This window comes from Podarcis liolepis (assembly GCF_965112155.1).
Source record: "Podarcis liolepis genome assembly, chromosome: 10".
Classification (NCBI taxonomy): Eukaryota; Metazoa; Chordata; class Lepidosauria; order Squamata; family Lacertidae; genus Podarcis; species Podarcis liolepis.
In genome coordinates, this window is record NC_139562.1 from 33,503,851 (window position 1) to 33,991,437 (window position 487,587).

General features: G+C 43.2%; 27 protein-coding genes and 8 long non-coding RNA genes across 89 annotated transcripts in view; 12 read left to right on the forward strand and 23 right to left on the reverse strand.

Moving 5' to 3' along the window:
• LOC310687555 (retinoic acid-induced protein 3-like) overlaps positions 1-1,294 on the reverse strand; it is an 8,804-nt gene extending 7,510 nt beyond the window's left edge. Inside the window, exons 1-2 of one of the 2 annotated variants that reach the window (XM_083462787.1) lie at positions 1,163-1,294; positions 653-822 (exon numbers count right to left, since the gene is read on the reverse strand). The gene's annotated coding sequence lies outside the window, so the exon portion shown is untranslated. Of the gene's footprint in view, positions 1-652; positions 1,019-1,162 lie in introns of those variants that run through there. The other variant, XM_083462786.1, reaches the window with a different exon arrangement.
• Positions 1,295-9,228: 7,934 nt separating this feature from the next.
• Positions 9,229-26,552, reverse strand: LOC310687264. Of its 2 annotated transcripts, none has more exons than XR_014516345.1 (3): positions 26,476-26,552; positions 15,132-15,208; positions 9,229-9,471 (listed from the first exon to the last, which is right to left on the reverse strand). It is a non-coding gene; the product is annotated as an uncharacterized lncRNA (long non-coding RNA). The 2 variants fall into 2 exon arrangements; XR_014516346.1 differs by lacking the exon at positions 26,476-26,552 and adding an exon at positions 18,875-19,057.
• LOC310687397 lies at positions 9,982-11,272 on the forward strand. Its single transcript, XR_014516407.1, has 2 exons — positions 9,982-10,519; positions 11,140-11,272. It is a non-coding gene; the product is annotated as an uncharacterized lncRNA (long non-coding RNA).
• A 3,221-nt stretch (positions 26,553-29,773) lies between the features above and the next one.
• Positions 29,774-40,668, reverse strand: DDX47 (DEAD-box helicase 47). The gene is made up of 12 exons (XM_083462776.1): positions 40,552-40,668; positions 38,729-38,822; positions 37,378-37,566; positions 36,192-36,263; positions 35,322-35,440; positions 34,060-34,131; positions 33,835-33,951; positions 33,199-33,345; positions 32,799-32,936; positions 31,840-31,910; positions 31,505-31,634; positions 29,774-31,137 (listed from the first exon to the last, which is right to left on the reverse strand). Exons 1-12 carry the CDS (start codon positions 40,600-40,602, stop codon positions 31,009-31,011), a joined length of 1,329 nt encoding a protein of 442 aa, XP_083318902.1. The 5' UTR covers positions 40,603-40,668; the 3' UTR covers positions 29,774-31,008.
• Positions 40,669-40,811: 143 nt separating this feature from the next.
• LOC310687578 lies at positions 40,812-53,534 on the forward strand. Its single transcript, XR_014516478.1, has 3 exons — positions 40,812-40,997; positions 51,929-52,138; positions 52,809-53,534. It is a non-coding gene; the product is annotated as an uncharacterized lncRNA (long non-coding RNA).
• Positions 44,645-48,562, reverse strand: APOLD1 (apolipoprotein L domain containing 1). Its single transcript, XM_083462807.1, has 2 exons — positions 48,514-48,562; positions 44,645-47,207 (listed from the first exon to the last, which is right to left on the reverse strand). The coding sequence occupies exons 1-2, from the start codon at positions 48,514-48,516 to the stop codon at positions 46,497-46,499; spliced, it is 714 nt and encodes a 237-aa protein (XP_083318933.1). The 5' UTR covers positions 48,517-48,562; the 3' UTR covers positions 44,645-46,496.
• Positions 50,701-67,335, reverse strand: LOC310687551 (uncharacterized protein). Its single transcript, XM_083462775.1, has 10 exons — positions 67,171-67,335; positions 64,239-64,524; positions 63,141-63,292; positions 62,291-62,576; positions 61,019-61,170; positions 58,523-58,808; positions 57,147-57,298; positions 52,788-52,829; positions 51,898-51,934; positions 50,701-50,739 (listed from the first exon to the last, which is right to left on the reverse strand). Exons 1-8 carry the CDS (start codon positions 67,247-67,249, stop codon positions 52,789-52,791), a joined length of 1,434 nt encoding a protein of 477 aa, XP_083318901.1. The 5' UTR covers positions 67,250-67,335; the 3' UTR covers positions 50,701-50,739; positions 51,898-51,934; position 52,788.
• Positions 67,336-79,558: 12,223 nt separating this feature from the next.
• LOC310687583 lies at positions 79,559-80,530 on the reverse strand. Its single transcript, XR_014516483.1, has 2 exons — positions 80,421-80,530; positions 79,559-79,723 (listed from the first exon to the last, which is right to left on the reverse strand). It is a non-coding gene; the product is annotated as an uncharacterized lncRNA (long non-coding RNA).
• A 5,974-nt stretch (positions 80,531-86,504) lies between these two features.
• On the reverse strand, positions 86,505-101,610 carry LOC310687548 (uncharacterized protein). Of its 2 annotated transcripts, XM_083462767.1 has the most exons (14): positions 101,393-101,610; positions 99,945-100,230; positions 99,044-99,195; positions 97,363-97,422; positions 96,256-96,541; positions 95,814-95,965; positions 93,400-93,444; positions 92,812-92,901; positions 92,055-92,340; positions 91,155-91,309; positions 89,187-89,472; positions 88,143-88,294; positions 87,713-87,756; positions 86,505-86,728 (listed from the first exon to the last, which is right to left on the reverse strand). In XM_083462767.1, the coding sequence occupies exons 1-13, from the start codon at positions 101,469-101,471 to the stop codon at positions 87,719-87,721; spliced, it is 2,067 nt and encodes a 688-aa protein (XP_083318893.1). In that variant the 5' UTR covers positions 101,472-101,610; the 3' UTR covers positions 86,505-86,728; positions 87,713-87,718. The 2 variants fall into 2 exon arrangements, with proteins under 2 accessions (XP_083318893.1, XP_083318894.1); XM_083462768.1 differs by lacking the exon at positions 93,400-93,444 and having other exon boundaries at positions 101,393-101,565.
• Positions 101,611-106,795: 5,185 nt separating this feature from the next.
• Positions 106,796-119,594, reverse strand: LOC310687565 (struthiocalcin-1-like). The gene is made up of 6 exons (XM_083462816.1): positions 119,393-119,594; positions 118,699-119,016; positions 117,479-117,564; positions 116,136-116,270; positions 113,822-113,927; positions 106,796-107,019 (listed from the first exon to the last, which is right to left on the reverse strand). The coding sequence occupies exons 2-6, from the start codon at positions 118,784-118,786 to the stop codon at positions 106,931-106,933; spliced, it is 504 nt and encodes a 167-aa protein (XP_083318942.1). The 5' UTR covers positions 118,787-119,016; positions 119,393-119,594; the 3' UTR covers positions 106,796-106,930.
• Positions 119,595-123,192: 3,598 nt separating this feature from the next.
• Positions 123,193-135,439, reverse strand: LOC310687553 (pentraxin fusion protein-like). 2 transcript variants are annotated; one of them, XM_083462777.1, is made up of 7 exons: positions 134,892-135,439; positions 129,914-130,194; positions 129,136-129,186; positions 127,653-127,938; positions 125,609-125,763; positions 124,218-124,265; positions 123,193-124,044 (listed from the first exon to the last, which is right to left on the reverse strand). In XM_083462777.1, the coding sequence occupies exons 2-7, from the start codon at positions 129,972-129,974 to the stop codon at positions 123,440-123,442; spliced, it is 1,206 nt and encodes a 401-aa protein (XP_083318903.1). In that variant the 5' UTR covers positions 129,975-130,194; positions 134,892-135,439; the 3' UTR covers positions 123,193-123,439. The 2 variants fall into 2 exon arrangements, with proteins under 2 accessions (XP_083318903.1, XP_083318904.1); XM_083462778.1 differs by lacking the exon at positions 134,892-135,439 and having other exon boundaries at positions 129,136-129,182; positions 129,914-129,964.
• Positions 133,789-135,416, reverse strand: LOC310687568 (histone H3.2; the record flags this gene model as incomplete). The annotated part of the gene is made up of 2 exons (XM_083462823.1): positions 133,789-133,982; positions 134,516-135,416. One exon carries the CDS (start codon positions 135,414-135,416, stop codon positions 135,006-135,008), a length of 411 nt encoding a protein of 136 aa, XP_083318949.1. The 3' UTR covers positions 133,789-133,982; positions 134,516-135,005.
• A 1,208-nt stretch (positions 135,440-136,647) lies between the features above and the next one.
• LOC310687570 (histone H2B 7-like) lies at positions 136,648-137,028 on the reverse strand (the record flags this gene model as incomplete). The annotated part of the gene is made up of 1 exon (XM_083462825.1): positions 136,648-137,028. The coding sequence occupies one exon, from the start codon at positions 137,026-137,028 to the stop codon at positions 136,648-136,650; it is 381 nt and encodes a 126-aa protein (XP_083318951.1).
• A 1,272-nt stretch (positions 137,029-138,300) lies between these two features.
• On the reverse strand, positions 138,301-139,798 carry LOC310687562 (histone H1.5-like; the record flags this gene model as incomplete). The annotated part of the gene is made up of 1 exon (XM_083462808.1): positions 138,301-139,798. Exon 1 carries the CDS (start codon positions 138,958-138,960, stop codon positions 138,301-138,303), a length of 660 nt encoding a protein of 219 aa, XP_083318934.1. The 5' UTR covers positions 138,961-139,798.
• Positions 139,799-140,815: 1,017 nt separating this feature from the next.
• On the forward strand, positions 140,816-142,047 carry LOC310687460 (histone H3.2). Its single transcript, XM_083462521.1, has one exon. It carries the CDS (start codon positions 140,886-140,888, stop codon positions 141,294-141,296), a length of 411 nt encoding a protein of 136 aa, XP_083318647.1. The 5' UTR covers positions 140,816-140,885; the 3' UTR covers positions 141,297-142,047.
• An 886-nt stretch (positions 142,048-142,933) lies between these two features.
• WBP11 (WW domain binding protein 11) lies at positions 142,934-155,116 on the reverse strand. The gene is made up of 12 exons (XM_083462520.1): positions 154,820-155,116; positions 154,280-154,379; positions 152,954-152,985; positions 152,123-152,216; positions 151,179-151,375; positions 149,888-150,021; positions 149,149-149,348; positions 147,305-147,499; positions 146,316-146,417; positions 145,015-145,323; positions 144,331-144,513; positions 142,934-143,925 (listed from the first exon to the last, which is right to left on the reverse strand). Exons 2-12 carry the CDS (start codon positions 154,341-154,343, stop codon positions 143,507-143,509), a joined length of 1,929 nt encoding a protein of 642 aa, XP_083318646.1. The 5' UTR covers positions 154,344-154,379; positions 154,820-155,116; the 3' UTR covers positions 142,934-143,506.
• A 2,561-nt stretch (positions 155,117-157,677) lies between these two features.
• On the forward strand, positions 157,678-166,415 carry LOC310687558 (uncharacterized protein C12orf60). 5 transcript variants are annotated; one of them, XM_083462796.1, is made up of 3 exons: positions 157,750-157,768; positions 163,322-163,386; positions 165,508-166,415. In XM_083462796.1, the coding sequence occupies exon 3, from the start codon at positions 165,530-165,532 to the stop codon at positions 166,322-166,324; it is 795 nt and encodes a 264-aa protein (XP_083318922.1). In that variant the 5' UTR covers positions 157,750-157,768; positions 163,322-163,386; positions 165,508-165,529; the 3' UTR covers positions 166,325-166,415. The 5 variants fall into 5 exon arrangements, with proteins under 5 accessions (XP_083318923.1, XP_083318924.1, XP_083318922.1 ...); XM_083462795.1 differs by lacking the exon at positions 157,750-157,768 and adding an exon at positions 161,962-162,099; XM_083462797.1 differs by lacking the exon at positions 163,322-163,386 and having other exon boundaries at positions 157,678-157,768.
• Positions 158,180-165,501, reverse strand: SMCO3 (single-pass membrane protein with coiled-coil domains 3). Of its 6 annotated transcripts, XM_083462800.1 has the most exons (4): positions 163,991-165,501; positions 162,344-162,847; positions 161,689-161,830; positions 158,180-159,456 (listed from the first exon to the last, which is right to left on the reverse strand). In XM_083462800.1, exon 4 carries the CDS (start codon positions 159,440-159,442, stop codon positions 158,732-158,734), a length of 711 nt encoding a protein of 236 aa, XP_083318926.1. In that variant the 5' UTR covers positions 159,443-159,456; positions 161,689-161,830; positions 162,344-162,847; positions 163,991-165,501; the 3' UTR covers positions 158,180-158,731. The 6 variants fall into 6 exon arrangements, with proteins under 6 accessions (XP_083318926.1, XP_083318929.1, XP_083318930.1 ...); XM_083462803.1 differs by lacking the exon at positions 162,344-162,847; XM_083462804.1 differs by lacking the exon at positions 163,991-165,501 and having other exon boundaries at positions 158,180-159,443; positions 162,344-163,310.
• A 1,221-nt stretch (positions 166,416-167,636) lies between the features above and the next one.
• On the reverse strand, positions 167,637-172,946 carry LOC310687571 (osteocalcin-like). Its single transcript, XM_083462826.1, has 4 exons — positions 172,564-172,946; positions 171,859-171,882; positions 169,777-169,849; positions 167,637-168,960 (listed from the first exon to the last, which is right to left on the reverse strand). The coding sequence occupies exons 1-4, from the start codon at positions 172,628-172,630 to the stop codon at positions 168,834-168,836; spliced, it is 291 nt and encodes a 96-aa protein (XP_083318952.1). The 5' UTR covers positions 172,631-172,946; the 3' UTR covers positions 167,637-168,833.
• Positions 172,947-180,923: 7,977 nt separating this feature from the next.
• MGP (matrix Gla protein) lies at positions 180,924-191,877 on the reverse strand. Of its 2 annotated transcripts, XM_083464315.1 has the most exons (5): positions 191,710-191,877; positions 186,838-186,978; positions 184,935-184,970; positions 181,858-181,939; positions 180,924-181,295 (listed from the first exon to the last, which is right to left on the reverse strand). In XM_083464315.1, exons 2-5 carry the CDS (start codon positions 186,896-186,898, stop codon positions 181,157-181,159), a joined length of 318 nt encoding a protein of 105 aa, XP_083320441.1. In that variant the 5' UTR covers positions 186,899-186,978; positions 191,710-191,877; the 3' UTR covers positions 180,924-181,156. The 2 variants fall into 2 exon arrangements, with proteins under 2 accessions (XP_083320441.1, XP_083320442.1); XM_083464316.1 differs by lacking the exon at positions 191,710-191,877 and having other exon boundaries at positions 186,838-187,196.
• Positions 191,878-205,380: 13,503 nt separating this feature from the next.
• LOC310687574 lies at positions 205,381-220,344 on the forward strand. Of its 3 annotated transcripts, XR_014516471.1 has the most exons (6): positions 205,381-205,603; positions 208,958-209,102; positions 213,101-213,268; positions 218,251-218,442; positions 219,390-219,502; positions 219,658-220,344. It is a non-coding gene; the product is annotated as an uncharacterized lncRNA (long non-coding RNA). The 3 variants fall into 3 exon arrangements; XR_014516472.1 differs by lacking the exons at positions 218,251-218,442; positions 219,390-219,502; positions 219,658-220,344 and having other exon boundaries at positions 205,385-205,603; positions 213,101-213,452; XR_014516473.1 differs by lacking the exons at positions 218,251-218,442; positions 219,390-219,502; positions 219,658-220,344 and having other exon boundaries at positions 205,387-205,603; positions 209,012-209,102; positions 213,101-213,452.
• Positions 212,014-233,222, reverse strand: ERP27 (endoplasmic reticulum protein 27). 2 transcript variants are annotated; one of them, XM_083462805.1, is made up of 7 exons: positions 232,900-233,222; positions 232,522-232,622; positions 228,626-228,763; positions 220,994-221,110; positions 217,289-217,414; positions 214,449-214,646; positions 212,014-212,651 (listed from the first exon to the last, which is right to left on the reverse strand). In XM_083462805.1, the coding sequence occupies exons 1-7, from the start codon at positions 233,042-233,044 to the stop codon at positions 212,604-212,606; spliced, it is 873 nt and encodes a 290-aa protein (XP_083318931.1). In that variant the 5' UTR covers positions 233,045-233,222; the 3' UTR covers positions 212,014-212,603. The 2 variants fall into 2 exon arrangements, with proteins under 2 accessions (XP_083318931.1, XP_083318932.1); XM_083462806.1 differs by lacking the exon at positions 228,626-228,763.
• On the forward strand, positions 223,949-226,118 carry LOC310687579. The gene is made up of 2 exons (XR_014516479.1): positions 223,949-224,818; positions 225,762-226,118. It is a non-coding gene; the product is annotated as an uncharacterized lncRNA (long non-coding RNA).
• A 1,097-nt stretch (positions 233,223-234,319) lies between the features above and the next one.
• On the reverse strand, positions 234,320-251,746 carry ARHGDIB (Rho GDP dissociation inhibitor beta). 6 transcript variants are annotated; one of them, XM_083462809.1, is made up of 6 exons: positions 251,390-251,746; positions 240,765-241,028; positions 238,494-238,577; positions 236,733-236,809; positions 235,517-235,580; positions 234,320-235,036 (listed from the first exon to the last, which is right to left on the reverse strand). In XM_083462809.1, the coding sequence occupies exons 2-6, from the start codon at positions 240,940-240,942 to the stop codon at positions 234,837-234,839; spliced, it is 603 nt and encodes a 200-aa protein (XP_083318935.1). In that variant the 5' UTR covers positions 240,943-241,028; positions 251,390-251,746; the 3' UTR covers positions 234,320-234,836. The 6 variants fall into 6 exon arrangements, with proteins under 6 accessions (XP_083318935.1, XP_083318937.1, XP_083318940.1 ...); XM_083462811.1 differs by having other exon boundaries at positions 240,765-241,025; positions 251,390-251,555; XM_083462814.1 differs by having other exon boundaries at positions 248,162-251,396.
• Positions 251,747-262,813: 11,067 nt separating this feature from the next.
• On the forward strand, positions 262,814-276,943 carry PDE6H (phosphodiesterase 6H). Of its 10 annotated transcripts, XM_083462833.1 has the most exons (6): positions 262,814-263,085; positions 264,410-264,573; positions 264,987-265,007; positions 273,009-273,189; positions 274,730-274,770; positions 274,896-276,943. In XM_083462833.1, the coding sequence occupies exons 4-6, from the start codon at positions 273,047-273,049 to the stop codon at positions 274,970-274,972; spliced, it is 261 nt and encodes an 86-aa protein (XP_083318959.1). In that variant the 5' UTR covers positions 262,814-263,085; positions 264,410-264,573; positions 264,987-265,007; positions 273,009-273,046; the 3' UTR covers positions 274,973-276,943. The 10 variants fall into 10 exon arrangements, 9 of the variants coding, with proteins under 9 accessions (XP_083318959.1, XP_083318960.1, XP_083318958.1 ...); XM_083462834.1 differs by lacking the exon at positions 264,410-264,573 and having other exon boundaries at positions 264,989-265,007; XM_083462830.1 differs by lacking the exon at positions 264,410-264,573 and having other exon boundaries at positions 262,818-263,085; positions 264,989-265,011.
• Positions 276,944-285,253: 8,310 nt separating this feature from the next.
• On the forward strand, positions 285,254-320,673 carry AGBL3 (AGBL carboxypeptidase 3). Of its 2 annotated transcripts, XM_083462749.1 has the most exons (24): positions 285,254-285,465; positions 290,686-290,790; positions 291,623-291,683; positions 292,705-292,890; positions 297,644-297,751; positions 299,179-299,326; positions 300,126-300,908; positions 303,050-303,215; positions 303,662-303,788; positions 305,152-305,252; positions 305,395-305,474; positions 305,646-305,694; positions 307,423-307,521; positions 308,650-308,718; positions 309,542-309,655; positions 311,327-311,452; positions 313,117-313,210; positions 314,050-314,121; positions 315,295-315,471; positions 316,098-316,128; positions 317,101-317,309; positions 317,795-318,050; positions 320,156-320,331; positions 320,429-320,673. In XM_083462749.1, exons 2-24 carry the CDS (start codon positions 290,725-290,727, stop codon positions 320,434-320,436), a joined length of 3,306 nt encoding a protein of 1,101 aa, XP_083318875.1. In that variant the 5' UTR covers positions 285,254-285,465; positions 290,686-290,724; the 3' UTR covers positions 320,437-320,673. The 2 variants fall into 2 exon arrangements, with proteins under 2 accessions (XP_083318875.1, XP_083318874.1); XM_083462748.1 differs by having other exon boundaries at positions 320,156-320,673.
• Positions 320,674-323,356: 2,683 nt separating this feature from the next.
• Positions 323,357-331,248, forward strand: TMEM140 (transmembrane protein 140). Its single transcript, XM_083462815.1, has 3 exons — positions 323,357-323,402; positions 326,804-326,893; positions 329,325-331,248. The coding sequence occupies exon 3, from the start codon at positions 329,334-329,336 to the stop codon at positions 329,934-329,936; it is 603 nt and encodes a 200-aa protein (XP_083318941.1). The 5' UTR covers positions 323,357-323,402; positions 326,804-326,893; positions 329,325-329,333; the 3' UTR covers positions 329,937-331,248.
• Positions 331,249-331,276: 28 nt separating this feature from the next.
• Positions 331,277-335,954, reverse strand: CYREN (cell cycle regulator of NHEJ). Its single transcript, XM_083462824.1, has 4 exons — positions 335,634-335,954; positions 333,618-333,742; positions 332,570-332,636; positions 331,277-331,708 (listed from the first exon to the last, which is right to left on the reverse strand). The coding sequence occupies exons 2-4, from the start codon at positions 333,734-333,736 to the stop codon at positions 331,466-331,468; spliced, it is 429 nt and encodes a 142-aa protein (XP_083318950.1). The 5' UTR covers positions 333,737-333,742; positions 335,634-335,954; the 3' UTR covers positions 331,277-331,465.
• A 376-nt stretch (positions 335,955-336,330) lies between these two features.
• WDR91 (WD repeat domain 91) lies at positions 336,331-353,820 on the reverse strand. 2 transcript variants are annotated; one of them, XM_083462766.1, is made up of 15 exons: positions 353,637-353,820; positions 350,854-351,029; positions 350,409-350,616; positions 349,282-349,364; positions 348,708-348,847; positions 347,581-347,749; positions 346,586-346,744; positions 344,534-344,733; positions 344,066-344,216; positions 343,283-343,377; positions 341,523-341,691; positions 340,292-340,400; positions 339,192-339,304; positions 338,578-338,775; positions 336,331-336,946 (listed from the first exon to the last, which is right to left on the reverse strand). In XM_083462766.1, the coding sequence occupies exons 2-15, from the start codon at positions 350,920-350,922 to the stop codon at positions 336,782-336,784; spliced, it is 2,028 nt and encodes a 675-aa protein (XP_083318892.1). In that variant the 5' UTR covers positions 350,923-351,029; positions 353,637-353,820; the 3' UTR covers positions 336,331-336,781. The 2 variants fall into 2 exon arrangements, with proteins under 2 accessions (XP_083318892.1, XP_083318891.1); XM_083462765.1 differs by having other exon boundaries at positions 350,854-351,033; positions 353,637-353,772.
• Positions 353,821-353,974: 154 nt separating this feature from the next.
• Positions 353,975-371,149, forward strand: STRA8 (stimulated by retinoic acid 8). Of its 7 annotated transcripts, none has more exons than XM_083462784.1 (9): positions 353,975-354,072; positions 358,447-358,644; positions 359,153-359,228; positions 360,895-360,979; positions 361,468-361,626; positions 363,741-364,023; positions 366,925-367,001; positions 368,185-368,296; positions 370,848-371,149. In XM_083462784.1, exons 2-9 carry the CDS (start codon positions 358,453-358,455, stop codon positions 370,920-370,922), a joined length of 1,059 nt encoding a protein of 352 aa, XP_083318910.1. In that variant the 5' UTR covers positions 353,975-354,072; positions 358,447-358,452; the 3' UTR covers positions 370,923-371,149. The 7 variants fall into 7 exon arrangements, with proteins under 7 accessions (XP_083318910.1, XP_083318905.1, XP_083318906.1 ...); XM_083462779.1 differs by lacking the exon at positions 353,975-354,072 and adding an exon at positions 354,926-355,168; XM_083462780.1 differs by lacking the exon at positions 353,975-354,072 and adding an exon at positions 355,472-355,579.
• Positions 371,150-372,049: 900 nt separating this feature from the next.
• On the reverse strand, positions 372,050-409,776 carry LOC310687549 (solute carrier family 23 member 1-like). 3 transcript variants are annotated; one of them, XM_083462769.1, is made up of 13 exons: positions 409,641-409,776; positions 399,782-399,860; positions 396,704-396,856; positions 394,376-394,533; positions 385,534-385,693; positions 384,198-384,379; positions 382,930-383,050; positions 382,408-382,564; positions 381,138-381,391; positions 379,511-379,675; positions 377,410-377,518; positions 376,663-376,758; positions 372,050-375,166 (listed from the first exon to the last, which is right to left on the reverse strand). In XM_083462769.1, the coding sequence occupies exons 2-13, from the start codon at positions 399,836-399,838 to the stop codon at positions 374,901-374,903; spliced, it is 1,878 nt and encodes a 625-aa protein (XP_083318895.1). In that variant the 5' UTR covers positions 399,839-399,860; positions 409,641-409,776; the 3' UTR covers positions 372,050-374,900. The 3 variants fall into 3 exon arrangements, with proteins under 3 accessions (XP_083318895.1, XP_083318896.1, XP_083318897.1); XM_083462770.1 differs by having other exon boundaries at positions 399,782-399,857; positions 409,641-409,763; XM_083462771.1 differs by lacking the exon at positions 409,641-409,776 and adding an exon at positions 409,528-409,546.
• Positions 409,777-415,362: 5,586 nt separating this feature from the next.
• On the forward strand, positions 415,363-426,718 carry LOC310687556 (uncharacterized protein). Of its 2 annotated transcripts, XM_083462788.1 has the most exons (5): positions 415,369-415,789; positions 418,468-418,656; positions 418,892-419,048; positions 423,850-424,032; positions 426,090-426,718. In XM_083462788.1, the coding sequence occupies exons 1-5, from the start codon at positions 415,558-415,560 to the stop codon at positions 426,343-426,345; spliced, it is 1,017 nt and encodes a 338-aa protein (XP_083318914.1). In that variant the 5' UTR covers positions 415,369-415,557; the 3' UTR covers positions 426,346-426,718. The 2 variants fall into 2 exon arrangements, with proteins under 2 accessions (XP_083318915.1, XP_083318914.1); XM_083462789.1 differs by lacking the exon at positions 423,850-424,032 and having other exon boundaries at positions 415,363-415,789.
• A 4,432-nt stretch (positions 426,719-431,150) lies between these two features.
• Positions 431,151-486,527, reverse strand: CNOT4 (CCR4-NOT transcription complex subunit 4). Of its 13 annotated transcripts, none has more exons than XM_083462757.1 (13): positions 486,225-486,495; positions 469,833-470,091; positions 467,748-467,945; positions 465,924-466,010; positions 464,188-464,289; positions 463,843-463,968; positions 461,867-461,991; positions 458,823-458,978; positions 454,206-454,263; positions 453,693-453,942; positions 452,197-452,694; positions 433,218-433,430; positions 431,151-432,518 (listed from the first exon to the last, which is right to left on the reverse strand). In XM_083462757.1, the coding sequence occupies exons 2-13, from the start codon at positions 470,004-470,006 to the stop codon at positions 432,217-432,219; spliced, it is 2,289 nt and encodes a 762-aa protein (XP_083318883.1). In that variant the 5' UTR covers positions 470,007-470,091; positions 486,225-486,495; the 3' UTR covers positions 431,151-432,216. The 13 variants fall into 13 exon arrangements, with proteins under 13 accessions (XP_083318883.1, XP_083318889.1, XP_083318888.1 ...); XM_083462763.1 differs by having other exon boundaries at positions 431,151-431,401; positions 486,225-486,492; XM_083462762.1 differs by having other exon boundaries at positions 431,151-431,401; positions 461,858-461,991; positions 486,225-486,492.
• Positions 434,812-443,733, reverse strand: LOC310687580. The gene is made up of 4 exons (XR_014516480.1): positions 439,314-443,733; positions 438,691-438,946; positions 436,527-438,318; positions 434,812-436,032 (listed from the first exon to the last, which is right to left on the reverse strand). It is a non-coding gene; the product is annotated as an uncharacterized lncRNA (long non-coding RNA).
• On the forward strand, positions 439,902-445,181 carry LOC310687584. Its single transcript, XR_014516484.1, has 2 exons — positions 439,902-440,017; positions 440,052-445,181. It is a non-coding gene; the product is annotated as an uncharacterized lncRNA (long non-coding RNA).
• Positions 486,528-487,587: the final 1,060 nt, after the last annotated feature.

Below are 487,587 nucleotides of genomic sequence, written 5' to 3' on the forward strand. Positions count from 1 at the left end.
AAATCCCCCCACCCTCTCCATTTCTGAGAAAAAGAAAAATACTTTTAAGCACTCAGGCTGTAGACCTATGCAAACTTGCTGCCAAGTAAACATGCATAGTACCGGGCTGCAAATCATTCATTCACTGCCTGGTTTGCTACCCTCCACTTAAGGGTGTACAGCTATCTTAAAACCACATGCAGCTGATAGCTAGAGGTCAAACAGCCAGATCCACAAACCAATTAAACAGTGCTGCATGCGTTTGAACAGAATGAACACATTGACGCCAACGGGACACCAACTTGCTTAATAATAGCAGGGCTAAATCAACAGAATTCCAGGTACTCCAGTTAAGACTTGCTAGCTGTGAGAACGCAAAATAAATCTACAGGGAAGGCATGCTTTGCGCACCAGTGCGCATACACAAATAAGGAATTTTTTGCACTTTTCAGATTCTAGGAAAGAGCCAGAGAATGGCTGTCGATGGGTGTCTTTGTAATGCTAAAAACATGAAAGGAAAATCCCATCTGCAGACTAGCAATCCAGAAACGAAGCTACAAACTGCACCACAGCAGCATGCCCTGGGGTCAGGTTGAGAAAGAGCCACAGGACTCCCTCCTACCAAACCTCTTGCTCTATGATCCCATCACGGTAGCTTTGGTCTTGGATTTACCTTGAGTGTGCTCTGTGCTCCCACGGCTAGATGCGTCTTCTTCAGTAGCAGAGGGCAAACCAGGGAAATTCCTGCCGCACACCCACTCGGCAAATAATCTCAGCTCTGCTCGTTCTTCTCTCCCCGAGCGAGACAAACAGCGAAATTGCTCTCTCACACTCTAAGGGCAGCTTTAAAAGCAAATGAGGAAAAAAGCAGAGATGATGGAGTAGGGACACGCCTATTCCAGTTCCACTACTCCTGGTGCTGTTATAAATATAACGTCCCGGTGCCAGGAGATGAGGTAAAAATGTCTGACGTCAACAGGACAGTCACCCCAGCAGCTGGGTGGGGAAGGATCCTGCGCCTCTCCCCACCCCACAATTGAATCCATGACCATTCTTCAAGTCAGTTGATAAATTGCACCTCTCTGGGAGTTGAGAAACCAAGAGGATATGGGCTGGTGGGAGACCCCTGGCCAACAATAACACCATTGTGCTCCTCCTCCCCTTCATTGCTTTCTATACTTACCTAACATTCAGCTGTTAATGTACTGAGAAAGTTCAAGAGTGACCACGAGGAACAGTCTTTTAAGTCTCCCTCTCTCTCCCTCTCCCTCGTTCTCTTTCTTCTTTGTACACTCGATCCCTGGAGCAGAAGCTGATCATGCCTGCAGACGCTCAGGAATTTCCAGTGCTTATCCTTCTGAGCAAATCAGGTGCTTTGCCATCCAGATCAGCTAAGAAAAAATATACAGGGGATATGTGCACAGACTCACACTCAGAGCCAGCCCACCTATGAGGCAAGGCAAGGCAACTGCCTTAGGTGGTAGGATCCATGGGGCAGCAGATCTGGCCTCCAAGAATGCATTGCCCACAGCTGTTGCCATAGTGGCAGTGACAGCTGTGGTACAAGCCTTGGAAGTCAGATCTGCCACCACCTTGGTAGCCCCCCACCCAGTGTCACCACTACAGTGGCCTCTTGGCAAATAAGAGGTGCTGCTGGTGACCTCCTACCCCTAGGGAGGAAATGGCGGAGCTGCCCTTGGAGTCTCCTAGGCTCCGCACCTGCCCAGCTTGATTTAGAACAGGCCTCTTCCCATGGGAGCATGATGGTCTTTGATTCCCTTCAACCATCGGGTAAGGTTGATTTGACACACACCTTTCTTCCCAATGTAAATTTTCACTCACCCCTTTGTACCCAATGTAGATCTTTATTTCCCCCTTCTTCTCTGGCATTTTGTGGTTCACCTCTGGTTCACACTGCACTTCCTACAAGTACACTTCACCACGGCCAAACTGAGAGTGGAAAAAGCAAATTATGAAATTTGCTCTGTGTTATTACTTCAAAATGGGTGCAATGTATGAAACTAACCTGATATAGGGTAACTGTAGGTGTCTGCCACAGGCATCTTAACTGGGGAAACCATTTTGCTGATGTAGTAGCAGAACATATCTATTCTCAGTGTTCAAATTAAAGGAGATGTGATGCCCAGACACTGAAGTCCAGTGCCAAGGGCCTTCTGGCGGTTCCCCCACTGCGAGAAGCCAAGTTACAGGGAACCAGGCAGAGGGCCTTCTCAGTAGTGGCACCCGCCCTGTGGAACGCCCTCCCACCAGATGTCAAAGACAAGAACAACTACCAGACTTTTAGAAGACATCTGAAGGCAGCCCTGTTTAGGGAAGCTTTTAATGTTTAACAGACCACTGTATTTCAATACTTTTTTGGAAGCCGCCCAGAGTGGCTAGGGAAACCCAGCCAGATGGGCGGGGTATAAATAAAAAATGATGATGATGAGCCCCCTCTCAGCTACTATTTTTCAAAGGCCACTGTGGGCATCATCTCAACAACAGCTGAGGAGGTGACTCAGGAGGTTGTAGATTTCCTTAAGGTCCCTTTACCTTTCCCCCGGTTGTGACTGGTGCCAATGTGACTGGTGGGGCGGGAGGCAGGAAGGTCAACGTCCAAGGGAGCTAGAGCCAATGGCAGGCAGAGTCATCACAGCTAGTTGCAAGAAGGCAGGCAGGTGAAGGCTGGCTGAGGGCAGGCTGAGGTTGGTGGGGCAGTGCCCCATACCCCCAAATAATCTGAGCAATGGACTCTGGTTACATACTATTGGAAGCAAGGAAGGACAAATGGTACAGTGGGTGCCTCATGCCAGATTTAACTGCCTGGCAGCTGGGCAGTACCCCCCCCCCTAATAGGAATTGGAGACAGAACTTCTGGAGGAGCAGAGGTGAGCCAGTCAATGATCCCAGCAGACTCGGCTCCAGAACAGAAGGAGTCTGTTGCAAGTCACATAGCCAGGCATGAGGAAGGCTTTGCCAGAGCAGTGAAGTCTGAATGGGAGTGCAGGTCATCATTTTAATATTTCACCTGGGCTGTCCAAATACCTGAAGTTAGCCCTAGGGGCCCAAGCAACGCAGGTGGAACCACACCCTGAGCTAATCTCGAATATGTTGAGGCCACGTGAAACAGTCTTTTGGCTGGTTTGACAGCAGCTTTGCCAAGAATGCTTTCATTGATTTTATTCTAAGAAGCGTCAAGCGACGATGTGTAAAAAACAGAAGAGAAGCTATTAAATATTAAATGCACACGGCAGGACAAGGCACATGCTATTGTGCCCTGTGTGCTTTTGATTGCTGATAACTATCATAAGGGACACATAGGATTTGGGATTTCTTCCTGCGGCCTAAATAGCCTCACAATGGAAAATGGAGAGTCAAGATGCAGGCGGGGAAGATATCATCTAAACAGCGCTGTTTGGCTTCACTGGCAGAGACTAGGGAGGCTCTGACCAACGTCAACAGAGCCAAGTCAGAAAGTGTCTCTGTGTGCAGCAAACCCTCTTAGAGGACATTCAGCTATAAATGGGACATTTAAAATAAATAAATAAATAAATAAATAAATAATAACTGTGGATATATTAGTTTTGAGACTTAGTGATTTAAATAGGTTTCACCCTCTGTCCTGTCCTGTTTTTTTGCTGTATCATCACTGTGATGCCACATTCACCCACCCCAGAATTCTCCATTCAGTGCTGTTATCTTATATGGGACTGTGAATCAGAGCTTCAGAATACTGTATTTGCTCTGATAGCTGAAAAAGCAAATATAATCAGGGCACCAAGTTCAGTGACAAATATCCTTTACTATATACTCTGGGTGTGGCCAAAGACACATTTGATAATGTCACTAAAAGTTAAGAGTCCCATATAAATATTACTAATAATATTACTAATGCTAATATTTATTTTTATTTTGTTCCATCTTAGTATGGTTTATAATTCATGATGCTTACTGCAAATGATGTTTCCGTCTTTTATTTTAGGCTTTGAAACAACAGTGTGTGACACTGTTCTTTAATATTGCCATTTGACAGCTCAGAAATTCAGTCTGAGTCTGAGATACAGTATATATTTTGCTCCAGCCTTACTGTGCTTATGTTAGCACATATCTGAACACAGGTTTTCCTGCTTCAGATTTGACACTACACAGAATTCAAGAATCTTTCTATCCCCTGAAAAGAAGGTATCTGTTCAGTCTTCAGCAACGCGATGCTGTGGGGATTTCACTTCAAGACAGTACAAAGTGGCTCTCTCTCTCTCTCTCTCTCTCTCTCTCTCTCTCTCTCTCTCTCTCTGGGTCCCTCTAAACAATCTCTCTCTTTTTTAGTATTCATCTTGATTTGCTTTCACAAAGCTTATGCAGCGGTTAGATTATACCCAGCTTTTATTGAGCATTTGTTCTGATTGGTTTGTGGGGTGGTTATACAGCAATGAACATCCATCCTGCATTCATTCTGACTTGCTTACTGGGGAGTTTACATGTCTCCCCGTTAGTTATTTAGTCATTCCATACTTTTCAATGCATTTCCCTGTCACTTTCCAAACCATAGAAAGTTTGTGAAGATTCAAAGTCCAGAATAGAGCTCTAAAGCTTTTTGTCACTAGTCAAGCCACCAAATGAGACAACCTAGTCTGACATACTCGGGGACATTAGCTATGTCTCATCAAAGGCTGTGAGTACCATTTTTCTGTGCCTACAGGAAAGGGAAGGGACTGGGAGGAGAGATAGCTAAGAAAGGGAGGATGAACAAACAGGCAACAGATTCCAGTGCTTCAGGAAGCTCTGAAGTGATATTTTGGTGTGAGTGAGAGTAGCAAACATGTAAGCACTGGGAAGGACTACGGCTTGAGCGTGAAAAGAAAAGGGTACCAGAATGTTGCAGAATGTCCCATGGGCAGCAAAGGGGCTTCTTCTTCCATGTTGTTCTTTTCATGCTAAAATAAGGAGGCTAAAATAAAGGGAAACTAAAATAAATCTGGAACTAGAGGCCTCACCTTTTACTTATGTCCTTTGGCATGTTTAACATAATGAGTCATTTGATTCTTACTTGGGCTAGAGTTTTAAGGAGTGGCTTTCCGGTGTAAATATGTGGTAAAGAAGCAGCTAGGGAAAATAGCAAACATACACATCATCAGGGGCACTTTGGAAGTGTGATATGTAAAGCTGCCAAAAGAACACAAAATATAAAGTCAAATGTAAATTTGCTATGATTTATATAGAGAGGGGAAGGGAGAGAAAGTAATGGAAGCGTCAAACAGCACTCTGGACAAGTTTGTTCTGGATCCTGGTACGATGCCATTAATCACTAAAACTATGTATTTTGTTACTGTGACTAAGAAAACATAAATTTTAAATTCTGATAGCTAAACATCTGAGTTTCTGCCTTCATCGGTGGCTCTTCAACAGTTGCTCTTATGAAAATGCTGCTCTTTCCAAAGTTGCAGGTTTGAGGCTGTGGTGCTTAGAAGACCTTCATTTGCTGAAGCTAAGTGATGCTGTTACTGCCCTCTTGGCTGAGGCCCTGTGATTTTAATGCATTCAGCATGTACCTCCAGATGTTCTCCTATTTTGCTAACATTGTTGGATTTGTTGGCATCTCTACAGCAGTTATTGATAAATTAAAGAATTTGTCTGTATTAAAACATTTAGCAGCAGGTCACTCCAATTCCTTTTGTCAAAATCACCAATTTGTGGTTTCTAAAAAGTTTGCATAGGTCAATTGTAGCTTTACCTGCATACAGGATATGACATCCCTTTTTTGCATTCAATGATATAAATTATATTGCAGGATCCACAGGTAATGTATTGTTTGATGTATTATTATTATTATTACTACTACTACTACTACTACTACTACTACTACTACTACTACTATTACTACTACTACTACTATTTACCCACCCTTCACCCTAAGGTCCCAGGGTGAGTTACAATATTGAAACACAATATTAAAGAGTTTAAAACAGCTGACTATGTTCTACTTCTCCTGGTGCTTTTGAAGGTAGCTATCACACAGGTGATTCAGGGTTTGAAATTACATGGATGAGATCCATGATTGCTGATCTGTGGTACAGCTCTCACTAATAGTTTGCATAGATTTGAAAGCTGGCAGAATGATACCTTTAGCAAGCCATTCAGTATTTGCTAACAAAAGGTAGCTTTCTCTTATTACCAGGTGATAGGAGATGCTGGATGGAAATCTACCGCAAATGAGATATATTGCTCTTTGTTACTTGACACCTCATTTGATGCAGGAGGCTTTCTCTAAACAAAATGGAAGCTTGGTGGATGTAGAGGATGCCCTCTTTGCAGAAGGTGTTCTTTCAGCTCTCTGATCCTTCATTGATATTTATCTTTGTTGCTGCAAATGAATTTGCTCCTGAAAGCCAAGGTGTAGACACTTTTTAAAAATAGATGCTTTGGATAGCAGGATTTCCAGCATAGGTAGATGTGGGCATTATCAGGGGGTTTGTTGTAAAGAACAGTGGCTATTTTATTGTTTTCAGTGATGAGGAGGACATCACAAAAAGGGATGTGTGGATTATCAGTGGTACTGTTGAATGTAAACTTGGTAGTTGGATGAGAGATGCGGGTGGTGCTGTGGTCTAAACCACTGAGCCTCTTGGGCTTGCTGATCAGAAAGTCAGCAGTTCGAATCCGTGTGACAGGGTGAACTCTCATTGCTCTGTCTCAGCTTCTGCCAACCTAGCAGATTGAAAGCACACCAGTGCAAGTAGACAAATAGGTACTGCTGCAGTGGGAAGGTAAACGGCATTTCTGTGCACTCCGGCACTCATCACAGTCCTCCGTGCACCAGTAGCAGTTTAGTCATGCTGGTCACATAACCCAGAAAGCTGTCTGTGGACAAATGCCAGCTTCCTCGGCCTGAAAAGTGAGGTGAGACCACACCCCATAGTCACCTTTGACTGGACTGTCCAGGGGTCCTTTACCTTTTACCTTTAGCTGGATGAACAGAGTTTTGATGTAATTTGTAAATTGTTCTAAGTTCAGACCACAAAGATATTGGCTCCACCATGCAGGTGGTTTCTTAATGAGCTCTTATGGGTTGTCTTGTTAAAGTTTTCCCAAGAATATATTTCCATAAGATGGAGCAACAGTAGCACAATAGCCATGCCTTGTACTTGCAAGTGATGCTCTCCTTTAAATGTTGTTATTACAAGTAAGCAGTGCTTTTTTAAAGAGGGTACTGAAGAGTATGGGGACGCGGGTGGTGCTGTGGTCTACACCACAGAGCCTAGGGCTTGCCGATCAGAAGGTCGGTGGTTAGAATCCCCGCAGTAGGATGAGCTCCTGTTATTCGGTCCCAGCTCCTGCCCACCTAGCAGTTCGAAAGTACGTCAAGTGCAAGTAGATAAATAGGTACTGCTCCGGCAGGAAGGTAAACGGAGTTTCCCTGCACTGCTCTGGTTCGCCAGAAACGGCTTAGTCACGCTGGCCACATGACCCGGAAGCTGTCTGTGGACAAATGCCAGCTCCCTTGGCCTATAGAGCGAGATGAGCGCCGCAACTCCAGAGTCGTCCGCGACTGGACCTAACGGTCAGGGGTACCTTTACCTTTACTGAAGGGTATGAAGCACCAGCACCTCTCTCTTTTTGGTTAAAAAGTGTGACACTTATTGTAACAACTTCATGGCGAGTACCGACACCTATTTTTCTATTTAAAAAAAGCACTGCAAATAACCTCTGTTGGAGGATTTTTAGAATTTCTGTTGTTAAGGAACTCATTTAAAGACTGAACACCATCTTTATGTGGCATTGGTGTAAATAGCTGTGACATCCAAAGTATAGTATTGGTGTGGAATTGGCACTGCTTGTTTAGAGACTTGACTTCAAGTAAGAAGTCATTAGTGTCTCTGATATGTGATGGGAGGCTTTGCACTATGTTTTGTAAGTTTAAGTCAGTATAGAAATAAATCCTTTCAGTAGCTGTGTGGTTGGCAGATGTTCAAGGTTGTTTGGTTGTTGGAATGTTCAAGGTTGTTTGGCTTTGTGGATTTTTGGTAGCACGTAAAACCTGCCGTGTATGTGTTCCCAAGTAAACCTGAATATAAAGGGAGTTTCCTTGATGTCATTAATACATATTTTGTATGTAGCTAAGCAGCAAGAAGCAGGCATATTTGGTAGCCAGCCAACAGGCCAAAAAGCACATTATTCAGATGCATTCCAGAACACTGACTTTCATGTCTCCCTGTGTATATTTAAACTAGGCGTGCACAACTTATGACCCACCAAGTTGAATACAGACCAACAGTCGCCACAGTCTGTCACTTCCTACACTCTTCTGCAATCCCAGTCAGGCATTTTTGAAAGGAGGTTTGTTTTGCCCCTCGTGGACTGCCAGACCCGGTTGCTGAGCTGTGTTTTGATTGGCGGGTCACAAAGTGTGGAGGCCTATATTAAGCTCTCTTGTGTGCTTCATTTTCTCTCTTGTCTCCAGCCCGCAGCTCCATTAATGAACAGATGCGTCTTTAATTTTTCTATATTCCTCCTTAGCTATTCAAGACATATGGCAACCTTGAATCTTGGGGCATTTTTTAGTCACTGTTTCTTAGCACTTTGATTTCATAAGACTTTGGGCCAAACTACAATTGGTGTTAAACACACTCCTTAAAATTGTGTTTTAAAACCTTCACTGGAAACCATAGGCGTGAGAGCCTGACCAGGATCACTGTCACCAAACGAATGCTGTGAAAAAGAATTTAGCTGTCATCTCAACGAAGATACTTAGCAAAAAAAATCTGGGAGACCAAGCTACGTATTCAATTTCATCATTGCGGAAATAAGGAAATATAAGGAAACAAGCCTCATATTTATTTTTAGATGGCACCTGACATTTACCAGATTGTCACATATCGCACATATGTCGTCCCCAAGCTGTTGGAGATGAAGGGCCTCAAAAGCTTCTATCTCTCACTCTCTCGCTCTCTCTTTCTGCACGTGGGGTACATGTCCCACTGTGGAAGGGTTTTGAGAAAATACAGAAGATTACTCACCCAGATGTTATTCTGTTTCCATCCCTAGCATTTTCAAATATCTGGGATGGGCAAAATCTTGACGGCAAGAATAAAGACTTAATCAGGTTCCTCTTATCAGTAGCTAGATTAACCACTTCAAGGTTCTGGAAACATTTGGAAAATGCTGCTTTAAAATACTGGTATATTCTTGTTTTGCTTTTTGCTTTATCTGAAAAGGTAACCCAAAAGAAACAAAAAGTATAACAAAAATAAGTTTTGTTTGACATGGTGTGATTTTATTTAATTTATTTATGAAGTAATTGAGGCTCCAGTAACCTCAGCTACACAGGCAGGTATATAGAATTATTTACAACTGTTTCTATTTTAACTGTAAGCCACCCTGAGTCCCTATCAGAGAAAAAAGGCAGGATGTGCTTCATCATCATCATCATCATCATCATCATCGCTGTAGTAGACCTTCCATGTCTTAAGCATCTCCAGCTGCATTTGCTAAACCCTGCAACGAAAAAGGTTGAAGTAGTTTAAAAGGACTCCAATGATTAATCTGTAATTTGTTTTTTCTTTCTTTTCCTTTCTTTGGGTTGAACTATGTATAAGGTTTAAAGACTGTTTCTGCTTTGAGTATTATAAATGCCAATTCACTTTTATAATTCACCCCCAAGATCAATAAAAATTACACACACACAAACACACACTGGGTCCCTTACACCCCTCATCCACCTTCTGTCTGATCTCCACACCTTGTACCCATTCCTCTTGGCTCACATCCTAATATCAGGAGCAGAAGCACAGGTGGCGGGGGGGGGCACAGACAGGGTGTGCCTAGAACAACTATAGCAGGGGATAAGGCACTGGATCTGACTAGTGAGCCAGATCCTTACCTCCTGCACCACCCAAAGGTCAAATTTGCTACGTGGGCAGGACTGTTCGCCTGACAATCAGCTGATGTCACAAACACACCAGGGGACCTGTTTTTTTGCATAGCGCTATGAACAATCCACTGATTGTCAGTGCTTTTCAGGTGGCCTTGCAGGCCAACCATGAACCCCATTTGGGTCCAGCCCCATGTTTACCTGCCCCACACTTGACATCACATATGATGTGAGCTGTAAGACAGAGGTGTGGTGGACTTGCATCTGGGTGGGATATACTATAGAGTGGCAAGCTTTTACTGTTAAAATATCAGCAGCCCGTGGTGGTCACAGCTTCACCTGGCATTGGGACTAGCGTAGGAATGACGGTCCTCCTGTTGTGCCATGTTTGGCATGGCAGAGACACCAAAATGCCCTTCCTCTGGTGCTTCCTCCTACAGATGGGTGGATGGGAGTTGCCTTCTTGAATTGCACTATGATTTGAGTCAACAAGACCTGTGTAGATCGTATAAGATATCTTGGCCGATGCTCCAGTAGCACTTTAGAAGCCAAGCTTTGTTTGCTCTGTACATACTGGCTGCAATGTGCTCTGGCATCTTGACCAGATCATTCAAGAGGAGCCGTCCAGAGTTTCCTACAGAAGAAACAAGATCTCACTTGGCAAGCGTCCAGGTAACTCCATCCACTGCAATCTGTAAATCAAAGATGGTGACCCTGTGGCCCTCCAGATATTGCTGGACTACAGCTTCCATTATCCCAGGCCACTGGCCATGCTGGTTGGGGGTTGGTGGAAGTTGGAATCCACCATCTGGAGGGTCATGGGTACCCTATCCCTACAGAGAAAGCCTTATTGTCAGGATCTGCAACACCTTCTCTAATTAGACCTTCAGCCCAGAAAACTAGCTATGTGCCCAAGTGAGAAACCCGTCTTGGCTCCGAACTTCCAAATGAAGTTTGGAACAACACTACTAAATGGTACACTGAAAATAAACAGAACATTTACAAAGCACTAATTTCCTGGTACTTGATGCCAGGGACACCCAGTCTAAAAAGATGCTTAGATTCATAATATGTGGATAAGCTGTCCATTGACCCAGAACTTCTGGATTCAAATCCTTACCACCCTCAGAGATATTACAGACAAAATGGTAGAACAAGGACAGGGAGCATGTGGCCCTCCAGATATTAATGTTGGATTCCAGCTCCCATCAGCCCCAGCCAATGTGGCCAAAGTTCAGTGGCAATGGCCCTAGAAATAGAACCAACTGGTTTTTCCTTTACCCTCACTACAGCTTTCTAAAATCAAGAATACTGCGAGTGAAACAGAGGAATCACCACCAGAACCAATCCTACAAGAAGATGAGAACCCCTCCTTTAAAAAAATCTGTTTCAAAAAACACAAATAAAACATAATTAAAATGAGAAGGCATATCATGTGCTCCCACTGTTGCCCAAATAAGTCCAGTTTATTGTACACACATTTTAAAAGATAACCTCTGATTACCCTTTATATATAGTGGAGACTAAGAAAGAAACATGGCAAGTGGGATGCAAGAAGTTGATATGAAGCAGGATAAGATGATCATCACAGGGAGATGACGGGTGGGAGGTAAAAGACCTTCTGAGGGAGAGAAGGGAAGATCTTCCAGAGTGGGAGGCCGGAAGAAGAAAGGGAAGCAACCAGGTGAGAACTGGGAGAGTCCACACCTTATTGTGTGAGACAAGGGCTAAGATCTACCTCTGATAGCTTTGTATTTCTTCTTTCCCCTTCTTTCCCCCCTTTTATTTTCTTTTATGTTATTTTCTTTTTTCATTTTTATTTAGATTGATCTGTTTTTATTGTATTCTATGCTGAAAATATTTTCAATAAAATATTTATTTTTAAAAAGAACTTATTTCCTTTTTATTCCACCATTCTTCCAGAGAGCTGAAGGTGGTGTACATGGCCATCCCTTCCTCATTTTATCCTCAACTCTGTGAGGTAAACTAAGCTGAGGGAGGTAGCCGCTAGCCCAACGTCACCCACTGAGCTTTGTAGTTATGTGGGGATTGAACTTGGGTCTCCCCACTCCTAGCCCAACACTCTGACCACTATGCCACATGGACCTCCCTGCCCATGCCTCACATTTGATCTTAATACATATCTTAATATATATCTTAATGCGGGGAGCAGCATGACCTTCTACCTGTCCTGCAGAGCTCTCCTTATGTTCTTAAGCTCTGTTTACAAAAGTTAAAAAGAAACCACTTTGCCTGCAATTCTGAGACCATGAAAGTACAGCTCAGCCCAGAACATTGCACAGGGTGAAGTTTCCATGGAATCATAAACAAGGTGCAGCACCAAAGGTACATAAAGCATCTTGCATGGCGATGACAAGGAACGGTGGGTGAAGGAACCATATGGCAAGGATCATGAAGGTGTCAAGGTTGCAGAGCCAGGATAAGACCCCTGGGTGCATCACCTCACCCGGTATTCTGGTTTGCTCCACCTAATAGTTTTTCCAGGACAAAAAACAAACAAAACTAAACTAATTTGTTATGTAGGTCATGCTGAGAAATCGTGACTGGCTCACTCTGTGTGCTTCATGCCAAAGCAGGAAACCCAGGGCTTGCCAGTCCAAGTCCAACACTCTCTGCACTGTGCTACACCAGCTGCCAGATGTTTCCCAGGTTATTCCCATGTTGTTTGGTGATGGGAAGGTGCAGAGGCAATATCATCATCACTATTATCCATTTCCCCCCTTGATTGTTCCCTGGGAGGGGGGGAACAGCACCCATTTCAGAGCCTCATGATTCCCATCATCTTTTCTTCCTTCCTGGCTCACAGCAGAGATTGTTCCCAAGTTCTCTGAGGAGGAGGAAGCACAGTGCAGAAAGCGGAAACATTATTATTACCAACTCCTCATCCACCTCTAATTTTGACATAGTCATGCTTATATAGGTGAATGAATAGTAAAGGTAAAGGGACACCTGACTATTAGGTCCAGTTGTGGCCGACTCTGAGGTTGCGGCGCTCATCTCGCTTTACTGGCGGAGGGAGCCGACGTACAGCTTCCGGGTCATGTGGCCAGCATGATTAAGCCGCTTCTGATGAACCAGAGCAGCACACAGAAACGCCGTTTACCTTCCTGCTGGAGCGGTACCTATTTATCTACTTGCACTCTGACGTTCTTTCGAACTGCTAGGTGGGTAGGAGCAGGGACCGAGCAATGGGAGCTCACCCCGTTGTGGGGTTTCGAAACCACCGACCTTCTGATCGGCAAGTCCTTGGTTCTGTGGTTTAACCCACAGAATAGAGTTCCCCAAAAGGGCGGCACACAGGACCCCACAGACCATAAATCTGCCACTGGTTGTATCACTATTGGTATTTTGTATGCAAATGAAATTGCTCTCTCTCTCTCTCTCTCACACACACACACACACACACACACACACACACACGGGGTGGGGTGGAGAGAAGAGAGAGAGAAACTCTCTGATGCCTAAAGGCTGGGTTACCAGCAAGGTTCTATTTATAGTTTGCTATTTTGCTTCGCTACAAAGCTTGCATTTTCCCAGGGACAGAAGCCGAACAACAACAAAAAGGTGTTGCCCTTCCTTCTTAGTCCCGGTCAGGGTTTAGATCACATTTGTGGGCTCCTTGCCCACTCTGGAGGAGCTGATAGCCTGTGGACACATTCCTCCACTTGTTTGGTCAACAGAAGCAAAATGTGTGGGTCACAAGCCATGCCCCAGGGAAAGATTTAATGAATGTTTAACCAGCAATTTGCTGCCTGTGAGAGGTGGAAAGCAATCCCAATTCAATACAAATGACAGACATGGCTGGCAAGTGCAGCAGGCGTAGAAAACAGTCAGAAAGAGGGAGGAAAAGAGGAAGGCACTGTCTGCCCTGTCAACAGAACTGCTAGCATTTCTTGATGTTACAACTTCAAGAGTAGAAACACACACTGGGCACAGAATTCAGGGTTCTTGGAATCTCCTCTTAAATTTCAAGTACAAATTTCTAGCCCTCATGGCTGAAAAGACAGATTTGGCCACTGCCCGGTGAGATTTAATAAAATTGGGGTACTAAGAGAGTTATAACAAATAGTTCTTCCCTACTATGAGTAGCACAAACAGATATAAATGGTTGAGAATCAACAAATGTTTCAGGTTTGCTTAATTTGCACATTTTGCACTGGTCACAAATGTCTAGCTTTGTTATTCTATGGGGGGAAATGATATTATTATTATTACTATTATTATTGGTGCAAGTCTGCAAGTCTCCACTATGTTGAGCTGCAAGAAGAATTGTGATTCTTCAGATCAGGGAAACTAGGCCAGCTTTATTGGATTTATTTTGGAAAAGATCACTCCTTAACAACAACAACAATAATCTTTTATTATTTATGCCCTACCCATCTGGCTGGGTTTCCCCAGCCATTCTGGGCAGCTTACAGCATATATAAAAACATAATAAAACATAAAACATTAAAAACTTCCTGATACAGGGCTGCCTTCACATGTTTTCTAAAAGTTGGGTAGTTCTTTATCTACTTGACATCTGAAGGGAGAACATTTCGCAGGGAGGGTGCCACTACCGAGAAGGCCCTCCCAGGAAATGTTAAATTCAGGACTTAACGGTCAAATGGGTCCTCCACTTTAGATGCTTGCTGCTCCCAAATCCTGCTACTAGGTATGTGAATTTAAATCCCCTTTCACCACCCAGAACCATAGCTCATTAGAGAGGGAGTGAGGGCCTTAGCTCAAAGAGGGCCTCAGACACGGGTAGCTCATTCTGTTTCAATGCTTGAGGCAAAACAGGAAGGTGCTGCCCCCCCCATCATTGAAACCACTCTACCAAAGCCTCACTTACCGGGGTCATGATGTGGCAGCTTCCAGCAAGATCTCATGTGAGCTCCACAAGATCTCTTGAGAGTTCTGCCAGATCTCGCCGGAAGCTGCCACCGGGGTTCCTCACTTCTCAGGTGGAGGTAGCATGGGTGGCACCTGTGGGGGCAAACACCCCATGGGATTTTGCCATTCAAGATGGCTGCCTCAATCCACCTCATGGGTGGACCTGCCTTGGCCTCAGATTTAGACACTTGTTATTTTGGGGGCATTTGATAAGTTTTGCCATTTGTCTTTATGTGCATCAAGCCAAAATGGGACACACATGCTCAGCTTACACTTACAGCTAAAGAATCCCTGACAGATTGCCATCCAAGTTCTGCTTTAAAATCTCCAAGGAAGGAGAGTCTACCACTTCATGTGGGAGTCTGTTCCACTGTCAAATAGCTCTTACCGTCAGAAAGTTCTTCATGATGTCTAGACGGAATCTCCCTTCTTGGAACTTGAAACCCTTGGTTCCGGTCCTGCCCTCTGGAGCAGGAGAAAACAAGCTTGCTCAATCTTCATGTGACCACCCATTAGATATTTGAAGATGTCTATTATATCTCCTCTCGGTGTCCTCTTTTCTAAGCTAAAAGTGCCCAGCTGACGCAACCATTCCTCATAAGGTTTGGTTTCCAGACCCTTGATCATCTTGGTCCTCCTCCTCTGCACATGTTCCAGCTCATCAATAGCCTTCTTAAATTGTGGCACCCAGAATTGGACACATTAATCCAGGTGTGGCCTGACCAAGGCAGAATAGAGCATGACTATTACTTCCCTTGATCCGGACACTAGACTTCTGTTGATGCAGCCTAGAATAGCATTAGCGTTTTTTGCAACTGCATCACACTGTTGAGTCATGTTAAGCTTGTGGTCTACTTAGTGTTAAATTTAATGCTACATAAAGTGTTGAACAAATGTGATTGTATTGTATTGTATTGTATTGTATTGTATTGTATTGTATTGTATTGTATTGTATTATCGAAGTTGCAGAGAAAGCATGTCAGTATTTTTCAATGTAGCTGCACTAATTATTTCAACAGGAGGGTATTATTCTAGCTTTGAATCTTATATACCAATAGTGAATTCCATAGAACTATACAGCTGGAAGAGACCCCAAAGGATATCTAGTCCAAACCCCTGCGATGCAGGAATCGTTTGTGGGCTCGAACCCACAACCTTGAGGTTAAAAACCTCATGCTCTACTCACTGAGCCATCCATTCTATGAGCGTGGAGCCTTATGCATCCAAAATGTACCACCTGTGCACAAGGTGGAGGTATCAACAGGCTTGGGGGAACCAAAGTTTTGCAGAAGCACACTAACTCTTTAAGGGGGCAAGTAAACAGGAGGGACATTAAAACAGCTCATTGGGGACAGAGCATGTCCAATGAGTATGGGATACTAACCATCCCTAACTGTTGGGGCAGGTGCACAGAAAACCAGACAATAAAGAGAAATGTAATGAAGGCACTTGGAAAAGGGCATGGCTGGCGGGTTAAAATTCTGAATGCCACAGTTTCCACTTGTACCTTTCCCAATATAAAAAAGCCCCTAGCATTGCTTGTTTTCATGATGGCTGCAGGATACAGAAGTGATTTCTTCAGTGATTCTAGTATCTTTATTGTCAGGGAACTGCCATCAGTGCCAGAGGGAGAGAGCAAAATCCAGAGGGATTCCAGAGAGCGTCCCGGGAGTGGGAGAGGCAGCCCATCTTCTGGGGAAGAGAATCAGCGTAGCACCAGTGGAGAAGGGGGGCAGATGGGGGAAGCGGCGAGGCGGTCCCATGACTCCTTGCCGGGGACCAGCGGGGAGAGTAAGGGTCCTCCGCTGCCTACGCCCTCCTTGCGCAGAAGGCTTCCACGCAGAGAGAGTAGGAGGAGACTAGGTGTCAAAGAGCTTCTTTGCTGGAAGAAGTTTAAGAAATGCCCACTGACGGATTCTGCCAGTGATTGAGACAGCCACGGGAGAGTGGCTGTCCAGACAGAAAAGGTTCACTCAGGCAACCCAGCCAGGTGTTTGCACCAGCTTACGCACGAGCCACCCCTAGAACCATTACATTTATGAAAGGTTATGGAAAAGACATCATCCCCCCCCCCCCCGGTGTGCTGACAATGAGATCTCTCAGTTTCCTCAATTAGGTCAACTCCTGTGATTAATATCCCCCCACGAGAGCTATTAAACACTGGTTAAAATTGCTGAGAAATGACTGGGAGAAAAGATATATGATCTCCGTCATGGATTTCTCATCTCTAATTGCTAGGCTTCTTTTGACAAGTGGCCGGGCCAGAAACAGGGAGTTCCACCATACACATGACATGGGTGAAAGGGATGTCAGAAACAAAAAGAGCTTGGGTAGGTGAATAGACATCCTTCTTCGAGTTGCAAGCCCTGCTCTGATCACTCGTCATCCTCGTCACCTCCCAGAAAATGCAGTAAATCTGATACTTTACTTGATGTCTCAAAGAAGTACCAGCAATATTTTAACCTGCTCGTGCAAGAGCCAGCTTGAAAGCTGAATTGAAACCTTCGAAAGAAAACCCAACCAAGTTGAGAAGGGTGGAGGAATGCGGGGAGAGAACCTGAGGTAGCATCTGGGGCACACCTCAGCTGGTTTTAGCCAGCAGGAAGAGGGTCTCCTCCTAGTATCAAGTAGACAGATAATGAGCGTCTTTCTGATGATGAAATGGACCTCATGCACTTCGTGGAAATGGCTTGCTAAGAGGCTAAGACAGGATACCTTCCCACTGTTGACAGCAATGGCAGCACTCAGTCAAGCCTCACCTGACGTCGGGAACAGATTTTACCAAGACACTCTCTTTCTCTGAATTTGTTCTCTGTGTTGCAAATGTCAACATTACTGTTGTTCTTATCAACAGAATCCAGCCTCCAATAATAAATGGATTCCAGGAAGGTGATAGCTTGATGGATGATTCCTATACTGTAACTAACACAGAGAATTTGCTTTTGCAGCTCTGCTGGCATGACAAAATGGGATGTGTATACTGAGCCTTCAGACTGCACTCTTCCTCTTCCACCTTCGGGATGTCAAAGAATTCAGACAAAAATGGAAACTGGAGCAGAAATTGCTGACGTTCACTTCATCTCGTATCCAGAAGAGAAATGGATCTGGCAAATGCAATCAGTATTCGCTGTTTCTGTTACCGCTGTCAGTAAGCATTGTGTTTCCTTTGCATGGGAATGAATGATGGGGAATCAATGAATTGTGCCAAATTTCACCATGACAGACAGCAACATGAACGTCTTTTTTGCTGGAAGCCAAACTGCAGCAGAACAGAAGCAGCACTGCCTGCAGCAAATACGTCTCGGAACAGATATGGATGGCTGCTTACATCCTTACTCCACCCTCTTCCCAATGGGCAACAGCTTGCCAGAGAAACTTCCTGCTATCAGCAAAGTGGTCCTGCAGGAAAGGACACCTGAAGAGGTGAAGAGGGTGTTGCTGAGGGCATCACTTTCCAGTGAGCTAGAGCAGTGGTGCCTGCAACACACCTCTGCTCCAGGCAGTGCCAGATTTATGTATAAGTTATTCAAGCTATAGCTTAGTGCCCCACTCTCTTGCCCCCCCCCCAAAATAAAGGAAAATAACTGGATGTACATTTCCAAAATATAAGATAAAAAACAAATAAAATAAAACCTACATACAGCAACAGTATGTATTAATAATTATTTCACTACAGTGGTACCTCTGGTTACATACGCTTCAGGTTACATATGCTTCAGGTTACAGACTCCAGAAATAATACCTCAGGTTAAGAACTTTGCTTCAGGATGAGAACAGAAATTGTGCTCCAGCTGTGCGGCAGCAGCCGGAGGCCCCATTAGCTAAAGTGGTGCTTCAGTTTAAGAACAGTTTCAGATTAAGAACAGACCTCCAGAACGAATTAAGTACTTAACCCGATGTACCACTGTATTAATATACTTCTTCTTAATTGTATTTCACTATTTATATACTTCTTCTTAATTGTATTTCAGTTCAACAATTACTTTGATAAAATACATATTTTGTTATGTGCAAATGGCTTTAGATACCTATTAGGTCCATAAATTACCAGATAGCATATATTCAACAACAAAAAACAGTGCCAATTTGTTGTTGACAAAGGACAGCTGGACATATAAAGGGCCCCATTACCTTCAGTAGCTTAGGGCCTCATCTGCAAATCTGGCCCTGGCTCCAGGCACTCTGGCAGAAGTCTTTCCAAGGTACCACAGACACCCTTTTATTATTACTGCAATGTCAGGAACTTTGCCTCTGCCACAGAACTACAGGTGCTCTTCCTACCCTTTCAGTAGTCCCCAAAAAAGGAACACAATGAGTTAATAGGTGAGACAAGCCACACACACAAAAGGAAAGGGTATATTTTATAGGACTCAGTGATTGCTTTAACACAATGCACTGGCCTTTTGACTCTTCCTCTCCTAAAACTATCTTCCCCGGCCCATTCTACCTGGTGGTTGTGCATCTGAAACATTTTGGTACTGAATTTGCTTGTTTTACTCTTTCCTCCCTGGACCTGTTTCCTTTTGTGCAATGTCTAAACCATAAAACTGAAGGCAGAGCCAATGTCATGTTGTAATCTGGTAGATCCTGGCACCAGTGCAGTTGGCATAACTTCATATTAAAAAGATACCCCTCAATAAACTATATTTGTCTCAAATTTGACGTGGAAGGCATGAGTAAATATCCTGACCGTCTAATTCTTAATGTGGTGATTGGCACACTAATCCTATGATAACAGCTGAGATTAATTATCACCTCCTGTAAGAAAGAATTGGGTTCCGCATTGACAATAGGATCTTCATCCCAAGGTAAACTCACGATTCAGAAAACATGCAGATTCAGGAAACATGCAGATAACCAGTTAGTCATTTCTTACTTGGGTCGTTTCCTTTCAACTTCAAACTCGGTGAAGTCAACAGAATAGTAGACATACATTCACTGGACACAGAGCAAAGGAACGGGTGAGATTCCTGCTGCCTTGATAGTACAGGATTTTAAAGGAAGAGCTTAACTCTTGCATTGATCTCTGATCCCTGACTTAGTGTTCCTTCAATATCAGGTATATTCCCCTTTTCTTCTCTTTTTAGCATGGGTCTGCGGCACATTGTTACACCCACTCTCTAGGCTTTGGGGATAGTTAGGGATTCCTTTACCTTTTCAGATCAAGATGTGTCTGTGCTGCATGATTTGCTGCCTGCATATCTGAACCTGACTGTAACCCATATACTCTTGTTTCTTTCTTTTCGCATAATAAACCAAGCTTTCTGAAGGAGCGTCTCCACCCCATCTTTCTGCCCAGACACTGAGGTCCAGCGCCGAGGGCCTTCTGGCGGTTCCCTCACTGCAAGAAGCAAAGTTACAGGGAACCAGGCAGAGGGCCTTCTCGGTAGTGGCGCCCGCCCTGTGGAACACCCTCCCACCAGATGTCAAAGAGAAAAACAACTACCAGACTTTTAGAAGACATCTGAAGGCAGCCCTGTTTAGGGAAGCTTTTAATGTTTAACAGACTATTGTATTTTAATATTTTGTTGGAAGCCGCCCAGAGTGGCTGGGGAAACCCAGCCAGATGAGTGGGGTAGAATTGATTGATTGATTGATTGATTGATTGATTGATTGATTGATTGAGATATGTGCCTTCTTTAAGGGGCAACGGGCATGCATACTGACTCCAGCAAAAGATCCTAAACTTCTTGGAAGTGTGTGTAGGGAGCAGATAGGTGGTGGACAGACACGTGGGTTCAGACATACACCTCGTAACATTTTTACGGCACCTGCTCAAAAACCCAATAATCTGGCCTAGTATAGGCGACCTTGAATGTTAAAGCTCTTTTTACAACAGGAGGAAGGAACACGCAAGAGTTCACTATCTTACTCCCTCTGCAGACATACTTACATGAACATGGTCTATTTGCTTTGCTTCATCTGTTCTTTGACTTAAAGTGTTCCATGGAACTTGAAAGGATTAAACACTGGTTAATTCTAACTGTTAGCAAAACAACAGCAAAAGTGTAGGTAAGGAGCTGGCCTCCTGCTTCAAGATTTCCTTTCCATTTGTGTGCGTGCTCCCTCGTTAAGTTCACCTTGTCAACAACAGCAACACACACACACAGACACCCTTTTGGGAGTGACTCCACAATCTTCCTTGGCTAAAAGGAAGAGTGGCCTCTCTCATGCTTCCCGATGTGCTTTTGCGAGTGCCGCCTTTGTTCTCAAGCTTTCAAAGGTGAATCAAAAGACCCACTAAGCCAGACACATTTTGAAGTCTCCCTTTGAGCAACTGAGATTGTGCTGGAATAGCTCTCTCCACAATGAAAGCATGTGTGGCATTCACTCACAGCATTCTTGCTATGTGGACTTTAACCAAAATAAAGGTGAAAAAGGAGATTTGCTTGGCAGTGTTTAATTTGAAATAAGCTCTGCCCCTGCCTATCCCACATCAATCCATATGTTTAACAGCATGAGGTGGTTATTTCAGGTTGAGGGAAATGCTGTCTGACCATGTGTGCTGGGAGCATTTGCTTCCATTTTCATTTAACTGCAAACCCCAAACTCTGATGAACCATATCTAAAATTAAGGACCAGAATGATGAACCAGCAGCCTGTAGATGCTGTTGGATGCCATCTTCCATCATCTCCAGCCACTGGCTATGCTGGCCCTGGAGTCTAACATCCGGAGAACCGTTTCCCTTCCATAGTTTAGGGAGCTAAGCCAGCTTTATAAACCATAGTCTGAAATTGGCTCATTTCAATCATAAACCATAGTTAAGGCCAGACCTGTGCAGAGCTTGTCTGAGGCCCCGGAAGGAAGTCTTGTTCTTGGCATGACAGTGCAAGTCCGGCAGGGCCCTCTGGCCAGCCTAGCCCTCCAAAGCCCAAGGCAAGTGCACCTGGCTTCCCTCACACCCCTGCATGGGCCTAGGTAAGGCTAACCACAGTTTGACGGGTTTGACCGAGCCAGCAAGACGCTGAGGCAGCCGGCCAGCTCCTCCCTCCTGCGCTCCTGGAACTGGGTAACCGGGGGGGGGCAGGTGGATCTTTGCACCCCAGTGCCACATATGCTTAAGACAGCCCTGACCATAGCTTAGTATTACACTCAAAAAAGACCACCAAATTGGCAATACACTCAGAAGGCTGCTTATGCATGCAAATTTTCCTTCCTGGAGCAGAGCAAAAGTGCCTTCATTAATACAAGAAGACCACACGCCAGGGGCAGGATTCCATTCAGAACTGTCACTGCACTGTAGCCATGTAAAATCTATTGAAATAAGAAAAGGCAATGTAACAGCAGCATGGAGTGGACTGCATGCTACAGCTCTCCTTCATGCATTATGGTTTTAACAGATACAAATGAAAGCACCCTGTTGTGTACTCAATAATGTTTGAAGTTCATACAGTTAGTACATGGCAGAAAGAACCACACTGCTTTTCCACATTTTTTGAGGAGGGAGAGACAGCATGCATGTTCCAAACGGTGTCACTTTTAAAGGGTGAATGATCCAGGTTCGTTAACACGTGCTCATTAGCATCTTAAAATGTAAAGCATGCTAAACACCGCTGGGTTTCAGGGGTATAAACTGAAACAGGGGAAATTATCCTGTGATAATATGAATGTCAAATATAGGGTAAGCTAACAAATCATTCTGTCAACACCAGCTTCCAAGTAACATAATTTACAGAAAACTTGTGATTGCACATGGCACAACTGTTACTTAGAACTTGACACACACAAACCCCATTTTGCTTTTCTGTTGTTGGATGTTATTTAAAAAAATTCACGAAACCTCTCCATGCTAAAATCAACATGGAAAGGTTTATATCCTCATAGTTGCATGCAAGTAAAAAGTCTGTGTTTGACTCTGGAGCAAAGTATTGCTTCTGACAGCCAGTGTCCGCCGGCGCTTAGGATGGAGTGTGATTGGCAAGAGCAGAGAAATGTCAGAAAGTGCAATGTTATGGTGTTGCCGCTACACTTCCGTAACTGCAGAATATCACAGGGATACAAATGTTTAGAATCAAAGGCGGGGGAGGAAGAGCCTCTGGACAATGCCATTATTTGCATAACATCAAACCTAACGTTCATAGGCCATGTTAAGCATTGAAGGGAGTTCTAGAGGACATGTCCCCTTCTGCTATGCCTCACCAAAACAGAGGGCAAAAGAGGACACCGATTTGCATATGCTCACGTATATGTACAGATGGACATTTTGAAATAATTACTATAGTTTAAATAGAAATACAGTTCATCTCATCATAGCGGGGAGGACTGTGACCTGTGTGCCTAGTCAGTCTGCTCTCCAGCGCTGTGCCAGGGGGAGAAAATATAGCCAAGACATATCTCCAGGGCTTAAAGCCTGCCCTGGCTGTCGCTGAGCCAATGGACCAAGCCCAGGTTTCTTGTGTTAATTTACAAGGTGTGCAGCAGTCCAGGGTGCAGATTCAATCATGTTTCTTCCTGCCTCCCTATATGAAAAGCCACCCTGACTACTTGCTTCAGGAACCCAGAAGGATGAACCATGAACTGTGAATTCTGCTCCCTTGGCCCAACATCACTTATTATAGGCTGGAAATCAGTAGTCTTGCTGTGGCTGAGAAGAGGACTGTTATCTTTGTGGAGCAGCAAGCGATAAGGTACAACCCTCTGCATGTTGTTGGACTACAACTCCCATCATCCTTGACCACTGACTATGCTCACTGGGGCTGATGGGAGTTAGAGTCCAGCAACAAGATCTAGAGAGCCAGGGATCCTCCATCCCTGATGTACAGAGTACATGGGAGCTGTGTGGGTTTTTAAAAACCTGGTTGCTAGCTTTCTGTGTTCAGGCTAGAGGAGCAATGAGGAAGTTGTTGAAGCAGAATGGTTTCACCAACTATAAAACCCTGTTACGTGTTTTGTTGCTTGTTATATTCTCTGAAATGAGGGACATTTGAGGCAGTAAGACAAAGATACGCCCTGGAGCTAGCAAAGCTCTTTGCTAATGGGATAACCCAGTGCAAATATGGTATGTGTTAGATCACATGCAGATGACCTCTTAAAAGATTTCATACAGGACACCTGAGAATATAAAATCAATCAAGAAGTGCCAAGCCACAAATTTTGAGGCAAACTGCCAAATCCAAAGTTTATACTGTAGACACACCTGTAACCCAATAAAGAACAGTGGGATAAACAGCTCAGGAGGGATGGTTCTGAGCAGGAAAATGGCTGACAAGGAAAGGATTAATCCCCTCCATGTGCTTAATCAAAATGGTTGCCTCCCAGGGCTGGTTTTCATCTTTTCAAAACTGATTGGGAGTCCATTAGATGTGTTTGCCATGCATATCAGAGGTCCCCTACCCCTGAGCTGGCTGCCTACAGAAGTGAAAAAATCAGCAATAAGCAACATTGCTGGACTAGGTGCCATGTTCCACCAGCTACTGAAAATATTATTTTCCAAACAAGCTTTTGATTCTGCTGCTGCTTAAGATAGTGTCATGCATTGGGGGTGGGGGGGCAGGCTCTTATGCCAAGAGCCTTCTAACCCCTGGATGTGGCAAGTGTTAAAATATAAGCCAGGCCGGCTTTCTGTTGAGACAATAGCCTGAGTGACGGACCATTAAGAGAGCAAAGGATGTGGATCTGTGCGAGATGGCAAATGGGTGCCCCCACTCCCTCAACTAGCTGGTGGTTAGAAAAAAGGCAAAGGCAAGAGTGATGTGAGGTAGAAGCAAAGCAGCAAGCTGGGAACCAAGAAAGACAGAGCAATGCTTGATTTCTGTTCGAATGGTTTTAAGCACCTGGACAGCAGCCATGAGCAGACCGTCCAGTCCCAGCCTTCCCCATGATGGTGAGATGCACTGTGTTCCTCTTTAGATTATAATACTTACTATTTCTGCATTTGCATCTATTGGTCTAAGTAAGCATATCCTCCTCTGAGCGAGGAGCCCTTGCACCTCAGGTTTATTGGAAGCAATGCCGACCCGAGTACTGTGACGCCTGAGGCGGAAAATCTCCATCTCTCTCCATACCTCATCGCAGCAGTAAAAATATAATAAACAAAATCATTGACAATTTGTAACCTTTCAGAAATGTGCTGCTGGAGGCAAGCACTGAATAATGGCAGGGCCAGCTGGGGCTGCCAGAAGTCAGGATCACACACATTCCTCATGGAGGAGGCAGCCCTGCAAAGATCTCTCCCTTTAGCAAGGAGCAGCCCTTTTCCATCCTAGTGAAGCCACAGTGCCTTCTGCTGGCTCTATGTGCAACTGCAGGCATCCTCCGACACGGAGGCCAGATTTGGATTTGGAAGGAAGGAGCAGTGAGCCTAAAATTCTGGATGTAATTGACTCATTGTGTGGAGGGGGTGTCTTTACATGATAGCGTCTTTATTCGCTTGTTTCCGAATGTGGTAAGCCAGCTGTGCTGAATTTCAGGCAAGGGTAAGTATTTTCCTGTCGAGTGACTTCCTGGACCTCGGCTCCAAACTCCCGCCTTGAGTTCATTACTGGGATGCAGCATGAGGCAAACACAAAAACAGCCAGGGCAGCACCAGAGATCTAAGCTGCCAGCCAAATCTCTGGGCCATTTGCCAGAACCAGGAAGGAAGCGAAGCCAGAAACAAATGCAAGCCAAGCCCATTTTGTTATTCTTGCACAACAACCTCTTGCACACATCTAACAAGGTTTTGCATTGGGTGGGGGCCTGAGTTTGTAGCCTGAGTGCACACACCTGTGCGACAAACATTTCATGCAAAGTCAACTCCTTAGATCCCCAAGTATTATTGAATGCCCTTTCAACCACTGATCCAATTTTTGTTTGACCTGTCCAACGCCAACCCGATTGGGCGCAAAACTAAATTTACTTGCGATAGGTTTTAGCAACTAAACATGCTCATGGATCCAGCCTCCCCCAACCTGGTGCCCTCCCATGTTTGGCACTGCATTGCCTGGCCATTTGCAATGCTGGCTGGAACAGATGGGAGCCGAGTTCAAAACATCAGGAAGGTAGCTGGATAAGGAAGGAAGGCTGTACTAATCAATAGATGAAGCATTATGCAAGCATGACTTTTTCAAATAGCTTCATTAGGATATATATTTTTAAAACGACACACACATGCGCACACACACACACACACACACACACACACACACTTAAAAGAAATCACAAGGTATACAATAAAGATATGGCATAAGAATACCCAGTCATCAGTCTAAAGCATATAATATTATTTAATCTACAGCAACCAAAAATATCTGGATGTCTTTGAAAGTTCAATGTTGCTTTTGTTTTTCTTATTCATGTAATCCATAAGACAATACCAGCCAGTTGTAAATGAGTCTTGGTGTCTCTGTCCTTTGGCCAGTCTTATTTTGATGGTCAATTTATCTATTAAGGGCAATTGCCAGACTCTGTTAAACCAATTGGATAAGGATGCCCCTTCCAAGTCTCCCCCCAAACAGGCTATAACAAATCTAATTACTAACAATAAATAACCAAGATTTCTAAAACAAATACCTGTATTCTGACCCTGTGTATTCAGTAAAGTTAACACAAGGGACTGAGTTATTTGTTGACCAGTGATAATATGTAGATATATTTCTAGAGATAATATCTCTAGAAAGACTGTCTCCCCAATACCTGACACCATAACGTAATACCACCACATATGCTGCCATGTGCCTTAGTTCCACATCCTTGCTTACAGACCAGGTGAAGGGAAGGGTTAATAGGTGTAAGCTGAAGAGGTATGAGGTACCATTTCTGCAATATTTTCAGGGAAGATTCCTTTGTAGACGCTGACCTTCTCGCTTCACTGCAAGCACACTCAGCCAACGCTGGAAACAGTAGAAAGTGGAATGTCCAAATAGCATTTTGTAAGAAAAAAGGAATCTTTATCAGAGAACACATAGTTGTGTAGATAAAGACCTGGCTAAAACTCCTGGCAAATGCCCCGTCATAAACACACAGACCAAGTGGTTGCAGCTCATTGTCAGGGAGTCAGAAGTCAAATTTTATGTGTGCAATTTATTAGGAGAAAATTTAAGGTGTGTCTTTGACCTCCCTGCAACGACTCTTTTGGAAGAACAAGGCAAGCATCATGGTATCTCTGGGAGCCCCCTACACCCCCCCCTTTCCTCTCATGGCCACAGCTCAGCTTAATATTCAAAGGGACTCAGGAGTTTCAAGCAAGTGTCAGCAAACTTTCTGGTCCTGTGTTTGCAAACTGCAGGAACTGTCATGGGTACCACACACACCAATGTATTATTTGGTTACACTAGAATGCTTATTTCATGTCTGATTTCACTGGGCAGGAGGAACCACAGATACCAGGGAAGACCTCTGGGAATTCATGCGCACCCATGGGTGCCACACTGGCAACCCCTAGTCCACAGAGATCACATTTCTTCTCCTGCCTACTTTCACAGCCACAGTTTCCCAGAAAGTCTCTAGAAACCAATGAATTAACCATACCCAACCTGTGTGTCTGTAAAGTGCATTGAGCCTCCTGGAAATCAATAGGGCAAAGCCAGACTGCTTTTAATCAGTTGGACTCACCGTTACAATGACCCAGAACTGGCAAAAAAAGGCAGAAAAAGTGATTCAAAGACAATCTTATCACTGTCTCGAAATACTGGTATCAGCAGCCTGTGTACACACACACATGGAACAGGGCAGACGCATTTGGCAAAGAGGCTTGAAAAGCTTCCTTTAAATTATACGCAGGGCTTTTCTTCCAGGAGTAACTCATTCCTGGCACTTCTCAGGTGGGGACCATTGCCATTCTAAGAGGGAGGCATTCCGGCACCCCTATTTTTCTAGAAAAAATAGCACTGATTATACGTATGCTAAGAAAGCAAACATTGGGAGCAGGGAGAGCAAATAGGAATGGGGTGCAAGCATGGTCGGTCATCTGAATGGAAGACATGGTGGCAAAATTTAGAAGATGGCATTGGGGTGGCTGTGGTGGGGTGATCTTGTAGTTCCCCTAGTGAACTTTCGCTACTTGCTTACGTTCTGAACTTCCACAACCATTGCAAACCTGTTAAGTCTTAAACTTTTCCTAGAGCAGGAATGGGCAAGTTTCCCCCCCCTCTGGAGAAAATTGTTTTGGGCCCAAGGTGAGGGGAAAACATGTCAACTGTGGGTGGAGCCAAACCCAGTGGTGGGCGGGGCTTCCCCATTTTCTTATATACAACGCCCTCTTTTTCCTCTGCCCCCCTTCTCTCCCCAGCAAACTTCTGGGAAAGGGACATCTCACTCTTGCCTGAGACTTGAACTGATTGCTCGCAGAGGGCTTATGAAATCTGACTGAGGGCTGCACAAAATTAGCCCGAGGGCCACAGTTAGCCCATCCTTGTTCTTGACTGGTATCAGTTCCCTGTAGCCATGTTGACAGCCTCGCCCAGAAACTGAACACCGAATTCAAGCGCTTCCCATTTAGAGCAACTCAGCTGTTTCCACGCATGCCCCCGAGTTCTCAGAGTAGGGCTATGATCAAGTCTTGCATGCTACCTCACACACACTTGTTTTGTTTATATAAGCATCGTTCTTGCAGTCATCGCGATCAGACAAAGAAGCTACTTCTTAGCACTGAAACTAGGAGGGTGGTTTGGGGGATTTTTTATAGCAAAACTGGATATGCATACCTTTGGCAGGTGAGGCCGCGGTGAAGAATGTGGGTGTAGCAACTATGTTGGTTTTTTAATGTTTGGTTTTCATAGCTGCATGTTAAATTGGCCTGGGAGGAGGTTACAAGTTTAAAAATAAGGCAAAAGAGGGAGGAGAGTGCAGCCCACTGGTTTAATAGCAGAGGGCCTTAAGCCAGGGATGATGGCTCTCTTCCATAGGCTTTGCTCCTTCTGTGCAAAATGTACTTGAAAATACCATGGATACACTGTTCAAAACCCATGCCAGAATACTTCCCAACAGAAGGCGATAGCCAACTAAGTTACACTCAGAATAGATCCCTTGACATTAATGGACACAAGTCAGTCATGTAGCAGGAGACTAATCTTAGGGTTGTGGGTTCGAATCCCGCGCTGGGCAAAAAGATTCCAGGATCGCAGGAGGTTGGACTAGATGAGCCTTGTGGCCCCTTCCAGCTCTACAGTTCTATGGTTCTATGTCTACTGATTTCAGCAGGTCTACTTTGGGAAGGACTGTTGGTGAAAATGGGCATGTCCCTTACCTATCACTGGTTAACTGAGATTTATCACACGAATACACAAATAGCAGTTGAGGGAGGGAAATGTGTGGAAGGCCACACTGGCCAGTTCTGAAAAGTATCTGAAAGGCTTGCTTCCAAGTTTAAAATTTTCCTAGCTACAATATCTAAATGTGACCCCAAAAGGGCTCCCTTCCTTCCCCACAATAAGCAGGTGTTGTACTCAAAATGACAGTGTGGCTGCAACAGATCATGCAGATAGCTGACTTGCTCCTACAAAACCTCTAGGAACGCGGTTGGGATAGGCTCTCTGCAACAGACTGCAATTTTAGGATACAACTGTGAAGAGGCAAAGCCTGCTTCTCATTCCTTCTACTGAGGTCAGCAAAAGGAGGAGGCAGTTTAACCCTGCAAGGCAAGTTCTGCCTCTTAGGTGCTTGACTTTCTTTTCTCCTACAGAGAAGAGCTGTCATCCATTCCTACAGAGAAGCTGTTTTCTACTGGGCTGCTGCACAGGTGTTCACAAACACACACACACAAACAAAGATCCTTGCTATATATAAGTCCCCCCACCCCACCCTGCACACTCACATTTCCACCCATGATGATGAACAGGCATTGCAGATGTACCAAAGACGAAAACTGGTCTCTTCAGGTTAGGGCTGTCAGAATGCATGACTGAAAATCAAAGATGCCTGGTAAGTAGCAAGTAGAACAGAGTCCTACTACTGCTCACAGCTCTATTCTAAAAACAGGGTGTGTTCAAAATAGAAACAACTTAGAAGCACCAGATAATCAGCCAGTCCCCTGACTGGACGGATCTGCTTGAGCAATGTCACCTTTAACGTTCACAGGCTGTGAAAGAGCCACAATGAAAGAGAGACAGCTAAAGGGGAAGAAGATGGAAGGACTTTAATTAAAGCTCTCTCATTCCACCAACCTCAACACTGCAAACAGGCAGATCTCAGCAAGACAATCCACCTTGCCAAACACCTCGACTAAATCAACACTGTCTCTCAGCTTTAGTGTTCAGGCAGAATGGCCTCAGGGCTGAGATAATGAGGAAAGAAAAACCCACTTCAACAGCATTCTGCACTCACAGGCAAACAGCCAAGCATCTGCCAGACTTTCCCCTATTTGGGGGATCAGTCTTTTCTACATAACACTGGTCTGGGTTACTAGGCAGCATTGGACATAAAAGCATTCACAACTGACAGGTGCTATCACAAATACAGGTAACTTGTATCTTCGGTTCTGGGGGTTCGCGTGTATATGCAAAAATAACAGGAACCCCTGGAACTGCCCCACCCACCCCACAAGGTGGAAAGCCACTTACCCAAATTTGAGAAGGCAGTGTGAGGCTCTGGCAGGGTCCTAGAGCCCTCCGTCCTCCTTCTCTAAGTCTTGCAAGTGTTTGGCCAGCTTTGGAAAGGAGACTCAAGGGCTCTAGGACCTAGCCAGAGCTCTTGTGCTTTCTTCCCTAAGCCTAGCACCTCACTTACCCAGCTTTGAGAAAGTAACACAGAAACTCTGGGATGCTGCCAGAGCCCTAGCACTGCCTTCCCTAAGCCGAGTAAGTCCACTTTGTGAACGTGGGTGGGAAATAAATAAATGGAGAGGTTTCTGCTGCTCTCACTTATTTATTTGCCCACAAACACATGCACAAAGCTGTGATTACATAAGTAACTTTAAGACGTAAGCTTCTTTGCCTGCACATCTTGGAACCAGCACAGCATGCATTTTTTATAACTTTGTTTTTATTTTGGACAATTTTCTTATAAAATTAGGGGTGCAAATGTCTCTCTCCATTGACTTTGATAGTAGCAGCTTGAAAAGGTTCTGCCATATATCCATTTCATGTAGCTTAGGGAATCCACTGTGGCCTGCTGGTAGAAAGGAACAACTGTTGGCAACAGAAGTAACAGGCCTCCCCATAGCATTAAAAGAGATTTCCCAGGCTTGCAGGAGAATTGCTTCTGGATTACAGAAGTTTACAAAAGGTGCAAGTGGATCTGGAAACCTTTTGCTCTCTGGGATATGGTGAAAGGTCAAGTCCGATACTGGTGACTCAGAAAGCCAAGCAGCTTAAAAACGTGGAAAAATAGTTCCGGGTGTCTTCCGTTCTCAGGCTTTCCATTTCTTCCTTTTCCCACCAGCCACTTTGTTCCTGACCCCCATTGCTCCCTCGGTGTCATCCTCTTCCTTTTCCTCTTCTCGGGAACGCTTCTTCTTTTCCCCCTGCTGCCGCAACTCCTGCAAGGAAAGCCAGACAGCAAGTTGCTTGAGCATTCAAAGCATGGAGGCACAGAAGCAATCAAGAAGCTCAAGAGCTGAAAGCGTAATACCTTCAGTCACCATGCAGGGTGGCCGGTAAACATTGCACAAACAAATAGAGCCAAAACCCAGCTTGCAAGGATGCATGAGGGAACACAGCGCCCCTTATAACCAGGAATGGCCTTGTGTAGAATTAGCTAACAATACTCTCAATGCAGTACAAATCCTAATGTTTCAGCCACACCTCTGCACAATAGAACCCCAATTTGTTGCACGTGCATGTCCACAGAGAAACGGACCCACACGGGTCTGCAGAAGCGCAAACATAGCCTTAAGTTCAGCCTACCATCCGAGCAAATCGCTGTGCTTCAGCCACACGTTCGGTCAGCATCATGACCTCCTCCTCTTGCGTGGGGAAGGCAGGCAGCTTCTTTCCTATCAGGTGCTCGATGCGCTGGAAGAGCTCCACATCATACCTGGGGGAAGTAAGACAAAATTCTCTCATCCGAATAGTTCTTCTTAACCAGTGGCCCATAAACTAGTTAAGAGCCCACCCCCTTAAAAAAAGCCTCTTCCCCCAACTCAGTTGCATTTTACACTTCAGAAAGCTGCTTCCCCACTCATTCAGAGGAGAGGAGTAAAGGTTGCGGCCCAGCGGAAGGAGCAGAGGGCACGACTTACTGTGTGACAAACGTGATGGATTTTCCAGAGCGCCCAGCGCGAGCCGTTCTCCCCACACGATGAATGTAATCCTGAAAGGGATCCAGAATAAGCCACAGAACGCAAGGCAAAGCAAGGCAAAACACCATTTAAAAAGAAAGTGTAATCCGAAGCAGTTATGCAAGAGACCCCACAATGCTCACTAGACGCAGCTCCTTTTGGATAGGTATTCTGTATGTTTCAAGAGTGTCTAAGGAGGTGAAAAAGACGGGCTTGACCACGTGGCTGTAGCCATCCGCCTCCTCATACAGTTGCAGGCATTGTATCTTCACAATAATATTTTTTACTTTTAGATTCTATAGCACTCCGTAGAAAGGCTTCACAGGCAGTTTAATAATATAGCAACCATAGGCAACATCCATGAAACAAGTTTGTAAACCTGCATTCATAAAGCGTCGCAGAAGACAAATATGAAACCCAGCAATTCTCTGAATTAAAATGAACAATTCAGATTAAAGCTCTGAATGGATTACTTTGAAGGCCAGTAAAGAAAGGAGACAAGCAAAGCTTCCTGGGCAGGCAGTTCTGCAAATGGGGCAATGCACCAAGCAAAACAAAGGCGGCACTCCTAGCCACAACTCTTCATCCAAGAATCAAGCAGCACAGACCTATGCCAGAACACCCTCAAGTTGCAAGTCTGAGCCTTCCAAGGAGTGTAGTCACATCTAGAGCAGGACCAGCTCTCTGAGCTAAAGACCCATCTAACCCCCATTGTCTTATTGGTGCATTAATTGTTCCCCATCCTTTCAACGCTCAGCTTTTTGAGGGCTCACATGGAGGTGGGGGTTTTATTCCATCGCTATGGAATCCTATGTTGCAACTATGGAAGAAGAGGGTCATCTCTTTCTGCAAACTCCACTAGGACATCTCAGACTACGGGCTGCACAACTGTAACCCAGCACCCTGCCTTCGTAACTCACCTTGGAATGGGTAGGAATGTCAAAGTTCACGACAACATCCACATGGGGGATGTCCAGGCCTCTGCTGGCAACATCGGTAGCCAGCAGAATGGAACGTGTTTTAGCCTTGAACTTGTTCAGCGACCCTAATCGCTTATTCTGCGGGGAGTGAGAGAGAGAAAGGGCAAGTGAACATGCTTTAGATTTTTCCAGCGTGGAAAAGCGAAATGAGACAGGTTTTGTGAATCGTTCCGCCGTTACAGTCTGTTCTTCTACAGAAATGAAAGTCTGTAAAAGATAAGCTAACAAAAGGGAAAGCAAGCTTGGTGACACATACAAATCATATTTGCCCTTAAAATATGTTCATTATTTCAGTGTGGTATTCCAGAAATGAATACTTTGCGTTCAGGTCAGCCTGTACCTGGCTCATCTGACCGTGGAGAGGGATGGCAGTGAAGCCCAGGTTTCGAAGGAGGAGGGCTGTCCTCTGAGTGTTGTTGCAGGTGCTGCAGAATATCATGAAGGAGTTTCCAGCAAGTTCATTCAGAATATAGACCAGGTAGCTGTCCTAAAAAGAGGGAAAAAAGAAATTGAAATCAGAAAGGAAACTAATGGAGATTAGGTGAAAGGAAAACACATTAAAAAAGCACAAAGGGACAGAGAAAATCCTAGTGGAGTAAGCAACAACAGTCAGGAAATAAGTTAAAGGAAAATAAATTCAGTGGTGCCTCGCAAGACAAAAATAATCCGTTCTGTGATTCTCTTCATCTAGCGGTTTTTTCGTCTTGTGAAGCAAGCCCATTGACGGATTAGCGGATTAGCGCTATTAGCGGCTTATCTGCTGATCGGATCAGCTGATAAGCGGGTTAGCGGCTTAGAAAAAGGGGGGGAAGGAAAAAAAACCCTGCAGGCATTGTCGTCTTGCGAAGCAAGCCCATAGGAAATTCGTCTAGCGAAGCACCTCCAAAACGGAAAACTCTTTCGTCTAGCGAGTTTTCCATCTTGCGAGGCATTCGTCTTGCGGGGCACCACTGTAGCTGAAAAAAATAAATGTTACCTTGAACTTGGAAGGGATGAAGACATAGTATTGCTGCAGTTTTTCAACTGTCTGGTACTTAGTTGAAACAGCACATTTGACAGGGTCCTTAAGAGCTGCACGCTGGAGTTTTTGCACCTGAACAGAAATAAGTAATGTTTTCAGACACAAATTTAGCTGGTATGACCTGTTAATTTCTACCTCCACCTTAGCTGAACTCATGCAAAATGCCACACCTTCCCTTACCTTTTTAGTCATGGTAGCAGAAAAGAGAAATGTTTTCCTGTCTCTGGGAATGACTTTCAGGATCTTGTCTACCTGTGAAAAGAGAAGGCAAGTGACAGTGAAACAACTAGAAAGGTAATTATTGTGCATGCAGACGAATACTGCATCACTGTGGGAGTGGTATCACAATCCAGTCTGATGAAAGCAACACTGGAAGCGCCTCCTTTGAAAAACAAGGCACTCTACTGCTCCACAGAAAGGAGGGAGTGGTGCTGTTAGGGTCGAGGAGGACAGAGGCACATGGGGGAGAAAGCATCCCAATGCCTTCAGATTAGGTCTTGCTACTCGGGCTACAACTGCAGATTACTATACATGAACCGGGACAGATGAACTGGGACTCTCTGGACAGCAACTGAGCAATAGTTGATAACAAGACTACAAGTCTAGTATACAAATGCCTTGCTACATCTTAAAACCTAGTACAGTGGACCCTCCAGATACGAATTAAATTCATTCCGGGGGTCCATCCGCAACCTGAAAATCCACAGGCAGAGGCGCCGCTTCTACGCACGGCACGATTAAGCGCTTCTGCGCATGCACGCAAGGCAAAACTTGGAAATATACACTTCCGGGTTTGCTGCATTCATAACCTGAAAGTTACGTATCCAGAGCAGTACGTAACTAGAGGGTCCACCGTATCTTAAAATGTTTCAGATCCCAACAGTCAACAAGGATCTACTGGAGAGGGAAACACAGGAAGCATGACACCATACTGTCAGCTGCTAAGTGGTGAAGACAACAGAGGCTGTGTGTTCCATATTAGGGAATCACACAGAGGCAAGTCCCATTGACCTGCAGGTCCTACAGCCCATCTTGGCTGTGAACTCAGGAAGACCTGCTCTCTGCCTTGACGTTCTTCCACCTTGCCTGAGAGGGCGGGGCCAGGACTGGCTGCATCTGCAAAAGCTGCTGAACAGACCCTTGGGCTGTGGTATTGTTTAGGGTGCTTGGTTGGGTTTTGTTGCTGTTACTGAGATTACATTTTGTATCTTTATTTTTCAATCTTATTATGATTATGTGGGCACTGTTCCAATTTGGTTGTGTACTTTTTATGTCTTTTATTTATTGGTTAATGAATGTTATGTTTTTAATTCTTGTCCTGTAAGCCACCTTGCGTGTGATGATGAGGGTGATTAAAGTACACGTTAAACGGTTTTGAAAAGCGCCATCTCCATGATGTTGCAAAGGACCATTCGAAGGCGACAAGAGTTGACCGTGCTCACCTCTGTCTCAAAGTCCATGTTGAGGATCCGGTCAGCTTCATCCATAACTAAATACTTCAGAGCTCTCAAATTGAAGCCCTTTGTGTTCTCAAGGTGGTCAATAAGGCGGCCAGGTGTAGCTACAGGAGAAAACCAAACAAACTTCCAACTTTACCAAACAGAGCATTCAAAAAGAAACACTAAACACAACACACAAAGCACTATTGCCATGTATCCCCCATTCACTCGTTTGCCAAATCTCAGAGTCCCATGACTTCCTTCTGCCAAAAGCCTTTGTAAGCACAGCCACTGGAGTATGGATTAAGTCAGAACTTTATGCAGGTTTAATACGGCATGGCTAGTTGTATCCCAGTGGGGGGGGGTGTGTGGAGGGGGCTTGACGTAAATCAGGAAGTTATTTTGAGAGATTTGCTCCATGGAGGTTGCAATCAAGTCTGGTCAACCTAATACAGTTTTTCACTCTCAAGCCAGATGACAAATTCTCCAGCCCTTCCAGTCAAGCAGCATGCATCAGTTAACACTTATGAGAGAAACATTAATTTATCAGAAATGATAAATGAGGAAACTTGTGCCTCAAAGGCAAATGCTCTGCCTGAGCCATGTGGACCCTAGGATGAAGTTGGGGGAGGTGGGGAGAATTCCCATGTCTGCTCCTGTTTCAAATTAAAGTACAAGACCTGTGGCTGATGCTTAGCATTAAACTGGGAAGGTATCAGAAGTGTGAATAAAGGAGATGTTTGCTGGCCTACTGCTTTTCATGACCTCATTTATGCAGATGTAAAAGACACAGATGTGCAATAGGCCTCATTCATATGAATTATTAAGATCTCATTACAATCATTTGAATCATTGATGCTGCCTGTTTCTTACCAATTATTACATGTGGTTTCTTGGCTAGGGCCAGAGACTGCGCCATCATGTCAATTCCTCCCACAATAACAGCTTTGAGGGGAGAAATAAAAGACAAGTTAAATGAAGCCCATTGAAATTGAGCCAGTTCACAACCGCCCTCCCCATCACCTCCTTTACAAGAAAATAAAAGGCAAAATTCAGGCCCCTTATCCATTGCCAAGCTTGCTCATAGGCACGGCCTAGTATTGGAACTGGATTACTACGTTTAGATGCTACGAGGCATTCTTCAAACAAGACACCTCAACACTGACAAATACATATTATAAAAAAGAACCCTGCATTAGCTTCAGGAAGCAAGTCTTAGCCAAGCTTCCATTCTATTTCATAGGGACTAGTGTAAGCAGCTCCAACCAAAACAATCAACTGCTACATATTCAGGGGGGGGGGGGGACCTGCAAGAGGTAAATAATGAATCCAAAGCAAACAAGTTTGATGCTTAAAAGGCAATTAGATTATGAAACTGGAATAAATTGTGCAAACCAAACACTCTTCATTTGCATGGCTTACACAATTTTTTTTGGGGGGGGGGATACACATGGAGAAATATTAACGGTGAGAGTGAAATAAGACCCACCTAATTAAATCTCTCTATGCTTGCTTCTTTGTTTTTAAGAGAAACTGCCAGAAACTTCCAGTGTTAACTTTTCGATCATAAGATGGGTGTGTTTTAGCACAAACCCACCTAATTTGCAGTTCCTTCATTGATATGCAGAACAGAACACAATTAACAACGAGGTTGCGAACTTCCCCAAATTTTACAAAGCAGTTTTGGCTTCAAAAATATGTAAAAAGAAATGCAAAAGAAAAAAAAACACAAATGAGTGTTTGGGGTGACATGCTTGAAATATGTGTATTTTGGGGAAGAGCACACACAAACGAAAGTATTTTTGTATCACTTTTAAAAACAGGAAACAACAAATTTATGGATTGAATGCATGCGAAACTGAGGAGGAATGAAAATAGGCTGCTCCATCCACCTCTACTAGAGGCATACTAAGATTCACACTTTGAAGTGGGATATAGTCCCATTTCTTGAATCTGATATTTTACTATTCTTATTTTGAAAAGCATGCGACTGCTTCTTCTCCTTACAAATTCCATTTTGTTTTCTGCTAATTCTTAGCACTGCAGGAAGGCCACTCACCACTCTGGACACCAATGGAAGATCCAAGGGCCTCAAACTGCTCCGAGATCTGAAAGGCTAACTCCCGGGTCGGGGTAAGGACCAAAGCAAAGAAGCGCTGAGGTGTCTCTAGCAGTGCCTGAAGGATGGGCAATGCAAAAGCCCCCGTTTTCCCAGATCCAGTCTCTGCTAAGCCAATGATGTCACGGCCTACAAGAAAAGAGGTGTGTCACATGCAGGGCTGAAGGAATACAACAGCACAGATGGAGGAAATTCAAAAGCAGTTCTGGAAAGTAACAAGAGCAGCACTAGAACAGAAATCTTTGCACTAGTGACAGCTTGAAATCAGCTAACATAACTTAAGAAACATGAACCAATGTAATAAGCGTATTATTTGAAGATACAGAGTACAGGCCATGGAAGGGTACAAGACCCCTGTTCTAACAGCTCCTCAACCTTGGCTCTTACCAAGGGAAGGAAAAGAAGCTGGCACAGGAAGGATAGCAGCAGTGGATATCTGCACTACTAAACACTCCATGAAGAGTTTCAATAGACATTTCCCTTCTCTGTTTAATTGTCTTATTGTACAGGTAACATTTTGGAGGGCAGTTAATGAAAATGGAAGTCTCTCCTGACAAATAACATATTTGAATACACCACCGAGAAAAGTAATATTAAAGCATTTTCAACCAAGTCAGATGGGTGGGGTACAATAATAATAATAATAATAATAATAATTCAGTCATAGAATTGTAGAGTTGGAAGGGGCCCTGAGGGTTATTGAGTCCAGCCCCCTGCAATGCAGGAATCTCAACTAAAGCATCCCTGACAGATGGCCACCCAACCTCTGCTTAAAAACCTCTAAGGAAGAACAGCCAACCACGCCTCGTGGGAGCTCAACAGCTCTTACTGTCAGAAAGTTATTCCTGATGTTTAGCCGCAATCTCCATTCTTATGACTTGAACCCATTACTTCAGCTCCTCCCTTCCGGAGCAGAAGAAAAAAGCTTGCTGTATCTTGCATGTGGCAGCCCTTTGGATATTGGAAGATGTCTATCATATCTCCTCTCAGTCTCTTTTGGTTTGAACAAAATTGGCTGTCTCACTGCTTAAAAAAGCCCAGGTCCCACTTGACTTCTTGCTGATGGGGCTTCCCTACAAATGGTACAGCTCCCCTGCCAGAAGATTTGTGGAGTTGGGGAGATTGACACTTCTGCCGCAGGACAGACCAGGAAGCTGTATTGCTTCATAGACCAAGCTGAGAGGAACTCCACATGGATCCAAGTCTGTGTAATACCAGTTCTATAACACAAGAAACACAGGAGAGCCTCTTCTTATTTCTAGAAAGAGATGTCTCTTTTTCCAAGTCTCACCTTGGAGTGCAACTGGAACGGCCTCGACTTGGATCTTTGTCGGTGTCTTCCATCCCAACTGATCACAGGCTTCACACAGCACATCGGTCACTCCCTATTATTCCAAAGAGAAAAGAAACCATAATTAGCAAGGGACCCCAATCTTCAGAATCCAGCAAGTCCTGGTTCACACAACTTGATAAACCCATCTATCGTCTCCTGTCCTTTTAGCATACTGCAGCATGCCACCTATGCAAAGGGTGGCCTGCGATCTCCTCCCAGGGAAACTGCATGTTTGGGCTAAGCCATTGTTTGGTTGTTAAATGTGAACCTGACCATGGTCTTTTCAATTAGCTATAAGTATTATTTTCATCTCAAAACTTTGATAACTTGAAAACATGGGACCCTTTAAAAAAAAATAAAACAAGCAAAATAAGAAAAGGGACACAGGCCAAGCTTCTCCTCACCCAAAAAGTAAAAGGTTAAAGGACCCCTGGATGGTTAAGTCCAGTCAAAGGTGATTATGGAGTGTGACGCTGATCTCACTTCAGGCCGAGGGAGCTGGCATTTGTCCACAGACAGCTTTCCGGGTCATGTGGCCAGCATGACTAAACCGCTTCTGGTGCAACGGAACCCTGTGATGGCAACCAGAGCACACGGAAATGCCATTTACCTTCCCATCACAGCGGCACCTATTTATCTACTTGCACTGGCATGCTTTCAAACTGCTAGGTTGGCAGAAGCTGGGACAGAGCAATGGGAGATCACCCTGTTGCGCGGATTTGAACCGCTGACCTTTTGATCAGCAAGCCCAAGATGCTCAGTGGTTTAGAGTAGACCACAGCACCACCTGCTCCAAACACCTGACCTTACCTGGGTCTGCTAGTAAAGGTAAAGGGACCCCTGACTATTAGGTCCAGTCGTGACCGACTCTGGGGTTCCGGCGCTCATCTTGCTTTATTGGCCAAGGGAGCCGGTGTACAGCTTCCGGATCATGTGGCCAGCATGACTAAGCCACTTCTGGCGAACCAGAGCAGCGCACAGAAATGCCGTTTACCTTCCCACTGGAGCGGTACCTATTTATCTACTTGCACTTTGACGTGCTTTCAATCTGCTAGGTTGGCAGGAGCAGGGACCGAGCAACGGGAGCTCACCCCGTCGTGGGGATTCGAACCACCGACCTTCTGATCGGCAAGTCCTAAGCTCTGTGGTTTAACCCACAGCGCCACACACGCCCCCTACCTGGGTCTGTTGTGTCAGGGTAAAACTGAAAAATCGTATTTTAGTTCCTTAGCAGGATGGCAACACACAACCATGTAACAAAATATCTCTTTACACAGGAAACCACATTTAATCTTTCTCCTTTCGTTTTGTCCACTGCAGTGCCTTAGGGCATTGTCGGTTTCAAAGCAAGACGCAAACCCGCTAAGCAATTCTGAGAGCTGGGCTAACAGACCATAAACACGCTCACCACCAACCAAAGTATAATATAACCCCTCTAGCTTTCTCTGCACAGGCGCTTTCCCATGGTTTCAACGGGGCATTTTCTCAGTGGAGAAAGAAAGCTTGTATACGCGACTAGTGGGAAATGACTGCCACTGTACAGCACTACCTAGCTGAGCAACCCCAGCCTTTAGCACTGCGATTGCCTGGCTGGTTCCAGAAATGCTGCCCCCATCATAGCAGCTCCTCCGCAGAACTTAGCAGAGCGGGGCGGAGGGGCAGCTTCGTCTACTCCGGTGCAATGGCTGGACTTGGTTTTAAAATAAAATTCAAAAGGCAAACCGCTGGGCAAGTAAAGGATCGTCGGGAGCTAAGAGAGACAACGAGTCTTCCCCGCTCACCAGTTCTTGGAAGGTCTTCGCGGTCTCCTCGACGGCTCCTTCGCCCTCCATGCCGGCCGCCACGTTCGGTACCCACTTCGTTTTCCGGGTTGCCGCGAGGTACCCTGGGACTCGTAGTCCAAGCGCGTTCGGAACGAGCCTCTGAGCCGCAAAGATAGGAAGAGAGTGGAGTTACACGCGACGCCAACTTCCGGTTGCAGTGTAGCCGTCTTCCACTTCAATGGAGAAAATTGTGCCGGAATTTGGAGGCGCTTAACGGGGAAAGAAGCCTGCGCCTTATACCTCGGGTGTTATTTCATGCGGCGAATGTAATTGTTTGGAAGCACTTAAAAACAAAACAAAAACAACACGTCTCTGGTGTAGTGGTGAGAGTGTAGGATCAGCACATAGGAGGAGATCTGAGTTCGAATCCCTACTCGGCCACGAAGTTTGCAGAATGATCTTGGGTAAGTCAACCCATCTCGCAGGGCTGTCGTCATCATGAGTGTACTATGGAGCTGGGACGAGCCACGCATACCCCATTACCCCTCCTCGAGCTTCTCGGGAGAAAAGGGTGTCGATGCAATTAAAAAGAAGTAAATAAAAGCGCAGGTCGTCCACGTGCAAGTCAAGGATGCACGGCGCTTCCATCCATGTGACATGCCGGGAGGAAGGACACTGGCTGGCTGAAGCGCTGTGCAAGCAAAACTGACCTTTGCTGTAGCTTAAAAGTGCATTTTCTATGCGGAATGTTAAGCCAGGGATTCAAACGCACCTTCAGCCTGGTACGTGAACTGCAATTTTAATAGTGGACTGCACTGCAGGGTTGTCAGCCACGTTCCCCACAAACTGCAATATGCGGGTCATATCGGCATTATCGGAATTGGCATTAGCTAAGCAAATTTATAAAACTTTTTTTATAAAATAAGTAAGCACTCTGACGCAAGAACTACGTTAGAAAAGCCACGAGCTCCTTTTTACTACTTTTTGTTAGGATGTGGGCGCGCTGATGCCTAGTCACAGCCAAGTAAACTCCCGGCTTTAGACAGCAGTGCCTTCCTCCCCTGGTGAGATTTAAAAATGGATTCCAATGTAGCGCTCAAAAGTTTATATACAGTACATTAGATAATGAGAGATGTGGTACTCTTCATTCTATTATCTCTGTAGTCCAAAAAGCCGCGAGGGCTGCTGTCCGCGCGGAGGGTTCTGGGACTTGCAGTTCACCTCTGGAGGGCAAGCGAGGTCGGGAACTAACAAGAGGAAAATAGCTGCGGGGATGACGAGTTCGGAAAGAAAAGGGAGCACTTTTGTCGTGTAATAAATAAATGTTAGGAGATCCCGAGGGGTTGGGGGAAGGGAAATAAAATCCATATATTTATTTAACAAAATTTATTCAACAACATATATATCCTGCTTGATAGAACCTCTAAGTGATTTACAATTTAAGTTTGTCTGTTTGTTGAACTTGTTAGTTACTTTATCTTGTTCAGGAAAATCCAAAGCGACTTATAAGCAAACCTAAACATAAAACATAAACTAGTTATGATGTGTTGGGATCTGTAATGGTCCATTGGGGCACCATGATGGGGGGAGTCGAAAAGCAACTATAGTGGTACCTCGGGTTACATACGCTTCAGGTTACAGACTCCGCTAACCCAGAAATAGTACCTCGGGTTAAGAACTTTGCTTCAGGGTGAGAACAGAAATCGTGCTCCAGCGGTGCGGCGGCAGCTGGAGGCCCCATTAGCTAAAGTGGTGCTTCAGGTTAAGAACAATTTCAGGTTAAGAACAGACCTCCAGAACGAATTAAGTTCTTAAACCAAGGTACCACTGTATAGTTCCCTATCTTTTATTATCATAGAAACAACAAAGCTGTTGAAAGCATTTTTTAAAATGAAGTTTTTAGTTACATCTTCTGAAGCTGATGCTGTATTTTAATTGGCTTGCATTTGTTTGTTTTTTAATTTTTTTATTGTTTTCTTAAGTTGCGCAAAAAGAGGCCTCATAGCAGCCTTGTTGGCTAGGCTGAGCAAGGGAGACTGGCTCAAAGTCACGCAGCAAAGTTTTGTGGGTAAGTGGCCCTTTGAACCCAGTCCTCCGAAGTATACTCTTAGCCCTCTAGCCACTGCTGGGTCAGGCTAGCGAAGGACACTAAATCACATAGCTCAGTTTGATGGTTTCTGGATTGTCGAGGAAGCATTCCCTTTGTGCATGCTCATAAGTGCACCTCCCAAGTGTCTTTTTAAAAATGTGGCAGCGATCCTTACTTGTACATGTGTTTTAACAAAATAGCAGGGAGGGGATTAAAAGTCATAAACTGTATGAAAGTCGAGGGTTCTTCACAGACTCACACAGCAACATCTTACCCAGCAACAGCCCTCTGATATCAGATTCAATAAATGAGTCTAAGAGATTTGCCTGCAAATCTTGCAAAAGGAAACTTGTTGAAGGGCTGGTATAAATCCTTATGATTAATAATACCAAATAAAATCAGAAGCAGTTCTTCCTTGGATGTGCCAAACCTAAACCTAGCAGTTGATTGACAGCGATTTTCAGAAAGTCCCAGCAAAGTATCCCCAGGGACTCATTCTGGATACTGAAGGATCTCCAATACCCAAGCGGCATGATTGCAAAAACTCCTGGCTACGTGCGTGAGCACTGTGGAAATGATGACGTCCCTGAGCCCTCAGTTACTGGAGTCCAACTATGCTACATCCTGTCCTTATATAACAATAGGCAATAGGCAGGAAATCTAAACCAGCACTCTGTGTGACAGATAGCATTAGCAAGCCCAGAAGCCCAAAACTCCCTCATGAGAAGAACTTGTAAAGAAGCAGATTGATTCTGCTTTGATTTAAGGAGACGGCCAGTGTGCTTATTTTTGCACCCCTTAATACCTACACAACCTGCATGTTTGAAAATAAATGCATTATTACGAATGCACTTTAACTCTCCATTAACTATATTCAAAGCAGCCTGCCTCCACTAAGGTTGCTGTGGCATTCCCATTGCTTGAATAAGCAGTTTTGTGAGTAAACAATCTATACAAATAGACGCAGACACAAGGTTACTTTGTGCTCATTCATTTAATTTGTATTTTGTATTGGATCAGAGTTAGTTATCTGTGCAAGTTGTTCCTTGGTTTTACAAATACCCAAAATAGCAAGCAGATCCTTTTGGCCATGTCTCTTGTCCCTTCCTCCAAAGAGCAGAAAGTCAAGGATCAGTTTAGAGGAAGCTCACCCCGTACACAAATTCCTTAGGATCCAGTACATTTACGTAAATCTTGTCTCTTGCCCACCATTCCACCTGAGCCTGAGCCACAAGCGAAGAAATAAAGAGCATCAAACAGGTCTTTGAAGTATAGCATAACTGTGTGTAATCTATGGCCTAGTTCTCACCAAGTTGGTAAACCTGCGTCTGAGCTTACATGCATCTTTCAAAGCATCTCCTTATCTTCACAGGCCACCCGTACCATTATGCAGTGTCCTCCCCACTACTCATGTAAAGTTGTTTTGCCCTCGTAAGCAACATACCCACTGCCCAGTTCTACCTCTTCTCTCTTCCAACTTTTCATGGCTGTTTTCCAAGGGATACCATCCCACAGAGGAGAAATGACCGCTGGGAGGAAGGCAGAGAGAGGAAACGCCATAATGTACCTGTAACAGCACAACCAAATGCTTTCATCTGCCCCAGCTGCAATAAAACATGTCTCTCCCACATTGCTCTCTACAGCCACAGCAGGCGCTGTAACTCTCCAATGGTTTGACTGTATCCCCGATGGTGCACTATTCCATTGTCTCTCTAGACAAACTGATGCCAACAAGAACAGCTGTCCCATCTTCTACCTAATTCTTCTGCTTAGTTCTTGCTCATCAGCAGTGTTTTGAAGACACAAAACTGACGTCACAAGTCACTCTCACATCTGCATATATTTACAGACATTTGCATATCATAAGCTCTGTCTTAGAGTAAAAGGTAAAGGGCCCCCTGACCATTAGGTCCAGTCGTGACCGACTCTGGGGTTGCGGCGCTCATCTCGCTTTATTGCCCAAGGGAGCCGGCGTACAGCTTCCGGGTCATGTGGCCAGCATGACTAAGCCGCTTCTGGCAAACCAGAGCTGCGCACGGAAACGCCATTTACCTTCCTGCCGGAGCGGTACCTATTTATCTACTTGCACTTTGACGTGCTTTCGAACTGCTAGGTTGGCAGGAGCAGGGACCGAGCAACGGGAGCTCACCCCGTCACGGGGATTCGAACCGCCGACCTTCTGATCGGCAAGTCCTAGGCTCTGTGGTTTAACCCACAGCACCACCCGCATCCCCTGTCTTAGAGTAGGCATGGGGAAATGTGTCTGTCAGCTTTGGTTTCCCTTGGTTGTTCATTTTTCTAATTGCAAGTTCAGTTCTCCACTTTTCAAATCTGAAAAAAAGGGTGAAGTGACTTTTTTTTAAAAAAAAATCACACGTGAATTGCTAGTCCCATCTGCTCATCTTTCCCAGGTCATTTGATGGTGGGGTCTGTGGGGAACAGACAAGGGGAAGGGAACATCAAACAAGGATATTGTCATGCCTCAGATATAGCAAACTTTGGCTCTGTAGAATGAGCTCTTCCATCTTGTCGTGGCTGTATTATTATTTCTTTAAATAGAAACTTCAAATCCACATTTAAATTACCCAAAACAAATAAATACAAAAATACATCAATACACCATGTCCCTGAGCATGTGGTGTGGGAGGGGGGAGCACCCACTTTAGATAGGTGGTGGTTAAAGCTAGGAATGGCAGCTGTTGCCCACTAGGTTCGTAGGGCAGAAGGAAGGGAGGCCAACCATATTTGAGCCACAGCCAATAGCAGGTGGAGGTACTGATTCTACCTTTGTTCCTGTCCTCCTCCCTGTGAGTTCTACAAGGGCAAAACCAAGAGTGAGGAGAAGGAGGCAGGCAGGCAGCACCCTCCCCCCCCCCTGCCCCCCAGGGCTGGTTTGAAGGAATAAGCACATAGGAATCATGGGGATTCTTTAGCTGCGATTCCTACATTGCAGGGTGTCGGACCAGGTGACCTTCTCTGGGCACCTTCCCGCTCTATGATTCTAAGACTAAAGTTAATGGAGCCTTAATTTGCCTGCCTGTACTGGAAGAATGCATGATAAAGAGCGGGTGAAGTTTGAGCGACAAACCAAAGCCAAACTCATTAAACTCCTGCCGCACTTGCGAGTGCAATTCCCATCCGCTACTAAGAACATCACTGGAAAATATTCAGGTTCATTCAGGCTCTCTGGCCTTTGACGCCCTCATTATCTGCCTCGCAGAGCTTTGGAAACTGCAAGTTCTGGAATCTGCAGCCATTTCCTTCCTAGGCTGGCTCTGGTTCCCTCACGACCACAGTTTTCACCTAGCTCAGCGCTGTGGGAGAAAAATTTAATCAGAGCTTTGGCAAGTGTCCCTGTCTACTTCTCCTGATTACCCTGGGGGGGGGGGGCGGAGAGAGAAAGCATAGCTGTCAATGTTTCCCTTTTTTAAGGGAAATTCCCTTATTCCGAATAGGATTCCTTGCAAGAAAAGGGAAAAGTTGACAGCTATGGGGGAAAGTATACTGGAGTACATGCATGCAGAAGCATTAATTGCATCGAGTTCAGTGTTTTAGCACCAAATGAGAAATGTGGAAGTCTTCCCCAAACCCCCCAAAAAAGCAAGGTATGATGTGCTGTGAGGCAGACCTTGGGATGTGCTGATAGCATAGACCAGCACTTGTGTTGCTACAATTTCTATTTGCTGTGCACAGACATAACATGTGCAATACAGACTGAGCCCCTGAGGGGTGTTGGCTGCAAGTATTGAGAAATGCCTGGAGAAAACTCTGATTTGGCACAATCCTAATAGGAATAACACAGTGTGTTTTAGGTCTTTTAGGCCCCCGTCGTCGTTTTCAGAGGATGTGGGTGATTTTGACCTTGGACATCCTCCTAGAGTGCTATTCTTCTTGTCTTCAGGGGGGATTCTTTCCTGTTCTCCAAAAGTTCGCAGATCTCATCCATGGGCCTTGCACAGGCTTCTAGGCTTTCTGCCAGCTTCTGGACTTTTGCCTTGAGCACAGCATGACTGACTTTGGTCACCTCTTCGTTGTGCTCGGGGACCAGGAAGCTGTGGGAGCCGCAGAACACCAAGAAGCAGATGGAATTGTACAGTGTGACGGAGGCATTTCTCTCAGCCGGCAGTAACCTAGGATCCGTCGGGCCCTGGCTGCGGTGCAAGAATTCCAGGCAGTGCATGATTTCTCTCATCTGAGCATGGCAGCTCACTGCAATCTCCTTGACCTTCCTCACCTCCCTGGAATTAGAGAGGACTAAGGAGAGGTCGGAAGTCACAGTGACAGCCCCTCCTGCAGCCGCCACTCCTAGGCCCACCCCGGAAGCCAAAAGGGATGCCCCTAATGTTGCAGGGCTCAAGGACAGCCCCACGATGGCCACGATGGCTCCTGCGGCACTTAAAGAACTCCCAGTGAAATGGGCGATTAGAGAGCGTCTGTGCAGTTTGTTGATTCTCCGTGAAATCTCCCGGAGACTCCTGATGTGCTCCCGAAGCCTGCTTCTCTGATCCAGCAGTACGACATGGAAGTGATGTGTAGGATCAAAAGTTTGAGGGGGAAAGTTGTCCTCCATAACCTTGATGGGAAGCTGGGGGGAGGGGAGAGAGAAGGGCATTTAGAAAGGTAACAGCACACTCTGGCAGCCAGGCTTGCAGATGCATCTGGGACATTGACACCACCTTTCCCCCTAGTACAGTGGTACCTCAGGTTGAGAACTTAATTCGTTCTAGAGGTCCGTTCTTAACCTGAAACTGTTCTTAGCCTGAGGTACCACTTTAGCTAATGGGGCCGCCTGCTGCAGCTGTGCAATTTCTGTTCTCATCCTGAAGCAAAGTTCTTAACCCAAGGTACTATTTCTGGGTTAGTGGAGTCTGTTAGCTGAAGCATCTGTAACCCGAGGTAACACTGTATAGCTAGATCCTATAAACACCAGCGGTTCCTTTGAGCAGATCCTATCAGACTTTGACTCTAAAGGTAAGGATAAGGATGTCTCTGAATACCACTTGCTGGAGAACAACAGTGAGAGAGCACTATGGCACTCATGTCCCGTTTGTTGACTGTTATGTCTGTCGGAGGCCTGGGCACAACTGCATGTTTTTCTTTATTAATGTCATCATTTCTTTTGAAAAAGGTTTTCCTGGTTGTCACTCTCCTTCAGTGCTTCATATCACACACCAAAGAATTATCTGCCCTCGTTGCTTGTCTTATCAAATGTGCGCTACCAGCCACAGCCCTAATCTAATGTCACCCTGTCACGTTTGACAAGTACTCATGCAGTAGATTGTAGCATGCCGATATAGAGAGCAGGAGGCCCTGGGGCTTATCAAATAAGAAGTGTCTACAGCCCACAGGGAAAAGAAAGGAAGGACACCCAGATAATTCACATACACAATCTATTCTCCAGACAAAAAACATCTCAGAGTGAAACTTCCACAACATAGCCACTCCAAAGCAAGATTCCTGGCACTTACTAGCAAACCCATCTTCTCTAATATCCCATATTCATTTGCTGGACTTATTTACCAAATCTTAAATTTATTTATTTGTAATGCTGTGCAATAACACAAGCTGTCATCTGGAGGTCTCTTCCAAAGTAATAAAAACCTGTCCTTAATACTCTTCCAAACAAGCACTGTGTATCATCTACCTGCTTGTTTTAGCATATCACACATGTTGGAAGTTTCACCAATTAAGTGGTGACCCATAAGAATGATACAAAGTAAAGCAGGATTATAATCATTGACTTTACCTTCTGCTTAAATCAGTGGAATAAGAAATAGGGTCTCTCTTTTTTGGTAAACTCCATTATTTTATAAACTAGCAGAAACCAGGACAAAGCTCTTCTAAATAAATGGCTACAGAGTTTTTGAGGACCAAGGAATAATCCCACCTACCATGGTTTTCGGTTCAATCCAGTGTTCCCAAGAATGACTCTCAGGCTGTTTCTGGACAAGCCAAATTTATACTTACTACAGTCCTATTGCCCCCCTGGGACTGCTTTGCATCACACCAGGAATTTGTCATTTCCTGACATTCCTGCTGCCACCGCCACCCCCCTCCCTGCCCGACTAATTCAGAAGGATGTGACACACTGGAAACTGACTGGGGACAGTGCAGCTTGTATCGTATTCAGGAAACAATCCTTGCAAGTGAACATTATGTGTTCGCTTTTCCCAAAGCACATTTACAAACACACACACACACACACACACACACACACACACACACACACTATTCCTGACTCAAAGGGAATGTAGTCATCTCCCAAAGGGAATACACTACCCTTCCTCTTCTTGAAATAACTGGTGACACTATGCTAGCCAGATGACTGAATCTTCAGAGTCTTATGTGAATGTAGAGAAAATAAGGTATGATCTCAGCCAATCATCACAATTACTTTGGAAATGAAATGTTTTATAGAACTGCTGCTTTCTGACTGTCTGGGATGCACAACGGGCAGGAGAGCAATCCAGCTTTTAAAAGAATAGTGCAAGCAGCTATCGTAGTAGCTACCCTAATGACATCATGGAATTAGCAGGATGCACATGGATAAATGGTTGTGTGGTGGGTGGCCATGGTAGATATTCTCTGGTGGCTGTGCTGACCAGCTACTGACTTGGGGAAGGGCCAGCGCTCAGGATTACAGCACCTACTTTGCACGCGGAAGCTGCTAGGTTCAGTCTCTGGCATCTCTCGGCAGGGCTGAAAGAGACATCTGCTGAAACCCTGGAGAGCCATTGCCTGTGACTGGACAGGACTGAGCAAGATGGCTCAATAGTCTGACCCGAGGTTCACACTGAGAAGCCACTCCACTGCACACCCATATTTTGTTTTTTGCAAGGCCACTGAAATGAGAGGCTTTCCCCCTGCACAGCAGGTAGATGCTCTGCTATGGAGGAAAATGTTCTGGTTTAAAGTCACCCACTACAGTTCTCTGTATACAGATGGGGGCCTCCCATTTAACCCATCATCTCCCCCACAAAGCCAGTGCATGCAAGACAGCCTATGCTCTGCAACGAGCAGAAAGAAAGTGGATGCTTACAAAAGATTGCTTACAAAGCAATATTCCAGATGCAACAGAGCCATCCATATGCAGGAGGAGGACACTCACCTACGATGCTAACTTCAGCTGACAGACTAATCTTATCTACTCTATCCAGGGCATCAGGCAGAGAGGGGTGTTCTACAGCCCAAGATCCTGGAGCTGGTAGGAATTGAACCTGATAAATATATACATTATACACAGACACACAGAGAAAGCTGGCCTTATAGGGAATCCGACCATTGGTCCACCTACCTCAATATTGTCTACACTGACTGAAAGCAACTCTCCGGGGCTCCTGGTGGGAGTTTCTCCCAGCCCTAGCTGGAGGTGCCAGGGATTATACCCAAGACCTTCTGCATGCAAAGCAGAGGCTCTGCTACTAAGCTAAGGCCCTTTTCTTAATAATCAAATGGAACTATATGTAGACAGCTGTCAGATCCAAGTCTTCTGTTTTCTTCTTACAAACAATAGGATCCAATATAAAACAAACAAATGAAAAAATTGAGGCACAACCATATTTAATCTCTGTTAAAATAAGAAGCACTTACATAGTTATTTCTTCTTTATGCATTGCTCCCTTGTACATACAAACATGGAAATGTGAAAATAAATCAGATGATGTTGATCTATAACACGTATAATACATTTTCAGCCTGCAATCTTCTGAAAATAAAAATCAGACAGACAACCTAAATCATGGAGAATAGTAAGATAAAGAGGATTCCTATTAGGAAATGTGCCTAATAGGACAGGGCTGTGGATAGCAGATTTGAGGTGAGCAGACTGTGGTACTGCTCAGGTCTAAATCGAGGGTTCCTTTGTCTCTTGCCAGACATTGAATTTGTTGTAGTACCAACAGGAAAGAAAAGGGATTTCATGTCTGTAACTCTGGAACTAATCTCTTGCAAAGAATAAATGCTGCCAGTACTAGTGTGTGGAATCCAAGACATAATAGCTTTTGTCTGTTTCGCCTGGCGTGCTCTGGTCCATGGGGTCACGAAGAGTCGGACACGACTAAACGACTAAACAACAACAACTGTTTCGTCAGGAAAAGGGAAAGCTGTGCCGAACAGATCTAGAATACAAAAAAAGGCAAAAAGAGCTGATTAAAGAACAGAATCGCAAATCTCAACAAATTCTAGCTGGTCCCTTTTACACTGCTATCCATCAGTACACCTAAACCAATGGAAACTGTTCTGGCAACCATAAACAGCTCTTTTACAACAAATGTAATGGGAATTGGGGTTGCTTGTGCGTAAACCGCAAACTGCTCCAAGCTGGTTATATGGCTAAACCTTTCCCTGGCTGGACAGCCCTTACAATGTGACTGTCTCAGTCACTGGCAGAATCCGTCAGTGGGCGTTTCCTAAATTTCTTCCAACATAAAAGTTCCTTGACTCCAAGTCTCCTCCTAGATTCTCTGCGCGGAAGCCTTCTGCGCAGTGTAGGCATACCAAGCGGAGGTCCTGTGCTCTCCCCGCTGATCTCACTGGAAGAGTCTCGGAGCCTTCCCTCCGCAGTACTCTCAGCCTCCCCTTTCTTCCTGGTGTTAGCTTGATTTCCTTCCCCAGTGGAAGCTCTCTCTCTCTCCTTGCTTGTTCCCTCCCCTGCATCATTAGGGAGCCTTACCTCTCCTCTTGACTCTGATGGCAGTTCCCTGACAAAAAATCTGCTCCCCCCCAACCCTCCCCCCAATGTTTCCAGTAAGAAAAATGAAGTGAAACCATAGTGGAAATGCAGCATAATCCTTTGATGGTGACGCCATATAACCTCTGTGCAAGTTTTGTGAAAACAAATCAGGACGATTGATCAATATACATTTTGTTTGGAAGCGACTGAAGTCAGACCTGCATAGCCTAAAACTTCACTTCCTATAGGTTGGTAGCTGTTCAGCATGTGAAATAATGGTGCCAATTTGAAGCAAGCCTCTCTGCCAAATTTGGGGGATCTGTCTAAGTGGAAGCCCAAAATTTCACCCCAAATTTCACCCCAAATTCAGTCCAATACAGAGTTCAGAACCAGCCTGTGGGAAAATGATTGCTTGTACATAAGAGCAAGAGCAGAGTTCTTATTATCACTCTGCAATAATAAGAACTCTGCTCATGCTCTTATGTACAAGTAATCATTTTCCCACACCAGCCCTTATAAACCTCTGCCAAAAAATAAAATAAAAAAATGAGGTAGGCCTAAGTTTGAGGTTAGTGAATTTGAAGAGAAGTGAAAATGAACTTACTTTGAACTTATATTTCTTCCTTTTCACACAGGATGTCCTGCAGAATTCAAGATGGGGAGAAGATTATATGGGTCTACATCCAAAACAAGAACTGTCCAATTCTGACACACTGAGCTTCCTCAGTTGATGAGGGGAAAGGGTCCTCATCTGCCCACCTCCACCTGTCTCCTTAGAGTGGCTGCTTTCTGGCTATTGGGATGAAAGCCCCTGTTCACTTTTGCAGTTTGTACATTCCAAGTGGGTATGTCTTGACTAGAAGCATCATATTATTGGGTTATTTGCTCCAGATAGCACTGCCATGCCTCATTAATAAATAACAACAACAATAACAACAACATGTATCTGGTGGGAGCAGCAGAAAGGTTTTTATGGGAGGTTTCCTCATCCACTGCGCTTTGTCCTACCCACTAGTGTGCGTGGAATATAGCAGGATGCACACAATAAAAGAGTGTACACACACACACACACACACACACACACACACACACACACACACACAAATCCACTTGTAGCTCTCAGCAGAAAAAAATGATTGGATAACTGTACGCATCTGGAACTTTCATCATCCCTGGTCATTGCCCATATTGGCTGGGAATGGTGGGAGTTGAAGTCCAATAAGATCTGAAGGGCCCCAGGTCACTGCCTTAAAGATTGTGATGGGGGTGAGTGGGATGGAGGGCTGTGCCGTGCAAGATGAAATTAGCACCTTATAGAGGCTTAGGAACAAGAGGGACAAGCGTCCAGTTGCTGGGAATGTTTGGTGAGGTGAAAACGACCAAATTTACCATATTGATTCAAACTAACCAGCTAAATAAATATTGACTGTTCATGTTTAGTGTATAATGTTTTAGGCTTTTGGAGCATGTGTTATCTTAGGATCATTTACCAACCTTATGCTTCTTCCATTCCAGATGCGGTCCCCTCTTCATCTCCTAGACAAAACATATGTTAAATGTCAAAGCAAGACTTCCTATGTGTTTCACTGAGCCATGCGAAATCTTATTAAAAGAAACAAAGCACAGCGGTACTTTGGTTTACAACCATAATCCGTTTTGGAGGTCCGTTTGTAAACCAAAACAGGTTGTAACTCAAGGCGTGCTTTTGCCAATGAGGCCTCCCAAAAAAAATTGTTTGTAATCCAAAAAAAATGGGTTGTAATCCAAAAAAAAGTTGCAAACCGGGACACGCACTTCTAGGTTTGACGTGTTTGTAATCCAAAACGTATGCAAACCAAAGTACCACTGTATACTTGGTTGATAGTGTTCACTGGTATCGCAAACCCCCAAATAGCACAGAACTCGAGAAGAATTTTGTCAATGTCCCACAGGAAAGTCAGTGAATATAGTAGATGTGAACTTTCTAGACCAGAGGTTCCCAAACCTATTTGGCCTACCGCCCCTTTTTCAAGGGGGAGGGGATTCACCCACCCACCCAAGTAACATACACAGCACACTTATTCCCACCGACGGACTTCCCAGCAATGCGCAACACGCTCGCCTGCCAGGACTTGCTTGTCAAGACCTGTTGGAGGACTGGACCACTGATCGGTTATAACTTGTACTTGGTGTGTTTCTTAGTAAAGTAAAATAAAGTTATTATTACAATTTGATGTTACATTGGTAGGCATCATTACACAACAGCTGAAGTATATACAAATAGTTTTTTCAAAACTGGACAAGGAGATGGACTAGGACCTGGGATTAAATACCCATGGGGCTGACCAGAGTGAAGCCTGTTCAGCTTAGTCCAATCAGACCCAGAGGCAGGGCTAGTGCTGCAGCCTGCCTGCCATTTCCCAGTTAGGCTGGCAAGCTGTGGTCCACTTTCAGGGCCTGGGTGAAGCCTTTATAATAATAGACCACACATTGTTTTCCTCTTAATATGTTTTTATTGACTTAGTTTATAGCATAAAGGTAAAGGGACCACTGACCATTAGGTCCAGTCACAGACGATTCTGGGGTTGCGGCGCTCATCTTGCTTTACTGGCCAAGGGAGCCGGTGTAGAGCTTCCAGGTCTTGTGGCCAGCATGACTAAGCCGCTTCTGGCGAACCAGAGCAGCGCATGGAAACGCCGTTTACCTTCCCGCTGGAGCGGTACCTATTTATCTACTTGCACTTTGACGTGCTTTCAAACTGCTAGGTTGGCAGGAGCAGGGACCGAGCAACGGGAGCTCACTCCGTCACAGGGATTCAAACTGCGGACCTTCTGGTCGGCAAGTTCTAGGCTCTGTGGTTTAACCCACAGCGCCACCTGCGTTAATAGCATAGCTGTATCCTGTATTTCCTTACTGGCAATTGTGATAACCTATTGTCTTTTAAATAATGTTACACCTGAATACCATACCCGTCAACAGCCCCATTTTAGGGGAAATGTTCCAGGATCACAGAAGCCAATCCCAGTTTCTGCTTGATTCTGGAATCTCTCTTTTCTTTTCTCATCTTTTTTTATTTTCAATGCATAATCATAACAAAAATTACAAACATTGAATCCAAAATAATACTATACAAACAAAAAAGAATGGAACATACAAAAAAAACAGAAAAAAGCAAAAAAGCAAAGGAAACAAAATAACACTAAACAAAAACGAAAAAGCACACATCTACAGAAAAAAACCATATCATTACGTACATATACACATATTGACTTCCTTTCTTTGTTCTAAGACCTCAGAAATTTTACTCTTACTATATTGTTGTGTCTGGTTAGATTACATCCATCTTTGTACCTTTTTTTTTTTAACACCATTTTTTCCCCTTTAACCCTGTAAAGCATCATTCATTACATACCAATATACGTACTTACTCCAGAACAATGTTTTTTCATATACTCTTTAGCACAACCCCATTCTTTTAATAATTTCTGGTCCGATTGTCCCCTTATGAATGCTGTGAGTCTTGCCAGATTTATGTATTCACAAAATTTAATTTGCCAGTCTTTCATTGATGGAATTTTTCTCCCTTTCCAGTTTTTTACTATAAGCATCCTGGCAGCTGTTGTTGCATAAAGGAATACTTTCCTTTGATTGTCGGGGATATCATTTGTAATTAAACCTAAAAGGAATGCCTCCGGTTTTTTACTGAAAGATATTTTAAACATCTTTTTGAGTTCTTCATAAATTTCATTCCAGAATCGTTTGATAGGTCGGCATTCCCACCACATGTGAAACATTGTTCCTATTTCTTTTTTACATCTCCAACAGGTATTCGATTTTAATTTGTAAATTTTAGCCAGTTTTACCGGAGTTAAGTACCATTGGTACCCCATTTTCATAAAATTTTCTCTTATTGTATAACATGCCGTGAATTTAATATCATATTTCCATAATTTTTCCCATTGGTCCAGCCGAATTACATATCCTATATCACATGCCCATTTGATCATAACTTCTTTTACTTCTTCATCCTTTAATTCCCATTCTAATAATAAATTATACATTTTGGATATATTCTTTTTTGAGTTTTGTAATAATACATTTTGTAATTTTGAGTCTTCTTTTTCAAATCCTATTATTTTTTCCTGATTAAATATATGTGCAATTTGGTGATATTGTAACCATGTAGTACAGTATTGGGTCACCTCTTCATATGGTCTCAGTTTTAATTGGCCCTGTTCTTCCTTTAGGAGCTGCTGGTATGTCGCCATTCTTCCTATAGTATTTTTCTTTTTAACCGATATAACTTCTAACGGGGAGACCCACCATGGGGTTTTCGGTTCTAACAACCTTCTATGTCTCACCTAGACCTTGTATAATGCATTTCTAATTATGTGGCTTAGAAATTCTTTATGTACTGCCACTTTGTTATAAATTAGATAGGCGTGCCAACCATATCTGTTGTTCCATCCCTCCAAGTCCAAAATGTCACTGTTATCCAATTTGATTCAATCCTTGATCCAAGTAAAGCATGCCGCATCGTAGTATAGTCTCAGGTCTGGGAGTCCGAAACCTTCCCGCTGTTTTATGTCAGTTAATAATTTATGTTTGATCCGTGGCTTTTTGCCTTGCCATATAAACTTTGTTAGGTCCGTTTTCCATTTTTTAAAACAATCATCTTTACCTATTATGGGAATCATTTGAAAAAGGAACAGGAGTTTTGGTAAAATATTCATTTTAATAGCCGAAATTCTACCCCAGAGTGTTAAATTCAATCTTGTCCAAAATTCCATTTCTCTTTTTGTTTCTTCCCAATTTTTTTTATAATTATCTTCAAACAAATTTATATTTTTCATTGTTATTTGTATTCCTAAATATTTCACTTTTTTTACAATTTGTAATCCAAATTTTTCTACCAGTTCCCTTTTCTCTTGATCTCCCATGTTTTTTACCATTAGTTTTGTTTTTTCTTTATTCAAAGCAAAACCTGAGACCCTTCCAAAGTTTCCCATTTTCTCTAGAGCCTTTGCTATGCTTTCCTTAGGATTTTCCACCATTAAGACTAAATCATCTGCAAATGCTCTTATTTTGTATATTTTCTCTCCTAGGGAATCTCTCTTTTCTTCGTCCGGCATTCTAGTGCGAGTCCTGCCACAGCAGCAGACCAAAGGACTCTCAGCTCGTGAGCAGGATTGCACCAGAGTGTCAAAGGTCCAGCACTCTGGCACAGCCCTCTAATGAACCCAGGGTGCCAATGCTGTGCTCTCACCATGCTTTTTTAGGGGTGAGAGTGTGGGACAGCTCATGTCACTCAGCCAGCAGCAACGCATGTCCCAATTTCAGGTATGATAATGATGGATGGTATACTGTGTACTTAACCTGATTTATCATTTAAATACAAAGAAACAAAATAGTTGAATCTCGCTTCTGATTTAACTGTCATGGCTTCCTCCAAAGAATTCTGGGAAATTATCCTTTAATGAAAGATTCTCTCATTTAACACTACAGTTCCCAGGGTTCCCTGACATGGCAGAATCATAACAATTGGGAGGAACAAAATCTCAGCAGTGGGTGAATCCCCTACAAGTGAGGAAGGGGAGGGAAGGAGAGCCTGGGTGTAATCAGGGGAAACTGTTATTTCAGTTGCAGGCTTAGTAGCAGCAGAGCATGGAAAGTAAGAGTTTATGCCTGTATACTATACCCGTCAACTGCCCCATTTAAGCTGGACATTCCAGAATCACAGAAGCCAATCCTAAACTAAAGATCCCAGGATTCATGGGGGAAAGTCATGCATTTAAATGTGCTTTAAATACAGGGTGTGTCCACAGCCTCAGTCTCTTTGTACACAAATAGATGACAATATTTTTTTCTACTTACCAGGGGTCTCTATCTTACATCCAAACACCTGGACTTCACAAAGCGTGAGGTATTCTTTCCTAGGTAGGGTAACAGTCACATACCGCCCTTTTGATGCTTCACAGTTAAAACTGCCTGTTTCCCCAGCACCCAAAGAACCTATTGTAGCACATCTAGAAAAGAACCAAATCATATATTATTATTATTATTATTATTATTATTATTATTATTATTATAAAAAATAGCATTAAACAGTAATGGAAGAATTTTTTTCAGCAACCTGAACTCACATGAAAAAGTAAGAAAAGAAACGCTCTGTCACAAGAGACTAGGGCCCTGCGGGACTTGACATCTTTCCGCAGGGCCTGCAAGACAGAGCTGTTCCATCAGGCCTTTGGTCAGGGCGCAGCCTGACTCCCTCCTCTGGCAACCTGCACAGAAGTTTGCTTAACGGTTGCCATAAAGTTGATTTAAATTAATTTTTATAATGAAATTTTTTTTAGACTGTTGGATTTTTTGATTGCTTGATTATTTGATTGTTGTTAGCCGCCCTGAGCCCGGCTTTGGCTGGGGAGGGCGGGATATAAATAAAATTTATTATTATTATTATTATTATTATTATTATTATTAAAGCAAATATTTGCTATGTTTTTAGAAATCAAATTGCTAGGGATATGTCTGGAACATTTGCACTCCATTGTCCTCCCTGTACCATAATCCTGTAAAGCCGGGATGCCAGAAAATGTTCACAAACTAGAAGTGGAAATGGCCAGTGTTGACAAATTCACCCCATGAGAGGAACAGAAATTGATCCAGTGGATATGATCAGTATTTGCTGATCAATCCAAAACCAGTATGTAATTGACTACATCATGTTCCCCGATTTGCATTGCATTTCCATTCCAATGAAATCATAGAATCATAGAACAGCAGAGTTTGAAAGGACCACAAGGGTCATCTAGTCCAACCCCCTGCAATTTAGGAATCTTGAACCCATGACCCTGAGATTAAAAGTCTCGTGTACTACTGTCGGAGCTATGCTGCCATGGCATAACAGGACAATGTAACCTGCCTAATATACATACTAAATTACATAACTTAGGTAGTTTTGCCACAGCAGACAGCAAGACAAAATAAGTTAGCTTTCACCAGAAAGCAAACTGCTGTGAAATGGAAACAGTCCTGCATGTGGCGAAAACAGGGCAGAACAGAAAAGCGTACCTCATGACATCTCTATATGTAAGGAAAGGATGGGGAACCCATGGCCCTCCAGATATTGTTGGCCTCCACCTCCCACCTTCTTGAACTCAAGATGATGGGAGTGGTACTCCAATAACACCTGAGGGGCCGCAGCTTCCCCTTCCCTGGCTACAAAGCATCCGATCCATATACAATACCTAGGATTTGTGGTGCCTCCTCTCTCTGCAGAGTCCCCAACTCGGATTTCAGCCCCATTAAGACGCTGAGCACAGCAGTCTTTCCGGTTGGTGATGGTGACACGGAGTACATGATACTGTGCCTTCAAGTCTACCATCCACCATGGATTATTTTCAGAATTTGTGTGGGTGCAGGATCTCTGTTTAAAATTACTGGATGTGGACCCGTCAATGGCATTTCCAGCGGCTCCTAGCGAGCTGTAGGTACTGGATTGTGAAGCCTCTCCGGCGAGGGCCACATTGGTGTCTGAAAGAAAGAAAGGGGAAAGTTTCCATCTTGTTGCTGTTGTGCATCAACCACTGAACAGCAAGGTAGGAAAAACTAAGAGAGCTGAATTAATTCTTAATTAATGCTCTCCCCATGCTCTCAGCACGTGCCTAAAAACATGTGAGATCCCAATCGTATGCGAGGTCCTAGAGCCCAAAAGTGTGCATCTCAGTTTTCAGCCTCAACATGTTGGAGGGTATGGTATTTGTCTGGTGCTGAAACAAAATCTCAGCTGTGGGTGAATCCCCTACAAGTGAGGAAGGGGAGGGAAGGAGAGCCTGGGTGTAATCAGGGGAAACTGTTATTTCAGTTGCAGGCTTAGTAGCAGCAGAGCATGGAAAGTAAGAGTTTATGCCTGTATACTATACCCGTCAACTGCCCCATTTAAGCTGGACATTCCAGAATCACAGAAGCCAATCCTGGCTTCCGTTTGATTGCCGGATCTCTCCATTTTTGGTCCAGCGCTCTGGAGCGAGTCCTCATGCCACAGTACCAGACCAAAAGACTCTCACTTTGGTGCTTGTGAGCATGGTGACCTCAGAGTGCCAAGGTCCAGCACTAGGTCACCATCCTGCAGAGCCCATCGCCCAGCCCTTCCTGGCTCGCTTTTATGAGCCAGGATGGACAAGGAGACAGGTGGTCAGTTTCACTTGTCCGAGCAGCCTGTCCGCATCCTCGGAGGTAACAGATTGGAATTGATCCTATACAACTTGACTAGACAAGACTCTAGCACTCTTCTGCCCCAGCCCTGCTCCCAGGGTGGAAGGTGGAGTCTACCTCCTTCCAACTCTGCAAACTCTGCAGACTTTATCTGCAAAATTTTTTGCAAAATCATTGCAGGAGATCTTGGGGTCCTTACCAGGCCCCAACGGCAAAGGTGGTTCCGTTAGATTGCAAACCACCTGAAAGAGTCTCCTGCTGCTGTCTTCTGCAGATGAAAGGTCCTCTACGATGTCACTATTGCCACTTGGTAGGCTCAACGTTCAGCTCTAACCCATGTCTGGTCTAATTCAAAATGAGATTTCCACCACTGGCACTCTAGCCATTTCAGCGATTGTTTCATCGCCCTCAACTCTGGGGAAACCATGGGGCTGTCCAGGCTCCATGCAATCAGAGAGGGTGCTTCAGAGCCAGACACTCAATAGCCCTGGTTAAGTCCACATTCCAGCAGGCCACCAGGGAATCAGCTGAAAAACCATCAATACGGAATAAAACATTCCCTACCACTCTCTGGAAACCATTTGGATCCATTAAGTGGTGGGGACGGACCATACAAATTGGCCCCACCTCCCTGCAAATGGGAAGGGTCGTGGAGAAGTCCAGGTGCACCAGAAAGTGATCCGACCATGGAACTTCTTTTGTTTCACTTTTCCTTAGTGTCAGATCACCCACATTCATAAAGGTGAACACTAGGTCTAAGGCATGTCCACGACTATGAGTTGGGTCAAACTTATTCAGGGACAGCTCCAGAGAGGTCATACTATGCATGAAGTTCTGAGGGGCCCCTTGTAAGAGCGTGTCAGCATGGATGTTAAAATCCCCTAGGACAACCAAACTAGGTGTCCCTAGGAGAACATCTGCCACGACCTGAAGCAGCTTGGATAGGGAATCCTTGGTGCGGCGGGGAGGTCAGTACACCAAAAGGAATCCTGTACTGCTCCTATCGCCCACCTTCCAGAACATGCACTCAGACAACTGGGTCTTCCCAATAGGACGCCTGGTGGAAGCTAATGACTTTCTAAATATCACTGCAGCACCCACCCACCCATATGTCCTGGGTTGCTGTGCGTAAGAGAAACCTGGTGGACAAGCAGCAGCAAGGACAGGCCCATCTGCTTCATCGAACCACATGCCAGGTCAAGTCCCCCATCCACGACCAAGTCATGGGTGACAGCCGTCTTGTGAATCATTTACCTGGCATGTGGGTCTCCCTTGTTGATTCCAGTATCCTTCTGGTCTAGACTAGACGCGGAGGCAGGGATAGACTTGAAACAATGACTAAACGTGCCTCCTCGGTAATGACATGGTCTGGTCTTAGCACAATTCCTCCTCCTACCTGTGATCCCTGAGAATGGGTGTCCCCGTGCATCCCCCCCCCCTCCGTGGAACGGGCCCCAACCATTCTGTTGGTGTGTCCACAGTCTCAGTCTCTTTGCACACAAATAGATGACAATATCTTTTCTACGTACCAGGGGACTCTATCTTCCGTCCAAACACCTGGACTTCACAAAGCGTGAGGTATTCTTTCCTAGGTAGGGTAACAGTCACATACCGCCCTTTTGATGCTTCACAGTTAAAGCTGCCTGTTTTCCCAGCACCCAAAGAACTTATTGTAGCACATCTAGAAAAGAACCAAATCATATATTATTATTATTATAATCATTATTATTTAAATAGCATTAAACAGTAATGGAAGAATTTTTTTCAGTAACCTGAACTCACATGAAAAAGTCAGAAAAGAAAGCAAATCTTTACTATGTTCTGGGAAATCAAATTGCTAGGGATCTGTCTGGAACATTTGCACTCCATTGTCCTCCCTGTGCCATAATCCTGTAAAGCAGGGATGCCAGAAAATGTTGACAAACTAGAATTGGAAATGGCCAGTGTTGACAAATTCACCCCATGAGAGGAACAGAAATTGATCCAGTGGATATGATCAGTATTTCCTGATCAGTCCAAAACCAGTATGTAATTGACTACATCATGTTCCCCGATTTGCATTGCATTTCCATTCCAATGAAATCATAGAATCATAGAACAGCAGAGTTTGAAAGGACCACAAGGGTCATCTAGTCCAACCCCCTGCAATTTAGGAATCTTGAACCCATGACCCTGAGATTAAAAGTCTTGTGTACTACTGTCGGAGCTATGCTGGCATGGCATAACAGGACAATGTAACCTGCCTAATATACATACAGTGGTACCTCGGGTTAAGTGCTTAATTCATTCCGGAGGTCCATTCTTAACCTGAAACTGTTCTTAACCTGAAGCACCACTTTAGCTAGTGGGGCCTCCCGCTGCCATTGCACGGTTTCTGTTCTCATCCTGAAGGAAAGTTCTTAACCCGATGTACTATTTCTGGGTTAGCGGAGTTTGTAACCTGAAGCGTATGTAACCTGAAGCGTATGTAACCTGAGGTACCACTGTACTAAATTACATAACTTATGTAGTTTTGCCACAGCAGACAGCAAGACAAAATAAGTTAGCTTTCGGCAGGAAGCAAACTGCTGTGGAATGGAAACAGTCCTGCATGTGGCGAAAACAGGGCAGAACAGAAAAGCGTACCTCATGACATCTCTATATGTAAGGAAAGGATGGGGAACCCATGGCCCTCCAGATATTGTTGGCCTCCACCTCCCACCTGCTTGAACTCAAGATGATGGGAGTGGTACTCCAATAACACCTGAGGGGCCGCAGCTTCCCCTTCCCTGGCTACAAAGCATCCGATCCATATACAATACCTAGGATTTGTGGTGCCTCCTCTCTCTGCAGAGTCCCCAATTCGGATTTCAGCCCCGTTAAGACGCTGAGCACAGCAGTCTTTCCGATTGGTGATGGTGACATGGAGTACTTGATATTGTGCCTTCAAGTCTACCATCCACCAAGCATTCCTTTCAGAATCTGTGTGGGTGCAGGATCCCTGGTTAAAATCACTGGCTGTGGACCCGTCAATGGCATTTCCAGCGGCTCCTAGCGGGTGGATGTTGCTGGATTGTGAAGCCTCTCCGGCAAGGGCCACATTGGTGTCTGAAAGAAAGAAAGGGGAAAGGTTCCATTTTGTTGCTGTTGTGCATCAACCACTGAACTGCAAGGTAGGAAAAACTAAGAGAGCTGAATTAATTCTTAAATAATGCTCTCGCCATGCTCTCAGCAGGTGCCTAAAAACATGTGAGATCCCAATCGTATGCGAGGTCCTAGGGCTCAAAAATGTGCATCCCAGTTTTCAGTCTCAACATGTTGGAGGGTACGGTATTTGTCTGGTGCTGAAACAAAATCTCAGCAGTGGGTGAATCCCCTACAAGTGAGGAAGGCGAGGGAAGGAGAGCCTGGGTATAATCAGGGGAAACTGTTATTTCAGTTGCAGGCTTGGTAGCAGCAGAGCATGGAAAGTAAGAGTTTATGCCTGTATACTATACCCGTCAACTGCCCCATTTAAGCTGGACATTCCAGAATCACAGAAGCCAATCCTAAACTAAAGATCCCAGGATTCTTGGGGGAAAGTCATGCATTTAAATGTGCTTTAAATACAGGGTGTGTCCACAGCCTCAGTCTCTTTGCGCACAAATAGATTACAATATCTTTTCTACGTACCAGGGGACTCTATCTTACATCCAAACACCTGGACTTCACAAAGCGTGAGGTATTCTTTCCCAGGTAGGGTAACTGTCACAAACTGGCCCTTCGATGATTCACAGTAAAAAGTTTCTGTTTCCCCAGCACCCAAAGAACTTATTGTAGCACATCTAGAAAAGAAACGAAATCATTAAAAAAAAATATGAATAGCATTAAACAATAATGGAAGATTTTTTTTCAGCAAAAAACCCCACATAGAATCAGAGAACAGTAGAGTTGGAGAGGACTATAATGGTCACCTAGCCCAAACATCTGCAAATTAGGAATATTTTGTCCAGTGTGGGTCTTGAACTCATGACCTGGAGATTTAAAGTCTCATGCTCTACTGTCAGAGCTATGCTTGCGTGGCATAACAGAACAATGCAACCTACGTAATTTACATACTGAATTATATAAATTACATAAGTTATGTAGTTGTTAGGAGTCCAGGTTCCCGGCTTGATAACACAGTAAGTGCAAGTAATTAAAAAGGAGGATTTATTGCAAAAAAACCCAAGCAATCTATTTCCGGACTGTCTGTCTGACCGGCTGTCTCTGACTTTCCACGCCTGTTTGGGCTTCCGGGGAGTTTTGGCTGTGTTCCAGCCTGCTCTCCGTTCCTTCCTTATCAGCCAGCCAGCCAAGATCAGGGGGACTTGATGCTGGCAGCTGCGGGCTCTCCTATGGCAGCATGAAAGCCCAGCCCCCCTGTCCAGACTGCATTCTGCAGCCAGCTGCAAGATTACACTTGGAGCTGGTGTGTTCATGACAGAAGTTTTGCCACAGTGGAAAGCAAAACATAATAACATAGCTTTTGGCAGACAGTGAACTGCAACAGACAATGAACTGCATGTGACGAAAACAGGGCAGAACAGAAAATCATACCTCACAACTTCTCTACATGAAAGGAAGATATAGGAAAGCCATGGCCCTCCAAATATTGTTGGACTCCAACTGCCACCTGCTTGAACCAACATAGACAATGGATCAAGATGATGGGAGTGGTACTCCAATAACACCTGGGGGGCCTCAGCTTCCCCTTCCCTGGCTACAAAGCATCCGATCCATATACAGTACCTAGGATTTGTGGTGCCTCCTCTCTCTGCGGAGTCCCCAACTCGGATTTCAGCCCCATTAAGACGCTGAGCACAGCAGTCTTTCCGATTGGTGATGGTGACACGGAGTACTTGATATTGTGCCTTCAAGTCTACCATCCACCATGGATTCCTTTCAGAATCTGTGTGGGTGCAGGATCCCTGGTTAAAATCACTGGCTGTGGACCCGTCAATGGCATTTCCAGCGGCTCCTAGCGGGTGGATGTTGCTGGATTGGGAAGCCTCTCCGGCAAGGGCCACATTGGTGTCTGAAAGAAAGAAAGGGGAAAGGTTCCATTTTGTTGCTGATGTGCTTCAACCACTGAACTGCAAGGTAGGAAAAACTAAGAGAGCTGAATCAATTCTTTTTTTAAAAAATAATAATATTTTTTATTGGCTTTACAAAAGTTTTTATAGACAATACAGACAAATAAAGAAACAAACAAACAAGTATAATTTCGTATCCTTTTTTCATAAACCTCGCTTCTCGGACTCCCCCAAACCTCCCCTTTCTACATCCCAATTTCCAAAATTGTTTCAGCAAATCCTAACACTTATTTTTACCAAATTTGTTCCTTGTTTATTCTTTTCTTTTACTTAATCTTTGCCGCTGTAGTCCCCCTTTTTTTCTAGAACTTCAACATTTTAGCATTCATCAATTTGATAATGTTTCTTAAGATAAATTTTAAATTTTTTCCAATCTTCATCCGCCGTCTCTTTCCCCTGGTCGCGGATTCTCCCAGTCATTTCAGCCAGTCCCATATAGTCTATCACCTTCATCTGCCATTCTTCCAGAGTGGGTAGATCTTGAGTCTTCCAATGCTTTGCGATGAGAATTCTTGCTGCTGTAGTAGCATACATAAAAAAAGTTCTGTCTTTCTTTGACACCAATTGGCCGACAATGCTAGAACCTCCAAACAAGCTCGAGCTTAATCAATTCTTAACCCATTCGCATAAATTCTAACCGATCCACACCAGTTTTTTCCGCAGTTGCCTGGCATAAGTAGACACAGGTCCAGGCAGGGCTTTATTTTGCCCCATTGCTTTAGTGGGAAAACTCACTGTTTACCTCTAAATCAAAACAAAAGTCAAATGGGTTTCCTGCGGTGGGACCACACCCACCCACCCCACTCACTTGCACTCATGCCTACAAATCACATAACTCTGCCTAGAAATCGTGGCACAAACAGAAGTGACATAGGCACCGACTCCATGGGGCTTGAGGGGGCCCGAGCCCCCTCAAAAATTCATTTGGGGGGGCTCCGCCCCCCCAATAATCTCCGGCGCCCCTCCAGCAGAGCGCCATCGCCGCCCCTCCCCCAGCCCAAAATGCACAGGGTCGGGCTGCATGCCTCCTGCCCTCCCTCCCTCCCGAGCAAAAGCTCCACCCAATTTCCTTCGGAGCTGATTAATAGGCGCAGCACACTCTCCCCTATTCGCTCATGAGGAGGCGGTGCCACTTTATTTGCATATTCATGAGCTTATTTATTATTCATGAGCTTTCCCGCCCCCCCCCCCAATATTTTTTATAAGTCCGCGTCCCTGAGAAGTGAGGATGGGTCCTCGTTCTTTGTTAGGAAACCTTCCAGTGCAAAATAAAACCAGAAGTGTAATGAAGCTGGCTAAACCTATGTCATATTCTACTTGCGGTTACTGCAACAAACAGCACAAAAGGCGCGCACTCCAACCAAACAAAAAGATTAGCATCACCTCCAAGTGTCCCTGTTTTTCGGGGACAGTTCTGGAATTACAAAAGCCATGCTAGCTGGGGATCTGATCCCTGAATGTCCCCAATTCCTCGTCAGGGCTACCGCTGCTGAGCTTGGAGAGGAGCACGAGCTGGAGGTTGTTCAGAGCAGTGGCAGTAGTGGCAGTGGCAGCTCTGCAGGAACATCCTGGTGCCTCGCCAGGGACTCTGTGTGGCTGCTGCTGCTGGCCTTTTCTCTTGGACAGTTTGCAGCAGTTGCAGGAGAGTGGGTCAGGAGGAGGAGAGGCTGCTGCCACCCTAAAATCCAGCTTCATGTACCGAGTTGGCTATCAGGACCATTCAAGGAGGAATGAAAGGGGGAGTGGAGCAGGGTGCAAGGAGTCTCGATTTTTAAGATGCTTTGTGCATCCACGTCTAACATTGCCCCTTTCTAAAAGTTATTAATTGGTATGTGTTTTTCTTTTTGTAAATCTTCCAAAGATTGAAATAAGATAACATTGGAATTAGAGGGTTTCCCTAGGGGGTAGAGGAATGGGGTCAATTGTTAGGGGGACTGAGAAATGTTCCTGTTTTCATTTGAGGAATGTTGAAGGGTATGGGTTAGTTGTGCCTAAGACTGCATTCTTGTACTCACTTACCTGGAGTAAATCTTGAACTCAATGAGCTTTACTTCAGTGACACTAAAAGCCCATTGAAACCAAAGGAAAAGTTAGTTGTGACTAATGCAACCTCCATTGTCATTAAACTAACCCCTGAGCAAACATGGTTAGAATCTCCCCCTGAGTCCTATTAAATTCAGTGCAGCTTACTCTGAGGTAAAGAGGTTAGGAGTGCTGCCATTAGTTCCCATAATTATGAATTGTTGCTGAAAAGCTGTAACCCATATTCAAACGAGCCTGGGTGACAAAAGCTGGCGGGCAACAGTAGTTCCCAAAGAAGAGGGCACATTGAGTGCTTTGGGAATTTGTCTTGAGCCTGATTAACTACTGTTAAGAAATATTTCTTAACCAAAACAGAGGCCCAGATCTAAAGGCAGGCACTCATATAGGAAGCCCTACTGACAGGAAAGCAATAAGTCACAATTAACTTGTCATATTCTTTCCCAGTGGGAATTAAGCCAGCCTTCTATGGGTTTGCACCAGTGAATATTGGGGGGGGGGGGAGGAAAACTAGGGGGAGAAATGACACCCAATTGTTGGTAACGCACCTTCCAATGCAGGCCGTGTAGGCAGGATGGTCAAGAGCATCAGCAAAAGGCAGCATCTCACAGTCCTTCCTCGAAGCATCGTGTCCTTTTGGGGCAAGACTCAGGAGACAAGACTTACAGAGAGAGAGAAGCGCTCTTGGCTTGAGTGCCCCCAACAGAGTGGGAAGGGGGTTATTAAACTGCCCGGGATGCTGCTCTCCTCCAATCAGAAAACTGTTCCTAACAAAGACCACTCAAAGTTTCCTTTCAATTTTGTGGTCAAAGCAAATATTTGACCTCTTGCCAGTTATTACAACATGAGGAGATTTGGTTGATAAGGGGCAGGGTCTGAGGTAAATGAGACAAAATAGCAGAAAGAATACATGAACCATGGTCTTAAATGAAAATAAATAGGAGTTTGGTTATTTCTTTCAAAGCAAAGTTGTTGTTGTTTAGTCATTTAGTCGTGTCTGACTCTTCGTGACCCCATGGACCAGAGCACTCCAGGCACTCCTATCTTCCACTGCCTCCCGCAGTTTGGTCAAACCCATGGGTAGCTTCGAGAACACTGTCCAACCATGGATCACTGCCTTGCTGTGGTGAAGGGGCTTGAATAACTCAGAGAAGCTATGAGCTATGCCGTGCAGGGCCACCCAAGATGGACAAGTCATAGTGGAGAGTTTTGACCAAACGTGATCCACCTGGAGCAGGAACCGGCAAGCCACTCCAGTATCCCTGCCAAGAAAACTCCATGGACAAAGACAAAAGACAAAGCAAAGTTACACAAACACTATATCGCACCACAAGAAGATCCCTCCAGCTCCAAACCTATATAAAGCTGTGTCATGTGAAGCATCTAACAGCTGTTCTGGGTTTAGCTATCTCGATCATATCACACCAATTCTTGACTGTCAATGATGATTGCCGGTCTGTTTCAGTACCCAATTCAAAGTGCTGTTTTTAACCTTTAAATCCATTAGCAGCCTTTGGGGCAGATTACCTAAGAAGGATCGCATGCTTTCCCAACCAAGAGACCTTCTTGGCTGTGAGTTGCAGTCCTTTTTCTGCCTGGCCTGAGACAACGGGACCTGCACTAATGCCCGCTGCAGAAGCTGAGGCTGCTGAACAGACTCTTGGGCTGGGGCGTTTTCTCGGGGGTTCAGTTGTTGTTACGGAAACTGCCAGCCTGCAACAGCAGCCGCACCCCGGAAATGGTGTTCACTGGCCGGCTAAACCAGGTCAAGGGTAGATGATGGGTTTCAAACCCTTGGTGTGTTAGGGACTCCCTGGCATATGAAGATAGGCTCTTGTGGATTGAGTGGATAGGATTAATACACATATTGGCAAGTGAAAAGGAGAAAGCTGAGTTTGCTCCACAACTCTCAAGTTTCTAATTAGTTCTAACTGTTTCAACCTTTTGTTGAGTAGTTTTAACTTGTCTCATCGATATTTTACAGAATGCAGACCAGAGGACAAAAGTCTGGATTTCATCTGTCCTGGAGGTCTGGGTTTCCCCCCCTTTTTTAATTTTTCTTTTTGCATTTTTCAGTTACATACATATTCATTTCTTTCTCTGTGTTTTTCTAGTTTATCTTATCACCTCTTCTAAATGTCTAATAGAGCATCTAATACAATAATAGGCATCTAATACAACAATGAAACATCTCTAATCAAATCCTATCATATGAAGACTTCCCAGCCTATCTTTCCTTGACAGCCTAGATTTTCCTTTCATTTTGCTGCAACTCCTTAGTTTATATTTTCTTTTTTTCCTGTACCTATCCTTTTACTCTTTTAAAAAACTGGTGTTCAAAAATCTACCCCCGCTTGTATATTTATCATTATTCTGCTCTTTTTAAAATTGTAGCTGTCAAACCAGCTACGGTAAATTCTGTTAGTTTCAACATCCACTGATCTTTTGTCAGAATTGTTCTTTCTTTCCACATTTTTGCATATGTTATCCTTGCCTCTGCTGTTGCATAGAGGAATAGGTTTTTTAGTTTTGTTTGGCAGTTCCTGTCCTATTAGGGCTAGCAGGAATGCTTCTGGTTTTGGGGAGAATGAACATTTGAGCATCTTCATAAATTCTTCATGAATCATCCCCTAAAACGCTTTTGCGCTTTTGCACTGCCACCACAAGTGGATTAACATGCCTTCTGCAACCATACATATCCAGCATTGGTTAGATCCTCTTTTATTTATCTTTACCAATTTTCTGGGCATCAGGTACCACCTAAAAAGCATCTTTATTATATTTTCTCCAAATGTATAGCATGCTGAAATTTTAACCATATTATTCCATAATTTATCCCAATCTGCCAGGTCTATATTACAGTATTTTTCGCTCTTATAACACGCACCCGACCATAACACACACGTAGTTTTTAGAGGAGGAAAATCCGTAGGCATGCCACCCGTAGGCATTCCCTCCATAACACACACAGACATTTTCCCTTACTTTTTAGGAGGCCAAAAGTGAGTGTTATGGTGCAAAAAATACGGTATATCCAAAATCTGCAGCCCAGTCAATCACTGCCGCCTGGAAGTCTGTTTTAATGAATTTTAAATCCATAAGAACTCTGTTTGTCTGTGGAGTACAGAGACTGGGTAGTGTGACGTGTCACTCTCTACCTATTATTGCTAGAATTTACCATTTCCTTCAAGTAAGAAAGCCGCTGAGTGTTGTAACATCTTGCACAAATTTGCTTTGCTCAATAGAAAAACCAGTCCTGCCTGGAGTTTAGCAACTAGGCCAGGAGTTGCTGGAAGGAATTAAAGGAATTAAAGGCAAAAGAATCTGCCCTATAGTTCAGTTCAAAATATTAAGTGAAGTAGATCTATCTGATATGGTGGTTACAAGAATGCAAAAAGAAAAAGATTGGAACAAGTTAAGCAAGCCAGACAAAGCCAAACCAACAAAGGAAGCTATCAAAATATTTCTCTCCCATTGATAGGACTCCCTCAAAGCAGGAAAGTACTACTCCTCTGGTGCAAGGAATCTCCATGCACTGTGAAATTGTGTAGAGCTTAGAAAAGAGAATGAGTGCTTTCCCTCTTCTCCCTCTGTTGTGTGAAGATGCCAGCACACAGGAAGCTGTTCAGGATCTTTTGTCATGGAACTGTCCCTGATCATAGCTGTCAACCTCTCCTTTTTTTGTGGAACATTCTCCTATTCCAGCACCGTTTCCTGCTGCTTCCCCCTGCTATCCCTGATTGTTAGATATCCCGTAGACCAGGGGTCTGCAACCTGCGGCTCCGGAGCCGCATGCGGCTCTTTTACATCTTTGCTGCGGCTCCGGGGCGGATACTAGCGAGGGGAGGAGGCGCATTGTGCGCCCCGACACTCCTCACTGTGGCGGGCGCTGTACTGGCTGTGACGTCGCATGGGGGCGGTGCATGCGTTAGTCACGCACCGTCCCGACGTCACCTTCCCGCCCGCTGTCAGATCATGGCTCTGGAGATATATTTGTTTTAAATGTCGCAATGGTTTTGCGGCTCCCAGTTGTTGTTTTTTCTTCGGAAACGGGTCCAAGTGGCTCTTTTTGTCTTAAAGGTTGCAGACCCCTGCCGTAGACTGTCCCTGGGACAGGTAAGGCTGCAGATCCCTTAATTTCAAATCTGAAAGTTGACAGCTCTGTCCCTGATTCCCCATGGCTAATTCTCCACAGTCTTACCTGCTGCCTAGCTTGAACAAATCAGTTATGTTAACACAGTGATAAAAGGCTCCCAACTCAGGAAAGCCCAAGAGTCCAGTCTCGTGCCCTGAGGGCTTGGTTTTTTTGCCATTTGTGTATACCTGTGATGTGTATAATGATTTAACGATATGTGCTATGTTTTTGAGACCCTTTTGTTTACTTTTGCTTTCAGAGATCGGAGTGGCTTGCAGCAGTATATTGGGCAAAATGACATTCAAAGGGATGTCTATTAAGAGAAATTCATGCAAAAATGTTGATGAATTATTGTGGGGACTTGTTTTTTTAAAAATTATCAAAGTGATATGAAGATCTGAAATTAACAGGGCTGCCAACGGGCAATATAGTGGGTACACATGTACCAGGCCCCCAACCCAGCAAGGGTACTGAATTCTTAACTTCCATTTTTAAAAAGGTAAGCCAATCAAACATCTATAAAGAAAGCTAGAAAGCAAAATGTGGAGGCAACAATTAGGGGGATACAGATAAGCTGCTATTGCCAAGAATGCTCAATAACTTAATCTCTGTTGTTAAGCTATCAGAGGAAGGAATGCTGACCACCCCTACCTGGGACTCCTAGATGGCCTCCAAGGGCGGCAGGAAAAAAAGAGGACTATCTTGTTATTCCTGCTAGTCTGGCAGTGGATGAAGAGATTAGCTGTATGCATGTTTAAGTGCTGTCCTGCATGTCCACATTATTTCATTCACTCACCAAGTGTCCTGTCTTTACAGTGGAAAACACAACTGGCTGTTTTTGGTATGATTTTCTATATTTACTCAAAACTAATGTACACCCGTTTTCCCCCCATTACATTGTGAAAATTACTGTGTGCATTAGATTCAATGGCACATTACATTCGAGTAAATACAGTAGTTTTGCAGGCCATGATTGATCAGGCCTTGGTCCCCAAAAGCCTCTCCCTGAGATTCCTGCCTTCATAAGTGCCTGAGCACCCAGAAAATTGTCCATGAAGCTGCTGGACAACTTTTGACAGAGCAAGCAAGGGAAAGCCGGCTTTCCCCTCCACAAGACCCTCCCCTTCTGGCTCCATCAGCATGGTTGGTTTTTTGTTGTTGTTTTTTAAGAGAGATTGCACACAGAGAGATTTTTTAAAAAATGAACATACAGACACAACCAACTAACCAATCCTTTTCTAAAAACTCGCTTACAACAGAGGTAGCAGCGGTGAAGGCGTGACAGATCAGAAGCCCCCCGGGCCGGGCTGCCCAATCAACGCTCAAGCCAGCTCCAGGCACCCTTCCATTTGGGAATGTTGATACAGCAGAGGGGAGCAGAGAGAAATGTGTTTGTGTGTGTGTGTGTGTGTGTGTGTGTGTGTGTGTGTGTGTGTATTTTAAAACCTGGCTCTCTCCACTTGCACAAGTTCTGAGAGGGGAGGGGGAAGGAGAAGGAGGAGGGAAAGCGGAATGCAGTGCAGGCAGCAGGCTGACTGAAACTCGTTATAAAAAGTGCACATTTTGCCGATGCACACTACATTCACCAGCAAATACGTTTTTTGTTTCTTTTTTATTTTTCTTTCTTTTATTAGTTTTCCAGATTTTAACAAATCAGTCCATATTTTTTAAATTTTATACAAATTTTTAAATAATTTCCCACATGTGTTACAAACATATGTCCAATTCCTCCTGTTGTTGCTACATTCCTTCTTCTTTTCATCGCCTTCACATCCTTCTGCTAGTTTTAATCCATTGTCATAGCTGGCCTTGATTATTTCCATACAGTCAGCACCACTGTGGTTTCCCAAACATATAGAAATCCATTTCGTGCATGCAGCCCTTCTGGCACTCTGTTCCCAGACCTGGTGTGTGAAGAGATCAACTGCCCTCGTTGTCTATCCATTTACAGTCCACTCCTTAGAAAACATTCCTTACGTTGTTCAAGGGCAGGCTGAGCTGCTTGTCATCACTGGGCTGTTACTGACTCATATGCACTAAGCATAAATCAAAAGTGTAAAATATATTTTTAAAAAATCAGCAAATACACCCATATAATCAAAGCACACTTTACAGCTACAGAGGGTGAAAATTCCTATAGGCTGCACTTTAACATAAGTTTTTTGTGTGTGTTTTTATTAAGGTTGACAAAATTGTGGGGGGTGTTTGCCCCCCTGAGAGTTCTGAAACTGCACATATTTGTTGATTCTTGTTGTATATTTGTATTTTGCTTTTCAGCTCAGGAACTCATGGCTGTGTACTTTGTCCTCCCCTCTTTTTATCTTTGCAACAGCCCCGTGAGACAGACTAGGATAACTTATACAAGACTAGGATATATCAGCAGCAGTTCTTGCCAAATGGATTGTGTAGGTGGATGCAGGGCCCCCAATCGACATGCAGTGAACTGCCTTAGGAAATCCTGTTGGTATCACTGGAACTTCAGAAGGGAAGAAGGGAAATCGGAGAGAACCCAAAATGGACAGATGCGCCCATTCCTATACAGTTTTAAGACCATGTTCCCTGTTTTCCAACCCAAGAGTAAAAGCAGGGTGGGAGGCATGCAAGATAGTTTTATCTTGCCTAAAGACAGCTGAAACCCTGCTGTCTGCTGTTTTTTGGAAGACTGTCAATATCCGTTCAACTTCTTCTGCAACAGAGTTCAAGGCTAGCAGCTTCAGCTCCTGAAAATAAACACTATATAACTGCAGCAATAGCCATTCAAGGCTGAAAGATGGAATGGAAAATAGGGCAACCTTGGGAACAGCCTGTTTGCAAGTTATGAACAAACACTAGCTGTGGGAAAGAGAGACGGTGTCTGCTTTATCAGATGCACAAAGTGAAATCCTTGGTTGGCAGCTTTATGCAACGTGGTCATAAAGGGGGAGGAATGGGAGCAGGAGGCAAGGAGTACAATCTGTGATCTCAAAGATCCATTGCCTACAGTAACCTCCTCCTCCAACCAAGCTGACTCCTGGGGCTCCTGGGGTTGTAGTTCAACATCTGGATGACACCCTATAAGGAGAGTCTGGTCCACAGCCACGTTCAGTGTTAGAACTACACCCTTGCCTCACGTGTTGGGCAGAATCACCATTTTGCTCACTCCAAATGTGTGTGTTTTCCACAACAGAATAACATGGCTGGTTTTTTCCTATACAGTGGTACCTTGGGTTACAGATGCTTCAGGTTACAAACACTTCAGGTTACAGACTCTGCTAACCCAGAAATAGTACCTCGGGTTAAGAACTTTGCTTCAGGATGAGAACAGAAATCACATGATGGTGGCGCGGCGGCAGCAGGAGGCCCCATTAGCTAAAGTGGTACCTCAGGTTAAGAATAGTTTCAGGTTAAAAAGAGACCTCCAGAATGAATTAAGTTCTTAACCTGAGGTACCACTGTATATGTTCTACATGGAAACAAAGCCTATGGGCCACACTCCAGTTTCATGTGTTAAATCTCTCTTACAGTACATTCATATACAGTATTGATCTAAATGGACATAATGGTCTGACTCAGTCACGAAGGCCTTTCAAAATCTGAGATTGCTTCCCAACAACTTTTATTGATACGTTTGCCATTTTTAAATTGTTTCTGCTGGGTATACCACCACTTTGAAAAAGTGAGAGTTATGACTATTTAAATAAAGTATGTAAGAAAAACCAAGGAATACGTTTCCCCATCTTGTAACAGATGACACACCCAGCCACATAGAGTTGCAAGTTCTACTGTTTATTTGGGATTTTAGCAGTCATGGAAGGTGTTGACATCCCTCTGGGTGCAGATTCTTCTAGACAGCCAACCAGGTTCCTTCCACTGATTAACGATAATTGGTGATGTCTTTCTACAAATCTAGCGGCTCTTGGTTACACAATTTCTGCTGTCCCATAAAATATAATCTATGCAGAAAGAAAAATAAGGCAGCTGAGATACCAGGGTAATTTGTGGGTTGCATCTCCTTGGGATGCAACCTCCCAGGGTTATTTATTCCATTCATTACATGATTATAGCTACCCATCCCAAACATTCCCTGGGCAACATACAGTCGTACCTTGGTTGTCAAACACCCTGGAACTTGTACATTTTGGCTCCGGAATGCCACAAACCCATAAGTTATTGTTCTGGTTTGCCAATGGTCTTTTGGAACCCGAACGTCCAATGGGGCTTCTGTGACTTCTGATTGGCTGCTGATTTTGGAAGTAGAATGGACTTCCAGAATGGATTCCGTTCAACTTCCAAGGTATAACTGTACTGCAAAACAATACTAAACATGCAATATACAGTAATACTATAATCTTATTATAAAAGTGTTGCTCACTAGGACATCTTTCCTACATGGAAGGATGCATGTGCATGAGACAGTTGTCACAGATCAGAACCATGGACAGATTTTCTGTATCAACACCGCTAAAGAGTAAGTTTTCCCTTGGAAAGGAGTGGGGCAAGGGGAAAACTGCTCGTACCTATGCCCAGAAAGCAAGGATCAAGTGCCGATCGAACCTAGCCTTCTAGAGATAGCACAAGGCCCAGCTGCTTCTTTAGGCATACACAATATCCCAAGGAAGATGCACCAATGGCAACATGCATCCGGTGGGAGCAGCAGTAAGGTACTTATGGGAGGCTTCTCCATCCACTCAGCTTAGTCCTACCCACTAGTGTGCATGTAATATAGCAGGATGCTCCCGTTAAAAGAGTACACACACACACACACACACACACACTTGTAGCTCTCAGCAGAAAAACAAATGATTGCATAACTCTATGTATGTATCACCAATCTGGAAATGCCCATCTGGAGCTCCAGTCATCCCTAGCCATTGCCCATATTGTCTGGTAATGGTGGGAGCTGGAGTCCAATAAGATCTGAAGGGCCCCAGGTCACTGCCTTAAAGATTGTGATGGGTGTGGGTGGGATGGAAGGCTGTGCCCTGCAAGATGAAATGAGCCACCTTATAGAGGCTTAGGAACAAGAGGGGAAAGCGTCAAGTTGCTGGAAGTGTTTGGTGAGGTGAAGAAAACCAAATTGACCCTATTGATTCAAACTAACCAGCTAAATAAATATTGACTGTTCATGTTTAGTGTATAATGTTTTAGGCTTTTGGAGCATGTGTTATCTTAGGATCATTTACCAACCTTATGCTTCTTCCATTCCAGATGCGGTCCCCTCTTCATCTCCTAGTCAAAACATATATTGAGTGTCAAAGCAACACTTCCTAGGTGCTGAAAAATATCTGAGCCATGCCAAGCCTTACTTAGAAAACAACAACCCCAAGTATACTTGGTTGATGGGGATCCCTGGAATCACAAACCCAGAGCTTCCCCTGCCATTAAAGACTTCCTAGCCTAGACATCTCCCATCCACTTCTTTTCAAGGCTATCAGTCAGCAGCCCACCAAACCACAACATGAGAAGGAAACCTCCGCACTTACCCGAGGAAGGTACCTTTTCACCAAACACTTGAACTTCACACAGTGAGAGGATACGAATGCCTGGGATGGTGATAGTTACATACCGGCCTTGCATTTTTCTACAGCCAAAATTGGCGGTTCTCCCTCGGCCCAGTAATATGATTGTAGCACACCTTGAATAGGAACCAGTTCATATTGATTAGTATTAACTAGAAGTCATATTGTAGGATGGATCAGAGGTAACATGCTTCTTAATGCCAGTTATTAGGGACAAAGGCTGAAGAGGGCTATTGTTCTCATGCTCTATATATGGGGTCCCAGCAGGCATGTGGTTGGCTACTACAGAAAACAAAAGACTGTTTAACCTTGGCCTTCATCTAATCTAGCAGGGCTCTTCTTAGGATCTTAAAGAAAAGTCAAATATAACCCCTTCAATATCATCACTCTGTTACCCTACCTTGGACTTGTGATTCCACCTTTTCCTGGTGAGTTTCCAATTCGGATTTGAGCCCCAATTATTCGCAGTGCACAGCAGTCTCCTCGATTGGTGATACTAACACCAGACACTCGAAACTCTGCTCCCAAATCGACTGTCCACCATGGATTCAGTTCTAGTTCTGTGTGTGTGCAGTGGCCATCCATATAGTTAGTAGATGGTGACCCATCAATGGCATTCTCAGGCTTTCCAAGGTCATTGTAGATACTGGACTGTGACGCCTTACCACCAAGAGCCACATTGGGAACTATAAGAAAGAATAGAAAATCTTGAAAAAATTATCACAAAAGCTGAAAGTGTCCATGGGCCAAAGAGCCCAAGATCGCTTATTCACCATTTGGTTTTATTTCATTTCATAAACAACCACAGCAGCTCTGGAGCGTTAGGTCCAGCAGGTCTATGTGAATGTCTGGATTTCATACAGTTTAAGATTAAGTATAGAGAGATGAGCGCCACAACCCCAGAGTCGTCCGCGACTGGACTTAACATTCAGGGGTCCCTTTACCTTTAACTTTAAGATTACTTTTTATCTTCTTTTATGAAAGAAAGATTTATAATGCTTTTGATTTAGACAATGGAGCCCTTTGTAATCATGGGCCATTCATTCTATTCTTCAGCATATGTTTTATATTATTGACTTAGTAAATCACATAGCTGTATCCTGTATTTCCTTATTGGCAATTGTAATAAATTATTTTTAAAAAAATAATGCTTCTTTCAGGTCTGTGATTTGTAGGCATGGATCCAAGCACAGCGGTTTTTTTGTCACACCACTTTCCTGGGAAAACTCACTGTTTACTGCTTAATCAAAGCAAAAGTCAAACAGGTTTTCTGTGGTGGCACAAATAAAAAACCCCACTCCCTTGCACCCATGCCTTGCACAGTTCTCTGCCTAGAAATTGTGGCACAAACAGAAGTGTTGATGGGCCCTCATTCGGTGTTATGAAAGCTTCCAGTGCAAAGTAAAACCAGAAGTATAATGGTGCCTCTAAACCTATGTCATATTCTACTTGAGGTTACTGCAGCAAGTAGCACGAAAGGTTAGCATACCCTCCAAGTGTCCCTGTTTTCCAGGGATAGTTCTGGAATTACAGAAGCCATCCTGGCTTCTGATTTGATTCTGGAATGTCCCCAATTCCCCCATCATTGCCACCGCCACGAAACTTGGGGAGGAGAATGAGCTGGTGCTTGCTCGGAGCAGCAGTGGTGGCACCAGCAGTGGCAGCTGTGCAGGAGCATCCCGGTGCCTCTAAGGTGGCCTCTCAATGGACCGCTTGAAGCAGCTGCAGGAGAGCGAGTGAGGAGGAGGAGAGGCTGCTGCTGCCACCCGCTGGCTTCAAGGTGCAGGCGGAGCAGGACCATCCTGGGCAGAAAAAGGGGAGCAGAGCAGCATGCAAGGAGTATTGGTTTTTTAAAAAAAACACCACTTTGTGCACCCATGTCTAACCTTGCCCCCTTTTAAGTTATTTATTAGTGTGTTTTCCTTTTTGTAAAGATAGGTAAAGGTACCCCTGACCATTAGGTCTAGTCGTGACCGACTCTGGGGTTGTGGCGCTCATCTCGCTCTATGGGCCGAGGGAGCTGGCATTTGTCCGCAGACAGCTTCCGGGTCATGTGGCCAGCATGACTAAGCTGCTTCTGGCGAACCACAGCAGCACACGGAAACGCCGTAAAGATACCATAAAATTGGGACTAGGGGGTTTCCTTAGGATGGTGGAAGGTGGGTGTGCTGTGTCCCGTTGGTATAGTGGTGGTGGAAATTCTCAGGGGGTGGAGGAATGCTGTCAATTGTCAGGGGAGGGTGAAATTTTCCTATTTTCATTTGAGGAATGTTGAAGGGTATGGGTTGGTTGTGCTTAAGACTGCATTCTTGTACTCACTTACCTGGAGTAAATCTCCTTGAACTCAATGAGCTTTACTTCAGTGACACTAAAAGCCCATTGAAATCAAAGGAACAAGTTAGTTGTGACTAATGCAAGTTCTGTTGTCAATTAAACCAACCCCATAGCAAACGTGGCTAGAATTGCCCGGTGAGGGGCTTCCGGTTCCACGCTGCCTTAATGCAGACAGCTCCCACAACAGCAGGAGATTGTTGGTGAAAGAAAAACAAGGGTGATTGAGGGTAATTATCCTTGCAAATTCCCCCTAGGGACAAGGGGGAATGGGCTTCACTCACAGTTTGTCTCAGTACCTGGCTCTCACTCCGGCATGGATTGCGAGAGGCAGGAAGGCGCTGAGTGCAAAAGCACTTTGCCTGCTTAAAACCCTCCAATGCCACCATTAAGAAGCAGACATTATCCTGTTAATTAGAGCTTAATTGGACTAAAGTACAGGTGCGCACTGGAAAAGATAGGGATCACAAACTGTGGAACATTAACAACTGCAAGGACTTTAAGGTTTGAATTAGAGGTAAAATCTCATTTGGTGCCAAAGACGGTGTTGGGGGAGGGGAGCCTATGGTTTCTTTATTTAAATTTTTTTCTTCTCTACAATTATGACTTGGCAACTCTCCTCTGAATGTTTAGTTCAATTTATATTTGTACAACGAGGATGGAAGAAATTGGATTATAGATACGCAATATAACATTAAACGGAACTGTGTGTGTAAAAAAAAAAGGAAAAGGGAAGGGAAGCTCTGTTTTGCAAAAGGTTTATGATGAAAACTTAAAGCTGACTTTTCCATCCTTTATTATTTATGGAATGAATTGAATAATGCTAAGAAGACTTGGAATTTAATTTAATTGAAAGTATAATTGCTCATTTATCTTCATTTGGACAAAAGGAGATCTGTGAACTTGCCAAGGAACTTATAAGGTTCATTACTGAGTCATCTGCAGTTTGACAGACCACTCTTTTCCCCATGCTGAGTGGAAAAATTGTGAAAACAGGTTATTTATTGGGACAGCCTGATTTTTGCAGCTGTTATTAAAGTTGTAAAACAACGAAGCATGGGACAGAACAATGGAGAAATTTCTGGAACAACAATGGGATATCAGCTTCACTCAAGGCATGATGGATAACAGCAACAACTGGGTGAAAGAAAGACATGACATCTTACAAGGACAGGAAGAAACACTACGGACAGAATAATTGCCACACACAGGAAGAACAAGGATATAGTTTGAGTTCCTGACTTGTAGTTTTATAAATAATTTAATGTGTCAACATGAATAGAAGTTATTAATATTGCAGTTGTTGTATATAAGGGATTATTATTATTATGACCGGAATGTAATGGAAATTAGTAAGATTTTGGAACGCAGAAATAAAGCAAATAACCAAGCCATCAATTCTAGCATGTGGGGGGGCACCTTATCTAAATTATACAATTTGGTATTTGAACTATTGGTATTAATAATTGTATTGTAAATTGGTATTGCTATAATGAGACTATTATTGGATTGTAATTAAAAATAAAAAATATTATAAAAACCCCAAACAGTAGTTTCCAATGAGGAGGGCAGATTGAGCACTTCAGGAATTTATCTTGACTCTGATTACTGTTAAGAAATATTTCTTAACCTAAACAGAGGCCCAGCTCTATAGACAGGCACTCATATAGGAAGCCCTATTGAAATTAACAGGATATCTGTAAGTCACAATTAACTTGTCATATTCTTTTCCAGTGGGAATTAAGCCAGCCTTCTATGGGTTTGCTCCAGTGAATATTGGGGGGGGGGGAGGAAAACTAGGGGGAGGAATGACACCCAATTCTTGGTAACGCACCTTCCAATGCAGGCCGTGTTGGCAGGATGGTCAAGAGCATCAGCAAAAGGCAGCATCTCACAGTCCTTCCTCGAAGCATCGTGTCCTTTTGGGGCAAGGCTCAGGAGACAGACTTACACAGAGAGAGAAGAGCTCTTGACTTGAGTGCCCCCAACAGAGTGGGAAGGGGGTTATTAAATTGCCCGGGATGCTGCTCTCCTCCAATCAGAAAACTGTTCATAGCAAAGACCACTCAAAGTTTCTTTTCAACTTTGTTGTCAAAGCAAATATTTGACCTCTTGCCAGTTATTAAAACATGAGGAGATTTGGTTGATAAAGGGCAGGCTGAGATAAATGAGACAAAATATCAGAAACAGTACATGAACAATGGTCTTAAATGTAAATAAATAGTTCAGTTCTTTCTTTCAGAACAAAGTTACACAAACACTGTATCACAAACCACAAAAGACCCCTCCAGCTCCAAACCTATATAGAGCTGTGTCATGTGAAACATCTAACACTTGTTCTTTGGGTCAGATTACCTAAAATGGATTGCCTCCTTGCCCAACCAAGAGACCGTATTGAATGCTAATCCTGGAAGACCTGCCCCCTGCCTTGCAGTCCTTTTCCCACCTGGCCTAATTTATGTGAATTTTTTCTACTTTGGTTGTGTATTGTTATGGCTACTTTTGTAACACTTGTAATTATGTAAATTCATGCTGTACATCACCATGAGCATGGTTTTAACTATATTTTTTATTATTATTATTAATAATAATAATTTATTTCTACATCACCTTTCCCCCCTGACAGTACTCAAGGCAGCTTACAGATAAAAACAAGAACTGTTAAAAACTTAGGGGGAGAAATCATTGAAAAGACATTAAAAGAATTAAAACTATATACCTATATAAAATCTGTTTAAAACATACCAGTGCTTCACCCCTTTCATTAAAAGCAGCCAGTTTCCAAGAGCCTGTTGGAAAGAGAAACTCTTCACCTGTCAGCTGAAGGACAACAAGGAGGGCGCCATTCTACCTTCTCCAGGGATGTAAGTCCAGAGTCTGGAAATGTGGCACCCAAATAAAATGATGGTGAAGATGCCTCCTTGGACCCATAGATCTTCTTTGGACACTCTTCATTGTCCATTCCAAAAGAAGAAAGGGTGTCTACCAGATTAAGGGTCTTTTTGGCAGTGGCACTCCAAATGTTTTGGTCTTTTCAACACCAGGTGATGATATCTTTTTGTTTTCCCCAAGTGTTTTAAGAACTTTTTCAACCTCTTCAGCATTTGTGCTGTGCTACATTATTGCATCTTTTGCTATTTCTGATTCTCTCCCCTTCAGTTACTTAGTAGTATGTTATCAAGGGTGTTAGGGGAGGGGTGGTACCTCTGGTGGGGGACATGTCAGACTCCTCCTGGGGTACTTTGCCCAACTTTGGTCCCCACCCTGCACCCAGCTCTCACCTGTGGCTCCTAGAAACTGTCAGCATGCGACAGCAGCCACACCTGGGGAATGGCTTTTGCTGGCCAGCTAAACCAGGTGAGGGCAGCCGATGGGTTTCAAACCATTGGTGAATTAAAGGACTCTCTTGCATGTGAGGACATGCTCCTGGGGATTGAGTGAATGGGACTAATAGTGGGTCCAATAGACAAGAAGGTGGTTTCTGCACATGCTGTAGAGGGAAATGAGGGGCAGATGCGGCTCATCAATCCGGGAAGGTAGCCCATCTAAGAAAAGGAAAATTCTGGACCTAAACATGCACTGCCTTGTGGAATATATTCAGGAGAAGAAAAGGTTAAGGAGCAAACCGTACACATACTGACAGTGAAAGGGAGAAAGCTGACAGCTCAGATTGCTCCACAGCTCTCGAGTTTCTAAATTAGTCTTAACTTTGTGTTAAGGAGTTTCAACTTGTCTTACCAATATTTTATGGAGTGGAGACCAGAGGACATTTGCCCCGGAGATCTGTTTTTAATTAATTTTAAACCCATAAGAATGGCATTTGTTTGTGGAGTACAGAGACTGGGTAGTGTGACGTGTCACTCTACCTATTATTGCTATAATTTACCATTTCCTTCAAGTAAGAAAGCCGCTGAGTGTTGTAACATCTTGCACAAATTTGCTTTGCTCAATAGAAAAACCAGTCCTGCCTGGAGTTTAGCAACTAGGCCGGGAGTTGCTGAAAGGAATTAAAGGAATTAAAGGCAAAAGAATCTGCCCTATAGTTCAGTTCAAAATATTAAGTAAAGTAGATCCGTCTGATATGGTGGTTACAAGAATGCAAAAAGAAAAAGATTGGAACAAGTTAAGCAAGCCAAACAAAGCCAAACCAAAATAAAAAAATTCCTTCCAATAGCACCTTAAAGACCAACTAAGTTAGTTCTTGGTATGAGCTTTCGTATGCATGCACACTTCTTCAGGTATCTGAAGAAGTATCTGAAGAAGTGTGCATGCACACGAAAGCTCATACCAAGAACTAACTTAGTTGGTCTTTAAGGTGCTACTGGAAGGAATTTTTTTATTTTGACTATGGCAGACCAACACGGCTACCTATCTGTAACTAAAGCCAAACCAACAAAGGAAGCTATCAAAATATTTCTCTCCCATTGATAGGACTCCCTCAAAGCAGGAAAGTACTACTCCTCTGGTGCAAGGAATCTCCATGCACTGTGAAATTGTGTAGAGCTTAGAAAAGAGAATGAGTGCTTTCCCTCTTCTCCCTCTGTTGTGTGAAGATGCCAGCACACAGGAAGCTGTTCAGGATCTTTTGTCATGGAACTGTCCCTGATTCCCCATGGCTAATTCTCCACAGTCTTACCTGCTGCCTAGCTTGAACAAATCAGTTATGTTAACACAGTGATAAAAGGCTCCCAACTCAGAAAAGCCCAAGAGTCCAGTCTTGTGCCCTGAGGAGTTTTTTTGGCCATTTGTCTATACCTGTGATGTGTATAATGATTTAACCTTATGTGCTATAATGTTTTTTTGTGACCTGTTTGTTTACTTTTGATTTCAGGCTTTAACCTGTATTTGATTGACCAATAAAATTTGGTTTGATTCCTACACAAATCTGGAGTGGAGTCTCTTTTATGGTTGCATGGCACCTTGTAATCCTGCTTCTGGCAACTCCTGCAGGCAGTGGAGAGACATGCCTGAATCCAAAGCTGTAGCCAGTACTATTTTTCTAGAAAAAGAGATGCAGGAACTCAGCAGGAATGCCTTACTTGTTCTCTTATAATGGTAATGGTGCCCACCTGAGAGGTGCCACCAGAGTTCTGAGTTCTGGTGAATTCTGGCTGGAAAATGCCCTGGCTGCGTTTATGGGAGAAACAAGACTTTCTGGGGTGTTAATGCTGTCAGCCCCTCCATCATAGGCTCAGGTTGTGTGCGTGTGTGTGTGTATACACACACCATATATCCTAAAGACACCAGTGTCTTTGCTGTCCCTCATTCTGGGGAAATCAAATTGGATAAGTACCTAGAACTACTGGAATCTTGCACTGCTCATAGATGGTGGTGTGCAACAGTATATTATGCAAAATGACATACAAAGATAGGCATATAAGGAGAAATTCATGCAAAAATGTTGATGAATTCTTCTGAGGACTTGGGTGTGTTTTTTTAATTATCACAGTGATGTGAAGATCTTAAATTAACAGGACTGCCAACAGGCAATGTCGGGGGTACACATATACCAGGCCCCCAACACAACAAGGGCCCTGGTTCCTTAACATTCTTTTTAAAAAGAGGGCAAGCCAATCAAACATCTATACAAAAAGCTAGAAAGCAAAATGTGGAGGCAACAGTTAGGGAGATACAGAGAAGCTGCTATTGCCAAGAATGCTCAATAACATAAACTCTGTTGTTAAGCAACCCGAGGAAGGAATGCTGACTGCCCCTACCTGGGACTCCCAGACAGGCCTCCCAGGGTGGCAGGAAAAAAAGAGGAATATCTTGATATTGCTGCTAGTCTGGCACTGGATGAAGAGATTAGCTGTATGCATGTTTAAGTGCTGCCCTGCATGTCCACATTATTTCATTCACTCACCAAGTATCCTGCTTTTACAGTGGAAAACACAACTTGCTGTTTTTGGTATGATTTACTTGCAGGTAAATCATATAATTTAATAATATAATATAATATAATATAATATAATATAATATAATATAAATCATATAATATAAAGGGATGCAGGTGGCGCTGTGGGTTAAACCACAGAGCCTAGGACTTGCTGATCAGAAGGTCGGTGGTTCGAATCCCCACGACGGGGTGAGCTCCAGTTGCTCGGTCCCAGCTCCTGCCAACCTAGCAGTTCGAAAGCACGTCCAAGTGCAAGTAGATAAATAGGTACCACTCTGGCAGGAAGGTAAACGGCATTTCTGTGCAATGCTATGGTTCGCCAGAAGCGGCTTAGTCATGCTGGCCACATGACCCGGAAGCTGTATGCTGGCTCCCTCGGCCAATAAAGCGAGATGAGCGCCACAACCCCAGAGTCGGCCACGAATGGACCTAATGGTCAGGGGTCTCTTTACCTTCCTTTTTACTTGCAGGTAAATGAATAAATGAGGCTTCTCTGCTACGTAGTAAAAGTGGTGATATTGCAGTGTCCAGCCCACCCAAATGCAATTTTCCAAGGCAGCCACACAACCACTACTGGTCTCCTTGTCATCACTGGGCTACCATTGATTCATATGCAGTAACCACAAAAAATGTAAAATATAAAACGAATCAGCAAATGCAGCCATAAAATCATCGCACACCTTAAAGTTAGAGAAAGTTAAAATTCTTATTTAAAAAATCAACAAGGTTGACAAAATTTCTTTCTGAATGTGTTTATTTTGCTGAGAGTTCTGAAGCTGCACACATTTGCTGCTTCTTGTTGTTTATTTGTATTTGGTTTTTCAGCTCAGGAGCTCAAGCCTGTGTACCTTGTTCTCCCCTCTTTTTATCTTTGCAATTGCCCCGTGAGACAGACTAGGATAATTTTATATATATACATAAACATCAGTTCTTGCCTATGGACTGAGTGGGTGGATGTCGGGCCCCCAGTCAACATGCAGTCAACTGGCCCGGGAAATCCAGTGTTGGCATCACTGGAACTTCAGAAGGGAAATCTGAGAGAAACCAAATTTGACAGATGCACCCATTCCTAAACAGTTTTAAGACCATGTTCCCTGTTTCCAACCCAAGAGTAAAAGTAGGGTGGGAGGCATGCAAGATATTTATTTTATCCTGCCTAGCTAAAGACAGCTGAAACTCTGCTGCCGGGTGGTTTTTGGAAGGCTGTCAATATCCATTCAACTTTTTCTGCAACAGAGTTCAAGGCTAGCAGCTTCAGTTCCTGAAAATCAACATTATTTGACTGTAGCAATATTTATTCAATGCCGAAAGATGTAATCTAATCTGGAAAATAGGACAGCCTTGGGAACAACCTGACAGACCTGTTTGCAAGTTATGAACAGACTCAATCAGTTTACGAGAGAGAGAGAGAGTGTGTCTCTTTTATCAGATCAGTTGGCAGCTTTGTGCAACATAGCCATAAAGGAGAAGGAATGGCAGTTGAATGGCAATAGGAAGCAAGGAGTACAATCTGTGATCTCAAAAACCCATTGCCTACAGTAACCTCCTCCTCCAACCAAGCTGACTGGGGCTCCTGGGGTTGCAGTTCAACATCTGGACGACACTCAATAAGGAGAGTCTGGTCCACAGCCAAGCTCAGTGGTACAACCATACCCTTGCCTCACCTGTTGGGCAGAATCACCATTTTGTTCATAACAAATGTGTTTTTGCCACAAGAGAATAACATGGCTGGTTTTCTCCCATGGGCCATGGTGTGGTTTCATGTGTTCCGTCTCTGTTACAGTACATTCATATATTGATCCAAATGGACATAATGGTCTGACTCAGTCACGAAGGCCTTTCAAATCTGAGATTGCTTCCCAACAGCTTTTACTAATATGTCTGCCATTTTAAAATTGTTTCTGCTGGGTATACAACCACTTTGAAAAAGTGAGAATTATGACTATTTAAATAAATAAAGTATGTAAGAAAAATCAAGGAATACGTTTCCCCATCTTGTAACAGATGAGACACCCAGCCACATAGAGTTGCAAGTTCTACTGTTTATTTGGGATTTCAGCCTATAGATGAGTAGCAGGTGAGTTTAGCAGTCATGGAAGGAGTTGACATCCCTCTGGGTGCAGGTTCTTCTAGACAGCCAGCCAGGGTTCCTCCTTGTTAGCACTCACGAACGATAATTTGTGGTGTCTTTCTACAAAGGTAGGGGCCCTTGGTTTCACAATTTCTGCTGTCCCATGCAATGTAATCTATGCGGAAAGAAAAATAAGGCAGCTGAGATACCAGGGTGATTTGTGGGTTGCAGGATCTGTGCTCTCCTTGGGATGCAACCTCCCAAGGTTGTTTATTTTATGCATTACATGTTTATAGCTACCCATCCACAAACATTCCCTGGACAACATACTGCAAAATATTAAACATGCAATATAGGTTATTAAAACTAATATTTAAAATATTAACTGTCTTCTGTCTTATTAGAAAAGTGTTGTTCACTCCACAGCCTTTTAAGGCTCGTTCACACATTCATGTGGGATGACCACAGCCTCAATTATTTACTTTCTTTTGAAATAATATATACTGTATATTCCGCCTCTGTATGAATTATCCAAGGTTACCTACAATACACAAGGACTACAAACAGCACACAATACAAAAAACAACAACACACACATAGGGTTTTCTGCCTAATAAAATAAACTCAAGAGAGATAATGATATGAAATTCAGCTGGGAGCAGTCCTTTGCAAAGCTTGCAGAGTGGAAAATTGTCTTCTTTGCCTATCTGAAGCAATAGAACATTACCAGGTCTTCTTTGCTATATGGAAGGATACATATGAATGAAACAGCTGTCACACACTAAAACCATGGACAGATATATACCACCATAAAATAAATGTATATATCACCATAAACACAACGTTTGACAATAGAGGCAGTTCTCTGATTCAACTCTTGAGGTCTTTGTTCCTATAGGGAAGGATACGACTGAAGTGAGATCAGCATAGCCTAAAACTCCACTTCCTCTAGGTTGGTAGCTCTTAAGCATGTGAAAAAATGGTGCCAATTTGAAGCAAGCCTCTCAGCCAAATTTGGGGAATCTGTCTGAGTGGAAGCCCAAAACTTCACCCAAAATTCAGTCCAAGGCAGAGTTCAGAACCAGTCCTTGTAGACTTCTGCAAATATTGGGGGTGGCAGATCTTTTAGATCTGTGAATTTAAAGAAAAACGAACTTACTCTCAATTATGCTTCTTCCTTTTCAGATGGGATGTCTGGATGTCCTGCAGAATTAAAGATGGGAAGCTGATTATATGTGTTTACATCCAAAATCAGAAGTGTCCAATTTTGACAACATCAAGCTTCCTCAGATGATGAGGGGAAAGGGTCCCCATCTGCCCAATCGCCACCTGTCTCCTTAGGGCTGCTCCTTTCTGGCTGTTGAGATAAAAGTCCCCGTTTGCTTTTATACTTTCTGCGTTTCAAATGCGTAGGTCTTGACTAGAAGCACAATTGTTTTAGAACAGTTTAGTGCTGAACTCATGTTACATGCCTAATGCCAGCAATGCTGAGCCTGGTGCTCAGTTATCAGCAAATGGGGATAGGCCTCAATTGCACCACTAAGGGCTTATCCACATTTCTTATCCACCCAAGAAAACTTTTTACTCACCAGATGAATCCACCTTCACACCAAACACTTGGACTTCACACAGGGTGAGATACTGAGTGCCTGGAATGGTCAATGTTACATACTGCCCTTTGAATCCTCCACAATTGTAATTGCGGGTTTCTCCAGCACCTAGTGAGGTGATAGTGGCACACCTTGAAAAAGAAATCCATTCATGTTAATACTATTAGGTGACTGAAGGACACCATCAACTGCAACATGATTTATGCCAGGAATGGCTAACCAGTGGACCTCGAGATGTTGCAGGAACCCAACTCCCATCAACCCCAGGCCAAAGGTCAGGGGTGATGGGAGTTGTTGCCCAGCCACATCAGGATGGCCACTGGTCAACCTGATCCACACTGAAAAGAATAAAAGATACAGATGAATAATGGAAGATCACTGCATTACACAGATATATTTTTTATCTGTGGTTTCTGCATTGTCTCATCTTTCCCATTGTATTTTGCGTGGACAGGTGGAGTCCCCAGATCCCAAGCGGTCCCCCCCCCGTCATGTGGAATAACGACTCAAGACAACGTGCTATGGGATTAAATTGGCCACAACTTTATTAAATTTCAAATGTGGGTAGACTTTCGCTCAGGCATTGGGCGTTCTCCCTCCCCAGTCCCCAGCCGGGGACCTAGGGAGCATCAGGGTTATCCAGTGGGGGGGGGATGGGCCGGCTCTGGAGAACATACGTTCAAGCAGAGATAGCCGCCCCCCTTTACGCTGCCACTGCAGGTGAGGATTCCCAGGTAAGATCCTCCCTCTATTGTGTGGGCAGGTAATCCCTCCCCTACCTGGCCTGGTCTCCTTGACAACGCTTCCCCCAGGTGGGATTGGACAACTGACTGAGGTAGGCGGAGACCTCCAGGTATCCCACCTGAGGGAAGGCAAAGCCAAGCCTATGCTGATGGAGCCACTCCAGATCCAGGGGCTGCGCGCATCCACGCAAAGGGCACCCCCCGTTTTAAGCGGGGAGCGGTCATTCTTCTCTGTGCCTTATCTTTGCGATCCCCTTGAGAACATTCAACCGGCAGGTACCTGGGATTTGCAGAACCGCCATTCTCAAAGGAGTTGCCAATGCGGATTTCAGCCCCATCCAGCCGGTCTGCACAACAGTCTTCTCGAGTGGTGATGCTTATGCTAGACACATCAAATTCTCCCTTCAAGTCCACTGCCCACCATGGATTCGGCTCTATATCTGTGTGAGTGCATGATCTACGCATATAGTTAGTGGAGGTGGACCCATCAATGGCATTCTTTGCAACTCCTAGCTGGTTGTAGGTACTGGACTGGGATGCCTCACCTTCGAGGGCCACATTGGGAACTGCAGGAAAGGGAAAGTAATGCTCACACGACTAAACAAGAAAACTAGTTCTGGGTTTCCAGATATTGCTTGAACAATGCAGTGCCCTTATCTCAGCTTTGTAACACCCACTAGTGTGGATGCAACATAGCAGATTGTATACATCAAAAGAGTGTGTACACACACACACACACACACACACACACACACTTCAACTTGTAGCTCTCAGTAGGGAAACAAATGATTGGATAGCAACATGAGTCACCAATCTGGACGTGCCCATGGTATGGTCATTTGCTGACTCGCCCTTTTTCTTGGTTAATAGTGTGTGTTTGTTCCTATTTTACGTGATAGCCACCTTAAGTCCCTGTTAGGGAGAAATAAATAGGATAGATAGATGATAGATGATAGATGATAGATGATAGATAGATAGATAGATAGATAGATAGATAGATAGATAGATAGATGATAGATAGACAGATGATAGATAGATGATAGATAGATGATAGATAGATAGATAGATAGATAGATAGATAGATAGATAGATGATAGATAGATAGATAGATAGATAGATAGATAGATAGATAGATAGATAGATGATAGATAGATGATAGATAGATAGATAGATAGATAGATAGATAGATGATAGATAGATAGATAGATAGATAGATAGATAGATAGATAGATAGATAGATGATAGATGATAGATAGATAGATAGATAGATAGATGATAGATAGATAGATAGATAGATAGATAGATAGATAGATAGATGATAGATAGATAGATGATAGATAGATGATAGATAGATAGATAGATAGATAGATGAGAGAGAGAGAGAGAGAGAGAGAGGTGGATAGATAGATAAACAAATGTCACAAGGCTAATGGATATTGTTGTGTGCACCCCAATCTCCAAGCAGCAAGAGACTCCAGGTGTGCTGCCACTTACCCAGGGTTCAATTTCCTTGGAATGAAGATCTTTGGAGACTGTGATGTCTTTAGGATATATGGTTTTATTTATAAATGCAACCTGAGCACAAGACAGGGGGCTTCGCAGCATTAACACTTCAATAGATGTTTACTTCCATTAGGTTTCCAGGGAAGCCCTAACTCCGTTTTGAGTCCAGCACAAAGCAGGCATGCCTCTGTGTGTTCATCTTCCAGCAGCAGCCAAAACTCACACTCCAAACCCTGGCTATTGTTCTTCTACCTTACAAAGTTATGTCACTTCCAACTAGGTGAAGATGTTTACCCCAATTTGTCTCTGTGGCAACAGGGCAAACTCTTTCTTTTCTTTTTAAAAGTAATTTTTATTAAAGGTTTTCTGAGTTTAGAAAAGTACATGCATTGTCTCTTTTTCAGGTTGTGTTTTCTACAGATCAGTTACATTTGTTGTGAGACATAAGTCTTTCTAATATGAATGGCAGGACTTACCTGGCCTGCTAAGGCCATTACCTGAACAAAGTAACTGGTTTGACTGAGTCTAACCTCATATACGCAGGATCACAGATTTTGAAGGGAATCATCAACCAGACTGACCCCTCAAAGCTGTAATAATATATTCCAGCCTAGAGTACTGAGAACTTCTTATTTCAAACACCTGAAAGTGCCCATTCCCAGCTCAGACAACTGTTTCTCCAGCAAAAAGTAATTCTGCCAACAAATACCAACTCAGGTCTTTGTTGGGAAATTTTTATACATACCTGGGGGAGCTCTCCTGTGACCAAAAACTTGAACTTCACAGAGGGTGAGATATTTGGCTTCGCCTGGAATGGTAATAGTCACATACCGTCCCAGCATTCCTTCACAGTGATATTTTTTTGTTTCTCCAAAACCCAGTGAAGTGATGGTGGCACACCTTGAAAGGAAACCAGTATGTTAGCCTTAATGAGAGATTTAAAGAATACAATCAGCAACAAGTTCAATACCTGGCGGGGGGGTTAGGGGCAAGCATGAACAAGGTCTTATGCTAATGAATGCTTTATCCAATATAGGGCAAGGATACCAGTCAATTCACTAGTCAAACACTGTCACTTAGCCCTTCACTAAGCCAGTAAACTGACCAGGTACATTGGTACCTCGGGTTAAGTACTTAATTCGTTCCAGAGGTCCGTTCTTAACCCGAAACTGTTCTTAACCTGAAGCACCACTTTAGCTAATGGGGCATCCTGCTGCTGTGGCGCCTCCGGAGCACAATTTCTGTTCCCATCCTGAAGCAAAGTTCTTAACCTGAGGTACTATTTCTGGGTTAGCGGAGTCTCCTAACATGAAGCGTATGTAACCTGAAGTGTATGTAACCCAAGGTACCACTGTATTATTTGGCTTTGTTTTTTGCAGTCTTCAGATGAGGACTAGACTATGTGAAAAATGAACATAAGATTTTAGCTGCAGTTCATTCATTTTCAGCTTTGTATCCTTGTTGTTAAAAAAGCTAGTCTACTGTTAATTGTGAAAGAGTCTTGCTTATTCTTATAATAAAATTAATGCTTTAAGAAATACTTTATCATTGCTTTACCATTTTTGATTGGCCAGTTGACTAAATCTGACCAGGCACATGCCCAGTCCTAGGCCTGGTATCCTTGGGTAGCTGACATTGGCAATACCTGGGATTTCTGATGCCTCCTTCTTCATCCGAGTCCCCAACTCGAATTTCAGCGCCATTTATCCTTTCCGCACAACAGTCCCCTCGATTGGTGATCACTACACTGGACACATCAAATATTTCCCTAAGGTCCACTGTCCACCACGGATTAGCTTCTTCTTGGGTGTGAGTGCAGTGTCCACGCAAATAGTCAGCAGACGTAGAGCCATCATTGGCATGCTCAGCAGATCCCAGATCATTGAAGATGCTGGACTGGAATGCCCTTCCTTCAAGAGCTGCATTGTAGACTACAAGAAAAAAAAAACCAATGGAAGAGAGGTGTTTCCACTAATAAACAGCTTAGCAAAACTATCCAGAAGGAAAAGGAACTTGCAAAGTAGGCTCCCAAATATTAGTGGAATGAATAATTAACATTTGGGGGTTCTGTGCACACCAGGACATTGCATTCATACATACATGAGTCCTTGTTTCTGTATGTGTATTTGAGCACCTCCATCCACAAGAGGGCTTTTACCTTATGCCTCCGAAATCTCATGTTCCCATCCACAGTTGCAGGAATTGCTTGATAGGATGTACTTAGGGAAGAGTGGTTTATGATATCAACAGTAATATTTTAACATTGGCACTTATAAATCAAGTGTCCTCTGTGTGAGCATACAGGAACTCCTGGGTAAGTTTCCTATGCAATCCGTTAGAAAAATACATATACCACCAGGTCTGATCTTTCACATTCATCTTGTACTGAAGGGTTAGCTTACCCGTTGTATAGGGTTGCCACTTCTCTTTTGCTTCTTCCCATGGCTGTTTGGGTTCTCTTGGCTTTTCCCATTGTTCAATTGGTGAAGAAACTAGTGGAAGAAATCAATGTAAGTAAAAGATTAGCAATATATGACCATGATTTCAATCTGGGTGCTTTGTTGTATTTCTAAGCAAACATACCAGGAAGCAAATCTGAATGAGTTCAGTGTGAATCCAGCTCCATGGAGTAAATTTAGTTCCAAGAAAAAAATGAACTTCAACTCCCATTCTGCATGGCCATTGGCCATGCAGGTGGGGGGCTGATGGGAGTTGGAGTCCAATAAGATCTGAAGGGTCCCAGGTCACTGCCTTAAGGATTGCTGGGTAGGAAGGAGGGCTGTGCCCTGCAAGATTAAATGAGCCACCTTATAGAGGCTTAGGAACAAGAGGGACAAGTGTAGAGTTGCTGGAAGTGTTCGGTGAGGTGAAGAAGACCAAATTTACCATATTGATTCAAACTAATCAGCTAAATAAATACTGGTTGTTCATGTCTTGTATATAACGTTTTAGGCTTCTGGAACGCATGAATGTGAGGATCATTTACTGACCTTCTGCTTCTTGCGTAGTTCCAGATGAGGTCTCTTTTTCATCTCCTAGACAAAACATTTATTGAGTGTCAAAGCAACACTTCCTAGGTGATGAAAAATATCTGAGCCATGCCAAACCTTACTTAGAAAACAACAACACCAAGTATACTTGGTTGATGGGGATCACTAGTATCACAAACCCCCAAATAGCACAGAACTTGAGAAGAATTTTGTCAGTGTCCCACAGGAATATCAATGAATATAATGGGTAAGGGAAAAGGGAAGAACAGGTGTAAACATTCTAGACTGAGCCAACAATTGAAGTCTCAGCCTTGTCCTAACTAAAGTTGCCAGCTTTTTACTGGTAAAGCTCCCATGCCTCTAAGGGAGCAGGGCAGAGGTTTACAGACACAGCTTTACCCTCAGGACATCAGCATCTTCTTCATGAAGATGTTAAAGTCATCTATATGTCATCTATATGCCGACGTGGGGATCCAGGGCACAGTCCTTCAATGGCTGCGCTCGTTTCTCTCTGGTCGGGGACAGAGGGTGGCGCTTGGGGGGGAACTGTCATCCCGCCACTCCTTGGTGTGTGGAGTGCCTCAGGGTGCGATTCTCTCCCCGATGCTTTTTAACATCTTTATGCGCCCCCTCGCCCAGCTTGTCCGGAGTTTTGGGCTGGGCTGCCATCAGTATGCTGATGACACCCAACTCTATCTGTTGATGGATGGCCATCCTGACTCGGCCCCAGACACACTGATCAGATGCTTGGAAGCTGTGGCTGGATGGTTACGTGGGAGCCGGTTGAAGTTAAATCCTTCGAAGACAGAGGTCCTCTGGCTGGGACGGGACGATATGGGATTGAGGGGGCAACTCCCATCTCTTGCGGGGGTGCAATTAGTGCCAGCACCGTCCGTCAAGAGTTTGGGTGTAATCTTCGATACCTCCCTCTCTATGGAGGCGCAGATTACAGCTATAACAAAGGCGGCATTTTTTCATCTCCGCCAAGCTAAGCAGTTGGCCCCTTACCTCTCTCGCCCTGACCTAGCCACTGTGATCCACGCGACGGTCACCTCCAGATTGGATTATTGTAACGCGCTCTACGTGGGGCTGCCCTTGAGACTGACCCAGAAACTCCAGCGGGTGCAGAATGCCGCAGCGAGACTCCTTACGGGGTCCTCGCTGCGAGATCACATTCATCCGGTGCTATACCAGCTGCACTGGCTCCCGGTGGAGTACAGGGTCAGGTTTAAGGTGCTGGTTCTAACCTTCAAAGCCCTATACGGCCTAGGACCCTCGTATCTACGGGACCGCCTCTCCTGGTATGCCCCACAGAGGAACTTACGGTCCTCAAATAAAAACATCTTGAAGGTCCCAGGCCTCAGAGAGGTTAGGTTGGCCTCAACTAGAGCCAGGGCTTTTTCGGCTGCGGCTCCAACCTGGTGGAACGCTCTGTCACAAGAGACAAGGGCCCTGCAGGACTTGACATCTTTCCGCAGGGCCTGCAAGACAGAGCTGTTCCACCAGGCCTTTGGTTGGGGCACAGCCTGACTCCCTCCTTTGGCAATCTTTACAGTACTTTAGTTTATGGTTGCCATCAATTCTGATTTTAATTAATTCTTATGATGTTTTTATAATGTTGCACTATTTTAGTGTTGTCAGCCGCCCTGAGCCCGGCTTCGGCTGGGGAGGGCGGGATATAAATAAAATTTATTATTATTATTATTATCTGTTGTAAGGCAAGTGTGCATGGCTTTCCTGAGATAGCCCCCTGGCCAAAACAGGGAGGCCTAGCAAGCCTATATAGGCCTGAGGGCTAAAAATTCCTGCCTCTGGTGTACATCATCACTTGATACTGCAGCTATTAAAAGACAAAGAAGCACATTTGACATGAAGCATCCCATAGAAGGGCAGGGACGCGGGTGGCTCTGTGGGTAAAACCTCAGTGCCTAGGACTTGCTGATCGTAAGGTCGGTGGTTCGAATCCCCGCAGCAGGGTGAGCTCCCATCGTTCGTTCCCAGCTCCTGCCCACCTAGCAGTTCGAAAGCACCCCGAAGTGCAAGTAGATAAATAGGTACTGCTTTATAGCGGGAAGGTAAACGGCATTTCCGTGTGCGGCACTGGTGCTGGCTCGCCAGTTGCAGTTTTGTCACGCTGGCCACGTGACCCGGAAGTGTCTTCGGACGGCGCCAGCTCCCAGCCTCTTGAGCAAGATGAGCGCGCAACCCTAGAGTCGGTCATGACAGGCCCGTACGGTCCAGTTGAAGCGGGGATACCTTTACCTTTTATCCCATAGAAGAGATGGATTCCTCCTCCAGAGCTTCCCCTGCCATTAAAGACTTCCTAGCCTAGACATCTGCCATCCACTTCTTTTCAAGGACATCGGTCAGCAGCTCACCAAACCACAACATGAGAAGGAAACCTCCGCACTTACCCGAGGAAGATACCTTTTCACCAAACACTTGAACTTCACACAGTGAGAGGATACGAATGCCTGGGATGGTGATAGTCACATAACGTCCTTGGATTTCTCCACAGTCAAAAATGGCTGTTGCCCCTGGGGCCAATGACCTGATTGTCGCACACCTTGAATGGAAACCAGTTCGTGTGTCAGTATGAACCAGAAGTCATATTGTAGGATAGGTGAGAGGCAACATGCCTCTGAATATCAGTTACTAGGGTCAGTGACTGAAGAGGGCTGTTGTCCTCAAGTTCTATGTATGGGGTCCCAGCAGGCATGTGGGTGGCTACTACAGAACACAAGGTGCTAGAGTATTCAATCTTGGCCTTTGTCTAATCTAGCAGGGCTCTTCTTAGGATCTTAAGGAAGAAAAGTCAAGTATGACCCCTTCAATAACATCACTCTGTTACCGTACCATGGATTTGTTATTCCTCCTTTTACTGGTGAGTTTCCAATTCGGATTTCTGCCCCATTTATCCGCCTCTCACAGCAGTCTCCTCGATTGGTGATGCTAACCCTGGACACACGAAACTCTGCTCCCAAATCCACTGTCCACCATGGATTAAATTCTAGTTCTGTGTGTGTGCAGTGGCCACGCATATAGTCACTAATTATATGCCCATCGATGGCATTCTCAGGGTTTCCAAGTGCATTGTAGATACTGGACTGAAATGCTTTCCCTTCAAGAGCCACATTGGGAACTATAAGAAAGAGCAGAAAATCTTGAAAAAGTCTTGCAAGTGTTCAGGATCCAATGAGCCCAATATCGCTTAATCCCCATTTGGTTAATTTCACTTCATATACAAATATAGCAGCTCAGGAGTGTCAAGTCCAGCAGGTCTATGTGAATGTCTAGATTTACTACAGTTTAAGGTTACTATTTATCTTCTTGGGGGGGGGGATGTAATTGTTTTGATTTAGACCATGGAACTCTTTATAATCATAGGCCATTCATTGTTTTCTTCTGCACATGTTTTATTACTGACTTAGTAAATCACACAGTTGCATCCTGTATTTCTTTATTGGCAATTGTGATTTTTTTAAAAAATAATGCTTATTTCATTTCTTTTTTATGTAAGCTGTTTGCACTGAGCAATGGTGATTAGAATATACAAAATGGATCTGCAATAAATATATGAATGAATTACAAGTGCTAGTCTTATTATTAAAGTTGAGGGCCCATCAATCAGTGGGTGAGCAAATGCCTTGAATTCTCAAATCCTAAATTCATTCACCAGCATCTCCAGTTGAAGCGGGGATGGGGCATCCATGGCCCTCCAGATTGGTTGGACTCCAACTCCTATCAACACAAACCACTGCCCAATGGCCAAGGATGGATGAGCTCAGCAGCTTCCCTTGAGTTAAAGGATATCAGGAAGTAGCGCTGAGTGACTTTAAAGAACTCACATTGCAGAAATTGCTTAAAAGTGGCTGAATCATGCCCAAACTGGCATCCACATTTACAAGACTACACCACCAGCAACATTCCTTCCCAACTAGCAGTATGCAATGGTTTACTTACCAGAAGTGTTAACTTGTTCTCCTGGTGTGAGTGGCTTGTTCTTCTCTGGCTCATGGTCAGCTGCCCAAGAAATTTATAATAAAAAGAAATAAAAGGCTTAGCTGAGCATTTATCTGCTGATGTAATTCATTCAGCACAGTCTAGAGAGATTTATTTATTTATTTATTTATCCTTGGGTTCCCGTTGATGAAATTATCAGAGCAGCATGCAGAGAAAAAGAATATGTCAATCACAACAATTAAAACCATGCAAAGATAAAATCCTAAAAATTCAGCAGAGAGTATAAAAGTCATAATCAAGAGTCCAGGAAAGTGGACTTCTGGGGAGGAAACATGGTGGACTAGATATCTCTGGTCGACCCTCTACCAGCAGAGATTATGATGTGGTGATTAATGATAGCCAAGCTATAAATCTTGGTTATTGAATTATCTCTGGAGAAACAGAGATAACAGGGATTAGCTTCCAATGCTTTGAAAGGGTTGCTTTCCACACTGCAGCCCCTTCTACGCTGCATTCCATCTCTTCTATCTGACCTGGAAAGTGACACAAATGGTCAGCCAAAAACATTTTGCTATGTCTGTTTTGAGTTAGCACCCGGGTGTTAATCCAGCATCTCTTCTTGAAGCTCTTTGACATGTTTTGGGAACAGGGGAGTAAACTGTGGGATTGGAATGCCCACAGACCCTACTGAAAGCTTGGTTGCCAAGGTAACTGGAGTTAAAATGAGATAGTTGAGGCCTAAAGTTTTGGGGCACCCCAAGGAAGTTGATTCCAAAGTGGAGTCATATACATATCTTTAAATCCCATGACTTGCAACCTTTCTTGATACATGTAGAAGGATGTTTTGAAGTTTTATGACTTTTGTGGCTGTGTTTGAAACTGCTATATATTGTTCTGATGTGCCTCATGTCAGTCTTTTCTAACTAGCAGTTCTGCTGAACAACTGGTTAGCAAGGTTCTCCTATTGCAATAGCGTTAATAAACCCAGTTTCTACTGAATCTGTTGCTGTTGTTTTCTTGGCTCCATGTTTTTATTTAAAAGGGTGTTCCCTCACCTGGGAAATGAAAAACGGTGTAGAAGTAAATTCTTACCACGTGGGTGTTTTCCCAACCCTGCAGAGCAGATTTGAAGAAGGTGTGGGTCACAGGGGAGGAGAGGGGGGAAAGTTTTAGAAAATATTGTGCTGGGTTGGAATGGATTATAATGATGTAACTGTCATGGCTTCCTCCATAGAATTGTGGGGGAAATTACTTTAATGAAAGATTACCTCATATAACCCTACAGTTCCCAGGGATCTCTGGCATGGCAGAATCATAGCATTGGGAGGAACCTCAAAGGTAATCTGCTTCAACACCTTCTCAGTGAAGAAAATCTGCTACTACAGCATCCTGAATGACCATTAATGAATAAGTCAACATTATAGACATTGTGTTTCTCCTGTATATTAGGCTGAGTACACACCATCCATTTAAAGGACATACCTTCCTGTAAAGAATCTTGGGAACTGTAATTTACCTCTCACAGAGCTACAGTTCCCAACACCCTTTTATAAAATACAGATCCCAGGAATTTTGGGGGGTGGGGGGGAAAGCATGCAGTTAAATGTGCTTTAAGTACATGGGATGTACGCAGCCTCGGTCTCTTTGCACATAAACAGATACCAATATCTTTCCTACTTACCACTGGAATCTATCTTCTGACCAAACACCTGGACTTCACAAAGCGTGAGGTATCCGCCCCTTGGTATGGTAATTGTAACAAACTGCCCTTTTGACGGTTCGCAGTAAAAACTGCGTGTTTCCCCAGCATCCAAAGAACTTATTGTAGCACATCTAGAAAAGAAAAGAAAGCATCAAGAAACAGTGTTAAACAATAATTGAAGAACTTTATCAGCAAGGTAAAATCACATGAAAATTTCAGGAAAGAGAGCAAATATTTGCTATGTTTGGGGAACTCAAATAGCTAGGGATCTGTCTGAAACTTTTCCACTACATTGTTCTCCCTATGCCATAATCCTGTAAAGCAGGGATGACACAGGATGTTGCAAAAACAGAAGTGGAAATGGCCAATGTTCACAAATTCACTCCATGTGTGGAGCAGAAATCGATTCAGTGAATACGATCAGCGTTTGCTGTTTTGGCTTCTTTTAGTCCACAGACAATATACAATTGATTACATTACATCCCCAATTTGCACTGCATTTTCTTTACATTTAAATGAGTGGAGTGGCATCATAGGACAATGTAACTTATATAATTTATGTACGGAATTACATAAATTATGTAATTTAGCCACAGCGGACAGCAAAACAAAATAATGTAGCTTTTGGCAGACAGTGAACTGCAGTCCTGGATGTGACGAAAACAGGGAAGAACAGAAAATTGTACCTCATAACATCTCAATGTGTAAGACAGAGATAAGGAATCTGTGGCCAACCAAATTATTGTTGAATTCCCTACTCGCAACAGCCCTAACCAACATGGACAATGGCTAAGGATGATGGGAGTGGTACTCCAGTAACACCTGGAGGGCCACGGCTTCTTCTTCCCTGGCTACAAAGCATCTGATCCGTATACAGTACCTAGGATTTGTGGTGCCTCCTCTCTCTGTGGAGTTCCCAACTCGGATTTCAGCCCCATTAAGACGGTGAGCACAGCAGTCTTCCCGATTGGTGATGCTCACATGGGCTACTTGGTACTGTGCCTGCAAGTCTACCGTCCACCATGGATTACTTTCATAATCTGTTTGGGTACAGGATCCCTCTGTAAATACACCTACTAAAGACCCATCAATGGCATTCATAGCTCCTCCTAGCGGGTTGTAGGTGCTGGATTGTAAAGCTTCTCCTGTGCGGGCCACATTGAAGACTGAAAGAGAGAGGGGGAAAGTTTCCATTTTATTGCCAGAGGTGTGGATTAGCTCTCGTTCCTTAGTATGAAACCTTCCAGTGCAAAATAAAACCAGAAGCGTAATGATGCTGCTAAACAGATGTCATATTAAACTTGAGGTTACTGCAACACACAGCACAAAAGCTACATACTCCAACCAAATTAAAAGGTTAGTTGTGGCTAACACAGCATTTTTGTACTAACTTACCTGTCTCACTAAAACAATGAGGTTTACGTTAGTGGTACTAAAATCCCCATCGAAAACAAAGGAACAAATTAGTTAGAACTAATTCAAGTTCCATTTTCAGTTAAACTAACCCCTGAGCAGACATAGTTAGAATTGCCCCTGGAGTCCTATCAAATTCAATGCAGTTTACTCTGAGGTAAATAAGTTAGGAGTCCTTCCATTAGTGCCTATAATTATGAATTGTCACTGAAAAGTTAGCTGTGGTCCATACTCAAAAGAGCCCCAGGGGGCAGAAGCTGGTGGGCAACAGTAGTTTCCAATGAAAAGGACACATTGAGTACTTCAGGAATTTATCTTGATTCGGATTAACTACTGTTAAGAAATATTTCTTAACATAAACAGGGACCCTGATCTAAAGGCAGGCAGGCACACAGGAATCCCTACTGAAATTAACAGGATAGCAATGGACTTGTCCTTTTCATTTCCAGCATGAAGTAAGGCAGCCTTCTCTGGGTTGGTTGGTTGGTTGGTTGTTTTTTAAGATTTTATTTTAAATTATTCAATAAAACAGTAAAATGAGAACTACCGAGAATACAAATCAAGTAAGCAGAATACGGAGCCCTCTCTTAAAAGTAATTCTTAGCCCTAACCCCCCCCCCCCAGAGGACGGTAGTTCCTCCCACTCTCAACAGGAATCCTTCACTTCTCCTCCCAGCCTCTCACCTGGGAGACCGACATTTCCTGTCTCTCCCCCAGGCCTCTACCATTTACCACCCCCATGAGACTACAATCACTGGACATTAATAAAGGCCCCAGTCATTGCACTCAAAAGAAAGAACAAAAAGAAGAGAAACAAAGAAGAGAAACAGAAAAAGGAAAGCAAGGGGCAATACAAAGAAAGACCAGTGAAGAAAAATAGGGGGAAGGAAAGGCACTCAGTTCTTGGTAACACACCCTCCAACGCAGGTCGGGAAGGCAGGATGGTCAAAAGCAGCAGCGAAAGGCAGTATTTCATGTTCCTTCTTGGAACCATTGTGTCCTCTTTGTTGCAGGATCTGTAAAAAGAGGCTGGCCAGGCTCAGGAGAGAACACTTCCCAAGAGAAGCGCTCTTGATTTGAGTGCCCCAAACAGAACTGGAACGAGGTTACTGAACTCTGGTGGATGCTGCTCTCCTCCAATCAGAGAACTGTTCAAAATCAAGACCATTCAAAGGTACATTTCAAAGGTTCATTTTGTGGCTTGAAGAAATATTTGACCTGTTGCCAGTTACAACAAAATAGGGTTGACAAAGGCCAGAGTCTGAGGTAAAGGCAAAGTAAAGGTACCTCTGTTAGGTCCAGTCGTGGACGCCTTGGGGGTTGCACACTCATCTCACTCTATAGGCCGAGGGAGCCGGTGTTTATTCGCAGACAGCTTCCAGGTCATGTGGCTAGCATGACTAAGCTGCTTCTGGTGAAACCAGAGTAGTGCACGGATATGCCGTTTACCCTCCCGCTGGAGGTGTGGCTATTTATTTGCACTTTGACGTGATTTCAAACTGCTAGGTTGGCAGGAGCAGGGACTGAACAACGGGAGCTCACCTCGTCACAGGGATTCAAACCGCTGACCTTCTGATTGGCAAGCCCTAGGCTCTGTGGTGTAGACCACAGCGCCACCCGCATCCCTAGAGCCTGAGGTACATGAGGCAAAAGATCAGAAACAGTACATGAAATATGGTCTGAAATGAAAATAAATAGGAGGCCTGTTCTTTCTTTCAGGACAAAGTGACAGCAACCATTTTACTCGCATCCGCTTGATGTGCGGTCATGCACACGTTCATCACTGCTGACCTGGAGGTGGCCCGAAAATGGGGAGGAATGGGGTCAGGGCAGGACAGGCTTATGTGTGCGGGGGTCAGGAATGGAACCCCTGCACAAAATGGTCCCACCTGCATAACAAGATTACGGAAACTACATGTAGCCTCCAATAGCAAAAATAACAAAGGAGCTTCACGGTTTCACCTTGGTCCTAGAAACCCCCCTCCCATGATGTTTCTCAGTGTCCCTCTTCTGCAGCAGCTTCTTATAAGGCTTCCAAAGACAAGGGGTGGGGTAGCAGGGAAAACCCCTCTCATGATATTAGCATAACATCAAAGCAGAAGCAAAAGAAGCAAGAACACTTCTAAAGTTGGGAGAGAAATAGAATTGAGTTCACATTTGCAGGAGGAATTTACACTTTCCATACCAATGTGCTAACTGAAACACAGTCATCCTTCAAATCTGCACTTCTCCCCTGGTCCTTCACAAGCAATCTCAGGCTCCTTCGTCTAGCCTCTCATTGCTCCACCATCTTCATTCCTCTTGGTATTCTGTGAGACCAGGGGGAAGGGGAGCTGGACGGAGCAGGAGTGAGAGACTCCCTGGATTCTTCAGCAGCCGGCCTCATCTCTGCCTCTTGGCCCGATCCTCTCCAGCCTCTTCTTCTGCCTCTGAATCAGGACTGCTCTGTTTCTCAGCCTCTTCCTGCTCACTAAACCCTGATACCTCTTCAGTTTCCTTCAACTCCTCCTCCCAGTCTGCTCTCTCTTCTCCCTCTGACCACTTATCATTGTCCCACCACCAACCCCCTGGGCTCTCAGTCTGGGGGATCCCTTGGGGGTTCCCCAGCTGGTGCCTCTCACCACTCCTCTGTATCCAGCCAACCCATGTCACTTGCTATTCAGCTCAGAAGCGCAAGGTTGTGTATCTTGTCCTCCCCTCTTTTTATCTTTGCAACAGCCCTGTGAGGCATACTAGGCTAAGTTAATAAATGTACATAAGCATACATGGATGGATGGATGGATGGATGGATGGATGGATGGATGGATAGATGGATGGATGGAGTGGGTGGGTGGGTGGGTGGGTGGATGCAGGGCCCCCAATCCAGTGTTGGCATCACTGGAACTTCAGAGTCAAAGAAGGGAAATTTGAGAGAAACTAAAATGGACAGATGCACCCATCCCTATACAGTTTTAAGACCATGTTCCCTGTTTTCCAACCCAAGAGTAGATGCAGGGCGGGAGGCATGCAAGGTAATTTTATCTTACCTTGCTACAGACAGCTGGGACTCTGCTGCCCGGTGGTTTCTGGAAAACTGTCAATATCCATTCAACTTCTTCTGCAACAGAGTTCAAGGCTAGCAGCTTCAGCTCCTGAAAATCAACATTATTCAACTGCAGCAATATTGATTCAAGGCCTAAAGATTTAATCTAATCTGGCAGCCTTGGGAACAGCCTGATGGACTTGTTTACAAGTTATGAACAAACTCCAGCTGTGCAAAAGAGAGAGTGTGTTCACTTTATCAGATGTACAAAGTGAGATTCTTAGTTGGCAGCTTTGTTTAACATGGTCATAAAAGGGGAGGAATGGCAGTTGAATGACAGTAGGAGACAAGCAATGCAATCTCAAAAACCCATTGCCTACACAGTAACCTCCTTCAACCAAGCTGACTGGGGCTCCTGGGGTTGCAGTTCAACATCTGGATGACACCCAATAAGGAGAATCTGGTCCACAGCCAAGCTCAGTTGTAGAACCAACCCTTGCCTCACCTGTTGGGTAGAATCACCATTTTGCTCATTCTAAATGTGTTTTTGCCACCACAGACTAACACGGCTGGTTTTCTCTCATATATATTCTACCCAGAAACAAATCCCATGGGCCACGCTGTGGTTTCATGCATTATATCTCTGTTACGGTATATTTATACAGAAATCCAGAGGGGTTCTTCCAAACTCCCTCCACCTGGGAAGGTTTTATTGAAGCAACCAGGCATTGTGTATGGGCAAATTGCACACAAAAATATGCACAGTAGGTTAAATTTGAAGGAAAATTTTGATCAATTGTCTTGAGTACCTTTTAAAAAAACCACAGAAACTGATTTGAGGGACTAAACTGGACTGGGAAAATAGACTGGAATAAATGAGAAAATGAGAGAAACTGAAATTGACATATGTGTCCCTCTCTACCTGATAGGCAAGCACAGTGTGCTGTTTTTCTCTTCATGGACTTTTCTGTTTACTGTACAAGCGCTGTTTACTGTACAATGTTGGCAGCATACACCTTGTGGGTTTCTTACAACTCATCTGCTAGCACCACTCAAACTCTTTCCAATAATAAAGACAGGTTTTTCTCGCTCTCTGTGGGACAAAGATAAGGGCCCCATGGAAGCATGCCATTTTCTTGACAGGTTTTATTTCCTTCCACCTGCTGCTCTTTGCCCCCAAAGGTACTGAGAGAACACAGTACCACAGGGTGCAGTGGTTTGTGTCAGGCTAAGACCTGAGAGACTGGAGCTCTGGCATGAGGTTTACTAGGTGACCTTTGGCCAGGCACTGCTTCTGAGTCTGACCCACCTCACAGGGTTGTTGTGGAGCATAAATGAGCAGGGAGAACCACGTATGCCACCTTGAGCCCCTTGAAGAAAAAGGTGAAGTATAAATGCAGTAAATGAATAAATGAAGGGACACGGGTGGCGCTGTGGGTTAGACCACAGAGCCTAGGACTTGCTGCTCTGGTTCGTCAGAAGCAGCTTAGTCATGCTGGCCGCATGACCCGGAAGCTGTACGCCGGCTCCCTTGGCCAATAAAGCGAGATGAGCGCCGCAACCCCAGAGTCAGTCATGACTGGACCTAATGGTCAGGGGTCCCTTTACCTAAATTAATAAATGCATCAATGTGCACTGTGCTATTATTAGCCTTTTATTATGGTGTGAAGGCACAGGAGACAATCACTTTGAAGTAGCTAAACAGGTCTAGATTTGGTAACTGCCTGGACATGTGACTACCTGAGAATCACAAGGTTCCAACCCCAAGGTGGCTGTCACCGATTGAAGCGAAAGCTCTGAAAAAGCTCAATATGGAGGTCAAATGGCCGAAATATTGGGAAATTTTGGAACAAGATGGAGATAGATTGAAATTGCAGAGTTTTGAAAAACTAAAAAACAAAGTGTGTGACTGGCTTCATTATTATCAGATAATGGAGGCATACAATTTGGACAAGAAAATCAGCTTCCAGGTGGAAAAATCAAAATTGGAAACAGAATTGTTAGAATCCAAAACTAAGACTTTGTCAAAGATGTATAAGTTGCTGCTGGATGAAACGGTGAAATCTGCGATGATTAAATGGGCACAAGACATTGGACATAACATAATGATGGCTGACTGGGAACAGTTATGGACCACAGGTATGAAGTTTACGGCATGCAATGCCTTAAGAGAGAATATTATGAAAATGATATACAGGTGGTACATAACCCCAGTCAAGCTTGCAAAAATCTACCATTTGCCCGATAATAAATGTTGGAAATGTAAAGAAACTGAAGGTACATTCTTTCACCTTTAGTGGACGTGCCCAAGGATTAAGGCTTTCTGGGAGATGATATATAATGAATTGAAAAAGGTATTTAAATATACCTTCTTGAAGAAACCAGAGGCCTTTCTCCTGGGCATAGTCGGCCAATCGGTGTTAAAGAGGGACAGAACTTTCTTTATGTATGCTACAACAGCAGCAAGAATACTCATCGCAAAGCATTGGAAGACACAAGATCTACCCACTCTGGAAGAATGGCAGATGAAAGTGATGGACTACATGGAATTGGCTGAAATGACTGGCAGAATCCGAGACCAGGGAGAAGAGTCGGTGGAAGAAGATTGGAAGAAGTTTAAAGACTATTTACCGAAATATTGTAAAATTAATGAATGTTAGAATGATGTTTGATTGAAGTTAAGTGGCTTCTAGCTGTAATAATATAAAAGAATATGGAAAAATTGGATTTTTAAATAGTTAAAAATTTAATGTTATAAAATATTAAGATCAAAGATCAGGATAATAAGGAGGGAAAGAAATTGCTGAATTAACTAATTGAATTGGAACACAAAAAAGGGAGGTATGAGGAGGTCAGGGAAACAAGCATATGAATGTAAGGTATGGAAAGATTGATTTATTATTTTTTCTTTTTTTCTTTTCTTTGTAAGTGTTTTTACTTTTTTATTCTGTATTTTTCTTGTATTTTTATTTTTGTCTTTTATTTTTGTATTTCTTGTTTTTATGTAATTCTTTTTTCTGAAACTTTAATAAATATTATATTTTAAAAAAGAGAGAATCACAAGGTTCCATGACAGGAGACAGGTGGGACAGGTGAGTATCTTCAACAGGAAGGGCCACAGCACACAGAAGGTCTTAGGTTCAACCCCCAAGATTGTCTGCTGTCTAAATTATTTCTGCTGGGTACACCACCACTTTGTAAAAGTAAGGGTTATGACTGTTTAAATAAATAAAATAGGTAAGAAAAATCAAGGAATACGTTTCCCCATCTTGTAACAGATGACACACCCAGCCACATAGAGTTGCACGTTCTACTGTTTATTTGGGATTTCAGCCTATAGATGAGTAGCAGGTGAGTTTAGCAGTCATGGAAGGAGTTGACATCCCTCTGGGTGCAGGTTCTTCTAGACAGCCAGCCAGGGTTCCTCCTTGTTAGCACTCACGAACGATAATTTGTGGTGTCTTTTTACAAAGGTAGGGGCTCTTGGTTTCACAATTTCTGCTGTCCCATACAATGTATTCTATGCGGAAAGAAAAATAAGGCAGCTGAGATACCAGGGTGATTTGTGGGTTGCGGGATCTGTGCTCTCCTTGGGATGCAACCTCCCAAGGTTGTTTATTTTATGCATTACATGTTTATAGCTACCCATCCACAAACATTCCTTGGACAACATACTGCAAAATATTAAACATGCAATATAGGTTATTAAAACTAACAATTAAAATATTAACTGTCTTCTGTCTTATTAGAATAGTGTTGTTCACTCTACGGCCTTTTAAGGCTCGTTCACACATTCATGTGGGATGACCACAGCCTTAAATATTTATTTTCTTTTGAAATAATATATACTGTATATTCCACCTCTGTTATGAATTACAATGCACAAGAAACAACACACGCAATAAACAAAAACATATAGGGGTTTTCTGTCTAATAAAATAAAGTCAAGAGAGGTAACGGTATGAAATTCACTTGGGAGCAATCCTCCTCAAAGCCTGCCAAGGGGGAAACTGTCTTCAGTGCCCATCTGAAGCAATAGAACATTACTATGCAGGTCTTTTTTCCTATATGGAAAATGCATATGTATGAAACAGCTGTCACAGATCAAAACCATGGTCAGAATTTCTGTATCCATCAACATAAACACAATGTTTGACCTGGAGTAAGTTCACCAATTTGGCTCCTGAGATTTCAAATGCTAAGCATGAGTGGCTCACTCAGCCCCTTTTTTCATCTTCACTGAGGGCTCCTCCAGAACGGGGGTTTTGCATGAGTGTGTTCTGCAACATATCACTGATGCATGAGCAAGGCATTTATAGTGGACCATCCATGCATCATTTTGCTTTATTAGTTGTTCTGCAATGCCCCCCTGGTGTTGTTGCATCATTGACATTCGGAGGGGCCACTCTTGCACCACAGGGCAACAAAGGCAAGGCAGCAATAACCTGGGACGTTGGAAGTATACAAAGCTACAGGATTTCAGCAGGAAGCTGCAGGACATGCGCTGATTGCAAACCAAGCAGGATATCTGCCCCAAAACATTTCAGGCACAAAGAGTACTGAAAGCAAGTTTTCGTCAGACTGCCCTGTGCCATCACAAGCAGAAATAACCATGAATGTACTGTCTAGAACAGTGTGTTTCCCAACCGGTGTTCCGCGGCACACTAGTGTGCCGCGAGACGTTGCCTGGTGTGCCGCGGGAAAAATTAAAAAATTCGAAAGATATCCGGAGAGGCGGCCTTCAGGCGAGTTTTAATTTTAATTTTCCTTCTCCCACTTAATGCCCCACGCTCGCCCGAGCAGCTTGCAGTCCTCGGTAACCACGGCGACCCGAGGGAGGGGAGGGAACAGGGAAGTCGAGGGCGGCGGCGAGCCGCGATGACGTCAGTGGGCTGCACCGCCTCGCCCTGGCACGGTGTGAGAGCCCCGGCTAGTGGCACGAGCTTCGGAATAAGTGGGGTCTGCGTGCGCGAGACCGAGATCGCGGGTAAGGAGCTCAGCCCTGGGCAGGAGGAAGCGGGGCCGCGCGTGCGGGCCACATCCCCACAGAGAGCGAGCCTCCCCCGGCCCACCACTCCGGGCAGGTCCACTCGCATGAGGGGGCGGCGATGGCGACGGCCGGCAGCTTGCCTGCAATGCCATCCCTCGAGCAGGCGAGGAGCCCGGAGGCTACCACATGCGAGTCCTCTTTCCCACCCTGCTCGGGAGTCCAGAGCACTTGGTCGCATTCAGGATCTAGAGTGGGGAAGCGGGGCTTGTGTCTGGGCTGGACACATTGGGCTGCCTGTGCTGCTCGACCTGTGGGGAGAAATCAGGGTGGGAGTCACGACCGTGAGGCAGGGCTGCCAAGTGTGGCAGAAGAGGACACGGCCGTTGCACCTGTCCTTAGGTAGGAGCTTCTTCCGTGTCGACCTGCTGCCCTAAAGTCTTGGCTTTTTTTCTTGGCTTTTTGGCGGTTGGCACAGAAGGAAGGCAAGGGGGAGGGGAAAAAATTGAAACTTACACTTTCGTGCGTCCCTCCCTGCGTGACGCTGTGCGCTGACGTCACGGGGCTGTAATGGTGGTGTGCCTCGAGATTTTTTTCATGAAACAAGTGTGCCTTTGCCCAAAAAAGGTTGGGAAACACTGGTCTAGAAAGGCTGTCTGGAAAAGTCGTATTGCCTGAAGCACCACAGAAACCTGCCAAACTGGCTAAACAGCAGGCTGCAGCAAGAATAAGAAACCACAGACAATGTGCTTATGTGCACTTATCTTTTGAGCTGTGCTTTCCAGGCACAACTCTGTGTCCAAGCACTCTTTTCCCTGCCCTGGAGCATTCCCCATGTTATGTACTGAAGTTCTCACCCTGGGCCAGCAGGGGGATACTGTAGATAGTTATGCAAATGAAAGATCGAAAGTGACGTTCAGTGATTGGATAGTTTGTATGCAAATGAAGGATCGAAAGTGACGTTCAGTGATTGGATAGTTATAGAATGTTGTTACAGTAACAAGGTACTGGAACTCTAGATCAGTGTTTCCCAAACGTTTTTGGGCAACGGCACACCTGTTTACCGGGAAAAAATCTCGCGGCACACCACCATTAAAGCCCCGCCCCGTGACGTCAGCGCGCAGCGTCACGCCGGGAGGGACGCACAAAAGTAAAAGTTTTTTCCCTTCCCCTTGCCGGGGTGGGAGGAGGCAGCAGAGCGAGGGATTGAGGGACGGCGGCAGCTGAGGCGGCGGCGGCTGTTGTGGTGGTGGCGGCGATAGCGGGCGGAGGAGGAGCCGTCGCCGGGAGTTGCTGCTGCTGCTGCTGCTGCTGCTGCCTGGACATGCCGGCCTCCTCCTCCTCCGCTGTCTCGCGCTCCTCCCTTTTGCGCGCGCTGCCCCGCCGCTCGGCACCAGCACCGCGGAGCCGCCCCCGGCTCGACGCGGATCCTCGCCGCCGCCGCCTCTCGCCGCCCGACTCGCCCGCCTCCCTCCCACGGCACACCAGCCGGTGTCTCACGGCACACTAGTGTGCCGCGGAACACCGGTTGGGAAACACTGCTCTAGATAAGCAGGCTGACTGAGCCCTTCAGCCCAGTTCAGTTCTGGCCTCAGAATAAAGAAGAGCTGTTTGAAGAATCGCTGTGTCGTCTGATATGTTCGCCCACAACTTAACACCCCACAAAAACCCACTCTTTAAAGCTGAAGCGCAACAAATGGCAATTGGATGTTCTGCGGAGAGCTGTTTGCTCCAATTCAGCAGTTCAGACACAGAGCTTAAAATGCAGCCCTGTGTCTGGGAAGCGCAGAGGAAAGGTAAGTACGGATAAGCCCAATGTCCGCTCTTCAGCACTACTTCTAAGTTTCGAGAAGAGTTATTAACTGTTTACAGTTTTGCAAGCACATGATTACATCCTTAGGAGAAAGGCTAAAAGCAAAGCTGTAGATGTGATATGCAAAATGCAATCCTCTGTGCAACTGAGAATTTTGGGTTTTGATTTAAACTTTTGCATTTTGAGAATTGCCAAATTTCTAGCCTCCTTGGCTGGAGGTGAATGCACAGACATACACAAGTGGCAGCACAGGATATTTAAGGTGACACAGTGGCAGCATATTAAAAATGTGATTATGACTACCTGTGCTAGCCACCTGGTTGATGTATATGCCACCTTTCCTGCCAGGCAAAAGTCTTTAAGCCCATCAGGATTACCACTGGTTTGAGCTACAAAGCTGGCAGATTTGGGAAGTCAGGCCTCTACTGAACAGTTGCTAAGTGGAGTGGTGGTGGTGTCCTTTATGTCATTTAGGAATCCTAGGAAGCATCTGCAAGCAATTTCACAGTACAATTGCTGTACAGAGCACCAGATGGTGAACAGCTACCTCACTTGCTGAAAGCATTTTCTCTGGAATCCTCTTCCCCCTTTGCTCTTGCTTTAACAACCTAGCAAGCACATGCCTGGAACCCTGGCTGGGTGAATGTGGCAGAGGGAAGAGGCTGCAACAGAAGAGGAGTGTCTAGGTGTGCCAGCCACTTTTTTGCTACAAACTGCATCCTTCCCGCCTCTGACCCAAACAGTGCTTTGCATGGGTTGACTTCCAGGTACTATAAAGCTTTGAAGGAGTGGTTGATACAACCTTTGAAGGAAGTCTGTAATGAAATTTTAGAGGGGAAAAGGGCGCCAGAATCGTGGAAAGAAGCTTATATTACACTTATACCGAAAACAGAGACTGAAAAGACTCAGCTCAAGAACTACCGCACTATATCATTACTTAATGTGGATTACAAAATTTTTGCAGACATTTTGGCAAAAAGATTGAAAAAAGTGTTGGTGGGAGAGATTCATAAGGACCAAGCAGGCGTTCTCCCAGGAAGACACTTGTCTGACAATGTGAGGAATATAATAGACATCATGGAACTATTAGAAGTGAACATAAATACTAAGGCAGTATTGATATTTGTGGATGCGGAGAAAGCTTTTGACAATATTTCTTGGAGTTTTATGAAGAAGAATCTACATGGGATGGGGGTAGGCCAAGGATTTGAGAATGGTATAGGTGCAATATACTCTGAACAAAAGGCAAAGTTAATTGTAAATAATGTGGTTACAGAAGAATTTAAGATAGAAAAAGGGACACGACAGGGGTGCCCAATTTCCCCACTACTTTTTATATCAGTCCTGGAGGTTCTGTTAAATATGATTAGAAGGGACCAGTTGGTTAAAGGGGTACAGGTCGGAGCTAAACAATATAAACTGAGGGCTTTCGCAGATGACTTGGTACTTACTTTACAAGAGCCAGACACTAGTACGAAAAGGGTTTTGGACTTAATTCAAGCATTTGGTCAAGTTGCAGGTTTTAAGCTGAACAAACAAAAAACTAAAGTACTGGAGAAAAATCTAACAGTTACTGAAAGGGAGCGGTTCCAGAATGAAACAGGACTAATTGTGGCAAAGAAGGTGAAATACTTGGGGATTAATATGACATCCAAGAATGTGAACTTATTTAAAGACAATTATGAGAAATGCTGGACAGAAGTAAAGAAAGACTTAGAAATATGGTCAAATTTGAGGCTTTCCTTGTTAGGCCGAATTGCTGTTATTAAGATGAATGTTTTGCCTAGAATGTTGTTTCTATTTCAAACATTGCAAATTGTAGACAAAATGGACTGTTTCAAGAAGTGGCAAAAAGATATATCCAAGTTTGTCTGGCAGGGCAAAAAGCCCAGAATAAAATTTAAGATATTAACTGATGCAAAAGAAAGGGGGGGGGGTTGCCCTGCCGGACTTAAAATTGTATTATGAATCAGCTCTGCTGGTTGAAAGACTGGCTACTTCTTGAGAATACAGACATTTTAGACCTAGAAGGGTTTAATAACATTTTCGGATGGCATGCATATATATGGTACGACAAGGTAAAAGCTCATAAAGGTTTTAAAAATCATATTGTTAGGAAGGCATTATATAACGTTTGGATTAGATATAAAGACTTGTTGGAAAATAAAACCCCAAGGTGGTTGTCGCCAATGGAGGCTAAAGATGTGAAAAAACTCAATATGGAGTCTAAATGGCCAAAATATTGGGAAATTCTGGAACAAGAGGGTGATAAAGTGAAATTACAGAGTTATGAGAAACTGAAGTCTAAAGTACGAGATTGGCTCCATTATTATCAAATAATGGAGGTGTATAAACAGGACAGGAAAACTGGCTTTCAGGTGGAGAAATCAAAATTAGAAACAGAATTGTTAGAACCCAATACTAAGAATTTGTCAAGAATGTATAACTTGTTGCTGAAATGGAGTACACAGGATGAAACGGTCAAATCAGTCATGATTAAGTGGGCACAAGACATTGGTCATAACATTATGTTTGCGGACTGGGAATGGTTGTGGACCACCGGTATAAAATTTACGGCATGTAATGCCTTAAGAGAGAATATTATGAAAATGATTTATAGGTGGTACATGACCCCAGTCAAGCTTGCAAAAATTTACCATTTGCCTGATAACAAATGTTGGAAATGTAAAGAAACTGAAGGTACTTTTTTTCACCTTTGGTGGACACGCCCAAAGATTAAGGCTTTCTGGGAAATGATATATAATGAAATGAAAAAGGTACTTAAATGTACTTTTCCCAAGAAACCAGAGGCCTTTCTCTTGGGCATTGTCGGCCAATTGGTGTCAAAGAAAGACAGGACTTTTTTTATGTACGCTACTACAGCAGCAAGGGTTCTCATCGCAAAGTATTGGAAGACACAAGAACTACCCACTCTGGAAGAATGGCAGACGAAGGTGATAGACTACATGGGACTGGCCAAAATGACTGGCAGAATCCGAGACCAAGGAAAAGAGACGGCGGAAGAGGATTGGAAGAAATTTAAAATTTATCTTAAGAAATTTTACAAGATTAATGAGTGCTAAAATGTTGAGGTTATAGGGGGGGAGGGGATTACAGCTGTAAAAGATTAAGTTAAAAAAAGGAAGAATAAGGGATATTTGGATAAATTTAGGAGAGAGGATTTGCTGAAATTAATTTGGAAATAGGGATGTAGAAAGGGGAGGTATGGGGAAGTCGGCGAAGTAGGGTTTAAAGAAAAAAAGCATTTGAAATTATACTTGTGTGTTTATGTGTTTGTTTGTTTTTATTGTGTATTGTTTGTGTTTAATAAGTGTTGAAAAATTAATAAAAATTTTATATAAAAAAACAAACAAACAGTGCTTTGCAGCTGTTTAGAGGAAACACCCATAAATCTCAGCTCTCAAAGTGCTAGAGCTGGAAGGTACACAAAAGCAGCCGCATTTTGCTCTTCTCCTTCCTGAATCCCTGTGTCCCCATCTGCCAAAGCACCTGCACACTTACTTGTGCCGTGGAGCAATACCCCACAGTATTCATTCTGTAGCTCTGTGTCATCCAGCCAAGCATATAAGTTAAAGCTGGTGGAATCAGTCCAATTCCACACGTTATTCTGCAGGTGGAAGGCAAGAAATGCAGTTAGTAAGGGAATCAACCATGTGGAATACTTTGGAGAATGCTCGTGGAATGGCTCAGAAACTTACCAAGGTTGCAGTCCTAGACCAGTCTGCCTGGGAATAAAATTGTGGTTGGGAATCTGTACCCACCCCAAGATATTTTTGGACTACATTCCCACCATTTCTGGCTATTAGCCATGTTTTCAGAAGCTTAGGAGTTGTAGTTCAGCAGCATTTGGAGGGTCAAAGATTTCCCACACCTGTGGTATGACTTCATTGAGTTCACGGCTAAGTAGGAGGTCCGCAATGTGATATGCCTTGGTTGGGAGCCAATAAGCAACTTGGTCTTTTTCTTCAGATTCTGGATAGTTTTGATGCAGGACATTGCATTCCCATCCTATCAGCTGGTGGGCAGTGGGACTGCACCATGCTCAAGGCTTTCAGACGCCACCACCTTCAAATCTCTGCATTTCTCCTTCAAATTTCTGTGAAGGTTTGATGGAGAAGCACAGGTGGAGGATTCAACGGCCCTTTGTAAACATCCCTGTGTGCTGTGTTTACAAAGGGCTCTTTGAAAGCCCCACAGTTTGCTTTGAAGTCCTGCTCACTGGGGTTCCCAGGGGAAGCATCACCTGACATCACTATGAGGTGAGGTGATTGGCAGGTTGCCCACCTGCCATCTTTGTCCTGAGAGGAGTGGGGAAGATAAAGATCTGACCCCCTCCAGCCAGAAACGTTCCCCTTGCCCCGCCCCGCTCTGCTGTAAAGGGCAGGTATGTTTTGGAGGCCTGTGCTCTTCATTTTCCATAGGGGTTGCCAACACAACACCAGCAGGCACCAGTGTTTCCGCCAGAAGTGTGAGAGCCAAAGGATAATTTATATATTGGCCCAAGAGGTGTGAATTTGATCAGTTCACTTAAAAATGTAGATCAAACCAAATTCTCCTCCCTGCTGACCTATGAAGTTCATTCAGTGATAAGAAATTTATGGCATATTACAGTGGTACCTCAGGTTACATGCGCTTCAGGTTACATACGCTTCAGGTTACAGACTAACCCAGAAATAGTACCTCGGGTTAAGAACTTTGCTTCAGGATGAGAACAGAAATCGTGCTCCGGCGGCGCGGCAGTAGCAGGAGGCCCCATTAGCTAAAGTGGTGCTTCAGGTTAAGAATGGACCTCCGGAACAAATTAAGTATTTAACCCGAGGTACCACTGTATTGTTGGACTCCAACACTCATCATCCCGAGCACTGGACATGCTGGCTGGGGTTAATGGGTGCCATGGACTGGTTGGATGCAGAGGAAGAATAAGGGGAACCAGCTGCGGAACCGCCAAGGGAAGAAGGCTCATAGACAGGGGACTGGTGGTGGGACAATGGTGAGTGGTCAGAGGGAGGAGGAGGAGGTGTCAGAAGCTGAAGAGGTAACAGGGTTTAGTGATCAGGGAGAGTTGGTGGCAGAGAGAAGTCCAGAAGCTGCAGCAGAAACAGAAGCAGGAGAGGAGTGAGGCCAAGAGGCAGAGATGAGTCAGGCTGGTGAAGAAGCATGGGTGTCTCCCACGTCTGTAAAGGCAGACACCCAGCTGCAGTCTCAGATTGCTTGGGGAAAGCCTGGGAGAGGAGGAGGGTTGGGCACCTGTGGGAAGACTCCATTCTTCGCAACTGCCTCATAACAACAAGTTGTACCGAATCAGAGTTTTAGTGCTCATTCGGCCTGGCACTCCTGAGCAGATCCCGTTTCTTCAGATAAAGAGTTAAGTTCACTTAGTCTGTGTGATTTATTGCTGGCTCGCTCCCAACAATGGGTGCTGAAGCCCAGCAACACCCGGAAGGCCACAGATTCCCCTTCCCTGGGTTTGATGGCGACTGGCTGGCTCAACATTAGAACCCGGGCCATCCTGCACCCAGTTTGACTCTCACTTCCACATTACAGCTAGTCCAATACAGTATGTGTTTCTCCCCAACCCTGAGAGAGAAAGTTCTTACAGATAAGCAATTATTGGAGAAGGCTTTCTTGGTCCGACAGTGACATTTCCTGACAGATTGTGTTGATATTTGCCATCATGGAGATCTCCAATGCATCAGTTCCACTTTTGAATTACTTGATCTTGTTTTTGATTTCCAAAATCCAGAGAGAAATTCAGAAGAGAAGAGTGTTGGAAACATCCCGAGACGTTAAGCACCAGGGAGCTTGCTGCACTCACCTTTTGAGGATCGTGGAGACCTATCCAAACATCTTTGTTGTCCCAAAAGCCAGAAACAAATTTCGCGATTGCACAGACTTCTTCCTTGCTATGGAAGGAGACTAGTTCGGCACGATGTTCCTTTTGGCATTTCTCCTACACAAGGACACAAAGAATGCCATTCACTCTATGGCTTGCACCAGCTTCTAGACACAGTCCCCAGCTGCTAGCTTTGACTTTCTTTTTTAATCAAATCATCCTCTACCAAAACTGAACAAAGGTTCGCTTGCTGCAACAGCTAGAGCTCAACTATCAACAGAGTCAGGTTTAGCTTCTTTTTTCTTTCTTTCTTTTTATCAATTAAGTTGCCCCCGGTTGCGGTTTAGCCTTTGCACGATAAGCCTTCCAGCCCTATGCAAACACTAGTGCCAAGTGCTCATAATTTAATACCAGTTTTGCCCTTGTTCCATTTTTCATCTTTTTTTACATTAAAACAATAATGCAGAAGAATGAAAGAGAAACAGATAAATGCTACGAAGGCTGAAAAGTCATGATTTTGTGCCTGGCAAAAACTTTCCTCCATAACCTGTCCTTGGGCCTTCAACTCTCTGTAGCCTTTTAGAAGTGGGCGGGATATTTTTCATGTATTTCTTTTTCCTCTTGGCTCTAATGTATCTATGTGGTGTTTTTTGATCTGGCTGGTTTGTTGGTTGGTTGTAAGTCACTTTGGGTTGCCCTGGGCAAGATAAAGCGACTAACAAATGTAATAAATAATAATGGTAATTGTTCTTTATTATATTCATTACTATTTCTTCTGCCTTAAAATTACTGGATCAATATTGTGCATTAGGGATTTACTCTTTGGCAATACTACCCTTTTGCTTTGAGTAAATAAACCGATAACCCAGTGTAGAGTAGGTTCACTCCTGACGCCCCACAACCCTGATACCAACCTCTGAAGTTCTGCACTCTCCCCACAGATTGTTGTGCCTTCTTATCTGAAACTCGTTGAGGAAAGGACTGACCTGAGGCACAGCAACCTTCTTTAAGGAAGTCTCCTTTCCATCTGCTCCCAGAACTCACGCAAGACCATGCAATGCGAGCAGGTGAGGTCTTGTGGGATTTGGGGGCCAACACCAGCCTTCCCGCATTGTGTGGAGCCAGCCACGCTGTGCCACAAAGTGATTCCTGTCACACAGGGAGTGCGCCAAACCATGAGCACCATCCATGGCCACCGGCCTCAGTATAGCCAGGCCCAACTCCATCCTTCCAGCACCTTCCTATCCAGTCTCTATTTTCACAGAGAGGAAAGGGATGTTGACTCCTCATATGCACAGCTAATACAATGATAAACCATCTCTTACCCTAGCCTGTGCAAAGGTCACAGGTTCCTCGAAGTAGCCATAACAGTTTCCTTCACGCTTCAACCAGTTCTCTGGGCAAGTGAATCCTGCAAGGAGCGGCAGAGTTATTAGATAATATTGCAGTGTCCATTGACCACAAACAATAAAAATCTGATTGACTGGCTAAGAGAGACTCCTAGAGCTGTAGTCAAAATAAAAAAAAATTCCTTCCAGTAGCACCTTAAAGACCAACTAAGTTAGTTCTTGGTATGAGCTTTCGTGTGCATGCACACTTCTAGAGCTGTAGCGCAGGTTATTATTCTCTTACTGTGGGAATAGGCTTGAACACACATGCACTCCTCTCTCCTTTTATCGCATTACCATAAAAAAAATTTTTTTTCCAAAGGAGAGGGGAAGATTTAGTCACACTCAGGAACATGACTCAATATTTTTCCATTTTAATGGTGTGTTAGGGGACCAGGATGGCTTAGGATGTTTCGGATCCACATTGCTTACCAGAATGCCCCCTTCCCAGCCCTTCTGAAGCCGTAGAGCCAGTGCCAGTAAGGCCAGCGCTTTGAAAGAGCCAGTGGCAGAGAGAGTAAGGGAGCTTTTGGCATCGGATCTACCACTCTGATGTTAGAGCTCTGTTTCACATTTCAGAAGGGAAGATCCCATCTATCCTTTCCCCTTGGGACACCTTCCCAGTGGCCATTTAGGCAGGAATGACTGGTTGGTCCTTTGCCCCCATCAAGAGCTCATGGCTGAGGTTTCCTGTGATGCCCTGGAAGGCTCCCTTCCTTCCCTCCACCCCCAACTGCTTTTGGAAGTAAAAGACACTTCAGCTAGTCAGGGGAGAGCAGAGAAAGACTCTGCGGTAGTTCAGATTTGGAGAGATGCCGAGAGTGCTGTGAATTGGTACGTACCTGTGGGCTGATGAGCCTCTGAAAGAGAGCCAATTTGGTCCAGTGGTTAGAGTATCAGAGTAGGACCTGGCAGACCAGAGTTCAAAACCCCACTCAGCATGAAGCTGACTGGGTGACCTTGGGCCAGACACTGCGTCTCAGCCTTACCTACCTCACAGGATTAAATGAGGAGAACCATGTATGCCACGTTGAGCTCCTTGGAGAAACAGGTAGGTGTAAATGCAATCAATAAATAAATGGAATCTTGCTGTTGGTGGAATCACTGAAAAGGAGAGAAGAAAAGGGGGAAATTGATGCCCAAGCTCAGAAACATACCTTCTTGGAAAGTTAGCGTTGGCAGAGGAGTCATAAGCAGCAGGCAGAGATAAAATGCCACAGATATGGAGGTTCTTCTTAAAAGCATGGTGTCCTCCTCAATGGCTTGTAAAGAAAATTCAGAAGAGAAATCGTTGGGAAAACACTCTCCTCTTCAATGCATCTGGAGAATTTCGAAGAGGTTAATATACCTTTCTGAATACTGATATCCTCCAATTAGGATTCTTCCAAACTAAGGACACGAGATACTGATTTGATTTTCTCAGAGAACAAATATTTCTCCTTGTGAGTAACAAAATGATGAATGGAGGAAGGAAACTGAAATGAAGGAAAAGTTCAGCAAACATGCATGGACTATGTGCTTTAATTTAAAAACAAACAGGTAAATTGGAAACAGTTCTCTCACTCTCCCAGTCATATAAATACAAATATTGCATCACACCACATTGATCAGCAAGCTAAAATCACGTGAAAATTTCAAGACAGACACCAAATATTTGGGAACTCAAATAGCTACGGATCTGCCTGAAACTTTTCCACTACATTGTTCTCCCTGTGCCATAAGCCTGTAAATACGGAGCTGCATCAGCCATGTTATATCCACAGAGATATACTGTTCTTGATGCCAGAATTTTCAACCAATGGTATGATTATTTATCATTGGCCTTTTTCCTGCTTTTAATATCATATTTACTTAAGCCTCCTTCCAAAGAACCAGCAATTAACTTTGCACAAAGCACCCATTTAGCTCAGACATTGGTCGTCATACATTTGGAATTAGTCATCATCTGTTGTTCAGTTGTTGTTGTTTGTTTGTTTGTTTGTTTGTTTGTTTGTTTCCCATAAGTTAGTTATATTCTGCTTTTCTATCATGCATTTCCCAAGTGCAATCATATCTGGAAAGGTATGCATTAAATTCACCAGATTAAACTGAAGTAATAAGGGACATTATTTTAAACAATATTCTAAAGACACAATCTTTCCCCCTCAAAAAGGTACACACTATCTCGCCAGAGTGGTGCATGCTCTAGTTATCTCTCGCTTGGACTACTGCAATGCACTCTATGTGGGGCTACCTTTGAAGGTGACCCGGAAACTAAAACTAATCCAGAATGCGGCAGCAAGACTGGTGACTGGGAGTGGCCGCCAAGACCACATAACACCATCTTGAAAGACCTACATTGGCTCCCAGTACATTTCTGAGCAAAGTTCAAAGTGTTGGTGCTGACCTTTAAAGCCCTAAACGGCCTCAGTCCAATATATCTGAAGGAGCATCTCCACCCCAATCTTTCTGCCCGGAAACTGAGGTCCAGCGCCAAGGGCCTTCTGGCGGTTCCCTCGCTGCAAGAAGCCAAGTTACAGGGAACCAGGCAGAGGGCCTTCTCAGTAGTGGCACCCACCCTGTGGAACTCCCTACCAGCAGATGTCAAAGAGGAAAACAACTACCAGACTTTTAGAAGACATCTGAACGCAGCCCTGTTTAGGGAAGCTTTTAATGTTTAACAGACTATTGTATTTTAATATTTTGTTGGAAGAGTGGCTGGGGAAACCCAGCCAGATAGGTGGGGTATACATTTTTTATTATTATTATTATTATTATTATTATTATTATTATTATTATTATTATTACTACTACTACTACTACTACTACTACCTACTACTACTACGGACCCACATTTGATTTTATCTCATCACACCGCACATGATAACTACCGTACTTTTCTGTCTATAAGATGCCCCCCTTTTTTTAGGGACACAGTTTTAGGAAAATGAAGGGAGATGGCCCAAAGTTGTTGAGCTTCTCCCCCCATGCAGCTGCCGGCAGGAAACACTCCCTAGATAGTTTCCCGCACGCAGCAGCACTGGGGGAATTTGTGCTTGCATCCAGAGGTACCACTGTATTTCTGCGTCTTGCTGGCTCAAAATTGTTATCGTGGTCAGAGACGTAGGAAGGTCAGGTGGTACCCAGTGCAGAAAATTTCTTGTCACACACACACACACACACATTGATTTTTTAATTTTTTTTATTTTTGCCTGCAAAAATGGTTTTACGTTATTTCATATTTTCTTACAAAGGAATGTGGAATCTGAGCCTCTGATAACAAGTAGACGACTGTGGGCAGATACTGTGGATAGTGTGGATTGTCTTTTGGCTTGTGTTATTTTATTTATGTTTATTGCCTATTTATTTAATAAAATTTATTTTAAAAAACCTGTAAAGTGGTTTACCAAAACAAAAAACAAAAAAACACCACAGCAGTAAAATCAAGAAAAATTAACAATCCTACTTTAAAACATACAAAAGCTAAAATATTAAGATTAAAATTACTTCAACTTCCTAAGCATCTAGGTATGCTTGCCTAAAGAAGAATGCTTTTAGCAGGTGCCTGAAAAGAGTCTAGCAAAGGTGTGTGCTTTGTTGAAATTTCAGCCTTCACGACATACGAAAACGGCCAAATAAACAGCTATTTTCATGGAGGAGGGTCAAGATATTAACTGATATGCATGAAATTTCTTATGTAGCTATATCATCCCTAGTGTAGTAAGATAAGACCTTTGGAGCAGGCATTTTTTAAAAAAAGTTTTGTTAATGAACCTCCCTAGTAGGGCAGTAATTGTTCCTTGATAATTTGTCACCCCCCTCCATGATAGCACCTGGGGAGGCCCGCTGCCCCCCTTTCCTACGCCCCTGATCGTGGTGTGATTTCAAAAGTGCTTTTGTACAGTATATTGAAAAATTGCACAGCGCTAAAACAGACCATACAATTTGTTAAATTACCATGCAAAAATGACAAAAGATTAGTTGGGGGGAGGCAAGGGATGGGGCCACAGACCCCCTAATTGGGAACCACTGTTCTAGATTTTTTGGACTACCATTCCCAGTGCAGTTCCCCTTATTTTCCTTATTGCAAAAATTCTGGTGTGCCAGGGCGGAGGAGCAGGGGGCTTTTTTGGTTCAAGGGTTCCAAGTCAGTGTTAATTACAAAACCTGAATTCACCTGTATGTGATTGAAACCCACCTGAAAGCAGGAAAGGCCTGAGGGGTTCTTTGTGTAGCCATGTGCCAAGGATGTGGCTTTTGCGTGTTTCCTTGAGCACAACTTGTAACAGTGAAGAAGAAGCTGTAGTTTACAAATAAAGGAATGAACAAAGCTTTCTGCAAAAAGAACTTGGAAGACCTCATGGTAGGAAAACAATGGTGGAGATCTTAATAAATCAAAAGCCGCCATCTTGGAACTACATTAATGGCAGCCATTAAGGGGCTAGGAAGCTGCTTCTCATCCACAAAGCAGTAGGACTGGGGGCCAGGACTGTTTATAGAACAGTGTATAGGATGGAAATGCTGTACTTTCCTCCCTTCCAAGCTGGTTTTATCTACTTATTATGGCAAATATACACAGACTGTATATTCCCTTTCTCTGCTGCAAATTGTACGGCCTGTTCTAGCACTTTGCAAGTATAGTGGTACCCCGGGTTACATATGCTTCAGGTTACAGACTCCACTAACCCAGAAATATTACCTCAGGTTAAGAACTTTGCTTCAGGATGAGAACAGAAATTGCACTCCAGCGGCGCAGCAGCAGCAGGAGGCCCTATTAGCTAAAGTGGTGCTTCAGGTTAAGAACAGTTTCAGGTTAAGAACAGACCTCCAGAATGAATTAAGTACTTAACCTGAGGTACCACTGTAGTAACTGAGCTATCCAGCCCCATATTTCTAAAAAGCAGTTAGGGGACAGTCTTCTATATAAAGGTTGTTTTTCTATATAGGTGACTGTGTATATAAGTTAATCAGACAAAGTGGGTTTGTGCTTACTTGATACACATTTGAAAACCTTCCCCTTGATTTGATCAGATTCCTGAATCCCCACTCAAAACATTTTCAACTGAACTGGATAAACAATAACCCATCTCACGTGGGTTCCCAGATGGAATTTATTGGCATGCAAAGATACTATTCATCCTATTTCTAATTTCATCAGCATTCTTCACAATTTTGTCCTGAATGACATAATGTTTGCTCATATAATTATTCCACAGAGCTTATTTTTTGGAATTTTATTTAACTTTAGCCTGCAGTGGGCTTAGAGACTGTAGCCTGTACAGCAGCAATGCTCTTTGTCACTCTTTCATCTCCCTTTGTTGCATCCCTAAGTACTTCAAGTTTAGATTGTCTGATCCTTGGCGCTAGGAACAGCTTTGCTTCTCGTTTGTATGTTTCTGGTTTTTGTGACTCAGACTATCCAGTACACTGAGGCCAGCAACAGTGCACATACTTTAATAATGGTCACAAAAATGAAAATAGCAAAGCTCGCTGCATCTCAAATATCTCCTGGAGCACCCTTATTAAAGCCACAAGGTCTTTATAGAGGTTTTAAGAATCCACAGCTTTCTTTCGCAAACACACAATAAGTTTCTAGCCCCTAGTACAGTTATAGATATGTCTTTCTTATATACACAACAGCTTGCCATGAGTAAATAAATCTTGTTTTCAAATTTGATTATTCATAGGGTTGTTGTATTTAAAATTTATTATTTACTTCAACAATTTTCAGTACGAAAGAATTTTCATACGGCAGAGTCAACAATCCTACAATGTGAATAATTACAGGCAATGTGAATAATGACACCAGCTGCGCTTCCACATCTCAGGTGGTGCTTTCCCTCCTTCCCTTTTCATTTATTCTTTTGCAAAGGAGGAAGAACCTGCATATCTTAATAATGCCCATATCCTCCTTGGGTGTTAGTCCTTAGGTAATACCAGCACATTCCCCATAATCTTGTACGATAACATTTTCCAGTCAAAGATGTTTCCTCTAGGAAACTGGTGGACCTGGAACACATCTTGAATGTCTTGAGATTTCAGTACATAATCCCACATGTAGAGATCCGTTATTTCCCCCACAAAACGCCGTTCCTGCTGTTCGGATTTATTTTGTGCACTCTGATCCCATCCAAGCATTGCAGTGCCCCCCGACTGAACAATATGCCCTACGTTGTGCACTTTTCGGACGCTTCTTTTCCCATTCATCCAAAAGGCGGTGAGGCCAAACTCAGCTTCCCAGGTGACACACATATGACTTCCCAAAGTGCTGAGATCGGGGAGGGCAAACATCACACTCTGACCCCCCATGTGTAAGCCAAAGCAGCCCTTTGCCTCACGCAAGATTCTCAGTTCATCCTTTTGAGAGCGGTAGGAGAAGAGAATGACTTTACGATCGCTCAAATCCTCTACTGAGACCCTCATGCAGAGTGTGAATTCCATGACATTCAGAGGCTGCAGTGGAGATATGACAACATATCTCTCCTTTGATTCATTAAGAAAACTCAGAACTCTGCCCTGCAGACCTAGAAGGGAAAACATCATTAGCACTTCTACAGGAAATCACTCTTCAGCAAAGCAGTGGGGAACTTGTGGCGCTCCATATGCTTCTGAACTACAACTCCCATCATCCTTGGTCATTGGTCAGGCTGGCTGGAGCTGATGGGAGTCATAGTCCAACACACAACTGAGCACTTACCTAAATCAGTTTCGCTGTCTCTCACAGGGCTCCGTCCACCATCATGAACTGCAAAAGAAATGACACGTCTGAGCTTCTGGCACCGGTGAGAAAAATATTCACGTTACTCACAAGTGTTATGTAACCAAACTTTCACCTTTGGTGGAAATGAAATAAGCCAAATGGTTATTACAGTCCTTCGTGAAATATTGGGCTGCTAGGTTTCATTGGACCTCCTCATGTAAAATATTATGTAAAAGACCATATAAGAGCATGTGATCAAAACCAAGTGTCATATATATTTTAACTCTAGCTAGAATACTATATGCAAAAGCCTGGATAATTAATCAGAAACATAATAACAGAGACTTAGTAAGAAAGATATCAGAACAGCTAAATGCTGTAAAATTAACAGCTGAGAGAGAGAGGTTCAGAGAAGTTATTAGTGTCATTAGTGGACAGAACCTGGCAACACAATACATAAGGGGCGAGTTGCAAATTTTAAGGCAGGGAATTGATTACATAGCTCTATGAAGTTCTGAAACATATTATGTCAGGGAAAATATAAGAGCAGGTTTCAGCAAAAGGTACCACAGGAGCTGAAAGTATATATGCTTTTTATTAACTATCTATCTGTCTGTCTATGATAGTAAACTTCTATAATATTCTTGATGTTTAAATTTTGTATGGGTTGTATGAACTTAATAAATTATTTGCTTTTTTTCAAAAAAAACACAACCCAAATGTATGTGACGAAACTGTGGGTTGTCAGACATCAGGAACGGAAAGAGAGAGGTGAAGTTCCAGCAGAAGAGTAGATGTGGAGGCAGGAGAAACTTCTACTCCCCATCGACAGACATACTGTTCTCCAGTAGCAGCCAGTGGGGCTGTGTTGCTCTCCTGGGGTTGTGTCCAACAAAGTCCTAGTCAGAGTAGACCCTTTGAAATTAAGAAACCTAAGTTAGTCCTGTCTATTGACTTCAATGGTGAATAGGACTAACATAGACTAGAATATTACCCGGCTGTCTTTTCCCTGCCTGTTACCAAGAGGGGATGCAAGGCAGCAGGAACGTCATGTGCTGTGGGTACAAAATACATGCAGCAGCTAGAGTATTGGATTGGTTCCGCTGCTCCTCTCACACCATGCCAAACTCCCACTGCCTTGCCCACCCCCCAGAAGTTGTAGTGACGCACAATGTTGGGAAGACGGGAGAGCAACGCAGCCCCACCTGTGCAGCTACTGACATTATCTATTCATGGGTCAGCTCTGGGAAAGGCAGGAAGGCCCTCTCCCACCTGAGTTGTGATAATAGGGGTTTTCTAACTATCAGTGATTTAGTTCGCCCACATCGCATGAGCAACATATTCCTTTGCTGTGCACATCAAATCCACAACAGAGGCCATCTACTCACCCACATGGAGCCATGGGTGTGCCAGAACTTGCACTTCACAGAGTGAGAGGAACTCATATCTCCCTGGGATTGTAATGGTCACATACTGGCCCTGCATCCCTGCACAGGTGAAGGACATGGTTTCCCCACGCCCCATGCTGTTGATTGTAGCGCACCTGCAAAGCAACTAGAGCATTACTCAGCGGCATGACCTCAGAGCACAGTGGAGATATGGCACATGGAAATATAGGAACCCCACCAATATTTAGGCCAAAAGGATCAATGATATCAGCAAGAGACACAGAACATTTTGCTCAATCATTTCTTTGCAGTTAAACTTCCTAAGAGGAGCCTTGCTGGATCAGATCAAAGGGCTATCTACTCCAGCATCCTGTTCTCACAATGGCCAACCAGTTGCCTATGGAAAGCCACAACACAAGCAGAACATGAGTGTAGCAGCACTCCCCTGGCCATACTCCCCAACATACTGTCTCTGGTGCCGCTTGCAATATACAGCCTTCATGGCTAGTAGCAATTGATGGCCTTATCCTCCATGAATTGATTGAATCCCCTTTCAAAGTCATCTGCGACAGTGGTCATCACTACATATTGTGATCGAGATGCCATAGCTCAACTATGCAGAAGTGTAGACAATTCTACAGCACGTTCTGCAGCAATGTGGTACCTCCCAGCTGTCGTTGGACTGTAACTTCTATAGTCTTGATTGCCGATGATGCTTGCCAGGGCTGATGGGAGTTGGAGTCCATAGTATCTGAGGGGACCATGCTGGATGCCCTTGCTCTAGAATACTTACTCTGTTAATACAACAGGTCTATCTTACTCTGTATGTCATTCATACACATATTATTCATACACACCAGGAAACCATATTCAACCCTTGCCTATAGCCGCATTATGCAGGGAGAGACTAGCAGTGATGAGGAAGCCGATGCTTGGGGATGTTTGGATTCCTAGAATCATAGCTGGAAGGGACCTCAAGTCAACCCCCTGCAATGCAGGAATATCAACTAAAGCATCCCTGACAGATGGCCATCCAACTTTGCTTAAAAACCTCCGAGGAAGGAGAGTCCACAACCTCTTGGTTTGTTCACCATCTAGATGATGTGTTCACCATTACTAGACCTCTCACCGAAAACCCCCTAGGAAGCTTCCATGCAATGACAGCATCCTCCAGAATATCTTTTGGAAACTACCAATTTCATGGATTAAAGTCAACAGGATCAGTCCTCACGATGAGTGAGGCTGAACAATTTATTTTTTTACTGATCATATGTCTATCCTGCTTTCCAGCCACAGTCGGCTCTAAAAGTGGCTTACAATTAAAATCTGTACTAAGGTATAATATAATTAAGGATATTGTGTATGTATGGGACACAATTTGTCTTCTTTGGGTCCTGGCAGTTGGCAACATAGTCCAAGTTTCCAGGCTCGTCCCTCCAAAGGGAGAGGACAGGAGATACAGATGGACTACAAGAGTGGCTGATGCAATAGAAGTTAAAACCCAGAAGCAGCCTCCATTTATTTAACTGAGAGGGTTAGGATGTTCATGTTTTAGTAGTACATTTTCTTCAGATTGAGCCCTGCCAACATCATCAGTGAGGAATCAATGGTCTTATAATGCAGATTCCAAATCCCCCAAGTCCTCTGGAAACCAACACGACTAACTGACTTCCAGATCTGTATATTTTTTCAGTTATGTATAATTAACAAACCTGCTAGCAAAAACTACAGCAGATTCATTCTCAGAACATTGCATACAGCTTGGAAGTCTTGTTTTTTTTATAAAGTGATTGCACATCAGGTGGTATATAAATTGTGTTAAATGCGTAAAAACAAACAATAAATAGTAAGCTCCAGTGAAATCTCTGGGATTTACTCACAACAAAAATGTTTTTAGGATTGGGTCTAAGGTTCTAATCTTAAGAAAAGTTTATTGGAAGTAGGTTGCACTGAACCCTACGGGACTTACTTCCAAGTAAGATCATATTGCATGCCATTTTATTGGTTTTCCATCACCATTCATTTGTTAACAGCAGAGAAATACCTGGGATTCATTGTGCCTCCTTTCTGTGGTGAATCTCCAATGAGAATCTCAGCTCCTTTTATTCTTGACTCACAACAGTCTCCTCTGTTTGTGATCACCACAGCAGATACCTGAAATGCTGAATTCAAATCTACCATCCACCAGGGCTCAAAATCCTTCTTCGTCAGGGTGCAGTCTCCATTAGCATAACTATTGGCCAGTGAACCATCTATGGCCTTCTTTGACTTCCCCTTTTCTTCATACGTGCTCGACTGGGACGACATTTTTCCCACTGCAATGTTAGGATCTGGAGGGGATGTGGAGAAAAAACACATCTATTTACTGCCAAAACAAAAGCAGAAGCACAGATAGCACATGGATATCGAACTGAAGTCAGATCAGATAACGGTCCACTTAAAATACCATTCAGTCTTTGACAGTGGCTAACTGGATGCTCTGTGGCAGTTCAGAAAAAAAGGGTGAGATGGCAATATCCACACTCTCTCTTGTCCCCAGAATGTGGTACTTAGAAGCATAGAATTGTAGAGCTGGTATGGACCCCGGTGTCATCTAGTCCAACCCCCTGCAATGCAGGATTCTTTCACCCAACATGGGGCTCCAACCCATGAGATCATGAGTCTTACGCAATTCCAACTTAGAAGATTTATTATCTCTTCATATATTATCTCTCAATATAGAAGATACAAATCTAGCTGTCAATGCTCATAGCCACTTACTTATCTTTGATGCAAGTTGTCTAATCTATCAGTTTATACTAGTGTGCTAGTGGCGTTTCACATGTTAACCATATACAACTGTGTGAAGAGATATTTTGCTGCCTCTCTCACACACTTGAATCTGATTTCGGTTTTGATGAATGACTCTGAAGGTCTATTCATGCAACCATCTGGGTGCACAGTGGAGGAGCCTGTACATCAGACATAGAATCACAGAATTGTCGAGTTTACACAGTAGTAGCCTGCAGTCCAAACGAGGCTTATTGCATGCACAACCACACACAGGAGTTTGCTTTCAGCAGACATCAGGAAGCACTGTTTTCCTAGCATTCCCCTAATTCTGGTATCTGCACTTGTCTGCAGCCGCCACCCATGCAAATAGTCATGCAAGACTCCTGGTTTTATAATTTGAGAGTGAATCATTTCCCTCTATTACTTCTCTTATATTTTGCAGCCAGCAAAAGATACCTCTTAATTCAGCCTCTGGGGAGCAGACAAGATCAGATAGTTCTGTCCCCCACCCTCTTGCCCTGTAGTAATCTTTGCGCCTTTTGTGGTTTTAAGCGATGCTTTAATGCCATTTTGTAGAATGAATATATATCCCACATCAGGACCTTGGGGTGAAGGGCAGACAACAAATTCCAACAAGCAACAGCAAAAATATTATTATTATTATTATTATTATTATTATTATTATTACATATGCCATCTCAGGCAAGTGGGATAAGGAAGGATTTAGGTTGAAATAAACCACACTCAGGATTTACCTCCAACTGGGATTATTGAAGCATCTGCAATGGCAACATTGCCAGCACTGCCTGGAAAAAAAGAACAGCAATTACCAATTCAGGTAGGTAACTGTGTTGGTCTGACACAGTTGAAATAAATAAATAAAAATAACTAATTGTCCAGTGGCACCTTAGAGACCAACTAAGTTTGTTCTGGGTATAAGCTTCCGTGTGCATGCACGTTTCTTCAGATACTTCAGGTATCTGAAGAAGCATATACCCAGAACAAACTTGGTCTCTAAGGTGCTACTGGACAATTAGTTAATTTTTTTTTTAGCAATTACCAAGACATGAAGCATACTCACATATGTTTCCATGTATAGCTGTTCATGTTTAAATAATCATCATTTTTATATCATTACATTGCCACTTGGGCCCTGGCTGTGATTTTGTCTTTGATCACATATATTTGATCACTTTATATTTCAAGGATTACAGTCAACAGGATCCTCACGATGAGTGAGGCTGAACAATTTATTTTATTACTGATCATATGTCTATCCTGCTTTCCAACCACAGTGGGCTCTCAAAGTGGCTTACAATTAAAATCTGTACCAATTTATGATATAATTAGGGATATTGTGTACATATGGAACACAATTTGTATTCTTTGGGTCCTGGCGGTCCTTCCTTCTCTATTCTTTTAGCCCCAACTATACAAACACAAGTAACCTTGCTGGATCCAGTAAAGTCCACATGTCCCAAACAGTTTAGGGTCAATCTGTCTAGCAAAGAACTTAATCAAAACTGTACTTACGTTTGTGTGTTATGAGCCAATGCAAAGCAGCAATAACCAGAAATGCAGAGTTGTGTAACATGTTTGTTATGTTACCCGCTTTTTGGAACACTCTACAGACTTCTCAGCATCTTTGCAGCAGCATCCAAGACCTTCTCCATTCCTTTCAGATAAACCACTTTGCTCCTTGTGCTCAGGCTGTTCCTCAAAACTTCAAAATCCAATGTACCCACACAAGCCAGGCTGTCTTATAGCCGGGAAAGCTTTGAGCAGTAGGGCAGTTCTTGGGCACTGCTTTTTATCTGGCAAGATAAAGATATAATGGGTCCGTGGTGTGACTGACTTAACAGGACCAGCCAGAACATAGAAATAGCAGTCAAATTCCAAAAGAGGAAACATTCATGCCTTTCATACACAACAGGTATCCATCTTATGCTGTCGGAATATGATGGGGAGTGGGGCAGGAGGAAGTTGTGGTGTACACATAAAACTGAAAACTAGATAACTAACCATGTCTACTCAGAAGTAGTTCAGGGAAGTTTTTAGTGTGTGGTGTTGTATTGTGTTTTTACTCATTTTGGTTGGGAGCCACCTAGAGTGGCTGGGGCAGCCCAGTCAGGTAGACAGCAGGTAAATTTATTATTATTATTATTATTATTATTATTATTATTATTATTAGACCTACTGAATTCAATCACATTTATTGTCAGGATAAAATAGCATTCTACCAGACAATATCATAAAATATAAGTTGACAATTTACTTAACCTAATACTGTTTATACCAAAAGATTTCAAAATAGCTGCAATTTTTACTCCCATACAGAAATCATGAAAAGGTTATCTAGGATCTGGGTAATTCTCCCTGTTAGTTTGTTCCACTTAAATGTTTCAGGCTGTGTACATACAATAACTTTAAAGCACATTTGAAGCACATTTTCCCCTTTTCAAGAATTCTGGACTCTGTAGTTTGTTAAGGGCTGCTGGGAATTGTAACTCTGTGAGGGTTAAACTACAGTGCCCAGAATTCTCTGAGGGAAAGAATTGCAATTTCTCCTACTGAAAGTTCCTAATTCATTATTTTTTAATGTCTGGGGTAACTAGAACTCTCAGAAATCATTGCACCAGAGAAAGGAGATCAAGGGCAGAAACAAACTACATTGGACCACATTTTTCAAACATGGGACATATTTTCAAAAGCATGACTAAGGGATGGAAAAATTCAGCCAATTTGTGCTAATTTTTTAAAAAAGGCTGGTGACTATGGCTGCTTCTATGGGCTTGTCCAGGTCAAACACCAGCTGGTGCCTGGTCTGGCTTTATGGGCTCACCCCACAGCACAGCAAAAAAAGAAGGAATTTGGGTGTGCAAAATTCTCCCTCCCATAATATCTCAGTCTCCCTAGATACTCTTGCCTAAAGGCTGGTAGAAGCCTCCAGCCAGCTCCACTAATGAGGCGAGGAAGAGACAGGTGTGTGGCTTAGCTCATTGGCAAAGTACAGACTTTGAAACAGAATCAGGTGCAGGCACCTGTTGTATAGGGACATCTTGGCCATTCCTGCACTCTGCTTGTGGCATGTGGTTATCAAGATCAGCAGCAAATCGTATCGTGTAGGCATGGCTTAACAAAGAATGTTTCATTAGTGAGGTAAGGGAAGAGATGGCAGATGGGCTTTCAACTTGGTTGGTCTCCATAAATATTGAGAGGAGAGCTCCCCTCCCCCCCCACCCCACCCCACTTCAGCTCCTTTATTTCAAATTGCTGCCCCATTGCATTCTGAAGTACCAATGCGGGGCTCAGATGTTCCCTTTGCAAAAAAAAAAAAAAGATGTTCCCTTTGCTCTGTGATCAAAGGAGGCAACACCACATTTATTTAATTTATTGGGCACTAACTGTCTAAGGAGAGTTGAGCTACATCATATGAGCACTAGATGTTAATCACAAAATTCTTTATTTTTATGGATCATTAGGAAAGGTTAACCGATCAGGAAGCATGAATAGAATTTTTTTCAGCTTGCAAGCAACTGGCAGTTTTCCTCAGCCCTCCGTTTCTAATCCCAGGTGGCTGTTATCTCTGTTCTGACTCCACGCAATGTTCCTAAGCATAAAGTGCCAACATCCAAACACTTGCCTGATGCAGCAGGTGATTCCTGAGTGAAGTATAATATACAGGTGGCACTTCCTAAATGTCTCATACATCTTAAATTGTGCATCTGTTCCCTTTTAATGCTGAAGATATTGGGACGCTCTGAGTGCTTCAAATGTTTACAAAATGTTAGCTTTGATAACAAAATGTATGTGCTTCTCCAAAGTATCCAGCAAAACGCAAGCCATCCATCATTTGACCTGCGACACAGACTGCCCACCTAGGGTCTAGAGTGCATTTAAGATTACTCCTGACAGCTTAATACTAGCAAGGATCCACTAACAGCTTGGTGACTGTGGGGTGAGGAGAGAAGCAAATTACATCATGACTTTTGCAAGACTGCTTTGATGTTTTCTGACACATCCCACCAAATGATACCCTTGGCCACTCACCCAGCTTATAAATTTACTTATAAGGGTGTGATAATGCAGGGAATTGATATCAAACTTCTGGCCTGGTTAACACTATTCACACATGCACGCACACAGACTGGAGTTACAAGGTACAAAAATGAAAAGACATTGAAATAGAACTTAATTTCAGCTATGGATCGCAGTTTCGATGTCATGCAGAGGCCTGGAACCTGAAGCTACTAAATGCCTCCAAGGTGTCAACTGTAGGCAACATGGTGCCCTCCTGATGTTGTTGGACTATAACTCCCACCCGCCCTGGCCAGCATGACCAGTGGCCAGGGATGGTGGAAGTTGTAGTTCAGCAACATCTGGAGGGCACCACGTTGGCTAGCCCAGTTGTAGAAGGCACCCTTTACTTATCAGGACCCACTTCAGAATTGAGGGCGCCTGCCTGGCAAGATGCCCTCTGGTGAGACCCTCAGTGGTTATCCCCTGGCAGCAGAGAGCCACAGCAAGCGTGACCATTTTAATTTCCCAGAATGCCTAGGAGTAACACTACTTCAGAAGCACTACCGGGGAATCAAATAGTGGGTGCTGGCAGCTGCCTAAGGCCTGTTCCTTATCACAGGGTAATCACAACATATCCCCCGTATTGCAGCTTCCCAACTGTTTTTATTGTCTTTCTTTCGCTGTTATTATTGCACACCACCCTGGGATCCATCTAGATATTCCTAAAACAACTAGCACTTTGGTATCTTTATAGAAAACAAAGCATACAGTGGTACCTCAGGTTAAGTACTTAATTCATTCTGGAGGTCTGTTCTTAACCTGAAACTGTTTTTAACCTGAGGTACCACTTTAGCTAATGGGGCCTCCCACTGCCGCTGCGCCGCCGGAGCACGATTTCTGTTCCCATCCTGAAGCAAAGTTCTTAACCCGAGGTACTATTTCTGGGTTAGCGGAGTCTGTAACCTGAAGCGTATGTAACCCAAGGTACCTCTGTACTGTGTTTTTTTAATAAATAAAAAAGAACATGGTTGCAAAGGTGAAAAGTGGTATTTTCATTTATTAAGATGCCATATGAGTACTTCTGAATCTGAACAGACAGATCTGAACAAAACCCAGAGGAGGGGAAAGTGCCATGTAAGAGAACTGAGTGGATTTTTTTTTCTTTGCTGTGAGAACCACAAGAAACCACACACTCATTCATACTCAGAAGGACAACAGCTAGCTTTGAGCTAACCAAGCCGCCAAGTGCAATTCCAGAAATATGCCATGTCATATACATGTTTATAAATACCAAATTCATTACAGTATTCAAGTGCAAGTCTTCATGTAGCTAAAATAGCAGCGCACACGCACACAAAGCACCAGTGGGCTCAAGTAAACCTGAACACTTGTAGAAGTACAAAATTTTATAAGAACTAGAAAAGCTCAGTGGGCACAGTGGTTACTGCCAAGGGCAGATGGCCAGCAGGGAAGCCAACTTGGAGCAGGGGGCTTCCTTTTCGCTGCAGCTCCGACTCAGCACAGCCTTCACATCCTCTCACCCGTGCCAACATGACTGTGTCTGAGGTTCTTTCCGCATCAGCTGTAAGAGAGCGTTATTTATTCAGAAAGAAAGAGTATTTAGTTTTATGTGAGGCATTACTAAGCGTACGAATGTGGTTTTTGTTTTTATTTCGAAGAACTAGAGGAAGCTGCAGCAGTAAAATGAAGAATCAAGCAGAAATTCTCTCGGATTCGGACGGAGTAGGAAAGCAGTCGGGAGCGGAAAGGGCCTCGCTCAAACTTCCCGCCTTACACGCCTCCTAAAAGATGGTTGGAGCAACCGAAGAGGGCAGAGCGCGGGCTTTTCTGGTTTGAAGCTTAACGTCTCAAGCTCCCCGCCAATCAGACAGGAAGAAACCACCAAGACTTTCCCAGACCTTTGGAAGGTTTAGGACGAAACTAAACACTTAAAAACGACCCATACAGCGAGTTGTAGAGGCGGAGATAAGAAAAACGGGGATCAGTTCCTTGTGCGAAGACATAGGGCAATACCCAATTTAAATGAAACTTTTCAATATAAAAATGAACTCAGTGGTTTGTCTACGTGATATTAACTATGCGGAGTAAACTTACTATTTTCACGCATGCCTAACGGCACCAAATTAACCAGCGAAGGCTCCGCAGCTCCTTCGACTTAAATGTGCTCCCCTCTCGCATTCGCAGTTCAGAAGCAAAACAGCATCTGGGGGCCCCAGGTTCTCCACCCCCGTTTTAAGCTCCTACCCAATTAAAAACCGCAAGTGAAGCTCGAGGGCACCTTAAGGTAAGCCCTTCGCTCCTCGCCTCGACCAGTCAAGAATTGGGTTGTGAAAATTCAAACTAGTTCCTTCCCGTTCCCAAAATGGCGCTTCATAAAGCAGAAACGGGGACACTTATGTATACAGGAAGTGATCTGAAATCCCCCGCTCCCTCTCGCATCGCAGTGCAGAGGCACTTTGTACTAACTCGCAAACTGGGATAGGGGGAAAGGGAAGACAATCTCAAGCCCTTCTCGGGATGCGGTGTAGTGGCTCTGAAAAGAGCCTTTGGGTTGTTGGTGAAGCTGGGCGAGGGCGAGGGGCGCCTAAGCCCTCTCTCCGCGGATGCGCCGCGCCAGCTGGATGTCCTTGGGCATGATGGTCACCCTCTTGGCGTGAATGGCGCACAGGTTGGTGTCCTCGAAGAGCCCCACCAGGTACGCCTCGCTCGCCTCCTGCAGCGCCATCACGGCCGAGCTCTGGAAGCGCAGGTCCGTCTTGAAGTCCTGCGCGATCTCGCGCACCAGGCGCTGGAAAGGCAGCTTGCGGATCAGCAGCTCCGTCGACTTCTGGTAGCGGCGGATCTCGCGCAGCGCCACGGTGCCCGGCCGGTAGCGGTGAGGCTTCTTCACGCCGCCCGTGGCCGGCGCGCTCTTGCGAGCCGCTTTGGTGGCCAGCTGCTTGCGAGGCGCCTTGCCGCCCGTAGACTTGCGAGCCGTCTGCTTCGTCCGAGCCATCTTCGCAGATTCAGAAGAGAACTAAAAGCTGAGCGCAGAAGGCAAAATTTATACACTAGTTCTGCCCTCTGATTGGCTATTGATAGATGAACAACTCTCGCCATTGGATAGATTCGACTTGTTGATTGGTTGGAATTACAAAACCTCAAGCTCATTCGACAGTTTGAAAAGGCGCGCATTGATGTTTAAAAATCATCACCCTCTCGCTTTTTAAATTTCCCCCTCCGTTTTGCATTGCGTAGGCGCCAGGGGCGGAGGAATGCCAAGCTACGTGTAAACCTAAGGTTCGTGTAGTGTCTCGTTCACATAAATCACCCTTTTAATATTATTAAAAGTAGAAAATACGCGTCCATGTTTATCGAGCTGCCTCACGAAAACCACATCGCTTAGGAATTGTTTGTGTGCGCCTATATGTAACCCTGTTTATGTAATAAGATATCCTCATTTGGGACCGTATTTTCCGAAGGTGTTCTGCAATTCCAGTAATCCTACCCATTTCACGAACATTTAATAAGTGAATTCTTAAAAAATGGAGACTGCATCGATACTAATCATTAGGAACTTCGAAGCGCTGGCCACTTTTGTTGTTCAACCGCACGTCTACAAACGTGCGGTTGAACAACAAAAGCCATGATCTGGCTATAGCTCACCAATAACTGCAAAGCGCGGGTAATTCAAATTACCCAACTGTTATTACTAGAAAATTGCTTCCCAATTCGGTTTTCTGCAACCATCAGTCATTCTTTCTGTGCATATAAAACTACGATTTCATCTGGGACGCAAACGAAGTAAAATTTATTCACCGCAGGAGAATCATATGAAAGGAGCTCTAGGGTATCTGTGCTTTGTTCGATCATTTGTTTATTGGTCATTTAGCTTTTAACTACTGCATATAGTGGGGGAGATGGCTTATATTTAAACTGCATTAAACTTTTATGCTTTTCAGATTTATACATTTCACCAACTTCACAATTTTTTAAACATTTCAAAACTTGACTTCCTTCCCCCCCTTTCTGCGGCTCCTTAAATTGAACTGTAATATCTTCTGCATATCCAAATTAACTTAATTTGCCCATTTATTTTTACTTTAAATATATACTCTTATAAAACTGCAGGTTATTACTAAACTGCATTAAACTTTTAGTAGGGGACAGAAGTGTCGTAGAGCTCTCTTAATGAAAAAATAGGTGGCTCTTAAAAGAGCCGTTAGGTTTCAGTGAGTGGCGGTAATTTACTTGGAGCTGGTATACTTAGTGACAGCCTTCGTGCCCTCGGAGACAGCGTGTTTAGCCAGCTCCCCGGGCAGCAAGAGCCGGACAGCCGTTTGAATCTCTCTCGAGGTGACAGTGGAGCGCTTGTTATAGTGCGCTAAGCGGGTGGCTTCCCCAGCGATGCGCTCAAAAACATCATTCACGAAGGAGTTCATGATGCTCATGGCTTTGGATGAAATGCCAGTGTCCGGGTGAACTTGCTTCAGAACTTTGTAGACATAGATAGAATAACTCTCTTTCCTAACTTTCTTCCGCTTCTTATCGCCTTTCTTATGAGTCTTCGTCACGGCTTTCTTGGATCCCTTTTTGGAAGCCGGCACTGACTTCGCTGGCTCCGGCATCTCTGCGTTTTCATGCGCTCTCCAGTCACCTCGGGCTCACGAGCGCTGCTGTTTTTTTATATTGGCGATATGCAAATGAAAGAATTGTATTCTTCATTTCCTATTGGCTGAGAACTCGCAAAGAGTTACAAGCGTTCGCGTTTCGTTCATGATTGGTCAGCCAGATGCCGAGTGTCCATTGGCTGGTTTTGAAGCAATATCTCGGTTTGAGCCAATCACAACTCACACCAACTTTGACGGGAAAATGAAAGACCTGCCGTTCGACCTGGCATAAGCGATCGTTCATTCACACAAAAAAAACTATTTTAAAAGTTTGAAAGTCGCCCCCTTCTAAATTGTCTTAAATTCTTTAAAGTAAATACACCGAATTCAATTGGCCTGAGCAGAAGCTGGCATTGATTGACAGTGTGAAGGTGCTCCATCTAGTAGTTAATTGACGTGAATCGTAGGACCCTTTAAGAACTAGCCAGCAAATTTTGACAACCGAGACAATCTAACCCTGGACACGTGGTACAATGTATCTTAGTTTTTGACAGCGGTTTCCCACAAGCATAGGGCTGTTTTAATACGTTGTAAATCCGAGTCCTAAACATATTGATTCAGAATTAAACTGTTTTATTTTTAAATGGGACTTACTTTCAGGAAAACCGAAACCCAGTTCTATGTATTTTGGCGCAGAAATAAATCCTACTAGCGACACCGTGTGCTCCTAACAATGCATGGCAAATTTGTAAAAATTCTTACCTAAGAGGGATTCATTCACACAAATACACCCCCCCCAAAAAAAACCCCCACACCTGTAAGTTGGATAATCAAGTAGAGCGGCATCTCCCCCATCTTTCCGCAACGATACTTTCAAGCTGATTTTATTCAAGGGCTCAAAGTTCAAGTTTTTAAAAATATTTTTTTAGAAATTAACTTTTCTGGGATGAAAGCGTCTCCCTCCTCTTCTTTCACTTCTGTGCCCGCCTAACTAGATCCACTCTTCCTAAGAAGCTACGGGATTCCAGACTGGCGCACCAATAAACCCGGGGCAAGTTAGTATCCCGCTAAAGAGGCCAATCTAATGTCCCCAAATTCCGGCTAACAATTCTGCGCGGTCCCAGGAGCAAGATTCTGACCCAACATGTGCAAGATATACTGTAGCAGGCGTGTGTGTGTGTGTATCTATATTGCAAACGTGTATGCACATTTGTGACAAGCTCTTTTTAGGAGGAGGTGGGTGGCTCTTAAAAGAGCCGTTGGGGGTTTTTAGCAGCGCGCGGGGCACGTCTACTTCTTCTTGGGCGCCGCCTTCTTAGCCTTGGCCGCTTTGGGCTTGGCTGCCTTCGGCTTGGCCGTCTTGGGCTTCACCGCCTTGGCTTTGGCCGGGCTCTTGGCGACCCTCTTGGGCTTGACGGGCTTGGCCGCTTTCTTGGGGCTCTTGGCCGCCTTCTTAGCCGCCGGCTTCTTGGGCTTCTTAGGGCTTTTCTTAGCCGCCGCGGCTTTCTTAGGCTTCTTGACGCCGCCGGCCGCGGCTTTCTTGGCGGCGGGCTTCTTGGCTTTGACGGCAGCCGCCTTCTTCTTGGGCGCCTTCTCCTTGCCCTCGCCGGCCTTCTTGCCGATCTTGAAGGACCCCGAGGCGCCGATGCCCTTGGTGTGCACCAGGGTGCCTTTGTTCACCAGGCTCTTCAGGCCCAGCTTGATGCGGCTGTTGTTCTTCTCCACGTCGTAGCCTCCGGCCGCCAGGGACTTCTTCAGCGCCGCCAGAGACACCCCTTTGCGCTCCTTGGACGCCGCCACCGCCTTGGTGATCAGCTCGGTGACGCTGGGGCCCGAAGCCTTGCGCGCTTTGGCGCCGCCACTAGCCTTCTTCGCCTTCTTGGCCGGAGCCTTGGAGGCCACGACAGGAGCAGCAGCGCTGACAGCAACCGCGGGCGCCGTTTCGGACATGATGGCGAGGAGAGAGAGATGCGCAACACACACACAAAAAAGATTCCCGACAGAAGAAAAGTGAGCTCAAGTAGGTCAGCCGCTGTTTATTTATAGAGAGGAGCTGCCTCGCGATTGGTCCGCTGCAGGGCCCGCCCCTCTGCCAGGCAGACAGGAACTCTTTCGAGCGCCCAGTTTGTGTTTCTTTCGAGTTAATAAAGTGCGATTTTTACACCATACCGACCACCAAATAATCAAATATATCAACCGGGGCGAAGAGGGAAGGGTGCTTCGCATTCGTTGCTTTTTTGAAAGCGCAAAAGTAAAGGCAACGTTTGGAAAAGGGCTCTTAAGGCTCGGCTGCAGGAGCTGGGGAGACCTCCCAAGAGCGAAACTTTTGTTTTTCTTTGTAAATTAAAGCAATGTAAGCCCCCAAAACACCCGAAAAACTGTGCGGGTCACATCTTCAGACAGTAAGGTCTGTCACAGGACGTGGTGTGAGTTTTTAAAGCTAGTCTCCTCGTTGCAGGTGGACTTCAAGTAAACGGAGGTAACACAAGACTACACAAAATAGATTCACCATTGCTAATCGGCCAAGCCCTTACCAGCTCGCCTGCGCTATAGAAAAGGTACTAAATATTGTTTTATTCAGGTACATTCAAAGCCAATACTATATTGATAGTGTATGATCACACACACAAACACTATTCAAGAGTTTAATGCAGAATTTAAATTACAACCCACAAGGTATGTGACTGACTGTTGGACTTCACGGCAGCTCTATTTTATGCAGACTGATTTAGATACCTTAAGAATGTTATAGGAATTTGAATAAATAATTAAAATCCATCTATGTCTTTTCAGAACAAACCCCTGGAAAACAACGATTAGACTCCAGGTGGTCCTTAGTCTCAAAGTGAAAAGGGCAGGTTCACTCCTCAGTCTTTCAGCACATTCTGAGATAAAAGCCATCTTGCTTTCAAAGGAGTGTATTTCGAAGTTACTTGGCGTCAAAATCCTATATATGTATATATATAGATGCTTCTCGTGGGTCACAGTTAGTGTAAATAGACAACTCCACAGGTGACCGTTTGTGAAAAATACGATTCCCCTTGTTAAGGCTGCATCTCTAAACAAACTAACTTGGGAACAAGTCCCATTAACTAATGTGAGCCTTATTTCCTAGATGCGGCCACAGCTAAGTGCAGTATATTTGAATTGGAATCAATGGGACCCCCCCTTCGCCTGGACTTTGACGTGCTCTCCCATCGAAATTACTGGAAATAGCTACAAGGAAATAGCTCCCTCTGAGTTAAACGGAATTTACACCCAAGGATGTTAAAGGCTCCAACCTCACGAGCTGAAGTTCACGCACTTTGGGATAATAACAAAAAAAAACCAAGAAAAGTGAGCTGTAAACTATGAGAAATCGGGAAGGGGAGGTTCAACCCTAAACAGTATATGTTTGTCTTTTCCTGTCAATATCACTAATCGCTGAAAAACGTTAAAATGAAGAGACAGTCCAAAATGTTCTCAAACAAGAAGATCTTATATAAAAGATTTAGGCTAGTTTAGCAAAGGAGCTTCCAGTGAGAGTTTATACAAGCAAAGAGCCTGTCGGCTGATATTGAGCAACACTGGACACAAAGGCAGAGCTGCTTGATTTTAGAGGGTGAATATTCCGGGGAAACTCGTCATTGCAAAATAAAAAAATCTATAGGGCTGCTAGGAGGCGGTCCTTAGGTGACACAAACCAAAGCGGGAGTTTTCGAATGGAGAAGCTGTCCAATGAGAATCTGCCCCACTGATGTCAGCCAATGGGGACAGAGACAGGAGCGCACTATAAATAAAGGGTCGCTATCGCTTCGCTCCTCTATTCGGAGTTTTAGTTGCGGCTGGTTGAGGGCTGATCGCGGTGTCTTCGTGAGTGCAAACGCGCCCCAAAGATGGCTCGGACGAAGCAGACGGCTCGCAAGTCTACGGGCGGCAAGGCGCCTCGCAAGCAGCTGGCCACCAAAGCGGCTCGCAAGAGCGCGCCGGCCACGGGCGGCGTGAAGAAGCCTCACCGCTACCGGCCGGGCACCGTGGCGCTGCGCGAGATCCGCCGCTACCAGAAGTCGACGGAGCTGCTGATCCGCAAGCTGCCTTTCCAGCGCCTGGTGCGCGAGATCGCGCAGGACTTCAAGACGGACCTGCGCTTCCAGAGCTCGGCCGTGATGGCGCTGCAGGAGGCGAGCGAGGCGTACCTGGTGGGGCTCTTCGAGGACACCAACCTGTGCGCCATCCACGCCAAGAGGGTGACCATCATGCCCAAGGACATCCAGCTGGCGCGGCGCATCCGCGGAGAGAGGGCTTAGGCGCCCCTCGCCCTCGCCCAGCTTCACCAACAACCCAAAGGCTCTTTTCAGAGCCACTACACCGCATCCCGAGAAGGGCTTGAGATTCTCTTCCCTTTCCCCCTATCCCAATTTGCGAGTTAGTACAAAGTGCCTCTGCATTGCGATGCGAGAGGGAGCGGGGGATTTCAGATCACTTCCTGTATACATAAGTGTCCCCGATTCTGCTTTATGAAGCGCCATTTTGGGAACGGGAAGGAACTAGTTTGAATTTTCACAACCCAATTCTTGACTGGTCGAGGCGAGGAGCGAAGGGCTTACCTTAAGGTGCCCTCGAGTTTCACTTGCGGTTTTTAATTGGGTAGGAGCTTAAAACGGGGGTGGAGAACCTGGGGCCCCCAGATGCTGTTTAGACTTTACTCTGCCGTCATCCATAACCAATGACCACGCTCCTATCCTCTGCCAGGACTTGCGATCTTTCTGTTCTTTACATCTGCAGAAATATTTCCTCCTGGCGATTTCCTCCGATTTCCAAAATACTCATGCCAGTGCCAATGTATTTGTATTACGTATACACCTACCCTGTTCTCCCTCTGCCCGGCAACGTTTGGGGGGGGGGTACCCATCTGAAATCCTTGCTCTGCTTTGGAAGCTGTTTATGCTTCGCTTTCCTCCAATGCGTTTAAGGTGGTGTACATGGCTCTCCCCCTCATTTTATAGCAAACACCCCACCTGCTCTCTGCTGTATAATAAATCCATCTAGTTAGCTGAATACTACCTGTCATTGGCTGCCACCCCTGCAACCCTTTTATAACAGATGTCAGACTGGACATGGGGCCTGTATGCCTGAACTCCACACAAGCAATTGTTAGGTATTTTGTATTTCAAATTATTGTGATGTGAGGTGGTCCACCTCTAGATGGTGCAAAACCAAGTGAACCATGGCAATTCTATGGCAAGCATAGTACTAGCAGTGGGCATACATATGTGAATGACAATGCATTTTGCCTTGGATTAAGGTGCTGTTCCAGCGTTCTCGCACTGATACTGGACAGAAGACACAGGATTTTACATTTCACTCCAGTTGTCTATGGAAGAGGCTTGGTGCATCCATCTCTCCACCCCCCTTCAGCTTTTATTTTTTATTTTATTTGTATAATATTCAATATAATTACTAAACATTAATTTTCTAGTTTCCCTCCTCCCTGTTGACTTCCCCCAACATCCATTTCTGGTTTGTTACACCAAATGTTACATTCCCCCTTCAGCTTTTACACACAACTCACTTCATCAGGTGATGATTATACATACACTTCTATCCAGTTAAAGTAGATATTCATATTACATTCACTAATGTTCTTTAATTGTCAGTCTGTATGTATATGCCATCTCTGTGATCTATGAATGGAGCCTGGGTTCCTTTCAGGTTCATTTTTAATGGGACAAGAGATACTTTTTAGATATACAACTGTATCATGTTTCCCAAATGGAATGAACAGCTATTCTCCCTTTTATGGATTCTTCAGATATTAGGGATGTTCTCTTAAGTCTAAAGCATCATTAGCTACCTTCCATAGGTGCTGTTTGTCAGGTCCTCAGGCTACTTCTTTTCCTTCCTAAACCCAAAATAGCAGCGCAGATAACTAGTCAGACAGTGGTGTATTACATCAAATATTTATTCTCTTTCAATAAGACAATGATCGCTCCTGTTAGCAAGAAGCCACAGTAGTGAGTGCAGGATACACAGGGTGCAAAATGTTTGCATGCCATATATGCAAACAGTAACCTGCCCACCTTACAACAATGTGTAAACCCATTTTTCTTACCCAGCTAAAAACAGCATTACAAAATATTTACAGAAAGCCACCAAAACAAAACATAAAAACTTGATCGGTACATGTGGAAGAAATGCTTTAACAGTGTGTTCTGGTTCCTCAAGTAATTCCTCCCTTTAACAAAAATTAAAAAATGAGACAACAGGATTTTCCATGAGCACACAGACACAACCAAGTCTTTCATTAAAAAGTGAGTAGAGTAATTGCACCCCTTTTCCACTCTCTGCAATGGTCGTTCTCCCAAATGTGATCACAAGTTAATAGGGATGGGGGACTATTGTCACAAATGAAGGAGCTCTTCAACCGGATGCCACTATAACATGGAACCTCTGCCCCTAAGACAGTAGTCTGATCTCATAATCACAGAGAATATACAGGTTAACTGGGAACAGATTGTCACAGTAGCCCCTCCATTTCCTTCATGAAAGCTTCATAAACATCATCTTTTGTCTGCACAGAAATGGGAGCAGAAGAGCCAGCCTTAGGAGTTGCTTTGGTTATCTGAACAGAAGGCTCATCATCAGGTTTTCTCTGGGTGGTGGCAGCTGTCCCTTTGTTCTCTCGGCGAACTCGCAAGGCCGTGGGCACGAAGCGGGTGATCTCAGCCTTGGGGTTGGTGATCTGTGGTTTGGCGCTGATGGTTGCTGTGGCTTTCTTCTCAATGGTGGCTGCACTGGTGTCATCCGCCTTGGGACGCTGGATCAAGCTGGGGGGAGCACTCAGCACCCCAGGATTGGGAATGGGAGCGGGGGGAAATAACCCAGGTGGGGGCACCAAAGGAGGGCGCAACATGCCTGGACGAGGAGGGGGGATGCCTGCAGGAAGAGATAAAAGTTAGCCTGCTACTCTTTGCTCAGAAGGAACCAATACCAGCATCAGCTCAAGTTCCTTTAGCCTCCCCTTAATTTAAGGTCATTATATTTGCAAAATTACATGGGACACACATTTTAAATCATCAAATTCCAACAGGTGTACCAACGATTCATAAAACCTAGAGTGTTTCACTGGGCTGGAACAAAAAGGACAGGAAGATATCACCCTCTAATTTTAGGATTCAACAACAGCTTGTAGTTGACCACTTATAAATTATGATTTTTATTAAGCAGTACATAACTCTTACTACATAAAAATACTTAAGATGAAAGCATACACCACTAGACTAATTTTGTTTATCCATAACAGTGAATAAAAGAGATCCTGTGAGTAAACTGTAGTATTACCTGGAGGGGCTGGAGGTGGTAGGCGAGGTGGGGGTCCTCTTGGAGGAGGGCCAGGAGGCAGACCTGGCGGTGGACCAGGGGGAGGGCCAGGGGGGCGGCCAGGGGGAGGTCCGGGAGGCAACAGTCGTGGTAAAGGGCCACGCATTCCAGGCAACCCAGGTGGCCTAAGAAACGGAGGAGCCCCTGTGAAAGCAGTTGCACAAAGACGGTTTAGTTTATGGGTTAACATGGCAATTCCTCATTACCATTTACCTGTTGTTGTGCCAAAGAGATGAGAAAGAGGTTTTAAGACTACCTTGCTTTTTTACACAAACACTCCAACACAGCCCATGGTAATGGTGACCACTTTTTAAATCAAAATACATTGCTTTTTCCTTCTGAATCACGTCAAATCATTTACAAAGTGCCAGAGATGTACAAAAACAGTCATCCACCCACTGGGTAGCTTCCTCCCCCCACCCCTCCTTTTGTTGCCACGGCTGCAAGAGACTGCTTAAACAAAAACTGAGTATCTGCCTGATGAGAAAGACAAGTGTTTGAAGTGCAACATTCATGTGACGTTGGAGTGGGAAGCCTCCACCAGTATGCTAGCTGAGTAAGACAACTGCCTGTTTTCGGGATTTCCAAGCTGGGAGCCCAAAGCAAAGAGAAGCCTGGATTTCTTAAATTTCATCAGGTGCTCACCTGGCGGAGGACCAGGAGGGAGGCCAGTAGGTGGCCCTGGAGGCCTCAGGGGTGGTGCAGGAGGTGGCCCAAGAGGGGGTGGGCCAGGCATGGGAGGCGCTTGCATCTGAGTCGGAGGAACAGGCTGAGGTGGTGGCTGCTGCTGTGGCTGGGATGCTTGAGAGGCTGCCGACGATGCTGTCTCAGCATGGGCCTCTTCCGTGCTTTGCTGCTGTGGTGTATCTTCAGCCTCTGAGTCATCGTCGTCGTCATCATCTTCCTCTTCAGAATACTCCTCTATCTCTTTGCCTCCCTCAGGAATTTCCTGGCCTGAAGAGAAATAATGCAGGCTTGATCTTTAAAACAGATTCTGGGACTTTAAAAGACCACAGGCCAACATTAGAAAAGAATGATTTGAAGGCCCAGGAAAAATATTCTATCAGAAATTAAGAAATTGATATTGAATGCTACAAGTATCTCCATAGGGCGGCTATGGCAAGGCCCAAATTTCCTCCAGGATGTTCCAAGCCCACTGCCTCGTTCTTGCATCCCTCCTGTTGAATGGGGTTGGAAGATTAGCAGCCCTGCCCCAGCCTTGCATAGATCGGAAATAAATTCCAGCAAGTGGCATGGGACCTAATCCAGAGTAAGAGCGCAGGGTTCAGAATTTTTCTTACACCCACTTTCTTTCTTCTGAAGCATGGAGATGGTTGCACAGTGCTTCCCCCATCCATGGCACACCTACCCATCATTCAAGGTGCCCCACTACCCTGTGGTGTCAAGGAATTCGTTTTCTCGCTAAGTTTCGAAAAGCTAGATAGAATTGGCTTAGGGATTCCTCAGTGTATCTTCAAGGTTTGAAGGTCTATTTAGCACTCTTCTGCAATAGTCCTACATTAATATTTTGTGGGCAGCCGCTTATGGGGTTCCTTCATCCCACAGCTACATCACAGCTACATACCAGCTTCACCATGACCAGTCTGAGAAAGCTATGAAAGCATCCTTTAAACCAGACCCTGCCTTCCATCTTCATATTAATTTAATCAGGGGTTGGGAACTCAGGAATTTGGAAGACAACCACACATGCAAATTATGAGTTCAAAGTCACTGCTGTATCAGTCAGCTGATGTGCTAAATGGTCCCATATCCTAGCTTCTATTCATAAGGCACTTTCTAGATAGATTTTTAATGCAAATCCTTGCTTATTAAACTATTTGTGAGTTAATTTCTCTGGGTAAACAGACTTCCATAGCTTGCAACTAAAATAATGAAGTGGGGGGGGGGGGAGAGAATAAGGCTGAGAAAAATCCAGGCTTTCTTACCAGCCATTCGCAGCATCATGGCCTGAAGTGGCGTGAGCTCTTTCATGTTCTTCTTCTTCTTACGTGATTTTCCAGGTATCTCAGCAAACCGTACACTATGACCTGCAGAAATAAAGTGACAGAGGATTAGGAGTTCATCAATCACCTCCTCTCAGTTTTAATGTCTGGAATGCTTTAAAAATCCAGGCACTCCCATGCTGCAATTCAGAAATTTAAGTAGCTATTTAGTTTCAAGGCTTCAAGTGACTCTCACAGGTGAACACATTATCTGCTAGATTTTATGTTGTACAACACCATTTATCTTTTCTAACAACCAAATGACCCAACATTATTATTAGCTAGTATTTATAAAGTGCCTCAATGTCCCTGTTTATTGTTCCTCTAAGCTGGTTTCCCCCAGATGTTGCTGGATCCCAGGGTTGTGCTGGCTACAGCTGATGGGAGTTGTACTCTAAAGCAACAGGATGGTGCCAGACTGGTCTAGGCATTGCACAAAGTTAATGCCCACACAGTACCATTCCACAAGCTTACAATGTTAATATGCATGACACAAAACAAAACAAAACAAAATGGTAAGAGGAGGAAGAGCAAAACAGCAGATTCAGCCACAAATTCTTTCATCAAGTTATGCAATTGTTACAATAACCAGATGGAACAGCCATTAAGGGAAACAGTTCCAAGAGAAGGAGGAGCCAACCCACGGTTGGTCCCAGCAGAGCAGACTTTGCTGTATTAACTCCCCCTTTGATGCAGCCAGTATATACATCAGGTGGGATACGTATCAGACTAGTCAAGAACAGTATGTTTATAAAGAAAGAACTCAAGAGATCGCTTGTACCACTCTACCAGCATTACAAAATAATGCTGGAAAGCATCCTATGAAAGAGCTTAGAACAAGAATTCAGATGTTGGTAAAGCATTCATGCTTGCTCTCAACTACTCAAACACTAAGAATAACTATTTCAAACCCATTCTCCTGAGAAGCTTACCCAATTTCTTGTCTTCACCACCTTCCCTCTCAGCTGTGTCATCGTGATGCATGAACTCTTCCCCTTCGCTGTCTGCATCGCTTCTGTCACTGTCGCTGTCATCAGTAGTGTCATCGTGCTTGTCCTGATCCATGTCCTCGGGATACCCCTCATCTTCACTGGTACTGGAAGCTTCATCATCCTGTCCTCGTGGACCTGAGTAGTTCAAACATGAAGCCACCAAGAAAAGCAACGTTCAGCTTGTTTTGATACTGTGAAGGCTTTCCCTTGAAATACGATGGGATAGGGAGGTGAAGAGGAGAATCAACAGTTCAGGTCCAATATTCTCCTGCAGACTTCACAGCCAAGAAGGATCATTATGAAATATCAGAATACCTGCATCACCTGCCCACTTTGATTTCTGGATGGCTGGTTTCTTCTATAAACCCACAGATGTACAGCAGAGTGTCTACAAATGAGCATAGCTGATAATTTATATAATATTGTTGCCCAACAAAGCAAAATAAATAAATAACAAAGTAGGTCAACAGTGACAATCTTTATTTAGTGGTGACATTTGAACATCATTGTACACCATAGTTAATGGTTTACCTGGAACATACAAACGGCTTCTGCTTCACTCCTTCCTTGGCATGATCAACAAAATACAATCTCTGGCTTACCATTACATCCAAAAAGCCACTGTTGGTATGCCAAGAACAAACCTTGGTTTAACATTGTGGCTTGGAACAAAACCACAATTGCTGATTCAGACATATTGCTCAGCCAGGGATCATTGTTTATCACTCATGCTAGGAGAGTGTTCCATTAACTATGTTTAACTTTGGCATGCAAAGTATCATAGCAGTCATATCCAAAAAGCATTCACATAAATCTGAGATTTGGAGGAGGGGGAGTTCTAAATAGCAAGCCTAATGTATTTCTTGGGAACTAGTAGCTTTTTAAAAGCACATACATGAGAATACATATGCACACCAGCTATTTCAAATGCTTCTTCCATGCTCAAAACATTGGAATGTCTTACATGGCTTTCCTTTCTATTGATTTGCCAACCATCTTTTATGCCTCCTTCAAAATTGGCAATGTGTCTTTTCTTCTCCTTACAGATCTGTGTCCTCAAAACTAAATTTGTTTTACATCTTTTAAAAATACAGGGGAGAATGAACAACATATGAAACTGTCAGAAGATTTCCCCAACTTTACCCCAAAACACAACTGCCTGTTTACAGAAGAATATGGAACCCCATCCCCCATCCTCAAATACAATGGTGGTAATAATAATATAATACAATATAATAATTTATTATTTATAACACACCTATCTGGTGGGTTTCCCCAGCCACTCTGGGCGGCTCCCAACAGAATATTAAAAACACGATAAAACATCAAACATTAAAAACTTCCCTAAACAGGGCTGCCTTCACATGTCTCCTAAAATTCAGATAGTTGTTTATTTCCTTGACATCTGATGGGAGGGCGTTCCACAGGGTGGTCGCCACTACTGAGAAGGCCCTCTGCCCTGGTTCCCTATAACCTCGCTCCTCGCAGTGAGGGAACCATCAGAAGACCCTCAGAGCTAGACCTCAGTGTCTGGGTTGAACAATGTGGGTGGAGACGCTCCTTCAGATATACTGGGCTAAGGCCCTTTAGGGCTTTAAAGCTCAGCACCAACACTGTAAATTGTGCTCAGAAATGTACTGGTAGCCAATATAGGTCTTTCAAGACCGGTGTTATATGGTCTTGGCAGCCACTCCAAGTCACCAGTCTAGCTACCGCATTCTGGATTAGTTGTAGTTTCCGGGTCACCTTCAAAGGTAGCCCTTGAGGATGAGGGAAATGACTACCTGTCTCTGGACTGTAAGACACCTCCTCTTCTCTTCTCCGAGGGGCCATCTCTGAGGTGAATCCAACCTTCCGACCGTACATCTGCAAGACCTGAGGTGGAGGCGGCCCTGGTGGAGGTCCTGGAGGCTTCCTGCCTGGAGGTAAGCGAGGAACACCAAGCCCAGGGGGTGGAAGTACAGAAACAGGCCGGACAAGAGGTCTAGAGACAAGGTTTTGAACAGTTTAAGAGCTAAGGATTTACAAGCTTTTCAGTTTGCGCTAGAGTGCTGGGTGCCAATGCAGCACCAGCTGAGCTTTTGCCCTAGTTTCTGGCTACTTACTTATGCCCTGTGAATATTATGCCAATTGTCTCCCTAGTGACTGAAGTTAGCATTTCTTCTCAGCCGGCAACAAAACAGCTGACAGCAAGGACAAGAAGCTGAGCACCAATGCAATTCAATATATGCACGTGCCCCAGATTTAATCGACAGCCACACTTAACACTTTTCTGTACTAGCATGCAGCCCAAATTATGTCAGTCCGTGTCTTGTGCCTCAAGCTGCACTTCAAGAACCACCATTAAACCGCATGAACAAAAAGCAGCTCACAAATTATATCATGTGGCTTTTCAAAGCTCTAAAAGCACAAGTAAAATAACAACAAAAGCCTATTTAATCATAGTAGCAGGATCAGATTGTAATCCACACAGACCAACCCCCAAAAGAGCTTTGGCCTTTTCCAGTGCATTTCCTTGCTTACCCATAGGCTGATGTCTTTTTGAGAATAGAGGGGGGCTGCGCTCCAGGCAGGGGGATGTCCTGAATGAGGATGTTGGAAGGGGCATGAGGCATATCTGGCAGGGGGATACTCTCCACTTCGACATGCTGAGCATTCTGAAAGAGATTTTTAAACATTCCCTGAGGTTAATCTTCAGGAGGTGACAATGGGCATGTGACAGAGAGGTGAGACAAGCGCCCCTCCATTAGCTCAACCGGGATCACCCGACGTCTGGATCCTCTCCTCCCTTGCTCATTATGTATCTTGATTGTATAACCCAGGCATAGGCAAACTCAGCCCTCCAGATGTTTTGAGACTACAGTTTCCATCATCCCTGACCACTGGTCCTGTTAGCTAGAGATGATGGGAGTTGTAGTCCCAAAACATCTGCAAGGCCGGGTTTGCCTATGCCTGATACAACATCATGAAAGACCTACTTATCTTCCTCTCCCCTCCCCATTTCTTTTGAATTATGTCACTTAGACTGTAAGCAGTTGGCATAAATGAAAACCACATTTAATTAAAAAAATAACTACTACTAGCTTTAATAATCAGCCAAGAGGGCTTTCACTTCCCTTCTGAGCCATGTCTAGTTGATTGTAAGCCTGCAGGCAGGAATAGTTTTTTTTGGGGGGGGGAGGGTACACAGCACTTAGCAAATTTTAGGTGCTTTATAAATGGGAAAGCAACATGAATAAATGCAAGCAACCATTTAGAAGGAACATCACACGACCAGTCAAATTAATGAAATAGTCATTTAAACCATTCCAATGAAATATGAGGAGGGAAAAGTGAAGGTTTCTGGTCACCAAACTACATAGGGAAGAGATTCAGAAAAGCCAGTTTCTATGTACACTGGTACCTCGGGTTACATACGCTTCAGGTTACATACACTTCAGGTTACAGACTCCGCTAGCCCAGAAATATTACCTCGGGTTAAGAACTTTGCTTCAGGATAAGAACAGAACTCATGCAGCGGCGGCGCAGCAGGCCCCATTAGCTAAAGTGGTGCTTCAGGTTAAGAACAGTTTCAGGTTAAGAATGCACCTCCAGAACGAATTAAGTACTTAACCCGAGTTACCACTGTAGATGAATTTCAAATGCAACACAACACTGCTTGCATGTACTGTTTGTTACCAGACATATGCATGGTGTGCTTGTAATTTTTAAAAAAGCGCAGCAGGACTTAGAAGCCTTGCACTGTCCACACTTAAGTAATCCAGGAGTAAGAACCCTTGAATCAAAACCATTCAAATATGATAAGGGCAGATACCTTTACAGCATCGAAGTACTGACTGAGCTGAGATCTCTTCTGCTCATATTCCACTTCTAGCTTGCGCAACTCCTTGTAGATGTCTGGATTCTCCTTCTCATAGAGCCGCAGGATACGCTCAAAGGTCTCACGCAATTTCTTACGCTTGTCCTTCAGCACCTTCTCATTGAGCTGGGGTTGCTGCACTGGGTTAAACTCTGATCCAGTATTAGGATTGAGACAACCATGTGGAAGGAGAGAGATTTACAAGCAAAGCCTGAATTAAGTCATTGTTTTCTCTTCCTCTCACCACACCACGTTTATAACACATGTGCCATTGTGGCATCCATGTTCAGAAACAGAACCCCGAAGAAAGCTTTCCTCCTGAGTGCCTCTAAAAGAGAATACATATTTGGGAAGACAGCTTACTGGTGCTCAAATAACTCTGTTAGTTCCCAGGTGCCCCAGCCTGATCAGCAACCCAAGTAGTGACTAGGAAGGAGGGAGAGGGTCTTCCTGGGCCTGGCACCCCATTCAATGAACCCTCTTTCTAAGGGCAGCTTGCCTGGTCCCATCAATGTTTCTAGGATGGCTTCTAAAAGAGAGAAAGAAAAAGAACACAGGGGTCGGGAGCAGGGAGCTACCAACTCTCTACAGAAACTGGCCACTTGAGTGTACCCAGCCCTTGATCTCCTTACTCCAAAAAAATAAATAAAAACATGATATCTGATAACATTTGTTACATCAGCCAATGTGTCCCTCCTCCAGATATTTTTTAACTATTAACTCCCATAAGCCCCAGCCAACATGGCCAGTGGTCAGGGACAATGAGAGCTTTAGTATAACATATAGAAAGTACAATATTGTCTACCCCTAAGTCTTTCAGCTTCACGGATGCAATTGGCCCCATCTGGTTTCTCCATTCAAGTTTCCCCCAACCCCAAAAAAGGTTTATTCAAACCTACCCATTTCATCAAGTTTTTCCATATCTCGGATTATTTGCTTGGGATCCTTCATCTTCAACACTGCTGCTCTCACCATCATGCGTTGCTTCTTGTTCTGGAGTCACCAGAAAATGAGAGAGAGTGAAAGATTCCTGTATCGGCCAAACCAAGCAACATATACAATACAAAAAAAATAGGGGGAGCCAGGAGTGGGTTTTTGCATGACAGGACTGTGAGCTCAGTTCTGGTACTGGGAAAACAATTATGGGCCAAACATGTGCTTAGAGGCACCCTGTTCCTTAATTTTAAGAGTCTGCTGCCCCCACTATAACATATCTTGCACCTGGCTCTACTTGGAGGATAGTAAGTTTCTAGTTTTTTAAAAAAGCAGATCCCACAAGACTAAAGTCTGCACAACACTGTTCTAAGCTGTTAAAATTGATTTTACATTCCAATTTTACAGGCAGTGTGTTAACACACCTTCACATTTATACCCTATCAACCTTTACAATCCTCAGTCTCTAGTTCTGTGGGGTTTTATATTACTGGCCTCCTGTTTAAAGACACTTGAGTACTTGGTCAAACACTGCCATGATATTTATATTTACAGATGAGAATAAGACTAATCATCCACCAAGGAAAACTATAAATATATAACATTAGTACTATCACAATTCTATTAAAAATGCATTATTTCTCCAGCTTTATAAATACTTGGAAAATACTGTATTGTTAAATAGGAAATGGCTCATCAGTTAGCAAGTACTACATTAACAAGGTACACTTTACGTTAGGAACATAACACATAGAAGTATAGGGTCATCAGCCTTTAGTAAAGCAATGATCTCTCACCTTCTTAAGCTCCCTTTTTCGAGCCTCCTTGCCTGCAAAGATATAAATGCTCAATTTCAGACCCAGTACTAGCAAGCTTTGGACTGCAATGAAAACCACACTTATCATGGAACTCATTCTACCTCAGAGTACACTTTGAATCCTAAGAGGTACTGTACTTGCGCCAGGGAAGGAGCAAAGCAGGAACTGGGCAACATGCAAAAGAATGCTGCTTCATAAAAGCACACACAATGTTGCCTGACCAAGCCTGAACACTTACTCCACCTTTTTCCAAAACTGTCTTTAAGTAAAAGAAGTTGAGTGTTCTACCATCCGAAAGCAATCTGACTCTTGCAAACACAGTCTGTGTACACACTATACAGTACCTTTAAAGCACCTTTGAAGCAAATTCTTTCCCTCAAAAAATTCAGAGCACTATAGCTTACACTGCACATAGCTATAATTCCCAGGGACCCTAAATAAACTACAGTACTCAAAATTCTTTGATGAAAAGACTGTGCTTCAATGGTGCACATAGTAAACATGGACCGACTTGAAGCTGCACAGAAGTGCACTTAGATTTAACTACGAGAAATCCTATAATTAACAGACTGCAGTGAACCAAGTCATACTGAATGCTCTTCAAATAATTTATTATAAATATTTGTATATGAGATTTATAAAGCAGCAACATTATGCCTTCAACTGATTAGCTTGATGCACAGCAATCTTCTGAAGAAAAATCTCCACTTGACATTACCACCATCCCATTATTTTATATTCCTGTACATTCCTTCAGTGACATTGTTTAATGCTAAACCCATAGTATACGGTAACATTTTTAACCTGCAGAGTTAAGTCTTATACCTCAGGCTACATTAGTGTTCGAAACTCCCATTGTTACAGGCACATTTTGCAACAGGGAATTTAATTAGTATGAGCAGTTTCTGAGCTCTGGGCACAGTACTGCACCCAAGATTTCAGATTAAAACTGCAGAGTGGAAGGAAAGGAGGGCCTTTTTCTGCCTCCGTGCCTCCAGCTACTCTCTGAAGACTGGAGAAGAGACCCTCTTAAGAATATTGGGGGGGGGGGGCAGGGGAAGGACTAGACCATGTGAAAAATGAACATAATATTTTAGCAGCAGTTCATTCATTTTCAGTTTTGTATTCTTGTTATTAAAAAAGTGTGCCTAGACATTCCGTTGTTGAGCCAGTAACCTAGGTTTAAGGTGTGATTTGGCTCCTCTTTCCTATCTTAGTTTCTAACACTGTGCTACATGCTTTCACTCATGCGTCTCCCCTAAAATGCTCCCCCTTACTTTAAAAAAATTAATTCTGTACACTTACGAGCTTGATCTGTGGGATTCATGAACTTCCCACTCTTGGTGGATGACGTGGATCTTCGCCCCATTTTGACAGTTTATTTTATTGTTTCACTGAATGCAAACTAGACCAGGAGGAGAAAAATATATATAATTCAGCATAAACATCAGTATTAAACACACGAGTGAAGTCCTGTAAGTCATGCAGAAGCACATCTCATTATAATAGTCACGAATAATAATAATATACTATAAATAAAAATAACAACAATAATATAATATAATATAATATAATATAATATAATATAATATAATATAATATAATATAATATAATATAATATAATATAATATAATATAGTATAGGGTATATATATATATATAAACCCTTTTCTGTTAAAGTCAGGCATTTACTGAAAAACGCTCGCCCTTGATCCGACCAGGGTTTTAACACCGGACCATCAGCAGACGCAGCTCTGCACAAAGCTCCAGCCTTCGGGGTATAAACAACTGTTTGTGCCCATGAAGATGAAAGAATTTCTAAGTCGGGAAACGGTAACAAGTTACCTGGCGCCTAAGCCGGTGGCTCCAAGCAGGGGGAGGCGGACAGCCCAGATCCGCGCCTGACCCCAGTCGATCCACGGGGAGCGAAGGAAGAGGCCGGAGCCCGCCAACCCCGACGGCAGAGCGGCGCCCGGTCGCTCCAACGAGAGAAAGGGCCCTACAGAAGCCGCGCCTCGGATACTCTCCGCGCCGCCGCCATCTTGAAAAGCCGCGCGATCTCGCGGCAACAGCGATAGAGGCGCGGAACGGCTAGAGTAGCCCACAACCTGAACTTCCGGCAAAAATGAGGAACTTTGAGGCACGTGGACTTCTCATCAAAGACTCGTCTTCCGTCCCCAACTTCCGGGAAGTTGATTCGGCCTGAAGTAGCGGACCATTAAGGAGGTCAGGATTTTAGCATCCCCAGCCTATGATACCCGGAACCAAAGCACTGAAGCTCATATATTTAGTTTTTAGTTTAATTATTGAATTTATATATACCGCCCTATGCCCGGAGGTTCACAGGGCGGTTCACAAAACAAAATCAAAATATAAAACCACAGTATATATAATCAAAATTAAAACAACAACCTAATAGCAATTCCCCCCTCCCAAAAAAAGAACCACATTTTAAACGGGCATAGGATGTCAATGAAATTAACCAAAGTCCTGGTTTAAAAGGAACGTTTTTACCTGGAAATATATGCAACTCATACTGCTTCCTCCTTCCCCTCAGCTGTCGCCTGAGGCAACCGCCTCACTCTGCCCAGTGATACAGCCATTAGTATGGGCGTCTGTAGGAATTTTTCGGGGGGGGGATAAAGCACTAAAAAGGGGAGCAGTGGATTTCTCACCCTAAGAACAGCTGTCCATTTTGCCTCGTATCTCGGGTTCTACAAATGACAAAAACTTAACTCTTTGGAAAGGTAAACTGGAGATTATGGCTCTTCGGAAGTCAGTGCTCCCTTCCTCTTCCCGCCTGCACTTTGCATCTTACATGTATGCATCTTACATGTATGCGAGCAAATGCAGCACAAGGCTTTGCACGCAACTGAGCTTTGGGCTGCAAGTTGCGAGTGACGTCCCAGGGGTCGCCATTTGGGGCCGGCGAAGTGTTGTTGGGGTACGTTTGACCGTTGCAGGAGTTGGAGTTCAATAACACCTCGAAGGCACCATGTTCGCTATCCCGGTGTAGTTTTACCGTTTGCTGCAACCTGAGAGGTGTTAAGCGTGGAGGATTTGGAGCTGGAAAATCAAACTAGTTTCTGGCATGCTCGATGGACAGTATACCACTTTGCACCCCAAAAAAGTAAAGAAACCCTGTCTCAGCCACAGTATCATGGGGATAGTGGTCTGTAGTTTATACAAACTCTCCCGACAGCAATCATGTTTTTCTCACAAAGTAAGTCCTAACTTAAAGCAAGAACTACTGTATATGCTGCTACTTCTTTCTGAGTGGACTCCTGCTTCTCATGTACGCTAAAATCCTCGATTTCTTTATTATTTCATATAGGCACTTCTCATTTCCATCCTGGGATGTGGAAACGTCAAAGGGAATCATAAAAGTTTTTTTCTTTCTATGGGATTTCCGACTATTTTCCCTATCTCTATATTTGTCCTTGTTACTAGACGCTCCAGGCTGCGGTGTCTCTTTTGTACTTTGTATTTAGAATTACTGTAAAGTGGAAAGGTGATCAACATCAGACCGGAAGTGTCTGTATAGGACTGAGACCGTTTACTTCCCCTCGTCTCTATGGTAACGGTACCGTCCGCAAATCTCTCTTTCCACTTCGCCTGAGCTCAGAGGTGCTCAAGGCCGGTTTGTCCTTCAGACCTCCCAAGGTCTGCATCTCTATGGTTAAGGTTTCTCATAATCGCTAGGCAACACTGAAAGAAGGTGCCGGGAAAGGGAGGGCGCCATTTTCGGTATAGAAGTCCGTTATACCAGAGAAGGCCGAGAGGGGGCGCTCGCCTGCCAGTCCTGGAAATAAATTCTTCCAAGTCCTTTTCTTGCACAAGCTCAGAAATAACTTCATACTGCAAGGTTAAATCACACAACGCTTTCTAGAGGGAAGAAGACACAGTTCAGTTCATATCACATCGAAAGAGCATTAAAAATGCTTTATATAAAACATGACTCCTGGCAGTACAGAAGTTTGACTTATAAACGTTACCCTAAGTACATTTTGTTGCTAGTCCCACTGATAGCAATGTCAGTCACTTCCAAGTACTGTACTAAGCCTTTTATGGGGGAATTCCAGTGAAATGTGTTTATTGGGAGAAACATACCATTAGCCACAACATTCAGGTATACACTACACTAGTCACAGTTAATATATATTTTTAAGGAAGCCTGGATATTTATAAAATTATGTGAAAGTTGAAGTGGATAAAGAAATTTTGCTCCCTCTTAGTCTTAGAACTCTCTGTCAACAAAACCTGTCACTTTCAACAAAGCATGTCCCTCCAGTATCGGTGGCAATAGATTCAGAATAAGCAAAAGAAAGTATGTGTTCTCTTCACACAGCAGATTATGATCTGTGGGAGATAAGTGCTTCCTTCTTCCCACCGTGTGGGCATCTTTTGCAGATGACTTCAGTGCCTGGCAACAGATAATATCCCCTTGAAAAATGGCCTTCTTGTGTTTTTTGTTGAAAATATTGTACCTTGAGACTGAAATTAACAAGCATGATGATAAAGTCTAAGCTATGGGAGCTGGGCATGTACAGCCTAGAAAAAGAACTTTGAATTTTGCTCTGCATCATTTTAATGTAATGTGTTTCGTGTTTTCTGGCTCCTCTGCTTGAGCCTATGATGTCATTGTCACATTCTTTGTATCATGCAAGACTACCCACCTCACAGCCTCTGTGATGTCACCATATTTACAGCAACTGATAGTCCTACACCAAGATGAAGTGCCCTTGCCTAGTCCTTCTCCATCGGACTTTTTCTTCATAATAAGCTGAATGGCAGGTTTGGTCGGGACTTCTTAATATCTATTTTAATTGTATTCCTACTAGGATGTTTTGTTTCACGGTGGTTCACCAGTCCAAAAGTGTATGAGGCAGGTGTGCATACTAATATAGTCAAATTTGCTTTTACCAAAATGTTCCCACCAAAGCTCAGTTAATAATAAGAAAGTAAGACAAAGAAAGGAAAGGAAGTTATAAGGCAGGGAAAATACCAAGAGATGACAAAGCCATGACTTTAATAATGAAACTGATTTGGCAAGCTTGCTCTTATATATTCTATCCCCCACCACCCAGCCAGCCACACAGGACCACAGGTTGGGGCACAGGGTACCATTAGACTGACCCCACCTCCAACTCGTGACAATGTTTTCTTATTGGCCCTATGTAACATGCACAGATAGAATAGAAGGAAAAACACAGGTAAATGCATTTATTTGAGAAAACACATATTCAGTTATATATTGTGCTATTTCAAATTTTATTTCATAATACGCAAAACTCAATAACGCAATGCATGTTTTCAATACTTTCCACATTACCAAGCTTGATTCACATGGAAAAGGATGAACTGCATAACTACATCTTGATTTCTAGTATGCAATTGTTGTACAGTGGATTTGTGTATGCTTTTTCTACAAATCCCCACTGAAAGGGAGGAGACATTAGGATGGCAATCAAAGGCTACAATCCCAACCCCACTTATCCAGAAGGAATCCCCACTGAGTTCAACGGGACTTAACTCCTGAGTGAACATGGTTAAGTTTGTGCTGTTAGAGCATTCACTCATGTCACATACCTGCAGAAACCTACACCTTTCAGTTACTGCTTATCTACAAGGGTCTTTTGTCTTTAACAGGTTATTCACCACCAAACTCTTTATTTCTGTGTTGCTAATTGCAAAAACGAACAAGCCGTATTAAAAAGGAAAGTTCTTATCAGTCATACTAGAATACGTTTTGTGTAATTACCAGTGTGTAGGAACATCCCCAGATATTCCTAATTTAGCTTTGTCTTTCACCATTGCACTGACTTCTGTAATGGCACAATGATAAATCTGCGAGGCTTCCTTAAATTCTGCCAGATGCTGCTCATAGCTCTCAATGCATGCTACAAGGTGATCTCTTTCCACTGCTCCCAATATAGCATGAAGAATTATGTCGATACCCAGCCCCAGAGCACTAATGGCAATGCCTCCTAGAACAGATAACCCAATATGAGCAAGTAGAGCAACTAGTTTGTTAACAGTAACAGTTACAATATTCGAACACACCAATTTCACAGCTACTATACCTGCAGATGCAGTAGCCTCTCCAAGAATAACAGATACAATCCTGTAAGCTATTGCAATTTTTTCCAACTCAGGCTCTTTGATATCATAAAGCTTTCGGTACATCAGTGGCTCTAGCTTTTCCTTTATTTTTTTATCAAACTTCCATACCTCTTGCTGAATATCAGTCATGGCTCGGATGATGATGTCACAGTTCTCTTTGATGGTGCCGCCCTCTTTCATTTTAACGTGCGCAATCTTGGCTCCCAGATGTTCATTCAGTGCTCCAATTAGTTCATCGGTAGCCTTAAAATTCAGCTGCATGCAGTCAAGCAGTTCCTGGTGCAGGGCAATCACATCCTGGCGTCTTTGTGGATTGTTTGGGTAGAGAAGGTCACTGAGGCTCATTCTGCAAAGATGAGCTGATAATGGAAGAGGAAAGTAGTTCTGCTGTAAGCATTAGGAATTGTGGTTAGGGATGATAAACTCAAGGAGCAGACGTACAATAAAAATACTTGTAAATAAAATATAAAACAGGAAGCCAACTCAAAATTATTAAAGTAATGTGCATGTCATTGCTACTTCGGTTGATTCTTTTTACTTTTTCTATTTTAAGTGTTTTAACTGTTTAAAATTTTAAAAGATGATGCTGTTAAGGTGCTACACTCAATATGCCAGCAAGTTTGGAAAACTCAGCAGTGGCCAGAGGATTGGAGAAGATCAGTCTACATCCCAATCCCAAAGAAAGGCAGTGCCAAAGAATGCTCCAACTACTGCACAATTTCACTCATTTCACATGCTAGCAAGGTTATGCTTAAAATTCTACAAGGAAGGCTCAAGCAGTATGTGGACCGAGAACTCCCAGAAGTGCAAGCTGGATTTAGAAGAGGCAGAGGAACCAGAGACCAAATTGCAAACATGCGCTGGATTATGGAGAAAGCTAGAGAGTTCCAGAAAGACATCTACTTCTGCTTCATTGACTATGCAAAAGCCTTTGACTGTGTTGACCACAGCAAACTATGGCAAGTTCTTAAAGAAATGGGAGTGCCTGATCACCTCATCTGTCTCCTGCGAAATCTCTATGTGGGACAAGAAGCTACAGTTAGAACTGGATATGGAACAACCGATTGGTTCCAAATTGGGAAAGGAGTACGGCAAGGCTGTATATTGTCTCCCTGCTTATTTAACTTATATGCAGAATTCATCATGCGAAAGGCTGGGCTGGATGAATCCCAAGCCGGAATTAAGATTGCCGGAAGAAATATCAACAACCTCAGATATGCAGATGACACAACCTTGATGGCAGAAAGTGAAGAGGAATTAAAGAACCTTTTAATGAGGGTGAAAGAGGAGAGTGCAAAATATGGTCTGAAGCTCAACATCAAAAAAACGAAGATCATGGCCACTGGACCCATCACCTCCTGGCAAATAGATGGGGAAGAAATGGAGGCAGTGAGAGATTTTACTTTCTTGGGCTCCATGATCAGTGCAGATGGTGACAGCAGTCACGAAATTAAAAGACGCCTGCTCCTTGGGAGAAAGGCGATGGCAAACCTAGACAACATCTTAAAAAGCAGAGACATCACCTTGCCAACAAAGGTCCGTATAGTAAAAGCCATGGTTTTCCCAGTAGTGATGTATGGAAGTGAGAGCTGGACCATAAAGAAGGCTGATCGCCGAAGAATTGATGCTTTTGAATTATGGTGCTGGAGGAGACTCTTGAGAGTCCCATGGACTGCAAGAAGATCAAACCTCTCCATTCTGAAGGAAATCAGCCCTGAGCGCTCACTGGAAGGACAGATCGTGAAGCTGAGGCTCCAATACTTTGGCCACCTCATGAGAAGAGAAGACTCCCTGGAAAAGACCCTGATGTTGGGAAAGATGGAGGGCACAAGGAGAAGGGGACGACAGAGAATGAGATGGTTGGATGGTGTTCTTGAAGCTACTAGCATGAGTTTGATCAAACTGCGGGAGGCAGTGGAGGACAGAAGTGCCTGGCGTGCTCTGGTCCATGGGGTCACGAAGAGTCGGACACGACTAAACAACAACATTTTAAGTGTTATCATCTTTGCACTGGTCTTAAGACCTGTTTTCCCCCCACCAGCATTTCTTTTAAAATTGGGAGGGTAGAAGGTGTTATTGGTCTGCTTTTGCTGTTGGCTTTGATTGTACTTTAGTAATTACTAATGATAAAGTTAACAAAAATCAAATCAGTGACCATAATCTCCTTTAGCAGAACACAAGTAAATTCTGTAGCAGACTGATGAAGAAGAGAAAGGCAAAAGGGCCCTTCCATGGAGGTGGCGGGGGGGGGGTCCAGTTGCGGACGACTCTGGGGTTGTGGCGCTCAACTCGCTTTACTGGCCAAGGGAGCCGGTGTACAGCTTCTGGGTCAGGTGGCCAGCATGACCAAGAAACTTCTGGCGAACCAGAGCAGCGCACGGAAACGCCATTTACCTTCCCGCCGGAGCGGTACCTATTTATCTACTTGCACTTTGACACGCTTTCGAACTGCTAGGTTGGCAGGAGCAGGGATCAAGCAACGGGAGCTCACCCCGCCGCGGGGATTCGAACCACCGACCTTCCGATCGGCAAGCCCTAGGCTGTGTGGTTTAACCCACAGTGCCACCCGCGTCCATCCAATGCAGACTTACTTCCTACATTAATCCCAAGTGTCCTGTGTTCTTCAGTTCTTCTTCATGGATTCTTGTTTCATCACAACCACACACCACCACCCCCTGGGCAGATTTCGCACTTGGTCACACATAGGCATGTTGTTGGGTTTTTTGTTTTATTCTGAAAGAGGAAGATAATATTTATTATTTGGCAATATGTGTCTACAAGAATTCCCTTGCAGAGCTAGAGGCACCAATAGGCAGCCCAAGACACCATTGTCTACATTTTCACCATGCGGGAGCTTCATCTGCTGCCAGTGGGGAAATTCAGGGCTGAAGTGGCAGAAACAGAAGAGCTCCCCCTGAGATGACTACAGTGGCTGCCTCAAGTCTGTTCTCATTTGTGCTGGGCAGCACCCAGTTGCTGGCCGGTAATCGGAGAATGACAAGGTACAGGGCAGTTTTTAAGCATTTGCTAAGGCAGCCACATTTAGCCCTAGCCTACCAAGGTCCAAGAGGTTTTATCCCTTTACTGCTAGAGTGAAAATGTTTTGACATCGTTTTTGAATTGTTGTAAACCACTGTGATACATTTTTTAAAATGGTACACTGGTATATAAATATTTTTTAGAAATAAATAAATGACTAGATTCCCAGCAAGTGGACACAAGTAGGCAAATTAAATGGAAACTCACCCCTTCTTGTCAGCTGCGAGGACTCTGCCAATTTCACCATCAAAGGAGATTTGTCTTCTTAGCTGAATGCTGAGTTCAGTTAATAACCATCAGCAACTATCCAAATCCTTATCAGTTTCCCACCACCTCAGTACCCATCAGCATCATGCCTTCTCAACTGCACCCATACAATACAAATTGTTTATAAAGTTCTCATCTCACATGTAGCCGAGACACAATTAGCTTAAGGGTTTGTGCAGAGCGCCATCCTATTTTGGGCTCTGCCTGTTGATGGTAGGTGAATACTGACTCCTACTTCTGTTGCAGCATCCTGGCCTTGCAATGCTAGCTCAGCATTAGGGGGTCACAAGGCCACAGTCATTGTGCCACTAACTTACTTACTAGGCAGAAACTCATAGAATCAGTCTGCAAGTCCACCGAGAGTATTTTTCAGAAGCTGTCAAAATGTGAATTCAGCAGGGATTTCTAATTCATGATGCATTTCTGATGTTGAGCAAGACCAAACTACAGAATAAATGAAACACACTTTTTAAAAAAGCGTCCTTAAGCTGGCACATTTATTTTGAGCCTACAGTGGAGGGGCTCACAGCATTAACGCCCCAAGCAGCAGCCTTAGATTCAAGCAGAAAACAAGCACCTCTCTCTCTCTCTCTCTCTCTCTCTCTCTCTCTCTCTCTCTGTGTGTGTGTGTGTGTGTGTGTGTCTGTCTATCTCTCTGTCTCTCTCTCTCTTTGTTTCTCTGGCTTTTGCCTACTTCTTGCTTCCAGCTCACACATTCCTAAACTTGGACTTTTGTCTTTATAACTACCAGCCCAAACTGTTCCTTTAAAGCTTTCTGTTTGCAAGTTCAGCACATTTTATTGCTTCTTTGGTCAACAGGGCTGGCGGATTAGTGCTGAAATGTTTATTTAGTGAGCTTCCGTTCCAGGGTGCTAAATTGATGGACTTTTCCCATTTTGTTTTCTCTTTCCATTATAGCAAAATAGTAAACAGAAAGCTTTCAGGAAGCAATAACAAGAAACTTTGCTGAATGGCACTTTCATGTGAGTAGATCTTGGTTGTGGAGAAGGGCATTGTTAGGTAAAATAACACTGTGTAACATGCTACACAGGATCTCCATTTCAATTCCATTGACATCTGATTGTGGAAAAGAAACGGCCTCAGCAGCACTAGAGGCCTCCACTGTGAAAACAACCCCCATTTTCATCTTCTGACAAAAGAATGGCCGGCATGCGGGAATGCATTTCAATATTAAACCAAAGGTCATATTCAGGGCTGGCGCTGTTTCCAGTTTGTTCTATAATTGCTAGTTCAAAGTAAAAAAAAAAAAAATGAATCACAGGGAGTTTAGTTGCCAAGAGCACAATCCACAGGACAGGGAAGGTATGCAGGCAGTGGCAGATGGGTGCCGTGGTTTGAGATCACAAGCCTTTCCTGGCATTCCTTCAGGCCTTCATTGCTACTTGATCTTTTCCAAAACCCTTTTCCCATTATCAGTTCATTACACCTCTCCCCATCCCTATATTGGCTATCTAATAGAGGTGACTCCCCACTTACGTAGGGATTATGTTCCGGGCGGAAGTGGGGAGCCTCGTCAGAGCAGAGAACTGGGGTGATTTAAGAGGCATCTGAAATACAGTACCGTACCTTTTTCGTTTACACTGTACCTTTGCCTCCAGATTGCCAGAAAGGACAGGGAACAGTGCCTCTGAGCCCGCTGCAATACAGTTTCCTGCCCAACAGCTGTGGAGCAGGGTAGCAGGCAACAGTAAGAGCTCTCGTGCGCCATTTTGGAGCCCATAAATTCTTTTTAAAAAAAACACACACACATTAAAAACCTTTATTTGGACTTTTGGCTCACTGACATCCTCTTCAGGCTCTGGGGAGGGGCTCCTAACAAACCACAAGGACTCTCCAGTTCTCTCCTGCCAGGTTTGAATTGATTGATTGATTGATTGATTGATTGATTGATTGATTGATTGATCTCCCAGTGCTGCGCATATATGAGGTTGTTTGTGAGTCGATTGTGCATAAGTGGGGGGATTTCTCTATACAATCTAAGTCTTTTAGGCATACTGTTGGCAGCTGACACTAAACTTGTTGTACTAAGTAATACTGAGGTGAGCAAGAGGAGCAGAGCAGAAGCTAAAGTAGACACGGAAGCAGCCAACCAGCAGTTCAACATTTTATACAACTATATATTCCAATAAAATATATTCCATGTGCTCCAAATATAGAAATAGGTTTTCAGAAATATTTTATGTACCTATTAGTAGCTGTATAATAATAGATTTTGCTTCACTTGACTTTTTAAATTAAGTGCTGTTCATGAGATTTTTGGAGATACATGGCTGACATAACAGCTTTTAAAAAATATTTTTAATTAGATTTTACATAACATATTTCAATTTAAACATATCATTCATTCACCTTCATATTTTGGATTCTCAGAATCCCCTGACTTCCCACCATCCTTTTCTGGTTTTCGTTGTCAATCCCTATTTCTTTCAGCTTATCCTTTTTTCCCTAATTTGTTAAAAATATTATTAATTGTTTTTCCATTGTATTTTGTATATTATAAATATTACTCTATAGATATTCCCCATTCTTTCTTAAACTTCTTCTCATCCTGGTCTCTGATTGTCCCGGTCAATTTCACCATTTCAGCATAGTCCATCATCTTCATCAGCCACTCTTCTCTGGTTGAAACTTCATCCTCTTTCCATTTCTGGACCAGTAGTATTCTCGCTGCTGTCATCGAGTACATGAAAAGTCTTTTCTGCTCTCTCAGAATCTCTGTACCTAAGATACCTAATAGAAAAGCCTCTGATTTTCCCCACAAAGGTTATTTTAAACATTTTCTTCAGTTCATTATATATCCTTTCCCAGAATGCTTTTGTTACTTTGCACATCCACCAAATATGGTAGAACATGCCTTCTTTCTCTTTACATTTCCAACATACATTAGAAGCTGCTCTATACATCTTTGCTAATTTTACTGGTGTTAAGTACCATCTATACAACATTTTCATATAATTTTCCTTCAACAAACAGCACGCTGGTAAATTTCAAATCTCCCTTCCATAATTTTTCCCAAGACAAAAGTTGAATATAACAGCTTTGTTGACTTTCTTCTGCTGAGCATACTTTGGTTTGTATTTCAGTGTGATATCTCCCTTTTTGGAAATGCTGGGCAAGTTCGGTGCACAGAAGAGTGAGGAAAGGCTACTCAATGCCAGCCGCAACTTGTACGACTGTGTCTACATGTTTGTTTCTTCCACTAATATCGCCTTCCGGATGCTCAACCAGTTTCTGGGAACTGACCTAGCCATCATTACAGTAAGGGAAAACTTGAGCATCAAAGAAAACCTTCAGCTTCTGATGAGTGCTCTGAAAGAGATGCAGGAAAAAGTGGAGGCCAAAGATCAGGATATCAAGCAAAAAGTCGGCCTTCCACTGTATTCCAGTATTGTGTTGCCTTCCACCTCCACAAATGAAAAAATCAAGCTGATAAAGGACCTTTATGGGAAATATAAGGGAGTTATTGACAATATCAGCGGTCCCGTTTCAGCAGCACTACTGAAAAATGGCAATCTCCCCGAGATACTAGACGCCGCCATTCGGGATTTAACAAGCAGCCCTGTTCTCTCTCTCAGAGTGGGTGACCTTCTCATGACTAACGAAGAAATTGCCAAAGTACTTTCAGACGCCTGCCCCACCTCATCCCAGGCAGCAGCTGCAGCAACAGCAACAGCCACACGAACAAGGACTCAGAGCCAACCAGTCATTACCACAGCTTTCTCACTTACTAACTTCATGCGGGTAGCTTTTAAAGGACAGCCACCTAGTAAAACGGTTGAATTAGCGGCAAGCACCCTCGAAGACGCTGTGAAGATCTTGAAGCCAGCTTGCGAAAAATTCCAAAGGACTGTGAAGACAGCTGAAGAGTATATCACATTGATAGTGGATAAGTTGCAGTGAACCTGAAGCTGATTGCCTAGCTGGTAGAAAACCGCTTCTGTTTACATGGCAGGGAAGTTGCGCAAATAATAAAGAGACAGTTTCTGATTACGGCATCTGCACTTCCTTCCGCAGCATTTTTAATGTAATGAGCACTGCGTTAAGAAGGACAAACTAGGTACACTTCAGCTTTTCTAGATTGTAGTACTCAAAAGAGGCACAAGCTTAGATTTCTAGTTTAGCAATCTAAATTAGATACAACTAGGTCAATATGTAAATAGCTAAATATCTGAAGAAAACGCTGCAGCTTAAAAAAAACCCAAAAACTTGTACAAAATACTTTTATGAAACATGTTTAGATTTGTACATAACCTTTTCCAGTACAGTGGTACCTCGGTTTACGAACTTAATCCGTTCCAGAAGTCCATTCTTAAACCGAAACTGTTCTTAAACTGAGGCGTGCTTTCCCTAATGAGGCCTTTTGCCGTCGGTGCCCTTCTACCATTCGGATTCTGTTCTTAGACTGAGGTAAAGTTCACAATCTGGGACACTACTTCTGGTTTTGCAGAGTTCGTAAACCGAATCGTTTTGAAACAGGACTGTTCTTAAACCAAGGTACCACTGTAATATCAGTGTCAGCCAGAAAGAAATGTAGGGATGCACATAAGTGGGGGACAAAGGTGCCAGCTCCTGGGGGTGAGGCACTTTCGGGGGGCAATGTGTTTTTAGGGGACGGGCCCCTCAATATTCAGAGGGCATTCGGCTCCGCCCCCGGCTCTTTGTGACATCTCAGCCATGACGTCAGGACATTGTGTCGGGCCTCCTGGGACATCTTGAGAAGATCACATCTCTAGTGGGGTTTATTCAGCCCCAAAACAGATCACCCTTGTGAACCCTTCCGACTCCCTTCTGTGATTCTCTAACTAGTTAGACAGGACTTACCCTTGTGGAAGCCATGCTGGTTCTTCTTCAGTAAGGCTTATCCTTCTATATGGCATAAGCGAGTTTCCTAGGTTCTAGATATAATCTAAACCAGCAATCTATACTAGCTCCATTCTTTAAAGTGATCCTAAGGAATGAAAGGCATCAAAAACACTGCACTAACATGCCTTAGGATAAATTTATCTTGGGCAGTGTAAAGTATGGAATGAAGATTGTCCAGTACTCCAAGAAAGCAAAGGGACACTAGTACTCTTCCCAGGGCAGTTGCGTATAGGGATACTTGAGAAAATTGATGTCCGCAAATTCTGATAGGAACTGAATGTACTGATGTGTGAACGAGAAGGTACTTTATCCATTGGATTTTGCATTCCTCCAAATGACGTGACATAGCTTGTGCTTCAAAAATTTATTAAAATTCGTATTTTGAGAGGGAACATGCTTAGAAATACACATTTAAATATGTATTTGCATACAATCCTTTTGGTGCAATTTTTTAAAAAATGCAGATTAATGTGAAAGCAGAACAGAATTGACTGATGACGAGTGAACACATATGAATGTGGCATGGACCAGAAATAGACTGATTCATTATTCATCCATACTCATAAGTGCCTTTTAATTAAGCGATGGTTTCATTGGTGCCTTGAAAGGAACTTGAGTATTAGAAATTGCTGCTCACCATAGGTGAGTAATGAACTGCAACTTTCAAAGAGATGGCTCGATAGATATCGTCACTATCTAACATACATTGATTGGAATCTAATGAACATTAAGGCAATTAATCTACTTGTTTCAGAAATTCTACATTGAACGCTAGCAAGTGGCAATCACGTTGTGCAAAGGAAAACTAAAATATAATGTCTTGGGAAACGTCCTCCTAAATTTCCTGCCAAGCTCTCCAAAACAGCTTGAATTAGAAATTGCGGGAGACCGCTCCAACTCTAAAATTATATCTTCATTTTGGGCTGCTACCTTATTCATTAACCAAAATCACCATATGATGGCAGCAGAACAGCAACAATGAATCAGGTAACCGAAAAATTTAGTTTTACATCAGTCTTCTCAAGGATAAAAAGTACCAGGGATGGACATTTAACCAGTGGTTCCAAGTCCTAATCAAACACATGCAGTGCTTTTTTGGGGGGGCAGGGGTACACATACCCCTAAACATTTTGTGAATCTTTGTACTTTGTACAGTGATAAATTTTGACAGGGCACCATGCTGAAGATGCTTCAAGGTGTTCACAAGGAAAGCCAGCCCCAGAAATGATTGTCGGCTTGGTAGACTTTTGTGCTTACTAACCAATTTATCCTTGCTTGCCCCCACCCCCTTAGCATGGAATGCTGGTTACTTTCCAACAAGTGTTGGCATTTGATTATTCCTAGACATGCTCCTTGCAAAGAGAAGCCTCTAACTGCTTGTGATTTCCTGTCTGGAAAGTGGAAAGATTGTTATTAGGTTTTGCTAGGGAAGGGAAACCAGTCCGATTGCCCTGTGCTCCTTCTGCCCACCCCTCCCCCCGCCTCAATTGCTTTTAATCTCAGCCTCTGTCCCAGCCAGGTGAGAACAGGAGATGCCCCCTCTTCTTCAGTTTCCAAAGAAATAGCGGTAGGCTGTCTGGAATCCCACTACTTCTGAGTAGTAGTCGCAGAGGGGGTGGCTTTCACACTGCTCTTGCTTCATCTCCATTGGGGTTTTGAACCTTTCATAGTACCTGGAGAACAGAGGGAAGAAGAAGCCACACATATGAGGCGTTCCCTCGTGCAAATTCTTTGGTTCAGGCTGCACAGCATGAAGCCAGTTTTCCGAGAACCCAGTTCAGTACTGGGCACTCCATTTAACTGTCTCCACAATGTACAGTGGTACCTCAGGTTAAGTACTTAATTTGTTCCGGAAGTCTGTACTTAACCTGAAACTGTTCTTAACCTGAAGCACCACTTTAGCTAATGGGGCCTCCCGCTGCCGCTGTGCCACCGGATCACAATTTCTGTTCTCATCCTGAAGCAAAGTTCTTAACCAGAGATACTATTTTTGGGTTAGAGGAGTCTGTAACCTGAAGCGTATGTAACCTGAGGTACCACTGTATACAGTTGGTGAATTAGGCTATGCACCAACCATACATTTAAAGCACATTCCCATAGACACACAAAAAAGAAACTGTAGTTCACCCCTCAGAGCTTCAAGTCTCTTGGGACTCTCCCCACACCACCACCCCTTTCCTGGGGCTTCTTGAAGAAAGAGGGGCCCACATGTTTTCTGTAAGAATCTGCTGCAGTCCCTTGTTAGTGAACCTGTGGTGTTGCATAGGCTCATATCTTGTCCCCGCCCCCCATGAACCATGCACATCTATTTTCCAAGTATTGTACCCAACAGAGGCATACTCACAGTAAAACCCACTGAAATAAATGAACCTCAGTTAGTCAAGTCTATTGATTTCAGTTGGTCTACTCTGAGTGTAACCTGGTTGGCTACAACCACAAATTAGTAATTGTAAACATCAATATTAAACCCAGAAGACTCTTACTCTTACCTTTCATAATATGGAGAAGACCTCTTCTGCCTTCTCACAAAGGCATTGGCGGTTTCTCGACTGATCTTAACCCCTGTTATGAACGCAGAATGTTGCGGAATGAGAATACAGAGAGTATTGAGTTCAAGAAGTCTCATTTTAGCCAGGCGAAAACACTCAAGGAGGGTGAGAAACAGGATCTGTGAGGAATGTGGCCTTGGAAAAAGAGGTGGGGCTGGGGAAGACCATGTAGAGATACTTGGGGGGTGGACATTAGGCCCCTGGACCTGAGGTTCACTGATCCTCTATAGGAATGCTCACTGGTCTTCAACTGGTGGGTCATGGCCTGATCCAAGGTGGGTCACAACAGGAGGACCACCACCATGCAAATTAATGGTGAAAGATTAAGAAATGGGTTCCCACATGCATGGGATAAAAGTGGGTCCTGGGTCTGAAAGAGGTTGAAGACACCTGCTCTAGATAACTGTGGGGTTTCATTTCAAATATTGCCGAGGACAAGCCCGAGACATTCTGCTGCCTGAGGCAGAGCAGCAAATTCTGCCTTTCCTGCCTCAACTCATGCCATTTTGCACCCAAGATCAGTCAAGTTATTTTGGCACCTGAGGCAACCCCCCCCCCAAAAAAACCCCACCCCTCCCTGGTAGTATAATTGCAGCAATCATAAAGGAAACAACTAACAATTTGCTGCCCTTCCATGACACCCAAAACCAGCTGCCTGTGGTGGCCACCTCATTCTCCTTAATGGCAGGGCCGGCCCCAGAGCAGCCTTTTGCTGCCCATCCAGCTCATCATTTGTGCCACAATACCTCTCACACGTCTCAGGTAGTGGTTTATGAATGGAAGATTTCCCATCAGTTCTGGAAACGATGCTGTTAGTTGCCTATGAGTACTCATCATGAACCAGTAGTGCCCTTCTGCAGTTTTTGTGATCTTGCTATTATAGATTAACAGGATATCATTTGGAGTTTGCAAATTTCTCAAAGCCATTGGTCAATTTTTTCCGTTTAATTCAATGGTGCTTTGAGTTGTCTCTGGTTTCTTTCCTAAAACAGCAAAGAATCTTGCAGCAACTTCAACTTCAGGGCTCAAAAGACTAGCAGGCCTAGTGCAGCTGAAGTGCTTGTGGACGTTCATCAGGTGGAATCTGACAAAGCGGCTTCTAAGCCAGGAGAACTTATGTCACAGTCGGTCGCATCCACACACCATACGTTTAAAGCACATGAAAAGAATCCTGGGAATTGTACTTTGTTGAGAATGCTGGGAATTGTAGCTCCATGAGGAGAAAACTACAATTTCCAGGAAACTTTGTGGGGAGATGCATGCTTTAAATGCATGGTCTGGATGTGACCAAAAAACATTTCTGCTGTTTTTGCTGCAGCAGACTAACATGGCAACCTTTCTCGAGGTTTATTTCTCAGTCTTTTAGCCAGACTAACAGGCAAGGAAGTATCCAGCTGCCTTGCTAACAGGGGGCTTATTCACTGGGGGAATAATCAGGAAATTGAGTTCATGCCAGGTATCTTATGGCACCTAATTTTCTAAATAAAAAAATAAATAAAATAAAATCACTTTAAGCGGTGCCAGAAAACACAGGCTTCCTTGTAAACGCCCTCCATTTTATTTGCCTCTCTGGGGAATGTGAGCCTCAAAGCAATATTATTCATCATACTCTGCCTCCATGTGTGAGGCCAGCAGGGACTTCAAGAGAGCCAGAAGAGGCTTTTCCCTAATGAACTTTTAGCAAACCTAGAAGGATGGAAAGGGCAAGCCAAGATCCTGAGCTAGGAGTGGGGAACCTTTTCCAGTCCAGGGGCCACATTCTCTTCTGGGCAATCTTCCAGAGGCCGCATCCCACTGATGGGCAGAGCCAGAGGCAAAAGTGGGTGGAACAATAAATGCTAATTTTACTTTGTACCCTAGGCTCATTTCTACACACATTCACACATCCCTCTGCCCTCCATTCAGCTGCCCTTCAAATTTCACACTTCTCTGAATTTTGTAATGCAGTCCTCCAACCAAGTAATGTGTACAAAAAAGGACAGCGATGCCCTTGAGAGTTCTTTGCTCTCGTCAGTTTCTTACCTTCATCCAAGGGCCTGTTCATATCTGAAAAATATAGACCAGATGGTGTAAGACACCTGGCAGTCTTGTGGTCTTCCTCCTCCCTTCCTTTCCACCCCCATTTCCCCCATCAGTCAAATGTAAACTGAGGAAAATAACCCTTAACTCAGGCTTGCTTCTGTATTATCCAGGAATTATTCAAAGGAGAGGACTTACACACATGTCAGTGTTTATGGGTTGTCATATATGTATTTGAGCAATTTGTGAGTTATATACAAAGTGGCAAGGTAATTCCCAGTCCCCTCACTAAATTACATTTTCCAGGGTTCATGAGGGGTGAGGAAGCCATAACAGTGAAACTGGTATCAAACCAATATAAAGATACAATGTAAATTTGACAATCTTAATTGGAAGCCCACTTCACCCATTATTCTAGCACTGTGGTGGCCACACACAAAAACACCAAGCTATGTGAGCCCCTTTCTGCCTGCTTCAATGCTGTGGCTAATAAACTGGCCTGAACCTCAGTTTTAAAAAAGTGGGACTTCCATGCAGACATGTTCCTGATGGCAACCACACTGCCAGGTTTAAAGTGGCTTTGAGGAAAGTGATTCTGTTCCTAAAATGTAAGACTGAAATAGGTTGTCCTCCTCTCCCCAGGACTCCGTCAGTTTTGAATGTTGATGAAAAAATCATGGCTAGGGCATCTCATATATATTCCCTTACCTCCATCACAACAGAAGAGGGCTGTCAAGACCAGGGTTACAAACAGCAGCACCTGAAGATTCCCCATCTTCTCCTGTTTGCAGAAGGTCCTTTCTATGGCTCGATCTTCTCATGAAGGAAGCAGCAATTTATCAGGAGCTTTTGTCTTTCAGCCACAGCTTATATCCTGTGAGTCTCTTAAGTGGAGCAGGTCCCTGGCCAGGAAGTCGCTGACTCTCTGCCATTCTTATGTCCTGGTCCCAGTTCCAAACTTTCCATTTGGGTCAAACGACATCTGGTTCTGGCAGCCATTTGCACATCTGCCTGAGGCCAAAGGCTTGTGGCGTTTCCAGAGGACTTTCGAGACTCTCGCAAATTTCTTTTAAGGAAAAGCAAAGAATATAAAATAGCTGAATGACAAACATCCTGCTGGACGGGGAAAGCTATTCCAGCTGGGTTGAGGAAAGGCACCGGAAGATCCAAAGTATCTTAAGACAGGCAAGCCATAAGTTCCCAGAATTCTTTAGCACTGTTAAGGTGGTATGAGAGTGTTTTAAATGTAAGTGTGGGTGTGAAATTTAGATTGTGAGCAAGAGGACAGGGAGTGTCTTAGAACCATTTTATTTTATTTTTTTTAGCTGCTCTAAGAGCCTTTTTGGCTAACAGGCAAGGTGTAGATGTCAGTAAAAGAAACAATCAAACAAATAAATAATGAAGGCTCTGCACTAGCTTTTCAATCTTGATTTTCCCACAAGTCAGCATGCCCATGCCTTTGTTCTTTTGCAGCCTCCCTTGTTTGGAAAGCAGAAATCATCCACCATCTGATGCAATATTCTAGGACTGGACTGGCCAACTGGCAGCCTGCAAGCTACAGCTGTCCACCAAAGCAATATTATCTGACCTTTGATAAATCTAGTTAGGATGTAGTTTTAAAAAGTAGCTCACTTTCACTCATCTGGGGAAGAAAACTGTTTTCAAGTTGCATGAGAAGGAGAAATATTTAAACCCTGGATTTTGTGGATTTTGTATAGTTGCACATTCCTTTTTCAGGCAGATTAGCAGCCCAGGGATGGCTCATCGGTGTGCCAGGAAGTGGTCTCTTGACAACTTTCAAGGAGTTGGAATGAGACAGCCACCAGAGCTTAGGGAAGGCGACATCGCTCCTCTTGGCCTCTTTTCTATGATAAGTTGATAACAATTACTTATCTTTATTTTGAAATAGTTCTGATCTTTCCATTGTTTAGACTTTACGCCATCTCTTAGGACTAGAGCTATCCCCCCCCCCCGAAACTATTTGCATTCAAACAACAATTCTCTTTGTACTTTGGATTTTCAGACAAGTAGCCAAGGAGAACATGAGGGTTTAAACAAATCGACGTGTTCTCCATTTACTTGGAAAAATGCTATTATTAGTGTTGGCTTGCAATTCCAACACCATGACATGAAAGCAGAGCGTTTGTTGGCCCCAGTAATCTTTGGCTACTTTGGAGAAGTTTGCTTAGTTAATCACTTAATGCTACCCAGCAACTAAAGTGTACTCGTACTCGCAAGCGAAGATGGGTGGATTGCTTTGGAGGCCTCTCTAACCAAGATGGCAACTCTCTCTCTCACACACACACACCCCAATAAAGAAAAGCGGAGCTGCGGAATCATCAAATTATTCCCATTCGGAAAAATGAAAAGGGCACACTCTTTTGGATCCATCACCTTTTTATTATTAATTTATTCATCATCATTATTAATACTTTTTCATTATTTACAGTATATAGCACCACAGACTTTCCTTATCTGAGTGCTTCATGTTCTGCAAGAGCATTCTGGAGGGTAAAAGCTGGCGAAGAGGTGTGGGGCAGGGAGGTGCACGGAAGGAGCGAATCTGGGCGGTTCTCTTTTGAAGTCACAAAAAATGGAAACTCCCCAAGCCTCCCTAAATAGAAGATGAAACACAGGTTCAAAGTTATGCTGGGTGACGATGATAACTGGAGGGCAGAAAAACTCAGAAAAACTCTTCACAAGCTCAAGAGGTCAAGACACGAAAGCTTTAGCAACTAATCCACACTTAATGACCCACCTAAGTGGTACTCAGAATATCACTCAAGAAATCACTCAAGATATCCCTCAAGTAATTAAGGAACAAAAGAAGAAAAGGCACACTAACCTGGGAACTTCCTCTCTGCCCAGAACGTTGGAGGCTATACACCACACCCCCTCAACAGTATTTATAGGAACTCAAACACTGAGATCCTGCTCTGTTCCAGTAACAAGAAGCCGAAAGCACCAGCCTGAAGATGACGAGTGAGACCTCGTCGAAACGTCGCCTAGACACCCCAACTCTTACACGGGAAGACACCCGAAGACACCAAAACCTGCATTCCTGTACCCGTGAAAATCTACGAAAGCATATATATATATATATATATATATATATATATATATATATATATATATTCCATACACCAGCATATCAACATATCATTTTCCAATTCCTCTTTTTCGAAAGATTCCAAGTATATGTATGTGTGTGCCTATAATAATAATATATTATTTATACCCCACCCATCTGCCTGTGTTTCCCCATCCACTCTGGGTGGCTCCCAACAGAAAATTAAAAACATGATAAAACATCTAGGAGGACTTGTGGGCTACGCACTGAGGTGATGGGACAATCGTCACAGTGTAAATGACCCCCGGAAGGTTATTCACCAGAAATTTAGAAAACAATTAGGTAATTACAACTAAAAAGGCTGGGGAGAAGACGGGAGAGAATGAACCAGCATGTTTCTTACACCCTCTCAATTTTCAGTCTAAGCATATATCGTGTGTGAGAGTATATTCTTTAAAAAGCTCTGTGGAAACACTAATTGAGGGGAGGGGATTAGAGAACACCATTGTACACTAGTCTGAAGCATGCCCACCCATGTGTACAGGCAACCTGAATATTAGATGATGCCATCACACAAAGATCTGCATGATTGCAAACTGCTATGTACAAAGCTCACTGCAAAGACAGGCCCCTGTGTGTCTCAAAGGCTATGTATGTACACAGCCCTACCACCTTATAGCACGCCTGCCTGGATGGTCTACCTCTGTCCCCGTCACTTCCATCTTTCCAGTTCTTTGAAAGGGACCCACCGTAGACTGAAGGCCTAAATGCTTGACATTGCACATATTTAACAAATATAAAAGGCTGCTGTGTGTTTTAACGTTGCCACATTTAAAGGAAGGAATCCAAACTCCTGTGGTCAGTAGCGGGCTGGAAATATATTTACATAATCACTTAAGACTGGCACCAGCTTTGGGGCTCTGCCCGTTCCTTTGGCGTTGATAAACATGCCACATGGGTGCACTGAGTTCATGTGTATGAGTGAGTCCATGGGTGGCCTCTGCATGGTTTGGGGAACTAATGCTTGCGATTGATTTGGGATGAGATGGAAGCAAAGTTAGGTCTCCTAGAACGTGCTCGTCTCGTTTGGATATTTCCAAATATTTGTGGCTTTGGTTGCAGGGCCATAACTTTTCACAGTATAGCTCTATCTGTTGAGAGCCAAAGGCACTGAGGCAACGAAACGCCCAAGGTTGGGCTGGCAGTCTCAAAGGCTACTACAGAAGAGCCTTCTCAGAATAGCATGTACTAGTAACTACTACGAGTAGTAGGCACTCAGAGAGAGTTTGTCTCTACCAAACATGTACTATATTACTTGTAGGTAATCCAGAATATTTAACACTGGACACCCACAACTTACTGGCAACCAGTTCTGTGGTACAGGTCTCCTTCTCCTCAGGGCTGTAGCTAGGGGGTGATGAGGTGGGCCCCCGCCAGGGGTGCAGGCGAGAGGGGGGCACAAAATTGGCTAAAAATATGTCCATAAATATGTCTCTATAAATAAAAATATCAATTATTGCCTCATAAGAAAAGGTTTTAATTAAAGGTTGAATTGAATGGGGGGGTTGGAGGAGAGGCAGAAAGAAGAACTAATTTTTCCATGGGTAGGGGGCACAATCTGGACAGTTCTGCCGGGGCGCAAGATCACCTAGCTATGGCTCTGTTTCTCCTTGGAATACTCTGGTGGAGAGAGAAGCAAAAAGGGGTTTCTTACAAGTGAGACATTCAGACTTTCTGGGTATTGAGATTGTTCTGATTCATTTCTTACAGTAGATTGCAGGTAGCCAATGTGGTACCCTCCAGATGTTGTTGGGACTACAATTCACAACATTCTTGACCACCCGTCATACTGGCTGGGGATCATGGGACCTGTAGTCCAACCACACCTGAAGGGCACCATATTGGCTACCTCTACAGTCTATTATCGCGAAAGGCCTAGGGCGGACATTTTGTGTGGCAAATTCTAATGCATACAGCTCTCCTTCCTAATCAGGAAACTGATTCATGCTTTCTGTATCTCCCAACCCCTTCTCTTCCCTCCACCTTCTGTATTGTTTATCCATGTCTCATGTACATGCCATCCATCTCTACTTATCATGGGGATGCAAAGTCCACCTCCTCCTCTCTTTTTCTCCTTGACGCTTGGTGTTTTTCTCACACACCACCTTCTTCTCTCTCCCCGCACAGGCATCTGACTCTTCCCTCTTTGGAGGCTGCTCTATTTGCTCCATGTGCAATGGAACAGAAGATTTCACTAGCCAAAAGCATCAGCCTCAGTTCAGAGGTGGGCAAGGCACTTAAGAGTGGGTCAGGAGGATCCTGATGTTGGTCTTACCAGGGTTGTCTGGTGAACTTTGGTCCAAGTGCTATGGGGCTGAAAAAGGAAGAGCCAGCAATACTCAGGAACAAGATCACCATCACATCGTAGTGGGGGCTTTTGCAGCAGTGCAGACTTGGTCTTGTCAGGCAAATCTAGCAGCATTCACTGGCTCATTGGGGAATCTCTTGTTTTCCTTTGGGCCTCTTTGTCCTTGTTATAGTTCACACTAAATACAAGATGAGGTGCTAACAGGTATTAAAGGTGTGAAGAGAGAAGCAAATAGCTGCACCGGCTAGATGAAGGAGTTATAGGTTATATAGCACATGTCAATACTACAATAGGGAAACTGCAGTTATGCTACTCCAAGTCACAGAGTTTTACCCAATGCAACATTCAGTTATGGTCCCATCAGTGCAAGGATCTCCACTTGTGCCATAGGACCTCCCTGCATAGCCCCCTACATCTGTTCAAGAAACTCCTCCAATCCTCTGGAGCAGATTTGGGCAGGGCATGTGTCATGCACAGGGGGGGAAATCCATTGCTCAGGCAGAAATCCTTGTGCTAACAGGATATATTAGTTGGATCCACCCACAGTCTGCAACACTGAAGATACTGCTGGTATCTTCAACCCGGACATACTGGTAGTCAACATGGTGCCTCCAGATGTTTTGAACTACAACCCACATCATCCCTGACCATTGGCTATGCTGGCTGTGGTTGATTAGAGTTGTAGTCTAGCAACATCCAGACTCACCATGTTGGCTACTCCAGCCCCAACCTATGTAAAACCAGTCGCTCCATAACACATTCTTCCTTTCAATTTTGCATAGACCTTGACAGCCCAGTCTTATCTTTCCTGCTCTGTTTTCTGGATCCCAAAATTCCTTACAAGCCTTCTTGCCTACTGGCCTGCCTAGGTATGGGCTAATCGGTCACAATCAGTTTCTCATTTTTCCAATCTTAAGTTCAGTTCTCCACATTCGAGGCCATCCACTTAGCTCAGCTGGTTACAGTGTGGGGCTGATAATGCCAAGGTCGTGGGTGCCATCCCCCTATGTGCCAGCTGCATAGTCCTGCATTGCAGGGGGTTGGACTAGATGACACTCAGGGTCCCTTCCAACTGTACGATTCTCTGATTCTATTTATTTCCACATCAGTTTGAGAATGTCTTAGCCCTCATGAAAATGCATCAGCCTTTTAGTGCAAATTTCTCCTACGAACACATTTTGCAAAGCAATTTCCACCAATATATACATTTTTATGCATATTTTACCCTAGTACATGCATCTTTGCACACATGACTGGAGAACTGCACTGCAAAATTCAAAAAAGTGAATTATAAAGAATGGCTGTGTTTTGGAAAGTGTGAGTTAAGTAGGTTCACCTTTAAATGCAAGCTAAATCCCATTTCTCCCCATTCCTAGCCCTGCCATTGGCCTCTCCAGTCCTTTTTCAGTTTGCTGGCCCCAGCCTAGAAAAGATTGTGCATGCTTGATCTGAAGTTCTTGACAGTAACCTGCGGGAGAAGCATTCATTGGAAGGGGTTGCTGGTTCAGCTTCATAGTTAAGCTGATCTCTGTAATGTAATTTAGTGTTTTGTGAGGTCCTGCATGGACTGAGTCAATGTATAAGCAGGATGTGGTTTAAATGGGCTTTCCTCTATATTGGTGAGGGACACGGGTGGCGCTGTGGGTTAAACCACAGAGCCTAGGACTTGCCGATCAGAAGGAAGACGGTTCGAATCCCCACAACGGGGTGAGCTCCCGTTGTTCGGTCGCAGCTCCTGCCAACCTAGCAGTTCGAAAGCACAAAGTGCAAGTAGATAAATAGGTACCGCTCTAGCGGGAAGGTAAACGGCGTTTCCATGTACTGCTCTGGTTTGCCAGAAGCGGCTTAGTCATGCTGGCCACATGTTTGCCTGCGGACAAACGCCAGCTCCCTCGGCCAATAAAGCGAGATGAGCGCCGCAACCCCAGAGTCAGTCATGACTGGACCTAATGGTCAGGGGTCCCTTTACCTTTACTATATTGGTGACTGTGACATTTGTCCACCTTGAAGCTGTGTGGTGTAGAACAGAGGTAGCCAACAGGGTGCCCTCCAGATGCTGTTGGACTTCAGCTCTCATCATTATAAGCCAACATCACCAATAGCCAGGGATGATGGGAATTGTAGTCCAACAACACATGGACAGCACTATGGTGGATATCTCTGGGTTGGAGCATTCACTATGAGGTAGGGAATTCAAATCTGAGTTCAAATCCCTACTCAGCCACAATGCTTCCTCCGTGTCCTTGGCCCAGTCCATGGGAAGTGGGGGGGGGGGATGCAGGAATAAATATCCCCCAAACAAGGAGTTCACACCCCACTTGCCCCCACATTGCTGTACTCCAGTCATTAGCATGTACTATAATTTTTCTTTAAGAGATCTTATCATGTGGGAGACAATTCATATACTTTGCCCCTCCTGCGCACACCCACCCTGAAATTTGCTCTTCTACTGCCTCTGGTTCAGCCAATGTTCCTCTGTTTATCTTGCCTCAAAAGGCAATCGTGAGGATAAAAGAGGAAGATCATGCCTTGACCTCCTTGGAGGAAGGCTGGGATAAAAGTGTATATAATAATAATTATAACCCAAACTAAAAAGCGGCAGGCTTTTGAGAGCTTGAATACTTCACAACATGGATCTTAGAGGTGATCCAAAAGGGAGACCAGCTTAAAAAGACTGGTGGAAACCATAAAATTATGAGTGAGTTTATAACTGACTAATATGAAAGCAACAGAAGTTCCCACATTCTAGGCAGAATGTAGAGTAAATATGCAAATGTGCAGTGGGGCCACGAGTTTCTGTGTCCACTCACCACCAGCATGCAACCCCTTTTTTCTTAAGTGGGAGGATTGTGTGTGTGTGTTATCAGTGGCATCGGGGGGGGTGCGCCCCGGGTGCCGTGTCTGAGGGGGTGACAAGAAGGCACCCCTTAGGGTGCTTGCCCCACCGCCCCCAGGTGTGGCAGTGCAAGCAGCCATCACGCCACCACAGCCGCATGTGAAGGATCCTCCGTTCACGGCTGCAGCCGCGAGCAGAGGATCTGGCCATTGTCCGTATGGTGCTCGGGCGGTGCCAGCGGCAAACCGCTACGTACAGCACATGCACGGTGTCACACGCATGCGCTGTACATAGCGAAGCTGAACATGCACCCTATGTAGCGACACCACACGTGTCGTACGTAGCGGTGCAACGCATGCGCAGCCGGCGCTTTCCCCTGCCCCAGGTGTCGGTTAGCCTTTGTTCGCCCCTGTGTGTTATATCAATGCACATGTATACAAAAAAATTGCCCTTCATAGCATACGTACTACAACTGCTGTGCAGTACCACTGTTCCACCATGTGCTCAGTGAACACACTTTGGTGAAGGTGTGAATATGCCCAAATCTGATTCAAACATTTCTGTAGCTACTTGCACCATTCAATCTGCTTTAGCCCATTGCCAAATCAGCCATCCAGGCCAGGCTATTATTGTGTGAAAGAACAATTTTACTGCCATTCCTAGAGTCCATCCAACAAAACAAAACAAAAGTATCTGTTAGTTTTTTAAAAAAACTGCTAAGCAAGTGAGTACAATTATAGACGCCAGTTTCTTGGCATGGGAGTGACCCAAAGAAAACTCTTGAGTTTTGAACAAACAGTATCAAACCAGAAGTTTATTTCATAATAAACACCCACATCCTTCTTTGCCCAACCACCACTACGTCAGCATTGTGCTAATTAACACAGAATCTAGAAATCATTAGCTACAGAAGAATGAAGCAGCAGGTGGGATAACATACAGTTAACAAGCAACAATACATTTTGGAGATGTCACTCTTTGTAGATACCCAGGCTCCAGGCACTGGGAACAGCGATTCTTGATGTTCTTATTTGCCACGTCTGTGCCCAAAGAAGCGCCTGTAGGCAGAGGCATAGCCATAGCGCATGGCGTAACGCTCACAGGGATTGTAATCTTCGCAAATCTCCCGCTGCTGTTCCTGGGGGGTCTTGTTGCGCTCTCTGATCCTGCTCACAGTAGCAAGAGGGGAAGATGGGAAGGGGGGTGGAGAGACAAAATATTATTATGACTTACATCTAGTTCCGCTTTTCCAGCTGCATCTTTGCAAGGCTTTAAGTGATTTCTAATTCTGTCCACAAGCACGTGCAAAAAAACCTCTGCAAAGTCTTGAAAGGGTTTGTCATTTTTTAGAAATATGGCAGCTTTCACACAAATGTCATCTATGAAAATATGGGTGACACTGTGTGCAGAGTCTGACCCTGAGATGAAAACATGTGGGCAGGTGCTGTTTCTATGGCTTAGAAGCGGTACATGCAATAGGATCCTGGGGCAATTCTGCAGAGGATCTAGTCACAGGGTATTATCACAGGGTCCTGGGGGGCTATTCCATGGAGGATCTAATAATAGGGATCATGACTCTTGCCATTAGCAATGCGTCATTTTCAGATTCTCCCAGTTTGCCATTTTCCAGTTCAGTTCATTTTCCAATGGCTTCTCTCTTGCCTAAGAAAACACATCCTCTTCATTCCCCACTCACCATGAATAACTCTGGACACTAAGAAGACGTACCTTTCCTGCACAACTTGGTTCCTCCTGTTCTCAGGTGGAGTTCTCATGAAGATGTTGGCATGCCTTCTGTTAATGAAGGGACCTGGAGGGACAGGTATTCATCATTATTATGAGGTTGAACCGAACGCCAACAGTTCTATACAAAGAAAAGCATTGCTCTCTTCCCGTATCCTCCCAATATCAGTCTTTGTGATGGCCAATACAACCAGCTTGGTCTATACATTCTTGCCTTTCTGCTGTTAATAGCGACTCATGCCCTCTCATTTCCAGTTTTCAATGGGCGCTTTCAGATGGCCAAAAGCCATTTTTGGCTACAGCTAAGCCTTAATGCATGAAGGAGGCTACTGTAAGAGGTGAGACTGATGAGTTTCTCCAAGAACTCTGCAACAAAGGACAGCAGGAGAGAGGGACAGTGGTGAAGGTAACGGCAGAGGGCAGGTGGGCAGGTAATACTGATAGGCAGGGTTGCACACTTTCGCCAAATATGCCATCACCATTTCTCCACACCGGTCGAGTCAAAAGCACTGCGCCGGTTCACAACGGAAAGCTCTACAGTGCTGCTGCAATGCAAGCTCTAACCAATTTTACAACAGCACCTTAAGAAATCAGCATCATAGGCGGAAGAAATGCAGGAATGCAATGGCCTGGGAAGCCCCTGAAGAAGAAGAAGAAGAAGAAGAAGAAGAAGAAGAAGAAGAAGAAGAAGAAGAGTTTGGATTTGATATCCCGCTTTATCACTCCCCTTCAGGAGTCTCAAAGCGGCTAACATTCTCCTTTCCCTTCCTCCCCCACAACAAACACTCTGTGAGGTGAGTGGGGCTGAGAGACTTCAGAGAAGTATGACTGGCCCAAGGTCACCCAGCAGCTGCATGTGGAGGAGCGGAGACGCAAACCCAGTTCCCCAGATTACAAGACTACCGCTCTTAACCACTACACCACACTGGCTCTCAGAACATTCTACATTCTCATGAACTAATTAAAGAAATAATGTTGGTGCTGAAGAGGACAGAGGGAGGTAGAGCTAGGTAGCTTCCTCTAGTTCTTAGATATAAGAGTTTAAGAATGGCTAAGGAGTGTCACATCCAGTTGGTTCCCTCGGTGCTTTCTTTGGGCTAGATTGAATTAGTGCAACATGATTGTGGTTCCATCATCTCCATAGAGACATCACCCCAATATTTTCCCTTGCATAAATATCCTTCTTGCTGCATCACTTTTTCCTTTCTTGGCATTTATATATTTGCCAACACTTGTGTGTGGTTAATCTATCAGTTTTCATTTGGCTAAGATAGGCGCAAGTTAATCGGTTCTGTTTTGCTATTTCAACAACTCAGTGTCTCCAGTATGTGAAATATTTTGTTGTGTGTGTTTTTCCCTCTGTGAGTTTCCCAGCTGAATGAAATATTTCTGGCATTTAGGACATTCAGGAAAAATACCCAGCATCAGTAGCCCTCGCCACTACGACCACAGAAATAAAAACAGCCACCATCCTCTCAGTCTAAAACTCTTCTGGCAAGCTCAAAAATCACTCCAGAAGTTTCAGATGACTCCCATCATCCCCACCCAGTGTGAACAGTGATCAGGGATGATCGGCATTCTAGTCCGAAAGATTTGAAGAACAGCAAGTGGGGAAAACCTTTCCTAGAGAAGATGGGCATATTTAGGGACAACAGTTAAGCTTCATGTTGCAGACAGAGCTTAAAGGTGGATCCTGGATCTGAAAGGATTGGAATCCTATCCTGTTTTATTTTCATCTCAAGAGCTCTTGCAAAATGACTCTGCAACTACGTATCTGCATTTTGCATCATATTTGTCAAGTGACTCAGTGTCTATCTTTCCTATTTCTCTTTGTATTCTCCCTAGTTGTTTTAATTTGACTTAAAAGCCCTATATCTTTGCAATGAACCAACCTCCCCCTTACCTTTACTTCTAATTCATACTTATTTAACAGCCCAAACCTACGTACGTTGACTTAAGTTGCTGGAAGCAAGCCTTGCTGTGTTCAGTCCTGGGCAAGAACGTACAAACTTGCTACCTAAGGGGTCAGACATGCTCCTGCGAGTGTTTCAGAGGCCTGTGGGCTAGCTGTGCAGGTCTTTTCAGTTCATGGTAGTCCCTTACTGGTCTACCAAATGGTTAGGTACTGGAACGGGGCTTGCATGAGTTGTGAAATCTGCAGTGCTGACTTTCTGCACTGAGAATGAAGATGTCCCAGGGGAAATAGCCCTTGCCTTGCCCTTCCCCAGAACACAGTTTGCACTCCACATTGGGAACATAGGCTGCCTGCAGTAGTGACTCCCTCTAACAGCAAACCAGCGTGATGAGAGCCACATGATTAAAACCAAAATGGGTCCGCTAAGAAACAAAGGAGAGATATTTGCATGCTCAGGGGTTTACAAACACACACACCTTACCAAAAAAAACCCCACTGCCAATAGCCACAGGATGTTAAGCTTCTTTTCCAGCTGAAGGTCCACAGTCTGTAACTATCGAGCATGCTGAGATTGCTCTCTTGGCAAATGAGGAACTGGGGGAGCAGGGAAAGGAGGGGTGGAGTGCCGTGACTGGAAGAGTGGCTGGATCTGTGAACAGGAGAACTTCTAGTAAGAAGAAGGATAAACTGCAACATCTGGTTGCAGGTCTCACTGGTTATTGTCTGTTCTCATCCTGCCAATCTCAGAATTGCCTTCTGCATTGCAGAATGCAGGAAAGGTAATAACAGGGTTTGATACTCTCATGTGTCAAAAATTCTGTGCCTGTGGAAAACTAGTATATCAAGGAGGGCAGGTATTGTCTTTCTTTGTCCCTAACTTGCTAGATGTCAACATGCAGATTGTTTATTTCATGGTGGAGAAATCAAATGTACCATTACCCTTGACTGGACAGATTGGACAGACTGAAGGCAGGGAAGTGATGGTGGCGCATTCCTTAAGTTTTATTCCTTGGATCAAGTAGAGGAAAAATATTTTACAAGGATCTCATAAAGTGGCATGGCAAGAGAATTTGGGATGTCCACAAAATCCAAAAAGTGAACCTCAAGCATCACAATAAATAACAGAGTACATAATAACGTTTCTTACTTGTAAATTCATGCGATTCAATACTCTCGTGAGACTCTGTGACAGGGAAAAGAAAACAAGGCAGTGTGTAAATTCATTGCTAAGAAAACAAAGATGGATATACATGAAAAAATATAAGAATAGCCTTGCTGGACCAGATCAAAACTGTCTTGTCCATAATGTAGCCTTCTAACATAGCTTACCAGATGCCCCAGTCCAGTTCACAAGCAAGGCATGATGAGGTCCATAATTCCTTGTTGTTTGTTCACAGTGTCAGAGATATACTGGTACTGGACATGAAGGTTTCATTCTAAGCTACTATGAATAATAGCTAACCGGTGCTTTTTTTCATTAAAAAAATGTTTAGGGGTACTCTCATTTCCCTACTCATATTGAAATACTGCCCCTCAATGAGGCCAAACTTAGTTTCACAAAATGTTTAGGGGTTTGCATACACCTGCATCCCCCCAGAAAAAAGCACTGTAGCTAACAATAGATGTAGCCCCTTAAAGAATACACTGATTCCTCCAAAAAGCCATTTGTGCTAGTGACAATCATAGCGTCAGATAAAACCAATGCATCAATCAAATGGAGGAATAAGAAACAACGCTATGATCTTTTGGTTATGGCATGGAACTGGAATCAGAAGAATCTTTGAATGTTCTCCATTTCAGTGGTAGAAATAGAAGTGCATGTTTTAAGTTTCCTATGGAAATGAGGGGAACATAAAAATGTATAACTGTATAACTTTGGCTGTGTTCCTGAATGCATTTATTTTGCGATTCCTGAATGTATGCACTTACCCTTTCCATTTGCATTTATAAAATGTTGCACTGACTTAGTTCAGCATGGTTGAATGCTTAATATTTATTAGATCACGTTGATCAAATATATAATAGTTCTCAGAATAAAAGAATGCTAAGAAAAGTACAAAGCAATGGACACAGATTGTTATTTTGGGGTTAGATAGGTAAATCCCACCTAACATTAATGAATAAATCACAGAGTGGCAGGTATGAAAGGTACCAAAAATCTAAGCAAAATTTAGCAATTTGGCGGAAGCAGACACAACCAAATCATTTTTGATAGGCTGCTCACATTATAACATTCTATCTCAAATCAATCTAGTTCACGTAATTGTGCCACAAGAAGGAGGGAGAAACAAAATATGTATTCATATGATTATAAGAAGATAAATCCTAACCATTCAAGGGAGCAAGAGCTGATTTGGACTCTGCCAGTGAAGTGAACTGACAATCCCAGTGAAGATGCTCGCCAATTGCACACTGGATAACTTGCTTTCCAACCTCAGACAAGATAAGCCACTTGTCTAGGACTTCTCCATCACTCCCATTTGCCCATCCCTGAGGTTTCAAAAGAAGCAGCTGGAATTTCTGGAAGGGACAAGTGTTCTTCTTTAACCCAGTGGGCTACTCATGAAGCATCGTTTGATTGAAATTCATCAAAATTCATCTTATTGATCTACCCCACAGAGAATCGGGTAGTCCTTTAACACAGTGAAATCCCAATGGGCCGCTCTTGTTGAAAAAGTAGTCTATGCATTTTGAAGACAATTGGAAAATCTGCCCCAAAGATTTTCTAGGCTAGCAGCAGAGGTTTCCATTGTGTGTGCATGTCCCACACATACATTCCCTGGTGGTGGTTAAGATAAAAAGGGGCTGTGAGTGATTGAGAACAGAATGGTTTGTATCAGGCATGAAATAGAAAGAAGAGAGCTCAATTTGGACACTGTAGAGGAACCAGAGGAGACAAGTGTGGAAAGGATGCCAAGGATGTAAATTATGACAGAAGGGTAAGTGGCAAAGAGGGGAAGTGAAAATTCAACCAAAGTGTGTGGCCAGAACATTCAGTTCCTGTGACAAACTATTCTCCCAAATGACTAGCAATAAAAGACATCACCTACCGTAACAGAAAGCTGCCATCATCAGGACAGCCAGAAGCGCAAGGATGATGAGGCTCCGCATGGTTTCTCTCTTTGCCTCTCTCTCTCTGCGACTGTCTTCTTCTCTGTTTCCACTGAGGACAGCTAAAGCCTCTGGACAAGCTGCAAAGTTTAGCAGGGGAGTGTTTATTAAAACAGCAACAGCTGGGGAGCCAAAGAGTCAGATGAAGGGGGCCTGAGGAAGGCAGGAGGGACCTACTGGCACTTGCACTCCAGGCCAGGAGGAGACTGTTATAAAACACCTCTCCTCATGGCTTTAAGATCTGCCTCTGGTGGGAGTGGGCAAGCTGCCTTCCCCTCCCTTTCTTCAGAGGGAGGACTCCACAGTTCAAAAGGAGGTGAGCTGTTAACTCTGCATGTTCCAGAAAACGTTGGTCTGTGGAGGGCTGGCCCATGAATTGGGCTCCTCCTAAACATATGTGTTTAATTTTATAATTTATCCTCTGATTTTCTTGCCTTTCCCACATTCATTTTGTATACACAGTTCTGGAACTTTGCAGCCCATCATCCCTCCAGGTACATTCACTACGTTTACCACTTTCCCTGGGGCATGTTCATTTAAGAATTCATTTTAGCATTGGCTTCTCTTCTCTAAACTCCATCTGCCTGAGCCAGACCTATTGCTTTGTATTCCACTGTCACCAATTGTCTGATTCCTACATCTCTCCTAAGGGTACCAAATAAGTCCCCCTCAGATCCCGCTTTGAACTTATGCTTTCTGTAGCCTGGTTCTCAGAGTGGTGGTAAACTTGTTTGTGGCCTAAGACACTACCAGGGATGTGTGACTCTATTAATTTCTGTTTCTCATTTTTCTAATCTTAAGATGCTCGGTCCTCTACATTTACACATCAGTTTGTGATTTATTTTTTACCGTCCCTTTGAAAATATGCCAGCATTTTAATGTGATTTTCTCCAAATAGACACAATTTTGTATACAATGTTGCCTAATATAATGCATTGTGTGTGTGTTATTTTCACTAATATATACATTGATATGCACACTTTACCTCGGTATCTGCATTTTTGCACACATTACTTGGTTGGACAACTGCACTGCAAAATTAAGAGAAGTGCGAATTTTGAGGGACAGCTGCTACGGTTTGTGTACTGTTTTGGAAAGTGCAAATTACATAATTTTGATGCATATTGAATCCAATTTGTCCCTCATCCCTAACCAATGCAAGTCTGGTCTGAATGCTTCTCTACACACACAAAACTACCTCCACACAGGAAATTAGAAGCCAGAGTGAAAGGTTTCTAACCTGTTCTTCGCCATTACTTACATGTTTTCTATGAGGAGATGCTTTTTTAGGTGTGGAGGAGCATTCAGTGATGTAAGGACCCACACTTTTGGCCTGAACTGAAATAGTGCAGCCCAAACACAGGTTGGAAACCTTGGTGAGGTCCAAACTAGATATGACCAAGGCAGTCACATTTGTTCTTGGCATGACTCCTATTCATGCCCAAAATGGCAAGGGATCTACTTAATGTAGCAAAAAAATAAATAAATGTGTGTGAGTGAGGAGAACTGATCTGTCCCCCATTTTACTCAATTGCTGTAGTTTCTCCCACTACTAGAAATGAACCAAGTCAGGGTGAGAAGGGCACTTAAGTGATGGAGTATGGGCAGGAAAAGTGACATAGGGGAGAGTAAGAGAATAAATGTGCTCTTTTCAGATACTCAAGAGGAGTTGTGGTTTTTTTCATTATGCTTCTAGATTTTAAGCTAAACAGCTTGGTTCCATATTGGGCTTTCTTAATGTGGGCCTTCAGGTCTGCTGAGCATCTACTCACACAGATACCCAGGAAGAAGATGCAAGTTCAATTGTTCAAATTGGTCTCTTGGCCGATTCAGAAACCATATGGCAAAATCATGGTGCCTGAACTCTTTGGTAGCTTTCCAGAAGATAATGTGCCACCACCATAATGGGCCAGAACGGTAACAAGAGCAGTCTGCACATCAAAAAGGTGAATTTTTAGCATCACATCAAAAATGGATTTGTATATCAGTTGCATTGTTGCGATTCATTAACACCACAGTCCTATGCATGCCTACCTAGAAATAAGTATGTATGAAGCATGTATGGCAGGGCTGGTTAGCTGGAGCCCCTCCAGATGTTGCTAGACTACAACTTCCACACACACACACACACACACCTGACCATTGGCCATGCTGGTTAGACATCCCTGTAGCCAGGATGGAGCAGAAATGATAGGCATGGAAAACAATATCCCCCCCCCCCGATGAAGTTCTACTTCCCCCCTTCCTTGGATGTACAGTGGTACCTTGGGTTAAGAACTTTGCTTCAGGATGAGAACAGAAATCGTGCTCCGGCGGCGCGGTAGCAGTGGGAGGCCCCATTAGCTAAAGTGGTACCTCAGGTTAAGAACAGTTTCAGGTTAAGAACGGACCTCTGGAATGAATTCAGTACTCAACCCGAGGTACCACTGTACTAGAAAGGGAAAGTAGCACAGAATGAAAAGCTCTCCGAATAAACTGAATTAGGATTAAGATCCCAAGTTCCTAGAAATCAAGAACAGAAGAATATTTACTCATCTGTAAACTTAACAATTACCCAAAATGGAATATGTGGTCATACTCAAACCACTTGTAAAACCACATTCAGAATAAAACTAACTGGCTACACGGAGCAGTCACAAGTGCCAAATCAATCCAGATCTGGGCTGTCTGAACAGCTTGCTAGCCCATAAGCTTCTGGAGCCATACAGCCAAACAAGACATTGAACACTTAAGTTTGTTCTGGCTGGTGGGGCACATTTTTCAGCTATTCCTGAGGTTTTATGAATTTTTATTTTTTTACATGTCCTTGATGCGTAAGATTAAGGCAGGGGTCTTGGGAGCAGATAGCAACATGTGCCCCGCTGGAATAAAGGGGGAGAGGTGGCCACTATCCAAGGTGGAAATGTTCTTCCTCCACTGTTGGAGACGATGCGCCTTCCTGGATGCCAGTTTCTGGGAATCCCAAGTGGGAAGAGCCCTGTTGCCCTCAGGCCAAGTTTGTGGGCTTCCCATAGGCTTCTAGTTGGCCACTTTGAGAAGAGAATACTGGACTAGATGAACCTTAGTCTGGTCTATCTGAGCTCTTCTCATGTTCTTATAATATGAAACTCCCCAGGAGTAGGCAGGAACTCACACTACTCCCTTTGGCAAAAATACTTTGGAAGTGGAGAATGTCCAAATCATGTTGGAATTGGCAGGGCCAGGAAATAGCTCGCTCCAAACCCATAGCCCTATTCCAAGTTCTGTGAGCATGTGGAAAGAAACAGAGAAAGCAGAAAGGAAAAGACTGTTTATAAGCACTATCCCCAGATGAATAAAGGACTTCTTTTCCCCAGTATCGGACCTTTCCTTCTCAGTCATCAACCTCATCTTTGTTCAAACACTGCTTCTCTCTGAGATTTGTATTCACTGGGAGGCTGAGCCAGAAATGTAGCCCCTGACATGAATCCATCCCAGTCTCTCATACCAGCTTCCCTTCCACCCCTTGTTCCGCCTAGATTTTTTAGTCTCCTTTAAGGATAGTCACTTGCTTGGTAAGGAATTGCTTCTGTCCCCCAGAGTTCAGATTTACAGAACGTGGATTTTATGAGGCAACTGCATATCACGGCCCCTCTGGTGTCTGCAGGCCTCAGTGCTTCCAAGAAAAAATGGCTGAGGCAAAGGGAGGGAGAAAGAACAGAAGAAAAATAAGCTTGGGAGAAAGGCTTCAGGTGAGGAGGGGACAAGCTGTAAAGAGACTTCTAACAGTGATGCGTTGTCACAAAAAGCAGGGCCGAATTCACTTTCTTAACAGCCATTCATGTCTTCAGCCTTTCTCCAAGAGCATGCTGGGAGAAAGACCGCCACCGTTTCTCTGGCTAACTTTTTCCTCCTTGGTCTCTTTTGATTTGTTACCTCTGTCACCACATTAATTGCCAACATTACCGAAGCGTGGATGGGTTTTTTAAACACCATGTTGATACTGTAAACATCTTACCCACAAAATGCCTAACATTTTCCGAGGGCAACTAAGAGCTTGGTAAGGATTTTGTTAACATAATAAAGTTTCAGTGAAAGGCCTGATTTTGATCCATCCAGGTTTTCATCAGCATGTCAATGACCTATGGCTGGCAACTCAGAGAAACACTGACATTTTTCTGGGTGTCATCATGACAACACCTGGAAGAATTTTACTTGTTTATAATCAATATGTTCAGGAAGTTCTTTGCCAGAAACATTGCTGCTTTCAGTTCTGAGCCAGAATTCATGGAAAGTAATGTCAACCATTTTCACCCAAATTACCTGGCTGCAAACAAGCAGCTTCTTCCATCATTGTCGATGACAGGAGAGAATCATTTAGAGAAATGGAACAGCCACCAATATTTTTACACAGCCTGATCTGTAGCCTCTTTCAAAGGGGAAGAAGAGTATTATTGCTCGTGTGCCTGTCCTAAGTCTCTTTAATTATAAGCAAGTATCATTGAGACTGATCTTGAGTTTCCTAATCAGCAAAACCCCAGATCAGCCCATTTTAAAACCCTACAACCCAAAACAGGTAATCCATACAGATTAGCACCCTCAGATCCACTTATCTTCTCAGATTTTACAATTTTGCAGCATCTTTCTTTTTGTAGGCAAAACCCAGGAGCAAGTATTGACTCAGTAAATGACGATTCTGCATTTGTTGGGCTGTCAAAAAAGTAGCTCTCTGGATCTTTTCACATTGAACTGGTTCATAGCAGCAGGTCACTGCATCTCTGCCATTTACTTCTTATAATTTTGCATGTGCAAGGCACCCCCATACAGACATTAGTAAGGTCCTGCATACTCACTGTAATGTGCTGCACTTCCTTCTGTAGACAGGACTTGCCTGAAGGTCCTCTTCTCCCAGTGTCTTCACCGGCAAAGAAGGGGACCTTTTTATCTGTGATAAGTGACCCCTCCCTCCCAAAGCCCTCCCTCTCCCTATGCATCCTCCTCCAGTCTGGCACCTCTTTTCTAAACATTGCCTTCCCTCACTCAGGAAATCAGAAACCTCAGGAAATTGAACCAGGAGAGTGTATGAACACGGACGTCAGTGGCGAACGGGGTCAAAGCCACATCTTGGGGGCAGAGTGTCTGTGCCTAAGCCATTAACCACTAAGGGCCTTGAATGGGGGCCTTGAAAGGCAGTAGGAGTTTTGAATGGGGGCTCTTTGATGGCCAGATCTCCTCTGTCCTCATTCCCTCCTCCAGCAATCGTCGTGCCCTGTACCACAAGCACTCTCAGACAAGAGCACACTTGCAAAGTCTTGTGGATAAATACAGAAGCCCTCGAAACCCTTACCATTTGGTTTGCATTCCTTAGTGGGAGAGGAAAGTAGGAGTGAAAAGTACTTGGGCTTTTCTGTTCGCATTCTCTTCTCTCCTCCACCCCCATCCCCCCAGCCAAAAGAGAGAGAGAGATGTTGAAGATTAAGAGAACACAGAACGAAGTATTTAAACTAAGTGGGAGTTTGGCACTCAAAGGAACCAAACTCTAAATCAGTTGCAGCAGGTGAATGAATGTTTAAAGAAATCCACTGTGCATGTAATGACAAAAGAAGCAACCCATTACATGTATGGCACACATATGGCCAATGCAGCAATTCCGCTTGCCATCAAAATATCATTTTGTGTGTGTGTGTGTGAGAGAGAGAGTGTGTTAAAATCCCCATGCTTGGAGGAGAGACCACCTGGTTCAACAGAGTGTAAGCATAGCTAGGTCTTATTTTTCATCCAACAGAGTTCGTATTAACACCACATGACAGCTCCCTTCAGTGTGTTTGTTCAATATAACAAATATTTAACCACTTGAGCCCATCAAAGTTTTAGCGCTACAAAGTTTCCTTTCAGAGGACGAAAATCCAGACAGCAATTTTGCACACTCCTGAGTGGGTGCAACTGGGCACACACATTAGCAGCGTCCCGATCAAAGACTGGTACCTATCCCAATGGGATGCTCACTCCAGTCAGTGGTGGATTTTAAAAAAAGAAGTCCTCCTGAAACACCACCAGCATTTTAGTGTGGATTTCTCTCAATACATATTTGTATGCAATTTTGCCTAATTACATTTTTCTGCAAAACAAGTTTCCTTAGAATAATTTGTTTTTGTACGTTACTTTCACTAATACTTGCATTTCTGTGGGTTTTTTGTGCATTTTTGTGCACATGACTGGACTGGACAAACGCATTGGAGTCGTGTGAATTTCAAAGGATAGCTATGTTTCAGCTGGTGTGTTATTTCGGAAAGTGTACCGTATGTTATGGCGTATAAGACGACTTTTTAACCCCGGAAAAGAGATTAAAAAGTCAGGGGCCGTCTTATACGCCGGGTATCTGCCCCCCTCCGCTGCTGCTGCAACGGCTCCGAAGCAGCTGCAGCAGCGGTGGGCTCTACTCCACACCGGGAGAGAGCCACCTGGCGCAGAGACCGCCCACTGCTGCTTCGGAAGCAGCAACGGGGGCGCTGGGCTCCTCTCCGCTTCGGGCTGCTTTCTCCCAGCACGGAGCTGCCCAGTGTATTAGGCAACTGGGCTTAAAAGACGAACCCCCAAATTGCAGCTGCCAATTTGTGGGGTCGTCTAATACGCCCAGTCGCCTAATACGCTGGAATCTACGGTAGATTAAGCCGTTTTGCCTTTACATGTGAACTGAATTGCATTGCTCCTTCATCCCTAGCCTCATTTCCCCCCCCCTTCAAGTGCCCCCAACGGCTGCATTCCCCAAATGGTAAGAAGTCCCCAGCTTAGTTTCCTTTGGATAAGAAAACTCTGGAGCACTGTGATGTATTTGCAGTGCCTGTTTCTTTACATACATACAAGAAAATAACATGGATAGATTTTGTTTAAACATTAGCAGACACATCTGGATGGTAAGGATAGCTTAACTATGGAACCAATTGCCTAGGGTGGTGAGGTGTCCCTCACTGATGGTCTGCAAATCTAGGCTGAACACCCAACTGCTGGAGATGCTATAGTACTAGATTTCCTGCTTTGACAGAGGTTGGAATAGATAGCAGACAAAGCCCTCTCCAAATCTGTGATTCTATTACTGCCATAGACATTCATGTTAAACTCAGACCCATCCCTACAGATGAACAGGAAAACACTGCCAGTTGATAGCTCCTCTTTGAGCAAACACTTATCATTCTTCACCATTACCAAACAATCAGCTTCACAATCCAGCAGCCATAGCATTGTGTAACACACATCTGTTGTGTGCCATGTCCCTGAGAATATCTGGACATTTGTCTGCATAATGGTCTGAGAACTGTCCTGGTCACGTATTGGTTTTTGCTTTAGCTTAGCACATTGCAAGAGAGTGTGCAGAACTAAATGATTGTAGCGCATATAATTGTGATTCTTGAAATTCTTCCCCCCAACACACACACACCCTAAAATGAAGGGCCTAAAAATGGCAGACACTCAGTTGCCTGCATGTTCCAAGAGATCTTCCTGTGATCCCAAAAGAGCTTCATGCATAGGAACTGAGATAGAAATTCCGTAAAACCTTTTAACGGTGAGGCCACTGTCATGTACACAAGAGTGTGGCCTGATGACAAAACTGGCAAGAACCAGTTTGAGGAACCTACTGGCTGAATGTTAGAATAATTTTAAAAAAAACTCCAGCTAAGGTACAAGGAGGGCTCTGCATGTACAGTAACAAAAATGGGTTGAGTAAGTGTTTCCAAGGACTATGGTTGGATGAGAGATTGTGAGGCGATGGGGTGGCAGAAGCTGGTTGGGGAGAGGATGAAACAGCCAAGATGACATGTTGATATACAGTGGTACTTCGTGTTACAGACACTTCAGGTTACAGACGCTTCAGGTTACAGACTCCTCTAATCCAGAAATAGTACCTCGGGTTAAGAACTTTACCTCAGGATGAGAACAGAAATCGCGTGGCGGCAGCGGGAGGCCCCATTAGCCAAAGTGGTACCTCAAGTTAAGAACAGTTTCAGGTTAAGAACGGACCTCCAGAACGAATTAAGTTCTTAACCCGAGGTACCACTGTAGTGTGTTTCATAATGGAAAGTTTTTGCAGACTCTCTAGACTCTGTCCTGTAATGCATAGCACAATCCAGCCTGACCAATTGGGAACTTGGTGTGAGCCTTCGTATTGAACCCCCAAATGGAGTTTTCCCCCACAGGATGTGTGAGGAAGCAACAGACAAGTACAAATGTGCTACATTTAATGCAAACAGATATGACACACGACAAAAGATGGCTACCTGGCCATGCCTGTAGTGCACCATTACCTGTGAGCACCACAGCAGATGTTCTGACCACATAGTGAGAGGCTCACCATCTAGGGGGAAATTATGTAAATGGATTCTCTTAACTTAGCTTCCACTCAATGATTCCTTCATCACACTCCCCCAGACTAATCAAGCTATTACTCCTACGGACAGGAAAGGAAGGAAGGAGAGAAGGAATGGGGTTTGGGGTTTTTTAAGGGCTGTCAACATTATTTTGATCTCTGTAATAGTTGCTGGTGCTTTGACAAGGGGTCCATACAACTAATCAAATCCTTGTAAGAACAAGCGAAGCCAGGCAAAACATCAAATAGCTCATTGGGGTATGAATCAGAAGTACTCACTCCTCTGTATTTCCTCTCTCATCTCCTTGTTTCTTTTGCACAAATTTATGTCCTGAGCTGACTCATTCTCTGCAGCCAGATGTGATTTATCTACATTATTTTCCTGCCCAGACTTGAAAAGTGATAAGAAATGCTTTGGACTACAAGCTGCTTTATACCAGTAAATAGTCCTTTTTTATCCTTTGTGCCAAGCTGCCTTGGGCCAACCCATTGCGTAAGATTCAAAGTTCCCAGATGTTTTCTATATTAAGTTGGACTCCATCTGTTGTTGTAAAATGGACATCATCCAGGTACCCATTTCCCCCACCAGGAACAGTCCTATTTGACAATGTTTTAGCAGACAGTATACTTAATTTTTACGACGATGGAACTGCATCCAAATGCATACAATTCTTTCTTTCCAGCGTAAGTCAAACCCATATGGACAAAATCCATATGTTATACCAGAATATCATACCATAAGGTAGAGAACGTCTCACTGAATGGAGTAACTGCCAATCCCTATATCTTAAGCCATTCAAGTAAAATGATTTCAACCTGAAGCTCAAGCCTGATACATGCTTAGGCAAGAAATCAAGATTTACATCTGGAATAGATTGTGGTGGTGTTGGCGAAAAATTTACAGTATGCAAAGTACTTTAGGGCAGTTATATTCCCTCTATCTATAGGTCAAAAAGTTAAAATGAAGGTAGGGCAATGTGATCTTTGCAGAATGCCTAAAATGCATCAACCTAGATTATGTTTCTTTCATTAACACATCTCTGGCCAGTTCCTGCATCAATGGAAAATGGGGCAGGGGTACATAAAATTCATTCATCCAATTCTGCCATTCATTTTGTAAGGAGAAGAAAGAAATTCCTATACCTTAAAGTACATGGCTCAGCTAATCTTATTTTACTGCACAGGACTATAGATGGCATTAACTACAAAGAGTCTAAACTCTGGCCAAATAATTTTGACATGATTACCTTCTGTGGTAATAACTTCCACAGTCCAAGTGCATGCTCTTTGAAGATGTATGGCTTCTTTTTTGCAGTCAGCTTAATGACACTTAATTTTTGGCACTTGGATTCCAAGAATTAGAGGCAATAAAGAAGAACTGATTAATTTTCAAATACTGCTTCATCTAGGTAAAGATAAAAGGTAAAGGACCCCTGGACAGTTAAATCCAGTCAAAGGTGACTATGGGGTTGCGGCGCTCATCACACTTTCATGCTGAGGGAGCCGGCGTTTGTCCACATACAGCTTTCCGGGTCATGTGGCCAGCAGGACTAAACTGCTTCTGGTGCAACAAAACACCGTGACAGAAGCCAGAGTGCACGGAATTATCAGTATTCACTGTTGCTGGTGCTTTCAGTCCACAAATGATAAACAATTGATTATGTTTTCCCCATTTTCACTGTGTTCCCTTTGCACTGAAATTAATGGGGTGGAATAATATAATGACAACATAATTTACATACTTTTAAGCAAATTTACACAAATAAGTAATTTTGCCACAGCAGACAGTGAGATGAATAACATATTTTTGGCAGAAGATGAACTGTAGTGGTATGGAAACAGTGCTGCATGCAGCAAAAGCAGCGTGAAACAAAAAACAATGCCTTCTTTCATCCCTAGTGCTCAGTGGGACTTAGCCTCCCACAACTGTGTTTGGCATTCCAGCTTCAGGCTTGTTTCTCTCACTCTCTTGCCATATCCTTGGTGCATTCAACAACAGGGTGTGAAGTCTGATTTCAGCTGCTTCTGACAAATGCAGCCTGGGAACTGATGGGAGTTGGCACTATTTACCAACTTTCACTGGCTAACTGATTGTGTGTGTGTTGGTACCTTGTGGGAAGGCCCCTATAGTGGAGTGAGTATCTCTCCTGCATGACAGAAGGGAAAAGAGGGGAAGAGGCAACAAGAAATGGTCCTTCAGGCCCTGATGCTTGGCAGCATGCCCCAACTAGTGAGTCAGAATATGCACAAGGAAATGAGGCAGGCAGGGTTTTGTGAGCTGCTTCCTCTCATGGCTGGCTTCAACATTCCACATGATCTGCAGGGTGTAGTCAGGCAGTGCATATATCTCATTTTGTACTTTGTGTAAATATGAGCTCACTTGTTGCTTCCACTCTTTTCCTCCCTCTGGATCAGCAATGCAAGATGGGATGCAGCTGTTTCTCTCCCTTTTCAGTCTCTGAAATACCAAGAGTCCCTCAAACATTTTTATATTCAAATGGAGTTTGATTTTCTTGCGCATGTAATGGATTTAAATAAGGACCCCTCATTATGTTGTCATTTTAAACAAACTTTGGAAGTGCCTTTGAACCACTGGATAAAATGATATTAACCTCAGCTTACAGCAGACAGTGTGCCAACAAAATAGCATCTTAGGATCACTTCACAAATTGCAGTTTTATGCTCGCTAGCCCTGCCCACCAACCACCCCTGCCTTTACACTTCACTCCCTTCCCCCATTCCCTCACAGCTCCTTCAAGCCCCCTGTAGGTATCCTTGCAGCTTCTCTGTGTCCCTCCAGCACGGCTTGAGTCAACCCTCTACTGTTGTTGAAAACGGCCTTTTTAAAACCTGCCTTCTCTTTTATGTCCCTCCCATTCCCTGACTTCATGCAAATCTAGGAGTGTAATAAGGCACTACAAATTGTCCAGTGGCGACTGCGTGATGATGGCCTTGCATTTTTATGTATATAGGAAGATATAACAAGAAGTTTTCCTCATGCATGCAACAATATACTAATGAATGTGGGAAATGAGGGCATTCCAAAGGTATCCATATCAAGATGAGATTGGCCTTTGCTTCCTAGCACTCCTGCACTCAGTGTCAAGCATATTACTTGAACAGTTCCTAAAGCTTGTTTATGAGTCAAGTGCCAAAGATTAGCTTTTTAAGGAACCACAGATGTTTTCAGTACACACCCTTGCTGAGTATGTTGGGTCGTTTAAAGTCACTCATTTTGTTTTTCTCAGGAATGGTAAACTTACCCATCAACAGGGAGAACTCTTTCATGATCACTTAATCTGGATGAAATATACGTTAGTTAGGCACCTCTGACCTTGATGGGAGTTGTCTAACTCCTGCAGCAAACCAATTCTTTATTCATCCCTGGAATGTGTAAACAAACTAGAGGGTTGAATGAGTTCGGTGGTTGTTATCCCAAGATACCTGGCTGTGTAAACAAAGCCCTGAAACATATAGCTTTAATGGGAAAAACTGTTTGTATATTAGGTTTGTCCAGTGTTTGAATTATAGGAGAAGAGGTAGGGGGCACTTCAGGAAATCCACAAGCCTCCTCCGACTCTCCCACTTTTAGCTAAATAACCCGCCCTCCGCCCGCCGCCCCCAGCCTTCTAAGACAGCCAGACCCAAAGTGAGGGGCGACAACGGGCCTCTGTCCCCTGAACGCTGGGCTCATCTCATGTCTTCTGCCTCCAAACAACCCAAATATAACAAGGAGCCGATTCCATTAAGAATGTGACCAGAATCCTACCAGACAACTTGTTTACTGAGCATTCATCCAGATATGTTTTCAGGGAGGTTATACAATGTTGCATCAAACAAGTGTCATCCCAAACTTTCCAATGCATTTCCCATTTATTTTCCTTATCATGGGGATGGGGGAACATTTTTAAGTCTGAGGGTCACATTCTCTTCTGGGCAACATTCTGGAGGCTGCATACCAGCAGTGGGTGGGGCCAGAATAAAAGTGGATGGATTAGTTAATGTTAATTTTACCATTGTACAGTACACTAGTTTCTATACCCCTCTCTGTCCAAGCAAGCAAGAGTTCAAGGAAACATTCCAAACCGGCAAAACATTCAAGGGTGGTATGGCTGGGTAGTGGTAATGGACTGGAGAGAGTCTCAAAGGTCAGATAACAGCACTCAAACAGCTGTTTTTTGCCCCTGGGTCTGAAGTTCCAGTGTCTGGTCCAGTGTGGTGTAGTGGTTAAGAGCGGTAGACTCGTAATCTGGTGAACTGGGTTCGCGTCTCCGCTCCTCCACATGCAGCTGCTGGGTGACCTTGGGCTAGACACACTTCTCTGAAGTCTCTCAGACTCACTCACCCCACAGAGTGTTTGTTGTGGGGGAGGAAGGGAAAGGAGATTGTTAGCCGCTTTGAGACTCCATAGGGTAGTGATAAAGCGGGATATCAAATTCAAACTCTTCTCTTCTTCTTCAACCCTCCGTTATTGCAAAAAGTCTGTTGTTTTTTGCTGGAATTGAGTTGATTGACAAGAGCGCTGATCAGCTTTAGGTGCACAACCTGAATTAGTTGGTATATGATTAAGTAGTTGCCAAAAATAGCAACATTCTTGAAGCTCCCTAAGTGTAGTTTTCAACCAACATCTAACAGCTAGTTCACACCTTGTGCAGAGGCAAACCTGGGTTTACTGCTGAATTACGCACTAAACAGAGTCTTAGAGGTAAGTTTGACTCCCTCACATATGGACCTTTATGATAGTTGTGCTCACAAACATTCACTCTTTACACGTTTATGTGTGTGCTCGGAAATACCGTAGGTGCAAACGTTTTAAACATTTTAAAATGTGATGAATGATAAAGCTCACAGCTCTTTCAACAAGCTAACCAATATTACTCTAGTTCCTCTGATATGGGAGCAGCTACACAATTTCATATGTTGCCACAGGTTTCAAAACGTCACAGCGCTAAATAAAATGTCTTGAATGCAGACCATGCAGGCGGATTACTGAAAGCAATACCCTGTAGGGTTTGAAGGTCTGGCATGTGAGTTGAAGACTGCCCGGAATGTTTGCCCATCCAGCTGCAACATGCATCTGAGAGAGGCCTGCTCCAGCTTGCTATCAGACAGAGCCAAGAGAACAATACTTATACAGCTCAACAAGCAGCACCTTCCTACCATTGACTCTGTTGAATACAATCCACCAGGAAGCTCAAGTCCCACTGAAATCAATGGGAGCTGGACAAGTTCCCTCATTTAGCTCCAATTCATTTCAGGGGCTTCTGTGCAGAACAACTTCATGGTGGATGGTTGAGAGAGGAGATTGGCAATGTTTGCATTCTTTGGACTACATCTCTGACTGAAGCTATCCAGGAAAGAGGAGAAGAATATTCAGGAGCAGCCCACTGGAGTGTGGTGTAGCATTTTAATTAATTAATTACAAAAATTATCATTGCATTCAGAAAAGCTGTCCATAAATATGTAGAAATGATAAAATTCAAATCGCTAGAGATCAGCAGCACCATTTCATGTAAAGCAACAGAGCACATTTAAGCCACAAAATAATAACCCACTGAAGTTGACGTTTGAAGAAATCTAGGAAAATAAAAAAGGCTTCATTTGGCGCTGAAAAGACCTAAGTGTAGACATCAAACCAGCTTTCCTAGAAATATCATTCCAGAAACAGAGTACCATATTCTAAAAGACTTTTACCCCGGTCACCACTTGGCCCAAGTTTCTTGAAACACAATATATTGTGTTGATTTATATATACTTTCTTGCTTTCATTAGCCCAGGTTGCAATACTCTACAAAAAAATGCCAAGCAAAAAATTCATTCCAAGTCTCATATTCCTGGTTAATAGACTCTATAGATGTATTTCTATGGCATCAGTAGGTTGTACATCTCATTTCATAGGCCGTATTGACAGGAAATCCTTCCAGATCCAACATAAAACCATTTGGATCAGTCTTCAGGGGCAGAACATTTTAATAGCCTGGGGGGTTCCAAATTGTGGTCCATGGGCCACCAATGTGTGGCAAGTTTCAGTGGTCCCTGCACTGATGCTTAGGAGAAGCTTCCTCTTCACTCTCCATGAGATTCTGAGCGAGTAAGTAATTGAATAGCATTTAGGCCAGCTTCATTCCATGGAGTGTCTGAAGACAGGAGATGGCACATCCATTATATTAAATATTCAAATGGAATTTGAACTCTATTTTTCATTGTATTATTTTATTTATTTATTTTTTGCAAGTGGGGAGGGAGGCAGGCAGGCAGGGCCTAGTCAGGTAGGGTTGCCATACGTCCGCAATTTCCTGGACAATTTCCAGAATACTGCAGTCGGAAGTTAAAAGCTCCCATTGGTAGCAGCTGCAAAAAAGGCAGTGGCAGTGACACCAGCCATCCTGTAACCCCATTTACCCACCCCAGGCAATTGTTATCCAGGCCATCTGCCTCTTATGCCTCTCACTCTACACAACTAACTCTCTTTCTGCAGCCAGAGCAATCTGGGGGGATTTTGAGCATCACCTCGGTGGGGACCAGTTTTGACAGCCCCTAGGTATGCCCCTGGTAAAGCAGTGAAAGGGGGAATATTAAATACCCCCCAGGACTGTTGAGCCAATTAAAACAAGGCCACCTTCAAACAACTTCACACACAAACACACACACAGTTTACCGGTAATCTCGGCTCTCCTACGTTAAGTCAGATTTGGCCAGTGTCAGCCGCCATAAAAGTACATACTCAGATGCAAAAGTGATGCAAGCACAGATCTTGTTTACACTGCTGTATTGACAACCCAGTGGGTGGGTGATTTACGGACCAGGAACCTATGTTACTGATGTTTATGAAGCCAAGGCTCTTCACAGATTTTGGGAAGAAAGGATGGCAAGGTTGGAGAGTGTTTACCTTGAAATAAAATTCACTCCCCCATACATGCACACCTCTTCACAGCCACAATAGCATGATACGGTCTGGACCTTGTTTTTCAGCCACAGACAAATTCCCTGAGACAGAGTTAATTTATTAAACAAAAATAAAACATGGGCTGAGACTTGGCACATATTCCCCGCCCAAAATAGAAGCTGTCTCTTTCTCAGGTTGGGGGTTTGGACGCTCTGATTTGTTAAAGCAGGGGAGGAATGAGACTAAACATGGTTTATATTAAACAGCACGCACCACCCACATATTTTAGGGCAGGATAAGGTTTCAAAACACAGAGCCTCCAGGATATATGACTAAGCTCAACTAATTCAGTGTTCTGTACTCAGAGGGCTGAGGGTGCTTTTCTCTCTTGGGCTCAGGAAACATCATTGGGAAATGGATTTAGTGGGATCTGCTGTGGTATGAACATTAAGTAGCAACAGAGCATAAGCAGAGTATTCAGACATGATGCACAAGCTTGTTCTAGTATCAGTTTAAATTGATGTTGGGGAAAGTAACTCCCAAGGATTTTTTACAGACCCAAAAAATCATCTCCAAGCATTGTAGTTTCTTCCGGGGGAATGTTTTGTTATTTTTTTTAGTGAATGAGGCTATACGGTATGTATATCGAACCTAGTTTAAATGTGCTTGGAGCAAACACCATTGTGCTAACTCTACTACGAAAATCTACTTCCAAACCTCTCTCTCCAACAAAAAATTACAAAGAAAATTCAGGGGAGAAACTCCACATTAACCTAATGTGTAGCTTGACCCCCTCCAAGTAGGAAGACTTGGGTTGTGTTTTCTGTGATTTGCCTATCTTCTTGCTGTTTCTTTTGTGACTAATATGAATCACCATATTCTCCCTCCCCACATCCTATTGTGTGGTTGTTGTTTTTTTTGGTTTGCTTGTTTTTGCAAAAAATTAGACATGCCTTTTCATCCTTGTGCTCCTCCTCAGAGTAGACTCATTTAATTTAATAGTCCCAAGTTGGTCATGTCCATTCATTTTAATGGATCTGCTCTGAGACTATGGCAAACATTGACTACAACTCATAATAACTAACTGGGCAGGATAGTGCCAGGCCCCTTTATTTAAACCTGGGTCTCTCCCAATCACAGCTTTTCTGCCACCTGAGAACATCTCAGCTGTGGGGAAAGGCCAGAGCTCTGTGACAAAGCACTTGCTTCATGTATCCAAGATTCAGTCCCTCACATCTCCAGATAAGACTGGAGTCAGTGTCAACAGCACTGGTTTAGATGAACCAGTATTCCGACTACACCATTATATTATTTATTTTATTATTTATTATGTATTAAATTTGCACACCGCCCTTCATCTGAAGATTACATGGCGGCTCATGACATAAAAATACAAAATGAGGACACAAAATACATAATAAAACGAAAAACAAACCAATACCCCCCTACTTTCCCACAAGCACATTTAAAAGGCCAGTAAATGTTCAATCTGCCAAAGGCCTGGTTACAGAGAAACATTTTCACTTGGCACCTAAAGATATGTAATGAAGCTTGGCTGAAGATATTAAAGCTTGACGGAAGAAAAAAAAGCACTTGGAGGGGGAACAAAATATGGGGTGGTCAGCTGTGAGGTACCTTTCTGAGTGCCCCTTTTGATTCCACCTGCAAGATCCAGACAGACAAGTTTAAACAAATGTGTCATCTGTTGTTGCTAAGTCTAGCTTGGCTTTGGCCCCAAGGCAAGGACTAACAGGACTGGAAATCTCTGTTTCCTGTATCCTCCAACCTTGGCTCTGAATAGTCACCTGCCCATCGCTTGGAGCTGTGGCAGGTTGCCTCCAGCAGGTCTCCTCCCATCCAGTTGTCTCCCCTTTCAGCTTCACAATCTGGAATGGTAACCTCACTGGGATTGTTTACAGTGCTGGCACATCTGTTACCCACAATGCTCTGGCATGAGCATGAAGCATGACATTGTGAGAATTTGAAGGTAGGCAAGAGAGATCTGAGGAAAATATAAAATCCATAACATAAACACAATTCTCACAAAGGACCAAACCCATCATAAGAAATCATCCAACAGTGATGCTTAGTAGCAGCAGCTGAATAGAATCAATTCGTCTAATCGGGTCAAATAATTTCCTCTGAAAGCCTGCAGAGAAAGGAGCATCTTAACCCACTGCCTTAAACAGGGCTGGGAAACCTTGTCCTGCCTGAGGGCCACATTTTCTTCTTGGTAACTTTCTGAGGGCCAAATGCCAATGGGGGTGGGGCCAGGGCAAAAAGTGGGCGGAGTAACAAATGTGAATATTACCATTTTAAAACAGGCACATTTCTATGAACGTTCTCACATGCCTTGCTATCCTCTATCAAGGCAAGCAAAAGTTCTTTGATAACACATCCCAGCCAGGCAAAAACAGTCTGGCTGAGGCCAGACTGAGGTGGATGGGGCAGCCCCCCATGAGCCCCGTGGACCCGCATCCATTGACCTTACTAATGAGAAGCAGGTCTAAGTAATGACCTGGATGGGAGGCAGTCTAGAAACTTCATGTATTTATTCTGCCTTATATTCCATCATGGAAGAAAGGCAGCATTAAATAGAATCAATACTAAATAGAATCAATACTAACATGTTCCTCTTGCAAGTTTTTCTGTGGCTTTTTAATCTCTTCATCAGTGTGGGATATTTTCCGTGGATGAGAAAAGGGCTGGGAAACCATCATAAGACCTTGATATTTCCAGGAGCTCAGGAAAGACATTGAAGATGGGAAGAGCTCATGACAAAGGCCTGTGTTGGAAACCTCTGGGATCCCAAGAAAACATTAACAATTGCATCCCAAACAATGTTCCCATTGGCGTGAAATGCAGTGAAAGAGGAGCTGTGTGGGATGATGAGGCTGTGGTATTTAACCAAAGTGTCTCAAACACAAGCCAATATTCCCTCTCCTGAAAATATGTCATTGCCCCGCCTTGGAAATAATTGCTATGCAGCTGAACCTTTTATTTGTATATTTTGGTAGGGAACAAGGATCTGCTGATGGACAGTGAGCTGGTGCTTAGGAGAAGCTTCCTCTTGTCTTTCCATGGGATTTCAAATAAGTCATTACATATCTCTTAAATAACCTATTTGACGCAAAGCTGAATAGCTCTTAGGTCATGTCTGCAACACAAGTTAAATCACCTATTTGAGTTGGTGTGCTACATTTGATTCAATTAGGTGTGGTCCATTTGAAGCTAATTACCATGTGTTCATACACCCTTGGATTATAGAATCTCCTTCTATAGTAGCCCAATGTACACATTCTGCTCAGGTGTAAACCTACAGGAGAAAATGGGGGCAAGTGTCCACCTGTACTCACAGAGGCTCCCCATGTGATTTAGAACTCTACATAACTGAGATCTAAATTGGAGCCTCCTCAGATAACTGCCCTCCCTGAGCTGGAACCTAGAAGACACTCATTCCTGCTCATGTGTAGGTTTTACAGCCAAGTTTTTGCTCAAGGTTTGTATGCGCTATGGGCAGAGGGTGGATGGTATACCGACAACAGCCATTGTTTAGTGTCTCCTTGGCCCAATACTGTGTGTAGGCTCTCACAGCCAGTTCTGACAGAGGTGTTTCCTGGTTATGGAAGATCTATGGAGCACAGCAACTCCTGTGGTGATGCTGCACCAAGTGTCCAGGTGGGCACAGTTGGATCAGATCAACTCCTCGAAACATACCCACCCAGGTCTCAGTAGATCAAATTATGGGTGAGTGTGGTCTTACTATGTAGTGATGCAGCATTAAACAGCATCACACAAAGGTCAGTGGGCACAGCAGGTTCTTAATTGTTCAACAAGGCAGAGATGCCTTCATCTTCCATGGTAACTTATCACTTCCCTCGGCTCTGTCTTACACTACCCATGATCATTGAAATTAGGGTGGCATTATCTCTGTGTCCTTGCCATAGTCATGCAGCCTACCTCCATTCAACAATATGCACCTTTCAGTGGGCATTTTGGCTGTTGAGACAGCCACTACCTCTTCTGCTTCATAAGGAGGTTGTTAGTGGTATTGGAAAAACTAGTTATGTGGCAAGTGACTCAGCCTTGCGGTCGGTGGAGGTAGACGTAGAGGTTTGGTTCTAATTCCAAATCCTTGTCTTGGCTCATTAATTCCCAAGAACCACCAAAATGTACCAGACTGCCCTCCGTAACAGCCACAAGAGCCACCCACAGAGTATCTATCGTGCCATATTTTGGTTCCATCAAGACAAGAAGGAAATCTCAGGGAACAGAGAGTCGTAGAAGCAAATTGTCTCATCTGATTGTCATACTCCTACAGGTGTCTTCTGCAATATCACACCAAAATAAGATAACTCAATATTCAAAAGGCTGAATACTACGCATCTAGTGTACCAGAGGTTAAGAGCACTGGGCGTAGAAAGCAGGGACTTGCACAGGAATAAGTATTATCATCCAAGCAAAGTCCCAAAGGATATTCCAGCTAAAATCTCAAGGCTGTGTGGGGCAGTAGGAAGACTGGCATGGGGCTTCTCCAAACTTTGCCTTGAGAGTAATCCATTTCAGTTCTCCTTTTCTGAATGTGTGGGCTTTGGAGGAGAAGGACTTGTGTTGCTCATCATCAATGACATCACAGACACTACCCAATAGTCATCAACAACTCTCATAATTGCAATGCAGAAAGAACTGCAATTTTGCAGTGACCCCACATTATGAGCTGTTAGAGAAAGCATAGTATTTTATTTTATTTTATTTAACAGAATTTTATACTGCTTAACTGTAAATAAAATATCGAAGTAGTTTACCAAGAATATAAAATATACATTTAAAATGTCAATGAAAACCAGTGTTAAAATCAAACTAAAATAAAAGCATAATGAAATAACACAACAGTTAAAAGTATGTTCTATAAGCCACAATTGTGGATAGAAATGCATGTTGGCTTTACATGTTCTTTAAACAGAAGCACTCCTTGGGATGGGGAACATCTGTACAGCTGCTTCACTAGTCTATGACATTGACTTGCAACAAACTAGAGTGGAGCAGCTGCGGTCAATTTTTCTTGCAATAATTCATGGTAAAGGTTTTGTTCACACTAGCTAGTGGTTCGAACCAGTTCATACCAGATAGCATCCTGGGATGGGACAGATCATCAGCTGGTTTCAACTGGTCTAATAAATATGTTCTCCATTAAATATCTGCAGCAACACCATCATAGTGCTTACACATGTTGGTCCCAAATGTTCTCAAAAGTGCTGACTTGAGCCTTTTGAGGAAATCTTCTGCCCCCACACTTGACAACTACTCCACTAACTGGAGGGTCTTGTGAGGACATCTGACAGCAACTTTCTATATTTTAGCACTCTGGCTGTGGCCAGCTGTGGGAGGATAGAGGATGGCTTCTTGGCCACACAGTGGTTTAAGGGCTTGTTGTTTCGAATGTGGTTTTCTAGACAAGAGAGAAAAGGAATTAAAGTTTACCAATGTACATAACAAGCCTCTTTAAAAAGTTGTCTCTATAATTATCTATGTACACTCGTGGGACAGGCATTGAGGAAACATCTCCTCATGAACACGTTAGCATAACCACAAGGTCCCTGTACATCCTGTTTTGTTTTTCCTCTGGCTTATTTGACTAAAAATGATTCACATTGCTACAATCTGAGAGGCAAATCAATATAGCTGTTCTGCTCCTTATTTTGTAGCTATCCAGCTCTTCATAGACTCATAGAACTATATAGTGTTTGAAGGGACCCCGAGGGTCATCTAACCAAACCCCCTGCAATGCAGAAATCTCAACTATCCATGAAAACATCCTTGTGGCCTATTCCCTTTGAACATGTTATACCCCTCAATTCCTACATTCCCATCATGGGTCTCATCCCACCAGGTTTCGGTAATGCCTACCGAATTTGCCATCCTGTATTAAAAGCTCCAATTCATCATGCTTGTTTCCCATACTCTGTGCATGTGTTATACAAGTTATACAGTGCCTTTGGCTTTTGTTATTTGCATGAAATGGGGACATGGAACCTGTGGCTCTCCAGAGGCTGTTGAATTCATCATCCCTGACGACTGGCCACGCTGACTGGGACCAGCAGTGGATGGAGTAGTGGTGGGGTGGAGACACTTGTCTGACCTCCCAGCAAATGAGTCGCTGCTGCTTACCAGGAGGAGGGTGAGGATCAAGGTGGTTTGGTGCAAGAGCACCAGCAGAGCCACTGCAACACTCCTATTAGCTCGTATGCACTGCGCCACCCTACCTGACACCTTGCCCTTCCCTTTAAGCAGCAGCCATTCACCTGCCAGGAGGTCAGGAAAGTACCTCTACCCCACTCCACTGTCCACTGCTGGATGTCATGAGACCCGTGGAGACATTGCAGAAAGGGTAGTCAGATGAGGTTGAAGAAGAATGCAGGGAATTGGAGGAGGCCGACCCAAGGGAAGATCCTAGCAAGTTGAGGGATGAGCACTTAGGACTGCACAGGAGATTGACCCAGGGATGGTCCTAGTAAATTGGGAGGTGGGGATCTGGATTCAGGGGAAGGATCTAGTGGCCTAGCAGAAGAACAGCCTGCCTCTATGGTACTGGACACCCTATGCACCTCATCCCCTCAAGGAAGACACCCAGGAATACGTCTGACAGGGAGCCAGCTATGTCACTTCCACCTTTGTCTCCAAAGAAGCACGGGAACAGTACTGGTTCAAGCAAACCTTGCATGTCCTGCCTGTGTGAATAGCTGTGCACACCCCACTCTCAGAGGGAACATGTCAAGTGTTGGATCAATAGCTTAGTTTCCCCTAGTCATGTATCATAGTACTCTGTCATGCCTTACCTGTGTGTAACCTGTAGACCCATGGTGGAATGCTGTACTGAATTCATCAATAGAACTTTCAAAACCTCCAGACGTGACAACAGTTCAAGTTCCAAGTTTAAGGGGGAGAGACAGGACACTGGCTGGAACCAATGGGATTTGGATCCAAACAACTTTTGGAAGGTAAAACATTTCCTAGCCTTGGTATAAAAGAATTACAAGTGTGTGACACTTAAGTATTTAAGGCAAGGCCCTCCTACGAAGTAAATATGTTCTGAAGCCTAATTTCCCCAAAAGAGATTTGCCTATGAAACCATTACATTTCACCATGTGCTGAGATCATGGGAAATTTCTTGTGACACTTGGCCATATGATATGAACATCCTCCTGCTCTGAGGATCTTTGGACACCCAGCAGTCAGTGGAAACAGTACAGGACAAATAGAAATGTATGGATTTTGCCAATAGGACTGATAAAGGTACGGCACTGGTTTTGACAAATTTTCTCTTTGCAGGTGGGATGATGGAAATGTTCCTTTCAATTGGGGAATATTCAAAATGTCTGGATAATTATAAGTTCAGATAAATAGGAGTGGTGATGATGACATGAAGTTCTATGGATGTGAAGGTCAAACTGAAATGATGAGATCAGATTCATTAGGCAATACAGATCAGTAAGGTTGAGTTGAGAGTTTGTGTTGACCATGTTCAGTGGAGGCAGGACAAATGGAGAACTTAACCCAAGAAGAGCCCAGATAGATCATCCCAAAGGCCCATCTGGTCCAGGATCCTATTCTCACAGTGGCCAACCAGATATTGAGAAGCCTGCATGCAGGACATGAATGCAGCAGCACTCTTCCCCGCCCCCATGAGTCCCAGCAACTGTCACTGACATTGCAGAAGGTGCATATCTTATCTGCCATGAACTTTTCTTATTCCTTCTTAAAGAAATCCAAGTTGGCTGCCTTTGCTCCTTGCTGTACTAGCAAACTCCAGTTCAACTACTGTATGTGCTCTGTGAAGAAGTGATTCCTAACCAGTCACTTCTGTGCAGCAATGATCTCTCTATCCATTCTAGGCAGTAGGAAAGCAGATGTGGGGTTTCGTGTCTGTAGGCGTGCCTGCAATACGTTCCTGGGTGTTGTTGTTGTTTACAAGTTGGTGATTTGCGTGTGTGTGTTTTTGCACTGCCAGTTCCCAGCACAGTAGAACCCAGAGCTTTAACTGCGTGCCAATTCCACTCACGCCGTTGTGCCAAGATCCCATAGTAGGGCTGTTCAGCTTTGCAGCTCTGGTGTTGACTCAGTGCAATTCAGAGTGGAAAATGAAATCCTGAGATGAGAAGAATTAGCAAGGGGCAAACGGAGGCACCCAAGAACTTGCAAGTGGCCTTGTAAGTTGCAACAAGAGGCTGTTTTAGAGGATAGAGATCCTTTGACTCAGCGCTGTGGGCCATGCAAGTCCATCTCATTCCCTTGGCTGTTGTGTCCTGCTGCTGCTGCCGCCACCACACATTGCTGCTGGTAACTCCACTTTCAGAGATGGAGGCAGCTGAGCAGGGATTAGGAGAACAAGAGTGGCCTTTTACTCCTAGCTTTGCCCTTGGGGACAGGGGGTGTTCTGTGGTTTCTCTGCTCTGCAGTACTTAGCAGTTCCCCTCAAGTCAAATGCCTTCCTGAGAGACAACGTGGCAACTGTTCACATGGCAGCAGCAATCTGTCAGGGTTAGAAAGGGTATGCCAAGAGCGAAGCGGGAGAGCTCTCTGCCACATCTTGGATGCAGCAATACTCTTCATCTGTAGCAGCCTTCCTCCTCCCCACTCTCTCCACCCCAGTCTGACTCAGCAAGCACTTCAGTTAAAAGCCAGTCAGCTATAAACTCCCCCCCCCGGCCAACTACATTTTCACAATTCTGTTGTAAAGTGAGCCCCTTGCAGACTACCTTTTCGCTAGAGACTCTGACAGGATGCATTTTATACACCCTTGCTGAAGAAAAACAAAATCTTAAGTATTGAATTGGACCAAACAATGCTTTTTGTTCCCCATAATAACTGTTGTGAGGTTTGGGCGGGGGGGCGGTCAGCCTGCATGATGCCAGAATCCCTTGTGATCCTGGAATCCTAGGTCCAGCAAGGGCTAAAATCTAATGTAGGATTCCATTGTTGAATTAGCCAAGGATTCTCATTACTATTTACGTGAGTACTGTACAGTCCTTAGTATGACAAGCGAAGTTTCTCCATGTCAGAGGGCAAATGGATGGGCCCTTCTTCCTCACCTTGCTGGTAGTGAGAAAGACAAAACCCACTTGTGAGAGAGAGAGCTGGAAGGAGGCTGCTGGCAGAAACCAGAGATTGATTTCTGCTTGATTTCTGCTTGAATCCAAGGCTGTGACTATGGGAGAAGCAAGAGCCCCTTGGAGTGTTAATGCTTTGATCTGCATCGTAGGCTCAGGTTAGATATATGTGTAAATAAACCATACATCATAAAGACACTACAGTCTCTGCTGTCCCTCTTTCCAAGGAAACCGAGCCCTGAACCCCCTAGATTTCCACACTGCTTGGAGAGTGGGGTGGGAAACAAGACTTAATGCAACTCTCACCTAACAGCTGTCATCCCATCCGGCTTTCTGAACTGTTTCTATGCCAGCTGGTTGTTATAAGAACCGTAACTTTCAAGACCTGGAGGCTGAGCTTGCTTTTTCCCCATCCTGTTTTCTTTGGGAATCTTTATAAAGCTGCTCCAGGATGCACTTCAGCTAAAGAGTGCTTTAAAGAAACAACCAACTAATTAAATACATCCAGGTTTAGGCCTTAAAGCTGTACTGCTGTAAGATTTTCCTTCAAGTGGCTATTACAAGATCCTGGAGAGGAGCTGTCTCATGCCTCAATCACCCCCTCCCCAATTTTGATGCAACAATTTCCCAGGTGGGACTCTTCAGACACCCTTTTATTGCACACTCATGATTATATGTGCTCATGATGTTAATGGGGAGCTCACACATGAGCTATCACTACTGTTTGTGCCTGCAAAAGTTTGGTCACGTTGCTTTATTCCCAGTCTGTGCATATCCTGTAATCTCCTGTTGGAATCCCATATTTATTATACCACAAATGTTCTTTTTATTTTTGTTCCACTTTTCTTGCACTATAACCCCTCCAGACAGCAATAATGTGGCAGCGTAGGGAAAGCATTGCAGAACAAACTAAAATAGAATAAACCCACCACTAACGTGGCATTGCAATGTCAAGAGCCAACTACCTGGCAGCCTGACCAAAGCTAGCAGATCCCAGCAGCCCTTAATCTCATTGTTTGCAAAACAGGGCAGAGCTTGAATTACCAAAGAACAAAAGTGAAAAGGTGGAGCTGGTAAAGTAGGAAAGGCAATGGGCAGACCCAGATTATACCTTTAAAGCATATTCAATGCACATGTAAAGCACATGACTTCCCCCAAATAACCCTACAGTTCCCATATATCTCTGGTGAAAGCCAGAGGTATAGTGTGGGTCTGCCCAATGTGAGTATTTATGGGAGGATCAAGGAAGTATTGGACTCGGCTGACATGGTCTGGCACATTTCTGTTGTGTGACTGTTGGTTGCTGCTGATTATCCCCCAACCCCCCAGGACAAGAGTATGCGCAGAACTACAGCAGGAATTAGGTTGTGGCTGGAGGCTGTTGGAACAGAGTCAGAGTTCCTCTTTGAAGATCTTATCCTCTGGCTTAGAGTTTTCTTTCTGAAATAAAGCAGAACAAAAGGAACCACGTCAACATAAAGATTTTTAGTGGAAAGATGAACTGGGAGTGGAGACACTTGAGATCCTGAAAGAGCACTTGGTGTCTCTCGCTGTGCATAGAACCATAGAATTGTAGAGTTACCCTGAGAGCCATCTAGTCCAAGCCCCTGCAATGCAGGAATCATTTGCCCAACATGGGGCTCCAATCCACAAGCCCGAGATCAAGAGTGTCATGCTCTACCAACTGAGCCACATTAATATGGGGGCTAATCTCTTATACCATTTTAGTTTTCCTACCATCACTCATACAAGACCTCTGAAGGCAGGAAATCTCTGTTGCATATATATATTCTGCTGTATCTGCTGGTTACTGTAGGAAATCTGGAGTGCATATGCCTATAATATTATACATATAATGAATATTTCTTGTGATTTTTTTCATTTTTTAGCAGAACAAGGAGGTAGGGAACTCGCTTCGCATCAAGATTAAAGAGCAAGACAGGAATTAGGAGAAAAAAACATGTGCAGATAAACTTGGCACCGAGATATTCTGAAGATCCATTCCCTAGTGGATCTCTTCTGTCTCCACAACAGCAGCAGGCACCATAATTCCTAAGGTTTCCTCTTTCAAGGAAATGAGGCAGAGTTGCTTTTGCCAGTTCCCAAACTTTCCCCCATCATCTGGAGTCCCTGTGCCCTGACTCTTGCATGTATATTCCACCACAATTCCCCAGTTTTCCATGAATCCAAAACCTCCCTACCCAAATCCTGGAAAAACAAAAATAAAACAACGGAACTAAACATTTCCATTGCGGGGTGCGGGGGGGGGGGGGGGGAGAGAAATCAAGCTGTGTAGCCAGAGGAGAAAACATACAAACTGAATGTAATTGTTCACATTTGTTCCATTTGCATAATTTATTCCAATCCTATAATTTCAGATTTAAGAAATTATTTTTAGCACAGATCTCTAAATCTTTTGAGACTGCACAACTTTCCAGAAGCAGAAATTATTCTACTTCCATGATAGACTGAGCTACACAGAGATGCTTTCTACATGGACACTTTTTCTTAGGGAAGCGATAGAGAAGATTTCACAAGCACCCAAGAGGACGTGTATTGTGACTCTGAACTGGCTCAGGGGAAGCTATGGATGGTTATGCTTGATCACTGATGCAATAGCACTGCTATGACCCACTAATAATTCAGAACTATGTTGACAGATGGGGATGCACACAGTACCTGCTATGTCAGAAATGATATGCATTATTTAGGATGAGTTAAATGCACCTTTGCATTTAGACTTCATGATTTTAAAAAGAGGCACTGGGAGGGCTGACAGTTATCAGAATCTCACCTGGTAGGGGTGAGTGGGTTTAACCCTTTCCTCCCCTGGTGTAGCCCCGATGAATATAGCCCCTTAGTAGCTGTTATTTACATTGGAAGGAAATCATCCACAGGCACCAATAAGAGACCTTAGCATTCCAGGAAAGTGTTAAACACCTCGATCACCACCAGTGGCTGCCTTGATAATAATCAATCCTCTCTGCCCCCCATTGTCTGATATTTGCTTTTAAAAAAAAAAAAGTGTAAAGATACACTTAATGTCACATCTAGTTTGGTCCTCTGTTTATTATTTAGGTGCAAAAGCATTGCTCTGAAACACTACCAGCTGTGTCAGGTATAAAACTAGACATCAGACTGAAGTGGGAAAGTGGGAACAACATTTCCAGGGAGTGGGGTTGATAATCGAGCAGAAAGCTGTGATTGGTCAGCCCACTTGTCATCCTGTGCACTCACCAATTCCTTTCTCCGTAAGAAACCATTGCAAAAACCCCTTACAGTCTCCAGGGACACTTCATCCACGGACAGCACCTCCTGCTCCTCATCTGGAGTGTGGAATGCAGCCAGTGCAGGCAGCTGAGACTTCTTCAGGTGAAAATAAGACATAACCCTGTCATTGCCCTTTGCATGAACGTCCACTGAGATAAATAGAATCTTCAAGGAGGCAATAGGAAAGGCGTAGAGATATTTTAGAATGCTCACACAGGCAAATAAATGTTATCACACAGATTATGAGAGCTCAGAGGAGCTCCAGTAACCTAGATATTTGCAAACTGTTGGCCTACGGGCCAGATCTCACCCCCAAACCATGTTTTGTGGCCCATCAGACACACAGCAGTAACATCTGGAGCTGGGCTAGACATGGGGATTCAAACCTCACCAGTCAACCCGGTGGCAGGAAGTAGAGGATATCACATCCTCTCTGCTTTTCAGATCTGAAGAGCAGAGAGGGCAGGTAACACTGGGGGTTCTGGTCTGGCCAGAGGGGTTTAGACCTTTCTGTGAAGCACCACGGTGAAGGGAATACCACCGTGTGCATCTGTAATCAGAATCAGCTTTGGGTACTATGCACCTTGACTTGAGGAATGGTGTGTGTGTGTGTGTGTTGCTGTTTTGCCTTGAGCAGCAAAATGGGCCAGCCTTGCAATCTCCTCTAACTGAAAATAGCAAACCTGAATTAGCAGAGGGGACAGAGGAATGAGAGGCAAGGCCAATTGACAAGGAGGGTCTGGGCAATCAAAAGTGTGGAATGACCATCCTTAGGGGTTCCTCCAGACATCCTTTTTATGTGTCATTTCTTATGATTTGTGCTCGTGATAGTATCATCTGCAAAAACAAAAAGTCTAGAGTGGCCCTATATCACTTCCCATCCCAAAGTCATGCATTTCCATCTACCATTACACACTTAGAAAAGATAAATGCTTCTGTGTCATGCCACCCTGTTCTGTTCTTCATTTAAATTTCCATCAGGAATTTTCCCCACCTCCACCTGGAGAAGCCAGAGACTGAATCTGAGACCCTGTGCATGCAAAGCATTTGCTCGATCTCTGAGCTTTCCCATGTTTGTATTTTGTATGCAAATAATAATAAGAGATGGGAAAGCATGGTTTGCGGGATGGGATGGGGAGAGTGACTCAGAGCTGTGTGTTCCCCATGTTTGATTCTAGCTAGACTATGTGGACCAGACAGTTATGAAGCTCTGTCTTCAATATGGGTTCCGCATAATAGCACCATGGACTTTAGGCAAAGATTGTTGGACCTGCTCCTGCCCAAACACCAGCCTTTGATCCTGAATGTCTCAGAAGTCTTTTCACCTATTAAAATAACATTTGTGTAGAAGATGTTTGGAACTGAAAAGCTGGGGGAAAGAATTCACATGAGATCACCTACAGGTTTCTGAAGCCCCTGGTGTTTAGGTCAGTAATTTAAACAGAAGCAACAAAGAAACCTCTACGACATTATAAGCTCTGAAAATCTGACTCAGTGTCCTCAGCGCAGTTCACCTGGCAAGTCCGAGGGAGGGTTGTGCTGCCATTTGAAGAAAGTTCTTCAGGCATATGGAATATTCAGAGACATCAGGAGGTGGCCAGTGGAACAGGAGCAGCAGCGCCATTGGCCACTCCAAGTTCTTTTCCAGAGTTGTGACTCAGATATATAATAAAAATGGAAGCTGGCCATCAGCGAAGGAAATGGATCCCAAAAGTCTTTTGAAATACATAATATTTCTACTTTGGCAAGTGACTACTAGTATTAAACCAGAAGTTCCCCAATGAGTTTTCATGTATTCTACAAAGTTATTTTCAATTCTAATCTCATATCTCCATGACTGTTCTCCTGGGCTACATCCACACCAGACATTAAAAGCACAATTATGCCACTTGGCTTCCTCCAAAGCACCCTGGGAACTGCAGTTTGTTAAGGTTACTGAGAATTGTAAAGAAAGAGGTTCCTATTCCCTTCACAGAGCTGCAATTCCCAGCGTTTCCTGGGAAGAGGGATTGATTGTTAAACCACTCTGGGAACTGTAATTCTGTGTGGGGAATGGGGGTTTCCTAACAACTCTCGTCACACTTAAGAAATTACAATCCCCAGGATGCTTTGGGAGAAGCCAAGACTGTTAAAGTGGTATAATAGTGCTTTAAAGGCATAGATGTGGCCCATATCTCCTGTTGCCACTGTCCATTCCCTTGCTGCCACCCCTGGGCTCAGTTGGCATGATTTCCTGAGCAGGGGGGCGGGGAGAACAAAGTGTGTGAAGTTAGTTCCTTCTCCATCTCCTTTTCATTGCTCGCCTGCTGCTACTGGGGAGTGAGTCTTGGCAAGTGCTTGTTGATGCCAACAGCTGGTGTCAACCCCAGCAGCATAGCTAGCTGCTCGGGCACCTGGTGTGGGGGCGTGTCCTGCAGCCAGGAGCGGGGCAAGCTGCCCATGGGGCCAGACGAGCCTCTCCGATGCTTGGAGCCTTTCCGCCATTTCCCCCTCAGCTGTAGGGCGGCTGAGGGAGAAGCAGTAGGCAGAGGTAAGTCCCATGCTGCCATTTCAGGCAGCATGGAACCTGCAGGTGCCTAAGCCACCACGTCACTCCTAAAAAGTTTTGTGAGCCCAATTTTTAATTTTTAAACTCATTTTGTCACCCACCCGGTGATGACATCCGGTGTGGGCCACACCCCTCGCACCCCCTTCCTCCGCCACTGGTCAACCCTGCTTTAGACTGGGGTGTGCCCAAGCATAAATTACTGCTTCTGTCTGGAAGGATAAAAAACAACAACCTTGCACCCAAGTCACATCAGACTTACCTTCCCTTGGAAGAGAACGGCTGCTTCACGATAGTTGTCCATCATCTCCCCATGCTTTGGGGATGACTTGTCAGTGAACAAGAGAAGGTGCGTCTGAATGGTACTGTTAAAGAGACCTACTGCAGTCTGCCAATATATCAGAGAAGGAGAAATAGGTTGATTAGAGAATGTGAGATCTGAGGCACTCTTGGAGTACCAAGTCCTAAAACCTAAAATGCTGAAAACATAAGGCTAGCCCTCAGAATCATGACAATGCTCCCTTGAGTTTGTATCCAAATAAAAGAGGAGAATGCAATGGATTAAAAGCAGAGAGGCAAAGAGCAGAGGTGATTTACATTTCAGGATGAAGTAGAGCTGGACCGAGGTGGTGCAGTTGAATCTGCGCAAAGTTCAGGCAAGGCCAGCTAAGATGGTTAGTGAAATATACTCAGAGTCGCAAAGTGATTTCATGCTCTTTATTCAGCTCATAGTGGTGAGGAGGAATGAATGAAAGCCCCCTCACAGTATCTGCTTTATATACATTATTTACACAATGGGCTGCACATGATTGGCTAATCCCGGAATTCTACTGTAAGCCAATCAGGTTGTGGATTCACTTATCTCTGGAGCATGATTGGGTGGTTCCTGCCAACCAATCATACTGCTGCATTGTTCTAGGACCAATCAGACTGCTGCATTCTGAATCCTATTGTTCTAGGACCAATCAGACTGCTGCCTTTTGGATCCTATTGTTCTAGGACCAATCAGCCTGCTGCAGTTTGGATCCTATTGAACTCAGTACATAACAGTTAGTAAGCTAGGTGTTACTTGATTTGTCAGAACATTGATCAGTTTTGCTCTGATTAATCTATTTATCAACCCTCAACTGTTTTCCTCTTTGTGTCTGCGCATTGTATTTGTTAAACTGGCAAAAAAACCAAAAACCCACAAATTAGAAGAATTCACAGGTGTGCTCTTTTTAGAACTGCTGGATTCAGACATAGGCCAATAGACGCCTGAATTCAAGCAAAAGAAGAGGCCTCTCAACACCTTCTTCGAACAACAAACAGGTTGTGCTATTAGTACAGGACTGTGCTATTGGCTGCCGCCCACCCCCAGCCCTCAATGGCTGCATACTGAGCTTGACATCCGCAACAGGGAAGCATAGGCAATTGGTAAGCATTTGTTATACATGAACAATTTCTAAGGTCAAGTCACATTAACAAACATCCTCCTTTCCTATTTTTGACTTCTCCTATTTATATTTTGTTTGTATGTTACTATAATTGTTCAAAACAGTAATAAAACCTCTCTCTCTCTCTCTCTCTCTCTCTCTCTCTCTCTCGTGTGTGTGTGTGTGTGTGTGTGTGTGTGTGTTTTAAGAGTTGCTTGTAAGAGAATATGTTTCAGGTGAGGATTTAGAAACTCAAGATTTTCTCAAAAACACAAATCCAAGACCCAAATTGATGGTGGAATTAAAGATTTAGTTCCTAAGGGGTGTGTGCGCCTTTTGCTGTATTTGTGTTGTTGTTTAACCTGTAAGAATAAAAGCAATTAAACATCATTATTTTTTAAGGAAGTTAATATTTTTTTTAAAAAAAGACAAAAGCTTGATATTTTAAATCAAGGTCCTCTCCAGATGGAGGATGATGATGATGGTGATGGTTGCTGTGTATTCTGCAGCAGGATATCAACCTTGACACAATAACAGTGGTGGATTTATCCTGATTTTGTTTGTTTTGAGATGCATCCCCTATGCTACCACATTATTGCTGTCCAAGTGGTTATATCGCAAGAAAAGCCAGACCAAAATACACCGGAACATTTGTGGTATTAAAAATTATGAGATTTTGGCAGGAAATTAAGGGGTGTGGAAGTGAAGCAGGGTTACCACCCTAAAACTTTTGCAAGCACAAACAATATTAAAGGAGGGCCTCGTGTGACAGCCCTGTTATTAGCATCATGAGCATAGGACAAGAATATATTGAGGGCAGGGGCTTGTTTGTTTGCTTGTTTGTTTGCATTTGACAAAGTTGATTCTCTACAGTTCACATTTGAGATTGCAGATCCCAGTTGTCCTTTTAATGTTCATCAATGTTAAGTCTTTGTGTTTGCCCTAAAGGTTGCTGGCTGTCCTGTCAAACACAGCTTTTAAGATCTTCAGCTCAGTCCATTACCTCTTTAATGTCAAGGATGCCCAACTGAGTTCAACAGGACTTACTCCCAGCCAGTGGCGTAGCGTGGGGGGTGCAGGGGGGGCCAGCCGCACCGGGCGCAACATCTGGGGGTTAGGGTTAGGGGGCGCAAATCCACGGGTTAGGGGGCGCAAATTACTTGCCTTTCCCCGAGTGCTGACAACCCATGCTACGCCACTGCTCCCAGCATGCGAGAATGCAGCCTTCACTGCTCCATTTCCATGTATTTTCTTTACCACTCTGCATGTACACTTTTTAATCACCATGGAATTCTATATTTCCTATTTTTTTTAAAAAACTTATGTGAGTCTTTATTCTAAACGTGATATATACCACCATTTGGCTTAAGCTGCTTCTCTGAGTCAGACTGCAAACCTTAAGAAGCAAAGGATGGAAAATCCTGCGGAAGTGTTACCACTGCAATGGCAACCAAGAACACACACACACACACACACACACACAAGTATACCTTTCTGATGCTATCATTCCCATTTAGAAAAACATAGCAGAAGCCTGGAAAACATTTCAACACCGATCTGAACTGTGTTTGAAAGCCACAAGTCCAAGCAGACTGGATGCTAACAACATGGAAAGTAGACCTGGAACTCTCCATATATCACTGGGAATGACTGAGCTGCACACACTAGCCCTCTGTGAAGAGCCTCAAGTCACCTGGCACTGCCAATGGGCTCCTCGCATAGTTTCCCGTCGGCGGATAATTTGTCATCTGACTTTTTCCTTCCCCTTGCACTTTCCCCCCACCCATCGCCCACAAGCCAAACAAAGGCCTGTGGACACCCTACAATTGACCTGCCACCTCCCTGTGCACTACACCCACCCACAGGGAGATTGGCAGGATGGGGGGTGGGGGTTGAGAGAGGCTCTGTGTCAATAAAAAGAAGGGAAAGTGTGTGTGTGTGTGTGTGTATTCCAGAATTCACAAGAAAAGGTCAGAGAGTGCATTTCTCGAAGAGCCTTCCAGCTCAAGAGCTGTGGGATTTGGAGCACTGTGGGAGGTCCAGCGTACTAGGCCCTGCATCAAGCTCCCCGCTCGGTTTCTTGGTTCACAGAAGACGGGAAGGTTGAAGGAGCAGCAGGTAGGAAAAGCAAGGAAAGCTTAGGGAGAGAGAGACATCAGAACATAAGGAAAGCCTGCTGGGTCAAGCCAATGGCCCACCCAGTCCAGCATCCTCTTCTCACATTTGACAACCAGATGCCTGTAGGAAACCTGCAAGCAGGATTCAAGCACAAGAGCCCTCTTCCCTCCTCTGGTCTCCAGCAACTGGTATTCTGAACCATTGCTGCCTCTAACTGTGGAGGCAGAGCATAGCAACCATGGCTAGTAGCCATCGATAGCCATGGATTTGTCCATTCGTCTTTTAGAGCCACCCAAGTTGGTGGCCATCACTGCCACTATTCAATTAACTCATTCGCAGGGCAGTAACTTCATGGGTTTGTTCTCTCCAAAGTGAACTCGGTATTCAAATGCCTAGGTATAGCTCCAGCATGATAGAGAGACGTCCTTTCTTACCATAGGGTTGTACTCGGTTACCCAGCGGAGTTCATTGATCCGAACAAAGCGACTCAGCTTGGTGGCGTCAATTCCACTGCTGTCTTTGATTTCCAGGTCTTGCCGCTTGTTATCCACCTGAAGCAAAGCAAATAGCCTCACCGTTGTCACTCATTGTCCCTTAAAACACTTGCAAAATCAATGTCATGTGTCCTGGGAGGCAGGAAAGCCAACAGGGTCTCTGGGCCCAGTAAATTATTTGTATGATGCACCCAAACCTGCCCAGGATGGGGTCCTTAGCCAGATTATGGAAGTTCTACGACCTCAGCCCCCCCCCCCAAATATATATTCATCTGTACGGTTAATCTCCATGCAACCCAGCTGTGAGGCAGCAACACATTATCTTTCCACTCCCACAAACACACAATACGCATTCCTGTGTATGGTTCACTTTTGGCCTAAGATTTTCATGAGGACTATCCTACTGATTTATCCCAGAGCCTCGAATAAACTTTTTAATTTGCTCTTTTGCCATAAACTGAAGGGTATGATAGAAACATTTTAAAAATAAAATCAGATGTGGCTGTTATCAGTTGCATTAAATTGCCCTAGACATTAGGGATAAGGGGATTAGCAAGCAAACATTTGTGGGACCTCTGGAAAAAGGATCTTAAACCAACCTAAATCTCTTCCCTTTTTGAAAATATTTGCCTGCTCACTTCATTACTTCTAAACCTAATAAACACTGGCACAGGCATGTATGGATTTCCTGGAAACATTGTGCAAGCAAGAATCCTCTCCAATAAATAGAGGAATTTTTCCAGCAGATCAAGAAAAGAAAATATTCAGGCTCCACAAATACCGTTTTTTTGGAAAAGATTCTTTGACATCTTCCTGGATCTATCTTCCTGATGGACCTCTTAATAGGCCGGCAGGCAGGAAACTCAACAAGAAATCCCAGAGGGATAATAAGGTGTTCAATTAATGTATTGACCCAGCAAGGCAAAGCTGAATCCTTGTGATTATTTTTTAAAAGAAAATTATGGATGAGATATATGGAACTTAGGAATTGGCACATAGAAATCCTATACTGTCATACGCCATAAATGGAGTTGTCATTTCCAGAAACAGGTCTACCAACATAGTCCTCTTTTGCTTTTCCTGGTGAATTGCTAGCCCTCTTCAGGTCACAGCTGAGAGGACTGAGGGCTGAGTCTTCTCTCATCAGCTTGGAAGGAAAACAAGAGCAGCTCCATGGAAAGTAAAGAGTGTTAGACTGGCACTAAACTAAAGTGAGCCAGAGTACATAAAACTTTGGGATGGTTCCAAGGACCACCAGAGTCAGTGGAAAGTGTCTTCATTGGGGGTTGGAATAGACTGCAAACTACTGCAAGAACATTGATCAAGTCTAATGCTTTGCATTTCCCCCCTGTTCTAGAAAAAAATCAGGGTGTGTGTGTGTGTGTGTGTGTGTGTGTGTGTGTGTGTTTTCTATTGACATACCTACAAACATTTATACACCCACATACACTGGGTGGTGTGACCCATCCAATCCCACTGGATTGGGCCAGGGCTCAAGAGTCGTGTTATTTTTATTGCAAAAATGATGCTATCTCAAGCTGAAGTTCTTGGAAGACATGCAATGTGCATATAGGTTGGAGGGGGGGGGGTTAAAACAGGCTTTAACAAAGCTACATGCATGGAAACAGTTATTTATGAAGGGAACCAGGAATGTGTGTCTGTGGTTGTTGTTTCTTTAATGGCACAGTGTTTCTGAGCAAGTGCAGAGTCCCTTTGAAAGTAGAAGCTGTTGGGATGTTTTTACAAAGTCAATGGAAAGATGAATTTGTCATTCACAGAACTATAGGGAGTGTCAAAATGGCACCAAATGCAAATTCACCCCACGCCAAAGAGAACCCTGGAAAGAACAGGGGAGGAAATGCAAATGGGTTGCACAGGCAGAAAAAGTTAACCTTTCGAAATAACTCCAATGCAGGGCAGATTTTACCTACGTTTCCTGGGAAATTAAGTCTTTTCTTCAATTAAGGGGGTTAAGCGTGGCAGAAGTTTGACAATCCCTGTTCTACTCTTATCACAATGCATTAGGCTTGTCTCACTGAAAGCAATAGGCCTTAGAATCCGGGCCAGAGCCATAAACTGCTTGTATTAGTTTGACTGGAGTACAATAGCCATGTCTACCCAGAATTAGGTCCTTCTGCACTGAATGACATTTACTCCCAGGCAAGCGAGGAGGGATTGCAACTTAAGGCCACAGTGCTATCCGCGCTTTTATGGGAATAAGTCCCATTGAACACCAGTGGCGTAGCGTGGGGGGGCGGGGGGGGGCGGCTGCACCAGGCGCAACATCTGGGGGTTAGGGTTAGGGTGCGCAAATCCACGGGTTAGGGGGCGCAAATCCACGGGTTAAGGGGCGCAAATTACTTGCCTTGCCCCGGGTGCTGACAGCCCACGCTACGCCACTGTTGAACACAGCTGGACTTGCTTGAATGAAGCAATAATTGTTTGATTAATTGCAGTCAGATTCATTTTCTTATGCATTTTTTCACAATTCTACAGATATTTTGTTCCGGACTCCTGCCTCAGTTCCCCGCACCTCTTTTCACTTCTTCCAAATTTATTCAAGGGAAGGCAGGCTGAGAGGGAACTATATAAATTCTTCAACTTTTTTGCAAGACGATTGGCAAAGCTGTATATCTACTCTGTCAACCTAGTTTAATTTTAGCTGCATCTATTTGTTTATCTCATATTAAGGACAAACATGAATCTAGAAGGGTGTATTTAGGTTGTCGGCCTTCCACAATCAAATGATGATGTTTATTTCCCTCATAGTACAGATCTTTGAAGCGTCTTTGGAAGAAGAACGTTACGACCAATGGAAACAGGCCAGTGAAATCTGGTTTCCATTTGTAACACCTGTTGAAATTACATACAAAGTTAATGGTGAGTCATCCTAACAAACTTGCCACATTTCATTGTACTTCATAAATTTGGGAGTGAAGGTGAGAGTATTCCATTCCAAATAGGTTACCAGCTGCCTCTAACTTGCACAACATTTTAAAATCCCAGACAAAGGCATAACCAAGTTACCTTGCTCAGCTGTGAGGAATAAGGCCACTATTATACAGTGGTACCTCAGGTTAAGAACTTAATTCGTTCTGGAGGTCCGTTCTTAACCTGAAACTGTTCTTAACCTGAGGTACCGCTTTAGCAAATGGGGCCTCCTGCTGCCGCCACTGCGCGATTTCTGTTCTCATCCTGAGGTAAAGTTCTTAATCCGAGGTACTATTTCTAGGTTAGCGGAGTCTGTAACCTGAAGCGTCTGTAACCTGAAGCGTCTGTAACCTGAAGCGTCTGTAACCCGAGGTACCACTGTAATTGGGATAAAGGGCTTTTTAGAGACTTGCTGCTGTTTATAGAGACTTGGCTCCCTAATAAAGAAAAAGATTGGTGTGACCCATAGTCAACTTCCAGTACTAAACTGGAAGCTACAGCTAACCCATCGCTCTACCCCTACATCTAGATATAGCAAGCATCTATGCCTGCAGCGACCAAGTTCTCTTCAGCACTGGAAGCGCTAACCTGCTCTGCCCCAGGATTCGGACCCCAGCACACACAGCCCAGCAAGCCGCCTCCTTCCCTGATGGCTTCTGGGCTGACAAAAGACCACAACAAACCAGGATGCTACCTAGCCAAGGAAGCTGCTCCCAATATGCCTACGCAAAGTAAGCTGAAGGATTTCCTGTGCACTGCTATGAACTGCAATGTCAGGTTACCAACGGGGGCTGTGTTTGTACACCCCCTCCATTCCTTCTCCGGCTTCTGCCAGTAAGTAAATAAGAGCATTGTTAGCTTTGCCACCTCTCCCACAGAGAGGGGAGTGGCGGGGGATACCTTCCTGACCACAGCTCATTTACTAGTGTGATTTGAATTTTGCTGTCTAGCCCTTTTGAAAGTCCCTACTGGTAAAGGCTGAAGAGAGTTGGAAATCAGCAGCAAAGCTCTGCCAGGCTGGCCTAGTGGCAGGAAGGGCAAGTAGCAGAGGGAGGATGAAGAGAGCATGGGCAGCCAGGTGAGAGAGAGAGCGCCAGCCTAGAAGGTAACACTAGTTGATCTGTCCCTGCCTTGGGCATTTGTTCAGGGGGGAAATGGACTTGCCATGAAGGGCCAACATAAAGCAAAAGTAAGAGTGTGCTAACTGATGGGAGTCAAGCAGTAAGACTTGCAATATTTTACCAGAACTGGGTGGCAGCAGCAATAGACAGAAAGGCAAGCTATTCTTCATTTGTGGATTCCTCCTTAACTGCTTAGACTCATGGAATTATAAAGGAACCCCAAGTGTCATCTAGTCCCAACCTCAGCTGAAGCATCCATGACCGATGCCCATCCAACCTCTGCTTTAAAACCTTCAAAGAAGGAGAGTCTGCAACCTCCTGAGGGAGACCATTCCACTATTGAACAGCTCTTACTGTCAGAAAGGTTTTCTACACATCTAGTTGGACTCTCCTTCCTTGTAACTTGAATCCATTGGTTCGAGTCCTACCCTCCAGAGCAGGAGAAAACAAGTTTGTTGGTAAGGTAGAGAACTTAAGGCCTGCCTGTTTCCTCCCTAAGTTTCATTAGTTCAAGCCAGTTGCAGGATGAGCTAGCATGTGCCAGCGTCTCCTCATTGGCCACATGTGGAGCCTGTGCTCAGAATGGCTTTGTCTGCCCCCACTAATCAACCTTAAGTTTCTACCAGCAGTCTTAACCTGACTATTCCTTTCTGTAGCATGTTTACCAAACTTCAACAGCAGCCGCCTTCTTGAATAATGCTACTTCAGCTTGCAGGAAGGAGAACACTTGCTTGAATGAAACACCAACAGCATAAGAGCTTAAGACGAACCTTCTGGATCAGGCCAGTGGCCCACCTAGTTCCTCAGCTTGCTCTCACAGTGGCCACGTTGTTAAGTTGCCTGTGGGAAACCAGCAAGCAGGATTCGAGTGCAAGAGTACTCTTCCGTCCTGTGCCACCCCAGCAACTAGTATTCAGAAGCATTGCTGACTCCAGTCATGGCTTGTAGCCTTTGACAGCCGTCTCCTCCATGAATTTGTGTAATCCACATTAAAAGAAGCCATCCAGTTGGGAGCGAGTTCCATAGTTTAACCATCAATAGAAAGCTACCATATCAGAGAAAGGGATGCTGCTCTATGTGCAGGGTTTAAAAAAAGATATTCAGACATAATTTTATTTCACTTCACCACCACCCATAGACTTAATGGCTTACTCCAGGAAGTCCTGTACATTTTAATTAGTCTGATCCAGCTGATTCCCCTAATGGACATCGTGCCCAGGAGTCACTTCCTGCTGCTCTTTTATTTATCCTGCAGGCTCAAGTTAAACATACGTTTGATAGCAGTGAGACAGCAACATACCATAGACTGTAGCCTGCCCCATGAGAGATGGAAGGGAGGTGAGCGCACCAGCTAATCATGGGTAGGCAAACTAAGGCCCGGGGCCCGGATCCGACCCACTCACCTTCTAAATCCGGCCCACGGATGGTCCGGGAATCAGCGTGTTTTTACATGAGTAGAATGTGTGCTTTTATTTAAAATGCATCTCTGGGTTATTTGTGGGGCATAGGAATTTGTCCATCCCCCCCCCAAAAAAATATAGTCTGGCCCCCCACAAGGTTTGAGGGACAGTGGACCAGCCCCCTACTGAAAAAGTTTGCTGATCCCTAAGCTAACTTATTCCCTCTGAGGGTCTTCATCACTATGGCTACCTCTCATGCATAGCCCCAACCTGGTGTCAGTCAGGGGGTTCTCAGAGGACACATCAGACACACCACTGGCCAAGGGTCTGGAGGAGCAGGAAGGGTCCATTGAAACCAACAATGGGCTGTCATAGGAGGAGCCACCACCATCTAGTCCTCAAGAACACTTGAGGTCCTCAAGGTCCAGAGCTGAGGGAGCTGAATGGCAGCAATGTAGCCTGAATCTACAGATACAGATCCGCCATGTGGCTTGTAAGGGGTCTCCTTCTAAGTAAGCAATGTCTGGAACACCTTCACTATTAGCAGCTGTGCTTAGGTTGTGGTCTAGGAGGTCAGCATGTATAAGGTTTCGCTTTGGGGCTTTCCAGATGCTGGAAACAACACAGGACTCTGGCTCTTTGTTATTTCCTTTGCGGTGTTGTATCTCGCCTGAACTCCCTGTGATATTGATCTTGGACTGTTGCCTTGCCTCTGGATCATGTTTTGGTTCCGAGACTGATTTTCTGGGGTTTGCTTGGACTGCTCTGCATCTGCAGCCCTGCCCTTGTTGGTGAGGGTTGTTGTTGTTTTGCTAACAGACTTATACCTGCTGAGATTGGGACCCTAGCCCCAGAGGGCATCCATTGGAGCATGACTTAAAAATAAATAAATCCTGGATGCTTTTAATCTAAAACAGCAATTTAATCTATTATTTATTTACTTGTGGTTTTGCATGGCAATAATTGAAACAGTTACTGCAATGATATTTTCGGGGTGGGAGAAAATTCTAGTAGTTGACTGAAGGAGCAATCAGGATAGGAAAACAGAGGGAAATGTATCCATCAAAAAACCTAGCCTAAACTGATTGGCTGTGTCCAGACAGGGGTGTTATCTTGCACAACAAGTTGCTTAGATCTGATTTTTCCATGTAAGGGTGTCCATAGACAAGCTGTTTACATTTTCTGCCTGATTCCTAAACCGATGACCCGTATCCACACTATGCGGCTCCACTGATCTCTTGATCCAAAGAAATCAAACTCTGCTTAAGTTCTGCCCCCTGGACCTTCTCACTGCACAGGGAAGTCAGATGCGTGTGACCGTTCAATCTTAGAACAGCAAGGCAGTGGTCAAGTGTTATGTAGAGGTTCTAGTAATTGCCACAGGGCAGCTGACATGAATTTGTTTTTAATGAGACAGTCATACGTATCATGCCAAAGTCTACAAGTCTATGGTTACTGGGCATATGTTAATCAGGATTGCAAGCCTTTGATCTTCATTTTAGCAAAGTTGTAGCTGAACTAAAGTCCTTCCAAAATATTCCATTGGCCTTTAAAAGAAAGAGAGGAGGGGTTGTTCTCTTCATGCTTTGTATGTAGAGCGTACAGATTTCATGGGCCAACATTCCTACCTAGCTCATTCCAGGTCTTTTTTGTTGCTATTGGAAAGACTTAGCCTCTCCTTCTGAGTATAATATTGATTTCTACCAAGAGACTGTTGGAAGAAGAGAACCCAGTTAACACACCAAGTTACAGCAGCACCTGGATCAGTGAAGGCTTCTTCATTGGGGTGAATAGAGCCCTGTTCACCAACATTAGTATGACTTAGCCACCCTCCACCTTCCTGCCTTCTTACTTATAAGCAGGGGGTTAGAATGGCTTTTCAGCTTCCTCCTCCTTGCCTCAGTGTTGCTTGTTATAGAACTCTTTACTGAGTTCTATACTGAGGTTAAATCAGTATACCAGTTTAGGCTAGGAATCAGTTGGCTTGGCCTGTCCTTGGTTATGGCGCCACCTGCTGTTGGCCTCCCTGCCTTCTCCCCTACCAATTCCAATGGGCATCAGCCACCACTGACCTGTTTGCTGGAAGCAGCAGAACTACAAGCGAAAAAACAAAAACCTACCATACGGAAGAGGGAGATGGTGTTTGTTGTGACATTATAATGGGAAAGAACATTAGAGGAGGTGCAGAGGCCAAATGGTACATCTTGCATATCTTGTACCATTTTAAGGAATTCTGAAAGTTCTGGTCGCTCTGGATCCTGAAAAGGAGAGGGGAAGAAAGAGAATGAAAAAAAATGGGAGGGAGTGCCACAATCCTACGCTACAAATTTATATCACTTATAAACCCAGTTTTAAGTGGAAGGGTTTCCCCAAAGAGTCCTGGAAACTGGGGAAGGTGCTGGAAATTGTCCATGAGGAGACACTCTGCACATCTCATTGAACCTTTGGGGTACACAGGGAATAAATATTTTTGCATTCCCCCCCCCCCCAAATCTCTGAGTGGTGAGAGTCAAGGGGTTCTGGCACATAACCTGAGATTGGCTTCCATGGATGCCTCAAGCCACAGCTTTGAGTTCAGCACAGAACAAGACAAGCCTCTGTGTCTCCAACTCCCAGCGTCAGCCAAAAACTCACGCCCAGTCCTCCTCGTTTGACTTCTTGTTCTCCTTCTTATGATGGCATCCAGGTAAGATGGGAAGTCTTGCCCATTAGTCTGTGTGGCAACACAGCTCACTCTTTGGACATGCAAATGGAAGTACTTAACTGGCCAGCTGAAGCCATTACCTTAACAAAGGAAGTTCTTTGGTTGGTTTAGCAGGTTTCTTCTTATAGATTCTAAGCTCATAAATACAGGATCACAAGTTGGAGGGGACCCATGAGTAGTCATCCAGACTACCCTGTAACGCTATCAAAACCATTTCAGTCTATAGTGTAGCTTTACCCTTAAAGAGGTAGAATGAGAGAAAAAGAGAAAGGTGGAGGATGGGGGGGGGGGAATGGAGAAAAATAGAGCAGGAAAATGTACTAAATAAAGACTAAGAAATCAGCTCTGTAGGCAGAAATCGCTGCCTCAGATTTTCTTCAGGGCTTTGGCTTTCCACTGCAATTTAAGTGAAGGATGCTGACATCTAGCGGCTACTTGTAGTCGTGCAGGTTAATAATAATAATAATAATAATAATAACAACAATAATAATAATTTTATTATATATACCCCACCCATCTGGCTGGCTTTCCCCAGCCACTCTGGGCAGCTCCCAACAGAACACTAAAAAGAGACTAAAACTTCAAACATTAAAAACTTTCCTAAACAGGTTTCTCTAGTGGCCCTTATTCTGCATGAGTCAGTATTCCATGACGAGGATTACTGGACATCCCTCAATAAAAGAGAATGAGCAATACATTCCTGCTACCATGGCTGCAATTATAAACCAGATGCAACTAAAGTCATGAGGCTCCTTAAATAGTGCAGAGTGCTTGACTTTCCTTTATGCTCTGTTGAACCTTAGGCCCTGAGACTGTAGACGACAGCGCTTCCTCATTGGGAGATACCACCTGTTTTTCTGTCCTTTGGAGCCAATACAGCAATCTTTATCTACTTATTGAGATTCTAAGACTGTTTCATGGGTACTTAAAGATTAGGCATTAAAACACATTAAATATCTCTCCCTGCCACCATCAAAAAGGATGTCAAGGTGTTAGTGAACCACACATAGCTGTTTGTTTTCTGACCCATTCCGTCCCAATCCTCCCTGCATCTTTAGAGAGACTCTCAGTATAAAATGAGGTAGCGCTCAGAGACTAGAAATGCACAACTTATCAAATATTTTAAGATAATTTTGCTCTGCATCCTTTCTACATCTCAAATAACAGTGACAGTTGGCCCTTTAAAACATGTTTCCTGAAACTGTCTTCAATCAAGTTAAAATTCTCAGAGATCGAAAGTGAGATTGAAACCAAGTTTACAGCTAATGTGGTTCAATTGGGGAAAAGAAGTTGGCTTGAAAATAACAGGGGTAGAAGAGAGAGACCTCATATTAAACAAAGGCCTCTTCATCATTTTATTATTATTGTTGAGCAGCTGGTTCTAGAGTGGAAGCAGAAGTGTGGACTGAAAACACATCGGTAAGTTCAAACTGAGGAAGAAAGCGCTTTTGAGTATTCAGTGATTAATCAACTGGGCTTTAGCTGGACGAACCAAATTCCAAGCCTTTGAAAACTTGGCTTCACATTTGTACAGTGTATTTATAGAGACAGTGATATTTTTAACAATAGCAGTGCCATGTTCGGTTGAAGTACAGCACAATGTTTAGTAAGTCCATTGAACTACTGCTAGGATTGTTGATTGTCCTACTTTACAGAGAACAGTCCTCCATTTGAAGGCGCCTTCTATTTGTACACATTTTATTTGAGTCTTGGCGGTGGTTTGTTTTGTGGGGACTCTTCTGGCAGAGAAGCAGCGGCATCAGTGCTGATTTCCGGTGCAATTGTGCCAATTTCCGGTGAGATCATGCCAGTGGCGTAGCGTGGGTTGTCAGCACCCGGGGCAAGGCAAGTAATTTGCGCCCCCTAACCTGTGGATTTGCGCCCCCTAACCTGTGGATTTGCGCCCCCTAACCCCCCAGATGTTGCGCCCGGTGCGGCCGGGCCCCCCTGCACCCCCCACGCTACGCCACTGGATCATGCAACACTTGGAGAGCAAGCTCTCACTGGAAATTGGCACAATCCCACCAGAAATCAGTGGAAGCAGCAGCAGGACAATTGGTGCAGGGCAATAGCGGCAGCACTTCTTGTTGTGGCAAAACAGGAAACGCCACCCCCATTTGGCAGTGACATTCCTCCCATTAGCACTGGACAACTCCATTTTTAATTTCCTACAATGCTCCAGTGTCAATATATCAGGTGTTCTATAGTGTTGTGGGGGGGGGGGCGGGATATAGTAGCAGCAGCAGCTTGTAGCTGCCTGGTGAGGAGAAGCCATGACAAACATTGATTCTTACTGGGTCATTTGGGCCCTGGAAGCTGCCAGAGGATGTCAAGTACTGATGCTGGCCATAAATGTGAGAAATGGCCTTCAGAAAACACACCGAGAACTGAGGAGGGAGAAAACTATGTACTCAAGATAATTTTGGTATCAATATGCTTTTGGGTGCGGGTGGCGCTGTGGTCTAAACTACAGAGCCTAGGGCTTGCCGATTAGAAGGTTGGCAGTTTGAATCCGCGCGACAGGGGTGAGCTCCCGTTGCTCGGTCCCAGCTCCTGCCCACCTAGCAGTTCAAAAGTACGTCAAGTGCAAGTAGATAAATAGGTACTGCTCTGGAGGGAAGGTAAACGGCGTTTCTGTGTGCTGCTCTGGTTCGCCAGAGGCGGCTTAGTCATGCTGGCCACATGACCCAGAAGCTGTCTGCGGACAAACCCGGCTCCCTCAGCCTATAGAGCAAGCACGCAACCCCAGAGTTGTCTGCGACTGGACCCAATGGTCAGAGGTAGCTTTACCTTTATGCTTTTGGAACTTGGACTGTGCTCACACTACAGCCACAATCTCTTTCCTGAACCAGACAGCATTAAGGTGTTATATTGTCCTCCTATGACACCGCCACTGCTCACAAAAGTCCAACTACCGTATTTTTCGCTCTATAAGACGCACCTAGTTTTTGAAGGAAAACAAGGAAAAAAATATTCTGAATCTCAGAAGCCAGAACAGCAAGAGGGATCGCTGCGCAGTGAAAGCAGCAATCCCTCTTGCTGTTCTGGCTTCTGAGATAGCTGCGCAGCCTGCATTCGCTCCATAAGACGCGCACACATTTCCCTTTACTTTTTAGGAGGGGAAAAAGTGAGTCTTATAGAGCAAAAAATATGGTACTTATGCTGACAAAATTTTAACAACCATAGATGGGAGCAACTCTTTTTTACACAGTCCTCCACATAATACAGGGTTGTAAGGAGGTTGTGCTAGAGTGCCCAGCATGAAAGGCCTGTCTAGTTTAAGTCTACAGCCACAGAGTCATCTCAACAAACCTGGAAGAATCCAACGACAACCACCTCAGCTGCACTGACAAATGCGGCCACAGCTGCAACATCCTCCAGCTGTATTGGTTTTCTTGCATCTTCAGAAGTACCTAAGAAGTAGAGGAAGGTATAGCCAGCCTCTTTTCACAGCCACGCGAACGCACACAAACACACTGTACCCAACCCTCCTTGAAAGTTTTTATCAGATTTCACAGGCAGAAGCGATGAGCCTTCATGGCTGCCTTCAGAATGCTTCCCACATTCTCAGTTGGGAGCAGCAGTACCTCAGCTAGAATGGCTGCTTCAATCTGGATGAGCCCTCCTACTCCATGTGCCAATCCCCACAGCCTCACCACCTCTTTGGAATTCAAGCCATTCCTCCCTTACCTTTGGGTGCTGGCTCCTTCTCAGCACATCCCAACATGAAGACACAACTGAGAAGGGACGTAAGGAACCACTGCTGCAAGAGAGAGGTTTTCATTGCCTTGCCTCGTTTCTTTCCTTGCCACAAGCCCTGCTTCGAGCCAGACATCGGAAAGGTGCCTTGCCACCTGTCCCAAATCTGATGTGGCAACACCTAAAGCTGTGGGAGTGAAACACCTGGGTATGTTCAGATCTGTTATTTCCCACGATAAGAGACTTCAGGGACAGGAGGCTCCCGGAGGTTTCCTTTTGCAAGTGTTCTGTTCCTCATTTTGTTGGCAATAGGACTCCCTTTTTCATAGTGGTCTAGGCACAGCGAAGATAACAAAGAAAGACCTTATTTATCATAATCAGTGCCTTGTCTCCCACTTATTCTGCAACCAGGGCACTCCAGGGTTGTCACTGCTTGCCCCCAAACCATTTTTAATTGAGCTTCACTCAGTTAAAGGTATCTCAGTAGTTTAATTTAATGTGTTTACTTGATTAAATCTGCATGAATATTCTATAGGAATGGAAGCAACAGTTCTGAAGGGAAAGTCATTATTTATGTGCTCTTAAATACTGCTTGCCTAATCTCAGAAGAGGTATGCATCCCCTCCAGGTAAGGGAGGAGGAAAGCCTCTTCTGAGATGATGCAGATAGATGACAGGGGTCCTCCCTTCTTAGAACAGTACAGTGGTGCCTCGCAAGACGAAATTAATCCGTTCCGCGAGTCTCTTCGTCTTGCGGTTTTTTCGTCTTGCGAAGCAAGCCCATTAGCGGCTTAGCGGGCTTAGCGGATCAGCTGATAAGCGGCTTAGCAGCTTAGCTGATAAGCGGTTTAGCGGCTTAGCGGATCAGCTGTTAAGCAGCTTAGCGGATCAGCTGATAAGCGGCTTAGCGGATCAGCTGATAAGCGGCTTAGCGGATCAGCTGATAAGCGGCTTAGCGGATCAGCTGATAAGCGGCTTAGCGGCTTGGGGGGAAGGGGGGGAAGGGGGAAAAACCCGCAGGAACTCGCAAGACATTTTCGTCTTGCGAAGCAAGCCCATAGGAAATTCGTTTTACAAAGCACCTCCAAAACGGAAAACCCTTTCGTCTAGCGGGTTTTCCGTCTTGCGAGGCATTCGTCTTGCGGGGCACCACTGTATCTCATAAACACCATGCCCTCTGGACAAGGATTAGGTCGTATCTATGTTCCATGCGGCACCTCGCGGAGTATAAGCACTCAATAAATATGCTTCAGTAAAAGGGAGGGAGAAACCCTAAGTCAAACAATACCGACCCACGAAAGTATTCGGATCTATTTTTAAAATTCATTGTAGATCTGAATATATTTGACACTCTGCATGTGCAAAGGACGGAACAAATCCATTTACTATATGAAACACGAGACACTCGGAAGCAAAGGACAAAACTGGCTTTATTTTCAAAGACACAGACATTTTCACAGGCCAGGGCAGGAACTGTGTCTCCTGCTACTCTCAAAGGCAAGTTTTCCGCACACAAAAAACAAGCTGAAATTAGATAGAATCCACTCATAGGCAAGTACGTTTCCAGTGAATACAGACTGCAAGGAAACTAGGCTAACGGCCATAGATCTTTAAATGGGGACACCTAGATAGTAATTGTGTTGGGTTAGTATCTGTGCGTCTTCCTAGCAAAGGCACTTCAAGGACTGATCCTATGCAAGCAGAGAGGATGACTTGTCTCAGTTTTAATTCCTTGTGGATTATTTTTCAGCGCAGGAGAAACAGAGTCTGTCCCAAGGCCTGTGTTAAAACAGAATTTCTTGTGAGAGTAAAAGGGCCAGGTTGGGGAGTGTTGGAGGAAGCGTGGCATGCAGGAGCCAGAGACTGGCACACCTGGAGAACAGTGCAAGAGGCAGGAGGAAGCAAAGGGGAGGAGAAACGAGGTGGAGCTCATTCTGTCCACTCCTTCTTAATGGCCAAGTTCCACTCCCAGGTGAGATGGTCGTGCTTGTCGTCGTCGGTGAAGAAGGACTTGTTGCGGTAGTTTCCTCGAGCCATCATGCCTTTAGGTGCCTCCTCGAGAGGTGTAATGAATTCGTATTCCTCTGGCCGTGGCCCATAGCTGCCCACCATGAATGTCACTTTGTCCACTAGGAGAGAACAGCCAGCAAGAAAGTCATCAGAGGCAGAGAACAAACACAGGCTGCTGAGAGACAGCCACACAAGCAGCTCAGCTCTGCAGTTTCTCTGCTGCAACAGCCTGCAGTGAGGGAGTCCTGTGTACACTGCTGCTGCTCTGCAACAATGCACAGAAAATATCCCAGAAAGGATTTTAATGCTCTTTCCATAAACTAGGTTGCCTCCAAACTGGCAGTATTTTGTGGGAGGGGTCCAAGGGCATATCCAAACTTTAAGTTTATGCATTTAATTTTGATCAAAGCTGTCTGTTGCCCTAACACAACAAATTCAGCTTTATAAAAAAATGGAATGTTTGCAGTTTGGAAAGTGACGGGGAATACATGGGAAAGTGAGTGGGATTAGGTGAGCTGGAGCAGTAGAGGAGAACAGTCTGCAGGGTGGTGGGAAGAAGATTTGCTAAGGAAGGAAAAAAACAGCTCATTTTTACTTACCTTTCACCCCTGTCCGGTAAGTGTGCTGCACATATTTCAAGCCAGATACAATTTCTCTATTTACCTGCAAGACAAAAGCATCATCATTCAAGCTTCTGCTGCCCCCTTTGCCTTGGTAATAAGACTGTTTTATTCCACGTTTCCCTCCTTGTTTCCTCTTTGCTTGTGCAACGTTTTGCCGTCCCTCACCCTTTTTGGCTGTTGGGAGATGGCATGGATGAACAAAGCCCACCCTACTCAATTTCAGAGTGCCTCCTCATAAGCAGCTGTAAGAGGTGCTTGCCAATAATGAAACTCCTTTACATGAGAAGATTACTCTAGGCCAGCGCAGGGATCAAGCTGAGAAACTGATAGCTTTTGTTACATTTTAGAATGATAAATTTAGTGTAATTTTTTTGGATAAACTCACTCAGATTTAGTAATGGGTTTGCATATGCAATTTAATTATATGCCATCATATAAATTAACCAATTACTTTTTTTTCCAGATACCACACAAACCTACCCCTCCCCCCAGACACACACACTTGATTTGCTGCTTTTGGGTAGGCTGTTTAAGCAGTGCTTTTTTTTCTTTTAAAAAAATGTTTAGGTGTACTCTCATTTTCCTACTCATATTGGAATACTGCCTTCAATGAGGCCAAACTTAGATTCACAAAATGTTTAGGGGTATGCTTACCCCTGCGTCCCCCCAGAAAAAAAGCACTGAGTTTAAACCTTTCTCCAAATGCACCTTCAAGTCAGTTTTCAACAAGTGTAAAATTCCCCGTGAAGTACCACAATATCACAGTAATGAGATTTGAAAAAAGGGTGATTTTATGAAAGCGGTAAACATTGTAAAAAACCTTTCTGAAAAGACAACTATTAAAACATTTATATGTTGCTCTTCTGGTGGGGAGCCCCACTCTGGTTGATCTGCAACATTTACCATTCCAATAAAATACATTAAAGAATAACAATATAAACTCAATAAACTACCAGTCCCAGCAGTGGGGTTTAGGAATGCAAGAGCCTGCATTGTGGAAAGCCATTTTGGCCTGGTACAGACTACTGCTGTACTTGCACAATATGCACTTTTAATTTAGCAGTGCTTTTACTATTTAGACTGTCAGGTTTGAAACATGTGGACCTACAACCCAGTACACAGGTTTGCATCAGCAGGGGGCAGAATCCAGCACTAGACACCCACAGAAAACACAAGTAGAAGAGTGACTCACTTTGAAGTGGATCTTGGCGCAATATTCAGATCCTTCCTTTATTACAAATGTCTGTTTCTTGAGAGCCTCAAGGTCCCCTGAGAGGGGTCAGGGAGAGAAGAGAGACACCCAGTTAATCTTGTGAAGAAGACAAGACACACGAGAACACATTTACCCATAGACTGTTCTAACTACAGTATGTTGAAGGACTGTGGTACATGTGGACATTTAAACACCTGCCCTTCAAATATGCATCGATTTCACACAAGGTAAACTGGAGTATGTTTGATGAAGGCATATACATTGTTTTAAACAAATACATTAAAACTAAAAGAGCATTCTCCAAAGAATCCTGGGCGGTGTTTGAAGAAGCACTGCGACATCTTTGACTAAGATCCTGAACATTCCCCTACACAGACCGTTGTTGAGGTTCCTTAAACAAAGAAAATCACTATTCGAGTTGCTTATGTTGCATAGATAACAGTCTTAACATGCCTACGATACCTATACTTTATGGTTGTGAATAGGGTGGTGGATGTATTCCTGAACCATAAATGTGCCTGTGTACTTGTGTGTTTGTGTATATGAGCACATTTTCTGTCAGTCCCATGAAAGAGGGGGGATAGGCACAACTCCTTGGGAGATTCTCTTATGCAAAAAGCCACTGACTCTGAGGGGGTTTGTGCAAGGGGTGAAGCTGCTGCTAGGTGGGTTTGAGAGGAGCCTAGGTGCTCGCACAAAACAGGCTGCATAATGTTGAGATAATCAAGAAACCGTTTGTGGTATTGCCTCCCCAGAGATTTCAGCTGAAGAGGAAGCATCCTAGCTCTGCTGAGCCCCAACTTCCTCTCTCAGATAAGAAGTCCATATAAGGCGAAGCGTGACTCTCTCACACTGGTGTGAAGCAGACTGCTGATTTAGTCTGCAAAAAGGACTGATGCTCTAGTCTGTGCCAGCAAAAAGGGCTTGGCAAGAACTATTCTGTGTACACTTCATAGGACTCTGAGAAAAGTTTCTATAACCTACTTACAGAGATGTGTCACTTTACTGTTGCTTTGTTGTTGTTGTTTTAAGCACCTGCAAATTCTTTTGCTTTTTTTAAAAAAAACACAACAACACGTAATTTGTCCAAAGGAATAAGGCACCTGGGATATCACAGTGTCCAGTTCAAGTCTCGCCTAACCTGCAAACTCACTAAGCAAGAGTGGAGAACCTCTGCCCTGTGGGCCAATCTTGCCCCCCCCCCCGGGTTTCCAATTCAGCCCATGAAGCTGTTTTCCCCAATCAACACCCACCTGTCAACCAGCTGATGTCCCTTGTTGTATCAGCCCTCAACCTTTTTTTTCTCTCCCTCCCCCACTCAAGACCTGAATTTTCTTTTTGCAGTGACAACAGAATGAAAACAAAATTAAGTAAGATACAGAATGGGAGGAAGGGTGCCATGACTGGTCAGCCCTCCCCAACTATCAGATCAATTGTTTGAAAGGGGTAAGAGGGCAATAACCTAATAATGCATAATCTGCATAGATCAGCTGAGGAGCAGCATGTCATGTGAGTGTGTCTGCATGAATGTGAAAGTGCAGGGTGGTCACCCTAACTACCAGTGTGTGATCCCTGGAGGGTTAGAAAAGGATGGATGTGGTCTAGGGGACAAAAAAACCCCCCCAAAAACCCTAAACATTTTGTGAATCTATGAGCAGGAAAATGAGAGTACCCCTAAACATTTTTTTAAGGAAAAAAAGCACTGGCCTTATGCTGTGAAAGGAAGAGAGTTTCACCTACCAGTGAGGTCCATGGTAATTGGCCCTGGAGCACTGTTACAAACCAGGGTGAGCCGAGTGACGGTCACATTGGCAACTGTAGGGTCTGTGGGAACAGGAAAGGTAGGTAAGTCAGCATTAAGGAAACAAGGTCCTATGCCTTTGTGGTTCAAAGACTTCTGCAGCATCAGCCACTGTAGAAAAGAGCCTTGGGCGGCAGCTAGTGCCCCCACGCCCACCCCCCATTCCTTCCTTAATTTTTGACCTAGCGCTCTGAACAACATCAGGCAGTTGGATCTAGCTACTCTTCCTTTATCACAACGCCCCTTGGATAGCAATGGCTCTGGGGCACTGTGAGACCCAGCTGCCCAGCATGACTTGGTATGCCCCCGCCATAGCCAGGTAAGACCAGGGGGGCTCACTAGCAGAGGAGGGTTCCCCCACAAAGGACACATTGCCCGGGGTCCCCTTGAACATGCATCCAGCGCTGCCCAAAATTCTCAGACAAAATCACTTTTTTAAAATGCTGGTTTTAATGCATGTGTTTGCTTTAAATGTAAGTTGCTTTGAGTTGCTGCAAAAAAAAACAAAAACACTAATATATTTAATGAATACTACTACTAATAATAATGGGAGACGCGGGTGGCGCTGTGGGTTAAACCACAGAGCCTAGCACTTGCCGATCGTAAGGTCGGCGGTTCGAATCCCCGCAACGGGGTGAGCTCCTGTTGCTCGGTCCCTGCTCCTGCCAACCTAGCAGTTTGAAAGAATGTCAAAGTGCAAGTAGATAAATAGGTACCGCTCTGGCGGGAAGGTAAACAGTGTTTCCGTGCGCTGCTCTGGTTCGCCAGAAGCGGCTTAGTCATGCTGGCCACATGACCCGGAAGCTGTACGGCGGCTCCCTCGGCCAATAAAGCAAGATCAGCACCGCAACCCCAGAGTCGTCCGCAGCTGGACCTAATGGTCAGGGGTCCCTTTACCTTTTACTACTACTACTACTACTACTAATAATAATAATAATAATAATGATAAAGGCATTCCAGGATTAGAAACATGTGATGAAGCTATACACTTCATGCCGCAAAGTGTTATCTGCATGCTGAAATACCCTCCTGCTCTTCTTTTTATGAGAGCGTATTCAATCGCATAACCGCACGATTCCTGTTCCTGCCAGCTTAAAAGTGCTACAGTCACGCTTGAGCATTGCTATTTGATTCTGCCGATTGTACAAACTGTTCCTCTCCTCCCCCCACTAGTAGATATGCTTAGGATTGCAGCCTAACAACCCTTTTGAGCACATACCTGGCTCCCTTCTCTGCTCGACGCGAACAATCCCACATCCCCACTTCCCAAAATAATTCTTGCGAGTCCCTTCCAATATGTTCAACCACACAGTTGTGAAGGCCCCAACTGAGAGCAGCTAAGCATGAATTCACTCAGTTGGGTTTTACTGCGTACGTGTTACAGGCAAGTACCGAATGCCTCCTAAAACTGTGGCATTGGAAGCGCTGATACACTGTGAAGCAGGTGCTGCAGGATCCCACCTAGAGCTATTAACCCCGACTGACAGCAGATCTCTAGGATCATGAGCAGAAAGCTGTGTTTACACTATTCGTTTAAAGCACATCCCACTCCCCCAGAGAAGGAATCTTGGGAGCTGTAGTTTAAGGGTGCTGGGAATCATAGCTCTGTACAGGGTAAAACATAGGATTTTTTCCCCCTGGCTCCGTGCTTTAAATGTATGGTGTGTACACAGCTGGAGTTTCTCTCAGTACCGCTAGGTATGATCCTTTTGGTCTCAAGTGCCCATAACTCTGAGCTTCGAAACTAGGTATCCCTAGTCAAAGAGAGAAGGTATTTGGATGCTGAAAATAGAACCCAAATCTTCCTGTAAGCAACCCACACAAAATATCTTTTTTTAATAGCAAACCAACATAATTTCTTTCCCCACATTCAAGACTTATTCATATTCTCTCATCCATAACAATGCTAGTCCTGCTACATAATCAGAGCCAACACAGTGCAAGATTGAGGACTTAAAAGCAAAGCGGGGGGGAGGGGGGTTGAGATCCACAAAGGTTTTTGCAAGCCTCCACCCATTACCCTTTTAAGATCAGAGCAAACCAAATTTGACAATCATGTGACATCATAATGGCATCACATGATTGCCATGTGGGAAGCCCCTCCCACTATCAATTTTGGCCCATGAGCTCAGGCCTGTGGAGTGAAAAAGGTTCCCCACCCCTGTGCCACAGGACCAATCCCATTCCCACCGAGGTCTCTTGAGCCATACCTGCCACAACAGGTCCATCCCCCAGCAGGGACTTCTTGTACTTTGCAAGGCTCTCGTCATCCTTGTCCAGCTCCTGCAGTTCCTGAAGCGTCTTCTGAGGTGGGGGCTTATAGTTCAATTTGCTATCTAGCTCATCATCATCATCTTCCACATGCACCTCGGGGTCTTTCTCAGTCATGGTCGTCTGGTCTTGGAAGAGGAAGCCGCCAGGGAGTGTAAAAGCACGGTGCTGGTGGGGCTCCTAAGTCCTTAGCTGGGCTTCTGCTGCAATAAAGAGCAAAGGTACAGCCATTTAAATGTTTTTAACAACCATTAATATTACTGCCTCCTGTGAACTTATCTAATACTGTGATTAGCAACTGTAAAATATATGTATTATTTATTTATTTTTAAATAAACCAAACCAAGTCGCACTTGGTTCTTTGGGCACCAAACAAAAAAAGTTATAAAATACAACCATCTGCTGACAGTCTGCATCTAGGCCAGGTTCTGAGGCAGTGAGCAAAGATATTTTTTTTTCCTACCTAGAGAGAAATCCACAGCCACAGCTCTCTCTCTAGAATATTATATAGGATAAAAACATATCTGAGCACATATAAAGCATATAATGCATACACACATGCACATACACACAAACACACTTCCCTCTCCCTCTATCCAACTGGAATCACAGAGAGCAACTAATGCAGAAACAGAACCTGGCACTGATTTATAGCCCTTGGCATATTATGGTTTCTACACATTTCCATTAGTGGAACCTCAAAATACCCACTGCAACTTGTGAACACTGGTCAGTTTTGAGCAGGCGAGATTCCCCTGCACTTTTAGCAGATCTTCAATCCAAGAATTCAGTTTCAAGGTGGCTGGAAACCTTATTCCAGTTTTCAGATACACCTGGTTGCTGTGACCACCCACTGGGAATCAAGACAACAAGCCTGCAGCTCGCAATTCTGGGATTCTCTTCTGTGTTGCTCATTGAACTGATTTATAGGGCTGATCATTGCAACTGGATTCAAAACGTTTTTGACCTATATGCAAGGCTGGAACTGATTTAAGCAGAAAAATCTGCTAAGCGCACATAGCCTCTTCCTCTTCTGAGTAACAAGACACCTCACACAGCTCCAGCAGCGACCCAGCAGACCCCACCAGAAGCCGCCTTTGCGGAACGAATGCCTTCACAGCACACTGACACAGGAACAGCCCACCACACACAGCGTCTGAGCAACACAGCAACTGAGATCCACTGCAGCCTTGATCAATTCCCCTACCATCAAAATCAATCAAATATGCCATGCAGCAAATTATAGGGCTTTGCCTCCGTTAAGGACAGGCTAGAGATGGCGTTCGAAAAGAAAAGCAAGGAATGAGGGGGAAATACCTGGATGGAGCTCATAGCACAAGCTTTAAAAAAAATTAAATGAAGAATGCCGATGAATCCAGCTGCAAATATCGTGTAGTTTCTTGGCTGCACAACAGTTAAAATAGCTGTTGTCTGCGCTATGACCAGGTCCCTTTCCTGTGCAAGAAGGAAGCATGTGGTTTGTTCCTATGACAACACATGCCCTGGCTGCAGACTCCTACTAGCAGCAGCAGCAGCCGTTAAGCACTGAAACTTCTCCAAAAGAGGAGGAAGTAAGAAAGGCTGAAATCAGCATGCTGCATTCTCAGCAGCGGCTGAAACTGGCACTCCCTTTGCAATACCAGAAGAACACGTCTCCTCTTGTGGTTTGAGGTCAAGAGGCAAAAACAGAGGAAGGAACAGCGAGAGGGTTCATGAGGACCCAAGATGGGCAGATCTGGAACACCTCTGTGATGGACAGGACAAGAGAGGTGAGGGGGCAGAGGAAAGAAGCACGTGGGTGGAGTGGTAAATTTTGAAGTGCAGGAGCTCACCATGACAGCTGCCACAGCCACACCTCCAAAATGCAGGAAATATAGAGATAAATGGATTACATATTATATGCCCACCCTCACACAAATGCAGGGCAATGAACAGAAGTGCCTAGAATAAAACCCGGTTTCTCAGGATGCAAAATCAGTGCTGCTTACTTATAACTCCGTAGGTTCAACTCGTAAAGCACACTGAGCTTTAACAACGGATCCTCAGCCAGCTGAAATGAACCCAGTGAACTGCATGGATGATTTGAACCAAGGTCTCCCTAATTCTAATCTAATAACTACATCACACTAGCCATGCCTTCTGAAACCGTGTTGGTGAGTAGAATAGGATCTGATCTTGAAAGAGGCACAATCCTACACAGTCCTTTGATTGTATAATAAATGAAGGGTTTTTAAACCATTTGTAGTTCACACTCCAGCTATCTACCCAGATTGCATATCAATCCCAGAGAGTTTACATTTTATGTAGGTAGATGGGAACTGTTCTATACTGTAAGACCATTGGTCCACCTAGCTTAGTACTGCCTACACCGACTGACAGCTATCTCTTTGTGGCTCAGTTCCACTCCATATCCCCTTTTCAGTACTCTAATACTGTTTCTGCTTGCAAGTTTTGGGGAGGTCATATTGCTTCGTCACCAATCAGTGCACGCCCTGTAACATCTGAATGAAATCCAGTGACTTTTGATACCAGAAATGTTCTGGATTTTGGTTTTTTGTCCCATTTTTGTTGCATCACAGTTCAAGAGTGCCCTCCAGGTGGCAAGAATGCTATAATACGGCATGAACAGTCCAGTATGAATCCAACACTAATACTTTATTATTGCATCAATGACATGTTGCAAAATATACCTGCAAAAAAAGAACCAGTCTGGAAGGGCCCAATAAGCCCTTCTCCTTTTAAAATTATATATACACACACACACACATTTTCGCAATAACCTTCAAATTGAAGAAGAAGAGAAGAAGAGTTTGGATTTGATATCCCGCCTTTCACTCCCTTTAAGGAGTCTCAAAGCGGCTAACATTCTCCTTTCCCTTCCTCCCCCACAACAAACACTCTGTGAGGTGAGTGAGGCTGAGAGACTTCAGAGAAGTGTGACTAGCCCAAGGTCACCCAGCAGCTGCATGTGGAGGAGCGGAGACTCAAACCCGGTTCCCCAGATTACGAGACTACCGCTCTTAACCACTACACCACACTGGCAATGTATTCTGACATTTTTCTTCCGTTGCTTTTTTCCAAATGATTGGACTGTAATATTTTTTTTAATAATCCATGAAAGGCCTCCATTCTGCCCCATCCAAACCCCTTCTAGTATGGTAGGTTGGGAGCTTAGAATGCTCAGTTAGCTCCCATGTGCTGTGTCCAAAAAGATGGGAACTAAGTCTTCCCTAGGGATATGGAACCTGCGCCCCTCCTGATGTTGTTGAACAACAACAGCCATCCCTGACTTTTGGGCCATGCTGATTTCTGGAAGGCCGCTAGCTCCCCATTCCTGAACTGCATACACTGTGCCTATGTACACACACTATACCTTTAAATTGCATTCAAAGCACATTCTTTCTCTCAAAGAATTCTGGGCGCTGTAGTTTGCTAAGGAATGGTGGGAAATGCGCTACTGAGAGGCATAAACTACAATTTCCAGAATTCTCTGAGTGAAAAAATGTCCTTTTAAGGTATAGTGTGTATACCTGTGGCTTTTAAAATTGCATGTGATAAATACATCATTCCTAACCACAATTTTTTAATCCAAAAAAGGAGAGTTGCCAAATATACTTAGCCAGCAGCAAAACAAGATTGCATGTGCTACCGGGAAGACAAAGATAAGAGTAGTTTATAAGCTCCATTCAGACAAATAAGCTGCAGTGTGGTGGACAACAAAAATTGAAATCTTGCTGAGGCTGTTCTGTGTGGGCAAGCCATGTGCCGCCTCTCAGCTTTGCAATGCAAATAATTCCACCACACCACCACAAGCTTCCAAAAAAACCAGTCTGCTGTACCATAATGCCTAAGCCCAGTGGCCACACACAAACAGCTTCCCACGTGGACCTCAAGCAGTTCTGGATGTCAAGAGGCAGCTGCTTAAATGCAAATCAAACGTTGAGATATATTTGCATGAATGGGAATGCAGAACTATCAAACTGTAAGACTACAGTAAATTGAACATAGCAAAGACACATTTCCATCAAATAAAGAACCAGTAACGACACACACAAAAAGAAAAAAGAAGAGGCATACACAATGATGCCATCAGGGCAGGACTTTGGGGCAGAAGTCCAGGGCCCCAGCCGTCAGCAGGTGCAGCAGGCCTGCCATACCACACCTTCAAGTAATACACTTTGCCATCTACAAGGGCCACTGACTTCAGAGTCTAAGATTACATAACTGCATCACTTGATCATTCAAAGATGCGCCAAAATATGGGTACTCAAATTACTGTGTAATGCAGAGACTACGGCTATGCTGAGTTGTAATGCATTTTGCTAGCTATCCAGTATAAATCAGCCCTCCCCAGTTCAGAAATACACGTGCCCAAAAGCACCGAAAGGCCGCGCACACACACACACACACAGAGAGAGAGAGAGAGAGAGAGAAACATCTGCTTGAAAGAAGTGAGAGAGAAGGAAGAGAAGCAGAGGCTCAACAGATAGACTTCAGCAGAGGGGTGCATTAGAGAGATGAAAAGGGAGAAAAAGAGACTGAAGACACACCAGGCACTCACTCCATAAGGGCTCCTTGTACAAGTCGGGTTTGTTTCTCTGTGCCTTTTCCTGAGAAGCAGTTTATCACAGCCCTCTCCGACTCTTGGAGGCTGGCAATTGCAGTGTCTCTTGTTCACCACCACTCCTATTTTTAAACGTGTAATAATACAGGGATGCAGCAAGAAGTGAAATGGGGACCACAACCTCTTACCCCCCCAAAAATAGAGGGGGGATTATGTGCCTCGTCCCAAAGACAGCACTGCTGTCTGCTCTTGATACATACAGGAAAAAGCCAGCTGTAATCTATTTCCACTCAATAACACAAATTTCTACATCTCCATGGTGGGACCTGGACAAAGCATGACTTGAAGGTGGACTCCTACATCCATGACACTCATCCATATTGCTATACTTTCTCCCACTAACTCCAGAGCTTGGTCCCAGAGAGTGTGCATTGTTATGTCTATGGCAGATCCATCTAGACTAGGATTCCATCTAGACTAGAATAGTCCACCCCAGGACTTAAGAGAGAATTCTGGATGGAAGAACACCAATCTGTATGCAACTGTGAAAAAGGAAAGGACCATAAAATAATCCTCTTATTTTAATAACCCATAGCCTCAGTCCAGCTGCTTATTTCTAAGAGACCCACGCCTCTGAACTCAACATGTGTATCAGTCACTTAGCCTAGCAATGAAACCACCCACAGGAGCCTTCGAAAAATCTTTTAACTGGTAAAGCCAGCTTGGGGCAGAAGTCCAGCACCAGAAGAAACTCATGTCCATTTCTGAATTCTGTAGGAAAATAGATGGCCTGCCCTCAAAAAGGTTCCCTGCACCAAACTACTCCCCAACAAATTTACATATGCATTTATTATGACAAGTGAGAAATGACAAGTGAGATTCCTTTTCCCACCATTACTGAACTTTAAAGTTGAGGCAGTTTAATTACATAACACTTACTGGTAAGAGGGCAATACAGTCGTACCTTGGATCCCAAATGCCCTGGAACTCGGAAGTGATTGTTCCAGTTTGCGAACATTCTTTTGGAACCCGAATGTCTGACAGGGCTTTCACGGATTCTGATTGGCTGCAGGAGCTTCCTGCAGCCAACCAGAAGCCACGATTTGCTTTTCAAACATTTTAAAGTCAAACGGATTCCATTTTGACTTTAAGGTACGACTGTACACTGAAAAGCTCTTGTTTTCTCTCTAGCTAGATTTCCTCCTTTGACTATGAGCTCCTTCAAGAGTCTGTGGGTCAGATGCTGCCCTTCCCCGTGAACATTGGTTTGCCTGTCTGCAGGGGGATGGGACTGTACATGTGTAACACTGTCATAATCTAATGAATGGAATATTAAACTTGAATCATGGGATATCTGGGGTCAAATCCTTAGTCATGAGCGCAAGATGTGATCCTGAGCAACTTACTCTTGTCATGGTTGCATTTCTCCGCTTGCAGAGCTGCCAACTGTACCTCTTACCAGAAGATGCTACTGATAAATGTTTTTTCCTAATCTCAGTTCCTGTTGAAGTTCACTGAAGTCAATGCCAAGATCAGATTGACTCCATTTATTTGTATTTTTAAGGAAAACCGCTGTTTCTGACTTCAGTATTCCGGCAGATTCTGCACATATGGCAACCCTACTAGTTCCATACCTTTCTGGGCAAGCACTACAATTGGAAGTATGCCTGTGTGTAAAATACTAACATTGATCTCTCTCAGAGGCTTAATGTACAAGCAGAAAACAAAGCCTGGAAAGCCTTTTTAATGTGCTGCATTGCACACTGTGACAGAGCTTTTGTGAACCAGGTTCTTCACAGGCCATGGCGGAATCATGACTTTTGATTGAATAATGTTAGTTTCAGCCACATTGTGTGGGGAGGGTTACAGACCATGACAACAAACAACAAGAAAGAATTAAGGCATTGCATCCTATAAATATATTTAAATCAGTGTTACTCCAATCTAACTAGCTAACGCATCCTAGTGATTGTAGTCTGGTACAGATGTTAAGAATTTCTTGTTAGAGCACAGACACCCTGGGCACCTTTACAGAACTACAGCTCCCATGAGTCTAGGGAGAAGGGGATGACTATCAAACCACTTCCACTGTGAAATAAATGAATACATCAAAAAATGAAAAGCACCAATACCAAATATCACCAATACCCAAACAATTCACAGAAGAAACCCAGTTTCAAAGAATGAATATGCTTTCATAGCACTATATAGTCTGCAAGAATTAATACTGTGTCAGATACTTTGGGTAAATATTTGGTTGATTTGTAGGTACCTGAAAGTCCCAATTCAGTTAATTGCTTCCTTCAGGCACCACCAGCTATAGAAGCAGGAAGTATTAGTTCCACCTTGAATTCCAGGTTTCCAGTTGACCGATCAGCCCAGGAACAGCAATTTCCAGATTCAATATACTCAAATTACCCAACTACGTTTACTCTGTTCCTTCAGCTCCACCTCAACTAGGAGTTACAATAAGAAGACAAATGGTTTCTTTCCAAACAGCACTGCTGTGGCACGTGATGACCATCTACTAACATGAATTTGGACAGCAGACACCTCAATAGAACAGGAAAAGACTTTCTAGTGGAAAGAGGAATGAAGGGGATGATGCACAGCATAGCATAGATTCCAAAGGTCCATTGCACATCAGAGTAGATTAAAAACAGCAACAATCTAAAGAAAGCAGGTAGAGCCCAGATAGTCTCAGGAGAAGAATAGAAGCCTGGGGCTAACAAACAGTGCTTTTAATGTGGGACGTTGCAAAAATATAGGTACAGGCCACAAACATGGGCTCATACTCCATGTAGCTTAGAGGGCTTCTTTCTGTAGAAAGGATCCATGTAGTTTACTGTCTGCCTTTTCTTTTTCTAACAAAAACGGCCTTAAAAAAAACAAAACAAAGCAAGCAAAAATAAATATTGCTCCCTCCCTCCCTGTCTGCTTGCCTCCCCAGTTCTTTCACTCTCTGTATCTACTGCCCATCTCCTATAGCTCTTCTTTGTTGACACCCTAGATTTCAAATTGTTTCCATAGTACCGCAGTACTTCAGCATTTCCAGAAAAGAAACAAAAGCATTAGAATTCCTGGGCTGTTGCTATAAAAAGCAAGCACCAGTTTTAAGAGCAGGAAGAAGATTTAAGCGATCACTACGAGTAGCAATTTCTCAGAAGGAAGGAAATTTCTGTACTCCCTTAAGTCAGATATCCAGATTAAAGCAGCAGCACTGGGGCACAACAAAACTGGTACAAAAAGTCCTCGTTACTCATTCTTTGCTGTATAATTGGTTGTTCTATGGGCAAAGAAGTAGGTCCCTGCTGTTCTGGTGTACCCCTTTGCTATTTCATTTGTCAGTTTTAAGTATCCATAAGGCAATTACTGCATTCATACTAAAAGCATAGCAGCTTGAAGTAAGTACAACTACCCACCACACCTCATTTTACACCTGGAGTAAGTATATCAGAAAGGATAGGTGCAAACATAGCATGAAGAGTTTTCTCAGTCTCTAATAACTTCCGTCCCCTTGTTCTACATACTCACAGTTGCTAACATAGAAACTTTAATTTCCAATTTATCCAAACCCATATATTAAATAGGATTGCCAAGGCTAATTGTTTGCCTCCTGGTGGGGATCTGGGGCCTTTTAACAGCTGCAATTCAGGAGGTAAAGCCTTTCCTTACATGCAGATAGAGAGGGATAGAGGAGGCTTCACTTGCTGGATTTCTGCCTGTTGTGCAGTTGTTAAAGGCAAAGCAGAGAAAAGACCTATCATGGTGGAAATACACTTTTGCTGCTTTCACCACCCTGATTGTGACCACACAAGATGGCGGAAAGGAAGAGGTAATCTTGAAAATGCAATGTATTCACATAAGACAGTTGACTTAAGGTGGTTTCCAGTTATCCTAGCATAAACCGCTGTTCTATGAATGGGGGAAGAGCCAGGCTGAAGGTCCAGCAAATCAACAGATTATATGTAAGGTGGGATAGGGTAGGGGGCATCCTATGCAAACCAACTTTAGCATACAGTAGAGCATAAAGTGACTTAATCTTCCAATCCAGAGGCTCTGAGGTTACCGCAGCTCACTAAAGGGCAGGAGGAAGAGCCTTCTTTGATGAGCAGTTGCTTTACTAATTTTAAAGGGAAAGAGGTATTACCATAAGGAAAGCAAACAGGGTTTAGGAGCTCAGTCTTTCTGCGACTCAGTAAGTGATTTCTGTGTGGAAGTTCGTACCTCCTCAGGCCAAGTATTAAGCAAGAAGGGGGTCCTGTGCAGAAACTAGCAATGAACTGGGGATAGGATGAGCCAAATTAATTATCTGAGACCAGTTAATGGTTCTCAACTACGGCAGTTCAGGCCCAATAAGGGTATCAAGAGGGAAAATTTTGGACTCATCTGGAGCTAAGACCCTGGCTGGTAGGCACACGTTTTCCATGCTGGGTTTGGAGAACACCCTTGACTTGGTTATTTGAAAAGGGTTGCACATCTTAGGAGTTTCAGAGCTCCTTGAAGGTGATTGAAGGCAACAGGAGCATATTTCTCTGTTGTTCAATATGCACTGATTGCCAATTTCATTTCTGTAAACAATTCAAAATGCTACTTGTTATCTATAAAGCCCTAAATGGGCATTAGAACCAGGTTATTTGGCACATTGTGGTTGCCACTGGAGGCCTTGCTCTATGTTCTATTGCCTTTAGGGGCTCATCCAGATAAGAAGTAAGGCAGGGCCTTTTCAGCTAAGGTACCCCATGAAGAAACTCATTCACTCCTCTCCCAATATCTTGTTGGCCTTTGGGCAAGGTTTTTTTTAATTAAAAAAACTTGTTTAGTCTTTAGTTTGGACTACTCCCATACTCTCATTGGGGGCCCAATCTAGCTAGAGGAAAGATTAATGATTTTTTAATCTAAGTACATGTATTTCTAATCAAAGAATAAAGCTATATGCTGTCTTTCCTGCCTATGCAGATGGTGACCTCTGTGTTTTAGTATGGAGTAAGGAACACAGAAAGAACCCTAGGAAAGATTTTCTCAGTGAGCGCAGAACCCCTACACGTGTTCTTGTAGAACTGGCCGGGCTCAATACTTCCCTTGTTGCTTCCAGATAACCTGTTCTAACCTGTTCATTGATAAGTCATCCTGATCAGTTTGCAAGAAGACAACATTGCTCATTGGTAATGAGCAAACTTTCCAACCTGTTTCCAGGGCGGTTAGGTCAAAGCAAAATGTTACCCGACTTTCCCACCCTTTTCCTTACTGGCCTTTTGCGGAAGTAGGTTTTGTTGTGCAAGATCTTCCACCCCACTATCAATGTGCAACCTCAATTTGCAAGTAACTGAATCCCACCCCCCACCCCCAAAATTGCCTGTCTGGAAGCCCCAACCTGACTAAAACTGTTCCCTCAACTCCATTAAAAAAACAAAAAACCGACAGAGGCACCCTTATTCTTTGCAACAGCAACTGTCTGAATTCACACAGGAAGCCCGTTGGAGGAAGAAGTCAAGCAGCGACTCCTTTCCTTTCCTTAAGGAGTCCCTGAGCCTCTGGGCCCCGCGCTCCTTAAAATATGCAGCGACCCAAATCTAAAAATAATGAAATGAGCATCCAGGCCTCCAGAGTTCATGTGAATGACGGGCGAGCTCTGGCACAGGAAGTGGGGTGGAATTTTCCACTGAGAAATGCACCAAGGCGAGAAACGTTCCTCAGCCTCGCCTGCCCGAACTCGGCCACCCCCAGGCAGGTTTCCCGAAGGGCAGGATCCGGAGGGGCGCTTCCCGCCACGTTTCCCGAGCGGACCCCTTCCTCCGCCCCCGGGATACGGCCTGCGCGCCCTGCTGCATTGCAGAGCGAGGCGCGCTTCTTCCTCTTTTGGCGCGGGAGCCGCGCTCCCGGCCGCCTTTTCCCGGTTGTGGATTAAGTCTCCCGGAGGAGGCTGGGAGCGCGGGCAAGGCAAGCGGGTGGGTGGGTGTCCCTCCGCCCGCCCCCCTGCGAGAAGGCGGACTCACGTACCGGCGGCGGCGAGGGGCGTCTCTGTCCGGAGCTCTGCGCTCAGCTTCGAGCTTGGGCAGTTTAAAAAAGCAGGAAGGAAGTCGGTGAAAAAATAAGATTTTTTTTTTTTAAAAAAAACCCGACTCTTAGAGGAAGCTCCGGGCTGCGGTGTCGCTGCTTTTCCTGCCGTGCACGAAGCGTATATATATATATATCTCTCTCCCCTCAGGGCGAAAAAAGCATCCTCGCCCACAGAGGAGATGCGTGTGAATTCCTGAAGTGCCCCCTGCATATATATATGGACAGAATAGATTCATTCAGGCATTGCTGGGCTGCGGTGCGGGGCGCATACCTGGGTTTCTGTAGGAAACATGCAGCTCTGTGCAGACGAGGCTTTCTGAAAGTGATCTTCCTTGGCTGGGATGTTACTTGACTTTTAGTGCTCGGGCGTGGACGGTTTTTAGGGAGAGGGTCCACAGAAATATAGGTTTCTCCTTTTTTGCACTCCGCCCGTTAAAAAATAAGTATGCATGTTTCATTTTGTGCACGTTGCCCGGTAAATTCCTCTGTTAGGTATTGTAACTCACATCAAGAAGATTATTGGGGGCGGGAGAGGGAGAGAAGTAGAGATACCTAGATACATAGATAGACACACACTGTGTTTTCTGTTTGATCTTCAGACTCCAGAAGCTTGTCTTGCAAAAGGGGTGGGCAGCCTTCAGCATTGTTGGATCTGTTTGGGTTTTTTCCCCCAACGAAAATCCCAAAAGCTGCACACTGAAGCCAGGTGTGAAAGACATACCTTGCCTATTTACCGAAAGACGGTACAATTGGAATGGATAGCCTCTGAGCACGTTTTGCCCCATATAACTTGCTTCCAGTAGTGGAATACAGGATGTAACACTGGCCAACAATTTGAGTAGTTTTGAAAGAGGATTGGACAAATTCGTGGAGGCTGCGTATATTTAAAGCACATTAAAAGCATTTAGCCTTTGCAGTGCTACAATTCCCAGCACCCTTAACAAACTACAGTTTCCAAGAGGTGGAGGGGATATGCTTTAAATGTAAGGGGTGCATGCAGCCAAAGGTTAGCAATGGCTACTTGATATGTTTTGTGTTCTTCCTTTGCTGTTGGGCAGTGTGCCTCTGAATAGCAGAGTGGGGACAGTGTTGTTCTGCTCAGGTCCTCCTTTCAGACTTCCCATAGGCATCTGGTTGGCAACTATGAGACCAGAATGCTAAACGTGATGGGCCTGCAATCCAGCCAGACTCTTTTTGCTTTTGCATTTTTCACACAGTTCCATTCCTGATGCTGATTACAACAGCCTAATACACAGTGCTTTTTTGGGGGGGTACGCAGGGGTACACATACCCCTAAACGTTTTGCGAATCTTTGTACTTTTGTCCATTTACTGTATTTATTTCTCCCAAGCTGAACTATAAAATGGTGATTTTCTTGAGTCAAAAAAGCACTGCTAATACAGATGGGAAAGGTAATATTGTAGTTTCTGTTGTTGAACAATTGGGAACCAAACACCCTTGCTGATCTACTGCAAAGTAAATCTGCAAGTTGAACCTGATCTACTTCTGCCTACCCCTGAGCTAGATGATTTTTACTACTTCCTGTTTCATATTTCATCAGAGTACCACTTAGCTTCTGGTTCCTGCACAAAAGCACTGCATGCACATAATTTTTTCGTTATGAAGAAATGTTGATTTCAGTATCACAGGAGAAGAGGGAAAGAATTAATGAAAGAAACCCCTGAGAAATGCATCCTAACTATGAGCATGACCCAGCCACATATTAAGTTTCACTTGGACATATGTGAGCATGTGCTTAACTCTGCCAGTGAGATCAGTGGACCTTATAAATGCTTAATTTTGGCTGATCAAATCTTGAAAAAGCATTCAGACACTGGAAAAAGAGGCCTAGGCTAGGGGATGATGAAGCAGGCATCTGTGGGGGTTGGTTTATTTCAGTGGGTCTTACTCACAAGTAAACATGCAGGGGATTACATCCAGCTTGTTTTGTTTCTATTTGTTCTCTCACCACTGCAACATCTAGTCGTTGGTCATTAAGGCTCCGTAAAGTAAACATTCTTAAACTATTAATACTTCCTTTACACAAATCCACTGACAGGCTTTATGCCTTAATTCAATGTATTTTAGAGCTGCTCAGTTATCTGTAATGCACTTTGAATGTTGTTCATTTCTGTAGCTGTCATCAGCTGAGCTGAAATATTACACTGAATCATAAGAAATGCTCTGGGTAAAGAGAGATGAAAATCAGTAGCCAGAAAATGAACATGAGCTGGAAGAAATGGGTGCATGTTGGCTGGTTGCCAGAAGATAAACATATTAGTGTCACATGTGTGCATAGTGCATTACAAAGAATATGTATGATAGGTCTCTGCCCCAAGGGGCTTGCAATCTAAAACAGACACAGAAAACAACAGTGGAAGGGGTGGCAATGGAGGCATGGGTGTGCAAAGAAAGAAATAAGTGATACTGTGTGCTTAATAAGATTTATCCGACGTTATGTTTGCATGTCATTCCATCCCAACAGAATAAGGTGATTTAAGTGAAAAACCTCTATACATACACAGGGGAAAGAACCCATTCTGTTTGTGACAGATAATTTCTTCAGGCACGCAAGTACCACCTTTCAAAGTCCTGCGATATTTTACAGGTAAGACATTTCTTTTCTTGATTCCAAATAAAAAATGTCATAGTTGAAAACCATTTTTATAGGATGACTTTTAATGGGCGTTCAAAGAGCTACTTAGTAATAAATAAGGATTAGCTCATTCCCAATGGAATTGGCTTATTTTTTTCCTTTCAACAACTCTCCTTCTCTCTTGGCCATATTCTGAAATTCTTGTAAGTTTCAAAATGTTTGCCATGCAGCACTGCAGGTGGGGAGCAGCTATTAATGAAATTGTACTTGTGTCCTGCATCTGGTTGGCCACTGTGAACAGAATGCTAGATTAAATGGACATTGAACTGATCCACTTGGGCTCTTACTAGGTTCCTGTGTTTTTTAAAAACATGTTTAACAGTTCCTTGGATTGCAGAACTAGTTGTGCAGTTCTTTGGATTGCATCCACTATATAAAAAACCAAAACACCAGTCACAGGTTTCAGAATATTCACACTTCCCTAATGTTTGAAAGTTAAAGAGTTACTCTTGGCTACATTTGAAACCATTTAAGTTTTCATGTGCTATATTTAGAAATCTTGCTTTGATTTTAATTGCAATTTGTTACTGTATAACAAAGAAACTCTTGGTCATTAAGGCTCAAATTGTTTCCAGGGAGGAACTTGGTGGAATGTAGTAACAACACTTCCTCTATAACCTTCTTCCTGTTTGCCAACTGTAAGAGTAAGAATGGCTATTAGGCAATTTCTTCTATGAGCTAGCTGCAAGCTGCAGATGCAGTTCTCTAATCCATACATTTCAGAACCTGCATGTTATATTCTGAGATTTAGCAAACGCTGTAACAGCAATGTTGTTTTGTTTGTAAACCGAGAGGATTACCTTTCCTCAAGATGTATCCAAGTTGTAAGAGAAAATCAACTGAAATCAATAGACTTGACTAATTTAAGCCCATTGATTTCAATGGGTCTACTCCAAGTATGACTTAGCCTGCAATCCTTGCCAGATCTACTCAGAAGTCAGTTCCATTGAATTCAGTGTGACTTGGTACTCCCAAGTAGGTGGGGTAAGGATTGCAGCCGTAGTTGGAATCAGTCCAGCAAGCCTTATTTACCTAGCAGTTTAGCTATTATTGTATAAAAATTCTTGGACGGCAACTTGCTCCGCTGCAGATTCCTAAACTGAAGACACACCCTTCCTTAACTGTGTAAAATACGGTAAGGACCCAATGTCCCTGCATTACGTGTTTTTTTATGGGAGCCGGAACAAATGCCATCTAAAATATGGAGCCTCTCCTTTTCAATTACCCACAGCTCAAACTATAGTTGTGTTTAAATTACCGCATGATGAAAGGAGAGACCACATTCCAAATGTGAGGAAAATTACTAAAACCAGATGTACAGCCTGTCAATATGGTCAGAATGTCTACATTCTGCGTAATGTGGCAGGTTACAGATATATCGGCTGGATAGGGTATGTGGCTTATGTGTGCATAAAGATAATATGTGTTCCAAATTATAGGACAGGGTGCTGGTATGGTGCAGCTGGTATGGTGTAGCATGCTTGACTGAAACAGAGAGTCGTGGGTTTAAATTCCCTCTACTAGTCATGAAGCTCATTGGATGGCCTTATGTCAGTAATAGGATACAGGAAGTTTCCATATACCATTTGCCCATACAGCTCAATGTTCTTCAACCATGGGTCTCCAGATGTTGGACTGCAACTCCCCTCATCCCCCAACCATCATAGCCAATGGGATGGTGGGAGTCAGACAGCATCTGGAGACCCAAGGCTGAAGGATGCTTATATAGTTCCATATTTTCTAAACTGACTGGCATTGGCTCTCCAGGATTTTTGAAATAATAATAATAATAATAATAATAATAATAATAATAATAATAATAATAAATTTATTATTTATACCCCGCCCATCTGGCTAGGCTTCCCCATCGACTCTGGGCAGCTTCCAAAAAAATATTAAAATACTGTAATAAATTTTTTCAGCTCTACCCCAAGATCTGTTGTCTGCAAAGCAGGAGATCTGTTGTTGAGCTATGGCCTTTAATCCTAAACCTAAACAATCTCACAGATTTGTTGTGAGGTTAAGAGAGTGGTGGGGATCAGGAGAGAACCACTCTTACCATTGTTTTTAAAATGTATATCCCACTGCATCTTGTGAAGATGCAACCCATGGTGGCTAACAATGTACGTGAATGGTGCCTGGAGCTAATTGGAGTAAAGGTGGGAGAAGAAAGTAATAAATCAGAATAAGCCCCAGAGAGTAGAACTTGAACCAATGGATTCAAGTTACAAAAAAAGGAGATTCTGACTAAACATCAGAAAGACCTTTTCGACAGTAAGAGCTTCTTGACAGTGGGAAGTTGTGGACTCTCCTTCCTTGGAGGTTTCTAAGCAGAGGTGGGATGGCCATCTGTCATGGATGCTTTAGCTGAGATTCCTGCATTTCAGTGGGTTAGATTAGATTGGCCCTCATGGTTCCCTCCAGTGCTACAGTTACATGATTAAGTTGCATGGTAGGCCCGCTGTATCAGGTGTCTGGCAAAGTAGGGACAGCCATCCACAATACTACAAAGGAAAAGGTTTGTATTATGGGTATTGAGTGTTGCTGCTGATTGCAACTAGTACCCGAATGACATGTAAAGCTCTCAGGAGGCTTTGCACAGGTAGGAAGCTGGTCTGGTCTTGTTAACATACATGACAGTCCATCACTCCTCCACCATTTAGAAGATGGGGAGATTTAATGCCTTATTAATCCGCTTACAGGCCAGCTAATCGCCTAGCTCCTGTCCCTAGCTTAAAGGTGAGAAAAATAAGACACGTGGGCAAGTGCTGCTCCTGCTCCTTGCTGACTGATTGTGGTGCTGAGGCAATGATGCTTCAAGAAACAAACGTGTTCAGGTTGGGGAGTGGAAAGGACTATGATGGAGGGAGACAAGGAGACTCATTCTCTCCTTTAGTCCTTCTGTGTGCAATGTTCCCCTCTCTTCCTACTGCCGTATGAAAACCCTGTCAGTTCTCCATATTAGACCAAAGATTTGAAAAGAGATGTTTAAAAATGATGTATCATGAAATCTTTTAGATTTATAATTGCAGCAAGGAATACATATTTTCTTCAATGTTTGTGGAAAATAATACAACACATCTTGGTGCTGGTGTCTTTTTAAAAAGCAGCTAGGACCCAGATGGGGAACTCCAACTCCCATCAGCCTGTAAAGTTTGGAAAGCTCTCTTTGGTTCATGATTCTGAAAGAGCCACTGCAGCAAGCAGGATATTTAATTAAAGGAGATGTTCGTGCGCCTCACTAATCCCCTTGGCTCCCTAAGGAAAGCATTGCTTCTAGAAAGGCTGAAATTTCAAGTTTAGAAATACACATTCTATAATAATTATTATAATAATAATATTCTGTGTGCTACATCCAGGTTTTAGAATCACAACTGGATGAGAAAAGTGCATAAGTAAATTATACAGAAGTGCAAAACCTCTTTGTAGATAATAGGCGTTAAGAGGCCTCGTGTCCATATACACATTTATATATTTTATGTAAAGTAAAATATTACAGATTTCAAAATTGAGTTCAACTTCTTGACTTTAATTTTTGGACTTAAAAATGTATTCATTTTATTTATTTAAAATAATTCATTAACAACCCTTCATAAAAAGATTCCAGGATGGTATACAAAAAATGTAAATAAACACGAAAGTGCACAGTGCATATAAATACAATTTGAAACCGCTAAATTAACATTACAAAATATGAAACAAAAACAAGTTAAAATCTGAGCGACTAAAGAGCATTGTAGAACAATCTGAAATCACTTAAAATACCCAGACAAATAGCAAAGTCTTCAATGGGTGCATAGATAGGATCTGAGTATAATGCTAGTTATATGTACCTGGAAGTAAATCCCTATTGTTTGTATAAACAGTGATTACTTCTGAGTAAACAAAAAAAGCCTCATTCTTCAGCAACTGAAGTACTATAGTGCCAAAGTACTAAAACAATTTGAAATATGGTACATGTTTCCCTGAGAAATTTGCCTCTAGAGCCAGGGGAATAATATGCAGTACAGGTGTTTCAAATGTAATTCCATAGTTGTAACCGGCCAGCTGATCAGCTGAAAAGATCCTCCAGAAGAAGCAAGGTGTGAGACTGCTCCAGCTGCAATCCTCTGCACATTTTAGCCCATTGAACATAGAGAATCATAGAACTGTAGAACTGGAAAGGACACCAAGGGTCATCTAGTCCAACCCTCAACGATGCAGAAATAAGGAATAAATAGCATAGCAGGAATTCTCAGTAAACATGCACAGGATTGTGCTGCATGAGAGTAAAAGCAAGCTAAGATCAGGGCTCTGTTGTGCTGCAGAAAATCTGCCTGAAAGTCCGCTGGAAGGTCAGGATGCCACACAATACATACTTTTTAGTAATTACTCTTTCCAGGGAAATGGCGAAATTCCTGTAAGTGAGCACAGAGTAAAGAACAAGTGCACTTTGAAACTGAACATCCGGTCCCAGTCCTGCAGCTAATTATATACACAGCAAAACACTCGCACTCTTATAATCTCATAAATCTCTTTGAACACTGTGTTAATAACTAGTTGCCTGCCTGGGGCCTTATTGATTTTTCAGCTCCTTTTATTAGATTGCAAATCTCTGGGCAGGAGCATGCTATATAATTTTACCCTTCCTGCACGAGTTGCAGCAAAGCCAGTTATACACCTTGGCACTAAATTGTCCAGGGTCGTCAAAACAAAAGCAGATGGTGGAGACCTCTCCAAGTTGAGTGAACAGATGGCAAAATGTAGAAGCATCGGGTATCTATTACATGGCTAAGATGTAGGCACCTGCACCATGTTAAGAGTCGCATCCCATGTTACACCTCCTTTTTCCATTACCCTGTTCACCCCCAGGTGGCTGCCTGACCCTGGAGGTGAAAAGTGTTCATCACTCCTGCTTTGCTCCAGCATAATTCAAAAAGTTCAAAATTTGTTATTAACTACAGGTGCCTGGCAAATAGAAGGGGAAGAAATGGAGCCAGTGAGAGATTTTACTTTCTTGGGCTCCATGATCACTGCAGATGGTGACAGCAGCCACGAAATTAAAAGACATCTGCTTCTTGGGAGAAAAGCAATGACAAACCTAGACTGCATCTTAAAAAGCAGAGATATCACCTTGCCAACAAAGGTCCATATAGTTAAAGCTATGGTTTTCCCAGTAGTGATGTATGGAAGTGAGAGCTGGACCATAAAGAAGGCTGATTGCCAAAGAATTGATGCTTTTGAATTATGGCGCTGGAGGAGACTCTTGAGAGTCCCATGGACTGCAAGAAGATCAAACCTATCCATTCTTAAGGAAATCAACACTGAGTGCTCACTAGAAGGACAGATCCTGAAACTGAGACTCCAATACTTTGGCCACCTCATGAGAAGAGAAGACTCCCTGGAAAAGACCCTGATGCTGGGAAAGATGGAGGGCACAAGGAGAAGGGGACGTCAGAGGACGAGATGGTTGGATAGTGTTCTCGAAGCTACCAGCATGAGTTTGACTAAACTGCGGGAGGCAGTGGAAGACAGGAGTGCCTGGCGTGCTCTGGTCCATGGGGTCACGAAGAATCGGACACGACTAAATGAGTAAACAACAACAACAACACGTGGCGGCCATTTTGCGCAAGGATTCCATTCTGCCCCCGCGAATGTCGGCGGAGCAGACATAACCCCGTCCTGCCCATTTACGCCCCCGTTCTGAGCCCTTCCAGGTCCAAAATGGGGTGGGGGTTAGTTTCTGGAGTGGGAAAGGGATAAAGGACACTGCTCCAAACATGGGTATTTTATCATTATATACAAGGGAATCAAATTTTGCTGGTATTACACTGGAAATCGTAAGAATGGGAGATACGTAAATGTTGCCATATGAGTTTTCTTAGAGGTAGGAAAGTATATATTTTGTAGTTAAGGTTACTAAAAAAATTCTAGTGGGACACGCCAGGCAAAGTACTGATATCCAAGTATACAGCTACACATAAGCCATGGACACTGTGTTGGATCCCTCTGGTTTCCATATGGAAAACAAGCTTAAGTTATTATTTTGGAAGACTGGATTAAAGTGAAAGCAAGGTTTAAATGGAGTACTCATTTTGAAAGGGTATGGTGTTTCTCAGCAGAACTAAGGTGAAAGCTGTCTGTTTTCCAACAATAAAATTGGCAAGGCAGTCTTAACTGCATGCTCTGAGTCAGGACCAAACAAGCTGAGATGTAGGAGAAGATCCATAATCCAATTTCCCAGCAGTGTATCTGAAGTTTAAAAGCAGCTGCAGCACGTGTTCCCACATTTAGGGGAGAGATAATAAGAGTTCATGAATCAGTAATGCTGAGAAAGAGTAGTTGGAGAGATTTTTTTTTCTTCCTCTCTCACAATATTGGTACCTTGGGTCACAGCCACCCAGCAAAAGTTATCTGCGATAGGGTCAAGAGAGAAAAGGGAATTGTCCCCCATCCCCTATAGAATTCACTACCTCAAGAGGTAATGATGGCCAAAGCTTAAACTACAATTCTAGGATTCTAGGATCTCAAACCTGATTAAGCAAATCAATGGACAATCATTCTGTCAACGGCCGTTCACCATGACAGCTAAATGGAATCTTTATGTAATTATCAGGTGCTGGAAGTAAACAATACGAGACATTCATAATCTTCATATCCTGCTTAAGAGCTTCCAAATGTGTGTGGCTTGTTGATTTTGGAACAGAATGGTGGACTGGTGCAGGGTTAGGAAACTGGTCCTCCCATATGTTGTTGGGTTGCAACTCCCATCATCCCTGATCATTGGCCATCCTGGATGGAACTGATGGAAATTTTTAATGGGAGTTGATGGAAGCACCACACTGGTGAAGGCTGTGTTGCAGTACTTTTATTTACCATTCTTCTCCTTCATTTCTAGTGTTGTTTATTATTATAGATAACGAATCATTTTAATTAAAGATCGGAAGAAGCAAAAATGCTATAACAGATGGCTACTGTCAAAACCAGCAATTAGCAGAGGGAACATCTAGTTCTTCCAGCCTTTCCATGACATATAGTACAGCTTACCCCATGATGTGATGTCACAACGTACTAAGTTTCCCCCTCCCCTCCCAGCAGTCATCAGTTATTCAGAGCAGGGATGGGGGAACCCATCATGTCACAACACAAGGGAGCATGGCCGACTCAAGACATTTTTCACCTGAAGTGAACCACAAGATGTTGCCCTCGCCACCAGGGAAGAATGATTGAGTGAAGAGCTACATCAGGAGCAAGGGGGCAATCAAATCAACTTTCCTAAAAGGTTGGAATGGGAATCAAAGGCCATTGTGAGAGGGAAAGGGACCCACTCTGAATCATGCTGGGTGCAGAGCCTAGGTAAAAGGTAAATGACCCCTGGATGGTAAGTCCACTTAGAGGTGACTATGGGGTTGTGGCACTCATCTCTCTTTCAGGCCAAGGGAACTGGTGTTTGTCCACAGACAACTTTCCGGGTCATGTGGCCAGCATGACTAAACCACTTCTGGCTCAACGGAACACTGTGACTGAAGCCAGAGCGCACGGAAATGCCGTTTACCTTCCCACCACAGCGGTACCTATTTATCTACTTGCACTGGTGTGCTTTCGAACTGCTAGGTTGGCAGGAGCTGGGACAGAGCAATTGCTCCATCCCGGGGATTCAAACCGTCAACCTTCTGATCAGCAAGCCCAAGAGGCTCAGTGGTTTAGACCACAGCGCCACCTGTGTCCCATGCAAGTAGAGCCTAGAAGACCCCAGAGGACAGCCCCTGCCATTTCCTCCTCGGGGTGGGAGGAGACCAGCAGCATCCCCTGTTCACTGAGAGGCAGCTGCAGAGGCAGCATTGGGAGTTGGGGTGTTGCTGAGGAGAACGCAGATCTGGCTTTCAAGGAATGTGTGGCAGTGGCGGCAGCAGCAGGAGAAGCATTCCTTGGAGGTTGCGTATGCTGCCTCTGTCAATTCTGCTGCTTTTAGAGATTGTCTTACCTTGCCTCATGGGTGAACCAACCCTGCAATGGCTGACCTTGCTTATGAAGGGTTGGAGGAGGGAAATGAGATACCCAACTACCATTTTCAGGGGCATTCTACATATGGGATCTTGCCTAGTTTGGTCCTTAGCTAGGTAGAAGAATGAGACTCAATAGGGGGTTGTGAGTAGAAGACCAGCTGTCCCTTTTATTGCACATTCATGGTTAGTTGCACTCATGATTTTATCAGGGAGGTTATATGCAAATCCACTTTCCATACTGTTTGCAACTGCAAAAGTTTCAAGGTGTGGGCATACCGCATCATTTCCAATTGGTTCATGCCCTGTAACTTCCTGCTGAAATCTTGTAACTTTTTATGCCACAAATGCTCCTGGATTCATGTTGTCCGACTTTTGTTATACTATAGTGCAAGAGGGCCCCCCACCTGATGCCAATAATTCAATAACATTGGGGAAGCATTGCAGAACAACTAATAAAGCAGAATAGTGTGTGGGCCATCCAGTATAAATCTACCCATAAAGCACAATTATTGTATCAGTTATATGTTATAGCATACACTCGCCAAAACACAACACCCACCAAGGGTGCCAACTTGAATAAAATATTGGGGGGCAGGTAAGCCCCGCTTTGCATAATCGATCACAAGACGTCGGGGGTGGGGAGAAAAACAAATGAAAATCCATCTCTTCACTCTGCCCTTTGGCAGTTAAGACAGGATGTTTTGTGGGACTCGCCTCTATTGCTCAATTTGTTCTGTTCCGGCTGGAACAGTTTAAACTTGTTTTTAAAACTGTAACTGTTACGTCGGTCTTTATATTTGTGTGTTCTGTTGTTGTAGCCAGCCTTGCGGTGAAAAGGTGGGTAAGGAATCTCATAAAGAAATAAGGAAATGGTAAAAGAGGCCATAAGCCGTGAGGCATGTTAAAAAGAGAGGAGAGAGCAAGTACCGCATAAGGGGGGACAGTGGCAAGAAGCAACCCTTTGTGTGGCTGCCGAGACAGATGGAAACTCAGAGGTGAGCAGACATGTGGGTGGAGTGGCGGCGGTGGCGGCAGATGCAACAAGCCTGCTACTGAATCTGTGCATGATTCCTCCAGCTGGCTGCAGCCAACACTTATTGTGTCATGTGCAACATGAATAATCTCAAGGTCCCAGGCACTGTGTGGAGGAGATTTCATCCCTGAGGGATGTGTGTGTGTGTGTGTGTGTGTGTGTGTGTGTATTGGCATTCCACACACAAAAGGAAGGCACATGGCCTCACAAACTACAGTCTCTTTTCTCTAGAATTGTCTTTTAAAAAAAAAATGTGTCCTGCTCATGTGCCTTTAATAGCAACCTAACACAAGGGGGGGGGGCAGACTGCTGTTTTATCACGGGTGTATTCTGCAACCTGTTATTGACTGTCTACACTTCCACTTGTCTTATGCCTAGAAAGCTTTCTATGCACAGGTTTGAGTGATTTTCTGTTTGCCCCTCCGCTTTCCACACTCTTTAGTGCTGAATCGGAGCAAGCATCAATCTGCAGAAAACCCTATTGATGTTTGCTGCTATTCAGCAGTAAAGATTTTCATGGGGGAAAGTGGTGGGACAAGCAGAAGTCTGGATGAGCCCACAATTATAGTGCATTAGTCGTGGGTTTCTTCTGCATCATTAGTTGTTCTGTGGTGATTCCACAACACTACCACGTTAATGCTGTCTAGTGGGGCTACAGCGCAACAAAAGGAGGATAAAAGAAACCCAGAACGTTTGTGGTATAAAAAGTTACAGGGCTTCAGCAGGAAGTTACAGAATATGCACTGATTGGGAATGAAGCAGTGTGACTGCTCCCAAACGTTTTCAGGTGCAAGCAGTATTGAAAGTGGGATTGTATGCGACCACCCCAATAGCATCATGAGCAGAAATAATCATGAATGTGCAATAAAAAGGACATGGGGGGACACACATAGAAATGTAGCTGTTGGAGCCCCTTCAGATATCCTTATCGTTGTGCACTCATCATGATTTGTACTCGTGATGCTGTCAAGGTGGTCATAGGCAAGCCTACTTCATATACCTCTGTGGGGAATTCCACAAATCAAGGCCTACCACTACAGACTGGGCCCATTGGGCCATAGAACACCCTGCTGGCATTCTGGTGGGATCACCCCATTTGATCTACGTCAAGGGGAGATCCCTGCACCCAGGATCAACCCTGAAGGAGTAATCAATCAGCAAGCAGGCAGGTTGATTTAGGATGCATACCCAATGCCTATGCCAATATCTACTACCTCTGTAATCAATGAAGTTGTGGCCAATTTTAATCCCAGATTATTGTTTTGTCATCATTTTTGCTATTGCAGAACCTTCACCTGGGTTACCGGACCAGTGTGCTTGGACGTAGAAAAGCCCTCTCCTAAAATGTCATAATCTGCACTTCTGAGGGTGGTGAAACACTTCTCTCGTGATCTTAACACCTGAGAGCATCTGTAGTGATGGAAGTGGTCTTTCAGATATTCAGGACCTAAGTTGTGTAAGGCTTTAAACACCAATATGAGCACCTTGAACTGGGCCCAGAAACAAACTGGAAACTATGGTAATTATTGTAGTTACTGCTGCCAAGTACACAGGCACATTCCTCAGACTTGGAGCCACATGTATTATGTAACTGGAAGATATTAGACAGAAAATGTACAATGAATACTATCAAACAGGAGAAGTGTGAGCCTCTCTAAAGGATCTTAACAATGTGGTGTACCCCTTTTGCTGTTTTGTTCCTAATCATTTGAAAAGTACCCCTTTTGTTGTTTTGTTCCTAATCATTTGGCCCAGGGCTTCCCCTATTCTGACACTGTTGAAAAAGCTTTAATTTCATACAACAGCTTCTGCATCTGTGTGAGAGCCTCCCCCTATGTATCTGACTCCCCCTTTTCTTTTTTCAGATAAAGTGAGAATTTCAGGGTAGGTGAGAAATGTCCAGTCAGTGCCAGACAATCTCATCCCCTTCCTCCAAGGAATGTCTTCTCATGCTTGTTGTATTCTAATACAGCTCCCCCAAAATGCACTCTAAAGTAAATCTGGGATCAACACTCTCAGAAACATGTCCACTCCTCCTCCTCTGAGACATGACACATTGTCATTGGTGCCATTTGACAGTGAAGTCACCTGGTGGATTAGGACACCCTGGAGTATTTCTGGAGGGTGCTTTGCCTTTCAGAGAGATTTTTCTCATCAAGCGGGTTGGGAAATAACTTCATGGTTTCCAAGAGGAGCTCACAACACTGTAAGTTTTCATTTTTTAAAAAAAATCTGCAACTTGTAGACAGTGAAGCAGGAAAGAGAGAAAGGAGTTCTTGTGGACTGTGCTTTGAAATTAGAAAAAAAGCATGGATTGAAACCCAGGAGGACTTGTTTAAACTTCCCTTTTCTTTGATCTTTTTTTAATCTGAAGGACTCTTAACACCAGCAGTAAAGGTTATATAATTTGCCTTATGATCATGTGACTTTTTCAAGATGAATGCAATAAATCTTTCATTGGACTCAGTGTAAATAGGTAGTCAGTTGGACATCCAGGCAAGTTTTATTTTGCTAGTCACTTTTACCGTAGTATTTTTCTTAGTAGCGTTTTGGCTTACCCATTGGCAGTTGCAAACTTCATGGGACTCTATTCTTAGCTGAGTTGGCTTGCAGAATTTTCTGAAGTGGTTGGAAGAATGTAATTAAAGAGCTGATTTATCAAGGGTGCATGGTGGGTGTCCCATGTGGTCTTTGAAGGACTTTAAAATGTTGATGCCTTGAGATTGTATCAGGAAGATGGAAGGATGGCAAAGGCTTAAGTGGGGCTTTATTAAAACCAGTGGGTGTTCTGCCATTGACATCTGTTGGAGCAGGGTTTCACCTGATTCATAAAATGTTCAACCAATTACAAGGAGCCGCCACCATTCCTTCCTTCACAATATGATGTCTGCTGCCTGTCCATTCTTATTATCAGCGAGCTAGTGGCTGGGAAAAGATGTGTAGTGAAAATGTATGGTGATTGCATTTAGACATTTAGAGAGAGAGAGAGAGAGAGAGAGAAAGAGAGAGTGTGTGTATATAGTGTAGGGTGTGGGCATGTCATCCCCCCTTTTAAAGCATTTCTCCTTTGGCTTGAGAAGAATAAAATATCTAGTCATCAGCAGATATTGGAATTAACTGATTTTGGGCAATCAGTCTCCCACAAAAACCAAACTGGAATAGCATGACTTCTCAATACAACCATAATTATGTCTGAATCTAGATTAAGAAGATTCTAGGTAGCAAATGGCTAGAGTGATATCACGGGTGCAATATTTATGAATGGCTTATTTTGGAGACTGGAGCTCCTGACTACTAGTGTGTACAGGCTTCCTATTTACTCTGCATCCATTGCACCCCCACTGCTAGCTTAGGAAGCTGTGTTCACCCGACGTTAGCCACAATCTATATTTATCTCATATTGATCCTGTCGTTTCTTGTGGAACGCTGCATTTTTATGTGCTTATCCCCAAACCAGCTTCAATCTGAATTGAGAAAAAGAATGGCTTAGCTGTGTTCTAAGGCAGTGATGGGTACACAGCCTACCATTCTGAGGACAACCACAGCACACACAAACTTGGTCTTCCCATGGCCCAGCGTGTGATATTCTTGCCAGGCATGGAGCTGGGATATGAGATGTTTCCAGGGTGATAAATCAAAAAGGATCAGAGCAGCCCACGTAGAGTTTTGTATCTGGCCCTGCTGTAAAGAACATCAGCCGGAGAATCTATTTTGCCTTTCCTAAAGGATCAGAGATAAATGCCGTGAAAGGGAGGGATTAGGAAGAAGCAATTTGCCATTTGTGCACAAGCCCTCCTACAAGATGTTCACAAAGGGAGGAGGGGGAAGATTAACCTGGATACTAACCCGGAGGTGGGTTGCCATCTGACAGCATCAGGATAAGAGCATTACCATGGACAAGATTGCATTAGGTAAAATTAACCATCTGACGACATACGCAACGTCTTTACACAATGGATTAACTCTTCGACTGAAATAGGGACCTGTCAGAGCCAATTAGAAAGCGCCGAGTTTGACGTTGAAGTAGGGAGAGAAATGAAGGTTGAAGGAAAAAAGGACACACAATTGCACAGCACTTTTCAAGGCATATTTCACTGCTGACGCCTGCACTGCTTCGCTCATCCCAGGACTGTTTTTCCAATAACAACAGGCAATATTAGTGGCGGAATTGCTGTCTTACATTATCTGAGAGGTAAGTTCCCAAGGGATTTAAAGGAGTCCTTGAAAGGCATCAATCCAAAAGTTGAAACGTGAATTGAGGGGTTCAGTCGCGGGCACCTGATACAAGACAGTGATGTTGGAAGACCAGGATCAGTGGCTTGGGATGAAGAAATCGGCTGTAACGTTGTGTGCTACCCATCTTGATGAATTCTACAGAGAAACTTACTCAGTAGCTCTGAAGGGCATTGGTGGAGAACAGAGTGGGGCATTTCTGCCGTTGGTGGGAAAGGATTGCTAGCCCCTTTTCCCCGCTGGTCTGTTACTGACAGCAGGTAAAAGAAGTGGACCATTGTATTTTTTTTCCTGACTAGATGAGATGCATGCATTGATGACAGGGTGGTGGTGAAGAAATAGGAAGGATCATTTGTGGCCACTGCTAGATCCCCTTTCTCTCTATTCCTTTTAATATTGAGCCGGGTGAGAACTCAGTTTACAGTAACTCCCCTTGACTACAGGCAGCACATCTCTTTGTCAGCTACAGTACCCTTGCTCTGAAATGGAAGCAACATTTTATGAATCCTTCAGGTGGTACCTTCCTTCCCCTTCCTTCCCCTTTGCTTTCTAAAAGGAGAAGCAGAGAAACTGGGGACAATCTGTTTGGAAATAGCATTGGGAACCTAGGAAGCTCCCTCCTAACAAGTCAGATCATTGGTCCAGCTAGCTCAGAGCCATCTACTTACGGAATGGCAGGGGGGCTCTTGCATCCCAGACAGAGCTCTCTCCGAGCCCTATAGATGCTGGGGATTGAACCTGGGACCTTCTGCATGCAGAGCAGGTGCCCTGCCACTAAGCTCCAGCCCTTCCCCATTGCATTATGCTCTATACCTCACAAGACTACAATCCCCAGCTCCCTTAACAAGCTACATCTTCCAGGGTTCTTTGGGGATCTTATATGCTGTATATGCAGTGTGTACATACATACATGGACATGGTCTTGCTGTGTGCATCTTAATGCCTTTCTAAATTTGTGGGTTCAAGTCTCTTTCCCTGAAAATTTCCTGATGTTTTGTTCGCTCAGAGGTACACCCCACATTTTCAATGAAACTCAATCCAGGCTTCTCAAGAGCATCCTGTCAGCTGTTTATTTAAATAGGTTTTCCAGCCAAATGTTCCTCTTGCTGGAATTGTTTACCACAATGACTGTTAAAGTATGTAATTTGTAACCATGGATGTAGTTTGGGCATATGCAATCTCTGAAAGCAGCAGAATCAGTATACAGCATGAAAACCCTAAGAACAGAGTGGTTCTCCCCCCCCCCCCCATCCTTTGTCACTTCTTTAAATAACACACACAAATGTCCTTAAGATGCTACAGGTCTGTTCGTGCTAATGCAAACTGGCAGAGGTCCATTGGCTTCAGCAAAGAATCTGATCCCAGAATGGGATTTGGCTGTGCCCCAAATTTCCTTGATCAAAATGTTTAGACTTTCCTCTTGAACTTCCTAGCTTTCAAAAAATGGAAATAAAGCATTTTTCCTAACTCAAACACAGCATGAAGAAAGTCTAGGAGCTTACTGGAAAACATGCCAGTTGGTTTAATGTACTACAGCTAGCAGAGCAATCCCACGCAGAAAATCACCATCAGTTCTGAGGAGCTTACTCCAGAGTAAGAGTGAGTCCCATTGAACTGAATTGGACTGACTCCCAAGTAAACATACTTAGGAGTGGGCAGCTAGTCATTAGCTATGTCCAAATGCATAATGTAACTCCTAATATGGCTTGCAGGTCTATGGTGATAGAAGACATGAACTGAAATTATTTGCAGATTTCTCACTTTGGTCTGATCACAGCATTTGGCAGAACCACGAGCAACTACAAATCTTCCAATGTTAAATATTTATCGACTATACAACATACATTAAAGTGGCATGAAAAGAAGCAGATTGTTCGTTTATGAAGTTCTTACAAGTTGCTCCTCTTGAGCAATGCGATTGCTGAAGCGTCTTTGGAATCTCATAAACAAGCTGCATATAATTATTAGCAAAAACGAACCATAATACATTTGTTAAGAAATTCTGTCTCGTTCTTCATTTCAAGAGCAGATCCCAGCCTTTTACATACAGTACATTGTTGGAATAAAAAGTCTTAGCCACCATTTCAGAAATGTTTTCGAGGGCAAGCAGTACCCTGCTCTTTGTTCTTCAGGTAATAGTTGTTTTTTGTGTGAAAATTCTACCTGCATGTTTTTATAGGCTAGAGACATAAAAATATCCCACTGCTGTGGAGAGAGATATGAGGAGATATTAGCAGGCTGCACCAAGGAGATACAGTATGGTGCTCTGAAATAAAGAGATTAAGCACCAGCTCTTATGTCTGGGCTAATTTTGTCCTCTGACATCAGGGATCAGCTTGAGAACAAGCCATGAGAGAAGTCTAGAATGGGAGTTGCATAATGCTTATGCGGAGCAGAAGGGAGAAACATGTGACTTCACATGTGTGTGAGGGAGAAAGAAGAAAGGACAAAACCTTTCCCTTTGGCACTTAAGCATAGAGGCCATTTTGACTGGGAAGGTAGCTTTGGCCCAATGGGCAATGTAAGCACCCAATAACTGGTTTTTGGTTTTGGCAGTGTGTGAGCTAGGGTGGACAAAATCTCTCAGGTTTTTTAACCTCAAGCTTCCCAATTTTCCTAACTTAAGTTCTGTTTTCCGCATTTCTCCATCCGTTTACAGCAGGCATCCCCAAACTCGGCCCTCCAGATGTTTTGGGACTACAACTCCCATCATGCCTAGCTAACAGGACCAGTGGCCAGGGATGATAGGAATTGTAGTCCCAAAACATCTGGAGGGCCGAGTTTGGGGGTGCCTGGTTTATAGTGTATGCAGTTATTTATTTATTTTGCCTCATGAATAGCCATCAGCATTTCAGTGTGCTTTTCTCTCAAAATAAGACAGTTTGTTATGCAGTTTTGTCTGTTATGCATATTTTTTTGCAAACCATTTCCCAAATATATGCAGCTTTGTACACGTTATTTGGTTGGAGAAATTGCACTGAGAAATTAGGAGAAGTGAGAATGTCGAAGGACAGCTGCATTTTAGTTTGCATATTGTTTCAGGAAGTGTTGGTTCAAACTGAATTCCTTCTGCCTCCATTGTGTTGAGACAAAAGCCACAGATGACAAAGCAGTGGACCTGTTACTTCAGCCAACAGAAAGTCCTTTTAGTCAAAACTGGTACATTGGTTCACAACCAATGGATAGGGAGTCATAAGCGGACAGCACCTTAGCCATTTTTTGTCTTGTTTAGGATTTTTAAAGAAAATATGAAAGATTGGATGAAGGGACCAGATGTGAAGCACTCCTTCTCCCTTAGGAGATGTATGGAAGATGAAATGTCAGCAGTGGAACCTTAATCACCCTTGCGTGAAAAGCTGCCCATTGCAAAATTCCCGCTTTCTTTCAGAAGTTCAGAAGCCCTGCCCTTTTTTGCCCCGTTTTTGATCACACTACTTCTCAGAAAGGAGCAGGCAGAAGAATGGGATAAGGGGGTTCTGGGTTGAAAAAGTTGAAGACTTTAGCTTCAGTCTAGCATATGGAGGTCCAAATCCTATTTCAGCAGTATGTTCACCAGGCTGCCTTGCGTGAGCTTAGAACAGTGGCAGACCTACATTTTGGGGGCCCTGGAGGTTGAACTGTCATGGGGGCCCCTTCGCAACCAGCAATGAGGTCTGGCTAACCACGGCTATCTTCTTCAAATGGGTTGTTTCGTGACAGATCACCACACTTTTACAACATCTGTGGTACTGACTCTAAAACTTCGGGATTGTTGAAATATATACTGTACAACAAAAAATCTGAGTCGTGTGACTCAAATTAGGTGTATTAGACCCCAACATTTTAATCAATGTGGACTAAAGCTGCTTCTGGGGCCCCTCTGGGTTCAGGGGCCCTGAAGTTTAATCTTTATTAGTTTCATAGTAGATCTGCCCTGGCTTAGAGATTGGATATACACAGGCAAACACACACACACACACACACATACAACTTCCATCGTTGCTGACCTTTGACTATCCTGGCTGGTGCTGATGGAAGTTGGAGTCTTAACAACATCAAGAGGCTGAGAGGTTCCCCTTCCCTGCTATGTAGGAACTAGAGCATACTTCTAGCAATCAGTATGGCAAAAAGCATCAAGCATTTGGGCTGCTGTAACTGCAAGTGCTGTTGGGACGTGGGTGGCGCTGTGGGTTAAACCACAGAGCCTAGGACTTTGCCGATCAGAAGGTTGGCGGTTTAAATCCCCGCAACGGGGTGAGCTCCCGTTGCTCAGTCCCAGCTCCTGCCAACCTAGCAGTTCAAAAGCACGTCAAAGTGCAAGTAGATAAATAGGTACCGCTCTGGCGGGAAGGTGAACAGCATTTCCATGCGTTGCTCTGGTTTGCCAGAAGTGGCTTAGTCATGCTGGCCACATGACCTGGAAGCTGTACGCCGGCTCCCTCAGCCAATAAAGCAAGATGAGTGCTGCAACCCCAGAGTCGTCCGCGACTGGACCTAATGGTCAGGGGTCCCTTTACCTTTAACTGCAAGTGCTAGGCACAAAAGTAAATACTTAAGGGAGGAACATAAGCAATTGTCTTCTATCAAGTCATATTATTTGCCCATCTACCCCTATATTGTTTTCTCTGCGTGGCAACAGGTCTCCAGGATCTCAAGTAGGGGTTTTCACATCACTTATTATCAGCTGCTGCTTCTTTTACCGGATATTAAACATGGGATCGTCTGCATGCAAACTGTATGTTTTATCACTGAGCCATGTTTCCCCCCCACAAATGATGGCTCCTAATCTTTCAGCTGGCCACTATTAATGCAGCTGAATGGGCAGGTGTAAGGTTTTTCTCTGTGCTATGGAAATCTTCTCCTGCACATCACACCGACATTCCCGCCCACCCTCCAGCCAACCAGTCCCTGATCAGTTAACAACAATGGTCTTAATGCCAAACTTCAATATCAGCTCAAATCTCATAATAATTTACTGAACACGGAGTCATGGGGGGGGGGGCAATTTGTGTAGTATACAAACATACCTCCATTGTTGCCTGATGAGCAAAAATGGAAGGGCCAGATCCCACTGTATAAATTGCTCCATTATTATTATTTTTTAAGTAGCAGTTTGTGCTTATTGGCCAATGAACAGCTGAGCTGAGTGAAGGCAAACTGGAGTATTCATTTTTATTTTTCAAACCAGTGAGGATGGGAGAGAGCACCTAGAAGTAGGAATGTCTCCTGCACATGATCTCTCTCTCTCTTCCCCGCCTCCAGCACACACACTTACTTTATGGCAGGGTTGCCTGTGCCTTTAAAAGGTTCATGATGCACAAACATGTAGCTTTTGAAACCTTTCCCATGGCTACATCTGTGCAACCAGCTGTCCCTGTTGAATTCCTGCCTGTTGCCAAAAAAAAAGGCTAGCTAATGCTGCTCTACCAGCTTAAATCCCAGCCACTTTACATGAGCTCAGATGCATAGGTTTTGCTGTGATTTTGAAAAACACTGTAGCTCTGGAAAGAGAGAGAGTTATATGGATGTAGACAGCATAAGCAGACTGAATTGAGGGCAGGGCTCCTTCCGCTTTAAAGTAGGGGTCGAGGTTTTCCAACTCAAATGGCAACAAGGGTTGTAAATTGTAAGTACTCCCCTTTTTTTCATTAACTGTGTTTATTTGTGTTCCAGAGATCTGAAGCAGCAGAGTGCCTGACAGGAGGTGAAGAATGACTGAGAACGCAGCAGCGCCTTCCACCCTCAATGCTTCAGAGACAACTGGACCTACCACGCCTCGCAAGGGGCCTCCCAAGTTCAAGCAACGGCAGACACGGCAGTTCAAGAGCAAGCCCCCCAAAAAAGGAGTAAAAGGGTAAGAGTAGCAATTCAGAAGCCAAAGGCTTCATTCGCTCCCAAATGTGCTTTTAAGATTCTGCATTACCAAACTGCAACTACTGTATTAGGGCATCACCCCTACTGTAACTACATACGTGTAACTGGGCAGGGGGCAGGCCTTATTTATTCCTCTTTTACCGCTGCCTCCATTTCCCTCTTCCTTCCTTGGTTGTTTCCCTTGCGTTGATATCTAGACTGTAAGCCCCTTGGGACAGCGGCCTCTTTTCTCATTCTGAATAACGCATCATGTGCATAAAAGCTGAGGAACCTTTGTCCTTCCTGGTGTTCCTGAACTACAACTCCCATCAGCCCTTACCCAAGGTCAAGGGTGATGGGAGTTGTAGTACAACAGCTTACTGGAGGGTCACACTTTTCCCATTCCCGATGTAAATGAATGATGGTACAGTATGTTGTGCTTCAGGCCATAGACTGAGGTGTGGCAGGTATCTTGACTTAACCTGCATAATGCTATAGTCCTAAACATAAATATTGGGGAATAAGCCCCATCGAACACAGTGGTACTTACCTATGAATAAACGTATGTAGGGCTGCATTATAAATGGAGCTGGGCTCTGTAGTTGTTTGTAATGGTCTTGTCTTGGTTAGATCACGCAAGGAGACAGAGGACAGAGGAAAGGCCTTATGGGGATAGCTTGATATGGTTTATACTATAGGACCTTTGCTGATGGGTCCTATCAGGGTATTTTACAACAGAAAATAAATGAGTAATGGACTGGGGTGATATTGATGTTAAGGTGCTGGACCAATGGGGAGGAGTCCTGGGCATACAGCAACATTACAGTCGATTCCATTATATGGCCTTAGATTACTCACTGATATACTTTTCATATGTTGTGGCTCTCTGGTTTCGGAATCTATCTTGCTAGTTAAATGCAGTCTATTTTATGGTGGGATGGCGAATCCGTGGCTCTCCAGATGTATCTAAGCCAGGATACACTTCCTGTTCTTGGCTTTGGCTTTCTTATGAGACAGCATGATGAGATTGTTTAGCTTAGATTTGATAGCCTGCTGATGAGCAGATGCTCTTTGACTATATGCTCAGAGAGCAACGATACAAGCATGTTCTCACTCATATTTCCTAGGATATTGTTTCTCTATTTTGGTTTGACTTGGTTCTGTTCTGTGTGAATAGATGCCCCTGCGTGGCAAGCCAACATTGGAATCAGCATGAGTGGCATGAGTGAGAGGCTCAAAACACTCTGAAAATTGCAGGTTTTTTGGTGCCTCTTTGTAAGGAACAAATTGATCATATTTAAAGACATTTGTCCCATCTGTTTGTACATAGTAACAAGACCAAGCCAAACAAGACCAAGCCAAATGCAGGAGCTTACTAATGGGGGAGACAATATCCAGTACAACTTGATCTTGCAGCAGAAAACACACACAAAATCAGCTGTTCCCTTGCATGTTCTCTTTGGTTAGGAAAAATATATCTATTCATAAATACACAAACATATGGCTGCAACTCAAACTCTCTTCTGTTGCTTTTTCCATAGTTTTGGCGATGATATCCCGGGAATGGAGGGCCTTGGAACAGGTAATTGATAGGCAACATTGCTCTGTTATTCCCTGTGCTATTTTCCTCCACCCCAAGCCATCTTAAATGAGCTTTTCCATCTTGATCTATGTAGGCATAATAAACTTTTTCTCTCTTTCTTGCAGATATTACAGTGATTTGCCCTTGGGAAGCTTTCAGCCACCTGGAGCTTCACGAGTTGGCACAGTTTGGAATCATCTAATCTACCAGAATCCCTGCTTTTGACAGGAGCTCTGAAACAGTCTATCACCTGTGATACTTATTTCCACTCCTTCTTCAAAAATTCTGACATTTAACAAAACAGATGGCTTTGTGGGGTCAGTTTTGAGCAACTTTCTTCTTACATTTACTTTGCAAGAAAGGGTGTTAAAAATATATCCAACTGGCTCATCAGCTAAGAAGTTGGAATGGTTCTAAATGTTTTTGTGTAAAATATATTGTGTTCTTTTTCTCCCTAAAATTCTCTTTCTATGTACCATCTAGGATTTACCTGTATATATACATAAAAACCCCTTACCTATATGTTTTCATCTCATCTTGGATAGGTTATGAGTCTGTGTGCTTGCATATGCAATCCTAGAAGTCTTTGAAGTTTCACTCATTGTTCAAATCTGCTCCCACGGCTCTCTTGCGCATCCATGAAAACGATCACAAGCTTTGAATTGCATTCCCACATAATGAATATCCAAAACGATGTGTAGGGATGTTTCCAAACATTCCATAACCATAAGCAGGATACCCAAAGAGTTGCAAAAATAATTACCCATTGTGCCAGGAAAAAACTTTGGAGCCTGCTGAGTTCCATAGGCAGTAACACCACAGAAGCCATAAAAAGCAAGGGCTTGATAACACTGTAGACATTTTCTTAATTACAGGTTTATCAATGTAGCTGTTAGATTCCTGTTGCTCTGATAAAAGTTCCCGTTGCTCTAATAAAAGTACATTAAAAGCATGGTATTTATATCCTATCACACGTTTTCATTCCTCATGAGTAAAGTCTTAGTGAAATCAGTTGCAGAAATTTCCTTTTCTTGCTCTGTCCAAGCTGAAAAGCACTCTCGTTTATTATTGTCACATGGCTGAGGTATGGCAAAGTCTCCCAAGCAGAGGTGGCTGGTGCCCAATTGGACTCTTAGGGTAGAAGGCAGGGAAGCCAATGATAGGCACAACAAGAGCCAATGACAGGCAAAGTCAACTAATTCTAGTTTTGTCACCACCTTCCTCTGTGCTGAGTTCTACAAGGTCAAAACTGAGACTATGGAGGAGGAAGCTTTATAGCCAGGAATAACTCCTGGACTAGTTTTAAGTAAGAAGGCAGGAAGATGGGAGGCTGCCTGAGAGCAGACTAAGGTTGAGGGGGCAATGCCCTTTTTGCCCCAATGGACCAGCCACCATGGCTCCCAAGTGAAGCTTGAGCTTCTAATAAAGCTCAACCTGGCTCCAGAAATTTCATTTACACATGGCTGTATACCTCATGGGTCAATTTAGATGGCAAGTTTTAGTTAGGAAAAGTAACAGCCTTCTTTGTAATATCCAGTCCAGTTGTCTTTTGTGGTGTTTGACTGCAGGATAAGATGAATTTTCATTTGAAACCAAGGTTGTTTATGCACTCCCATTTGCCCTTCATCCAGGGCGCTCCCACCACTGCTTTAGGAGGTGGTGTCCATATGGCGTTGGCAACAATCCATATCTATCCTGAATCTGTCTTGTTGCTGCTTACAAAATTCTGCATTTTGATGCATTTCCCCCCAAAACCATCTTCAATTCAAACTGAGAGGGGGAAAATTGACTTAGCTGTGTTTTAAATTGGCAATATATACACAGCCTGACTTATCATCGAGATCTAGGCACCAAGTCACAAAACTTACCTCTAAAAGCTGCTTCATAAATTACATACTATCTGCATGAGTGTGCTTTATTTTAGAGAACTCTATATACACCCCATGATTTGCAAGCGCTGCTCAAGAATCTGTTTTACCACATGCATACAGCAGAACATAGAAGCTTGCATGATTCTCAAAATAAATGTCAATGGTGTCTCCCTACCCTGCCTTACACCGATATATACCCAAATCAGGAAAACACCCTATATGAAGCCGCTATGCTGCCACAACTTAATGGAGATCCTGATACTCATGTGACTATAGGACATACATTTGTAGGTAGCAGAATGATTCATAGAATCATAGAATCATAGAGTTGGAAAAGACCACAAGGGCCATCGAGTCCAACCCCCTGCCAAGCAGGAATCACCATCAGAGCACTCCTGACATATGGTTGTCAAGCCTCTGCTTAAAGACCTCCAAAGTAGGAGACTCCACCACACTCCTTGGCAGCAAATTCCACTGTCGAACAGCTCTTACTGTCAGGAAGTTCTTCCTAATGTTTAGGTGGAATCTTCTTTCTTGTAGTTTGGCTCCATTGCTCCGTGTCCGCTTCTCTGGAGCAGCAGAAAACAACCTTTCTCCCTCCTCTATGTGACATCCTTTTATATATTTGAACATGGCTATCATATCACCCCTTAACCTCCTCTTCTCCAGGCTAAACATGCCCAGCTCCCTTAGCCGTTCCTCATAAGGCATCGTTTCCAGGCCTTTGACCATTTTGGTTGCCCTCCTCTGGACACGTTCCAGTTTGTCAGTGTCCTTCTTGAATTGTGGTGCCCAGAACTGGACACAGTACTCCAGGTGTGGTCTGACCAGGTGTGGTCTACCATTTTTGTAGCTTTCCACACCACTCCTGCCTTGCGGTTTTACAGCCCCAGGTGATGGTGGCAATGATTATTTACTATCCTGTCTGCATTCATTCAGCCCATTTGGAATGGCTGTAAAAAACTCTAGGCTGAAGTTTTACCCCCATTTAATCCAAGACAAGTTAATAGTGAGGTCGGTGGATTAAGTGATTTATACTGTTTGATATTCAGAATGGAGGATGTTACTTCATAAACATAATTCATCTGAGCTCCACTCACCATCCCCTACTATTGGGAAACTCATTTTTCCCCACACGCTGCTGCTGCTTTTGACTTGTATTGCTTAGATTTGTGTAGTGTGATCTCTATGAGCCCGCATTTTTACTTGAAAGCATCGGTTTGTGCGTATAGTGTGATGAACTCAGAACAACACACTCACTGGCCACAGTGGCATGATGATAGTGTTGCACGCCAGCCCAATTTCTGAGCAGTGCAAGATTCCAGGGGTTCCAGGCACTTACGCAGGGTTTGTGTTTCCTTTTGGAAATGAGGCACAGTGGAGATTGTGGTGTCTTTATGATATATGGTTTATATTCAGATCTATACAGCCTGAGTCTACAATGGAGGGGTTCACAGCATCAATACCCCAAAAGGGTCTTGTTTCTCCCATAGCTGCTGCCTTGGAGTCAAACAGAAATCAAACATCATGATCTCTGGCCAGTTTGTTGCTTTTCTTCTAGGTTATATCACACACATTATCTACTCTAAACTCTGACTCTATCTCTTGAGGGAGGGGGCACTAGCCATTAGCCGTCTAGCACCAAGCCCCTTAATCCCTCTTAATGGCTCATCACCCAGGCTGTCACCTCATGGGAAGGTAACTTGGCTTGATTAGATTTTAACACTTGCTGGATCCAGGGATTAATGGGGGGGGGGAGTCTGGCACCCACAAACCTATAACACCATCAAAGCTTTGAAGCTCAAATGTAAGCCTCACCTCTTCTGCCTAAAGGGAAAATCATTAGGAAGTTAGCAACAGTGCTGATTCTAGAGTTTAAAAGGTAGAGGCTAGCTATATAAATAGGAAAGGTATTACACAGCATACACTTCTGAGAAAGAATAGGATTTGTTCCATTATCACTGATTCAAATAAAGGACACAGTAATAACAATTTCATGCAGAGTTGCAGCTTGTCGCAACCTGGTGCCCTCCGGATGTTGTTGGACCTGCTGACTGGGCCTGATGGGAATTGCAGTCCAATAGCATCTTTGAGCACCGGAGGTTGGGGAAAGCTTTTAACAACATCTTGATTCTGCATATACTTGAGCTCTTCACAGTAATTTTATTTAGGTTTTAAAAAGTGACTTTTTATTTTGTCTTCAGCTGTATTCTGCCTGATCTAGTTTCCTTCTCTCTCTCTCTCTCTCTCTCTCTCTCTCAAACATATTACATTTGCAGGTTTAGGATTACTGTCAAAAATTCCTTTTCCTAATTTAGCACTCAGACAATAATCTGATTCCAACATCTAGCACAGCTCAGAGCACATTTCCCCTGGAACCATGCTACTTCCGATTCCAGGTAGGAGGGGTCACATTCTTTAGTGTTCTTCAGCGTTAAAAAATACTCTTGTGTACGAGGATTCTAGTATCTGCTGTACATTTGATTTTGCTTTATGGTTAACAAGTGGGATTTGTGCAGTGTGGAAGTACCCCTGCTTAGATTTCTGTTCACTCCATTCCATACCCTCTGAGCATGTTCAGTTCTCCTTGGACTGTTTTGGAGACCCCTCCTGCCAGCTTCCACCCCCACCCCCCAAAAAAAGTTCTGTTAATCGTGGAACTGGCATCTCTTTCTTGTGCATGAAAGATACTGTTTTGACTGCATGAGAACTGGCAGCCAGAGGAATGAGTTTGCTGTTGGTATATATGACTAATAAATATTAATGGAGTGCCAGTTAAAACATGTTTCATAATTCCAGATTATTACATTCCCTTGCATTGGCCTAAATTGGGGTATTCTGCCTACCAATGTTTCCTGACTGAAACATTCATTTATTGGTTGGGATTGTTGGAACTATATCTTTGTCCATTGCTTTTTTGTACAACAAAGAAAACCCAGGTATTTTGAAAAACTGCCACTACGTTTTATTATACATTGCAACCATACAGGAACATATATATATTTAAGTGTGTGTTTATATACATAAGATTATAAACACAGGGAAACACATACATATGCTTCCTAGGAGCTTTTCTTCAGATTCCTTTCTTTTGCAGTGCTAATCATCAAAACTGAAAGGTAACATTTTACATATAAAAATATTAATAAATGTCCAAATGTCATAGTACATATTTCCCAACATATGTATGTCCTCGTTCTTTTACTATAAAATATGAAAATGCAATAAAAATTGTTTTAAACATATCTGGGTACTGCTTGGATTTGATTATTCTTAAAGCTTACTCTAATTGCATGTTACTCTGCTTTAAGTTCCTCATTTGGGATGGTCAGGGGTGGGGTGGGGGGTTTAAGGGTAATCTTACATATTGTTGTGGTTTCAACATGTACCTTCAATCCTGTCATTTGCCCCTTCTGCCCTTGCTTCCAATGAAGGCTGGATCTAGACAAACCAATAAAGCATTTTGGGAAAATGCATTGTAAACTTCAAAGTGAGGAATCACGTTGGTGGAAGACAGAACTCCACAGCGCCATCTGGTGTCACAGTGTTATAATGCATATAAAACACTTTTTCTTTACTAATGTAGCTGAGGTCTCCTGGGTTGTGTGCACATTAGGGTGGACCACTGTTTCGGTGTGTTTATTTCTGTACCTTTGTCCATGCATGAACACATGCAATGTTATGGCTCCCAAATCAACCTTGATGTTTCCATCAAGATGCTAGACAGGATGCATTCACACCATGTGTTGTTGTTCCCTTCCCTCAGTTAGTACTTTCCTGCCCTCTGGAAATTGAAGATCCATAATGAGCATGCATGCCCATATTTGTGCGTGTGTACACACCTCTTTGTAAAAAAAAGTGGAACTATTTTTGCAATTAAACTTTTTTAAATTACCAGATTCACGCAAAACAGCAGTCTTAAAAAAAAATAATAGATTGTTGTTTTCATTTCCAAGAGAGTGGAGGAGAGGCCTTCTTTGTCTCAGGATCTCATAGATCAAGTACTGTAACTGAAAATTGGTCACTTCTCTATAAGCTGTATAATCAACAGGATGCATCATCCCCCCCACTCCACTCCTTTGCTAAGCAGGTGTCTGCAGCTGCTCTCACTTGCTTTTAGAAAGCTATGCCCGCTGTATCACTTGAGCTGCTGGAGCTAAATCTAGCTGGAAAGTGAACACACACATTTCCTTTAATACAATGTTTTGAATATACCAGATTTGCATAAAAGGCCAGCAACAAAATTAAAGAATATGTATGTTTGGAGTTATTTGCTTGCTTGAAAGGCTATTTTTTCCCCTCTCTATTCCTTGCCTCTTGTACCTGCAAGGGTAATTTTTATTTTTAATACAGCTGTTTTTTGTGGAAGAGCAATTCTGCACAAAACAGCTGTTTTAATGTTAGGCTTTTTTAAAACTGCAAACATGGCTTCAGCAACAACTGGTAGAAAAAGGCAGGTTGTATGCAACCTTTCCTTTGGGTTGATGGAAACAAAATGGAAGTGGGAGGGCTGGGATTTTCATTGGGATGACACTGGTTGGGGAGGAGGGTTTAACTCTCCTCACATTGTGCAGTTCTGATGCCACATATGCTGTTCAGACAACAAAGTGCACATCAGTGGGGCCTTTAAGAACGTTTCTCTGCTTTGGAATTCCTGAAGTTTCATGCAATCCAATTACTTTCAACAAGGTAAAATTTACAAGGAGCTTGGATGCAAACTCTGAAAATACAAAGGTTTTCAGGCTCATTTTAACACTGAGGGGGGGGTGTTACGTTGGGGAGAGAGAGACCCTCTAGATACTCCTTCCTCCACCAGCAAAAACGACAATACTGCAGGTGATCCATTGTATGGCAACTATACATTGCTAAATATGTAGCCTTGGGACTCAGCTACATTAGTAAAGAAAAAGCGTTTTATATGCATTGTAACTGTGACACCAGATAGCAATGTGGAGTCCCGTCTTTCACCAACGTGATTTCCCATAATAAAGTTTACAACACATTTTCCTGAAATACTTCTTTGATGTGCCTAGATCCAGCCTTGTACTGCTGTAGTCACATGCAACCCTGGCCCTACTCTTTGGCTATTATCTGGAAAGACCCCTTGACTTCAAAACTTGCTAGAAACAATGATCTATTGATTCTAAAAGGAAGGAGCACTATGTCATTACACCAGGCTCTCTGTACTGGTGATCATTTGTCACAGCCTTTACAGTAATTTCCTCTCTGTCTGTTACCATCCTATGTCTAGCCCACTTCATTATCTTCATTATCACAGCTTCACCACATATGCATGAAATCAGCTTCTGGCTTCCCACATTCCCAACAATGAAGCTAGATCTTAGCTAGATGGTGGATGATTAAAAAGGTAAAGGGATCCCTGACCATTAGGTCCAGTCGTGACCGACTCTAGGGTTGCGGCACTCATCTCGCTTTATTGGCTGAGGGAGCCGGCGTACAGCCAATGGTCATGTGGCCAGCATGACTAAGCCACTTCTGGTGAACCAGAGCAGCGCACGGAAACGCCGTTTACCTTCCCGCTGGAGCGGTACCTATTTATCTACTTGCACTTTGACGTGTTTTCGAACTGCTAGGTTGGCAGGAGCAGGGATTGAGCAACGGTAGCTCACCCCGTCGCGGGGATTCGAACTGCCAACCTTCTGATCGGCAAGCCCTAGGCTCTGTGGTGATTTGATACCCACAAAAATAACTATACATTTAAACATTTAAATGGTCTACCTCCAACCTTTACATCACTAACAGCTTACCCACCCTACCCCCATGGATGTTTACTCAAGAATTAAGTCTCAGTTTAATCAGGATTAGTCCCATGTAAGCGTGTTTAGGATTGCAGGCCTTGAGTCCCAAAGAGTGAGTGGGCAAGCTGTCTTATCCACCAGCCAACATGCCCATTTTCTTTTGTGAATGGGGGGCAGATTGCAAGTTCAGTAGAAGCAAAGTACAAGTTCCAGGCAGGAAAGAGGGTAATGTTGCAATAGCAAGTTCTCTGGAGTGCATTATGTCATTACCATAACAGTATCACTATAGGCACCACAAGTGCTAAGATAAATGATTTATGAGACACCCTCCCACAATTTGTCTATTTTACACGATCTGTCTTCGGATACATGCTGAAGTGCTCTAACACTTCAGCAAAAAAGTAACAGTATGAACTGGCCTTTTCTGAGGCATCTGTGGAAACGGCAATATCTGACACAGAGTGTAAAACTGCCAATCCAGATCTTGAATTATATAAAGCTCCAGAGGAGGAATGACTCAGAGCTTCTGGGCAGTCACAGGAGAAATAATTATGTTTACATGATGAACCAAACTGGGACTGGAATGTTATTCTTTGTATGTCATATTATCTGTGCTGACCTGGGTGCTCCATGGGAAATGGATGCGTTTTAACAGCACAACATAAACTGAATGCTAAGCCCGGGATCACTAAAATATCCATTGAGCACTTCAGCTCAACTCTATATCACTGACCCTAAAGAATGGCTGCTGCACTATACTGTTTCACATCTCCCATATGTCACAATGCTAGACCCAAGGGAGGGAAGCTAGGTGGATTTCTTTCCTTCTGAATTTCATAGTCTGGATCATGTTGTGCTTGTTGCTGGCTTGCACAAGGACATATTGGGAGCTCCCCATGAGACAAAGTCTTTGAAAATGAGAGCATCCAGGAAGAAGCATTCATATGATTATTAGTAATACTGTAGTAGCATTCACTCATAGATTTATACCGCAGAAAAGGTAAGTTTCTCATTTAAGTAATGTATTTTTCTCATATGATTCAGACAACCCGTTTACTTTTTAAAACCCATAAGCACTAAATCCTTCCTTGCTTTTTTCCATAACATTTTCACTAATACCAGGTTTTAAACAACACAATCCCCAAGGAGTGGCAGCATATTAAGAGAATTTTAAATTGCATTTTGAATTTCCTTGCTTTGGAGATATATTTATTAGAAGGGCTACTTCTGTCTCTTACCATGTTCATTCCCATTTTAACAGCTATGAAAAATGCCAGATCTGTAAAAGTTTTAGATGTAAAATGATCCAGCAAGGAGCAGCAGATTTCCTAAACATCTTTACACATAGATGCTTCAATGATCAATCAAAATGACTTTTAGCTTTTGTGAAGTATTTCAAATCCTTTTTAAATGATAATTTCCCATCTGAACACGAAAGATGGAATATTAGCCTTGCTTCACAGCAGAGGCACCTATTCCTACACTTCCCCACTTCTCATTTTTTAAAAAAAACAGGCGGCTAGATGTTTGCTCCTGCACAAGACGGGTCCAAAACAAAGCTTCCAAAACAAACAAAATATATACAGTAATCCTGTCACTTGTTTCCTTTTATCTATTCTTTGTTGTTACTGCCCTTTCTTAATCTTGCTTTCTCATTCTTTCTTAACTGTTAGTAATTGTTAAGTGCTTTGTTATTGTTCCAATTCATAAAGGGCTTTGTTTAATCATGTTGTCCCCACTTTGGCAGCACCAATGACCCAAAGAACAAAATGAGTGGGGTTTTTTAATATTTCAGTTCCTACATCTCCAGTGCCTTGTGCCTGCGTTTCCTTGACTCAGATGAAATATCAACGCACCTCAAATATCTACGCAAAGTAGTCGCCTTGTCTTCAGGCAAGACCTTGAGCACCTAGAATAATTAGGTGATTTCCACTATCACCATCCCTGCTGTGATGGTGTAATACTGGGGGAACCTCCTCTGTTGAATATATATATGCCCAGCTGAATTTATTACGTTGATTTTGTTTGGCAATTATTTAAATATCCTTAGTAAAGATCTTTATTAGCCTGTTGCTTTTTCCTAGGTCGGCACAGTGAGTTGGGAAAATTTCCTCTCTTGGGAATGCATCCCTTTGTGTTGGGATTGTGAAATAAACAAACTTGGCAAGACTCCCAGATGGCAAGTATACCTGCTTCCCTGATTTTTTAAAAAAATCTTTTGTATTGGTTTTACAAATACAAAATACAAATAGAGAGTAAAAAAGTATATCTATATAAAGAGATTATCCGAATCTCAAGACTTCCCCCCATCCCCTCCATGGGGTCTCGTTTTAAATATCTACTACTGCATATTCATCCATACTCCATTTTTTATATCAAACCGTATTATCCATTGTAATTTTTACACAAGTGAAATCAAAGTCCTGCCTTTGTTTCCATCTGCTTACAGTGGTCTCCTAAATAACTTATCATTTCCCCCCATTTTTTTTTATTAAAAAAAATGGTTTCTGAGTTTTCCAGTCCGTTTCGCCATCTCGGCGTAGTCCATAGTGTTTCCCTGACATTTCACCCATTCCCTTGTGAGGTTCCTGCACCTTGAACGAAAGGGGGAGAAATCCAACAGGTGGGGCTTTTCCGCAGAGCTGGCGGAACCTCACCTGTTGAGTTTCTTCCACTCACACCACAGTGATAGGAACGGGGAGGCTGTCAGATAGCAGATCTAAATAGAGGAAGGGGATGGTGGGACCAGCAGCCCGGAGAAGCTTCTCTCGGCGGCGGGGAGAACGGGGGACTGGCCACAGTTCCACCCAGGAACAGAGCGGTTCGCGGTTGCCGTGGCAACGTCTTTTCTCGGCCTCCTCCGCTCGGAGCAGCAGCCCCGCCGCCATCACTGGCCCGAAGAGGCTGCCGAGGCCACGCCCTCGCTGCGCGGCTGTTTGACTTGGCGGCTGGGCTTTTCCGCCAAGGGCGGGGTTGAGGTTTAGCCATGCGGGGTTAGGGACTTTGCGGCTCCTCCCCACCCCACCCCCGAACCCGGGAATCAGCATTCACACGTTAATTCAAAGGTGAGGGAGGAGCAGGCATGAATGGTGTGCGGGCAACGGAAGGGCGTCTGTGGCACTGAAAGGCGAGTAGGCAAAAATGGGCGGGGGGGGGGAACCAGATGCAGCTCTCCAGGAACGTGGGAATAGGCGTCTCTTGGTCACGTATGTTTGTGACATTTACCGAGCCTTGTTGCTCTGGCAGGGGGGCTGGTGTTTATAATGGGATAGGTGCTCCTCATACCCGCCGTTTGTTTGTTTTTAATTCTCTTTTGCAGCGTCCACATGACGTCGTTGGCATCAAAATGCCAGCCTGTGATTCCCTCCCATTTAATCCAGGCCTTTTTTTTTCTCCTGAGGAAAATCCTATACGTCCTTTGTTTTTAAACAACTTGTTGTCAACCTGTTTGCAATATCTCAGTGACCCATTTTCAGTATTAAGCCCCTGTCTGGAAGCGCCCAAGCTTGGCAGTTCAGGGTAAAATCAATGGTGCAGTTATATAATTTTAGTTTCTGGTTATAATAGTGAGGGGGGGGGGGGAGTTGATAAAGCGTATTATTACTTTACTAACTTCAAAATATGGTTATCCAGTACAGTACTGCTGTATTGGGGGGGCACTTCTCATTCTGTTAAATAGTGCCCTGGAATTAATTCCCCAGATGATACTACTGGGCAAACCTTTGCACTGGGGCTGGAGGTGCGGAAAACATTCCAGGGGCCACAATGACTTTCCAAGGGCCATATGCAAGTGGTTGGTGGGGCCTTTTCTGTCATCCATCCAGACAGACAAAAATGCTGAGGTTGTAAAGCGGGGCCTGGGGAGAGTTTATAGACCTGGAGGGCCAGTATTGGCCCCTGGGCCTATAGTTCCCAAACACGGCTTTGTGTATGTGTTTGTGTGCACATTGTCGCATTTGGGGTACTGGAGATGCTTACATAGTGCATTTGAGGCAAGGTCCAGCTTTCTACCCATGCACAGGACTTGTCAGTATGCTAGTTTGCCTCCATGCATTCCTCCTTAACTGAAAACAACTGTTGAACCTTTATCAAATGTCTGAAATAGCATTTTAATGGGAATGCTGACCGTGTCTTACAGCCTGAGGGCTGAGAAAAACTGTGATTGCTTAAATTCTTCCTAGAATATGCCTCTCATTCCAGAATATTTCTTTTCTGCAGTACAGTACTCTGAAATAAAGGCCAAAACTCTAGAAGTGTCCCTCACTTTGAAACTTTGAGTGGTACCTGGTTGTAGCTGAATAAATAATAAGTGCACAGAATGAGTGTGGTCTGAAACTCTTCATCCTTTGCTTTTACAGTCATCCTTGTCAAATGTGACCTTTATTGGCAACACTATTGATTTACTTTTGCCTAGCAAAACAAGAAAGTGTTTGTGGTGCTCCTTGATTGCTTATTGGCAGATTAAGAGCAACATAAGTTCTTGCTGTCTGTTAATATTTCTTTTCCTTCTTCCCATCCTTTGTTTTTACAGCTGTTATGATTTCCTCAAGTGGGTTCTGGGGATCGGAAATTGTTTCCCATTTGTAATAGCTCTGTCTTTACAGACAGGGCACAAGGATAGGCAAGCTTTATTGCCCCTTTTCATTCTGGTCAGGGAGGCTGTGAAGATGATACATCTCAGCAAAATGTTTGATTTTCAAAGTGATACATTTCCTACATTACTGAGGAAAATAAATCTTAACACACAGCAAAACCACATACTATGTTGCCCATAATCTGCCAGTAAGCAGACAAGGTAGCATCAGACACATACTATTGTTTTGCAGAAATAGATCAATAGGTATTGTCAATAATCAGCTCGTGAGTAGAATCAGTTAACAACTAGAATTCAAAACTTATGGAGGAGTAATTCACTGTATCTTCATAACATGTTACGCTGCTTTTGGCTCACGCTGACAAAAAATTATGTTGCTTCATCAGTCATGGCCCTCCACTCCACACGTAAACTGCCTGGCAGAGGGCACAGATGGCTCTTTGCCTTTGACACAACTTGTGCAGTTGATATGCACTGAGAAAGCAACATTTCCCTCTCTTCATTGTCCTACATCAGCCCAGTGTATTGTTGATGTTCCCTTAGCATTATTCAAGACCTTTGCTTTCAACATTGAAAATGAGTGGCTTACGTCTGTGAAATCTGGGACCTCACCTGCAGAAGCCATAACAGTTAAAAGGAGGAATATGAAAGGAGAGTGGCCCACGTACCAATTATTAGTAGAAGTGGATAAAGATGAGCCAACTTTGAAGAAATATGATGAAATCAAAAACCACCTGTCAGTTTGGCTCCAGTATTTTCAGTTAAATCAAAGATTGTGTATAGATAAGAAAGAAGGTCTTGCAAAAGAAATATCCAAATTCGAAAAAGAGTTCACTCACAATAAAGGAAAACACGCTGTAAAGCATGAAGATGCTATACAGATGCCAACACACCCCTTTAAAACTTGCTAAAATGTATAAAGGCAGGTCACCAACATGCTGGAGATGCAAAAAGGATATAGGGTCATATTTTCATATGTGGTGGAACTGTGTAGTTATCCGTGAATTTTGAAATAACATCTATAGTGAACGTAAAAAACTATTCAAGTTTACATTTGAAAAAAGACCCGAAATCTTCCTATTAGGTATACTACCAATAGAATTTTAAAAATATATAAGACCATTGTTTATGTATGCAATCACAGCAGCCAGAATAATAGTGGTAAGAAACTGGAAAAATGAAATCCTACAATGATTACAGAGTGGCAGATTCTTATGATAGAATACCTGCAACTAGCAAAACTGACGGGAAGAATCAGAGGAGTGTCAAACCAGAAAGTGTACGGAGAATGGAAACTATTCAAAGAATAACCAAATTGCATTGTACAAACAATAAGATACTTGCAGAACTAGATTGATACTTGTAAGCAAAAAGTGCATTAGATACCATATCAGATTATATATATATATATATATATATATATGAAATAACATAAATCTGTGCAAGAAAATATAGACAATACTGTATAAGCAGTATAAGCAGTATAATGAAAATTATTGGAAATTTTACATTTTAACCTGTTATTTAATTGTAATATACTGTATTTTTTTCTTTTACTTTATTTTTTTCTTTATTTCTATTGCTTTTGCTTTGTATGATTTGTTATTTATGTACGGTATATATGTCTATGTGGGAAATTAATAAAGATTATTTTTAAAAAGAAAAAAAATCTGAGAAAGCTGACATAGGACTGTAGGAAACTTCCTTATACCGAGTCAGATTGTTGGCACATCTATTCTAGCTTAATATTATCTACACACTGATTGACAGTGTCTCTTCAGGAGGGGGCCACCCGGGGGTCGCATTGGAAGATGGCCGACAATAACATCTCTCCGACCCACACGAGGTAATTAAAAGGCTGCTATGGGAAGTATGCAGCCTTCCCGGCCCCCCCAAGGGGATGGGGGGGACTGCCTTGCCAGCGGTGTCCATAATTCACCCCCGGATTCGAATGAAGGGGGTCAGACACTTGGCACAAGCCCTCGTGTGAAGTCAGCTCTTCCTGACGCTGTCTCCAATTAGCGCACTGGTTTGCTTTGGCTCGAAATATATAATTGGAAATACATAATTGGAAAGAAGCTAAAGCACATATATCAAGCGAAGATCGGGAGTTAAGACTGCTGATTAATGGATCTCTGAGCGGAGCGACGGGCGGGACAAATAAATCAAGTGATGAACCACCATTAAAAGACTGCTATGTTTGGAGTGAAATGGAAAGGGGGTGGAGGAAAAAACTTTTCTTTCTTTTTTGCCTTATGTGAGTATTAATAACCCTCCACCCCAAGAGAGAAGAATCGTTGCAATTTATTAATCACAAGCAGGAATTTAAGAACTGTGTGGAGTGAATTATTGTTCAAAGAGAGGATTGGTAAACATCGGAGAACGGAGGAAAGTTTTATGACGCAGTTTCAAATGGCGTCTCGCTAAGACAGGCTTGTCTAAGAAGACGGGGGGAGGAAGACCAGGGTCATCGGAATGCAAAGGATTTTCAGAATGTGATCTAACCTGGCAGAGCCCTCTGAGATATGTTTGGCAAGCCTGGGGAAATTAACGGACAGACTGAGGGAAAGTTCTTTACAGAGGTGTGGAATGGCGCCTGTCCTTATGTGATATGATTTTTGGAGAGTGAAAAGCCCACACAGAGGATGTTTGTCTTCAACCTGCTTGTGAAGATTATCAGAGATCGCAAAGAAAGGAATATATGATAACAACAAGAAGATGAAGAAAGTAACAAAGAGACTATCTGGACAGAACTGGATAGAACTGTCTAATTAAAGCAGTAATATAAGTGATGTTTGGACCTCTTTTCGGAGCTTGAAGTATGGGTACCCCCAACAAAAATTTAAAAATCTGGCTGTATAATCTGGAACTAATGTGATTTGGAAATAATGTGATTTGATTGGCCTGTTAATAATTTTTATTTTTTTTCAAAAAAAGACAGTGTCTCTTCAGGATTTCAGATGGAGTATTTCCCATTCTTAAGGCGATGCCGGAAATTTAGTCTGTAATCTTTTGCATATAAGGCAGATGCTGTACCACTGAGCTTTCCAAAAGGATGGGAGGAAGGTCCATTCTGTGATTTTTCTCTCTTATGGTAAATAATGATGCAGTGTTCATCATGAAAGACCAGCAATGGTTTGAGGTCTTATCCTCACTACATTTTTGTGGCAATAACATGGACTCTAGTCCACTAAAGCTTATACCATAATAAATTTGTATGTCTTTAAAGTGCCACTAAGCTATTGGTTGGCTTTGGTGGAAGAGACATAACACATTTATCCCTCTGGGAATTAGAAACTGTTTATCTGTATCAATGGCTACCCACAGTTATTTTTTGGGAATCTGCAGAGAAGATTAAATGGGAGAATGAAGATGTCAGAATCAAAGTCCCAATTATAGTAATTCCAAAGCAATCAGCAGCATCTTCTATGTGGAACATTGCACTTGAGTCTGCTTATTTTTGGCTGCCTGCAGCAACATTACTTGTGTCAAAATGGAAAAAATGCCTCTGAGTTGGAAAAGTGTTATTTCATAATATAATAAATACTAGTTAGTCAAAATGATTGGTGCCATGAAACACCTAAAAAACCCACAGGATACTGGGGTTCTAATGCCTCCTTTTTGTTTGTGACAAGCGCTGTAGTCAAAGTTGCTATAGAGTTCAAACAGTTGATTTTTATGTGTTTTACAGTCGGTGGAGGAAAAATAAAAGGCCTGGTTTCAGGAGATTATGTCCGAAGACTCAGATAAGGACAAGCAGCACATAGAACAAATAACCAGTGATGATTACAATTCGGTATGCTCAGTCTTCAGTTTTATACATTATTCTAGAATATATTACCTATTTCTTGTAATGTTTGATTCGTTAAAGAAAATTTAGTTTGCCATCCCTGAATGGGAATATCCATGCCAGAGGAAACATGCTGGTGTGCTGTGGTGGTTAGAGTGTTGGACCTAGGAGCCCAGGGTTCGAATTCCAATGTAGCCATGGCTGGCCTTGGGCCAGTCATTGTCTCTCAACCTAATGTACCTCACAGTGTTGTTGTGAAGATAAAATAGAGAGAAAGGAAACCATGTACTTCATTCCAAGTATTGATTTTCACCACTGACTGCTAAGGAGCATTTATAATCATTCTGGCCCTATTAATCCTCTCACATGTTTCCAAATTCACAGTAAGATATTATGCAGTGAGCAGTTAACATAATTCATTGGACTCATGCACAACAGATTCAGCAGTTTAGAAGTCTATACAGACTTTGCGGGTGGGGGAAAACCAACTCATTTATCTGACTTACAAGGGAGGCATTACTTACATCTTTGCTCACAATCCAACAATTCTTGCTATACTGTTTATTAAACTGTTTATTTAAGGTCTCTAATGGTGTGTCTATTTTTCATATTTTAAAGCCTGCAATCTGTTCTCTTTCATGATGATACCCTCTTGATTTCATTTGCACTGTAGTACAAAGTTAGCAAAAATAAACAATTCAATTATTTCTTTATTTAGAATCATAATGGTCACTGTTATTGAGTGCACAGTGTCCCATTTCAGATATTTTTGTCCACTTTCCGTGTGCAAGAAACATGTGACCTTACTTTCTGTTGTATTTTTCTGTTGTTTTTTTAGGACGAAGATCCCTTTAACCCATTTTTAACAGAAGATCTTGAGCGGTGTGTCTTTTATGCAGGTCTGAATATCGTTGTTCATTGTCAAACTAGTGAATTGAAATGCTTTTGGGTAAGAGTAGAGAAGAATTAGCAGCTAGGTGGAACACAGGAAAGTTCTAGCATGCAGTGTTGCAAAAAACTTCTAAAGAAATGATGTTTAGTGTCAGACATGAGGATAATTTGCTGTTAAAATCTAGTAGTGGTATAATATCGATATTTATATGTGGCAATAATCTTTTTGTGATCTGTACAGGCGACTCTCCACTTATGCAGTGAAATGTGCATAAGTGGAAGCCCCCAGGAGAGTCTTCATGGCTTGCGATGAGACCCTCCCCAGAGCCGGAAGAGGGTGTCATCTTTGGGCTCTGGGGAAGGTCTCCTCATGAGCCAGGAAGTCTTTCCAGTGCTTTCCACACTGCTGGGTTGTGTGTGCGATTGTGTGCAAGTAGATCACATATAAGTCTGTGATGTGATGATGGCATGAGGAGAGTTCCTTGAAGCTGGAGGCATAGCCACCCTAAAAAGGGTATGGGCTAATAGAAATGAAGAAATAATAGCACTTGCAAAACAGAACAAAACCAAACACCCAAGTATTTTGAAAGCAAATTCTGCATTTTCTTCCTTAAACAAATTTGAAAAGGGAGCCCTGGACCAGTTTATAAATTACTATAAAAACCCAGTTGCTACTTTTGCAATGTTGTGTTTTTATACAGATTGATATTTTGTTGTTTTTAATGCTCAGCAGCTGCAAATGAACGTTGTGTTTTAATGATCTTGTTATTTTATAGCTTGTTTGTGGTTATTTGTATATGCTTGCTTTATTGCTTCTTTATGTTCTATAAGATAGAAGCCCAGGGCTCCTTTTGGAGGAAAGGCAATTCATACATACAGTAAAAAAATAAATACAGTACAGAGGAATCATGTCAGATAGGCAGATGAGATTATTCTTTTCAATTGTATCAGACAACTTGGCTGTCTAATTTAAGTTATCCAAGGCAAAACGAGTCAATGTCTTCTCTCCTCCCCCCCCCCATCTTATAGATCCTTTTTATGATCAACTTTTGCCACGGACCACACAGATTTTATTGGAATATAACTCGGGGAAATGGGTGCCACGGCTTCGTGAACCACGAGATTTATATGGCCTGTCTCCCGCAGCTGGACACCTGAATCTAGTACGCTGGCCCCATGAGTATGAAGTTATCAGAGAGAAAATTGAGCATATTGGTAAATGATATTAAAAGTGTGTTCTGATGTGATAGTTTTGTAGCTAGTTATTAAAACAATATTTTCCCAAATTACAGTTTCTATAGCAAAGCATTTTATAAATCCTTGCTGCAGTCAGTTAAAATTTTGAAAACCTTATATTGAAGAAAGTGTGGAATACATACAGTATTACTTTGAATGTTAAAAGGAAAGGACAACTGAACCTAAATAGCCTCATAAATAAATGTGCCCTTAACTTTCATATAAAGAAAGCCACACACACCCTTAATTAACAGTATCATTCCACCCTTTAGTTTCATTAGTTGAATGAGAATAGGATTGAGACTACATGCATAGGATCCAACTGTAATGTTTAATAGTAGAAGAGCCCTGATGGTTCAGACCAAAGATATATCTAGTTCAGCATCCTGTTTCCACTGGATAGTTGCCAATAAAGTCTGCAGTGCAGTAACATTTGACTTCAAAACTTATTTATGATTTCCCTTTTTTATACAAATCACCTACTTTTTAAAGAAAAGTCAACAGGGTCAACTCTCTTCCGAACACTTGTGGGTTATTTAATACGTCAACAAAAGAATCTAAGCTAGAAGGTCTACTGTTATTGAGAAGCTACTGAAATGCAAGCGTGGGATGTAGAACAAATGCAAAAGGAGATATAGAACTGGAGGAGCACATGGCTAAAAACTCTAAGAGCAAAAATTAAATACATTGGAAGCAAGAAATCAGATAGGAGTCAGAATGTTGAATGACAGGAGAGTTTAAAGGTAGGAAGAATACATAGATTTCACAGCAGCAGAATGAAGCCGGTGCATCCGACTTCACAATGAAATACCGTATTTTTCGCTCTATAACACGCATCTGACCATAACACGCACGTAGTTTTTAGAGGAGGAAAACGAGGAAAAAATATTCTAAATGAAACAGTGGATGTATGATTTTTATGGTTCATGCTGTGGCCACAGACATGTGATCTGACAGTGAGTTTGGGGTAGCCCAATGCAAAAATCCTGAGGATCCATGTGGATCCGTGCTTTGTAACCACGTTTTAAGTGGGGAGGGAAGGAAAATAACTCAAGGGACAAGGAGCTTTTCCGCGGGGAGGAGGGAGGGAAAGAGCACTGTTGCTTTAAAGGTATACTTAAGGTATTTGCCCTGTGCCTGGGTTTTTTTTCCATTTAACAGTTTGAAGCTTTTTCCTTCCGCTCCTTGTTTTGAGGCGGAATAGATTTGAGCAAGTGAGGAGAACTTGGATTGCAGGGGATTCGCCATTAGCTGTGTAAAAGTGCTCCTCCTTGCAGCCTGAATGATAAGCAGCCACCAGCAGCAATAGAATGGAGCACAAAAAAGCGGTAGGGGCACTAGGACCCAGACAATGCTCAAATCTATCCTGCCTGAAAACAAGCTGCTCCATCGCAGCCGATCAGCTGAGACGCGGGGGATTTGCGAAGTTTTCCCCTCTCCCTCATGCCCTCCCCAGCCTTTTTTTTTTACTTCCTGGTTTTCACTGCGCTGGCTCAGAGCTCGAGGTTGGTTTTATTTTGCTACTGGTTGCTTAAATTTTATCTTTCCTGCCGTCCCTCTGCAGCCTCATTGCTCTGTTTAGAGAGCGCGCAGACCTTTGCTAGCGTCTGTCCCTCCTCCCGTGTAAGCGGCTGCTGCCGGCTTTGCTGCCATGGCTCTCCTTCCCTCCCTCCTTCCTGGCTCCAGGTCGCTTTAAAGAAAGCAAAGTGAGAGCCTCGTAGAGCGTGTAAGTGGCTCCCGCTTTGCTTGACTGACGGCAGCCATGGCTCTGATCCGTGCATTCGCTCCTTAACACGCACAGGCATTTTCCCTTACTTTCTCGGAGCAAAAAAGTGCGTGTTTTGGAGCGAAATTTACGGTATGTAGGGCACAGATCAGCGCTTCTGAGCTTTTTCAGGAAAATGTCTGAGGAACTGAGGCAGATAGTGATCATAAGATATTAAGTTATGGGCCTTATTTGCACATTAAAAAAATTACCAAATCCCCAGTTCTGCATGATACCCATCCATGAGTTTCTCAAGAACTCAAATGTGAAAATGCTGAGCTTTTAACAAAAGTAAGTTACTCAACCCTAAATTTACCTCAATACCAGCCCAGCCTTTATTATTGTTTTAAAGATAAGTAACAAAAGCTGGGGAATCGTTATGACAATAGCTTAATCTGATGTTACGTTTTCAATTCCACTTAGTTTTCCAATTGGATAGTAGTGGTTATTTTTATAAGTGCATCATGATACAACTGGATTATTTGTGTAACGGGAATTATGCTTTGAGTTGAACCTTACTCTGTCATAGAAATGATCAGTGGAGATCAGTTGTCTTAAAAATCATGTACTTATGTAGCTGATAACAGAGGGCCCTTCAAAATCTTAATTAAGTCACTATTTGTAATCATGGATGGATACCATGTTGTTGTTTGTTGCCCCTTTCAGCTCGATTTCTAAATAACTTTAGCTCCTGTACATTATCATCACAAGGTTGCATTAGCCAAAGGGTTCTGTCAAGTTAAAAAGTGTATATATATGCCAGCAACTAATATAAAGTTGAGACTCCCAAAACTATAAATATTATTTTGTACTCACATCAAATTTTAGCTCTTTGGCACCATATTTTCCAGCTGTAAAGTAGAAACCAAATGTAATTTTCATATAAGCTGACATCTGTTAACTCTCAGCGACAGTTAGGATCAGATTGCTGTTCATTTATAATCCAACATGTGAAGATGTTTTAACTTAAGGCATAAGTAGTAAGTTAAAGCATTGGTATTTCCATAATAGGACAATTTTGAATGCCTGCTACAAAATGAAAATGAAATGTTATCATAAAGATACAGAGATAGTCTTAAGAAATTAAGGTCTATCACATATGAAAAGTTCTATCACATATGAAATTAAGGTCTATCACATATGTGTAATTGTCTATCATATCCTGTCTGCTTTGGTGAGGCTTCATACATTTCAGTGGGGATTTCAAGTTGAATCATTTTTGTGCAAGTTTTTTTCTTGTTCCAAAGTTTGTGGTCTGATACTGACACCTTCTGGAAAAAGCATCCTTCTGCTCTTGAAAAATAATTTCATGAGGAAATGCTTGAAAAACCTTGGAGGTATTCATAGAACATAATGAATCTGTGAACTAGATCAGAGTAATCCGTACCTGTGACACATGAAGAGTGTATAGTTCTTATTCTTGAATAATGTTTCCTTTAATGTGAACAAAATGACCCTTTCTTAGTTCAGGGCCTCCTAAACTAAAGCAAAGTTTAATATCTATAGAATCTGGGATTTAAAGAAATACACATACATCAGTGGTTGTTTTAAGTGGTTGTTTTCATTAAAGAATGAGGTCAATTCTTTGTAAAGCATCCTGAAGATGGTGATTTTATTATTAATAATAAGCATGTATACATATTAATATACAACAATGTGTTTACACAATAATGTGTCTGTGAAAGCGGAATTCTTGGTTTGTAAATGTTTTTGTTTTATTATGTATTTTGTGTTCTCATTTTGTATTTTTATGTTATGAATTACCCTGTGATCTTCAGATGAAGGGCAGTATAATGAAAAACAATAAGAAGAAGTGTGCATGCACACGAAAGCTCATACCGATAACAAACTTAGTTGGTCTCTAAGGTGCTACTGGAAGGAATTTTTTTATTTTGTTTCAACTATGGCAGACCAACACGGCTACCTACCTGTAACTAGAAATATAGCAGATGTTTTGTTTCACATTTTCATCACAACAGTGCCCATTGCCAAAAGGAGATGCTGATGTTCAGTTTTTAAATTGTCTTGTGAGTTGTCTCTTTGGCAGTGAGGAACTCTTGTAGTAACAACAGCAAATGTAAACTTGTACGCATTGCTTCTTTGGATCACAGCCACTGTGTTGACAACATACATGCATCTGCTATACAAATTATGTATATAATGTAATAGAGAACAAGTAGCTGTCCAGATTTCAGTGGTGCAGGGTAATGATTTGGTTATAGATAAAGCTGAAGGTTCTTCTCATAGGCTACAAATGAATCTTGTTAACTTCTGGGGTGTGCATCTCTTTTGTTTCATCAAGATTCTACTGTATTGTCCATGGCATTTACATCTTGATCATGAAACAGGAGATGACAGACTATCAGCATTTCCATTTTAAAAATAGATTAAACGTATCTTATCAATAGTAGCCAGCCATACAGTGGTGCCCCGCAAGACGAATGCCTCGCAAGACGGAAAACTCGCTAGACGAAAGAGTTTTCCGTTTTGGAGGTGCTTCGCAAAACGAATCTCCTATGGGCTTGCTTTGCAAGACGACAATGTCTTGCGAGTTCCTGCTGGTTTCCCCCCCCCCTTTTTCTAAGCCGCTAAACCGCTTATCAGCTGATCCGATCAGCAGATAAGCTGCTAAAAGCCGCTAATAGCGCTAAGCCGCTTATCAGCTGATCCGATCAGCAGATAAGCCACTAAAAGCCTCTAAAAGCCGCTAATAGTGCTAATCCGCTAATCCTTCAATGGGCTTGCTTCGCAAGACGGAAAAAAACGCTAGACGAAGAGAATCACAGAACAGATTCTTTTCGTCTTGCGAGGCACCACTGTAAAGGGATTTTTAAGGCAACACTTCCTTACTGTTTAACAATGCATAAATATAAAGCTAATTTCATGATTTTTGGTTGCATGCCACACAATGAGTGTTTTGAATCAACAGCTATAATTAAAGATTATTTATTTGTTTTGTTTTTCCAGAGTGGGTTCCCCCTCAGCCGGAGCCACTATACAGTCCAACATGTCTGGAGACTGAGCCTCTTTGCACAGACCCCGGAGAGGGTGCTGTGGTGTATCTAGCAGATGGAGGTCTGAGCACATTTCATTACTGAGTGCATAATACTTGAAGCATAACCATGTTTGTGATATTAAATGGTTTTCAATAGAAAAAGATACATAGTACTATCTTAGAAGTAACTGAAAAAGAGAAACTGGAGAGCAAAAGACCAAGATCTACAATTTTTTTTTAAAGTTGCAAGTATTTATTTAGAATACAAACACCACTCAAAATGCACATGTGTTGAAATATAATGGCAGACAGTGGTTGTTACTGAACAATTAACAGGCTGTTATCCTAAAGATAATGTCATGGGCAACTAGTTTCTGGAGGCCCTTGATGACAGAAGGCTCATTCTGTATGTATAAGAAACTTAGTTATCCATCTGGGGCTACACTGGGCATCAAAATGAAGATACAAATACACAGTTAAGTGTGAATGTGCATTTGTTTTAAGCTACACACATGTATAGTCTGCAGCTGCATGCAGATCTGGTTTCTTGAATGGGGGAGATTAACATGGGAGCAAGTCCTACGAATTCAGCAGAATTCACGTTCATTGACATAATGAGTGTAACTGTCCTCGCTCCAGCCCTCAATTCTGCATTCCAGAAATCCCGAAAGCTTTATTAAAGAGTACACAATCTCTGCATCAGCTCAAGATACAAGTTACAAGGTTAAAAGGCACATCAGCAGAGTCTAGGATACATGGCTAGACATAAGTAAAGACATTTTTCCAACAGATGTTGTGCACCTTCCACTCTGGAGCTCATAATTCATGTAGTTTCCCTCCCAAGGAAGAAGACTGAGCTTGCAGGTATGTGCTCCTGTGGGGATGGATCTCTTTGCACTTGCACTGTCAGTGGCATGCTTTTGGCAATGGAATTTGAGTCCAGGCCTCCAGTCTAGTTGGCTCCATTCATTGACTGGCAGCTCCTCTATTACATCCCCTTCCAGAACATCTGATATGCCCAGGTCAGGGTCCCCCTCTACATCATTGCTTGAGCTTTTCAACACCAGTTTCTCAGCCTTTTCATCTCACTGATTACCACCCCATCCCACTTGGTGGCATGGGGCCCATGACAGTAGCTGATATTTTGAGGCAAAAATATTATTATATAACACATATGAAAGTTAGTGTAAGCATTAAGAAAACACTGCAGGATTGAACAAAGGCAGTGACACTTGCTTAAAGGGATGCTATATACAGAGGCTATATTCAGATGCTGGATATATAAACCCAATAGCTAACATTTTAAACAGCTCTCTATATGATCCTGAATGCTTCTTGACCAAGTTTTAGTTTTGAAATTCCTAAGGGAAATCAGACAATTCTGCAGTGGCACTAGGACACCGCCAAGTGGGTGGCCTCTGAGTGACCCCTCCCTTCCTGCACAGAATATTTTTCTCATAGTAATTCACAACTGAATAATAATTGTATATTTTGCTTCTCTCACTAGCTGATAAAGAGTCCAGCTTTATGTATTCTCGAATAGGGGGTAGCTTCCCCTCAAAGCAGGTGCTTCCTCAATCATGGGATGACTGGGACAATACTTTGATCTTTGAAGCACGATTTGAAAGTGGCAATCTGCAAAAGGTGGTCAAAATGTAGGTTGCTCACCATTTCCCTTTGATTTGCAGGAGTAGTTGCTGGTTTCTGTCTGCATTTGTTCTGGCGTTAAAGGGTGATATCCAACTAAGTAATTACTCGAAGTAGTCACATTGAAATCAGTAGGTTGACTACTTAGACTGAGTATAGATATCACCTGTACTCTTGTTTTGGCAAACCTGGATTAATAGCTTAGAAAACTTGAAATGCAGATATCCATATACACTTGCAGGAAAGTTTGTATTGGCTTATTAGAATCCCAGAATCACACAAAGAGGACTAATTTCTGACCACTCAGCACTTGTAGAATTTCTGACCACTCAGCACTTGTAGAATTTCTGACCACTCAGCACTTGTAGAAAATATAGACAGTCAGGACCACAAAAACACTCCAAATGTGTGAATTGGTATGTAATCATATGTGAATCAAAATAAAGCAGTAAGATAAAACAGCTAATGAACAAGATAAAACAGCTAATGAATACAATATATATTGAAAGACATAAGAGAATATAACTTAACTGCTTATTCAAGACATCTGAGAATTTGATCTAAGCTCACCATAAAGATCATGTGGACTGTTTTTAAAATACAAATATTTGCATGAACAAGTTCCTTATAAGTTTATTATAGGCAACAAAATCTACAAACAATTTTTTGTGAATGAAATTTGGGTTTAAAAAGATACATTTGAAATAAGAGAGATAAAGGAGCAGCATATATCATGTTTCATAACTGTGCCTGAATGCCCAACAGTATATTTTATACTAAAATACTTTTCTCCTTTTCCCATGCCAGTAGTGATTTTGAGTACCAGCTGACACTACGCACTGATCTCTACACAAATAAGCACACCCAGTGGTACTACTTCCAAGTCACCAACACCCAAGCAGGAATACCCTACCGTTTCACCATTGTCAACTTCACCAAGCCAACAAGTTTGTATAATCGTGGTATGCGTCCGTTGCTGTATTCAGAAGCAGAAGCAAAGATCCACAAGGTGGGGTGGCAAAGGACAGGAGATGAAATCAAGTATTATAAAAACAATCTCGGCCAAGGTGGGCGCCAGTATTTTTCCCTGACATGGACATTCCAGTTCCCGCACGACAGGGATACCTGCTACTTTGCCCACTGCTATCCTTACACTTACAGTAACCTGCAAGACTACCTAGCAAACATTGCTGGAGACCCAAGGCGGTCCAAGTTCTGCAAGATCCGCATCTTGTGCCATTCCCTGGCTAGGAACATAGTCTATGTTCTAACCATCACTAACCCCTTGCAAGATTTTCAGGAGGAAAGACGCAAGGCAGCGGTGATTTTGACTGCCAGGGTGCACCCAGGTGAAACAAACAGTTCCTGGGTGATGAAGGGCTTTCTGGATTACATTCTGGGGGATTCAAATAATGCCCAGTGGCTTCGGGACACTTTTGTTTTTAAGGTGGTACCAATGCTGAATCCAGATGGTGTGATTGTAGGCAATTACCGCTGCTCTTTAGCAGGCAGGGACTTAAACCGCAACTATAAATCGGATCTCAAGGAATCATTCCCTCCCATCTGGTGTACCCGCAGCATGATCAAAAGGTAAAAAGGTAACACCATCCCTTTTCTGTGTCCAGTATCACCACTCTTTGTTCATTATTATACCAATATTAATTAATACATAATATGTATTCATCTTGTTGCATTGAACTTATTTTTTGTTCAAATTTTGTTGAAATTTTAGGTACATCTAAATGTTGTTTTAATACTTTCCCTGATTGGCATGTAGAAGGCCTCCAGGAAAATCATGAGTTAGCACTCCCTGCTGCTGAGGACAGGCAAGGGCATGTGATAAAGTTAGAATTATAAAACCAGCGGCAGCTTCTCAAGCCCATCCCCACTTCCTTTCCCTGCTTAGCCTAGGATATTATTATTAATAGACTTTATTTGCGTAGCCGACAGGCCATAGCATCAAAGGACAAACACCGACAAAAATACATTACAAATATAATTACCATAAAATCTTATGACCTATTAGAGTATTCCTTCAGCTTCTGCTAGACATTTTATCTTGTAACTATTAGCTTTTTCTCTATTTGCTAATCTTTAGCACGTTCCTTTTTTGTTTTCACCTGTTTCCCACTGTGTGTTTTAAAAAAGAAAAGACTAATTTAGTTGCTCTCTTTCTCTGGTTTGGCTGTCTGTCCTTCATGGCTTCATCAGGAAAAGCCACTTCTGCTCACTGGTTTCCCACGGGCATCTGGTTTGGCTGCTGTGAAAATAAGATGGTGGACTAGATGGGCCATTAGCCTGATCTAGCAGGCCATTCTTATGCTCTTATATGTATAGAAATGCTCTGAGGGGATAGGGGAAACAAGCCCTGTGTGTTTCAAATATTTAATGTGTACCTAGAGCTATCAGTGATCTTACAACTCCTGACCTCTCTTGCTGCATGGGATCTGGCATCAGTCCAGAACATTAGAGCCCATCAGGAAGTCTGGTTTTCTTTTTCTTATGTTTGTTTTCACTCTACCTACTTCCCTGGAAAAAAAACCAAACTGCAGTCAAGGTGGTTTTTGAGTTGAGGGTTTAACAGCAGGTTTGTCTGGGTCTTAATTTGGACCATCTGTGTTGGGCTCAGATCTGGAAATTAGCTTTGGGAAGTCGCGTTTTCCTGAAGGCTTCCTACACCCTGACCAGGAAACGAAACTTGTTAGTCATTGTGAGTGTGGGTTCTGGTGGGCCTGCAGGAGGCCTCCTTCTCCACCCTGGCTTAGTACAGATGGCACTAGTCATCACTGGTTTTTGAATGTTTTAAATTACTTGTTTTTAATGGTCTTTTACTGATAATTTTTATTTAATGTAACCTTCTTTGAGGTTTTATTATGATAAAGCAAAACAAACATTTTATTAAATGTAAAATGAAATAAAAATAAATCATCTTAGTCTTTGGTGGTTTGGCCCTTCCAGTTTAAACCATGCCTTTTTCAGAAGTGTTTTTCTTTCCTTCCTGTATTTGTGTGTTTGTTTGTTCCTTCAGTCATACACTCTCTCTTTTTCTCTGTCTTTCAACAATGGTTGGAACTTGAGAGGGGCTGAGGAATTGGCTGTATAATTCTAACTTATTCATATGCTCCTTCCTTCCTTCCTTCCTTCCTTCCTTCCTTCCTTCCTTCCTGGTGGTGGGCTTCACACATTGTTTCCATGGAAGACTTCTGCAAAGCCACTGGAAGGGAATATTCACAGTGAAGTAACCAGTGTTCCATTCTAACGAACATAGACTGGAAAGACCAACCTCTGGAGAAGGAAGGGAATTCCCCTATACCAATAAAGGGGACTATTTTCCTCAACAAAGCTCTTTAATCTTCTGTTAACTGTGTTTTTCACATAATGACAGCAACTTATGTGATAGTTCTGTTTTTTAAACATTTGTCACGTGTCGGCTGCAATGGAAAAAGCATTTTAATATTGTGCATTTAGTATCTGTCATTGGAAAGGCAGTGATGGCCTAATAGGTGCAACTCAGCTCTTATTGGACTCAAGGGGAAAGCTCCCCTGACACTAATGCCGCTAACCAATGCCCTAGTGTAGGTTGTTCCAGTAGAAAAACAATCTGTCAAGCAATGATCATCTTTAATACCTTTAAGAGATTTCCTACAATTGCTATCATAACCCAAAAAATCAAGAGTGTCTGATTTGCAGAAACCAAAGCTGCTCTTATTTAACTTTCTACCTTGTTACAGAATGATGGGAGAGCGCAAGGTTCTCCTATATTGTGACCTTCATGGTCATAGCAGAAAAGAGAATGTCTTCATGTATGGCTGTGAAAAACGAGATCATCAAGAAGAAGGGGCAGGCTTACATCAGCGTGTTTTCCCTCTCATTATGAGCAAACGTTGTCCCGATAAAGTAAGCTGACATTTAACATTAATATGTAAGAAATCATCTCTTTCAGTACATTAAAAATTTGCTAAATCACTTGGCAGTTTTCTACGTTGTTTCAGTGATCTAAACATTGTAAGAAGTTTGTGCTTTAAAAGTAAGGGATTATATTGTGATAGTTGTTAAACATACTAGGAGCTTCCTTAGTGAGTCCCTTTAGGAGCATGCACCATGACATGAAGTTATTATATCATGCACTTCCTTCTGCCCCTCCCTTCTACCCCACATCTGTAACAGCCTATAATGCACAGTGGGCAAGAGGACATGAATGACTTGACAACATGACATCACCAGTAAACCAAACTATGTGCTCAGGAAGACTGTGGCACAGGGAGGTCATTTCTTGGCACAGCTGTATAGTTTTGGCCTTGTTGCAAAAGCGCAGTAGTAATTCCACTTCTCTCTTTGTTAAGTTCTCGTTCCAAGATTGCAATTTCAAGATACAAAAAGCTAGAGAAGGGACAGGTCGAATAGTGATGTGGAAGATGGGCATCAGCAACAGCTATACCTTAGAAGTTACTTTCTGTGGGTCTAAACTGGGTAAGGCAAATATAGTTTTTCTCTAGAATCTATATTTAAAGCATTCAAAGAAGTCTCATGTCTTGTAGCTGCAGATTCTTTAAGAGATAATGTGAGCTTATTGTGTTTGACAGATAAATACTACAGTGGTGCCACGCAAGACGAATGCCTCGCAAGATGGAAAACCCGCTAGACGAAAGGGTTTTCCGTTTTTGAGCTGCCTCGCAAGACGATTTTCCCTATGGGCTTGCTTTGCAAGACGAAAACGTCTTGCGAGTGTTCCGAATTTTTTTTGCTCCCCCCCTTTTTCTAAGCTGCTAAGCCGCTAATAGCCTTTTAGCCGCTAATCCGCTAAGCCTTTAATAGCCGCTAAGCCTTTAATAGCCGCTAAACCACTAATAGCGCTAAGCCGCTAATAGGGTTGCTTCGCAAGACAAAAAAACCGCTAGACGAAGAGACTCGCGAAACGGATTAATTTCATCTTGCGAGGCACCACTGTACATAGGAAGACATGTTGGAACATTAACGTTATAGGTGTATATCAAAATTGCATTTGGCCCAAGAAATAGTGGTTGTGGGTACCAAATGTACCAATTACAGGGAGTAAATGACTACAGAAGGGTGGGATTTTGGTTAACGGGTTTAAAACTGAGTTTATGCTTACCTGAAAGTCAGTTAAGCTGTATTTACACAGCAGTGATTCCCTCTTTGGGTATTGTAGTTCTTTGAAGTTGGGTAAGTAGGAATTTCTAACACAGAATTCTCTCAGTTTCACAACTTTGAAGCTGTGGTTGTTGAACTGATATCAAATATTTATCTACCTTATACTGTAGATGTGTCCTTGTGAAGGAATCAGACTAAGACTATTTAACAAGAAATAGCAATCTTTTATATAGTTTTGTGTGGAAATTATTGGTGTTAATTTGCATCCTACTGTCAACTTTAGATGGCAGATAAACACTTTGGGAGATGGTAGAAAATAATGAGGAAAAGTGTGAATGTGAGGCAAACTAATCTGCAATGGAGCTAAGGCAGAAGTGTACTTGTTTGGTTTATCTGTGGATTGGGTTATTTTTTAAAAAAGGTAGCTGAAGGTTATAATTGGAAAGCAAAGGGTATCATTGGAAAGGCAAAGGAATGGAGGTTCTCAAAAGGAACTATGGGAAGGAGTTTGGGAATATGGAATGTGAAAAGCCATTTGATGAACTTTTGAAAGTAAAAGATTTAAAATAAATATAAAATGTTTTGCTAACAAAAAAGTGTTATTGGGTTGGTAGCAGTCCAAATTAAAATGTGGAACTCCATCAGTGGAATTAAAATAATTGCTGATATTGAATAGGACAGTTATTTCTTCACTGGTGACTGGTCCCCCCCCCTTTTCCAGGCAGTAGACATGGTACCCACTTTAGTACCAAGGATCTAGAATCCATAGGACACCATTTCTGTGGCTCACTGTTGGACTTCTGTAATAAAAAGAAGAGTAAGGTAATGCAAATAAACATTATTTCTTGCACCAGTAGTATCTGCAGCAATTATGTACTTAAAGGAATACAGTCAAAGTATTTATTATTATTTGGAAGTAGTGAGGCAGTAAATTTTATTGTTAACAGTGTGTGTTTTTCCTTAGTATAACCAGTGCCTGAATGAATTGGAGGAAATGCTGAAAAAGGGTGATCTATCTGCCTCTGTCAATGACAGAGATTCCAGGTAAAAGGACCTCTTCTAACAATTGTTTTATTTCTAGCTTGTTATTAAGGAAATCGGTGCCATGCTTTCCAGATGTGTTTGTGGAGCAGATAATTGATTTGTTGTGCAGACAAATTCTAGAAATCCATACTCTTGTAAATGAAAATAAACATAATTATTTTTCTTTTACAGTTCTGACAGTTCAGACTCCAATGAGGTTACCGTTAAACTAGAAGCCCAGGTACGATATACTTTATCATCAAAAATTCAGCTTTAGTAAGATTTTATTTGAAATTAATTTCCTTGAAATGTAATATAATGACATACAGAACAGTATACAGATGTTTAGTTGCAATGTGTCAAAATAATATATACACACCAATTTTTTTATTCATAAGAAATATACTGGAAAACAAAAAGAAACAACTGGCAGTGCTTGATTTATAATATAGAACACAACTACTTTATAATATCAACTTGAATGGCAGATTTAGGATTCTTCATACTATCGGAAACACACTTCTCAATATTAACTGACATATCAACTATTCTTCTGTAAAGTGTATCTTCAGACAAAGGAATTTTCACAATCAAGGCTCAGGCAGGCTTAATTGATTTTTCCTGCTGTTGTATGTGGTTTTGTCTGTTGAGCAATCCATTCTGTCACTTGGTAAGATATATAATTTGCATCTTATCTGAGACTTCTACTCATTTTTTGAAATACATTCGCTGGTATTTCTGCTGTTCCAAAAGGCTTTCAAAATATTGAACCTTCTTTTTCACCAGATTTCCATGTTTTGACAGCAGACATCTTGTCATCTTGTTTACGGCCATGTTGGAATTGGAAAGCTTCTGGCCACAGATCAAACACATAGGCTGAGGGACGTTTTCATCTCCAGCCCATGTGAAACTGAGACTCAGATAGATATCCACATATTGCTGACAAACGTGGATAACTAGGATTGTTTTCAGTATCACTTGATGCACTTATGCTCATTTTGAAAAGATGGCTATCCATATTCTGCAAATAATAAAAAATATTTTGATACTGTACTACACTACACTGAAATGTTTAACTATTTCTTGGATTGTCCTTGAAACTTTCCACCACACTTGCCATCCTTTCCTGCCAGAACCTCTGCTTTAAGGAGTCTTCTTCAACCAGACACAGCAGACCACAATATTGTTATTGTGAGTAGCAAGTGGTGGCACCTAGTTTTGCTCTACTTGTCTCCCTGCACAGCAAGATCAGTTCTGAGAGGCCCACCTCCCATCATCACTGAGGGAGGTGGGATGAGGCAAGAAGCATCTGGCTGGGCACAGGCCTTGCCTGCCTCTCCCAAGACTTATAGCATGCACTTCTTGTTAGTTGGGGACATATGAAAGGTGCAGAACAGGTGGGGCTGGACAAGACATACACACATACTGTGAGTGATAAATCAGAAATCAAACATGGAGAACATATGCTCAAAGAGGGAAAGATGTCATGCTAAAAAGTTGTTTCATTTAGGGGGAAACGAAGCATTTCAAGAAATATTACTTTGGTGCGACTGACAAAAATAGAAACCTCAAAATAATAGTCTTCATCTCTATCAATAACATCTGATACAATTTACCCCATCCCTTGGCTGACATTGTTACACGGTGTTTCCACCCCAGTCCAGCTGCATTGGGCTGCAGCCATTGATGTGGAGGAGGGTGAGGAGATGCACATTATATTTTCAGGAAATCAGGATGAATTGTGTTAGATTTTATTGAGGAGGATTTGGGATGTGAAATGAGGACATGTCTACCATTTAGTTGTTCAACATCTAGTTGACACAACATCTAGTTGTTCCCTTAAATCCTTTTGAGTTTTGATCTAAGAATAAAATTTAAAGGTTAAATAAAGAAAAAAAAATATAATGTAGATAACTGTAATCCTATTAAACCCAGATATACATATTAATTTGTTTGTTTTGCTTGTTAGGCAAAACCAAGAAAGAAGTATCTGAAAACCAAGAAAGAAAGGAGTGCCTTTCTGGTGTCATCAGGAAGAAGATTTTCTAAACAACCCCATGAATCAATTGTAAAGCAGCATTATTATTATTATTATTATTATTATTATTATTATTATTATTAGCACTAGGTATTAACGAGATTAGTAGGGTTGCCATATTTTGAAGAGCAAAGAAGAGGACACACACACAAGCGCCTCCTTGATTTGTTAATTCCCCCGCCCCGTACAGCCAGTGGCCCTTATGCTTTGTGACCTCCAACACTCCCCCTACCCACCTACAAGGGGCCACAGGCTATTGTTATTGTGCATCACAACCCAAGCAAAGCAGCCAGACATTCCTCAAACTCTTCTCCTCAACCCATATGCTCTACACCCTCCTCTGGGTCTCGTCCAGGCAGCTGTCAGAGGAAGAGAGCCAGCAGGGAGAGAATTGGCAGCACCTTGCACCTCATGCACCTCCTTCACTGCTGCTGCGCTCTCTCTCTCTCCCTCTCCTCACAAACCCAGTTCCTGCCTCAGCAATGCCCACCAATGGCCGGGGGGGGGGGGGGGAGATGTGTGTGTGAGGGAGGCCTGGCTGGCCAAGTCCTCTTTCCGCCCTGACCAACCCTGTTGGAAAAGGCCAGAAAAGCCATGCATTAGATGAACCATGTCCATCTAAACAAACAAACAAAAAACCTTGGACATTTTACTTAATTTTAAAAATCCTCCCAGACAGACATTTTAAGCCTGAAAAACAGGACATATCTCGGAAAATCCAGACATATAGCAACCCTAAGTATTTCTATATGATGTATAACACTGACAGGAAATCAGAAGAATAAACACTGCAATTTATTGTTTAAGAATATATTGTTGGCCTGGCAAATGCACCAATGTCATGAAGATAAACCAGGATTTTGTCACCTAAGAATTGTTACTTGACCTTCAGGATTCTATCCATCATAAGACCATGAACAGACCTTATTCTTCACTTCTTAGATCCATCACAATAAAGCTATATACTGAACTAGGAAGATCCAGTACTTATTTGAGCAGTTCAGAAAAGGTGTCTTCAGTACTTTCTTTTGTGGAAAGAGAAGGAAAGTGCATCTTGAAAATTCCTGAAATATTATGAGAGTATTTTGTTTACTTTTGCATCCTTTTAAGTATAATAGTTTCTCTTATAAATACAGCAATCCCTTTCTTCCTGTTTAGAGTGAAACCAAAAAATCAGAAGAATCTTCCCACAGAATTTCCAAGAGCCATGAACAAATTATAAAAAGTGTAAGGATTTCTATATATTGTGAAAGATCTGTTGTCCTTTTGTGATCAGAATAGGATTATACAGTATACAGCACAATAGTTAACTGACAGCAAACATTAGTCAAATCTCCTGCTTATATGAATTCTAAGGTATACCCATAGGAATATATTTGAAATGTTTGATATTTTTAGTAGCTGTTTATAATTGCTCTTTTCCTCAATTATTCAGACAAGTGAAAGTTTATACTTTGGGATAAGTATAAACTTCTTTTTTTCTTTTTTTAAAGGCTTTTTGCAGTAATGTTACAGTTACTACTAATAACTGTGAAATACAGTTATTCACCAAATCAGCAAGGGAAATACTAATGTGTATTAGTATCATTAAGGATGTAGTTGCACATCTCTTTCATGTTTCTGAGCTGGGCCCATTGAACTGTCCATTGCTTTTGATGCATGTACACACCCATCTGGGTCCACTAGCTGCTGTACACAACTAAGTTGAATAAGGACCAATTGCTGCGAACATTTAGAATAAACCTGTGTATGTCATACATGAAGCATGCCAAGGTTGTTGAGCTTTATGTTTAGCTTTTTTTAGGGGATCTGCCAAAGTTGTTCAGCTTTTTTTGAAGAGATCGTCCCCTAAAGTTGTTGAGCTTTACCGGGGGGGGGGGGGCAGGCTTCTGCTAGGGGAAGGTAGAACCTCAGTTAATTGAGTACTTTCAATGCTTTTCAATAATTTTTGTGCCCCCCCATTGGCTACGCCCATGCCATGCTATTATTTTAGTTCTTCCCATGTAAGTGAAGTGACTGGTAAGTAGTACATGTTTCTCTTTCTCCACAGACCCAGGTTTTTCAGAAACTGAAACCAATGGAGCTGCAAAATATACGAAAGGAAAAATATGAAATTACCAAGCGGACTGTAGAACCTTTGTCCAGAACACCCAATGCTAAAAAGGTTTGGCTGGCCCATTAATAGAATAATTTTCCAGATAATCAGAAAATGCATATAGCTTTATGTTAGTGACAACCAAAAGCAGAGTTTGACTTTGACATTAGGAAAAGCTAAAAGGATGCTGTGTCCTGTTGTTAAAGGGATATCTGACAATGTAACATTACCGCTTACGATAATATGTGTGCTTTGCAATTTATTTATTTATTTATTTAATTACTGAAATAGAACAGCATTGTGGAACCCACTCTAATTAAAAGAATCATAGTTCCTTCAGTGTTTGGACAGCAGACTGAAAGGTCACCTGCTGTTTCTTTTATATCCTAGAAGATGTTAATTTGGAAGAATCCGCTCATTCCTAGAAGTTGTTAACACCAAAGGTCCTTTACCTTTGTTTTAAGACTTTCAGTAAAAGTGATTTAAAAAAGCTTTGTAGCTTTATTCAGAACAATCAATGAAACACATTGAGTAATTATTTCTTTAACTTTTAGCAGGCAGGTATTCTGTTTTACAGAAATGTATTTTAAAGTATGGTCCAGTTTAAAAGAAAGGGATATACCGTATTTTTTGCTCTCTAAGACTCACTTTTTCCCTCCTAAAAAGTAAGGGGAAATGTGTGTGCGCGTCTTATGGAGCGAATGCAGGCTGTGCAGCTATTACAGAAGCCAGAACAGCAAGAGGGATTGCTGCTTTCACTGCGCAGCGATCCCTCTTGCTGTTCTGGCTTCTGAGATTCAGAATATTTTTTTTCTTGTTTTCCTCCTCCAAAATCTAGGTGCGTCTTGTGGTCTGGTGCGTCTTAAAGAGCGAAAAATGCGGTAATTATATCTCAGTTCCCAGAAGAGCCTTTAGTTGCAGCGCAACAGGCAGTTTGAGCATGCTTTTCTTCCTTTGTGATTATCATAACATGTTCTGTGGCCCTTAGCTTCCCATATGCAGAAAGAGAAAGGATCATGTGTCTTTAAACAAGCAATTCTTAGGAGATTATGCCTACAGATTCAGAGTATTCTAATTTGGAAGAATCTGCTCATTCCAGGGGTTAGTGGCTCAAAATTAAGAGCCAGGGTAGACATTACATACAGGAAAAAATAAAGACAATACTCATAAATCCCAGATTGGAATCCACTAATAATTCATTTCAAATTGGTTACACGGACCCTCTGAAAGAAACCCAAAGCAAAATGGTGAGTGATTCAGGTAAAACCAGAAAATATCAGGGATCATGAAGGAAAAGAAACTAAGAGAACTTGCTCTGTCAACCCACTATGTGTACCCATTAAGCCCTCTATGGATTAATTTAATATGGTTTGAACATCTTTTCATTGAACAAAAATATTCCACAGCAACCCAAATCTAGAACTTGCTACGGGGACAGAAGCTCCATAAAACAGCAAATGTTTAAGAACAAGTGAACAAAGCTGTTAATTTACTGCTGAGAGACTTGAAAGGTCCTTTCCTGTGACCCCTGTTTCAGGGGGTGAGAGAACGTATGCAGAGTACCTGACTGCTGCAATCCACACACAGCACAGCATTAATATCAGCCAACATTAATATCTCATGCATCCAGATGGCTGATGAGACTATTATGTGACTAGCACAAATAACACAGGTTTTTGTTATAAGCTTGCCTGCATCACTGCAGGAGTGTCCCCAGACAAAATGTTTCTGCCTTTCTAGGAATGCTCTGAGCACTTTTGGGAACGCGCCAAGGAGGAAAATGGGAAGCTGCCATACAGAGGTTGGGTCGGCACCAACACCTCCTTCCACGCCAGTCTGAAAGGAAGACGGAGGAGACATTTTGAGGTAAGCAGAAATGGTGTTGCATGGAATGACCCATTACTGACTCTGCAGTTGCAAATTGCGGCTAGCAAGTTGTCATGCAGAGTCCTTCTAATGCTTGCTTGCTCTCTCAACCTTATTTCCATATTTGCATTACAGCAATATTTGCTTTGCTCAGTTTATATTTTGAAGAGCTGTTCCCAGTTGTGTGCTTAATATTAGGAGCCTTGATAGATCATTAGCCTGATGCTGCAAAGCAACTCCTTGTATCTATAGAGCAGTGATCTAGAAAGGGCTGGAGCTATTTTATTAGGAAACCTCTACTTTAGGAAAGTGATGGCTAACCTGTGACTCTCGGTATATTGTTGGACTCCACCTTCATTCATCCTAGTCAGTGTGGCCAGTAGAGAGGGATGATGGGAGTTGTAGTCCAGCAACATCTGGAGGCCAAAAGTTAGCAACCCTGGTTTAGTCAAAACAGATGCATGAGTAAATTTTGCTCTCAGACTATGATATTATTCAGTAAGATTGTATGGTATAACGATTTTAACTTGTTAATGGTGGCTGCCTAAAAATAAAAACAAATGCATTCAATAGCGTTTTCACATCATTATCTGACCACACATACTATGTGGATATTGCTTAGAAACATTGACTGTGTCAGGGAATGTTGGCTATATGGGGAATGTCTTTTCTTTAAGCTCCAGCCATTCAGTAAGCCAGAGTTGACCACATTCCTGCCAATGTCACAGTGTATACGCCTTAAAGGTGGATTATACAAATACTCTGAACTCTTTCCTCTCCCCTTTCTGTTTCTTAAAAGGGTGCTGCTTTCCTTTTTGATATTGCAATTGCAATACTGCATGGGTTGTCAGCATGTCACAACACAAGCAGGACAGCTAGCAGGTATCTGTGGCATTTGGACAGAGGCAGGAAGGCACACATTTCAGGTTAGGACATAGTCTCAGGTGTTTCCACTTGCCTCCCTTTCCTATGCTGTGCTGCTGTTTGCTTCCCAGACCAAAGCCAAACTACATCAGAGACACTAAGCAGAGGTTACACTAGAATGGTACTATCCCATACTTCACTGCTATGATGTTTACGTGGCGTCCATTTTGAACATTTCCTCCTGTGCTTTGAAACCCCAGCTAACAGTTTGCCAAGAAAATGGTTAGCAATCAAATATTATACCGTTTTTTTAGCTGGAGTGATAGTTTCTAAAGAAGAGGAAAGCTTTCTTAGTAAGCAAAAAGGCAGGGTACATTAAAAAAAAAAAAGTAATTACATCCAAGGGATGATAAAATAAGCCTTAAAGGCTGAAGAACTACTTTAGACATTGCATACACCAAAATCTCGCAAGCACACAGAGCCTAAACTTTTGGGGTATAAAGGCTAATTTGTTCATTTGGTGCAAGGATATGCTTGCATAACAAAACTTCCTCACCCACCCTATCTTGTGTGTCCTGCATCATCCTCAATTCTGCTCCAGAGGTTTGGGGGAAACTTCAGCACAGGGGGAGGAGAGGGACGGAAGTGCCACAGCACAAGCTTATGCTGACAGAACAAGTTAATTAGCGTTGCATTGGATATAACTCTACAGTTCAGTGCTTCTTTACAACAAACTAATTTCAGACTTCGGGTGGGAAGTTTAATAATAATAATGCATTTGCCTCCTTTTACTCTTGCAGTCAAAAGCCTTAGCAGGGCTTCATAAACTCCTCAGAGAAACTAACTCAGTTGTAGAAGGTAAACTTCATGAAATGTCGTTTGATTCCCAAGCAGGTAAGAGATAGCATGGGCAAAACTGTTCTATGAACGTGTGAACCTTTTCGTTTGAAAAATTAATATAGGTATTTACAAAGTTGTAAGAAAAGAATTAATTTGTTTTAGTCATAGTCATCATCAGTGCAGATACAGCGTCATGCCGTTAAAGCAATCCATGAAAGGGAAAGAGGAATTCATGCACTGAGTATCTGTGAGGCCATGGCATGCTTCTAGAACATTGCATCTACACTGGACAATAGAATGGTGGCATGCAGATAGCAGCCTCTGCTTTTTGTTCCCTATCCAGTCCAACGTACAGAACAATTACAAAGGACGATTACAGCAAAAGAACTGGGATTTAATAGCAACTAACATTGCATTTCTCATATTTTTTATGGGAAGCTCTTCTCACACTATATGAAAAGCATATAATGCTCTGGGAAAGCAACTAATAGTTTTCACGTGTTTCCATATTTTCTAATCTTTTCTTGATAACCTATACATTTCCTAGGACTTGTATACAGTGCTGATACAGTACTGAATATGTAACATCATTTTCATTTGGCTGTTTGGTTCTTTGCCTCCCACCATTCCCCAGAGAATAGATTTCCTAGACATTCTTTGGAATGCCTTGTTTTTGTACTTTGCCCGTAAATAGGCATGCATGCATCTAAGGACATCTAAAGACATGTATCCAATTAAGTTGACTCTAGTCCACAAAAGCTCTTTCGGTAATATTTTGTTTAGCCTTTTTAGTTGTCACAAAACTCTTTCTCCCTTTTCTATAAAAGTTAAATGTGTATTCTTTCTGAGATTCATTTTATGATCAGTTCATGACAGTTGTGGCCATCTTTCAGATTCTATGCCAGATGAACGAAATAAATATACAGTTCAGTACGTCAGTCATTACTTTCCTGAACAAGGATTAAGTAAGTTACTCATATCTTTAATTCATATAATCTTGTGTCTGGACACAGGTTCTACTGTATGTGCAATTATAAGCAATACAATTGTCAGAGCTGCCCGAGGTCCCAGGTCACAAAGGACCAACGCCGGTTCGTCGTTATATACAAAAGTCTTTATTGAAGTTCAGTTTCATTTCCACAGCCGTAGCGTGCAGCTCTACGTCTGAAACTCTAGACCGCCAAAGCTCCGTCTGAGTCTCCTCCCCCCAGACACCAGTTTAAGACTCTAGCCTTGCTCCACCTCTTCCTTTGCTCTTTCCTCCTCTGGGTCCGCCTGTCCGCTGGGGTCTTCCCCTTCCTAGACTCTTCTGACACTGAGTCCCCTGAGTCTTCCCCCTGCTTCCGGCGGGCTTTAGGACCTGGTTCCCAATCCGGGTTTTCTGCTGTCCCGCGCGCCTGTACATTTGAACTTGGCGCGCGCGCCCAGCCGGTCACCTTCCTCCTGACCGTTACACTGCTCCTGTCACTGCTCCCCCCTTCGGGGAGGCTAGCTGGATCTGACCTCCCCTCCGTTCCCCCGCTCTCCGATAGAGGCGTGGTCAGCCCTGACTCATCTTCTCTCCCTGCTGGAGAAGACGCTGGCCCTGACACATGGGACCCTTCCCCCCCGCTACGCTCTGGTGGGGAAGCTGGTCCTGATCTCCAGCTGCTGCTTTGGGAGTCCCCGCTGGCCCCTTGCTTCTGGTGCGTCCCCCCTGGGACCTCCCTTGCCCTGACCATCGGCGCCCCCTTCTGGGAATCTTCTGATTCGCTGGAGAGGCTCATGGAATCTCTCGGGTCACTGTCATTCTCCCCTCCGCTGCCCTCAGATTCTTCCCCTTCGCTCTCCATCTCCTCTCTCCCCTGTGCCTCTGCTCCTGAGCCCCTGACAACAATGAAAGCCATGTATTGCATAAAATAGAGATTTTACAGCCTGATCCTATGCATGTTCACTCACAGTTTCCACTAAGTTCAATAGGGCTTGCTTTCAGGTTAGAGAGCATTGGAAGACAGTTTTAGAGCATAGAGAATGAGCTAATGGAGATGTACACCAGAAGCATAAATTCATGCAAGCAAGAATAAACTCAAAAATTTTATATTTTGTCCTTCCCTTTAAAATAATACTCTGTGTCTGGTTCCGGCCTTTGTTTCCTACAGATATTGGCTGGGACCTAGCCCAACCTTTGAAGCACATCATCTCACAGAGACTTTTTCTGCCTCCTGCCATCCTTGACCAGATGTGCAACACACCAAGAAGACACCAAGGTGCACTCTCGGGTTGCAAACTTCCTAGGGTGGAAAATATGAGAAAAGAAGCAAAGATTCCACGAAGAAGTAAGTCAACTGAATACTTGGGGATATACTGTGGTCTAAACCACTGAGCCTTTTGGGCTTGCCGATCAGAAGGTTGGCAGTTCAAATCCTAAACGGGGTGAGCTCCCGTTGCTCGGTCCCTGCTCCTGCCAACCTAGCAGTTCGAAAGCACACCAGTGCAAGTTGATAAATTGGTACCGCTGTGGCAGGAAGGTAAATGGCGTTTCCGTGTGCTCTGGCTTCCATCACAGTGTTCCGTTGTGCCAGAAGTGGTTTAGTCATGCTGGCCATATGACCCGGAAAGCTGTCTGTGGACAAACGTCGGCTCCCTCAGCCTGAAAGCGAGATGAGTGCCGCAACCCCATAGTCACATTTGACTGGATTTAACCGTCCAGGGGTCCTTTACCTTTTTTACTGCATGTAGTAGCACTACAGTTCTTTCTATAAAAGCCCATGGCACATTTTGGGGGGAGGTGCTGCGCATTTGGCTCCTCACACCACCCTGTTGGCCCTGTGCCACTGGGATCTGATCTGAATGATTTGCTGGGCGTAAGGAAACTTTACAGAGGGGGAAAGGTTATTTCATATAAAGGAAGCATTTCCTGAAACATTTTCAGTAGCATATTATTTTTCTTTTCTACTTACAGCCTCTCTCATACATGTGGAGTGTCATCCTAGGTAGGAAAACTTATTATTTGTTATCAGCAATCTTCCATGTGGATTTCTCAGTCATATTCTTTATATCTTTATGATTTGGGTTTGGAAAGAGTGTAACATCCTTCTTGTTTTCAGATTTCTAAAAAACTGTATTATTCAGACGGGCCAACCAGCTCTTATTGATGTGCTTAATGCTTTTATTGGATGATGATAATGATGAAAAATTATATACAGTGGTACCTTGGTTTTCTAACATCTCTGTTGACGAACATTTTGGTTTTCGAATGCCGTAAACCTGGAAGTAAATGCTTCAGTTTTTGAACACGCCTCTGAAGTCGAACATGCCACGTGGCTTCCGCTGAGTGCAAGATCCTGAAGCCTAGCTGTTGGCTGTTGAGTTTTCAAACGTTTCAGAACTCGCACCATCTTCCGGAACAGATTACATTAAAAAACCGAGGTACTACTGTACCACCCTTTATCAAAATATCCCAGGGTGATGTACAACCTTTTAAAAAGATTACAGAACATCAATGATAAAAACATAATAAAAGCATAATAAAAAGCATTCTGACAGACAGCCTAATAATAAAATGGTCAATTTAAATGCTTTTTGTGCATTCTTTCAAAAAAAATTGCACAAAACAGGGTGGAATGGATTTAAGATGACTGAGTGCCAAAAGAACAGGTTTAGGTTAATCTGTCTATCCCCAATTAGAAGAGTACTGAACTCTTATGTTGAACGCAATGGCATTTTGAGATGCTTATCTTGGGATGGACTGTGCCCTGAGTCATGTCACCAGTGCGCTGTGTCTTAAAATGACAAACTAAAGCTTAAACTAAGACACTGTGTTTTATTTTTATTTGTGAATGCTAAATTGTATAGCAATTCTGTATTAAACAAGCATTTATATATCATCTTGGATTTTATACTGCAATTGCTACTTCATTTGATGTATTTATTTTATTTTATTCTGTGGCCTTAATCTGTTTCAGCTCTCTGGTTCTCCAGGCAACTGGAGAAAATAACACTGAAAGGGGTTGTGTCACATTGGAGTTAGGAGAAAAAGAAGTACAAAACATGGCCCTGGCTCAAGAAACACATTTTAATTCTTTACACAACAAAGCTACAACTTGGCGATTAGAGAAGTGTCGACCTGGAAGAGCCACTAGTTGCAGAGAGAAGACATCTTTACAAGCAAAAGGTCTCTTTCCCACCTTCATCACTGAAATTATTAGCAAAAGACTCAAGTACAGTGGTACCTCGGGTTAAGAACTTAATTCATTCTGGAGGTCCGTTCTTAACCTGAAACTGTTCTTAACCTGAGGTACCACTTTAGCTAATAGGGCCTCCCACTGCCTTTGTGCCGCCAGAGCATGATTTCTGTTCTCATCCTGAAGCAAAGTTCTTAACCCGAGATACTATTTCTGAGTTAGTGGAGTCTGTAACCTGAAGCGTCTGTAACCTGAAGCATCTGTAACCCGAGGTACCACTGTACACTAGTATGGATGGTGCAGCATGTCATCAAAATTCCCATAATGGTCCTCTGTTCTACTCTGCTGTGTTTATTTCTGTATCTCCTCTAATCTATTAATGAATGTTGGGGCCAAGCCCTGAGAGTTGCAACTCAAATTGATCTCTGGAACAAGTAATAATTTACAGGAGTTTTTTGTCTGTTTTTGATCCCAGATCTTCTTGACAACCTGAAACACAATTTAGATGACAAAGAAAGGAAAATAAAGGAGAAATCACCAGCAAGCAATGTTAAAGTTGACAGAAACAATGGAGGAAATCATGAAGGAAGTTTTAGACTCAGTGAGCCCTCTCATACACAAGATTTTCTACAACTCTCCTTACCTTTGGTGTCAGAAGGAAAGTATAGGCAAGTCACTGAAAAATACCAGAAGAATGAACAGCAACCTAAGTTGTCCTTAGGTCGGCGCCGGTAAGTGAACAAGACTGCCTGTTTCATGCAACATTCAGTGTGTCTGCTCTGAAAAGATGCTTTAGCATTAACTGTATGGTAGCTTGTGCTCCCTGAAGACAGAATGCTATGCGAAGGAAGAACCTGATGACAATATTGCACCTGAAACAGTGTAACCTCCACTGCCCATGCTGCTTCCATAATTGCTTCTCTTCGTCATTCACAGGCATCTTCTACACACTGGGGGAAACCAACGTACCAAGAGAGCATAAACTCTTCCATGCCAATATGCCCCTAGAATTCATGTTGCCACTCAGTGGGACCCCATACTCTCTGGGTGGAGTTATTTCAGTCTCCCAATACCACACATGACTATTCTATGAAATCAAGTCTATGCAAATAAGAGTTTGAATTTTCTGTTCCAATGCTTAAGAAGCCCCTTGATACAGATGGTCAGTGGGCTTGTTCATACATCACACTTAGACATAGTTTGTTTTAAACCATGGCTTAATCATGAATGTGCCTTCTATACCTCCCTGCAAATGTAGCTTTTCCCACCCTGAGGGTGCTGTTCATGGCACAAACAAACCATATTATCAGTTGCAGTATTGTGCAAACCTAGATCATAATTTTTTTCTTTTATTTTTTAAAAAACCACACAAGTTTTCTTCAAACTAACTCTGAGTGGTTGTTGTTGTTACATATATTAGTCATATTTCTTTGCCATGGCAACTCAAAGTGACTTACAAAATGACAAAAAAACAAACCAAAGACAACAACCCACATATATACATTAAAACCAAAGAGAAAGAATACATTAAAATATCCCACCCACTCTAAAAAGCAACAGATAGTTAAGAGCCAAATGCCCGGTTAAAAAGGAATGCTTCTACCTGGCATCTGAAGGTATGTAATGACAGTGCCAGACGAGCCCCCATTTCACAAATGGGGAGCCACCATCTAAAACACCTGTTCTTGTATTGCCCGTCTCCTGATCTTCCATGGAGGGGCACACAAAGAAGGACCTCAGATGGTGACCACAGTCTCTGGGAGACTCATACAGGGAGAGACATTCCTTGAGGTATTGGGTGTCCTGTGTTACATAAGGCATTAAAGGTCACCTTGCCCCAGTGAGCAGCCTGGCTGCTGAATTCTGCACTAGCTGAAGTTTCTGAATCATCTTCAAAGGCACCCCCACATGTAACACATTGTAGTAATCTCACTCCTAGAGGTTACCAGTGCTTAGACAACAGAAGTTAGGTTATTCCTATCCAGATATGGGCATAGCTGGGCCACCAGCTGATAGAAGGTGCTCTGCACTACAGAGGACACCTGAGTTTCAAGTGATGGCAATGAATCCAGAAGTTTCCCCAGGTTACATGCCAGCTTCTTCTAGGGTAATGTAACCCCATCAAGAGCATGTCACTTCCCATCTATCCAGTACATAACCAAGGCAAGACATTGGTCCAGGACATCCACTCCACACCTGCAGATGTAAAGGAGTAGCAGAGCTGTGTGTCCTCAGCATATTGCTGACAATGTATTCCAAAACTCCTGAAATTGGGCCTAGTACAGGTGTTCCCCCTTTACCCCACCTTTTGGCAACACTGGGGCTTTATAAATGAGTATTTAAATATAGGCAGTGGTGGGTTACCTTACAAGAAGGCACAGAAAAGGCAAGGCAGTGGTGGTTCAAGAAACACTTTGGTGACGGTACATTTAGATTAGGTTTTATAAAGATTATATTAGCCCAGTAGGACCCCACATTCTGGATTGACTAAAGCAAGGTAGGAATAACAGGAGACCATGCCAGGAAGATGAAGGTTCATATTAGTCTTTATATGTGACTTTAGAGTGTTCAAAGCACATCACATACCTTTTCTCTCAAGATTACAGTAGTCCAGGCAACAAGTAACCACAGAACTTAGCAGCAACATCCTGAGGATTTCCATTCTGATTTACTGGTGCTTGGAAACCGAGTGCCTTCTAAATAGTTCTTTGAGAAGAAGCTGGTTAATGAAGTAAAATGTGAACAATAAATGGAGGCTGCCTGGTTGGGATGACAATTTAGTGGATTTGTCCTTATGAGAGGGACACAGACCAATTTCCTTTGTTTATCTCTGCAGACCTCGCTTGGCTACACTAATGAATACAAAAGGGACCCACAAGACACTTTTACTGAAACACTGTGAGGATGATGAAGCATCCACTTCTACATCTCTACTGCACACTGGGCCAAAAATGGCAGTGAAAAAGTTACTGTGCCAAAGTGAGAGCAAGTTTTTTTCAAAGAGACGTAAAAGTGAGTGCCTAAATCACAGGCCTTCAATGCAAGACCTTTCAGCAACAACTGAGAGAATTTCCTTTCACGCTTAGAAACAGGTGCCATTTCTTTTCAGGCAGCTAACAAGCCAATGCATACCACTGCAAAGGCTCCATCCGGATGGACAACCTGCAATGATATCTTCAGAAATTATTGATTCAGTTTCTTGGATGTGGTGCTGGGGAAATGCAAAAAAAAAAGGGGGGTCTTCATTGTACAGCACTTGTGCCATGCGCAGGCTTGGAATACAGGATACAAAAATATGCTGGAACATCACCCATGAGGCTTCTGTGACAGATAAAAATGAAACCAAAATATGAACTCGTTTATGTTTATTATGTTTATTGCTGACAAATTTTACAGGGAAGCAAGTCTAGTCATTTTACTATTGAATTTCACTTGCTTTAAAACTGATGCTGTTTTTTAAAAAATGATTAACTGAAAAAGGAGGGATTGGGGTAGTGTTTCTCAGTACTAAAACCTATTAGACAAATTAAAAAATCATAGTGAGGATCATCATCCAATCTTGTCTTAAATCTAAAAAGAGAAATAACAAATGATCCGCAGGAAGGAATTGCTTTTCTACAGTTAGTCAAAATGGTATTAAATTGGAGGTTCCAATCAAGCACTGTATTTTCCTAATGGCCAAGATCTGCCTATAGTGTCTACTCACAAGTAAGTCCCTTTTAGCAAAGGTTCCAGAAATGTTAATTAAAAGTTTCCTTCTTGTAGGTTCACCCATTTTATTGGTTCCTGGTGGGTACCTTTAACTTTGATACATAGGGTAACGTTCCCATTAGTTGCTTGAAATGCAGCAAGCTGCATTCACACAAAGTTGTTCACATCAGACAGGGGAGATGTCATCACCTGACACGCAGGACCTTTTTTGGTTTCCCCACCCCTGCAACCCCCCTGGAACTCCTGTTCATTAAGCCATCTGTGTCTGTGTGTTCATCTGCACCTGCACTAAGGCAGCTAGGGTAGGTTTACATTACTGTTTACTCCGCACTCCGTTTTCTAATCAGTTTGAAGCTGGTTTGAGGGGGGAAACACATCAAACAGCAGTTTCTTGACAGTATTTGTTAAGAAACTACAGGATCAATTTGCAATGTGGCTTAAATTGTGAATGCAGCTTCAAAAATTAGTGGGAGAGCACTGAATAAGTAATTGGTAATGTGAGTATACCCTTACTTTCTGTTCCAGAGGGAAAAGGAAGATAAAACTTTAATTATTTCCCTCTCATTTTGTTTTATAGTTCTATTTTGCTGCTCTTAAAAATGGGGGAGGGGTGGATAATGCAAGACTTATACTGAATCCCACCCCCAGCTGTGGTATGGATTGGGGAAATGACATGGGTAAAGGATGAAAACTACCTTCCCTCAGTGCCATGATTCCAATCTGAATCCACAGGCCACATTTAGCCTTTACAAAACTGAAGGAAGATCTCCCACTTGTTGGTATCCATCTGTCTTGAGAGACAATGGAGTGAGCCCCTGGGGGTGAAGGCAAACCTCTTTTCAGCAATGACGTGACCTCCCCAGGGTGTGTATGGAGGTCCTCGGCTACCTAGATGACAAGAGTCCACTCAGCATCGCTGATGTGGTCCAAAGGAAAGCAGTTTGGCACCAGCGTGGCTGCAGGAGTTGCAAGAAGGTGGTGTACAGATGCCATCCAGCCATCTTAAGAGAATTCATCACAATCCCCAGACTAACAGGCTAAAGCTCCACAATTTAACAAAAGGCACAGAAGCTTTGAAAAACCGTTTACCTGTGCACATTGGACAGGCTGGTGCTGCACTGTGAGGGGCTTCATAGTGCTGCAGGGCACGGCAATGCTGTGGTTAGCTGTGCTGGTCCAGTCTTCTTACAGGATATGCCCCCACTCCCTGCATTTTAGCACCTTGCTGCAGTCCTCATACTGCAGATCTCAGCAAATAAGCCTGGGTACACCTGTGGATTGTTCTTTTTAGATTGGTACAATAAACTATTTGAAATTTGCATTGATGAAACCAATGAATTCAAAAGAGCCAACTCATGATACCATTATGAGGAATTGCACTGAGATCCCACACCCAGGAGTGTGCAACATGAAATGACAAGAAGGTGCAATGTGATGAGTACTTGTGGGGGTTTTTAAACACATATAAATCCGTATTGATTATAAATTAGTTACCACCCAGAGAGTCTGGAATTACTGGGATAAATTTCAGAGCACCAGCATAATGTTTCCATGTGATAGTGGCCAAATTATGACCCTAGCAACAACCCACATCACCAGGCCATATTATGGTTGAGCAATACTCAGCTGCTAAGTAACTTTATGTCTGCCTTGCAGAAGCAGTTTCAAGTGCCCTACAACAAGCAGCCCGGGGATAAAAGCCCTGGGACGACGTCAGAGTTTGCACTTGCATGCTATTTCTGCGCATGCACTTGGACGCACTACTACTGTACTCTAGTGAAGCGTGCGTCCCTTTTCTATCACGGTGCACATGAGGTACTGCCCCCGCTAACAAAAGCCTCCCCTCCCAACAAAAATCCTGGCTACGCCCATGTTATGGTGTATCTCTACAGAAAGTTTTCCGTTTTGTTTCCTGGAAAGGCTCTTGTTGCATTTAAGAAACCGCATGATAAACACACCCATTTCCGGGGGGGGGGGGAAATCACCCCTTATCGCCGCCTGTTGTGCAGCTGCGTTAAAGAGAAAAGAAGCCTTACCCCCCTGCGGAGAGTTTTGTTTTGCATCCCTGATCAACTTAAAATGAAGCCCATTGATCACGCCTGATGAGATCAGCTGGGGAGATAGAGAAGCAAGCACTAGGTAAGACGTCGAGTCAACTTTCACACAAAAAATAGATCATGCAGCTTGGAGGGCGACAGTAAACGCTCCCCATCCGCGAAAAAGCCAATCAGACCGAAAACGAAAGAGAAATCTGCTGAGTGCGGCACGTGACGCATTGCTCTGCTTTCTCAAACAAGCAAGTAAACAAGCGCTTAGATCGACTTCTGCGCCGGAGGGCAGCGCATCTCGCCACCGCCGAGCTCCGCAAGCAAGTAAAGATTCTTCCTATTTGCACCCAACTTGCTTGCGCTTTTCTTTTTATAACGCATAGAGAACTTTTAAGGGAATAATTTGGGGTTAGGGACGCGGAGATTCATTCCAGTATTTCACGGCAACCAGTTTGCTCGTCGTTCCGACTTTGGGCAACTCGGTGCTAAATCACTTTCCCGGTCGCTTTGCGCAGGTTTCCCCGCAACTCCGGAGAAAGAGAAGCAACGAGTGCATTTGCTGTCGATTTTCGCTTAGTGATGGTCTCGCTTTTCTCCAATGCGGGTGGGCAGGTTTTTCCAAGCATTGGAAATAATAAAAAGACAGTTTTCGGGGGGAGGGGGCTGGCTTCCAGCATGTCCGGCTATTTTCTGGCAGCGCGTGACAACGCTACTTCTGAAACACGCTTGGCGTGCAACCCAACCCGCTTTAGGCTTACTCCCGTGGCACGTCTGGAAGGCCTGAAGAGCGACGAGGGTTGGGAGAGGCATGGCGCACCCACCCATATACTTGGGGGTCGGGCCATATCCGCCACGAATTGCTCCCCCTGAGGTGGAAAAGAGGGTGAAGGCCGAGTTTGGGGGAGGCATTTGGCCGCTCCGTGATGGGGCGCCTCATTTTTGAGGTGGGGAGAGAGGCGGGTCAGAGAGCAGCGCCTCCCAGAGGTCAGTTTGGAAATCCTCTTTCTGCACCTGGCCTTCGCTCACCTCTCCCCCCCCCCGCCCGAAAAAGACCCCTCAGGCTGGCTTGAAGCTCCTTTTCCCGAGTCTCGTTTTTCCTGTTCTCTTCCCGAACAGATCCTGGAAGTTATTTTTAAAGGGGCGTTTGTGTGCCTGTGTCTGTCTTAGGCCCACTCCCGTTGCTGCAGGTATCCTGCTTCTGCCTCCTCCCATCCCCCCCCCCCAGACCCTTAAGCCACTTGCCTCCCGCCCCGCCTCCCGTCCACTTGTTGTTTTGTCTTCTCGACAAAACTTCCTTCTTCCCCGCCCCGGGCGCACTATTGTTCTCCTTCCTGCTTATCTCTCTTGCTTGCTCTCCTGTTAATTTTCCCTGCCCCCCCCCCGCAAACTTTTCCTTCTAAGCTTTTCCCTCGCACCTCCCCTTGGTGCAACCCAGCCCGATTCTTCTTATTTTGCTTTCGCTTTTGCTGAATATTCAGCCTCTCTCGAAGTGCGTCGGTGAATCTGAAAGCTTGCGAAGTGAGTAAACATCAACTATTTTAGGTGTTGGTTGCTCCTGCAGGCGGCTCTCGTCTTCAAAGCCCCTTGGCCGCGCGATCTCCTCGTTATTTCTGTTTATTTCTCCTCCCTCTCTCCGTCTTTGGGAAAAATGCACGCAGTCTCCCTAGGGGCTTGGTCTCGTCCAGCCCACTGGCGTCCGCAAGGGGGGGGGTCAGTCCTCCCACCCCTAATGGCAGAACGCCGAGATTTCAGTGCTCAAAAATGGTTTATTATAGCCTTATACCTATTGGGCAAAGTCTGGTTTGTTTGGTTCCTATCTTTCCTGTTTTTAGCTCATAAGCGAAGTGGTAGTAATGATTGACATTTAGGTGGGAAAGCATCTAGCCAATTGGACAAAAACGGAGTCTACAGTACAGTACAGGCGTTGGAAATTACTGTTTCCGTCTTACTGTAAGACTGTTTGTGCTCCCTGAAGGATGATTGCTGTTGCCCTGTAGAAAACAGTTCAGATATTCAGAATTTCAACACTTGCTTTCACCTGCCTCCTGCCTGGAGGGGTATTGTTCTTGCCATTTGGATGTTTTGTATTTTATTGTTAGGTATTGTTTCTGTGTTTGTTAACATAAGATGTTTGTTTGATATTAGTGTTTAAATCATGTTCTGTTTTGTAACTTAATGAATCACCTTAACTTAATGAATCACCTTAAAATAATTAACTCTGTTAGTGCCAATGTAGGTAAAAGTCCTCTTTTGCATCTGCTCCCCTCCATCTTCTCTATCTGCTGTCCTTTCTGATGTCAGGGTATCCTAGGGAATTGAAAATTCTAAATACTATAGTGTAAATCAAAGGTGCTCTTGCCTACAGAGACTTCTGCAGATCTTGCTTTTTAAATCATGTATAATTTAGTTGAGATTCCTGCATTGCAGGGGATTGGACTAGATGACCCTTGGGATCCCTTCAAGCTCTAGAACTCTGCTGTCATTTTTTTAAAACCTTATAGTTCAGCAATTACAAAGAAACTAGCGAGTTGGGGACAAAAAACACATTCCAGCTTTAAGCACAGAATCCAAAGGAAAAGTGAGCCACATAATGTCTTAATCTTAAGTACCAACCAAAATAAAAACATATTTTTGTATACATCCAGGCTTAACTGGCATCTGTTTGGCTTCTGCAAAGGAAAGGGAAGCAAATATTGCTCACTCATTTTTCTAGCTGATAAGGAAGAAAGCAAGTTAACTTGTGGGAAAGGAGTTGAAAATGGAAATGAGTAACTTCTAAGTAGTAATGATGCAGTTTGTGAAAATTTCCTAATTTCCTCTGCAACAAGGTGGTGGCATTAAGGGCATTTGGATGATAGCCAAAAATCAAATAATTCTTTGGCAGGAATCATACAGACATCTAAAAAGCTACTAGTTAGTATATAGCACAAGTGTGTGTTCGTACTGGCTAAGACTGATGAGTTTGCTCCCTCCCCCAAAAACAAAACAAAAAAGTGTATATGCACAAGAGCCTTGCTGAATCAGATTAAATGTTTGGTTTAATTAAGTATCCTGTTTCCAACAGTGGCCAGCCCACATTGGGCATCTTACCCTCCCAGAATCTGAACATCAAATATTTACTGCCTCTGAACATGGATCCAGTTACAGATAGGTAGCCGTGTTGGTCTGCCATAGTCAAAATAAAAAAATTCCTTCCAGTAGCACCTTAAAGACCAACTAAGTTAGTTCTTGGTATGAGCTTTCGTGTGCATGCACACGAAAGCTCATACCAAGAACTAACTTAGTTGGTCTTTAAGGTGCTACTGGAAGGAATTTTTTTATCTGAACATGGAGTTTTCCCTTAGGTATTAGGAGGAACTTGGGAGGGTGCATCCATCCATCCTTCTAGCTCAGTTCCAATCATGCAATCCAGCCAACTGGGACTCTCTTAAGTCCCATTTATTTCAGTGGGAATATGAAGCACATTAAATATCGCCCATGGAAACCAGTGAAACCTCAAATTGCTTTGTATTGCCTGGATCCTGCCCTTATTTTACTGTGTCAATTAAAATATGCTTCTTTCCTGTCACACTACTATATGCCTACAGGAGGAGTGTTATTTGGAATTTCCCTTGCCATAATGGCATCATTCTGGCTGCCAGCACAGCAGTAGTAGCATCATTAAATGTTGTGGCCAACTCACACTTTGAGCAGATGATGACATGGTGAAATCTCATTTTCCATAGGTGGCACAATGATGCATTCCAGGCATTGAGGAGGCCTTGATCTGCTGGTTGCTGTGTACTGGTTAGAACTAGTTGCGTCTTTGATAAAAGGTGAGTATTAGTCATCCTCTTGTTTCCTCCTCCACTTCTATCTTTAGCTAGTGATTCCTCCAGCCTTGCATGGTCTTGCACAGTTTGATGTTGTAATGTATAGATTAGATGGTCTGTGTAAAGTACTCTCCATTTTAGTAGTGGGGGTGGGAGTAAGCATCTGGTAGCATCACATTGACAACTAGTATGAGTAAAACTTTACTAGAATATAGCTGCCAGAACTTAGTATCCTGTCAATTGTGTAGAAGTTGCAACCAGTTCTGCCTCTTATCAGCAAGCAGAAGACAGAGACCTGAAGGGTATCAAATTTCCAGATATATAATGTATGTTTTACCACAGCATAGCATAAAATGATACAGATACCAGAGGATAGGGTATCATTTAAAATCCACATTTTAGCTTTTGTATTTGGGGTACCAAATTGGCTTGTACAACAGTCACAGACAAAGGAGCCTTATCAAGTGATAAGACAATTTACTAAAAAACTAAATCATGATCTTCAAAAGCTTTGTCAATTTTATCCTGTTCAGTTGGCCCAAAGCGAAAAATTGTGCTCTGTGACAGTTCTAAGTAATAGAGATTATGACTTCTTCACCCAGCATAAATGAGTACCTGAGGAAAAATATCTGGAGCAATAGGACAATAGTTACTCTTGATTTTCTCCCACAGTGAAGCCTTATGTGTGTCGGTTTTCAAAATTTCAGCCAGATAACGTTAGCCTGGAGTGAAACCTTAGAAAGGATGTTTCCAAAGAAGCATAGGTAGTAAGAGACAAGTACACATTGGCCTGATTTGTATAATGTTAAGCCATGGTTTGTTAAACTATGGTGTATTAAACATTAGCTATGACACCTTGCTTTAACCATGGGTTGTTTGGCTACCCTATACCAGGCGTGCACCAAGCTTTAAAGGCACAAGGCAAAGCAGCTAAAAATAAGCCAAGCTTTGAAGAAACAAGCCATGGTTTGTTCAGTCATCTGCAGGGCAACTCAGTTAAACCATTGCTTCACAGATGGTTCATCAGCATTGCATTCGCAGGCACCAGTATTTCCAGCAGTTCCTCTTTAAACATGGCCCTATTTTAAACATGTCCCCATTTTCCCTGGGTGACAGGATTGGACACCTACCACCCCTTCTGTTCTGAACAGAGGAGATACAAATAAGCTTTTCACTGTGGTGGCTGATATAGGTGTCTGTTTCCTATTGACAGATGGGACATACCTGTACCATTTTCTGGTTCTTTCTTTTTACATTCTTTTAGATGTAATGGCCAGTTTGTAGTAAGTCATGCTCCCACAACAGGCGTTTTGTGATGTGCCATGCCCCCACAGCAGCTGCCCTGTTACTGATATCCATGACACGTTCTCAAAATTCCAAGAGAGCCTTGCATGCAAACGAGGCCAATGAGTTCAATTTCGTAATCCTTTTCTTAGTCACAGCACTCCTAAATTACCTTACGTACCAAATGTCACTTATATGTGTTGCAACTGAAAGTAAAAGCATCCTTCTGCATCAATCCCCATGAATAACTTTGCAGTTAAGAGATGTTCCCACGTTCTTTACCCTTTGGTTGCGTAGGAACCACACATAGTTCAAGGTGGTGGTACTTCTTGCAGGATTTTGCACCCACGCTGCTCACCTCGCCCTTCCCATTTAAACCACATTAATCTTAGTGCTGGGAAAAGGCCATTTGATGGCGCACAAGCAGTGGAATGTGGCTGCAATTTTTTTTCAATGATGCTCATGTCATTAGTGGCAACAGGAACAACATTTGAATGTTGCACGTCTCTCCCCACCACTCCCAGTGTTAATGACAGAGAACTCCTTGCAGTAGTAGCCTTTTTGTAGCTGTTTGAAAGCTAAATCACCAGCTGATGTTCCCATCATACAACCACCACCACCCCTCGAGTTGCTGCTGAGCGCTTTAAAGATAAGCTGTGCACAGAACCTCTCTTGATGTTGCATCCTGAGTTATCAAATACAGATGATTGTAGGGATAGCATGCAAAGCCAAAATTGTGTATACTTAAAAACACATTTGGGTCAGTGGTGGATGGGATTGCCAAAATTTTCCGGGTCGCCCACCCCCTTGAGACTCACCTCTTTTGTTGGGGGGTGACTGGCTGGGAGGATGTGACTATAAAGCCGCTCCCTGTTTTTCCTACTCCTATGGTTTTTACAGAGTCTAGCCAACTAGCCGACCTTCGTACACCTGTCAATCCAGACTGTCCCTATACATATCTACTAACCAGCCACACATTTTATCTTCTAAAAAGCTCTGGGTGGCATACATGGTCTCTTTCAACCTTTCCCTACTGTTTATCCTCTCGGGCTGAGAGTATGACTGGCCCAATATCACCAAATGGGCTTTGGGGCTAGGCTAAGCAGGGATTTGACCCCTTGAAACTGAAACGTGATTTTTCTCCTACCAGGTGGCCAAGATGAAAATACAACCGAAATGCTCGAAAGACAATGCTAAGCCCAGCACTGGTCTGCAGAGGCAAAGGTTCAGCCCATGCCTTTTCTACCTGAATAATCTCCTCTTGGCAATTGGCTATGTAGCTCTGCTGCTTTATGCCCTCATCTGGAAAGCTGGGAATATTGTGGACTCTTCCACCAAAAAAATTGGCTTCTACAACTTCTGCTGGTGGGACCAGGAAGCAGAAAAACTTGAATGCTTCAAGAACTTGGAGAAGGTGGGCATCAACAGTGTTGCGCTGGTGTTGTCAAGGATCTGTGTGTATTCTACGCCAGTCTTGTGTCTCTTTGTTGCCACTACAGTTTTGCAAGCCCTGTGCTTGAAAGACAGAGATGGATTCAAACTGGCCTGCACCCTTTTGGCCATTGGCAGCTTGATGTTGCCCGTTGGCCTCGCTTTGTTCATCTTCCACACTGAGCCATGGATAAAGGTCTCTGAATTTGGTGAAGTTTTTGTAGCCCTTGCTGGGGCTTACATTTTGATGCTACTCCACTTGATCTTTCTTGTCCTGTTCCTTGCACATTGCAAGGATGCTCTACCCAAAGGACAAATCTTTCCTGTGTAAATATGTGAAGTTCCTGCCTGGGATACCAAATGCTGTAGTGGATTTAAAAGATAAGTGGATCCAGTGACCCCAATGCCTTTCCAAGCCCTCACATGAATGATGAGCATGTTGGGGGGAAGAGTTGGCACTCCTAGCACACAGATATTTCTCTCTCTATCTTAAGTGCCGGGGGAGGGAGGGAGAGATTGCATGATTGGTGCCTCCTTCAATCAAGCACTCATTTAGGTGTGATCAGTACATGGCTCTTTAAAAGTCAGCAGTAGCTAACTGCTGCTTGGCAGTATTGGAATTTTGCTGGGCATCCAAACTGTTTAGAACAAATTATCAATAGAAGATAAGCTAGTATCTCACAAGTCATGGTTTGACTTACAAGCCTTGTCATTATTTGTGGTCATCAATTGCCCCATCCTCTGGCACATGCAGAGGGGCAGTTTTCTCATCTGTGCTGAGGTTTAGAGAAAGTAAAGTACAGCGTGAGTCACTCACTGCTTTGAAGAGACTTATCCTGCTGCTGCTTTTCTCCAAACTTGTAATGCAAGCAAAAACTTGAGGATGGAGTGAGCCTCCTGCTGTTCTACCACTACCATGCTTATGTTGCACGAATTTGCGGTTTTGTTTTTTCAAAAAGAAGAAGTGATATACAGTGTTATTTTACAACTTTTGTATTGATCAAAGGCGTTTAAAGTTGGACGTGGTTGTGTATTTTCTAGCTTTCAACCAAAGACGGGTTCAATGAACAGGAGCCAGGATTACTTCCCTTCCCTGTGTATAGATGGCTGCTAATATTCCATTTATTCATGCCATCAATCAAACGCAATGGTGCACGGGACTGCTGCTTTTATGCTTGGGGTGGGGACCCTGCAGCCTTCCTGGTGCTGTTGGGACTGCCAGCGCACAGCATGGTTAATAGGAGGGACTACAGGAATCTTACTGCAGGGTCACAGCCTCCCATCTTTGCCATGTGCAAGATTCCTGGTTTCCTTTGTATTTAGTTGTTTGCAAAATAATTCATTTAAGTATGGTTGAACACACATTGCAGACACCTAGCAGCTGCTGCTATCATGAGAATACTGATGGTGACTGATAAAAGTGGGAGCTTTCTCTAATTATATAGGCTGATGCGTAGCCGTATTGCTATGTGATGCTGGGAGGTTTTTCTTTTCCTTCAGTTCCAAGTGTAAACAAAGCATTTTGGGAAGCTTAACATTATACAATTGTAGCCAAAGAATATTTTTTCAAGTGTCTTGTGGCCAAACCCAAGTCTTTGTTACTTATACAAGAGATACTGAAATTAAAGGTTTGTTAAACACTACTCTGTGTGACTGATTAAAAACAGAATATCCATTAGAAACATTTTATCTTATCTACCAGTTCTGTGCCCATTTGAAAAAAACACTTTTTTTAAAGTGCTTCACCAACATTAGCTTAGCAATCTTTTACACAACAGGGATGGACAACAGATCATCTGACCTTCATGTGTCCAAATTGCCAGTGTCTCAAATAAGGCATTATCTGCTCATGGTTTAAAGTTAAGTAAAGAAGATCTCGCGGACATATTTTAAGGCATCCTCCTCCTCCTCCTCCTCAGATTTGGTCTTCTCAATGCAGCCTAAAGCCTCCAACTCCTTTGGGGGTTTGGATCCAACACTGGGGGTTCTTCTGCCTTGGTGGCTGCCACTAACTGAACTGCAGAGAGGATTTTCCAGCACTTGCTGAGGCCCTTGGGACTCATCTTCTGATGAAGTCATCTCGGCTTCCTTGGCCTTGCAATTCTAGCAAATAAAAGAATAATGTTAAGTACACGTCTGCATATTAGGTAGCAAAGAACCTCCATCCAGCATGTGGGCCAAATTTGGACCACCAGGCCATTTCCCCTAAACCACATTTGATGTCCAGTGTGGGGGAGTTGGAGTCGCAGCTAGATCAGCTGCTTTTGCAGCTGAAACCAGCATTGACCTCCCTGCACAACAGTTGATACATGTGGGCGTTCAATCTTGCTTAGTTCAGGTGTGCAAAAGTGTGTTAACCTGCAGGGAACTATTGCATACCTAAACTCTACAGAAAGCAAAACTGACTTTTCCTGAGCATCAACTGATGCATGGGGAGTGCCAATCTGTGTTGGTCAACATCTCACCCCACTGATGTGGGCAATATGTTATCATTACAAATATTTTTAAAAATAATGGTGACAGGTGGATGGCCACACTCTCCTGTCAAAGTTGGCCTGCAAAAGGGCAGGGAACTAAAAATGGAGGTCAAAAAAGTTTACTCACTCCCGTCTTCAGGGTACATAGTTGCCAAGAATGGAATAAATGCATCATTTTTATGTCCAGCCCAGGGAAGTAGGAATACATGCTTATTGTGAATGATGAGAGTCTATTCAAAATCCTGGTCCCTCTCTTTAAAATTGCAAGTGATTCTCCATGGCCAAAGAAAGACGCTGGAGTCACTGCTGTGTTTCTCAGAGAAGGGAACACAGCAAATATAAACTACGTTTCAGTCACAATGTAATTCTCTGTCCTCAGCCAGTTCTATTGAGAGGGGGATTAACAGAAGAGGGTCAACCAAAAATCAGCAGATGGAGTGAAGGTGCAAATACCCACAACTGGGATAACATGCCCCTATGTGCTCACCTCGGCCATAATGCAAAGAGCTGCATCTACTAGCTCAGCTTCATTCATACAATAGATCGTCTCAAACCTGCAACAACAGCAAAAAAATAAATAAATCATGAAATCTAAAATCAACCAGACAGAAGATAGCTTGGAAAGTACATGCTCATACACACCAAAACTTTATTTTCTGCAACCAGCCATTTAGAGATAATAAGGCTGAAATCAACCATAGATGCACAGTAGCGCTATTGTTTGGTAACAGATTTTAGAAAGGAAATGTGTGTGTGTTGGGTGGTGAGGGGAGCTTACAAACTTAACGAACGAAAACCTAGAAATGGAGCAGGTGAGATGGGACTGGGCCAGACTGCTTCCGCACCGAAACAATTATGAGCAACTGGAACACAAGCAGCACAGCCGACACCTACAAATTCACACAAGACTGCAGGCAAGCTTCTAGCTGAATCAGCATGATCAGTGCTGTTGGCATAGCAACACTGGCACAAAATCTGCAATAGGTTTTGTTCTGTGGTGCACTCCCCTCCCTGCCACCTCTATTTAATGCTACCATCACTGGGCATGCAACAACTTGCACGTGTTCAAAGTGTATAAGGCAATGCTTTCTAAACCCATTGATGATGGAGGGAACAAAGACCAGACTGCCAACGTTCCAGTTATTCTGCCTTTCTTGGGAGCCACCAACATAAAATATAGTCCATGTTTTATAGAGGAAACTGCCTTAAACTACGTCAGACCATCTAGCATAGTATTGTCAACATTGGCTAGCAGCAAAATCTCCATGGTTTTGGGGTTCTCCCAGCCCTAACTCAGCATGCCAGGGAGTGAAGCTGGGACCTTCTGCCATACCATGGAGCTACAGCCCTTCCCATCGACATGCAGACAAAGTCAAACATATAGAGGGGAGACTGGGATAGCTCAGTTGGTAGAGCAATAGGCTCTTAACCTCAGGGTCATGGGTTTGAACCCTACAGAAACTTCTAAGTGGAGGCCAAAGTGAAACCCAACCTTCCTTCCTTGGATTAAAAGAAACAACACAAAAGCAACTTACTTTGCCAAAGCTGCCTTCTTCCTTCTCTTTGGCTTCATCCCTGCTTGCTGTGCTGGCTCAGTCACCCTCTTTGTCATCCACGCTGGGAGGATCCTCTTAGCTGCTTCAGGAGACCCCATTTCCTTCTGTTCCAGAAGACAGGGAACAGCTTTCACAACATGGGAACTGAGAATCCCTTTGCAGCAGTGTTAATATTATTTATTAGGGAATAGTGATTGATCCGTCTACAAGAAAGGGGAGTGAGCTTTCTGATTCTCACAGAATAAGTTATATAATGGCTCATTTCAGTAGTCTACTCATACTAATTTCATGACATCAACAGGATGAGAGACAGGCAAACCTAGGATACACAGAATTATGGATTATGAAAGTCCAGCAGCTGTTGCTCAGGACAGGGCACAAAGAGGAGCACTAGTTTTATGTAAAAAGAGAGAGAAGCAAGACACAGCTATTCATGGTTTGGTAAAATTTATAACCCTGTAACAAGCTCTCAACATTGTTTACAACACACTCACTGTTATATTTTTTGTTAACATCCCTGATCAAACCAACTGTACAATACAGTGCAGGCAACTATTAAAAACAACCCAATCAATAGCAAAAACCATCTCCAGCCTGAGAATGTCCAGCTAGGGAAACTTGCCTGAAAAGCAGGACTGACAATCTACATGTCTATGCAGAAGTCCATCCCATAGGGTTGAATAGTGCTTACTCCCAAGAAAGTGGGTAGAGGATTGTTGCAGTGGGAGGCAGGATACTGAGAAAGTAAAGCACTGAACATGCTTAGCAAGCATCAGGCCTGTCAAATCCCATCAGGGGCTGTGCCACTAGTCCATTTTCTCAAGGGGCACATGGGAAGTTTGCCTGGAATGGCATTCAATCAGCTCCCGCAAGTTCTCTGGGAAAGGGGGAGAGCTGATCTCTCACCTCTGAATTTCCTGCATAGATCCTTGTCCTAGAAAGAGATACCTCTGGACCAGGGGGTGAGGAAACTCAAGTCTGGGGGCTGAAGCTGGCCCTCCAGGCCTGTCTGGCCCTTGGATCCCTTCCCAGGCAACACCTGTTTCTCCCAAGTCAAACCCATCACTTCACACACACCTTTTGGGGCTGGGGAGTGGCTGGAAGGTGTCCTTGAACTCCAGTAATGCCTCTTGCTTGTATGAATTGGGGACAAAGAAGTGTGTGAATAAGTGTAGAAACTAGCCTACGGTAAATGTGACATCCCTTGCTCTGCCCACTTTTGCCTCCAGCCCTGCCCACAGCAGCCTGCGGCCCCTGGAAAGCTGTCCAAAAGGGAATGTGGCCCTCGGGCTGAAAGGGGTTCTTCATCCCTGGTCTGGACTCTTGCCACCTGAGCGCCAATTCCCATGAAAGGTAATCTAGCAGCAGATAAATTTTAGTTATAAATATGAAGTACATGCAATGGCACCATGTTGCAGGCCTGAAGAGAGAGTGGTGGAGACGCTGCTACCTATACAGGCCTGCTGTTTCCAATTGTGCTTCAGGCAGGTCCCACAGGATAGAAACACAGAAGCAAAAGAATTAAGCAATGTGCCCCCTCCCCAATGTAAAACACCCAATGCAGACATGATTTCAGAGGCAAATAAACAGTCTTTTCATTCACCCCTTATTTGCTCAGGTGGCCAAGCGCTCAGTTACTATCAGCGTATAAACAGAGAGAGATCACAGTTCGTATATTCAGTCCTCAGAGACGGTTCTCAGGTGCTTAGGTAGGAGAAAAATGAGATGGCAAATACTGTACTAAAACGCTGTGGCCTCTGCAACGTAGAGCTTTCCAGAGGTATTTGGCAGGCAACGTTTTACTAAGGATGTTGACTTGCATGTTTAACAATGCTTACTCCCAGCTAAGCAACGCTGCGCGGGGCTGCACCCTCAACCTGCTTCGCCACAATTCCCAGGGGCGCGCGTAAGCCACTCTTTTTAACTTTTGCAAACAACGAACACTCCTCTAGGAAGAAGACTCAACATTTAAGCCGGGCTCCGGGGGTTGCTCACCTGCTCCGTAGATCACGCTTCTTCCCCTTGCTCGCTCATCCTTGCACCCGACGCCAAGAACTGCAGCCGGGAAGGACTCTCGCCTTCATGAGCGAGACAAGCGGCTTCCCCCACCGCGCGCGCGCAAACTTCCCAGGAACGGAGGCCGGAGAGGCGAGCGCCGCCCGAGAACAAGCGTCTCTTCCGCTGCATGTGACCCACCGGCTCCACCTCCCTCCCCTTCCATTGGCTGAAAACTCCCTCCCTGCAGCCGCCCTCCCAGGCTCCGCCTCCAGCCCGAAGCTGCGTTTCAGAAAGACAGCAAAAACGGTCGTGCTTTTGAACTGCTAGGTGGGCAGGAGCAGGGACTGAGCAACGGGAGCTCACCCCGTTGCAGGGCTTCGAACCACCGACCTTCTGATCGGCAAGTCCTAGGCTCTGTGGTTTAACCCACAGTGCCACCCGCGTCCCTAGGAGAAGGGGTACAGTTCTTCACATTTATTAATTCTGTATTCCACCCCTTCACCCTAAGATCTTCACCCAAAGGCTTCTTCAGCGTAAAATGTTTTACAGAAACTTAGAGAGTTTCCCCTCCGCATCACCCTGTGATGAAGACCTGTGTTACTCTTCCCATGCACTGCAAAAGGGTTAGGCTAAACGATTCTCGTGGTCCCTGAAGTTTCTTTTAAAGCCGCAGAAGCAACACACACAGGAAAAATGCAATGAAAACATTTGCTTTTAATAAGAAACACAGGAGCAGACACAGAATACTGTTAAGGTTTCACACAGGCCCTGTTTTCCGTTGGGATCTTTACAAGTCTGTATCGCGTACCTTGGCACAATCCTGGAGGTTTATGGCCATGTGCTGTTGAGGGCCCAGGAGGGGGAAACGGGGCTGGTCGTCACTGGAAAGAGCTTGTAGATCAGTGCATGCCTGCTAAGAGCATCATTTAATTTAGGGGGAACGGCTGTAACTGAAACTCCTATCTGGCAGTGGTTTGGTATCAGCTTTAAAAAAGTTTCCAACCTTAGAGGAGAAAGCAACATTAAGACGAGTGGTTTAAACAGCCTCTCCTGCCCAAAATAGTCTGAATCTAGATGGCTAATACTGATTTCTCCCCCCCCCCCAAAAGTCAACAGTTTGTGCTTTCCTATCAGCACAGTTTCCTCTATGACTTCTGTGCAAGTAAAGTGGTTAGTTTGATCTTTCCATCCATGGAGGCAGTGAGGCAGGTCCCACAATCCATCGCTGTGCACCAGTCCACAGTGACCACCGGGGCCCTGTGTCCTCCCAGAGAGAGGCAGCTCTCCAGGACCTTGTCGTTACTGTTCAGCTGAAAGAGAAGAAAGGCAGGCAAACATCAAGAAGACGAAGAAGAAGAGGAGGAGGAGGAGGAGGAGTTTGGATCTGATATCCTGCTTTATCATTACCCTAAGGAGTCTCAAAGCAGCTAACAATCTCCTTTCCCTTCCTCCCCCACAACAAACACTCCATGAGGTGAGTGGGGCTGAGAGACTTCAGAGAAGTGTGACTGGCCCAAGGTCACCCAGCAGCTGCAGGTGGAGGAGCGGGGAAGCGAACCCGGTTCACCAGATTACTAGTCCACCGCTCTTAACCACTACACCACACTGGCTCTCAATCAACACTTAGCAAGCTTCTGTGATAGATTTCAAACTGGGGCCAGGGATTGCTAAGAAGTCTAGCTGCACAAACCACACTCATTTTTACCAGAATAGTGCTCTGTAGTTCTACGAAGGAGGTAGCGAGCATAGCCAAATCACTTGAGCTGGACAACCTGAGGGCTGCGATGAATGCCACTAGCATTTTCCCGTCATCTTTTTCATCTACCTGATTAGCAGCTTATGATCCAGGCCACAATCATCTATATTATATACATATTAGTATCTGGGCCCAAATAAAGGACTTTTGCCTAGGCTACCAAGCAGGGCCAGGGCAGAAGAGGGATTTGAGGTTTCGGAGTTCTCTGTCCAAGTCAAATATTGGGCTGTGCTGGTTCTCAAAAGGCAGTGGCTAAACTTGAGGGCATAATGTGGGAAGCAGTCCTGAAGGGCAGTATAGAAATCTTGAACTAGCATTGTCAAAGCTTGCAGGGGACATGCAGTAGGTAGAACAGGGAAACCCATAACAACGCAGGTATATTTAAGGGGAGGAAACCAAGAGGTCAGACACTGGCAAGGCAACCCAAATCCCCTTTGCTGGGGCTGGGGAGCTGAATTAGGCAGACATGCCCCTCTGTTCAGCCCTGCCAGCCTCCACTGGCCTGCTGCCTCCTGCTGCCTGCAGCGCGGTACCATACTATTCGTAAAAGTCCTTAACAGCTTGGGACCAGTTTACATTTGAGATTGCCTTGCTCCATATGTGCCCACTCAACCACTTCAAGAGGCAGAATAGGTGCCACATAATACCTGTTCTGAATTTGTAGGAACTCAATCTTTTAGTGTGGCTGCACCTACCCCTTGGAACTCCCTGCCTATTGATATCAGGCAGGCACCTTCACGGTACTCTTTCTGATGCCTGCTAAAAGCAATTTTGGTTAGACAAGCCTACTCAGATGTTTAGAAAGTTGTTGCAAGTTGTTCTAACTTTTTGAAAGATTTAAATTACTGTTGTTAATTTTTCTCAGTGGTAATTTTATTGGGTTAGGGGGTTTTTTTGTAAACTGTTTTGAAGGTGTGTTTTTTTTTTAAAAAAATCAAGCGGGGTATAAATGTTATGAAATAAATAAATAAACATAAGCATCACTCCATTAGTGCAGAACTCCACCTCCCACCCACTAAACATGAAGGCAGAAATGTCAGCAGCAATGTCCAGTCACACGCCTTGGCGAAACCCACAAGCAGGATGTGACCGCAGTAGCACTCTCCTGCTATTGTTCCCCAGGAGGCATAATGCTACCTTTGATCCTGGACTTAGCAGATAACCTTTGTGACTAGCATCCAGTACCTTGTAGATGACACCCCCATTGGAAGAACAGGTCAGCATGTAGTTTCCTTCCGAGTCAAATGCAAAGAGCCTTCCACGTGGGAACTGGACTTGCTTGTATCCGCTGTAGCCAGACAACACAAAGGGGCCGGTGGCATCTCTGGGAAGAGCGTATTCGGACACTTTGGAGCCGCTTTTGTGAATGTTCCACTGAATAAACTAGGATGGGGAACAAGAGACTCTGCGTTAGATGCCAGAAGGAAAACCCTTGATCTTCTTCATTCTGCTGCGCAGTGGCATCTGCAGCTGTGGAGACAGAAATGATGGCTGGCAAAATAAACCCCAGGAAAAACACAGCCACTGCAGCTCCTGCCTTCAGGACACCAGCATTTCCTGTCCATGGGGTTTGTGCACCACCTTACTTGCCGCCGGATCCTTTCTGGGTGGCATTATGCAGATGTCACTGTCATTAATGGATTCTTAATGCTTTTACCTGAATATGTGGTTATTGACTTTATTTGGCTATTTCACATTCATGGTAAGCTGCTTTGAGAGCCCCATGTGCGGTCAAAGAAGCAGTACACTGATAAACGCAAATATAGATTGATACAACCCCACGTCTCCCTAGAACCTACCTTCCCATCTTCTCCAATGCTGTAAACAGCATTCTCGTCATAACTGAATTCAACGGAGTAGACTTCCCCATCATGGGCCTTCCAACTCATAGCACACTCATGCTGCTGCATGTCTGAAAAGGGACATAAAAGGGGTGGGGTGGGGAGTTATTTTTAAGTAAGTGTGCTTTTTTTAAAATTAACAACAAATCTTCACAGAATTCTAAAGAAGAAGCAGGGGAAAGGCTCCCAAAACTGTAAAAGGACAGTGTTTCTTCCCTATGTCTGTGTAGTTGAGTGATTAAAGTGGTAGACTAGGACTTGGGAGACCAGGGGCAAAAATCCCCACTAGGCCTATGAATCTCACTGGGTGATCTTGTGCCAGTCACTGTCTCCCACAGAGAAGAAGGGCTGACCATCTAGTTGGCAAAGGATCTTTGCAGATCACTGTGTGCAGCAAGAAATGCACACACACAGAATGTTCTGTGCAGCTTTCAATATGCTCCTTTGCCAACTAGATGGTCAGCCCTTCTTCTCTGTGGGAGACAGTGACTGGCCCAAGATCACCCAGTGAGATTCATAGGCCTAGTGGGGATTTTAGCCCCTGGTCTCCCAAGTCCTAGTCTACCACTTTAATCACTCAACTACACAGACATAGGGAAGAAACACTGTCCTTTTACAGTTTTGGGAGCCTTTCCCCAGCAAGGGCACTTTTCTGTCTCACTCTGCCCCACATCTCCCTGAATGAGGGCTCTCTGAAGGTGGTGTGGAGGACCAGAGGTGTCGAGAATGCTTTGAGCATGGAAAGAATCCCATCTGTCAAGTGCTCTCAGCATATCATCACTTCTGCCTGAAGCAGGTGTCTTGATACCTCACATTCTTCGTTCACAGTGGGTGCCCCCCCATTTGAAATCCTCAGACCAAAAGGGTTTAGGATGAATACACCAAGCTATTACATTACAGGCAGGGATAGGGAACCTCTGGCCCTCCAGATGTTGCACTCTCATGAGTGCCAGCCAGCACGGCCAATGGGCAGGGGTGCTGTGAGCCGCAGTCCAGCCTCAGGCGCCCTATTCTCTGAGTTACAGGAATCTAAGTTGTATTCCCAGCTGGCAATTTACCAAAGAGACGGATTATGCCATCCGCTGCTCCAGTGACCAGCAGATTCCCATTGTGGTTGAAGGCTGTGCAGTTTATAGCAATGGGCTCAGGTTCAAGAGAAAACTGGAGCTGAGAAAGACAACAAAACAAAATGTTAAAGAGAACTTAGTTAGATGTCCTTTGCCCTAGAAACTTTGCTTGTACAGCAGACACACAGAGGAACAATTATTCAGAGCTCTTGGGTTGCTCAACCAAATGGACACTCACTCCATCTGGGTTTCCCCTCTCCTCTTCAGTTCTGCACCAGAGGGAATTTGGGACATTTTGACCAATCCAATCCATCTTGCCCTCAGAGGCTTTCTTGTACTGTTGCCTCTCACCACAGAAGTCTGAGAACTGTTTCTCACCAGAGAGAAGCTTAAATATAACTCTGGGTAAACAAGGAAGGATATCCTTTCTTATGCTCCTGGGAGAGAGATGCATAACTTTCTTCAGGCATGTCTCCTTTACATGAAAAATAACTTTAAAATTATGCCGCAAAATACTGTGTGGGCACCAACTCTCCCACTTGCCAGTGGCTGCCACAACCCATCACAACCAGAACACAGGAATGCAAGAAGACTGGATCCATTCTGAGAGTGTCATTAGTTTATTTTGCTTCTACTAGTGAAGCCACACTCTTGAGAAACTGAAGTCATCTTTGGTTGTGTGTTCCAGCATTAAAAAAATTGCCTGAAACATAGGCAAGATGGGAGGGATCTCATCATAATGGGTGGATAAGACCAAACTAGAGAAGGAACTCTGCTTAAACCACAAGGAGATGGAAGGAAGGGCAGATGCTACGGGGGGGGGGGGGAGAGAGCAGAGTAGGGGAAGCAGCAGAGCCCAGAAGAGAAAAACACAACCAAGCTGATGGCAAGTTAGGAAAGTCACATGAATGGAAAGGAGGACTGACTGTGGAACTATAGAAATGGGGAGTGGGGTAGGGTGGGGGCACAATTCAGAACACTCCTGACAACTTCAGAGAAAAGCCTAAAAATTCAGCCAGTGCCAACAACAAACATTCACTAGACTGTTAATAACTGGCACAGATCAATATTAAAGTAACTGGGATGCAACATTAATCAGACCCGGCCAGCATTCCCAGGGTTCAGGGAGTTGTAGACCAACAAAAAGCTGGATGGCCACAGATTCCCCATCTGTGAATGCTCCCCTTTGCTCTTTGGGCTCAAGGAAACAACACAACCATACCTGCTGCTTCATGGTTTTAGTGTCCCATAGAAGCAGTTTCCCTGGAACTTGATTCATGCCTTTCCCTCCAGAATCTTGAACTCCATGATCGAGCTGGTTGCCAAGGCCGGAAGCGGCAGCTGAACACACAAAAGAAGCACCACTTGGGCTACACGCAAGGGAGAGGATCCTGAAACAGAGACACACACGGTCAGCCCTGGCTCTCTGCACAGGAAGCCCGTGAGCTGCCAGGCTGGAAAGCAGCCGTTTCTGGCTTTGATCCGACTTTTGTCCAGCCCCTACTCCAACACCCGTAAAAACCATGAATCCAAACAAGCCTCTCACGGAATTGGGGCAATGGGCGGTTGCCTTTCTTTTATTCTCTATTCCTTTGGCCTTTGGATGTTAAGAGGCAGAGAGGTGTTTCTAAGTGAACAAAGAAGAGTAGCTTTTGATAGTCATGGCCAAACATGAGCAGAAGGGCAAGGATTCATCAAGAACTAGCAATCCCTCTGCCCCTAAGAAACAGGCAGAAGCCTCCTGTGATGTTCACATTCTCCAAAGCCTAGAGCAAAGTGGAGGCCTCAGATCCCCCCAATTCCTGAACACTCCTAGCAGGGAAGATGCAGCTGTACTCTTGTTCTCTTGCCTTGAACATGTAGGGGATAAAAAGCCCCAGGGCAGCAATACTGCCTGTTCCAAAAAAAGTGGGGGGGGGGAGAGAGAGAGCTGCAAGAGAAGAAAGAACTCTAGGTTGGCATCTACCATCTACACCAATTGCTTAGAGCAACAATAGGAAACTAGGACAGATATAAATTCCGCAACTGTGGTCAGTTACTTAAAGCAACCAGTATATAGAATCCATGCCCTTTGTGTCAAAGGTTTAATGTTTTCCAAGAGGTATGGGGAAGCTTCTCAGGATTTAGTGCAGTCTGAAAGAAATCCAGAGGAAAAGCGTTTCAAAAAGGTGGCTTACATGCAAACCATCAATGGCCAGTTCGCATTTTCCCTACACAGAAAATCTGTGTAACAGGAGGCATGTTAAAAAAAACAACAACCCACAACCCCCTGTCTGGCCTGTTCTTCCATCAGGATGGTGCTGTACATGGAGGGGTCCAAGCCAAAAATTGTGGATGGAAAGACTTGATCTTCTGTTTGTCTCCAATCTCATGCTCTGCCTTCACAAAAGGCACAAAGGGGCGATCCAAGTTTGGAGCAGGAAAAGATGGTGGGCGTTTTCGGGAGCCTTGTAGTGGCCAAATCACTCTGGCCTTCTCTCTTACAATGAAGGAGGGGAAAGGATGGGGCTTGTTAGGCACAACCAAGCACCACCACCCCACCCTCCATCACATCTCTGCAGCTACAAGTTTGGATGAAGGTTGGGAGGGGGCTCTGCACACTTGCCTAAGATGGAATGCAAACTATGGAATTCTGTTTGTATGCCTCTTTTGTTCATGGAAACTGATTCTGTGTTGGAAAATCATGGCATACAAGACTGCTCTCAATCCAGAATGAATGAAGCTGTGTGCACCCAGACATGGCACTAAAGCAGCGTACCACTCACACGTGCAAAGAAAAACGTGCACAAAGGAGTATTGCGAATCACAAACAAGCAGTTGCCTTAGTGTAATGAGTGTTGGTGAGCTCTGGACAGGTGAACACTGCCTCTGAAGCACAAGCTGGGCACCGCCACGCAAAACAGGGATGCATTTGAGATTTAGACACTAAATGACTAGTTTTACGACAGGTGAAGCAAGAGGGACTCTGCTCAAGAGGGTTACCTGGGCATGTCTTCATCAATGCTGATTTCACAAAGATTCTTCTTGGCTTCAGTGTCGTAAAGACGAACAGTCCCAACTCCGCTACCCAGCAACAACTGGAACACATCACCAAGGAGAATGTTAATCAAGGCCTGGGTGGCGGCGACTTCCTGCTCTAGCCACCTTACCCAAAACCTTTGCAGCTATTTCTGTTTAGCCTTTTGCTGCCCCCACCTCCACCCTGTCACTGCTACCCTTCCATCATCCGTTGCACTTACAACCCCATGAGCATAAATGAGGGATATGCTTCAAGGGAGACTGCAATGACCAAAGTCTAAAAGTCTTGCATCTCTCTCCAGCCAGCACTTGGTCTGCTCCATTTTCTCCAGGAGGAAAGAAAGGGCAGCCAACGAAAAGACCAAAAAGGGAAAAAGACAGAGCATCAATTGGAAGGAACAGATTACAAGGATGCAGTGTGTAGAAATGGCTGAGGCCCTGGTGACCCAATTAGGAAATTAGTAAAGATTGTGATTCTCCTTTGTACAGTCTTCTCATCCTGTGGTCAATCAGGCTATGAAGTCTTTGCACCAACCAGAATCTGGGAAGAACCGTGGGAAACCTACTTGGTTCATAGAAGCACGATCAACTGTGCTGAGCAGTCATGGGAAGGGATATATTGCCCCCAGGAAGTACCATGCAATACAGTTTAGGCCTTGGGACATCTAAGACTAGACAGAGGTTGATTCTAGGATGCTTCAGCAGCAGTTCCAGGTGTTCCCTGTTGCACCAAGCCCAGCTACTCACCAGCCTGTCCCTTTTGGTCGCCCATTCTAGGGAAAGCAGGGGAGACTTGGAAATGGAAGATGCTTTCGTTTGCATGATGGGGTTGAAAGACCACACCTTGATGACTCCATCCACGTCCAAACTGGCCACTCTTCGACCAGAGCAGTCAACCCTAAGCACAGAAGGAAGTTATGCAATGGTCCTTTCCAACCCCCACAATTACAGCTTCCTCAAGATTTTCATACAAACTATGCCGGCACTATCATTAAAATAGTACTTTAAACATGCAGAGCCCTTTGCAATCCTTACAAAAAGTCAAAGTCACAGTTAACATATTGCAGATAAGGAACAGAAGCTGAGGGGCTGGGGAACGCCAAGGCCATAGCCAAGCTCAGACCCCAGAACTGCAAGTCCGGCACGCAGTCCACTGAACCACGGTGGCTCCCTGAGCGCCATCCTCTCCTTCCCCCAAGGGGGAGTACCCCTTACCGGCAATGCATGATGGATGAGTGGTGTTCTCCATATTCCTCCTGGCTCAGGACAATGAATGGCTGCTCTTGCCTGATGCCTCCAGCATCTATGCTGGACCCGAAAGCTTTGGTCAGGGTTTCTGCTTGCTCAGCATGCAGCTCAGGGGAAGGGTCTGTTTCAGTGGTAATAGCCTCCATCTTCCTGTCAACATTCTGCCCCTAAACCAAGAGAAGGACCCTGCATATAGTACAGCAAGCCAGGAAAATCAGTTAAGCTACTCTTGTCCATCTCAGTGAGTACAGAGTTTTAGGTAACCAAGGCAGAGCTTTGCATCATGCCAGCAGCTAAAATGCATCCAGGCATGTTGCAAGTAGCAGTAACCACCTTCCATAGACGGGCATCGTTGTTCCCTTTCTGCATGTTCCACCTGCTTGCAGAGGAACCAGCCTTGGGGGAAAGGCCCTGCCTATGAAATGCAGGGGAGGGCAGAATCTACCACCCACAACCTGGAGCTTTCAATCCAGTATCCTTCTCCACACTATCGTGGAAAGCAGAGGGGCATCAGTCCATGGAGCTCACACTAATACACCTGGATAATTTGCCATACCTCAAAAAGCTCTCCATGTATCCTTGCTACTAGCTGGGGCGTTGAGAGACACAGGCAAACACAAAATGCAAGACAAAGGCTGCATCTTTTAATTTTTGGTTGGTGCCCAGAGGCTCCTCAGCAATATTAATACACATACAAAGCAACACACAGAAAGTGGAAAATGCCAAGCAGAAGCAGACATTTTCCCTTTTCAGCAAAGTCAGCACACAAAGAAATCCAAACAGGAAATTAAGCAGGCTGGGCCTGTTTACAGAGCAGTAACTGATGAAGGAAACAGAAGGCAGGACTGATCAGATGGTTTCCAATATGGGAGGAAGCATGCAGTGAGAACTGTGCTGGAGCCAGTGTTTTTTAACCTTATCAAATAATCTGCAGTCGGGATAGTTTGCAACACAAAATTATTCAGGATAGTGAGAGCAGACCAAGGAACTCCAAAACCCTCCAAACAAGCCTCTTCAAATGAGGTTTCTTTGCAAGAGAATGGGCAATTAGATTCAGTCTTTCATGCCCATTAAAACAAAAAGTATATGCCCTGCATTCGGTTAGAAAAAAGTGGGGTCTAAAGTATCTCTTAACAACCCAGGAAAGAAATCTTAGGGTCCCAGTGGAAAGCTTCCTGAAAATGGCAGCTAAGGGTTCTTAACAGATTTTCAGTTTGAAGGTTATTTCATTTCTGTGCTGCTGGGACAGTGGGACCTCTCTCCTAGACACAAGACACCTACACGCCACAAGATCAGTTTGTCACTTGCTTATGCACAGCCACTGCCATTAGAGGTCAATGCTCTGAATGAAAATGGCTTCAAATGGGTACCCGCTCCATTCAGATAGCCAAGAGGTTTGGAGATAAGACGTATGATTGCAAGAAGCTCCCTCCTGCTTCTATAGGCAACTGAAGGACTGGGGCCTATTCCAGCCCACCAGAGCTTTCATTTGGACAAGAGCCAGGGATACATCTCTGTGCACATTGTGTCATTCCTCCCTAGCAAACAGGTAGAGAGCACGGACAAAGTTCTTTTTAGCCTCACGCTTCCTAGCGTCAGCAGCAAGAAAGGTTGTGCCAAAGATTCACTCCCACGTGCAAGAGCCACAAACCAGAGAACAGCAGCTGACATGCCGAAGGGAAGAACTCCATTCAATACAGTGCTGCTGTTTATTCAGGAGGAGGGGAAGGGGGTTAAGGAGAACCCTTTGTCCCCGACTTAGTTCACATGTGAGGGTGTCACTAAATAAAGCAAACAATTCTGATTCTTCATCCCCTGCTTGATCCAAACATAAGACTCTCATTTTTAAAAATCAGCACAGTAAGTAATTATCTGCTCAGGCACACATGGATCTGCATTGCTTAGACAAATCATCAGCCTGACTATTACTAGACTGCCTGCATGTGATTTGCTGCACACAGAAATACAGAGAAGACTTTATCCCACTCTCTAACCCATCAGAGACACACCGGTCCATACCTGGGAAGCTGTTTTAGTTAAAAGTTCTTTCCTTTCCTTCCCATGATCCTGCAGACGCCTCTGACGCTGCTGTAGGAAGTTGGACTCGGCTGCCACCGGGCTACTGAAGTGACTTTTTAAATCCTTACAGGCAGTGGCTGCCTCCTTTCCTTTGGTGCTCTGGAAGGCAAAGAGAAGACTTCTCAAGTTTTGGCTCTCCCAGATACTGTGCCTAAGCTGACATTTCTTGTGCGTAACACATCTAGGAAGACCACTTGTGAGAATCCTTTCAGGCAATTGGTTCTGTGTCCCTTGCACGTTACCCCACCACCCAACCTGGAAATAGCAGAAGAATTCAGTGATTTGAGAAGGGGAACACCCCCATGCCACCTAGAAGCACCAGCTGTGACTTATTTCGGTTGATCTAGGAGCCTGTGCACCTCCTAGGGTGCTTTCAGCTTTCAGCTTTAACTTCAGCTTTCAATAAAGGTTGGCTGTGGCTGTTGGATGTAGGTCCTCAGTCACCAGCCTTGGACAAGGTACAAAATACAAGAACCTGCCAGGAGCAGGTTACCATCAACATGCAGATTAATATGGAGGACAGTTGGCAAGTGGGCACTTGTGCCATTCCTTCCCCCTAGAGGTGCAGCCACCACCTTCACTGATGGGTTTTCAGAGATATCTTAACAGATTATTATTTTTGCCCAGGTCTTTGGGAAAAACTGATGTTCTCCAGGCCCACTGTAACTGCGATGCCCACTGCCTTATTTATTTAAACCTTTAGCATTTATTAATGGTTGTACTGATGGCATAGTAAATGTTATTGCTTCAATTAGCTATTTAATCAACTACCCTGGGAGCTTCCTTGATGAAAGGAGTTTAAAAATTAAATAAGCACATTACCTTCATGTAAATGCAAAAGAGCAACCTGTAAATCAGTCCTAATATCAACACAGCAGACATCCAGCCTGACTCTAAACACAGGTGTTAGCCTGGCTGCTCTTAAGGTACCTCACCTGGTGGTTTGATTGCTCTTTCTTGCCCACTGACACCAGGCCAGTCTGTGCCGAGTTGGATCCTGTTGTTCTAGAGGAGCCCTTTTTGCTCTGAGACAGCAGAGACGACAGGAATCCCCCTCGGGTCTGCAGAGAGTGAGCAGGGCTTCTTTGGTTGCATGTCATGTCACTAGAAAAAAGGCAGAAAACCCAAAAACCTCAGCATCAGGTCCATTAGACAGAGACATGTTCAAGAAAGTCCCACTATCATAACAGCAGGAATTTCTATACGTCTTCCTCCCCAGCTCAGGACTGGGGCCATAAGGGAACTTCCATTTGCTAGAGTTAAACAAGAAATCACCTCTGAATTAATTGCAGATCCCAGACTATACAGATATGTTAGGAATGGCTGCAAGGGAAGAGAGCCTGCAGCAAACCTTAGTGGACAGTCCCAGACGTGGGTGGAAGGTCCCACTAAGGCAAATAAAATAAATAAAGCCATTAAGAGAGCTCCATAGATTCAGGAAGATGCATGATGCTCAACCGCAGGATGAGATTTCCCACATTTTAAACAAAAGGACATTTAAAAGTAACTTAAAGTTATGAAGCTCTGATAGAAAACTCCTATAAAGAGACTGTTCTGTTAAGTGTGGTTGGTTTTTTTAAAGGGAGAGGCCAGCCAATTGGTTCTGCAAGACCAGGGAGCAGGGAAGAAGAAGAAGAAGAGTTTGGATTTGATATCCCGCCTTTCACTCCCTTTAATGAGTCTCAAAGCGGCTAACATTCTCCTTTCCCTTCCTCCCCCACAACAAACACTCTGTGAGGTGAGTGGGGCTGAGAGACTTCAAAGAAGTGTGACTGGCCCAAGGTCACCCAGCAGCTGCATGTGGAGGAGCGGAGACGCGAACCCGGTTCCCCAGATTACGAGACTACCGCTCTTAACCACTACACAACACTGGCTCTCCAGTGGAGAGAAAAAACACCCAACCATTCTCAAAATCTTTGTGGATCTTTCTGAATGAACATGCACTTCTCCAAAGCTGCTTATCCAAGTTTGCCAGCAAGTGAAGAATGGCAAAAGGGCCAAGATCTGCCTCTACCATCCAATCATGCAGCCATTTGTCCTGGCCTCTCACATACAGACTCACAGCTCTGAGTCCCCCAGATGGTCCATGTTGGTCACATAGGAAGGAAGCTTGTGGTGGAGAATCAGCTCTTCCTCCTCTTCCTGTTGCTGCTGCTGCTCCTCTTTCTTTATTCGGAAGTACTCTGCTTGCAAGGCAAACAGCTGAAAAAAAGTGGGGTTACAGGGAGAACAGAGAGAGATGAATTGCAGGTTCCATGCAAAGTTTATATCAGTGGTCGGAAACCTAAGGCCCATGGGCCACAAGTGGCCCACGAGGGTTGCTTAACCGGCCCACGAGCCGCCCGCTCGGCAAGTCCCTGTGTGCAGCACGGCACGGGGACTCGCTTCTGCGGTGCTGGAAATCGTGTCTGCACAGATGCTGGAAATCGTGGGCACGCACGATCCGGCCCACGAAGGGATTTCTGCTGGAGTGAACCAGCCCAGGCGAGGCAAACCTTGCTGACCCCTAGTTTATATCATGCACCGGTTTATATCGTACACTATTTATTGGCTCTGAGTCAATAGCTCAATTTGAAGTTTAAACATGTGTTCTCCAGTTTTTGTACATAAGAGAATTCGCGAATGGACATTCTCACCTTTTGACGCAGAATTTCATTTTCTTCTTGCAGGAAACAACTTCTCTGACATTCTGTCTCAAAGTTCAAGATTACTGGTACAGGTAAGAAAGGTTAAGGGTGAAAAACTTAAAGCAAGAATGGAAGTCTTTCCTCTAAAGCAGACTTTGCCCAGCGAATGCTCTCTAGATGTTTCGAAGGGTACCAGGTTGTTTTGTGGCACCTTGAAGACTAAAACACCTTTTATGGGATAACATTATAACAAACCTACCTAGATATGTAGAATGTTGGCATATATTTTACTTTGTAGCTTATCATTGATTTTAACTATTTTTTAATGTTTAAAGTAGCTATTTTTACTGATTTTTTTTGTTCCAAGCAGTATATGAATTTAATAACATAAATAAATAAATAAATAAATTCCGAGGCAACAGACTAACAGAGCTAGCCATCTGGAGATTGATGCCACTTTTACAGCTGTTTTGATTTTCAACAATAGAAAAGGCAATTTAAACCAATCCATTTCTTAACACCTTGACCACCAAAGGCAGCACCAAACAGGTCTTAAGAGTGTCCCTAGAAACATAGTAGTTTGTGAGATCATATTTATCTCACTCCTCACTTGGCATCCCCACTACTCAGGGATTTATATTTATTATATATCTGGGGTGGAAGATGGAGGAATATATATTATCCAAAACATAAAAAAACCACGACTGGCTGCTACCATCACCTGCCTGTGGCTTGAAACACTATCGAGAAAATGCTTGAGCTGCAAAGAAGTAACATAATGCTGACAAATGACTGCAGGTCTCTTGCCCAGTTGGTCTAGTTGTGACATGCCAGTTTTGTGGGCTACAGTCCAGAATAAAATACTCTAGCATTACGTTTGGCCTTGGCTTCCTTAGTATGCAATTTTGATAAAGTGGGGATGAGGACGGTGATCTCCTGAAAGAACAAAAGATATAAATCCATAAGTTGTAGATGATATAGATGGACCAGACTAACAAGCCACACCGTTGCTCTGTAACACACATGGCAGAAAGCTGATTAACACTCTCTAACATGACAACAAGAGAAAGGGAGAGAGAACAAAGGATGAAGCTGTTTCATAATTCAAACTAATTTTTCATATCTAGAAAGGATATGCATACACTGAAATAAGACACTGAGGAAGTTGTGCAGAGAAACGATGAAAGTGTCTGCCCACTGGCGGGAAAAATATGTTGCAAAAGTAGGATTTGCTTCTGGATTGGTGATGAAAGGTAGAACAAACCAGTCCTTCCACTCAGCTTGGTTCTGAAGTTCAGAGGCTTGTTTGAGAAAGAATTCCTGTGTCTTGTCGTTCCTGTTTGTCTAAAACACAGAAAACAGAAAAGGGGCTCAGATTACAAATTTTAATGCTGCTCCGGCAGCTGCAAATATTGGTTTCTGTTCTGGACCCAGCAGGGTGATAGGAGTACTTTTCCCCACCTAACTGCACACCTGCTAGAGAAGAAGGATGTGTACAGCATTTTGTTAGATAAGGCAACATATTCACTCTTAAAACAAACCAATTGTATTTTGAAGAAAAGCTATCTGCTTGACACAAACCTGCACAGTATGAACGAGGTAGTAGCGGTATAAACTAATTTTCAGCTTGTTCACGGTAGGTCGGTACATATCCTCCAATCGACTGAAAAGGCGTCTGTCGAGGTAGCTCCAGTAATCCCGAAGGGCAGCCAGATCATAGCTATGAACGAACTGCAGAAACTGGTCCACTATCTTATCTACCTGAAGAGACAGCACAGAACCCCAAAAACCCAGTTAGTTCTTGCCCACGCTAACTGTCAGCTTCTGTCACCAAAAGCCACAACAAAATCACACATAAACGCTGGAGACAAGGTCAGGTTACACAACCTGCATCAGTTATGAGCCTCAAATGGGGAATTCCAAGAGCCACTAGCAATACCTTTCAGTTTTCCTTTTGGGGCTGAGGCACCTTAGTGCCTCTGAGTCACTGGCCGTGCTGAAGGACCTAGTAACATCATTCCAAAGGAGTAAGTCTGTAAACCCGCTTGTAGAACAGCCTCTTAGACAGCCCTCACCAACTCAATGCCCTCCAATTATTTTGGACAACAACCTCAGCCCTAGCCAGCTGGAATCCAACAATATCTGGCGGGTCACATGTCCCCTACCTCTGATATAAACAAAGCATAGCTTCTATGATATTGTGTACTGACATGTTGGGGGGGGGGTGGAAGGAGAGAAGAAAGAATCAGTCTTGTTTTCTTTGCCAAGATTTTCCAGGCAGATGTTCCCTTCTGTTACAGCAGCTAGGCTTGAAAAGAGGCTATAAATGTATGTTTGACTGATATTTTCAGTTTTGTCACATCCAAATGGAACTTTTATCACTCAGTTTTTGGAGACTCGCTGAAAACAAGGAAGCTGGTTTCAACAAAACATTGCTAACTTCTTTCAAAACCAGGCTAAAATCCTTGGCACTGTAATTTATCAGCAGGCCCAGTAAGAATTATTGTGCTGCACCCACTGTGTCTATCTAACACAGCCTTCCTCAACCTGCTGCTCTGCAGGTGTCACTGGACTACAACTCCCATAATCCCTAACCCCTAGTGATGCTGGCTGGGGGTGATGGGAGTTGAAGTCCAAGAATGCCTAGAGGGCACCAGGTTGAAGAGGCTAATCTAGGTCAATGTTCTATCTTCCCAGTTTACTGCTTCCACAAGGCGAAACTCTAAATGAGATTGGCTAGTTACTCAGGTTGCTTGAATCAGGGGGAACAGAATGAAGAAGACAGAAAGATGAAGGAAACTGCCAAAAACCAAATGTAGAGATGACACTTTCCAACAAGCTTAACTGGAAGTATACCAGTGTGACAGGCAGTTCTAACATCAAAACTAAAGCATTATATGAATAGGTGAGGTGATGGGATTTCATGTTCTGGAGGAATGGAGGAATTGGCAAAAGACCCCCTCACCAAAAAAAATGGAAGGAAGGACTTGGCAATAAAATCTGGCAGTTCTTAATATACCCTCACAGAAGGGTCATAATGCAACATAATGATTCATATACAGTATATGCAGAATTTTAATCACATATGAAATTATGATGTCAAACACTGCATTGGAATGGAAAACAATCTGTGTTGATACTAGGCCTTCACATGCAATCCTTTTATCATTTACATTCCCAATCTTATAAGGCATATATTCCCATTATATAGAGTTGCAGCTGAAAAAAATGAAGTGTGGGGTGTGGGGCTTGCTCCAATCAGTTTGGGACTGATTTCAGACAGGACTGTTTTCTATTTTCGGGATGAGCAACCACTAGCCCCTAGGCAAATTTTGAGAGCAAGGCCATTTCCTTCACACCAAACTCACATGCCCTATACCTGAAGTCATATGTGAGGTAAGACACACAACAGGCTCAGAAGTGAATCTGAGTTCCCTTTGGGGAACTCAGCGCACAGCCAAGCCCTGCAGAAAGCATCGCCCATCAGCTGAATCACATGCATCCTTTTCAGTGTGAAAAAACTTCAAGTGTGCTCATTATCACATGCCAACATCCCTTAGCCTGCAGCCATACTGAATATAGACAGTGCAAGTCAGCAGCAAAATTTAAATTAGCCCAGGTTGGTCAGAAGACTCAGACAAGAGGAGGGGAGAAAAAGAAGAGTTCTAATGGGATACTACAGTATTAGAAGAGGGGAGAGAAAGACCAGTTAGAACTTTCCTCTGTGGAATTCAAGAGAACATTATTCAAATTATCTAGGCTCTGTTTAACAAGTGCAATGTGTTGGGTACTGCTTTATACATATCTGAATTTACTGAAACCTCATTCAAGAGCTTTGTGTAAAGGGAAACACACTGTGTATTACTTCTGATGCCAAATATATTTTCGTTGATGCCCTGTTCCTAATTCCAGATGCGTAAGGGCTACAGTACTGCAGTTACTCAGCTGAGGAAAAGGGAAGTACTCTGACCCTACTCAGGCTGTCTCCTCTTCCTTGCTAGCCTGCACTTGCTCCGGTGGGGGAGGCCTGCTTAAATTTAGGCACGGGTGCCGCTACAAGGGGCTACGTGAGGCAGCCATTAGGGGGACGCTGGACTAGCTGCTAAGGAACCCAAAGGCCATCTAAACCAACCCGCCCGCAACACCAGGCCCATCTGGCCAGCGGCAGCAAGTGTCAACAAATCCCAGGCACGGAGCATTTCACACGCAATGCAATGCTGCTCCTTGCAGGTTCGTGAGTTAAATTGGAAAAGGAAAGCGGAGGGGCGGGCGGGACCTGCTAACCCCAATTTCTGCTCCCCCAGCCCTTCCTTCCCTCCAGCCACCCGCAGGTCCTGCCGGCTTCCCTCCCGGGCAACCCTCACCCGGAAGCCCTTCTCTTTGTCCGCCTTGATCTCCGCGTCGAACTGCTTCAAGGTGGCCGTGAAGCCGCGGAAGAGCAGATATTCCCGCACCAGCTCATCTGTGCGCTCCGCCGCAGCCGCCATCGCGCCGCCGGGTCACGGGGAACAGGGAGGGACGCTCCGAGCTACGCGCGCCGCCCTCGCCGCCACGCTCCGCCCCTCGCCCAGGCGCTCCGCCGCCGCCCTCGGTTCCCCCAGCACCGCTTTTTGCTAGAATCGGCGGACGGCGGGATCCCGTTGGCTTTTGTTTCGCGTTGAAAGAGGGGAGACTGTGTGGTTTTGTTGGGTTGAAGGCTCGGGCCTGAGCATCAAGGCGGGCGCTTCTCTGCAACCGCGAGTTGGAACCTTCTTTACTGTTAAGGGGGAATGCATCGTTTTAAGCACACGTTTCGAGATTGTAGGGATGCCAGATGCCGCAGCAAACTTGCCGACCATCCAGCCAAGGATTTACCTGCCATTAGCCCACATGGTCTTAATAGTTCATCCAGACCTGTCAGCAGGCACTCTATGGACTCTAATCATTGTTATTTTATTATTACTATTAGCCAGTTTGCTCTCTTTCTGGGAGAATTTACTTTCCTGCCTTGTTGCACGTTCCTCTCTCTTCACACCCACCGATATATTCCATTGTTATATTAGTATAGCATTTCCCACCCGCCCTCAAGGTCAGAAAAATAATATCAGTCGCACACATGCAAGGGGTTTCTAAGTCAGCATCCATGTGTGTCTGAAAACCCAAGTTCGCTCCTGGAATTTTAAACTGAAATGACAGCAAAGCAACATCTTAAGACGTCTGTGAAACAGCACGACAGCAGCTGTCATTGCTTTCCTTGTAAAATTGCTACACATTTTTTTTGTATGCGTACATCCTATTGAACGTTAGCGAGGCGTGCTTCGTGGTCACCCATAAATCATATTCATTATTTTTACATTTTAAATTCTATTTGTTTTCTATAGCAAAGCAGCAAGGGAGAATTGTTCTTCCTCAGCATTTATTTATTTGCTGCCAGGGACGTGCTACGTGTAGTGTAGTAACTGCTCAAGATGACCGAAGCAGCTCGGTCTTTGGGGGAAAGGTGGTAGCTTGTATACCCCAAAATACTACTTCGGGGAGTTGGTCAGACCAGGTTGCCCCACTGCAAGCTGGTATTTGAAAGTCTTCACTCAAGAGGGCCTTACAAACTCTCTCTCCGGCATAGTACTGTAATCTGTTTACATGTAGATCCACCACTCGCCCCCCCCCCAATGCAACTTAAGCCCTATCTTGGGTGGACTGGGCGCGAACTACACGTGCCAGGTGTTTCATCCGCTAGGCACGTGCAGAGGAAGTGACCCGGTTTAAAGGAGACACCCAGCGCGTACAAACGCTTTCTTCCAGCACACACAACATCCGGTCTAAATTGGGTTGCGTTTACATGGAGATACTGAAGGGACGGCCACCTGCCTCATGCCCGTGTGAACACAGCGCTGCACCAGAAACACAAATGCAGGCGGTACTTAACTATGGGTGTATCAAGCGTAAACAACTTCCGTTCCATGTACAGTACTATATTCTAACCTATACCTATGTTAAGCGACACACGAGTAAATACTGTTTGCTGCCCGGTACTTTAAAACCCCCTCAGTCAGCTTCACCCACTTTCCCAAATCTCCGCCCCAGCTTCGCCTCTTTTCTGCCGCTCCCCCGTTTTTCTTTCCCGCGTTTTTGTTGCCCTTTTCAAGCCCCGCTACCAGAACGGCCGGCTCGACACCGGAGCTTTCCTATTGGCTGCTAGAGATGCCTCCTGCGCTCTAATTGGCTATGCGCCTCTCGGCTAGCGCTAGGGCGAGGGGATAGAGCGGGAAGGCGCGCGGAGGGGCGCGTGCTGCTGAAGCTGCGCTGCTGGCTGCTAGCTTGGCGCAAGGTGAGCTGGAGGAGCAGGCGCCGCCTGAAAAGCATCCTTCGCGTGAGGCATCTTCTGCAAAGAGGCGTGCAGCGTCTTCCTCTCGTATCCCAGGGCCGCGTCTGCAAAGGGGCAGAGGGAGGCTGAGGGCATAAAGTGGGGAGGGAGTTGGCGCTCCTAAAGCAGAGCAATGTCTGGGGGGAAAGGCGGTGAAATGTAGTGGAGAAATGGGTGGGGCAGGTGGGATTGTAGATATTTTTCAACAGCAGCACCGTGGTTGGAGAGACAGCAAATTCCTTCTCCCCCCCCCTTTGAAGTCAGTTGGGAAAGTGGGTTTTTTTAAATAATGGAAAGGCTGGTTTGAGACAGCAACGAACTAGTTGAAATTTGCTGTCAGTATTCTGTCTATATGAACTGCAGCTCTCCAGGGTTTCAGAAAAATTCCCAGTGCCCGCTGGGCGATGCCAGGAATCGTGGGAGCTTTTGAAGTAAGGCAGGTGGTCTGCTACTACTGAGCTACGGCCTTCCCCAAACCTTAAAAACACTTTTCTTCTAAATACCTGTTTACTCAGATGTAAGTCTGTATTTGAAAAATGTCACAGTGGGTTTAAATGTGCTCTTGAAAATACCAAGTGGGAGGGATCAATCCTGTGGTCACTCAGTGTCAACTGAGTTAACTATATATTGCTATGGAGAAGAATAAGAAATCCACTGACACATAATTAACAGGTGATACCAGACTGTTATGTAAATATCAAGAGCCTTTCCACTCAAGATTTGCAGAACTTGGCAGGAGTCTACAGCACCGTTTGTTTAATTCAAAATATAAAAAATGAATTATTTTCTTCTGTTGTGTAAAATATCTAAGTGCTGTTTGGAGCGCAGTCCTTATTCCTTTCTATATATATTTCCAGAACTAAATATTTTTGGTGGCAAAGGAAGGAATAAGCCATGAGTCACACCTCAGTTACAGCTGGTTTTATCCTAGGATCTCAGTAGGATTGGAGGGATGTAATATATGCTCTGTGTTGCAAAAAGGGTCTGTGCAAGCCTCTTGCACTGTTCTTGAATGCAAAATAAATGTGCACCCCAATCCCAAGCATATTTATTTGGAACTAAGTAAGTCCCACTGAATCCAATCAGATGTCCAGTCAGACATAAGCATGCAGAATTTCAGCCTTAAAGGATCTGGCAGAGATTTGTCAAGAGGATGTCTGACTAAAACAGTGGACCTATTATTTGTGGGTAATGGGGTAACCATTTTCTTCCTGACCACAATTATGTTTCTTCAACAGCAGTTTGGCATACATTGTCAAAGCACACAACAGTTTTCTTATCAGTTTACCTCTGGCCCGGCCCTGGTGTTTCCTGAACCAATTTGATGTAGTGGTTAAGAATGCCAGACTAAGTACAAATCCCTGTGTAGGCATGTTGCTAACTTGTAAGTGTAATTTACTTATCTGAAACAGCAGCTAGGTTGGTAAAGCTGTGCTGGCTGAATTTCGTCAGGTAGAGTTTTGTGTGACTGAATGCTCTGCAAAAATATTAAAAATTCATGAACATAAAAAATTAGGTATTGACTCTTCTACTCCCAGACTTGCTGGTTTTCAGTATATGTACAGTAGTACCTTGGGTTACAGACACTCAGGGACGCGGACTTATAAAAAATATTGGGGGGGGGGCCCGGGAAAGCTCATGAATAATAAATAAGCTCATGAATATGCAAATAAAGTGGCGCCGCCTCCTCGTGAGCGAATAGGGGAGAGTGTGCTGCGCCTATTAATCAGCTCCGAAGGAAATTGGGTGGAGCTTTTGCTCGGGAGGGAGGGCAGGAGGCATGCAGCCCGACCCTGTGCATTTTGGGCTGGGGGAGGGGCGGCGATGGCGCTCTGCTGGAGGGGCGCCGGAGATTATTGGGGGGGCGAAGCCCCCCCAAACGAATTTTTGAGGGGGCTCGGGCCCCCTCAAGCCCCATGGAGTCAGCGCCTATGCAGACACTTCAGGTTACAGACTCCACTAACCCAGAAATAGTACCTCAGGTTACGAACTTTGCTTCAGGATAGCAGAAATCGTGCTCTGGCAGCGGGAGGCCCCATTAGCTAAAGTGGTACCTCAGATTAAGAACAGTTTCAGGTTAAGAACGGACCTCCAGAACGAATTAAGTTCTTAACCCAAGGTACCACTGTAAAAGATTGTGTTGTTGTTTTCCCCATAGGTGAACTCCACCTGCAGGCTGACATGGTGAAATGCAGACATACAAGTTTTATGGTGTTTTTAATAACTGGGCTTCTGTGGTGGGAAAAGTGTCATCTGCTAAATTTCGTTGTGTGAGGGTTTTTTTCAGAGGACATGAACAGGGCCTAGGAACGCTAATGGATAACAAGGACTCAGAGCTGTCTTTAAGGCTTAGCAGAGGCTAGCAAGAGACCATTGGTTTGGTCAACCCAAATTGACAGCCTAACCTAGGTCACTTCCAGATTGAGCATTAATCTTGATTTGTTTTTACAGGTTTGCAGGGGGCTATTTATCAAGCATTTGTTCTGATTTGTTGTGGGGAGGTTATACAACATCCCACACTTTCCAGTGCCTTTACAATTTCCTTATCACAAAAGTCCAGTTGTGGGAGGAAAACAGGTTTGTTGCACAAGAGCTCGAAATCATATTTAATTACACAACCTGAATTTGCTGGTTTGAAAATGCTTTGAAATGGGCTGCTTTAAAAATAAAACCCACATTTTGTCTTGAGATGCATTCCTATTTTGGGCTTTACTTTGGATACTCTTTGCACTTCCTATTGTATTTTATTTTTCTAGCTGGGTCTTCTTTTTGCACTCGCCACTACTGATATTAAGCTGTTTTTTAAGCAGTGGAATGGCATTGTCTTACAGCTTTTGATGGAGACATCTGGAAATTGTAGCACCCCATATGCTAGAGTGACTTCTAAGTATCGTACACGTCTGCAGGATCCAAAGTCGCAAGGGGGCAAAAGACGGTTGTCTCAGGCACGCAACAGAGCTACCTTGGCAGGACTTTTCAACAACCTACGAGAAACAGTATATTCTCAGCAAGATAACTCCACATCAAAGGTATAGAAATAACTCGGAATCAGCACCTATGGGCCCATCTGCACTATTTTTAAAACACTGTTGTTCCTCTTTAAACAGTCATGGCTTTCCCCAAGGACTCTTGGGAACTAGTTTGTTTCCAGGAGTGCTGTGAATTGTTAGGAGACTCCAGTTCTCCTCATAGAACTACAGTTTTTGGGAAGAGTGGTTGACTGTTAAGCCACTCTGAGAATTATAGCTCTTGGAGGAGAATGTTGGCTTCTGAATCCATCTTTTCTTTATGTGTTTTGAGGAATACAACAAAGGGTCGAAACAATCTGCATGAAAGGCCATGCATTTCCTGACCTGGTGGGTATTAATTTACTGTGCTGTCTTCCTTTGCTTTTCATAATCCATTGTACAGTATTTGAAGTCTTCAAATGGATGTTTAGCCAGCAACAAGAAGACGATCAGAAAAATCTAAGGCATATTAAAATGTTAATCTGCTCAGAACACAGCTAGATTGGGCCTGTTCTCTGTTTTTGTTTAGTGTCAGGTTTTATGCAAGGCTAAGAATTATATCCAGGAGCTGGAGAAAACCTTGGAAAACTTGCTGAAAATGAAAGGTATCGTACCAGCACCATGACACCTCATTTAAATATGAAAAACCTTTTCCCTGACTTTTTCAGTAGGAAAATGTACTAGGCAGACATGACTAAAGAGGTAAACTGTCCCTGCAGATGGCTGAGGTTCTTGTTCCTTCTGACATACCATCCTGAGCCAGGTTCTTCTTACAAATACTAGGTGAGGTGGTAAACCTATGTGTTCAACTAGGGATGTTAGAGGATTCTAATGGAAACAGAAGCAGAAATTGCAACCGTTTGTGTTGTTGTCCCAAAGTGCAGAACAGAAATCAATCCAGCAATTGCAATTGGTATTCACTTCTTTTTAGTCTGCAACTGATCCCTAATTAATGACCTAATTTTAAACATTGTTCTGACTTTTCCTTTACATTGAAATGAATGGCCTAGGAAAGATTACATCATTAATTATTTCATGCCAGGGTCTCATTCGAGCTTACACCTCCTGCCCCCTGCAATTTATTATGGGGGAGGAGCTTGCACTCAAAGATGAACTATGTGATTAAGTCATGTGTATTTTGTGCGTTCTAGTAAATGCAGAAGGCGTGCTAGATTTGGACTGGAGAGACCTCAATTTTAATCTTTGCTCAGGCTTGAAGATTACAAATTATCCTTTGGTGATGTCACTTTTCCCCCAGGCTATCTTGCCTCTTCCTTTCCCCCCATCTTACCCACTGTTGTCTACTCTGACTGGCAGTGGCTCTCTGGAGACTTGGGCAGAGTTCCTTTCTCATCACCTGTGCTACCTGCTCCTTTCATGCTGGGGACTGCATGAGCCTTCTGCATGGCCCCTTCCAAAATAAAGTTGCGGGATTTTTCTGTGATCCCTCATAGGCCCTGTCTTCTCTGGCTTGCTAACTTGATTGTATTTCCTTCTGGAATTTACAGTTCTAGTGCTTATTTCGTTTTACTCTGCTTTTCCCTCGGTTTTTACCGATATATACCGTATTTTTCGCTCTATAACACGCACCAGACCATAACACGCACGTAGTTTTTAGAGGAGGAAAACAAGAAAAAAAATATTCTAAACGAAACAGTGGATGTATGATTTTTGTGGTTCATGCTGTGGCCACAGACATGTGATCTGATAGTGAGTTTGGAGTAGCCCAATGCAAAAATCCTGAGGATCCATGTGGATCCGTGCTTTGTAACCACGTTTTAAGTGGGGAGAGAAGGAAAAGCACTCAAGGGACAAGGATGTGTAAGTAGCTCCTCTCCTTTCCCGCTTTGCTCCTTTAAAGCAAGCAGGCTCTCTGTCCCTCTCTCCTCTCCACTCAGCGGCTCTTCTCCCGCTTTGCTGTTTCAAAGCAAGCCACGGAGGAGGGAAGGAAGGGGAACCATGGATCCTCTGCTCACGACTGCAGCAGATCCCTCCGCCATCTGTAGGCATTCGCTCCATAACACGCACAGACATTTCCCCTTACTTTCTAGGAGGAAAAAAGTGAGTGTTATGGTGCAAAAAATACGGTATATACTGATATATAGTGTGATTTTTTATTGTAAGGTGTTTTGAGCATAAAAAATATATACCGGTATCTTGTTGGTAACTTATGAAGCCATTTACCCACATCATTTCCTTGAAATGGGCCTGGTGTGAGAGAGCTTCAAAATGTGCCACTTTGTTGATGGGTGCTCATTCTTCTGGCAACAGAGGTTTTAAATCTGGAGGATGGCCATCCATCGAGCTTGGAGGAAGTAAAGGAAGAATATGTCAAAATGTACTTCAACAATCACAGGTAAGTCACCGAAAAATATAGATGTAGTGAATTTGTCCCCTTCAAGCAACTCAGAAAACTTTTTTACAAGCTTCAGGAGAATAAACTGCTTCTGAGTTGTGTATGTATACACAGTTTCAGGCCATAGAAACAAACAAGAAGCAAAATAATTGCAGAACAGGCTGAGCCAACCCTTAAAAGCAACTCATTTTGTAGTATCGTATCAGTCCCAGACCCAAACTCCTCTTACATTTGCTTCTCTCTGCTAATTTAGTCCTTTTCTTAGCATGATATGGGTAGCCTGGCAAGTTATTTGGGGGAAAAGTAGCTGCTCATAATAAAAGCTTGTGTCCAATAAAGTTTTACTCAGAGCAGACCTATTGAAGTTAACAAACTAAAGTTAGCTAGGGCGATTCATTTCAGTGGGTCTGCTGTGACTGGATAAAATCCATAGCCAGTCAATCTCTCATCCCCTAAATATTTTCTAGCTTTCCTTTTCTTGCTTCTAGTGCTGCTGCATCCCCTCCTTCAAATTCTGCAAGTCAGAATGGCGCTACCGTCTGGTACGTGACTCAGGAACACGAAAAGACCTCGGTAGGGGAGGATGTGACTCTGAGGCTGACGCAGTCACCAGCTGCCTCTTCTCCTGACCTCATGGAGTTTGAGCGGTATGTGAAGCTATTCCATTGTTTCTCCCTTTGGAACAACCCACCTGCTAACGTTACAGAGGACGGAATTTTCTGAGTCCTTGCCTGATACAAGAAAAACACCAATAGCTGCAGGATAGGGTGTTTTCTGTGGGTCTGACTTCTCCCTAACGAGAGAAACTGTGCCCTGTGGAAATTCTGTTGGAGTGATTGGTTGCCTTTGTATAGGGGAAATTATTGGGTTGTCTTTGTTTTTATTATGTATTTTGCATTTTTTATATTGTCATTGTTATATTTTATGCTGTTAGCCACCCTGAGATCTATAGGTATAGGGCGGTATACAAATTTAATTAATAATAATGGTAATAATATAGTCCCTGACACTTTTGCACTGGCATACGTAACATAGGAAGGCCACAGGAAAGCAGCTCCATTTGTCACATTAGCTTTGCAGCTTTCAGAAAATTCTTTTCCCCTGTGAAATAGAGGAAATGTTTGCTCACATCTGTCATAGTCAACAGAATAGCTTAAATGGCCTGAGCACTGTAGAACACACCCACCCACCCACATATATATATATATATATATATATATATATATATATATATCCCCCAATATATCCCCCATACAAGCTTGGGATAATGTTTTGTTGATACAAATGACAAGCTAAGACCTAGCTTGATGCACATTTGTGATGACTTATCTTCTATTGCTGCTTTTCGTAAGTACAGTGGTGCCTCGCAAGACGAAAATAATCCGTTCTGTGATTCTCTTCGTCTAGCGGTTTTTTCGTCTTGCGAAGCAAGCCCATTGACGGATTAGCACTATTAGTGGCTTTTAGCGGCTTATCTGCTGATCGGATCAGCTGATAAGCGGCTTAGCGGCTTAGAAAGGGGGGGGGAGGGGAAAAAACCCGCAGGAACTCGCAAGGCATTGTCGTCTTGCGAAGCACCTCCAAAACGGAAAACTCTTTCGTCTAGCGAGTTTTCCGTCTTGCGAGGCATTCGTCTTGCGGGGCACCACTGTATTATATGCCCACCACATAACATAATGTTATAATTCTGCACTATAATCTGCAATTCTCTTTTGAGGGTCAGGCTGAAATAGAGGTATCAATCCAGCTTGGCCAGCAGGTGGTGCAAGCCTGCTTCTCTCATACACTTTATTGTGGCCTTTTCTAATTAACAGATACTGAGTTCTTCGACTGTCCTCAAAAGTTTTAGCCAGCAAAATAAGTACTTTACTCCTCACAAAACCTATACAACTCCTTTTGTGGTTTCTGCTCCCTCCCTTCCCACCTTCAGTGATACTCCTTAGAGCAAGTCTGACCAGGTCTGTCACGACAAGAGTGAATAACTGGCTGTTGCTGTGCAATAATAGGGCAAGCACATGTGTCCTCTTTGGTTCTGTAATCAGATGTGACACAGTTGTGACCTTCCCTTTTAATGGTTGGATATCTCAGCTGGTAGAGCATGAGAAACTTAATCTGTGGGTCATGAGTTCGAGCCCCACGTTGTGCGAAAGATTCCTGCATTCCTGGGGGTTGGGCTAGATGACCCTTGGGGTCCCTTCCAACTATGGGTCTATGTACTATGGCTAGATAGTTGGGCAACACAAGAAATCAACTCATTCTCTCCCCCCCCCATGCACCCACCTACCCTAAATCATAATTTAGGGAAACTTCCAGTGAGGTAACGGGTATAATAGACTACTGAATAGGGTGACGTGTTTAACACAGCTGAAAACAAGACCATATATGTTCAGTCACCAGGAGAAATGCTGGGTGATTCCCTGGCTTGATACTTTGGTGTACAAAGAGAAGAGCCCATTGCTCTGTTGGTGGTTCACTTGTGCATGCAGAACGTCTGTCCCAGGTTCAGACCTTGGTTAACTCCATTTAAAAGAAGAAGAAAAGGGTTCAGGTAGCAGGAAAGAGCACTCTCTGCTTGATCCTCCTGGAAATCTATTAACCATTAGGACATACCTGGGACGAGGCAGCTTCCTAAATTGTGCCACCTTCTCATGGCTACTACCAAATATATGAGTCACAAAAGGGACTACCTGGTTGGTCTCTGCGCTATCGGATGCTATCCAGACCACATTCTAAAAGCTGTCTCCTTTCCTCTCTTATCTAGATACTTACATTTTTACAAACAGACAGTAGACCTGCTGGTAGATAATGGGGTTGTGAGCCCCGAAGATGTTACTCTTCCTGTGGTCTCCACAGCCGTTTCCCACCTGTGGCAGGGCCTCCCTGAAGAGAGGAGGGACGGTGTCCTGCAGTACTGTAATCAGAGGCAGAATTTCATCACGGAGGTCAAGATGGCTTCCCAAGAGCCTCCTTGTACTGAGGGCAGTGTGAGGGACAGCGGAGCTAGTCAGGAAGCCAGCGGTTCGCTAGTATCCACACCAGAGGAGGTGAGAAAGAACCACTCTTAAGGTAGGATTCAAGCTTCAGAGTTCTAACCAGGACTGGCTCTAAGGTTGAAGTGGCCCTGGGCAAAGCACCTTTTGGTAGGCCCCATCCTCCACCTGTAGCTTCTGCAAGAAGCAGTGCCTCCCTCTGACAGCAGGTAGTAGTGCCTTAACCAGTGTGCTCTAAAAAGGGCAGGCAGCTGATCCAACTGACTGTTTTATTTCTCTGCATGGGATTTATAGCCAGTCTTACACCACAATGTCCCAGGGCGTTGCTTATCAATGAAACAATGATCACACCAGGCCTGCCTTACCCGTAGAGGTTTGGGGCGCCAGTTTCTGGAGGGCACCAGGCGAGAGTCCAGGGAACACCGAATGAGCGAGGGTGCGTGCAACACTCCCGGCGAGTGTCAGCTCGGTTTTTTCCCTTTTAGCCTGCAAGCGCCAAATTCTGTGGGGTGCCAGAAGGCTAAAAGGGGAAAAACCGAGCCAATGCTTGGCGGGAGTGGCGCAACACGCGCTTGGCACAGGTCCGCGAGCTCGGTGTGCTGCCTGCCATGGCCACTGTGGCACGAAGCAGAGAGCTGAGCTGACAGGAGGTGCCGCGGCCAGCCTCAACCTCTTCGCCGCCAGAGGAGCCACCCTCCAGCCGCTGCCCGCTTTCTTCAGCCCTAAAAAAAGGTCAACAACTCTGCGAAAGGCGGGGGCACTGGAGGGATCTTTGCACCATGGTGCCGGATATGCTTAAGACGGCCCTGAATCACACAATACATAAGCAGTCAATAAAATAAACAGTGTCAAAACAATACCAAAGCAGGCAATAAACAATTTCAGGCGAATGGCTTGTTAAAATCCTCAACCCACTCCCAAATGCTGGAGCACAGTGCCTCCAAAGAAGGATCAGTCTAGCAAATCACTTTCGGTGTTTTACTGACACCATTTTTATTGTTCTCTTTTGTTGCTTTTTTCATTCTGTGTATCGCCCTGCTATGACAGGCGGTTTTACAAATAATAAATAAATAAATACATTGTGGTAAATTAAAATGACGGCTTGACTGAGCTGCTCAATGCTGCGGGGAGCATTTGACTTGGATTAATAAATAAATAAATCTGATGAAACAGAAATCCGGAAGGACAGGCATCAGCAGTGGGCCCTGATGGGGTGTTAAAAAGATTCTAGGTTCTGACACTTGCCCTGGCTCTAATCTTCAAGAATGCTGGCACACACCCCAAAAGTGTAGGGGAGGTGTAATGACCTATTTTAAAATCACTAGGATAAATTATAAACTCAGAAGGCAGGGCAGGTCCTGGGAATAAATGGCAGGACTCATTAGGTGGGTGAGGAAAAATTACAGGTAAGGCAGCACCTGTTTCCAACAAAAGCTGTAAACCTGAGGTTCTCAGCTAAAGTGACCATCTTGAAATGAAGGAAGAAAAATGTTTGAGCCCCTCCAGACATAAACAGCACGGTGACTGGGCAGGCAGGCAAAACTCACTTATGGAGAAGGGTAAAGAGGTCAGCAATCAAAGCAAGCAGTAGCATCAGCCCCATGTAATTTGAATGGGTGGGTGGGTTTACATATAGAAATTTTATGAAATAAATGAATAAAATAACAATGTATAACAAGCAACAAGAGACCCATGTATTAGGAAAAATACAAAAGATTGCACAATGAAATCTCGACAAGGTTGAGCTGCCAATATGAATAATTAAGGTTAATATTTATATCAGGGGTCGGCAACATGCAGCCCATGAGCCAGATGCGGCCCACGAAGACCGTTTTACCAGCCCACAAGCCGCCCCTGCACCGAACTGCCCACTCGGTGAGTCCCCCGCACACTGCGCTAAACCAACGCAGTGCGGGAACTCGCTGAGTGGTGCCCAAGATCATGTCTGCGCACGCGTAGATATCAGAAATCTCATCTGTGCATGTCTAGACTCCAAAAATTGCTTCTGTGCAGGCGCGATTTCTGGCGTCGCGCTGCGCCAGTCCAGCCCACGGACAATCTCTGTGGGAGTGATCCGGCCATTAGCAGCAAAACTTCGTGTAAAGCCAAAACTTCCGCCAAAACTTCTGCTGAGGCAATCTCATTGCTTTGCAAAGTCTCCCTTCATATAAAGAGAATAACCATACTCTGTGGGAGTTCTCCATGCAGTGTGGACTCCCACTTCTCATCACCCCTAATCAGTATTCAGGAATGATGGGAGCTGGAGTCCGTCAACATCTGGAGGTCCACAGGTTTCCCATCCCTCCTCGCCTTCACACTTGAGGAATCTTGGTTACAACTAGGCTAAAACAGAAACATAAAACACAGATACGATTCACATGCCGCAGAAACATTCACTGTGTTATAGAAAGGTGGTTTAAACCCAGTTATGTGCACACAGCCGAGTTGGATCCGAGTTGCACACAGCCGAGTTTAGCACAATGCTAGAAAAGGATGGAGCTACCAGCACGATCCCTACCTTTCACTGACGCTGTTGTAAATAACTGACCCAGATTCAAGGGTTACAGAGAATTAAAAAGTGACGCTCACAGTGAAACTAGCTGGCTTCTGTCCCACACTTTTTAGCAATTATAGCCAACTCTTATAAAACCAGGAAACAAAACACGACCTACCCTAATAATAGCCTGTTGTTTTTTAAGAGATAAAAACTAGATTTTTAAAGAGATGATTGACACTAAAAGCTTTATTGCTCATGAGTTCCAAGTTCCTTCCATGTTTGTCCATCTGCATTCCTTTGTCATGCAGAATTGTGAGGTGTGTGTTTTTGTTAGATAAAGTGCTTCGCAGAATACCTTCCCGTGTTGTTGTTGTGAGTGGCATAGTGTTCAAACAAGACTCTAACACCATATCTAGCTGAGAGCTAGTATCCAAAATGCCATCTCCCTCTTTTTTTAGATCCTCTTTGAAGATGCATTCGATGTGGCAACTAGCTTCCTGGATAGAAATGAAACCCAAGAAATGTCCAGCCAAAGGTAATAGGCTCAGTTCTGTGGACTGCCAAGATCATGGGTCGGCAAACTAAGGTCCAGAAGGCGGATCTGGCCCAGTTGCCTTCTGGATCCGGCCCAGGAATCGCTATGTGGATTGGTGTGTGGATTCTGATTGTTCGGGCTGCGCCATCCTCCCCCCCCCACACCACGATGGCGCCTCCTCCCTCCCTCCTGGCTTATCCCTGCCTTGCCTAGAGGGGGAAGGGGGCTGGGCTTTGTTGAACTGCGGTTGGCTGAGCGCCATTTTTAGTAGCCCCTCTCCGGAGCCAGCCCTTTCACGCCACTCATCATCCCGCCTCCACCAGCCCCTGCCGCTTGCAAGGCACAGGTAAGCAGCCACTGGGGCTTGTCTGGTGCTGTGGAGAAGGGAGGGGAGAGTTGGGGGGGTTCCCAAAATATAGTCCGGCCCCCCACAAGGTCTGAGGGACAGTGGACCAGCCCCCTGAGAAAAATGTTTGCGGACCCCTGGCCAAGATCATAGCATAAATCACTATTTCACTCCACGACTACCACCTCTCCTTAACAATGCTTTGTAGATTGGTGGAAAACCTTCCTTTTTAAAGACGGCTCTGGATTATAAATGTTTGCTTTATTGAAATGGTAATTAGCTGTTTCTGTTTTTTATATCATCCTATTGCTGCTGTATTCTGGGGTGTCTTTTCTTTTTGGCTGCTGTTTTAGTGTTATTTTTAAGTGATGTTTTAAAAATGCCAGTTCATGGCTTTATTTCTGTTGTTAGCTGCCGATCTCTTGTAGGGAAAAGCACAATACAAATGTTTTGAATGAATGAGTGGTTGTGCGAGAGAGAGAACCCTATTTTGTTAGCGCCTGAAGCATTAGTTGTTGTGACTGGCCAATTTATTCATTAGTTAGAAACTGAAACATTTCCTGATCATCCATTGTGTAAAAATATAGTTAGCTCTGCTGCTAATGATTATGTATGGATGTGGATTGTGTTAATAAGGTAGACTCCCTTTAATTGGCATGACAGCAGAAACACAAGGTTCTTTTCTGTAGGTTATGCTTCCCCACTATGACATCTAACAGTCGGTGATCATCAAATTCAGTGTCCATATTGAAAGGAAACAATTGATTTTTCTTAATTTTCCCTTTCCTTCTCCAGGGTAGATGGAGGTCTCACTATAATCTCTTCTTCTGTTTGTAGCTCAGCATTCACAGGCTGTACTTCAGAAAGCCAAGAGGATTACCATCACCTCTACCTGCAGATCATCAGCTTCTTGAAGAGCCTGTTTTTTGCTAACACACAACCTTCCCAGGTAGGACTTTGCAAAGTGCTTGTTATAAGGCTGCCCACCCCACCCAAATATAAACTTGCAGGTAATGTTAGGACCACCTGCTGTGTTGTTGAAGATATAAGAACTACCACATCACTGCAAGTAGGTTAAATTAGCGCACCATTTGAAGGCCTTTTTCAGAATGTCTTGCATATATTTCAGAGCTAATTGGGTGCAACTGCAATTTTCATTTCACATTTGCCTGTTTGTCTCTCGGGCAGTCTATCAGTTGTAACATGAGGGTATACCTAACTGCTCTTCAGGTCATGGGTGAATAGGGCTTTCACAGGGGCAGGTGCCCTATTACAGAACTACTATCCCCAGGGTGCAGCATTTGCCTGTTGTTGTGGAAGTCCAAACTGTCTGTGTTTGATATATCGATAGCAGACTCATATAATCTGAATGTGGATATTCTATATAGCCCAAACAGCAGCATCTATACACAAGACAGTTCTTTTAAGACTGAGCCTGCTGAGGAAGGAAAACAGAAAATGAGGAAGGGGGAATAGAGCAGAGAATCCTGGAGAGGAGCACCGCTGGCGGGTACTCTCAGCAGCTGCACTGTATAGACTATAACATTTTGTGTCCTTGCTGTGAATGCTTTTTTTCTATCTGGCTTAATGCAGCAGGAACCAAAGAGGAGGCAGAAGCCAGCACCAGCTTTGCAAAGATACTTCCAAGTGCCCCAGGGAGAAGCAGCAGCTTGGGGGTGCAGGAAGTAGTGGGACAAAATATTCATAAGGCTGAGAAGGGAAGAGAAAAGAAGCTGTGAGCAGCAAATGCCCTGTGCAGTGAGATTAATGATTATGGGTCTCTAGCTGTTTTTGGACTACAACTCCCATCACCAGTAGCTAGCAGGACCAGTGGTTGGGGATGATGGGATTTATAGTCCAAATACAGCTGGAATCCCAAGTTTGAAAAGCCCTGGATTAGAGCATAGAAGCAGTACAGATGGATGATAGAAGCCATCTCCTCTGGACAGGTGATCCTGGGAGCTGTAGTTTTGTAAAGGGGATCTGGGTATCCTGAGTAAATCTCAGCATCCTTAACAGACTAAAATTATGTGACTCATCTGCAGGCTGATGATGACTAAGACTGTCCATCCCAGTTCAACTCATTCATAACAGTAGAAGAGAGATAACTGCAAAGTTTAATTGGGCAGGAATAGCAGGTTTCTAGTTGAGAGATGATGGGCTGAACATGAAGAAGTAGGAGGACTTGTTCCCTTTTTTAAAGAAACAGTGGCACCCAGTTTCCTTTTTTACATAACTGCAGGAGAATACGCATCAATGAAGAGAAATGTGCAGCTAGGATAACTGGTTTCAGCCACAGCTTTTGTCCTTGCTTAATGCCATATCCATTAAATGCTTCAGATTATCCCTAGAGACCAGGATGAGGTGTCAACACAAAGTTCTTCAGGGCTGGGCACATGCATTAAAGTCTGTGACACTGTTATCTCTGAACAATATAAGAAGGGCTGCTTGTAATAATACTGTGTGTATCCTATACTTACAACAGCAACAAATCACACAGTTTTCCATCAGGAGCAGTTTTCCATGTGGAGCAGGTAGAGAAGGCCCAACTGCAATGATCAAAAGACTTAGAACCACTTTTTGTTTTTAAGAAAGAGGCTGGAACTCTAGAATGTTGAAAGGTGGCTGTCATGATGTGCCACACCGTGATGAAACTTTACAGAACTTATGAATCGTCGAGGGAGAGCAAACAGAGTATAAAATACACGTTCTCAAAATACTAGAACTTGGGGCCATTCACCAAAATTGCTTGAGCACCCATTGCCTAGGCATTCCATGTCTGGAGTTAGTATGGTTCAGATTAACAAGGTTTGGCTACTTCTGTTGTACTTTGCTGGGTTAAATGGACATTTGCTCTTATCCTTCAAGGCAGTTTGAACTGCATCCTTTTTCTTTCTTTCTGTTTTTGTGGCACCCTTTCCACTTTTGAAAGGAAAAGGTATTGTTCCGTTTAAAGCAAGAAATGGCTAGCAGAGCTCTCGTTCTTTCTCCTTGTGTGCATGCCCAGCTAACTTAACTCGGCTAACATTTGCTTTACCTCCACAAAGCTGCCATGTGTGGGTTGGGTAGAAGTGAAGTAATGACAGGTGTGCCCGTCAAAATCAACAATTATAAACATTTTGCTGGGTGGCAAGCTTTGAGCTGCTCCATCCAATGAATCAGCTTGTCCCAGAGCTCACTTTTTTAAAATCATATAACGGGAACATTGAAACTCCATTGGCATGTGGGGAGGGGGAACCCCACCGGCAGGAACTAGATTCTGCTAGTTATCATTACCTAGGATAGGGATGGGAGATCTGCAGCCCTTCCAATGTTATTGGACACCCAGCTTCCATCAGCTGGTCAGGGCTGGATGAGGATTGGAGCCTGACCACATCTGGAGGGCCCCAAGCCAGCTACCCCTGTTCTAGAGAAAGAATATTTATTTACCTGTTTTGCCAATGCCATTTGGTGCTAATAAGAGCTTTATCCCTCTCCCTCCCCCTGCATATGTTTGACAGGAAGAGGTTCTCCAGCTGGATTATGAGACTGTGATGCTGAGATGCACAGAGACATTTGATGACGAAGATTTGTAAATTAAGATGGTTCTATTAAGCATGGGGGGAGGGGTTCCTAATTGTTACTTAATGACACCCCTCAGCCTATGCCACCATGAGAAGAGATGCTGCTTCAATACCTTGGTGTTCATCATGTTTAAACGAGTTCTGTTTGTTTATACCACATAATTCTTCATTGGTTAAATTATTTGTACTTTTTACATGTATTGCAGTTTGATATTTATAAAGTTGAAATTTTTAAAAAAGAAGTACGTCTGAAATTTGGTGCTGAGAAGTGCAAAACAAGACAGGTTGGGAAGAAATAGCCACCATTTCTACTCATAGCATATAGGGCGATGGAACAACTCCCCTCTGGAGAAAGGTCGCAGCATTTGGGACTTTTTAGTTTAGAGAAAAAGTAGTAACAGGCAGCATGACAGAAGCTGGTAAGATTGTGGGTGGCGTGGGGAAAATGGCTAGAGAAAAGTTTTTCTCCTCAAAACACTGGAATTTGGGGACATCCAATATTGGAAGATTCAGGACAGATAAAGCACTTCTTCGCACAGTGCATAGCAAAAATGTGGAACTCCCACAGGAGGCAGGGATGGCTACCAACTCAGATGACTTTAATTCGTGGAGGATCTGCTATGGATGGCTCCTAGCCATGATGGCTGTGCTGTGCCCCCACAGAGGCAGTAATACCAGTTGCTGGAAACCACAGGAGGGCAGAGTGCTCTTAACTCACATCAATGCGACTTCAGCTTGTTTTGTGCTAGTGCACACACCAGGGGTGTTGACGGCTGGGGATGTCTACCCAAAGGTGTTCACACGTTGAGTAGAGACAAATTAGGCAACGCATTAAACTGCAGCATCTTACAGCCAAGTATAGAATATATATGCAGTAAGCAGGAGTGTGAACACAGCCTCAGGGAGGCAGCAAATTTCCTACACATGTATGCACGCTGCACTGAATATGCTGCCTGGTTTCAGCAAAGAAGCAATATTTGACAACCAGCTGCTATCAATATCTGCAAATGTCAGGGATGGTGGTAGTTCAGTGACATCCAAAGGGCACTAGTCTGGGGAATACTGGATCTTACTTCTCCATTAGGAAGACAGCAAAATATGGGATGGTTTCTGCCAAGTAAAAACGCTTTAACAAAAAATAATAATCATGATTTATTTATTTTTCAGTACAGAGTTTGCTTGTGTACAGAGCATTTTTTTCATACAAGATTGTCAAATCCACAATATAGGATAATCCGTTTTAATGGCACATTGAGAAGGTGAAATTAAAAGCACACACATTTAGTGGGGCAGAGCTTGTGAATAGAGGGTTAACACTTCACCCACAGTGTTTTATACAAAAAGTGGTTTTAAGTGGTAAAAAGTGTTGCCCAATTAAGTTCTAATCTCTTAATTGCACGGTTGGTTAAATCTGCACACACTAACATGAGGATAAAATAATCTCTTTGAAGAAAAATGCTTGTCTTCAAAATTTAGATAATGTGCACAGCAGATGCCATCTTAGGAGAGATGATGACTTGAGTCCTAGCTTCCCAAGAATAGAACAGAGTTCATGTTCACAGAACAAGGCTTTCCTGCATGGGCATAGCCAGAATTTTTGTGGGGCAGGCAGGCTGTTGAGGGGGCAGAACCTCCAATTTGTATTGATTTTAATTATGGGGGCAGCTGCCCTCCTGCACCCCCATGCTTTCCTGCCTTTGCCCCCCCCCCCCCCCAGATCTGCTCCTTAGGATTGATAGACCTTTGAAAATGGCCTGGACTTCGGTACAGAGGGCTGTCGACGGAGGCGGCTTTGACAGAAACCACTCTCTCCCACCCCCTTACAAGAATGGAAGGACAAGTCAGGAGCCAAGGTTTTGTCTTGTGCGCGAGAGAGGATGAGTGCCGTACCTAAGATGCTTTTATTTGCCACCTGAGGTGTTTTGCAAATACTTCTATTAAAAAATAAAAGTTCAAAATTTGCTGCTGGGTTGATTTTAAGAGGTACAGTAATTTTTAAAAAACTATGTAACCAACTGGCTTACTGTGTAGAATGGGAGCTTCTGATCCATATGTGACTGGTGGCCCTCACATGCAGCAGCTAGCCTTGTAAGCAGTAGGGACTTCATGTATCTGTTCTGCATGTGGTAGAACGGAATCCTTTCTTCCATCCTCCAGCTGAGCTGACAGATTGCATCTGCTGTTCCTGGAGCAGACCAGAAAATCCACACCTGCAGTTTCCCATCAGCCAATGGTTTATAGGCATTGTGGTTCAATAACAATTGGAGGGCCACAAATTCAGCCACCCCTGAACTTTAATATGTAAGCAAAATCCCATGGCAGAGTCAGGACAACTGAACACATGGAGCAAGAGCATATCATTACAAATACAATCGTACGTAAGACCTTGTGTAGGGCATCTTAAGTGGCTGATACTGAGTAACCACATAAAAACACCCATGTAAGAGCAAAGGATAGAAAGGTAGGCAGGAAACTTACTCAGTCACAGCCCATGCTGATGTTATCGCTTATCAGACACCACCACACAGTGGGAGAAGAATGGGGCACGCACAGCGCAGGCTTGTGACTAACACAAACAAACCCTTTTGTCAAAAGAGCAATTAAAATACTTTTGTCTGCGGCTCAGGTGTAGGATAATTTGTGTACAGCTCTTGCCCAGTAAACTGCACAGTGTTTTCAGGTAAATACCAAGTGAGTGTAGGTGGGATCGTGAAAGCCTGAACATGGGGAGAAATTGAGGAAGGATCAGCAAAGTGGAAATGGAGAGATGTGCACAGATAGGAGGCAACGGCAAAAGAGCTCTGTAGTATGAACAGATAGGCAGAAATGGAAAGAAACAACACATAAGTGTAAAGGAAATTCATCCTGTCTGGCCTAAAAATACCAGATATGTATTTGGGGCATATTTTGAGCAAGGAGAAGTTCTATAAAAACAAAAATAGAGAACGGCCCTAAGAATTTGGCAGAGGCACAGAGTTTTATTTGGGCATCAGGACTGTATAGGAGAGTCATGCCAGTAGTCGCCAGAATGAAAGTTGGCTTTTCAAAAGTTTTTTCAAAAAAGGTGAATGTGAATGCCCTAGTCTTAGTCTACCACAATTAAAGTTTTGTGTGTCTTAGAAGGCCCTTTGGGATAATGCCAACAGTAAACCTAAGAGGACTCTTGTTATATACACACAGGAAGATGATCAAGAGTCCATCCCTGAGGAAAGTTTATTGAATCCTTCCTTTAGAATAGATTTAAAATACAAAGTACAACATTTTATGAATATAATCAAGATCAAGCATATCTTGTTCTGTGTGGCTTCTCACATGGAAGTCACTGACTTCCATGAAAGCCTAAAAGCAGCTTAGAACTATTTTATGGACTTGGGAAGCCCCAGTTTAATTCAGGAGCCTGTTGTAGCAAACAACACAGGTGTTGTTGAGCTACAACTCCCGATGTTACTGACCACTGGCCATGTTGAGCTAAGGCTAATGGAGCCCAACAACATTTGACGGCCCACAGGTTCCCCATACTTATGGACTCAACAAAGCCGAAGACGAAAAGGTTTGGGAGCAACAAAGTATTGTGACACACACATTAAGCAGTCTGGCCAACTGCGCATGATCAGAGACAAAAGCTGAGGCTGGATTTAAGGAAGCCTAGGACAGCAGCTTTGCTCCTTGGAACTAGCTTGTCTAGTTACTCAGAAACTCAAGAACCACAGATTCAATTTTCAGGAAAAGAGTTTCCCATGGTAGAAAGGAAAACAAATTCTTGTCTTGGGTGCTGCTGGGCTCCCTAGCCAGGCTATCCCTCAAACTGGTACTGTATTCTCACAGCAGAGAAATTGGCACACATGGCCAATTTGCATTGGTGGCAAATTATGGAGTCGTTTGCCAGAACTTAGTCTCCTGCTACAGCCACAATCTTGTTGATAAGAAACCAGAAAAAAGAAGATGTTGCTTCAATGGCTTAGCAAGTTAAGTTTGTTTACTGATGCAGTCTTATATTCTCGTGTCGATGTTTATTTCTGTGTCCTTTTCTGAATTAAATTTGCTTTTGTTCTCCTGTGCATAATTATTGCGCTCCTTTGCATTGTTTCTGGCTGGCCGCTTTGGGCACATTGGGAGGTACTGAAACCAGTCAGCAGCACAGAACTTAGAACCTATTCCGAAAGGTAGATCATAGACGTCCGAGGTGTTCACAGTATCGTCAGATTCCTCCTTATAACCCTCTTTCCATGCCAGGAGTCCCCGCTCTTCCAAGCTCCCTACCAAAGGAAAACAGAATAGTTAGCAGAGACTAATAGAAAAAGGCATCCTATAGAATAACAAAGCAATTTCGTGTCATCACTAAGCATCAGCCTCTTGCCACAAAAAGTATGAATCTCACATAAACACAAACACAACAGTCATTTTGGAGTATAAGAAAAAATAGAAGCCATTCACAATAAGCATCAGTTCTTGCAAGACAACTTCCCAGTTATAACAAAAATATGAAAAGCATCAGGAATGTAACTCTCATACTCTTTTTGAATATGGGTAAAATGCAAGGCACGGTGTAATGACTGAAGGACACTGAATATATTATAAACACAGCTCTGTCATGCTAATTGCCATTATAAACCTGTAAAGTGGTTTTGACTGTGACTTTCTGCTACAAAAAGCAAAACTTGAGTGCAGTTTTGCCCTCAGAACCCACAAGGCTTGCTCTAAAAAGAAACCTCCCTGATTCCAATCTGTGTAGCGGCCACACCCTCGGCCTCCTCAAATCAAAACGCTGAGGACAATTGTACTGAATCAGCAGAGTGCTTTCAGGGACAGCACAGCACCTGACACAGGTGCAGCTACACAGCTGCAAAAGCCTGGAAGGCCTGCCAATGTTTCCCGCCATGGGCCCCCTCTAACATTTTCTCCCCAGACTAGTGATCTGAGAGGCACCAGGTGGCTGAGTAGAGCTGCCATTTTAATTTCCCACAATGCCCCTGGCATAGCATTGCTCTAGGATACTCCCCACCCTCACGGCTACTGTTGACATTCATGATCCACTACAGAAAGTTGTCTGGGTGGGGTGGCAGTGGCCAAATAAGACGCTGAAAGCAGGTTAGTTGGTCACAAAAATACCTGTCCATTTTGCCTCCTCTCTCATGTTCTACAAATGCTAGAAACTTACTCTTAAAAATATATATGAAAGCTTGAAAACTGTGGAATATTGTTCATCCAGGGGCCAGAGGACAGGGATTGATTGCCCTAACGATGGACGCCCCATGACCACACAAAAGTCGTCCCCCCTCAAACCTGGAGTTGGCTCCTTTAAATTTTACTCCAGCTGTGTTGAGAGCTGCTCTCTTGTAGGGTAACTTTTAAATGACCCAACCAAGCATTGGGAAGCCAACTGCATGATTAGTTTACCCCAAGGAATTAGCACTCTGCTCCCAATGTGTTGTTGCCTCAGTGGTCAGGGCCTATGCCTGCATGTGGTTTAAACATGACCCAGCCACATCAGAGCCTCTCATGGAAAAACAGGTTCCCCTCTGTTGAGCTAATGTTTTAAGAGCTCCAGTGTTGCTAATTCAGAGGCAGTGGCTAGAAAGCTAAAGATCTCTGTGTTTTTAAAGCCATCAGGACTGGATCTCAGATTTATTCTGAAAATGACCTGGGGCCCCAAAACTCTGGCAACCAAAGGCAGCCATACCTGTGCAACTGCGCATTAGCAATGAACACTAAAATATAGTCAAGGAAGTTGGGATATTATTGTAATTCCTACCTGGAATAGTGTTATCGAGGATAAAGCCCAGGAATCCCCCAACAAACATGCCTGTGGTGAGCAGCACATTGATTACTTGGTCCAGTTGTTGAATTCCTAGAAACAGAATCCACTTGTCAAACAAACAATCCAAACAATGAGAAACCCCAACAAGTCCCTGCAGCTCATGATGGAAGTCATTTTTTTAAAGTGTTGTTTGCATTCTGGGCTCAGAAGTGTATATTTACCTCAATATTCTGTCCAACAAACAATATTCTGTTTAACAGACAGATGCCCTGAACTGGGCACAACAGGGAAGCTATCACATAATTGCAAACATCACCCTGCACTCAATCCACATTCTCAACTCTGCAACTCAAGCACATCAGCCCTCAAAATAGAGATATCCATCTCATGTTGCTAAATCTCCCATTTCTGATAATATAAAGACTGTGCTTTGAACTACAGCCTTTTGTTGTACAATGCAAATTACCAAAACAGCAGGCATTGATCCAAGTATCTTCACTATTTAGAATCAACACAACTAACCATATCGAAGAAGATACTTGTCCAGCTTTCTCTTCAGAAACTCTAATAGTGATACTAACTATAAACACAAGATAGAATGCTATCATAAACCTCGTTCAGGTGTTCTAAACCCTTCATGGGGTGAGGGATGAGCGTGTTACCCTGTCCTCCTGTTGGCATTTCTAATTCATTTTCTGTTGACATCAGGCAAAAAACAAAATATAATAAAACAACATTCACCTGTTTCCACCAATTCTGAATTTTTCTGCACCCAGAATGGAACCGTCAGACCCGCAAATATAGAAAACCCAAAAATGAAAAGGTTTCTTGAAGAGTTCATATCTGTATACTGAATAAAGAGAAGATGGTCTTTAGAGGGAAAACAAATGGATACAACAATATCCATTAATTTCACCAGCTATTTTTGGTATGTAGACAACGCAGCATTGTTGATTCTTTCTTATTCCATCTGTGTACATAGTGCTTTACTGAGTATAAGAGGGCAAGTCCATGCACCAAAGGGCTTATACTCTAAAATTCAACACAAGGGAAACAGAATAAGGAGAGCCCAGGGAAAACGGGTAAGCAATATGTGGTGGTTTCAGTTGCACATGCTTAGGTTTAGCTACACGCTGAGTTACAGTAGGGCAGGAGTTGCCAACTGGGTGCCCACAGGCACCATGGTGCCCTTGAAGGTTTTCATTAGTGTCCCTGAGCAGGTGTCGCAGACTCTGAGCTCAGACAGAGAAAGAGCCATGAGACAGTGACAGATGCAGGCAGAAGAAAAAGGCTGGAATAGATCTGTAGCTTCTGTTTCTGCTTACATCTGTCTCTGGAAGTGGTGGGACATGGGAGCTGGGTTGCTACTCTGTGCTCTCACTTCCTCACCAGAATCTCCAGGTTTTAAAAAAAAACATTAGGATGTGTCCAGCACACCCCAATCATGCCTATTTGTATAACATAGTAATAATAAATATTTCAGGGCAATATAGTCTTGAATATATTTCACAACTCGAAAATTGATGGTATGAAAGAACTGAAATATGGCACACTTATGCTTTTATGGTACCCAAGACAATGATAAGTGAAGTAGTTGGATATTGCTTCAGTGCTGTTCTAAGAAGAATGCTTTAATTTGTTTTAGACTTAATTTAATCTGATAATAGACACGTTTGGGCAAGCAGTCAAGCTGCTCTCTTTGGGTTTCTATAAAGCAATTAAAGCTACACTAGGGTGTTTACTTTTCCATATAAGATATGTAAGTATCCTTGGTGAAAAAGAAAATGAATAATTTTCAAACAAAGATAAAGCCTTTGATAATGCTTTTTTATGATAGCAATTTTATCTAACAACAAAATCTTCACCTTTTATCAGCTCAGAAAATCTCTTGTAATCTTTTCTATCAGATAATGATGTTGATAAAGGCAATCTATTCCGTTAGAAAGATGTCACCTTGGTTTTAGGACACAATTCAACCTGCTGATTTATCCAATTTTTAAAAAGCAGCGTTAATGTTTAAACTTAATAGTTTTGTTTTATTTCTATTAAATATTGTAGTTTGAACACACCTGTACTTTTTAAAAGAAGTTAACTCATAGTTCATTGACACTTTTGGATTTGTTAATGATCTCAAATCATCTTCATCTTAAGGTCATGTTACCAGGTTCCTTCAACTTTCTGAAATGCCTCTCTACTTACAGTGAAAAACCATCCTTGGCATATATCTCACTGAAAATTGAAATTTTGTGAATTCCCATCCCCTTATTAACAACCCAATTCATTGTATTTCATAAATTGTAACTATCCCATCAGTGCAACTAGCAGTCTTAACAATTTGCAATCCTTGCCTATCATCTCAGCTGTAGACACACCAACCATGCAAAACAGGAAGAACTACTTATTACATCTTGCTACCCATCTGCAATGGTCCTTGATAACTTTCTTACCTGAAACACATTAAATATGAAATTTGTGCTATTCAATTATTTCTTAGCTGTCACAGATTATGCTTTTCTTTAATGTAAGATGCCTTGGTGGACTATATTTAGGCTAAGAGGCAGGATACAGTAACTCACCCACACCATACATTTAAAGCACGTACCCCACAAAGAATTGTGGGAACTGTAGTTTTCCCCTCACTGAGCTACAGTCCTGAGCAGCCTTAACAAACTGCAGTTCCCAGGATTTGTAGGGGGGGGTGAGCCATGTGCTTTAAAATGTTTGGTGTGGATGTCAGGTTAGCATTTGAGTGCTGAGGATCTCCAGAGAAACTGAAACTGCGCACAAATGGCTCCTCCTCACCTATGCAGAATTAAATTGATTTTTGAAGCAAAACTCTCACCTGTAAATTGGAAACTCCCACAGCCGTGATGATGCCAAACATCACAAAAAACATTCCTCCAATGATGGGAGTTGGAATGCTGGCAAATATAGCTCCAACCTTGCCAAACATGCCAGTCAAAAGCATAACACAGCCCCCAGCCACAATGACCATTCTACTCCCGACCTGTGTTGAGAAGAACAGATGAAAATTAAAAGCCCCCACAAAGGACAAAGAAAATGATATGGATATGTTTCAGAGTTCTGTCAGTTCTGACAGTAGGGCGTTGGTTAATTAGCTCATGCTGCCTCCTACAGCGGTGCTCACCTTTTAGGGTTTAAGGTAGGACCTTGCCCTTATTAATATGTTGCTGAATAAGCATACTATTAAGTATTGTTCACTGTTTTATTTTTTCCAGGTCTTAAATGGCTTTTACATGTTGTATTTTACCATGTCAAGCCACTTTGAGACTTACTGAGTAAATACTCTGATAAATGTAATAACTAATAATACTAGCCATATTATCAGATAAGATGACAGTAAGACTCAATAGCCAAGCCAGGTGTTCTTTATACCAATGGAAATACAGCCTTTCTGGTTGTTCCATGGATTTTCCTGTTAAAGATGCTTTGTTTTTAGTGTTCTATTAATAAATACTTATAAGAGGCGTTAACAATATTCCCTTTAAATGCTGTATATGTCAACAGCAGATATTAAACATAGCATCAGGTGGGCATGGTTTGTGGGAAACAGACCTGTGGGGCAGAGGTTCCCCTCACCCTTATTCTTTCTATAACCTATAGAACATTAATAAACTTTCTGAAGATAATCATATTACTGCACAACTTGATTCCTGATAATATACTACCATGGAGAGGACTAACATGTTGTGGCTCATTAGAGAGAAAAGCTAACCCTCTGAATGAGGTAAGTCTACACGGAGCAACAGGCTGCTTGGAAGGACTCTTCAGCACAGCAATCCAGCAAACATGCTCATTTAGAAGCTTAGCAGAGCTTGTGCTAGTGCCTCAAGCATAAGGCAGCAAGATGGCGCATAACCCCATTAACTTTTTCTTCCATTCCCCTTTGCTACACTTTTTACAAAGACCACAATGTGAGCGCTGAGCCTGCCCGTCGCTGCTGATCTCCTCCTGCAGTGTGCAGATCCAGGGCTATATTGGGGGATTCTCAGGCTATGCTCTCAGTTCGGATGTGCCAACGGTGTGTGTGGCCTGGCCAATGCCCTACACAAACTGAAGGTTTACTCTAGAAAATGTCCCAGAATCCTCTGCAAAGCACAGGATTTCCACAGCAGATGCCCTCATTGTTGCTCAGCAGACAACCTAATGTGGAAAGAGTTCCTTGGCATTAGAACGGTTGGGAAAATACTATCCATGCATAGCCCATGTTTGTTTTAAGACAGGCATCCCCAACCTGCGGCCCTCCAGATGTTTTGGCCTACAACTCCCATGATTCCTAACTAACAGGACCAGGGGTCAGGGATGATGGGAATTGTAGTCCAAAACATTTGGAGGGCCGAAGGCTGGGGATGCCTGCTTTAAGAGCACATGTGTGGCTGCCTCTTCTGCAAAAATGCTGGCACTTTGCTGCAGTGGAATTCAATTGATCGTACTGAAATCAGACTTACCCGAGTGATCCCCAAAGCACCCACGTTTTCACTGTACGAAGTGGTGCCATTTCCTGTCCCCCAGGCTCCCGCCAGAAGGCAGCCAATCCCCTCCACTCCAATTCCACGGTTGATTGCATGCTTGGGAGGAGGTGGCGCACCAGATAAACGAGCACAGGCATAGTAATCTCCTACCGACTCCACCATGGAGGAGATCACTCCAGCTATGATGCCAAAAATCCCAGCCAAGCTAATGGTTGGAACTCCCCATTGACCTGTGTGTCGCAAACACAAAAACAAAGTGTCCATGTTGAGACTGTGGATCTGAGGCTGGTGAAGCTCACCAGCATAAGTAGCTAAAACTTCTCTAGATGTTGTCGAACGTTGGAGCCAAAGGAACTGTTATTTTGCTGATTACAATTCTTAACAGGACAACAATTAGGACTGTTTCGCAGGCGATAACCACCACATGGGAAGCTACTTTAACTTGCTCGACATATCAGTCATTACATGGTGAATCATTCAAGTACAAACTTGAACATGTTGTCCCTCACATTTTCCCAAGTGGAAGCTGTCGCCAAGGATGGACTATTTGTGTGCGATGTCTCAATGTCTCACTATGGAAGAGTGGCTGTTGCCTAAATCAGAAGTGCCTGGAATGAGGATCAGTCCTGTCAGTTGTGTTCTTGCATATTCACCTCTACCTGCTTCCAAGTCAACTCCTAGACAATCTTGCTGCTCCAAAATTTTACCCCCCAAAAAAGGTTGCATCCCTGTATAGGATGGGCAGCTATGCCACTGTAACATGGGTGTAGCCAGGATTTATGTTGGGGGGGGGCAGGACACCCACCTGTCATCATCCTCTCTCTGGCTCTATCTAGCAGATTCAGAACGAAATGTCTTGACAACAGTTGTTTTAAATTACTTTCTTTTGACCTCAAGTGCTCAGAAAAATCTGTCAGATCTTTCTACAATTTCTACTTTTAGTTAAGTGTTTTTATTTATTAATTAACTTGATTGGGGGAGGGGGACAGCTGATTGCTCCTGGCTATGCCCACACACTGTAATAAATACCTAATTATTGTTTGAAACATAGTCTTAAAAACATTGGCAGAATCAACAGATACATATAGCCTGTTACCAGTACTGTTAACAATGAAGCCCTTTTGTCTGAAGAAGACCATATTAACATTAATCTGAAATCAACTAATAAAGAGAACCAAGCAGTTGATTAATGTTTTCACTCCTAATGGGGAGGCAAAAAATCAGCAACATTACAGCATGACAATACCTGGGTAAGGAAACCGAAACCAGGGAGCCTGTGAAAGAACATCCCCTTTGCTGTCAGTCCGAGCTTTGTAGCCATAAGCAAGTGGGTCCGAAGGGAACACATTGGTGGTGGTAAGTATAAAACAGAGAAGCCAAGTAAGTGTGAGGCCAAACAGCACCTAATCAGTTACAGAAGACAATGAATCTCTGTTAGTGGCAGGACTCGCTCCTACAGACTAGAAGTTGTATAGTCCAACAGTATTTCCCATTACATTTGCAAAGGGCATCAAAGAAATGTAGTTGTGGTATAGCTACTCAGTCATAACAAAAACCACCAAATCCCCACTCAAATAAAGGCAAGTTGGTAAGACACAGCACGAAACAACTGGCAAACTTCCTCTACAGCTGGCTTATTTCATTGCCAACGAACAAGTGGAAGTCAATGCAATTCGTTAGGTGACTGAAATGAAGCATGCTTTAGTTTTATTTTAGTCTACCTGCTGTGGTCTATCTGGTCACCAAAAGTTCAAAGGGGTTAACTCACAGGGAAAATCTGGAAGAGGTAGATCTTGGAGAAATGGCATCTCTTGCTTGTGCTGTAAGATGGCACTGGAACAGGGACATTTTTCAGGTACTGAGAGAACAGAACTATGAGGAACATGGTTCTGAGGTGGAAAAGAAAGAAGTCAAGAAAAAATTGTTTATGTTTTATGTTGAGTTGGAGGTCCTGATTCAGAACTTAAGAGAGTATTTATACAGGAACAAATACAAATATTTGTGCCACTTGTATGCTTGCATTGCACTTATTCAGATATTGGAGCACAATGTTCCTACTACACTGACTTTTCACAACCATGTTTATTACACTGTTTTTTTCTACACTATTGTATGGGATCGTCTTCATTTACTGAGACACCAACTGTCCTGAATCATCTTACAAAATTCCACACACCGCAGTGCAAGCTACAAACAGAGACAAGCATCTGATATTAAAGTTCTCATGACTGGATTTTTGTGTTTTCCAAAATACCTATTTTAGGCTGGGATCCTAATATTTACATGCAAGCAGACCTTTCTTAGTTCATTGGAATTTACTTCATTCTGAGCTGATATGCAAAGCAGTGGATTGCACTGTTAATCTGCTGTTGTGTATGTCGTGCATTTGTATTTTCTGATTATTGTGCATTGTTATGTTTCATTAGTTTTATTGTGTTTGTAAATCTTGTAAGCCACTTTGTGTCCTGTGACAGAAAAGTAGGGTAAAAAAACAAAACAAAACAACAACAGTTGATTCAAGCAGCTTTGTTTCAAGCGGTGTGCACTTATTAGTATTCCACACTTAGAAACAGATGAAAAGCTCATTGTAAAAATCAGAGGATCAAGCCTATTCAATGCCTTGAAGAATATATTTACATGTGAGCATAAGGATCAAGCCTATTCAATGCCTTGAAGAATATATTTACATGTGAGCATAAAGCACATGCCATGACAGGAGTGTGACTGAAATGAGGCATGGAACTAACAACAGAAATTGGGAATTTCATTATTTTGCCCAGTAAAGATGCATTGTTTCCAAGTAACTGTGACTTCGTCCCAGGTATGGATTATTTTACATTTGCTTGTTGATACAGATAGGGTGGAATCTAACTGATGGCATAATAAAATAATAATAATAATAATAGACAAAAGTACAAAGATTCACAAAATGTTTAGGGGTATGCATACCCTTGCATACCCCCAGAAAAAAGCACTGGGTGTATGTTCTCTGTTTGCATCACATTCATCTTAGTATTAAAGGGAGGTAAAACTTACACGGCTGCTATACCCCAATGTTGTCCTGCCTCTTCTCCTGCAGAGACAAAGAGAGGCAGCGCCACCAAGGAAATGGTTGGGGCAATTGTCAAAGGGCCAATGAACCTCAACAGAAATCCAATAAGACCAGAAAAACCAATAAAGATTTGGAAGCAGGAAGCTACCATGATTGCTCCCTGCAACTGAAACAGAGAAAGAAAAAATAAACATTTCAAAAATAAACTTCTGCAAGCTTTGTACTTCAATATGCTTGGTTATTGTATCTTTAATAATACTTCCAACCAGTTTTCCCAGGACAGGTGTTAAGCTAACTGATTTGTAATTTCCAGGACTGCCACCTTACCAATCTTTTTTTTTAATTGATGTTCCATTGCTACTTTCCAGTCCTCAAGTACAGAGACTGATCTGAGACACAAGTTACATATATTAGAGGATCAGCAATTGCACATTTGTGTTCTTTGATAGTTCTCAGGTGGATGTTATCTGAACCCAGCAATTTGTCAGCTTTTACTCAGACTATTAGGCCTATAACTTCCTCTCTCACCACCACCTCAGTTCCTCAAATTCCCCTCCTGCAAAAGTTAGTTTTAGATTATCTTCCTCCTGCCTTCATGGTTAGAGGCAGTTATGCTTCTAAATACCAGTTGCTGAAGGTTTCTGTGGGCATCTGGGAAGCCACTGTAAGAAGAGGATGCTGGAATAGATGGACCATTGGCCTGATTCAGCAGGCTCTTCTTATGTTCTTACTTTCCATTGATTTTATTTTAATGTGGATTCTTTCCCTGCACATCAGCTTTTAATAGTGACATTGAAATTTCTACCATAACAAAATGTTTAAGTATTTAAGCTGCCATCTTGGTTAGTTTTAGATATGTGAGACATAATCATGTCCTCAACATCTCCCATGGTATTGTAGACTTTAATTATTACTGGAGAACAGGGAAATCTCCGGGTTTTGGAGGGCCCTTGGGCAAGATACCCTTCATGCATGCCCAACTCAATGAATCTACCTCCTCACTGCAGCAAGTCCTGCTAGGATGTGGACCACTGGCAGGTGCCCAACCATGCTGACCTTTGGCACTGGCCCTGTTGGAAGACCATGGAAAGGAACTATGGGGAATAGAAACCACGCTGGTCCTCTAACATATGGACCCAGTCAAAGAGCAAGTAAAGTATAATCTCCCTGTGCCTGATCAAGAGAAGAATTGAAAGCAAAAGTGAAATCACCCTCTCCATAGCTATTGGAGAAGCTACATAAACTTGTAGGATATCCTACTATTCAGAACCAAACTTCAAGATATTCCCCCACATATATATGGAATGCCCAGTGGGTTACCTCTCGCATTCGTTTCTGCCAGGTCTCAACAAAGTCTGGAGAAGAAGTATCCAATGAGCTGGAATTTTGGGTCCACTGTGGGCACTTCCATTGGGGGAGAGAGAGCATGGCCAGCGTTGGAGTTAAGAAGGCAAAAGTCCCTCCTTGCAGGATAGGTAGTCTGTGTTCGGGATTGGAGGTAAGAATGGCACCGATGAGTGGGTTGCACTTTGTAGGTTTTTTGTAGATAAAACAGACTAAACAACAATGCAAATACAACCACAGAAAATACATTTGAAGACCTTTAGCTAACTCTGCTGTCATAGAAATGGAAGAGGCTTGTCAACATGGTCTTTGTAGGCGCCGGTGTGCCTGCCTGTATTGCCAGTAGCGCCTTGTAAATGATTCAGTATAAATATTCATAATGGACCAAAGACTGTCCATCTTGTTCTTGTTCCATCTTCTTGCTTGTCCTAGCTCAACCTGTTCTGTATTGAACAGGCCTACATTTCTTTGGGCACCCACTCTTTCTTCCATTCTGAGCAGAGGGGAGGTGCAAAGAGAGAGTGCAGCAATGGTTGATATAGGAGCCTTTTTATCCATTGATTGTGGGGAGGGCTGATGGGGTGGCATGCCCGCCCCATTTTGTAGCCCTCCCTATTTTCATATGTGGCAGTCATTTTGTATTGTGCCATGTCCCCTTTGGGAGCCATTTTGTGTTATGCCACACATCCCTCAGCAGCCATTTTGTGACTGGAATCCGCTGCACTGTCTCAAAATTCCTGCTGTGCCCACAGACCCAAAGCAGTTCTCAAAAAGATCATTGGCTCTCAACCAGCGTGTTGACCTTACCTAAGGAAGATCACACCAGCAAACACCAGTTGTCTACTAGAGAGAAACTGAGAAAGGGAAGGAGAAAGAGAAGAGAAGAATGAATGAGGAGCAGGAAAGAAGGCCAGATTTCCATAGTAGTCAAGAAAAACATAGAAAGGCTGTACTGTAAAGAAAAATATGATGCAAGGTGGAAGAAAGTGGGGTCCATAAGGACTCCAGCCTAGATGACAACAACAAGAAATATGCAATCCATGAGCTCTTCAGAAGAGGGTGCTCCCGTACTACCTGTTCCTCAGGACATTCCTTTGCTGCTCAGTTCCTACATATTGTATTGAAACCAATAGGATCATATTTGTATTGAAACAAACAGAATCGATGCCCTAACAAAAAACATCAATGCAACAGAAAAGTGGGGTGGGAGGGAATATACATTATCACATAAAAAATAACACACACGTGTTCATTCTGCAACACAAACAGGTGCCACAAAGTACTCCTGCAGGTAACAATGGCTGCAATTATACCTGCAGGCTCCCCTTATGCCCCACTCTGTAGATGGCCTTGGAGTTTGCACGCAGGCAGCAGGTACTTACACTTGCTTATATCAGGGTAAACTCCAGTATGAGGCGCAGATTACATGTTACCCAACAAGAACCATGTGTAGTGAAGCCTTGGCAGTCAGTTCTGCCATTTAAGGCACCCTTAGGGAGAAGGCCATTTGCACAGTGCTTAAGCCATGGGTAGGCAAGCTAAGGCCCGGGGGCTGGATCCAGCCCAATCACCTTCTAAATCTGTCCCGCAGACGGTCTGGGAATCAGCATGTTTTTACATGAGTAGAATGTGTCCTTTTACTTAAAATGCATCTCTGGGTTATTTGTGGGGCATAGGAATTTGTTCATTTTTTCTTCAAAATATAGTCCAGCCCCCCCCCCCCCACAAGGTCTGAGGGACTGTGGACTGGCCTCCTGCTGAAAATGTTTGCTGACCCCTGGCTTAAGCCTTCACTTCCTAGTGGCTTTCCTCTAAAAAAATTCTGGGGCTGGGCAAGTGAAGGTTGGAATATGACGGCTGTGTCTGCAAGTAAATCATGAGAGAAGGACAGAACAACATGTACCACAGGAGCTATTGCTTTAACCGTTAAGGGCAAAGGAAGAAGGGAAAGATAAGAAGGTTGATATGCCTTGTGATTAAACAAGTACAGTGCTACCTCAGGTTAAGTACTTAATTCATTCTGGAGGTCTGTTCTTAACCTGAAACTGTTCTTAACCTGAAGCACCACTTTAGCTAATGGGGCCTCCCACTGCTGCCGCGCCACTGGGGCACGATTTCTGTTCTCATCCTGAAGCAAAGTTCTTAACCTGAGGTAATATTTCTGGGTTAGCGGAGTCTGTAACCTGAAGCGTATGTAACCTGAAGCGTATGTAACTAGAGGTACCACTGTAGAAGGAAGTACTGTCATATATGACCATCACTGCTGCTTTGCCTCCCTTTGCTTAGAAGTGTATAAATGATTGTGCTTTTTTCATGTTGGTGGTGCCACCCATCAACTATTTGCTGGTTGAGGTTATGCTGTGCTGTCTTTGCGACACTTAAATAAACGTCTTGTTAACTGACACAATTGGAGCCTGGATTTTACTGGCTGTCCAGGCTGAACCTACATGGTACTGAACTCCAATATTTCCCCAACAGCAGCACACTATCACATTTTCCTGCTGCTAGTCACAAGCCAATATATTTTGTTTTGGGGAAACAATGATTCATTTCCCCAAATATAGCATGAAACAGGGCTACACAGGTGTCATAAGCTGCTCCCTCTCACACCTCCCTCTATTTTGGTTTCTCAATCTTTGCAGTGGTTCACTGGCTATGCTTTTAACCTAGGAACAGTTCAAGAGCTTGTACAAAGAATGGAGGCAGAGATCTGTGGCATCCAAAGTTTTGGCGATTTCTTGCCTTTCCTTAGACCCAGCATTGACCTCACTAGTAAATTTGAATTATAAGACTATAAAGTATTTTGGCCACCATGTTTGCATAGGTTTGCAGGGACAGTAATAACTCGTCCCCAGTGCAGCCAGTATTTGGGATGTTGCAAAGAAATCCCATCCAAAAAGTACATCCTCCACTTTGTAGGAGAAGCTAAGACCAAGGCAAACATGGTGACTCTAAGCATGACCAGATTTTTCAAGACAATCCTTTATCATCACCTTCCATATTTACATTGCCTTTTCCTGCACATCCAGCAATGCAGAAACGCATTAACTAAATAGACATGCCTGCTTCTCCTTCATCTTAATTGTCATTTACCGCTGTTTCACTGCTCTATGAGGTAAGTTATTTAATATTTGCCATCCTGGGAGTGCCTGTGGGCCTTTCCACAACGACATCACAATTGAAATAAGCCTCGGCAAAGTATATAAAGGAGTATTACTGCACTGTATGTACCCAAGACTTCAAAGACGTTTTAATATTTTATTTTATGAGCTACAGCTCACTAATTTCTTCTGGAAATAGTAATAGGCATATTGCTACCTGAGGCATTCATTAGCATCCATTATGCCCCTGAGCTCACTGACTATCAGAGAGTAACTTGCACAGATCAGAGGTTACATCAGAGGCATTCCTAGAGGTGATCTGGGTGTGGAGGAAACAGATTCCTTAAAAGCTCCTTTTCATTGGTAACCTTCCATTATATTGAAAGATATCATTATTATGTCTAAAAAATGTCAGTGGGCTAAGACAACTGAAGCCAACAGGAAGGCGCCTTGCTTTGTGTGTTTCAGAGCTGTAAATCATGGCTTCAGAACCTTCTGGAACTGTGAGTTCTTTCTTCTTTGATTACAATGAATGCCAATATGTGGCGTAATTTAGCTTAGCCATCAAGTTCACTGGATGACCATTTCCTAGCTTAACCTACCTTACAAGGTTAAAATGAATAACCACTATGTGGAACTACCAATCTCAGCTCCTTGGAGAAAGGCCAGGATATAAATACAATTTTTTTAAAAAATAAACAATAAAATCCCTATTGAAATGAAGAGCTTTAGACCAGGTCGAAGTGACTTATGTTGCATCTGAGCTTGCAGTATTGGCGATATTTACTGTGCCTAAATCAGAGACGGTGAACTTGTGGTCCTCAAGACATTGTCAGATTACAACTCCCATCATCCCTGATGGAACCTAACATCATCTGGAGGGCAACAGGTCCCCCATCCCTGACCTTAATTCTAATTTAAAAGGTTTCTACTTGGCTGTCTAGTGAACTGTCTAGTTTCCCAATGAACTGAGCTATCAGGGTTAGGCCTGCCAATGAAAGAGCTCATAAATCTAGAGAGGATAATCTCCCCACCCTACCTACTATATCAGTGCTGACAGTAGCAGCAGCCTCTGCTTGAGGGTGGGTGGAACCATCTGGACTGAGCTGCCTTCATCCCTGACTAATCTTCATCCCTGACTGATCCACAAGTCTTCAAGTGCTATGATGCCACAGTGCCTAGAGAGTACTATTCTCCAACTTGGTGGCCTCCAGATATTTTGGACCCCCATCAGCCCCAGCCATCATCTAGAAAGCACCAGGTTGGGAAACGATGTCAAGTGATTTGTTAAAAGGCAGGAAGGGACAGATCTATTTGCCTCCAGAGCTTATCAGTACTCAAAGTGCAGCTCCTGCTGGAACTGAAGGCAGCCGCTTTATACAGTGTCAGACCAATTAATCATCTAGGTCTGTATTGTCTACACGCTGACAGGCGGCAGCTCTCTGGGGTTTCAGACAGGGCTTTCTCCAGCCCTACCTGGAAATGTCCAGGATTGAAACGGTGGCCTTACCAATCCAAAGCATGAGCTACCCACTGAACTGTGGCCCTTCATCCAGTTGCTCCTTTGTTCCAGCAAATTATCAGTGATATGACAACACAGCTTTTAGGGCAGTACTCACTGTACTGCTCAATTATTATTATTTAAAAGTAGGAGCCACTTGTAAACTTACCTCAACCTTTTGGGACCAACTCATAAAGCAGGAGTAACCAATGCGGTGCAGATGTTACACTACAACTCCCATAATTCCTGACAATTGGTCATGTTTGCTGAGACTGATGGGAATTTGAGTCCAACAACACTATGCGGGGGTCTGGTTCAGAGGCTCAAGCAAAATGCCGCAGATGGAGAGCTGACGAGGCTAAAAATATTTTTACTGGCTGCCCATACACTACTTGACTAAGTTCGTAGTTCTTTATTAATTTACAAGGCTCTTAACAGCTTGGGTGCAGGATACCTCAGGGACCATCTGATCAGTTAAACACATGTTTAACCCCAAAATGTTCTGTGGACCCTAACATGCAAAGACTTGCAAAGGCTTTAAGAGAGCACCTGGCAGTTGTCTCTGAGCCTCCAGAAGGTGGAGGCTACTTCAAAGACTGCTTCTGAACAGTGCTCTTTGAAGCAGCCCCTCACCCCCATTTGTGCCTCTGGAGGCTCAAACAGAACTGAAAGAGCATCTCTTAAAGCCTTTGCACATGGGGGTTCACATTTTTTAAAAAATTGGGGTTAAAAGGGGGTCCTCATCCTCAAAAAAGTTGAGGAATGCTGTCTTAGGAGATTCAACTCAGCAGCTCTCAAAGCTATTTGCCAAACCTCTGCCGAATCAAAAGAGCAATTGTGAAGTTGCAGGAGTGCAGGGCGGAGGGGTGTGTGTGTGGTGAACTCTGAAGTAGACTCTGAACAAAGATTATCTGTGCCCTGTGCTGAGAGTTTGTTTTTGAGAAAAGAAACACCGTGTCTTTGAATAATGGTTTGTTTTGCTTCCTCTCCTGCTGGCTGGCTTAGAAGAACAAAGGCACATACATAACGGCGCATGGCCATTCTTTCAAGAGAGTCTCATGATAGTCTGTAAAGGCTGCTCATATGAACCCTCGCCAAAGCTGGACCCTGGAACTGCTTCATTTCACGAAGCTGATCTGCACTATAGAGCTCCGTGTCAAATTTTGTTTCTTTTCATGACTCAGCGGTAATCCCTGCAAACTTCCTATTCAACACAAGCTTCCTTCTCCCAGGATTGTAGGATCGGGGTCATTATTCTCCACAACCCCCTGCAAAAAATAGTGTTGAATTTGCACAGCTGCAGCCCAACATCCCAATAAGGATTAATGTACACATCACATGACAACAGCATCTGCCAGAGGCACACTGGTCCTTCTCACAGCAAATCCATAACTAGAGAATATAGATAGATACACTTCTTTAGAAGTTTGTAACCATTTTGGTTTTCAGGGAGCCACAGCTGAGTGAAAGCTACACTTTGCTTGAGCTACACAGCTGTTTTAAGGATATGTATATTTGCACTTGTTGCAGGAAACAGTGGTGCATGTACAGCAAATATGATTCCTCCATAAAGGGTATAAATTGGCACTTGTCTCCCCCGCCACAAGTCAGCGTCAGTGGAGAAAAACGACTAATGATGAAGGAAGAGGGGTACGACAATAATGTGGAAGCGATACTGAAAAAACTTTTGTCCGTTCTAACCGTGGGAAAGTTCATGTGTCAGTTCTATTTAAATACACACTGCCTGTGTTAACTTGTTCAGGGTTTAACTCAGGGGTCGGCAACCTAAGGCCCATGGGTCACAAGCGGCCCACAGGGGTTGTTTAACCGGCCCACAAGCCGCCCCCGAACTGAGCTGCCTGCTCGGCGAGTCCCTGCGCACTGCACTAAACTGGTGCAGCGCAGTGAGGGGACTCACTTCTGCGGCACCAGAAATCATGTCTGCACAGACACCGGAAATTGCGGGCATGCGTGCTCACGATCTGTCCCACGGAGGGATCTCCACTGGAGTGAACCAGCTCAGGTGAGGTAAACCTTGCCAACCCCTGATTTAACTTCTCCTGCATAATGAAAGAAAAAGAAGAAAATGGGGCATACAGCAACTATAGGGGGCTCTGAGTGCCTCAGCACCCAGAATTTTTTGTTGTGGATGCTCAGCACCCACACTACAGGGCCCCCATGCAACTTCCAATGTATCACAAGGCCTTTCTGAGGTCTTGCAAGGTCTCAGAACCTGATTTTTGGTGCCACCAGAAGTCAGGTTTCGAGACTGTAGGCCCTGCATAATGTCATGACGTCATGTACACTGGGCACCCATAACCTGGGGCCCAAGTTGACTCCCCTGGTAGCATATAAACCTAGCCACCATTGTCAGGGTGTTAATAGTGGCACAGAAGCTAGAACATATTATGCCACACCCTAGCCCTGCTGCAAATGTAAGAGGCAGAATTGTTTCCCTAACTATACAACCAAGCTCTTTCTTGTCAATCCTAACCCATTTTAGGATTTGCATCAGGAGCAAGCGATGTTCCAAAATTCCATAGCATCTGTCCAAACTGGGTTTAGAGAGAGAAGTACTTCCTGGAAAAATTCTCACTTGTGCATTCCACCCAATACATTTATTTCTTTAGCAAAATAATTCATATCCTGCCTTCCTACTTTACAGCAGAGTAGTGCCCAAGGCAGCTAACGGTCAAAGAATGAAATAATCATCAACAATTAAAGAGCTAAAAACAGAAATCGCATGGCAGATAATTAAACATCACAGTCAAGGCAAATAAAACATTTCACAGACATTAGGCAATCCTTTATGGGATCAGAGATCTAATTATGTCCACTTATGGGGAGAATACAAGTACCAGAAATGGGAGGTGACTAAAGAACCTACACACTATTAATACCATCCAGCTTGCTTACAAGATCATCTGAAAATGATTCCAATGTTCCTTAAGGTTGGTGATACAGCTCTTAATGATTGCTAGAAAGATGAAAGCACGCTGCTTCCACAATACAACACTCAGCAGCACTGCACAAATTAAGAACAAGATTCCACGCATTCTCAGAAGATGTCAGCTAGTGAGCAATTTCCTGGTTTATATCAATGCCCACATACACAAAAATGGAACACAGTCTCTGAAGATTTTGGAAACAGATAACATTCCACAAAATCTGACTCCAGAATTTTATAGTTAACTATGGAGAAGAAAACTTGGTAAGGAGGATAGAGAAAGCTACAAATTATATGAAAATCAGAACAGGAAATACCTAGAAAATATACCTTTTTATTTTTGTACAAAACCAACTTACATTTTACTATCTGTATTTAATACAGGGGCGGGGAACCAAATCTGACCAGTGGGCTGGTTCAAGGCCTTGCCCACCCCTGCAGGCCACTTTGAGAAATGGAAGAGAACATCTGCCTGTCAGCCAACAGACATTGGTGTGACAATGTTAAAAGACCCCCCCCCCCCGCCGTCATTAGCATCAGACAGCTGATTGACACCAACAGTGAACTTCACATGGTCTGCTTACAGACAAAGTGTGGATTTAAACCATGACTGCGTGTGAACATTTTTCTTCTAAAATGTCCATTTGCAGGTGTGGTTTGAATCTAAACTGTGCCTGCAAGCAGACAACATTAAAGGGACTTGCTGTCAGTTAGTGAGCTCTATGTACCAAATAACGATTGGGAACACATTCTGAGCCCCCATTTGTCCAATTGCAGCTGCATTTTTGCATGCCCCACACCTGATGTTTCATATACCATCAGCATGGTTTGGGGGGAAACCACCTCACAGGCCAAATTAATAGGTCTGTCAGCTGGAGGCTCCCCACTGCGGCTTTTAAAAAAAGATTCCTGGTTCCTAAATCATTTTGCTTCACTTATTTCAAAAGGAAGTCACTAAAACCAGTTTGTAAGACTGGTTTTAGTTTTGTTCCATTGCGCAAACATGAAAGGAGGGACACACAATATTTACATGCTAATATGCATTATCCACTTTTATCTTATCCTCTGCTTCCTGGGATTCTGATCCAGCTCACTGAAATTAGAAGATGCTGCTGAGTTTATTATGCTTTAAGCGAGGTTTTTCCTGTCAAACTGTTAAAAAAATTCTTTCTTAGTGAGCTGTTAGTAGTTTAAGTAATAACACACTGCATTCATCTCAGCCACATGCAAATGTAATGTAATGTTGCACTCCCAGAGGTACATGCCTACCTGACTCCAAAGATGACTTGAAGAAGGGTGCAGATCCCTGAGACGAAGAAGATGGTGCTGATCAGGTGACTCTGTGTCAGGGTATCATGCTCCAAGCAAAGAGATTTGGACAGGATGAGAGGGATAGCAACAAGACCTCCAAGAGCAGTGAGGTAGTGCTAAGAACCAAAGAGAGAGAGAGAGAAGAGTTAAGAGAAAGAGCTTTGTGTATAATAGCGGAGAAGAGAGGGCCTTTTTTTGTGGTGGTACCCAGAGTACAGAACTCCCTCCCTCCCAAGAGAGGTGAAGTTGGCTCCCACTCTTTGAAGCTTCAGGCCTGCTCCCATTACTTTAATGTAGCTGGACGTCTATACTTTCCAGCTTTACAAATGTGTGGGGTAGTTAAGAGTGGGGCTTCAAAGGAACAATTGGATACTCAAAGTGAGCTCCCAATTGTTTGGGAGCAAGGCATTCCCAACACTCCATGCTACGCTTCAAAGTCCCAACAATCAAGGCTTCAAACCACAGCATCAGCGGACATCAAAGTGACATCAGGTGACTGGCAGGTCAACCCTCTGTCAAATTTGGGCAGAAGGAGTAGAGAGATAAGGATCTGGCCTATTGGCCAGAAAAGGTTCCTTTTCTCCAATGTAGGCAATACTGTATTGCTTCAGACTGCAGGTAGGGGCTCAGATTGACTGAATGCTCTTTCGCACATAAGAATCCACCCAAAATTGATCTATTGGAGAACAGGTAAGTTAGACCCAATTTCCATATACTGTATATTAGTTTTCTACATACAGTGTTCTTTTTAAGCCTGGTTCTGATAATTTAGGCTATAAACTGCTTTGTGGGAACAACAAAATATTCTGGCTCTGTAGCAGCAGAGGAAGGATTTTTCAAACCTTTCCTCTTCCCCTCCCCTTACCATGATCCCCAAACCACTAACGAACACAGAGGAGAGGAACACAGGTTCTTGCATTGTACCTGTCTTCCCCTTGCTCCTTGCCCCAAGCTAGTGACAACTTTAAAGGATTAAATTGGGGAAAATCTTTAAAACACCTTCCCTCACCAAAACAGCTCCTGTACAAATAGCCTCCCTCCTCCAACAAACAAACAAAAGAGTGGTTGAGGTTCCTGATGCTCATTTCACATGTAATAACTTCTACCTTTAGCCCTGAGTTTCACTGACATAATGTCCCTATCACTAAATCAATGTCTGAGCATTACCTCAAGGCTGCCCGCTACAGACTTAAAAAAAACAAAACTCCACTAATAGGATTATACATATTTATTACAAAATGATTTTTGAACCAATGAGAATGAGAAAGCTGCTTCATGTATCAAACTGCCTGAGAAAGTTCTGTCAGTACACCTGTTGACCTCTTGTTTTAAAGAGCAGGCAAGTCTGCACCTCAGACAGCTGAGGGAATTACAGAAGCCTCACAAAGCTAAAGCTGTGTGAAAAAGGAAAGGCTGAACTAGGGTTGTCAGAACCACTGTGGGGTGTTGTGCAAGACTTGGGTGACTGACTTGGCAGACTTGGTTGACTGAAATCCCCATTCAGTCATAAAGCTGGACCTGCAGTGCTGGCTCCATGTTTTATGGGGCCCTTGAGCAAGATACCTGTCATGGGCATCCCTCTTCCCTTCAGTCATTCCCTTGGCCTGCCTCTGGGACCAGTTCCAACCACTAGGAAACATTGATTCCTAGCACTCTCCCTCTGGGCCAGAGGGTAAAGAAAAAGGATGAATAGATCACCTAGGCAAGTGGAGAAACAACAGGACCAGGGGCTGTGCTGAGATAGGTTTCTGGTAGGTTGGAGCTTTCTCTGAGGAAAATTGGAAAAAATGACACTGCCAACATCACCTGCTATACATCTGGATTTTCCCAGACATTTAGCCAATTTCTGCCCAGACACTGCTTGCGGTTGCAGTATTCCGGATATGTCCAGTAAATTCCGGACGTGTGGCAACCCTGTGATATGAGCCTTTGCAAACACAACATTACCAACCCCTGATACCGATTCTAGTGATCTGAGTGGCCACCAGTCCCTCTCTCTCCCTCAGACTCACTTGCCTCACAGAATAAATGGAATTACCCCCAAATAAGTAATCCTGAATTCTTTGGAGGGATATAATTGTCCCTTGAGAGACATAATCTCCCCCATATATACACCACCCATAGCATTTTTGCTACAATATAATCAGTACACGTTGTGGCTCCTTTGCCTATTTATCACATACTGGCTGACTTTAAATCTGTAATAATTTATTATTAACCTCAGCCATAGTTTTGTTCAACTGGTCACACAAGACCCTCCACCTAACTTTTCTTTCCAAGCCTCACCTGAATTCCCAAGAAGATGCAGAGGTACCAAGGGGGGATATCTGTGACGGTGTAAGCGAGACGGCTGGACTCTTTGCCTTTCTGCCTTTCATCGCACTCTGGAACCGTGGCACCAGCTTCAGGGAAGTTGCAGTAATGCCCTCCATCATCAGTCTGCAGGAACCAAGGGAGAACATTTCAGTTAGGGCTTGAACCAGAGGCACCAGCATTTGCTTCTCTGAAATGTGTTTTACAAAGTTACTGGCACCTCTTTGGAGCCTCTGGGTGCCTATCTTGCTACCTGTCTCAATATGGATGGGTTGGAATGGAATGGACTTGGACTGGCAGGAGAAAATGCCAGAATACGCAGTTAGCAAAAATGACAGGGAGAATTAGAGATGATACAGAACAAAGATTTAATAGAGAATGGGACACTTACAGAGGATACCTAAAAGAGCATTGTAAACATCTAAATTCTTTGGCAGGTCTTGATTAACCCTTGCATGACAGTAGGAAACTTTACGAAACCAAGACAATTGAGACAATTTATGAGAGACAATGGAAAGTGTGCAGTCGGAAAAATGCAACTCAGGAACCATGTTGGGGTGATCGGAAGTCATAATGGAATCTGTTATGTATGAATCTTTTTTTTTTTCTTTTTGTAATATGTATTGACCTTGGATTGTTTGTGTCGATTGTTGCTGTTGTTTTTTGCAAAATTAATAAAGTATTAAAAAAATGTGGATGGGTTGGGAAGGGGAAAAACAAAGTTATCTGTGAATCTCTTTCAATAGTAAATCTTCAGAGCTGGCCCCTGTATTTTCTAATCTGTTCCTTCTTAAACAAGCTCACTCCAGTTTCATTCAGAAAAGTTACTGAAAACAAGAATACACTACAAATGTTTCATTTACGCTGCTCTTTCTCTGCAGCATGGTTTGTCACATGCATCATAAATAGGAAAGACATAATGAGGTTGAGCTGATTTCACTCTTGCTAAAGAGGACAACTTTTTATTTCTCATGTAACTATGTCAGTCATGGGGGAGAGAGGGGGGAGGAAACTTGAAAGCAGCAATGACACACAATGTAAAGAGAATAAGAGGCAGGTAATAAAATCTGCAGCAGATTTGAAAGCTAGAACGAGCTTGGACATTGGCCTAGTTATTCCTCTCAAGTTTGTTATCATCAGGCTCCCTTTTTAAGGAAGAGAGAAGCTTAGCAATCTGTTCCACTTAGTTGCTCTGAGGGGGAAAAAGAAAGACCACTGAGAATTCCATTTGCTGAAGGTGGTCCAGTAACACACCATCTAATAGGAAACTCAGGTGCTGAGTGCAGGTAGCTATGTAACCAAAACTGGGTCACTGAGAAAATAAGGTGGTAGGAATTCCAAGATTTGCAGAAGTACAAGAAATGCTTCTGGGCAGAAGGGATGACTAAGGTGGCAAAAAGAGAGAAGACCCAACAGACATGTGGAGACTGGTCATTTTAAGTGGCCAATAAAATGCTGAGTATCAGTCATTAGAGTGGGGAGGGAAAGAAGAAAAACAGGAGCAAATATTATGAAGCATCTGAGAAGGGGGCATTGCTGTCTGGAACCCCACACAGGAGCACTTAATTTTGTCCCTACTTGCTGATACTAATAGTAAAAATTAATATTTGTTTTAAATAACCCTATGTACGGACCATCCAAAGAGCCTTAGAGGAAAAAGTAGGGTGTAACAACAACAACATTGCTGGTACTATTCATTTCTACAACACAAGCTGTGCATTTTCATTCAAACTTCTGCTATGAAATTAAATCTTTCCAAACAGCACGAGGACTTGATTTACCAGACTTGCTGATGGCAAAGCAATTTAGCCCTGGAAGTCTAAACAGCAAAGGTATCCTCAAGCATAGAGAACAAAAGAAGAATACTGAATTTCCAGTGGTCCAGCTAGCATGTTGTCTAACTAGTAGTGGCTCTCTAGGGTCTCTGGAACAGATCTTTCTTAGCAGCTGTGATCATTTAACTAGAGATGAATCCTGGACCCTTTTGCAAGCTCTGCCTACTGATCCCCTCTTTGAGGCTATATGAAAGCATAACACTTTTCACTACTGTGCTGCTAGATATTATCTACATTGTTTACAAAGGTAGTCAGGCAGGTGTATTCCTCTTTTAGCCATGTATTTGTGCATGTACACACATTTGTGTTCTTTTTTTCCTCCCAGACATGCAGTCTAATTCTATGAAAGTTTACTCAGTTGTAAGTGCCAGAGAATATAATGGAATTACTTCTAAGCATAGGCATAGCTGGGGTGGGGGAGGGCAGCTGCCCTCCCAGATCAAGTAAAACTATAGAAATACTTAACTAACTGACCAACCACATTGGTTCTGACCCCCCTAACAAAAGTCAAACCCCTCTAACAAAGTACCCCCCCCCAAAAAAAATCCTGGCTACGCCCATGCTTCTAAGCAAGCGTTAACAAAATTGCAGCCTCAGAACCCACCTAAGGCATACCATGATGCAGTATAGGGGTGCATAAACTTTAGGAACGTTCACTATCCTAAAGTTTTTAAAATGCTAACAATATTTCTTTGTTCTGGCCTGTCTTAATCTAGAGTAGCAGCAGAAAAGCAAGAGATTATCTTCTTCTTTTTAAAAGAAGAGAAGGAAATGATAAGGAGTGAACTGTCATGTAATAAAAAATAATCCATTCTTCCTCTCTCTTATTTGTCAAATTTAAAGGACTATACAAGTAGTGAATTGTTACAATTTACTCAGAAACAGAAGTGTATTCAACATAGTTCCACCACACATAAGGGGGGGGGAAGAGTTTTACAAGAAATAAATATGTTTTGGCAATTATAAACACAGCCTAACATTGCTAAGTCCAGGGGTGTTAACCCATGCCCATCCCCCAGATTCCACTTCCTGGGAGACCTAGCCAGCATGTCCAATGGTCAGGGGTGCTGGGTGCTGAAGCCCCAAGTTCCTATACCCTGGCTTACTCTATCCATTTCCCTCTTTACCCACTTTGTAATTTTTATTTTCTTGTTGTTTGGTTTTATTCAAGCTCACTATGCAGGCATCTGATTTAAAATACAAATATAGAACTTACTATAAATATGGGGTTGTCTAGTCCATTTGGGTCCTTGTTTGAGGGAGTCATCTCCATTTCAAGGTTTCTTCAGCACCTTCTTTGAAAAAACAAGACAGAAGAGAAGATGAGATTTCCCATAAAACCTTCATGCTTCAAGCTCTGAACAAGCAGCAACAGAGAAGCTGAATTAGCCTGACTTGTAGGAGTCCAAATTCTTTTCCAGGCATTCATGTGAGAATTACTGCAAAGGAATTTCCCTTTTCACTGGCTTGCTGAAATAACTCTCCCTCCTCTCTTTCCACTCAATTACACAGGATGGGTAAGTTTCTAAATCTTTGAGATTGCCCTGCCTGACACACAGGGCAGTGTGTCAATTTCATGGGCATCGCAGATAATTCATTAAAACTTACTGAGTGCCCTTCCTAAGTTAATACATATTTCGTGTTGAATAATAGACTAGATTTTTCAGACTGAGCAATATTTTTTAAAAATCTGCAGTTGTTTACCGTGAAACAGGGAAATGAAACTCAAAAGCCATACAGATATACCTGTCACCTGAAGAATATAACTACCGTATTTTTCGCTCTATAGGACGCACCTTGTTTTAGAGGGGGAGAACAAGGGGGGGAAATTCTCCCCCTCTCCGCTCAGCGCCCCTTCAGTGAAGCAGCAGGAGAAACGGAGCCCCTTCCATTTCTCCTCCTGCTTGGCTGAAGGGGCGCTGCGCAGCTCTCCCTCTCTGCTGAAGCCAGGAGAGTCTTGCTCTCCTGGCTTCAGTGAAAGGAACCTGAAGCCTGCGGAGCACAGCGGGAACTTGCGCTGCGCTCCGAAGGCTTCAGGCGGCTATCCCTTCAGAGGCTTTGCATTGCTATTGCTGAAGCCAAGGAGCCTGCATTCGCTCTATAGGAAGCACACACATTTCCCCTTAATTTTTGGAGGGGGAAAAGTGCGTCCTATAGAGTGAAAAATACGGTATTTGGTAACTTTACATATTGTATATACGTGTGTGTGTGTTACACATCACCCCAATCTCCAAGAGGTGAGAGACTCCACACTTACACAGGGTTTGGTTTCTTTGGAATGAAGGTCGGTGAAGATATATGGTTTTATTTACACATACATACAACCTTAGCATAGGATGAGGAAAGAGGGTCTCGCAGAATTAACACCCCAATAGAGCTTGCTCCTTTATTAGTCCCACCTTTAGATCTAGCCTGGACCAAGGCAATTCTTCTCCTATGTAATGGCTAGGTGAGTGGGGTGGAGAAGAGCCCACCCATTTGAGTCTGTGGCACAGAGCAATTTATTTGCATAGGCTAAATCATGGTACTTGACTAGCCAGCAAAAGCCATTACCTTGACAAAGGAACCAGTTCTGGCAAGTCTTCTTCCATACGTTCTATCCCCACAGATACAGGATCCCAAGATACTACCCACAACAAGAAATACACACACACACACACACACACACACACACACACACACACCCACCCATATAGTTTTTAATTGTTTAATGATAATGAGCCTACCTTGAAGGCTTGATAGTGGGAAGCCAATATACGTGTTTTAAATGTTAGATTACAGATCGTTTTTGGAATGAAGTTGGATTCTGATGGCAAGGAAGTAAAAGGTGTAGCAAAAGAGGAGATTACGGATGGGTGTTTGGTCCGTTCCAGCAGGGCTCCCCTCTTATGTTGCTTGGTACTAGAAGGCTCTCCCACTACTACCACCACTCCCCCCCCCAATAACATCCAAGTACATCTGTTATTAGGAATGTGGAAAGTGTAGCCAATTAGGCAATTAAAAATAACATAGAATTCCACAATGCAATTTTTGGTTAGAACAGTTTGCTTGAGAACATTCCCATCATGATTGGTCACCAATTATTCTTCCAGTAATGCAAACCGGGGAAAGGTGAGCTGTCTGACTTATTGCAATAGTTACTCAGAGAACCCTGGCATGCTATCTCAGACTCTGGTTGAGCATGCAGAAGAGCTAAGCAGCTTATCCTGACACTCGCTGTGTTTCATGCTGAAACTTAGCCTTCAGTGACAAATTTTAGTGGTAAGGTAACCATTTTCTTGGTGCATCAAAACAACAAGAAGCAAGGCATTGGAACAATGTGCCCTACTTCCTAAGACACCACATGCTGTTTTCAAGATGGACTGAAAATCTTACTTGGCTATCTCTTTCATACTTCAGAGATTTCAGTCGGGATTATCCAAACACTTTCAATTGTCTCTCTGCAGCTCTGAGGATTGGAAGCTAATCTTCTCCAAGAAAACAAAAGATTCTCAAAGATTCATAGGAAACAGAGTTCTGTACTCAGTAACACAACTTGCTTCATTTTCCTGTGGCCTTGTAGAACCATGGCACACTCTCGGTACCGCAGATTCCTCGAGCATTAGGGTCAAAATATTAGGTCTGAATGAAGTTTCAATATTTAACTAACAATCCAATAGCCAAAGACTGCCAAATAAAATCATGCGGCTATGGTATGCTTGGCTAGCTATTCTGCCACAGGACTGGGGAGAGGAGAGGAGGAGGGCAATATGCAAGGTGGTGGGTGTGGGGTTGCCTTGCTCCTGTCATTATAAACAGGGGTGAGAAACCGCCAACCATGGGCCAAATTTGGCCTGGCATAGGTTCGATTTAGCCCACAAGGTAATTTTTGAAAGCCACACCCACCTGCTCCATGCCTGAAAGCATATATGAGACACGACTACGTTGGTTATGCAACCAATTTCCCCATGGATAATTCGGTCACAAAGTCAATCCTTGCAGAAAACAGCTTTGCTGCCATAGATAACCTGCCAGTGCTTGATAAGCGTCAAACATAGGGATGGCAAAGCCCCTTGTGCTACAATTCCCAAGCAGCCAGCAACCTGCTGACAGTTGGGCACTTGGAAAGCACTATGCAAGGACTTTGACAGGTGGGAAGGACAACCACCTGTCAGAGTTGGTCCACGGAGGTGGGGACAAAAGGAAGGATCAGGCCTGCAAAGCCAGAAAAAAATTCCCCACCCCCGGTGATCAATCATGTTTTATTGTAACATCCAATAACAATGTGAAAGACATAGATGATGAGAACTGAATGAAGCAATGGGTATTGCCTAGGGGCAGAAACCCAACAAGAACTACAATAACTTTGTGCCAGCACTTTTAACCAACTAACCGATAGTAGAACCAGCCAGACGGGTTGCAAACTCCACCAATGGCTAACTATGCTCCAACCTTTGTTACTGATATTATTTTCTGCCCTGCTTACGTAAATGAACAGTGTGACAGCTTCTGAAAAACACACAAGCTCATTATCCAGTCTACCAACAGTCTGGACATGCATTAAGATATCATTTCTAGCCTTTCCAGGTTTTTTTAAACTGCATTTTATTGATTTTCAAATATAACAAGCCTAAAAAGAACTACAACATTGTAGATGCTGCTATCTTAATAAAGCAGCTTGCAAGCCTCCTTGGTGTTGACCATTGACAAAACTACTCAAATTAATATTCAAGTAACAAGAGTTCGCCTGGCAAGTCTGATCGAGAAGTGGTCCAGTTTGTGTGTATGCTAACTAGGTTCTAGGGGAAGCAGGATCTTGCCTGCTACTAGATGGATGGAGAATATGGGTGTGCCTTTGCTAACAATGGACTTTGCTGGGGCAACAGATTACACAAAACAAACTATAGAACTGATGATTACATAATTTCTATAGATGTGGTTCAAGCCTGAAGAAACCACATGGAAGCAGGTGGCAGAAATAATTGTAGAAACATTTTGCTGCTGCCTAGTATTGCAAACATTAACACACAACAATAACACACAACAAGTGTACAGCAGTTTTAGAACCAGTGTCACTGTATGTCATGGCAGCAGTAGTACCTCTGGTGGGGAACATGTTGTGCTCCTTCTGGGGTAGTTTGTAAACTTTTGGTCCCCACCTTACATTCAGCCCTTACCTGTGGCTCCTAGAAGCTGTCTGCATGCAACAGCGGCCGTACCCTGGAAACTGGCTCCAGCTGGTTGGCTAAACCAGGTGAGTGTAGCCGCTGGGTCTGAAACTCTCTGTGAGTTAGGGATTTCCCCTGCATGTGAAGACAGGCTCTGGTGGATATGAGACCAATAGTGGGTTCAATAGTCAAGAAGCTGGTTTCTTCACATGCCGTAGAGGGAAGTGTGGGGCAGATGGGGCTCATCAACCTGGGAAGGTAGCCCATCTAGGAGAAGGAAAACTCTGATCCTAAACCTCTGCCGCCTTGTGGGATATCTTCGGGAGAAGAAAAGGCTAAGGAGTAAACCCTACACAAATCTGGAGTACAGTTCCCTAAGACAGTTGGATGGTGCCTTGTATGCCTCCTTATAGCAATTCCTGCAGCCAAGCTGGTGCCAAACATATTGCTCTGCTTTCTTTGGGCTGAGGGGGGTGTTTTCAGCTGGGCAGCCCAGGACCCCCAGGCTTGTGCCCCGAGGAGGTCACTTCAGTGCTGCTAACACAGCAGTTTGCTTCACCCTAGAGGCACACTCTATTGTTGAGAGAGAGAGAAAGAAAGAGAGAGAGAGAGAGAGAGAGAGAGAGAGAGAGAGAGAGAGAGATGCCAACAACAACATGGTCACAAATGAATTTCAGTTAGATATGAGGCTTCAGGCCTCTGACAGCTTCCCTGTTTTCCTGGCTTATATGTGTGTCTCTAAACACTCAGTCAATCTAGTTTCCCAATAGGTCACAGGGAAAAAGTTGAAGTTAAAGTTTAACGATGTTTACAGACAATGTTGTAGCACAATGATCACAATTACGACAAAAAGCAGATCATTACTAATGATAAAAAAGATAACATTTCTCGTGCAAACAGTGAACAGGACAAATCATTACGATTATTCCAGTAAGGTGAATAAACTTAATGACCAAGACGAGATGATAATGACAACCTAGATAACAATCAGATAAGAACATGAAGAAGAACCAGAAGTTCATTTTAGAATTTAAAATATTCTCCTCTGTAGTTTGCCAGGCCAAGACAGGTGTTAATTGCAGATTCTATTCCAGACAGATGAATCAGGAAGTCAGAGTGGTTACTGGACCAGTGTTTTCACCCTAATATATATCTTTTAAATATTTTATTTGGATTTTCAATTTTAAAAATAACAAAACCAAGCAATAACTCTGGTATAGAGGTTTTTTCCATTTTCATTTTCATTTGTCTATATAACATATAGAGAGCAAGTTCAGATACTCAGTGCCACCTGGATCATGCTATTAACTAATTTCTAGACCTCTCAAGATAGCTTATTATTCATTTTTGATAGATGCACTCCCCACCTCTATTTACCAGTGCAAGAAATGAAAACGAAATTCATATGACATTATGCGATCTTATTATCTCTCTTACCCATCTGCTATGGCTAATGAGCTTCTTTGAGAGGGCATCTATCAATTCTCCCATATCACCCTTTCCTTTCCCGCTATTTCCATCCTCACTGCTACCAAAAACAGCCTCACCTGCGCAACATGCTCCTCTCCCTTTGGTCAAACAAATATAGTAAAGCCATCAGAGGTTAAATTAATCTCTGACATTTCGCTCAAGATTTCTTAAGTGCCTTGTAAACACGTTTGAACCTGAAAGCACATTAATCAGTATCATATTAAAGTACATTAACCTTTGTGTCCTTCAGGAGAGCATGAAGTCGAACTTCTGTAATGGGATGACCCCTCTCAAACCAGTTACGCAACCTATAGAATCCCCTTCCTTTCCATCACTAAATGGCCAGTATTTATCCCTTCCCACACAGACAGAAAATCAAGTTAAGGATGAAAGAGGAAATACTAGGGGAAGAAATGCCCAATGACTACAATAAAATATTGCCACCTACAAAAGAAAAAAAAGAATGTTAACATTGCTGCCTTTGTTCTTTTCATCAACAGAATCTCGTTTCTATAGATGCCTGGAGGACATTGAATTTGGGCTGTGGCATAATCATCTGAAACTGGGAAGTTAATTCTGCCTCAACTTGATGACGTCCACAGCAGTGACCCCATGTTTTACACGCCTATCTCCACTGCCTCATCAGAGTGGTCTTTAGTGCCTTTATCCTGTTTTCTTACTCCTCTCACCATGATGGCTCACCAGAGTCAGACTTACCTGATGAGGTGTCTGTCACAAGGAGGAAAATGACTCCAGATCCTTGCCAATTTTCCCACTATTTGAACTCTTTTCCTTTAGGAGCTTCTCAACTATGAAACCATCTCAACAGATTTAGCGATGCACTTCCACTCTCGCCCCTAATATTGGTCGGCTAAAACTACGAATGTTCTAGGAAAATTACCCAGCTCAGATAGAAAAGACATGACATAATTTGCAGCACCTGAAGGAGAAATAGACCTTAGCTTGGTGACATAATTATTTGTGGGCATTATTTGAATCAGCCTGCAACAATTAAGTTTTTAGCTTTGACCTATTTTAGATTATTACATCAGCCACAGGTGTGAGCACTGGCCGAGTTAATACCATACTTTGTTTTGTATGTGTGGATGACATTTCCAACCAGCCTAAAAATAATGCTTTGGTGCTCATCTAATAACTATATTGGATTTTCACAAGGCTTGCCCAGCTTCAAATATGTGCTAAGTATTAGGTTGAACTTTAACATGGCCTTCCTAGTCTCTCTGGTCCAAAGTGTTTCCATGTGTTCTGAAACCAGTGCCATGTCATTCAAATGGCACCATTCACACATAAGAGGAAGATGTCAGCAGCTTTGGGGGAGTCGCAAGATTTACAGAAATGCTATTATTATTATTATTATTATTATTATTATTATTATTATTATTATTATTATTATTATTTAAAATTTAACAGGGGAAGGATCCCTGAAACAGCCCCATGAGGAGTCAGCATGCTCAGCTTGCATGGAATGCAGAATGACTATTAGAGAGGAAGAAACGGCAGTGGGGGGGTGGCAGGGAATAGAATGGAGTAGCTAGAAACCTGAAGAGGAGCACTGCACACTAATAACATTTTGTTACAAGTCCAACTTTTCTGTCCAATCTGATATATATTATTATATATTTATTTATACCCTGCCTTTTTCCCTGCTGGGACTCAAGGCAGCTTACAGCTAAAAACAAAGAATCGCTATAAACATTTTGAAAAACTTAGTACAGTTAAACTTTAATAGAATTAAAACTATACCTATATAAAATCTGTTTGTAATTATTTGTATGCTTTAATTAAAATAAATCTTCAGCCTACATCTTCTGTCGTTGACCATCTACTGTTCTTGCTTGACTGATCCAGTACATTAATTCCAGCCCTTTCACAGCCACGCCACCTGCCTCTGGCCCATCAGATTCAGACTTCATGGCGGGCTGTCATAAACTAGATTTGAGGTTTGCAACTTCTCTAGATTAATTCTCTTGCAGAAGGAATAAAAGGTAATTCACTTGAGAGACACAAACATGGCAGACTGCCTTTTCCTTCCAAGAAAATGTTGTGCATTTGTGTGCACCCAATATTAGATTTAAAATCAACTGTTACATGCAAACCAAGAGTTCTTAAGTCACGTTGGAATTGATTTGATTTTAAATCAGTCTGATGCACTGTAGCTCTAAAAAGAAACAGGATCTTCAGTACTAGGAAGAAGAGATGGACAAATACACACACACAGAGTTCCTTGCATTTTTATCTTCCACTTCATTTACATTGTATCTGAACAAACACCTTGTGAGATAGGTTAGTTATTGCCAGCAACAAGGCTAAAGTTAAATATTATTGCATAAATCAATCATGCACTGATAACTTTGCACCTGTGTGAAGTTGTGGTCACCCCACATAGAGAGATGTGTGAGTAATCCAGGGAATAGAACAGATTCTTTAGTCATATGGAATTTAACTCTAGAGAAAATTAAAGGTCACAAAAGGAATAGGAAAATGAATGAAAGAGCTAAGCATCACAACAGATGATCAAGTAGGTAAAAAAACCAACCATTGGAACTGTTGTAGGATATTTATAAAAAGAATAGATTAAAAATAACATGATATAAAATAGTTGCTGCAGTTTCCTTAAATTTCTGACTACCTGAATGGTGCATTTGTAGACGTTTGCCCAGGGTCTTTTTATACTATATTTTCTTTAATAAAGTAGTAACAGTGCATACAATGCTTTTGGTATTTACACCACTTCATATGCTATTGTCTTACGCTCTTCCTCATTACCGCTTGCTCAGCCTCATTATTTAATTGTTCTTCCCATTTTATAGATGGGAAACAGAGTATATTGTGGTTTCTCCAGGATCATCTAACATGTCATTAATACTAGACCAAAATTGTGAAACCAGGTCTACTAAATAGAAGGCAAAAACTTTATCCTCTAAGATACTGCATCCTATCTCAGAATAAAATGGACGTCTTAGACAAAAGCCACTAGGTTTAATTTTCTCATACTCAATTTGCAGCTTTGACTCAAAATGATGGAACTGTATTAGAAAGTTGCCCCATGTTTGCAATACTCTCTCATCCAAAAGAAAGTAAACGCTGTAGTGCTCCCTGACTTCCCACTGCACTTAATAGGAAGCACTTAATATTTCAAAGCACTCTTGTATCTGAAATTCCAAAACAAGAAGGCATACTTTTTTTAAAAGGATCACTAAAGTCTTAAGGGTATTATTTAACCAGTGCGACGTGCAAAACTTTTTGGTTTTTCTCTGTGGACTGAGTCACGAAAACACAACCCTGCCAGCATCTGCTTGTGAAGAAAGCTTAATTAGCTGGAGTTCCTTTTTACTTTGGTGTTCTGTTTGACCATGTAAAGTGCATGGCACTTAGGAAGAACATCAGCAGACCATCTCATGTCAACATTGCATGTAATTTGGCAGGCTATACCATTAATCAAATGAGGGCAGGGTGAAGGCCTTTTTTAAAAATAAAAGAACCCCAAACAAACAAACAAACCAGCAATTCATTACTTTTAATGCTTTCCCCCTAATATACCTATCAGCAGACCAACTGTTCCTAGAAAACAAAAATGCAGACTTGTGTAATGCTATATGCTGAATTAGCCAGGGATAAGGAAATCTGAAATCCTGCTTATGCTAATTCAAGTTGGTCCATAAGGAGATTTTACCTTGTTGCTGAGTTACCCTCACTTCCATCACTAATTCGTGAGTTAGCAGTCTAAAGGGGGGCTGCCACAGTGTGCTTCAAAGGTATCATGAGCATGATGATGCTAATGCAGGTATATAAATAGTTCTTTTCTGGTCTGACTGCACACACACACACACACACACACACACATTCTGAAGCCCAGTCAAAGAAGTTCACTTCATAGAATCTGAAAAGCTAGTTATATGCTACACTTGATCATGTTAACTTTGTGCTACCTTTGTGTTTATCTGCTATGGGGTACTTTCATTACACTCCATTCCTAGTTTTAAGTAAAACTGCCTTGGATTCCTATTTTCCCACCCACTTCTGCCTATTTCCATAGCTAGCTCTCAAAGTTCTTTTGATCAAACTCAGGGAATGTAGCAAACCACCAAAAGCAAGCGAAAGGCAACTCTAACTTGGTCCCTGCAACGCCAATCCTTTTATTCTCCTACTGGGTTTTGTTGCTAACTTGTCCCTCTGCCTGTTAGGCCAGACCCCAGAAGGCGCTATCGATCATCCTGGATTTGTCATGATAGCTCAGCAACTTGACCTGCACCTCTACAGCAACAGGAGCCAGATTCCTCAAAGGGCTCTTTTGTCCTGTCTTAGTGCTACCTATTCCCACTACCTGTCAGTTCACGACAGCCAAGCAGGCAGGCAAGCTCCAGAGCAGGGACTGAAGGATTGTGCATTTCCTCTTAGGAGGATCTATCTATCCCTCTACGAAGAGTTAAAGGGTACCTGAGCTTTTCAGACAGTTCTCTGCCCAGCTGTTCTTGGTCCGCTGAGATGCAAGTCACAGAGGTAGCTGCTCTCCTCCAGGGCTTATGCTTTTTGGCGTCATTGAAACTGCTCTGGGCTGGAGCACAAGAATAAATTGAAGAGCTGCCAGGATGTCAACACCAGGCGATTTGTATGTGGGTGTAGGTGGCACCGATACAACAAAGGAGGGGACAAAAGGAAGAGGGGAGGTGGGAAAACACCATGGAAGATTAAAGAAGATTCTGGCTTGTTTACACATGGGATGGGCTGAGGAAGATATATCTATACTACTTAACCTGCAATAAAAGAGGGAAGCAGCTTGCTCCACATTTTTCTGTGGCTTGCCCGTGTCACACATTCCATGCAAGTTAGGAGGCTAAAGCTAAAGCAGGAAGGACCAGCAAAGTGAAATGGTCAAATGGAAGCAGCAGCACATATGAAACTGTTTCACACCAATGTAAGTAGTTTGAATGTACGCTTCCCCTAATAATCCAGCTAGGGGAAGGACCCATTTTCACAGAGAGCACAGGCAGGAAAGGGTTAAAAAATCCCCCAATTCTTCTTGAATACATAGGAAGCTGCCTTGTACTGAGTCATCCCATTGGTCCATCTTGCTCAGTTTCGTCTACAGGCTTTCCAGTGAGGGTCTCTCTCAGTCCCACCTGGAGATACCAGGGATTGAACCTGGGAACTTTGCCTTCTACATGCAAGGCAAATGCTCCACTTCCAGGCTACAACTCTTCTCTTAATGCATCTTCACCTTCACTGCCTCTTCCCTCTCTCATCTGCCATCTTGTCTAGTTTGGCTTCCCGTCTGTACTGATCCAGGATGGTGTGCTCTGCCAAAGGCTCTCACGACACTCTCTAGCAGGGGTCTTCCTCAAGTCCAGGCATTGCCCAAAATCACTTGGGTTCCACTTGGCTCCCCCACAAAGCTATGCTCCTTTCCCCCTCTCTCTCCAGGAACGAAAGAACACAGGGGAGCATTATAGGAAGGAATGGCTGCTCTTGCTGTGCGTGCTCCATGCTTGTCACCAAACAGCAGCAGAGCTTGCGGAAAGTGCAAAGGGCACATGGCCTCACGAGGGGAGAAGAGCTGCTGGGTTGGATCTAATGTGAATTCTACTCAGGGTAGACCTCTTGAAATTAAAGGCCAGCGCTGACTTCAGTCCATTCATTTCAATGGGGCTACTCAGAGCAGAACTCAGTTAGATATAACCCACTGGGGGAGAATGCTTGAATCAGGAAAGTCTGTTAATGGAGGACAGCATTCTAACCAATAAGTGAAGACACCCCAGAATGGAGGAAGAGCAGCAATGACCAAATAAGCTTTTAGGAAAGAACAAGTGGGTCCTGCAACAAAAATGTTGCCAGCTGGAATGCTTCTGTTCAGCATTCCACTCATGACCTATTTATTCCCTTTTCTATGATACTCCAACTCTCTTTTCTCCACCTGCCCCACCCTGCAAATAGATATGGAAGCATTCCACAACCACCGAGCATGCTCAGTCGTGACTGGGTTGTTAGAAGGGGTCTCACCCCCTTATACTTCCCCCTAAAGTTTCTACTTCTTCTTCTGATCTTGGGACTGCTTCTCTCTTGTGCATTGAGGGCTACACAAGCAATGACACTCACGCCTGAGCACAGGGAATATAGGCTTTCAAGAAAAGGATATGTGATGTCAAATGTTGAAATAGGGAGGGAAGCATTAGCTAGCAGGAAAGGGAAGGTAAAAGGTAAAGGTAAAGGTACCCCTGCCTGTACGGGCCAGTCTTGTCAGACTCTAGGGTTGTGCACTCATCTCACTCTAGAGGAAGGTATACTGGGAAAAGTTATGTAAGAAGCCAGGTTTGCTTCATTAGATACATCCATTTCATTTTCTTTATTCTGTGACGAGGCTATCTAATAAATATACATGGATTAAAATAGTTTTAAAATATCTGTGGTTAAAACTAATCCAAATGTGATTGTTCAACTGGCTAGTCCACTTTCCTAATCCAGCCATACACATATTTTTTGCACTGTCATTCAGTTAAATTACATAAGAAAGGTGGGAGGACTCTATAAAAGCTCTCCCTCCACTGCCACTGCCACTGCCACTGCCATTCCAAGCTTCGTATACAAGGCCAGATCGCCCCGACTGAACCCGACTGAACCCACATCTCTCAGCCGCATTTTACTAGGCTCAGAGCTGATAAAACAGGGATCTAAAAGCAGATTGCCAGGCATGAGCCTTTTGAGTCTTAATTCCAAAATAACAAGCCTTTGTATTCTCTTGGCTGCTTTAAAATATTTCTAAAAGGGGGGAAATGCACGCTGATTATCCAATCAGCATTTTCAGCCTAAAATACTACAACTTCACAGCCTAAAACAGTAACTGGAGTCACTCAATGTTAGCTGGGCTGATACTCTCTGAACATGTGATGCGACTCAGCCTTGGCTCCACAGCACAGACCTTAATTGAAACATGTGCTCTGTTTTCTGGCAACTTAAATGCCAGGGGACTTTTTCTCCCATAGCCTAGCTGGCAGTGAGATGCCATCAGCCGGTGAAACGATTTGGTGACATTTCACTGCCAATATTCACTTGCCTCACCTAGTACAGTGTGGTGCCAAACAGCAACTTCCTCGTGTGCCATCGCTTCACATCTCTGACTGCTTTTCCCTTGGTCCTTGTTGTGTTCACATTTGGCTAATCCTCAGAAAGCAAGGTATCAGCAAGCGCAACAAGCACACGTGACGGGCAGGTTGAAGCTGGAGCTTCTGTAAAGATTGGGCAACAGATGGGAGTGAAACTCCCAAATTCTGATTACAGCCAGGGGCATCATCCGCCGGGGAGCAACACCCAGCAGACACGGGGGAGGAATTTTAAAAACCACATTTATACAGGGGTCACAAGTGCTGACTCATCTTGCTCAGATAGTGTCTTTGGCACTATAAATTAAGAAATAAGGGGGCTGTCCAAGGTTGTTGTTGTTTTTGTTTAAAGTAGGATTATTATGGGTATAAAATGGCTTCACTCTGTGGCTCAGTTCAGACATGACCTAACTATTCATCATACAGTGGTACCACTTTAGCTAATGGGGCCTCCTGCTGCCGCTGTGCAACCGCCACGCGATTTCTGTTCTCATCCTGAGGTAAAGTTCTTAACCCGAGGTACTACTTCCAGGTTAGCGAAGTCTGTAACCTGAAGTGTTTGTAACCCAAGGTGTTTGTAACGCGAGGTACCACTGTACTTTGAAGTGCCTCCTGAGCTTTCTCTTTCCCCGCCATTATTTTTTTGTTTTGTTTTTTGCTAACCATCATTTGCTAGAACATCAGGACTGATGAACTATATTAGCTCCACAGCCACCCAACCCACAAGGCAAGGTGAAGCAGATGCCTTAGGCAGCAGAAGTACAAGAGGCACCACCTGCCCCAACTGGAATGTATCAACCTCTCACTGAATTGGCAATGGGGGGGGGGTATTTTGGTGGCAGTGGAAGTGGTGGGGCAAGCGAGGGGTGGAATACTGTTGGAAGGGCAAGGGCAGTACATTCCTGTTTCACCTCGGGTGGCGAAACAGAATGGGCCACCCCTGATTAGCCCAATGCTTCCAAGCCCAATTTGAATATGGTTTCCAAACCATGCTGTGGAAGGCACGATCTATAGTTTGCCAATTTGTGACAAATTTGTGACAAAAGTGAACCAGTAATGGAAGGAACCTGTACACGAGAGGGTAAGAAGTAGTGTGGGAGCCCAGGAGGGTACTTCCAAGAGCAAAACTATAATTTTGCATTATGTCACGCATACTAGCTGCAGTTCTGCTAGGTAGAGGTTAACAGAGAAAGTTTGCTTCCTGTTATGTGCACACAACAAAGCTGGGCTACCCTTCATACCATGCTCAGTATAGTGCAGAATCCTTTTATCCAGGCACCCTCTCCTAGCACACTTACCTATTGTACTTGAGGCACTAGAACTGAGATGGGTGATACCCCATCCCGCCTGCCACAGACAGATGTTGCTCTGTAGGGCCCACAGCACCAAACAGACGTAATCTGCTCAAAGAACCATACGGAGGAAAAGCAGGGACTTTGAAGTAGCCCATCAACCGTCGGCATTTGGCAGTGGACTGAACTTCCCACCATTGGATTTCTATGTGAATTATTAATTGTTTCTAATCTTGCATATGTATATACTTATTGGAATGTATAATTTTCATGCAATTTGGGTCCACTTTTATCTTCTTTGTAGGTGGTGCATTTCCTCTTTTTCTAGCAAATTCTAAGTGTCCAGCCTATTTTCTCCTCCTCTCCGTGGCCAAAAGTGAAAACCCAGTGGGAGCACCAAAGCAAGGCTTGGCAGAGAAACAGTCTGACCCAAGGGGCTTAGAAAACAGCAATGCTTCATCTCAAAAATTAGAAACACTGGTCCTCAATCCTGCCTGGAAGCTGCACTCTCCAACAAGCAAGGCCTCCTTACCAAACTACACACTCAGACACACACTACCGTGCCGTGTCTCAGTCCTAGAAGAAAACAGATCCCAGTGCTAAACGCTTGATTCACTTTAAGAAAAACTTCCTGGAATTGCTACTGTCTGCCTGTCATCCTTCCCATTAGCTTCAGGGCAGGGAGAATCCAACATTAGACTTCGCCCTGCTGTGTGGAGGAAGAAGCAGCTTTTATAGTGCCCTTCACTTCCTTCTCCTTCTGCTGCCCCACCTCTGTGAATCATGGGGGAGCAAAGTCGTCAGCACGCTCATTGTGGCAGCCAGCTGCAGCTTAGATCAGGCAAGGAGGCTCCACTCCATCACAGCCAGAAGTTATGCATGTAAGGAAGCGCCCTAGAAAAAGAGGATAATAGAATCGTAGAATTGGAAGGGACCTCGAGAGTAACCTAGTCCAACCCCCGCCCCCGCAGCTGATGAAGGATACTCATTGCTGCTGCACCCTGAAATGTCAGGGGGCCCATCCAGTCAGTCTTCACTTTAAAACCTCTAACAAAAATAGAGTCCAATGCATCCTGAGGCCGTCTGTCCCACTGTCAAACAAAGTTCTTCCTAATGCTAAGCTGAAATCCACTTGCAATTTGAACCCATTGATTCAGGCCCTACCCTGTGGAGCAACAGAATGCAATAGCAATGGCTTCTTCACCTGGCTGTTTTTCTAGCACACCCAAACATGCTTAGCATGGCAACCTGGCTATTTGTCAGAAGAGCATCTCTCACACACACACAAACACACACACACACATTTATGCTTATTGAAATATTTGAGAACGAACAAAAACACAAGAGAACAAACAAACAAATGGTCGTGCATGATACACTGACAGAGAAAGGAAAGAAGCAAAGCAAATACCTGCAGAAAGGCCATCCATTTGCCTCCCTGCAATCCACAGTGAAGTAATTATAGTTATGGCATTAGCACTCCTTATATGCAGAGAAGTCATTACAGATGACTTATCTTGAATAAGAGCACCAGCACTATTTAGCATGTATAAGAGGCCTCCCAAAGGCTTTGCATGCACACTGTATTCATCTTTACTTTTATTAGCCCTGGTTTCCCCATGAGAGAAACTGGTCACTGAGCCAACACTGGAACAGGACATAGTTGTATTTTATCTTGGGGGGCGGGGGGAAGCATGCAAGAAAAAATGAATGTACATGCATGGTGATGGCAGAGGAAGACAATTCAAAGAGATATTTGTGTGTGTGTGTGTGTGTGTGAGAGAGAGAGAGAGAGAGAGAGAGAGAGAGAGAGAGAGAGAGAGGTTCCTTCAGTCTTGTAAGATTTGGTGAAATGGCAGCTGGTCTCTGGGGAACAAACAGGCTTTCCTCCTCAAGGCTTAAAGACCTCAAATCCAGCTTACTGCTGCCAGGTCAGATTTTGAGTGAGGAAGGGGAAAACATGCACACATGCATTCAATATTCTTGGGAGAACTCCAGGATGCCACAGCAAAGCCTCAAGATATGAAGAAGCAACCAATCCAGGAACACGCAGCCCTCTGCCTACTAGCCTGGAGTTGCCTAGAGTTTACCTTGAGTGATGCTCTGGAATCCTTGACCACCATCCCTGGAGAGGAAGCTGGTGTAAAGAAATTTCTTAGAGATGCTGGAAATGGGACCATTGTTCAAGGCAACCTTTCAGGTACTCTGAAACGTCTTGTGTTTAAGTGTGTGTCTGTGTGCTCAGATCTTCAAGCCAGAAGTCACATCTTGTGTGTCTAATATGCACAACTTCCTATCGAAAGGGTATTCTTCCTACCATCGCTCAAGGGTCTCATTACTAGGTCACTCATTACTTGCCCCTTAGCATCCCGGTTTAACCACTCGGTCATATTAACTGCTACAAAAACCACAACGTTAACTCTTAAGCGTCACTGAGGATCAAAGCTATGGATTTCTTTCTCACAGACTCAATGCACACATATAAGTGGTATGAAGAATTTAACCTACTTTAGTGCGTATAAATGTTGACGGATGTGGTGTCAATTATTCTGTGCTAGTAAATGTCAAGTGTGTCGTTTTGTAAGCATGGTGCAAATTCACTAGGAAGCACACTATGGCATCTTCAACTAAGATCTTGATCCTGTTGGAACAGGCAGAACTACCACAGCTGTTCTAGATGTTCTTTGAATTTCCTTCTCTTTTTTGAGCAAAAATACTTCTTTTATACCATGCAAAAATCAGTGCATCATTACATCTTCTTCCCTCCTGGGGGTGGGGATATTGGTAGTTTGATAACTTTTTGGGAGGAGTAGAGCTGGTACCAAGGGGATAACATTATCTTAGGAGGAAAACTTAGGATTCGTGAGTTGTTTTCTCTATAGGCCAATTGCAAGGAAAGGGGGCACTTAGTGGGGAATTGGTGAACAGGTCCCTCTCTCTCCCTTGCACTATACATAGTATGTTTATTTATTTAAAAACTGTTTATTGAAGTGTTTTTAGAGGATTTTTAAAGATCAGCAAAGTATAATAGAACGGCATAAAAACTATAAAGGAGTAGGCACGAATATGTTGTCCGCATTAGAATGAAATCAACGCACAATGTAGAAACATGTCCAGTCCAAAATTGATGAGAGGTGTATATTTATATTAATGAATTGTTGTTAATGAATTCAGTGAATGGAAACCATTACATGTTAAAGACATTTGATTTAGAGAAGCCATTGATCACACGGTCCTGGTACTTCACTTATGTCACTGGAGAACAGCCCTAAACCCTATTGAATCCTGCTGCCTCCAGTGTTGCAGTTACTCTTATGAAGTATGTCTGGTTGAAAAGGCTTGTGATTGGGAGACAAATTATCTGCATTATTTTGTTAATATTGTATGCCTGAGTCCATCAGACTGCTCTACCACAAGCTTTGAGGTCCAAGTTTTCTCCAACTGCAAAGTGAAGGAAGTTTATGTTGTGAGCCTCCCTGGGATCTATGAGAATGGGGCAGTAAACAAATTTCACAAATTTAACAAACAAACAAACAAACAAACAAGCAAGCCTTAGAAGTGGCAGGTGCTTCTGGTGCACTAATTTTAATGTGGACTGAGATGAACTCTAAGCAAATTAAACTTCATGGCATATCTTTGCCAAATTTTCTTCTGGTCATCTGCAGAGATCTGGCTGTCTATGTCTCTTTCCCAAACTAACCATGGCCTCTCAGTAGAGACAAACAAGTAGCCTAGCAAAAGGATGTCAGTTTGAGAAACTAAGCATTTAGCCTTAGGTGAGCTGTTTACCACTACATTTTCAAAGCCAGCCAGTTCCGTTGTTTTAGACTGCAGTCCTACACACACTTACCTGGGAGCAAATTCTATTTAAATTAGTGGGACTTACTTCTGAGTAGACACAGGGAACTGCGTTGTCCCAGTTACACTGGATGCCAAATCTGTACTTACTGCTTAGTTTCCAGCCTGAAGGAATTTGCTAACCCTCTTATGAGCGCTGAACCATACTTACCCTCAAGAGGCAGCAAGCACAATAATGAAAAACCAGCGTTTTCCTGGGAACACTCCAGACCTTACCATGTGCCCTGATTTCCTTCCCTTGCTTTAAAATGTGGCGTATGGAGAGAAGAAATTGAATGCACAAATGCAATACATCTGGCTTTGCTTATCATAGGGTGGACAGTTTGCACAGCTGAACAATACAAAACACCCACTTTTTTCAGGGAGTCCCCTTCTTTCATACATACAATTCAACATGAGAAGCACCAAGTTTTAAGAGCCACTTTCCTGAGTCTGATTCAAAAACCTATCTAACCCAGCATAAAGTTTACCAGAGCAGCCAATCAGATACAGAGTACCTCAGGTTACATACGCTTCAGGTCACAGACTCCGCTAACCCAGAAATAGTGCTTCAGGTTAAGAACTTTGCTTCAGGATGAGAACAGAAATCGGGCTCCGGCGGCGCGGCGGCAGCAGGAGGCCCCATTAGCTAAAGTGGTGCTTCAGGTTAAGAACAGTTTCAGGTTAAAAACGGACCTCCAGAACGAATTAAGTACTTAACCCGAGGTACCACTGTACACAAGAGGGCAATAGCCCTCTCCCAGTGTTGTTTCCCAGCTACCAGCATTCAAGGCACGCTGCCTCTGATCCTGGTTCTGGGCATGTAGCCATCATGACTAGTGGTCACTGGTAGCCTTATCCTCCATCAATTCACCCTCTTGTGATGCCATCACATTACAGCAGCTTCCACGCAGACAAAAGCTGCTGCTGCACAAGTCACTTTGCAGAACCTCATTTGCAGACCTGAGCTGCCAACGCCATTGATTCGTACAGATGTGTTCTTCAGATAACCCACATTTAGTTTCCCTGCGTCTGTTGCAGCTCAGTGCACAGCTCTCCTCCCTCCAAGCTATGGGTTTTATTATACCGAAGAAGGCTCTGGCAGCTCCCTGGGTTCAGTGGTCACATACTGGTGCAAAGAAGGCTATCAGCTTGTGGGCAAACGAAAACTGACCTGTTTGCTAGAAGGAAGCATCTTTTACTGGAGTCACCCCACACCTCACTGTGAAGGTAAGCTACTGGTTAAACTTATTTCTGAATTGCTGGGCTTTGTATGAACAGAATATTGCGCTGTTCAAATGTGGATCAAGAAAGTATGCATCTTTTCAGATCAATCTCTCCGCAAAAATAAAGATTCTAAATGGAAAAACTAAGGAGTGAACTGGCAATATTCCAGGTGCCCTTCAGTTAATGCCATTTACAGTGTGTGACTCATAACAAGCATGCTTTGTTTTTGTCACCTTAGTGATCCCAAAGCCCCTGGACAAAGGGTTCCGGGTGGCAGTAATCGCCTCTCTCATCAGTGGAGTGATCATTGTTACCATGTCAATCTCCTTCGCTGTTTGTTGCCTGCAAGACAGGATGCTGAGGGCAAATGAACAAAGCAGTGACACCAGAGGAGGGTAAGTATTGACTAGATTCCGCCTGTAACCTCGGTCAGGCCCATTCACCACCATAATTAGGCCCCCACGTGAGAAATGACTCCACCACTAACGCTGTTCGATGAGGAATGGCCAGATATCCAAGACTGAGCCAAACAAATTAAAGAAAGGAGTTCTGCTTAGCCCTCAGTCTCCTTTCCATTCAGATTGGCAATGTTTTTATTAGAGCCTATTGAAAAATCTCTAGGCAGGTAATAGGTACAACTCTCTTATTAGACTTTATCAACCTATAGAGAGTGGGAATCGCCCGTGTAGTTCCTGCCATCCTCTCCCTGACAACTGGTTGGGAAGTTGGGGTGCAACAACATATTGAGGGCACCACATTGACTATCCTTGAGAGGGAGACATGTTTGTTTCTTAAGCATCTGCCTGTTCCACTGACTGCGCTGGGAAGATTATGTTTTCAGTGTGAAGTCTTTTAGCTCTGGAAAATGTGGCTATGGAAGTTGCTTTCAGTCAGTAACTTTCCCCACGTGCATGCCAAGATCCTGCGAGAATATTGTACAGTTGCATCTTGGGTTAAGAACTTAATTTGTTCTGGAGGTCCGTTCTTAACCTGAAACTGTTCTTAACCTGAGGTACCACTTTAGCTAATGGGGCCTCCCACCACTGCCGTGTGATTTCTGTTCTCCAGGATGTTCTTAACCTGAGGTACTATATCTGGGTTAGCGGAGTCTGTAACCTGAAGCGTCTGTAACCCAAGGTACCACTGTACTTTGCCCCTTCAGATTGGCTCTTTCTTGGCCCCAAAGCAGCAAGATGGGAAGTAGCTATTCTTACACCACCCATTTCCCCCTCATCTGTGCCCTGCAGTCTCTCTAAGTAGGAAAACACAAATTTGTCAGGGGCAGGTGTGCGCATATATATATATGTATGTATATATATGTGTGTATATATATATTGATTGCTTTCTTGGATATCTCTGGTTAGGTTCATTCATCCAACTCCTGATCCTCAATAGTTTATTAAAATTAACTCCCCTCCTCTCTCAAAGGAGCAAAATTTGGCACAGATGGTTCTCTCCTTTCCCATTCAATACTCGCAACACATTGACTGGGGCACCTCTTCCATATCTCCCCCATTAATTGTGCCCTTGCACCCTTTGACTGTTGCTTCTGAGGGAATCCACTGCTATCCCGTTCCGTTGGCATGTCCCCATAAGAAAGCGCTCCATACTTAAATTGGGTAAGCATTATGTGTATGTACATGTAATGGCATGGCATGGCAGGAATGCATGGGAACATTAGGAAAGATGGTGGCTGAAACTTGGTTGAGTAATCATTGGCAGCTACAGGAGCTCAGGAAAGGGAGCAAGTCTGGGGATCAGATTGGCTTGTTGGGTTATTTGAAAAACAGTGCATTCGGCAAGAATAATATTAGTGGCAGGGAGTCGCAAGGGTGGTAGCTAATGAATTCAGCAGCCAACTACCAGGTGTTTCCAGAGCTACACCCTCACTTACATTTTGAGGTCCAGCTTCATGAGCTATTTTACCACTCCAGTGATTCAAAGAAGTTTGATCAGTTGCAAGGGCCCCACATCCCCTCCTATACTTTTTCCAGGCTTGGGGAGAGGAAGGGGCAGGGCTGGGCCCTCATCCAAGAAACACGTATCTTTGGGTTTTGGGTAGAACGTGAAAATCAAGTTCCCTTTCTGCAACCAATGAGGTTGGATCCAGTGCAATAGGCTTTTGGCAGGACATTTATTTAAGCATTTGTCCAGCATATTATGGTGTGTATAGAATGAAGCTCCCTCTGCTGGTTAAGAAATGGAGCCCAGTTTTAAAATGAGTCTCTACAATCTACATGTTTGCTCTTCTAAATCCCTTGCAAGATTTGCCATATGGATTAGGAGTATTAGAGCAGCACCACACTGCTCTTGGCTTCCTATCCCACCTTTATGGGCATAATAAATCCCACTAAGTACAGCAGGAATTCCTTCTGAGAAAATATACATAGTCCTTGTTGATTATATGTTCCCCATGAGACAGCTATATAAATGTACAACCATCAAAATATTACATTCAAGTGCTTACCCTTTTCCTGAATACTATGCATCTATGCTCTAATACACTCAGTCACTGCGCCAATGTAACACCTCTGGTTTCTCCCTGTAGTTTGTTTGTAGTACTCACAGAGAAGGGTCTCATATTAACCAAACCCATCACATCTCTGGTAGAATGAGGCATTTGCAAAGGATATATATACAGAGAGAGAGAGAGAGAGTCATGGCAAGAATGTTGTGCTCTATTTTCTGGGGGTTGTATTAAATAACCCTTGAGGTCCCTTCCAACTCTACAATTCTACAATTTCAGCGGCCTTAAAACACTAAGGGCAGTAGTCAAATATATATATTTTTTTCTGCACTAGCACAAGATTCCCCGCTCTCCTTCCTCTGCACACACTCTGCACTCAGTGGCGGAGCTTCATGTTCTGGCATGGGGGGGGTGGAGAGCAGGAGGGATGTGGCTGGCGTGCATCCCGGGGGTGTGGCGCGCCACCTGTGGGGGCGTGACACCCAGTGCGGGGGGGGGGGCAGCCGCAATAGCACTCCACCGAGATTGCGCTGCCGGGGGCCATGCGCCTCCTGCCCCCCTCTTCCTCCGCCAGTGTCTGTACTGTCCTCAAATCTTCTCCATGGGGTTTGGGGGGAATCCCCATAACAGGTTGGGGGGGAGGAAAGGGGGAGAATGTTCCTTTGTGCAAGGAGAAAACTTTGCAGTGGTAGAATGTTCATTTTAGTGCTGTATTGAATATGACCGTAAGACTGGGAGAATTCTAGATTCTGTTGTAGTTCCATTGCTACTCTCAATCACTGGTTTTTTCCCTCTTGCATTGCAAAGTGTTACACCATGAGAGGGGTGCATTTTATCGGATATTTCTCCTGCATCAAACTTCTTCTGAGTTACTGAACAAATTACTAAGCTAGTGCTGCCATCTGCAGGCCAAGGGGTCAAATCAAAAACCTTCTCTAATTTGAAGATGGGTTAGCAGGGGCTGATGGGAAATGTGGTCCAAAACAGCAGGTAGGCACTAGGCAGGTGAAGGCAGGGTCAGGTGGTAGACAATTTGGCTTTATGTTGTTGTTTCCTGTACCACAAGAGGAGCAAACCAAAAGCCACACACTCCAAACTATAATCCCCGCACTGAGAGTATGAAAATCACCCCCCATACATACGTGAATGCAGAATGACTAAACATCAGGAAGAACTTTCTGACAGTGAGAGCTGTTTAACAGTGAAACAGACTCCCTCAGAATATGGTGGACTCACTTTCATTGGAGGTTTTAAGCAGAGGTTGGATGGCCCTCTGTCAGGGATGCATTAGTTGAGATTCCTGTGTTGCAGAGGGTTGGGCGTGGTGACTCTTGGGATCCCTTCCAACTCTATGATTCTATGACAGAGATGGTGTAAAAGTGAAGGACTGGAATATGCTGTTGCCTAAGCACACAGCGTCAACTACTTGCTGTCAGACATGGTATAGATTTAAAGACTGCTTTTGTGTTTTTACTACATTTCATAAATTGGGGGTCTCCAAATACTTTCTCATTCATGGATAGAACTCATAGCAAGGCCTGAAGGAAGCCATTTCCCACCGAAAGGGAAAACGTGGGGGTGTTTGTTTGTTTGTTTGTTTGTTCAACAACTCTGTTGTTTACACCCACCAATCTGTCACTTCTTTCTAATTAATTGTATTTTTTTTGGCATTTGCATTGCAGTTTTGCATTTGCCTGCGTGTGTTCAAATTCTACGGGGCAGAAAACTCTTACCAGCCATTTTGTGAAAGCAAACACTAAAGTAGTACTGAAAAAGGCCACCCAGGGACCTTCTTCTGCAGCACACGTTCAGTGGTGTAGCGTGGGTTGTCAGCACCCGGGGCAAGGCAAGTAATTTGCGCCCCCTAACCTGGGGCAAGGCAAGTAATTTGCGCCCCCTAACCCCTAACCTGCCGCCGCTGCCAGCTTCTTCTTGCTGCTGCCTGGTCTGGTGTGGTTCTCCGCTGCACTGTCCCTCCCCCAGATAGTCCCTTGCTCTCTCTCCGCACCGCACGCCTGGCACCCACCACCTCCACAGTGGGCGGCGACCCAGCGGCTTGGATCGGATTCGCACAGCCAGCACTGCAGTGAGAGAGAGTGAGTGAGCCAGGTAGGGGCAGAGAGCTGAGAGTGCGAGCGTGCCCCCCCAGATGTTGCGCCCGGTGCGGCTGGCCCCCCCTGCACCCCCCACGCTACGCCACTGCACACGTTGCCATATTGTTAAATCAGCCCTGCTGTAGTAGATGATTGCACAAGCTTCCTCTGGTTTAGTAGAAGCGATAAATATATACCTCCTATCCCAAATGGACTTTTCTATTTTAGATGTACCACTGGAGGAAGGCATCCATTTGGGGGGAAAACCAGACTAGCAGGATTTTCCAAACAAAACTCCACTTTGAAAGAACCAATTAAATGTCCCACCACAAAAACCCCTCTTAGGAGCTTAAATAGACTCTGAAGCCTGATTACATCATAGCAAAGGGAAGGAAACCTTTTGTTTTCATTTATTCACTCTTCTGGAAAGAACATTTCAGGGATGGTATTGATATCCAACTGAAGGAAAAGGCTATAATCCGCAGGACAGGCACCTGAAAGAATAGGATGCTGGACTAAATGGGCCACTGGCCTGATCCAGCAACCTCTCCTGTCCTGAAATATATGTTGCCATTGTAAACATAGTGAACACCTTGATAAACTAGAACAAATGTAGCACATTTTCTCATATTCCAGGCAACGACTGAGAAGGAAATTCAAAGTTGGGAGAGGAAACTCAGCTAAACAAGAGATGGGGAAGAGCAGGACTCGCTTTGGGAAAATGAAGCACAATCGCAGGCTTCAATATCGCACCTCTGCCCTCTACAGTTGCGCATACCCTGGGGCTCTGGCAGGATGCAGTAACCAAGGATTCCAAAGGTATTCCATGCCTGTACCCTGCAGTCAATTCTTCCCCTTAGGGTGGCCATGGGCTCCACTTACAGAGCACAGCTGTCTATTTGGAGGGCTGGCAGGGAACCATCTAATGGGCTGTCTGGTCTCAACCTGGTTTAAAAATAAAGAACCATAAGAAGGGATAACAGGATCCATGAAGTTGCAGCCCCTACACAGCAGTGCGCAAACAGGTCGCCTAGCCAGTCTTTCCTACTATGGTGAGATGGAGTGTGTGTGTGCGCACGCATGCACGCACACATGGACATTTCATGCAAACATTGGCTGACTTTTGTGGGGGTGCATTTCATTTTAGTGAGGTGTGGGATGTGATGTACAAGTGTTTATCCTATTTCATCTAGAAGCTTACACTGCATTAGGGAAACTGCTCTGCATGTTGAAAGCTGCTATCACCAATTAATGCTGTACTCACTCCCCTTCCTTTATCCACTACAAAGCATTACAATCCTAATAGAGTCCCTCCTAGATCTACTAAGGACCCCTTCACACAGACCAGGCCTGACTCTACTGTATTTTCTCAAGTAGACAAGTTTAAACTATTTGACCTGCTGAAGTTTTTCAAACCTTGTCTTGTATTACCATATTGATGTAGAAAAGAAGTGCCAATTACAATTTCAGAAAACATTCTTGGGCAGTTGTTCATTCTACAGACTGACCATGAAGGAATCAAGTGATAGGATTAAGATATTGAAAGTAGGTGTTCTTCCTAGTCTTTGTCCAGTATTTAAGATCCTTCCATTGGAGATATCAATGAGAATATTATTACTTTAATTCTATTCCAAATTATCAGAAGCAAGTTATGCCTTTGACTTTCTTTTCTCCAGACCATGGTTGGTATTTTAACTCAAAGAAAATTCTTCTTCCATCTACATGCAAGTGACTGTTCTTGCCTTATCCAAGAAATCATTGCTTAAAAGGATGGTTCGTTTGGTAACTAGTCCACAGCTGGAGCACTGCTAGCTGAAATAACTCTTTAATGTTTGACATAATTCAGTGCATGCTAAACTGTAACCAGATTTGTTAAACATTTCAGGGTTGTTTAAAAAGGAGAGAAATGTTTCCTTGCGTATAGACACAGAAAGACAGATAGACAAGTTTTGTCTTGGTCTTGCCCAGCAGATGAAGAGGAGCATATTGGCTGCAACCTTCTATGACTGCTGAGGGTTCCTCAGTTATCATAACCTTCAAATTATATTGTAGAAGGCTACTTTTCTTGTAATGTCACCTATTCACTGTTCAGCTGTATTGCGAGGGACCTATTATACAGAAGGGTGCTCTCAGGAGGATTTGAGAGTGCCTGGCACAATAGCCAGGAAATTGTATGGGAACAGTGTTGATCCTTGTTTACCCACAGCACACAGACCAACAATATCAACAAATGGGGCACAGCTAAAGTTATATAAAATCAGTTAAATCATGCCAAGCTCCCAATACTAAAAGCACTTCTTATTTTGAGCTACATAGCTGGAAAAGCAGCTATCTGGGATATGGCATGGCTTGATCCTCTTCTCTGTATGTCTTAACCAAGGTTTTGAATATGTAGGAGGGATTCACCAGATGAGAGTAAGGGGATACTTCCAGATGTTGTAGGACTCCAACTCCCACCAGCCGCAGCTGGTACAGCCAAGGGCGAGGGATGATGAAAGGTGAAGTCCAACATCTGGAGGACCAAGCACAGAGCTGAGAAGACCAAGCTGGCAGGTTCGGTTCTCATATGGGACAGATGCATATTTCTGCATTGCAGGACTAGATGATATGCAGGGTCCCTTCAAACTCTACAGTTCTATGATCCACACAGCAGGTGATTCAAATGTCCTTCTTTCACCTAATGCCATGCTGCAATACCCATCTAAGCGGCAAATGACACTTTCACACTGACTGGGGAGAGTGAAATTCATAATGTCACAAAAGCATGATCATTATGTTCCAGTGGCCCTTTAGTCGTAGAACATTTTGTTCAGCGTGATTTTGATTACTGCCCAACACCTCTCACCATCTCTTTTACTGTGTTCCATTTCTAATAGGAGCCAGGAGAATCTGCAGAAATGGGCACCGCAAAGCTTATGCTCCGAAATCCACATCTTCCCGCAGGTTGTTCTGAAGCCAGGAACTGCCCCATCTGCCTCCATGTTTGTTCATTTGCTTCAGAAACCAGGAGACGCCCCCTTGAACGTGAAACCTTGCCATCGCAATCTCCCCCAAGCATTGCCTTCCGTTTATTACAGAAGATCTGAAGGACTGAACCCTTTGAATAAGACAGCACTTTGGAATCCGAGATAAATCGCTTTGTAATGAACCAACAGCAATGCACTCATGGACGTTTGTGGGAACTGACTTCTTGCTCTTTTATGGCATACATAGCCCATTTATGAAACCTGTCATTATAGGTCAGTTTATGTAAAATACAATAGAGAAAACATGTATAATCTGAAGCATGCAACCCTAATGATATAGGGTGCTTGCTCAAAACTGAAACATACTACTAAAAATGTACCATCTACTCGGGTAACAGTGGAAGCTCTAAAAAGGAAAAGTGAGTTTTAACATTTATTTTATTTCAAGGCATAGGTTCATAGACCTATTATTTAGTAAAGTGTTTCTTCTGTAGCCAGGTGGACAACTTGACAGAATAAAGCCACAACCTTTCATGTCATCTCTAGTCTTATTCACTGAGGAAGTAGAAAACAAATCGAATGTTATTTCTCCACAGAATACATGACTAGATCTACAGAATTCCTACACAATCAAAGTGATTTATTGAGAAGTAATACCACGGGGCAGTATGCAACTAAATACTTCTCCTAGTGCAAGCACCTCTGACTAGGCAATGGAAGTTCATCTTCTCCTTCCCCTGTGTACCCCCTAAATATGTACAGTGGTACCTCGGAAGTCAAATGGAATCTGTTCTGGAACTCCGTTCGACTTCCAAAACGTTCGGAAACCATTGGCTCCTGCAGCCAATTGGAAGCTGTGTCGGACATTTGGGTTCCAAAGAACGTTCACAAACCGGAAGACTGACTTACAGGTTTGTGGCGTTCGGGAGCCAAAACAGTGAACTTGCAAGGCATTTGGGATCCAAGGTACGACTGTACTGGAGACCGGATTTATGAGGTACACAAGGGGCAAATGGAGATGGGAGAGTGAGGGGCAATTCTGTTGCATAGTTAAAAGTGCTCGAACTATAGCTGCCCTGTTTAACTTGATACCACTTGATGGTTTAGTAATACTGGTGACTGCAAGCCATATGACAAATACAAGATGTGTCCAAGTTCAGACATACTCATTCTTAGATTTGTGACCAGCAACAGGTAAGTGGTATTATTATGCCTCAGTTGCTAGTTTCTCTTGATATCTGGCTTGTCATAGTCACTTACATTATGCTGGGATTATGTTGTCTCACCTGGCGCATACAAGTGAGGCCACTCCTTGGGATCCTGACAACATTGCTGCTGATATGCATCAGCATCTGGGCTGCCCCACAGAATTGCCACCACCAAGGGAACTCTGAGATTGGTTAGTACTTTATCTTCTGCCTCCCTCCTCCCAAAAATGAATGTAAGAAGCTGGGACTCAAGGGTGATACAAGGGAACTGCACATATTAAGATGCTGCTGAACCATATAATTCCATACTCCCATAAAATGGGGCATGTCATTGATTTCCTATCCCCACCCTCAGCAAAACAACATAACAAGCCAAGTAAACCATAAAAAGAAACCAGGGAGGGGTGTCTACAAATTTGCACAAAACCAGATAGCTGTGTTGGTCTGTTGGAGGCAAAACCAAAAGACACAGAAGCTACCTTATTTAGGATCAACCAAAACTCACAAGCAGTTTTTCAAGTTCTTCAGATCTCTTATTCAGACAGGAATTTTAAATAAAAGGTGACAGGGTGGGGAGGAGAAAATGTAGGGCAAATTGTTAAGGCCCAAAGTCATAAGATGGGGACAGGAAAAGATGCACAGACAGATTAGTTTCTGCTATATATTGATTCAGGCTGCACCAAGGACAACTGGGAGAAAGTGGTAGTAATGACTGTTGTCCAATGACATTTCACTAAAAGCAGAAACATAACTGGTATAAGAATTAGTGTGATACCTTGCTACATCCTCAAGGAAAGTCCCTATTGATATCATCTGCTAAAGAAGGGGTGGGGACATTATCACCCTCTAGATGTTGAACTACAACTCCCATCATTCCTGAGACTTTATATACTGCTTAATCATTAGCGTTCCTAAGCAGTGCACATGAAAATGAACCATACACAAAACAAATTCAACCAGCAAAAACCTGAACACTTATGATGCCCACTGTAAAAATAAAGTCTTTGTTACATGCCTGAAGTTCAGTAAGGAGTGTGTCTTTCTAATCTCAGTAGGCAGAGGCTGCCAAAGCTTCCACTGACAACGCTCAATGTTTGCTGTGTTGTGCTTACTGGGGCTAAATGGAGTTTTAGTTCAGCAACATTAGGAGGGCCAAAAGTATCCCACTCCTGAACTAGAGATCACTTAAAACCAGAGATGGTACTAATGGTAACGTATTTATATTCAAGATGATGGATCTGACAGGGTACATTTGCTACAGTTAGAAAAACTGCATTTGAGACACACAGTCCAAGACATCCCTATTGCTGGAGAATACAGCACCCCACTAGCAGCAAGCTCAGAGCAAGTTTAAACACAGAGAGAATCCAGGCATGTGGAGAGCCCTCCTTTCACACACTTCGACTGGCAGGGGAAAAGGAGATTTTCAACAGCAACTTGGAACTTATCTACATCTGCAGAATGCAAGCTATATACAACACACGAAGCAACCTTCTGTGAGGAGTCACATCTACACAAAGTGACTAAGCATTTGCCTTAGGGGGGGAAATTTATCTAGGGTGTAGCTGAATAGGTCCCTGTACTTCAACCCTTTCAGACACAGAATTTGAAATTCTGAAATTCACATTATATTAATGCAATAGAATGTTTATCATTTATGTTAATGCATTTTACCTGGTTACTTTTTAATCTCTGGGCCCAGAAAACAACTCGTACCAAACCATGCATTGCGAGCAACAAGTGGAATTGTAGGACTTGGTTAAATACCTATATTTTCCAGAGTGATGTAGAATCCATTCATCATCTACTGGATGTACCACCATCTTTCTATAATTGTTAGGAAGAGAATGTAAACTGAACAGGAGAACTAAAACGGGTGTCATCCATTCCTTTCAAATCTATATATAGATATGCATCAAAGTCGAAGGAGAAAATGTACATTCTAAATTTAGGCATAAAGCAATAAACAAATCAGGGGCCAAAAAATAATAATTCTGGCAATACCAAGCAAGTCAATTGGTGTGCAGATCAACTGCAGCTAAGCAAACATGGAAGTTGTTATACACAGTATGTATCAAATGCTTATGCATTCATTATGAAAGGATTTTCTATTAAACTCTATTGTCAGTGCTAGTTCATTAGTAATCTAAAATTACATGGCTTTTTCTAAACATCTTCAATGGCTCTATGGCTGCAAGGCACAAGTGACCATACTGGATAAAATGTTTTGGAACTCATGTAAAGAAAACTTGTTTTGAATATCCAGTATATTTGCTAATTTTATAGATAGTAGCTTATATCAAGGCTTGAATAGGAAAGACTCTGTATGTGCACATGCGCGCACACACACAAATTCTAAGTGGCCAAATGCTTCACACATTCTCAGTAGTCTTTACAACAGACTGAGAACTTTGAGTATTATCCCCATTATAGAAGATGGAATCAGATGCTAATGCCTAACAGCTTGTTTTAAGTCCACACAAAGTGTTTCGTGGCTGAAAGTCTGAACCAGAGACTTTCTTTAACTTGTGGCCTGTGCTATTCAACACTGTACATGCACTGAGATAGAATACTGTATTCAAGAAAAATGTTCAGGAAAATGAATGTCATTATAAAAGTTAGACCTCCTTTATATAAATTGTGTAGACCGAATTAAAAATGTAAACTACAGAAATGCCTGGGTTTTAAATGTTAAATTTTCCCGAAAAGGCACACAATATGCAAATCTTATTTTCACATGGTGAGTACATACCAACTTTAAACTTTGCCATAACTAGAGGTAGCCCTCATCTTAGAGGTGGATGGTGGTGGCATGTCCTATAGAGCTCTAACTATGCTCTATAGGGCATGCCATCCTGATATAAAACAATATATTCCCCATAACATAAAGGCTGGGCTGACTCCAACGTAAGATTTCAGTCTTTAGTGAGAATTAAGTGGGTGCCAAAATGCAAGATGTATATTTTTATGTAGGATTATAAGACACATATGCAATCTCACTTTATAATCTATGGATTAAAACAACACATAAAACTGCTTCACTCTTGCTTTCTCCTGGGGTGAAACTGGAAGCATTAAACATGGTTTATTTGGCCTTGGAACAAGCTATATAGATGTCCTTGTGCTGCCTTCCCCTTCCATCCTGCTTTCAGGGTTTGGAGAGAACCCTTTAAACAGAATTTCCTGGTTTGGATGTTGTGGTTTAAGCAGCCTACATTATCAGACCAGGATTATGTCTGAACCAGGCTGCTGTGATGGAAGGCATTATTTTATTGTTTACAGCACAAAGGGAACACTGGTTTTCTGAGCTCAAATAACCAGAAATTGAACTTTCTCCTGAATATATTAACCCTATTTCTCAGTGTATTTTAAATGCATATGTGCAGTTGCATGTAATAATCAACAGTCAGCAGTGTGCGAAAAGTGGGAATATACAGAACACTGGCCACAATCTAGTAAGTATTTTTGGTCTATGTAAGCCCCCATATGCAATATGCAATATACACTAAACAATTTTGTAACCCCCTTTGGAAATTCCCCTAAATTTAAAAACTCTGGAGACAGCATTGCCAAAAAGCAGGATGTTAATTGAGTAAAATACAGTAAAGCTGGGTAAGATATGGCACAGAAAAGCTAATGTTGGCACCAGGGCCGAGAGGGCAACAGTCCAATGGGGCATGCACAGAGCATGTTTTCTGCCAAACCCATCACATGAACTGACAAAAATGAGCACAAAATCAAAGAAGGAGAACTCACAAAAAGCTGTCATCAAGTTTTCTGTTTTATTTAAGATTTTAGTTTTAATTCTGAAGAAAGAGGTACATTTCCTTGTTTTTAGTTTTAGAGTCAGGTTATAACCATGTTTAATTTTATCTGTTTCTCTTTTCCTGTCTTTCAATACTGCACAAACGTCCAGAAACTACAAGGTTAAGTAAAAGCTGCAGGCAGAGGTCGTCAAAGGTTGCGCTCCTGATGGTGATCATGTGGCCCCAATGCAGTGCTATCCCAGAGTGCCTTAATCAGGTGATTTTAAAAAAAAGAAAAGAAAAAAAAGAAAGAGAGACTGACAAGGAGACAGAAAGACTGAAGTAAATATCACTCGTGTTTCAGCTGCTTATAATTATATCATGTATATGCTAGGTATTAAATCTGTGAATATTTTTTAAAACATTACGTTTACTTGAAATCTAAAGCCAAAATTTTAAAATATCCCTCTGTTAAACCACTTCTTAGGAACAAGGCAACATGTCAGTTTATTTCAACAGGCAAACTGTCCTTCAACCCACTTCATGACAAATCTTACTGACAATACTGTCCCACCCTCCCAAACAGGGGGTGGGGGGCTATCTCCCTGCATACTGACACACAGAATGCAAAATAAATGCCAGGCCACTGGTTTTTCCCCTATACCTTGAATCTCTCATTTAAATTAAACTGCTTTTACATCGCTGCATTTGATTCTGAATTTTATATTATTTCCCCCTACTTGACATTTTCTGCTAGGCTAAAGTAATTCTGTGCAAAAGATTTATGAAAATAATATTTTCCTTTTTATGCACTTTTTGATTTCTCTCTCTCTTTTTTCTTTGTGTGTTTAAAGAAAATTCATCAGTGTATTTCAAACACTGGCTTAGCAGAATCTTAAAATAAAATTAAAAAAAGAGATATGGTTATGACCCTGTGATTGCATTGCATTTGGAGGCTGGTGGGGAAGAATTTTGATCAGGAACTGGATTCTTCAGAAAGAAAGATGTGGAGGAGGGACCATGGGTGGGTGTAGGAAGTCTGGGTGGGGCAATTCCTGCATTTCTAATGTTTTTGAACTTTTCCTAATGACGATCCAGCGCTGAGCTCTGTAGTAGATCTGTGGGGGTTTTACTGGGGGGTCTGAAAGCTGTCTGGAAGCCTGGGGGAGGAGAGTGAAAACTGGCGGGGTTTGAAGGTGGGGAGTAAGGATTCCAACTGGCTCTGTGCAGAGGAATCTGTGTGCTGAAGGGGTTACTGTGGGGGGTCTGTGTCGGGGCAGCACTGGGGCCATCCATCTCTGTGAGAGCCTGAAGAGATTTTAGCCAGTGTGGTGGATTGTCGTCTTGAAGGGTGTCTAAACTGTTTCCAGCGGAGGCTGGGATACCTAGGAAGAAGAGAAAACATAGGAGGAGAAAGAGGTTAAGTCAGAGCAAGCAAGAACTTCAAATGTGAAGTAGGTCAGCTTAAACCTAACCAATGGCAACGGTAAGAAAACATTATTAGTTTGTACAAAGGACTGTTATAACCGTGTTCCAGACAAAACAGTAGTTGAGTTTTCACAAGAAACATTTGCCCCTTGGAGAACTTTTCACACTTTCTACAACATTCGTCCAGAGATTTATTCACAATCTAGCTCTACCAGATACCATATGCTCCTCTACCTTTTTCCAAATCATGCTTTAGCCTTTAAAAGGGAAACACAAATAGCCTTATAAGAGAGCTTTATAAACAAGTGGAGTATGTTCCTTTTTAATGAAAAAGAATCCAGTTAATGTACCAGTGCCTAAGGAATTCCATTGCACAGAACTGGCAAGCCATTAGATCACAGGCCAACCTACTCAAGTCTAAAGATGTATTGGGAAGACGCTGAACATGCAACGGATATTGGGATGGAGGGGGCTAATGCCTGGTTTCCCCCCCAAAAGATGCTTGGACCTCTAGAAAGTTTGGTGGATGGAAGCTGGAAGAGACCACCGCATAGAGTTGCTTTTTCTTTCTTTCTTCCAAAAAAAGCACTGATTAATTTGTGCCAAATATGCACTTGGTAATTCTCAGTGGAGCTGAATGAGCGAGAAATCGTTACCTGTGATGATTGCGGGGTCCATCCAGCTGCCAGGGCTGTCCCAATTCAGGCTGTCGGTGGTGGCAGTGTTGGATGTTGGTACACTGTGGTTGGCGTTGGAGGGGGAAGTAGCATTGGGCAGTCCACCAAAGTTGATGTTAATGTTCGGTAGAAGTGCCCTTAGCCCGTCCTGCCATTCCTTCATATTTAAACTCTCTACAGAACTGTTGTTGTCTGGGAGATTTATCAACAAAAAAGAAAAAAGAAAATGAAAGATAGAAAATAAAAAGCTGAAGTTAGAAACAGATGCTGTTTTTAGTGAAAGATGGTGGTTCTCTAAGCATTTAACACTGATTCCCTATCAAGAGAATGGGGCAATGATGATAAATCAAGATGAAGCTTGAATGTTGGGCTGCCACAGTACGCACTATTACTTAAGCATGTGATGGAGAAAAACCTAAGTCCTTCCCCATGAAAATCAGGGCTGAAACCACAATGGTTAAAACACACTGATTTTCATTACTAGCAAGAAAAAACACAACATCTTCAGATGAAAGCTCCCACTGTCCAATGACAAGATCTCTTTAGATTTACCAAAGAAGTTCTAACAGCTTCCTACTGAAGAAGATGCAAGACAACGCTACAGAATCTGAACAGGGTTAGAGAATTGTGAAAACTTTATACATCACTTGTACTTTGTCAGAGGTAGGGAGAACCTGTTTTAGCACAGAGACTCTGAAGAAAAAGGAAATCCCTAAGTCTTTTCAGATGAATTCCAACCTGCTCTGAAGTTATGAACGACACACTAAAGAACCACACTCGTATACAGGACTACTAGCTTCAGTCTCTCTAAGGGAAGAGAAATGACTAGTACTAAATTGTCACTCTACTAATATTAGAAATATTAGGAACATTTGTATGGCATTCTTTGAGCTCCAGTCAAACACACAACTAAGACTTCAAGTCTTAGAGAATTCATAACCGGAAGATATGACTAGTTCACATTTACAAAGGACCAGGCAAAGTTTATGGAGAATAGGCCTATCAACAGTTGCTAGTTGTGATAGCTAAATGGCACTTTGATGTCCGGTGGCAGTACCCCTCTGAGTATTAGATCCTGGAAGCATTAGATTCAGAGGTAACTAGGTAGTCACTGTTAACAAAAGAATGCTTGACTACACGAATCCTAGGACACAGCAACTTAATCCCATTATAAAATTATGTTTTTAAAAAACCGTTGATCACACACCCAAATTCTATAGATGGTTTAATCAACAAAAAAGTGAAGTTGGACATGACACGTGTATTTAGAAAAACAAAATGTTGAAAAATTTTTGCAAGGAGAAATATGATCATTTGATTTGTGAATTTCCATACAGAGCCTAAGATGGTCATCTACCACTAATTCCCAATTTATTTGAGCTTTCTTGTTCTGCTTATCTCTGTAGGTATGTTATTTCAGTTCTATGTTTAAACACCTACAAGTGACTGAGATGGGTTTCATCTGCTGGTGAAACACGATGAAGCAACTTGTTGATTCCCCTTTGGCTTGAAGACTCCAGCACCACCTCCCATGCTGTTCTGGAGGGTTCTCCAACCACATGGAGCAGGTGGGTTTTTTTGTTTTTTGGAGGACACAAGCAGCTGAAGGGGAAGTAGGCAACTGAAAAGTCATCTCCCCTTCTTCCATCAGAGGAAATGTCTCGTGAGTGGGACTCTGCTTAGGTAGTGGGTCTTGCAGGCATTAACCAAGTCTGGATCCAAACCAGAATTTGAAAATAAAATAAATGCTGCAACTGTTTTTAAGTTGTCATATTTGTTTGGATACTTAAAGTGACAAATCCTCATCTTTGGTAAAACAGATTTTGGGGGAAAAATACAAAGTAAGAATTAATTACTTGACAATACTTTCTAGAACTAGTGATCCAAAGTAATCTTTCTTCTCTTGTGAACAGCATTTGGACAGAGTATTCTATAACTGATTGAACATCCTCAAGAATCAATATAGATTCAATAACAATCAAGATTTCAATCTATATCTGTAAAAAGGTCCACTATTAAGAACATTTACCCAAGCTATGTCTGACAAGAAGACTGTTTATATTCCTTTTTAGGGGGGTCTAACTATGTACCGATGAGCACATGCTCATGAAGGCCTTTCCAGATATACAGTTAAGAGCTGATCTGAAATGGGAATCAAAAGAGAAATGGGAAAAGAGCAAACAAGCAAGAGGAACAATGTTTATCACTCACCGCCCATTGAAGTTACAACTATTGCAGCCTTCAAATTCCAAACCAAGGATACATAACTGCCCTTCCTCAAGAAGCAAACTTTAAAAGCAAAACCTGAAGGGTGACATGGGGTAGATGGATACCCTTTGTGAAAATGACCACAGTTTAGAGTCAAATCAATTGCAAAATAAGTGAAAATAGTCTGCCATGGGCAGAGGAACAAATTACTGCATGGACAGCAATTTATTTAAATGGGGACAATATTTAGCCAAGAAGTTACCCTGGAGGCTGTTCAAGTCATAGGAAAGAAGAAGTGGACTACCAAGCACTGAAAGGCAAACAGCACCCATCTCAGAGAGTGAAATAATTTGGGTTGCTCAATATTTGTTGTTAGTAAACCAATGAAAGCTATTTTAGCTTAGTATCAGTGTGTAAGAGTAAGCACAAAAATTGTGACCTCTCAGCTACCGCTGCAAAGGAACTGTTGCGTGAAACAGGTGGTCTACACTACTTATCACTTCAGGGCTAAACCAAAGCAGTAAGGTTGTCCTCAACTACTGACAAATACTTCTCAAATACTGACAAGTGCTCAAAGAAGCAGTCTCTAGGCCAGTGTTTCCCAAACGTTTTTGGGCAACGGCACACCTGTTAGCCGGAAAAAAATCTCGCGGCACACCACCATTAAAGCCCCGCCCCGTGACGTCAGCGCGCAGCGTCACGCCGGGAGGGACGCACAAAAGCGAAAGTTTTTTCCCTCCCCCTTGCCGGGGTGGGAGGAGGCAGCAGAGCGAGGGCAGCTGAGGCGGCGGCGGCGATAGCGGGCGGAGGAGGGGGCGGCGGCGGGAGTTGCTGCTGCTGTTGTTGCTGCTGCTGCCCGGACATGCCGGCCTCCTCCTCCTCCGCTGTCTCGCGCTCCTCCCTTTTGCGCGCGCTGCCCCGCCGCTCGGCACCACCACCGCAGAGCCGCCCCCGGCTCGACGCGGATCCTCGCCGCCGCCGCCGCCTCTCACCGCCCGACTCGCCCGCCTTCCTCCCACGGCACACCAGCCGGTGTCTCACGGCACACTAGTGTGCCGCGGAACACCGGTTGGGAAACACTGCTCTAGGCTTTGAGAGATGCACTGTGCACTCAACTAGCTATCTGGTGTAGATATAATACTCCCAGCTTGCTATCTACCATTAACCAAAGAAGGAGTGGGCAGGCAGGTTCTGTCTCGCCTCCTCCATCCTTTCCTTCTGCAGCATGAATTCCCTTTGTCCTTCCCCTGCTGACCTTAACCACATTAATTCAGCAGAAACATTAATTGCTACACAGGAATATGGTTTCAGGCTCAGAATTTAGATTACTGAGAACGCTGGCTTCTTTATTTTTACCGCAAGGGTTGGAGCATATGTGATAAATGACTTGTGAAAGCTCAGAAGCCAAATATAGTATGATGTTTAATTTCTTTATTCTACACCTCTTCACAAAGGAGCCCAGGGTGACAATACGGCTGCATAATATTTCTAGCGAGGTGGAGTGGGGGCTTGAGGGCTCCTCGGTGGTGCTGGCCTCTCCTCCATGGTTAGGAGCAGATAAATGATAGAAACAAAACGAGGTGAAAGGGAAATGCATAATAGAGGTTGTAGAATTCAGAAAGGGTTACCCCAGTTCAGCAACTTTTTTCTTCTTAAGTATTTAAGACAGGCATCCCCAAACTCCCTGACCACTGGTCCTGTTACTGTAGCTAGGGATGATGGGAGTTGTAGTCCCAAAACAGCTGGAGGGCTGAGTTTGGGAATGCCTGATTTAAGAGTACATATAGCCCTGTGCTCAAGTACTTGACTCTGGGATTGGCTAACTCAGGCACAGTCCTCCTTGAAACCTCAACTACACAAGAGATAGTGTTACCACGGCTTCCTTCCCACAAAGACCTACATGCAGTTGGAATACAGGTGTCAGTAGGATATTAAGGTGAGGGACTTCCACATATTGTTGGACTCAAACAGGCCAAGCAGTCAGGGATGGTGGGGCTCTCTTCTGTTAACCTGTTCTGTGTAATACTAAGAAACTGTCATAAGGAAAGGCCATACTGCCTATGTGGAATAGCTTTTGTTTATCAGCCAAGTTCAATATTGCAAAAGGCAAAAAATACATAGTGAGGCTTTGGTATTATTCAAATATATTTTATTAACCTGCATTCTAAGTACTGAACTAAAAAAATATTTAACTGGATTATCTTTGACTTTAAGCAATATTGTCCTTAAATATTAACTCTGCCCCCAGTGTTTGTTCTTCCCCTTCTCCCGAGGTAAATAAAGAGAAAGAGGGTGTTCAAATTTTAGGGGAGTTATATTCCTTTATAAACCAGAATGGAATCTGAGCCACAATGCAGAATAGGTGCTATTTAGGGCAGCTCAACTTTTAAACAGGATAAGTACTGTCAATGTTGTATTTACTCTTATAAAATGGGTGTGATGTGAGAAATGTGTAATCCACAAATGCATGATGTGATACTGCTTTGTCACTTTTGCAAATGCTAAGCAAAAATGTTTTTTCTAGCAGCATCTCTGTAATTTGTCACTTGTTCAGAAGTCACCTATGTTACAGGAATACCGCATGAATTTCAGGCAGATGCGCATCACCAACTTTCAAAAAATGTATCTGCTATAAAGTGATGAATATAAGAAAAGGCAATGGGCTAGACAAAGGAATCCTTGCTAATATGATCGCAGAACAAGTTTACTAATAGAAAGTAGCTGTTGACACACAAAATGGTGGTGTTCTAACATCGCAACAACATGGTTTATTGTGACATAAATGAGCCAGAAAAGTCTTGGAAAACATTTACCTTTAACTAGTCACAAATTCCTAATTCATCTGAACCAAGGAATACCGGTTTAACACAAACTATAAAAGGTAAAGGTAAAGGTACCCCTGCCCGTACGGGCCAGTCTTGACAGACTCTAGGGTTGTGCACTCATCTCACTCTATAGGCCGGGAGCCAGCGCTGTCCGCAGAAACTTCCGGGTCATGTGGCCAGCGTGACAAGCTGCATCTGGCAAGCCAGCGCAGCACACAGAACGCCGTTTACCTTCCCACTGGTAAGCGGTCCCTATTTATCTACTTGCACCCGGGGGTGCTTTCGAACTGCTAGGCTGGCAGGCGCTGGGACCGAGCGACGGGAGCGCACCCCGCCGTGGGGATTCGAACCGCCGACCATGCGATCGGCAAGCCCTAGGCGCTGAGGTTTTACCCACAGCGCCACCCGCGTCCCAACACAAACTATGGTCAGTTGCAAAACCACCCAATTTCAAACCATGGGTTATGATGCTAGCTTATTTAAATTATAGTTACTTTAAATAGAAGAGACAGAGGATAAATACTTTAATGAATGAAATCCATTTTTGCATCAATGAAAACACAAAGAAATGAAAGACGGCAAATGTTTCGTTTCCTTGTAAATTAGGCTTTAGGAAGAAATGTACAATCTTGAAAATGAATATGAGTACCTGAACTACAATAAGTGAAATCAAATCTTATTAAAGGTAAAGGTAAAGGTAAAGGTACCCCTGCCCGTACGGGCCAGTCTTGCCAGACTCTAGGGTTGTGCGCCCATCTCACTCAAGAGGCCGTGGGCCAGCGCTGTCCGAAGACACTTCCGGGTCACGTGGCCAGCGTGACATCGCTGCTCTGGCGAACCAGAGCCGCACACGGAAACGCCGTTTACCTTCCCGCTGGTAAGCGGTCCCTATTTATCTACTTGCACCCGGAGGTGCTTTCGAACTGCTAGGTTGGCAGGCGCTGGAACCGAACGACGGGAGCGCACCCCGCCGCAGGGATTCGAACCGCCGACCTTTCGATCGGCAAGCCCTAGGCGCTGAGGCTTTTACCCACAGCGCCACCTGCGTCTTATTATTGAAATATTTTAAAACTAAATTCTTCCTGTGTTTTAACAAACTGTTCTTGATCAAGTAGTTAAGAGATTAAGCTGATGCATTTAATTAAATGAAGATTAGCAACAGTGGTTTTTATATTGTTATAAAATTGACATTCTTCAACTGAAGTGTATGGGCCATATTTAACCAAGTCATTCTCACAGTAGACTCACTGACATGGATATGACTAACTTAAGCCCACTGATTTCAGTGGGTCTGAGTATGACTTAATCTGATACCATCCTATTTTTAGAATACTTACATTTCCTTTGACTAATTGTATCTTTAATAAACATCATTCAAACACAATTTGCACCAATATATTAATATTTCAATATTAATTACCATGTAGCCTCACCTTGTTCATGTTTTTCCATTAGTCTATGTTCAATAAGGCTTACTCCAAGTGAGCAGAGGAATCATTACTGAAAGTTAATTATTTTCTCAGTGGTCATCCCCTAAACCTGACCATTAAATGGAAATTTTGCTCTTTACCCCCAAGAAATAAATAAATAGGGCAAACAACCCACTTTTTATCTGAATACAGTAGAAGATGCTAAGTGACATAGCAACATGCAATTCAAGCAATTTTACTTGGAAAGCCTCCCTGTTCCTTCCTCAGCTGTGGTGAATAAAAGGAGAAATAAAAACCTCACAAAGATCCAAATTCTGTGAATTTCCAAGAACTATGGCAGAAATTTATAGGGGAAAGCTAAATATTGCAAAAGAGCATTTTCAACTATAGTCTCAGTTTTTACATGATCAAAATATTAGACAAAGCATCTTTTAAAGAAATGTATGCTCCTCATGAGGCTGTCAGCAGCTTGGAACTGGCACAAAATCCCAATCTTGAAGCATTAATCCAAATACACTGATCTTCCACTGGTGTGTCGGGAGACACTAGTAAGTTGTGGCCTGATCCGAGGTAGGTTGCAACAGAAGCACGACCATCATGCAAATATATGGTAAAAAATTAAGTAATGGATCCCAAAATGCATGTTTGAATTAAAAGTAGACCCTGGGTTTGAAAGGGTTGAAGATAGCTGATCTAAGATACTAGACCCAGATTTATCTCACAGGTAGCAATTCTCTGCTTTTCCACCACTAGATGGAGATGAAAACCCAGACATGAGGTGATACATTATGACATACCAAAATCCAGCAGACTGGAGCAGTCTAGTTCAAATAAATTCAAACACAGATTCATAGGAGAATGGACTTTAGTAAACCCTTCTCTAGCACACATTCAGGACTTCTGAATACATGACAAACTATCAAACTCTCTCTGCTTCGAAGCTCTTCACTGTCAGATGCTTTATACCAAAGCCAGATGGTGGGACACAGTAATCCTGCAACACCTAAGACTTAATTCTAAGAAACAGCAAATTAGGTGGCTAATCTGTGTCTCAACTTTACATTTCAGACAGCAGATATGAGCTTGCTTAAACAATTGCTCCTCCGTGCAAAAAGTCCCTGCAGACAAAACTAGGTGCCAGATAGATGGGCTCTAAGTCAGTCTTCTCCCCAAAAGGCATATGAATTTTCCATGGGGGAATCTTACCTTCCCCCACCTCACCCCCCCCCGGTCCCTCCACCAACCCCATTATGCACAATCAGAGGTAATGAAGGACAGACACAGGTTTATCACAATCCATCACCAACATTTATACTCCATCCAAAGCCAGCTAAATGTATGAAGGGGACCTAGGGGAAATGGCTTTAGTGTCCCCTGCAATGGCCATACCCTTGATGGATTTATTGACAGGGATGTCCAGAGTTGCAGCAGAGGCATCAACAGTAGTGGTGGCTCAGAGAGGAGTACCATGTATGCAGTGTGAAGCTGTTATTGTGCATTTCTCTACGACCCCAACGTAGTATTGCTCCAGAGAGCTGCTATATGGGACACAAAACAGACAGCTCATTTGTTCTTTTAGACTGCTAGGCACCCCACCAGAGCAAGCAAATCTTTAAAGGGTCCCTATACAGCCCAGGAGGGCCATTTAAGCATTCCTCTCCCTCCATTCCACTCAGTGGTGAGAGGAGTTATGAGCAACTGCAGTAAGTCAGGAATCTGTCTGTTTAATCCCTTTCCAAAGTCCCTGACATAAGCATCACTGGGAATCAACACAGTATCAGGGGCACGGGAAAGCAATTAAACTGGCTCCTTTGCTGCAACTGCTCAGAGCTCCTTAGCACCAAAAAGCAAAGGATGAGGGGAATTATGAGTCTGCTTAGTTAAGAACTTTTTCTTGCTGCTTGGTGCAGATAGAAGTAGAATGACTGCAGAGAGCGCTGAAGTCTATTTTAATTCCTCACCCATTTTCCTGTTATGGCATTATTCTGAAGCAATACTACTTTGAGAGCGCTGACAGTATATAGCCATTGCTCCAGCTCCTCAGCAGTACAGAATGGCAAAACAGAATAACTTTGCCCAGCCCAGAGCAGCAGTGGACTCAGCTGGGGCCCTTTGGGCTCCAGCATCTGACTGACCACGCCATGTGCTGATGCCAGGCTCAACTTTCTATAAAATATTCAAGGCACTTAACCATCTCATGTGCTATCTGAAGTCTATAATTCACCTGTGCAGTGTAATGCCAGAGGGAATATAGAAGTCTTTTATAAAAATAAAATGAAAAAAATTATGCTAAAGGGGCTGTGATCTCGTGGTCTACTTGGAGTAAGTTAGAATGTATGAACCACTCAATAAGCCTTAGCAAACATATTTTAAGATTCAGCTGTGAAGTATTCCTCCAAGTTAAAATGATTATCATCATCACTTAAAGCATCTATTTTTATCTTGTGAATCACCCTGAGGTCCTTTGATGAAAGACGGTATATAAACCTAACAAATAAAAATAAAATATAATAAAATAAAAATAACCAAAGAGCTTTGGAAAGGAGGCATCACAACAGAAGCTGTTACTACTGGTGGAAGTTAACACTAGTTAGCAATGCCTTATTCAAACTGACTTCTGTAAAAATGAAAAATAAAGGAGTACACCGGTCTGGCACACAGTGAAAAGACCGAAAGGGTTCTGGTTCATTCACACTCCCTATGCATACTACCTCTGATGGCTCTAGATTCTTCACCACGTAAACTGGCCAGCTGCCAATTTCTGCAGAGGCTAAAATTTTAATTTCATACTCATGGCCAGCGTTATGCTTCGTTTCACACTTCTTGACAATGCACATCTAACTTTTCCAGTTGTTTAACCATAGTCAATTGGTATGAATAGGGTAAGAGATCGTGTTCTCCTTTGTCTCCTACCTTCTGGAGGATGACTGAGCCCCACCTTTTATTGCTGCTGAGTAAGTATTCCTGCAAAGAGGGGAATGCAGCTCATGACAGGTGATTCTAGAAACAGTTCTTTTGTTTAGCCATGGTTAAACCATCAGGAACATCATGTGTCTAGGCTCCTACTCTTGACTAGTTTTCTCCTCTAGAGCTTAAGTTCTACTGGAGTTTACAATGCTTGCTCTGTGCACTGAGTAGTTTCAGTTAAAAACATTCCAAAAACAATTACAGTTCAAACACTCTTCCACCCAATGATCATGGGGTTAGATGGTGTTTAACACCTGATGTCTTCACCCTACAGACCAGGGCTGACTATTCAGCCAAGAACATACCAGTATTAAACATACCAAGAACACATCATCCCATTAAATATGGTACATACCATACTGTACATGGAAACTCCTATGATAATAAGCAGGTTTTGCATGGCCAGTTATTTTGTAGGACTAAGACTATGAACCAATGAACGGGAAGTGACTGGTCCAAAGGAAAGGAAAATCTAGCATGGCGCCCTGTATTCTGCCATGCCCAGGGAGAGCCAGGGGCCGTAGTATAGGACTTGCTTTGCATGCAGAAGGTTCAATCCCCAACATCTCAAGGAACTCAGACTGCAGAACTGAGAAAACACTGCCCTGGAGATGTTGCTGCTAATACTGAATGAGATAAACCAGCAGTATAGAGAAAAGTGGTATGCTCACACAGAGAAAAAGGTTTTAGTACTCAGTAGATTCTGTTTTTTGCATCTTGGAGAGCGTTAAAGTTTTTTTTTCTGGAATAACTGAATAATTTAAAAATATTTCCCTTCAATATTACTATTTCAGTGACAACTAATGTACTGAAAAAGCTTCATAGGGGTTTTAAAATACATCAACATAGGAAAAACGGACAAGGCACCAACAGTCTGTGCAATCTTTTCAAACAAAACAATCTTTAAAAACAAAACAAAAAATGTATCTTAGCCATATAAACCCCCTCAGCAGATATGCAGACAAAGGAGACTTTTAATGTAAAGTACATTTGTACTAAATTCTGAAAGCTGCTCCACAAGTTACATTGTAGAAAACACAACACTTGTTTTCTACTGCTATGTACGTGTAGCAAGCAGCCATCACCATTTTTGGATAGCATTTCCTGGCTCTCTTTTTGAAGTGTTTTGCCCTTCAATTCTCATAGTAAATGTAGACATTTAATTCTGGGACCTATTCCCAGGTAGTCTTTGAGCTTTATATTTGGTAAGAACTTCATTAGATAACAAAAGCATTTTGACATCTAAAATGATAAAAAAGAGAATTCAATTCTGTAAGTTACTCTACAGTGTAACATACTAAACAGTCCAATACTGCTTACCTGTGTCACCTTTCACTTTAAACTAGGATCAATAAAACACAACATGATGCTGGCTTACAGGAAGATATCCCAATAGGTAAGAGCGTCACAATAAAAGCTTACATGGCTCCGGAACCAAACTCCTCCATGGTAGTATAGCAACCTGAATGTACTAACATGAGCAGAACTTTGAAATGGGGTTTGAGTTTAGTTTAGCAAAAGTGTAAAGTACATGCTCTAGATGTAGAAAGCCCCAAATCTGATATTCTAGCTCTCTACTTCAGAATTTGTCAGGCAACTGGATAGTGGGACACTTCTCCAGCACCCTACAGAGCAGATCTACAACCTAGGTGCCCCTTAGAACTAACCTGACCAAAGCTGAATTCAGATGTACACTTCTCTTTCAGTGAGTGATGCACAAAATACTGTTAATACTCTTAGACTCACATTTCAGCATCATTTTGAGTAGGATTATCAAATAAGGAAATCCTCCTTACTATATATTTCTCTATGAAACCGAGTCACACAACTGATACCCAGGAAAATCCCTTAAAAGCCCCTAAGCATCATCAAGACAAAATAAAGATGCCATTTCATATTCATATAGAAAGTGTCTTCACTTTTGAGCTTGAGCCAGCAATCATGCCATTGTAATTTTCCTTTGTTAGACTATCTCCTTATAAATCTTAATATCAGCAATGTTGACATCTAATAATATTGAAGTAGCTATGAACTGTCAACTCATATGGAACTTGGTATTTATACAGCATAAGCAGCAGCAGCAATTAACAAGGTCTGAAAAGATATGCCGGGAAAAGGGCTAAGGCCCAGTATGCAGATATCTTTATATACACATGCTTTCCTGGGATTGGGCAGTCTGTCCAAAACGCAACTGTGGCCTATCAACTGCCCATCTCTAGTTTAGGATTTAGTTATACTGAAGTTCAAATGAGTAATCTGAGATACCGCTGTATATGTACAAGACTTGGAAACCATACAGGTTGCTTAATATAAAAAAGCAGCTTAGAGAACAGGAAAAGCAAAGCATCTCACTTAAAAAACCCAAATGCACTGGAGCAGAAATATTTTCTCATACCACAGTTTAGTTGCATCATCACAGTTACTCTGTAAACCAATGAACATACCCTTAAATATGTCATTCTGATTTTATGCTGTGATTTACATTTATTACGATTCAAACTGAAGAGTTTCAGGGGGTGGAATTACATTCCCTGCAAATTCTAAATTAAGGTTGTGATCCAAGTCAAATATGGACAGGACACACACACACACCAACTACATATGTTGTGTGTTACAAATGCTGTTAGAGCATTTAAACTTTAAGTGTGTTTAGAAACAAGTTACGTGCTTTGGCATGAGAGCAACTGAAATGGGACCTTGGAGAAATGCTGAAGAGATCTTACAAATACATCCAAACTTTGCGGAAATGGTTTTTAAGTAAAGCAAGGGGAGTACTTGAAAGGGAAACTTAGAAAGTAAGTCAATTGTGCATGCAGCTCTGGATCATGACCAAAGCCTTCAGGGACTTGTAAATAAAATGGCCTAAACACTACTGTATGCTTAGTAACAATTATTAAGCCATTATGTAGAGCAGCAGACCACTGCGCTCTGTAAGCAAAGATTGGAATCCAGATTCCGCTTTTCATAAGGTCAGATAAACAGAACATGGACTATAAAGAATAGAACACAGAATTTAGCTTTTGCTTTTTTCACTATTGGGAGGTAATCAATTCCCATTTTTAGATCTTACATTTGATAGAAATATAGCAGAGTAAAATGAGTGATCTCTCCGTTAACATCTCTATGTGCTGGTAACTAGATTTACTAGCTAGTTCTATTCTAAAGCTATGCTGTAATACCTTAATTTTTAAGCATTGCTCTTGATCTGCAATGCCCCCAAAGTGACAGGACTTTCTCGACAGGTACTGCCACATTCATAAGATATGGACACATACACATACATTCCAGCAACTAAATCAACATTCTGTGGGAAGAAGCAGGAAAGTCGTGAGAATAAAAGATCATCACTGTTTGCCCTCTTGTGGGCCAGCTATCTGTCTGAGCATAGTAATTTCCCTAACAGCAATAATTAAATTAAATGTTTGCTAAGTATACTGGCAATGGAGAAATGGCAGAAACAGACAAGAGCGAGCATGACAAGGTATCAACACAAAAGGTCATAAAATGAACAGGTATGATGGTGATGATCCTCATGAACTATCATACTAGAGATAAAACTATGTGCCTAGGGAAGCCCTCTTCTTGTTCGGCTCAGAATTTTAATGCTTTAATTTTACTTAGACTCTTTGAACACAATAATCTGATTTTCACTTTTATTTTAGTTTGGCAGAAATGATGATAGTGAGAAGATACAGAAAAACGGGAAATAAAATATATTTCTGTAAGAACTTGGGCCTCATCTTCACCGGAGTTCTTTCCTTCTCCCTACCTACTTGGTCCCTCAATGGAAATGAAATCAAGAAAGCCTGCTGGAGTATCTAATACAGTGGTGCCTCGCAAGACGAAAAGAATCCGTTCTGTGATTAGCGCTATTAGCTGCTTTTAGCATCTTATCTGCTGATCGGATCAGCTGATAAGCGGCTTAGCGGCTTATAAAAAGGGGGGGAGGGGAAAAAACCAGCATTGTCGTCTTGCGAAGCAAGCCCATAGGAAATTCGTTTTGCGAAGCACCTCCAAAACGGAAAACTCTTTCGTCTAGCGAGTTTTCCGTCTTGCGAGGCATTCGTCTTGCGGGGCACCACTGTATTTGCAATAAATTCAGATCCTACGCATATGTTAAAGATGCAAATGCAAAGTCTTTGAATAGAATAATCTTGTGTTAACTTGACAGGAAAGGAACTAATTAACAGAGATAAATAGTCTAATGTAAAATGAATGCAAGGTCCGGCGCATATACTTTACTGGACAATACATGACAGACCCAGCTCACCTTTAGAGGTCCAAACGATATGCCAGCATCCCCTCTATTATTAGAGGTCATGACATATAATGACATTGTGGCTATAACCTGCTGCAATGTCTTCTGCAAACATCCAACCCTGCATATATGTAGCTTACACTGAGGTTGGAACATGACCACCAGGCTATTAACAGATGTTAACTAGGAAGGCTTCCAGTCAAGTGTCAGAACTCAGAACAGAAGCTTGAAAAATATGAACCAGAAAAACAAAATGTCTCTAGTGGACATTGCTGGAAACCAAGTTCATTTCTAATCTGTTAATAGGCAAGCTATTCCACTGAAGGTCCCTGAAGTGTAGTAAAGCAAGCTCACAATAACATAAGAGTTACACATTGAGACCAAATACATTGGCCAGTTGCTTTGACATCTAAAAAGTGATCAGCACATTCCCTCCTTGTCCTTTTGTGTTGTATCATTCGGATTGTAAGCCTGTGGGCAGAAAATGACTTGCTTGTTACTCTGGGAGCTTTTACGGCTAAAGAGCGGGCTACAAATGTGTTATACATATGAATATTTTAAAAAACAGGTAGAACTATAAAACACTATGTACATATATATACATAATACAAACTGACAAAACAAAACACCCAATACTTCCTTTAGTCATTCCTTTGGAAGAAAAGCTGCACTCAAGAACAATAAGGAAGTCGCATCATATTCTACATGAGGAGCTCCATAGGGGTGAGTTGCAAGACTGATGCCATTTAATTATCTTCTGAAGCAGTCCACACATTTCACAAAAGTCAATGATGATACAACACTGGAAGAGCCTAGAAACATAAAGGGCTAATTTTCTGAGAAGGTGGTGCCAAAGGCTGTGGCAGAGCAACTCCCAAGTATTTCTGAATGATATTATCTGGATTCACTTCAATCTGTGTCCCCTGCTTCTAAAACTGAATTGTCCTGATTTATGGTCTTTATCAAGAGAAGGACAGGGAAGTGTGACCCTTATTACTCTTACTAGATCTCTCCATGGCTTTTGACACCATTGAGCAGGATGAGTATCAAAAGGCATTGTATCACAATGGTTTCATTCCTACCTGCATGGTCAAATCCAGAAATGAACTGGGGAGTGGGGGGAGAGTGACTTTGGCCTCCTAGCACTTATGCAATAGGATTCCACCAGACACTGCTTTGTCCCTGGAGGGCAGGGTTTGCATTCCCTTTGATGGAGCAGGAACATAGATTGGAGGTACAGCTGAATACATCTTTGTCAACCAAAGTCTAAGTTTCCTTTTTTGCTTGGAGGGCTTTTTACCAGCTTCACCTGGTCAGCTACAGCCATATCTGGATGGGGATAACCTGGCCATCATAGACCATGCACTCAGGACTGGATTACTGAAATGCACTCTATGTGGGGCCACCCTTGGGATTGATCCAGAAGCTCCAGCTAGGGCAGAATGCAGCACCTAAGATAGTTGATGGGAAGAGATGGTGGGCAACATGTAATACTACTGCTAAAATATCTGCACTGGCTGCCCATGTTACAGGGCAAGGCTCAAGCCTCTTATATTAATATAGAAGGCCCTGAACAACTTGGATTCTGAGTACCTTAAGGGCTGTCTGAGTTCTTATATGCCAGTTTGATCATTGAGATCTGGAGGAGTGATGTTAGTTGTCCCCATGTTTCAACAGCCCGACTGCTTTTGATGAGATGTTAGGCATCTAGTGCTGTTGGTCCCCCACTGGAGAATTCTCTTCCAGCAGATGTAGCAGGCATCCTCACTTCTAAGCTTCAGACACCTCTTGAAGATTTTTATGTGTTGCCAGTCCTATTCAATGGTTTACACTTTTAAGATGAGGCAGTCATTTTTACAATTATTCTGTATTGCTGTTAATTGTATTTTATCTCTTTTGTAGATCCTGCTGTACACGGCACTGAAATTTTGCATGTGAGTGGTATATAAATATTTTTAATAAATAACATTAATATGTAATGTAACAACATTGAGAGTTCACTAGCACATACTATGCAACTCGCCAACATAAAATTCAACAGCAAATTCAAAAAAATTCCTTCTTTCTGCATATTGACCCTGAATTAGCAGGTAAAATCCCCACTAATATAAAAAACTCTTGCAACTCCTAATTATATTATGACTTAATTTAGATAACGTATTCAGTGTATTTGGCCTTGTAACCAAGTTTAACACTGCTGAAAACAGTATTTCCACTGGGAAATACTGTTCCTATGATTTAAAAAGAAGTCAATAATTACTAAAATATTTGTTAAACTATCTGAAGATAGCTTTCTCACATTGATGGCTAAGCCAGTGAAGCCTGATGTCCACCATTTGTAAATAAAATATACAGTTTAGTTAAAAAAGTAAGTACCTCAAAGACCAATCTAAAAGCCAATAAAGATTTTTCATCCAATAAGAAAGGTGTGAAATTCAGGAGAAGGGCAAAGCAAAAAATATTTCATGCATATTATGCCTCAGAAAGGTAGCAGCTCTGTCAGAGATGACATAATTATTTAAGGACATCTTCTCCTAAAATGGGGCGCATAAATGGAAAACTAATAGGCACATACATCATAAAGCCAAGACATTTCTTCAAGAGAGTCAAGGGGAAGGTTAATACAATATGCAGAAAGTTAAGATATTGAAAGCTGCTAGAACGCTCATTAGAGACAATGATTTCAACATCAAAATATCCATAACCTAGCAAGGAATGGTAACTAGTCACAACCTCCAAGTTGACTTAGCAATTACTACACTTACGACACTTAATTGGAAATCCCAGGCTTTTCATTTTTTGATAAACTTTTCACATGCACACAGAAAGAGATGAATGCTTTTCAGCACAAGCTTTTTATGCCATACAACCAACTTGCCTGTCCCTGGTACAACTTACTGCAGAAGCTTTATACTTCATAATATTAGTTGCATTGTTTTAGTCTTCTAGCATCCCTAAAGCAACTATGACCACTACTACAATAAAGAGCTTCAAAGATCTATTTTTGAATCAAGCCTCTGAATAGCACAGGCTAAGAATTTAAGTAAGTAAATTAGCAAACACTGTTTTCTGTAGGTTGTGTTCAGAGTTCCTAAAGAGTTTGTGTGGTGTAGTCAAAGCATTGCAGTAGGTTCAAATCCTTACTCATCTGTGAAGCTCACTTGACCAGTCTTTCTCAGCCCACAGAGTTGTTGCAAGGAAAAACATGGGAGTGAAAGAAACAAATTTTACAAGTAGCATAATGTTTACTAAATCAAAGGGGGAGGAAACATATTTCATTCAACTACACTACAACACTCTACTTCAGAATATGCCACGTATTTAGAAGGTGGTTTTGACTCATTGTTCTCAAACTTTTTTCTCAGGACCACAACTTTCAAAATAAAAATTTGCTCACAGCGCACTGATTTTTTTTATTGATAAGAAATAAATTGGAGAACAAAAAGAAACAACTCCTGGCAGTGCTTGATTTTGAAAAGGTATCTATCCATATTCTGCAAATAAATAAATAAATAAATGATACTATACTCCACGATACTACACTGAAATGGTTAAGTGTTTCTTTGATTGCCCTTGAATCTTCCTGCAACCCTTGCCATCTTCTCTGGCCACACCAGTGTGATGTGCCACACCCTTTGAGAACCACCGCTCTAGAGTTCTCTTCTACTGAAGAGCAGGAAATGGATTTTTCAGGCTAGGCCAGAGTTCAGAGACTTCACACATTCACACATCACTTCCACACTAACACAGCTGATTGTTAAGTTCAGTGATGGCCCCTTTTATCTAATGGAATATGAATGGGAGGGCCCTTAGCGGACATCTTTTCTGGGTCACATGGAGAATCTGAAATGCTTCTCTGCGTGTTTTTATATCCTGACATAATTACTAGCTTTTTCCATTTTCAAACTATATATCTAAGCCAGAGCCAAAGCTAAGACTAAAGTGCCAAAGAAATGCTTTTGTAACCAGAATAAAGAGACAGGTGTTGCGACCATGTTACAGATTTTATGATAAGCTGCAAATCCTCTGGATTCCCAAAATACTAACATAAGTAGTCACTATCAGTAAGAAATGGATGGCATATAAATGTTTTAAGTGAATCATAATAAGAATAGAAAAAAACAATAATTGTAACAGTAGCCAAGAAAAATAAAGCACAGGAAAACTAGTTTACATAAATAAAAATGTGCTATTACTGAACAATACTATCCACACTGTTTAAAGATGTAAACCCAAAACATCCCAAGGAGAAGACCACTGCAAGTTATGATGGAAGGAACAGGTTACTTGAAGTTTGCTCTAAAATTCCAAAAGGTATTATCATGAAGTGATGCTTGCTATGCCACAAAGTCTTGTGTGTGTCAGCTACGAAGTACACTCTCTTCCAGCGGGAAACAATAATGCCAGCTGGAGTGAAATGTTACAAAAATGAAGGGCAAGGGATTAAAGTGAATGGTATAGGTGTCAGATGGCTTCATATACGGGATCATAAAGAATATTTTTTGCACAATTTTAAATTTACTGGCTCATCAATGTAAGATTTCAGATACAATTGAAGATGATAGAGTTCAAATGGCAATGCAGAGAAAAGATATGGCTATTGCACTAGCAGCACGCTGGTTGATAAATTCCCTTCCCAGTGAAGTTCATCTGGTGCCTACACTGTTGTTTTTCAGACATCCGGTTGGGGCACTTTTATTCTCTCAGGCATTTTAAACTATTTTTAAAAGAGATTTGAGTGAAGAGGAAACTGAATTTTAATCACTGTAACTGAGTTATCCATTCTGCTGACTTTGGAAAGTGCAAGTACCCTGGAATATATATTGTATGAAAGCAGTATACAAATACTTCAAAAAATAAAATAAAAATAGCTTTTTCCTGCCATATACGCCAAGCATCATGAACCAGGACTGAAGAATTTATTTTTTTAAAAAAGTTAAAATGTAATCTACTTATGCAATTAAGTAAACTATATATTTTAAATAAAGATCAACTCCACAGCATGATCAAGACTGTCAATGTGAATCATAAAATCACTTTTGAAATAAGGATGATTGGACATACGATACTCCACTTTCCTTATAAAGCTCAATATAAGGCTAAATTCCAAGCTAAACATTTCATTTCCAAAATGCATCAAAACACATTTCCATCATGGTAGTTCCATTATCAATTCCAGTACCAAATACCATCAACCCCTTCTCGCTACTATGATTTAGAGAAGCTGAAGGCATGAACAAGGCTCACTGGTGCTTTCTCAGCGCACTTACCTGCTATAGGGATCCCTCCTAGACCTGTGCTGTGTTGTGGTGGGAGGTTTAAGTCCAAGAAATTACTATTTGAAGGGGGGTTTGCTGTGTGGTTCAAGTGCATGATGTTATTGCGTGGGAAGGCCATCCAAGGATAGCGAGCGGCTTGGCCTGGAAAACTGAAGGAGTTGTAAACTGCTCGATGCTGTTGAAATTGCGGGAACCTCTGTGGCAAGACTGAAAATGTGCTATTGAGAGAGTTGGCATTTGCGGGCGCAGCAGGATGCAGAAATCCAGAGCCTGACCCTTTGGCGGTTGTAGTGTGTGGGGAAGGGTTCTGGAGAGACGTGGGCGAGAGGGAGGGTTGGTCTTGGACCGACAGTTCCTTCTCGATCAGGTCTGCTAAGGCTTTGCGGGTGATATCAAAGGGATCAAACCCCAAGTCATCTTCTTGCTGTTTGGAAGAACCAAATCCAAACGCCGCTTGCCAGTCTGTAGACGAGGATACTGGGATGGTTTCTGTGGGATTTAAAACAGGTTATTAAAGACAAAGTTGCATTTCCCCCAGCTTAATGTGAGCCAAAATACCGACCCATTTCCCTTTCCAATAATTGGCTATTCTCATTTCTAAGGCAGTTTCCCCCAGCCTGGTACCCTCCAGGTGTTTTGGATTATAATTCCCATTGGTCCTGAGAGTTGTAGTCCAAAATATCTGGAGAGAAACAGATTGGGGAATCCTATTCTAGGGGCAACTGGTTTTTAGATTAAAGCTCACAATATCCTTTATGTTCTAGTGGTGTACAGTTACCAAGAAAGCAACTTTCTTTTTCTTTGCATTTTTCTTCCCTGTAGTTCTAAACTGATCCTCTACTTGGGATTTTCACATTTCTGTCTCACCTGAAAAGCTGCTCCCAAAGCTAACAAGCCCCTTCAGAAAATTGAGGTGGAGGCTGTGTGGGCCTACTAGGGAAGTTGCTGAAAAATCTGGCAGAAGCACCTCATGGTTTTCAAGACCCAACCCTATGAATTTCCCATCCACCTTCTGCAACACATTACAGTAGAACTTCATTTTTTAAATATAAGAAGCCACTCTTTCCACTGCATATATTCCTTACTAGAGGCTAGATAATTCTAGAGATGTCCTACATGAAGCAACTTGATTGAGAAGCACTATTCAGTTACTAATGAAAATGTCTCACCACTTGTAATTTTAAGCAAAATATTCTTATTGATCTCATTGCTCATTAGCATCAATGACCATATGCATACAAGCACAAAGTATGATTTATGTAAGGTTTTCTTTATTTATTCTGAATCTTTATTTTGAATCTACATTTCCACCATCTATGAAAAAGGTAAAGCACTTTACAAAATAATGTGACATATTCAAAAGTTCTTTAAACTGGAGCAGTACTGAGCAGCACAATCAAGTTCATGCTAAACTGTAAGTAAATACAAGAGCCTGAAGATATTATTTCAAGCTATTGTGTGCATGGGTTGTCTAACTAATACTATACCTGATGTGAAGAGGCTCTGTGGCTCTGGTGCCATCGGCCAGTCATTTGAAGTCTGTGGGGAGCTGGGAAATGGAGGGAGTCCACTTGGAATAGGGTTGGGGTGCCGGAAGTTGTCCGAGAAGAGAGACTGTGACTCTGTTATAGCCCCTTCAAAGGGAGACCGTGCACTGTGATTGGATGAACTGATGGGGATGACTGAATTGGATTTTGATAAGCCGGGTGGTGGTGAAGGTGTGTCACTATTTGATATCTAAAAAGAAAAAGAACACAGTTTTACAATCGTATAGTAAAAACAGTTTCTCCTTTTAACAACCATTTGGTCATTTCCAAATAGCATGTGTTTTTACAGCTAGTATAAAGTTTTAATCAAGCAACCATCTTATGCAGCTGATAGGCAGGAAGGTATATTTAAGATTATGGCAAATAAATATTTCAACACACAATATAGTCCTTTTGCAAATATAAGGGTATGCAGTTGACAAGAGTTAAGAAGTGCTGGTTCTCAAATCTTACCTGCTGCGAGTTATCACAGTTTCCTATACTGAGAGAATCTGAAGGTTTGTCGATAGTGCTAGAGAGAAAGAAAAACTATTAGGCAAATGTAAAGGACACAGCCTGATGGCCTGAAACTGTAGGAATTAATTTAAAAAGTAATTTTAGAAAACCTAGTTCATGGAGATAACTGACAACAGGCTGATTAGCTCCATCTTGCACATTCTGCTTGTTCATTGTTACTCAGTGTAACCTCATAGCAATCAAAGTTTGTCTATTGCCCCTACTATCAGCCCCCGACATTAAACTGGTGTCCATGAAGCAGGAACCATATCTATTTATAAGAGCTTTGTGCTCAACTTGAGATTGATGGAGCCCAGAGGACTCCCCAATTTAGATTTCGGTACACTGAGTTGTAAAGAGAGGAGAGACATGAAAGAAAGAGAAGAGGCAAAAGGAATAAAAGTAAAATAGAAAGTGAATGAACCAATAAAACTATTCACCACAGCAGAAAAGCTCACTTCTCCTTTGCACTGCTTCAGTTTCAAGACAATAGGAATGCTGTCACAACCTCTCACTTAAACACAACAGGAGACAAAATTGAAGCTCCAGCCGCTCATGCATCCACTCACCCAAAATCAGAACAGCAGAGCAACAGGAAGAGCCAGGAAAGGACAAGACAAAACTTGGAATAAGATCAGCAATTACAAAAACCATGAAAAGATGAGTTGAAGGAATGGTGACAGCAGGACAAGGAGAGATACCAGATCAGGTGCTGTCAAAAGCTAAGTGAGCGAAGGGGATCAGGCCAGGCATGCATGATGGAAGGTGCACTGGCTGGGTTCAGGCTGCAAATGTATGCTAGCACAACCTGCAGTATTAAGTAAGGCTAACATTTGAGACACTAGAAGAAAGCAAGATACTAGAAAATGAATTGGCTGATATGGCAGTTCTACTGGAAAATAATATACTGTCACTATCTTGTTGACAAATCCAGCAGGTGTTGCAGTAAGCCACTGGACATCAACTGATGGACAAATGCAAATATTCAGAAAATATCTGCCTGCTATGTGACTTTAAGGCTGGAAGCGTCTCACAGCCAATGACCAAAGCATCTGGGTTACACAAGGGAGCTTCCTCAGTGGTTCAAATGTGAAATTGCTGATCTTCTACTATAAATATGTAATTTGTCCCTAAAATCAGCCTCCATACTAGAGGACTGGAAACTGCTCAATGTAGCTAGCATCTATTGTTTAAAAAGAATCCAGCTAGGACTTGGAACATTATAGGCAGCTTAACTTAACATCTAGTCTAGTAAAACTAGTGGGCAGAATTATTAAAAATTGAATTACCAAACATGCAGAAGAGCAAGTCAGGCTGAAGCAAAAGCAGCATGGCTTCCACAAGGGTATTCCTGTCTCACCAACCCATTAAAGTTCTTTGAGGGTGTCAACAAGCATGTAAGTAGAGGTATCCAAGTTGACATTGCATACTTAAGACTCTCAAAAAGCTTTTGATAAATTCTCTCACCAAAAGAACCTAGAACAAGTTTAGCAGTCATAGGAAAAGAAGACAGGTCCTCTTATGGATGAGCAACTGGTTAAGTAACAGAAAGCAGGAATAAATGGACGGTTCTTCCTCTATAGAGAATGAAAAAATCAGTACTGTAACCAGTGCTTTTTAACTTGTTCATAAATGACCTGGAGTTAGGGGTAAGTACAGAAGTAACCTGTTTTGCTGATGACACTAAGTTGTTCAGAGTCTTAAAAAAAAGAAATTGCAAGGAGATCCAAAAAGGTATATTGAAACTAGGTGAATGGGCATTAAAATGGGAAATGTAGTTTGATGTGAGCAAGTGTAAAGTGATGCATAGTGGAGCAAAAACCCCTAACTTTACATGTACACTTATGGGGTCCAAACTGGTTGTGACTGATCAGGAAGGAGATCTTGGGGTCAAACTGGATAGCTCAATTAAGATGTCAACCAAGTGAGCATCTATTAAAATAGTCATATATAAAACAATAAATATATTTTCTTTTTCTACACTAAACATAATAATTTCAAACACCCTAAAACGTAAGAGTGTTAAGCAAAGGCATTTGAATAAATTACAATATTTGACAAAACAAGACCAATTTCCTTTCCTTTTTTCTCAAACATGTTAGTTTTGCCACAAGTGCATATTCCCACACTTGCTCTATCCAATCTCCTGCATATGGTACACTTTGCAGCCTCCAGTCCTTTGTGCAAAGTGCTCTGGCTGCAGACACCCTAATTCCTTATGCAACTGAATGACAAAGTAATCCTAACAGTTTAAAAGGGAACAAAGAAAAAAGAGGGAGCGTCAAGCAGGTAAGTAAATCATTTGCTGATTTTATCTCAGCTACTGAGTGTAAATGAGCAGAATCACTTCCTGCTTTTAAGATTGATACTTGTGAGGTGTGACCCTGAATTTAGTGATCTATTCAAAGCTATACTGGTCATTCCCAAACTCTTCCTACAATAAAGTCTAATTCTAAGCACATAGACATATGTCTGTTTTCACATGTCTGTGGATGATATAGGACTGGATAACCAAGACTATATACAGTCTCATCTGAATCAATTACAGAAGCAGGAAGTCAACAGAAGAAAGTATTCTAAAAAGAATTTATGTTTGTTAAGTCATACAAACTCAAAAATCAAACGACCACTATACTCCAGCTATAACCTACATTTTAGAGGTTTTGGCAGAACACGACTCTTTCAATATCTGTTGAATTATCTTAAGTCCACAGGCAAAGAGGGAAACGTATAAATGTGTATATTACATTGTTTCAGCCCACTCAACACTATATATATTTTTAAGCAAAGAATGGAGCAAAACTAGGTGAAACGGATTGTTTTTTGCTTTGTGTAAAACTATTTAACACTCATAATGAACTGAAACTTTTAAATTAATTATTCAAACACAAAACTTAATTATTTTTAATTCTTTTCTCATTATTAGAAATATTGCAGTCTTTCAGTCCTGCGGCCAGAAACACAGCTGTTTCATAGAAGTTACCAGATGTTCAAAACCCCTTTACAAATAAATAGGCTTGAGTTCCTGTTAAGTCTGTGATAGCATGCCTCTGAAAACCTTGATATCTGGATTAGACCTATGATCCACTTAGAGGAAGCACTGAATATGGTTTCAAAAGTAGCAAATCAGCCCATTTTAGGCATAAGACTAGCCACAGGCGAAGGCTGGAACCAAACGATTCTTAAGGTAAGAGTAAAAAGCTCTCGGAGGAAAGGTTGCCAATTTTTAATTTCAACTGTAGTCCTTTTGTACCATGTTAAATCTTGCTCTGAAATGTTTTCTAACCTTCAGGAGTGGTTGTGAGATGGTGGTGGAGGAAGATGAGACAGTAGTGGGGAAAGATGAGAAAGTCCTATTCATTGTGTGGACTTTTGGATCCCGGTCAGCTGAACCAGTACTACAGATGTGTAGAACATTTTCAGATGATTTTTTCAGGCTCATAACTAAAAAAGAGCCTAAGAGATGCTTAGCTTCATATAAAGCATTACTACAATATTTCAATAGTGCTATGGTAATCCACAATGGAATATCTAAAGCAGATCACTTTCTTCTCAGCAGGACAGCTTCAAAATTAGGTAATGGGATGTTTTTCTAAATAGGAAAGCTCTTCTATTGACATTCTATTTCCAAAAGTGCTGGTGTCTGCAATGATTTCTAGTGATGAAGTCTGAAATATTAGGTCAATGTTAGAGCAAGAATACAAGGTATTCAGTGAGTTACCCTATTTCCTAATAAGCTTCTTAGACCCAGCTCATACATTACTGGTGCAACATGGAAGTAACCTCCTGTGTTCTGGTTCCTCATTAACACTAGAACAAGAAACAATGGAGTCAGGCAACTTATATGGCCACTTTCCCCCACCTCAACCTATTACAGGTGGGAAGCTAGAGCATAAGAAAGCGGTTTCCACACTGCAACAGTACACATCAGTATTCCCAATTCAAAAAGCATAATATGCTGTGCTATGCAACTGTGCTATACGACTTGCATTTTGAATCCAACTTGTTAAAAGCCCCACAATGATGCAAGGGACATATTGCAGTATTAAACACAAATTCAAGTAGTCTTAGTAGTCTAAACGGAGGGGAAAGCTGATGGATCTCAATCCAGTGCCATACTTGCTTAACAAAATGCCTGGGTGAAGTGTGTAATGTGCTTAGATCTGCCAACTGAGATCAGAGTATTCAAGACAATTAACTAAATGACTCTTACCTAAAAGATCAGAGTTCCTACTAAGCAACTTTTTCTCTTAAAGAACATTAAAAATTGTTTGCTGAAGTGAGGTACGTGGTTTGCTAGAACACAGACGCAGAAGGAAACTTGTTTCAAAATGCCTTGCCTTTTCCACAACCCTTACCTTTAAAAATTATCTTCTGGCCTAGACACAGACTTCTCCTGAACAAACTGCCCATTGCAAAATAATGTGCAGTCCCCCCCACCTAGGCATCACCTAGTGGTTCAGGCCAACCATTTTAACTTGAACCCAGCTCTCTTGACAGAGGCTAGAGAATCATCCCTCCACATCAGTGAGAGAGAAAGAAAGCTAACTAAAGTATAAAAGGCAGCACAATTACCCGAAATCTGAATCTGGACCATCTGGAGTCATGTGTTCTGAGTCTGTGCCATTTTCTAAAATAGGAGGCGTTTTCCTGTGTTCCATAGTTAAGCCGTTGACTGATTTACTTGAACTCTGTAATGATGGCCAGGCATCTTTGTTATTACTGTTGGGTCTGGAAAGAGGTGAAAGTAAAAGAGAGTTCAAGTTATGTAGAAAATCTTAATAGTGAAACACTGGGGAAATTATTCCTCATGCCATATACTGTGCAGAGGAATATGGAGGTCTTCAACAGAAAAGTTAGTGTCTGCTAAGACTGTAGAAAGAAACTGTTTTCTTGCACCAGGCAGGCTGTTTACACTTATAGTTGTTTTTTAATTAGGTGAATCCCACCAAGACATGTGGTCCTTAAACTGTTCTTTCATCCCAACATTCTCCAGCTTTATGAGTAATGTTACCCCTACCCTTCATATGCTATATCCATGCTTTGTCCTTGAGGATTTTCCCCATGTGACTGGCATTATACACTTCTGAAATATCACTGTACCAGTGCTGGTAAGTTCTAAGTTACCCAATTTGTCTCGTTTCAAGTATTTATTCCCAAAGTTTCAAAACTCAGGCTAATATAAGCATTGATCACTAAATAAGGTTCTTTTGGTATGTAAAATTATTTGAGAGGATGAATAAAGGTAAACTGAAGCAGGGAATCACATCTTTAAACAGACATTCCCTGCTGGGTTTTGTATGTATATGCAAATAAATATTAATATTTATCATCAACATAATTATAAATGTTTCTTTCTCCTAATTAGTCCTTCAGTTTCACCCTATTTTTGAAATCACCATCCCAGGAAGGAATGAAGGATATTTAGAAAAGTAACTTATAATGATTGTTTAGAGACCTGTGCTCTTTTCAAAATGTGTATCTTGTCTTGCCATTCATTCCTTGAAATGCAATAAATTTATGAGTTCTCAAAATGAATGTGGAACAGACACACCCTGCTTTTTAAAACCAAGCATCACTGATCTAACTAACAAAAATTGATTGCATTTTCAATTTTTATATTGATTCCTCATCTTTCCATGCATTTCTGGATTGGTTCCATAAAGCAGACACTACAAGAAGTTAAATATGGCACTGTCAGTTCCATTTATCAAGTTGAAAATTAGTCTGCCATGTAATTCTTATCTGCTTGCCTACCATGTTCTAAAGTTTACACCCACATAAAAGTTGCTTGTCTACATCTCTTCCAGATTTGAATGCTGGTAACTGATGAGTGAACTCACAAACTGGCTACTTCTCTGTCAGCATTTCAAGTTACTGCCCACAAGAACTGTATGAAATCAGAAAGCAGTGGGAATCACAGCCTTTTCTATGGACCAATGGAAGTTAAGTTTGAGCAGAAAAAATAATAATAAAGAAATCATGAAAGAAAAATCTTCATGAAGTATACAGCAGATGCATTTTCTGTTTTGAACGCAGAACCAACTTATTTGCCACTTAGATGACACTTGTTTCAGGAACAAAGCTGAACTCTATGCTTAAGAACTTAGATTCACAGCAAAGGGTGGCAAAAAACATCAAAACAGATGACAAGAGGATAGCAAGAACCTAACATTTTTTCAGTTTCTTCAGCTTTCAAGCTTACTGGGATCTTATAAAATAAATCACTGGAGATGTAAGACTGCTGAGACAGCACAGACAATTCAGAATGAACCAGTAGGAAGTAAGCTTATTTCTACTTTGTTTTACGGTCCAGATAGAATGGTCATGCATACCCAATCTACCTTGGGCTTTTTTGTAAGAATGGTAATTAAGTTCTTGAAAAATTCTTACTGCAGAGACTGGACAGAGCCAAATTTATAGCCATTTCTAAAGACATTGTCTTCTTGCCTTATGATGTGACTCCATCAGGTCAGACCACACTGTGAGAAAACATGACTTGACTCTTGCATGTTTGGTTTATTTCTTTTGATGCTCTTGAAGAAACAGTATTTCTCTCGCAAAGCTCACACTAATACAACAGCCAAGAGAGTAAGAAGGTATCATTATCCATATGAGAGGCTTGCACAACTGATCTGATGTTCTGCCCAGAGTCAAAGTATCAACTTTCCTTAATACAAGATTTGTCTTTTCCTTTAAGAGGCAATGCTGATCCGCTAAGATTTGGCACTGGAAAAATTGTTTAGGATCCTGAGCAAGGTTGCTCTTGAAATCTTATTGGAAAAGGATCCCCATTAAGAAGGATCTAAAGAGAGTGCAAATTCTTGTTCTCCAATCATTTGCCATGATCACAAAGTTCAGGTGTTCATTCACAAATAGATTTTCCCATTCATTTAGGTTTCCCTTATTAATAGTTGAAGAGGCTAAACCAGAGGTAATAGCAGTCTGACTACCATTCAAACTCAAGAAGTATCTTGCAAGCACAAACCTTATGTCATATTCTAAATATTAATGGTGTTTCTGCTATTAAGTAATGTAAGATTTTACAGAAATAGACAACCACTTAAAATTGTTACTTGGAATAGATAGGTACTAGGTCAAAAACCCCTCAGCAACCTTTCATTAAACAGACATATAAATCTATGTTACTCTGTCAAAGTCTGCACCCTACATATTAGCAGCCAACGTATTACAACAAACATCTAATAAGTTGCAATGAGTCAGAACATTTTACACTAACTTTGTCTTTCAGATGAGTCCTTTGTGGCATTCTCACCTTCTAAAGGCAAGGTGGACTCACACATTCATAGTAATGTTGTGTTGTATTTAAAATGAGTAAATCTTGTATTTTGTATTTCCAGTTTAATGACATGCCCTGCTATTTCACACCAAACCATACTATTTTACAATTGTAAATGATGCACTGATGCGAACATCTGCTGAAACAGTTGTTTGAAAATGCTGCATACATCTGTATAATGATGCAAAGGAAGTAAGATGTCAAGTGTGCTGGCTTAAGCAGTAAGGCAGTGAAGCAGAGTGCTTAGAAAGAGGGTAAAGGGGGAAGTTTGATGAAAATTAAAGAGCACACGCAGAGAACCTTTACTTACACATCATACCTCTGTAGTGAAGTCACTTTGTTCTTGTTCTTGTCAACTGCATTTGAAGACAGCTGGAGGAAGTTGGGGTTTAACTTGTATAATTCCTGGAGTAACTTCTGTTCATATTCTTGATGCTTACCAGCCTGGGGTAGAAAAAATTTATAAAATAATGCAACTCTGTCAACCTGGTAATTCGCAGAGAAATCTTCTTTACATCAAAATTTCATTTCTCATGTTCAAATAAGAGAAGCTTGGTTATTTTAAGCTAGCCTAGTCCACGTCCCACCAAATCACAAGACTATGACAACTATTTTGGCCTCTTTTGTAAGAATGTAAATTCATTGCTGCGTAAGGGAGTTTACTGCAAGCTGGTTAAGACCTTTCTAATTTCACTGAAAGGTAACCTCAGAACAATTGATAGTAATGATTACATTTCATAGGTGTACCCCACAATGCCCATTTCAGTTTCTTAGGTAATGTGCTCAGAAGGTGCAGAGTGATAAGTTAAAGGAAGGAGAGGTAACTTGGGGGCCACATTTCACATCATCCCTGACCACTGCCCATACTTATTGGGGTTGATCAGAGTTCGGAGTTCTGGCCCTTGTTCTGCAGAATAGCATTCCTGTTGAGGTACAACAAGCACCCACTATCTGCACTTTAGATAACTATTGTAGACATTTTTGTTCATTTATCCAGATGGATAAATGAATCTCTGCGATGAGTTTCTAATTTGTACTGCTTTCAGTTTTCTTTTAAATGTAGGGTTTTTTGTTTTTAATTTTCTGCTTTGATTATCCATTGCCTTTAGATGATCATGTGGGAGATTTACTATTATATTATATTTATAAAATACATAGGTAAAGGTAAAGGGACCCCTGACCATTAGGTCCAGTCGTGACCAACTCTGGGGCTGCGGCGCTCAACTCGCTTTATTGGCCAAGGGAGCCGGCGTACAGCTTCCGGGTCATGTGGCCAGCATGACTAAGCCGCTTCTAGCGAACCAGAGCAGCACACGGAAATGTCATTTACCTTCCTGCTGGAGTGGTACCTATTTATCTACTTGCACTTTGACATGCTTTCGAACTGCTAGGTTGGCAGGAGCAGGGACCGAGCAACGGGAGCTCACCCCATTGCAGGGATTCGAACCGCCGACCTTCTGATCGGCAAGTCCTAGGCTCTGTGGTTTAACCTACAGCGCCACCTGCATCCCATATAATACATAACTGCTACCTTTTATTCTCAGCTCAGTTTATAGAACTTCAAATCTGCAGCAAGAATGCTTCAAAGTCTTTATATTTCCTCTCAATCCAGCCCTGGGCATTATCTCCATTTCAAAAAGAAGGAGCAGAGAAGACAGTCAAACCAGACATAAATATCCTGGCTGAACAACTGTCAGGCTGCCATGGTCAAGCAGGGACCATCTTGGCTGTGAGACCTGGAAGACCTGCTTCCTGCACTGCAGGCCTTTTCCACCTGGCCTGGGAAGTTGGGGCCCTGACTGACTCCAGTTACAAAAGCTGAAGCTGCTGAACAGACCCTTAGGTTGCAGAATGGGGTGTGTGTGTGTGTGTGTGTGTGTGTGTGTGTGGTGGTGGTGTTGTTGCTCTTGTTGATATTAATTTTTGTATCTTTATTTTTAGAGCTTATTATGATTTAAGGTGGAAATTGTTTTATTTGGTTGTGCACTTCCTGATATGTTTTATTTACTGTTTATGACTACTTTTGTTATATTTGTAACTATGTAATTGTTTTCACGTTGGAAGCCCCCTTGAGCATTGTTTTAACTATGGAAAGGTGGCATACAGATAAAATGATGCATGTATGCTTAAATACTTAAGCCAACTTCATTGTGTTGGCTTAAATACTTCGATCGTGGTTTCTCTAAACCACATTCTTAAATCGAAACTGTAGTTTCAATTCTGATTTACTGGCTCAGATCAGAAATATGAGGCATTTAGAGTAATATTTCATGGTATAGGTTGCAACACACATACCTGCATCTCTTCTTTTGTAAAACTGGCTGCTTCATCCCCTAATTCATGTAGATACATACAGTCTGGTTTAGGACACTGCATATTCTTCAAAAAGTAACTGCAATATTTTGTGGTACCTAAAGATGCCTGGGGGGGAAACGAGACATTAACTATAAAGGACAACAAACTATATACTTTAGAAGTAAGCCTGTTTTAGAATCCAACTCCTGGTATCATGGTGCTCAGTTACATGTACTGATAGATATTTGCCATTACGTGACACACACACACACACACACCCTTATTCTTATATAGTTACAAACACACACATTCATAGTTATAGTTACACACACACATTCATATTACCTTAAGTGTTCTTCCATCTACTACCACATTATTGACACACTGTATGGCTCTGAGTGCATCTTCTGACCGGATGTAAGTTACATATGCACTTGCACTTGGACCCTAGATAATTAAAAAAAGTGTATGTGCATAGGTCAGTTTATTAGTCATCCTATAATGCAGCACTGAACTTCACAAAATTCTGAAGTACTTAATACATAAGAAGCCCTCGGCAAAGGATTCATTTGCAAGAGTACAGTAGTAATTTTTACTGCAATATTTGGATAATCAGTTTAAACAGATTACAGAAGTGCCTGTGACTAATCGGACAGCAAATTTAAAACATATTTTGTCATAGAAGTACTTCTAAATACTCCACCTGGCAAGCACCATTTTAAGAGGCACTCCTATCCATAAAACAAAAACAAAGGAATACTTCTAAGGCAATGTCTGCTACAACAGGAATGCAAAACCTAAATTAAAAAAAACTATGTTCCTTGCTTCAGAGTGAGGAAACTATGTTCGTTTCTTCAGAACATATGAGTAAAATCTGTAGAATGAAGCAACTATATGCCATACAAGGTTGGGCTTCCTGAAGTTAGGTTTGAATTGATGGTTTCCCAACTCTGTACACTGATATTCATAGCAACAAGGCTACAACAGCTTTACTCCAAAATCCATACCATGCATTTGGATTCCCTTCTTTCTTTACAATTATGTTAACTTTTTGCCTGCTCTTTGCTCCTCTACCCATTTTGAAGCCAACTTCTAAAAACTTAAGTATTCCAAGTAACATATCCCTTTCCTACTAACAAACTTGAATGGAAAAGTAACATATACTTTGAAATAGGAATTACTTTTTTCATTAGTATGACAATAGCATATCACCCAGATTAGGGTACAGTGGTGCCTCGCAAGACGAAATTAATTCATTCCGCGAGTTTTTTTGTCTAGCGAATTTTTTGTCTGGCGAAGCACGGTGTCGGAAAAGTTTTGGAAAAGCTTCAAAAATCACCAAAAACCTCAAAAAAGGCTACCACACCGCGTTCTATGAGTTGCTCCTCGAAGTCAAGTCGCATCTGTATTAACGGTGTTAAGAAAAAGGAAACAAACTTGCAAGACGTTTTCGTCTTGCGAAGGAAGCCCATAGGGAAATTCGTCTTGCGAAGCAGCTCAAAAACCGCAAAACCCTTTCGTCTAGCGAGTTTTTCGTCTTGCGGGGCACCACTGTATAATTAAAAATCTTCACCAAGGTACAATGCACACCCAGAAGTCAATACAATCTTTCTATTTAGTGAAAAACTATAACATATTTCGAGTATATCAGCTTCTGCACCAGCAAAACAGCTATAGTAAATCATGGGGTGCTCCAAGTTAGAATGCAACTACATTCCTGAACAGGGGTGTACAAAGAGGCAATAATAAGGAGGCTACATTCCAGACAGAACAAATGAAAAGATCTGGACACATGTTTGCAGGGGAATACATTCATAGGCTACACTTAACTGAAATTACATTCTAATTGTAGAAATTCAGGGGCAGTTTACACCTTACTGCTGGGTATTCTACATTGTAGAATTAATCTGACTCTGGTTATTAGTACATGCAGACAAAAACAGAGCTGCTGAAATGTTCCAGTATGGAATGTTTTTGACCCAAGTATGTAAAAAATGAGTTGTCCATATGCAACTGAAACTGTTGGAACTCCAGCTGAACACCCACCTTTTGCCTAGGTCAAGGGGAAATCAGTATCTTACCTGTGAGCCTGCATATGATGTGCTGTTGTTGATTACAACCTTGTGTATTTTACCAAATTTCCCAAAATATTCGGGCCTTTTCAAAACCTGTTTGGAAGATTACCGATAAAAAAGCAATATTAAGAAGCAGCTCAGACAAAACTCAGACTACTAAGAGATGCCTAACTATTTTTGATCCCTTTGTAAAATCTTTTAACCAAAGAAAGCAATGGAAAATTGCTAAGCAGTTACAAATGAACTATACAAAACATTGGTCTCAGGCTGTCAACTGGAGCAGCGTGGGAGTCTCCACCCAGGCACGTAACTGGTACTGAGCACATACCATATTTCCTACAATTAGTAGCAGATAACTTCAATTCTCTCTCCCGAAATCTAACAACACTGTATTATAATGAGTTCTTCTAACAGCCTGCAGTCCATAAATCACATAAAATTCCAAGTGGAGATTGAAAGGTATGCCAAGTGGGTACCAATTTAACAGGCCCACTGCCAGCAGGGACCCCAGACTATGAGCTTTCATTTAAAAAATCTAGCCCTCCTAGAAATAAACTTATAAAGCAAGGTGTTCAGGTACCCTACTAAGCAATGTGCTAGGCTGTCTGCTCCTGTGTTTAAGTGTTTTTTAGCCAATGAATAAAGACAGAATTGTGGTTGAAGAGTGCACTTTGTGAGCATCAAGAGAAAGAAATTCATGGGATCCTAAAGAGCTTATGTTTTCCCCTCCCCTTTGGTGCACTTTTCCTGATTCCATCTCATTTTGTAGCACTTGGAACCTCTGTAGAATACGCTTTTTTCTTATCAACCAGAATGCATCTTTCCTATGGTGGGATTGTCTGAGATCATGTAGTCCCCAGAAGTTATTTTCTGAAATACTACTACACAGTAAGTGTAGGTGAATGCTAAAGAAAACTATGGTGAATTCAAAATTTGGAGGAATTGGGCATGTCTCCTGCTGTGCAGGATCTATGGTGCAAGCATTAATTAACAATTCATTGCATAGCTATCAGCAAAAGGGCACAAAGATTTGAATATGCAAATGTCCTCTTTTGTGAGTAGATCAGAGGTCCCAATACAGTGTACCAGGCCCAGAAAATCCTGATAGCACTCCTGCAGATTGAGCACCAACATAGTAATATGTCTCACTGACCAGTTTAAGATAGTCTGGTCATAGTGTTCTCACCAACTAAAATTTCTGAAAGCTTTTAAGAGCAGCCCCATGTAAAGTCATACTATCAAAGTTGTTGCTTTAGCAGGCTTCAGAATGAATTACTATGGTCAGAATTGTCTTCTGCAAGTAAGTGCAGCTTAGTATGTCAGCAAAAGTGGTCCAAGCCCAGCATCCAGAAGCTGTTCCAGATCAAAGAAAACATCAAACTGGGAGCCTCCCTTTTCAGAGCAAATGCAGCCCCATCCAAGGCAGGCTGTACAACTAACTCCAGATCCACTGGTTCTCACAATCAACAATATTTCTATCTTATTAGGATTGTTATTGCATATTCAATGACACACTGCTCCCTCTAGACAACTTCAGTGTCCACTGTCTCCCTAGGGTCTCATGAAAAAGAGTATGTGTGCCGAGTATCATCAGCGTACTGATGACTTTTCAACCAGGATTCCCAGACTAATGACCATGGGATATAACAGAATTCAACCGGCATCATTTTATGGGTCCGCAGCCCTGGGTTGGTGGTACTGAACACCACTGAAAAGACCAGAAGAATCAACTAACTTGAGTAGGAATTTATTTGGCAACTATAATAACTGCAGCAAAAGTTCAGGATACAGTTATTCTACAGGAAGTTCAGACTTCTGGCAGCTGCTTACCTCTGGATCTGCTAGGCGTTGGGATAACCCTACTACGAATACAAGATTCTTCTGTACAACCCGTACACTGGCCAGATGTTTACGATTCTCTGATATCTTCTGTTTTCTTTCATTTTGCTTCTGTTTCTTTTCATTTTTTATCCTTTGCAGCTCTTCTTGGGAGAGTGGTTTATACACTGCTGGATCTTCTGGATATGGCTGATAAAAAGAAAAGTGGGTAAGCCTTGATTAATAATTTCCACATCACTGTTTCCTGCAAACCTCAAGCCCACTGCAATAGATGCTATATGAATGATATAGAAACAAGCAATGACTTCAAATAAATCTGAGCCCACCAAGGAATAGGTGTGCACTTTCTGCCAGTGAGGCTTCTTAAACTTTGATATCATCCTTTGCAAAGATGGGTGACATTTCCTCCCTTGAATTGTGCAGCAGCAGATAAAGGTAATGGTAGATAGGCTGCCATTACCTGTCTTCTCATTGTGAGAAGCTTGGTGCATTTCTATAGAATACAGAAAACATAGTGATTAGATGTAAACTTGTTTCAAAGCAGGCATCTGAAAATATAATGGCTGATATTATACGAGTATGAGTGTCATGATAAAACACTAACAGTAACTTGTCACAAAAACACAATATATGACAATACCATGCTGATTAATACCTTTTTTTTAAAAAAAAACCCTTTTAAAAAAATCAAAAGCTTAAAGGGATGCAATGCAACATTCAGTTTTTTACACATGCCTCCCTTTAACCACCACTGGCACATGAAATGTGACCCACTTTAGCAGGTCAGTGAGTTCAAACAGCTGGGTCATCAGAAGCATTCAAAACAAATGTCCTAGTGAAGTACTTAATGAGCATCTACAGATTTCAAACACCTCACCACATTACAGAAAAGGTGCAAATTTAGAAAAAAGATAGAGATGATGCAATAACCAAAACACATCTGTTCATTTAAAGAAGTTAAACTGAAAACAGTTTTAGGGTGGCACCTGGCTAAGTCTTACTTAGACCCACTGAAATAAATGAACTTTAGTTTATTTCAATGGATGTACACTAAGCATCACTTAACTGGATACCACAAGTGTACTAGCACAAGTAGTGTGGGAATTGCTTTTTCATGAGCAAACAACATTTAAAGTGTCCCAGCTATGTTGCCAGATGCCCATCCCATGTGCTCCATCGAAGGATAAAAGTCCCTGATCCCTTGACCATATCAAGAAAACCATAGGTGAGAAGCCTCAGGCCCAGAGGCCAAGTGCTGCCTTCCAGGCTTCTCTAATCTGGCCATCAGGACTTAGACACCCTTCACTGGCCCTACTCCATATTCTCCTCCAGCTCTTTTGCTTGGCTAGAATGTGTCCTTGAACAGTGACAATGTATCTTACTTATCTGGGTATCTTACACAGAAACCTGCTTCCCTTTTTGCCTGTTGCTCTGATAACATGTCCTATGATGGGAGGAAAGTCTTTCCATCTGTCTGACCACCCTATTCCCACTTGCCCTGCCAACCAAGACACTTGTTGCAGATTTCAGAGGAGACGACTGGAAACAGCTGTGGGTGGAAGAAGTGGAGGATACTGTATTGCCCTATGATATATGTACCACTAAACCGATGTTTACAGTGATACTTGACTTCTGACAATTCATGAGTTCAGGAGAATACAGTGGTGCCTCGCAAGACGAAATTAATTCGTTCTGTGAGGTTTTTCATCTTGCGAAGCACGGTTTCCTGGGTATTAACGGTTTTAAGAAAAAGGAAACAAACTTGCAAGACGTTTTCGTCATGTGAAGCAAGCCCATAGGGAAATTCGTCTTGCGAAGCAACTCAAAAAACGAAAAACTCTTTTGTCTTGCGAGGCATTCGTCTTGCGAGGTACCACTGTACTTTGCGGAAAGTATAGAACTCAAAAGTCAAACAAAGATCAATATTTCACTTAAAGGGACTCCATGTTCCTCCCTGGTTTGACAGTGAACCCCAAGATACAGTCTTAGGGGACAAGATACATCATGTTTAAAGCAACATTTCATGTTGGTGAACCTTATTACATAACCAAATTTATTCTAATGAACTTAATATACCTTTCTGCAAGCAGGGCAAAGCCCATTCTCATCAGTGCGAATACGATGCCAACAGAAGCGACAGATCTGGTAACCACAGGTGCAAGGGAAGAAGTTTATGTCATCAATTTCAAGAGGCTCCATACAAAGGGGGCATTCCACAGGGTCTTCCTTCGCATCTGGGCTGCGAGACATCTCTGTTTTCGCACAGCAGCAAAAAAGTATATAATAACTTAAGGGAGGAATAGCACAGAAAACTAAAATGAAGATACTTGAAGATCTGGAAAAGAAAAAAGATGAATGAATTACTATTTAAGTCTACACTGGAGCATAACCAATTAATTCACCCTGAATCAAAAAGCAGTTTATAAGATTGTTTTTTTCCCCATTGCTTTTGCTTAAAATATTTCACAGCCTCCAACTTAGTTTTCAAGGGGTATTAACCCACAAAGTTTTCCACTCTCAGTGAACTGTGAAAAAGAGTGGCATCTAACCCTTTAGTTTCCCACTGTCATTTAAGCAAACATCTCAAATTATTTTACAAACCCTTTGTTGTATAACAGCGCAATGAAGTCCTCCAAGTAAACAGCCAAAGTGAAAATTTCTTCAAATCTTTGTTCTTACATGATTCACAGAAAGCATTTATACGCTTTGGGGTTTGTAGCCCTCCCCCCAACCCTCAATATGTGGTGAAGACATTTACCACACTTAAAAATGAACCAATAGCCAAGCAGTATTCAATTGAGGGGAATGAAATTCCACAGCCGAGGGCTGGCATCAAGAAAAACCTCAACATGTCCTTGGATTTATAACACATGAGTATATTCTATATCTTAGAAATCACAACGGTATGTGGAGGTTGTATGCAAGCTCTCCAGTATAATTACTGTGATAGTAACTGGCCTGCAGCAGTCTGTTCAGTGATCAACTAAATCAATAGCAGTCAAATCTGCAGCCTTTGGTTTAATATAATATAGATGGAAAGGAAAGGAAAAACACGAGAAAAATTGTGTGACAGAAAGGAAGAAAAGGGGTACCCTGTCTCTTGCCCCACCCACTACCAGCATGTACCCCATGTACCAACATTATCTTGGAGGCAATCTGACCTTCAGAAAGAAGGTTCCCTGCATTTGATTCTTTGGCAAACATTGCTCAGGCAGAGTTAGAGAAATTTTACATTTTATTCACTGAAGTGCCAGGGGTCCAGCAAACACATAAAGTCAGCTCAGAACCACCATCAATGCCAGCCCGTGTAAATAGTGTTCATCTAAGTGTGCACCATTTGCAGTACTGAAGCAAACAATTCTTGAATTGATTCAGAAAAGCACTGATATTATCAGTATGATTATCCCAAACAACCTCAATGTTTTTTCCTGTAACACTTGCTCAATTTCCAGTGGATCCCATCAATATGGCAAGATGAAAAACTAACTAAAAAGCTCTTTACAAACATCAGCAAGCTGCCACTACTGGTTGCAGAAAAAAATGGAGCACAAGGAATAGTGACTTCTACAACAATAGGTAGAACTAGGCCACAAATACAAACATAAACATCTGGGAACTACAAGATAATAGCACAATTATCTTGGTGCCCAGAAGCAGATACTATTTAGAATTTAACATGAACTGGTGTGCTAAAAGTAACCTTAGGTACTATGTTGAGAAACTATAGTTGGGATTCTCTATACATGTAAAAGACTGATTTGTCCAAGTATTTAACAAAGTTCATAATTTGTTTGGAACAAACTGAAATAGTTTTGCTTATCATAATGCCGTTCAAGATTTGTAATTAACAACACAAATGATATCTGAATATCCTGTCTTCTAATTTGCCCTACTTGTCCCTCAGTGGGCAAATACAACCAGATTCTAATCTAGAGAATGGGGTGTAGGTGTCAGCAAACAGACTTAGAAATTCTTACTGAATTTCAGTGGAGTTACACTGACAGCAGAAGACAGAGGTTTTCAGTCTTTTTGAGTCCATGGCTCCCTTGACCAACTAAATTCTTTCTGCAGCACCACTGTGGGGCTCAGGAGCCCAGTTATGTCACCCCTTGCCTGCAGAGCTGGCAGCCTCTCATCCTTTTTCAAATACCCTCCCTTGTGGAGCGTCCCCTCAGCCTTCCCTCCCCGCTCCTTGGGAGTCCTCCGGGCAGCCGCTGTCACCGCCCCGGTCTCTGAGCTGTCCCCCACCCACCCCAAAGAGAGGTGTCTCCCCACACTGCCCCACAGGGGTCTGTGAAAAGGATGCTCCCAGCCTTAGTGCCCCAATGGAGACTTGCCAAAGGTGAATGTGAAGCCAGCGGCACACTGGTTGAAAACCACTGGCATAAGAGTTAGGAGTGTCCTGCATAAAATGTATCTGAAGCAATCTGAAAGTGCTTTAGAATGAAATAACCAACCGCTGAGCTTCTTGCCATCACATGTAAGTAAATTAACTAGATCCAAAACAGAAAATTTGGAAATACTTTATTGTACTTTCCTTTTTGAATTTGTATCTTCTTCTTCCCAGAGAATCTCAAAGCAGCTAAATGGGAGCTATCTCATGCACAACCACCTTGCAAGGTAAGTGGATGAAACAATATTAGTCTGGGTCATCCAGTGAGCATTACGGATCAACAGGAATGTGACCTCAGGTCTCCTTGGTCGATGCCCCAAATTCTTGTTATCACCTAGAAATTCTGCAGATTTTTAGGGCTCCAATCTGCAGAAGTCAACCACAGCTTATACCTATTCATTACTACAGCTTGCATCCTTTTAACATCCATGGACATATAATGCAGGCCCATATGTTAGTCCTGATGAGCCTATAAGTCTCTTCTAAATGAAACTGGACACTTTAGCAAGACTTTCCTCAGTTTACTCCCCAGATACTATTTTTGGCACCCTGTTAAGTAACTGCTTTTTATACAGCAAACATCTTCTATTACAAACTTCATTAACTCAGAAGTCACAGCATGAACACATTTGCATGAAGTGTAACTACGCAAAATATATGTGCCGTCATTAAATGCACAGCTCCCCAGAATTTAAGGTGGAAACCCTCTCAACTCTACTTAGAGATGCAGGGGCTGGACCTAGGACCTTTTGCATGCAAAGCAGATACTCTACAGCTGAGCTATGGCCCTTCTCCACAGAAGATGAACTCCAATCTAAAAAACGTACAGTTCTATTTTGTAACTCTGAAGCATCATATTGCTGTATCTATACCACAGAGAATGAACATGGGGTCCACACACTGTCTATGAGTACTTCTGTGCTGCCCAGGAGTCTAGAAAATATCAAGTACTGTAGTTTTACTGATACATGAACCACACAAGGCTAGAAACCATTTAAAATATTGCATCCTGAGTGACTAGGGATTTATTTCTTGAAACTAGCAAGACCACAGCCCCAGCTGATGAGTCCTGCTTGTGAGTGTACTTCTCTATAAATATGTTCATCACCCTGTTGCAAGTTCTACATTTATGTGCAGCCAGAGACAAATATGTAATCATATGACAGTCTATGTGGATTTCATACTTCCTATGCAGAGGTGCTTTTTGTGTAGTCTCTCCTGCTCCCCCCCCCATCCCAAAGTTTTGGTTTTTGTGGTTGGAAAAATAAGCTTGAGAACATGAGGGAAGAGTGCCCTAGAAGGTCCAGATATCAAATAAAGAAAACTGCACGCTTCCCAAGTTAATCCAATGAAGTTAAGACCTTGTCAGGAGTTAATACTGAGAAGGAAATTAAGCACTCCAACACGAAGAAAGGATCAGTTCAAAAAAGGAAGCTGGTCAGGCTTCACTGTTTCCAACCACTTTTTCTAAAATTATAGCATCATTAACAAAAGAGTACATAAATGTACATAGTATTATGATCACAGTGTTACTGTAGGTCAGAGCTTTCCAAACTGTATCGCGGCACATTAGTGTGTTGGCTGCAGTGTGTAGGTGTGTCACACAAACACTCCCCACGCTCCTTCCGGGGCTGGAAAGTGTTTAGTTTAACCTCCGGTTTGCTAGTAAAACTGAGTTACTGTGTCGCAAAATGATGCATGCCTAAAAGTGTGTCACCAACATGAAAAGTCTGGAAAGCTCTGCTGTAGCTGTATAAAACCATATGCTATAGTCAGACTTGAACATTGGTTTCAGGAATGGACAGTTCACAAATAAGATAAAACTAAGTTGAACAAGAGAAACAGGAGAGCTAGAAATTAGCATGGGTTAGATACAGAAAAAGATGCAGGTGAGAGCCTCTATAAGGAATGCACTACTATATACAAACCCTACACATAGGTTGCCATGTAACCATCACACAGGTGTACATTTTGCTGCATGCTTGCATCCAACATATTCATAGGAGAGAACTATCATGGGCACTACTTAACAGTTAAGGAAAGAGTTGCAGCTCAGTGGTGCAGCAAATGCTTTTGGTACAAAAAGTCCCAGTTCAATCCTTGGTAAGTCAAAGGAGGGCTGAGAAATATTTCTGTCTGAAACTCTCAGGAGCTGCTATCATTCAGTGTTGACAATACTGAACTAGATGAACCACTGGTCTAACTCTGCATAAGGCAAGCCTTCAGTTCGCCTCTGTTACTAGATCCAAGAAGTAAATACTTAGTCACTCAGGATGAAGCAATTTAACAGTTTCAAAGGTGTCTGGCCAAATATCAGTGAAAGCCCAGAGCTTGAAAGCAATGAGGTAAAACCTGCTGAAAATCAAAATATGCTAGTTTTACTGACTAGTAACTTTTTATTTAGAAAAGTTACTGAATTTTATTCTTCAAACAGATAAACTTTGGCAGGTTTGATTAAGAATTTACATAGGAAACACTAGGCTGAAAGAGTCAGCTCAGCTCCACACTTATGTAGAAAAAGCCAAATCCTATCACATGAGACTGAGCACAGCAATTAACATAATGCTATTAGCGTAAGGCCATTATATCAGTCTGTAAATTGGCCACATTTAGAATTCTGTGTATAGATATAATCAATGCACCTCAAAAGAATATTAAACTTAAGGAGGTACAGAAAAAGACAACTAAGATTATTAGAAGGCTGAGAATTTATTGGACCACTTTAACAATGTCAAAAGGCTTTTAGGTTTTGGTTTTTCAATTTAGAGGGAAAGGAAAGATTAATGTGGAATCACAGTTAAGAAGCACAAAACACAATTTCTAAAATGCAGTCTCTTATTACAGCCACTGTGCCTTCTCACAGAGTTTCTTATTTCTAACAGAGGAAGCCCTGTACTGTATGGCAGAAAAGTTCACCTATGCTTGCTACATATATGCTACTCCAATAAGATTTATCATATTACCTATTATTCCAAGTTAACTAGAGAGATTGTCAACAGCTAAGAACCTAAATTGCTGTTCACATATGTACTGGTAACTATTTTTGAGATAAGCCACTATCTACGCAGCAGTCCTTATTTTAAGAGTTAGTTATGGCAATATAGCCAGATTTCAAATATCTAGAGCAGGCTTCCTCAACCTTGGCCCTCCAGATGTTTTGAGACTACAATTCCCATTATCCCTGACCACTGGTCCTGCTAGCCAGGGATTATGGGAGTTGTAGGCCAAAAAACATCTGGAGGACAGAGGTTGAGGAAGCCTGATCTAGAGCAGCAGTCAGAATACTTACAAGCTACATTTACTACCATGTACTCAATGTTCTAACTTTGGTCTTAATTTAAACATGGTGTAGTACTTAAAAGTGACATTCAGGTGTTGTAATTACATTCATAAATTTTATTATAACCCTTCAAAAGGTAATCACAATCACTGTTACAATCACACATTTTATTTAAGATTTTTGATGGTTGCACTAAAATCATTTTTACTGTTCTCACAAATGTAATGTTACTACACACACACTGTTATGGGCATGACCAAAACTGAAATAATTACAGGAAAAGGACATCTATTAACAACGTAACGCTATGGTCCTTGGGAAGGCATCTAAGGAGCCACAGAGTGTTTTGGATCTCCCCCCTCTGAGGGTGGAGAGAGACCTCATACGCCATACAACCTCTAAACCTCTGTGGCCCCTGCCTTACTGACATTGGAGTTCTGACTTCTGTAGAAGAAAGAAGGGGTGTGTCAAATCTGGAGTTATGAAGAATCCAAAGCCTTGCCCTGACCTGCACACAAAAGAGGGGAAATATACACTAGGAGAAAAACTGCTTTAAAGAAAAAGTAGGGGGGACTTTGGGCACGGGAAAAGGTAAAAACACTCTCCCTCTCTTTCACTGCATGCCTTAAGATTCTGATCAGGCAACATGTTCACCTTTAGTTATCCCTCTGCCCCATTTTGGACTACTCTGCCCAGAAGTTAAAATCAGATGTGCAAGTGAGCTTACATCACTTCTGAAGATTCTCAGAAAGGTAGACAAAGTCCTACTTATGTGCTCACATTCTTAAGAAAAATGCCATTTCAGGCCAATACTGCATAGAGAAATATGCTGGGGAGATAAAGGCTTGTCCACACATCTGCTTGCCCTGCCACATTTCTCTGAAGAAAAAGAAAAATGCTCTTTACTGCTGAATCGGAGCAAACGCCAACTGGGTTTTCAGCAGATTGACATTGGCTCCAAATCAGTGGTAAAAGAGCTGGTTTTGCCAGGGAAAGATGTGGAACAAATGTAAAACCACTCAGACCCATGCCTAGAAAGCAGAGGACAAGCAGAAAACCTTTTGGACCCCTGCTTTCAAGGAATGGGACAAGTAGACATGTGTCCGAGCCCCCAGATTGAACCAAGTCAACTGTCTTTTGGAACTTATGAATCATGAAATAGATGCTTTAGTAAAAGGGTTTTTTTGGGAGGGAGAATTATTACTATTTTTATTGTTCTTATTATTATCAAAATTAGTATAGCACCCTATACCTGCAGGTCTCAGGGCAGTTCACAACATAAATCACAATATCAAAATACATAATAAAAATAAGAGCAACCTAATAATCCCCCCTCCCCAAATTAATATGAAAGTTTAATACCCTTTAAAATTAAGAGAAGCAAAGCAGTTCTAAGTTCAGAAGCCTTATCTTTTGCCATACACCAGTGAGAGAGATAGAGAGCTCAATGGTTGTTTCATACATGCAACAAGGTCTTTACCTAACCTCAATGAAACCCTGATTGCTTACCCTAGGGTTGTCATATTACAAAAAGTGAAAATAAAATTGTTGAGCTTTTTTTCCCCTTGCCAAAGTTGTTGAGCTTTTTATGAGGGTCAAATCCAGGCTATGTCTGGGAAATTCTGGACATACGGCAGCCCTAGCTTACTCTGTAATTACCACTTGGGGATACACCTAACACAAGGACATTTTTTGAAGATGTTTCTCATGCCAACAGGTTACTTCTGCTTATGTGAAACCAAAACATACAACTGCTGGGCATGTGCTCTAATTTAATCACAAGTGCTACGGAAGAACAATATCATGAGCGCCACAGCATTGGAATAGTAAATATATATATGTATTTCTTTCATCAAGTTTCCTAGATACAGTTTCTCATCAGGGTACCTTCAAGTAGCAGCAGCTATCTACCAAATCTTTTCTTTTACAGGTGACTTGCAGCCATCTGTGTATATGCAGCTACTGAATGACATATTGGTGTGAACAGCTTTATACATGTGTGCAGACAAACCCAGACAAGTTTTCTATCAGGAGTTTTAAAATCCAGTCTAGATTAGTCCAACACATCACCAAAATAGAAGCTGGTATTATTGTTTTTGAAAATGCCACAAGGATAATAAGTAAGATTATATAAACTTGAAACATATCTTTAAAGTTAAAGTTCTGGAAAAGAATCAGAGCTTGTACAATTACTTTTCTCTGCATTCAGCAGTTATATCTTGATCTGAAATAAGTTTACAAGCAGCTTCTCTTTCTTGATATAGTAAGCGGAAGGGCTTTCTTGATATAGAATATTATGAAGGAACTTCTTTTTATTAGTTACTCAAACGTTAGCTTTTCTGGGGAATGAAAAGAATGCTTCAAAAAGTTTTTATATTGCTTGCCATAAAATCAGTGGACAACAGACAATTCAAGTACAGCCTATGCAAACATGTGATTCATGGAATCATAAAATCGTAGAGTTGGAAGGGACCCTGAGGGTCATGTAATCCAACCCACTGCAATGCAGGAATCTCAATTAAATCATACATGACAGATGGCCACCCAACCTCTGCTTAAAACTGCCAAGGAATGAGAGTCCACCACCTCTTGTGGGAATGTTCCACTTCACAACAGAAGAGTCCTACCATTTAACTCTTAGCCCAAACAGTGAATAGACTCCATCAGGAGATATGAGCTAGTTCATAACATTTCCTTAAAATAAAGCCCATTTTCACACATTAGGTAAAGCATTTGTAGTGACATTAGTACCCTTTCTTTTCACAAGTTCAGTATTCTAGCATATGATACATACCATGTACTTGTAGAAGGCAGAGAAAAAACCATTATCATTGATTCTTAAGAGGAACAAAGAACTAAATTCTTATTATAAGATCACAATGAGCCAGTGTAATATAACTGCAAAGATAGCTAATGAGTACTGGAGGGTTATCCTCATGATTCACCAAAGAGAAAACCTTGATCACATTCTCTCCACTGGTACAATGATATACCCATGCACATGAACAGAAAGCAAGATCTCTCATTAGAAACTGGAATTACTTCTGTTTTGGAATGATAATGTTTTATGTGTAAATACTGTTCTAAGATTCCATAAAACAGTTTAGCACAATGTTGATTCTTTACTTTCTTTACCATTTACCAACTTACAAAAAGATATGCTTAAGCACCTTATGGTACAGTACATTTTAAATTAGCCAAGACTTCAGGGAACAAAACAGCCTATGAACACAAGAGACAGAGTGGGGAAAGAAGCAGGAAACTAGAGTTGGGAACTGAAGACTAATGGAATAGTATGATTTCCCACCAATTACCCTGTCCTCACAACCACCTTATGATACAGTTGCTTGAGAGTTTCTCCCATCAAAGTCAAACCTGACAGTAAATCACACTGGGTATATCAAATTTGAAAAGAGTAGAAATTTGGACTTTTCTATGTGGAGCCTTTAGTCCCTAACCCATAGCTCAGAGTTTTACACTGTCATTGTTCCTTCATATGCACATTATCTCGCTGTCTGAAGCCTAATGGGGGGCGGGAAGAAAAATGTAATGAAACTGATAAACTCTTCGCTTGTGCAAGCTAAGCATCTGCATAGCAGATAAAAACAAATTTCAGAGGGACAAGTTGGTATATAATACTGATTTATTTCAAACCTAACCTAAATTCCCTACCTTAAGCATATGAAAGGTATACGGGTAACCCCGTTTTAGGTGTGACCAATATGTGTGCAATTGCACACACATGCTGAACCTGCAAATGTCATAAAATATGTCACTAAAAGGGTGGAACAGGGGCAAGCGTGCAATGACCAAGAATGCAACCCCTGCGCAAATCGGGGGTTGCCTGCATGCATATCTTAATAGAACATTATATAATGCACTCTTGTATGTTGCTTGGAAATGCACAGCTGACAGGAGGTAAATCGACCTCTATCACTAGTCAGATGACAATGTGTCACCGGGAGGGTGAACCACCTGACTTTCAGGAAAAATAACATGACATAGGGGAGGCCAACCAGGCCCAATTCATCAAGATAGCATGGCTGCTCCAATGCCTGAACTGCAGCTAAAATATTACATCCATTTTTCACATGGTCTAGTCCTTCCCATGCCCATCCCCCTAATAGTCTTAAGAGGGTCTCTTCTCCAGTCTTCGAAGAGTAGCTGGAGGCACGGAGGCAGAAAAAGGTACTCCTTTCCTTCCACTCTGCAGTTTTAATCTGAAATCTTAGGTGCAGTACTGTGCCCAGAACTCAGAAACGGCTCACACTAGTGCAAATACCTGTCGCAAAATGCGCCTAGAACAATGGGAGTTTCGAACACTGCCTGAGACAATTTTGCTGTTTTACCGTTTTGTCTTTTGTATATTTCTGATTACTGTTTAAGTATGTATCTTACATTGTAAAGTATCTGAAGTGCACTGGAATAAATGTGGTTTATAAACACAGTACTATTAAACATACATTCTGGTACAAGCTAAATCTACAGCTTCAAAAAAGTTAATGTCAAATCAGAAATTAATACGCCACCATACAATGGCAGGTGTGTGGCATTCAAAGTACACCGAGGTTGTCAACTGGACATTTTTCTAGGTGACTCTTGCAGAGCACAAATAGCTAGCAAGTTTTCTCAAGAACTCTATGAAAGGTTAACACAACTACACACCTGCAATCTAGGTAAAGGTAAAGGTACCCCTGACCGTTAGGTCCAGTCGCAGATGACTCTGGGGTTGCGCGCTCATCTCGCTCTATAGGCCAAGGAGCCAGCGTTTGTCCGCAGACTAAGCTGCTTCTGGTGAACCAGAGCAGCGCACAGAAACACCGTTTACCTTCCAGCCGGAGGGGGACCTATTTATCTACTTGCACTGCGTACTTTCAAACTGCTAGGTGGGCAGGAGCTGGGACCGAACAACGTGAGCTCACCCCGTCACGGGGATTCGAACCGTCGACCTTCTGATTGGCAAGCCCTAGGCTCTGTAGTTTAGACCACAGCACCACCCGCGTCCCTGCAATCTACACATACAATAAATTATTTGAAAGCTAACTGCCATGGCTTAACAAGCCAACTGTTTAACAGGAATCATGTAGGTAATGTTCTCATTGAAATTACATCATCCTTCATGAAGGCTTCTTAATTTACTTATTACAATCCATCACTCACAGGTATACTCCAAAGAGCATAATAAATATTGGTTCAATAGTTGTTGATCCAATAATTCAACAAACAAAATGGAGACCACATTGGTTTGGAACACCTGCTCACTAATATAGAAAGTCACCTTCACTGCAGCACCATGGACAGGGTACAACAAAACCACATTTTTCCTCCAAGAAACTCAATAGATTTGAATTTTAGGCTTGACATTTAAGAATTCTGCTGGGATAAACTAAACTGGTGTCTTAAACACAGTTCAGATTGTTTTACTACAATGAAACCAGAGCTGGAAAGAAGCTCCACTGAGTACTTGCTGCTGATTAGCCACTTGAACAGGTGGGTTTCTTGTTCCCTCACTGTGAATATATATAAAAATTAAATAATATTGGCCTGTTGAAAATTCAAATACAATTCATGCGCATAACAATATGCCTAAGTTAATACACCTGCATATTTTAATAGTCAAGCTTCACTACAACAGGAGCAAATTTACAATTTACAGCTTCCACCTTGCATAAGAAATGCTATTCCTATGATTAAAATGCAATAGCCCCGCATTCCTCAAAACATTTCTTTAAAAAATTATCTTAAATACAGTGGTACCTCGGGTTACAGATGCTTCAGGTTACAGACTCTGCTAACCCAGAAATAGTACCTCGGGTTAAAAACTTTGCTTCAGGATGAGAACAGAAATCATGCTCCAGTGGAGCAGCGGCCACAGGAGGCTCCATTAGCTAAAATGGTGCTTCAGATTAAGAACAGTTTCAGGTTAAGAACGGACCTCCGGAACGAATTAAGTACTTAAGCCGAGGTACCACTGTACTGTATTTGGAATGCTGTTGGCTTCCCTGTAACTCCCTCCAGACTTCAGGAAGGAGACTTCCATCTTGGCCAAAAAAATATAAATATATTTAAGCCTACATGTAAACTTGTACTTAAGATGTTAAGAAGAGCACTGCTGAATTGTACCAAAGGTCTATCTAGTCCAGCATTCTGTTCCCACGGTGGCCAACCAGGTATCTATGGGAATCCCACAAGCAGGACATAAGCACAATAGCACTTTCCCACTCAGAGTCCCCAAGTATTCAGATGCATACTGCTTCTGACACTGGAATATACAGTCATCACAGCTAGTAGCCATTGCTGTCCTTTTCTGCACCTGTACATGCCACCCTATGTGCTTGAACAGCAGCAAATACTGAACATGTTGAAATATTGTATTGATAAAATGCACACCATTATTCCTTACTATGGCATATCAAAGCTTGTAGTTAAACCAGGGTGGTATCATGAATTAAAGAGGTCAATGAGTCAGATGAAGACACGACTGCCTTATACCAAGTCAGACCACTGGCCTATGTAGCCCCAGTATTGTCCATCTTAACTGGCAGTTAAGGGCTCAAGCAGAGGTCGTTCTCAATCCTAAATTTAAAAGCCTTCTAACTGGAGACGTTAGGACTTAACCTGGGGTGTTCTGCAGGTAAACCGTGTGCTCTACCACAGAATAATAACCCTTCAAGAATGAGAAAAATCCCTTGTAGAAGCCAATCAATTACTTCCAACAGGGCAGAAATAAAGTTTAAATTAAATGTACAATGATTCTTGTGACAACTTTGCTTTATCAGATTAACACTACAGTATTTCAAGGATGGAATATTCTCAACCTGCAAATTTAAAAGTCACATTGGCAACTAATAACTGAGAGGGGCTATGTTTTGAGTCATGCAAGGATTAAAGAGCCAGCAATATTGGCTCCGATCATAGCTCACTATAATTGAAACCAAGAAAAAGGCAAAAGGTTTGTTAATGCAAACATGCAGTATGTGGACAACACCACATTTTGGCATCCTTCTGCTATCTCAATCCCTGACTCCCACTAATATGCCATGAAATAGGCCAATGACAATAAGCAGCTGAATATTGTCAAAAACTCTGCTCAAAATCCAGTTGCTTTTCATATTTGAGTGTGTTACAAACTGTGTCATACAAACTGGAGACAAGAGGGTTAACAGAGTTATTTGCCCATGTATAGAATAATCCACATAGGTGAGCTAGTAGCAGGCCTACACTACTGCCTCTTATCAGAAGCTTCTGGTGCCTAGACTAAGCGCCTGGATAACAACTGCCCACTCCTAACATTTTTTGAGCTGTTAGATGCAGTATCTTCTTCTTCTTCTTCTTCTTCTTCTTATCATCTTTTCAAAACTAATTACTTTTAGTACTTCAAAGCTGCAACCACATTCTGAAGAAACCACCATTAATGAACACTACAAATAGTCTGAAGCAAAGCTTATGAACTAGGGCTCTAGCTAAGTTGTTCAGCAACTGAATGTATCAAGTACTGTAGCACATTATATCATCAACCTCTTATGTACATGAGAGATTTTAGCAAAATTGGTTTTTCTAAGCAAGCAGCTGGGCAGTTCCTCCTAATTAATTATATTAAAACATTTCAATCATGTTAGTCAACAATTCAAGATATGTACTTGAGTCATAGTTTTATGTCTATGTATTTTACTGCAAATTAGTTCAGATTACCTAGAGAAGTACTGCTTTTCTCTTTCGCAGAACGAGGCACCTACATTATTCCTATACCTGCAAATGAATGAATAACCCATACACCTTATGCACTAATTCTATGGCAAATAGGTTTCATGGTGACATCACTCTTCAAAATGCCCCTTCTCTTGGCAGGAAAGCATTCACTTTCCCTATAGCACCTTCTTTTTCCCATACCATCCTAAAAGAGAAATACTTGATGACTTCTCCAAATCCCAACTTTATGCCTCAATCTTGCCATCAATCAAAAGGGATAAATTCCACATATTATTTATATAAGTGCTCAGGTCTACAGCCCACTTAGAATTCAAGTATCTCCCCCCCCCCCGTGGTGTACTGGAAAAAAGGGGCGGGTAGCTCAGCCAGAAGAGCACGAGACTCTTCATCTCAGGGTTGTGGATTTGAACGCCACGTTGGGCAACAGATTCCTGCATTGCGAGGGGTTGGACTAGATCATCCTCATGGTCCCTTCCAACTCTACAATACTATGATTCAATGAAAAAAGAAAACCCAGAAAAAGTAATAGGGCTGGCCATTTGCCTTTTCTACCTGAAGAAACATTCAAGTGGGAGTTTATGGGAAAGACGCATGAGTTGAAGAGCATATATACATTATGAAAAGATTTAATAACTTAAGATATTCTATTATTTTTCCATATAAACAATTGCTTCATTTCAGCAGTACATTACATATTTGCAAATGGAATGAAAATGGTCAATAAGACCATCACCCTACAACTGAATTTGATTACCTTCTGCAGTAACTATGGATAGTAACTCAGACTTGTTCACACTGTGCAGTTCTACTGTTTATACATTACAGCACCTGCATCAGAAGTAATTCTGGATGGGGGCATACAAAATCTTTATGTAGTATATTTTGGATGTGACTTGTATTGTGCTGCTCTGCATACATTCTTTGAATTTCATTTTTAGGAGGCATATGCTTCAAGAGAAGTCTCATGTTATGCAACTTTTTAAGAAGTCAGTGATGAGCTAAAGGATACATTGGTTATTTCACAATTATGACTGATGAGAAATGCAGAAGTTGTGTGTATTTATTCTTCTAACAAATTAGTCCAGTATGAATTGATTAGGCTCTCCCAAGGCATATGGCTCAAAGATGCCAACTTAAACAACGTGATCCGATACCTTTTAGTGTGCAATACTTTCTCTTAAAAAAGCCAAGAATAATAATGAAAATACGGAGTTATAAATGCCTTGTTCCAGTCGTTGTGGCCCCTGTACCATACAGTGACAATTCTCTCTTAGAAGAAACTTTCTTTTTTTGGCAAATCAAGAAAGTTGGTATACAAATAAAAATAGTTACATATGTCTAACTGTCAAACATATCTAAATGGATGCATGTGTTACTTCTGTTTGGGGGATTAGAAACTAAGAACGTCAGAATGATTTAAACCTGGTATAATGTGTTTGACTATCAAACCATATACAGTGGTACCTCGGGTTAAGTACTTAATTCGTTCCGGAGGTCTGTTCTTAACCTGAAGCACCACTTTAGCTAATGGGGCCTGCTGCCGCCGCCGCCCCGCCAGAGCACGATTTCTGTTCTCATCCTGAAGCAAAGTTCTTAACCTGAAGCACGATTTCTGGGTTAGCGGAGTCTGTAAACTGAAGCGTATGTAACCTGAAGCGTATGTAACCTGAGGTACCACTGTATGAAGTTACTTGAACAAAACATTTCCTAAAACTACATGTTTTATGGGGACTGTGTGAACCACAAGGAACAAGTACACCAGACATATTTAATGATTTGTTCCGTAACTTCTTTCATAGTTATAATTTCAAGGAATAAAAAGTCAGTCAATAATCATTTGCTCTTATTATTACTATCACCACGCTAACATGCCTATGGCCACAAAGGCAGTAGCTAACATGATCTGGATTATTTATTTATTTAAAAAAAAAGGTAAACACAGACAGTATTACAGCATGCACATCACCACCACTTCAATCTAAACCAATTTATAAGAAGTCAAAAGCAGAACTCTTAAGCCCTTAAGTAGTGAAAGGTATAGGAAGCCAATTACATGCCAATTTCTAGCCCCAGCTCCTGACTGCATTACTTCCTAGGCTTACATTACATACAATATATGTCCTACACTAGCATAGATTTTGCTCCAGAGAAACATGTTTACCTTTAGTACACAGGGTATAGAAATCTGTCAGGAATTACTACCCAAATAAAAAAGTATGTGTGGAGTGGTGGGGGGGGGGGGGAGAGAGAGATACATGAAGGAACCATAACCTCACTTTGAACGAAGAAAGGAAATGCAGACCATGGAAGAGAAAGCGGTGAAAGGCCTTCAACCTTACTTAATCGGAGCATCCCACAAAACCTAAGGCATGAGGAACTGACTTCTGTATAACGGGAAAGCCGTACGGGAACGTAAGAGGAAATTTTTAAAAATCTAGGGAAATTCGAAATGCCCATCACAATAGGGCAAGGGGGACACTTAACTGCCACCCACTACCAAACACACGTGCTGCTGCTGGAGAGCCTGGCTCTCCCCTCCCCACCAACCACCACCTCTTTCAATACTGTGGATGGAAGGAAGAGGAGAAACCTCCTCCTCGGCACCTTATCAGACCCAAAGCCTATGAGCGATAGGTCCCTCCTGAACACGCACACGCGAGAAGCGGCGGAGGGGTGGGGATGGGGATGCGAAGGAGGCGCTGCCCGAGAGCCCTCCGCCTCTCTTGACTCCCCAGCCCCCGCCCTGAGCAGCCACAGCGTGGCCTCCGCCTCGCTCGGAGCCCCCTCTCCATCCAGCTGGTCCCCGGCGCGAGCGGCCAGGCGCCGGCAACCCCTCGGACCACCCTTGCGCTCCTGAGGGAGGGGAGCCGGTCCTCGCCGCCGCCGCCGCAGGGGCAGGAGCCGCCCTGGCTGGCCCCAGCCCGCCTTCCCGCCCCTCCGGCCACAGGGAGCCCCGGCGCCGGCCCAGGGTCTGGAGCAGGCGCATGAGGGATGGCCGAGGCCTGCAGGCTCCCCGCGAAGCCTCCGCTCTCTCGTAGCTAGGCAGCCCCGGCTAGCGCTCCCCGAGCCCCGGCTGCTCACTCACCCGCCGCCTCGTCGTCCCTGCTCCACGGCGACCGGCTGTCTGGCGGCGGGGGCGGCGATACCCTCTCGCGCTCCCTTCCTCCCGCTCGCTCGCTCGCTCGGCTTCTGTAGCAGCGGGGAAGGGGTCCGGGCGGCTCCTCCGACGACCTTTATGTGAGAGACGGGTAATCTCCAGGCTCTGCGCGCTCCGCTGCCAGACCGGCCACCATCTTACATTAGGGAGAGACTGCTTGCCTGCCCCGGACGCTGCTCCCAAGGCGCATGCGCACGAGCCGCCGGAGAGGCGGGTGCGGGGGAAAGGAAAAAGGTAGAAGGCGACGCGACGAGAGAGAGAGCATGACGGGAGTTGTAGTCTTTACGGGCGGGGGAGGGAACTAGGGCAGCCGGCGAGCGTGTCCTTCCCTGGGTTCAAAAGGGGATGGGTTAGGCTGCTGACGAGGCGGTCACACTGTCGCCCAGGAAACAGTGATAGCTGCGGCATTTAAACCGGTTTATTCGACATCAGTCTGAGGGACTGAGCTGGCTTAACGTCAGCTAGTGGTTCGTTTGAAATGCCGGTTCGCTTATCCACCCCAGCCCGCTTCCTCCGGCACACATTCCTAGAGAGCGGGAGCCTGCATTTAAGAATCCCTCCCCTTTTCAAAAGGATGCAACAGATTCCGATCGTTTTAAGCATGGCCAGATAGAGGGTCACGGAGGGAAGGGGTAGGCAGTGCCATGAAGATTCATGATTCGTCGACTCGGGTCGCCAAAAGCTTATATCACAAAAAAACCTGGCCCGGTGGCAAACAATATTCTTCGTTGTTCTGCTGTAACACTAACTCAGTTAACCCTCTGGGGATTTCCTAGCGGTAGTAATTCTTGTATGACACACAGATTCACTATTGAGACTTGTTCTCATATGCACTAATTACTTAAAAATACGCACAGTACATTCAAGAGACGGGCTGTCACCCAGGCAGGGCCGTAGCTAGCGGGTGGTGAGGTGGGCCCCGCAAGGGGCGCAGGCGATTGAGGGCGCAAAATCGGCTTAAAAATATGTCCATAAATATCAATATCCATTATTGCCTCATAAGAAATGGTTTTAAACAGAGTGTGAATTGAGTGGGGGGTTGGGGATGGAGGAGAGGCGGAAAGAAGAGCTAATTTGTCCGTGGCTAGGGGTGCAATCTGGATGGTTCTGCCAGGGGCGCAATATTACCTATCTGTAGCTCTGCACCCAGGAGACGTTTTAACTGATATTGCTGCGCATTGCTCCCATTACAATATATTTACAGTACTGCTGATGGGGGCTGGGGCTACATAGCTGGTTATGTTTGCACTGATGTAACTTGCAATTGTTTTACTTCAGGGTGCTTGCTGTG

Bases quoted from the DNA above. Each gene is read 5' to 3' on its own strand.
- LOC310687549 (XM_083462769.1), bottom strand. From the start codon at position 399,838: ATGGAGATGACTCCCTCAAACAAGGACCCAAATGGACTAGACAACCCC. The intron at 384,380-385,533 runs GTAACCCACTGG...TCTCTGTTTCAG, and splicing joins GGCAGAAACGAATGCGAGAG to TTGCAGGGAGCAATCATGGT. The intron at 383,051-384,197 runs GTAAGTTTTACC...TTTCCACCTCAG, and splicing joins CATTGGGGTATAGCAGCCGT to AACCATGTTCCTCATAGTTC.
- CYREN (XM_083462824.1), bottom strand. From the start codon at position 333,736: ATGGGGTCTCCTGAAGCAGCTAAGAGGATCCTCCCAGCGTGGATGACA. The intron at 332,637-333,617 runs GTAAGTTGCTTT...CTGTTGTTGCAG, and splicing joins AAGAAGGCAGCTTTGGCAAA to GTTTGAGACGATCTATTGTA. The intron at 331,709-332,569 runs GTGAGCACATAG...TTTATTTGCTAG, and splicing joins CTCTTTGCATTATGGCCGAG to AATTGCAAGGCCAAGGAAGC.
- LOC310687460 (XM_083462521.1), top strand. From the start codon at position 140,886: ATGGCTCGGACGAAGCAGACGGCTCGCAAGTCTACGGGCGGCAAGGCG.
- CNOT4 (XM_083462752.1), bottom strand. From the start codon at position 470,006: ATGTCTCGCAGCCCAGATGCGAAGGAAGACCCTGTGGAATGCCCCCTT. The intron at 464,290-465,923 runs GTAAGATACTGA...TTAATTATCTAG, and splicing joins CATCATATGCAGGCTCACAG to GGTCCAAGTGCAAGTGCATA. The intron at 454,264-458,822 runs GTAATTGTGCTG...CTTTCTCTCTAG, and splicing joins GGTCCAGATTCAGATTTCGG to CACTATCGACAAACCTTCAG.
- ERP27 (XM_083462805.1), bottom strand. From the start codon at position 233,044: ATGTCTGGCTCGAAGCAGGGCTTGTGGCAAGGAAAGAAACGAGGCAAG. The intron at 228,764-232,521 runs GTTTGTTGAGAT...TCTCCTTTTCAG, and splicing joins TTGTCGTTGGATTCTTCCAG to GATCCAGAGCGACCAGAACT. The intron at 212,652-214,448 runs GTGAGTGCACAG...GCTTTATTTCAG, and splicing joins TCTTACGGAGAAAGGAATTG to AAAGAAAACTCTAAGCCAGA.
- ARHGDIB (XM_083462809.1), bottom strand. From the start codon at position 240,942: ATGACTGAGAAAGACCCCGAGGTGCATGTGGAAGATGATGATGATGAG. The intron at 235,581-236,732 runs GTGAGTCACTCT...TTTGTCTTGCAG, and splicing joins GCGCCAAGATCCACTTCAAA to GTAAATAGAGAAATTGTATC. The intron at 235,037-235,516 runs GTAAGTAAAAAT...GTTCTCTCCTAG, and splicing joins TTACCGGACAGGGGTGAAAG to TGGACAAAGTGACATTCATG.
- SMCO3 (XM_083462799.1), bottom strand. From the start codon at position 164,144: ATGGGCTCCAAAATGGCGCACGAGAGCTCTTACTGTTGCCTGCTACCC. The intron at 159,457-163,990 runs GTACGGTACTGT...TTCCATTATCAG, and splicing joins GTACAGTGTAAACGAAAAAG to CTCATCTTTGCAGAATGAGC.
- TMEM140 (XM_083462815.1), top strand. From the start codon at position 329,334: ATGAAAATACAACCGAAATGCTCGAAAGACAATGCTAAGCCCAGCACT.
- WDR91 (XM_083462765.1), bottom strand. From the start codon at position 353,759: ATGGCGGCTGCGGCGGAGCGCACAGATGAGCTGGTGCGGGAATATCTG. The intron at 346,745-347,580 runs GTGAGGTACCTT...TTTGCCTTCCAG, and splicing joins AAGAGCAATCAAACCACCAG to AGCACCAAAGGAAAGGAGGC. The intron at 336,947-338,577 runs GTACTGGATGCT...CTTCTCTTTCAG, and splicing joins ATGGGGGTGTCATCTACAAG to CTGAACAGTAACGACAAGGT.
- DDX47 (XM_083462776.1), bottom strand. From the start codon at position 40,602: ATGGAGGGCGAAGGAGCCGTCGAGGAGACCGCGAAGACCTTCCAAGAA. The intron at 37,567-38,728 runs GTGAGACTTGGA...CTTTTCTTGTAG, and splicing joins CGTTCCAGTTGCACTCCAAG to GCCGTGACATCATTGGCTTA. The intron at 36,264-37,377 runs GTGAGTGGCCTT...CTCCCCTCAAAG, and splicing joins TTCCATTGGTGTCCAGAGTG to CTGTTATTGTGGGAGGAATT.
- AGBL3 (XM_083462748.1), top strand. From the start codon at position 290,725: ATGTCCGAAGACTCAGATAAGGACAAGCAGCACATAGAACAAATAACC. The intron at 297,752-299,178 runs GTCTGAGCACAT...TTCTCTCACTAG, and splicing joins GGTGTATCTAGCAGATGGAG to CTGATAAAGAGTCCAGCTTT. The intron at 315,472-316,097 runs GTAAGTCAACTG...TTCTACTTACAG, and splicing joins AGCAAAGATTCCACGAAGAA to CCTCTCTCATACATGTGGAG.
- LOC310687571 (XM_083462826.1), bottom strand. From the start codon at position 172,630: ATGGGGAATCTTCAGGTGCTGCTGTTTGTAACCCTGGTCTTGACAGCC. The intron at 171,883-172,563 runs GTAAGGGAATAT...TATATTTTTCAG, and splicing joins CCTCTTCTGTTGTGATGGAG to ATATGAACAGGCCCTTGGAT. The intron at 168,961-169,776 runs GTAAGAGTAAGA...TCTGTTCTCCAG, and splicing joins TCTTCTCCATATTATGAAAG to GTACTATGAAAGGTTCAAAA.
- LOC310687556 (XM_083462788.1), top strand. From the start codon at position 415,558: ATGCATTCAATATTCTTGGGAGAACTCCAGGATGCCACAGCAAAGCCT. The intron at 418,657-418,891 runs GTAAGCTACTGG...TTGTCACCTTAG, and splicing joins CCCCACACCTCACTGTGAAG to TGATCCCAAAGCCCCTGGAC. The intron at 424,033-426,089 runs GTATTCCATGCC...CATTTCTAATAG, and splicing joins AGTAACCAAGGATTCCAAAG to GAGCCAGGAGAATCTGCAGA.
- LOC310687565 (XM_083462816.1), bottom strand. From the start codon at position 118,786: ATGCTTTTAAGAAGAACCTCCATATCTGTGGCATTTTATCTCTGCCTG. The intron at 117,565-118,698 runs GTATGTTTCTGA...CGCTCCTTGCAG, and splicing joins AACGCTAACTTTCCAAGAAG to GATTCACTTGCCCAGAGAAC. The intron at 116,271-117,478 runs GTAAGAGATGGT...GTCCTTGTGTAG, and splicing joins TGACCTTTGCACAGGCTAGG to GAGAAATGCCAAAAGGAACA.
- LOC310687558 (XM_083462794.1), top strand. From the start codon at position 162,017: ATGACTACAGTGGCTGCCTCAAGTCTGTTCTCATTTGTGCTGGGCAGC. The intron at 162,100-165,507 runs GTACAGGGCAGT...TTTGTATTTCAG, and splicing joins GGTAATCGGAGAATGACAAG to TGTGATATCTCCCTTTTTGG.
- LOC310687551 (XM_083462775.1), bottom strand. From the start codon at position 67,249: ATGCTTCGAGGAAGGACTGTGAGATGCTGCCTTTTGCTGATGCTCTTG. The intron at 64,525-67,170 runs GTGCGTTACCAA...TCTTTCTTTCAG, and splicing joins TACACGGCCTGCATTGGAAG to ACACCAATGTGGCCCTTGCC. The intron at 52,830-57,146 runs GTAAGTAGAAAA...TGTTTTGTCTAG, and splicing joins ATGTAAGATAGAGACCCCTG to GAGATGAAGAGGGGACCGCA.
- LOC310687548 (XM_083462767.1), bottom strand. From the start codon at position 101,471: ATGGTTCCAAGAAGGAACATGAAATACTGCCTTTCGCTGCTGCTTTTG. The intron at 92,902-93,399 runs GTCAGTAAATGA...TTCTTCCACTAG, and splicing joins AACTACGCAAGAAGCAGAAG to TTTCTTCACCAATTGAACAA. The intron at 87,757-88,142 runs GTGAGTAAAAAG...TTAATTCTGCAG, and splicing joins TGTGAAGGTGGATTCATCTG to GACATCCAGACATCCCATCT.
- LOC310687553 (XM_083462777.1), bottom strand. From the start codon at position 129,974: ATGTTACACAACTCTGCATTTCTGGTTATTGCTGCTTTGCATTGGCTC. The intron at 127,939-129,135 runs GTAAATCCTGAG...CATCCCCTCCAG, and splicing joins TTCAATAATCCCAGTTGGAG to ATCCTAACATTGCAGTGGGA. The intron at 125,764-127,652 runs GTATTTCTCTGC...GTTGCTTTGCAG, and splicing joins GGAGGCACAATGAATCCCAG to GTGCGCTACAATCAACAGCA.
- MGP (XM_083464315.1), bottom strand. From the start codon at position 186,898: ATGCGGAGCCTCATCATCCTTGCGCTTCTGGCTGTCCTGATGATGGCA. The intron at 184,971-186,837 runs GTAGGTGATGTC...TCCCTGTCACAG, and splicing joins GATGGCAGCTTTCTGTTACG to AGTCTCACGAGAGTATTGAA. The intron at 181,940-184,934 runs GTAAGAAACGTT...CTGTCCCTCCAG, and splicing joins TGAATCGCATGAATTTACAA to GTCCCTTCATTAACAGAAGG.
- STRA8 (XM_083462779.1), top strand. From the start codon at position 355,091: ATGGAGATACTGAAGGGACGGCCACCTGCCTCATGCCCGTGTGAACAC. The intron at 358,645-359,152 runs GTATAGAAATAA...GTTTTTGTTTAG, and splicing joins AAGATAACTCCACATCAAAG to TGTCAGGTTTTATGCAAGGC. The intron at 361,627-363,740 runs GTATGTGAAGCT...TCTCTTATCTAG, and splicing joins GACCTCATGGAGTTTGAGCG to ATACTTACATTTTTACAAAC.
- PDE6H (XM_083462833.1), top strand. From the start codon at position 273,047: ATGACTGAGAACGCAGCAGCGCCTTCCACCCTCAATGCTTCAGAGACA. The intron at 273,190-274,729 runs GTAAGAGTAGCA...CTTTTTCCATAG, and splicing joins CCCAAAAAAGGAGTAAAAGG to TTTTGGCGATGATATCCCGG. The intron at 274,771-274,895 runs GTAATTGATAGG...TCTTTCTTGCAG, and splicing joins AATGGAGGGCCTTGGAACAG to ATATTACAGTGATTTGCCCT.
- WBP11 (XM_083462520.1), bottom strand. From the start codon at position 154,343: ATGGGGCGAAGATCCACGTCATCCACCAAGAGTGGGAAGTTCATGAAT. The intron at 146,418-147,304 runs GTAAGCTTCTCA...TTATTTCTGCAG, and splicing joins TGGTGAAGACAAGAAATTGG to GTCATAGTGTACGGTTTGCT. The intron at 145,324-146,315 runs GTAAGAAAGCCT...ATTTCTCTTCAG, and splicing joins CATGATGCTGCGAATGGCTG to GCCAGGAAATTCCTGAGGGA.